This window comes from Myotis yumanensis, unplaced genomic scaffold (genome assembly GCF_028538775.1).
Source record: "Myotis yumanensis isolate MYYU_CA2020_CCGP unplaced genomic scaffold, mMyoYum1.0.hap1 SCAF_2, whole genome shotgun sequence".
In the NCBI taxonomy this organism is placed as follows: Eukaryota; Metazoa; Chordata; class Mammalia; order Chiroptera; family Vespertilionidae; genus Myotis; species Myotis yumanensis.
Genome location: NW_027223753.1, coordinates 100,051,153 through 100,517,963, shown reverse-complemented (window position 1 = coordinate 100,517,963; position 466,811 = coordinate 100,051,153). Strand labels below are relative to the sequence as shown.

Here is a 466,811-nt window from a genome sequence, read left to right as displayed (position 1 = left end):
TCCAGTTATAAAATAATTAAATCAGAGGGATGTGATGCACAGCACAGTGACTGTCTATACTAATAAAAGAGTAATATGCTAATTAGACCAGACGTCATCCGGACGTCCTCCCTGACAAAGCCAGCAAGGCGAAGCAACGGCGCCAGCACCTGCTGCTGGCTGCAGCCCAGGAGACAGAGAAGCTGCCTGCCCATGGTCCTGGGTGCCAGCACCTGCCGCTGGCTGCGGCCTGGGACACAGAAGCCCACCCCGCAGTCCCGGGGAAGATGGAGAACCCACTGCCCTGTGTCCCAGGGGAGACGAAGAATCTGGCTGCCTGCAGTCCTAGGCACCAGTGCCTGTGGCTGGCTGCAGCCCAGGAGACAGAGAAGCCACCCACCCCGAGGTCCCAGGCCACAGCCAGCCGGAGAAGCTGCCCACCCTATGGTCCCAGGCGTCAGCGCCTGCGGCCCAGGAGATAAATTCCCTCTTCTCCCACTGCAGTCATTACTCCAATATTCCCCTTCTGAATTTCTCTCTGCTGCCCCGACCCAACTCCACTTTCATCTGAATGATAGGGAACAGAGGGAGCAATCTTAAAAGCTTACATTTTTAAGCAGGTAAGTTTGGTACTTAAACATATAAATGGAAAACTAGAGTCCTTAAGGTAACAAAGACTAGAAAGGGAGGGGACAAGGACAGGGCAAGACATATTGTATCCAGCAATCCATGTGGGGACTGAAAACTGCAATGATGACAATCAGTGGAGATAGGAATCAACTAAAATAGTTGACAGGGACAATTCTTCCATCTTTGAAAATATCTATATCAAGTCTGTTTAAATAGATTTTCATCTGTATAATATAACACATTCTGATAAGACCACCGCCACCAATGTGGTCAGTGTTGTGCTGGTAAATGTTTAACAACTGGCTCTAAAGAAAACAAAACCCTGATTTATAGTATCAGCCAATTTCTGTGGCATAAATTCTCCATCCATGGCTGATGTTGGCTGCTAATGTGATGCCACTAAATGTAGAGCTGAGGAGAAACGTGCAATAATATATTATTCCACCAGAAAGACCCAAAAGATAAATAGTGTCAAGAGTCAGAACAGTAAAGTATGGTAAATAATTGAGTGATGAATTTAGAGTACGTATTACCTTTGGTTTTAATGTAACTTATTCACTTCTAAGATTATATGATTTAATTTTTAATAATGACCATGTTTAACAACCAGCTTACAAAATTCCTGAAAATTTGTGAGCCGGTAAGATCAGGCTCCAGCACAATATTGAGTTGAGTATAACGGTTAAAGGGCATGGCTCATGGATTTGAAACAAGACTCGGCCACTTTTAGGTTTTACTGGTCAAGTTACCTGATCTCTCTATACCTCAGTGTTCTCATCTGTGTAATTATGGTACCTACTGTATACAGTTGTTGCAAAGATAAAATGAAATCTGTGTATGACACAGCACAGTACCTGAAACAATAATTCACTCAATTTGTTATAAACTGTTACTACCTCAATACGTTGTTGACAAAATTACTCTACTCATGCTGAAAGAATGAAATTTTATTGATGAGGAAAATATCTTATTTTGCGATCTACATGGAGACAGTCAATTTTGTTTCCTAGGTAATAGATGGTAATCTACTACTAGAAACTGCAAGGGGGAAAATGACCTCAATCAACATGATTGAGGCAATGTATTATTAGCTGGATCATAAAGCAGAGAGGATGCCATACATTCTGGGATACATCTGCAGTAAGAGGCTTCACCTCAGGTATTAATTCTGATCAACTAAGCATCAGACTTAAGATGAATGATGAGGATTCTGAGGCTGCTTCTAGACTTAGCAGGAATAGCACTTTAATACATAAGCAACAGTTACTATGGTTAATGGTGAGAAAAAAAAAACACTATGATCTATACTAATAAAAGGGTAATATGCTAATTAGACCGGGCGTCTTCTGGATGACTATCTGCACATCCTTCCTAACAGCCGGGCCCTGGCACCAGCGCCAGTGGCTGGCTGCAGCCTGGGAGACAGAGAAGCTGCCCACCCCACAGTCCCGGGCTGCAGCCAGCCGGAGAAGCTGCCCACCCCATGGTCCCGGGTGCCAGTGCCTGCGGCTGCGGCCCAGGAAAAGCCATCTGCCCACCGTACCCTGCGGCTGCAGCTGGCCTAGGCAAAGCCGGCCCGGGTCCCAGGTGCCTGTGGCCGGCCAGAGGAAGAGAAGCCCCGGTCCCTGGTGCCTGTGGCCAGATGGAGGAGGGAATCCTGGGTCCCGGTTGCAGGGTCGAGGCAGAGGTGGTTAGGGGTGATCAAGCCAGCAGGGGAGCAGTTAGGGGTGATCAGGCTGGCAGGCAGAAGTGGTTAGGGGCAATCAGGCAAGCAGGCAGGCAGGCAAGCAGTTAGGAGCCAGGGGTCCCAGATTGTGAGAGGGATGTCCAACTGCTAGTTTAGGCCCTGCGGGATTGAGCCTAAACCAGCAGTCGGACATCCCTCAAGGGGTCTCAGATTGGAGAGGGTGCAGGCTGGGCTGAGGGACACACTCCCTCCCTGCCCCTTCCCTCCCCCCCCCCCCCCCCCCGCCTGCACTGGGCCATGCTAATTTCGTGCACCAGGCCACTAGTAGTTAATAATACTGTATTGTATATTTAAAAGTTGCTAAGAGAGTAAATCTTAAAAGTTCTCATCATAAGAAAAGTTTTATAACTATGTGGTGATGGAGTTTAACTAGACTTATTGTAGTGACCATTTCACAATATATATAAATATTGAATCATGTACATTTAAAATTAATGTCATATATAATTATATCTCAATTTTTAAAAAAGAGTTCCACATTTTTTAAAAGGTATTTTTACTATCTAAATCCATGTGAAAATATCTAATTAAACATTCTCTATATAAAATTCACAAAGCAGTTTCCACAAACACTGCCTTTTTTTTTTTTAATATGGAACACTTCACGAATTTGCGCATCATTCTTGCACAAGGGCCATGCTAATCTTCTCTGTATTGTTCCAATTTTAGTATAGGTGCTGCCAAAGCAAGCACAGACACTGTCTTTTTTTTTTAATCCTTACCACTATGAGTTACTCAGAACTCCTCCCACTCTCATATTAGAGGATTTGTATAGTTGATGATAAGTAGGTCCTGTTTCTCTTGGCATGTGTGTTTATGTGTTTGCATGTATAAGAAAATTCAAGTATTCTTGAATATATAGTAGAAACATTCATAAATAAGAATAAAAGAAAATGATCTGGTTATGTATAAGCCAAATCTTAGAAGCATATAGAATGGTGGTGGAGTCTCCCCACTATTCACCATAAATTCTGATAGTTTTCAGGTTTTTTTAACTTAAGTTTATTTAACAACAAGACACTTGACTTTAAGGGAAAACTAGGATTTTTTATTTATTTATTTATTTATTTATTTATTTATTTATTTATTTATTAGTAATTTGTTCCTACTTAAAGACAGATTGCCCTACATGTAACAGCTACATACAAAAAAAGTTATAAAATTGTCCTTGGTCTTACAATGATAAGTGAAAATCATTAAAATTCTCCAACCGAATAAGGTATGCAAGGATGTTTATGTTAAACAGTGAGAACGAAGTAACTTACTGGAATATAGAGATGAGGGCTGAATAAGCATGCCACTAATGGCGGAAGGGGGTATTTTCACAGAACCACTATTTTTTCCCATCCTATCTCCATTTTATGCTCATCAAAGCATACCATTGGGCCGGGCCAGCATGGCTCAGTGGTTGAGAGTCGACCTATGAACCAGGAGGTCATAGTTCAATTCCCAGTCAGGGCATATGTCTGGGTTGCGGGCTCCATCCCCAGCATGGGGTGTGCAGGAGGCAGCCAATCAATGATCTCATCATTGATGTTTCTATCTCTCTCCATTCCACTCTGAAATCAATAAAAAAAAATGTTATTTAAAAAACGTACCATCAGTTCCTGGCCGATGTGGCTCTTGGTTGGTTGGAGTGCTATCCTATGCACCAAAAAGTCACAGGTTCAATTTCTGGTCAGGGCAGGTGCCCAGCCCAGGTTGTGGGTTCAATCTCCAGTCAGGGCAGGTACAGGAGGCAGCAAGTCTACGTTTCTCTTTCACATTTATGTTTCTCCCTCTATATATAGCTATATATATAAAAGGCTAATATGCTAAGTGCACAGATTTGTGTACCGGTGGGGTCCCTCAGCCTGGCCTATGGGGATCGGGCCTAAACCAGCAGTCTGACATCCCCTGAGGGGTCCCAGATTGTGAGAGGGTGCAGGAGGTGGGGGAACTAAATGGCAGTTTTCTACTTGAGAATATGTCTTGGTCTGAAGAAACCAAGTTCTGGAGTAAAGCACTGTTTAGTAGGCCCCTCCTCTCTGCTACAGGAATACATCCATTGTATCTTCATCCTCCATGTCCAACTGTGCAGTGTGTCTGCTTCATTGACAGACTGCCCATTAAATTGGAAGCTGATCTGCCTCATTGACAAACCCTGTCCACCACATTAGTTTACTAAGAGATATGTCTCTTAATTTTACACTGCACCACAGAACCACCCTGCCCCATCACCTTCAAATGAATATGATGGTTGTTCTCAGTCTGGACTCCTTCTTAGGGCTTTTCTTCGGCCATGGTGAGCACCAGTCTCCTCGGCTGCCACTTCACAAAGAGGTACTAGGTTCCCACCAAACGAGCACACAAGCAGCACCAGGGGTGGCTGATAGCATATCTTAATACATCACCCAGAAAGCCTGAGGCACTCCGTGGTGTGCTGGGAAAATGGTGCTCACTGCCAGGCTTCATCCCCTTAAGTAGAGAACGGGGGTACTCCAATTTGAGTCTCACACTCCTTTTCCTCCCCTGGGCAGGTGCAGAGCTTTGATTTCCTCCTGCCCAGGTAGGAGGGATGGGTAATTATGAAATATGAAAAGTATTATGATGGAGTGAGCATAGGGGTTTTCAAAATCACAACAGCAGCAACCCCAGCAGAGGGGGCGGGAAGGCTTTCTAGGAGAGCTGGATCTCCAAAGGAGAATAGAAGTTACCGAGGCATGGGAGGAGGCCAGGAGATGGCCTGCCCACACCCTCTTCCATTTCCTATTTTCTCTGTTTCCCATAGCGGCATCATCATCTATTGAGGCTTCCAACCTAATATCTAGTTGACTCCTACTCTTCCCTCCCCACGACTTCCACCTGTCCCCACATCTGAGTATTCCAAATTTTATCACTTCACCTGTAGAAAGGTCCTAGAAACCTTTCTTCTGACTTGCAGCCCTGCCTGCCTTCATGCTATTTATCTCAACTCTTCTCTGACTTCAAGCAACCATTAAGCAACTCTCCCTTGTTTGTTCATCATGGCTGGGCTTACTGAAACAATAGAATAAAACCCCAACTCTTTCCCATGGTATCAAGGACTTTCATAGACAGGTTCCAACCTGGTAAGTCTTTGTCTCCTAATGGCCAATGTGCATGCTGCACAGAACTGTCTCAGATCTCGACCAGCCCTCCTGTAATAAATGTACTCTCCTCACTTTTGAGACTCAGCTCAAATCTCATCCCAGTTTTTAAGCCTTGCCTGACTTCTTCAAGTAAAAGGAGTCATTCTTCTTTGCTCCCCTAGCTCTCTGCTGGCACCTCTATTCCAGTTCTTAAGTGCACTGCATGTCTTGGTTTCTGTTCCCACCAAAAGGCCAGCTCCTGGAGAGAAGAACTGGGTTTTTGTTGTGGTGGTGGTTGTTTTTTAATACATTTTTTTCAGAGAGGAGGAGAGATGGAGAGAGAGAGAGAGATAGAAACATCAATGATGAGAGAGAATCATTGATCAGCTGCCTCCTGCATGCCCCATACTGGGGATCAAGCCCACAACCCGGGCATGTGTCCTGACCAGGAATTGAACTGCAACCTCATGGTACACAGGTCAATGCTCAACCACTGAGCCACGCCAGCTGGGCAAGAACTGGGTTGTTTTGATCTTTGTATCTTCCATGCCTCTCACAATGCCCATCGCCCAATGGGAGTCCATTGATTACTGAGTGACAGACTGAATGTCTGGGCAATGTACATTACACTTTTACCCGTTTTAAGTACTCTACAAAGTGTTAGAATTTTTAAAGCTAAGACCCAGCACAAAGACCAGGATTTTCTGCCTAAAAACAAATGTCACCCCTTCCAAGTACTTATAATAAATATTAAAAGCAGGACCCAACATTTTAAAAGGCGAAAGATTTATGCGATCTGAAGAGAAACCAGAGTATAGGACCCAACATTTTATACAGGATCATCATAAATATTTGCAAAAAAGCTTTTTTTAAAATGCACATACGCACTTCTATTGATTTCAGAGAGGAAGGGAGAGGGGAGAGAGACAGAAACATCAATGATGAGAGAGAATCATTGATCGGTTGCCTCCTGCAGGCCCCCCACTGGGGACTGAGCCCACAACCCAGGCATGTGCTCTTGACCAGAGTCAAATCCGAAACCCTTCAGTCGGCAGGCTGACGCTCTGTCCACTGAGCCAAACCGGCTAGGGCAACAAAAAAGCTTTTTTAAAATATGGCAGAAATACATGAAGATGGTTCTTAGATTTTTTTGTTTGGAGGTTGTTGTTTTTTTCATCTTTATTGTTCAGATTATTACAGTTGTTCCTCTTTTTCCCCCCCCCATAGCTCCCCTCAAACCAGTTCCCACCCCACCCTCTGCCCTTACCCCCCCTCCCCCACTGTCCTCATCCCTAGGTGTACGATTTTTGTCCAGTCTCTTCCCACACCCCCCAACAACCCTTTGCCCCCGAGAATTATCAGTCCATTCCCTTTCTATGCCCCTGATTCTATTATATTCACCAGTTTACTCTGTTCATCAGATTTTTTATTCACTTGATTTTTAGATTCACTTGTTGATAGATATGTATTTGTTGTTCATAATTTTTATCTTTACCTTTTCCTTCTTCTTTCTCTTCTTAAAGAATACCTTTCAGCATTTCATATAATACTAGTTTGGTGGTGATGAACTCCTTTAGCTTTTTCTTGTCTGTGAAGCTCTTTATCTGACCTTCACTTCTGAATGATAGCCTCGCTGGATAAAGAAATCTTGGTTGTAGGTTCTTGCTATTCATCACTTTGAATATTTCTTGCCACTCCCTTCTGGCCTGCATAGTTTCTGTTGAGAAATCAGCGACAATTGTATGGGTACTCCCTTGTAGGTAACTGTTTTTCTCTTGCTGCTTTTAAGAGTCTCTCTTTGTCTTTAGCCCTTGGCATTTTAATTATGATGTGTCTTGGTGTGGTCCTCTTTGGATTCCTTTTGTTTGGGGTTCTCTGTGCTTCCTGGACTTGGAAGTCTATTTCTTTCATCAGGTAGGGGAAGTTTTCTGTCATGATTTCTTCAAATAGGTTTTCAATATCTTGCTCTCTCTCTTCTTCTGGCACCCCTATAATTCGGATGTTGGTACATTTGAAGTTGTCCCAGAGGCTCCTTACACTATCTTGATATTTTTGCATTCTTTTTTCTTTTTGCTTTTCCGGCTGGGTTTTTTTTGCTTCTTCGTATTTCAAATCTTTGACTTGATTCTTGCGATTCTCTAGTCTGCTGTTGGGAGTCTGTATAATATTCTTTATTTCAGTCAGTGTATGCTTAATTTCTAGTTGGTCCTTTTTCATATCCTCAAGGGTCTCACTAAATTTATCGGTGGTTTCTAGAAAATTCTTGAAAAACCTTATAACTATGGTTTTGAACTCTATATCCAGTCGTTTGCTTTCCTCCATTTCTGTCATTTGTCATCTGTTTCTTTGTCTCTGCATTTTGGCTGCTTCCCTGTGTTGATAGAGTGGCTTTGTGTGCTAGGTGTCTTATAGGGCCCAGTGGCTCAGCCTCCCCAATTACCTGAGGTGGACACTCTTGGTGCACCCCTTTGTGGGCTTTGTGCACAATCTTGTTGTAGTTAAGCCTTGATTTTTGTAGGTAACATTGGGAGGAATTGACCTCCAGGCCAATTGTCTGTGAAAATCAGCTGTGTCTGCAGTGGGAGAACTTCTGTGCTGGAGACACCCTTCTGGGGCAAGACTTGCTTCAGTGGGGCTTTGGTGCTCACTGAGTCTGCCCCCTGAGTGTGTCCCTTATGGATCTGAGGAGTTGTAATCTGGATAGTCCCACTCTGACCACTGGGTACACGGGCTCTTGGATCTCTAAAGAGGTGCTAATTTAGCCTCTGCCTGAGGCTACCCAGCAGGAGCTACAGAGAGATCTGCAGATTCCTCTCCCTTGTTTGAGGTTTGGAGGTGCCCAGATGAGGCCCAGCTGTGAATCAATGCAAGCTGCTGTGGGGCCTTGAGCCTTCTTTTGGATGTTCTGGGTCTGTCTGACCCAGCTGCAGTTTGTTAGGTAATTTTAGATTGCAAATGGCCAGCCTATTCATATGCAAAAGCCTCTGCTCACAGCTTGGGTGGGGCAGGGTCTCAGGGAATCAACAGGGCGGAGCAAATAGCTATGGGTGATCCTCAGCCCTGCCCTAAGAGGCCCCGCTTCTCAGTGTCCCGTGGTAATCACTACCAGCACCTCTGAGAGAAAGCCGCCCTCGAGTTCCGCCCGCTGCCAGACAGTCCAGTTTCTCCCCTTATGAGTCTGGGTCCTCAGAGACTCGCCTGGAACTGGAGTTCAGAGCAGTCGGGAGCTTGTGTCTCCCTCCCGATTGGAAAAGACACCAGCGTCCTTCGTTGCCAGCCCTTTCCTCGCGCGCCTCCGTACCTCTGCACTTTATTTCCGCACCTCCTCTGAGTCTCAGTGTGCTTTTCTCTTTCCTTCTAGTTGTAAATTTCCACTCAGCCAGCCTTCCTGTGGTCCTGGATGATGTCTGTTTTGTCTTTTAGTTGTAGTTTTGAAGTCGTTGTGCGAGGCAGCAATTTCAGGTGTTTACCTATGCCGCCATCTTGGTTTCTCCTCTCTGTTTGGAGTTTTTTGAGGAATAGGCAGAAAGAGGATTCTATTTAGGTAGTATTTTTCAGTTTTCCAACATAAATGTTATGGTACTGTAATGGGAAATACTAGTTTTATTTTTTTAATGTGTTCTATGAGTTAAACATGTATCCTATATCATTGTTTACAACTTTTGTTGTTTTGGCAAATTTTATTTTCCTCCACCTATGACTCAATGTCAGCTCAAAGCAGCTTCTATCTAAATAATCACAAATTCTAACTTAGAGTTGAAAGAAAAGGATTGTTCCAGGTGTGCTCCAAAAACTGCTGTGATCACCTGAACTTTAAAACCTTACTTGGTGGATCATAAGTTCAGCGCCTCAGACACACACCCCTCCTTCCTCACTTTATATAATTCCCAGGGAACACTGGGTCAGCACAAGTGAGCAAGTTAACGTGTGCTGACCTGCCTCACCTGAGACTCAACTTCTCCACTGGGCAATTCCAATATTTTAGAATGAGAAAAGGTAGTTTCTCCTCATTTCAAAAACTTCAGGATTTCCTTCTTTCCTTTCTCATCTTGCTATCACATTAGAATTTTTGATGCCACAAGATCAAGTAGGAGACTCTCCCCTTAATGACTGTAACTAATCTGCACTGCAAAAGCAAGTGGGGTTTCTAATCTAACATTGTGCCTGGCAGGCGCTCGCAAGTCCCAGAAGTGTAAGTCATATTCACTGTCCACAATAGGGATCTACAGTGGGGCCTTGACTTACGAGTGTCCCGACTAACGAGTTTTTTGAGATACCAGCTGTCTCTTGGCCGATTTTTTGCATTGAGTTGACAGAGTAATTTGAGTTAACAAGCTCCTTAACGAGCTTCTTAACGAGCTCGGTCTCAGAACGAATTAAACTCATAAGTCAAGGCCCCACTGTATCTCAAAAATGTGGGGGCATGCATGATGAAAGGAACAGCTTATTAAAAAGATATGCTTTTGCTATGTAACATTAGCATCATATCCGACCCCATAAGATGAACTATATTGGAGCAAAGGTATCAACATTATGAAAATTATTCATACTACATTCCAATTAATAAACCCCCAAATAATAAAACCACACATTTAATCAGGAATAGTACTGTTCTTGAACATTATTCTCTATTTTGACATTTTACATAGATATTTCCCTTTAGAACTATGTACACAATTCTAACAAGTTTAATGAGTTTCCTATTTATATATATAAAAAGTCTGTGGTCATGATGCCCTCACACCATAAAGACCATTCACCAGGAGGCTGCGTGCATGGCTGCATGCACGGCGAGGCACAGGCAGGTGAACGGGGACTTGACGCTGCATCCCGGCAGATGCCGGTGGGTCTGGATCTCACGCAATTTCGAGGCATGCATGGGTGGATGGGGCTGCGTGCGCGGCAAGGTGTGCGTGGGTGGGCAGGGACTTGAGTCTGGGTCTCACCGCACCAGCAGGACTTGATGCTGAGTCTCCACAGATACTGGCCCAGACTCTGACAGGAGGGAGGAGGGAGCTGGATACCCGCAATATTAAAATATTTCCTCTAATTAATTCCCTTTTATTTATTTTTTTTTATATATTTTTATTGATTTTTTACAGAGAGGAATTGAGAGAGATAGAGAATTAGAAACATCGATGAGAGAGAAACATCGATCAGCTGCTTCCTGCACACTTTCTACTGGAGATGTGCCCACAACCAAGGTACATGCCCTTGACCGGAATCGAACTTGGGGCCTTTCAGTCCGCAGGCCAACGCTCTATCCACTGAGCCCAACCGGTTATGGCATCCTCTAATTAATTCCCTTTTAATGTGCATGAATTTTGTGCACAAGGCCACTTGTACCAAATAAAAGGATGCAAATTAGAAGTAGAGAGAATGTAAGAAATTAAAGAAACATTTATTGAATGTCAACTTTTGTCAACCCCTGTGCTGGAAGATAATAAAAAAAGCAATAAACTTTCAGTCCTTATAAAGCTGAGAGTTTATCAGGGGCCATAAAGAATGCATCAGATATAGTGTGATAAGAACCATTAGGAATATGGTGGAAAGGGAGGGGGTAGGAGGAAAAAGGCAGGACATCTGTAATACTCTCGACAATAAAGATTAAGAAAGAAAAGAAAAATTAGTAGGATAGAAAGATTCCTCAGAAGAGAGAATGGTTAATTCTAGGGACTCTAGAAGACTTCTCAAAGGTGATGATGGATAAACTGGGGTTTGAAAGACACTGAAAGAGCTTTCCAGAAGGAGAAAGTGGCTTTCTATACAAGAAAACATCCTGCAAAAAGAACCTGGTGAGAATTTCCATTTAGTTGGGCCCCAGGAACCAAAAGTCTGAAGGAGGGAATTTTCTCCAATTGATGGAGTTATAGACCTGAGGGACAACACCGTTGGTGTTGCATTTGTTCCAATTCTGTTCTCTCAATGCTCAGCCCCAAATGTAGGAGTGCACAGCAGAGCTGGGTAAGTAAAGTCTCAGTTTTCTGATTGGAAGACTAAAACAAGAAGCCCCAGGAAACAAAAGTAACAGGGAAATTGCTAAGAGAGTTGTTCAGGGAAGTGACCCCATTAAGTTGTCTATGGAGCCCAGGGTTCATTCCTGAGCTGCTCCTGCCTGGATCTGGTACTATGTTCCCAATTTCTCCCCTTTTGCCCAACTCCACTCACCGCCCCCGCCCCCCCCCCCCCCCCCCGCCACTGGCCTTCACCATACTGTTATATGTGTCTATGGGTTATGCATATATGTTCTTTTATCAATATTTATTATTTTTAAATTACAGTTCATACACAATATTAGATTAATTTCAGGTGTACAACTCCATCATTAGACATTTACATAACTTATGAAGTGATGACCCCAATAAATCTAATACCGTATACAGGCATTACAATATTATTGACTATAATACCTACCTGTACTTCTCTATCCCTTCACCTTTTTCACCCAATCTTCCTCCCCTCTGGCAACCATCAGTCTGTTCTTTGTATCTATGAGTCTGTTTCTGTTTTGCATAGACATTTCTCCAAAGAGGACATACAGATGGCTAACAGGCATATGAAAAGATGCTCAACATCACTAACCATCAGGGAAATGCAAATTAAAACAATGACAAAAAAACAAAAACAAACCAACACTGAGATGCCACTTCACACCAATCAGAATGGCTACCATCAATAAATCAACAAACAGGTGTTGGTGCGGATGTGGAGAAAAGGGAACCTTCATGCACTGTTGATGGTAATGCAGACTGGAGCAACCACTGTGGAAAGGATTATAGAGGTTCCTCAAAAAATTAAAAATGGAACTCCCATTTGACCTAGTAATCCCACTTCTAGGAATATATACCAAGAAACCAGAAACACCGATCAGAAAGGATATATTCACCCCTATGTTCATAACAGCACAATTTATAAGAGCTAAGATTTGGAAACAGCCTAAGTGCCCATCAGCAGAGGAAAGGATTAAAAAACGATGGTACATCTACCCAATGGAATACTACACTTCTGTAAAAAGAAAGGAACTCTTACCATTTGCAACAACATGGATGGACCTGGAGAGCATTATGCTAAGCAAAATAAGCCAGTCAGAGAAAGATAAGTATCACATGACCACACTCATTTGTGGAATATAATGAGCAACATAAACTGATGAACAAAAATAGAGCCTGAGGAAAAAAATATTTTAGAATAAAATGGAAGTAATCCTGTTATTTTCAGATTTTTATTTTATTTTTTAAAAAAAATATATTTTATTGATTTTTTACAGAGAGGAAGGGAGAGGGATAAGAGAGTTAGAAACATCGATGAGGGAGAAACATCGATCAGCTGCCTCCTGCACATTCCCCACTGGGATTTGCCTGCAACCAAGGTACATGCCCTTGACCGGAATCAAACCTGGGACCCTTGAGTCCGCAGGCCGATGCTCTATCCATTGAGCCAAACCGGTTAGGGCTATTTTCAGATTTTTAATATTTCCTACAAATATTGTGATATTATACTATGTTAATACAGTTTAGGTAATATAATTATATTAAAAAATTTTTTTTTCTTGAAATATTGCATGTAAATGGCTGATTATTTTGTACCTACAATCTGGTAATAGATTTATTTTGTTAAAAAATTTAAAAATGAAACCCCTTTATGACACAGTGATTCCACTTCTAGGTATATATCCAAAGAAAGCCAAAATACTAATTTGAAATAATACAATCACCACTATGTTCACTGCAGCATTATTTACAATAGCCAAGATATAATAGCAACCCAAGTGCCCATTGATAGATAAATGGATTAAAAAGATGTGGTACAAATACACAATGGAATATTACTTGTCCATAAAAAGCATAAAATCTGACCATTTGCAATAGCATGGATGGAGAGTATTATGCTAAGTCAAATAAGTCAGTCAGAAAAAGACAAATACGAGATGATTTCACTTACATGAGGAATGTTAAGAATACCCTCTAGGACTAGGTCCATCCATGTTGTTGCAGAGGGTAAAATTTCATTCTTTTTCATGGCTGAATCATATTCCATTGTATGTATACAGCACTTCTTCTTAATCCATTCATCTATTGATGGACACTTAGGTTGCTTCCATATCTTATCTATTGTAAATAATAATAAGATAAACATACACATGTATATATACCTGATATATCTTTATGATATATGTTTTGGATTTCTTTGGATAAATACCCAGAAGTGGAATTGCTGGATCCTTTTTTGTCTCTTGTTATAGCCTTTGTTTTAAAATCTATTTTGTCTGGTATAAGTATTGCTACCCCCAGCATTATTTTTTAATAGTTCTTTATTGTTGAAAGTATTACATATATCCCTCTTTTTCCTCCATTGACCCCCCTCTAGCTCACCCCAGCCCCTTGTCCCAGGCCTTCAGCATCCTATTGTCTGTGTCCATGGTTATGCATAATATATATGCATACAAGGTCTTTAGTTGATTACCTCCCACCACCCACCATCCCCTGCCTTCCCTCTGAGATTCTGCACTCTGTTCCATGCTTCCATGTTTCTGGATCCACTCCGTTCACCAGTTTATTTTGTTACTTAGATTCCACATATGAGTGCAATCATGTGATACTTGTCTTTCTCTGACTGGCTTATTTCACTTAACATAATAATCTCTAGGTCCATCCATACTGTCTCAAAGGGTAAGAGATTCTTCATTTTTACTGCTGCACAGTATCCCATGGTATACATGTACCACAGCTTTTTTTACCCACTCATCTACTGATAGGCACTTGGGCTGTTTTCAGATCTTAGCTACTGTATATTGTGCTGCTATGAACATAGGGGTGCATACATTCTTTCTGATTGGTGCTTCAGGTTTTTTAGGATATATACCTAGAAATGGGATCACTGGGTCAAAGGGAACTTCCATATTTAATTTTTTGAGGAAACTCTATACTGTTTTCCATAATGGCTGCACCAGTCTGTAATCCCTGTACTAGAATTCTCTTTTCTCCACATCCTCACCAGCACTTGTCATTTGTTGATTTGTTGATGGTAGCCATTCTGACAGGTGTGAGGTGATACTTTATTATCATTTTAATTTGCATCTCTCAGATGATCAGTGACTTTGAGCATTTTTTTCATGTGCCCCTTGGCCATCTTTATGTCCACTTTGGAGAAGTTTCTATTTAAAGTCCTTGAAAGGTTTGGAGTGGGCTGGGGTTGCGTGCCTGTGACATGAGGCTGTAATGTATCAAAAAAGTTTTTATTGCAGGCACCTGGGTGCAGATGGGCTGAGTCCGACAAAAAGGAGTCAGTGGAGAGTGCAGGGAGGGGGAAGACTTTTATCAGCTATTGCTGGCTGCAAGCAGTTCGGCTGACGTAAGGGTCCAGTCCTTTGTTTCTCCCACCACCAGTGTCTTCTGGTTATCTGAGCTATGTGGTGTTCAAGGCTGCAAGATATCTGCTAAGCACAGTAAGTTTTACTCTGCCCCGTTTTATTCTCTTTAACCCTTAACCCTTTCACTCCCGTCTTAAAGGGTATATATAAAGGAAAAGAAGGGTGATGAGGTCGCCGTTTCTCTTGTACTACTTCCTGCATGAGAGGGGATATAGTGGACACCTAAGGAGTAAATTCAGATTATTTCCTAGGATATAGGCCTGTAGGGTCCCTTTACCTGGGTAAGGACGAACTATCCTACTGTCTTAACTAGGACTTGTAATCTTGTTTGTATAAATTTGGTAACTATTCTGAAAATGCAGGGCCTGAAGAGGAGGAGGAGGAGAAATAGTGTTAGGGGGCCTGTAAGGGGGTAAAAGCCAGGTTAATTTGGGCAGAGCTGCTTGTAGGCTGGACCATATAGACTGCTCTATGCTGTCCTGACTGCTCTCCTTGAGCCATTGAGCATTCTGTAGAATGTGTTGTGTTCTTTCCTCTATTTGACCTATAGAGTTTAGATAAAAACAACAGGAGGTGTTAGCAACTAAACATACTCCTTCCTCTTTGGCTAAAAGATAGTCTAGGGCTAGTCAGTTGTCTATAACCATGCAAGCTAGGGAATCTAAAGATTTAGAGAGCAGTTTGAAATTTCCCCCTGTGTCTTCTGCGATGGTTGCCATGGTCGCTGTCATGTTTTTCAGAGTGACAGCAATGTATGCTAGTCCCCCAGTTAGTCCCGTGGCCATGGCTGCTGCAACTGCTCCTATAACAACAGCACTGATACCAAAGTCCCTCTTTTTTCGCTTGAGACTGAGGGATGTGGTCCAAGAGGCGTTATGAGGCCTGAATGATTAGAGTGCCTGCCTCTGGGGTGACAGAGCCGATGGCTCAGAGGCCCCGCTGCCAGATTGGATGTAAGCACGGGACAGCTGTTCCTATCTGTGCCTTTGTAATGTCATGGGCCCCTAGGAACATGATTCCTGTTGGTAGGCAGAGGATTCCAGTGTTGTTTGGGCCCTGAGAGTCTGACCTTAGACCTAAAGTTAGGCTGGAGTGGTTAAACCAAGAAATACGGATGGTTGTGTTAAAGGAGCACCCGGGAGTAGTGGCTAATTTCTATGGAGTGGTTGCCCTGGAACTTTCCCCATTATGACAAGGCTAAGTCATGCTGAGTCTCATTGCACCTATTGCCTGAAACTGGAATTGTAAGATTGCAAGTTGCTGCTGTCAGGTTGAGATAAAGGTTAGATGTAATACTGACTTGAATACCAACAGTATAGTTGAAGGTCGTGTTAGAAAGCCATGGTATGTAAGGTACAAATGGACCGGTAGCTGGTATAAATAGATGGTCTGGAGAGCAATGGTGTCTATCCCTGGGGTTAAGGTGGGGAAACATTAGGTTTGTGGCTAAGATGGCCTGGGGAATGTGAAGACATTTCAAGGGGTGAGCCTTCTGGTTAATATTAAAGAGTAAAGCGGGGTTTGGTGTGCCTGGCTCTTGGCGTGTAGGGCTGCTTCATAGTATGTCAGACAAGTTTGTGGTAATTCCCCATAATAGGGGAGTGTTACCAGGGGAAGGTTGCTTGTGACATATCCACTGTGTCGTATTGGAGGATTGATGAATTTGATAGCCCACAGCTCTGACAGTCTAGACTATAGAGTTATTGTGCCAGACTGTGCTGGTGAGGGGAGTGAGTAGGGGTGAGAAGGAAGAAGACTAGTAGCGGGGGGGGGGGGGCCGGGGGACCATTTTAGGGATCTGGGAGAATCAGAAGCATTATGAAGGTAAACAAATAAGTGTGATCTGGAATGAAATCCTATAAATCACCCTGGAACCAGAGGTCTGCAATGAATTAAAAAATATCTTGCAATGTTCTGACGGGGTGGGCTGCGCCAGGTGGGGAAATGTTGTCACAAACAATCTGCAGGAATGTGAAAGCCTGGGTATATAATCTATTAGTCATTTGGCTGACATTCGAGAGGGGCTATTCTTTTTCAGGAAGGCTAGTGTGGGGAGGGGTGACTTGGGGTCCCAGCAAGGACAAAAGAGAGTTCCCCTGGGAATTATCCTATGATTGTGATGATACTCAAAATAAGACAGAATGAGAATGATTAGGAAAGGAAGGGCAGCAAGTATCCAAAGGTACCAGAGGATGACGAGGAGGGTAAGTCCTCCGGGATTCTAGTGAGCTGGAGGGTGGTTGGTGAGATGACCTTGGACCTCCACCTAGGGTGGGGCTCCAAGAGGGCTACCTTAATTTTTGTCTGGTGTATCCAATGAGGCAGACCACAGACCTTAACTGCCGTAGGTGTATTGCAGATGACAGTATACGGTCCATTCAGCTTGTAATTTGTCTGTGGGTTGGCAGATTAGAACTTGCTGTCCAGCTAAGTTGTCTTCGTTCCTGTGATCAGGGTTAGGAAAGGGTAAGAGAGTGTTGACAGCGTCCCTGAGGATAGCTCTGGTAGTTTGTAATGCTGGTAAATAGTCTCCCATCGGCTCTGCCTCACCTGCTAAGTCATGACCTAGTAGAAATGTTTGGCCGTACATTATTTCAAAAGGGCTATAGAAGGTGGGAGCCCTGGGAGTAGACCTAATTCTCATAAGGGATAAAGGTAGTGTCTCCGTCCAAGGCATTTTAACTTCTTGGGCCAATTTGGATAGATGTGTCTTGAAGATTGAAGTCATTTTTTCTACCTTGCCTGAGGACTGAGGCCGGTAAGGAATATGTAAGTGCCATTTTATTCCTAAGACTCAAGACACTGCTTGAGTAATTTGACTTATGAATGCTAGTCCATTATCCGATTGTATGCTGGTGAGTAAACCAAAACCGGGAATAATCTGATTGAGGAGTGTCTGAGATACAGTGTCTGCCGTCTCAGAGGTGGTGGGAAAGGCCTCAACCCACCCTAAGAAGGTGTCTACAAAGACTGAGATATTTGCTTCTCTTTATAGGAGGCATGTGGGTGAAGTTGACCTGCCAGTCTTGTCCCAGGGTAAAGCCTCAGGCCTGATAGGTGGGATAAGAAGGAGGCCTTAGGGATCCCTGAGGAGAAGTGGTGCAGAATATAGGACAGCTGTGCGTCAGGTAATAGATACAGTCAGACAAGTGTGAACAGGTGAGGACGGGGGTAAGGAGGTGTATAAGAGGTTCAGGGCCTATATGGAAGGACTGATGTAAGGAATGTAAGATGGAATCTGCTTGGTTCTCTGGCAAAATATATATACCATTGAGTAGAAACCGTGGCCCTTTTTGTTCAAATTTTTACTGGCTAAAGCCTGCCCTTTCCACTGGAGAATATTCAGGCGTGTAGGAGGCTAAAGATAGAAATTGGCGCTTTTCTGATGGTGACGACCTCCCCACGACAACATGCCTCTCGCCAAGGATCTCCTCCACCCCTCCCCAGAAGAGAAGAGGAAACACAAGAAGAAGCGCCTGGTGCAGAGCCCCAATCCCTACTTCATGGATGTGAAATGCCCAGGATGCTATAAAATCACCACCGTCTGTAGCCAGGCACAAACGGTAGTTTTGTGCGTTGGTTGCTCTACTGTTCTGTCAGCCAACAGGAGGAAAAGCAAGGCTTACAGAAGGATGCTCCTTCAGAAGGAAGCAGCACTAAAAGCACCTCAAATCAAGATGAGTGGGAAACCATCCCAATAAACACATTTTGGATACAAAAAAAAAAAAAGACAAAGATAGAAACTGGCTACTTATAGTCTGCCTCCATAACTGTCTTGCAATTGTATCAGCATAATTGTTTCCCCGGGCTATTAGTGACCTCTGCACTGTATGACTATGGTCTCTAGGGGAAGTTGAGCTGCCTCAGGAGTTTTTGTATACCAGTAAGTCTTCCATTTATTATGGGGGTTCCTTGGGTAGAGAGGAAACCTCTTCGTTTCCAAATGGCCACATGGGAGTGTATTATATGGAAGGCATATAGAGTCAGTATATATGTTTATTCTTTTCCCTTCTGCTAGTGTTAGGGCTCTGGTTAATGCTATTAATTCTGCTCTCTTGAGGTGGTGCCCTAGGGGAGAGGGTTGGCCTCAACAGTACTTTGAGGGTTCATGCACACAATGGAGTATCCTGCATAGGAGATATTGTCTGAGATGTAGGCACTCCCGTCAATGAACCATGTTTGTGTCTCTGCAGAGAGAGGACCATCCTTTATGTGAGGGAAAGGGGAAAGGGGAGGTCCAAGACCTGGATACAGTCATGTGTCTGTGAGTTGCCTGCCCCTGATGATATGGGGAGTAGTGTGGCTGGGTTAAGCGAGGAAGTCGAAGCTATGATTACTTGAAGTGTTTGGAGAAAAAGAATGTGGAGTTGTTGAATGCGAGAGGGAGCCATAATGTTCTGTAGATGTCTTTGAGATAACATGTCTTTAATGTTATGTGAAGAACATACTGTGACCGGACTATGGAGGGTAATTTTCGGGCTTTCTAGAGTTAAAATAGCTGCTGCCTCAAGATTTTTTAGGCATGAAGGCCATCCTAAAACAGTGTTGTCTAACTGCTTGGAGAGATATGCAACTGCCTGGAGGGTGGGCCCCTTGTGCTGCCCCAAGAGTCCCATTGCTGTTCCCTGTCTTTCAGTAGTATATAAACAGAAAGGTTTAGACATGTCAGAGAGGGTGAGGACTGAGGCCTGGAGAAGGGTCTCTTGGGGAGTTTTGGGATCTAGGGGTTCATGAGGGTCTCCTTAGGCTGCCTGGTATAGGGGTTTTGCTAAAACAGCATAATTGGGGATCCACTGACAAAAGTATCCAACGAGACCTAAGAAGGAGAGGAGTTCTTATCTGGTTGTCGGTGTGGGAATTTTGGAAAAGAGGTGTCTTCTGGTTATCTGAGCTATTCAGTGTTCATGGCTGCAAGCTTTCTGCAAGATATCTGCTAAGCACAATAAGTTTCCTCTGTCCCATTTTATTCTTTTAACCCTTTAGTCCTTTGCCCATTTTTTAATTGGATTGTCTTCCTTTTGTTCAGTTGTATGAGTTCCTTATATATTTTATATACTAACCCTGTAACAGATGTATCATTGCCAAATATGTTCTTCCATACGTGGGCTCTCTTTTTGTTTTGTTGATGGTTTCTTTTACTGTGCTGAAGCTTTTCATTTTGATGTAGTCCCATTTGTTTATTTTCTCCTTAGTTTCCTTTGCCTTAAGAGATGTATCTGTAAACATATCCCCAGCTTTATTTTTTGTTTGTTCCTATTTTCATGAAATATCTTTTTCCATCCTTGTACTTTCACTCTGTGTGTGTCTTTCAATGAAGTGACTCTTGTAGACAACATAGGTAAGGGTGTTGTTTTGCAATCCATTCAGCCACCACGTGTCTTTTGATTGGAGCATTTAATCCATTTGCATTTAAAGTAGTTGTTGACATATGTATATATTGCAATTTTATTCATATTTTTATCTTTTTATCACTTATTTTTTTTAAATATATTTTTATTGATATCAGAGAGGAAGGCAGAGAGAGAGAGAGAGAGAGAGAGAGAGAGAGAGAGAAAGGAAGGAAGAAAGAAAGAAAGAAAGAAAGAAAGAAAGAAAGAAAGAAAGAAAGAAAGATTCATGATGAGAGAGAATCATTTATTGGCTGCCTTCTGCACACCCCCTACTGGGGATTGAGCCTGCAACCTGGGTATGTGCCCTTGACCAGAATCAAAACTGCCTAGGGCTTTTTTCCCTTCTTAAACAAGACCCTTTAACATTTCTTGTAATACTGGTTTGGTGGTGATGAACTCCTTTAGGTTTTTGTCTTGGAAGCTCTTATCTGTCTTTCGATTCTAAATGATAGCTTTGCTGGGTAGAGAGATCTTGGTTGTATGTCCTTGCTTTTCATCACTTTGAATATTTTGTGCCAATCCTTCTGGCCTGAGAAGTTTCTGTTGAGAAATCAGCTTATGTAAATAGTCTTTTGGAAGCTCCCTTGTAGGTAACTAATTGCTTTGCTCTTGCTGCTTTAAGATTCTCTCTTTGTCTTTAATCTTTGGCATTTTAATTATATGTCTGGGTGTGAGCCCCTGCTTGTTTGGGTTTTGTGGACCTTGCAGAGATTTCAGGTGAATCTGCAGCATGAGTCCAGGCTGGCCACTTATAAGGAACAGCCCGCCAACAGAGGTTCCAGCCTGTTCATGAATTTGGTGGGATGGGTTCTCAGGGAATCACCATGCTGGGGCAAGTGGGGTTAACGGAGATTAAGATTTGGAATCTGCCTGCTCCTGTAGGCTGAGGCGTGGGAGCGTTCAGTCAGGGAACAATAGCACCTGCGAGTCAGCTGTGTGGGGACAACTCAACTAAAAAACAATGGCACCTACTGTATTTTTATCCTGGCCAGAGCTGTCCCTCCAGCCCTCGCCCTGAAGCCAGACAGTTGAGTTTCTCACCTTATGTCCCTGGTACTTTTTGAGCTGTAGCACCATTAGTGGAGCTCAGATAAAGTGAGTCTGTCAACGAGCAAGTCCCTATACATTTCGTTTAAGCGGAACATCTGGGATTCCAGCAGCCCTCTGTCTCATTGCTGATTTTCACAGCTGATTGTTGTGGGAACTCCCCTTTGTAACACTGGTCATTAGCTGGGGAGCCTAGTGTGGGGCTGGGACCCCATGCTTTTCATGTTGGATCTCCCAGGCCGAGATATACCTCCTGATTCTTTATTTTTTAAATATATTTGTATTGATTTCAGAGAGGAAGGAAGAGGGATAGAGTGATAGAAACATTAATGATCAGAGAGAATCATAAATCGGCTGCCTCTTGCATGCCCCTGACTGGGGATTGAGCCCACAACATAGGCATATACTCTGAATGGGAATCGAACTCTGATCTCCTGGTTCACAGGTCAATGCTCAACCACTGAGCCACGCCAGCCAGATCCTCCTGATTCTTAACTATCACATGTGGATGTGTGGTCAGCCCATTTTGTGTCTCTGCCCCTCCTACCAGTCTCTAACTGGTTTCTTCTTTATATCCTTATCAATAGGAACTCTGTTCAGTGGCTCTGCAATTTGGTTGTAATTTCAATATGGTCATGGGAGGAGGCGAGCACCACACTAACCTGCTCTGCCATCTGACTAGAAGTCTAAATATCTTATTGTGGTTTTGGTTTGCATTCCTCTATTGATTAGTGATATTTAGCATCTTTTCATGTGCTTGCTTGACATCTGTATATATCATCTTTGAAGAAGTGTTTATTTAAGTTCTCTCACCATTTTATTTTTTTAAAATATATTTTATTGATTTTTTACAGAGAGGAAGGGAGAGAGATAGGAGCTAGAAACATCGATGAGAGAGAAACATCGATCAGCTGCCTCCTGCACATCTCCCACTGGGGATGTGCCCGCAACCCAGGCACATGTCCTTGACCGGAATCGAACCTGGGACCCTTCAGTCCACAGGCTGACGCTCTATCCACTGAGCCAAACCGGTTTTGGCTCTCTGAGCATTTTAAATTGGTTGTGTTGTTGTTAATTGTCTAGTTTCTATTTTACTACTTTCAGCTCTAATCTTTATTATTTTCTTCCTTTTGCTCACTTTAGGCTTTATTTGCTCTTCTCTTCCAATGTCTTAAGGCAGAATTTAGGTTACTCATTTAAAATCATTCTTATTTTTTGGAGAACCAAGATGGCGGCGTAGGGAGCGGACCTGTGTGTGCTGCTCTCTCACAGCATCATTGAAACTATCAACTATGAAGTAAACAACCGCCACTCAGAACCATGGGGAAGTTGGCCCAGTGGGAGATCTACAACTGGAGGAAAAGAAAGAAGCACAGTGAGACTGAGTGGGAGCTACGGAGGCACCAAAACCAGAGGTACGCAGTCACACGCCATGCGGGCTGCAAATGGATTCTCGGTTTTTTACGAACCCTCGAATCCTCTGGGCTTGCTCGGGGCGGGTCTCTGAGGCCCCAGATCCCACAGGGAGAGGCGGCCACGGTCTTGCAGTGGTCGGAGAGCGAGGGAAGCTCTGACACGCGGCTGCTCGCCGGCACCGAGGGACAAGAAGTCCTGGTGTCCCGGGGAGGCGAGGGGCACGGAGACGCTGCCATCGCTATTTCCTCCACGCTGGCGAATCCCTGTGACCCTGCCCTACCCTCAGGGCTGTGCCAGAGGCACAAGAGGGAATGACTGTGCTTTTACAAACTCTCAAATCCACTGAGCTGGTTCGGGCGGGTCTCTGAGGCCCCAGGCCCCAAGGCGAGAGACTGCACGGCCTTCCAGTGGTCAGAAAGCGAGGGAGGCTCTGGCGCTCGGCTGCTCGCCGGCACTGGGGGACGCAAAGTCCTGGAGTCCTGGATAGGCAAGGGGCTGCTGAGTCTCCGCCCCGGCGACTCCCTGTGACCCCGCCCTACGCAATTTACATTCCCATCTGGGCTGTGCCAGACTCACAAGTAGAAAAGCCTTTGCTTCTGCAAACTTTCGAATCCACTGAGCTGGTTCAGGCGGGATCATGAGGCACCAGACCCTACGGGGAGAGGCAGCACGGCCTTGCAGCCATCAGAAAGCGAGGGAGACTCTGTTGCACAGCTGCTCGCCGGCACTGGGGGACACAAAGCCCTGGCAGAGAGTCAAGGGGCCGCGGAGACTCAGCCAGTGCTATTTGCTCCGCCATGGCGACTCCCTGAGTCTCAGCCCTAATCAATTTACATCCCCATCCAAGCTGTGCCAGGTGCACAAAAAGACCCACCTGCGCTTTTGCAGCCTATCCCAACAAATTGCAGACTTCAACTGCTCGCAGCCATGAGAGACACACTCAAGAAGCAGACCCAGGAGAACCAGGATGGCGGCATAAGGAAGAGACCTGTGTGTGCTACCTCACACAACAACATCGAAACTACCAAATATCAGACAAACACCTATCATATAGAACCATGGGAAAGTTGGCCCAGTGGAAGCTCTACAACTGGAAGGAGAGAAAGAACATTGAGACTGAGTAGGATGTGACACCAAGTACAGAGCCCAACCCAACAAACTGCAGATTTCAACTCCTCGCATAGAAAGAAGCGCATTGAGACTGAGTAGGATGTGCAGAGGCACCAAGTACAGAGCCCATCCCAGCAGGCTGCAGATTTCAGCTCCTTGCATCTGGGAGGGACGCAATCGGGGCGCAGAGTCGGGTCCGGGGCCGGCCAGGGCTGGGCCTGACTCGGCCGGCACTGTGGAACTGCTGTACCAGCAAGCGCACAAACATGCCCACTGGTCCCAGTCTCTTGTGGGGCGCTGGGGGACAGCAGACAGGCAGTCTGTGCACTTGGTGGAGGGCAGGAGTGCTGGATGTTCAACCACCAGGAACCCCTGGAGATTTTGTCTAGTGGGGAGCCGCCGGCAGGGGACAGAGGGCCAAACTTCCTGTTTCCCCGGTAAGGCTGGGATGGCCTTGGTGAGGTCGGGATGGCCCCGGTGAGGTTGAAACGGTCCCGGTGTGGTAGGGACGACCCCGGTGAGGTTGAAACAGCCCCCGTGAGGTAGGGACAACCCCAGTCAGGTTGAAACAGCCCCGGTGTGGTAGGGACAACCCCGGTCAGGTTGAAACAGCCCCGATGTGGTAGGGACAACCCCGGTCAGGTTGAAACGGCCCCCGTGAGGTAGGGACGACACTGGTCAGGTCGAAACGGCCCCGGTGTGGTAGGGACAACCCCGGTCAGGTTGAAACGGCCCCCGTGAGGTAGGGACGACCCCGGTGAGGTTGAAACGGCCCCCGTGAGGTAGGGACGACCTTGGTCAGGTCAAAACGGCCCCGGTGTGGTAGGGACAACCCCGGTCAGGTTGAAACAGCCCCGGTGTGGTAGGGACAACCCCAGTGAGGATGAAACGGCCCCCGTGAGGTAGGGACGACCCTGGTCAGGTCGAAACGGCCCCGGTGTGGTAGAGACGACCCCGGTGAGGTTGAAACAGCCCCCGTGAGGTAGGGACGACCCCAGTCAGGTCGAAACGGCCCCGGTGTGGTAGGGACGAGCCCGGTGAGGTTGAAACGGCCCCCGTGAGGTAGGGACGACCCTGGTCAGGTCGAAACGGCCCCGGTGTGGTAGGGACAACCCCGGTCAGGTTGAAACGGCCCCCGTGAGGTAGGGACGACCCCGGTGAGGTTGAAACGGCCCCCGTGAGGTAGGGACGACCTTGGTCAGGTCAAAACGACCCCGGTGTGGTAGGGACAACCCCGGTCAGGTTGAAACAGCCCCGGTGTGGTAGGGACAACCCCGGTGAGGATGAAACGGCCCCCGTGAGGTAGGGACGACCCCAGTCAGGTCGAAACGGCCCCCGTGAGGTAGGGACGACCCTGGTCAGGTCGAAACGGCCCCGGTGTGGTAGAGACGACCCCGGTGAGGTTGAAACAGCCCCCGTGAGGTAGGGACGACCCCAGTCAGGTCGAAACGGCCCCCGTGAGGTAGGGACGACCCCGGTGAGGTTGAAACAGCCCCCGTGAGGTAGGGACGACCCTGGTCAGGTCGAAACAGCCCCGGTGTGGTAGGGACGACCCCGGTGAGGTTGAAACAGCCCCCGTGAGGTAGGGACGACCCCAGTCAGGTCAAAACGGCACCGGTGTGGTAGGGACGACCCCGGTGAGGTTGAAACAGCCCCCGTGAGGTAGGGACGACCCCAGTCAGGTCGAAACGGCCCCGGTGTGGTAGGGACAACCCCGGTCAGGTTCAAACGGCCCCCGTGAGGTAGGGACGACCCCGGTGAGGTTGAAACGGCCCCCATGAGGTAGGGACGACCCTGGTCAGGTCGAAACGTCCCCGGTGTGGTAGGGACAACCCGGTCAGGTTGAAACGGCCCCCGTGAGGTAGGGACGACCCCGGTGAGGTTGAAACGGCCCCCGTGAGGTAGGGACGACCCTGGTCAGGTCGAAACGGCCCCGGTGTGGTAGGGACGACCCCGGTGAGGTTGAAACAGCCCCCGTGAGGTAGGGACGACCCCAGTCAGGTCGAAACGGCCCCGGTGTGGTAGGGACAATCCCGGTCAGGTTGAAACGGCCCCGGTGTGGTAGGGACGACCCCGGTGAGGTTGAAACAGCCCCCGTGAGGTAGGGACGACCCCAGTCAGGTCGAAACGGCCCCGGTGTGGTAGGGACGACCCCGGTGAGGTTGAAACGGCCCCCGTGAGGTAGGGACAACCCTGGTCAGGTCGAAACGGCCCCGGTGTGGTAGGGACAACCCCGGCCAGGTTGAAACGGCCCCCGTGAGGTAGGGACGACCCCGGTGAGGTTGAAACAGCCCCCGTGAGGTAGGGACAACCCTGGTGAGGTTGAAACGGCCCCCGTGAGGTAGGGACGACCCCAGTCAGGTCGAAACGGCCCCAGTGTGGTAGGGACGACCCCGGTGAGGTTGAAACGGCCCCCGTGAGGTAGGGACGACCCTGGTCAGGTCGAAACGGCCCCGGTGAGGTTGAAACAGCCCCCGTGAGGTAGGGATGACCCCAGTCAGGTCGAAACGGCCCCGGTGTGGTAGGGACGACCCCGGTGAGGTTGAAACGGCCCCCGTGAGGTAGGGACGACCCTGGTCAGGTCGAAACGGCCCCGGTGTGGTAGGGACAACCCCGGTCAGGTTGAAACAGCCCCCGTGAGGTAGGGACGACCCCAGTCAGGTCGAAACGGCCCCGGTGTCGTAGGGACAACCCCGGTCAGGTTGAAACGGCCCCGGTGTGGTAGGGCCAACCCCGGTCAGGTTGAAACGGCCCCGGTGTGGTAGGGACGACCCCGGTGAGGTTGAAACGGCCCCCGTGAGGTAGGGACGACCCCGGTGAGGTTGAAACGGCCCTGGTGAGGCTCAGACGGCCCTGGTGAGGTTGAGACTACTCCAGTGAGGTTGGGACAAATAAAGGGGACCAGTATGGACTGATAAACAGGGGTAGATACAGAAGCAGAGCAACATTGAACAGAATGTTAAACTACAGTGGGAAGCCTGGGGAGGGTTGGGGGGGGGGATTAAGAGACCAACTGAAGGACTTATATGCATGCATATAAGATTAACCAATGGACACAAGACACGGGGCGGGGGGGGGCGGGGGGTAGGGGCCGGGGGAATGTCAAGGGGGGGAAAAAAGGAGACATATGTAATACTCTTTGTAATACTTTAAGAAATAAAAATTATTAAAATAAAAAAAAATAAATAAATAAAATCATTCTTATTTTTTAAACATAGGACTGTACAACCTAAACTTTCCTCCAAGTAGTACTTTAGCTGCATCCCATGTGTTTAGTATGTTGTATCCTCATTTCCATTCATCTCAAGGTATTTTTCTAATTTACATTGTAAATTATTCTTTTACTCATTGATTAAAGTGTTTTAATTTCTATGTTTGTGATTTTCTCTCTATAATAGATTTCTAATTTCATACCATTGTTGTGGGAAAACATACTTTGTATGATTTCAATTATTTTAAATTTGAGGTTTTTGTCTTATGCTATAGCTTATGGTCTATGCTGGAGAATGTTCCATGTGCACTTGAGAGGAGTATGTATTCTGCTATTATTGGGTGGAGTTTTCTATAGATGTCTTTAAGGTCCAGTTAATTTATAGTGTTTTTATTTTTATTTTTTTAAATATATTTTATTTTATTTTATTTTATTGATTTTTTACAGAGAGGAAGGGAGAGGGATAGAGAGTCAGAAACATCGATGAGAGAGAAACATCGATCAGCCGCCTCCTGCACACTCCCCACTGGGGATGCGCCCGCAACCAAGGTACATGCCCTTGACTGGAATTGAACCTGGGACCCCTGAGTCCGCAGGCCGACGCTCTATCCACTGAGCCAAACCGGTTAGGGCATATAGTGTTTTTAAAGTCTTCTATTTCCTTGTTGATTTGTATAGTGGATTGATTCATTATTGCCCTTTAAAACATATTAGATAATTGAAAAATTTATAACATTCTTCAGTGGAATTTACATTGCATGTAAATGTAATATGACATCTATAATATAATCTATTATATAATGGGGGAAGAAAAATTATATATGGTTATAAGGTTTGTACATTCTACTTGAAATGGTATTCATTGTGCCCTGGCCAGTGTGGCTCAGTTGGTTGGGTATCCTCCGGTACACCAGAAGGTTGCCAGTTCGATTTCCAGACAGGGCACATGCCTGGGTTATGGGCTTGCTCCCAGGTAGGGGGTATGCAGGAGGCAGCTCTCCCATGAATGTTTCTTTCTCTCTCTTCCTTTCCTTTTCTCTCTCTTTAAAAATCAATAAACTATTCTTTTTTTTAAAAAATCCTCACCCAAGGAGTGAGGATATTTTTTACATTAATTTTTAGAGATTGTGGAAGAAAAGGAGGAGGGGGAAAGAAAGAAACATCGATGTGAGAGAGACATATAGATTGGTTGCCTCCCGCACATGCCCTGATGGAGGCCGGGGATGGAACCTGCAACCCAGGTGGTACCCTTGACTTGGAATCAAACCTGTGACCCTCTGGTGCACAGGCCGACGCTCTAATCACTGAGCTACACTGGCTCTAAAAACTGAGCAGAGCACAATAAACTATTCTTTAAAAAAGAATATTCATTCTAAGTAGTCTGTGAATAATGATGTAAGTATATTGTAATCTCTACAGCCACTTAAAAATGACTATACAGCCTTAACTGGTTTGGCTCAGTGGATAGAGCATCGGCCTGCGGACGGAAGGGTCCCAGGTTCGATTCCAGTCAAGGGCATGTACCTTGGTTGTGGGCACATCCCCAGTGGGTGTGTGCAGGAGGCAGCTGATTGATGTTCCTCTCTCATCGATGTTTCTAACTTCCTATCCCTCTCCCTTCCTCTCTGTAGAAAATCAATAAAATATATTTTTTAAAAAAATGACTATACAAAGAGATATATTTAACAACAATGAATAAATTAAAACAGAATGAGTATATTATTAAAAATATTCAAATAAACCAAAAGAAGCCAGAAGAGTAAATAGGAATTAAAAAATGGAATAAACAGAAGCTAAATAATAAAATGGAAGACATATAAATAATTAATTAAGCATAATTTATATTTAATAACTATACATACAATTAAAAGACGATATTGTCAGAGTGCATAAAATAATACCTAACTATGTACTGTATAAGAAATTTGCTTTCCCCTAACCAGTCTGGCTCAGTGGATAGAGCATTGTTGGCCTGCGGACTGAAGGATCCCAGGTTCAATTCTGGTCAAGGGCATGTATCATGGTTGTGGGCACATCCCCAGTAGGGGGTTTGCAGGAGGCAGCTGATCAATGTTTCTCTCTCATCGATGTTTCTAACTCTTTATCCCTCTCCCTTCCTCTCTGTAAAAAAATCAATAAAATAAAAAAAAGAAACTTGCTTTAAATTGAAAGGGTAGAAAGAGAAATACCACAAATGCATTAATTAAAAAGCTAGAGTGGCCCTAACTAGTTTGGCTCAGTGGATAGAGCATCAGCCCGAGGACTGAAGGGTTCCAGGTTCAATTCCGGTCAAGGGCACATACCTTGGTGGCAGGCTCAATCCCTGCCCTGGTCGGGGCACATGCAGGAGGTAACCAATGGATGTGTCTCTCTCATATTGATGTTTCTCTCTGTGTGTCTCTCGCCCTCCCTTCCACTCTTTCTAAAAAATCAATGGGAAAGTATTCTCAAGTGAGGATAAACCAAACAAAAAAGAGCTAGAGTGGCTATATTAGTATCAGTCAAAGTAGATTTAAGAGTAAAATAGCCGAAACCGGTTTGGCTGAGTGGATAGAGCGTCGGCCTGCGGACTGAAAGGTCCCAGGTTCGATTCCGGTCAAGGGCATGTACCTGGGTTGCGGGCATGTCCCCAGTGGGGGATGTGCGGGAGGCAGCTGATTGATGTTTCTCTCTCATCGATGTTTCTAGCTCTCTATCTCTCTTCCTTCCTCTCTGTGGAAAATCAATAAAATATATATATATATAAAAAAAAAAAAAAAGACTGCAAGTGAGGCTCCAGTTCCCCCCGACCGTATGCTGTTTTCCTTAGTGTTTCTGTCTCTTAAAAAAAAAAAAAAAAGAGTAAAATAAATCATCAGGGATAATGAAGAACATTGCGTAATGATAAAAGGGCCAGTTTACCAAAAAGACATAACAATCCCAAATGTGTTTGCATCTAACACCAGAACTTCATGAAGCAAAAACTTACATTCATGAAAGGAAGGACAGACAAATCCAGTTATAGTTGGAGACTTTAATATTCCACTCTCTATAGTTGATATACATAATAGGAAATCAATAAAGACACAGAAAAACTGAACAGGACCATCAAACAACTGTATCTAATTGACATTTGTATAATACTCTACCCTTCAACAAGAAAATATCCATTCAAGTACATATGAAAGATTCACCAATATAGACTATATCCTGAGTCATAAAACAAACCTTAACAATTTTAAAATAATTGAAATCATGCAAAGTTGAATCAAGTAATGGTATATAAAAGGTAAATTCAGCCTTAAAAAGCCATGAAATTCGGGGAGCATTTGAGATCTTGCTCCTCAGTATGTGTTGTTAGTTTGACTCAAATCAACTCTTAAGAAAATTCTCCAAAAAAAAAAAAAAAAAAAAAGGCCATAAAATACTGAAAAATACTACACCATGGATGAACCATGAAAACATTATGCTAAATCAAATAAGACAGACACAAAAAGACAAATACTATATGATTTCAATTATTTGAGATTCCTAGAATTGGCAAATTTCTTTTTTTATATCTTTACTAGAGGCCTGGTGCATGAAATTTGTGTAACATGCCTAGGTAGGGTTCCCAAGACTGGCCTGTGATTTGGGCCGATCGGGGCCTTCCTTCATTCCACACCGCCCCCTGGTGGTCAGTGCACATCATAGCAAGTGATTGAACTCCTGGTCTCCCGGCTGAACTCCCAAGGGGACACTTTGCATATTAGCCTTTTATATATATTAGTATACATTGTTGAAAGTATTACTTAGGTCCTCCTTTTTTCTGCATGAACCTCATCCAGCCTGCTTCTGTATCACCCAGAGGCCCTCACCACCCCATTGTCTGTGTCCATGGGTTATTCCTCACCACCCTATTATCTGTGTCTATGGGTTATGCATATATGCATACAAATTCATTGGTTGAGCACTTCCCACTCACCCTCCCCTACCTTCCCTCTGAGGTTCAAGAGTACATTCATGCTTCTATGATTCTGGGTCTATTTTTGATCATTAGCTTATTTGGTTCAGTAGATTCCAGATATGAGTGAGATCATGTGCTACTTATCTTTCTCTGACTGGCTTATTTCCCTTAGCATAATATTCTCCAGGTACCTCCATTCTATTGCAAATGGTAAGTGTTTTTTCTTTTTTATTGCCTCATAGTATTCCACTGTGTACTAGTAAATGTACCATGGTTTTTTATCTACTCATCTGCTGATGGGCACTGCTGTTTCCAAGTCTTAAGTATTGTAAATTGCACTGCTATGAACATACAGGAGCATATATTCTTTCTGATGAGTGTTTTAGATTTCTAAGGATATATTTCTAGAAATGGGATGACTGGGTCAAATGGGAGTTCCATTTTTAATTTCTTGAGGAAACTCCATACTGTTTTCCACAGTGGCTGCACCAGTCTGCATTCCCATCAGCAGTGTACTAGGGTTCCCTTTTCTCCACATCCTCAACAGCACTTGTCAATTGTTGATTTGTTGATGATAGCTATTCTGACCGCATTGGTACCGCATTGTCGTTTTGATTTGCATCTCTCGGATGATTAGTGACTTAGAGCATTTTTTCATATGCCTTCTGGACATTTGTATGTCCACTTTGGAGAAGTGCCTATTTAGGTCCTTTACCCATTATTTTTTATTGGATTGTCTTCCTTTTGTTAAGTTGTATGAGTTTCCTACATATTTTGGAGATCAACCCTCATCAGTTATGTCATTGGCAAATATGTTCTCCCATGTAATGGGGCTCTTGTTATTTTGATGATGGTTTCTTTGGCCGTGTAGAAGCTTTATATTTTCATGTAATCCATTTGTTTATTTTCTCCTTAGTTCCCATTGTCCTAGGAGATAGCTAAGAGAGATGTCTGAGATTTTGGTGCCTATAGTTTCTTCTAGGACTTTTATGGTTTCACAGCTTACATTTTTTTTTTAAATATATATTTTATTGATTTTTTTACAGAGAGGAAGGGAGCAGGATAGAGAGTTAGAAACATCGATGAGAGAGAAGCATCGATCAGCTGCCTCCTGCACACTCCCTACTGGGGATGTGCCCGCAACCAAGGTACATGCCCCTGACTTGAACCGAACCCGGGACCCCTGAGTCTGCAGGCCGACGCTCCATCCACTTAGCCAAACCGGCCAGGGCTCACAGCTTACATTTAAGTCATTTATCCATTTTGATTTTATTCTTGTGTATGATCTAGTTTCATTTTTTTGCATGTACCTGTCCAATTTTCCCAACACCACTTACTGAAGAGACTGTCTCTGCTCCAATGTATGCTCTTGCCTCCTTTGTCAAATATTAATTGAGCATAGTGGCTTGGGTTGATTTCTGGGTTCTCTGTTCTGTTCCATTGATCTATATGCCTGTTTTTGTGCCAGTACCAGGCTGTTTTGATTACAGTGGCTTTGTAGTATAATTTGATATCTGGTATTGTGATTCCTCCAACTTTGTTCTTCTTTCTCAAGATTGCTACAGCTACTCAGGGTCTTTTTTGGTTCCATATACATTTTTGGAATGTTTGTTCTAGGTCTGTGAAATATACTATTGACATTTTAATAAGGATTGCATTGAATCTATAGATTGCTTTGGGTAGTATGGACATTTCAGTGATGTTTATTCTACCAATCCATGAACATGGTATATTCTTCCATGTGTTTATATCTTCCTCTATCTCTTTTTTCAACATCCTGTCATTTTCAGAGTTCAGTGCTTTTACCTCCTTGATTAAGTTTATTGCTAAGCATCTTAATTAATTTGTTGCAATGGTAAATGGGATTCGTTTTTTTAGTTTCTCTTTCTGAGAGTTCACTATTGGTGTATAAAAATGATATGCAGAAAAAAAAGAAAAAATAATATGCATTTTTGGGTGTTAATTTTGTATCCTGCTATGTTTCCAAATTTATTTATTAAATCTAGTAGTTTTTTGATGGAGTCTTTAGAGTTTTCTATGTATAATCTCATGTCATCTGCAAATAATGAGAGTTTTACTTCCTCCTTTTCAATTTGGATGCCTTTTATCTTCTTGTCTGATTGCTATGGACAGGAGTTCCAGAACTATGTTGAACAAGAGTGGTTCTACAGCCCTCTGTCTTGTTCCTGTTCTTAGGGGAAATGGTTTTAGTTTTTGCCCATTGAGTATGATATTGGCTGTAGATTTATCATTTTATTATGTGAGATATGATCCCTCCATTTTGCTGAGAATTTTTATCAAAAAGGGTGTTGGATTTTGTTGAATGTTTTTTCTGCATTGATTGATATGGTCATGTGATTTTTGTCCTGCAATCTGTTTATGTGATGTATCACATATATTGACTTGTGAATATTGTGCCAGCCTTGCATCCCCAGAATAAAGCCCACTTGGTCATGATATATTATCTTTTTAATGCATTGCTGGATCCTGTTTGCTAAAATCTTGTTGAGGATTTTAGTGTCTATATTCTTCTGGGATATTGGCCTGTAGTTCTCTTTCTTTGTCGTGTCTTTATCTAGTTTTGGAATTAGGGTGATGGTGGCCTCATAGAAAGAGCTTGGAAATATTTCTTCTTCTTGAATTTTTTGGAATAGTTTGAGGAGTAGAGGTGTTAGTTCTTCTTTGACTATTTGTAAAACTCCCCTGTGAAGCCGTCTGGACCAGGGCTTTTGTTTGCTGGGAGTTTTTTATTTTTTATTACTGCTTCTATTTCATCCTTAGTTATTGGTATATTCAGGTTTTCTGATTCTTCCTGATTGAGTTTTTGGAGGTTGTATTTTTCTAGGAATATGTCCATTTCGTCCAGGTTGTCCTGTTTGTTGAAATAAAGTTGTTCAAAACGTCCTTTCTCCTCCAAAATACAGGACAAATTCTAATAAATAGTAAGAATAGGAAGAGTTCTGTTTCCTGGAATGAGCATTTCTTATTCCTAGTTGTAGGGACCCCCCTTTGTACCTTCTGTTACAGTGTTGATTCATAAGAAATGTTACATTTATGATAACTTCATCTATATGGGGTATTTATTTGCAATGTCTGAGTACTGTATTTTTTTCTATGCATTGCCTAGTGTCAGAGTGGTGTTGTCTTTATTAAGATCGTATGCATGTCCTCCTGCCAAGGAACCTTTACACAGACCCACACAAACAACAATGGCTTCGGATTCTGAGAAAATTCGGCAGAGAATGGAAAAGGAATAGGAAGGATAAGTCAGTCATGACGTGGGACACAGACATGATGTGAAAGCCCTCAAAGCCAGTGCACATAGGAACAGTGGGCCTGGGTGGAGGGTCATGTTGGCAGGACCAATAAATAAAGAATAATACAAAGACAAAAAAAAAAAAAGAAATAAAGTTGTTCATAGTATTTTATTACAATCCTTTGTATTTTTTGGTGGGTCAGTTGTTACTTCACCTCTTTTGTTTCTGATTTTGCTTATTTGGGTCCTTTCTTTTTGTTTCCTGATGAGCCTGGTTAGAGGTTCATAATCTTGTTTATGCTTTTGAAGATCCATCTCTTGGTTTTATTGATTTTATGTATTTTGGGGAGGGTCTCTTTGTTGTTTATTTCAGCTCCTGTCTTTATTATTTCCTTTCTTCTACTTGTTTTGGGCTTTTCTTGTTGTTCTTTAATTCTTTAAGTTGTAGTTTTTGATAACCTTTTACCAGTTTTTCTTGTGTTTTTTTGTTTGTTGTTGTTGTTGTTGTTATGTGTGTGTGTGTGTGTGTGTGTGTGTGTGTGTGTGTTTAGGTAAGCCTGTAGTGCTATGAACTTACCTCTTAGGACTGCTTTCAATGTTTCTCATAGGTTTTGGATTGTTGTGTGTTCATTTTAATTTATTTACGGGATGTTTTTTAATTTATTCTTTGATCTCTTTGGTAACCCATTCATTGTTTAATGGTATGCAGTTTAGCCTCCATGTATTTGATGGCTTTTGAGCATTTTTATTGTAGCTGATTTTTAATTTCATTGTGGTCTGAGAAGATGCTTGAGATGATTTCAATCTTCTTGAATTTGTAGAGACTTAGCTTGTGTCCTAACATGTGGTCTATCTTTGAAAATGTCCCATGTGCACTTAAAAATAATGTATATTCTGTAGCTTTGGGATGAAGATGTCAATTAGTTCCATCTATTCTAGAGTGTTATTTAGGATTGCTGTTTCCTTGTTGATTTTTTGTCTAGAAGATTTTTTTAAAATATATTTTTATTGATTTCAGAGAGGAATAGGGAGAGAGAGATAGAAACATCAATGATGAGCATCGTTGATCTGCTGCCTCACTAGAAATTGAGCCTGCAACCTGGGCATGTGCCCTTGACTGGAATCGAACCTGGGACTCTTCAGTCCACAGACCGATGCTCTATCCACTGAGCAAAACCGGCAAGGGCTTGTCTAGAAGATTTATCCAGTGACGTTAGTGGGGTATTAAAGTCCCCTACTATGATTGTATTGCTGTCGATCTCTCCCTTGATATCCTCCTGTAGTTTTTTAAAAAATATATTTCAATGCTCCTGTATTGCATGTATATTTACCAGAGTTAGAGCCACTTGTTGTATCTATCCCTGTAGTATTATGAAGTGCCTTTCTTTATCTCTTGTTATGGACTTCACTTTGAAGTCTATTTTGTCAGATATAGGTATTGCTACCCCAGCTTTATTTTTAATTTCCATTTACCTGAAAAAATTTTTTTCAATCTCTTCATTTTCAGTCTGTGTGAGTCCTTTGTTCTAAGGTGGGTCTCTTGTAGACAGCATATATAGGGGTCATATTTTCTTATCCATTCAGCTACCCTATGTTTTTTTATTGGAGCATTTAATCCATTTATGTTTAAGGTTATTAATAGATACTTGTTGGTTGCCATTTTTATTCTGTATATGTGTTTCTGCTTCCCTTTCTATTTTTTCTTTTTACAACAGTCCCTTTAGCATTTCTTGCATTACTGGCTTGGTGGTAATAAACTTCATTAGCAACTTTTTGTCTGTGAAGTTCCTGATTTCCCCTTCAATTTTGAATGATAATCTTGTTGGATAGAGTATTCTTAGATTCAGTCCCTTGATTTGCATCACTCTGTATACTTCATTCCATACCCTTCTGGCCTGATGTGTTTCTGTTGAGAAATCAGTTGATAGTCTAATGGGAGATCTCTTGTAGGTAACTATCTGTCTCTCTCTGGTAGCCTTTAAGATTCTTATTTTGCTGTTGACGTTTGCCAATTTAATTATGATGTGCCTCGGTGTTGGTCGTTTTGGTTCATCTTGTTTGGGACTCTCTGTACTTCTTGGATTTGTTTGAGGTTTTTCTTCCCAAAGTGAGGGAAGTTTTCTGTCATTATTTCTGAAAACAGGCTTTTTATTCCTTGCTTAGCTTCTTCTTGAATGTTGTTTTGTTTAGTGCTGTCCCAGAGCTCCCTTAGACTCGCCTCCTGCTCTTTAATTTTTTTTCATTTGCTATTCTGCTTGGGTGTTTTCTTCTACTTTGTCTTCTAACTTGTGATTTGGTCCTCAGCCTCTTCTAGTCTAGTGTTGAAACCTTCCATTGTGTTTTTTATTGCAGCTACATCATTCTTCATTTCCTCTTGATTCTTACACATGTTGGTGAATATCTCATCCAGACGTTTGAGAATCCTTATAATCATTACTCTGAATTCTTTCTCTGACAAGTTCCTTGCCTCCATTTCATTTAGTTCCTTTTCTAGTGACTCTTCCTTTTCTTTCATTTGGGGATTGTTTCTTTTTCTCCCCATTGTTGCTGTTCCTTTGTAATTGATTCTGTGTATTAAACTGCTATGCCACCCAGATTTTTTAAATTGGTTTTATGTAGTAGTTGTTTTGTGAAACCTTGTTGTGCAAGTCTCTCAATTGTTCTGGGCTGGGTGTTCTAGGAAGACCGCCTACTTGAGATATTTGGGTTGTTCTGATGTAGTTGGGTCTTGAATGTTATTGTCTGGTTTGTGGATGGAGTTTCCTCTCAGGGTGTTTGATTATGTGGCTCTCTCCCTACCACATTATGCCAATTATTGTGGAGGCACTAAAATACAACATGAGAAGACACGACACAGAAGGAACAGAACACAAATGTACACAAGACACCTATAACCCCAATAAAAGTGACTGCCAGAGAAAAGAGAACTAGGAAGGAGAAATGAGAGCAAGAATGATAGTGAGGAAAAAAAACAAAGAATATGGGGAGAAAACACAACAAAATAAACAAATTAATCAAAAAGCATAAATAAAAACCACCGGAAAAAAGGGGGGTAGGGGGAAGAATCTGTAATTGCAGAACTTAAATAGAAAAAATAAGGTTAAGGAATTGGATGAATAGGGGAAGGATCACGGTTTAGGATAGAGGAAGGAGAAAAGAAAAGAAATGAGAAGACAAGAAAAAAAAAACTTTTTTTTTTTTTGAAAAGAAGCATAGAGAAGAGAGAAGATAGGCTTAAATTTAGGAAGTGAAACAAGTTAAAAAATTAGGAGAAGAGCCCTGGCCAGTTTGGCTCAGTTGAGAGAGAGCCTGCAGACTGAAGGGTCCTGGGTTCGATTCTGGTCAAGGGCACAAACCTTAATTGCATGATCCCCGGCCCTGTGTGCAGGAGACAACCGATCAAGGTGTCTATCTTACTTTGATGTTTCTCTCTGTCTCTCCCTCTCCCTACCACTCTCTCTAAAAATTAATGGAAAAATATCCTCACATGAGGATTAACCAAAAAATAAAAAAATTAAGAAAAAATTTAGGAGAAGAAAAAAGCAAGAGAAGAGAGAAAGAAGAAAAATAATTGACTAGTAAAGTAAAAAAAAAAAAAAAAAAAAAAGAGGAGGAGAAATGGAGTAGGAGCAGGGAAGAGGAAATTGAATATTTGAATAAACCAAGAGATTAGAATAATAACACATCAATAAAACAGATAAAGAAGATCCATTTTTAAAAAGGGGACAAAAGAAAGGAAACAGTAAAACTAAAATGGGAAAAGGAGAAGATAAATGGGAGGAAAAAAAGAGAAGTGTGGAAGAAAAAGGAGCAAACAATAAAAAATAAGATAAAATAAAAAATAATTTAAAAATTTTAAATAATAAAAATTAAAAAGTGAAGCATCCTTCATTTCAGCCGAATTTTAATGCCCCACGGGAATTGGTTTAGATCTCCACTCTTCTGTTCTGCCTGCTAATTCTGGGCTTCCTGCTAGCTACTTAGGTGCTGGCCACTGTCATGCACTTTCTTTTGGCTTGAAGCTCCTTCCACAGGTCTTCTGCTCGTGTCTGTCTCCACAGTCTTTGGCTGCAAGCAGGCAGGGCCAATCTGCCCTCTTTGTCTGCCTGCCAGCTGTCAGTCTTAATCATTTAAGCTTCTGTTTCTGATATTGTTTTATGAGGGGATGGTGTTGTTTTGCTTTCAGGGGATAAGATGGGTGTTTTGTTTTGTTTTTTCCTGATCCAGAGCTACTCCTCTGAGAGTGGCCCCAAATATTACTCTGGCCTTGGTTGGTCACATATCCTTCTATGGAGACCAATGGGGTTGGCTGGCAACCTGGAGTTTTTATTAGTCTGGTTCCCAGAATATCGGGCTCAACAGGGCCCTCTTCCAATCCAGTCACTGAGGACTCTTTGGGACTATTCAGACCCATAAGCTTGGCCTCTGCCTTTGTTTCCTCCGTAATGCCCCAAATGCAGGGTGTGGCAGGCTTCCTTGAGGCTACTGGGAGGGGCTAGCTCTTCTGGGGAGAAATGGCCACTTAGATTTGGCAGTTTAAGAATGTCCCTTTTAGGGAGAGTGGAAGAGAGAGGGAAAGACAGAGAGAAACATCGATTGGTTGCCTCCTGCATGAGCCCCAACCAGAGCCTGGGTCAGGGAGGAGCCTGCAACTGAAGTACATGCCCTTGACTGGAATAAAACCCAGGACCTTGTGGTCTGCAGGCCAGAGCTCTATCCACCGAGAAAAACTGGCTAGGGCAGTTTCATTTTTAGAGTCAGTGTTCCTAGTACATGTCTACTTTAAAAAATAGATGTGAACGAGACATATCAGGATACTGCAGCTGACATGTAAACAAAAGAGATGAGTCCTTTAACACTGACATGTTCTATTCAAACTACTCATTTGAAGCATGTCCTTTGGTTCAAAATCACAAACACGTGCTAATCAAAAGCAAAGCCTCTATCCTTTCAGGTGTTTCCCTTCCACCTGCACACTGTTTCCTTATTGCCACAAAAATAGATTGAAAAGCCAAGCTGAAGTATGACATCCAAGATGCACACCGTGCATCTAGCTTACTGGGTATGTACTAAAGTCACAAGTGAGGCAGAGCACCTCTGGGGAAGAGATGACCATTATTCATGTTAGTTTCCCCATGCCTATTACACTGCCTCTCACAGAGGAGATTTTGAATAAATGATTGGAATGAATGAGTGAATGAATCAGGAGGAATCCTATATAATAAAAGACTAATATGCAAATTGTCCCCCCGACCGGGAGTTCGACTGCCGGGAGTTCAATTAGGAGTCTGACCAGGGGGTGGGGCCAGCCAACTGACCACAGCGCCTCTCCCCTGCCCTGGCCAGCGGCGGCAGCAGGCAGCTGGGGAAAGGGAGGCCCTGGCTGGCAGCTGGCAGCTGGCAGCTGACAGCCGGCAGCCAGCAAGCGGCAGCTGCTAGGGACCCTATCCTTGCACAAATTTCATGCACTGAGCCTCTAGTCTATAATAATAAAAGCGTAACATACTAATTAGGCCAGACATCCTTCCGATGACTTTCTGGTTGAAGCTGGGGCTGCAAGGGAAGCCTGGGTCCCAGGTGCCAGAGGGAAGCTGCTGCCGGCAGCTGGGGGAAGGAAGGCCTACTCTTGCACGAATTTTGTGCATTGGGCCTCTAGTCCTAATATATAAAAAGCCAGGGGGGAGACCAAGATGGCGGGGTAGGTAAACACCGGAGACCGCTGCCGCAAACAACCATTTCAAAAATACAACTAAAAGACAGAACGGACATCACCCAGAACCACAGGAAGGCTGGCTGAAGAGAGACTCTACAACTAGAAGGAAAGAGAACAGCAAACCGAGGCTCAGAGGAGGCGCAGTGTGGAAAATACAAAGGTACCGAGGTGCTCGCGCAAAGCGGGCTGGTGGCTGAGGGCGCGGTTGTCGTTTTCGGTCGGGAGTGAGTCTCAGACTCTGGGCTCCAGATCCGGGCGAGTCTCTAGGGACCCAGACTCAAACGGGAGAAGCGGGATTATCCGGCATCAGTTGGAACCTGAGGGCAGCTTTCTCTCCGAGGTTTGCAGCGGCTGCCGGGGTTCTGAGAAGCAGAGCCTCTGGGAACGGGACTGAGAGCGGCCATAACTGCTCCCTCCGCCCGCCCTGTTGAGCCCGCCCCACCCAAACCCTGCGCACAGCCATTTGCCGATCGCCTCAGGCAAAGGCTGGATTAGCGCCTCCCCAGAAGACAGACGTTTTCCACACAGCTGATTCCTACAGCCAGTCGGCCTGGTGGTCAAATCCCTCTAGTGTTAACTACAACAATTAAGGCTTGGCTAGAACAAGACTGCGCACAAAGACCACAAGGGGGTGCACCAAGAAAGCATAAAAGATTCGGAGACAAAAAAACATGACAGAAATGGAGGATATGGAGCTAAAAATCGCAATTTTGAGGGCTTGCTATAAACTTGAGCAGAGCCTCACGAAAACTAATGAGACCCTCGATGCTACGATAAAGAAATTAGAAAGTAAGCATACACGGACTGAAATAAAGAATATTATACCCAATAGCAGACCAGAGGAACACAAGAATCAAACCAAAGATTCGACAAAAAACACCCAACTGGAAAAGCAAAATGAAAAAAGAATCCGAAAGTGTGAAGATAGTGTAAGGAGCCTCTGGGACAGCTTCAAGCGCACTAATATCAGAATAATAGGGGTGCCAGAAGATGAGAGACAGCAAGATATTGAAAACCTATTTGAAAAAATAAATGGCAGAAAACTTCCCCCACCTGGTGAAAGAAATGGACTTACAGGTCCAAGAAGCGCAGAGAACCCCAAACAAAAGGAATCCAAAGAGGACCACACCAAGACACATCATCATTAAAATGCCAAGAGCAAAAGACAAAGAGAGAATCTTAAAAGCAGCAAGAGGAAGACAGTCAGTTACCTACAAGGGAGTACCCATACGACTGTCAGCTGATTTCTCAACAGAAACTTTGCAGGCCAGAAGGGAATGGCAAGAAATATTCAAAGTGCTGAATACCAAGAACCTACAACCAAGATTACTTTATCCAGCAAAGCTATCATTCAGAATTGAAGGTCAGATAAAGAGCTTCACAGATAAGGAAAAGCTAAAGGACTTCATCACCACTAAACCAGTATTATACGAAATGCTGAAAGGTTTCCTTTAAGAAGAGGAAGAAGAAAAAGGTAAAGATACAAATTGTGAACAACAAACATGCATCTATCAACAAATGAATCTAAGAATCAAGTGAATAAATAATCTGATGTACAGAATGAACTGGTGATTACAATGAATCAGGGACATAGAAGGGGAATGGACTGACTATTCTTGGGGGGGGAGGGAAGGGGAATGGGAGATGCGGGAAGAGAATGGACAAAAATCGTGCACCTATGGATGAGGACAGTGGGTGGGGAGTGACGGCGGAGGGTGGGGCGGGAACTGGGAGAAGGGGAGTTATGGGAAAAAAAAGAGGAACAAATGTAATCAGAACAATAAAGATTTAATTAAAAAAAAAAAAAAGCCAGGGGCCGTCACAACCGAAACAACTGGACAGATGACTGAACAGCAGGCTGTGTGGGGTGACCAGGCTGGCAGAGGGGGGCAATTGGGGGCGACAAGGCCAGCAGGGGGGGCAAAAAAAAAAAAAAAGAATGTCCCAATGCAGGACTCCTGGTTGCATCTCCCTGCCCTGCTTCCTTTCCCAGCCTCTCCTCAGGCACCTCAAGTCTGTGCCTCTCTCCCTGCTCCAAACCCTTGGGCGAGTGTTTGCAATTGAAAAGTCCTTTGTTCTGGATTTAGAGAATAAAAGCAAAGACCAAACAAAACCAAAACAAACTGCAGGTTTGTCTCTTCCCAGCACTGTGCTGCTTGGCTGCCTTTCACTATGCAACCTTTCATGGCTGTGGTCTTGGGTCCAGATTCCCCGGCAGCCAGCAGCCCTGTGGCTTTTCCTTTTAACAGGTGGATGTTACACTTGTTGCCAAGGGATGTGGCTTTGGTGCAATGCAGCTTCCTTGTCACCCTCTTGGCCCACTGGCCAGCCTCCCATCTCGATTCCCATTCTTACCTGTCTCCAGGCGTCCTCTGCCCTTCCTTATTGTAAATTGTCTCCTCAGCTGTGTCTAACTTGTTAATTCCAGGTGGATGTTCACCGATTTAGTTGTATTCCTAGTCTGTCCCTGGGACAAGGTGCACAACACATCTGCCTATTCAGCTGCCATTTTTCCACCTCTCAGAACTGGCAAATTAATAGACACACAGAGAAGAGTAGAAGTTAACAGGGTCTGGGGAGGGAGAATGCAAAGTTATTGTTTAATGTATAGTTTCTCTTTGATATGAAAAAAATCTTTTGGGCCGAAACCGGTTTGGCTCAGTGGATAGAGCGTCGGCCTGCGGACTGAAAGGTCCCAGGTTCGATTCCGGTCAAGGGCATGTACCTGGGTCGCGGGCACATCCCCAGTGGGAGATGTGCAGGAGGCGGCTGATCGATGTTTCTCTCTCATCAATGTTTCTAACTCTATCTCTCTCCCTTCCTTTCTGTAAAAAAATCAATAAAATATATTTTTAAAAAAATCTTTTGGAAATAGATAGTTGTAATGATTCCCTAATATTGTAAATACACTTAATGCCACTGAATTTAACTAATTAAAAATAGTTAAAATGGTAAATTTTGTCATGTGTATTTTACCACAAATAACAGACAAACAAAACACATCTCAACTACATGGAGGTTTATCCTGGGAATTCAAGGATGGTCTAATATTCTAAAATCAAGCAACAGAATCATATTAATAGCTTAAAGAAAAAAAATTAAGTGATCACATCAAGTAATACAGAAAAAGCATTTGACATAACTCAATCTTCATTCAAGATAAAAACTGTTAGCAAACTAGGAATAGAGGTCATTTTCTTCACCTGATAAAGGCATCTACAAATAATCTACAGCTAATATCTACTTAATGGTGAAAGTCTTTCCTCTTAAGATCAGAAACAAGGGAAGGATGTCCTCTTTCACCAGTCTCATTCACCATTGTAGACCAATGAAATAAAGCAAGATAAAGAAATAAAAGTCATACAAATTAGAAATAAAAGGCATACATAATCATATAAATTTTCTATGTTGCCGGAAGCCGGTCCATCCTTGCTGCTTGACACAGTCGCTGCAGGGAAGAAACATCTGCACAGCATATGTTTCAAGGGACCTGGTGTATATGGCATACTGTTCTTAATATGTTTGCTCACCTTCTTGGCGCTATGTGTTTTAACCAAGGTCACCTCTCCGAGAGAGGTTGTTTCCCCACGTAGGGATTTTTCCCTGAAGTTAGGGAGGGAATAAAACCCCTTAACTAAATGCCAGGCGGGTAGTTAATCACTTTAACTATGAACAATCACCCTTAAGCTACATAATCTTTACTCCCTGGAATGGAGATAAGAAACGCCCTAACCTTTGGAATAGAATGGATAGGATTAAAATCAACTGGTATAAATACAGATGTAACAAGACAATAAAAGACAGAACTTGGCTGGAGATCCTGGCTAGGCTGCTGATCAACTGAACGCTGTCTCTATGTCATTCCTTCTTCGCCGACTCCGTCCACACCTTTGGGGACCCCTGGACCTGCTGGGGTTGGACCCCAACACTATGTCAATGTAAAATGCCAAGGAACCTACAAAAAAAACCCTCCTAGAACTAATAGGTCAGTTTAACAATGTCACAGGATACAAGGTCAACACAAAAATCAATTGTATTTCTCTATACAAGCGATGTTCAATGGAAGCTGATAAATCTAATAAAAATAATACCATTTATATTAGCTCAATAAAAAAGGAAATAACTATAACTTAACAAAACATGTACAAAATGTATATGCTTAAAATCACAAAATGTTGATGAAAGCAAAGAAGACCTAAATAAATGGTCATTCCTATTCTCATGGATTGGAAGACACAATAAACATGGCAATTCTCCCTATATTGATCTGTAGATTAAACATATGTCCAAGAGTTCCTACCATAATTTTCTTTTTTTTAAATTTTTTTATTTTTCTTAACTACTCTTTTATTTTATTTTTTTTATTTTTCGCTAAAAGTATTACAAAGGGTATTACATAAGTGTCCTTTTTTCCCCGCCGCCCTTGACAAGCCCCTGCCCTCCCTTACCCCCCAGTGTCTTATGTCCATTAGTTATGGTTATATTGGTGCATACAAGTCCTTCGGTTGATCTCTTACTCCCCTCCCTCCTGTCCCCCAACCTTCCCTGGCCTTCCCACTGCAGTCCGACAATCAGTTTGAGGCAGCTCTGCCCCTGTATTTATTATTGTTCAAAAGTTTGTAATGGTCTTAATTATCCATGAAAGAGTGAGATCATGTGGTATTTTTCCTTCATTGACTGGCTTGTTTCACTTAGCATAATGCTCTCCAGTTCCATCCATGCTGTTGCAAATGGTAAGAGTTCCTTCTTTTTAACAGCAGCATAGTATTCCATCGTGTAGATGTACCACAGTTTTCTAATCCATTCATCTACTGATGGGCACTTAGGCTGTTTCCAGATCTTAGCTATGACTACCATAATTTTCAATAGGATATTTGATGTTAGGATGTATTTGAAAAGACAAAGGATCTAATATATAACAATTTTTACAAATAAGTCAAAAATTGGAGGAATAACACCACTCAACTTTTTTAAAGATATTTTTATTGATTTCAGAGAGGAAAAGAGAGGGAGAGAGAGATAGAAACATCAATGATGAGAGAGAATCATTGCTCGGCTGCCTCCTGCATGCCCTACACTGGGGATTGAGCCCACAACCTAAGCATGTGCCCTGACTGGGAATCGAACCGTGACCTCCTGGTTCATAGGTCGATGCTCAACCACTGATCCACGCCAGCCAGGCTCACACTACTAAATTTTAAGGCATATAAAGCTACAGTAATCAAGACAGTGAAGTGTCTGCATAAAGACAGATACATAAACTAATGAAACGAAATGGAGAATCCTGATATAGACCTATGATAATATGGTCATTTGATTTCTACAAAGGGGCAATAGCAATTTAACAGAGAAAGGATAATGCTGGAACAGATGGATATCCATACACAAAAAAAGGCTCTTGACATAAACCTTCCACTTAGAACAAAAATTAACTCAAATTGGATCACAGATCTAAATATAAAGTGTATGGCATAGAAGAAAATCATTGTGACTTGGGGTTAAGCAAAGAGTTCTTAGACATGACATCAAATCATGATTCATAAAAGAAAAGTAGATATGTTAAACTTTATCAAAATAAAAAATGTTTGCTGTGTGGAAGACACTGTTTAGAGAATGAAATAAACTACACACTGGGGGAAAATGCCAATCATATGATAGAGAGCTTGCAATCAGAAGACAAAGTCCTCTCAAAACTCAACAGTAAGACAACAAACAACCAGATGAAAACATAGGCAACTAAAACACAGTTTACCAAGCAAGATATATGGTTGGCAAACATCCACATGGAAAAAAAACATTCAATAAGAACATTTTAATAGGCTAAATCCTATTAAGGACTAAAATAAAATGATAACAAGATCTGCTATACACTTTTTAGAATGATTTAAATAAAAACATACTGACAACACCAAGTGATGACAAGGATGCAGAGCAACTGGACCTTTCATATATTTCTGAAGGGAATGCAAAAATGATATAGCCACTCTGAAAAGTTGGGCTGTTTCTTATAAAGTTAAACCTGACACCCACCATAGGACCCACCACTCCTGAGTCTGTAGAGTAGGTTTTAAGCAAAGTTTTTCCTTAAAAGGCCAGATAGTAAGTATTTTAAGTTTATTGAACATAAGTCTCTCACAACTACTTAACTTTGTCATTGTAGTGCAAAAGTTGCCATAAGACAATATGTAGAGGAATGGGCATGGCTGCATTGCAATAAACTCATTTGTAAAAACAGGCAGCCAGCCCACAGGCCATAGTTTGTCAACCCTTACTCTAGAGAGCACAATAAATAAAAACTTGTGTTCATTGAAAACATGTATACAAATGTTTATAGCATTATATTTGTAATCATCCAAAACTGGTAATGACCCAAATGCCCTACAATTGGTAAATGACAAACCTGTAGTATATTCATACCATGGATCACAAATCAGCAAAATGAAAAAAGAGTAATCTATTAATATATGCAAAAACTTGGATGAATTCCAAAGGCATTATACTGAATGAAAGAAGCAAGTATCAAAAGGTTACATACACGCTGTATAATTCCATTCATGATATTCCTTAAAAGACAAAACCATAGTGTGGAGAAGTGATCAATGGTGAAGAAAGCAACTATAAAGTAATACTATGAATGTATATTTTTGGATAATGGAATTGTTCTGTGGTAGCTGACTGGGGTAGTGGTTACATGAATATACGTATATATATTAAAATTCATAAAACTATATCCCTCCCAAGTCAGCAATTTTTCTATATGATTATCTACTGAAAATACCAACAACTGTTCTCCCTATTAAAAAAAAATAATCATCACTTTGTGCCTTCATTTCCTTAACGATTTGCAAGCTGGTTTTTTCCTGCACCATTTCTTTTAAAAATTAATTATTAGTGCCCTAGCCAGTTTGGCTCAGTGGATAAAGATTTGGCTTGCGGACTGAAGGGTCTCGGGTTCGATTCCAGTCAAGGGCACATGCCCGGGGTTGTGGACTCAATCCCCAGTGTGGGGCATGCTGGAGGCAGCTGATCAATGATTCTCTCTCATTATTGATGTTTCTATCTCTCTCTCCCTCTCCCTTCCTCTCTGAAATCAATAAAAATATATATTAAAAAAATTAACTGTTAGTAAGTCTAGAGAGTTTTTTCAGTCATAATTTCTGATCTTTTTGCAGCATTTTATGCTGTTGATCAGTCTTTCCTTAAAGCTCTGGTATTTAGCTTCTGAGTTGCTGTGCTTTTTGAATTTTCCATCAACTACATTGACTGCTACAGGTAGTATCCTGTTTTCTTACATAACCTGTTTCCTTTTTAAAAAAATTCTATTTTTATTGATTTCACAGAGGAAGGGAGAGGGAGGGAGAGATAAGCTGCTTCCTGCACACCCCACACTAGGGATTGAGCCTGCAACCTGGGCATGTGCCCTGACTGGGAATAGAACCATGACCTTCTGGTTCACAGGTCGATGCTCAGCCACTGAGCCACGCCAGCTGCGCAACCTGTTCCTTTATTACTAGTAAGTTTTTTTTTCTTCTTTTTTAAAAATATATTTTATTGATTTTTTACAGAGAGGAGGAGAGGGATAGAGAGTTAGAAACATCGATGAGAGAGAAACATCGATCAGCTGCCTCCTGCACGCCACCCTACTGGGGATGTGCCCGCAACCAAGGTACATGCCCTTGACCGGAATCGAACCCGGGACCCTTGAGTCCGCAGGCCGACGCTCTATCCACTGAGCCAAACCAGTTCTGGCAACTAGTAAGTTTTTAAAAATATATATTTTATTGATTTTTTTACAGAGAGGAAGAGAGAGGGATAGAGAATTAGAAACATCAATCAGTTGCCTCCTCCACACCCCCTACTGGGGATGTGCCCGCAACAAAGGTACATGCCCTTGACCGGAATCGAACTGGGACTCTTCAGTCCGTAGGCTGATGCTCTATCCACTGAGCCAAACCAGTTAGGGCACTAGTAAGTTTAATGTCTGAACAAGCAATAGAATTATATAGAGCCATACTGTCCAATGTATATTGGACATATGGCAATTAAGCATCTGAAATGTAGCTAGTGTTACTGAATAACTGAATTTTTAATTTGACCTAATTTTAATTTTAAAACTTAAAACTTGATATTCAATTCTATTATTGACAACTTTTAAATATGTTTGGAACAACTTGAGTATATAAACCTATTTTTTCAACCCTAAATTTTATGAAATCTAAATGCAGACCTAAAAGTATTTCTGATAAAAACTTAGCATCTGAATTATATTTATATATATATAATACAGATTTTGAATGCTTAGTACAAATTTTGAATGCTTAGTACAAAAAAAAAGTAAGAGCTCACTAACAATTTATATTAATTGAATGATGAAATTATATTTTAAATAGATTGGGTTGAATAAAAGATTATTAAAATTAATTTATCCTGTTCCTTTCTACTTTTTAAAATTTGACTTCTAGAAAACTTTAAACTACATGTTGTGTCACATTATATTTATACTAGAGGTCCGGTTCATGAATTTGTGCACGGGTGGGGTATGGCCGGCCCACCCGGATCAGGGCTGATTGGGCCAGGTCAGCAGGGGGGAGGGGACGTGAGAGGTTGGCTGGCTGGCCCTGCCCCCGACTAGGGTAGGGGGGCCGATCAGGGGCCGGGTCATCTAGGGGGAGGGACCACGGGTGGTTGGGGGTTGCCGATTGGGGCCCCAATTGGGCCAGTTGGCCGCTGCAGTGCATGTCATAGTGACTGGTCGTTCTGGTCATTCTGGTCACTTGGCTTTTATATATATATAGATTTGCACTGATTTGGGGATTCAATTCCCATAGATACATACATACACACCTGTGTATGTATAGATATATACATACAAATTCATATACATATGTGCATATATGTTCCTTCATTTAGGATTTGTGCAAGTCCTGCCTCAAATGAGTCCAGGCAGGACTGTGTTATCATGTGATAGCTCCAAATCCTTCCTCAGTTAATAGGTGAAAGATCAGTTTCTGCACATGACAGGCAGTTTTGGTTATGGACATCAAGAGCAACATGTGCAAAAGCCTCTACTTTCAGAGATGGAATCAACGAAAAAGTTTCCAAATGAAAACAACTTAAATATGCCCAAGAAAGAAAGGTAATGTCAGTGGCAATGTGGTTTCTCTTATTTCTGAACTTCCTTTTCCCCCTCTGGTTTTTTCTTTTTAATCAGCTCCATGTAGGACATCCTAAATGCTACACGAAACACAAAAGATTATTTTTCCTTCCAATATTTAAAAAATGACATTTATAAATATATTAAAGAAACTTCTATATACAGTAGGTCCTCAGGTTACGTCAGAGATCCGTTCCTACGGTGCGATGTAACTCGATTTTCGCCATAAGTCGAAATCCACCTACGTAAGCACCTACGTCACTCACGTGGAGCACATAACAGCAGTAATGAAGTGAAACAGTAAAATAAATTTACAAGAAAGATAACAATTCCTGACCTTTACTTGTGGTAAATAAATAATAAAAAACATAAAGCACATATGTACATATGTCGAAATGACGGAACCTTTTTTTAATAAATAAACGAGAGATGGCGACGTAACCACAAAACAACGTACATCAAGTCCAACATAACCTGAGGACTGCCTGTAATCAGGACAGTGATCATTAGTAAAAACATCTCTAAGTAATCATATATTTTTAAAAAATATAGTTTATTGATTTTTTACAGAGAGGAAGGGAAAGGGATAGAGAGTTAGAAACATCAATGAGAGAGAAACATTGATCAGCTGCCTCCTGCACACCTCCTACTGGGGATGTGCCCAAACCGAGGTACATGCCCTTGACCGGAATCGAACCCGGGACCCCTCAGTCTGCAGGCCGACGCTCTACCCACTGAGCCAAACTGGCTAGGGCTAAGTAATCATATTCTTGATTTCTGGTAGTCACATTTGGAAATTGCTTCCTAACAATGATGTGCGAGTTTTTAAACTGTCCCTAGATGCACTAGGGGAGAAAAATCTCTGGGGGAGAAAAATCAGACTGGCCAAATATTTTTTTTTGCTAGAATCAATCCTGACAGCCCAAACTTAAAATAGTAAAAAGAAAAATGTTAGACTCTATAAATGTCCCAGAATTTGTCTTTAATTGGGAAAAGAATTAAACACACATGGAACTTTCTAAAATATCTTTAACAAGCCACTTTGGGAGCTCAATTAAGAAACAGAAGTCAATATACTAAAACAGATATTTCTGTGCAGCTCCAAAATTCTTTATAAATACAGCCATTTGGAAGGATGACCCTGGAGCAGAAGTTTCATACCTGTGTATTACATTAGGTGTGCATGCCTCATCTCAGTTGCCATAAATTGTCTCTGTAATTTCCTCCTGAGTAGCAGTCCTAACCACCCTGACTGCCACCATAGTCTCTGGAGCTTCCATATCCATATCCTCTAGGTCCGTGGTCGGCAAACTGCGGCTCGAGAGCCACATGCAGCTCTTTGGCCCCTTGAGTGTGGCTCTTCCTAAGCCTTAGGAGTACCCTAATTAAGTTAATAACAATGTACCTACCTATATAGTTTAAGTTTAAAAAATTTGGTTCTCAAAAGAAATTTCAATCATTGTACTGTTGATATTTGGCTCTGTTGACTAATGAGTTTGCCGACCACTGCTCTAGGTTGACTGTCATACCTGCCACTCCCATATCTCGGTCCATGCCCATGGGCCCCAAAGTTTGGTTCCCTGGGCAGACTTGCCTACATGGTTCACACAGGTCTGGCAACGGTCTAGAGACTCTCCATTCAGGGCTCTCATGGCATCTGAGGCTTTCTTTGGACTGGTGAAGGTAATGAAGCCAAAACATTGGGATCACTGAGTCTCTGGTCCTCGACAACAAGGACCTCAGAAATAGTCCTGAAGCTGAAGTGATCTTCCAGAGCCTACTCATCAGTGTTGAAATGGAGCCCTCCAACAAAGAGCTTCCCTCCTTCAGAGGACATGCAATGAATCTGAGTCCTGGAAATTAAGAAGCAAAAGGGTTGAGCATCAACCTCTGAACCAGGAGGTTACATTCAATTTCTGGTCAGGGCACATGCCTGGGTTGCCAGTAGAGAGTGTGCAGGAGGCAGCCAATCAATGATTTTCTCTCATCATTGATGTTTCTATCTCTCACTCCCTCTCCCTTCCTTTCTGAAATAAATAAAACATAAAATAAAATCAATAAAAAGTAAAAGGGCTAGATGGAACGTTAGCACTGAACTTCTTCACGAACATTGTTAACCCGTCATGTCTACTAAGTTCAAAGCCATGAGAATATTCAAAGTACAACCTACAAAGCAGTTATTTAAGATTACTATAGAATCATACAAATTGGGAGTGCTGAGAAAATGGTGAGATGAAATTACAGTATAAATGACTCTGAAGGAAAAGAATCATGTGACATGTGAAAGATAATCATAATATATGTCTGCAGTGGATGACGATCAGCAACAGAGCATAAAAGTACTTCAGGAGATAAAAGCAACTCTTGAGTTTGATTGGCAACAATGTTGGATGACTGCTCAATTAATTCAGAAGTTGAGCACTCAGACGAATTAGGTAAATCTGGTTCTAATCTATAATAATAAAAGCATAATATGCTAATTAGACTGGACGTCCTTCCGGATGACCTTCCAGACAAAGCCAGGGCTTCCAGGGAAGCCCAGGTCCCAGGTGCCAGAGGGAAGCCTCAGTCCCGGGTGCCAGAGAGAAGGTGGTGCCGGCAGCTGGGGGAAGGAAGGCCTACTCTGCATGAATTTCATGCATTGGGCCTCTAGTAAAAAATAAAACAAGCTAGATATTTCTATGGATTCAACTTATTCGAATTGAATGTACAATCAGCATAAATGGTGGAACCTTTAGAGTAGAATTCACCTGCTGCTACGGGATTCTTTGTTAGAGGACATTATAATTAGGTGTGTGGTTTTGGGGAAGAAAAGTCCTTTATGTTTCTCAGGAAGGTTCTCTCTTGAGCCCACTCCTTTTTAGTATGTTCAACTTAAGCAAATTAATTTTTTGGATTCTTTATCTGTAAAACTGAGGATAATAATAAATAATAGTATCCTCATATGGTGTTTGGGAAAATTAAATGAGTTAATACATGTGAAATACTAAGAAAAGGACATGCAACAGAGGAAGGGCTTACTTATTAGCTATGGCTATTATTACTAACACTTTTTCCAGGGCAAACTCATTATGTCAACTATTACTGGGAGCTTTATGATTTCTAAGTCTATCAGATATCTTGGTCCTATTATTTCATCTACCTAATAGGCATCTCTGCTTGGATATATAAATGGCACCTCAAGTGAAATAAATCAACTACCTAGAATAGGATTTCAGCTCTGGCCAGTTTGGCTCAGTTGTTTGGAGTGTCATCCAGTACACTGAAAGGTTGTGGGTTCAATTTCTGGTTTGGGCACATACCCAGGTTTCCGGTTCAATCCCTGGTTGGGGCAGGTTCCGGAGGCAACCAGTCAATGTTTCTCTCTCTCTTTCTCCATTTCCCTCTTACTGAAATCAATCAATAAGCATGTCCTCAGGTGAGGATTAAATTAATTAATTAAAAAATAGGATTTCCACCCCAAATGAGATTCTCTTTACATGCATGTCAGTCACGCTAGTAACCTCAGACTCATCATTTCCTTTTCTCTTGTTCACATCCAATATGATTGAAATAGAACAAAATGCTGGTTTTTCCTTTTTATAAAGGCAATACCTGTTCATTGTAGAAAATTTGGAAAATACGGAAAAATAACAAAATATTATCCATAACAATAACATCCTAAACTTTCTGTTAAGAATTTCAACATAATTTTCTATTTTCCCAGATATTCAAGAGCCTACTGTATATATACATGTGATCTTTTAAAATATAAAAATGTCTTCACTATTGAAAACATTTTGTAAAACTTGTTTTCAACTGAGATTTTAAAATTCAAATTCTAAAAGAAAACATTTTTGAAGGTTTGGAAAATACAGATAACTCAACATCTTGAGATGATTGCTGTTAACATTTTGGTGTACCCTGTTTTGCTACTGAAATATAAATTTGGGGGGCATTCATATGTATGTACACATAGGTGTAATATAGTTATAAAAGTCCAAAAACAGCATTTGTGGCCTACCTTAAATTATGCACTTCTAATTTTTCATATGCTTTTAAAAGCATGAATTAAATTTAACACATACGCTTCATACTCATACATGTCCGACATAATATATTTAACCAATTGTCTCCAAAAGGTTCAAATTGGAACACACTCACCAAAATGGCCTGAGTGCTAAAAAGAACAAAAGACCAAAACTTTTGAGAACGCATCAGGTAAAAGATCATTTCATTGATATAGTTCAGCAATTTTCAACCTTTTTCATCTCTTGGCACACATAAATTAATTACTAAAAATTCTGTGGCACACTGAAAAAAATATTTTTTGCTGATCTGACAAGAAAAGGTATGATTTTGATTCATTCACACTAGATGGCTATTGTTGTGTGGGCTGTTGCCATTTTTAAAATATTTATTAAAAGTATTTTTATTGATTTCAGAGAGGAAGGGAAAGGGAGAGAGAGAGAAACATCAATGAGAGAGAATCATTGATCAGCTGCCTCCTGCCCGTCCCACACTGGGGATCGAGCCCACAATCCAGGCATGTGCCCTTGACTGGAATTGAACCTGGGACCCATCAGTCTTCAGGCCGAAGCTCTATCCACTGAGCCAAACCAGCTAGGGCTGCTGTCATTTTTTAAAATAAATATTTTTTTATTTTTAATATGTTTTTTATTGATTTTTAGAGAGAGAAGAGAGGAGGTAGGGAGATAAAAACATCAACAAGTTGTCTCCCTTAGAACCCCAGGGGTGGGGATCAAACCCTCAACCTGGGTATGTGCCCTGACAAAGAATCGAACCAGCAACCTTTCGGTGCACTGGCCCACGTTCAACCAAGTGACCCACACCAGCCAGGGCTGTGGTCATTTTTTTTTTATTTGGCAATCTAAGGGAAAATAGGTCATTACCCCTTATTAAATAATCAGGTAGTGCATGCTTTAAAAATTCTTGCGGCACACCGCTGAAAATCGCTGATTTAGTGTCTAGTCCTAGCCCATGTCTGCTGAAAAACACTTGTTTCCCACACCAGCGCTGCCCATTCTCTGACAGCGAATCGGAATGTGACTTGTGACCCGCAGGCGCGGAGCCCAGGCGAAGGGGGCCAGCAGGAGGTGCCATCAGGATGAGCGCTACGTGAAGTACGACGTGGGTGGTGCGCAGCCGGATGTGCGCAGTCCTGCGGCCGCAGTCGTGGGCGAGGCGCATAGTGCTTACGCAAGACGCACGCGGGGTGGTCCTCTCCTCTGCCGGCGACGGCGCTGCGTCACTGGTTTTAGGCGCTCGGCGACTGGAAACGGTAACTGCTTGGGCCTCAGCGCTGGCCTGTCGCGCCCTGGGGTCCAGGCTGGCGGCGCGATGAGGCGCAGCAAGGCGGAGGTGGAACGGTACATCGCTTCGGTGCAGGGTTTCACCCCTTCGTCCCGAGAGGTGAGCGGGTACTGAAGAGACGGGTGGCTTCCGCCCAGGCCTGGCCATGGCCCCGCGTGGCGCTCGCCTCGCGCCCGCCGCTCGCCCTCCTCATGGCTCACGGCGGCCGCCGCTCCCCGGGACTTCTGTTGAGACGCCGGCCGGCTTGCGCTGTCCGATGGCGGCGTGGGGTTCTCGAGCTGGAGGGGCCCTGGAGGAGGGGTGAGGCCGCGGCGGGCGGCCTTGGGTGCCAGCGCTTCCTCTTTCTCTGGCCCCTTCTGACTCACCCGTGGGCCCAGCCTGTCCCGGGTTTCCTTGGGCGCGGGCGGCCCGCAAGGCCTCGTCCCCGGGCGTGGGCGCCTCCCACAGCCAGCGGGGTTCTTTTCGTCTCCTGGACAGTTACCCGCCGCGGCGGAGGCGGCGCCTTCCGGCCTCGGAGGTTGGTGGAACCCCGCGGGGATTGGCACAGCTCGGGTGGGCCCTTGCTGCTATGACGGGACCAGTGTGGGCGTGCAGGTGACCCGCAGCAGGGACAGTCACGTGTGCAGCTGCCTGGCTGGTAGACGGCGCAAAGGATACTGGAAGTGCTCCGTGTTTTGAGGCGGCCCCCCCCCCCCCCCCCGCACTCTGAAAACTTAATTATTTTTTTTTAAAAAAAGTAAAACGGAATCTTGGGAATTCTAAGTTTCTTACAGGACGTTGTTAATATGCCTTAAAAATTTTGACTTTTTCGACCGCATGCTCTTAGAGGATTTTTGCTCTTTTGAAATAAATACTGTACTAGATAAATTTTGTATTCAACGTGACTTTAGTGATTGTGTGTGTGTAGTGTGAGGAAAAAGGAATTAAGTGTGGCTGTACTCAGAATCTTGAGTCGGTTTGCCTGTGGTTGAATCTACTCTTCGGTTTATAAGCTGTGGGACTTGAGGCAAGTTGAACGTATTTCATCAATAAGATGGAGTTTTTTTTTTTTTTTTGATAGGAGCATATAGGATAATCCATGTTGAGCGTTTAGGGCAATGCTTGGTACACAGGAAACACTAAATGAATGTTGATGTTAAAAAGAATCGGTCATTCTGACCTGTTGTGGGCAAGGGCCTATAAGAATAAAAATAAGTGAGGTAATTTTTTAAAAAAACAACCCCCAAACTCAAAGAGGATCAACACATAATTGTATCTTTTGTCATATATTAGGCATTTGTTATCTTAATTTGTGCTCCCAACAACCCTGTGGATATTGACACCCGGAGAAATTAAAGATACTTATTCAAGTTCAGTAAGTGTTTCAGCAGGACTTTGATAGTGGGTCTGATTTAGTATTTTTTAGGAATAGTGGAGTAGGTTACAGCCTGTTTCTCCAGAGAAGAATGGGTACCTACAAATTGCTGGTGTAGTCATGAACACATGTGGTGTCCGAATATAAAACAGAATCTCATTAAGGGTTTTTGTACCCTTGAAATTGATATGATGCCCCCCTCCCATGGGAAATGGGTTTTATTTATTTATTTTATTTTTATGATTCTTTATTGTTTAAAGTATTAGATACCACTTTTTTTTTTTTTTTAAAAGCAGGTTTAAAGCTTTCATGAGATTGTTAGTGGGCACCCTTGCTCCCCAAAATTAAGAACCGCTGTTCTAGACAGAAGTTAGAATGTTCTTTGAATTACCTAGCTCTTCTATCACATAAAGAGGGTTGGAGGCAAATTTTTAAGGATTGGTTATTATGGCTATCTCTCTTTTACATTTATTTATTTATTTTTTAAAAAAATACATATTTTATTGATTTTTTACAGAGAGGAAGGGCGAGGGGTAGAGAGAAACATTAATGAGAGAGAAACACGATCAGCTGCCTCCTGCACACCCCCTACTGGGGATGTGCCTGCAACGAAGGTATATGCCCTTCACTGGAATTGAACCTGACACCCTTCAGTCCGCAGGCCGACGCTCTATCCACTGAGCCAAACTGGTTAGGGCTCTCTTTTACATTTAAAGAGTATTATTTTAATCAGATGTTTTTCTTCAAACAAGGAGAAATAGTTTACTTTAGAGCCTGGTGATTTCAGTGGAATATTGATTAACTTTGGAACTCATGATGGCATTCGTTAAACTTGCCTCTAAGTGAAATGACAAAAATGGGTGCTTTGGGTAACAGAAAGGAGGTGGTGGAGGCAGCAGTGACAGGCGCTGTGAAGAGTAGAAAGACTAGTATTTACTTGGCTCCCATTTGGCAGAGACTGGCCCTGTGTGAACTGATCATGCTTTCTAGGTTGTCCTATTTCTGGAGTGAGGTGGTGGGTTCATATTCTCAGATTTTCCCTTGCTGCCATTTGTTCATCTCTTTTGTTTTGCCATTTTTCTTCTCCTTTACACAAGCTCTTGTTGAAATTTTCTTTTTTTTTTTAAAATATATTTTATTGATTTTTTACAGAGAGGAAGGGAGAGAGATAGAGAGTAGGAAAAATCGATGAGAGAGAAACATCGATCAGCTGCCTCCTGCACACCCCCTACTGGGGATGTGCCTGCAACCCAGGTACATGCCCTTGACCGGAATCGAACCTGGGACCTTTCAGTCCGAAGGCCGACGCTCTATCCCCTGAGCCAAACCGGTTCGGCTCTTGTTGAAATTTTCGCTTGTGCTTCTTTAATTTTTATTTTTCCACATGGCTTCTATTTAGTTTTTTAGATTTCTGTCTAGTTAGCTTTTCATTCCAGACTCCTGATTTCTACTCCTCGGAAGCAATTTGACAACTCTTAGTTGTTTGTCCTACCATTCAGCTGTACTTCTGAATAACATGTATACTTTTTTTTTTTTTTTTTTAACAGAGAGGAAGGGAGAGGGATAGAGAGTTAGAAACATCCATGAGAGAGAAACATCGATCAGCTGCCTCCTGCACACCCCCTACTGGGGATGTGCCTGTAACCAAGGTACATGCCCTTGACTGGAATCGAACCTGGGACCCATCAGTCCGCAGGCCTACTCTATCCACTGAGCCAAACCGGTTTGGGCAGTGGTTCTTAACCTTCCTAATGCCGTGACCCTTTAATACAGTTCCTCATGTTGTGGTGACCCCCAACCATAAAATTATTTTCGTTGCTACTTCATAACTGTAATTTTGCTACTGTTATGAATCGTAATTTAAATATTGATATGCAGGATGTATTTTCATTGTTACAAATTGAACATAATTAAAGCATAGTGATTAACCACAAAAACAATATGTAATTATATATATGTGTTTTCCGATGGTCTTAGGCGACCCCTGTGAAAGGGTCGTTCAACCCCCAAAGGGGTCTCGACCCACAGGTTGAGAACCGCTGGGTTAGGGCAACATGTATACTTTTATTTCTTGATTTTCTTCCCTCCATTTTAGACACTTTCTGCTCTGTTCCTCCAGACGTCTGCCAACAGATGTTTTTTCCCACTCCTTGTTCTTCCAGAACTGTTTCTGTAATTTTTAGTTAAATGAATATTTAGTGTTTATATACTTACGAGAAAGTATATGTCTTTGAACTTGAGTTGTCTTTATTGTGTTGTTTTATTTTTTTCTGGAGTTAACAATTGGTTTATTTTTTGGTGTGTTTAGCTTTCTGTGATGTATTATTAATTCTTTACTCAAACCCAATTTAAACTCTCAAGTGTGATCAAACAATTCACATCACCCACAATTTCAAGTTAAAAAACATTTTTTTTTTTAAGTGTATTTCTTCTGGAGCACTCTTGTTTTACTGCTCCAGCCTGGAGTGGTTTCTGTTTCTCTGCTACACAGCTGTGTTCCTGGGACTTTTCCTTTATCATTTTGAGAAATCCCTTCACTTTTCTGTGTTAGACTTTTGGTTTCTTGTAACTCTTGTCCTCTTACTTCCTCTGTTTTGGTTTAGCACAATCTCCAGTTTGCTTTGAGAAGGAATGAGGGGGGAACTTTTAACATAGTGTGTCTGATTACCTAATTTAACTGATAGTTTGGTTATCAGATTCTAGATTTGAAATAATGTTTTCCTTAATTTTGAGAGCATTGCTTAATTTTCTGATCTTTTGTACTATTAGATGTTTGATGTGATTCTTGTTGATAGCTTATAGGTTTTCTGAAGATTCTTTTCAATTGGCAAACTTATTTCTTTCAGTTCTGGGACATTCCTTTGAGCCACTGTCTGTCTCTTTTTTCTGTCACCTTTCAGATGTGTTTGCTTGTTTATTATTCAATATTGTTCTTCTCTTTTTAATAGACTTTTTTATTGATTTTAGAGAAAGAGGAAGGGAGAGAGGGAGAAACATTAATTGGCTGCCTCCTGCACACCCCCTACCAGGGATGAAGCGGGCAACCCAGGCATTTCAACCTTTTGGTACCAGAGACTACACTCAACCAACTGAGCTACACCAGCCAGGGCTCAATATTGTTCCTTAGTAATTTCAGATATACAGCATAGTGGTTAGAAAATCGTATACTTTACAGAATGGACCTTCTGTTGCTTCAAGTACCCACCTGTCCCCATACATAGTTATGATACTAGAGCAGTGATGGCGAACCTTTTGAGCTCGGCGTGTCAAAATTTTGAAAAACCCTAACTTAACTCTGGTGCCGTGTCACATATAGAAATATTCATAATTTTTTTTTGATAGTTGCAACCATAGTAAAAAAAAGATTTATATTTTTGATATTTATTTTATATATTTAAATGCCATTTAACAAAGAAAAATCAGTAAAAAATATGTATAAAATGAACAAAAACAGAAAAACAATGTACATTTAGGAAAAAATAATAAAAACAATGATAATCAAATGGTACGAAAACTAGAAATTAGTGACTTTTTTGGTGCTGAAGTTTGTCTGCTAATTCTTTGATTGCAGGTTCATACTTGGTGGACTTCAAGACCAAGCAAGCGCCACTAACTTCATCTGTTAGCCGGTTTCTTTTGTTCGTTTTAATATTATTATTTATTTACTAGAGGCCTGGTGCACAAAAATTTGTGCACTGGGGGGGGGGGGAGGGGTGGTCCCCTCAGCCCGGCCTGTGCCCTCTCCCAGTCTGGGACCCCTCGGGAGATAACGACCTGCTGGCTTAGGCCTGCTCCCGGGTGGCAGAGGGCAGGCCCAATCCCTAGGTGCAGCCCCTGGTTGGGCTCAGAGCAGGGCCGACTGGGGAGTTGGGGCGCCGCCCCCTGTCATGCACAGAGCAGGGCGGATCAGGAGGTTGCGATGCCACCCCTAGTCACGCTCAGGGTAGGGCCGATTGGGGGGTTGGGGCACTGCCCCCTGTCACACTCAAGGCAGGGTCGATGGGGAGGTTGTGGCGCCACCCCCTATCACGCAAAGAGAAGGGCCGATCAGGGGGTTGGGGCGCTGCCCCCTGTCACTCACAGAGCAGGGCCCATCAGGGGGGTTGGGGCTCCATACCCTGTCTCGAACATAGCAGGGCCGATCAGGGGGTTGGGGCGCTGCCCCTTGTCACGCACAGAGCAGGGCCCATCAGGGGGGTTGGGGCGCTGCCCCCTGTCAATCACAGAGCAGGGCCCCTTCAGGGGGGTTGGGGCTCCGTACCCTGTCAACACACAGAGCAGGGTCGATCAGGGGTTGGGGAGCTCCCCCCTGTCATGCACAGAGCAGGGTTGATTAGGCGGTTGGGGAGCTCCCCCCTGTCACACACAGAGTAGGGCTGATAGGGGAGTTGGGGCACCGCTCCCTGTCATGCACAGAGCAGGGTTGATCAGGGGGTTGGGGAGCTCCCCCCTGTCACACACAGAGTAGGGCAGATAGGGGAGTTGGGGCACCGCCCCCTGTCACGCACAGAGCAGGGCCGATCAGGGGGTTGGGGCACCGCCACTGTGACACTCAGGGCAGGGCCGATGGGGAGGTTATGGCTCTACCCCGTCACACACAGAGCAGCGCCCGTGGGGGGGGGGACATGTTGGGGCGCCACACCCTGTCACGCACAGAGCCGCAGGGCAATCAGGGGGTTGGGGAGGTCCTCCCTATCAGGCACAGAGCAGGGCCCGTGGGGGGGGGGGGGGGTATTGGGGCGCCGCACCCTGGCACACACAGAGCAAGGCGGATAGGGAGGTTGTGGCCCCGCCCCCTGTCACACACAGAGCCGCAGGGTGTTTGGGCGCTGCCCCCTGTCAAGCTGATCCCGGTGCCGGGAGGCCTTGCGGCTCCGCTGATCCTGATGCTGGGAGGCATATTACCCTTTTACTATATAGGATAGAGGCCTGGTGCATGGGTAGGGGCCGGCTGGTTTGCCCTGAAGGGTGTCCTGGATCAGGGTGGGGGTCCCCACTGGGGTGCCTGGCCAGCCTGGATGAGGGGATGATGGCTGTTTGCAGCTGGTTACACACCCTTCAGGGGAACGTTGGAGTCCTCTGTCACTGAAGCAAGCAAGCCTCATGTTCGCTTCAAGCTGCCTGGCTGCCGGCCACCATCTTGGTTGGCCGTTATTTTGCACATCGCCCTGATTAGCCAATGGGAAGGGTAGCGGAGTGATGCCAATTTGCATGTTTCTCTTTTATTAGTGTAGATTTTTAAAAATATATTTTATTAATTTTTTACAGAGAGGAAGGGAAAGGTATAGAGAGTTAGAAACATGGATCAGAGAGAAACATCCATCAGCTGCCTCCTGCACAACCCCTACTGGGGATGTGCCCACAACCAAGGTACATGCCCTTGACCGGAATCGAACCTGGTACCTTTCAGTCCGCAGGCAGATTCTCTATCCACTGAGCCAAACTGGTTACGGCTGTTCGTTTTAATATTATTTAATGCTGAGAACAAAGTCTCACAAAAATATGTTGATGAAAAAACTATTAGCAAAGCCATCGCTAGATTTTTTTATGTCGCTAAAAGTGTCAGGTACTCTGTTCCAAGCACTCAAACTTTCTTGTTCGTAGTTGCACTCTTCTTCATTATTCAAACGATTTCATTCCAGATTTTCAAGTTTCGACCTTAAGTTGACAAAAACATGAGTCCAAATGCTACCTTGAAAATCTGCAAGTTGCACCTCTAAATCGTCAATTTGCATCCATTGGAAATCCTTTAATTCCAAAGTACTGTAAACAACTACATCCAGATACTTAATTATTTTAATGGTCTATTCTAGGCTTCTAAATTGGTCGAATCTTTTGCTGAACTGTTCAAATAACGAGTTTACTATATACTGGTACATACGTATGGGCTCCATTACACTCATTGTAGTGGCCTTCTCGAAATAGTTTTTTATCCGAGGAAAATACTTATAAGTTTTAGTTTCAATATCTTGCTTGAAAATTTTAAGTTTACTTTCAAAATATTTGATGTATCCAAACATAACGTCAATACTTTTGCCAAAACCTTGTAATTTTAAGTTCAGTTCATTCATATGAATAGAGAGATCTGTAAAAACCATCAGATTGCTGACCCACTTACGATCATTGATCTGTGGAAAGTTTGCCAAATCCTTATTCTCAATAAATACCGTAATTTCTTCAAAGCACTCCAGAAATTGCTCAAGTACTTTACCTCGACTCAGCCATCTCACATTATTGAACATGAGTAGTCCACTGTAGGTTGAATCAACTTCCTGTAAAAGTACAGAAAATGGCCGAAGCCGGTTTGGCTCAGTGGATAGAGCGTCGGCCTGCGGACTGAAAGGTCCCAGGTTCGATTCCGGTCAGGGGCATGTACCTGGGTTGCGGGCACATCCCCGGTGGGAGATGTGCAGGAGGCAGCTGATCGATGTCTCTCTCATCGATGTTTCTAACTCTCTATCTCTCTCTCTTCCTCTCTGTAAAAAATCAATAAAATATATTTAAAAAAAAAAAAAAAGTACAGAAAATGCTCGCTTGTGAAGGGGTCGAGAAGCTATAAAATTCACAATTTTTGTTACAACTGACATTAAATCATTCAATTCTGAGAGTCCCGATTTGGCACACAACACCTCCTGATGGATAATGCAATGAAAAGGTACAAGTGGATGTCTAATAGCTTCCATAAACAATTTCAGGAATCCCACATTTTTTCCCACCATATTTGGTGCCCCATCTGTCGTGACTGACACAATTTTAGAGATAGTATCAATGTTTAGGTCACTGAGTGTTTTATAACAACCTTACATATTTCGTTTCCTGATGTACTTATTGGCACTGATTCTAACTTTATCAACTCTTCTCTCATTGTGAGACCATCAGAATATCTAGCAATTATGGCCAACTGAGCATTTGATGTGACATCAGTAGTTTCATCAAGAGAAATAAAAAAATATTTACAACTATTTAAGTCTTTTTATAATTGATGTACGTTTTTGTTAAGCTCTATTATTCTGTTTTTGATAGCATTTCTACTGAGTGGTAACTCAGAAATTCTTTTAATAATATCATTTTTATTTTTCATATCGTGAAATAGAGCTGGTGCACATCTTAAAAATGTTTCCTTAATAAATTCTCCGTCACTGAGGGCTTTTCCATGCTAAGCTATGGAGTGAGCAATACAATAACTTGCTGATGTTAAATTTGTAGAGCATCTTACAAATTTAATGATGGAATTTGATTGACTTTTATAGAGGTGTAGCTGCCTAGAAATGTATTCCTTCCTTTCATCGATACTTTTTTTCAAGAGCTGACAATGATTAGTTTCAAAATGTCTTTTTACATTTCACGTTCTGCTTACTACCTTTTCATTACACAGTATGCACCATGATCTGTTGTTTCTGTCGACAACCCCGTACATCTCAGTCCATATGTCTTGAAAGGGTCGGCTACTGCTACTTCCACTTCCTTTATCATTCAATCTTGCTTTTTTATTTTTTTGATTCTCCATCACAAGGCTGCAAAAAATAAGTAAATATAAATCACGGCATTTTTTATAAAAGGTTGATAGGTTTCTTACCTATTAACTTTTTGCACTGTTGTTGCACTGATTCCTGGTGCAAAACAATTCAAAGATAGTATGTATAGCCAACAAATATATGGTGCTGTAATCAATTATCCGACACGCAGAATGTCTCGTCGAGCACTGTTGCACTGTATATCTTTTTCTTCTAACCCTCCCACTCCTGTCTCCTAACGAACATGGCGATCAAGTGCATCTGTTTGCCGAATGCACCCGAACGCACGGGAAGCTTACCTGAGGCACATGTTGACAATAACAAGACCTTTTCCAGAATTGGGCATTTTGTCACTCAAGTAAAAATAAAATGTCATGAGTAAAGATTAATCTCTTTATAGTGCAATTCTTAACCTTTTTATATTAATGTCAGTATTGGAACAATGTATCTTGGATGTTTTCACTATGTATCTTTGCTACGCAACACCGATGTACATGTTTACATCCGGTTTTAGAATTGCATTATTGATCATGAGTAATGTGAGTAATAATATTACTCGAGTGATGCCCAACTCTGGCCGTTGCGAGAGACAAATATTTGAATTATGCAATTTTTTGTCTCTGTTGATGGGTGTCACCCAAAATGAGTTCGCGTGCCACCTCTGACATGCGTGTCATAAGTTTGCAATCACTGATCTAGACTTTGCTTATCCTTATCCTCACCCTTGTCAGGTCTCAACAAGTTTGGAGTCCATCATTTTATACTGAGAACAAGCCCATTTACTTGAGTTTTTTGCAGGGTGTGTGTGTGAAGAGTGGGGTTGGGGAAGAGGGGAGTCAGTTGGGGCCCGGAGCATGAAGATTCGTGCGCTGGGGGTGGGTCCCTCAGCCTGATAGCAGAAGGAACATCTATTGGCTGCCTCCTGCACAACCCCACCGGGAATTGAGCCCGAAATCTGGGCATGTGCCCTGACCCAGAATCAAACCAGCAGTTTTTTGGTGGGCTAGCAACTTTTTGGTTCATGGGACGACACCTATTGAGCCACACCAGCTGGGCTTAATCTATGTGTTTCAATATTTACTTTGGATTTCTTGTAGATAACATATACAGTTAGTTGACACTTGAACAGTATGGGTTTGAACTGCGTGGGTGTACTTATGTGCAGATTTTTTTTCAATAAATATACAGTCAGCCCTTTGTATCCCTGGGTTTTGAATCTGCATTCAACCAACTGAGGATTGAAACTACTTTTGATCTGAATTTGAGAATCTGCGTTTGCAGGGGTGGGGATGTGGGGTACTTAAACATGGTTTCTTAAGTGGGATGGAGTTAGTTCTCCTAACCCCTATGTTATTCAAGGGTCAGCTGTATGTACTTAGTGTTTCTATGAAACATTTTGCAAGCTGAAATGGCTAAAGCAAAGAGTATTCCTGCTATTGAAAGTTTGCATTAATGAAAGACCTGGATTATATGTGTTTTTGCTACCTGAAAGAAATCTTAACACATTAAGCGCCCAATCAGTTACCGGTGACTGACACTATACTTTCCGTCCGGAAGACAAAACAGGCTGGGCGCTTAACATGTTAAGAGGGTTTTTGCTTTTACCTGTAATTGGAACATACTGTTTTTATTTTAGAGAGAGAGGAAGGGAGAGAAAGAGAAAAACATCAACATGAAAGAGAAACATCCATCAGCTGCCTCCTATATGCCCCCTACTGGGGATTGAGTTTGCAACCTTCTGGTGCATGGGATGATGCTCAGCCAACTGAGCCACACCGGCAGATCATAATTTTTGATCCACTCTGACAATGCTGTCTTTTAATTGGTGCATTTAGAGGTGATATTGATATAGTTGGATTCATATCTACTATATTTGTGGCTGTTTTCTTTTTGTTGTCCTTGTTGTTTGTTCCTGTTTTTGTTTTTTACTCTTTTTCTGCCTTTGTGTTTTTTAAAATCTGTTTTTACTGATTTTCAGAGAGAAAGGGAGAGAAAGAGAAACATCTATTGGTTGTCTCCTGTACGAAACCCAACCAGGGATCGAACCCTTAACCTAGGTATGTGCCCTGAACAGAAATGGAACCAGCAACCTTTCAGTGCATGGGATGCTTCTCAACTAATTGAACCACACTGTTTTTTAATTGAGCATTTTATGATTCCATTTTTGCTTCTTTCTTAGCTTATCAGCAAGATGTATTATTATTATTTTACTTGTTTAGTGGTTGCCCTAGAGTTTGCAATATACATTTATATGTAAACCAAGTCTGCTTTCAAATAACACTGCATTATTTCATGAGTAATATGAGTAACTTGTAATAACAAAAGAATCCTATTTCTTTCCTCCTAGCCCTCGTATCACTGCTGTGATACATGTTACTTACATGTAAACATACATGGTTGTATATATATGTATTCAATTATGAATGATATGTAAAATGTTTATGTATGTATGTGTGAAGAGATGAATTATTTAATAGATGCTGCTTGAAGAATTGACACTTGTTAATTATTTGTTTAAAATATAGGGCTTTAGCCTACGTTATTTACCAAAATGTTTCAGACTTAACAGTAATTTTGGAGAAACTGAAAGAAAATGTAGATGAATACTTCATGTATCTCAAATGAGAAAGGCCTTTTTAAAAATCATGTAATCTGAAAAAGTAAACAGTAAAGATTATTACTGTGTAAAACTTGAAGTCTTATTTCCCAAACTCATTAAGCACTGAGACAAATGTCAACCTAAGAAAACTGTGGAAAACCCTCAAATATCATTGTGGTTTAGAACTCTTAAAAATTATTCAGTTTTTTTCTCTGCCCTCTCAAAATTGGAATAGCTAAAGTACATTAATAACTTATACTATAAATATTTGAGTGTGACTATTAAAACTATCTTATTAATTAGAGAAATGCTAGGTTGACTCAGTGGTACTTCTACCTATCAAATTAGCAGCAGTTGAAGAAATGGAAAAAATCAGTATTGATGAATATATACTCTGATTTAGGCATAGAATACTGAGTAGAGAACTAAATTGATAGAAACTTTATGGAGGAGAATTGGTAATGTAGCAAAAACATCAAATTTTTATATTCTTTGAACTAATTAAGTTTTAGAAGTCTTCTATCTATATATAAAAGGCTAATATGCAAAGTGTCCCCTCGGGAGTTTGACCGGAGACCGGGAGTTCGATCGCTTGCTATGATGTGCGCTGACCACCAGGGGGCAGCGCGGAACGAAGAAAGGCCCAAGCCAGCAGCCGGAAGGCCCTGATCGGCCCCGATCGCCAGCCAGGCCTAGGGACCCTACCCGTGCACGAATTTTGTGCACCAGGCCTCTAGTTTATCATAAGGTCATAATCAGTGGGTACACAAATTTATCTGTATTTAAGTAAATATTGAATATATATCACCCGTGAGATAATGTTCTTGGATCCGTGGTAGTTATAAAGCCTCAGGGGCCCTATCCTGGTAGAGCCTACAGTTTTGAGGACAAACATTCATACTAGTAAAAGCAGTACAAATAATTACAACTTGTATAAATGTAGTGATGGAAATAAATAGGATTTTGTGATAAATACTGATGGCATGCTTCAATCAGGGAAGGCAGGGGGGGCGGGGAATTATCTGAAATTCCACCATATGCTGTGCTGTCTTATTAAGGGAATTATTGGAAGCATTTAGACAGAACCTCATTCATGTTACTTTGACTTAGCTATTTCTTAGGCACGTTAATATGCCATTTATCTATATTTATCATCTATTTATTTATTGGTTAATCCTCACCTAAGGATACATTTTTTTTAGAGAGTGGAAGGGAGGGAGGAGGAGAGAGAGAAACACCGATGTGAGAGAGACATCAATTGGTTGCCTCCTGCACATGCCCTGACTAGGGCCTGGGAATTGAACCTGCAATCCAGGCACATGACCTTGACCAGAATTGAATCTGAGACCCTTTGGTTAGCGGGCTGAAGCTCTCTGTCCTCTGAGCCAAACCAGCTAGGGCAATGAGACCTTTTTTTTGACAGCCCTGCCTCTCACCCTATCTAATAAAGAGGAAATATGCAAATTGACTATTACTCCAACACACAAGATGGCCGCCTGCATGTGGTCAAAGATGGCCACCACAAGATGGCCTGCAGGGGAGGGCAGTTGGGAGGGACCAGACCTGCAGGGGAGGGCAGTTGGGGGCGACCAGCCTGCAGGGGAGGGCAGTTGGGGGCGACCAGGCCTGCAGGGGAGGGCAGTTGGGGGCGACCAGGCCAACAGGGGAGGGCAGTTGGGGGAGGAGGACCAGGCTGGCAGGGGAGGGCAGTTGGGGATGACCAGGCCTGCAGGGGAGGGCAGTTGATGGTGGGACCAGTCCAGCAGGGGAGGGCAGTTAGGGGCATTCAGGCTGGCAGGGGAGCAGTTAGGTGTCAATCAGGCTGGCATGGGAGTGGTTAGGGGGGTAATCAGGCTCGCAGGCAGCCGAGTGGTTGGGAGCCAGCAGTCCTGGATTGTGAGAGGGATGTCCAAGTGCTCGTTTAGGCCCGATCCCACCAGGCATCCCTCGAAGGGTCCCAGATTGGAGAGGGTGCAGGCTGGGCTGAGGGACACCCCCCGCCCCCGTGTACGAATTTCTTGCACCGGTCCTCTAGGCCTATATAATAAAGAGCTAATATGCTAATTAGACCGGAAGGCGGAACAACCTTCTGGAACGACCAGTGGGTGGAGGGCAGGGCCGCGGGGCCAGTCGGGGCTGCAAAGGCCTACTCTTGCATGAATTTTGTGCATCGGGCCTCTAGTTTTATAGAATTTATAATGCCAGTGTTTGTGCCCCACCACCATTACCAACTAAAAGAAGAAACACTTCCAACTAAACAGGCAGTGTTAGAATATCTGTGGTTTGTGAAATGAATATTGATTTTATCTTTGTTAAAAGTTGGCATATTGCAGATAATTGATGAAATATTGTGAAATAGTGCGCTGTCCTCCCATACTATTTGCTTCTCATTTCTCCTAAAATACAGGCTTTCTGAAGACAGAGACTTTCAGTTTATTGCTGATCCCCCAGTCCCCAGAAAGTGCCTGGTGAACAGTAAGCACAATGAATAGATCCGGTATATGCATTTTTTAAAGATTTTTAAAAATTAATTTTTAGAGAGAAAGGAGAGATAGAGACAGAAACGTTGATGTGAAAGTGAAACAATGATTATCTGCTTCCTGCACACCCCTTACTGGGGATTGTTCCTACAACCTTGGCCTGTGCCTTGATCAGGAATTGAACCAGCAACCTTTTGGTTCATGGGACGATGCTCAACCGAGCCACATTGGCCAGGGCCTGAATATGCAGTTTTTACAGATAAATTTTTTTACCAGGGAGACAATGAGACCTTGGTTCTAGTCCTCTTGAAAGATTTTAATCAAGAGACAAGGTACAGCCCCGCCGGCATAGCTTAGTGGTTGATCATGAACCCATAAATCAGGAGGTCACAGTTCGATTCCTGGTCAGGACATATACCTGGGTTGTGGCTTGATCCCCAGTAGGGGGTGTGCAGGAGGCAGCCAATCAATGACTCTCTCTCATCATTGATGTTTTTCTCGCTTTCTCCCTCTCCCTCTCCCTCCCCTTATCCCTCTCCCTCCCCCTCCCCTCCCCCTCCCCCCTCCCCTCCCCCTCCCCCTCCCCCTCCCCCTCCCCCTCCCCCTCCCCCTCCCCCTCCCCCTCCCCCTTTCTCTCTGAAATAAATAAAAAAATTTTAAAAAAATGAAACAAAGTGCAACAAAACCAGCAAGAATTTATTGGCTGCAGCAAAAAGACATTTGGGACAGTGAAACAAGGAAGATGCAAATAGGAGAGCCTAGGTTGGGCAGCTTTGGTTCACTGGGAAGTCAGAGAAAAAGAGTGCCTTGAAGACAGGTTTAGGGGGTTATTAGCCCAGAACAAGCTGCCATTCCCATTGCTTCCCTGGTTGCAAGTCTTGTGGGGTTCTTTGGAGTTTAGGAGATATATGCCTGGAGGGGTAGAAGAGGAAGAAGGGAATGGGGTCCTTTGTGTCAAAGGTATTTATCTCTTGCTGGCAGGAATCCTAGGGAAGGTCTCAGTGAAGGGTCGCAATAGAATACTCATAATAAGCTTTTCAGGTGTGCTCTTTCACGGTCCTGGTCTCCACTGATTGGTTGGAACCAGGGGGTCATTAGTCAGTGTAGCTAGTCCTGAGGCAACCATGGAATTACTTGTCTGGTTTTGCTGCTTTTCTGGGCCTGGAGCTGAAATACAACTGAAGCCTAGATGTTATTAGGAAGGAAAAGATAAAGGGTCTAAAGTCATGATCATCAATATGAACGATCAAGGAATTCAAACTGCATAACCAGGGATATGTTAGGAGGAAAGATTAGCCTGGGGATGAGGCCCATGTTTTCTCTGTTTTGCCCCTTGCCTGGTACCCAGGGCTTTCCACCCTGATGACCTTCTGTACTGGTCCATCATCCTTGCTCTGCTCATGTCTGTCTAACTGCCTATCAGTAAATGAAAATATACTGCTTTGTAGACTACTGTTTTTCACTTAGTATCTTGATTTTTTTTCTGTGTCCTTGTATAGTTTAAAAATATAAGATATTTAATAGTTGTGTACTTCTATGACATGTATATAAAACTAGCTATTATGTCCCGACGTTCTGGACTTTGGAGTATCTATATATATATATATATATATAAAGTCCGTGGCCCTAATGCTGTAATGGCCAAAGACTGGTGCGGGTGGGTGGGTGTGTGTGGGTGGGTGGGGCTGCGAGCGAGGCGGGGTGGCTAGTGGGTAGAGTTTCGTGATTTCGTGCACTGGGCTTCTAGTATAGAAATAAAAGAGCCAGAGTGTGGGCTTGGCTTATTACCAGAAGAATTTAGTGTTTATTTCTGCCTTTTTAATTCCTAAGTATAAAATACTGATCTGTACAGAGAATAGTGCCTGGATCAGGGAATAAATCCCCAGTGCCTTAATAGATCTGAAATATTAGCTGCTTATTTTTACCTGTAAAGGCTTTCACTTGGTAGAATAGAGGTTTCTGGTATACTTCCCAGTCCATCCCAAAGTATCTGTTTACTTATGTGTAAAGTAAGAGAGTGGCACCAAATGATTTTTAAAGCTTTTGCCTTAGAAACAGAATCATAAATTCTTTTTTTTAAATCTTCACTAGAGGATATGCTTACTGAGAGGTGGGGCCGGGGGGGTGGAGAGGAAAGAGGTGAGGCGGCTGGGGGCGGGGAGAGATAGAGAGATAGAGAGAGAGAGAGAGAGAGAGAGAAAGAGAAAACATTGATGGATGCACCCCCACCAGAGATGAAACCTGCAACCCAGGTACATGCCCCGACTAGGAATCCAACCCAGAACCTTTTTGGTGTATGGGATGACGCCCAACCAACTGAGCCATACCTGGCCAGGGCACTGACATAAATTCTTAATTTCTGATAATGGTCTTATGTTGCTGTACTTAAATTTGCTTTGTTTGATGATCAAAACTAGAGGCCCAGTGCACAAAATTTGTGCACTCAGGGGAGGTCCCTCAGCCCAGATTGCGAGAGGGCCAGGCTTAGGGACCCCGCTGGTGCAAAATCGGGGCCCAGGAGGGACTGTAGGAGGGCTCCAGGGTGTGTCCAGCCTGTCTTGCTCAGTTCTGGTCAGCCGGACCCCAGCAGCAAGCTAACCTATAGGTCAGATCGTCTGCCCCCTGGTGGTCAGGGCATGTCATAGCGACTGGTCGATTGTCTGCCCCCTGGTGGTCAGTGCACATCATAACGAGCAGTTGAGTGGCCTTAGCATATCATTAGCATATTAAGCTTTGATTGGTTGACTGGATGACCGGATACTTAGCATATTATAGTAGGCTTTTATTATATAGGATTATTATGTGGAGTCATGGCTTTCAGAGCATACATGCATTTCTACAAGCAATTTCATTTATCTCTTAAGTGAACAAAAATAAAATATGTTAATATTAATTTTATTAGAACAGATTTTTAGTTCTTATGAAAAATTTTCAAAATTTAAAATATGAAAAATAACTTTTAATGTTTTTTAGAAATCAATGAAAGGATTCTACTTTGCGAAGCTGTACTATGAAGCTAAAGAATACGATCTTGCTAAGAAGTAAGTACCAAACTAAACATGCTTTAGTTTTCCAAAATCATGTTCTTCTTTGAAATGGGTAAAAAACTGTTGCTGTTTTTTAGCAGTTCTTCCTAAGTATGTCCTGGAAATAAGGGATTCATCACTAAGACTGATCTTAAGGACTAGCCTAGATTCCTTGGAGATTGAGCCTGGAATGAGTATTTTCTGCATGCCTACCAAAGGCAAATTGTTTGCCTTAAAATACTTTTTCTAAAGATTGTCCTGGGTTAGAATAAAAGACAACCATGCTTGTATCTTAATTTCTTCCTGGTTACATATCTGGTACATTATCAGCTGGAAAACAGCAGTGAATACAAAATTAAACTTTGATTTCTGGACAGGAGTATAGCTTGTATAAAAGATTTTTAATTTACTCAATAGGTCATACTGAGGCTTTGTCTCACACATAGTATGGTCAAGAAGGCTGTTGATCTGATTTGCTGATTTGCAGTTGTGGAAAGGAGGAAATGAAGAAGGAGGTAGATATTAAAGACATATATGGGAAGATGGAAATGCTGATAAGGAAAGTGAGAGCACTTTTATTTAATAGCATTGGGCTGTTAACCCTCCTTTTTGCTTCATTGTTGCCCTTAGATATTACTCACTGAATCTAGAAGATATTTCCTTATTTTTTAGTTGTTACTTGGTTTAAGAAATGAAAATGACCTGTATTTGATACTATATTTAGTAATTTTTTCTGTGCTCTAGTTTAGCTGGATACACAGTACTGTTAGATATTGTTTTCTTGTTTTAAGATAAATACATTCTCTTAGTTGTTATTTGGGAAATTGTTGCTCTTTAGTATTCACATTATGATGACTTAAAATATTTACTCTCATCACTTTCTGATTTGTATGCAAACTCTTTAGTGTTTTTCCAAAATGTAATCAGGAAGAAAAACAGTTCATGTAATTCATTTATTATATGTGGGTAGCACTGGAAAAACCATTTGATAAATGTAGCATTTAGTGGTAATAGTATGTTGTTAGCTTTGTATGTGTGTTTGTGTTTAAGTATTATCCTTTTGTGTTTGAGTACTTTGAGTTATCTTCATATTCTAGTTTAAATAGTGGTAGTCAGTAATTATAATAATATAAATTAGTTGAGTGATTGCTTTGGTTTAAGATATACCCTTCAGTTATTTAAATATAGCTGTAAATGTGATTATTTAAAGATTACTTTTTTAAATATTGTTTTTAAACAGATACATATCTACATATATTAATGTGCAAGAAAGGGATCCCAAAGCTCACAGGTTTCTTGGTCTTCTTTATGAAGTGGAGGAAAACATAGACAAAGCTGTCGAATGTTATAAGGTAAACTATAAGATTAAAATTTAGGCTTTGTACAGCCAAACACACGATGCCCAGCGTAATTTATATTAAATAATTCAGATATTTATTATGGATGTCATGAAAACAAGGTATCACAGTACTATTAAGTGACATAGCTTAGCCCTAGCAGTTTGGCTCAGTGGATAGAGCGTCGGCCTGCAGACCAAAGGATCCTGGGTTTGATTCTGGTCAGAGGGCACGTACCTTGGTTGCAGGCTCCTCCCTGGCCTGGGTTCTGGTTGGGACTTGCGTAGGAGGCAACCAGTCTATGTGTTTCCCTCACATCGATGTTTCTCTGTGTCTTTCCCTCTCTCTTCCATTCTCCCTAAAAAGCAATGGAAAAATATCCTCAGGTGAGGATGAACAAAACAAAACAAAAGAAAACAAGTGGCACAGCATGGAACTGATTTTAAATTATTTGGCCCAAAGTACACTATAATTTGTAATTAAGAGGTTAGCACTTTGAGAAGAAGAATACCTATAAATTTTAAGCCTAATGTGGTCAGAAATGCTGTTCTTATATGTGTGGTTTTTCTTTCTTTTTTTCCTTCTTCCTGACATATCTAATAAAAACATACTTTTTATTAATTTATCTTCAAAAATATTTCAGGACATTAAGTTTAATTGTAATAACTTTGAAATAGCATGTTATCATTTAGGAACAGAGTTTTTCATGTGTATATATGAGTATCTGTACTTTAGGAACCCTACTAATTTATTATTTATTTTCTGATATCAGCGTTCAGTGGAATTAAACCCAACACAAAAAGAACTTGTGTTGAAGATTGCAGAATTGCTTTGTAAAAATGATGTTACTGATGGAAGAGCAAAATACTGGGTTGAAAGAGCAGCTAAACTTTTCCCAGGAAGTCCTGCAATTTATAAACTAAAGGTAAAAAAAAAGGACTAAAACATGATAAAAAGCAGTTGTGAAAACTAAAGGAAGTCACAACTATTTCTAATATTTGGAGTTAAATGACTTTTCAATAGGAGACATTAAAATATTGTGTGTGTGGGTGGGGAGTTGATGGGTAATGGGTGAAGGTGGTCAAAAGGTATAAACTTCCAGTTATAAGATGGTTAAGTTCTGGGGATGTAATATGCAGCATGCATGGTGACTATTAACAATACTATGGTGTATACTTGAAAGTTGATAGAGTAGATCTTAAAAGTTACTATCATGAGAAAAATTTGTAACTCTTGAGGTGATGTTATCTAAACTTACTGTGGAAATCATTTTCCAGTATGTATATATCAAATTATTATGTTGTATATCTTAAACTAATACAATGTCATATGTCAATTATACCTCTAAAAAATAATGTCAAAGAAATATTTTTCTTCAAAACTTTCTGAGCATATGCTGTCTTATTAGGCACTATTATGGTTTACAAATGGTATCTCACTTACTCTTATTCAATTATTAACATTTTAGGGACTTACAGTTTTATAACTAGATGGTGGAGCTAATAATTAAATCAAGCTGTTTGATATAAAATTTTTACTTCGTTTGGTAAAAATTATCCATAGGATGACAATTTAGGGTTATTACTGTCTAAAAATGGAAAGGGTTGTGTTATGAGATAGTGAGGTTTTCAAGCAAAACTTCAATGACAGTTTCTCTATGATGTTACAGGTAATTACTAAAAATGATAGGAAGTTGTTGCTTGTATATTAACCAATTCTGATTGTTATTCTTTACTGAATATAATATACTGGTTTGCAAAATAACTCTTGGATAAAGTCTTTTCAAATGTGCTAGCTAAATGGAATTTTAAGTGTATATTGTTTTTAAGAACCACCTACCTTCATTATACATGTTTCTGATAGAATTTTAACAACTTTTTATTAGGAAATAATTATAGGTTTTTCACCGGAAGTTGTAAGATTGCACAGAGAGGTCATGTGTATACTTCATCCAACTTTCTGTAGTGGTTACATCTTATGTAACTACAGTATAATGTAGACCTGGGAATTTGACATTGGTACAGTGTCTATGTATAGTTCTTTTAAATTTTATTATATGTATAGATTCATGCCCAGCTGGTGTGGCTCAGTTGGTAGGTGTCATCTCATGCACTAAGGTTGCCATTTTGATTCCTGGTCAGGGTACATGCCTGGGTTGTAGCTTGATTCTGGTAGGGGGCATGCAAGAGGCAGCCAATCAATGTTTCTCATCAATGTCTCTTTCTCTCTCTCTCTCTCCCTCCCCCTCCTCTCTTTCTAAAATCAATAAAAAATATTTTAAAAATCTATAAATTCATGTCATCACCACTGCAGTCATGATACAGGCTTATTAAGTTTTTTTCTCTCTGTGAGAAGCAGCTGGGTTTAAAATATTAATCTAAAATGTTAGGTCTAAGTGTGTAAATTTCTTTACCCTATTATCTTTGTGTTATGCCTCAAACACAATTCCCCTATTAGCCATGACAGTTCAGTCCATTTGGTGACAGTGACATTAAGGAGCATTTATAATGATAGGAGATTATTTTTCTTGCCGTGTATCAAAGTTAGAGAGATGCTTCCGCAGGATCCCGGATTTGTTTAATAACTCTTTAAAGATGTTGTTTAAAGCTAAACCTTTCTTACATGTAACTTTTTAGCAAAGGAATTCTGGTTTTTAAAGTTTAAGGCTTAAGGGAAATAGTTTTTTGGCATTTATTTAATGAATGAAAATATTGGTATGAGATCTTGAGTATGAGAGTAGAATTTTTGAAAAGCATTCATATTGGTGTTCATCTTTACTTATTTCTTTTTAAACATACACTTGAAATCTAGGGCTTTTTGCAGAAATGGAAAGGCCAAGTGTAAGTTTATGGAAGTGATTGAGAAGAAGTAGAGTGATTGGTAAGGAGAGAGGGCAATGAAAAAAATAGCTCTTATAGAGAGCTTGGTCTTTGCTAGGTGAAGGGAGCAGAGAGAAGTAAGTATAAGTAGATATGGCAGAATGGAATTTATATCTGATGGCTTCAGTTTTCTCATGAAGAATGAATTGTAATCATAAGTTGAAAGTGAGGGTTGAAGGAAAGTGTGGGAAATTTGAGGAAAGAGGAAGTGTATGAAGTTATATTTTTAAGGAATGGAGAAAGTGAGTCTATTAAAGGTACAGTAGGATTTGTTCTAGGCATTACCAGTTTGAGATTTCCTAAATTTCCAAATGCCCTTAGTGACACAGCTGTTACTGTAGAGATACAGAGAACACAGATGATAGGCTTCTTCTAAGGAAAGACATGGAATTAATTGAGAGGATGTGTAAGCAAGTAGCAATTATGGATATTGGGATTATGGCATTTTAACTTAACAAAGAACTGTGTGTGTGTGTGTGTGTGTGTGTATGTTTTATGGAATACTAAGACTTGGTGATGTCACTGTATTGAATGGAGCTTTCATGTAGTAGATGTAAATATATGTGGCAGTGAGGTTATGTGAGTTCCTAGTGAGGTGGAAGAGTAAGAGGAGTGTGGTGGTCTGATTGGTATGACCAAAATACATATTTTGAAGACCTTTGTCAATGTCAAATGGATGGCTGAGGCTGGAGTTGTAGAACCAGTGGGGATGAGGTAATTAAAGAACTGAGTAGCCAGGCAGTTATATACCTTGTACATCTTTCAGTTGATAATGACAGTAATTGATAATAACCAATGACAGTAAAGGATGAAGGGAGAGTTTTCTATTCCAGTTGCTAATGAGGAGGAATAGATGGAGTAGCTGGATAGCATGTCCTTTAGAGAGCAGGGTTCTAAACAGGTATGAGTAGATATTATTTGGAAGTGACATTGTGTGTGAATAGGTCACAAACCCCACTTCCTCTACTTGTATGTAGGTTAGCAGAGAAAAAGCTTCCATGGCAGAGAAATGATGGCAGCTATCTCAAGTTATACACCATTCAGTTAAGACCAGAGAATGAAGACACTGAGAAGATAGTGAACAGTAGGAGCTCCAGTGTAGGAGCATAGTGGGCAAGGGACTGAGTCAGATTTAGGGAGATCCAGAGCAGTTTGAGAATAAGGACCTGGTATGAGGATTGATGGGAGGCCTAGGCTCTGATAATGACTGGGATGGGTGTACAGGGATGGGTAGTAGTCCTGGTAGTCTCTGAGGTGAAATGGGCAACTATATAATTGCAGATGTTTACACATAACTTTTTTGAGGTTTAGCTTCAACTCTGAAGGGACTAATAAAGTATGTAGGATAATATTTCTGGTTTCAATTTATTGAAGCTAGACACGGTAGAATGGTGCTCACAGGAGCCATGATGTGTTTAAAATTGCACAGGTGTTTTTCTAAATTAATGATTTTTTATTTTAAATTAGGAACAGCTTTTAGATTGTAAAGGTGAAGATGGATGGAATAAACTTTTTGACTTGATTCAGTCAGAACTTTATGCAAGACCTGATGATGTCTATGTGAACATTCGACTAGTAGAGCTGTATCGCTCAAATAAAAGATTGAAGGATGCTGTGGCCCACTGCCACGAGGGAGAGAGAAACGTAGCTTTGCGTTCAAGTTTAGAATGGAATTTGTGTGTTGTACAAACCCTTAAGGTAGGTAAACATTGCTGGGTCTCTACACTTCTATATAGATAATTACCATACATGCCTTTAAGCAGTGCTCCCCAAGATAGAAATTTCTTTTATTTATGTACAGCACCTGTGAAATGAAATTTTTATTAGGATGTTCTCAATTTGTAATCGATAGTTTGGAAAGATAAAATTGACATATTTATGTGTGTGTGTTGTGTGTGTGTGTGTATGTACTTATATAGCTATATGTTATTTTTATAGGCTGATGTAAAAATGTGGTTTTACAAATAGGAAAGGGCAAAGGAATTTGTAGGCATAAACGGATAAGTTTTATAACAGTTGATAAGTTTTATAACCTATTCTTTTTACAAAATAGGAATATCTGGAATCTTTACAGCGTTTGGATTCTGATAAAAGTAACTGGCAAGCAACCAGTAAAGACTTACTTCTGGCCTATGCTAATCTTATGCTTCTTACGCTCTCCACTAGAGACATACAAGAAAGCAGAGATTTATTGGAAAGGTATGTTATGTGGACTTCAGTGTAAATTACAAATTTTCTTTTTGTAGTAATTCAGTTCATTGGTCTAAACATCTTTACTGCATTTTTATAGTGAACCCATGGGTAATATTTAATACGATGAACCACTTGGAAGGAATTCTTGTGTGGGGATATTATAATTGGTTTTATACGACTTTGATTTTTAGAGAACATAAAATTGTTCAGGCTTGATTAAATTATTTTTATAGTTAATATTCAATTTTGACATGCTTAATATAGAATCAAGCCTGAAAATGACTGTTCTAACTATTCCATATTTTATTTCCAAGAATGATGTAATCTTGAGAAAAAAAATCGAAGAATAAACTTCATTTGTCAGATGTTCTAGTATAAACAGTTAGCATGAGTAGTATTTCAGAAAACAATAATTTAGCTTAGAAATGATAACGAAAATATAATACATGATTTTTCTGTTTTCCTAAATTTTGATTTTTGAGCACCAGTGTCTCTTTTGTTAAAATAAATGCCATTGAACAAAAACAGCACTCGGATTTGCATAACGATGTTAGTTGAGTGTAGCGTTTAACTAGGGCTTGTGGGCCAAATATGGCTATCTGATTTTGTACTTAAAGTTTCATTGGAATAAATCCATGCCTCTGAGGACCATTTGATTTAGAAGCACTGATTAGTACATAGATTACAAATAATAGTGAGAAATACAATTTATTTAACTCTGTAGTTTATATGGTAAGAAGAGCAATTATGATATTGACAACTGAAATATCTGTTACTTACTTATAATTTGAATAAGGCATACCTAATTTTAGAACTTCCAAGTTTGAATTAAATAATGAAACCATATTATTGAGAAGAAACTAGAAAATTTAGTTTCCCAGTTTTATTCTGGTATATTATGAAACATCCTATATAATAAAAGGCTAATATGCAAATTGATCAAACAGCAAAATGACCAGTCGCTATGATGCACACTGACCACCAGGGGGCAGACGCTCAACGCAGGAGCTGCCCCCTCATGGTCAATGCACTCCCACTGGGGGAGTGCTCCTCAGCCAGAAGCTGGGATCATGGCTGGTGAGCGCAGTGGCGATGCTGGGAGCCTCTCCAGGCTCCACAGCAGTTGGACATCCTCTGAAGGCTCCTGGGCTGTGAGAGAGTGCAGGCTGGGCTGAGGGATACCCCCCAACCGAGAGTGCATGGATTTTGTGCACCAGGCCTCTAGTATACCATAATCAGTAATCTTATTTATTTGATCTATATCTTTTCTATGAATGGAGAGGGCTTGAACTAAGTTTTGTAATAGGTCATTCTAGAGGTTTAGCTTTAAGTATAGGGCATATGTGGAATAAAAATACGTACTAGGTGATTTATAATTTAAAAAATAGAGAAGAATGGATTGTTAGGAGTTTGAATATGGAAGATAAGCTTGAAATAAATTTGAGTTAAATATTGAAGCCATGATACACAGTGCAACAAATTTTAGATTTGTTTAATATTTTAATATTACAGTTTTGATGGTGCTCTTCAGTCTGTGAAATCTTGTGTGGGCAGAAATGATGAACTCTCAGCTATTTTCTTAGAAATAAAAGGACATTTCTACATGCATGCTGGTTCTCTGCTTTTGAAGATGGGTCAGCATAGTGATGTGCAGTGGAGAGCTCTCTCTGAGCTGGCTGCATTGTGCTATCTCATAGCATTTCAGGTAAGCCTTATTCAGTTTTGGGTGCAGTTTCACTGAGACTGTCAAAGTGTTAACCATTATTTTTAGGTGATGAGATGCTGGCTCTTATCCTTTCCCTAGTCATTTTTTTTAGTTTTAGTGTTTTTTTTTTAGTGAGTTTGCATTAATTCTGAAATGAAAAGAAATAAGCAGTATGCAAAAAAACAAAATGCATTGAGCTCAGTTTATAAAAATTGTTAGCTTTAGAGAGTGACCTTTGTTTGAGGGAAAGCAGAGGGTTCACTGTAGAGTTACTATTAGAGCAGACCCCTCCTTGTAGTTCATATCATAAAGATCTTTGAACAATATATTTGTCCCACTGTGTTAAGTGCTACTCTTTACTTTGCAGAAGGATTTAAGTTCTTAGGGAATATATTTATAGTGAAAATGAATGAAGTTTAAGAAGTTTCCTAATTTACATAAGCACTAAAAGGTTCTTGTGATTAATATTTTTATAGATTCTCAAGTAGCTGACAGTTTTTTTATTTTATTTTGTTTTTACATTTGGGTTTTTTTTTTTTTTAAATCTTTATTGTTCAGATTATTACATTTGTTCCTCTTTTTCCCCCCATAACTCCCCTCCTCCCAGTTCCCACCCCACCCTCCGCCCTCACTCTCCACCTACTGTCCTCATCCATAGGTGCACGATTTTTGTCCAGTCTCTTCCTGCGTCCCCCACATCCATTTCCCCCACCAAGAATAGTCAGTCCATTCCCTTTCTATGTCCCTGATTCTATTATAATCACCAGTTCAATCTGCTCATCAGATTATTTATTCACTTGATTTTTAGATTCACTTGTTGATAGATGTGTATTTGTTGTTCATAATTTGTATCTTTACCTTTTTCTTCCTCTTCTTAAAGGATACCTTTCAGCATTTCATATAATACTGGTTTGGTGGTGATGAACTCCTTTAGCTTTTTCTTATCTGTGAAGCTCTTTATCTGACCTTCAATTCTGAATGATAGCTTTGCTGGATAAAGTAATGTTGGTTGTAGGTTCTTGGTATTCATCACTTTGAATATTTCTTGCCACACCCTTCTTTTTTTTTTTTTTTAAATATTTTATTGATTTTTTACAGAGAGGAAGTGAGAGAGATAGAGAGCTAGAAACATCGATGACAGAGAAACATCGATCAGCTGCCTCCTACACATCTCCCACTGGGGATGTGCCCGCAACCCAGGTACATGCCCCCGACCGGAATCGAACCTGGGACCTTTCAGTCCACAGGCTGACACTCTATCCACTGAACCAAACCGGTTTCGGCTTGCCACACCCTTCTGGCCTGCAAAGTTTCTGTTGAGAAATCAGCTGACAGTCGTATGGGTACTCCCTTGTAGGTAACCGACTTTCTTTCTCTTGCTGCTTTTAAGATTCTCTCTTTGTCTTTTGCCATTGGCATTTTAATTATGATGTGTCTTGGTGTGGTCCTCTTTGGATTCCTTTTGTTTGGGGTTCTCTGCGCTTCCTGGACTTGTAAGCCTATTTCTTTCACCAGGTAGGGGAAGTTTTCTGTCATGATTTCTTCAAATAGGTTTTCAATATCTTGCTCTCTCTCTTTTTCTGGCACCCCTATAATTCGGATGTTGGTATGCTTGAAGCTGTCCCAGAGGCTCCTTACACTATCTTCGTATTTTTGGGTTCTTTTTTCATTTTGCTTTTCCGGTTGGGTGTTTTTTGCTTCTTCGTATTTCAAATCTTTGACTTGATTCTTGCGATCCTCTGGTCTACTGGTGGGAGTCTGTATAATATTCTTTATTTCAGTCAGTGTATGCTTAATTTCTAGTGTGTCCTTTATCACATCCTCGAGGGTCTCACTAGATTTCTTGAGGGTCTCATTAAGTTTATCGGTGGTTTCTAGAAAATTCTTGAAAAACCTTAAAAGTGTGGTTTTGAACTCTATATCCAGTAGTTTGCTTTCCTCCATTTCTGTCATTTGTCATCTGTTTCTTTGTCTCCGCATTTTTTATGCTTCCCTGTGTTGATAGAGTGGCTTTGTGTGTTAGGTGTCCTATAGGGCCCAGTGACTCAGCCTTCCCAATTACCTGAGGTAGACACTCTTGGTGCACCCCTGCCGGGAGCCGGTCCATCCTTGCTGTTTCAAGGGACCTGGCATATATGGCATACTGCTCTTAATATGTTTGCTCCCCTTCTTGGCGCCATGTGTTTTAACCAAGGTCACCTCTCTGAGAAAGGTTGTTTCCCCAGGTGGGGATTTTTCCCTGAGGTTAGGGAGGGGATACAACCCCTTAATTAAGTGCCAGGCGGGTAGTTAAGCTACATAATCTTTACTCCCTGGAATGGAGATAAGAAACGCCCTAATCTTTGTAATAGAAATTGACAGGATTAAAATCAGCTGGTATAAATACGGATGTAACAAGACAGTAAACATCAGATCCTCATCAGATCCTCATCAGATCCTCACCAGAACCTAGCGAGAGAGAGAACCTAGAGAGAGAACCAAGAGACAGGACTTGGCTGGAGATCCTAGACAGAACCTAGAGACAGAACCTAGCCAGAGAACATGGCACCAGAACTTGGTTGGAGTTCCTAACCAGAACATCGCTGGAGATCCTGGAGGGAAAACTTCGCTATGCTGATGAACTGAAACCAGTTTCCCTGTCATTCCATCTTCACCGACTCCGTCCACACCTTTGGGGACCCCTGGACCTGCTGGGGCTGGATCCCAGCACACCCCCTTGTGGGCTTTGTGCACAGTGTTGTTGTAGTTAAGCCTTGATTGTTGTAGGTAACACTGGGAGGATTTGACCTGCAGGCCAATTGGCTGTGAGAATCAGCTGTGTCTACGGTGGGAGAACTTATGTGCTGAAGACACCCTTATGGGGCAAGACTTACTTCAGTGGGGCTTTGGTGCTCACTGAGTCTACCCCCTGAGTGTGTCCCTTATGGTTCTGCAGAGTTGTAATTGGATGGTCCCATTCTGACCACTGGGTACACTGGCTCTTGGATCTAAGGAGGTGCTAATCTAGCCTCCACCTGAGGCTACCCAGCAGAAGCCAGCTGTAAAGCAATGCAAGTTGCCCTGGGGCCTTGGGGCAGCTGCAGTTTGTTAAGTAATTTTCAGATTACAAAGGGCTGGGCCTTTCATATGCAAAAGCCTCCATGCACAGTTTGGGCAGGGCGGGGGTCCCAGGAGATCAACAGGGCGGGTGGAGTGAGCAGTATGGCTGCTCTCAGTCCTGTCCTCAGAGGCCTCGGCAATCGCTGCGTGTGCCTTTGAGAGAAAGCTGCCCTCGAGTTCTGACCAATGCCAGACAGTCCCGTTTCTCCCGTATGAGTCTGGGTCCCCAGAGACTCGCCCGGAACTGGAGCTCAGAGCCTGAGACTCCCTCCTGATTGAAAAAGACAATCCTGTCCTCAGCTGCCAGCCCTCTCCGCATGCACCTCCGCACCTTTGTATTTTACGCCCGCACCGCACCTCCTCTGAGTCTCGGTATGCTTTTCTCTTTCCTTCTAGTTGTAGAATTTCCACTCAGCCAGCCTTCCTGTGGTTCTGGATGATTTCCGTTCCATCTTTTAGTTGTATTTTTGAAGTGGTTGTGTAAGGCAGCAATCTCTGGTGTTTACCTATGCCGCCATCTTGGTTCCTCCCCAGTTTTTTTATTTTTAATGTAAGCTGAAATCTATTAAAGTTTTTAATATATTTTTTGTAAAGTTAACACACAGTCAACTATTTTAAACTTTGAAGTTTTTAAATAGTAAAAACTAAATTTTCCTCTTAACCCATTCACTCAAGTCTCCTTTCCTAGAAGACAACCAGTGTTAACAGTTTGATGGGTATTCAGAATTTCTCCTGTATATGTAAGCATATACCCTTTCTCTACTTTTAAAAACTGTTTTGCGTCAGTGGAGATGTGCTTTATTTATTGTTGAAAACCTTACTATTTTTCCATTGTTCCATTTCAGCACATAGACATTTACCTTACTTTCTCTTTTTATCTACCACACGTTTCCATTGAATGGATATGTAATGGAAGCTTCTTACATACTTGAATTTCACATTATCATTTGTTGTAAAGCATAATTATCAAGGGAAGTGTGTACTGGCATAGGGCTCCTTATGGAATCATGTTAGGCTAACTTTAATGGTAACGTTTTCAGACTCTTGATCAAAGGAGGGCTGTGGTTCCAGTAAGCATACCTGAAACCTTTTATTAAGATGAGGAGATTTTGCCCTATCCAGTTTGACACAGTGCATAGAGTGTAGGCCTGTGGACCGAAGGGTCCCGGGTTCAATTCCTGTCAAGGGCATGTACCATAGGAGCAGGCTTACCCCCTGCTTTCGCCCCCGCCCCCCGGGGCTGCAGAGCAGGTTCAGGAGGCAACCAATAAATGTGTTTCTTACACATAGATACTTCTCTTTGTCTTTCTCACTCTCTTCCACTCTGTCTAAATATCAGTGGAAAAATATCCTTGGATGAGGGTTAAAAAAAAAAGATGAGATTTTGACTTGAGTTTAATGTGACTGAGTGGGTTCATGACTAATTAACTGGTCACAAATGATAGCTATTGAATAATTTTGTATAAGAGGCCAGTTTTATGAGTTTTGTGCTCTTTAGCAGCTGTAGATAAAGTTTGGCATCATGTTTAGAAAACTTATGCGTAAGAGAGTACGCTGAAAATTCCGTCTACCTTTGTTCCTTAGTCATTTACTTCTCTCCCCTGAAGGAACTAATGCTACTAATTTGTAGTGAGTTCTTCAAGAATTTTTTTTATGCACAGATGAGCACCCACACATGCCCCCAACCCACACACTTATGCATTCCAACATCCTATACATTCTATTTATTTTGCTTTATGAAATATTTATTGGTAGTGTTTCCATATCAGTACAATATAGTAAGCATAACATCCTCATTTTTTTTATGGTTGCATATTACTCCATTCTATGGATATACCATAGTTTTTTGTGGGGAGGGGTGTGTGTTTAAACCAGTGCCCTTTAGCCAAGATATTAGGTTACTTTCATTAAGCTACTTCAAATAATTCCATTGCCAAAATCCTGACATCACAGAGGTGTGTGCCATTACACTCCTCTACTAATTAAGAAACTCATTAGAAATTAGCCACAGTTACCCCAGCTATACTTATATGGTTACTTGTAGGATATTTCTCGTAAGTGATCATTGCCTATGACTGAGCATTTTCAGTGATGGACATTCACTACATTTCAAGATAGCCCTTTGTATTTTTGGATAATTTGGTTCTTGGTGTTTCCTTATATGGAGTAAAAATGTTTTTCAAGCTGCTACCCATTGATGTTTTTTCTCTTGATGATATTTAAAAAGTCTAACTCTTTTACAAGGTAATTTTCTTAATATTTTTTCATCATTCTTTCAGCTCTTTTTTTTTTCTTTATTGATTAAGGTATTCCAAATGTGTTCTTATTCTCAGCTCTCCTTTTAGGATAGGGCTTGGAATCCATTTAATCTCTTGGTCATTCTAGTTTATCACAGTGTATCCCAAATTATCTACGCTCTTAGAAATGTTCTGTTCAGTATGGCATTTCAAAGTATGGTTCCAGTGCTGAGCAAATCTCTGTTTTGGTGGTTCTGTTTCTGCAGGTAGAAAAGTTCTCTAAACACTCCATTTCCCAAAAATGCCATTTGAATGTGCTTTTAGTGGGAATTTCAAGGAATTGTTCTTTGCAGGTATCTTTTATAGATTATCTTAATTCCTAGGTTCCAGTCTAATTATTGGTTGGTTAACTGCGTATCATAAAAAAAAAACATCTACACTAATAAAAGAGAAACATGGTAATTAGCGTACGACCACTACCCTTTTCATTGGCTAATCAGTGAGTATATGCAAATTAACTGTCATCCAAGATGGCGGCCGGCAGCCAGGCAGCTGGAAGGGAACATGAGGCTTGCTTGCTGCAGTGACTGCGGACTCCAACGTTCTCCGCCTCACTTGCCGACCTCTCAGTTGCAACTCTAAGCAACTATGTACTATGTTGAAAATAAGAAGCTAAACAAAACCCCAGAAAATGGCTGTCAGTCAGCCCCGGGCCGCAACATTGTATCCAGGTTTTCAGCAGCGAGGCCTCAGAGCTACAGCTGGCCCAGAATAAAAAAAAAAAAGAAAACAAGGATGGGTTGGGAGCTTTTAGTGATCTGCCAGCCGGAAAACAGCCCTCAGCCACTCAGCCAGCCTGGCCAGGCACCCCAGTGGGGACCCCCACCCTGATCCAGGACACCCTTCAGGGCAAACCAGCCGGCCCCCACCCGTGCACCAGGCCTCTATTCTATATAGTAAAAGGGTAATATGCCTCCCGGCACCAGGATCAGTGGAGCAGCGAGGCTCCCTGCACCGGGATCAGCGTGACAGGGGGCAGCGCCCAAACCCCCTGATCGCCCTGCGGCTCTGTGTGTGACAGGGGGCGGGGCCACAACCTCCCTATCTGCCCTGCTCTGTTCGTGACAGGGGAAGGCACCCCAACCCCCTGATCAGCCCTGCTCTGTGCCTGATAGGGGGGAGCTCCCCAATCCCCTGATTGCCCTGCGGCTGTGTTTGACAGGGTGCGGGGCCCCAACCCCACGGGCCCTGCTCTGTGTGTGACAGAGTAGAGCCATAACCTCTCCATCGGCCCTGCCCCGAGTGTGACAGTGGCAGCACCCCAACCCCCTGATCAGCCCTGCTCTGTGGGTGATAGAGGGTGGCGCCCCGACCCCCCTCCATGGGCCTTGCTCTGTGTGTGACAGGGTAGAGCCATAACCTCCCCATTGGCCCTGCCCTGAGTGTGACGGTGCAGATCCCCAATCCCCTGATCCGCCCTGCTCTGTGTGTGACGGGGGCGGTGCCCCAACTCCCCTTTTGGCCCTGCTCTGTGAGTGTCAGGGGGGAGCTCCTCAACCCTCTGATCTGCCCTGCTCTGTGCCTGATAGGGGGGAGCTCCCCAATCCCCTGATTGCCCTGCGGCTCTGTGTTTGACAGGGTGCAGCGCACCAACCCCCTGATCGGCCCTGCTCTGTGAGTGACAGGGTGTGGCGCCCCAACCCCCCCCCCCCCCCCCCCCCCACGGGCCCTGCTCTGTGTGTGACAGGGTAGAGCCATAACCTCTCCATCGGCTCTGCCCCGAGTGTGACAGTGGCGGCGCCCCAACCCCCTGATCAGCCCTGCTCTGTGTCTGATAGGGGGGAGCTCCCCAATCTCCTGATTGCCCTGCGGCTCTGTGTTTGACAGGGTGCAGCGCACCAACCCCCTGATCCGCCCTGCTCTGTGTGTGTCAGGGGGCGGTGCCCCAACTCCCCTATCGGCCCTACTCTGTGTGTGATAGTGGGGAGCTCCCCAACCCCCTAATTGAACCTGCTCTGTGTGTGACAGGCGGCAGCGCCCCAACCCCTGATGGGTCCTGCTCTGTGAGTGACAGGGGGCAGCACCCCAACCCCTGATGGGCCCTGCTCTGTGAGTGACAGGGGGCAGTGCCCTGACCCCCTGATTGGCCCTGCTCTGTGACTGACAGGGGGCAGCGCCCCAACCCCCTGATCGGCCCTGCTCTGTGCATGACAGGGGGTGGCTCCGAAACCTCCCCATCAACCCTGCCTTGAGTGTGACAGGGGGCGGTGCCCCAACCCCCCAATCGGCCCTACCCTGAGCATGGCTGAGGGTGGCATCGCAACCTCCCGATCCGCCCTGCTCAGTGCATGTCAGGGGGCGGCGCCCCAACTCCCCAATCGGCCCTGCTCTGAGCCCGACCAGGGGCTGCACCTAGGGATTGGGCCTGCCCTCTGCCACCCTGGAGCAGGCCTAAGCCAGCAGGTCGTTATCTCCCAAGGGGTCCCAGACTGCGAGAGGGCACAGGCTGGCCTGGGGGACCCCCCTCCCCCTGCCCCCCGAGTGCACAAATTTTTGTGCACCGGGCCTCTAGTAATGTAATAAAAAGGACCATCTTACTATTCAATATATGCGTATCACTGAATTAAACTTTTTTTGATTATAAAATTACCAGGTTCCAAGACCAAAGATTAAATTAATAAAAGGAGAAGGTGGACAAAATCTGCTGGAAACCATGGCTTTTGATCGTCTGAGCCAATCAGGTAATAGTGATGTTTAACTGGTTTATTTTGAAAAGAAAAAGGAAAATTCTCTGTTAAAATGCATCTTATGATAATATCATCTGTCTTTTTGGGAGAGAATTTGTTATAATCTTGTTTCTCTTTGTCATACTGGATTAGGGTAAGACAGTGGTTGGCAAACCGCGGCTCACAAGCCACATGTGGCTCTTTGGCCCCTTGAGTGTGGCTCTTCCACAAAATACCACGTGCGGGTGCGCACGTTCAGTGCGATTGAAACTTCGCGGCCCATGCGCAGAAGTCGGTTTTCGGCCTGGGCGAGTCTATTTTGAAGAAGTGGCATTAGAAGAAGTGGGGGGTGTCGATCTGGCGGGCGATAGGAGACGCGGTGCAGGCGGGCCGCAGGATACGCAGCGCGGGGGAGGTACATTGTTTTGAGGTACGTTCGCTGAGGTCGACCCCTTCCAACTCTCCCATCCACACTCGTCTATCTGAAATAAGTATACAAGACAAGTGTGGATGGGAGAGTTGGAAGGGGTCGACCTCAGCGAACATACCTCAATCAGATTGAGGACGTTTTTAGCAAAGGCCAGCTGAGGGGTACCCTAATTAAGTTAATAACAATGTACCTACCTATATAGTTTAAGTTTAAAAAATTTGGCTCTCAAAAGAAATTTCAATCGTTGTACTGTTGATATTTGGCTCTGTTGACTAATGAGTTTGCTGACCACTGGGGTAAGAGATAAAGAATTAGAAGAAATGGTATATTTACCCTTGCCAATGTGGCTCAGTTGTTTTGAGTGTCATCCCATACACTGAAAGGTTTCTGGTTTGATTCCTGGTCAGGGCACATATGTAGGTTGGGGGTTTGATCCCATCAGGACACATACGCAAAGCAACTGATCAATGTTTCTATGTTACAGTGATGTTTCTCTCTCTCTCCTTTCCCCTTTCTCTAAAATCAACACATCCTTTGGTGAGGATTAAATAAATAATTTTTAAAAAAGTGTTATATTCTGAAATAGGAACAACTATTTGATACTGTTTTTTACCAGATGGAGAAACTTCTTAACCCCTCCTCATTCTAGCTGCTAGAGCCTCCATCTGAATATTTTATAAAATAGTTTTTATACTAAGAATAATTACTGATTTGCCAGCCATTTATCAGTTGCTTGCAAGACTGCTATGGGGGCTAAAGATGAAGAAGATACAGATCTATCTCTTAAGGAACTGATTACATAGTAAGGATGATAGAGGATTATATTCACTTTCTATTAGGCTCTTGGAATTTGTAGGTTTATTCCCAGTTTTGACTATTTGTGATAGATCCTAAATGTTCATTATATGTTACCTGGTTTTGCTAAGGCAAAATCATTAAGTTATTCATGTAGCCAGTGACTCAAGCAGTGAATTGAAGACTTTCTTTAGGAAGCAGCTTTGATATAAATTGCATGAACTTTGTAAAGAGGAAGATGTAGTATTAAATAAAAGTTTCTGTAAGCTTTGGTCTGTAGTTAGGCTATTGGTCTAAAGCTTATAATGCTGTTCTAGCTGACAACCTACTTTTTTTTTGGTGGGAGGTAGACTTTTAGTTCTTAAAGAAGTGACTTTCCACCTTTTTTATGTCTCCCTTCTACCTTTGCAGGGCTGTCGTAGGTACCTTTGCAGGGTGTCACAGTTTTACTGTCTTTGATCTGGACATTTCTGAGCTTGTCTCTGCACACTTTTGGAGAAATAATAGTTTGGTGATAACCAAACCTGACTGATGAGCAGAATTAACTCCAAGGAGTATTTTTTGTTGTTGTTTTTAAACAGTTTAATTGAGATAAAATTAACAAACTATATAATTTACCCATTTTAAGTATACATTTTAGTTATTTTTTCGTATGTTTATAGAGTTGTGCAAACTTTACCACAATTTAAGAACATTTTCATCATCTCATAAAGAAACCTTATACTCATAGCAGTCATGCCCCATTTCCCCCCTAGTCCTAGGTAACCAACCATGAATTTTTTGTCTCTTTATGGACATTTCTATATGGAAATTTCATATAAATTTAATCATATAATATGTGGTCTTTTGTGTCAGACTTTTTAAACTTAAAATAGTATTTCAACGTTCATCCATGTTGTAGCATGTATTGGAACTTTATCCAAGGGGTGTTTTTGAAATAGATTACTCACCCCAAACCTGTGGAATCAGAATCTCTGAGAGTGGGGCCTGGAAATAAATAAAAAGCCTTTTAAAGGAGAATTCTGACCAGCCAATATTAGAAATCAGTGTATTAGACCAGAGAATTTGAGCTTGGCCCTGCTCTCCTATGGCCACTTTTAAATCCTACACTTTTCCATTTGAAATGTAAATATTTTTGGTATTTTTCACACACATTCTTGTCTTTCTTTCCTTTTACTCTAACATGTAGACACAGATACTATTAATTCTGGAATCTATATTCGTTTTTTTGTATAAGCACCCTTTTTGTTATCTACATGTGGTTGTTGGGTTGGATGGTTATGTCTCAGATAATTGTTATTTCCTCTTGGTGAATAAAACTATTAAGAGATATGAGTACAAACAGTCTGTATACTTTAGATGATGGAAATAATTTGTTTTTCAGGGCACATGCTGCTAAACTTAAGTCGTGACAAGCAAGATTTTTTAAAAGAAGTTGTAGAATCCTTTGCCAATAAAAGTGGTCAATCTGCATTGTATGATGCTCTGTTTTCTGGTCAGTCACCTAAGGATAGCTCTTTCCTTGGTAGTGATGATATTGGAAACATTGATGTGCAAGCACCGAAAATTGACGATTTGGCTAGATATGATGTTGGTAAGTTGTATCTTTTAAAGAAAACATTTTGAATCTTAATTTTTTTATATTAGGAGAAAAAGAAGCAGAAAGAAAAATAAATTGTCCATAATCTTATTACCCAGAGCAGCAGTCGATAACCGGTAGTGCGCGGACCACTGGTGGTCCGTGAGGTCCAAAAGGCTGCTGGCCGCTGGTTTAAGAAAGCCTTTGGAGCAGTAGTCGCCAAATGGTGGTCTGCGGGGTCCGAAAGGTTGGCGACCACTGACCCAGAGATAATGAGTTAAGATTTTCCTGTATTCCTTTCAGGTGTTTTTTTTTCGGGGAGGAGTGGTGGTGGAGGTGTAAGAGGTTGGTAGTGGGTTGTGGTGGCATATGTCTTTCTCCTAAATAGTTGTTTATACTTCTACATATGATTTGTCTTTCAGCAATTCTCTCCCATCATATCTACCTTTGTAAATATGATGTTTAATGGCAATATTATCCGTTTCATGAATTAATCATAATTTGCTTGCTGCTTTTTATTGTTGGGTATTCAAGTCATTTCCAGTTTTTTCACTATTAAAAATAAACTGTGACCCTGGCTAGCGTCGTTCAGTTGGTTGGAGTATTGTCCCGTACCCTAAAATGTTGCGGGTTTGATTGTGTCAAGGCACATACCCAGGTTGCCGGTTTGGTCCCCTGTTATGGGCACAAGCAGGAGGCAGTCGACTGATATTTCTCTCTCTCTCTTCTTCTCTCCGTCTTTACCTTCTCCCTCCCTCCCTTCCTCTTTCTAAAATCAATTTAAAAAATCAATAATACTATGATGAAAAATAATATAAATGTCTCCATTTCAAATTTTTCAATAGATTCATAAAAATAATTACAGGGACAAAGTTGATGAACATGTTTAAATCTCTTACAAATTGCCAGAAAGGCTGTACCTCTCTATGCATCCAGAAGCTCATAACTTTTTCAGTACTGAATGTCTTCTATGAGAAAAATTCTCTTCACTGTCCTAATGGATTAATGTTGGGGTAGCCCATTGTTTTTAATGACTCTTTACTGAAAGGCAAATCCATTGTTTCAAGATTTCTTAGTGGATAGCTATTTATTTGGCCCTTGTCAGATTTTGTTTTATTGAGTTCTAGTGAGTCTTTTTTTTCTTTTTTCATCAGATGGACTTGAAAAGAACTGTCTCTATTAACTTTTTAAAATTCCTAGACATAAGTGTGAATACCTTTAATAAGAACATTAACGCCCAGCCTGGCTGGCGTTGTTCAGTGGTTGAGTGTTGACCTGTGAACCAGGAGGTCATGGTTTGATTCCTGGTCAGGGCACATGCCCCGGTTGCAGGCTAAATCCCCAGTAGGGGGTGTGCAGGAGGCAGCTGATCAGTGATTCTCATTATTGATGTTTCTATCTCTCTCCCCACTCCCTTCCTCTGAAATCAATAAAAATATGTTAAAACACATTGCGTACCGCATAGAAATCTCTAAGACATATGCCAGGGACTGCACGTTTTTGGGCAAACTGCACGTTATTTAAATCATCATAATGCACTTTAGGTGTTGTTTTTCAATAATGATAACATTTTTATTTACAAAAACAATTAAACAATTAAAGTTCCTAGTACTTTTTTAACGTATGGTACTGCGTAAAACATTTTCCTCTATGAAGAGGGACCAAACAAAATTTACATAAGTATCTAGATTCGCTCCTTTTTCCATGGGCGTGAAAAACGAGAACACTCGTGAGCGGTCCTTAACAGATGGCTCGAGAAACACGAGAAAACTCCTGAGCGGTACGAAATGTGTTAAAAGAAAAAAAGAAAAAGCCCTGGCTGGTTTGGCTCAGTGGATAGAGTGTTGGCCTGTGGGCCAAAGGGTCCCGGGTTGGATTCCAGTCAAAGGCACGTACCTTGGTTGCAGGGCTCCTCCCTGGCCCGGCCCTGGTCAGGGCTCGTGCAGGAGGCAACCAATCGGTGTGTTTCTCTCACATTGATGTTTCTCTCTGCCTTTCCCCCTTTCTCTCACTCTCCCTAAAAATCAATGGGAAAATATCCTTGGATAAGGGTTAACAAAAACAAAAACAAAAAGAACATAAGACTTTGCTTGTCATAGACTTTTCCCCAGCTCTGATATAGAAAATTAAGATATATTTAATGTGAGTCAGTTGTTGGCAAAACTGATGACATATAAGAAGTTTTCAAAGCCAGTTTCCCCCCCTCTCCCTCCTTTATTTCAGGTGCCATCCGAGCACATAATGGTAGCCTTCAGCACCTTACCTGGCTTGGTTTACAGTGGAATTTGTTGCCTACCTTACCTGCAATTCGAAAATGGCTGAAACAGCTTTTTCATCATTTGCCTCAGGAAACCTCAAGACTTGAAACAAATGCACCTGAGTCAATATGTATTTTAGATCTTGAAGTAAGCAAAGATTTTAGCAAATTAAATATTTTGAGCTTTAAAATTTTTTTTTCTAACTTAAATTGTTTTTCTTTAAATAAAACAGGTATTTCTACTTGGGGTAATATATAACAGCCAGTTACAATTAAAGGAAAAATGTAGTTCTCACTACAACTTCTATCAGCCACTATGCTTGCCATTTCCTGTGTGTAAACAACTTTATACAGAGAGACAAAAATCTTGGTGGGATGCAGTTTGTAATCTAATTCACAGAAAAGCAATGTAAGTAGTAAAACAAAAACATTCCTTTAACTTACTGCATGGGTTTATTATTTAAAGACCCATTTAATTTAAAAACTTATTCCCTAGGTATTTAATTTAATGTAGTGTGATGATTAACAAACACGTGTTGAAATGCATGTTTATAAATCAACTTTATTAAATAAAAATATTTTTTTAGCCCTGGAACCTCAGCAAAGTTGCGACTTCTGGTTCAGCGCGATATAAATGCTCTAAGGGGCCAGGAAAAACATGGCCTTCAACCTGCTCTCCTTATACATTGGGCCACATACCTTCAGAAAACGGTGAGTTTATTAAAGTATAAGTATTTTTAAAAACATATTTTTTTTTAAGTCAAACTTTTCGTTGAAAGTTTGACTTAAAAAAACAGATATGTTAGGAGAAATTTATTTTTTTAATCTTGCTACATAGTTGTTAATATAGTTAATATATAAGCACTTTGATCAGTGGTCTGACATAATAAATGTTACATAAGTATTATCTGTTGTTATGACTACTTAATAATTAAGTTATAATTTGTCCAGCTGGAAATTTTTTTACGTTCAGTAGCACATGGCTTTGTAGGAAAGGGCATTTATAGATCTTTGTAAATAGTTTTGGTCTGTTCTGTGACAAGATGTTTAGCCCTTTGACTAAACTGTCACACAGAGTAGCAGATTTTGGCTATCCAAAAGTGGCAATTTTATTTTTCTATTTTTTATTTTTTAAAATATATTTTATTGATATTTTACAGAGAGGATGGGAGAGGGAAAGAGAGTTAGAAACACTGATGAGAGAGAAAAATCAATCAGCTGCCTCCTGAATACCTCCTACTGGGGATGTGCCCGCAACCAAGGTACATGCCCTTGACCAGAATCAAACCTGGGACCTTTCAGTCCGTAGGCTGACGCTTTATCCACTGAGCCAAAGTGATTAGGGCAAAAGTGGCAATTTTAAAAAATGGATTGGGCTGCCTCATTAGGCTAGTGTCATTGGAAATGTTTAATAGTTGAGTCTAGCCATCCAGTTGAGTCTAGTCATGCAGTTGTGGCTAGTCAAGCAGTTGTGGCTTAATGGTTGAGTGTCAACCTATGAACCAAGAGGTCACGGTTGTATTCCCAGTAAAGGCAAATGCCTGGCTTGCGTGCTTGATCTCCCAGTTGGGAGGCCTGAAGGAGGCAGCTGATCAATGATTCTCTCTCATCATTGATATTTCTATCTCTACCTTTCCCTTCCTCTCTGAAATCAATTAAAAAATATATATTAAAAGAAAAAAAGGGAAGTGTTTAACAATTAAGTCTAAAATGACCACTGGTATTAGGTAGGTAGTTATTCTCCTATTAGAGAATTGAGGATATGACTAGAGATTCTGTTTTGCTTTGATTTGAAATTTAACCAGTTTCTCAGTCATTTATAAATGCATTTTTAGGTCTGATCATTTGTGTTCCTTAGGTTGTGTGCTCCTAACTTTCTATTTTATTTTAGGGCAGCGATCTTAATTCTTTTTATGATCAGCGGGAATACATAGGCAGAAGTGTTCATTATTGGAAGAAGGTTTTGCCATTATTGAAGATGATCAAAAAGAAGATTAGTATTCCTGAACCTACTGACCCTCTGTTTAAACACTTTCATAGTGCAGACATCCAGGTAATGGAGGGTCCCTTGGTTAATTAACAGGGGATGTGGATTTCCAGTATGTAAACAAATAAATGGAGGCATAAACTGCTTAAATTAATTGCCTGACTATTTAATGGTAGTCTTGCTTTCTAAATGCACTAGTTGTTACAAATAAAATATGGCACAAAAGAGTACTGAGTTATTAATCTCACTAGAACATACAAAATCTTTGGGAAATCATTTGGGTTTGATATTCTGGGTTGAGGCAGTGTGACTAAAAATTACTAAATGTCTCTAGGCATCTGAAATTGGTGAATATGAAGAAGAAGCACACATAACATTTGCTATATTGGATGCAGTTAATGGAAATATAGAAGATGCTATGACTGCTTTTGAATCTATAAAAAATGTTGTTTCTTACTGGAATCTTGCATTGGTAAGTAGAAGTACATGAATTAAATTTTTTGTTTTAAAAACCTAATTGGTACTTGCTTTGGCAGCACATACATTAAAATTGGAATGATACAGAGAAGATTAGCACGGCCCACTGCAAAGGTGACATGCACATTTGTGAAGCGTCCCATATTTAAAAAAACAACAGATAGTAAAACCCAGTTGTTTCATAAAAGCATTCTTTGTATAGATTTTTCACAGAAAAGCAGAAGACATTGAAAATGATGCCCATTCTCCTGAAGAACAAGAAGAATGCAAAAATTATCTGAGAAAAACCCGGGACTACCTAATGAAGATTTTAGATGACAGTGATTCAAATCTTTCAGTAGTCAAGAAAGTAAGTTGCAGGTTTTTTTGTTCTTTCTTATTATTGACAATTGGTTGATAAGTATTTTTGCTTTGGTGTTATAATTTGGTCGTTTCAAAAATGCTCAGTAATAACTCATAATGCACAGAAGGAGGGTATGTGTTTAAATATTTGAATAGCATTGCTTTGTCAGGTTTGGTGTTTCCTTTTTTAAAATTGAGAGTCTAGGTTTATACTGTTACAAAAAGACTTGTTGGGGAATTAGAAAAGGTTTCTAAGACGAGACTTTTTTTTTTAAAGAATGTATTGCTATCTAAGACTAATTCTTAAGGATTGGACAATTAAAAAATTTTTGCTGAAATGAAAAGTGGAAAGCTGACAACTTCAGAGCATTTCTTCTCATCTTAATCTTTTTTCCAACTTTCAGCAGTTTGAGATTGTCATGATGGTGTTAATGTCAGTTATATTCAACTTCACAAATATTTCATTGATTAATCTGTGTTGCTGTTCTCAGATTAGGATTTATGTTGTCTGGTGCATTCTCGTATCTATATTTTTCTTCCCATTCAAAATCAATTAGTAAACATATTTTGCTCTCATTCAAAAATTTCCCAGCCCTGGCTGGTTTGGCTCAGTGGATAGAGCATCGGTCTCTGGACTGAAGGGTCTTGGGTTCGATTGCTGATCAAGGGCACATACCTGGGTTACAGGCTCAATCCCCAGTAGGAGGTGTGCAGGAGGCAGCCGATCAATGATTTTCATCATTGATTTTTTTAAATTAAATCTTTATTGTTCAGATTATTACAGTTGTTCCTCTTTTTTTTTCCCCCATAGCTCCCCTCCATCTGGTTCCCACTGCACCCTCTGCCATTTCTCCCTCCCCACTCAGCCCCCCCACCCCCGTCCTCACCCATAGGTGTACATTTTTATCCATTCTCTTCCTGCATCCCCCACACCCCTTTCCCCTCAAGAATTGTCAGTCCACTCCCTTTCTATGCCCCTGATTCTATTATATTCACCAGTTTATTCTATTCATCAAATTTTTTTATTCACTTGATTTTTAGATTCACTTGTTGATAGATATGTATTTGTGGTTCATAATTTTTATCTTTACCTTTTTCTTCTTCTTCCTCTTCTTAAAGAATACCTTTCAGCATTTCATATAATCCTGGTTTGGTAGTGATGAACTCCTTTAGCTTTTTCTTATCTGTGAAGCTCTTTATCTGACCTTCAATTCTGAATGATAGCTTTGCTGGGTAGAATAATCTTGGTTGTAGGTTCTTGCTATTCATCACTTTGAATATTTCTTGCCACTCCCTTCTGGCCTGCATAGTTTCTATTGAGAAATTAGCTGACAATTGTATAGGTACTCCTATGTAGGTAACTAACTGTTTTTCTCTTACTGCTTTTAAGATTCTCTGTCTTTTGCCCTTGGCATTTTAATTATGATGTGTCTTGGTGTGGTCCTCTTTGGATTCCTTTTGTTTGGGGTTCTCTGCGCTTCCTGGACTTGTAAGTCTATTTCTTTCACCAGGTAGGGGAAGTTTTCTGTCATTTCTTCAAATAGGTTTTCAATATCTTGCTCTCTCTCTTCTTCTGGCACCCCTATAATTCGGATGTTGGTATGCTTGAAGTTGTCCCTGAGACTCCTTACACTACCTTGACATTTTTGGATTCTTTTTTCTTTTTGCTTTTCTGGTTGGGTGTTTTTTGCTTCTTCGTATTTCAAATCTTTGACTTGATTCTTGCAATCCTCTAGTCTGGTGTTGGACTTCTCTATATTTTTATTTCAGTCAATGTATGCTTAATTTCTAGTTGGTCCCTTTTCATATCCTCGAGGGTCTCATTAGATTTATCGAGGGTCTCACTAAATTTATTGGCGGTTTCTAGAAAATTTTTGAAAAACCTTATATCTGTGGTTTTGAACTCTATATCCAATAGTTTGCTTTCCTTCATTTCTGTCATTTGTGACCTGTTTCTTTGTCTCCGCATTCTGGCTGCTTCCCTGTGTTGATAGAGTGGCTTTGTTTGCTAGGTGTCCTATAGGGCCCAGTGGCTCAGCCTCCCCAGTTACCTGAGGTGGAAACTCTTGGTGCACCCCTTTGTGGGCTGTGTGCACAGTCTTGTTGTAGTTAAGCCTTGATTGTTGTTGGTATCACTGGGAGGAATTGACCTCCAGGCCAATTGGCTGTGACAATCAGCTGCGTCTACAGTGTGAGAACTTCTGTGCTGGAGACACCCTTCTGGGGCAAGACTTGCTTCAGTGGGGCTTTGGTGCTCACTGAGTCTTCCCCCTGAGTGTGTTCCTTATGGATCTGAGGAGTTGTAATCTGAATGGTCCCACTCTGACCACTGGGTACACTGGCTCTTGGATCTCTAAGGAGGTGCTAATTTAGCCTGTGCCTGAGGCTACCCAGCAGGAGCTATGGAGAGATCTTCAGATTCCTCTTCCTTGTTTGAGATTTGGAGGTGCCCACATGAGGCCCAGCTGTGAAGCATTGCAAGCTGCTATGGGGCCTTGGGCCTTCTTTTGGATGTTCTTTGTTTCTCTGACCCAGCTTCAGTTTGTTAGGTAATTTTAGATTGCAAATGGACAGGCCATTCATATGCAAAAGCCTCTGCTCACAGCTTGGGTGGGGCAGGGTCTCAGGGAATCAACAGGGCGGAGCAAACAGCTATGGGTGATCCTCAGCCCTGCCCTAAGAGGCCCCGCTTCTCAGTGTCCCGTGGTAATCACTACCAGCACCTCTGAGAGAAAGCTGCCCTCGAGTTCCGCCCTATGCCAGACAGTCCAGTTTCTCCCCTTATGAGTCTGGGTCCCCAGAGACTCGCCCGGAACTGGAGTTCAGAGCAGTCGGGAGCTTGTATCTCCCTCCTGATTGAAAAAGACAACCGTGTCCTCAGTTGCCAGCCCTTTCCTCGCGAGCCTCCGCACCTGTGCACTTAACTTCCGCACTTCCTCTGAGCCTCAGTGTGCTTTTCTTTTTCCTTCTAGTTGTAGAATTTCCACTCAGCCAGCCTTCCTGTGGTCCTGGATGATGTCTGTTTTGTCTTTTAGTTGTAGTTTTGAAGTGGTTGTGCAAGGCAGCAATTTCAAGTGTTTACCTCTGCCACCATCTTGGTTTCTCCCATCATTGATGTTTTTGTCTCTCTCTCCCTCTTCCTTCCTCTCTGAAATTAATAAAAGATATTTTTAAAAAATTTCCCAACTTAACATTCTGCCATTATTATGACTAACAGAAAGAGTAGAAACAGCATGGTCAGGACGGCTCAGTGGTTGAACATCAACCTATGAAGAAGGAAGTCATGGTTCAATTCCCGGTCAGGGCACATGACCAGGTTGCAGCCTCAATCCCCAATAGGGATGTGCAGGAGGCAGCCAATCAGTGATTCTCTTTCATCATTGATGCTTCTGTCTCTCCCTCTCCCTCTCTGAAAACAATAAAAATCTTAAAAAAAAAAAAAAAGTAGAACCAACATAGATTTTAGAGTCAGATTTTAGGTTACATAGCAGTTTCATGTCTGTTATCAAAGTATAAAGTGCTTGCTATACAAAAGTGAGAAAAGTAAGTAAATTAGTAAAATAAAATACTGCATTTATTTAAGAATTTTTACTTTGATATTTTTGCAAACTAAAACATTTGATTTACGTCTTTTATTTTTAGTTGCCTGTGCCCCTGGAGTCTGTAGAAGATATGCTTAATTCAGTCAAGCAGCAACTCGATGACTATAGTGAAGGAGGTCCTCTTTATAAAAATGGTTCTTTGCGTAATACAGATTCAGAAATGAAATATTCCACACCATCTCCTACCAAATATTCTTTGTCACCAAGTAAAAGTTACAAGGTAAGTGGGAAAGAAGTGAATTATTCCATTGTGGAATATGTTTCTGTTCTAAATACTATTTTATTGTTATTTTTTTTAGTATTCTCCCAAAGCACCACCTCAGTGGGCAGAAGATCAAAATTCTTTACTGAAAATGATATGCCAAGAAGTAGAGGCCATTAAGGTAAATCACTTAATTTGTCTATCCTGTGCTGTCTTTATTCCAAGGTTCCTTCTTTATTCCCTCACTTCTTTCTGAAGGTGTTCAAAATGTGCCTTTGCTTGTTACTATAGAATCATACTGTGTTTTATATATCTCCATATTAACACCATATTTTTGAAATTATCTATGTCTGCATCCTCCACCAGATGTGAATTTTTCAAAGGTACATACTCTTTTATTCAATACATAGCATTGTTTCTGGCATAGAGGAGGTCACCAAGTGATTTAATTGAACTAGGGAAAATACCTTGGTCTATGAATTCATTTCTCAGTCTTAACTGTAGTGTGTGTGTCAAATTTATAGCTGGGGCCCTAGCTGGTTTGGCTCAGTAGATAGAGCATCAGCCTGTGGACTTAAGGTCCCAGGTTCGATTCCCGGGCTGCATGCTCCATCCCCAGTAGAGGGCATGCAGGAGGCATTCGATCAGTGATTCCCTCTCATCATTGATGTTTCTATCTCTCTCTCCCTCTCCCTTCCTCTATGACATCAAAAAACATATTTAAAAAAAATTTATAGCTGGGAATTGATAAGTGCTCTGAACTTCAGAAAGTCTCTTTTATCTTTTTAATATTTTCATAGCAATTCGACTTAATTATTTAAGGAAATAGTTATATGTATATGATCTTGTTTGAACTCTATGAAAGTGACCTTAACTATCACAGTAGTGTGTGAGCATTAAAAATGCTGTTGGAAGGGGAAGAAACTATTGAATTTGCACAAATATTTTTTGTCAATTTTGTATAATTGTGTCCTATTATATCACATACACTCTTCACTTATAATATATTGGTAGTGACCAGTACATTTTTGTTGTTGATGCCACCAGTTTCTTATTTATGGATGTACAGCATCTAGACTAGTCACAGTAGATGGATGAACGGGGGAATTTATTTAGCTGGAAAATTCGAGAGATTTTTGACCCCAGTTGAAAGGGCTTTTGGGAAATTTGTGTTTGAAAATACCTCTAGAAGAAGGTAATAGACATGCTGACTCTGTCTCTGACTTCACTCATTATAACTGATCAGATACCTGGGCCCACACAATGAAACTTGATATTTTTTTCTAACGTGAACCTGTTGTATGCTACCATGATGGTTGTTTTGCTTTTTTAACATGTTAAATGCCATGTCAGTCACTGGAGACTGACACTGTATTTTCCTTCCGGACCAGTCAGTCACTGGTGCTGCCAGCATATCGGTGAAATTGGATATCGTGGGCTAAACGGAAAGGAAGACAAAACAGGCTTGGTGCTGAACGTGTTAAACACAGTAGTTTCTTGTTAAATTCCTGTTTTGTAAGGGACATTTTATAGGTTCTAGGGGTTGGGGAAGATGTTGTCCTTTAGTTGTCTGTAAAATGGCAAGAGGTCTGATAGCCACATGGATACCATTAGAAGGCCATACATCTGCCTTTTTGTCTAGGCAGCAGAGTGGTGTTATGAAAATATTTTTGGAGTAAGATCTGTTTTCAATTCTAGCTGTGTTATTTCCTATATCTTTCTTTCTCATTTTAAGATGTAAGTTACTAATATTATCTAACTGTATAAGGATTCAATACTTAGGTAAAGTGTTTATAATATATTATCCTATATAATAAAAGGCTAATATGCAAATCGACTGAATGGTGGAACAATCAGTCGCTATGATGTGCACTGACCACCAGGGGGCAGACGCTCAATGCAGGAGCTATTCCCCCCCCCCCCCGTAGTCAGTGAGCTCCCACAGGGGGAGCACTTCCTAGCCAGAAGCTGGGCTCATGGCTGTTGATCACAGTGGTGGCAGTGGGAGCCTCTCCTGCCTCCTCTGTGGTAGCGCTAAGGATGCCCGACTGACGGCTTAGCTGTCAAGTCAGACATTTCCCAAGGGCTCCCGGACTGGAACAGGGCACAGGCCAGGCTAATGGACACACGCGCCCGCGCGCCCGCCCCCCCCCCCCCCCCCCCCGCAGTGAACGAATTTCGTGCACCGGGCCTCTAGTTACATACATAATATAGGGTGGGGCAAAAGTAGATTTACAGTTGTGAGTATGCAAAACAGTTGATTCTTGTATTATTATTTATTAATGTATTATTTTCCATGCACACAACTGTAAATGTATTTTTGCCTCACCCTGTGTATTCTGAGTAAATATTAGTTTTTCCTTTTCTAGTGGAGCATTTGAGCATCACCTTGAAGGATAAGTAGTGTTTTGTTACATCAAATGTGTATAATTGGAAAGCTGGTATTGGGAGGTAATTTAGAATGTTGAAGTAGTCCACATGAATCGAAGGGTAAAGCAGTATGGAAAGAAGATATGCTGGTAGGATATTTGGGATAATACTGCTGAGGACATGAATCTCAGAGATAGAAACTTAATTTGTAGCTACTTGGCTAGAGCTGAACTTTAGAAAGATTAATTTAGGCAAGTGTAGAATGGAAATGGAGATGAGGCCATTTAGGAGGTTAGTTGTTTAGGCTAGAGCTAACTCTAATCTAGAGTGAGTGAATTAGGTAATGGTACTAAGGAATGAAAGAATGGGAGCAAATGAATTGTTAACACTTTAAGGTTCATGTTCTTAATTGTCAGAATTAAGAATCTGGTAATCAGCTCTTATTGCAGTGGTTCTCAACCTTCCTAATGCCATGACCCTTTAATGTAGTTCCTCATGTTGTGGTGACCCCCAACCATAAAATTATTTTCGTTACTACTTCATAACTGTAATTTTGCTACTGTTATACATCGTAATGTAAATATCTGATATCCAGGATGTATTTTCATTGTTACAAGTTGAACATAATTAAAGCATAGTGATTAATCACAAAAACAATATGTAATTATATAGGTGTTTTCCGATGGTCTTTGGCGACCCCTGTGAAAGGGTCATTCGACCCCCAAAGGGGTCGCAACCCACAGGTTGAGAACCGCTGTCTTATTGGACTGTAGAGTCTCTTAAAGGGCATCATTAACTATTTAAAATATTTGTTTGCTCTGCCACTGTTTCTGGCATTATAGAATTGCTTAAAATTTTGTTTTTTTCTTTTTCCAACAGAAAGAAATGCAGGAATTGAAACTAAATAGCAGTAACTTGGGGTCCCCTCATCGTTGGCCTACAGAATGTTATGGACCAGATTCAGTGCCTGATGGATATCAGGGATCACAGACTTTTCATGGGGCTCCATTAACAGGTGAGTTGGTATCTGGATATGTTAGTAAATCACTGTGTCTTCTCCTTTATTTTTATTTATTTATTTATTTTTTAAAATATATTTTATTGATTTTTTACAGAGAGGAAGGGAGAGAGAGAGTCAGAAACATCGATGAGAGAGAAACATCGATCAGCCGCCTCCTGCACATCTCCCACTGGGGATGTGCCCGCAACCCAGGTACATGCCCTTGACCGGAATCGAACCTGGGACCTTTCAGTCCGCAGGCCGACGCTCTTTCCACTGAGCCAAACCGGTTTTGGCTGTGTCTTCTCCTTTAAATAGATCACTTGTGAAACCACCTTATGTACATATATTTGTTTACATATATGTGTATGTGTCTGCTTATATGTTACTTAAGCTGTCTTTGGTTTTACTGAGATATTTAAAACTCCAATCAGAAACAAAAGAAGCTTTATCTGATACTGTGTATATAAAGGCTTAAAGAATATTCCTTTAATGCCCATGTCAGAAGAGCTGAGATTGAGGTAGAGGTATTCCTTATAATTGAAAAATGTTAATTGATATCATTATGCATTAAGATATGCCTAATTAAAAACTCAGGAATTATTTTGATGAGATAACCAGAGGTATGACATTAATAGGAAATCTTGTTTTAAAATACCATGGTCATACATAAAAGGAAGGAGTTTGAGGTTAGACCATATTAGATTTTGAAGTTGTGTTGTGTCACTTACCGACCTCTCAGAGCCAGTTTGTCTATTTAAAGCATGGAGACTCACATGGTAATTGTGAGCATTTGTGTAAGTATGGGTATGTATTAGGTGCTTACTTACAGTAAACACTAATGAACAAAAGGGTATTAATAGTATCTTCTGTGGGTTGACTCTGTGCAGGAGAGCTAATTACAGTAACCCAGAGTGGTAGGTACTATTACTAATCCTAATTTTATAGATGAGGAAATGGGTTTAGAAAAGTTAAGTAACTCATCCATTATTGTACAAGGTAATTATTGGTAAAGAGTCGGGGTTCAAACTCCAGTGGTCTAACGTTAAAGCCATTTGCCAGTAGGCTACATTGCACTCAGGCACCCAGAAATGATGTCAAAAATAGATTACTTTTACATGAGACAGATTCCTGAAATGGTAGTAGTACGTATTTTTTTTTTTAATTGGTTTTAACCCAGGAAAGATTTGGAATGCTTTAATCTAGTTTATATTAGTACATGTGTATGATAGTCTTTTGGGGCAATACTTAAGGCTGCCCAACTATCCTCTTATGACAGTGTCTTCTAAATGCAGGTAAAATAAATAGTAAGCTTCTACTTACTAAATGTCGTAAGTCATAGACAAATATATGAGATGTCAAGAGTTCAACATTGCTTACTTAAAAACCCTGTGTACTATATAGAGTCTTGTGCAGAGAGAATAAGTAAACTGTCTAGCCTTTTCTAAGGGTTTTTGAGTGCTGTCTGAATTGATTATTTGGCATCTGTTGGATCACAATTTCCATTTCTTTTGTACAGGCATAAAAGGTTGTTAAACAAATGTAAATATAACATTCAAATTGTCTCAATTTATTCTTGCAATTACCCTATAAAATGTGTGAGAAAATGGGAGATCCCAAATGGCTAATTGACAAGGTCATAAAACAGCTTTGTGGCCCGAAAGCAGAGCTCAAATCTCTTGATTCCCATTCCTGTGTTTACAGATTTGTTTTTCTTAATGAAAGTAAAAATATACCAAGATGTATCTTGTCTTTTGAAAATAAGATGATTTAAAAAATGATTAATAAACTTATAGGAAATATTAAGATGTATTGAACAATGTAAAGAAAATGAAAAGCTAACAATATCACAAAGATTTCTATTAACATTTTGGAGCATTTCCTTCTGTTTTCTCTTTGTAAACATAAAGAATTTTTAATGAGACTTTTACTATGTTATGATGTATGTAGATTAGTTAGCCTGTTTTTTAAATATTACTTTAAGTTCTGAGCACGTGGCTATTAAGTATTTTTTGAAAATACATTAATGAATGTACTATACCGTCATGTAGAAGTACTGCAAATTTTATTCCCTTATTTTTGTTATTTCTACTTTTTGTTATTATAAGTAATACTGTGGGCACATTTTCAGGATTGTAGCATATTTGAAAAATGCTTCTGTGTTTGGAAATTGCCTTACAGAAAAGCTATGCATGTTTACACTCTTATCACTGACATCTACTAATGCCCTTCTCTTTGTATTCTTACCTAGTGTTAACTATTATCAGATTATAAAAACCTTAGCCAATTTTTAAGAACGAAAATACTGTCACTAGGCATGCTGAACACTTTATAATCTTTTATATTTCCGGAGTTACCTTTTCACTTGGTGCTTTTTGTAATAGGTTTATAAGAACTCTTTAATAGTTTGTTGTGGTATGTGTATGTGTGTGGTGCTGTTTTTTTTGTTTTGTTTTTGTTTTTTTACTATTTATACAGTCACTAGTCATTGATAAGGTCACTAAATTTCATACTTTATTATTCTTGGCTCATGTCCATCAGCTTGTTCTATGCCTATTTTCTCCCCAGAATATTTCAAAATAATCATGTTCACCAGGCAGTTCCATTCGTTTTCCAAAATCAGTCTTGGGCTTCTCTGCAATTTTTTATTCTGGCTAGCTTTTTTTAGGTCTTTTTCAGTGCTTGTCAGAATTAATAGTTTAGCATCTCTTGAGTCACAATTTCTATTTCTTCTTTCGTGTAAAGAAAGGCCTAAATAATCTTTAAGTTGTATTGTTTTCTGGTAAAACTTTTATTAAACAGATCAAGCAAATGACTGTTGGTAGTTTTGCCATCAGGATGAGTGTCTTCTAGTTGTTGATTTCCTGATAAAACTCACATAAAACAGATCAGATGGAGGAAATAGTTTGGACATTGGAATGAGTGTCAGTCATGATGTGTCCTCCCCACCTTCACCCCAAGAAACATTTTGTGTTATTTATGAGATCCTTTTTCATGGATTATCAGGTGATTTTTGACCTGGACATTCTAAGCTTGAGTTTAGAAAATGCAACCTTGTCTTATGCAGATTTTCTAGGCTCACTTCAAAAAATGGCCCTGGGGCCATCAGGTACATTTTGGTTCCTTAAACCAGCGGTTGCCAACCTTTCGGACTTCACAGACCACCAGTGGTCTGCAGACCACTGGTTGGCGACCGCTGCCTTAAACCCATCCTGTGACTAGTGTGTTCTCAATATTTCTGTTGTTGGAACATGGATAGCACTTTTTCTTGGAAAGTCGACCAGCTACTTCCTTCTTGCTTTTTTGATGTTTATTGTGAGGTGCTTATTCTTGTTGACTACTACCATGCTCTTAATCCTCATGTGTCATATTTAGCAGTTTTTCCTAGTTTGTCATTTGATCATTTGATAATCTTCTTTATGGTATATTTTGATATAGAAATTAAAAACACTTTGATGTAGTTTTAAATCTTTCTTTGATTTCTGTTGCTTTTGTATTTATAGTTCTTGCCTAGATGGTCTTAACTGTAGTATAGATTTTTTTAACAGTGTTTTCTTTTATTTTTTTTAGTTGCAACTACTGGCACTTCAGTATATTATAGTCAGTCACCAGCATATAATTCCCAGTATCTTCTCAGACCAGCAGCTAATGTTACTCCCACAAAGGTAACAAATAATTTACACATTTATAAATATCTCCTTTTGAATTGTTCAGGCTTACTTCAAATACATTCAAGAAGTAGTTCAGCATTAAAACTTCTAAGTCTCACAAGATATAGATATTTTAAATTTCTCTTCAGATACAGAAGTTATACTTCCTAGTCATCTTATTTTTATCTATATTAATAAAAGGGTAATATGCTAATTAGACCAGGATACCTTCTGGAGACCTTCCGGATGTCCTTCCGGACAAAGCCATGGTGGCAGGGCTGAGGCAGAGGCGTTTAGAAGCTATTAGGCCGGCAGGTGTGGGCACTTGGGGGTGAGCAGGTCGGCAGGCAGAGTGAGTAATGACGATCAGGCAGGCAGGCAGGTGAGCGGTTAGGAGCCAGATTGGTCCTGGATTGCAAGAGGGATGTCCGACTGCTGGTTTAGGCCTGATCCCAATCGGCAGTCGGACATCCCCCAACGGGTCCCAGATTGGAGAGGGTGCAGGCTAGGCTGAGGGGACCCTCCCCCCCCCCCCCCCCCCCCCCCCCCGCACGAATTTCATGCACCATTCCCCTAGTGTAATAATAAGTGAATGTTTAGAATATGTTTAAATGGGTGGTGGTGGTTGGTTCTTCATCATTGTTTTTGGCAGAAATAGGAGTAGAATCTCCTATTGCTAAAGTACCATGTTCAGATGTGTAATAGCTAAGACCCAATATTACAATAGTAGTTGAATGTGAAGCTTAAAGACATAGGGTTTGAGTGCTAGGGCCCTGGTTTTTCTGCTTATTGTGACCTTGGGCAAGTGTCTTACCCTCTCTATACATTAGTTGCCTCATATGTGAAATGAGGATAATAATGCCTTAATTCATAGGGTTTTTGAGGATATTAAAATAAGTTATATGTAAAATACTTAGAATATTGCTCAGTTGGCACATTAGTAACAGCTCAATAATTGCTAGTCTTCGTCATTATTATTCTTTAAATACAATTTTATGTGGATTTTAGAGAGAGGGAGGGAGAAGGGGGGGAGAGAGAGAGAGAGAAGAGAAAGAGAGAAACATCAGTGAGAGAAAACCATCAATCTTCTGCCTCCTGCATGTCCCCTTCTGGGAATTGAGCCCACAACATGGGCATGTGCCCTGACGGGGAATCAAACCAGTGACCTCTCCGTGTGCATGGGATAATGCTCAACCAACTGAGCCACACCAGCCAAGGCCATCATCATCATCATCATCATCATCATTGTTTTTGTTTTTTTTAAATTTATTTATTTATTTTTTAAATATATTTTATTGATTTTTCTACAGAGAGGAAGGGAGAGGGATAGAGAGCTAGAAACATCGATGAGAGAGAAACATCGATCAGCTGCCTCCTGCACATATCCCACTGGGGATGTGCCCGCAACCCAGGTACATGCCCTTGTCCGGAATCGAACCTGGGACCCCCCCAGTCCGCAGGCCGACGCTCTATCCGCTGAGCCAAACCGGTTTCGGCCATCATCATTGTTAACATCATTTGACACATTGATAAATAAAGAAAAAGATATTTATACTATTCATTTTTTTTATTGTTGGAGAATTAAATTTTTTTTTAAAAATTTAAATTCTTTATTGTTGAAAGTATTAGAGAATTAAGTTTTTAAGATGCTGTCATGAGTTAAGACAATTTTTATTATATGCCAAGAAGGAATATAATTGTAAATACCTTTGTAGTAATGCTATCTTCTCTTATTGATGCACCACATTACCTAATGATACCTTTACCTTATAATACTTATGTTTGTGGTTTGTTAAAATTGGTTTGTATCTAGTAGTTACCTATAGTTTTTAGGTACAAATTTACACAAATTTAACCTTTTTTTTTTTTTTCTTTTAGGGTCCAGTTTATGGCATGAATAGGCTTCCACCTCAACAGCATATTTATGCCTATTCACAACAGATGCACACACCACCTGTGCAAAACACATCTGCTTGTATGTTCTCTCAAGAGATGTATGGTCCTCCATTGCGTTTTGAGTCTCCTGCCACAGGAATTTTGTCACCTAGGGGTGATGATTATTTTAATTACAATATTCAACAGACAAGCACAAACCCACCTTTGCCAGAACCAGGTTATTTCACAAAACCTCCAGTTGCAGCTCATGCTTCAAGATCTGCAGAATCGAAGGTTATAGAATTTGGTAAAACTAATTTTGTTCAGCCCATGCCAGGTGAAGGAATAAGGCCATCTTTGACAGCACCTGCACATACAACACAGCCACCTCCTTTTAAATTTAACTCCAACTTCAAATCAAATGATGGTGATTTCACGTTTTCCTCACCGCAGGTTGTGACACAGCCCCCTTCTATGACTTACAATAATAGCGAAAGCCTTTTAGGTCTTTTGACTTCAGAAAAACCTTTGCAAGGAGATGGTTACAGTGGAGCAAAAGCTAGTCAAACTATTGGATCTCGAAATACATTCAATTTTGGAAGTAAAAATGTACCTGGAATTTCTTTCACTGAAAACATAGGCCCAAATCAAAAGAACTCTGGTTTTTGTCGAAGTGATGATATGTTTACTTTCCATGGTCCAGGGAAATCAGTGTTTGGAACACCTGCTCCAGAGGTGGCCAACAAGAATCATGAAGCAGATGGAGGGAGTGCCCATGGTGATGACGATGATGATGGCCCTCACTTTGAGCCTGTGGTTCCTCTTCCTGATAAGATTGAAGTAAAGACTGGTGAGGAAGATGAAGAAGAATTCTTTTGCAATCGTGCAAAGTTGTTCCGTTTTGATGCAGAATCCAAAGAATGGAAGGAACGTGGAATTGGCAATGTAAAGATACTAAGACATAAAACATCTGGTAAAATTCGCCTTCTAATGAGACGAGAGCAAGTATTGAAAATATGTGCAAATCATTACATCAGTCCAGATATGAAATTGACACCAAATGCTGGATCAGACAGATCTTTTGTATGGCATGCTCTTGATTATGCAGATGAGTTCCCCAAACCAGAACAACTTGCTATTAGATTCAAAACTCCTGAGGAAGCAGCACTTTTTAAGTGTAAGTTTGAAGAGGCCCAGAATATTTTAAAAGCCTCAGGAGCAAAGGTAACCACAACAAATAAGGCTATGAGAATCGTAAAAGAACCTGCAAGTCATGGTAACAAGGATATTTGCAAATCTGATGCGAGAAACATGAATTTTGAATTTCAGGTAGCAAAGAAGGAAGGGTCTTGGTGGCATTGTGACAGCTGTTCATTAAAAAATGCTGCAACTGCTAAGAAATGTGTTTCATGCCAGAATCTAAACCCAAGCAATAAAGAGCTCCTTGGCCCACCATTAGTTGAAACTATTCCCACTCTTAAAACTAGCCCAGAAAATACTCCAGATAGGTTTGCGTTGATGATTCCAAAGAATGAAGGTCACTGGGATTGTAGTATTTGTTTAGTGAGAAACGAACCTACCGTATCTAGATGCATTGCATGCCAGAATACAAAGTCTGCTAACAAAAGTGGCTCTTTTTTTGTTCAGCAACCTTCCTTTAAATTTGGCCAGGGAGATCTTCCTAAGTCTGTTAACAATGATTTCAGATCTGTTTTTTCTGTAAAGGAAGGACAGTGGGATTGCAGTGTTTGTTTGGTACAAAATGAAGGAAGCTCTTCAAGATGTGTTGCCTGTGATAATTCAAGAAAACAGAATTTACCTACTGTTTCAGCCCCTGCTTCTTGTAAGTTTGGTGCTTCAGAGATAAATAAAACTCCAAAGAGTGGATTTGAGGACATGTTTGCTAAAAAGAATGGACAGTGGGATTGCAGTGTATGCTTGGTACGAAATGAAGCAAATGCTGCAAAATGTGCTGCCTGTCATAATCCTGGTAAACCAAGTGTGTCTTCTTCAGCTGTTCCAGTACCTGCCTCTTTTAAGTTTAGTACTTCAGAGACAAGCAAGGCCACCAAGAGTGGATTTGAAGGAGTGTTCACCAAGAAGGAAGGTCAGTGGGATTGTAGTGTTTGCTTTGTGCGAAATGAAGCAAGTACTACCAAATGTGTTGCTTGTCAGAATCCAAGTGCACAAAATCAGCCTACTCCTGCTGTTTCAGCACCTACCTCTTCAGAGACAAGCAAGGTCACAAAGAGTGGCTTTGAAGGAATGTTCACCAAGAAGGAAGGACAGTGGGATTGTAGTGTTTGCTTTGTGCGAAATGAAGCAAGTACTACTAAATGTGTTGCTTGTCAGAATCCAAGTGCACAAAATCAGCCTACTCCTGCTGTTTCAGCATCTGCCTCTTCAGAGACAAGCAAGGCCACAAAGAGTGGATTTGAAGGAATATTCACCAAGAAGGAAGGACAGTGGGATTGTAGTGTTTGCTTTGTGCAAAATGAGAGTTCTTCCTTAAAATGTGTGGCTTGTGATGCCTCTAAACCAACTCATAAACCTATTTCGGAAACTCCTTCAGTTTTCACATTGGGCTCAAAAGCTAAGTTAAGTGACTCTTCTGGAAATCAGGTGGGAACAGGATTTAAAAGTAACTTTTCAGAAAAAGCTTTTAAATTTGGCATCACAGAACAAGGATTTAAATTTGGGCATATAGATCAAGAAAATATACCTTCATTTACATTTCAGAGTTCTAATACAGACTCTAATTCAACAATAGAAGGATTTAATTTTTCTATTCCTGTGCTTGCTGATGGATTTAAATTTGGCATTCAGGAACTGGGAAATCAAGAGAAGAAGAGTGAAAAACCACTTGAAAATGACAATGATTTTCAGGCTCAGGGTGTTAGCAGTCAGAAGAATGATACTGGTGTGATATTTGGTCAAACTGGAAGCACTTTTACCTTTGCAGATCTTGCAAAATCAACTTCAGGAGAAGGATTTCAATTTGGCAAAAAAGACCCTAATTTCAAGGGATTTTCAGGTGCTGGAGAAAAATTATTCTCATTGCAAAGTGGTAAAAAGGCTGATAAAGCTGACACTTCTACTGACCTTGAGAAAGATGATGATGCCTATAAGACTGAGGACAGTGATGACATCCATTTTGAACCAGTAGTACAAATGCCCGAAAAAGTAGAACTTGTAACAGGAGAAGAAGATGAAAAAGTTCTTTATTCACAGCGGGTAAAGCTATTTAGATTTGATGCTGAGATAAGTCAGTGGAAAGAAAGGGGTTTGGGGAACTTAAAAATTCTCAAAAATGAAGTCAATGGCAAACTAAGAATGTTAATGCGAAGAGAGCAAGTACTAAAAGTGTGTGCTAATCATTGGATAACGACTACAATGAACCTGAAGCCTTTATCTGGATCAGATAGAGCATGGATGTGGTTAGCTAGTGATTTTTCTGATGGTGATGCCAAACTAGAGCAGCTGGCAGCAAAATTTAAAACACCAGAGCTTGCTGAAGAATTCAAGCAGAAATTTGAGGAATGCCAGCGACTTCTATTAGATATACCACTTCAAACTCCCCATAAGTTGGTGGATACTGGGAGAGCTGCCAAATTAATACAGAGAGCTGAAGAAATGAAGAGTGGGCTAAAAGATTTCAAAACAGTTTTGACAAATGATCAAACAAAAGTCACTGAGGAAGAAAGTAAGAATTCAGATGCAGGTGCTGTCAGTGTTTCAGACATAACCACAAAGCCAAATCCTGAGAACACTGGACCCACAGTAGAGTGGAGTAACTATGATTTAAGGGAAGATGCTTTGGATGATAGTGTAAGTAGTAGCTCAGTACATGCTTCTCCACTGGCAAGTAGCCCTGTGAGAAAAAATCTCTTCCGTTTTGGTGAGTCAACAACAGGATTTAACTTTAGTTTTAAATCTGCTTTGAGTCCATCTAAGTCTCCTGCCTTGTTGAATCAAAGTGGGACCACAGTTGGCAATGATGAAGAATCTGATGTTACTCAAGAAGAGGAGAGAGATGGACAGTACTTTGAACCTGTTGTACCTTTGCCTGATCTAGTTGAAGTATCTAGTGGTGAGGAAAATGAACAAGTTGTTTTTAGTCACAGAGCAAAACTCTATAGATATGATAAAGATGTTGGTCAGTGGAAAGAAAGAGGCATTGGTGATATAAAGATTTTACAGAATTATGATAATAAGCAAGTTCGCATAGTGATGAGAAGGGACCAAGTGTTAAAACTTTGTGCCAATCACAGAATAACTCCAGATATGACTTTGCAAAATATGAAAGGGACAGAAAGAGTGTGGGTGTGGACTGCATGTGATTTTGCAGATGGAGAACGAAAAGTAGAACATTTAGCAGTCCGATTTAAACTACAGGATGTTGCAGACTCATTTAAGAAAATATTTGATGAAGCAAAAATAGCCCAAGAAAAAGATTCTTTGATAACACCTCATGTTTCTTTTTCAACCACTCCCAGAGAGTCACCATGTGGCAGAATTGCTGTAGCTGTATTAGAAGAAACCACAAAAGAGAGGACAGATTTACTTCAGGGCGATGATATAGCAGATGCAACCTCAGAAGTTGGAGATGTGTCTAGCACATCTGAAACAACAACTAAAGCAGTAGTTTCTCCTCCAAAGTTTGTATTTGGTTCAGAATCTGTTAAAAGCATTTTTGGTAGTGAAAAATCAAAACCATTTACATTTGGCAACAGTTCAGCTACTGGATCTTTGTTTGGATTTAGTTTTAATGCACCTTTAAAAAACAGTGAAACTAGTTCAGGAGTTCAGAGTGGATCTGAAAGAGAAGTGGAACCTAATAATTGTGAAGAGTCAAAGAACTCTGATATTAAGCAGTCTCCAGATGGCAAAGTACAAAATCTCTTTGCTGCTTTTCCAAAGGAAGAGTTCTCAACTAATTACACATTTAAGACACCAGAAAAGGGTAAGCACTTAGTCTTGATAGATTAAGCAGATTTTTACTTCGAATTTTTCTTTTTAATGTTTACCTTGATGCAGACTCTTTGTAGGATACTAATGTTTTACTAAAAATTGGGTCATAAACACAGTGCTTTGTGAACAGCTAAAGCACATTTGTGCAGAATTTTTTTCTCCCCAAATTATTTTATCTGTGAGTGTTCAAACAGTAAAGAGAGTATGTGTGTAAGTTTGGAGATTTGAATAACTGGAAGATATTTATATTGTACTTAGGGCAGAGCACATGAACCCAATGCACTACAGAACTTTAGTCACTTGTACTTGAGTCATGAACATTAACTTGAGTCTGTTTTCTTTCTTTTTTCTTAAGTATTCATTCTTTAAGTTATTGTTATTTTCTTGTCACTCAAAAGGAAAAACAAAAAAACATGGTACTGAGATGCTCACATTTTATGTAAGTTAGTCTTGCCACTCTATTAAATGAACAAAGAATGAACCTCTTGGATAAATGAATATGTAAAATGGCTAAATTGGCTTAAATTGAGGGACTCTGGCTTTTTATATTTTAACATCATACTCTGATTGAACCTCTTGGATAAATGAATATGTAAAATGGCCAAATTGGCTTAAATTGAGGGACTCTGGCTTTTTATATTTTAACATCATATTCACTTTGATTCTCATTATGTTCAAAAATTAAATACTCTTTATTTTCTAGGATTTAATTTTAGTCTTTTTAAATCTAATCCAATGGCCTTTTGGACCAGCACTCCTTCCTCACAGCCTGAGAACAAAGGTATAGAGTGAGCATTCTCAGTATGAGATGACAGCAGTTTTTTAGCAGCTGGTAGACTTTAGAAAAGTAACTGTGGCTGTTTGAAATTAAGTACTTAACACTATAGTGTGCATGTTAAAGAATGTCAGTTTAAAAGCAAGTAACTTTTGACTGGTGGTATAATACCATTTAATGCTGTTTTTTAATGTACTTGGATGTCATGTTTCTCACTATTGCATAACATTATTTTAAGATCTATTAGGTCTTTACCTTTTACTGCTTTGTACTTCATTACTCCATTATTTATTTTTTTATTTTGCTTAATGAAGACCTATATTTTACTAACCCTTTTCTTTAGTCACTAATGTCAGCCTGTATCCAAACATGTGATGGTAATAGCATGCATACAACATGAAACAGTGCGTCCACTTAGGGCCATTCTTTTTGGACATGTTTCAGAAAATTAATCGTATTTGAAAGTGTGCCCATTTTTAATATCCACCTGTTATGTTATTCCTGGTTTGTTATGTATGTAGTACAGATCTTTTATAAAAGAGAGTGGAATCTCTTAAAGACCTTCAAGGGCACAAATTAGGGAAATGAAAACTCCATATTAGTGTCTAATAACATATCTTTAGCCACTGTGTTATAGGTTGCCAAACAAGTACATTAATAAAATGACAATCCTTGATTTTTGGGGTCTTCAGTTATAAAGTTATGTCCATGTTATTACTAGCTAAAGCAACTCTTAAGCTTTATTTTAAAGTGTGCAGTCTTTAAGAAATTATGTGAAAAGTCTGGCTTTTTTCTGTAAAGGGTATATATTTACAGACTCTGGGCCTCCGTTAAGAATCCCTGGCCTACATGCAAATTTACCAGTATGCTACTTCAGGATAAACAGTGTTATTCTGTTTCAAATTTGAGTGTGTCAGAGTCCCAAAGGATCTTAGAGACAAAGACTCTAAAACATGAGGAAAACTAGGGCCCCGTGGGCTGTTCATTATGCCCAAGTTGTCTTTACTAGCTCACAACAGAACTGGAACAAGAATCTGTTCTTAAGATGTTTTGTACTATCCCTGGCTAGGAATTACTATTTTTGTAATGAAGGAGAGTGAAAGGCAAATTTAATGTTGTTACAGGGCTCTAGTTCTCCAGATCATTGCCATCCCATAGAAATAAATATGGCCTATGTGTGTAAAATAAAAATTTCCAGTAGCTATATTAAAAATAAAAAGAAACAGGTGAACAAAGAGAAAAGATGAAATTAATTTTAACAAGTATTCAGTTTAACCCATTATATCCAAAGTAACATTTAAAATTCTAATCAATATAACAAAATGAGGTATATTCTTTTTCTTTTTAGTGCCAAGTCTATGAAATCCACTGTGTATTTTAAACTTGTAGCACATCTCAGTTTGGACACATTTTAATTGCTTAATGGCCACACTGGCTAGGCTGCCATTTTGGACAGTACCAGTTGGTACAGAACATGCTTCATAAGTTGTTTACCATTTATCGGTTCCTTTGCCCAGAAATTCTTTTTTTTGTTTTATTTTTGTTTTGTTAATCCTTACACTAGGACATTTTTTGCATTGACTTTTAGAGAGAGTGGAAAGGGAGGAAGGAGTGGAGGGGAGAGAGGGAGAGACAGACAGACAGACAGACACGATGGGCCCTGACTCGGGCGTGGGATCAAACCTGCAACCCAAGTATGTACCCTTGACTGGGAATCAAACCTGTGACCCTTTGGTCCATGGGTTGACGCTCCTACCACTGAGCGACACCGGCCAGGGGCAGAAATTCTTTTTTATAAACCAGAGCAGATTGTATGAAGAATTCCTTTTCTCTCCATTTTTTAATTTTTGCCTTTTTTGTTGTCCTTGTTGGTTTTTTAGCTATAGTAATTGTATTAAATTTTTACAGTATTTAGTATTACTTACCTATAGGATAACAGTTTTTATTTAATTTTATCTATTACCATTTTTGGAAACATTCAAAACTGGATGTAACTCTAATCACCTGCCATCTTGGCAATTGTTAACTTTCCTTGTGGCAACTAATCAAAGTAGGGCTTGCACTAGTTTTATATTTACACTTAGTTTTTACTTGTGATTGCTTTAATTTTTTTCAGTTGAAAATGCATGCGTATTTTGCCCAACTATTGTGTATGTCAAATATGGTTATGGCAGCACTTTTTAAATTATAGCCATTAATAATAACTTTTTTCCAATGATCAGTAAGTAAAAGGATTTTATTTTTTTAATTCTCACCTGTGGATATGTTTTTATGGATTTTAGAGAGAAAGGGTGAGAGAGAGAGAAACATCAATTGGTTGCCTCCTGTTTGTACCCCAACTGGGGATTGAACCTGCTACCTGGGTATATTCCCTGACGGAATTGAACCCATGACCTCTTGGTACATGGGACAATACAACCAACTGAGCCACACTGGCCAGGGTGATTTTTTTGTTTTTTAAATAGATTTTGTGCTCACTAAGGGTTTTTGATAGAACATTAAATTCTATATCCTTGTCTACTACTGATTGTAATTACTATTTTAGGGTTCTGTCCACATCAAAGTATATGTGCTTTTACTAGTATGCTATTTTAACCTACAGATAAGTTCCATGGTTTTTATTTTCAGTTAGAATATTGATGTGTTAATACTGATTTAACACCTGTCTTTATCAATTTTTTTGACTTGTGTTATAGCAAAAGAGAAGATAAAACCTGAAGACCCTCCCTCAGATGAGGATGTTCTTATTGTATATGAGCTAACCCCAACTCCAGAGCACAGAGCTCTTGCAAGCAAACTTAAACTTCCTCCAACTTTCTTCTGCTATAAGAATAGACCAGATTATGTTAGCGAAGAAGAAGAGGATGGTAAATCTTTTGTTATTTTATAAAAGCATTCTTTTTATGCTAATCTTAGTAATTGGGAGGTGTGGTTAATTTATATTAAGCCTGCTCTTAGAACCCTCACTGCTGTCCTTGCAGATAGATAGATGTTTATCCTAAATGTATGTGTAAATAGCCAGTGGATGTAATGATGTATTAAGTAACCATTTTTTGAATGACTACCATGAGCAGGGCAGGCATTTTGAGGCAATTGAAAACCATCATAATATCCTTAAAGTCTTTGAGGCAGACGGGTTTGATCGTAGAAAAGTTTGTGTACCATATCAGAGTTTTTTTAAAGCAGGGGACTACAGAAAAGTTTTGGTAGAACCACTTGGATAGTGGTATAAAAGATTGAGTTGTGGGACATGGAGATAGGTAGATGAGCTAAAATGATAATAGAGCAGCTCAAACAAGAGGCGAGTTTTCAGTGAGATTTCTATCAGAAGGTGCATTAGGGATATATAATTGTCAAAATGATTGCTATTTGCATGTGGGGAGTAAGGAAAAGTCTGAAGTTGGAGATAATTTCTAGATTTCTGGCTAGGAAAACACTAGAAATTCTTTTATTTAATAAAATCAATTATACTTTAAGATGAAGATTTTGAAACAGCTATCAAGAAACTTAATGGAAAACTATATCTGGATGACTCAGAAAAATGTAAACCATTAGAAAAAAGTCTAACAGGTATGTAAAGTTAAAATTACTAATAGTTTTTTAAAAAATCTTTTTTTTGAAAGGAACTTCCCAATTTGATTATTTTTGTAATTACCAACTTTATTATGTAATATGCCTGTGGTGATTGAAAATATTTTAAAACAATATGAAGTGAAAAATACTGTTCTGCTAGTTCTTGTTTTCCGTTGGCACTTAGGTCTTGTTACCTGAGTCTGTTGTAAAATTGGGCCATTGTTGTAAAATAGTTGTACTTCATTTACTTTTATCTTAACTTTCTTTTGCGTGTGTTGTATGGGATTTTCAGAAAATGAGAAAGAATGCATTATTGTTTGGGAAAAGAAACCAACAGTTGAAGAGAAGGCAAAAGCAGATACATTAAAACTTCCACCTACATTTTTTTGTGGAGTCGGCAGTGATACCGATGAGGACAATGGAAATGGGGAAGACTTTCAATCAGAGCTTCAAAAAGTTCAGGAAGCCCAAGTAAGGACACTTTCATTGTTTTTCTTTTGGCTCAGTTGGCTTTGTTGATGCAATAAGCTAGAATGTTCTTACCAAATGGTAATAATGTGTTTTGGCTAGCAAACGTATTAGGCATCTACTAGTTTAGTCAACTATGTCTAGGGAAGGAGGACTTTTCATAGATGACTAAAAAGGTTCACCCCTCTGTGTATGTTGGGTTTTGGGGAATGGGGTGGCATAAACTATGCAGATATTTCTAAGAATGCCTACCACAATACCAAGAACAGTATTAAGTGGTTCATTTTTCATGTAAGTTAGTTTATTCTACGGTGGGCAGAGTGGATAGGAAATACAGCATTTGAAACCTAGTTCCCTTGGCTTATTTTATACATTGCTTTGTCAATAATTTCGTGATTTGATTACTTTCTTAGCTTAAATGTAGTGATAATTTGAATACGTATCAACACCTTGGTGTTTTAATTTATATTTCACAGAAATTGGAAGAGAAGGTCCCTGTCTAGTAGTTTTTTATAACCTATTGATATGTATTCAGAATGGTCCCTGTCCCCTCAAGAAATACTGTTTTATTGTTGGAAAGGTAAAGTGAAATAAAGTCCTGGAGTTAGTTATGAATGCAATGGTTTAATTAAAGGATCTGTAGCTACAGAGAGATGTGGTCCAGTACATGGTCTGTGTCTTTAAGAAATTTACTACCCTTCATAGTCTGTGACTGAGGATTCTAGTTGGCTGCTTTTTCCAGTTGTCCACCTAGGATGTGCCAACTATTCAGTAGGTTTTAATTTATCAGTACAATGGTCATCAGCTAATATAATGACATCCCTTTCTCATTTTTAACTAATGGATTTATTTGTGGAAGTTCTTTTGGTAGTTTTTGCATCAGTAGCCTCTATGCTAAATAAATCTACAGATTTAAAGAGAGGAGAGGAGAGAGAAGGGAGAGGGAGAGGAAGAGGAGAGGGGAGGGGAGGGCCACCACTGTGAGAGAAAAATCTAGAAACATTGATGGATCGGCTGATGGATTGGCTGTTTCCCATATGTGCCCCAACTGGGGATCAAACCTGCCACCCTTTGGTGTATGGGGTGGTGCTCCAACCAACTGACCACACCAGCTAGGGCAAAACAATGCAATATAAATGTGCATCATTCTTATGTGCAAAACTTAAAAAATAAAACTGGAAAATAATTTTAATGTTGATGTGCAGACTGAATTGTACATTATTTATTCTTTTCCTACCTTGTGGTGCCAAAGCTTGTTACACAAGGATTTGATATCTTTTTTCAGTTTTTTTGTGAACCATGCTGTCTATAGCTGTTGAAATATTTTATTTGAGGTGATTAATGCATTATTTCAAAACATTTTATAACTTAAAATCTTATAAAATATTTTGTAACATCATAATGTTCATTAAGTAGCAACTAGGGGCTCTTCCAAAATATTTTTGTTACAGAAGTTAAATGTAATAAGTCATTGAAAAGATTGAAAAAAATGCTATAAAAATTATAAATTTGCAGGAGAGGACCTTTTGATACACAGATGAAAGAGAGAACTAAAAATGATTAAAGTCAAAACATGTTATAATGGGTGAAGATTTCCATCCTTTTAGAATACATTATTCCTAATTCACACTCAGTATAAATCATATTGGATTATGAAAGGTCTGCAGATATGCATCCCTGGCATAAAATGACTATGTATGGTATTTAAAGAGTTTACCATGAGCTAGCACTGTGCTGAGGATTGGGGATACAGTTTTGAACAAGACAAATAATTTGCTTTGTCTAACAGGAGTTTTTCATTCAGGGCATGTGTTAGAAGTTGAATTAAAGCACACCCATCCCCCAAGTAGTGTTGCCTATGTTTATTGTGATGCAATTCAGATACAATTTTGAAGTGTACAATTCAGTGGTTTTTAGTACATTCGCATGGTGTGCAACCATAACCACAATAATTTTAGAAATTTTCATCATCACAAAAAGGAATCTTGTAACCTTTGGTAGTCATTACCCTTCCTTATTTCCACTCAACTCCTGTAGCTCTAGTTAACCATAGTTGTACTTTATGTCACTGTAGATTTGCCTATGCTGGAGATTCCATATGAATAGGTCATAATATGTTATCATTTGTATATGCTTCTTTTACTTACTTGTTTCTAGGGGTATTCACATTGCAACATATATCTGTATTTCATTTTCTATGGTTGATGATATCCCATTATATGGAAAATAGCACGTTTTAGTTGTCTGTTCATCTGTTGTGGCCATCTGGTTTGTTTCTACTTTTTGGCTATTATAAGTAACTGGGGGCCTGGTGCATGAAATTCCTTGCAGGGCGGGGGTGGGGGGGAGACGACTGAAGAGGGGTGATTCCTCAGCCCAGCCTGCATCCTCTCCAATCGGGGACCCCTTGGGGGATGTCCGACCGCCGGTTTAGGCCTGATCCCTGTGGTATCGGGCCTAAACTGGCTGTTGGACATCCCTCTTGCAATCTGGGACTGCTGGCTTCTAACCACTCACCTGCCTGCCTGCCTGACCGCCCCAACTCCCTCTGCCTGCCTGCCTGATCACCTCTAACTGCCCTCCCCTGCCGGCCTGATCTCGCCCCCAACTGCCCTCCCCTGTCGGCCTAATTCCCCCTATCTGCCTCTTCCTTGGCCCGCACCACCATGGCTTTGTTTGGAAGGAAGTCAGACGTCCGAAAGATTGCCGGTCGACCAGATCTAATTAGCATATTACTCTTTTATTAATATAGATAGATGATATAGGATAGGATTGCTTAAATGGCGGGGGTGGAGGGGGGGGAGTCTTTTTCAGCAGGAGGAGATGCTCTTGGCAAACAGAAACACATAATCCCTATATCTGGACTGATAGACAGCCATAAGCACTATGCTACCAAACCGGTCATGAAAAAATTGAACCGCTTTCTTACACCTTACACCAAACAGCCATTGCCCTTACAACTCCTCCTCAGCCCCAACCTTAGGTTCGGCCTTTGCAGTTCACCCAGATTAGGTTCTGATTGGTTGGTTTCTATGCCAGTGTCAAAAGCTCCACCTCCTAGGCAACCATTGGCTCCTCGCACTTCACCCAGATTAGGTTCTGATTGGTCAGTTTCTATGCCAGTCAGCATCAAAAGCTCCGCCTCCTAGGCAGCCATTGGCTCCTGGCACTTCACCCAGATTTGGTTCTGATTGGTTGCTTTCTGTGCCAATGGGCCTGCCTCTGGTCTTGATCAAAGAGGTGGGGCTGATCAGCAGACCCTGAGGAGGCCTGGAGAGAAACAGAGGCATGGTTGCTGGCGAAACCAGGAGAGAGAGAGGCAACGGCTGATGAACAGCTTCCATGGAGTCTGGGGATCAGATCCTGCCTCTCTTTCTGCAGGTCTCTCTCTGGGCCTGATCCACAGCCCCCTCGGCAGTCAGTGCTGGGTTGCTGCCCCGGCACCGGCTGCAGTCAGTGCTGGGTCGCCATGGCAACCCAGCACTGACTTCCACGGTATTTGGTTGAGCCTGGTCGTTATGGACCCTTGGTCTTTACTAGATATTAGAGGCCCAATGCATGAAATTCATGCACGGGATTGGGGGGAGGGTCCCTCAGCCCAGACTGCACCCTCTCCAATCGGGGACCTCTCTGGGGATGTCTGACTGCTGGTTTAGTCTCGATCCCTGCAGTTGGTCATCCATCTTGCAATCTGGGACCACTGGCTCCTAACCGCTCACCTGCCTGCCTGCCTGTTCACCCCTAACCACCTCTGCCTGCCCGCCTGAGGCCCCTAACTGCTCCCCTGCTGATCTGATGGCCCCTAACTGCCCTCCCCTGCCGGCCTGATTGCCCCTAACTGCCCTCCCCTGCTGGCCTGATCGTCCCTAACTGCCCTCCCCTGCCAGCCTGATCGCCCCCTAACTCCTCTTGCCTGCCGGCCTGATTGCTCCCTAACTGCTCTCCCTGTCGGCCTGATCGCCCCCTAACTGCCCTTCCCTGCTGGCCTGATCGCCTCTAACTGCCTCTGCTTTGGCTCCTGCCACCGTGGCTTTGTCCTGAAGGACATCTGGAAGATGTCTAATCTAATTAGCATATTACCCTTTTATTAGTATAGATTGCTGTAATACTCTAAGACATTTGACACAAACATAGAATGAATTTTCCTTGGGGTTTCAGTATATTAAAAAATAACCTTTTTCATTTGCTTTAATATCTTTATATACTTAAGTAAAATTCACTTTTGTAGTATGTATATGTGTGTATGTGTGTTTTCTATGGGTTCTTATACATGCTTGAATTCTGTAATTCCTACCACAGACAAGATATAGAGCAAATCCTCTTCCACCCATAATCTCTGGCTACTTATCTGTTTTCTGTTTCTGTTTTTGCCTTTTCCAGATTAACATATAAAAACTAGAGACCCAGTGCACGAAATTTGTGCACTTGGGGTAGGGGGTAGGGAGGGGGTCTCTCAGCTTGGCCTGCACCCTCTCACAGCCTGGGAGCCTTCGGGGGATGGAGAGCAGGCCTAAGCCAGCAGTCAGACATCCTTAGTGCTGCTGCAGAGGCGAGAGAGGCTCCTGCTACAGCTGCTGTGCTGGCCAGCCGTGAGCCTGGCTTCTGGCTGAGTGGCGCTCCCCTTGTGGGAGGACACTGACCACCAGGGGGCAGCTCCTGCGTTGAGCACCTGCCCCCTGGTGGTCAGTGTGTGTCATAGTGACCAGTCGTTCCTCTGGTTGATTTGCATATTAGCCTTTATTATATAAAAATGGAATCATATGTTGTAACCTTTGATACCAGTTTTTTTCCACTTGGCATAATGCCCTTGAAATTTGTCCAAGTTATTGTGTTATAGTAACATTATGTTTATAACTAGGTAGCATTCGATTGTGTGGATGTACCACAGTTTATTCATTAATCCATTGAAGGTTATTTTCAATTTCTCTTTGTTTATCCTCATCTGAAGGTATTTTTCCCATTAATTTTTTATGTTTTAAAATATATTTTGTTGATTTTTATAGAGAGGAAGGGAGAGAGATAGAGAGTTAGAAACATCGATGAGAGAGAAACATCGATCAGCTGCCTCTGGCACATCCCCAGTACATGCCCTTGACCGGAATCGAACCTGGGACCTTTCAGTCCGCAGGCCAACGCTCTATCCACTGAGCCAAACCGGTTTCAGCTAATTTTTTATTTTTTAAAGAGAGAGTGGAGGGGAGAGAGGAAGGAGAGAAAGGGGGAGAGAGAGAGAGAGAGAGAGAGAGAGGGGAAGGAGAGGAATTGATGTGAGATAGACACGTTGATCTGTTGCCTCCTGCACCCATCCTGATCTCCTTGGGGATCAAGCCCATAACCGAAGTATCGGGAATCAAACCCTTGACCCTTTGGTTTGAGGGGCCAGTGCTCTAACCACGGAGCAAACGGACCAGGGCAAGCTACAAAAATGTGTAAATAATGAGGGCTGGCAATTTGAGCACTTAAGAGATTGCATTGTGCCATTCTTTTGAGTTAATAAGTATATCGTATTATTCGTAACCAGTCTTTTTCCTTATGAAGAACTCAAAGAAAATTCCCTCTATATATTGCCCACCGTCTATATATTGTCCTATAAAACTTTAAATTTCTGTTACTGTATTTTCCCATTAGATTCTTTTAAAATTATAAAATTCCCATTTGATTCTTTTTTTTTCATACTTTCTGTTTCCTTGCTGAGAACTTCTATGTTTTCATTTGTTTTAAGAGTATTTGTCCCCTGACCAGAATTGAACCCGGGACCCTTCAGGTCCCAGGCCAATGCTCTATCCACTGAGCCAAACCAGCTAGAACTTCTCGGGACGTTTTCCATCTATGCAATTGACAGCTCCAGTTTTTTGTTTGTTTTTTAAATCGTCACCCAACAATATGCTTTTATTGATTTTAGATAGAGAGGAAGGATGAAAGAGGGAGAAAAAAAACATTGATCGGTTGCCTCCTGTACTCATCCCCACCAGCCTAGTTATGTGCCCTGACTGGGAATCGAACTTGCAACCTTTTAGTGTATGGGATGATGCTCCAATCAACTGAGTCACTGCCTAGGATGACAGCTCTAGTTTTATGGACTCTTCTGGGAGGAGGGGTGAAAAACCCTCACAAGGTTCTCGCTACTAGATTATGCCTGAAGGTTTAGAGTCTTAATCCTCTTGCTTTCATTCACCTTTCACAGGCTTTTTCTAAGTGTTTTATCTGTTTACTAGTAAATTCAGTTTGGTTGTAGGTATTAGGGGAGATAGGATGGAGTGTGGAATGGGAGAGATAAGGTGAAGTGTGCTACTCCATTTTGTTTGGAACCCCAAGTCCTTGATTTCTTTTAAAATAGGGTATAAGATCCTTTTTGTCAGTTTCTTATTATTTCTTTGCAGAAATCCCACAATGAGGAAATAACTAGCACGGCTGACAGTGTGTGTACAGGTGGGACTAAAGTGACCGTACCATTTTTATGTAAATCTGAAGAACCTGATTTTATAACCAAATCTATTTGCTCATCATCTATTTTTTCTGGAACTGTGGACAAACCTGTAGATTTGTCTACTAGAAAGGACAATGATGCAGATTCTACAAGCCAAGGTAAAATTTGATATATGTTTACAAAAACCTTCTAGGCATACATTATGTAATGTACACCTGTATGTTTGAAAAGATGTCAATCCTAGAAACTCCCTGTCTTAAAACAAATTTTGTAATATACAAATGGGCATAAGATATTTGTTGTAATAATTAGAAATTACTACCTTTTTATTGTTAGACTTCAGAATAGATGACACTATCTGAGAATAAATGATGATAGTTTGCTTACATGGAAATTTTCTTTGTGATGGTATTTTTATTTGTAGTTCCCCCTTATTCACAGGGGATATGTTTCAAGACCCCCCAGTGGATGCCTGAAACTGTAGATAGTACCGAACCCCATATGCTCCTTTTTCTCCCCCTTTATATATGCAGTCATCTCTGGGTATCTGTGGGGGAATGGTTCCAGAATCCCCTTCCGTTCCTTACCAAAATCTGTGGATGTTCAATTCCCGTATATAAAATGTAGTGTTTCCATACAAACTACACACATCCTCTTGCATACTTTAAATCTTCTCTAGATTACTTATGATACCTAATACAATGTACATAATTTGTAAATAGTTGTTGCTGTATTGTTTAGCAGGGGTGGAGAACCTTTTTTCTGCTAAGAGAGCCATTTGGATATTTATAACAACATTCTTGGGCCATACAAAATTATCACCTTAAAATTAGCCTGCTATATTTGGTCAAACATTTATCTCATCCCTAATGCCTTAGGAGGGCTAGACCAAATTATTTCGTGGGCCTTATATGGCCTGTGGGTTGACTTTCCCCACCCCTGATTTAGGGGATAATGGCAAGGAAAAAAGTATACTTGTTCAATATAGAGGGAATCATAGTAGGCCTAAGCATATAGTATAGCAACGTTTTTTGTTGTTGAATATTTTTGACCTGCAGTTGGTTGAATTCAAGGATGATGCAGAACCTGCGGACTGACATATTGACCTATAATAAAATTCAATTTATAAATTAGTTACAGTAAGAGATTAAAACAGTAACTAATAGTAAAATAGAACAATTATTACAGTATACTGTAATAAAAGTTATGTTAATGTGATCTCTCTTTTCCCTATCTCTGATAACCAAGACAGCTACTAAGTGAGTAATAGATGGGCACTTTTTTAAAATATATATTTCTTTATTGATTCAGAGAGGAAGGGAGAAGGAGAGAGAGATAGAAACATCAATGATGAGAGAGAATCATTGATTGGCTGCCTCCTGCACACCCCCTAATGGGGAACGAGCCCGCAACTCTAGCATGTGCCCTTGGCCGGAATCGAACCTGGGACCCTTCAGTCCGCAGGCTGATGCTCTATCCACTGAGCCAAGCCCAGGGCTAGATGGGCACTTTATGTAGCCTGGCTGACTCATGTCCCATGTGAGATGGAATGGGATGGTGTGAGGTTATATCACACTATTCAAAACAGCACACAATTTAAAATTTATGAATTGTTTATTTCTGAAATTTTCCATTTAATATTTTTGGATCATGGTAGACCATGGGTAACTGAAACTATGGAAAGCAAAATTACATATATCGGGGAGCTACTGTATTGTTTGAATTATATTGTCACTCAAGTTTATTAAAATTGTTTTAAGTATATATGAAGTAATTATAGAAATATTATAGTAGGGATGTTAAATATTTATGTTACTAGAGTTGACGCAAGAACAGCATGTGCTTGAATTGAACTGCATGGGTCCACTTACATGTGGGGCTTTTTAAATAGATACTGTAAATGTATTTTCCTGATGATTTTCTTAATAACATCTTTTCTCTAGCTTACTTTATTGTAAGAATACAGTATATAATATATACAACATAAAAATATGTGGTCATCAACTTTGGACAACAGTAGACTATTAGTAGTTAAGTTTTTGGGGCGTCTGTTGTTATACATGGATTTTTGACTATTGGAGGTTGGTGCCCCTGACTTCACAAATTATTCAAGAGTCAACTGTACTTAAATGTCTTTCTTTTTCTCTACCCACTTCTTTAAATTAACTATTTGTTTTTAGTAATTAATATTTAATATGCTTTTCCCTGTTTTTCGTTCCAGTTGATATTAGGAGGGGGGAAATCTTTTAACATTGTATTGCTTTATATGTGTACATTTTCTTTGTTACCTAATTTTTTCTTTTTTGAAAAAAAATTTTATTTATGTATTTATTTTTAATCCTCCCCGAGAATATTTTTCCATTGATTTTTTAGAGAGAATGGAAGAGAGAGGGAAAGACAGAGAGAAATACTGATGTGAAAGAAGTGCATCGATTGGTTGTCTCATGCACATGCCCCAATCAGGGCCCAGGCCGGGGAGGAGCCTGCAACCAAGTAACGTGCCCTTGACCAGAATCAAACCCGGGATCCTTTGGTCCACAAGCTGATGCTGTATCCACTAAGCCAAACTGGCTAGGGCACTCTAATTTTTCCAGAACACGCTAATTTTTTCAAAAGTAGTCCTGAATAAGTCACAAATATGCCACTTTGGAGTCTCAATATGATACAAGAGGAAGGTAACGTCAGGCCTAACATCCCATTTTTAGATGCAGAAGGTAAGGTGCATAAGACTTCAAGAGATATTGCAGCTGCACTTTTTTTTTTTAAAAAATATATTTTTATTGATTTTTTACAGAGAGGAAGGGAGAGAAATAGAGAGATAGAAACATCAATGAGAGAGAAACATCGATCAGCTGCCTCCTGCATACCCCCCACTGGGGACATGCCCGCAACCAAGGCACATGCCTTTGGCTGGAATCGAACCCGAGACCCTTGAGTCCGCAGGCCGACGCTCTATCCACTGAGCCAAACCAGTCAGGGCATGCAGCTGCACTTTGACAGAATTAAGACAAGACTCCAAAATTCCTGATGACCAAATATTTTTTAAAAATCAGGTTTTATGAGCTTGTTATTTATAATTGAGAACACAGAAATTTTTTATGAAGATATTTCCTAAAATCTTCCCTTTGAATGAATGTTTTAGATTATAGAAGACAGTATAAAGCACAAACTGTATACTTCTATATCTGGCTTGTGTATATATATCTCATTTAAAGAAAAATTATATTTGGGCCCTGGCTGGTGTGGCTTAGTTGGTTGAGCATCATCCAGTGCACCAAGAGGTCAACAGCTCGATGCCCAGTGGAGGACCTGCAGGAAGCAGCTGATTGGTGTTTCTCTTTCTCCCTCGCTCTTCCTCTCTCAAATTAATGAAAACATATTAAAAATTATATTTGGCATGCTTTTGGTATAGTGGTATTGGAAATAATACTTGTACCTTTAGAAATACTGAATAAGCTCAGAATTGGCTGACTCTTGTAATTTTTTTCAGAGAAATAACCATAAGATAAATGCTTCATACCCAACCCCAAGCCCCTGAGTACTAAAGAAGGTTCTACCCTTACTGTCATTGGGTCCTCAATAAAACTTTGATGTTTATTAAATGAAATATTAAATTCTCTTTTCCTTTTGCTAGTGGAAAGCAAAACGATTTCATTTGGATTTGGAAACAACACAGGACTGTCATTTGCAGACTTGGCTTCCAGTAATTCTGGGGATTTTGCTTTTGGTTCCAAAGGTAAGATCAGACCGCGGGATTTTAATGATCAAGTTACAGAATTTAAACAACTGAAAGAACTAGTCCTTTACACAGTGTTGTAATTAACTTGGATATTTCTTCCCCTTCCCTATCCTGTTCGTTTAGAATTTTTAATATAAGGAAAGGCTTCTATATTTTGCTGTTATTTATTTATTTTAAAAATCTTTATTGTTGAAAGTATTACGTATGTCCCCTTTTTTCTCCCATTGACACCTCTACCAGCCCCGACCCACACCCAGGTCTTCACCATCCTATTGTCTGTGTGCTTGGGTTATGCATATATGCATACAAGTTCTTTGGTTGATCATTTCCCACTCACCCATCCTCCCCCGCCTTCCTTCTGAGATTCCACAATCTGTTCTGTGATTCGATGTCTCTGGATCTATTTTGTTCATTAGATTCCATGTATGAGTGAGATCATGTGATACTTGTCTTTCTCTGAGTGGCTTATTTCACTTAGCATAATACTCTCCAGGTCCCTCCATGCAGTCGCAAAGGGTAAGAGATCCCTCTTTTTTTATGGCTGCATAGTACTAGTATTCCATGGTATAAACATTGTATACCACAACATTTTTATTCACTCATCTACAAATGGGCACTTGGGCTGTTTCCATATCTTAGCTATTGTAAATTGTGCTGCTATGAATATAGGGATGCATACATTCTGTCTGATTGGTGTGTCAGATTTCTTAGTATCTATTTCTAGAAGTGGGATCACTGGGTCAAATGGCAGTTTCATATTTAATTTTTTAAGCTCCATAATGGCTGTACCAGTCTGCATTCCCACCAGTACTGTACGAGGGTTCCCTTTTCTCCACATCCTCATCAGCATTGGTTATTTGTTGATTTGTTGATGGTAGTCATTCTGACATGTTTGAGGTGATACCTAATTGTTATTTTATTTTATTTTTTATTTTTAAAAAAATATATTTTATTGATCTTTTACAGAGAGGAGGGAGAAGGACAGAGAGTTAGAAACATCCATGAGAGAGAAACATCAATCAGCTGCCTCCTGCACACCCCCCACTGGGGATGTGCCCGCAACCAAGGCATATGCCCTTGGCCGGAATTGAACCTGGGACCCTTCAGTCCGCAGGCCGACGCTCTATCCACTGAGCCAAACCAGCCAGGGCTCATTGTTGTTTTAATTTGTATTTCTCTGATGATCAGTAACTTTGAACATTTTTTCACATGTCTTTTAGCCATTTCTATGTCCACTTTGGGGAAATGTCTATTTAGGTCCTTTGTACATTTTTTAATTGGATTGTTTGTCTTCCTTTTGTTAAGTTGTATGATTTCCTTATTTATTTTGGATATTAACCTTTTTTTCAGCTGTATCATTGCCAAATATGTTCTTCCATACAGTGGGCTCTCCTTTTCTTTTTGTTGATGGTTTCTTTTGCTGTGCAGCTTTCTATTTTCATGTAGTCCTATTTGTTTATTTTCTCCTTAGTTTCCTTTGCCCTAGGACAGTGGTTCTCAATCTTTTGGCCCTTTAAATACAGTTCCTCATGTTGTGACCCAACCATAAAATTATTTTCGTTGTTACTTCATAACTGTAATGTTGCTACTGTTATGAATCGTAATGTAAATATCTGATATGCAGGATGGTCTTAAGCGACCCCTGTGAAAGGGTTGTTCGACCCACAGGTTGAGAACCACTGCCCTAGGAGGTGTATCGGTAAACATATTGCTATGAGAAATGTCTGAGATTTTGCTGCCTATGGTTTCTAAGATTTTTATGATTTCACAACTTAAATTTAACTCTTATACAATTTGAGTTTATTCTTTTGTTGGGGCATCTAATTTCACTTTTTGCATGGACTTGTCCAATTTTCCCAACACCATTTTTTGAAGAGACGATCTTGATCCCATTGTATGTTCTTGCCTCCTTTGTCAAATACTAATTGAGTGTAATGGCTTGGGTCGATTGCTGGGGTTTCTGTTCTGTTCTTGTGCCAGTACCAGGCTGTTTTGATTATGTTGGGTTTGTAGTATAACTTGATATCTGGTATTATGATTCCTCCAATTTGTTATTCTTTCTCAAGATTTCTGCAGCTATTTGGGGTCTTTTTTGGTTCCATATAATTTTTTGGAGTATTTGTTCTAGATCTGTGAAATATGCTGTTGGTATTTTAATAGGGTTTGCATTGAATCTCTGACATCCTTTGGGTAGTATGGACTTTTTAATGATGTTAATTCTACCAATCCATGAACACGGTATATTCTTCCATTTGCTTATATTTACTTCTATCTCTTTTTCAATGTCTGTGCCGCGTCCAGCACGGGCAGGTTGGTGAGCCTGAGGAGGGGCGGTGAAGGATTTAAGAAGACAGACAAGAGAATACAGCTGGGGCTTGGTGGAATGCTGCTTCTCTGATGGAGAGACAGTGCCAAGCCTGCAAGCTGAAGCTTTATTTTATAGTCAGAACACACAAAGCAGAACAAGGGTAGATAGAGGTCAACATGTTTACAATGTTCTTGTGAGTTTCATCTTGTTTTGGCAGCACTTGGCTGCACCTCCCACAGCCCATTACCTAGGAAGGAACTAGGGAGGACTATAAGTTAAGTTTAATTATGCTGAGAGGGCTCTGTCCTCCAAGCTGGGACTTGTTTGTGGCCCTGCCACAGGTCAGTATGAGGCTTAACTCCCTACGAACATCCTGTACTCTTCTAGGTACAAGTCTTTTACCTCTTGGGTTAAGTTTATTCCTCAGTATCTTAATTATTTTTTTAAAATCATAAATGGGATTATTTAGTTTCTCTTTCTGAGAATTCATTATTGTTGTAAAAAAGCCTTCGGTTTTTGGGTGTTGATTTTGCATCCTGCTACATTGCCAAATTCATTTATTAAATCTAGTATTTTTTTGGTGGAGTCTTTAGAGTTTTCTATGTACAATATCTGCGCATAATGAGAGTTTTACTTCCTCTTTTTCCATTTGGATGTCTCTTATTTCTTCTTCTTGTTTGATAGCTGTGGGTAGGAATTCTAGTAATATGTTGAATAAGAGTGGTGAAAGTGAGCATCCCTGTCTTGTTCCTGTTCTTAGGGGAAATGGTTTTAATTTTGCCTATTGAGAATGATATTGGCTGTAGATTTGTCATTTACGGCCTTTGTTATGTTGAGATATGCTCCCTCTGAATTCCCACTTTGCTGAGAGTTTTTATCAAAAATGGGTGTTGAATTTTGTAGAGTGCTTTTTCTGCATCTATTGATATGATCATGTGGTTCTTTTCTTTTAGTTTGTTTATGTGAGGTGTATCACATTTATGGATTTGTGAATATTGTACCAGCTTTGTATCCCTGTAATAAATCCCACTTGGTCATGGTATATGATCTTTTTAATATATTGCTGGATCCGATTTGCAAATATTTTTTAAAATATATTTTTATTGATTTCTGAGAGGAAGGGAGAGGAAGAGAAAGAAACATCAATGATGAGAGAGAATCATTGATGGGCTGCCTCCTGCACACCCCACACTGGGGATCAAGCCTGCAACCCAGGGATGTGCCCTGACTGGGAATCGAACTGTGACCTCCTGGTTCATGGGTCAATGCTCAGCCATTGAGCTATGCCTGCTGGGCTTGCTTATATTTTGTTACGGATTTTAGCATTAGTGTTCATCAGGGATATTGGCCTGTAATTCTCTTTCTTTGTAGTGTCTTTATCTGGTTTTGGAATTAGGTTAATGCTGGCCTCATAAAAAGAGATTGGACGTGTTCCTTCCTCTTGGATTTTTTTTTAATAGGTCGAGGAGTATAGATGTTCGTCTTCGAATGTTTGGTAAAATTCCCTGTGAAGCCATCCGGACCCAGGCTTTTGTTTACTGCTTCTATTTCCTCAGTTGTTATTGGCTTATTCAGGTTTTCTCATTCCTCATGATCCAGTTTTGGGAGATTTTATTTTTCTAGGAATTTGTCCATTTCATCCACATTGTCCAGTTTTTTGGCATACCATATAGTAGTTCATAGTGCCGTATTTTTTTGTGTATAAGACCCTATTTTTTTCTAAAATCGTTAGGCTGAAAATCGAGGGGTGTCTTATACACGGAAGTCAGCCGAGGAGGGAGTCGTACAGGTGTGTATCTGCCCATATCTTGTCAAAGAGGCTTCCTCCTCATGAGCCTTATTGTTACTGACGTCAGCTGATGCTGTAATTTGAGATCGAGGTAGAGAGTGGGCAGATGCAACAGGGACCAAGCATTCTGAGCCCATAAAGATGTCAAAAAATAAAAAGATAAATACCGGTAAGCGATTGTCTTACTCTGCAAAATTCAAACTGAATGTAATCAGCTATGCAAAAGAGCATGGAAACAGAACCGCAGAGACAATTTGGACCTCTTCCCACTGAGTCTATGATCAGACAGTGGAGAAAACAGGAAGAACAACTCCTTAAGATGCCAAAAAAGAAGAAGGCCTTAACAGGAAAACCAGCAAAATGTTTAAAATATTGATTTCTTTATTTTGGGTTGGGAAAGGGGGGGGCGTCTTATACATGGAAAAATATTTATAATCGTTTGTATTTCTGTGGTGTAAGTTGTTACTTCACCACTTTCATTTCTGAATTTATTTGGGTCCTCTGTTTCTTGCTGAGTCTGGCTAATAGTTTATCAATCTTTTTTATCTTTTCAACTCTTGGTTTTATTTATTTTTAATATTTTTTATTGATTTTTTACAGAGAGGAAGGGAGAGGGATAGAGAGTTAGAAACATCGACTAGAGAGAAACATCGATCAGCTGCCTCTTGCAGCCCCCTACTGGGGATGTGCCCACAACCAAGGTACATGTCCTTGACTGGAATCGAACCTGGGACCCTTGAGTCCGCAGGCTGATGCTCTATCCACTGAGCCAAACCAGTTAGGACTGGTTTTATTAATGTTTTTATATTATTATTATTATTTTTAGTCTCTATGTCATTTATTTCTTTTCTAGTCATTATTATTTAGTTCCTGCTAGTTACTCTGGGCTTTTATTTTTCTTCTCTTTCTAATTCTTTAAGTTGTAGGGTTAAATAGTTTATTATTAATTTTTCTTGTTATTTTACATAGTCCTGTAGTGCTATGAACTTCCCTCTCAGGACTGTTTTTGCTGTGTCCCAGAGATTTGGGGTTGTTGTGTGTTTTCATTTTTTCACAGGAAGTTTTTGAATTCTTTCTTGATCTCATTGGTAACCCATTAGTTGTTAAATAACATGCTATTTAGCCTCCATGTGTTTGAATGTTTTTGGGTGTTTTTACTATAGTTGATTTCTAAATTCATTTCGTTGCGATCTGAGAAGATGCTTGATAGGATTTCAGTCTTGTGGAGATTTGTTTTCTGTCCTAACATGTGGTCTGCCTTTGAGAATGACCCATATGCACTTGAGAAGCATGTACATTCTGTAGCTTTGGGGTGAAATGTTCTATAAATGTCAGGCAGAAAGATGTTCTCTGCAGCATAAGGTAATGACTTAGCACAGGAAACCAGGTTATCTGCCTTACGAACTCTAACCCCAGAGGCCCAACCCTGCCTTCTGCTCACACAGCTCCAATCCACTCTTCCCTTCCCTTTGCCAAAGCCCAAGGTGAGTGGTTGCACATGAAATTTTGTGCGTTGACCTTTTAAAAGAGTGCCTGCATTTCCAGTCATCTCTCCCTGGCCAATAGAATCCCTGCTAGTTTTTACAGCCAGATGTTATGTGGGCACCTTTTCCAGTTTTGGTGCTTTCTGCTGGGAAGGCCCAGCTTGTGGATTAGACCCTGGGACTTAAGCAGCTGTCTTTGGGAGCCTGGCCAGCCCTTTTGCACTTTTTACCCTTCCTACCAGTTGCCTTGTGATCCTCCTCTTTCTATCTTTGGTTATCCGGGTTCTCTCCAGCTAGTCTTCAGTTGATTATTCAGGATGGTTTTTTTTGTAATTTACTTGTAATTCCAGTTTAGTCCTAGGAGCGTGTTTGTGTAGCATCCACTTGCTCTACCGCCATTTTAAATCTTCTTTATTGTTATTTTTAACATTTATTACTATAATGGTAAAAATTTCTCTTAATTTTATATAAATGATTCTGAAGCATCTTTCCAGTAGGAATAACCTTAATTTTGGTACATTGTTCTTTTAATTGTACTTTTAGATTGATTTGTTAATATTTCAAGATTTTGTACAACTATATTTTTTAAGGAGATGATTTTGTAGTTTTCTATTTTACAGTTGTCCTGGATTAGATTTTCATTGAAGGGCTGTGCTAATTTATTGTCCTTAAATTTATAAGTGGTGAGCTTTCCCATCTTTGCCGGTGGTTTTTCTATTGTCCATTTTTGTATCTTTTGTAGAAAATAAGCCATTTATTTGATGGTTTAATGTTTTTGGTATATTATATTTTCTCATTCTTTTAAAAAAAAAATCTTTTAATTGATTTTGGAGAGGAAGGGAGAGGGAGAGAGAGATAGAAACATCAATGATGAGAGAGAATCATTGATTGGCTACCTCCTGCACACCCCCGACTGGGGATCGAGCCTGAAACCTGTGCATGTGCCCTGACTGTGAATCGAACCTCTTGGTTCATAGGTCGATGCTCAACCACTGAGCCATGCCAGCCAGACTATTTTGTCATTCTTATAATGTCTTTCATATATCTTATAGCACCACTTAAATTGTCATACAAAATGTTTGATTTGTGGAATAAATTTTATTGAAGATACATACTTACATTACTAATCTAAATCAGAAATAGTGTTCTTCCCTATCACATATTTATACTTGTTTCACATCTTCTGGCACAATAAGTCTACACATATATAGTGGGCACAGTTATCCAGAAAAAGTAATGCTAAGTAAAAATTGATGTGTTATGCTTCTTATCTATAATATCTATAATAAAGGCATAATATGCTAATTAGACTGATGACCTTTCTGACAAAGCCGGGGCTGTGAGGGAAGCTCGGGTCCAGCATGCCTGCCGGTGGCCAGAGGGAAGCCCAGGTACTGGGTGCCAGAGGGAAGCGGCGTCGGCAGCCAGGGGAAGAAAGGCCTACTCTTGCATGAATTTTGTGTATCGGCCTCTAGTTACATATAATACCCTATCTCAGTGGTCGGCAAACTGTGACTCTCGAGCCACATGCGGCTCTTTGGCCCCTCGAGTGTGGCTCTTCCACAAAATACTGACTTCTGCTCATGGGCCACGAAGTTTCACTCGCACTGTACATGCGCGCCCACACGTGGTATTTTGTGGAAGAGCCACACTCAAGGGGTCAAAGAGCCGCATGTGGCTTGCTTGAGCCACAGTTTGCTGACCACTGCCCTATCTTATCAATATTGTATGAAGTGTGAAATAAGCAAGAGTCAGATCTCATTATGGACGCATGCCTTAAGCTTCACCTGACTGACATTCACTGCTCACCACCATTTGTCATTTTTCAGTGACATCATTCACCAATATCTTTTTTTTTTTTTTTTTTTTTTGTTAATCCTCACCCAAGGATATTTTTCCCATTGATTTTTTTTTTTTTTAAGAAAATGGAAGGGAAGGTGAGAGACAGAGAGCGAAAGAAACATCCATGTGAAAGAGACGTATTGGTTAGTTGCCTCCTACACGCACACAGAATGGGGCCAGGGATTGAGTCTGCTTCCAAGGTATAAGCCCCTGACCAGAATGGAACCTGTGATCATTTAGTTCTTGGGCCCACGCTCCAACCACTGAGCAACACCGGCCAAGGTCACCAATCTTTTTTAAAAATTACATTTCTTACTTTATTTTGGTCTTAGATCCAACAGAAGTTTTTGCTTTTTTTTTTTCACCAGAGACATAGTCTTTGATTTTATCAATTATTTTTTTGGGTGTTTTTTTTTCTTTATTGATTAAGGCATTACATATGTGTCCTTATCGCCCCATTACCTCCCCCAACCCCCCCGTTCATGCCCTCACCCCCCTGGTGTCTGTGTCCATTGGTTATGCTTATATGCATGCATACAAGTTCTTTGGTTGATCTCTCCCCTTTAACCCCACCTTCCCCTGCCTTCCCTCTGAGATTTGACGGTCTGATTGATGCTTCACTGTCCTGGATCTGTTTTTGTTCATCAGTTTATGTTGTTCATTATATTCCACAAATGAGTGAGATCATGTGATATTTATCTTTCTCCAACTGACTTATTTCGCTTAGCATAATGCTCTCCAGGTCCATCCATGCTGTTGCAAATGGTAGGAGTTCCTTCCTTTTTACAGCAGCATAAAATTCCGTCGTGTAGATGTACTAGCTTTTTAATGCACTCATCTGCTGATGGGCATTTAGGCTGCTTCCAAATCTTAGCTATTGTAAATTGTGCTGCTATGAACATAGGGGTGCATTATATCCTTTCTGATTGGTGTTTCTAGTTTCTTGGGATATATTCCCAGAAGTGGGATCATTGGGTCAAATGGGAGTTCCATTTTTAGTTTTTTGAGGAAACTCCATATTGTTCTCCACAGTGACTGCACCAGTCTGCATTCCCACCAGCAGTGCATGAGGGTTCCTTTTTCTCTGCACCCTCCCCAGCAATCGTCATTTGTTGATTTGTTGATGATAGCCATTCTGACAGGTGTGAGATGGTATCTCATTGTCCTTTTGATTTGCATCTCTCGTATGATTAGTGACCTTGATCGTGTTTTCTTTCATATGTCTCTTGGCCTTCTGTATGTCCTCTTTCAAAAAGTATGTATTTAGGTCCATTGCCCATTTTTTGATTGGGTTGTTTATCTTCCTCTTGTTAAGTTGTATGAGTTCCCTGTAAATGTTGGAGATTAAATCCTTATCGGAGATAACATTGGCAAATATGTTCTCCCATGCAGTGGGCTTTCTTGTTGTTTTGTTGATGGTTTCTTTTGCTTTATATTTTGATGTAGTTCCATTTGTTTATTTTCTCTTTAGTTTCCATTGCCCTAGACCAGTGATGGCGAACCTTTTGAGCTTGGCATGTCAGCATTTTGAAAAACTCTAAGTTAACTCTGGTGCCGTGTCACATATAGAAATTTTTTGATATTTGCAACCACAGTAAAACAAAGATATTTTTGATATTTATTTTATATATTTAATTGCTATTTAACAAAGAAAAATCAACCAAAAAAATGAGTAGGTGACACTCGTGTCCATAGGTTCGCCGTCACTGCCCTAAACAGTGGTCGGCAAACTGCGGCTCGCGAGCTACATGCGGTTCTTTGGCCCCTTGAGTGTGGCTCTTCCACAAAATACCGACTTCTGCGCATGGGCCACGAAGTTTCAATCGCACTGTACATGTGTGCCCACACGTGGTATTTTGTGGAAGAGCCACACTCAAAGGGCCAAAGAGACGAATGTGGCTCGCGAACCGCAGTTTGCCGACCACTGCCCTAGGAGCTGTATTGGTGAAGATACTGCTTGGGCATATATCTGAGATTTTGCTGCCTGTGGATTCCTCTAAGACTTTAATCGTTTCCCATCTTACGTTTAAGTCCTTTATCCATTTTGAGTTTATTTTTGTGTATGGTGTAAGTTGGTGGTCTAGTTTCATTGTTTTGCATGTATCTGTCCAATTTTCCCAGCACCATTTATTGAAAGGACTGTCTTGATTCCATTGTATGCTCTTGCCTCCTTTGTCAAATACTAATTGAGCATAGTGGTTTGGGTCGATTTCTGGGTTCTTTATTCTATTCCATTGGTCTGTATGTCTGTTCTTGTGCCAGTATCAGGCCGTTTTGAGAACAGTGGCTTTGTACTATAACTTGGTATCTGGTATTAAGATCCCTTCTACTTTGTTCTTTTTTGGTGTGTGTTTATTTTTTATTCATCTTCAGATTTTGCCATTAGTTTTCTTTAAATTATTGTTACTTTTCTTGTGTGTTTAATTTTTTCTTTATCTCATTGTCCTTTTGATTGGCAAGTAGATTGACTAACAAGCAGGAGATACTGCTTGAAACTAAATCCCCTGTAAATTTCTTAATTTAGAATTTCAGTCTTGCTTTTCTCTTTTAATAAGAGCTTATAGGACTTAAATTTTTTTCAGAGAGGTTATAAATGTCAGTAGAATGTAGGTGTCTTTTTGAAACTTGTTCTTGGTATTGTGTGGACCTTCTTCATTTTAAAACTTTTCGTTCTCTTTTCTCATACTATTTCTATGGTGATTACTTTTTGGTTCATTTTTTATTGTTCACTTCTTTTGTCTCTTTTAATTTTGGTCCTTTTTTCCTATTAATTTTCTTCTGAAAGTCCTATTCACACAGTTCTGTTGTATAGTATTTAATATGGGAACTAAGAGAATAAGGAACACTTATTTTGTTATTTAGGTCTTCCTTTGCCAATGATTGCCACTTTATCATATTTTCTTTATTTTATTTTATTTTTTAAATATATTTTATTGATTTTTTTACAGAGAGGAAGGAAGAGGGATAGAGAGTTAGAAACATCAATGAGAGAGAAACATCGATCAGCTGCCTCCTGCACACCCCCTACTGGGGATGTGCCCACAACCAAGGTATATGCCCTTGACTGGAATCGAACCCGGGACCCTTCAGTCCACAGGCCAATGCTGTATCGACTGAGCCAAACCGGTTATGGCTATCATATTTTCTTTAGATTTTGTAGTGTTTTCATTAAACTCCGACACATAGTGGAAATCTCCTAGGTACTGTTACCATGATATTGATATTAATTATTGACATGTTTATTTTTATACTTTTACTGTATGGATTATTCCTCCTGATCCCAAGAGGAACAGTGGTTTTCAGCTCATGGGTTCCTAATAGAATTTCCTGGGAGCTTTTAAAAAAACAAACTACGTGATAGCTATATTGGCCTCCTTGGGAATGGTACCTCAGGCATTGCTATTTTACAAAAGTTCTTGATGTAGTTGTAATATTCACCCAGTGTTAAGAACCACTGCTTTAGAGGAATTTTGAAAATTTCTGCCGCACCTTCCAAGGGTATTCGAAGTGATCTGATACATTTTTGCTACTTTATGAATTTTTAGCACCGGATACAGGGTTTTCTTAAGTCAATGATTCATCAAGTGGTGACAAATTAAGAGGGGTTTCTTTCCTCTGAGGTGGTGGGGAATGTATTAGAAGGCTGGGTCATCTCAGTTGAGATCATGATGAAGAAACTTTTAGTTTTCACCTGCAGGGTATGAGGGAGAGAAACAGTCTTTGTTCTTCTGCATGGGAATAGTAATCCTTTTCACCCCTCACAGTCTAGTATCCATTGAGGACAGTTGGAGTCAGTGAGCTTTTCCCAAGGCCTGAAGAAATCTATGCTCCAACAGTAGTTACTTCAGGAGGAAGTTGTGAAATAGAGAAGTTATAAACATATGTTTAGACTGCTTTGGCTAATTTTGAAGTAGCACATTTGGCCTCTTTGAGGACATTTTAGCTTCAGAGCTATTTTTCTCATGTGATAAAATGTTTTATGAAATAAACTACCTTTGGAATTGAGTTTTGAGAATTCCAAGGTTTGTACCTTTTTAAAAAATATATATATTTTATTGATTTTTTACAGAGAGGAAGGGAGAGGAATAGAGAGTTAGAAACATTGATGAGAGAGAAACATCGATCAGTTGCCTCCTGCACACCTCCTACTGGGGATGTGCCGGCAACCAAGGTACATGCCCTTGACTGGAATCGAACATGGGACCTTTCAGTCCGCAGGCTGACGCTCTATCCACTGAGCCAAACCGGTTAGGGCTAGCTAGGTTTGTATTTTTTTAAGAAACTGCTTCATTACTGAAAGTTATTATGTTGTTAATATCATGAAGTTTACAAAATTGTCAAATGTTCTTTATATCTGCAAGCATAAATAGTACTAAATGTACTATGAACTCACTACATGACTTGCCCTTGACAGAATAATATAATTTCAAATAATATAATTTAAAAATGGGGGCATTTTTTTAACTACAAGTATATTTCACATCATTGTTAATTTGATGCATTGATTAAATAATTTAACCAGAGGATTAAAACTAATACAAATAGATACTACTGTTTCAATATCCTGATTTTATTCATCAGATAAAAATTTCCAGTGGGCAAATACTGGAGCAACTGTGTTTGGAACACAGTCAACCAATAAAGTTGGTGAAGAAGAAGATGGTAGTGATGAAGAAGTAGTTTATAATGAAGATATCCACTTTGAACCAATAGTGTCATTACCAGAGGTAACTATTAAAGGATGAAAATCTTACTAATAACATCATATTTTAGGTTTCAAACTTGATTTTGTAGGGCTGGCTTTGTTTGCATTTCTTTCAGAATATTTACAGTTTCAAATGGAAGCTCTTAATTAGAAGTTAAGCCTTTAAGTATAAATTGTCATTTTTGTTAAAATTTATATATAAATGTTCTTTGGTATATTACATATAAAATTATTGGGAAGAGCTAATTTTTTTCATATGTTTGTTTTCATAACATAATTCTGGGGGCAAATATATCTAATCTCATACTTGCTAAAGTCCTATCAGTAAAAATAAACTCTACATTTTCTGGACAAGAATGTTGTTTTAGACAAATTACTTTCAGTTTTCAACCTCAAGTAGTAAATATTTCTCTTGAAGAACTTTCTGAAACAACTTCTGTCTTATAAAAGAATGTATTTAATTTTCAAAAGGAGGACGAATACTACATAAGAGAAAAAGATTTAATAACAAGTCAGGTCTACACTGCCTAATCCAAGCCAGACATATTCCTAGCCTTAGATTATTACCATTTGTTTTTATAGCACAGTTCATGTTTTGTTAATGTCATTACAAAGACAGTATTTTAAGGAATTTGTTATGGAATATGTTATGAGCAGCTCCTTATTTTTCATCTATCATAGGTAGAAGTAAAATCTGGAGAAGAAGATGAGGAAATTTTATTTAAAGAGAGAGCCAAACTTTATAGATGGGATCGAGATGTCAATCAGTGGAAAGAGCGTGGTGTTGGAGATATTAAAATTCTTTGGCATACACTGAAGAATTATTATCGGATCCTAATGAGAAGAGACCAAGTCTTTAAAGTGTGTGCTAATCATGTTATTACCAAAACAATGGAATTAAAACCCTTAAATGTTTCAAACAATGCTTTAGTTTGGACTGCCTCGGATTATGCTGGTAAATGCTACTTTTCACTTTTTGGATTTTCCTAAAATCCATAACAATATTATAACAGTTTGATATTGAGATAACTGTGTTGTTTTGTTGTTTAATAGATGGAGAAGCCAAAGTGGAACAGCTTGCAGTGAGATTTAAAACTAAAGAAATGGCTGATTGTTTTAAGAGAAAATTTGAAGAATGTCAACAAAATTTATTGAAACTTCAGAAAGGACAGGTATCACTGACAGCAGAATTATCAAAGGAGACAAATCCTGTGGTGTTTTTTGATGTTTGTGCAGATGATGAACCTCTAGGACGTATAACCATGGAATTATTTTCAAACATTGTTCCTCAAACTGCTGAGAACTTCAGAGCACTATGCACTGGAGAGAAGGGTTTTGGTTTCAAGAACTCCATTTTTCACAGAGTAATTCCAGATTTTGTTTGCCAAGTAAGTATTGACTGTGTATCACAATTGAAGTCTAGAAAAGTGTACTACACTAATAGGGAAATTTGAGTGTTCCCTCTTCACCTATAATTTTCTTAGATTTCTTTAGCTTTTCCACACATTAGTTGGTCTTACCATCTCAATATATCCTACCCCCACAAAAAATTTTCAGCTTAAAATAGTTGAAATTTCTAATAACTTTAAACCTGCTATAAATTGAGGGTGGGAAAAAGACCTCTTGTCATTTTTGTCTTCTTTCAAAAATGGGTATTACTTAGTATTCATACCACATTTTCTAGCAATCTGGGTGATTAGGACTTATCCGTAGTGGTTAGTTAGTCTGTGTGCATTGTAATATTTTACTCAGGATCCCTATTAATAATAATTTTTTTTCAGGGTGGAGATATCACCAAACATGATGGAACAGGAGGACGGTCCATTTATGGCGATAAATTTGAAGATGAAAATTTTAATGTGAAACATACTGGTCCTGGCTTCCTATCAATGGCTAATCGAGGCCGCGATACCAATAATTCTCAATTTTTTATAACATTGAAAAAAGCAGAGCATTTGGACTTTAAGCATGTAGTATTTGGGTTTGTTAAGGATGGCATGGATACTGTGAAAAAGATTGAATCATTTGGTTCTCCTAAAGGGTCTGTTAGTCGAAGAATTAGTATCAAAGAATGTGGACAGATATAAAGTCATTGTTTTTTTATAGTAAACTTTACCTGTATAAACAGTTGATTTGAAGCTTAGCTGTTATGACAATATAGTAATTATGTTCAGCTTTTGAAAATGGACATTTCTAATGTATAAATGTAAAATTGCAGCGTATAGCTGTTGTCACTTTTTAATGTGTTACAATTGACCTTGCATGGTGTGAAATAAAAATTTAAACACTGGTTTGTTTCAGGTGTACTTGTGTTTATGTACTCCTGACATATTTGTATTAAAGTGGAATAATACTAATCTTGTTAAAAGCAATAGACCTTCTCATTGAAGGAATATTATATAAACAATTTAATTTTAATTTCTTTTTTAAGATACTGGACTTCCTGCATGGATATATTTACTGTTTGAATAAAGGGACCAAAACGGGGGTAATTTTTATTTTAGATTTGAAAATATATTTGGTAATTTTAACTATTGGTGTTCTCATTTATGCATAGAGACTTATGAATGGGCAGAGCCCAGAGGTTAGAGACTTAACCAAAGTGCTCTTCTATAATCTTTGCACCTCCTGGATAGTTAATGAATTTCTAAGTAGAGTACCTTTTCTTAAAATTATTTGTAGCTTCCTGTGCCCTTTCAAAGGTATTACATTTATTTTTACATTTGAAACAAGTTGAGTATGTCCTTAGATTTTTTTTTTAACTTTTCTGTCATCTATTTCTACTACCTCAAACTGCAGCTTTGTTCTAGTTGAACTTGAGTTTTTCCTTGCAGTTATTGTGATAAAGTGTGAATATTTTAAAAAGATCTATTCCATGTTTTTGGTTAAAGATTTGCTTTATACTAGATTGTTGCAGTAACTTTTTCTGGTGAATTTTGTAGCAAAAATAAAATGACAATTGTTAACAGCCATGACATTTAGAAAATTTATTGTGCATATAATTGTTTGTTAATTCTAGAACCAAATTATGGAGGACAATTAAAGGTCTATAAACTCAAAATGCCACATAATTTCCACAGCCCCCAAGGAAGTGACTTTTTTCAAGTTTGATACACACTGAAAATTTATTTGGAAAATGGCTAGTTTCAAAAGTTAGACTGCTAAAAAGGGATATTCTCATAAGCCTACTCAATATAGAACTACAAAGAAGCTAATTAAAGCACAAGATTTGGTATATTCCAATCATTTTAATCACTAATAGTGGCTGCCTTCTGCCCTCCTGTGTTCTTCCCAGTGAAATCATCACATTTAGTAAAAGACTGATGTTTTTTCTGTTGTTTAGGGATTTGGAAATAGGCTATCCTATATAATAAAAGGCTATTATGCAAATCGACTGAATGGCGGAATGACAGTTCACTATGACACGCACTGACCACCAGGAGGCATATGCTAAATGCAGGAGCTGTCAGACATCCCCCGAGGCCTCCTGGACTGCGATAGGGTGCAGGCCGGGTTGAGGGGCCTCCCCCATCCCAAGTGCACAAATTTCGTGCATCGGGCCTCTAATCTCTCTCTATATAAGAGGCTAATATGCTAAGTGTCACTCCGACCATCAGACTGGTCGCTGTTATGCACACTTACCACCAGGGGGCAGATGCTTAATGCAGGAGCTGCCGTGACGCGCACTGGCTGTTTTCAAAGAAATGGCACTATGGACCTGGTGCCCACAAAGCAACACTCGGCTTCTCCCAAGTGGGACACAGGCCCTACCACCACACTAGAGTGACAGCCCACTAAATCGCAGCCAATGCTGCCAAGACCCCATGGCGCAAAATGTGGCCCACAGCCTGGCCCAGCCCAGAAATGGTGGCTGTGGGCACCTGGTAATGATGTCATGTAGCAATGCCCGCTTTCTCTCCCTAGCGACTAGCCTCCTTAGAGTTTCTTCAGCCCAGGAACATGACTTGTTTTATAGCCAGGTGCAAACATTTTACACTTTAACCAAATGTCTGTGAAGTGTTTTCGCATACCTCATCTCATTTGATCCTCACAGAAGTCCTGGAGTAGGTAGATAGGAGACCTAGTGGAATCCTATTTTCTTTTCATTAGCCAGAAAATGGAGATTTGGAAAGTTTAGAAACTTGACCCGACTGAAAAGAAGTAAGAAATGGTGGACCTTAAAATGACTTCAGGTTTTTTCACTGTGCAGAGTATAGTCAAACACTGCTACAGTTAAATATTTCACCCTTTATTCTCCCTACGTGATCTATAATAATCTGCTTCCTGTTGATATTTACTGCAGTGTTGTTGACAATTACCTGAAAGAGAAGTTGGGGTGCTTCACTGGGCTGGAAAAAGTTTAGCTAAATCAGAAAGCAGGTCTAATTAAGCAAGCTTATCTACATAAAGCTCGCTCTGGTGCCAATCGCACGGTGTATTTGCATCTGTCATTGTCGGTTGTGAATTTGGTTGACACTATTATAGAGAAAGGGCGAATACCGATATTAAAATATTTCATCTAACTCATTTCCTTTTTTTTCATTTCCCTAATTGTATTATACTTAATATTGTCTAATAGCCACTTACTGTTTAAGTTTCCAATTCATTTCCTTTTAATGTGCACAAATTCGTGCACCGGGCCTCTAGTCCTGTAATAAGTACCTGCTCAACCACTAGTTAAAGGAGGAGAGGAATGTTGTGTGTGGTTTGTGTAATGAGTGATCACTAAATCTACTTGGCCATATAACCAGGTAACTGATACTCCAGTGTATCAGTTGAACTACATGAACCTTAAAAAGAACCATGGACTACATGTATGCTCAATAAAAATTGGCTTTTTTGGAAGCTTATGTAGTATAAATTGCTATAAAGTCGTGGATTTTTCAGCTGGGACAGCTGATGCCTGTTGTGATTTTGGAATAATATTCAAATAAAGGCAAGTGCAGTGTAGAGATTTTTGTTTAAAGAAATCAGTAATATCTTAAAGCGTTCAAATTTTGAATTAAGAAGCTTTTTTAAAAATATATTTTATTGATTTTTTACAGAGAGGAAGGGAGAGAGAGAGAGAGTTAGAAACATCGATGAGAGAGAAACATCGATCAGCTGCCTCTTGCACATCTACTGGGGATGTGCCCGCAACCCAGGTACATGCCCTTGACCGGAATCGAACCTGGGACCTTTCAGTCCGCAGGCCGACGCTCTATCCACTGAGCCAAACCGGTTTCGGCAGAATTAAGAAGCTTTAAGAATTAATATTTTGACCAAAAGTTTGATAAAAATGGCCAGTAAATTGACTTTTCTATTAGTGTTCCAAAGATGCTTAAAAGTGGCTTGAGGCAAAGGACTTTGCCTGTGACTTCTGTTATTTCTTAATGTGGTATAAACCCACGTTATGTATTTCTTAAACTGGTTTGATTTTATATTGGCTCATTAAATTCTGTTTAAAGATAGAGTATAAAGAAACTCATTTTTATACCATAGTTATATTGCATGCCAAATAATTATTGGTTTAAGTAATTATCAGGTAACTACTTTATTAAAATATTCTTCTTACAAAGTTTTTGGCATTTGAGGAAATTTAAAGATAATCCAGAAACTCTAGTCCAGACATGCTGGTGAATACAATTTAGAAAAGTAAAGGGTTATGCTAGTGTATTTATATAAGAAATTAAGTGGTTATTTAGTTATTCAACTCAAGTAGTCTCTGATTTAGGTTGATATAAATACTGAGCACCTGCTAAGTGACAGGCACTGTTCTGGGCATTGGGGGAAGTTGTTTTTTTTTAAAGCATGCTCTTACGTAGCTTACATTCTAATAACTGCTTATTAATATACCCTGTTATTCTGAATAGGAAATACTGGCCCATAGTAGGAAAGTGAAGAGGTAATTATTGAAATAGCTATACTTTGTAGTACGATTTATTCTTGGATTTACCCCCTCATTTAATATTACAGTTAGCAAGGCCACCCTGATTATGTCCAAACGCACACAAATACGTCAGATATGCCCCAGACCAAGGTGCGGTCCTACCCGTCAGGTGTGGACCATCTTGGTGAGCCCAGTATCTGGACAGATGCCGCATGCATTCCCGCCTGTACAAGAGATGCAGTGGTTACAAGGCAGTGACGTCCTCCCTGGCCCTGGAGCTCTGAGGCTGCAGCTGGAGTGAGGGGACACGCCTGCGAAGTGCAACCTAGGTAGACATGACGGAAGAAAACGAAGTAGCAAAAGACTGAAAAGATTAAACGCCATTTATCAGTCCAAATAACACTAATGAAGCAAATAGTCACTAAAGGCAACGCTAGGACGTTTTTAACAAAGTGACAGGGACCCAGAACTCGCATGAGGGGCGGGGCGTTTCGTGCGTCATGACGCACTTCCGCGGCGCGAGCTCCGCCCCTGCGCGTCCCGCTGCGGATTTGAACGCTGTTCCTGAGGAGACAACGGTGGCCCAGCACGATGCAGCCGAGGGTCGTCAAGCCACCTGGGCAGGATTTCGCAGTGGAGCGCCTCAAAAGCCGCTACGGGCTGGGTGGCTGCCGCCCGGCCGAGGTAAAGACCTCTCGCTTCCTCCTCGCCCTCCCCGGGCCACTCGGGGAAAACAGGTGGAAGGAAAGTTAGCTACAGGGGAGAGTAGTTCTGGACCGCAGATGGGTAAACGGTGGGCAGGTGGACAGAGTCACATACACAGGAAAAACTGAAAAGTTCCTTAACCATATGCTTTTGAAGGTTTATGTTCTACAAATCGTGGTATGTCATTGTTGAAAGTGTTTTTGAACTTTTATTCATAGTGACTTGATTGGAGTTCAAAAAACAATTTAACTCCTTTAAAAGGCTTATTTTGAAATACTTTCAAACTTAAAAAAAAAAAGTTGCCAGAATCCTCTTCTACCCTTCTCTTGTATTCACCATTATTAAACTTTGCCACATTTGCTTTACAGTGCTCTCAGAGAGGAAGGGAGAGGGAGAGCCAGAAACATCAATGATGAGAGAGAACCACCCATGGCCCGCCTCTTGCACGCCCCCAACTGGGGATCAAGTCCTCAACCCTGGCATGCGCCCTAGACTGGAATGGAACCCGGGACCCTTCAGTCCGATGCTCTATCCACTGAGCCAAATGGGCCAGGGCTCTCCCTCTTTTTGACCCCCTTTACATAGACATTTCCCCCTGAACTATTTGAGGATAATTTGCAAACATCGTGACTCTTTACTGTCAGGTATAAATGCTTCAGTGTGTTTTCCTAGAAATAAGGGCATTGTCTTGTATAAGCAGAGTAGAGTAATAAATTCAGGAAACTTGACATTGGCACAATATTATGTATTTCATATTAAAATTTTATCAATAACCTCAGTAATGTCGTTTGTATACAAATATTTTCTCCTGGTGCAGATACAGTTAAAGCAAGCATTGCATTTTTTTTTTCTTTTTGTTGCCTTTAATTTAGAATAGGTTCTGAAGGCTTTGTCTTTTGTAATATTGATATTTTTGAAGAATATAGAACAATTATTTATTAGAATGTCTCTGTGGGTTTGTCTGATGATAAGATTAGATGCTGGTTATATATTTTTGTCAGGAATGTTACATGAATGGTGTGTGGTTTGCTATGTTCATCAGGAGACACTTGATGTTGCTTTGTCACATTATTGATGTTAACTTTGATCACTTGATTAAGGTGGTGCCTACCAGATTTTTCCACTGGTCTAATTAAAGGCTAACCTTTGTACATAATTTATAGGGAACTATTTTGAGACTGTAAGTTGATTCTTAGTATACACATTAAATGTCATCATTTTTTCTTTCTTTAGTATTCTGTTTCAAGTTTTGATCAGACTAAATCTAAGAGAAGATCTCTAACCTCCCCAGGTAAGCCCGTAGAGAATTTTCTGTATTTGGGATTTTAGCAAATTTAATTTGAGAGAAAAGACTTAAAAAATGTTTAGACTTAAATCACTATTGCCAGATGTCTTGTGACACTAAGCTTTATTCAGTCTGGTAATAATCTAATATTAATCATGATATTTGGGGTGAATGTGTAAGATGTCTTTAAAAATAAAATTGAATTTTTTTGGTGTTTCAATTACAGTATTTTTATATTAAAAATTAAACAGTATATTAGGTAAAGAAGGCTAATGGCTATTTTTTCCACACAAGCTTTCCCAAGTTATTAGGGTAATTATTGCACTGGAGGAATTAAGCACATAAATTTATTTAATAAAGTTAATTATACTGTGGGATTGGATGTGTTGGAACATCATGTGGTAATCTGACTAACATGCATAGCTAATTAACCATTAGAGTTTTTATTTTTTTGATACTTCTTATGTAGTGTCTTTAGTAAGTGTAATCATTGAACTTGGAGATGATTTTAGCAGAAACAGTAATTAATATTTTTAAAAGTTCATTAGATGGTGGATTAAGGAATTTCACTTTTTTCCAAGCTTATTTCATTTTGAAATTTTGTAACAATCTTCTAAAACATTTGTTCAATATGAAAAAAATATTCCAGTTATTACTGACTCCAGTATCTTAAAAATATATTGTAAAAATTGAATTTTAATTTTGAAAGTTGCCCTAAAACTTTCATCCTTCCAAAATATAACTGAAAAGTATAGGTCATTAAATTTATGAGGGGGTAAAAATGAGTGTTAAATAGGGTGCATACAATTTATAAGTAATTCTAAATAGCTTATCAGAGAAGCTCTATTTTCCTTTTTTTGACTGAATTTAGATATAGGCTAACAGTTTATTAAACAAATCTTAATGTTTAAGTATATAAAATTGAAAATAAAATGTTTCATGGTTGAGGACTGATGAAATACCATAAGTATTTAGAAAGAGGGCTGGATTTTCAATTTTATTCTTTCTATTTGCTGGTTGTGTTATGTGGAAAAATTTGCATAACTTCTCTGATTCTTAGGTTTCTAATCATTAAAATAGAATTAAAAGCACCTATTCTGCTTGCTTTGAGGTGTTAGGATCAAATAAGGTAATGGATGAAAAAGCATTTTGTAATCAGTAAAGTGCTATAGTATAAATGTAAGAGTTGATGTTTATTTTCTAGAAGTTTGCATTAAGGAGACATAGATATAAGAAATCCTTTAACTAATTTTGCTGTCTTATCTTTAGGAGCCTAGAAAAATATAATTAGGTAAGTAATCTCTGCTGTTTTCTTTTTTCTTAATAGATGACTTGGATGTCTACTCATCGGGAGATAAAGTTGATTCCTTATTAACATGGTATTCTGATGAAAGAAAGCATTCCACTATACCTCTTTATAGTTCATCCAAGCACTTCAATATGAACTGGTAAAGTACCCTGTATCCTTACTGTTGCTATCCCTTCAGTATCTCAAAAACACTGAGAAAAGGCAAAGGATGGATTATTTATGTGTTTGCTTTTCTCTGAGAGGAAGTATAAGCAGTCTGGAGCCTGCTGAACAGTAGTGTATGTCTAGTAGTGTGGTAAGCAATGGATTTTAGATAGGCTGAGAGAGAAAGAAAGAGAGAGAGAATGAAGTCTGGGAGATGCTAACTGGGCTGTAAGGGGTTAGTACAGCCGTGGGCAAACTATGGCCCGTGGGCCGGATATGGCCCGTTTGAAATGAATAAAACTAAAAAAAAAAAAAAAAAAAGACCGTACCCTTTTATGTAATGATATTTACTTTGAATTTATATTAGTTCACACAAACACTCCATCCATGCTTTTGTTCCGGCCCTCCGGTCCAGTTTAAGAATCCATTGTGGCCCTCGAGTCAAAAAGTTTGCCCACCCCTGGGTTAGTAGTTTTGTATAGGAGATTTTACCCTGGGTGAAACAAGTATACAAACAGTGGAAGCTGCCTGGCCAGTGTGACTCAATGCTCGAGTGTCGACCAATGAACCAGGAGATAACAGCTCGATTCCTCGGGTTGCAAGCTGGATCCTCAGTAAGGGGCCAGAAGGCAGTGGATCATTGTTTCGCTCTCATCATTGATATTTCTATTTCTCTCTCTGTCCCTCTTTCTGAAATCAATAAAAATATACTTAAACACACACACACACACACACACACAAAACAGTAGTAGAAGCAAAGGTGAAATAAAATTTCAAATTCAATCTTATTAAATGCCAAAAATATGGCAGAAGGAAGTGCTGTTTATATCGAGGAGTAAACATCTCCACTAATAAAAGACAAAGATGCTAATTGACTGTACCTTCGCTACACCCCAAGCCATGCCCACCAGCCAATCAGAGCGACTATATGCAAATTAACGCAACCAAGATGGCAGCCGGCAGCCATGGAGCTGGAGCAAGCAGGAGGCTTGGTTGCCCTGGCGATGAAGGAAGCCAAGCTTCCCGCTGGCTGTTGCCTCCGCAAAAGGCAACAAAGTTTCAATTATAGAAGCTAAATAAATCCCAGGTACCTGCTTCCAGCCAGCCTCCACTGGGAACTTGGGTGGCTGGGGGTGTGGCCAGCCTGCAAACAGCCATCAGCCCATCACCCAGGCTGGCCACATCCTCATGGGGTGAGGGTCCTCGCTGGGGGGCTTGGCCAGCCTGGAAACAGCCATCAGCCCCTCACCCGGGGTGGTCAGGCACCCCAGTGGGGACCCTCACCCTGAAGGGGCTGTGGCCAGCCTGAAAATGGCCCTCAGCCCCTCACCCAGGCTGGCCAGGCACCCCGGGGGTCCCCCACCCTGAAGGGGCTGTGGCCAGCCTGCAAACAGCCATCAGCCACTCACCCAGGCTGGCCAGGCACCTCAGGGGGGACCCCCACCCTGAAGGGGCTGTGGCCAGCCTGCAAACAGCCATCAGCCACTCACTCAGGCTGGCCACGCATCCGAGCAGGAAACTCCTCCCTGAAGGGGGTGTGGCCAGCCTGAAAATGGCCCTCAGCCCCTCACCCAGGCTGGCCAGGAACCCCAGCGGGACCCCCCACCCTGATCTGCGACACCCTTCAGGGCAAATCAGCCGGCCCCCACCCATGCACCAGGCCTCTATCCTATATAATAAAAGGGTAATATGCAAATTGACCCTAACAGCAGAGCGACTGGGAATGACTGGTCACTATGACACACACTGACCACCAGGGGGCAGATCCTCAATGCAGGAGCTGCCCCCTGGTGGTCAGTGCGCTCCCACAGGGGGAGCTCTGCTCAGCCACAAGCCAGGCTGATGGCTACTAGCACAGTGGTTGTGGTTGGAGCCTCTTCCGCCTCCTCAGCAGTGCAGCTAGGCCTGTTCCCCGCTGGCAAGTGGTCATCCCCTGAGGGCTCCCGGGCTGCCAGAGGGATTTCTGATTGCCAGCTTAGGCCCAATTCCCTGGGGAGCGGGCCTAAGCCAGCAAGTGGTCATTCCCCGAGGGGTCCCAGATTGCAAGAGGGCACAGGTTGGGCTGACGGACCCTCCCAAGTGCACAAATTTTTGTGTACCGGGTCTCTAGTTTTGAAATAATGTTAAACAACAAAGACATATACAGAATGAAATTTTGAGATAATTATGGAGGGAAAAAAGACAATTGTGCCTAAAATACCATATATTATTAAAGTAATTGATATTTGGTAGCTTAAATTTTTAATATAATTGTTTTATTCTCTACTTCAATGAATTAATCTATGTTCATCACTTAAAACAGTGTTCAGCACATAGAAAAACATTCAAATATTATCATTATTGTTGTTATTACTCATCATTCACAGAGTAGCCTAGTTGATCTGGATTCAGGATTTGGACATGAGGTATATTGACTAGAGCAGTTGTTCTCAACCTTCTGGCCCTTTAAATACAGTTCCTCATGTTGTGACCCAATCATAAAATTATTTTCGTTGCTACTTCATAACTGTAATGTTGCTACTGTTATGAATCGTAATGTAAATATCTGATATGCAGGATGGGCTTATGCGACCCCTGTGAAAGGGTCTTTCGACTGCCAAAGGGGTCGTGACCCACAGGTTGAGAACTGCTGGACTAGAGAGTAAGGAAAGTGAAAATTATTTTAAAATATTTAAGAATTCATTGAAATTATTTTCTTATATTTAACTGGTAATTTTATAATTTTTTGCTTCTGGGTATACTTCAAATTATAATTTAATGCTCTTCTACTATAAAGGGTTTTATAACGTTGCACAGTTTTTTCACAATCTCTAGTTATGACCTAGTGTAGAATTACACTACTTTCCAGCACAGTAGCTGCATGTGGCTACTGAGTACTCGAAATAGGGCTTTTCTGAATTGAGTTATGTTGGAAGTCTAAAATACACATCAGATTGAAGAAAATGGGCCCTAAAATGTAAAATATCCTAATTTTAAAATACTGATTACATGTTCAGATGATATTCTTTTAGATATACTAGATTAAATATAACATATTGTTAGAATTTTACATCATTTTATGTTTTCAATGTGGCTACTAGAAAATTTAAATTACCTTATGTGGCTTGCATTTTACTTCTTTTGAACAGTACTTTCAACTTTGAGAAAGTTCAAGTTTGAGATCATCTTTTTGGTGAGAACACTTGGGAGTCTAGTTCTCTTTCATCTTTTACTAGGTACATCATCTGTCAGTTACTTAAATGATTTAGGGTCCAGTTTCCTCATGTTAAACAATAATTCTTTTAGCACTGGGCCTCTAGTATTTGTATCTTTAGGAAGATACTTTTAGTGAGTTTACAGGATCAATGACTTACTGTTTATAATTTTACTTTTAAAAAATGTTTACGTGCCCTAAGCAGTTTAGCCCAGTGGCTAGAGCGTCGACCTGCGGACTGAAGGGTCCCAGGTTCGATTCTGGTCAAGGGCATGTACCTTGGTTGTGGGCACATCCCCAGTAGGGGGTGTGCAGGAGGCAGCTGATCGATGTTTCTCACTATCCCTCTCCCTTCCTTTCTGTAAAAAATCAATAAAATATATTTTTTTTAAAAAATGTTTACATGTTACATTTTTCTCAATTGTGATGCTGTTAATATTTGAGAAGCACTTTTATCTTTTTAGAATGCTATAGTAAACTTCTAGAATGCTTTGACATAATTTTTCTTAAAGCCTAGATGATGAACTGGATTCTTTTCATAATTTGAAGCAACGGGAAACAGAAGTAGAGTTAATTGAGAAGGATCATAGAGTTAATAGCTCCAAAATAACCAAGCAGTCTTTTAAAGAAGTAGAAAAAGGTAAAAGAAATATTCTTATTGGAATAATCATTTAAATAATAACTTTGTGAAGTAGCACACATAAAGTTTACACCATAGTGATAACACTTGTCCTCAGGTGTCTATATGTCTGTGTTCTAAATTTTCATAAACCATGAGATAGTTACATAAGGAAAGAAGAAAAATAAACTTCGTTTTTTTTCCAGTAGTATTCCTAAACTCTCAAACCTTATGAAAATAAGTTAATCAAATGAATACTTTGTATAATTTCTTTAGTGCTTTTTCATGTCAGTATATGTTAGGAAGTGAGTAAAAGATTGTTAGTAGTATTTGACTAATCCTTTAATATTTTTAGAAAATATTCCAGGTTACTTAAGGTATGGCTTCCTTAGGCACTGAATTAGTAGTTAATCTCTATGTGCCTGGCTGCATAATTCTGTTAGGATTTTAGGGAAAGAGGCAATCAGAGATGAGGCCTTCTTGGCTGTAAGTTTTTGAGAGCACTATTGCCACATTGATAGCCATTATTTGGCATATAAAAATATAGGATAAAGCAGTCAAGATAATTCTGGCATTAAAACAAGAACATGCTATTTAAAGGAGGGGGTTATAGAAATTACATAATTACATTATATATTTACAGACATTGTATAAAGTTAAAAATAGGCAAAAACCAGATAAGCCTTATTTTTTTTAAAACAGAACATGATTATATTTAATACACAAGTTTGATACAATCAAAAAGTATAACAATAAAATAGTAAGAAAAAACATGGTATTTCATTTACAATGCATGAGAAATGGTTAACATCTTTAGTCATAAACAAGCTCTTAAAAATCAGTAACAGAGACAGTACAATGCAAGGAAACTGGAAAAAATAAAAGTAAATAATACAAGTGTTGATTAAGCATTAAGCATATACGATGATTTCGCTGAGCAGTGATGAAGAATAATTTCTCTGTAGTGAGCAGAATAAAGACACTGACACCTAACATTCTTCAGTTTTGGACAGTGTTGTACAGTTTGAATGCATAAATACTGGGAGGCAGGTTGATGCGAACTATCTATCTAAATAAAAATTGAGTATCCTTAGCGAGAGCAATTCCAATTCATTGGATTTATTTTAACAAGATAATTGAATAAATTCAAAAGGAATGATATGAAAGTATGTTTAATGCAGAGAAAATATGTAGCCAGTATAAGTGTCTAAAACACTACTTGCCTATCAAGGCAAATAAGGCCTTTTAAAAAAATATAAGTAGCAAAATTTAAAAAGAAGTGAAGCAGTGATTAACACTATATTTGGGTTAGTGGTTACTATATGACCAGGAATTTCTGAGGTAACTACATTTCTTATCCTAAACAGTTAATAGATGAGTGTTTTTGTGCACTTTAAAATCTATTATTGAAACAATTTTAAACTGAAAAGTAGCCAAAAGATCACAGAGAATTCTGTATAGTCTTCATCCACATTTTCTAAATGTAACATTTTTACTACCTTTGCTGTACCATTCTTTCCACATATATTACCTGAAATTGTAAAAGATACTATAATTCATATTTAAAGTAGTTCTTCCTGAAGATTATCTGTGAATACTTAAAACTAAATTAATAAAGTTTAAAACTTTTACTTTTTAGCAGTAGCCTGGCCAACTAATTTGGCCTCAAATTCAAGAAATTGGACTGAATGTTGTAGTGATGCAAGTGACTCTCCTTTGAAATGTGTCAGTTATTCAACATCTAAACCATCAAATAAGCAGAGTTTACTTCCACATCAGATCAATCAGATATATGATGAATTATTCCAAATACATCAGAAACTGCAGGTAAGAACTGAATACTGGATTGAGTATTTAGAAATGTTTATGCTCTAAACATCAAATATTTACAAAATTTAAGTGCTTAAAAGGTATTTCATTTTGTTTTTGATAAGTGTGCCAAGACAAGATTGGAAGGGAATAAACACAATTTATAAGAACTATTGAAGAGGAAAATGTATTGCTGAGAGAAAAAATAAACAGTGGTCTTTTTACGTGTAGGTATATTTCTTAGATTTCAGACTTTTTAAAAAAATTCTTTATTGTTTAAAGTATTACATATGTCTCCTTTTCCCCCCATTGACCTCTCCCCAGCTGTTCTCACCCCCCAGCACATGCCCTCACCCCCCTACTATCTGTGTCGATGGGTTATGCTTATATGCATTCATACAAGTCCTTGGTTGATCTCTTACTGCCTGCCCCAACCACCTGCCTTCCATCTGAAGTTGGTCAGTATTTTTTTAAAAATATATTTTATTGATTTTTTTCACAGAGAGGAAGGGAGAGGGATAGAGAGTTAGACACATCGATGAGAGAGAAACATCGATCAGCTGCCTCCTCCACACCCCCTACTGGGGATGTGCCTGCAACCAAGGTACATGCCCTTGACCGGAATCGAACTTGGGACCCTTCAGTCTGCAGGCCGATGCTCTATCCACTGAGCCAAACCAGTTAGGGCTGGTCAGTCTTTTTGATGCTTCTATGTCTTTGGATCTATTTTTGTTCATCATTTTATGTTGTTCATTATATTCCACAAATGAGTGAGATCATGTGATATTTTTCTTTCTCCAACTGGCTTATTTCAATTAGCATAATGCTCTTCAGGTCCATCCATGCTTTTGCAAATGGTAAGAGTTTCTTCTTTTTTACAGCAGCATAGTATTCCATTGTATAGGTGTACCACAGGTTTTTTTTGTTTTGTTTTTTAATCTTCATCGTTCAGATTATTACAGATGTCCCACTTTTTTCACCCCATAGCTCCTCTCCACCCAGTTCCCACCCCACCCTAAGCCCTCGTCACCTCACTGTCTGTGTCCATAGATACTGCATATATGCATATAAGATCTTTGTCCAATCTCTTCCCGCCACCCCCTACACCCCCTTCCCCCAGAGAATTGTCAGTCTGATCCATTTCCATGCCCCTGATTCTATTACATTCACCAGTTTATTCTGTTCATCAGATTTTTTATTCATTTGATTTTTAGATTCACTTGTTGATAGGTATGTATTTGTTGTCACTTCGTTGTTCATAAATTTTTTCTCTTTACCTTTTACTTCTTCTTCCTCTTAAAGAATACCCTTCAGCATTTCATATAATACTGGTTTTGTGGTGATGAACTCCTTTAGCTTTTTCTTATCAGTGAAGCTCTTTATCTGATCTTCAATTCTAAATAATAGCTTTGCTGGGTAGAGTAATCTTGATTGTAGGTTCTTGGTATTCATCACTTTGAATATTTCTTGCCACTCTCTTCTGGCCTGCATAGTTTCTGTTGAGAAATCAGCTGACAGTTGTATGGGTACTCCCTTGTAGGTAACTAACTGTTTTTCTCTTGCTGCTTTTAAGATTCTCTCTTTGTCTTTTGCCCTTGGCATTTTAATTATGATGTGTCTTGGTGTGGTCCTCTTTGGATTCCTCTTGCGGTTCTCTTGGGGTTCCTGGACTTGTAAGTCTATTTCTTTCACCAGGTAGGGGAAGTTTTCTGTCATGATTTCATCAAATAGGTTTTCAATATCTTGCTCTTTCTCTTCTTCTGGCACCCCCATAATTCGGATGTTGGTACGCTTGAAGTTGTCCCAGAGGCTCCTTACACTATCTTCATAATTTTGGATTCTTTTTTCTTTTTGCTCTTCTGGTTGGGTGTTTTTTGCTTCCTCATACTTCAAATCTTTGACTTGATTCTTGGGATCCTCTAGTCTACTTTGAATCTATGTATATTATTCTTTATTTCAGTCAGTGTATGCTTAATTTCTGACTGGTCCTTTTCCATATTTTTGGTATTCTCACTAAGATCCTTGAAGGTTTCACTAAGTTCCTCGGAAGTGTCTAGAAAATTCTTGAGTAACCTTATAACTGTGGTTTTGAACTCTATATCCAGTATTTTGCTTTCCCTATTCCTTTCATTTGTGACATGTTTCTTTGTCTCCACATTTTGGCTGCTTCCCTGTGTTTGTTTCTATGTATTGGGTAGCTGTTAAGTCTTCCTGTATTGATAGAGTGGCCTTGTGTAGTAGGAGTCCAATAGGGCCCAGTAGCTCAGCCTCCCCAATCACCTGAGGTGGACACTCTTGGTGCACCCCTTTGTGGACTGTGTACACAGTCTTGTTGTAGTTGAGCCTTGATTGCTGTTGGTATCACTGGGAGGAATTGACCTCCAGGGCAATTGGCTGTGAGGACCAGCTGCTACTATAGTGGGAGAGCTGCTCTTCAGGAGACATCCTTATGGGGCAGGACTTGTTTCAGTGGGGTTTTGGTGCTCACTGAGTCTGCCCCTTGAGTGTGTCACTTATGGATTTAAGAGTTATAATCTGATACGGTCTTGCACTGACCACTGGGTACACTGGCTCTTGGATCTCCAAGGAGGTGCAAAGTCAGCTATTGCCTGGGTCTACCCTGTAGGAGCTACAGAGAGATCTGCAGATTCCTCCTCTTTGTATCGGGTTTGGAAGTGGCCAGACGAGGCATAGCTGTGAATGAAGGCAGGCTGTTGCTTGTGCAGCCTTGGGCCTTCTTTTGATAGCTTTGGGGCTCCCTGACCCAGTTGCAGCTTGTTTGACAGGTTTTAGGCTGAGAAAGGACAGGCCATTCATATGCAAAAGCCACTGAGCACAGGTTGGGTGGGGTTGTAAATTGGGTAGGGCAGCATATCAGGGAATCTCCAGGTCAGAGCAAACAGCGATGGCTGCCAGTCAGCCTTGCAACACAGGAACAATGACCGTTGCAAGTACCCCTGTCTGGAAGAAAGCCGCTCCTCCGTTCCTGCCCCAATGCCAGACAGTCCAATTTCTCCCTGTATGTGTCTGGGTCCCCCTGAGTCTCACCCAGCACTGGAGCTCAGAGCAAGCTAGAGCTTGTATCTCCCTCCTGATTAAAAAAGCGGCACACCTGGGTGCCAACCTGTTTTGTGCCTCCACACCTCTTACCAGTCTCAATGCGCTTTCTTCTTTACTTCTCTAGTTGTAGTACTTCCACTCAGCCAGCTTTCCTGTGGTTCTGGATGATAGTTGTTCAGTATTTTAGTTGTAATTTTGATGTGGTTGTGGGAGGCAGCAAGTACAGGTGTTTACCTATGTTGCCATCTTGGTTTTCCTGTACCACAGTTTTTTAATCCATTCATCTGCTGATGGGCACTTAGGCTGTTTCCTAATCTTAGCTATTGTAAATTGTGGTGCTATGAACATAGGGGTGCATATATCCTTTCTGATTGGTGTTTCTGATTTCTTGGTATATATTTATAGAAGTGGGATGACTGGATCAAATAGGAATTCCATTTTTAATTTTTTGAGGAAACTCCATACTGTTCTCCACAGTGGCTGCAGCAGTCTGCATTCCACCAGCAGTGCACGAGGGTTTCTTTTTCTCCATATCCTCGCCAGGACTTGTCATTTGTTGATTTGTTGATGATAGCCATTCTGATAGGTGTGAGACAGTACCTCATTGTTGTTTTGATTTGCATCTCTTAGATGAGTACTGACTTTGAGCATGTTTTCATATGTCTCTTGGCCTTCTGTTTGTCCTTTTTCGAAAAGTGTCTATTTAGATCCTTTGCTCATTTTTTGATATATTGTTTATCTTCCTTCTGTTAAGTTGTGTGAGTTCCCTATAAACTTTGGAGATGAAACCTTTATCGGATATAACATTGGCAAATATGTTCTCCAATGCAGTGGGCCCTCTTGTTGTTTAGTTGATGGTTTCTTTTGCTATGCAGAAGTTTTTTTATTTTGATGTAGTCCCTTATTTTCTCCTTAGTTTCCATTGTCTCAAGAGCTGTATCAGTAGATTTCAGACTTTTTGTTTTATGTTTCTTCCAATTCCATTTTTTTTTCTTTCTTTTTTTTTTTTAAAATATATTTTATTGATTTTTTTACAGAGAGGAAGGGAGAGAGATAGAGAGTTAGAAACATCAATGAGAGAGAAACATCGATCAGCTGCCTCCTGCACATCTCCTACTGGGGATGTGCCTGCAACCAAGGTACATGCCCTTGACCGGAATCGAACCTGGGACCTTTCAGTCCGCAGGCCGACGCTCTATCCACTGAGCCTAACCGGTTTCGGCTCCAATTCCATTTTTATTTAAGAAATGAAACAAAATCTGCTGGTAAAGCATACTTTTTGAAATAGGCATTCTGAATTCATTGTTTTAAATTCCTATATGTAAGAAGTTATCTTGTCAACTCTCAGCAACATTGGCCTTAATCTTGGGGATTTTTTATTTCTAAGGGAGGTAATTATGAATTTATCAAGCATCCACTAGTTGGGAGTACAGAAGGAAGCAAAGTATTTGTGATATACAATTTCTGTTAAAATTCTAGTTGGAAATATGTTATATTTTTATACACATGAAATAAACATTTAAAAAACACGAATATCTCATTTTATCTAAATAATTCAAATTATAATTACCATAGCATTTTAGAAAAATATTTTTTTAGCCTAAAATCACTGGGGGAAAGTTCAGGCAGAAAGAGATTTAGCTTGGTACTTGACTGAGAGAGAGAATTTAAAGGACCAGGAGTGAGAAGAGCATAACAAGTACAAGGAATTGGAAGAGAGGGGTTTTTAGACAGGAATGATTTGTCAGATTACGGATTTATTTGTCTGGGAAAGAAAATAGTGAAAAGTCAGATTGGGTATTACAGATTTTTAAGCAAAAGAGCGACAGAATAAAAATATAGTGCATTGGGAAGATCCCTTTGCTAATACTCTATGGCAGCGGTTCTCAACCTGTGGGTTGCGACCCCTTTGGGGGTCGAACGACCCTTTCACAGGGGTCGCCTAAGACCATCGGAAAACACATATATAATTACATATTGTTTTTATGATTAATCACTATGCTTTAATTAAGTTCAATTTGTAACAATGAAATTGGGGGTCACTACAACATGAGGAACTGTATTAAAGGGTCGCTGCATTAGGAAGGTTGAGAACCACTTCTCTGTGGCAAGCATGTCAAACTCAGGCTAACACGCGCCAAATAAACAAGGTTTAAGTTTATGTGGGCTGCAAAAAAACAAAAGCTTCAATTTTCATAGAAACGTAGGTTTATTTAGATAGAGACATGCTGAATACAAAGAGCTGAAATAAATGAATAATCGTTAACATAAATAATAGAACATTTTAATAAAAATTAATATTTTTTGAACATTAACTTACCAGACTCTGAGTAACTGCACAAATTAGTAAGCATAACGCAAATAAACCTATTTTTCTTGTTCTCCGAAAGTGAAATATTTCCTCTTGTGCATACTGAACAAGTTAGTCTAAGACTAATGACGTGGCAATCGGCAGCTAATATTTGCTGCTAGTATTAGTGGAGAGAAATGGTGCGCCTGCACATATGGTGCGTGAGGGAAATGAATGCAACACGGTTATAGTAATCAGTCATTAGCAAACGTAGTTCGTTATTAATAATCCTCCTAAATCAGTGGTCGGCAAACTGCGGCTCGCGAGCCACATGCGGCTCTTTGGACCCTTGAGTGTGGCTCTTCCACAAATTACCATGTGTAGGCGCGCATGTATAGTGTAATTGAAACTTCGTGGCCCATGCGCAGAAGTTGGTATTTTGTGGAAGAGCCACACTCAAGGGGCCAAAGAGCCGCATGTGGCTCCTGAGTCCAAGTTTGCTGACCACTGTCCTATATAATAAAAGCCTAATATGCAAATCATCGAATGGCGGAACGACCAGTCAGCGGGGTTTGGGGCTGGCGAGTGGGTGGTGCCAGGCCTACCAAGGCGCATGCCAGCAGGCAGAGGGAGGGGTCGGAAATCGGGGTGCGGTGGTGACCTGCAGTGGTGGAGGGGATATCGGGCAGCAGGGCCGGCCGCTTGCTGGCTGGCACCGTCCCCAGATTGCCCTGCTGGTCGCCTCCCGCAGAGGGAGGCCAGACTGTGGCTTAGGACCCCGAGAGCTCATGGTCTGCGATAGGTCAAAGGCCAGGTTGAGCGATACCTCCTGAGTGTATGAATTTTCGTGCACCAGGCCTCTAGTTATGTATAATAGGATATTGTAAAAATTAAGTTATGAAATTTTTATTAAAACGTTTCTTACATACCGTTATATTGGCTGGGCCGCAAAAATATTTGTTGTGGCCTGCTTGCCGCCTGTAGGCTGTGAGTTTGACATGTGTGCTCTATGGGATAAAAAAGAATAAGCAGGGTTGTCAGGATATATATATCATTTACTATAAACACAATATATATTTAACTTAAAATATGAAGTATCTTAATTAATCTGTAGTTTAATCTGACTCTTTTAAATACTTTGTGGTCTCTGTTATGTTATTTATCATTAAATATACACATTTTTGTCATACCACGTGATTTCATTCATTCAACAAATACTGAACACCTGTTAATATGCCATTTGCATGCTCATTGGTGAATATATGGAAGTAAATATGAATGGTTCTTGCCGCAGTAGGTTATTAGAACAAATTGTGAGTGCCTATATAATTACAATTTTATAATTTTAAGTGAATGATATTGGTAAAATTTGAGCACTTAATTGGGGTAGATTGAGATATGAGGCAGAAGTTTTCTGAGAAAGTAACATTTGAGTTAAACCGTGAAGGATGAGTAGGGGTTAACTCAGTGAAAGGGGATATATTCTAGACTGAGATATTCTAGTAGCAAAAACTCCTGAGGCATGATAATATATTCATTTAAGGAAAATGTAGTAGGTAACTCTAAGGCTTTTTAAAGCAGAGGAATTGCACAATCAAATGTGTGCTCAAATAAGTGGATTGGAAATTGGAAGACCAGATAGGATAATTTTACTGTAGTAGTGCAGATGGAAGATAATGGTAACTTGGACTGGAGTTGGCCATAGCAGAGAAATGGAAATGAATGGATTAGAGCAGCAGTTCTCAACCTGTGGGTGGCGACCCCTTTGGGGGTCGAACGACCCTTTCACAGGGGTCGCCTAAGACCATCGGAAAACATATAATTACATATTGTTTTTGTGATTAATCACTATGCTTTAATTATGTTCAATTTGTAACAATGAAATTGGGGGGTCACCACAACATGAGGAAGGGTCGTGGCATTAGGAAGGTTGAGAACCACTGGATTAGAGATTTATTTTGGAGATAAAATTGAGTAGACGTGGTAGAAAGGAATTGGATGTCTTATAGAGAGAACAAAGTGCCTAGGATGATTCCCTCATCTTTGATTTGTACAACTTGGAGAAAGAACTGATAGGGAGAGAGATTGTGTTTTTAATTTGGAATGGTTTAGGTTTGAGTGTTAAATGGAGATATAAGAAGTTAAATATATCATCCCGGCAGTCAGAACATAGTTCTTGGATGGTATCTAAATTTGGAAGTAATTTACCTATAGATATTTAAAGCTTTCACCAGTGATTGCATTAGAATCCATCTCTTTCGAGGCTGTGTCTGTCTGCCTTAGGAATTGCTGGACCTGAGATAGGTGAAGTAAAAATGGAGGCCTGGTCCCATACAATTGGTCAGTTGTTGGCAAAAACCTGCTGGAACCCTTTTACCTTAGCATATGAAAAAAGCCAAAAAAACTTCTAATGTGTTCATGTTTTTTAACAAAGAACCACAGGATTCTGGAGAATTGAAACTTTACTCCTGGACACAAGATTGATATCTCATATGCTTTTCAGCATTCAGATTTGATATAAAGCTGTTGGTCTTTTTACTCAAAGTCTAGGGCCATGGTCGGCAGATTGCGGCTTGTGAGCCACGTGCGGCTCTTTGGCCCCTTGAGTGTGGCTTTTCCTAAGCCTTAGGAGTACCCTAATTAAGTTAATAACAATGTACCTACCTATATAGTTTAAGTTTAAAAAATTTGGCTCTCAAAAGAAATTTCGATCGTTGTACTGTTGATATTTGGCTCTGTTGACTAAAGAGTTTGCCGACCACTGGTCTAGGGTATGTAACTGTGTCTATTTTTGATCATCGGTTTATTTGGTTCATTAGATTCCACATATGAGTGAGATCATGTGATACTTATCTTTCTGTGACTGGCTTATTTCGCTTAACATAATACTCTCCAGGTCCATCCATGCTGTTGCAAATGGTAAGAGTTCTTTCTTTTTATTGCCACGTAGTATTTACACATTCCAATGTGTAAATGTATGATAGTTTTATCCACTCATCTGCTGATGGGCACTTAGGCTGTTACCAAGTATTAGCTATTGTAGATTGGACTTCTATGAGCGTAGGGGAGCATATATTCTTTCTGATGAGTGTTTCAGGTTTCTTAGGATATATATTCCTAGAAGTGGGGTGACTGGGTCAAATGGGAGTTCCATTTTTAACTTTTTGAGGAAATTGCATACTGTTTTCTACAATGGCTGCACCAGTCTGCATTCCTATCAGCAGTGTACTGGGGTTCCCTTTTCTCCACATCCTCGCCAACACTTGTCCTTTATTGATTTGTTGATGACAGCCATTCTTCCAGGTGTGAGGTAGTATCTCATTTTGCTTTGCATCTTGTGGATGATTAATAACTTTGAGCTTTTTTTATATGTTTCTTGGCTTTCTGTATGTCCCCTTTGGATAAGTGTCTATTTAGGTTCTTTGTCCTTTTTTATTTTATTTTATTGATTTTTTACAGAGAAAAAGAGAGAGGGATAGAGAGTTAGAAACATCAATGAAAGAGAAACATCGATCAGCTACGTCCTACACACCTCCTACTGGTGATGTGCCCACAACCAAGGTACATGCCCCTGACCGGAATCGAACCTAGGACCTTTCAGTCCACAGGCTGACGTTCTATATCCACTGAGCCAATCCGGCTAGGGCCATTTTTATATTGGATTGTTTGTCTTTTGTTAAGTTGTATGAGTTCCCTATATATTTTGAAGATTAACACCTTATCAGATGTATCATTGGCAAATATGTTCTCCCATGTAGTGGGCTCTCTTGTTATTTTGATGATGGTTTCTTTGGCCATGCAGAAGCTTTTTATTTTGATGTAGTCCCATTTGTTTATTTTCTACTTAGTTTCCTTTGCCCTAGGAGCTTTATTGGTAAACATACTGCTATAAGACATGTCAGAGATTTTGGTGCCTATGGTTTCTTCTAGGACTTTTATGGTTTCACGACTTACATTTTGAGTTTATTCTTTTTTTTTTTTTTTTTTTTTTAAATTAAATCTTTATTGTTCAGATTATTACATTTGTTCCTCTTTTTTCCCCCCATAACTCCCCTCCTTCCAGCTCCCACCCCACCCTCCACCCTCACTCCCCACCCACTGTGTTCATCCATAGGTGCATGATTTTTGTCCAGTCACTTCCCGCATCACCCACACCCCTTTTCCCCCCAAGAATAGTCAGTCTATTCCCTTTCTATGTCCCTGATTCTATTATAATCACCAGTTCATTCTGTACATCAGGTTATTTATTCACTTGATTCTTAGATTCATTTGTTGATAGATGCATGTTTGTTGTTCATAATTTGTATCTTTACCTTTTTCTTCTTCTTCCTCTTCTTAAAGGATACCTTTCAGCATTTCATATAATACTGGTTTGGCAGTGATGAACTCCTTTAGCTTTTCCTTATCTGTGAAGCTCTTTATCTGACCTTCAATTCTGAATGATAGCTTTGCTGGATAAAGTAATCTTGGTTGTAGGTTCTTGGTATTCAGCACTTTGAATATTTCTTGCCATTCCCTTCTGGCCTGCAAAGTTTCTGTTGAGAAATCAGCTGACAGTCGTATGGGTATTCCCTTGTAGGTAATTGAGCCTCTTTCTCTTGCTGCTTTTAAGATTTTCTCTTTGTCTTTTGCTCTTGGCATTTTAATGATGATGTGTCTTGGTGTGGTCCTCTTTGGATTCCTTTTGTTTGGGGTTCTCTGCGCTTCTTGGACCTGTAAGTCCATTTCTTTCTCCAGGTGGGGGAAGTTTTCTGCCATTATTTCTTGAAATAGGTTTTCAATATCTTGCTGTCTCTCATCTTCTGGCACTCCAATAATTCTGATATTAGACCGCTTAAAGCTGTCCCAGAGGCTCCTTACACTATCTTCGTATTTTTGGATTCTTTTTTCATTTTGCTTTTCCAATTGGGTGTTTTTTGTCGAATCTTTGGTTTGATTATTGTACTCCTCTGGTCTGCTATTGGGTATAATATTCTTTATTTCAGTCCGTGTATGCTTACTTTCTAATTTCTTTATCGTAGCATCGAGGGTCTCATTAGTTTTCGTGAGGCTCTGCACAAATTTATGGCAAGCCCTCAAAATTGCGATTCTTAGCTCCATATCCTCCATTTCTGTCATGTTTTTTTGTCTCCGCATCTTTTATGCTTTCTTGGTGCACCCCCTTGTGGTCTCTGTGCGCAGTCTTGTTCTAGCCAAGCCTTAATTGTTGTAGTTAACACTAGAGGGATTTGACCACCAGGCCGACTGGCTATAGGAATCAGCTGTATGGAAAACGTCTGCCTTCTGGGGAGGCGCTAATCCAGCCTTTGCCTGAGGCGATCGGCAAATGGCTGTGTGCAGGCTTTGGGCGGGGCGGGATCAACAGGGCGGGCGGAGGGAGCAGTTATGGCCACGCTCAGTCCCGTTCCCAGAGGCTCTGCTTCTCAGAACCCCGGCAGCCACTGCAAACCTCGGAGAGAAAGCTGCCCTCAGGTTCCAACTGATGCCGGATAATCCCGCTTCTCCCGTTTGAGTCTGGGTCCCTAGAGACTCGCCCGGATCTGGAGCCCAGAGTCTGAGACTCACTCCCGACAGAAAACGACAACCGCGCCCTCAGCCACCAGCCCGCTTTGCGCGCGCACCTCGGTACCTTTGTATTTTCCACACTGCGCCGCCTCTGAGCCTCGATTTGCTGTTCTCTTTCCTTCTAGTTGTAGAGTCTCTCTTCAGCCAGCCTTCCTGTGGTTCTGGGTGATGTCCGTTCAGTCTTTTAGTTGTATTTTTGAAATGGTTGTTTGCGGCAGCGGTCTCCGGTGTTTACCTACGCCGCCATCTTGGTCTCCCCCTCTAAATTAATATATCCTCCTCTTTTTTTTTTTTTTTAATTAAATCTTTATTGTTCAGATTATTACATTTGTTCCTCTTTTTTCCCCCCATAACTCCCCTCCTTCCAGCTCCCACCCCACCCTCCACCCTCACTCCCCACCCACTGTGTTCATCCATAGGTGCATGATTTTTGTCCAGTCACTTCCCGCATCTCCCACACCCCTTTTTCCCCCAAGAATAGTCAGTCTATTCCCTTTCTATGTCCCTGATTCTATTATAATCACCAGTTCATTCTGTACATCAGGTTATTTATTCACTTGATTCTTAGATTCATTTGTTGATAGATGCATGTTTGTTGTTCATAATTTGTATCTTTACCTTTTTCTTCTTCTTCCTCTTCTTAAAGGATACCTTTCAGCATTTCATATAATACTGGTTTGGCAGTGATGAACTCCTTTAGCTTTTCCTTATCTGTGAAGCTCTTTATCTGACCTTCAATTCTGAATGATAGCTTTGCTGGATAAAGTAATCTTGGTTGTAGGTTCTTGGTATTCAGCACTTTGAATATTTCTTGCCATTCCCTTCTGGCCTGCAAAGTTTCTGTTGAGAAATCAGCTGACAGTTGTATGGGTATTCCCTTGTAGGTAATTAAGCCTCTTTCTCTTGCTGCTTTTAAGATTTTCTCTTTGTCTTTTGCTCTTGGCATTTTAATGATGATGTGTCTTGGTGTGGTCCTCTTTGGATTCCTTTTGTTTGGGGTTCTCTGCGCTTCTTGGACCTGTAAGTCCATTTCTTTCTCCAGGTGGGGGAAGTTTTCTGCCATTATTTCTTGAAATAGGTTTTCAATATCTTGCTGTCTCTCATCTTCTGGCACTCCAATGACTCTGATATTAGACCGCTTAAAGCTGTCCCAGAGGCTCCTTACACTATCTTCACACTTTCGGATTCTTTTTTCATTTTGCTTTTCCAATTGGGTGTTTTTTGTCGAATCTTTGGTTTGATTATTGTACTCCTCTGGTCTGCTATTGGGTATAATATTCTTTATTTCAGTCCGTGTATGCTTACTTTCTAATTTCTTTATCGTAGCATCGAGGGTCTCATTAGTTTTCGTGAGGCTCTGCACAAATTTATGGCAAGCCCTCAAAATTGCGATTCTTAGCTCCATATCCTCCATTTCTGTCATGTTTCTTTGTCTCCGCATCTTTTATGCTTTCTTGGTGCACCCCCTTGTGGTCTCTGTGCGCAGTCTTGTTCTAGCCAAGCCTTAATTGTTGTAGTTAACACTAGAGGGATTTGACCCCCAGGCCGGCTGGCTGTAGGAATCACTGAGTTTATCCTTGTATGTGGTGTAAGTTGATGTTCTAGTTTCATTTTTTTTTTTACATGTTCCTGTCCAATTTTCCCAACATCACTTATTATAAAAAGACTGTCTCTGCTCCAATGTATTCTCTTGCCTCCTTTGTCAAATATTAATTGAGCATCGTGGCTTGGGTCGATTTCTGGGTTCTCTGTTCTGTTCCATTGATCTATATGCCTGTTCCTGTGCCAGTACCAGACTATTTTGAGCTCAGTGGCTTTGTAGCATAACTTGAAATCTGATCTTGTGATTTCTTCAACTTTATTCTTCTTTCTCAAGATTGTTTAAGTTATTCGGGTTCTTCTTTGGTTCCATATACATTTTTGGAGTGTTTGTTCTAGGTCTGTGAAATATGCCATTGGTATGTTAATGGGGATTGCATTAAATCTATAAATTGCTTTGGGTAGTATGGACACTTTAATGATGTTGATTCTACCAATCCATGAACATGGTATATTCTTCCACTTGTTTATGTCTTCCTCTATCTCTTTTTCCAATATCCTGTAGTTTCCAGAGTACAGGTCTTTTACCTCCTAGGTTAAATTTATTGCTAAGTATGTTAATTTTTTTTTTCAATGGTAAATGGGATTTTTTTTAGTTTCGCTTTCTGAGAGTTCTCTATTGGTGTATAAAAATGCTATGGATTTTGGGGTGTTAATTTTGTATTCTGCTACATTCCCAAATTAATTTATTAAATCTAGTATTTTTTTTGAAAGAGTCTGTAGGGTTTTCTATGTACAGTCTCATGCCATCTGTGAATAATGAGACATTATTTCTCCTTTCCAATTTGGATTACTTTTATTTCTTCTTGTATCATTGTTATGGCCAGGACTTCCAGAACTATTTTGAATGAGAGTGGTGAAAGAGGGCATCCTGTCTTGTTCCTGTTCTTAGGGGAAATGTTTTTAATATTTGCCCATTGAGTATGATGTTGGCTGTAGGCTTGTCATATATGGCCTTTTGATGTTGAGATACTCTCCCTTTATTCCCATTTGCTGACAGTTTTTATCAAAAATGGGTGTTCAATTTTGTCGAAAGCTTTTTCTGCATCGGTTGATATGATCATGTAGTTTTTGTCTTTCAGTTTGTTTACGTGAGGTATCACGTTTATTGATTTGCGAATATTGTACCAACCTTGCATCCCCAGAATAAGTCCCATTTGGTCATGATGTATGATATGATTACTGTATTTGCTAAAATTATTTTGAGGATTTTAATGCCTATGTTCATCAGGGATATTAGCCTGTAGTTCTCTTTCTTTGTCGTGTTTTTATCTAGTTTTGGAATTAGGATGATGCTGGCCTCATAGAAAGAGTTTGGAAGTGTTCCTTCCTCTTGAATTTTTTGGAATAGTTTGAGAGGTAGAGGTGTTAGTTCTTCCTTGAATATTTGGTAAAACTCTCCTGTGAATCCATCGAGACCAGGGTTTTTGTTTTGGTAATTTTTTTTTCATTACTGCTTCAATTTTATCAGCAGTTATTGGCCTATTTAGGTTTTCTAATTCTTCCTGATTGAGTTTTAGAAGGTTGTATTTTTATAAGAATATGTCCATTTCGTCCAGGGTGTCCTGTTTGTTGGAGTAGAGCTGTTCATAGTATTTTTTTTTTTTTTTTTTTTTTTACAATCCTTTGTATTTTTGTGGGGTCAGTTGAAACTTCACCTCTTTTGTTTCTGATTTTATTTATTTGGGTCCTCTCTCTTTGTTTTCTTGTGAGCCTGGCTAGAGGGTTCATCAATCTTGTTTATACTTTTGAAGAACCAGTTCTTGGTTTTATTGGTCTTTTCAATTATTTTTTTGGTTTCTATGTCATTTATTTCTGCTCTGATCTTTATTATTCCCTTCCTTCTACTTTTTCTGGGCTTTTCTTGTTCTTTTTCTAATTCTTTAAGTTTTAGCGTTAGATAACTTATTACCAGTTTTTATTTTTTTTTTCTGGTACATGCACTATCTATGTATCTATCTATGTATCTTTGTATCTATGTATCAAGGTATCTATGTATCTATGTATGTATGTATCTATCTATCTATCTATTAAAATGTAAGTTCTTTATTGTTTAATGTATTCCATAAGTCTGCATTTTCTCCCATTGACCTTTCCCCGGCCGCCCCCAACCCATAGCACATGCCCTTACCCCCGCTCCTACCCCTGTCTTCTGTGTCGATTGGTTATACTCATATGCATGCATACAAGTCCTTTGGTTGATCTCTAACCCCCTCACCCCTCACCTTCCCTCATAGGTTGGACAGTCTATTCGATGCTTCTATGACTCTGGTTCTGTTTTTGTTCATCAGTTTATGTTGTTAATTATATTCTACAAATGAGTGAGATCCTGTGATACTTATCTTTCTCTGACTGGCTTATTTCGCATAGCATAATGCTCTCCAGTTCTATCCATGCTGTTGCAAATGGTAAGAATTCCTTCTTTTTTTACAGCAGTGTAGTATTCCATTTTGTAGATGTACCACAGTTTTCTAATCCACTCATCTGCTGATGGGCACTTAGGCTGTTTCCAAATCTTAGCTATTGTAAATTGTGCTGCTATGAAAGGGTGCATATATCCTTTCTGATTGGTGTTTCTGGTTTCTTGGGATATATTCCTAGAAGTGGGATTATTGGGTCAAGTAGAAGTTCCATTTTTAATTTTTTGAGGACATGCCATACTGTTTTCCACAGTGTCTGCACCTGTCTGCATTCCCACCAGCAATGAAAGAGGGTTCCTTTTTCTCCACATCCTCTCCAGCACTTGTCATTTGTTGATTTGTTGATGATAGCCATTCTGACAGGTGTGAGATGGTACCTCATTGTTGTTTCAATTTGCATCTCTCAGATGATTAGTGACTCTGAGCATGTTTTCAGATGTCTCTTGGCTTTCTTATGTCCTCTCTCGAAAGGTGTCTATTTAGGTCCTTTGCCCATTTTTGATTGGGTTGTTTATCTTCCTTTTGTTAAGTTGTAGGGGTTCCCTATAAATTTTAGAGATTAAACCATTATTGGTGATAACATTGGCAAATATGTTCTCCCATGCAGTGGGCTTTCTTGTTATTTTGTTGGTGGTTTCTTTTTGCTGTGCAGAAGCTTTTTATTTTGATGTTGTCCCATTTGTTTATGTTCTTAGTTTCCATTGCCCTAAGGAGCTATATCGGTAAAGATATTGTAATGACAAATGTCTCCTATTTTGCTGCCTATGGCTTCTTCTAAGATTTTTATGGTTTCCCATCTTCTAAGATTTTTATGGTTTCCCGTTTTATGTTTAAGTCTTTATCCATTTTGAGCTTATTTTTGTGTATGGTGTAAGTTGGTGTTCTGGTTTCATTTTTTGCACATATCTGTCCGGCCTCTAGTTGTTGTATAAAAAAGCCGTAGATTTCTGGGTGTTAATTTTGTATCCTGCTGCATTGCTGAATTCATTTATTAAGTCCAGTAGTTTTATGATGGAGCTTTTAGGCTTTTATTATGTTGAGGTATGATCCCTCTATTCCCACTTTGCTGAGAGTGTTTATCAGGAAAGGGTGTTGGATTTTATCAAATGCTTTTTCTGCATAAATTTATATGATTATGTGATTTTTGTCTTTCAATTTTTTTTATGTGATGTTTATGTGGGTCACGTTTTCTTATCCATTCATCCACTCGCTGTCTTTTGATTGGAGCATTTAGTCCATTTACGTTTAAAGTTATTGATAGGAACTTGTTTATAGCCATTTTTATTTTTTTTGGTGTTCCTTCTTCTCCCTTTTTTTACTTTTTTCTTCTTTTTACAACAGTTGCTTTAGCATTTCTTGCATTGCTGGCTTGGTAGTGATAAACTCCCTTAGCTCTTCTTTGTGAAGTTCCTGATTTCCCCTTCAATTTTGAATTATAGCCTTGCTAGATAGAGTTATCTTGGATTCACTCCCTTCCTTTACATCACTTTGTATTCTTCCTTCCATTCCTTTCTGGCCTGTTTTTCTGTTGAGAAATCATTTGATAGTCTAATGGGAGATCCCTTGTAGGTAACTTTCTGTCTCTCTCTTGCAGCCTTTAAGATTCTCTCTTTGTCCTTAACATTAGCCATTGTAATTACGATATGTCTTCGTATGGGTCTTTTAGGGTTCATCTTGTTTGGGATTCTCTGTGCTTGTGAAGTTATTTTCTTTCCCAAATTAAGGAAGTTTTTTGACATTATTTCTTCAAATAGGTTTTCTATCCCTTGCCCCTCTTCTTCTCTTTCTAGCACCGCTATTAAACGTATGTTGCTTCATTTAATGTTGACCCAAAACTCTCTCAGGCTCTCCTCCTGTCTTCTGATTTTTTTCTCCAATTTCAGTTCAGATTGCTGCTGGGTCCCGGCCAGGTCGCAGACAGTGGCTGCTGGCTCCCCACGTTTTTGCGGGTGGCGTATGCTGGCTCCCCGCACATGCGCATGGTTATGGGCAGTGGCTACTGGCTCCCCACGAGGTCACAGACAGCGGCTGCTGGCTCCCCAGGTGGTTGCACTTGGTGGCGGCTGGCTCCCTGCACATGTGCGTGGTCGCAGGCAGTGGCTGCTGGCTCCCTGCGAGGTTGTGGATAGAAGCTGCTGGCTCCCCTCATGCTCACGGTCTCGACCAGCAGCTGTTGGCTCCCCTCATGGTCACGGGTGACGTCTACTGGCTCCCTGCACGTACATGCAGTCTCGGCAGTGGCTGCTGGCTCCCCGCAAGGTCTCGGACAGTGGCTGCTGACTCCCCTCACGCGTGGGTTGCAGGAGGCAGCTGCTCACTCCACTCATGATCGTGGGTGTCGTCTGCTAGCTCCCCACGCATGTGTGTGTTCTTGGGTAGTGGGTACTGGCTCCCTGCAAGGTCATGGGATAACGGCTGTAGGCTCCCCATGTGTGCGTGGGCAGTGGCTGCAGGCTCCCTGAGGGTGTGTGGTCGCGGGTGGCAGCTGCTGGCTCCCCTCGCACATCTTTCTTGTTTTTAGAGGTAGGCCTGAAGTGCTATGAACTTTTCCTTTCATTGTGTCCCATAAAATTTAGATTGTTGTGTGTTCATTTTTATTTCTTTCCAAGATTTTTTAAATTTCTTACTTAATGTCTTTGGAACACATTCCTTGTTTAATAGCAGCATGCTGTTTAGACTCCATGTATTTGATTGTTTTTGAGCATTTTTATTGTAACTGATTTTTAATTTTATGCCATTGTGATCTGAGAAGATGCTTGATATGATTTCAATATTCTTGAATTTCTAGAGACTTAGCTTGTTTCCTAACATGCGGTATATCTTTGAAAATGTACCATGTGCACTTGCGAAGAATGTATATTCTGTGGCTTTGGGGTGAAATGTTTTGAAGATGTCAGTTAGTTCCATCTGTTCTAGAGTTACTTAGCATTGCTGTTTCTTTGTTGATTTTCTTGTCTAGAAGATTTATCTAGTGATGTCAGTGGGGTATTAAAGTCCCCTACTATGATCGTATTGCTGTCAATGTCTCCGTTGGTGTCCTCCTGAAGGTTTTTTAATATATTTCGATGCTCCTGTATTGAGTGCATATATGTTTACCAGAGTTATAGCCTCTTGTTGTATTTTTCCCTTCAGTATTATGAAATGGCCTTCCTTATCTCTTGTTATGGCCTTCAGTTTGAATTCTATTTTGTCACATATAAGTATTGCTTCCCCAGCTTTCTTTTCATTTCCATTTGCCTAAAAATTTTGTTCCCATCCCTTCACTTTCAGTCTGTGTGAGTCCTTTTTTTAAGGTGGGTCTCTTATAGACAGCATATATATGGGTTATATTTTCTTATCCATTCTGTTACTCTGTTTCTTTTGAGTGGAGCATTTAATCCATTTACATTTAAGGTTATTATTTTAGGTACTTGTTTGTTGCCATTTTTATTCTTTATATCTGTGCTCCTGCCCTTTCTATTTCTTCTTTTTACAACAGTCCTTTTATCATTTCTTGCATTGCTGGCTTGGTGGTAATAAACTTCCTTAGCCTTTTTTTGTCTGTGAAGCTTTTGATTTTCCCTTCAATTATGAAGGATACCCTGACTAGATTGAGGATTCTTGAATTCAGTCCCTTGCCTTGCATCATTTTGTATTCTTCCTTGCATTCCCTTCTGGCCTGATATGCTTTTGTTGAGAAATATGTTAATTGTCTAATGGAGTTCCCTTGTAGGTAACTTTCTGTCTCTGTCTGGCAGCCTTTAAGATTCTTTGTCCTTGATGTTTGACAATTTACTAGTAAATACGATGTGTCTTGGTGTTGGTCTTTTGTGTTCCTCTTGTTTGGGACTCTCTGTTTTTCTTGAACTTGTCTGACTTTTTTCTTCCAAAGTCAGGGAAGTTTTCTTTTCTTTTTTAATACATTTGTGGTTTTTAAAAAAATATATTTTTATTGATTTCAAAGAGGAAGGAAGAAGGAGAGAGAGATAGAAACATCCATGATGAGAGAAGAATCATGGATCGGCTGCCTCCCACAAGTGCCCCACTAGGGATCGATCCCACAACCTGGGCATGTGCCCTTGATCGGAATTGAACCTAGGACCTTTCAGTTCACAGGCCGACACTCTATCTGCTGAGCCAATCCGGCTAGGGCAAGTCAGGGAAGTTTTCTGACATTATTTCTTCAAACAGGTTTTGTATTCCTTGCTCAGCTTCCTCTCCTTCTGGCACCTCTATTATGTGGATGTGTTTTGTTTCTTGTTTTCCTAGAACTTGCGTAGACTGTTTACCTTTAAAAATTTCTACAGTTGCTGCTTTGATGGGTAGTTTTTTTCTACCTTGTCTTCTAATTCACTGGTTGGCTCCTCAGCCTCTTCTAGTTTACTGTTGAAACATTCCATTGTGTTCATTATTGCCGCTATGTCATTCTTCATTTCCTCTTGATTCTTATACATGTTGGTGAATATCACATCCAGATATTTGAACATCCTCATAACCATTACCCTGAATTCTTTCTCTGAGAAATTGCTTGACTCCATTTCATTTAGTTCCTTTTCTGGTGATTCTTCCATTACTTTCATTTGGGACTTGTATCTTTGTCTCCCCATTTTTGCTGTTCTTTGTAATTGTTCCTATGTATTAGATCAAACTGCTATGCCACCCATATTTTGAATTGGTCTTATTCAGTAGATGTATTGTGCGACCCAGTGGTGCATTCTTTCAGGTCTCCTGGGCTGGGTGTTCTAGGGAAGTCCCCTACTTGAGATATTTGTGTTCTCCTGATGTAGTTGGGTCTTTTAAAAAAAAAAAATACTTTTATTGATATCAGAAAGGAAGGGAGAGGGAGAGAGAGAGATGGAAACATTAATGATGAGAGAGAATCATTTTCAGCTGCTTCCTGCAGGTCCCCTATGGGATCAAGCTTGCAACCTGGGTATATGTCCTTGACCGGAATTGAACCTAGGACCCTTCAGTCTGCAGGGTGATGCTCTTATCAACTGAGCCAAACCGGCTAGGGCTGTAGTTGGGTCTTGAATGTTATTATTCCATTCGTGAATGGAGTCTCCTCTCAGGGTGTCTGATTATGTGGCTTCCTGCCTGCCACAAAGTCCCAACTGTTGTGGAGGTGCTGATCGAACAGCACAAAATACAACAAGCCAAGACATGACACAGAAGGAACAGGACACTAATGTACACAGACACCTATAACCCCTTTAAATGTGACCGCTAGTGAAAAGGGAATTAGGAAAGAGGAAAGAGAGCAAGAATGATAATGAGAAAAATAGAAAGAAAGAAGTAATATGTGGAGAAAACATAACAAAAACAAACAAACCAAAACGCACAAAATACACCTAGAAAAGGGTGGAGGGTAGAATCTGTAGATGCAGGGCTTAAATAAAGAACATAGAGTTAAGGAATTAGAGGAATAGGGGAAGGACCATGGTTTTGGATAGAGGAGGGAGGAGAGAAAGGAGACAAGAAGAAAAGAAAAATATTAATTAAAAAAATTTCTTTTTTTTGAAAAGGGGAATAGAGGAGAGAGCAGATAGGACTAAATTTAGGAACTAAAAGAAGTTTAAAAACTAGGAGTGGAAAAAAGAAGAGAGAGAAAAAAAAAAGAGAAAAAGAAGAGAGAAGGAGTAATGGAGTAGGAGCAGGGAAGAGGAAATTAGATAAATAAATAAACCAAGAGATACTAGAATAATATGTCACTAAGCTGATAAAGAAATAAATTTTTAAAAAGGGGGGAAAAAGAAAGGAGAGAAAAAAACTAAAATGGGAAAAGGAGTCAAGAAATGGGAGCAAAAAAAAGAGAAGAAAGGAAGAAAAATAAATAAATAAAATTAGAAAAATAAAAATCTCATATAATAAAAGCCTAATATGCTGAGTGCCCGGTTGTCCAGTTGGCCGTTCAACCAATCAAAGCATAATATGCTAATGATATGCTGAGGCCACTCAACCGCTTGCTATGACGTGCACTGACCACCCGGGGCAGATAGTCGACTGGTCAACCAGTTGCTATGACATGCACTGACCACCAGGGGGCAGACCAGTAGGTTAGCTTGCTGCTAGGGTCCGGCCGATTGGGACTGAGCAATACGGGCCTGACACACTCTGGAGCTCTCCTGCAGTCCCTCCCCTGCTGGCCAACCTCCCGTGTCCCTCCCCAGCCCCGATCGTGCACTGGTGGGGTCCCTCGGCCTGGCCTGTGCCCTGTAACAATCCATGACCCCTCGGGGGATGTCAGAGAGGCGGTTTCATCCCTATCCCGCAGGCCAGGCCGAGGGACTGCACTGGTGCACAAATTCGTGCACTGGACCTCTAGTATAAAAAAAAAAAAGAAGTGTCATTTGCTTTAGCTGAGTTTTAATGCCCCATGGGAGCTGGTTTAGGGCCCCACTCTTCAGTTCTGTCTGCCAGTTCTGGGCTTCCTGTTAGTTACTTAGGTGCTAACCATTGTCAGGCACTTTCTTTTGGCTTTTAGCACCCTGCTCTAAGCTCCAAGCAATCCACAGGTTCTCTGCTTGTGTCAGTCTTCACAGGCTTTTTCTGCAAGCAGGTGGGGCCAATCTGCCCTCTTTGCCTGTCTGTCAGCTGTCAATCTTAATTACTTAAGCATCTATTTCTGACAGAGCTTTAGTTGCGGTTGGTGCTGTTTCGCTTTCAGGGAATAAGATGGGTGTTGTTTCCTGACTCACAAGTACTGCTTCGCAAGTGGCCCAAAATATTATCTGCGCTTGGTCGGACAGAGATCCTTGTATGGAGACATGGGATTGGCTGGCAACCTGGAGTTTTTATCAGTCTGGTTCCCAGAATATCTGGGTCAACAGGGCCCTCTTCCAATCCAATCACAGAGGGCTCCTTGAGACTATTCAGATTTGTAAGCTTGGCCTCTGCCTTTGTTTCCTCTGCAAAGCTCAGAATGCAGGGTGTGGCAGGCTTCATCTCCTGCCCTGAGGCTACAGGGAGGGGCTAGCTCCTCTGGGGAGAAATGACCCCTTAGGTTTGGAAGCCTAATGCAGGACTCCTGGCCATTCTCCCTGCCCTGCTTTCCTCCCCAACCTCTCTTCAGGCACCTCAAGTCAGTTCCTTCCTTCTGTGCCAAAGCCTCCTCTTAGTGATTGCAATTAAAAAGTTCTGTGTTCTGGGTTTAAAGAGTAAAAACAAATACACAATGGAATATTTTACTGCTGTAAAAAAGAAAGAACTCTTACCATTTGCAACAGCATGGATGGACCTGGAGTGCATTATGCTAAGTGAAATTAGCCAGTCAGAAAAATATGTTGCCCTAGCCCAGCCATGGGCAAACTATGGCCCGCGGGCTGGATCCGGCCCATTTGAAATGAATAAAACTAAAAAAAAAAAAAAGACCGTACCCTTTTATGTAATGATGTTTACTTTGAATTTATATTAGTTCACACAAACACTCCATCCATGCTTTTGTTCCAGCCCTCCGGTCCAGTTTAAGAACCCATTGTGACCCTCAAGTCAAAAAGTTTGCCCACCCCTGCCCTAGCCGGTTTGGCTCAGTGGATAGAGCGTCAGCTTGTGGACTGAAGGGTCCCAGGTTCGATTCCAGTCAAGGGCATGTACCTTGCTTGTGGGCACATCACCAGTAGGGGCTGTGCAGGAGGCAGCTGATGTTTCTCTCTCATCGATATTTCTAACTCTCTATCCCTCTTCCTTCCTCTCTGTAAAAATCAATAAAATATATTTAAAAAAAAAATGTAAGTATCACATGATATCACTCATTTGTGGAATATAATGAACAACAAAAACTGATGCTCAAAAATAGATCCAGAAACACAGAAGTGTCAAACCTCAGAGGTAAGGCAGAGGTGGATGGGCAAGAGTTGCGTGGTGCTGGTAAGAGATCAACCAAAGAACTTGTATGCATATAAGCATAACCAATGGACACAGATAATAGGGAGGTGAAGGCCTGGACTGCAGCATAGGAGAGGGTTAGGAGAGGACAATGAGGGATTAAGGGGGCATATGTAATACATTCAACAGTAAGAATTAAAAAAAAAAGAAGTACAAATTAGCTGGTACAGAATAGTCATGGGGATGTAAAGTACAGCATAGGAAATAATGTCAATAATCCTATATAATAAAAGGGTAATATGCAAATTGACCCTAACAGCAGAACGACTGGAAATGACTAGTCACTGTGACACATACTGACCACCAGGGGACAGACGCTCAATGCAGGAGCTGCCCCCTGGTGGTCAGTGCGCTCCCACAGGGGGAGCTCTGCTCAGCCACAAGCCAGGCTGACGGCTGCCAGTACAGCGGTGGTGGCGGGAGCCTCTCCCACCTCCTCAGCAGTGCTAAGGATGTCCGACTGCAGCTTAGGCCTGTTACCTGCTGGAAGTGGACATCCCCCGAGGGCTCCTGGGCTGCCAGAGGGATGTCTGACTGCCAGCTTAGGCCCAATCCCCTGGGGAGCAGGCCTAAGCCAGCAGGTGGACATCCCCTGAGGGGTCCCAGACTGCGAGAGGGCACAGGCCAGGCTAAGGGATCCCCCCCCCGCCAAGTGCACAAATTTTTGTGCACTGGACCTCTAGTATTATAATAACTCTGTATGGTGTTTGATGGTACTAGATTTATCGGGATTATCACTTTGTAAGTTACATAAATGTCCAATCACTGGGTTGTGCACCTAAAACTATACTTTAATTGAAAAATATTAGTAAAAAAAATAAAGAATAAGCCCTGAATAAAAACAAACAAAAACAAAATAAAAAACAATGAAACTATGGCTTTCTCTCCCCTCAGCCCTGCACAGCTTTCCCCTCATGGCGCAGCCTTCCCCTCCTGGCACACTCTTTCACCACTGTGGTCTTGGGTCCAGACTCCTCAGCAGCCAACAGCCCTGTGGCTTTTCTTTTCCACAGTTGGATGTTGTACCTGCCACCAAGGACCATGGTTTTGGAGCTCAACCTGGGCTGGGCATCTATTTTTCTGAGGGAATTGCTACTCCCTTATGCAGCTTCCTCCTCTCCCTCTTGATTCACTGGCCTGGTGGCCTGCTGCCCCTCTAGAGCCCTGCCATTCTTCCTACCGGTCTTCAGGCATTTTCTGCACTTGCTTGTTGTAGTTGCCTCCTCAGCTGTGCCTAATTTAATTCCAGGTGTTCTCTGATTTAGATTTCCCTTCTGGCCCCGGGATGAGGTGCACTACACCTCTGCCTATTTGGCTGCCATTTTTTCTTCTCTTTATATTTTTATTTCAGTGAAGAAGGGGGAGGGAGAGGGAGATAGAAGCATCAATGATGAGAGAGAATCATTGATTGATTGGCTGCCAGAGGGATAGAGCCTGCAACCCAGGCATGTGCCCTGACCAGGAATCAAACTGTGTCCTCTTGGTTCATAGGTCAACGCTCAACCATTAAGCAACACTCTCTGGACTCTGTTTTTTTTTTTTTTTTTTTTTTTTTTTTAATCAAATCATCAATTCATGTACATTTGGGTTGTTTCCACTTTTTGACTATTGTGAGTATTGTGGCTATGAACATTCGTGTTTTAAGTTTTGCTCTTGTGTGTATACTTAGGAGTGGAGTTACTGGGTCATATGGTAACTCTGTTTAAATTTTTGAGGAACTGTCAGACTGTTTTCCAAAGTGACTACATCATTTTACATTCTCAGCAGTGAACAAGGATTCCAGTTTCTCCTCATCCTTTACATTTGTTATTTTGTCTTTTTGATTCTAGCCATTTTAGTGGGATTAAAGTGATATTTCATTGTGGATTTTTTAAAGCATTTTTTTAAAATACATTTTTTCTTGGTTTCAGAGATGAAAAGAGAGGGAGAGAGAGATGGAAACATCAGTGATGAGAGAGAATCATTGATCAGCTGCCTCCTGCCTACTGGGGATTGAGCCCACAACCCGGGCATATAACCTGACTGGGAATCAAAACTGTGACCTCCTGGTTCATAGTTCAAATCTCAACCACTGAGCCACGCTGGCTTGGCTAAATTATTTTTTATTAAAGTATAGTTGGTACACAATATTATTAGTTTCAACATAGTGATTCGACATTTTTATATACATTGTAGTATGCTCAGCACACTAAGTCAAGTAAAGTTGCAAAGTTAATCACACTACTATTGACCTTATTGCCTTTCACTATTTTCACGCATCCCTCCATCTTCCTTCCCTCTGGCAAACCATCAGTTTGTTCTTTGTTTCTATGAATCTAATTGTGTTTTATTTTCTTTCTTTTTTTTTTTTTTGATTTTCTAAAAAAGCCCCACATGTTAGTGAAATCATGTGGTACTTTTCATTGTCTGACTTATTTCACTTAGAACAATACCCTCTCGATCCATGTTGTTGTGGATGGCAATATTTTGTTCTTTTTATTGCTGATCATGGTAGTGTTGATTTCCATTTCCCTGGTTGCTAATTGAACTTAGTTTTAGACATGCTTATTTTTGTTACCTGAAAGCATATAGGTGGATATGTTAAATAGGCTGTTTGGACTTGAATTTGGAGCTTAGAGAAAGAGCTGAGTAGTTGTAGGTTGGGTGAAATTGGCCATTGTGTGGATGGAACGAAGCAGAGAGTGTGTGAAAAATGAGAAAGAAAATGGCTGAAGTCCAAAGCCTGAGGAACGTTAGTAATTAAAGAACAGGGGATGAAACAGAGCCTGCAGAGGCGACAGAGAGGGATGTGGGAAACCAGGAGAATGTGGAAACTGATGAAATAATATTTTAAGTTGGAAGAAAGGGATAATAATATAAAACATTGATGAGGATTCAATAAAATTAAATAAAATGGATGAAAAGTGACCTTCAGATTTTATAGTAGGTAAGTCATTTAAATAGAGGAACATGGGCTGAGGCCAGATTAAAATAAATTCAGGGGTGATTGAGAGGTAAAGAAGAGGGCTCAACAAATGTAGACACAGTTTTAAAGAATTTTGTGAAGGGGAAGAGATAAGTTGGGTGGGGTCAAGAGATTTCATTTCAGATGAGATGGAAGATGTCAAAAATATTAGAGGAATACTCAGACTAGTAGTCTTCACAAGAAGGCAGAAGGCAATGAGATCCCGAACCTATTTTATAATAGGGAGTGATGGAGAAATGTTTGTCTTGAGGGCAGGGGGTTGATGTTTTCTTCGGCTTCTATTTTCCCTGTGAAGATAGAAATGAGGCTGTCTGCACTGAAGGACATAGAAGGTGATATGTTCCAAGAAAAAAGTGGAGAAGGTTTGAAATAGACACTGTGGAGAATGGGAAAGAGAAAGCCAACTATGAAAATATAAATAATATTTCTGGACTGCATTAGAAATGTGAGATAATACATTCACAATGGCACTGCTTTTCATGGTGTGTGATTTTTCTCCAGTAGTATTTAGCAGTGTACCACTGGGGTAGGGAAGGCAGTTAGTGCTTTAGTTCAGGGTTTGGGTCTTTTAGCCCAACATAACAGAATGGAGAATATAGGTAAAAAAGTGAACTGTTAAGTTGAAGTGGAGCATGGAATTTAGCTGGATTGGATAGGAGATTAATTCAGTATAATACTGTAATTTTGGACCCCAAATTCTTTTTTTTTTTTTTTTTACACTTAGGAATTTTTATAAATGTATATATGTAGAAAGCGTAACAATAAAATGTATACATTCAAAATAAAAGAATAAAAACTAAATCAAAAAGTAGATTCAGAGAATATTGCCTTATGGCCACATTTAAGGATAATTCAATTTTAGAAAACATATCAAAATCATTAAATATACTATAATAATTAATTAAAAGTAAATAATCTTATGTTATAAGTATATGTTCTTAAAAGAGGCATTAATAACATTCAGAAACCATTCTTAATATAAGGAACTTTTTTTTTTCATGTGTTTTTTTTAAATTTTTATTGTTCAGATTGTTACATATGTTCCTCTTTTTCCCCCCATAGCTCCCCTCCACCCAGTCCTCACCCCACCCTCTGCCCTTACCCTCACCACTCGCTGTTCTCACCCATAGGTGTACGATTTTTGTCCATTCTCTTCCCATACCCCCCACACCCCTTTCCTCCCCGAGAATAGTCCACTCCCTTTCTATGCCCCTGATTCTATTATATTCACCAGTTTATTCTGTTCATCAGATTTTTTATTCACTTGATTTTTAGATTCACTTGTTGATAGATGTGTATTTGTTGTTCATAATTTGTATCTTTACCTTTTTCTTCTTCTTCCTCTTCTTAAAGGATACCTTTCAGCATTTCATATAATACTGGTTTGGTGGTGATGAACTCCTTTAGCTTTTTCTTATCTGTGAAGCTCTTTATCTGACCTTCAATTCTGAATGATAGCTTTCCTGGGTAAAGTAATCTTGGTTGTAAGTAAAGTAATCTTGGTTGTTCTTGCTATTCATCACTTTGAATATTTCTTGCCACTCCCTTCTGGCCTGCATAGTTTCTGTTGAGAAATCAGCTGACAGTCGTATGGGTACTCCCTTGTAGGTAATTGACTGTTTTTCTCTAGCTGCTTTTAAGATTCTCTTATTGTCTTTTGCTCTTGGCATTTTAATTATGATGTGTCTTGTTGTGGTCCTCTTTGGATTTCTTTTGTTTGGGGTTCTCTGCACTTCCTGGACTTGTAAGTCTATTTCTTTCACCAGGTAGGGGAAGTTTTCTGTCATTATTTTTTTAAATAGGTTTTCAATATCTTGTTCTGTCTCTTCTTCTGGCACCCCCATAATTCGGATGTTGGTACGCTTGAAGTTGTTCCAGAGGCTCCTTACACTATCTTCATATTTTTGGATTCTTTTTGCTTTTTGTTTTTCCTGTTGGGTGATTTTTGCTTCTTCGTATTTCAAATCTTTGACTTGATTCTTGCGATCCTCTAGTCAGCTGTTGGAACTCTGCATAATATCCTTTATTTCAGTCAGTTCATTATCGGCAGTTTCTAGAAAATTCTTGAAAAACCTTAAAAGTATGGTTTTCAACTCTATATCCAGTAGTTTGCTCTCCTCCATTTCTGTCATTTGTGACTTGTTTCTTTGTCTCCACATTTTTTATGCTTCCCTGTGTTGATAGAGTGGCTTTCTGTGTTAGGTGTCCTATAGGGCCCAGTGGCTCAGCCTCCCCAATTACCTGAGGTGGACACTCTTGGTGCACCCCTTTGTGGGCTGTGTGCACAGTCTTGTTGTATTTAAGTCTTGATTGTTGTTGGTATCACTGGGAGGAATTGACCACCAGGCCAATTGGCTGTGAGAATCAGTTGTGACTACGGTGGGAGAACTTCTGTGCTGGAGACACCCTTCTGGGGCAAGACTTGCTTCAGTGGGGCTTTGGTGCTCACTGAACCTGCCCCCTGAGTGTGTCCCTTATGGATCTGAGGAGTTGTAATCTGGATGGTCCACTCTGACCACTGGGTACACGGGCTCTTGGATCTCTAAGGAGGTGCTAATTTAGCCTCTGCCTGAGGCTACCCAGCAGGAGCTATGGAGAGATTCCTCTTCTTTGTTTGGGGTTTGGAGGTGCCCAGATGAGGCCCAGCTGTGAAGCAATGCAAGCTGCTGTGGGGCCTTGGACCTTCTTTTGGAAGTTATGGGTCTCTCTGAATCAGTTGCAGTTTGTTAGATAATTTTCAGTTTGCAGAGGTCCAGGCCTTTCATATGCAAAAGCCTCTGTGCACAGCTCGGGTGGGGCGGGGTCTCAGGGAATCAACAGGGTGGAGCAAGCAGCTATGGCTGCTCCCCAGTCCTACCCTAAGAGGCCCAGTGTCTCAGTGTCCCGGTAATCACTGCAAGCACCTCTGAGAGAAAGCCGTCCTCGAGTTCTGCCCGATGCCAGACAGTCCAGTTTCCCCCCCTAATGAGTCTGGGTCCCCAGAGACTCACCTGGAACTGGAGTTCAGAGCAGTCGGGAGCTTGAGACTCCCTCCTGATTGAAAAAGACAACCGCGTCCTCAGCTGCCAGCCCTTTCGGCGTGCGCCTTCGTACCTCTGCTCTTTACTTCCGCACCTCCTCTGAGTCTCAGTGCTTTTCTCTTTCCTTCTAGTTGTAGAATTTCCACTCAACCAGCCTTCCTGTGCTTCTGGATGATGTTCGTTTTGTCTTTTATTTGTATTTTTGAAGTGGTCGTGAGAGGCAACAATTTCCGGTGTTTACCTATGCCGCCATCTTGGTTTCCTACCCCAAATTCTTTTGAGTTACCATAGTAGTATCTCACTATAGTATCATGTCATTTTATAGCAAATTAAAATTTCTGTGCAAGTTTACTTGCTACTGTACTAGTCTAATTATTATCGTAATCCAGATTTTGCTTGGTACCATTTGATTATTCTGTAATTTTTGTAAATATATTTGTAGAATTTGTGAATGTACTTTTTAAAACACATTTTTAAATCTTACGTTTTGATTCAGTGTGAAACTGCAGCACAGCAGGAATTTGCTGAAGAACTTCAGAAGCGAGAACATTTTTTAGTTGAAAGAGAACAACTGCTGTTCAGACATGAAACTGCCTTGAGCAAAATGAAAGGTGTGGAAGAAGAAGTTCTTACAAGATTTCAGATTATGAAGGAGGTAACTGTAGCATTTGATTTTATAGTTTCTCTTTTTCCTCTTAATTTAGATCCACTAGTTATTAGCATTTGCCACAGAGGCTTTATTTTTTCTTCCTAACCACTTTCACACACACACATTTTTTTTTTTTCCTGGATGATTTATAAGTAACTTGCAAAAATCATGACACAGCACCCCTAAAAATGCCCTTTGTATTATAGATAGTACTTATTTTTAGAAGTATGTATTCCCTAACAATGAGTACATTCTCTATACTGTTATTGTATTAGGAAATTAATACTAATTAAGTAATTTAATTTAATGTACAATTTACACTCACTTTCCCACTTGGTTTTCAAAATGTCTGTTATTGTTTCTTTTGTTATATTTTTGGATCAAGAAACTGGACATAATTCATGCATTATGTTTCATTTTTATATCTTGGTGCTTTCTTCTAATCTAGAGCAGTCTATTTTTGTTTTTTGAGAGACTTTTCTTTGAAGGCCCCAGGCCAGTATATATATATTTTTAAATACATTTTATTGATCTTTCACAAAGAGGAAGGGAGATGGATAGAGAGTTAGAAACATCGATGAGAGAGAGACATCGATCAGCTGCCTCCTGCACACTTCTCACTGGGTATGTGCCCGAAACCAAGGTACATGCCCTTGACCGGTATCGAACCTGGGACCCTTGAGTCTGCAGGCTGACGCTCTATCCACTGAGCCAAACTGATCAGGGCCAGGCCAGTATTCTTATAGAGCAGTGGTCACCAATCTTTCAGATCTCACGGACCACCAGTGGTCTGCAGACCACCGGTTGGCCACAGCTGCTCCAAAGGTTTCCTTAAACCAGTGGTCGCCAACCTTTTGGACCTCACGGATCACCAGTGGTCCGCGGACCACTGGTTGGCGACTGCTGTTATAGAGTATGTCTTATTCTGGATTTGCCTATTGTTTCCTAATGATTATATTCAGATTAAATGTTTATGTCAAGAATGTTATATAGCTTGTATTGTATCCTTCTTTATTTCATATGAAGAGATATGTTCCTGTATGTATAACATATAGCGTAAAATTCTGTTTTAAAAGTCTTATAATCACCACCATAATCAAGATAATAATTTCAGCACTCAAAGTTTCCTTATGCTCCTTTGTAGTTATCCCTATTCCCCCAGTCTCAACCCTTGAAAACAACTGCTCTTTTTTTTGTCCCTGCCTTTCTGAAAATGTCATGTAAATAGAATCATTACATGATTTTTCTATATCTTTGGTTTTTTAGCAGCAATTCAATTATGCTGCATCTCCCTATGCTTTTAAAAAAATCTTTATTGTTGATATTATTACAGATGTCCCCTATTTCTCCCCATTGCCCTCCTCCACTGGGTTCTCAACTTGCCCCAGGCCTTCACCTCCCTACTGTCTATATCCATAGGTAAGATCTTTGGTTAATCTCTTCCCACCCCTCTCCTTCCTTCCATCTGAGATTCATCAGTCTGTTCTATGCCTCTGATTTTATTTTATTCACCAGTTTATTTTGTTCATTAGATTTCTTGTTCATTTATTTTGATTTTTAGATTCAATTGTTGATAGATATGTATTTGTTGCTTTTTATTATTCATAATTTTTATCCCTTTTCCTTCCCTCCTCCTCCTCCCCTTCTTCCTCTTCATCTTCCTCCTCCCATGTCTTACTGGTTTGGTGGTGATGAACTCCTTTAGCTTTTTTTTTGTCTGGGAAGCTGTTTCTCTGACCTTCAATTCTAAATGAGAGCTTTGCTGGGTAGAAAAATCTTGGATGTAGGTCCTTGCTATTCATCACTTTGAATATTTCTTGCCACTCCCTTCTGGCCTGCATAGTTTCTGTTGAGAAATCAGCTGACAGTTGTATGGGTACTCCATTGCAGGTAACGAACTGTTTTTCTCTTGCTTGCTGCTTTTAAGATTCTCTCTTTGTCTTTTGCTCTTGGCATTTTAATTGCGATGTGTCTTGGTGTGGTCCTCTTCAGATTCTTTTTGTTTTGGGTTCTCTGCACTTCCTGGACTTGTAAGTCTATTTCTTTCACAAGGTAGGAAAGTTTTCTGTCATTATTTCTTCAAATAGGTTTTCAGTATCTTGCTCTCTCTCTTCTTCTGGCACCTCCATAATGCGGACGTTGATACGCTTGAAGTTGTCCTAGAGGCTCCTTACACGATCTTCATATTTTTGGATTCTTTTTGCTTTTTGTTTTTCCGGTTGGGTGTTTTTTGCTTCTTTGTATTTCAAATCTTTGACTTGATTCTTGCGATCCTCTAGTTTGCTGTTGGATCTCTGTATAATATTCTTTATTTCAGTCAGTGTTTGCTTAATTTCTAGTTGGTCCTTTTTCATATCCTCGAGGGTCTCACTAGATTTATCGAGGGTCTCACTAAATGTATCGGCGGTTTCTAGAAAATTCTTGAAAAACCTTATAACTGTGGTTTTGAACTCTATATCCTGTAGTTTGCTTTCCTCCATTTCTGTCATTTGTGACCTGTTTCGTTGTCTCTGCATTTTGGCTGCTTCCCTGTGTTGATAGAGTGGCTTTCTGTGCTAGGTGTCCTATAGGGCCCAGTGGCTCAGCCTGCCCAATTACCTGAGGTGGACACTCTTGGTGCACCCCTTTGTGGGCTGTGTGCACAGTCTTATTGTAGTTAAGCCTTGATTGTTGTTGGTATCACTGGGAGGAATTGACCTCCAGGCCAATTGGCTGTGACAATCAGTTGTCATTATGGTGGGAGAACTTCTGTGCTGGAGACACCCTTCTGGGGCAAGACTTGCTTCAGTGGGGCTTTGGTGCTCACTGAACCTGCCCCCTGAGTGTGTCCCTTATGGATCTGAGGAGTTGTAATCTGGATGGTCCCACTCAGACCACTGGGTACACTGGCTCTTGGATCTCTAAGGAGGTGCTAATTTAGCCTCTGCCTGAGGCTACCCAGCAGGAGCTACAGAGAGATCTGCAGATTCTTCTTTCAGGTTGAGGTTGGAGGTGCCCAGATGAGGCCCAGCTGTGAAGCAATGCAAGCTGCTGTGGGGCCTTGGGCCTTCTTTTGGATGTTCTGCGTCTGTCTGGCCCAGCTGCAGTTTGTTAGGTAATTTTAGATTGCAAAGGGCCAAGCCATTCATATGCAAAAGCCTCTGAGAACAGCTTGGGTGGGGTGGGGTCTCAGGGAATCTACAGGGTGGAACAAACAGCTATGGCTGATCCTCAGCCCTGCCCTAAGAGGCCCCAGGTCTCAGTGTCCTGGGGTAATCGCTGCAAGCACCTCCGAGAGAAAGCTGCCTTCGAGTTCTGCCTGATGCCAGACAGTCCAGTTTCTCCACATATGAGTCTGGGTCCCCAGAGACTCGCTCGGAACTGGAGTTCAGATCAGAGCTTCTGACTCCTCCCGATTGAAAAAGACAACCGCGTCCTCAGTTGCCAGCCCTTTCCATGTGCGCCTCTGTACCTCTGCACTTTACTTCTGCACCTCCTCTGAGTCTCAGTGTGCTTTTTTCTTTCCTTCTAGGTGTAGAATTTCCACTCAGCCAGCCTTCTGTGGTTCTGGATGATGTCACAAATGAAAGAAATGGAAGCAAGCAAACTTTAGTATACAGAGTTCAAAACCATACTTATAAGGTTACTCTCAAGTATTGTCTTTTAGTTATATTTTTGAAGTGCGAGGCAGCAATTTCAGGTTTTTACCTATGCCGCCATCTTGGTTTCTCCTCTAGCCTTTGGTATTTTAATTATGATGTGTCTTGGTGTGGGCCTCTTTGGGGTCCTCTTGTTTCGGACTCTCTGTGCTTCCTGAACATGTAAGTCTATTTATTTCACCAGGTAGGGGAAGTTTTCTGTCATTATTACTTCAAATAGGTTTTTAGTATCTTGCTGTCTCTCATCTCCTTCTGCCTCTCCCCCCCGCCCCCCCCATAATGCAAATATTGCTATGCTTGACATTGTTCCAGACTTTCCTTATACTATCTTTATATTTTTGGATTCTTTTTTTCCCCTCTTCTGATTGGGTATTTTTTGGTCCCTCATATTCCACATCGTTAATTTGAATTTCAGACTCCTGTACTCTACTGCTAAATCCCTGTAAATTATTCTTTATTTCACTTAGTGTATGGTTATTTTCTGACTGATCCTTTTGCATGATTTTGAATTTCTCACTAAGATCCTTGAGTAACCTTATAAGTATGGTTTTGAACTCTGTATCCTACCGTTTTCTAGCTTCCATTTCTTTCATTTGTGACATGTTTTTTGTCTCCCCATTTTGGCTGCTTCCCTGTGTTAGGTAGAGCTGCTGTATCTCCTGGAATTGATAGAGTGTCCTTGTGAAGTAGGTGTCCTGTAGTGGCCAGTGGCTCAGCCTCCCAAGTCATGTGAGCTGGGCACTCCAGGTATGTCCCTGTGTAGGCTGTGTACACAGTCTTGTAGTTGAGCCTTGATTGCTGTTGGCAGTCATTGGGAGGAATTGACATCCAGGCCAAATGGCTGTGTGGACCAGCTATGGCTCCAGTGGGAAAGCTGCTGTGCAGGAAACACCCCTATGGAGTAGGACTTGCTTCAATGGGGCTTTGGTGCTCATTGAGCCTGCCCCTTGAGTGTGTCACTTGTGGATGTGTAGAGTTATACTCTGGTATGATCTGAAGCTGTCCAACAGGTGCACTGGCTCTAGGACCTCTAGAGAGGTGCAAAGTCAGCCATTGCCTGGGACCAGCCAGCAGGTGCTATTTGTATTGGGCTTGGAGGTGCCCAGGCGAGGCCCAGCTGTGAAGCAAGGCAGGCTCATGCTAGTTCAGGGTCTTGAGCCTTTTTTTTTCATAAGTTTGGAGCACATTGCCCCAGCTGTAGCTTTTTTGAGAGAGTTTAGTAAAGTCTGAAGCCTGAGCAAGGACAGGGCATTCATATGCAAAAGCTGCTGCAAACATGTTGGGTGGGGCTGCAGATTGGATGGGATGGAGTCTTAGGGAATCACCATGGCAGAGCAAATGGATATGGCTGCCAGTCAGCCCTGTAACCAGAGAGGTTCCAGCATAGCAACAATGACCCTGCAGTCACCTCCATCTGGGAGTTGGAGTTTCTGTCCTGATGCCAGACAATCCAGTTCCTCCCTGTATGTTGCTGGGTCCCCTAGAGCAGTGGTTCTCAACCTTCTGGCCCTTTAAATACAGTTCCTCATGGTGTGACCCAACCATAAAATTATTTTCGTTGCTACTTCATAACTGTAATGTTGCTACTGTTATTTATCGTAATGTAAATATCTGAAATGCAGTATGGTTTTAGGCGACCCCAATGAAAGGGTCGTTCGACCACCAAAGGGGTCGCGACCCACAGGTTGAGAACCGCTGCCCTAGAGCCTCTTCTGGCACTAGGGCTCAGAGGAAGAGGGACTTTTTAAGTTCAGTTAATGTGCTGGCCCTTTAAGATGAATAGCTAGGTCTCCAGCAGCCTCCTTGTCACTGAGCCCCAATCTCCACTGGTTTTTATAGCCTGTAGTTATGGGGGCTTCTTTTCCCACCTCTGGAAACCTGAGCTGGCAGTCTGGTGTGGGAATGGGACCTCTTGTTCCTCACGGGGCGGCTTCCACAGAGACTATCTCCCTCCCAATTAAAAAAACAGCACGGGTGTGTTGGACCAGCACCATCTGTGCCTCCATCCCTCCTACAAGTCTCAACGTGATTTCTTCTTTACTTCTCTAGTTGTAGGACTTCCGTTCAGCCAGCTTTCAGGCAGTTCTGCATGATGATTGTTCTGTATTTTAATTGTAATTTTGATGTGGTTATGGGAGGTGGCGAGTATAGTTATTTACCTATGTCGCCATCTTGGTTCTCTCCAAAGGTACTTATCCCTATGCTTTTGTCTGATTTTATCCTGCTTGGGGTTCACTGAGCATCCTGAATTTATAAATTTATGTTTTTCACCAAATTTTGGAAGTTTGTAATCAAATATTTTTCTTTCTCCTAGTAAGAAATATTTCTTGCCCTGACCAGTTTAGCTCAGTGGATAGAGCATCGGCCTGCGGACTGTAAGTTCCCAGGTTTGATTCTGGTCAAGGGCATGTACCTTGGTTGTGGGCACATTCCCAGTAGGAGGTGTGCAGGAGGCAGCTAATCGATGTTTCTCTCGCATCGATGTTTCTAACTGTCTATCCCTCTCCCTTCCTCTATAAAAAATCAATAAAATATATTTGAGAGAAAAAAAGAAATATTTCTTCAAATATTTTTTTTTACTCCTAGTACTTTCTCTTCTTCTTTTGGATTTCCAATTACTCGTATGTTAGGCTTTTTACTATTACTACTAGAGGCCCGGTGCACAAAATTCGTGCACTTGGGGGGGGCGTCCCTCAGCCTGGCCTGTGCCCTCTCACAGCCCGGGAGCCCCGTGATCAATCGCCCCCGCAGAGTAAGGCCCCATCCTCCTGCCACAGCACCGCCACGGGGTATCCTGGGCCTCCCTGTTTGGTGCAATTGATTGTGGGGCTCCGCTATTGATTCACCCAAAGAGGTAGGCCCTGCCCACCTGGCAGGGCTCTGCAATGGATCGCCCCTGCAGAGGGAGGTCCTGGCCACCCGCTGCAGCCCACTGGTCAGTGGCCTAGGCCTCCCTCTTAGGGGTGACCATGGGGCCACCTGATTGATTGATCACTCCGCTGACCGGTGGCCTGGGCCTCCCTCTGCAGGGTGATCATGTGATTGATCATGTCCTCCAAAGGGAGGTCCCACCCTCCCGCTGCAGCCCACCAGTTGGTGGCCTGGGCCTCCCTCTTTGGGGTGATCATGGAGCCCACCAGTTGATCGATTGCAGTGGCCTGGGCCTCCCTCTGCAGGGTGATCATGTGATCAATTGCACCCCACAGAGGGAGGGCCACCTACCTGCTGTAGCCCACCAGTCGGTGGCCTGGGCCTCCCTCTTTGGGGTGATTGTGGAGCCCCCGGATTGATTGATTGCCCTGCTGGCCAGTGGCCTGGGCCTCCCTCTGCAGGGTGATCATGCGGTGATGGTTGGGCCCCTGACCAATTGCATCGCACCCGCCTTGGCTGGCCTGGCGCCAGTGGGTGTCATTGCATGGTTGTCCAGAAGGTCATCTGGACGGTTGTTTTGCTGTTTGGTCATTCGGTTGATTTGCATATTACGCTTTTATTATTATTATTACTAGAGGCATGATGCACAAAATCCCCTGATCAGCCTTCCTGCCCTAACTGGTTTGGCTCAGTGGACAGAGTGTTGGTCTTCGGACTGAAGGGTCCCAGGTTTGATTCCAGTCAATGGCACATGCCTGGGTTGCGGGCTCAATTCCCAGTGGGGGTCATGCAGGAGGCAGCTGATCAATGATTCTCTTGCATCATTGATGTTTCTCTCTCCCTCTCCCTTCCTTTCTGAAGCCATTTAAAAAAAAAGAAGAGTAGGTCTTCCTTCTCCCAGCTGCTGGCACTGGCTTCCAACCGGCATCCAGGATCCGGGCTGGCTCCTTTCGGCCGTCCGCAGGCACCCAGGAACAGGGCTGGCTTCCCCCGGGCCACCTGCAGGCACTCAAGACCTGGGCTGGCTTCCCCCGAGCCTCTCGCATGCACCTGGGACCCCGGCTGGCTGGTTTCTGGGCTGCCCACAGGCACCCGGGACCCGGGCTGGCTTCCTCAGGCCACCCTCAGGCACCTGGGACCCAGGCTGGCTTCTCCCAGGCTGCCTTCCCTGGGCCACCCACAGCACCTGGGACTCTGGCTGTCTTTCTCTGGGCCGCCCACAGGCACCCAGGACCTGTGCTGGCTTCCCTGGGCTGCCTGCAGGCACCCGGGAACCAGGCTGGCTTCCCTCAGGCCCCGGCTTCTTCAGGAAGGATGTCGGAATGACGTTTGGAAGACATCTGGTCTAATTAGCATGTTAACCTTTTATTATTATAGTCTAGAGGCACAGTGCACAAATATTCATGCACTGGGGGCGGACCCTCAGGCTGGCCTGACCCCTCTCACAGTCCGGGAGCCCTCAGGAGATGTCCTACTGATGGCTTAGGCCCGCTCTCCAGGGGAAGTAGGCCTAAGCCGCAGTCTGGCCTCCCTCTGTGGGAGGTGACCGGGCTGATCAGGGGTGGCACCGTCCCTATCACCCCACCGCCGCTGCTGCTGCCTCTGGCCTCCCTCTGTGGGAGGCGACCGGGCCGATCAGAGGAAGGCACCGCCCCATCACCCCACTGCTGCTGCCACTGCCGGCCGCCAGCCCTCCTTGGCCCTCGCAGCCACTGTGGCTTTGTCCAGAAGGACGTCCGGAAGACGTCCAGTCTATCCTGTCTAATTAGCATATTATCCTTTTATTATTATAGAATAGATTACTCCACAGATTTCTGAAGTTCAGTTCCCTTTTCCTCATTTTTTTTCCTTCTGTGTTCTTCAGATTTTATGTCTGTTTAGCTGTCTTTAAATTTACTGTTTCTTCTTTCATTTCTATGTCGCTATTGAGCTCAACTAATAAATTTTTTAATTCTGGTATGATAAAGTTCTGAAATTCCCAGTTATGTTCTTTTGAAAACTTTTACATTTTTCTCATGAGAATTTCTGTCTTTCCCTTTGCATTTATTTACAGTTACTTCATGAAACACAGTTAAAAATTCATTATGTGGATCATCTAAGGGTTGGTATTTTTCTTGACACTTAGTCATCTTTTTCTGATTCCTCTCCCCGCCCCAGTGACCCCCCCCCCCCAGCCCTCCCCCACCCCCTCCCCAGGCCCTCACCACCCCATTGGCCATGCAGATATGCATACAAGGTCCTTCGTTGATTACCTCCCACTCACCCACCCTCCCCTACCTTCCCTCCGAGATTCTGCACTCTGTTCCATGCTTTCATGTCTCTGGATCCACTCGGTTCATCAGATTATTTTGTTACTTAGATTCCACGTATAAGTGAGATCATGTGATACTTGTCTTTCTCTGACTGACTTATTTCACTTAGCATTAAGGTCCCTCCATGCTGTCTCAAAGGGTAAGAGATACTTTTTTTTTTTTTTTTTTTACTGCTGAATAGTAATGAGTCTCATTCATTAAGGAAAGCAACAAACAACTAAAGCCACATGAGCACTAAAATTCATGAGATCAGTTTTTAAAGGTTCCCTTAATCATAAAGTTTTCTAATGAAAACCGAAACCCCTTTTCTCCTGTAGCCTTTCCAGCTCACTATTCAAGAGATTTGAATACTTCTATTAAAGCAGTTTAGAAGTATATAGGAAGCCGACCTTATCCTTGAATGGTGACTTCTGCCCAGTATGCAGCCTCTCCTTCCTTTGTTAAGAATGCAATCCAAGTGAATATGCTGTGGGAAAAATAGTAATTTATATAGTGCCGCCCTCTGATAAAAGGGAAACAGCACTCAAAGCAAAAGGCCACAGAGGGCTCATTACAAATCCAGTAGGACTAAGAGAGGCCTTCAACTTTCCAAATAAACTTTGCAGCTGGATCCAGGTGGAACATTGCCCTGCAGTAAGGAGTAGTGTATATGCCAATGAGCGGACCCAGCTTCTAAGAACTGTTACAGTGGCTTCCTGAGTCATCTTCTCTCTCTCCCATTCATATAAGAGAAAATACACACCTTAGCCTTGATTCTCACTCTCCACAAATCCGTCTGTACAGAGGTGTTTGTTTCTAAGTCTAAAACCTCAGCACAGGGTTGAGACACTTCATGAAATGTCTCAACACAGGCCAGGGTAGTATGGTATTTTACTTTTTTTTTGATGCAATTGTAAATGGTATGGTTTTCTTAGTTTCCCTCTCTGAGAGTTTATTATTGGTGAATGAAAATGTAACTGTTTCTGAAAGGTTATTTTGTAACCTGCTACTTTACTGAATTCATTTATCAGTTCTAGTAGTTTTTTGGTGGAATCTTTAGGGTTTTTTATGTACAATATCATGTCATCTGAGAATAAAGAGCTTTACTTCCTCCTTTCCAATTTGGATGCTTTTGATTTCTTCTTCTTGTCTGATCACTATGGCTAGGATTTCCAGTACTATGTTGATTAAGAGTGGGGAAAGTGGATATCCCTGTCTTGTTATTGATCTTAAGGGAAATGTTTTAAGTTTATCCCTGTTGAGTAGGATATTAACTGTACGTTTGTCATATATGGCCTTTATTATGTTGAAGTATGTGTCCTCTATTCCCACTTTGCTGAGAGTTTTTAATCATAAATGGATGTTGGATTTTGTCAAATGCTTTTTCTGTATCTGTTGATATGATCATATGATTTTTGTCCATTTTGTTTGTCTCATGTATTACATTAATTGATTTGCAAATATTGAAACAACCGTCATCCCAGGAATACATTGTATAAAAAAGTGTATTTTTGATTATATCCTAAGTTATTTAAGGAATCATTTAATGCAATAATAAAATGACATAAACCTAATTTTTGCAGATTGAATTTTTAAACATGGTTTCACAAGAAGGAATGCTTGGAATCTCAGAGCTCTCCATTCTACTTTTATTCTTGTGTTTTGTTTTTTTAAAAAATATTTTATTGATTTTTTACAGAGAGGAAGGGAGAGGGATAGAGAGTTAGAAACATCTATCCGCTGCCTCCTGCACACCTCCTACTGGGGATGTGCCCGCAACCAGGGTACATGCCCTTGACCAGAATCGAACCTGGGACCTTTCAGTCCACAGGTTGACACTCTATCCACTGAGCCAAATCGGTTAGGGCTATTCTTGTGTTTTGTTTTCTTTTCTCCTTAGATTTGTCTGCTGTTTTAAGTATAAAGATACCTGCTATATTTTAATGGTGCCGATATGATTACTTGAAAGAAGGAAACTCACTTTTTTTCCTTTGTAAACTTGCTTTTTCAAATACATTAAGGATAGAGAGTAAGGGGTGAAAGAAACAACAAGTATTCATACTTTAAATTGAAAACATGCTATCTCATTTAAATGTAATTAGAGGGGAAATTGATTTGAATAATTTATAAAACTAATTAAGGAGAGTCAAAGCATCAGATACATTTTATTATATATGTTAATTTTTTGAGATGTAAAACAATTGTAGCCACTTTATGAGAACAAGAAATTATTTTCTGTCTGTGGACTATTTCTTCTACTTCTTAAGGGTAACTTAAATGTTAAATTTCAGTCTTTAAAGCTATGAATAACTAATTAGTCTCTTTGGAAGGATCTGAAATCTTTCTTTGTTTTACCATTCTGCAATGTCAAATAGAAATAATTTCATTGAGTTTCTGTGGTGGATTTTTCTAAGCAGAAGCTTTATTGCAGCTTAATATGTTTTAATAGGTATTTCACAATTGCGTTTAATGCTTGGTTAGTATTTTGATTGACTATACAGTTTTTATAAATTATTTGCAACATTAGTCATGTGTGCTTAAACATGCTGATAAAAGTTCTTTTGATTCAAGGAGTTCTAATTTTTAATTTATGTTTAGTACTGTTAGTGACAAGGAATCCTTACCTTATTTTTAAATAAAATATTTTTCCCTCCTAGCAACATGATGCAGAAGTTGCACACTTAACTGAGGTTCTCAAGGATAAAAACAAAGAAAGCAAGAGGCTAAGGTCTTCTTTTGATGCTTTGAAAGAATTGAATGATAACTTAAAAAAACAGGTAAGATCCATTTTAATATATATTAGATTATAAGACATTCTTGGTACTATATGGTTTATATTTAACAAATTATAAGTCAATCTTAGAACATCTGGCTAGAGAAATGTTTGATTAACTTTGCTTGTAGCTTTATTACAAAATACTTCCAATATAAAATATTCTTAAGCTTTTGCTTTCTCATCATCTGTTCTGGCAACCAGCTGAGAAGTTTGGCAAGTCGAAATTTTTAAAAATATAAAAGCAAGTACTATATTTAAAAACAAGCCAAAGGAAAAACCCCAATAACCTGGGGATTTTTAGCTGCTTTTACGTGCTTATTTAATATTCGTTCATTTTGTGGGTATCTATTAATATACTAGGCACTGTACTAGAAGGAAGTCTTTACATTGTTCATACTCTTGTGAGTATATTAGTAGACTGGTATCATATTGCACTGTAATTATTTATTTATACTAGAGGCCCGGTGCAAAAAAACTTGTGCACTCGGGGGCGGGGCGGGGGGTGTCCCTCAGCCCGGCCTGTGCCCTCTTGCAGTCTGGGACCCCTCAGAGAATGTCCACCTCCTGGCTTAGGCCTGCTCCCCGGGGGATCGAGCCTAAGCTGGCAGTCAGACATCCCTCTGGCAGCCTGGGAGCCCTCGGGGGATGTCCACTTACCAGCGGGGAGCAGGCCTAAGCTGCAGTCGGACATCCTTAGCGCTGCTGAGGAGGCAGGAGAGACTCCCACCACAACCACTCTTCTGGTAGCCGTCAGCCTGGCTTGTGGCTGAGCAGAGCTCCCCCATTGCCGCAGGGCGATCAGGGGGTTTGGGAGCACACTGACCACCAGGTGGCAGCTTCTGCATTGAGGATCTGCCCCCTGGTGGTCAGTGTGTGTCATAGTGACCAGTCATTCCCAGTGGTTCTGCTGTTAGGGTCAATTTTCACATTACCCTTTTATTATATAGGACTAGTGGCCCGGTGCACGAAATTCGTGCACGGAAGGAGGGTGTCCCTCAGCCCAGCCTGCACCCTCTCCAATCTCGGACCCTTTGGGGGATGTCGACTGCTGGTTTAGGCCTGATCCCAGGATGTCCGACTGCCGGGATCGGGCCTAACCCGGCATTTAGACATCCCTTTCACAATCCTGGACCGCTGTCTCCTAACCACTCACCTGCGTGCCTGCCTGATTGCTCCCTAACAGCTCCCCTGCCGGCCTAATCATCCCCAACTCCCCTCCCCTGCTGGCCCGATCACCCCCAAGGCTTTTATTAGTATAGATATGACCCTTCACAGAAAATTTCACTAACCCTGCTTTACAATAAGGGATTGATGATTGAATCATTGGGGCCAGGCACCAAGATTTCCTTTCTTTGAATAGTGGAGGGAATAATTATCTTGTCTTTAAATTGCCCTAAACATCAAATGAGATAATGACTTAGAAAAGCATAAAAGCACCATATAAAGACAACTGTCTTATTATATACTGAAAAGACAATAAAGTGGTAAAATGAAAAACACTATTTTTATTCTCCCCCTTCCTTCCTTTACAGCCTTTATTTAAACTTTGAAATTTAGAAAAATTTCACTCCTATTTTCATTTCTTTACATTCAATATTATTTTGTATTAGTTTCAGGTTTATTAATTACAGAATAGTGGTTAGACAACCATATACTTTACAAAGTGTTCCCTGATACTTCCAGTACCCACCTGGCTTCATACCATCATTACAACACTGTTGACTCTAGTCCCTATTTAAGTGACAATAGGTTTACAGGTTCCTTCCAATCTTCCTTTTGTGTTGCTTGACCTTCCTTTTCTTTCTCAGGTCTTCCCTTATTTTCTTTATATAGTATCTCAATTGGCCCTCAAAGCTCAGTGAAGGCACTGGGACACGCTTAACACATTTTACGGAGCAGGAAACTGAGGCCAATTCCAGTTGGTTATGGAACTGGACTCCTGGCGCAGGGAGCCCTCACAGCTGGCTCTCCGCCTTTCCTAAGGGACAGCCAGGGCAAACAGAACAAACCTCCCCATGAGGCTTCCAAGCCTCATTCTCGAGCACCTCTTCATCATGGATGCTCCACATTCTTTCCTCTCCCCCGCCTCACCCCCATTCTTTACTGCCCCCCCTTCTGGGGAGCAGGTGGTAGGCTTGCACTCACTGTGCAGGTGTGCACCCCCATGGGGTGGGCGAGAACTGGGGGCGGGGCGGGCGCAGGCTTAGTTTTGGGGCCAAGACGGGAGCAGGAGTCCTGGCCTCTCAAGTGTGCAGGCCGCAGGGAGGCCCGGTCAGCACCGGGAGCTTCACCAAACTGCTGCAGTGGGGTACCCAGCATGGGGCGCTCCTCCACTGAGGTGGTGCCACCCCTCCACCCCGCCTCAGGGCTGCGAGTCTGTGCCCCTCCGCCTGGGCGTCCTTCCACGCCTGCAGTCATCCCTGCAGTCATCGCCTCTTGTTTCCTGCCTATTGGGGCCAATACAGAACCTCACTCTCTGCAGGCGAGGCAGATCCCTGCCCGCCAGCACCCTGCCCAGGCCTGAGCCCCCCCGAGTGCACCCCACCTTGGCGCCGCTCTGCGCTCCTTGGGCCGCCCACCTGCTGGCCAGCCGCTTCCCCCAAGCCATGGTGCTTGCCCAGGATCGCCCATCAGGCGGAGGCCTGTGTGCGCGCCTGCAGACCCCATGGCCGCGGCTCCTGGCAGGGGCTTTGCCAAAGGTTCCTCTACCTTCAAGCTCTCTCCTCAGACTCCCAGGAGCTTGGCTCCCGCAGCCCAGCCCTTCCGTGGCTCCCTGCAGCCCTGCTCTACTCAGCTCTCCCGCCACCCACCTGCCAGGAAGCTGTCTGGAGCCTTGCTACGGGCAGTGTGGTTCTGGGGCAGGGGCTGGGGTGTGGGGAGCAGCTCCAGGAAAGTTTAGTAAACCCCCGGTCCCCAGCCCCTCTTTGAGCAGAGCCCAGGGCAGGCTGGGGGCCTGGGTCCAAACACTGCAGCTGTGGAGGCCCCGCCCGCCCAGGGCCACACACAGGGGTCCCGGCTGGGGGCGTGGTTTAGGCCGCTTGTTCGCACCGCCAAGCCCCCCCTCCGCCCAGGTCGCACACGGGTCCCCGCTGGGGGCGTGGTTTAGGCGGTTTGTTCGCACTGCCAAGCCCCCCCCTCCGCCCAGGTTGCACACAGGGGTCCCCGCTGGGGGCGTGGTTTAGGCGGTTTGTTTGCACCGCCAAGCCCCCCCCCCCTCCGCCCAGGTCGCACACAGGGGTCCGGCTGGGGGCGTGGTTTACGCAGTTTGTTCGCACCGCCAAGCCCCCACCGCCCAGGCCGCACACAGGGCAGTTGGGGGCGTGGTTTAGGTGGCTCTTTGAGCCGCCAAGCCCCCCACCGCCACCACGCCACTCAAGGCCGCACACTGGGGTCCTGGCTGGCGTTGGGGCTTAGGCGCCACGGGGGCGGGATGATAGCTCAAGCTGGCCCAACCTGCCTGCATGCAAATTAGCCGCCATCTTGGCTGACAGTTAATTTGCATATACTCACTGATTAGCCAATGAAAAGGGTAGCGGTTGTACGCCAATTACCATGTTTCTCTTTTATTAGTGTAGATAGAGGCCTGTTGCACAGGTGGGGGCCAGTTGGTTTGCCCTGAAGGGTGTCCTGGACCAGGGTGGGGGTCCCACTGGGGTTCCTGGCCAGCCTGGGTGAGGGGCTGAGGGCCATTTTCAGGCTGGCCACACCCCCTTCAAGGTGGGAGTCCCCACTGGGGTGCCTGGCCAGCCTGGGTGAGGGGCTGAGGGCTGTTTTCAGGCTCATCAAGCCCCCAGCGGGGACCTTCACCCCATGAGGGCGTGGCCAGCCTAGATGAGGGGCTGAGGGCCATTTTCAGGCTGGCCACATACCCTTCAGGGTGGGGGTTCCCACTGGGGTGCCTGGCCAGCCTGGGTGAGGGACTCATGGCTGTTTGCAGGCTGGTCAAGCCCCCCAGTGGGTATCCTCACCCCATGAGGGTTTGGCCAGCCTGGGTGAGGGGCAGAGGGCTGTTTTCAGGGTGGCCAGAGCCCCTTCAGGGTGGGGGTCCCCACTGGGCTGCCTGGCCAGCCTGGGTGAGGGGCTGATGGCCGTTTCTAGGCTGGCCACGACCACGGCAGCTGGAAGCAGGTATCTGGGATTTATTTATCTTCTATAATTGAAATTTGTAGCCTTGAGCAGATCTCAGGGCCAGCAGGGCAGGCCGGAAGTTTGGCTTCCTTCATTGCCGGGGGCAATGCTCCAGCTCCATGGCCACTGCCATCTTAGTTAGGTGAATTTGCATATTTGCTCCTTATTGGCTGGTGGGCGTGGCTTGTGGGTATAGCAGAGGTACGGTCAATTTGCATGTTTTCCTTTTATTAGATTAGACTAGAGGTCTGGTGCACAAAAATTTGTGCACTCGGGGAGGAGAGGGGTTCCCTTAGCCCGGCTTGTGCCCTCTCGCAGTCTGGGACCCCTCGGGAGATAATGACCTGCTGGCTTAGGCCTGCTCCCGGGTGGCAGAGGGCAGGCCCAATCCCTAGGTGCAGCCCCTGGTCGGACTCAGAGCAGGGCCGATTGGGGAGTTGGGGCGCCACCCCCTGTCATGCACAGAGCAGGGCGGATCGGGAGGTTGCGATGCCACCCTCAGTCACGCTCAGGGTAGGGCCGATTGGGTGGTTGGGGCACGGCCCCCTGTCACACTCAAGGCAGGGTCGATAGGGAGGTTGCGGCGCCACCCCCTGTCACGCACAGAGCAGGGCCGATCAGGGGTTTGGAGCGCCGCCCCCTGTCACGCACAGAGCAGGGCCCATCAGGGGGGTTGGGGCTCCGTACCCTGTCACGCACAGAGCAGGGCCGACCAGGGGGTTGAGGAGCTCCCCCCTGTCACGCACAGAGCAGGGCGGATAGGGAGGTTGTGGCCCTGCTCCCTGTCACACACATTGCCTCAGGGCGATCAGGGGGTTTGGTCGCTGCCCCCTGTCACGCTGATCCCGGTGCCGGGAGGCCTTGAGGCTCCACTGATCCCAGTGCTGGGAGGCCTCATTGCTCCGCTGATTCCGGTGCTGGGAGGCATATTACCCTTTTACTATATAGGATAGAGGCCTGGTGCACGGGTGGGGGCTGACTGGTTTGCCCTGAAGGGTGTCCTGGATCAGGGTGGGGGTCCCCACTGGGGTGCCAGGCCAGCCTGGATGAGAGGATGATGGCTGTTTGCAGCTGGTCACACCCCCTTCAGGGTGGGGGTCCCCACTGGGGTGCCTGGCCAGCCTGGATGAGAGGATGATGGCTGTTTGCAGCTGGTCACACTCCCTTCAGGGTGGGGGTCCCCACTGGGGTACCTGGCCAGTCTGTGTGAGGGGCTGAGGGCCGTTTTCAGGTTGGCGGGTGACTGAAGCTCCCAACCTGTCTTTTTTTTCTTTTTTTCTTATTCTGGGCCAGCTTTAGCTCTGAGGCTTGGCTCCAGCTCTGAGGCCTCGGCTGCTGAAAGCAGGTATCTGGTTTGTTTGGGTTCTATAATTGTAACACTGTTGCAGTTCTGCTCACTCCAGCTCTGAGATCCTGGCTGGCTGAAAGCAGGGATCTGCGTTTGTTCTACAATTGAAACAATGTTGTGGTCCTGCTGGCTGAAGCCTGGCTGGCTGAAATCAGGTTTCTGGGATTTTGTTTAGCTTCTATATTTGTAACAATGATGCTTAAACTGCAAGCTCAGAGGCTGGCAAGGCAGGCGGGGAGCCGAAACCGGTTTGGCTCAGTGGATAGAGCATCGGCCTGCGGACTGAAGGGTCCCAGGTTCGATTCCGGTCAAGGGCATGTACCTGGGTTGCGGGCACATCCCCAGTGGGAGATGTGCAGGAGGCAGCTGATCGATGTTTCTCTCTCATCGATGTTTCTAACTCTCTATCTCTCTCCCTTCCTCTCTGTAAAAAAATCAATAAAATATATTAAAAAAAAAACAAAGGCAGGCGGGGAACGTTGGCTCCCTCCGTCACTGAAGCAAGCAAGCCTTCTGTTCGCTTCAAGCTGCCTGGCTGCCGGCCGCCATCTTGGTTGGCAGTTAATTTGCATATTTCCCTGATTAGCCAATGGGAAGGGTAGCGGAGGTATGGCTAATTACCATGTTTCTATATTATTAGATAGGATAAGTGGTATAATTTAAAGTAGTACTTGATTATACTAAAGTTGCATAACAAAAAGTTTTTTGCATTGTATTGGGTTTCTTTTTTTCTTTTTCAACTTCACTTTGCCAATTTTTGACTGAAAATGTGAAAGTGGAGGTATACATTGAAGATGGGCAGGAGAATGTATTTGTGGGAAGGAGAAGTGGATGAGCAGAATGGGGTAAACTCAGTCACTTTAACAATTAAAGCACTGGGCTGGAAAAATTTATGGATTCTAAAATGTAACTAAGCTCAGAGTCTGAGTTAATTTGCCTCCTGGGATTCCTTAGCTGGCTGTGTGTTTTCTGTTTTTATTTATTTATTTTTTAAAATCCTCCCGTGAGGATATGTTTTTATTGATTCAACAGAGAGAGAGAAACATAGATCAGTTGCATCTGTATGCTCCCTGACAGGAAATCAAACCTGTAATCTAGGTATGTGTCCTGACCAGGAATTGAACCCACAACCTTTTGGTGCATGGGATGATAGTCCACCTGGCCAGAGCTCTCTGTTTTTATTCTTGATTTCCCCCAATGACTCTTGAACTGCTTGTTATAACATTTCTCCTTTGCAGTGATAATTAGGTATTCTATTCTTACTTTATCTAGTTCTTTGGCTTCCCTGAGTTCATTTGTGGTCTCCCACAATTGGAATATGACCTTGACTTACTGTTGTCTGGGAGTTTGCTGTTTCCCTAGAGAGATCACTTTTTTCATCATAATCTCAGTCTAGCACTCAAAAAAGATAAGGATTTCTTTTTTTGCTAGCATAGGTACATCATTGCCCATTCCTATCTCTAAGTTTATATTTATAATAGAGGCCTAGTGCATGAAATTCGTGCACGGGAGGGGGGTCCCTTAGCTTGGTCTGCACCCTCTCCAATTCGGGACCCCTTGGGGGATGTCCGACTGCCAGGATCAGACCTAAACTGGCAGTCGGACATCCCTCTAGCAATCCGGGACCGCTGGCTTCTAACCGCTCACCTGCCTGCCTGTTGGTAGCCCCTAACCGCCTCTGCCTGCCAGACTGATCGCCCCCTAACTGCTCCCTCCTGCTGGCCTGATCGCCCCTAACTGCCCTCTGCTGCTGGCCTGACCGCCTCTAACTGCCCTCCCCTGCCAGCCTGGTTGCCCCTAACTGCCTCTGCCTTGGCCCCCGCCACTGTGGCTTTGTCTGTAAGGACGTCCGGAAGATGTCTGGTCTAATTAGCATATTACCCTTTTATTAGTATAGACTTGAGCAGTGGTCGGCAAACTGCGGCTTGTGAACCACATGCGGCTCTTTGGCCCCTTGAGTGTGGCTCTTCCACAAAATACCGACTTCTGTGCATGGGCCACGAAGTTTCAATCGCACTGTACATGTGTGCCCGCATGTGGTATTTTGTGGAAGAGCCACACTCAAGGGGCAAAGAGCCGCATGTGGCTCATGAGCCGCAGTTTGCTGACCACTGTACTAGAGGCCCGATTCATGAAATTCATGTACTGGGAGGAGGGTCCCTCAGCTCAGCCTGCGCCCTCTCGCAGTCCGGGACCCCTTGCTCCTTACTACTCAACTCACTGCTCCTTAGCGCTACCATTGAGGCGGGAGAGACTCCCACCACCGCCGCTGTGCTTGCCAGCTGTGAGCCCAGCTTCTGGCTGAGTAGTGCTCCCCGTATGGGAGCACACTGATCACCAGGGGTCAGCTCCTGCCTTGAGCGTCTGCCCCCTGGTGGTCAGTGCACATCATAGCAAGCGGTTGTTCTGGTCATTCTTCTGTAATGGTCGCTTAGGCTTTTATTATATAGACTAGAGGCCTGGTGCACAAAAATTTGTGCACTCGGGGGGGAGGAGGGGGCCCCTTAGCCCGGCCTGTGCACTCTCGCAGTCTGGGACCCCTCGGGAGATAACGACCTGCTGGCTTAGGCCTGCTCCCGGGTGGCAGAGGGCAGGCCCAATCCCTAGGTGCAGCCCCTGGTTGGGCTCAGAGCAGGGCCGATTGGGGAGTTGGGGCGCCACCTCCTGTCATGCACAGAGCAGGGCGGATTGGGAGGTTGTGATGCCACCCTCAGTCACGCTCAGGGTAGGGCCGATTGGGGGCTGGGGCACCGCCCCCTGTCACACTCAAGGCAAGGTTGATGGGGAGGTTGCGGTGCCACCCCCTGTCACGCACAGAGCAGGGCCGATCAGGGGGTTGGGGAGCTCCCCCCTGTCACGCACAGAGTAGGGCCGATAGGGGAGTTGGGGCACTGCCCTCTGTCACACACAGAGCAGGGCGGATCAGGGGGTTGGGGCGCCGCCCTCTATCACCCACAGAGCAGGGCCAATCAGGGGGTTGGGGTGCCACCACTCTCACACTCAGGGCAGAGCCTATGGGGAGGTTATAGCTCTACCCCGTCACACACAGAGCAGGGCCTGTGCGGGGTGGGGTTTGGGGCGCCGCCCTCTATCACCCACAGAGCAGGGCTGATCAGGGGATTGGGGCGCTGCACCCTGTCACACACAGAGCAGGGCCGATCAGGTGGTTAGGGCGCTGCACCCTGTCACACACAGAGCAGGGCCCGTGGGGGGGGGGCCATTAGGGCACCTTCCCCTGTCACACACAGAGCAGGGCGGATAGGGAGGTTGTAGCCCTGCCCCCTGTCACACACAGAGCCGCAGGGCGATCAGGGGGTTTGGGCGCTGCCCCCTATCATGCTGAGCCCCGTGCCGGGAGGCATATTACCCTTTTACTATATAGAATAGAGGTCTGGTGCATGGGTAGGGGCTGACTGGTTTGCCCTGAAGGGTGTCCTGGATCAGGGTGGGGGTCCCCACTGGGGTGCCTGGCTAGCCTGGATGAGGGGATGATGGCTGTTTGCAGTTGGTCACACACCCTTCAGGGTGGGGGTCCTTACTGGGGTGCCTGGCTAGTCTGGGTGAGGGGCTGAGGGCTGTTTTCAGGCTGGTGGGTGACTGAAGCTCCCAACCGCTTCTTTTTTTCTTTTCTTTTTTCATTCTGGGCCAAGGCCTCTGCTGCTGAAAGCAGGTATCTGGTTTGTTTGGGTTCTATAATCGAAACACTGTATCATCTCCAGCTCTGAGATCTGGGCCGGCTGAAAGCTGGTTTCTGGGGTTTTGTTTAGCTTCTATATTTGTTACAATGTTTCAAACTGCCAGCTCAGAGGCCGGCAAGGCAGGCGGGGAACGTTGGAGTCCTCCTTCACTGAAGTAATCAAGCCTCATGTTCGCTTCCAGCTGCCTGGCTGCCGGCCGCCATCTTGACTGGCAGTTAATTTGCATATCGCCCTGATTAGCCAATGGGAAGGGTAGCGGCTGTACGGCTAATTACCATGTTTCTCTTTTATTAGATAGGAAGATAATCCTTAATAATTTTACATGTGCTTTCATGAGTGTGTGGTGATTGGAGTGGCTATGTGTATTAGTAAGTGATTGAACCTATTGGTAATTGGATTTATGGCAATGTGTCAAAACTGACACTTTGAAGTTGGGAAGTTGGGAGAAACATTTTGTATGAAGTGGCAGAATGCTTTTTTTTCTCAATGTTTTTATTGATTTTAGAGAGAGAAAAGAAGGGAGAGGGAGAGAGAGATACCAACATCTATGAGAAAGAAACATCAACATTGATTGGCTGCCTCTTGCACGCCCCATGCTGGGCTTTGAGCCTGTAACTCGGGCATGTGTCCTGACTGGGAATTGAACTGGTGACCTCTTGGTGCATGGGTTGATGCTCAACCACTGACCCACACTTTCCTGGCCAGAATGCTTTTTTATGGTTGCTTTGTTTAGCATATAACAAGAGTCAGCAAATATTTTCTGTTAAAAGACCACATAGTAAATATTTTGTATTTTGTGGGCCATATGGTCTCTATCATAATGACTCAACTCTGCAAAAGTAGTTATAGGCAGTAAGCAAGTGAATGAGCGTGGATGTGTCCTAATAAAAACAAGCAGTGGTCAGATTCGGTCCACGTGCCATGGTTTGCCAGCTTCTGGCATGATGGGTGATACCTGCTTTGAAAAATTGCTAATATAAAAGTCAGTTGTTTCTGTGACTAGCTTACATAGCACTTTATGATAGCATTGGGTATAAATAAATTTGCTTTAGTAGTAGTAGTAATAATAATGATGATAATAATAATAATAAAAAAATTTCCCATTAAGTCTTACCAGGCTGAGGAGACAAGGATTAATGTTTAGGACTCATTGGGGGAGAGAATCCCAGTGAACATCCCAGGCTCCTGTTGAAAGCAGCAGGGTTGTACTCGAGGAGGAGGTGAATTAGAGGTAGATAGAACCCTCTTCAGACTGAAACCTCTCCTTGACTCATCTCAGTTCCTGATCAGATTAAGGTGATCAGTCCCCATTTTAAGGACCTAGCAGAGAAAAGGATCCGCTCTTATTGAAGAAGATATATGTATAAAAATTGTAATTTTCTGTCATTCTATACAGAATTCATAAGCACATTACCAGACAGAATCATAGCTCTTGGTTGGGTAGAGTGTTGTCCTGATACACTATGGTTGTGGGTTTTATTTCCCATCAGAACACATACAAGAATCAACCAATAAATAAGTGGAAAAACAAATCAATGTTTCTCTCTTTTTTTCTCTCCCTCCCTTCTCTTTCTAAAATCAATAAAAATAAAAAAGACAGAATCATATGACTAAATATGAAGAGAAAAAAACTCCAAACAATGTGAACATACCTACAGGTGATCCAGTTATTAGAGTTAATAGGCAAAGACTTTAAAATAATGATTAATATGGTCAGTAAAGTAGAAAAAATTGAGAACTTCATTAGAGAATTAGAATCTATAAAAGGGAATTAAATTGAAATTCTAAAACTGAAAAATGCGTTAATTGAATTTTAAATCTCCAGTAAATGGGTTTAACAGCAGATGAGAAACAGCAGAAGGCAGGTTAGTGAACTAGAAGATAGTTTTATGAAAAGTCTTGAAATGAAAACATTGAGTGGAGGAAGAATAGAAAATTCATAAAATAGACATGAATCTAGTTTAAAAGTTCAACATGGGATTCCAAAAAGAGATAACGGGGAAAAGCAAAATGTGTGAAGGGGTAATGGTCACAAATTTCCAAAACTGCTGAAAGTTGCCAATCCACAGACTTAAGAAATTATGTTAACCCTAAGCAGAATAAATTTTAAGGAAAACCATACATACATAGACACATTTTTAAAAAATATATATTTTATTGATTTTTTACAGAGAGAAAGTGAGAGAGATAGAGAGTTAGAAACATCGATGAGAGAGAAACATTGATCAGCTGCTTCCTGCACACCCCCTACTGGGTATGTGCCCACAACCAAGGTACATGCCCTTGACTGGAATTGAACCTGCGACCCTTGAGTCTGAAGACCGACGCTCTATCCACTGAGCCAAACCGGTTAGGGCTATTACTCTTTCTATTGAGCATTATACTGAAAGCCCTAGTCAGTGAAAATAAGGAAAAAATGGAAAAAATAAAGATTGGAAAGGAAGAAATCAGAATTATGCACAGATGACATTATTTACCTATGTACCTAGGTATCCAAATAAATGTACAGATGAGTTATTAGAATTAAGCAAATTTAGAAGAACCTTTGGATATAACTATGTTCAATATACAAAACTAAGTGTATTTCTATATACTAACAATCAAATAGGTAATAGCATAGAAAAACATTAGCTATCCAGAAATAAATCTAAAGAAAGATGTGTAAAATGTATATACTGAAAAGTACAAAACATTATTAAAATACAGAAGACCTAAATAAATTGAAGGCTGTGTTATGTCTGTAAATGGAAATATTCAATATTATATAGTTACCAGTTTTCCCCAAATTAATATATTTAATACAATCCCAATAATTCACCACACTGCATACTTAATGATTTGCACACTGTTCTGTACATATAGTTCCATAAAAAGTTCAATTAAAAGGCATTGTAACATGTTGGGAGACTTGCAAATTTTTCATAGAATGATGTAGACTTAGATTATTATTAATATTTTGGGGACAAATGGTGATATTAGCTGTGATCTTTAATTATGATGCTTCCTTTGTTTTGTTCCATTGCTTGGTTATGCAAACGAGATAATATAGATTATTTAGGAAATCTTTAGTATGAAGATTTTGGGTTATATTGAAATATCTAACATTTTTATATTTTAGTTAAATGAAGTGAGTGAAGAAAACAAGAAGATGGAGATTCAGGCTAAAAGAGTTCAAGCTCGTTTAGATAATTTACAGGTAAGTTGCTTGTTCTTTTTGGCATAAGTGAATTTTATAATGATTGCCTTTGGATTTTCTCACTTTTAACATAATTGTTCTTTAATTCATGGATATGTGCTGTTGCAGAGGAAGTATGAATTTATGACAATACAGAGATTGAAAGGAAATTCCCATGCTGTTCATGAAATGAAAAGTTTAAGACAAGAAAAAGTACCAGTTTCAAAAACATATAAGGTATGATATTATTGAAATTTTCTTCAGTGGAAAGCTGGGGAATTTTCTCTTTGTTCTTTAACCTTTTTATTTCATTTAGCAAATACTGTTTTTGGTATGAAAGGAATATCTTTATAATATTTCAAGTATGCCTTTTAAAAAGAATATATATTTATTGATTTCAAAGGGGAAGGAACAGGGAGAGAGAGATAGAAACACCGATGATACGAGAGAATCATTGGCCCTGACTGGTTTGGCTCAGTGGATAAGAGTGTCAGCCTTCGGACTGAAGGGTTCCATGTTCGATTCCAGTCAAGGGCATGTGTCTTGGTTGCGGGCATATACCCAGTAGGGAGTGTGCAGGAGGCAGCTGATCGATGTTTCTCTCTCACCGATGTTTCTAACTCTCTATCCCTCTCCCTTCCTCTCTGTAAAAAATCAATAAAACATATTAAAAAAAAAAGAGAGAGAGTCATTGATTGGCTGCCTCTTGCTTGCTCCACACTGAGGATCTAGCTCACAACCCAGGCTTGTGCCCTGACCGATAATCAAACCATGACCTCCTGGTTCATATGTTGACACTCAACCACTAAACCACGCCGGCTAGGCTCAAATATGCTTTTATTTGCAAAAGGAAAACAATGTTTCAGCAGTGTTTATGGCACAGTAACACTGATAGACCACAGGAATTTAAGCTTAGTAACAGCTTTATTATTCATTGTGTTTTGAGATTCCATAAGCCTTCATTGTTACTTTTCTATCAAAACTGCAATCCATCCCTTTGTTGGGTTCCATTTATTATTTTTTTCCTAAGAATTTTATTTATTTATTTTGGGGTATAAATTACATGTACCAGTAGTAACATAATACACAGATTCTTAAGTGTACAGCTTGACAGTTTTGACAAGTGCCTACACTCATGTAACCTACAACTAGATATAGAACATTTCCATCACTCTAGAAAGTTCTCTCATGTCCCTTCAGTTATTCCTTGCAAGAAATAGTTGTTGATCTGATTTCTATTATCATAAATTAATTTTTCCTATTTTAGAACTTCAGTCAATGGAATTAGGTAGTATTTACTCATTTGTGTAAGGCTTATTATGTTCATCATAGTTGAGTGTATCAGTAGTTCCTCTGTATTGTTCAGTAATTTTCTATTGTATGCATATATCAGTTTGTTTATCCATTTTTTTAAAATAAATCTTTATTGCTCAGATGTTCCTCTTTTTCTCCCCCATAGCTCCCCTCCACCTGGTTCCCACCCCACCCCATGCCCTTACCCCCTGCCACTGTCCTCATCCTTAGGTGTAAGATTTTTGACCAGTCTCTTCCCGCACCCTTCACACCCCCATACCCCTGGGAATTGTCAGTCCACTCCCTTTCTATGCCCCTGCTTCTGTTATATTCACCAGTTTATTCTGTTCATCAGATTTTTTTATTGACTTAATTTTTAGATTCACTTGTTGATAGATATGTATTTGTAGTCCCTTTGTTGTTCATACTTTTTATCTTTACCTTTTTCTTCTTCCTCTTCTTAAAGAATACTCTTCAGCATTTCATATAATCCTGGTTTGGAGGTGATGAACTCTAGCTTTTTCTTGTCTGTGAAGCTCTTTATCTGACCTTCAATTCTGAATGATAGCTCTGCTGGGTAAAGTAATCTTGGTTGTAGGTTCTTGTTATTCATCACTTTGAATATTTCTTGCCACTCTCTTCTGGCCTGCATGGTTTTTGTTGAGACATCAGCTGACAGTCGTATGGGTACTCCCTTGTAGGTAACTAACTGTTTTTCTCTTGCTGCTTTTAAGATTCTCTTATTGTCTTTTGCCCTTGGCATTTTAATTATGATGTGTCTTGGTGTGGTCCTCTTTGGATTCCTCTTATTTGGGCTTCTCTTTGCTTCCTGGACTTGTAAGTCTATTTCTTTCATCAGGTAAGGGAAGTTTTCTGTCATTATTTCTTCTAATAGGCTTTCAATATCTTGCTCTGTCTCTTCTTCTGGAACCCCCATAATTCGGATGTTGGTACGTTTGAAGTTGTCCCAGAGGCTCCTTACACTCTCTTCATATTTTTGGGTTCTTTTTTCGTTTTGCTTTTCCAGATGGGTGATTTTTGCTTCTTCGTATTTCAAATCTTTGACTTGATTCTTGCGATCCTCTAGTCTGCTGTTGGATCTCTATATATTATTCTTTATTTCAGTCGGTGTATGCTTAATTTCTGCCTGGTCCTTTTCCATTTTTTTGGTATTCTCATTAAGATCCTTGAAGGTCTCACTACGTTCCTTGGAGGTTTGTAGAAGATTCTTGAGTGACCTTATAACTGTGGTTTTTGAACTCTAAATCCAGTAATTTGCTTTCCTCCATTTCTCTTATTTGTGACCTGTTTCTTTGTCTCTGCATTTGTTTATGCTTCCCTGTGTTGATAGAGTGGCTTTGTGTGGTAGGTGTCCAATTGGGCACAGTGGCTCAGCCTCCCCAATCACCTGAGGTGGACACTCTTTTTTTTTTTTTTTCTTTGCCTTAATCTTTTATTTTATTTTATTTTATTTTATTTCTTAAAGTATTACAAAGAGTATTATACATGTCTCCTTTTTTCCCCCCTTAACATTCCCCCGGCCTCCCCACCCCCCAGTGTCTTGTGTCCATTGGTTATTCTTATATGCATGCATACAAGTCCTTTGGTTGATCTCCTATCCCCCCCAACCCTCCCTAGGCTTCCCACTGTAGTTTGACAGTCTGCTCAATGCTGCTCTGCCTCTGTAGCAATTTTTGTTCATCAGTCTATAATGGTCCTTATTGTCCATAAATAAGTGAGATCATGTGGTATTTTTCTCGGCTTCCCAGGGGCCGTCCCAGCCTCACAGGGGCCATCTCAGCCTCACTGGGGCCGATTAAACCTCACCAGGGCCATTTCAACCTCACTGGGGCCGATTAAACCTCACCGGGGCTGTTGCAACCTCACCGGGGCTGTTGCAACCTCACCGGGGCCGTTGCAACCTCACTGTGGTTGATTCAACCTCATCGGGGCCGATTCAACCTCACCGGGGCCTGAGGTGGACACTCTTGGTGCACCCCTTTGTGGGCTGGGTGCACAGTCTTGTTGTAGTTAAGCCTTGATTGCTGTTGGTATCCCTGGGAGGAAATGATCTCCAGGCCTATTGACTGCAAGGATCCGCTGTGTCTATGGTGGAAATACTGCTGCGCTGGAGACACCCTTATGGGGCAGGACTTGCTTCAGTGGAGCTTTGGTGCTCACTGAGTCTGCCTCTTGAGTGTGTCACTTATGGATGTGAGGAGTTCAAATCTGGTATCTGACCACTGGGTACACTGGCTCCTGGATCTCCAAGGAGGTGCAAATTCAACCACTGTGTGAGTCCACCCAGCAGGAGCTACCGTGAGATCTGCAGTTTTCTCCTCTTTGTTTGGGGTTTGGAAATTTTGGAGCTCTCTGACCCAGCTGCAGTTTGTTAGGTTAGGCTGCAAAAGGACAGGCGATTCATTTGCACCGCTGCGCACAGCTTGGGTGGGGTTGTAAATTGGGTGGGGTGGGCTCTCAGAGACTCACCAGGGCGGAGCAAACAGTGATGGCTGTCCGTCAGCCGTTTCCAGGTCTCCAGGTCTCCATGTCCCTGCGTCCCTGAGTCCTGCGCCCTCACAGTAACAATGATCCCTGCGAGCAGTTCTTCAAGAAAGCCACCCTTGCTTTCCGACCCGATGCCAAACAGTCCAGTTTCTCCCCGTAGGAGTCTGGGACCCTAGAGTCTTGCCGGAAATGAGTTCAGTGCAATCAGGAGCTTGTATCTCCCAACTGATAAAAACCGCGCACCCAGGTGCAGCCCAGTTCTCGTGCCTCTGTACCTCTGCTCTTGGCTCCACTGCACCTCCTACCCAGCCTCAATGTGCTTTTTTCTTTCCTTCTAGTTGTAGAACTTCCACTCATCCAGCTTTCCCATGGTTCTGGATGATAGCCATTTTGTGTTTTAGTTGTAGTTTTAATGTGGTTGTGGCGGGTGGCAAGTACAGGTATATACCTTATGCCACCATCTTGGTTGTCTATCCCTTTTGTTGATAGACACTTGAGCTGTTTCTAGTTTTTGTTTATTATAAACTAGAGGCCTGGTGCATGAGATTCGGCCATGCACTGGTAGGATCCCTAGCGGCTGGTGGCGGCTGGGCAGGTATTCCCTCCCTTCCCCTGGCCGGCCATGCCCTCTGGTCAAACTCCCGGATGAACTCCTGGTCGAGGGGACAATTTGCATACTACACTTTTATTATACAGGACTAGAGGCCCGATGCATGAAATTTGTACAAGGGGCTCGGCCCTCACAGCCCCGTCTGCTTCGGCCCTTGTAGCCCTGGCATCGTCCAGAAGGTTGTCTAGATCAGCCGTGGGCAAACTACGGCCCGCGGGCCGGATCCGGCCTGTTTGAAATGAATAAAACTAAAAAAAAGACCGTACCCTTTTATGTAATGATGTTTACTTTGAATTTATATTAGTTCACACAAACACTCCATCCATGCTTTTGTTCCGGCCCTCCGGTCCAGTTTAAGAACCCATTGTGGCCCTCGAGTCAAAAAGTTTGCCCACCCCTGGTCTAGACGGTCTGCTGTTTGGTCTAATTAGCATATTAGCTCTTTATTATATAGGATAAATATGCTAGCAATATTTGTGTGCAAGGCTCTTTGTAGACATGTGTTTTAATTCCTCTTGAAAATGTTACCAAGACTGGAATTTCTGGGACATAAAGCAGATGTATATTTAATTTTAATGAAACTGTCGAACAGTTTTTCACAGTGGTTGTATCATTTTGTTCTTCTGCTAGCTAAATGATTGTTCTGGTTGCTCCACAACCTTGTCAACATTTGGTATTTTAAATCTTTTTCATTTTGACCTTTCCAGTAGGTAGGTAGTGATATCTCATTGTGGGCTTTTATAATTTTGATGAATTCCCTAGTTCTTTTCCTGAAGTAAATTGGGAGTTTAATAATGGTGGCAAAAAAAAAAAAAAAAAAATGGTGGCAGAGGTACCTCAGCAAGGGAAGCAGGACTACTGTTGGGCTAAAGGTGTTAATTGGCCTGTGATGAAGCCATTATGGCTCCACAGAACAAAATTCAGTGAAAGATTGCTGTGTAGAGCTCTGTGGTCTCAGAGCTGATGGAGCTTTCAGTCCTGCAACAAGGAGTTTGTGGAAAATGACACCAGTCAACAGAAGATCAAAGACCTCCATACAAAGTATGTGGTTCATAGGTCGACACTCAACCGCTGCAAGACTAGGCCTGATTGGAACTGCTCCTATTGAGCTTTTGGACTTTTCCACTTGTAGGTGCAAAGAATTACCGTGGTTTAAGGCTGTGTCTGTGAAGAGCAAAGAGGACCTGGTGTCCCAGGCCTTCATGAGTTCACAGTTGAGGATTTCCACAACACTTTCATAAACTTGGTCGAGCAGGTTGAGTAGCAGATTTCAGTAGTCCACCTGTTGGCCTCCTTTAATGATCAGAGAACCTTGAACTACCTTGTGGTCTACCTGCGACCGCTCACCTCAGGCTACTTACATTGTGAGAGCAGTTCGTTAAGCACTTCATCAGGGGGTGGGCAGTCTGTCAAGGAGTTCTGTCTTCAGTAAGTGGAGGCCATATACAAATGGAGTAACCATAGCCATATCATCATGTTGACCCATGCCCTCAGGGACCCAGTGAGGGTGGGAACACATATCAGTACATATTTCCTGAGTGCTCCAAGTCCAAGGTCTGCCTATTCTATTGACTGGAGCCTGTGATGTGCTATGCACATAGTGTTGGCCCCATTTGGCAGCCACTGCTCTGGTGGCCCTCCCCTTTGCCAGGCACCAGATACGTACAAAGGTTTTTTTGTAGTTCTACATGATCCTATTTCATGATTCCCATGCCCCTCCCCCCTTTTCCTGGCATTCAACTTTCCATGTATGCTGGCAATGGAACACATTTTCAATTTAAAGAAGAATTGGAAAAAGTGGAGATTTCATATCAGGTACTCAAGATGATTGAAATTTTCATCTAAAGATTTTATTTGAAGAAAATTGAGAAGGTTAAAAGTTTTTTTATACAGAATAATGTAGCTTTTTGTTTTCAATCATCTGATTCACTTTTTATGAATTGCTATCTGCTTAATGTTACCTTTATATTAATTTTAAAATTTAATTTGCTTTTATATTTCTCTTTTTGGATTTTTAAAAACCTAAATGAAGTATAGCATAGTTTCCTGCTTTAAGTAGATGTGTGATAAATATTGAATTAAATTGACTAAAAATAATTTTAATACTAAAATTAGCCCAATTGAATTTATAAATTTTTTTGTGACGTTTTGTTTTTATTTTTTTCTTCTATTTTGGTAGACTCTCAGAGAATAGGATTTCCAAGAAAAAAAATTCTTATTGTGTTTATAAAATACTATAATATAAACATGAAACGTTTTGGAGAGGAAGAAAAGATACATTTTCATGGTAGAAATTATTTAGCTTTTGAAACCTTTTGTTTGTTAAAGTCTTTTAGTTATGGTAGTTCATACTTTCGAGTTAAGACCAATTTTACTTTTCTGTGTTATCAATCTTGGGTAAAGAATTTTTATGAAACTTCTCTGTTTTGGTAATAAGCTGTAGTACTTTCAGTTTCCTTATTATGATGAGTTCTCCTCTTTCCTCAGCCAGCATATAGTATATTTCTAATATTAATTGGAGATATTTGATTTGGAACTTTTTTCATTCTGAGCTTTTTGAATACATATTTTAGTGAATGATTTAGGTAAATTATTCTATAATCACTTAACGAAATTTAAAGCTTGCCTTTGAAGTTTTATGAAGTTGTGGACTGAAATTTTGATTAAATTTTTTACATACAGGTACCACTTAATGCACAAGTTTATGAACTTTTAACTGTCTTCATGGATTGGATTTCGGATTATCACCTTAGCAAATTGAAAAGTGAAGAATCTGGGATGGATGGTGAAAAGCTGCTATTTAAATTTGCTTCTCAGAGAAATGATATTCAGGAGAAGTGTATAAAGGTTTGTTTTTTTATTTTGAAATATATGACTCTAAAAAGATTCATTTCATACTTAATTATAATTAATTCATATTTATATATTTTTTAACATGATAGGAATTTAAAAAAAATAGAGACCAGAAATTAAAAACCTACCTTCAAAATGAAAAAATAATTGTGTATTAGAGTTAGGCAAATGATCAGTGATGTGAACAGTTTGTGATACATACCATTTTAGGATTCATTCCCACTTTTATTTTGCCTTTTGTTATAAAGGGATGAAAGGTCTATTTTCAGGGGTCTTCTCACCAGTAAAGAGAGATGACTGTTTTGTTAAATTATAGACATTAATTTGGATATTGGTACTCATGATTTCTAGTTGGTATAAATGGTCATTAGGGATTGACAGTTATATTCCACAAGAAATACATTAAGATTTGAAGCATTTACATCTAAAGTTATTTGGTTTAACATTTTCAGAAAAAATTCCATGATTATCATATACAAGCCAGGGTTTCATATTGGGAAATTACTTTTAGTTTTCATCCTTGTATAAAAAGTTTCTTCTAAATTCCTTTTATATTAGACCAGTGGTTCTCAACCTTCCTAATGCCGCAACCCTTTAATACAGTTCCTCATGTTGTGGCGACCCCTAATTTCATTGTTACAAATTGAACATAATTAAAGCATAGTGATTAATCACAAAAACAATATGTAATTATATGTGTGTTTTCCGTTGGTCTTAGGCGACCCCTGTGAAAAGGTCGTTTGTCCCCCAAAGGGGTCGCGACTTACAGGTTGAGAACCGCTGTATTAGACCGAATAATGACCCCTAAGATCAGCGGTTCTCAACCTGTGGGTCGAGACCCCTTTGGGGGTCGAATGACCTTTTCACAGGGGTCGCCTAAGACCATCGGAAAACACACATATAATTACATATTATTTTTGTGATTAATCACTATGCTTTAATTATGTTCAATTTGTAACAATGAAAATACATCCTGTATATCAGATATTTACATTACGATTCATAACAGTAGCAAAATTACAGTTATGAAGTAGCAACAAAAATAATTTTATGGTTGGGGGTCACCACAACATGAGGAACTGTATTAAAGGGTGCAGCATTAGGAAGATTGAGAACCACTGCCTAAGATGTTCATATCTCCTATTTTTATTTTTATTTTATTGGGGTGGCATTGGTCAACATGGACATATAGATTTCATGTGTTTGTTTTTATGTTATAAGATTTGTATATTGCACCGTGCCCCCACCACTCAAAGTCAAATCTTCTCCTGTCACCTTATATTAGGACCCTCTTTTCCCCCCACCCCTTCCCTCTGGCAACCACCACAGTGCTGTTTGTGTTCACGAGTTTTAGTTTTATATTCCACATATGAGTGAAATCATATTTCTTTACTTCCTTTTTGCAGTTGATTTCTAATTTCAAGGCATTATTGTTGGAGAATATGCTTAGTATAATTTCAGTCTTCTTGAATTTGTTGATGCTAGTTTTGTGACCCAACATATGGTCTGTCCTTGACAATGTTCCATGTGCACTGGAGAAGAAGTATAATCTGAGGTTGTGGGATGAAAGGTTCTGTAAATGTCAGTTATGTCCATTGGTCTAGTGCTTCATTTAAGGCCAATATTCCTTTATTGATTTTCTCTTTGGTTGATCTGTCTAGAGCTGTCAATGGAGTATTAAGGTCCCCAACTATGATTGTGTTTTGATCTTTTTCTCCCTTTAGTGCTGTAATTGTTTTATATACAGTGGGGCCTTGACTTACGAGTGTCCCGACTAACGAGATACAAGCCATCTCTCTTGGCCGATTTTTTGCTTTGAGTTGCAAGCTAAAATTCGGGTTACGAGCCAACTTCAGATACCCCACCACTAGTTGGCGCAGCGAACGTCACAGTGAACGCCACAACATCAGCCCAGCATCACGTGTCTCACTCGTTCACTTTAAGCGGTTAGCTCTTAGTTGAAGCATCAGTGTTGTGCTCGCATTTGTGCTTGCAGTTATTTTGCAAAACTTCGTTTAACGGATTAATGACATTTCAATTCATTGTAATGGTGAAAATTGATTTGACATACGAGTAATTTGAGTTACGAGCTCCGTCACGGAAGGAATTAAACTCGTAAGTCAAGGCCCCACTGTATTTCGGTAGTCTTTGGTTGGGTGGATATATATTAAGAAATGTTATGTTTTCTTAATATAATGTCCCCTTTATCATTATAAAGTGTCATCTTTATCTCTTGTTACCTTGAAATCTACTTTCAAGTATGGCGACACCAGCTTTTCTGTGGATGTTATTTGCATGGAGAATCATTTCCTACCCTTTTACTTTGAATCTACCTTTGCCTTTGCAGTTTAGATATGTCTCTTGTACGCAGCATCTTTGAGCTTTGTTTTTGATCCACTGTGTTACTCTGTGCCTATTTACTAGTGAGTTCAGACCACACTTACATTTAGGGTAATTACTTGAAGTATGAGGATTTCCTATTGCTATTTTATCTTTTATTCCCGCTCTGGTAGCTCTGTACCTCCATTGATTCTTTTTCTTTGTGTTTCTGTCTGTTGTTTTTGTTTGGTGGTATTCCATACTTTCCTCTACTTCCTCTTTTTTTAAGCTATGTATCCCAGTTTGGGGATTTTTGTGTGTGGTTACCAGTAGGTTTATAAAAAATAAGCTTACATACTAGTATATACCATAGTTTTTGTTCTTTTTAGTGCATCTGATCTTCATCCTCCTTTGTCAGTTCAGAACTTTCCCCCTCCCCTTTTAAGTTTTTGTTGTCACAAATTATCCGTGTTTATGTTGTAAGTTTTTTGTGATCTTACTCATAGTGTTGTGACCTTATGTCCCAAAATATCACTCTGCTCTTGGCTGGACAGAGATCCTTGTATGGAGACCAATGGGGTCAGCTGGGAACCTGGAGTTTTTATTAATCTGGTGCTCAGAATATTGGGTCAGATGGTCCCTCCTCCAATCCAGCTACTAAGGGCTCCTTGAGACTCTTCAGACCCATAAGCTTGGCCTCTGCCTTTGTATCCTCTGAGAAGCTCAAAATGCAAGGTGTGGCATGCAGGGCTCCTGAAGGTGAGCCAGGCTGTATCACCTGCCCTGGTGCTAGTAGGCACCACTAGCTCATCTCAGGGAAAATGGCCATTTTGGTTTGGATGCGTATGAATGACCAAATGCTGGACTCCTGGCTATTGCTTTTCTGTGTCTCTCTGCCTTGTTTCCTATACCAGCCTCTCTTCAGGCACTTCAAGTCCACGGCTCCCTCCCTGCACCAAAGCCTCCAATGAGTACTTGGGTGAGTAGTTGCAAATGAAAACTGTGCTCTGGGTTTAGAGAAGAAAACAAACAAAACAAAACCCCAAAACCCCACAAAACCGTGGCTTTCTCTCCCACTGGTTCTGGTCTGCCAGCTCCAGACTCCACCACAGCCAGCAGCCCTGCCACCTTTCGCAGCTGGCTGAATGTTACGTGTACGGCAGGTCTCGCCTCTGGTGCTCTGGACTTTTATCTTCTGAGGGAACAGACCCTCCCGAAGCCCAGTGCTCCCTCCTCTCTTGGCCTGCCAGCCTACTGCCTCTGGGAGCTGGATCCGCTCTTCTCATGACCTCACCTTTTCTACCAGTCTCCAGGTGTTTTCTGTCCTTCCTTGAAATGTCACTTTCTCAGCTGGACCTCAGTTGGTAATTCTAGGTGAATGTTCTCCAATTTAGTTCTGGGACGAGGTACAAGGCAGGTCTGCCTATTCAACTGCCATTTATTTCTCATCCTCATATAATTCTAATATTGCTTTTTCTGATGGAGTCACATAGTTCTCTAGAGGTCTTTCATTTTTCTTTAAGCTCAGATATCTCTTATTCCCTCTGTCATTTCTAGATTCCTATCTTTGATATCACTGATCCTTCCTCCGTCTTGTTTTCTATGTTCGGTAGTTCATTTTTTGTTGTTAATCCTCACCTGAGGATATTTTTTTTCATTGATTTTTTTTTTTTTGAGAGAGTGAAAGGAAGGGGGAGAGACAAAAACATTAATGTGAGAGAGAGACATTGGTTGGTTGCCTTCTTTACATGCCTCAACAGGGCCTGCAACTGAAGTACGTGCCCTTGACCAGAATCGAAACCAGGACCTTTCAGTTCGTGGGCTGACACTCTATTCATTGAGCCAAGGCTCAGGTTTATAGTTCACTCTTTTTGTTTATTTGTTTATTTCAGAGAGGGAGGAAGGGGGTAGAAATATAAATAATAAGACAGAATCATTGATGGCCTGCCTGCAACACACCTCCTGGTGGGGTTCGAGATCCCAACTCGGGCATGTGCACTGACCAGAAATCGAACTATAACCACCTGGTTCTTGGGTTGAAACTCAACCACTGAGCCAAAATGAGGTGGCTGTAAGTTCACTCTTTCTTTTTTCTTAATTTTAATAAATCTTTATTGTTCAGATTATTACAGTTGTTCCTCTTTTTTCCCCCCATAGCTTCCCTCCACCTGGTTCCCACCCACCCTCTGCCATTACCCCCTCCCCTCCACCCCAATGTCCTCATCCATAGGTGTACAATTTTTAAAAAAATATATTTTATTGATTTTTTTACAGAGAGGAAGGGAGAGGGATAGAGCGTTAGAAACATCGATGAGAGAGAAACATCGATCAGCTGCCTCCTGCACACTCCCTACTGGGTATGTGCCCGCAACCAAGGTACATGCCCTTGACCAGAATCGAACCTGGGACCCTTGAGTCCGCAGGCTGACGCTCTATCCACTGAACCAAACCGGTTAGGGCAATAGGTGTACAATTTTTGTCTCTTCCTGCACCCCCACACCCCTTTCCCCCCAAGAATTGTGAGTCCACTCCATTTCTATGCCCCTGATTCTATTATATTCACCAGTTTACTCTGTACATCAGATTTTTTATTCACTTGATTTTTAGATTCACTTGTTGATAGATGTGTATTTGTTGTTCATAATTTTTTTTTCTTTTTTTTTTTTTAATCTTTATTGTTCAGATTATTACATTTGTTTTTCTTTTTTCCCCCCATAACTCCCCTCCTTCCAGCTCCCACCCCACCCTCTGCCCTCACTCCCCACCCACTGTCCTCATCCATAGGTGCACGATTTTTGTCCAGTCTCTTCCCGCATCTCCCACACACCTTTCCCCCCCAAGAATAGTCAGTCCATTCCCTTTCTATGTCCCTGATTCTATTATAATCACCAGTTCATTCTGTACATCAGGTTATTTATTCACTTGATTCTTAGATTCATTTGTTGATAGATGCATATTTGTTGTTCATAATTTGTATCTTTACCTTTTTCTTCTTCTTCCTCTTCTTAAAGGATACCTTTCAGCATTTCATATAATACTGGTTTGGTGGTGATGAACTCCTTTAGCTTTTCCTTATCTGTGAAGCTCTTTATCTGACCTTCAATTCTGAATGATAGCTTTGCTGGATAAAGTAATCTTGGTTGTAGGTTCTTGGTATTCATCACTTTGAATATTTCTTGCCATTCCCTTCTGGCCTGCAAAGTTTCTGTTGAGAAATCAGCTGACAGTCGTATGGGGATTCCCTTGTAGGTAACTGAGTTTCTTTCTCTTGCTGCTTTTAAGATTCTCTTTTTGTCTTTTGCTCTTGGCATTTTAATGATGATGTGTCTTGGTGTGGTCCTCTTTGGATTCCTTTTGTTTGGGGTTCTCTGCGCTTCCTGACCTGTAAGTCTATTTCTTTCACCAGGTGGGGAAGTTTTCTGTCATTATTTCTTCAAATAGGTTTTCAATATCTTGCTCTCTCTCATCTTCTGGTACCCCTATAATTCTGATGTTGGTACGTTTGAAGCTGTCCCAGAGGCTCCTTACACTATCTTTGTATTTTTGGATTCTTTTTTCATTTTGCTTTTCTGGTTGGGTGTTTCTCGCTTCTTCACATTTCAAATCTTTGACTTGATTCTTGAGCTCCTCTGGTCTGCTGTTGGGAGTCTGTATAATATTCTTTATTTCAGTCAGTGTATGCTTACTTTCTAGATGGTCCTTTATCACACCATCGAGGGTCTCATTAGATTTCCTGTACATCTCATCAAGTTTATCGACAGACTCTAGAAGCCTCATGAGAGACCTCAAAAGTGTGGTTCTGAACTCAATATCCTCCCTTGATAGTTTTGTACTGTTTCTTTGTCTCCGCATTTTTTTACGCTTTCTTGGTACACCCCCTAGTGGTCTTTGTGCACAGTCTTGTTGTAGTTAAGCCTTGATTGTTATAGTTAATACTAGAGGGATTTGACCTCCAGGCCGACTGGCTGTGATAATCAGCTGTGTCTGCAGTGGGAGAACTTGTGTCCTCTAGGGAGGTGCTGATCTAGCCTTTGCCTGAGGCTATCCGGCAAATGGCTCTGTGCAGGGCTTGGGCGGGGCGGGTCCCACGGGATCAACAGGGCGGAGGAGGGAGCAGTTATGGCTGCTCTCAGTCCGTCCCCAGGGGCTCTGCCTCTCTGTCCCAGCAACCGTGGCAAACCTCGGAGGGACCGAAGCCAGACAGTCCTGCTTCTCCCGTTTGAGTCTGGGTCCCTAGAGACTCGCCCGGATCAGGAACTCAGAGTCTGAGGCTCCCTCCGGATTGAAACAGTCAACCGCGCCCTCAGCCGCCAGCCCGCACCGCGCGCACTCCGCACCTTAGTATTTTACTTCAGCACTGCGCCTCCTCTGATTCTCGGTCCCTCCTAGTTGTAGAACTTCCACTCAGCCAGCCTTCCTGTGGTTCTGGATGATGTCCGTTCCGTCTTTTAGTTGTATTTTTGAAGTGGTTGTTCGAGGCAGCAAACTCCGGCGTTAACCTATGCCGCCATCTTGGTTTCTCTCCATAATTTTTTTAAAAATATATTTTATTGATTTTTTACAGAGAGGAAGGGAGAGAGATAGAGAGTTACAAACATCGATGAGAGAGAAACATCGATCAGCTGCCTCCTGCACACCTCCCACAGGGGATGTGCCCACAACCCAGGTACATGCCCTTGACCGGAACCGAACCCGGGACCCCTCAGTCCTCAGGCCGACACTCTATCCACTGAGCCAAACCGGTTTCGGCTGTTGTTCATAATTTTTATCTTTACCTTTTTCTTCTTCTTCCTCTTCTTAAAGAATACCTTTCAGCATTTCATATAATACTGGTTTGGTGGTGATGAACTCCTTTAGCTTTTTCTTATCTGTGAAGCTCTTTATTTGACCTTCAATTCTGAATGATAGCTTTGCTGGGTAAAGTAATCTTGGTTGTTCTTGCTATTCATCACTTTGAATATGCTGGCCACTCCCTTTTGGCCTGCATATTTCTGTTGAGAAATCAGCTGACAGTCGTATGGGTACTCCCTTGTAGGTAACTAACTGTTTTTCTCTTGCTGCTTTTAAGATTCTCTCTTTGTCTTTTGCTCTTGGCAGTTTAATTATGATGTGTCTTGGTGTAGTCCTCTTTGGATTCCTTTTGTTTGGGGTTCTCTGCACTTCCTGGACTTGTAAGTCTATTTCACCAGGTAGGGGAAGTTTTCTGTCATTATTTCTTCCAATAGGCTTTCAATATCTTGTTCTGTCTCTTCTTCTGGCACCCCCATAATTCGGATGTTGGTATGCTTGAAGTTGTCCCAGAGGCTCCTTACAATATCTTCATATTTTTGGGTTCTTTTTTTGTTTTGCTTTTCCAGATGGGTGTTTTTTGCTTCCTTGTATTTCAAATCTTTGACTTGATTCTTACGATCCTCTAGTCTGCTGTTGGATCTCTGTCTATTATTCTTTATTTCAGTCAGTGTATGCTTAATTTCTAGTTGGTCCTTTTTCATATCCTCGAGGGTCTCACTAAATTTATCGGCGGTTACTAGAAAATTCTTGAAAAACCTTATAACCATGGTTTTGAACTCTATATCCCGTAGTTTGCTTCCCTCCATTTCTGTCATTTGTGACTTGTTTCTTTGTCTCCACATTTTGGCTGCTTCCATGTGTTGATAGCGTGGCTTTGTATGCTAGGTGTCCTATAGGGCCCAGTGGCTCAGCCTGCCCAATTACCTGAGGTGGACACTCTTGGTGCACCCCTTTGTGGGCTGTGTGCACAGTCTTGTTCTAGTTAAGCCTTGATTGATGTTGGTATTACTGGGAGGAATTGACCTCCAGGCCAGTTGGCTGTGAGAATCAGCTGTGACTACGGTGGGAGAACTTCTGTGCTGGAGACACTCTTCTGGGGCAAGACTTGCTTCAGTGGGGCTTTGGTACTCACACTGAATCTGCCCCCTGAGTGTGTCCCTTATGGATCTGAGGAGTTGTAATCTGGATGGTCCCACTCTGACCATCTAGGATCTTGGATCTCTAAGGTAGCCTGTGCCTGAGGCTACCCAGCAGGATCTACAGAGAGATCTGCAGATTACTCTTTCTTGTTTGAGGTTTGGAGGTGCCCAGAGAGGCCCAGCTGTGAAGCAATGCAAGCTGCTGTGGGGCCTTGGGCCTTCTTTTGGATGTTCTGCGTCTGTCTGGCCCAGCTGCAGTTTGTTAGGTAATTTTAGATTGTAAAGGGCCAGGCCATTCATTTGCAAAAGCCTCTGCGCACAGCTTGGGTGGGGCGGGGTCTCAGGGAATCAACTGGGCGGAACAAACAGCTATGGCAGATCCTCAGCCCTGCCTTAGGAGGCCCTAGGTCTCAGTGTCCTGGAGTAATCGCTGCAAGCACCTCTGAGAGAAAGCCGTCCTCGAGTTCCGCACTATGCCAGACAGTCCAGTTTCTCCACATATGAATCTGGGTCCCCAGAGACTCGCCCGGAACTGGAGTTCAGAGCAGTCGGGAGCTTGCGTCTTCCTCCTGATTGAAAAAGACAACCGTGTCCTCAGTTGCCAGTCCTTTCCACGTGTGCCTCCGTACCTCTGCACTTTACTTCCGCACCTCCTCTGAGTTTCAGTGTGCTTTTCTCTTTCCTTCTAGTTGTAGAATTTCCACTCAGCCAGCCTTCCTGTGGTTCTGGATGATGTCCATTTTGTTTTTTAATTGTAGTTTTGAAGTGGTTGTTGGAGGCAGCAATTTCAGGTGTTTACCTATGCTGCCATCTTGGTTTCTCCTCCTGTAAGTTCACTCTTTTTTTTTTTATTTTTTTTTATTTTTCGCTTAAAGTATTACAAAGGGTATTACATAAGTATCCTTTCCCCCCCCCCCCCTTGACAAACCCCTACCCTCCCTTACCTCCCAGTGTCTTATGTCCATTAGTTATGCTTATATGCATGCATACAAGTCCTTCGGTTGATCTCTTACTCCCCTCCCTCCTGTCCCCCAACTCTCTCTGGCCTTCCCACTGCAGTTTGACAATCAGTTTGAGGCAGCTCTGCCTCTGTATCTATTATTGTTCAAAAGTTTGTAATGGTCTTTATTATCCATGAATGAGTGAGATCATGTGGTATTTTTCCTTCATTGACTGGCTTGTTTCACTTAGCATAATGCTCTCCAGTTCCATCCATGATGTTGCAAATGGTAGGAGTTCCTTCTTTTTAACAGCAGCATAGTATTCCATCGTGTAGATGTACCACAGTTTTCTAATCCATTCATCTACTGATGGGCACTTAGGCTGTTTCCAGATCTTAGCTATGGTGAATTGTGCTGCTATGAACATCTGGGTGCATATATCCTTTCTGATTGGTGTTTCTGGTTTCTTGGGATATATTCCTAGGAGTGGGATCACAGGGTCAAATGGGAGTTCCATTTCCAATTTTTTGAGGAACCTCCATACTGCCTTCCAAAGTGGCTGCACCAGTCTGCATTCCCACCAGCAGTGCACAAGTGTTCCTTTTTCTCCACATCCTCTCCAGCACTTGTCGTTTGTTGATTTGTTGATGATGGCCATTCTGACAGGTGTGAGATGGTACCTCATTGTTGTTTTGATTTGCATCTCTCGGATGATTAGTGACTTTGAGCATGTTTTCATATGTCTCTTGGCTTTCTGAATGTCCTCTTTTGAAAGGTGTCTATTTAGATCTTTTGCCCATTTTTTGATTGGATTGTTTATCTTCTTTTTGTTAAGTTGTATGAGTTCCCTATAAATTTTGGAGATTAAGCCCTTATCAGATATGACGTTGGCAAATATGTTTTCCCACGAGGTGGGTTTTCTTGTTGTTTTGTTGATGGTTTCTTTTGCTGTGCAGAAGCTTTTTATTTTGATGTAGTCCCATTTGTTCAGTTTCTCTTTAGTTTCAACTGCCCTAGGAGCTGTATCAGTGAAGAAATTGTTTTGGCATATGTCTGAGATTTTGTTGCCTTTGTATTCTTCTAGAATTTTTATGGTTTCCTGTCGTACATTTAAGTCCTTTATCCATTTTGAGTTTATTCTTGTGTATGGTGTAAGTTGGTGGTCTAGTTTCATTTTCTTGCATATGTCTGTCCAATTTTCCCAACACCATTTATTGAAGAGACTATCTTGGCTCCATTGTATGTTCATGCCTCCTTTGTCAAAAATTAATTGAGCATATTGGTTCGGGCTAATTTCTGGACTCTCTATTCTATTCCACTGATCTATATGCCTGTTCTTGTGCCAGTACCAGGCAGTTTTGAGAACAGTGGCTTTGTAATACAGCTTGATATCTGGCATTGAGATCCCACCTACTTTGTTCTTTCTCAGGATCGTTGCAGCTATTCTGGGTCTTTTTTTATTCCAGATGAATTTTTGGAGAGTTCGTTCTAGATCTGTGAAGAAGGCCATTGGTATTTTAATGGGAAGTGCGTTGAATGTATAGATTGCTTTGGGTAGTATGGACATTTTAATGATGTTGATTCTACCAATCCAAGAACATGGCATGTTCTTCCATCTGTTTATGTCTTCCTCTATCTCTTTTTTCAACGTCCTGTAGTTTTCTGAGTAGATGTTTTTAACCTCTTTAGTTAAGTTTATTCCTAGGTATCTTAATTTTTTTGGTGCGATGGTAAATGGGATTGTTTTTCTGATCTCCCTTTCTGAAAGTTCACTATTGGTGTATAGAAATGCCTCAGATTTCTTGGGGTTAATTTTGTATCCTGCTACATTGCCAAATTCATGTATTAAGTCTAGTAGCTTTTTGATGGAGTCTCTAGGGTTTTGTATGTATAATATCATGTCATCTGCAAATAAGGACAGTTTTACTTCCTCTTTTCCAATTTGGATGCCTTTTATTCCTTCTTCTTGCCGAATTGCAATGGCTAATACTTCCAGTACTATGTTGAACAGGAGTGGTGAGAGTGGGCATCCCTGTCTTGTTCCTGTTCTTAGGGGAAATGGTGTTAGTTTTTGTCCATTGAGTATGATGTTGGCTGTGGGCCTGTCATATATGGCTTTTATTATGTTGAGGTATGATCCTTCTATTCCCACCTTTCTGAGAGTTTTTATCAAAAATGGGTGTTGGATTTTGTCGAATGCTTTTTCTGCATCAATTGATATGACCATGTGGTTTTTTTCTTTCAATTTGTTTATGTGATGTATCACATTTATTGATTTACGGATGTTGTACCATCCTTGCATCTCTGGGATGAATCCTACTTGGTCATGGTGTATGATCCTTCTGATGTACTGCTGGATCCGATTTGCTAAGATTTTGTTGAGGATTTTGGCATCTATGTTCATGAGGGATATTGGCCTGTAATTCTCTTTCATTGTGATGTCTTTACCTGGTTTTGGTATTAGGGTGATGCTGGCTTCATAGAATGAGCTTGGAAGCGTTCCTTCCTCTTGAATTTTTTGTAGTAGTCTGAGGAGGGTAGGTTTTAGTTCTTCCTTGAATGTTTGGTAGAACTCCCCTGTGAAGCCGTCTGGCCCTGGGCTTTTGTTTGCTGGAAGCTTTCTGATGACTGCTTCAATTTCTTCCATAGTTATTGGCCTATTGAGGTTTTTAGATTCTTCCTGATTGAGGTTTGGAATGTTGTATTTTTCTAGGAATTTGTCCATTTCCTCCAGGTTGTCCAGTTTGTTGGAGTAGAGTTGCTCGTAGTATTGTTTAACAATCATTTGTATTTCTGTGGGGTCTGTTGTTATTTCGCCTCTATCATTTCTGATTTGGTTTATTTGGGACCTCTCTCTTTGCTTCTTGGTGAGCCTGGCTAGGGGTTTGTCAATCTTGTTTATCCTTTCAAAGAACCAGCTCTTGGTTTCATTGATTTTCTGTATTGTTTTTTTGGTCTCTATTTCATTGATTTCTGCTCTAATCTTTATTATCTCCTTCCTTCTGCTCACTCTGGGGTTTTCTTGTTGCTCTCTTTCTAATTCTTTGAGTTGTAGAGTTAGATGATTGACTACCATTTTTTCTTGTTTTTTGAGATAGGCCTGTAGAGCTATAAACTTTCCTCTCAGGACTGCTTTCATTGTGTCCCAGAGGTTTTGGATTGTTGTGTTTTCATTGTCATTAGTGTCCAGGATGTTTTTAATTTCTTCTTTGATGTCATCGGTAACCCAATCAATATTTAATAACATGCTATTCAGCTTCCAAGTGTTTGAGTATTTTGGGTTGGTTTTATTGTAGTTTATTTCTAACATTATGCCATCGTGGTCTGCGAAGAAGCTTTTTATGATTTCAATCTTCTTGAATTTGTGGAGACTTTGCTTGTGACCCAATATGTGGTCTATTTTTGAATATGTCCCATGAGCACCTGAGAGGAATGTATATTCCGCAGCTGTGGGGTGAAGTGTTCTGAAGATGTCAATTAAGTCCATCTGATCTAGTGAGTCATTTAGGATTGCTGTTTCTTTGCTGAGTTTTTGTCTAGTGGATTTATCCAGTGATGTCAGTGGTGTATTAAAGTCCCCTACTATGATTGTATTGTTGTCGATCTCTCCCCTGATATCTTCCAGAAGTTTTCTTATGTATGTGGGTGCTCCTGCATTGGGTGCATATATGTTTACCAGGGTTATATCTTCTTGTTGTATTGATCCCTTTAGTATTATGAAGTGGCCTTCCTTATCTCTGGTTATGGCCTTCACTTTGAGATGTATTTTGTCAGATATAAGTATTGCTACCCCAGCTTTCTTTTCCTTTCCATTTGCGTGAAAGATATTTTTCCATCCCTTCACTTTCAGTCTGTGTGAGTCCCTTCTAATGAGGTGGGTCTCTTGTAGACAGCAGATGTATGGGTCATGTTTTTTTACCCATTCAGCCACTCGATGTCTTTTGGTTGGAGCATTTAGTCCATTTACATTTAAAGTTATTATTGAAAGGTATTTGTTTGTAGCCATTTCTTTTTTGTGTGTGTGTATGTGGCTGTTTTCTTTCTGAGCTTGATATTTCTTCTTTTTACACCAGTCCCTTTAGCATTTCTTGCATGGCTGGCTTGGTGGTGATAAACTCCCTTAGCCCTTTTTTGTCTGTGAAGCTTCTTATTTCCCCTTCAATTTTGAATGATAGCCTTGCTGGATAGAGTATTCTTGGATTCAGTCCTTTGCTTTGCATCACTTTGTAGATTTCCGTCCATTCTTTTCTGGCCTGATGTGTTTCTGTTGAGAAATCATTTGATAATCTAATGGGAGATCCCTTGTATGTTACTTTCCGTCTCTCTCTTGCAGCCTGTAAGATTCTCTCTTTATCCTGAACATTTGCCATGGTAATTATGATGTGTCTTGGTGTGGGTCTTTTCGGGTTCACCTTGTTTGGAACTCTCTGGGCTTGGGTGACTTTTTTCTTCCCCACCTCAGGGAAGTTTTCTGATATTATTTCTTCGAATAGGTTTTCTAATCCATGTTCATCTTTCTGTTGTTCTGGCACCCCTATTATTCGTATGTTGTTTCGTTTCATGTTGTCCCAAAGCTCCCTTAGGCTCTCCTCCTGTCTTTTAATTTTTTTCTCCATTTGCCGTACAGTTTGAGTGTGTTTTGCTTCCTTGTCTTCTAATTCACTAATTCGGTCCTCCGCTTCTCCCAGTCTACTGTTGATACTTTCAATGGAGTTTTTTATTGAAGCTATGTCACTCTTCATTTCTTCTTGGGACTTACTTAAGTTGTTGATTTTTTCATCTGTTTCTTCTAGCTTCTTGCATAAGTAGTTGAGTTTTTCATCTGTTTCTTCTTGCTTCTTGAACATGTGGTGCATGTACTCTAGGAACCTTATTCTGAATTCTTTTTCCGTCATGTTGCATATCTCTGTCTCACTTAGCTGCTTTTCTGGGGAGTCCTCCTTTTCTTTCCTTTGGGGGTTTCTTTGCCTACCCATGTTTGATCTCGCTGACATATGTAGATGTTGAGATGTTCAGTGGCTGCTCCCTGGGTGGCAGGGGCTCCTTGGGTTGTGGTTGCTGCTCAGATGGTTGCGGTAGCAGCTGCTTTCCAGTTGGCAGCAGCTCCTCTGGTGGGTGTTGTTCACAGCTGTGTTGGCTCTTCTGGCTGGTAGGGGGAGGCTTCAAGTACAGTTGCTGTTCCACAGACAGAGGGTGTGGTGATCAGGAGGCTGTGGTGATCAGGAGGCTGCGGTGCTCAGGGGGCTGCTGTTGCTTGGATCTGCTGCGTTGATTTAAAGGCACAAAATACAACAGAGCAAGGCACAACGTACCAGGCACTGAACACAAGTATATTCACAATATTAATAACCCCAAATAAAGGTGACCACCCGAATTGAGAGAATTAGGGGATAAGGGAGAAAGAAGAGAAGAAGATAAAAGAGAGAACAGAAAAGAAAAATAAGAAAAAAAACAAACAAAAAAGGAGTGCAAAAATAGAATTGGGAAAAAAGAGGGGGGAAAGAAAGAGAGCGAAAAAAGAGAATGAAGTAGAAGCGTGGAAGAGACTCCCCGTATGAGGAGCAAACTCCAATAGAACTGCCACTAATCTCAACAAATTCCAGCAACAGATCCCTGGAGATGAATGCAAACTACAAACCACCAATAATATCCAGAGGGGTAAGGGAAAACAGAAGCACCAAAATAACTGGGGTGGGGTGGAGGAGGGAAGGGAAAAACCAGCAGAAAAAAAAGAAAAAGAAAAAGAAAAACAACCTCACAACCAGTTCTAAAAAAGAAGAAAAAACACAACACAAAACAAACAAACAAATTAAAAAAAAAAAAAAAAAAAAAAAAAGCCCAATAAATTCAACAATCAAGAAAACAATAAAGATAAGAGAGAAAAAAATGTTTGGAAAGTGAAGAAGGATAAAGAATAGGTGTATAAGGATTTAGAGCAGTATATTGGAAATAGGATATATAAGTAGGGTGGAATTAGACAGGGGGTAAAAAGAGGGAATTGGGAAAGTCTGGAGCAGGAATAGGGTAAGAGAAACAGGACACCAAAAGGGGAAAAGTAAGGAAGAGGGTTTAAGCAAAGAGGTGGAATTGAGATAGGGAAAATTAATGCTAAAGGAACGATGAAAATAGAATGGAGAACACTAATCCCAAAAGAAAATAAAGAGAAAATAAAATGGCACTTTAAAAAATGGTAAAATGGTAGCAGTAATAATACTGGTTAAAAATAAAAATGTGGTAATTGAAAGGGTAAAATCAGGTGATGGAAAAAGAAGAAAAAGAGAAAAAAAAAATTTGGTTTCTTGGTAAAAAGGTGAAAAAATTAAAAAGAAAAAGAAAAAGAAAAAATTTGCAGTAGTGATGGTCTTTCGGTTCTTCTACTCTTCAGCCTGGTTCGCCTTAGTCCTGCCAGGTATTTAGGAGAGTGTTGAATTTGCCTGCATTACACTCTTCCTCCGTGTTGTAAATCACAGTCCTGATTTTAAAGCAGGCCGTATTTGTGATCCAGTCTGCCTTAATTTGTATTCCCCTAAGAGTCAGTTTGTGGCTCAGCCTCTGGGTGGCAGTGTTTTTGGGTTGGCCTCTGAGGCTATACAGCTTCTCTATCCTTTTTTAATCCTTACCCTGCTCTGTGTTATTGGTGGGACTGAAAATCCCTCTATAGGCCAGACCCTGGTAACTCCCAGGGGCTAATCAGCTTGTTTTAGTCCTTTATCTCATACAGGGTGGAATCTGGGAGTGGCTGTGCTCCTTGCCTGGGGGGCTAGGGGGAGGAATTCCACCCTCTGGAGGAATGGCTGCCCCAGTCCTGGGCCCAGGGGGGTCTCAGCACTCAATTCGCTGCCACCTCCTCCGGCTCCCCCTCTTTCCTCAGCCTCTCCCCAGATTCCCCTCGTCTGCACCTTCACCCTCTCTTCAGCACAGGTGAGTGTCTGTATCCGAACTGTCCTATGAGCAGGGTTCAGTGAAAACAAAGAAACAGACAAACGCCGGCCGGCCGCGGAAACGCTCCCCTCTTACCGGTCTGGGAAACGCTCCTCTCTTATGGGCACTGCATGGTCTGATCAGTTCCTCAGGATGCCCCCTTTAGTCTCAGTTCTCCGCAGTCACAAAATCCAAATCTCAAATCTCCTGGCGTCAGCAAACCCGCGGAACTCCTTACCCTGGTCAGGGTCTGTGTCTGTCCCAAGAGACGCGGCTGTCTGCCATGCGGTCTCCCTCCGACCCTCTGGGCTCAGGTCTGGCAAACTTTCCTGCCCAGATCCCTGGTTTTTAACCTTTCCAGGGGAGGTCTGCCCTTCCAGGTTGCAAGCCGTCTCACCAGCTGAGTAAATTTGCCAATTCGGGGTGGGTGTTATTAGTTTCAGCTGCTTACTCCGTTTGCTCCGGGACAAGACCTGGGACGCGTCTGCCTATATCGCCGCCATCTTCCAACCAAGCCCCCTGTAAGTTCACTCTTAATCTCCTGACTTACATGCTTTATTTCCTGTCTTTCTTATTAGTTCTTTTTTAAAGCTTCAATCTCCCTGGTAAAGTACTCATTTTGTTCATTGATTTATTTTCTGATTGGACTGAATTGCCTATCAGTATTTTCTTGCATCTTGTTGAGTATTTTTAAAACTGCAATCTTCAAATCTCCGTCATTTACTTCACATATTTCCATATGTTCCAGCTTACTTTCTGGACAATTTTATTTTATTTTATTTTATTTTATTTATTTATTTTTTTTTTGCTCATCCTCCTTACTGTGGTTCTTCATGGTACTGATGTCTTCCTTTGCTTTCTCATTTATCTCTGAAGAAGTCTTTCCACTATTTTCCTATACATGGCGCTGAATTGCAAGACTTATACCTCTGTTGTCTCTCATTCCTGAACTTTTGTGGCTTCCGTAAGTCAGCACAGCTGCACTGTTTGGTGGTGCAGTTTGTTTTGCCCTCACCATAATGATGACCTCTGACCTCTAGGGGGCCTGCCCCAAGCACCTCTCCTGGAGATCAGTCACAGAGGGAAACAGCAGTTTACTGCAATAGCTCTTGATTTATAGATAATATTCTCCTGGACCCAACTCCAAGAGCCACGGAAGGTGAGTTGTGGGAGTCCAAGTGGTGGCAGGGCTCTGTGGTTCCATCTCTTTGTCTGAAACTCCACTGCCTGGCCCGACAGTGGAAAGGTGCATGGCAAAACCCCATGCTCTGTCAGGTATCTACTGACTCCGACACTGTTTTCTCCCTTACCACTCGCCCTGCTGGGATGTCTCCCCACCTCATAGCTCTGTTCTTCCCAGCACCTGCTACCACCTGCTTCCTCCCTTCTCCAGGCAGAGCTGCAAATTCTGGCTGCAAGGCTGTGTCTGTGGGCCATCTGCACTTTCCTCCTTTCTCCTCTCCCCATTTATTCCTGGTTGCCCACCTTTAGAAATTTCAATGTGTAGGTCTCTCAGGCATGTATCTGTGTTTGAACAGGCATTTCTTTATTGAGTTACTGGAGGCCTGGTGCACAAAATTCGTGCATTGGGGGGGGTCCCTCAGCCTGGCCTGTGTTCTCTTGAAGTCCGGGAGCCCTTGGGGACATCATTAGCACTGCTGAGGAGGTGGGAGAGGCTCCCACCACCACCACTGTGCTCGCCAGCAGTGAGCCCAGCTTCTGGCTGAGCAGTGCTCCCCCTGTGGGAGTGCACTGACCACCAGGGGGCAGCTGCTGCGTTGAGGGTCTGTCCCCTGGTGGTCAGTGCGTGTCATAGTGACCGGTTATTCCTCCATTGGGCAGAAACCGGCTCTCCAACATCTGCTGAGGGGTCCTGGATTGCAAGAGGGTGCAGGCGAGGCCAAGGGACCTCACTGGTGCACGATTGGGGCCGGGAAGGACACGGGAGGTTGGCCAGCTGTGGAGGGATCACGGGAGGGCTTCAGGGCGTGTCTGGCCTGTCAGGCGAGGCCAAGGGACCTCACTGGTGCACGATTGGGGCCGGGAAGGACACGGGAGGTTGGCCAGCTGTGGAGGGATCACGGGAGGGCTTCAGGGCGTGTCTGGCCTGTCTTGCTCAGTCCCAATCGGTCAGACCCCAGCAGTAAGCTAACCTACCAGTAGGAGCGTCTGCCCCCTGGTGGTCAGTGCACGTAATAGCGAGCAGTTGAGCAGCCTTTAGCATATCATTAGCATATTGTGCTTTGATTGGTTGAGTGGGCGACTGGCCGACCAGACACCTAGCATATTAGGCTTTTATCATCTCTAATAAGAAAAGCATAATTCATATGCTAATTATACCAGACAGCCGAATGACCTTCCTGATAAAGCTGGGGCTGTGAGGGCAGAGGCAAGCCACCGCGGCTGCAAAGGCCAAGCCCCTCGCACAAATTTCATGCATCGGGCCTCTCATCTATAATAATAAAAGCATAATATGCTAATTAGACCAGATGTCCTTCTGGATGACCATCCGGATGAAGCCGGGGCTGCAAGGGAAGCCCGTGTCCTGGGTTCGGAGGGAAGCCAGTGCTGGCAGCCAGGGGAAGGAAGGCCTACTCTTGCAAGAATTTTGTGCATTGGGCCTCTAGTATAGGATAGTTGGTTAATGTGTTGAAATTTCAGAGCAAGAGACCAAGGGGCTGTCACATGGCAGAAATGAATTAAGGTCACTAATCAAGTGACCTTCAGTTAGGGATTCACCAGGGTTATCTGGGTGGGCTCTGTAATCACAGGAGCTCTTTAAACTAGACAAAAGAGGCAGAGGAACAGATTAGAGTCATAGTTCGTCCCTGCTGGCTTTAAAGAGGCAATAAGAAGGCCAAGACCTAAGAAATGCCATCACTTCTAGAAACTAGGATTTGCCTTCTGTTGATACCTGGTAAGGAGACAAGAATCAGTCCTACAACCCCAGGGAACTGAAAGTTGCTAGCAATTTGAATAAACAAACAAATAAACAAAAATGAATCCTCCTCTAGCCTCCAGAAAGGAATGCAGCTCTGCTGACACCTTGATTTTTAGCTGTTTTAGACTCATATCAAATTTTTGACCTGCAGAACTATAAGATGATAAATTTGCATTCTTTAAATGGGTAAGATTTTACTAACTTGTTAAGGGAGCAGTAGGAAACAAATACACCTCTATTTATAATTTTGTCTCTTTTTGCACCTATTTCAACTACAGTGGGGCCTTGACTTACGAGTTTAATTCATTCAGAGACCGAGCTCGTTAAGGAGCTCGTTAACTCAAATTACTCTGTCAACTCAATGCAAAAAATCGGCTTAGAGACAGCTGGTATCTCAAAAAACTCGTTAGTCGGGACACTCTTAAGTCAAGGCCCTACTGTATATTGTCTACCTCTAGCAATAATTTGGAAGTAGCTGCTAATTAGGAAGGGCTACACTATTGAAGTTCTGTGGAGAAATTTCATTTGTTAGAACTCGATGTGATAGTGTAGTAATAGGATGTTAAGGCTAACAGTTGACATTTTTAACAAATGGAATACGATCATTTGTTTTAATATCATTAATGGCATAAGAGGAGATTATTTAGTTCATGTTTACCACAGGATGCTTTTTATTCTTAAATATAATTTATCGACTTATTCTGGATACACAATTTTTATTTATCCTAGATTCTTAAAATATTACTTCTAATTCATGGTTACCAACCTATTAGTAAAGGTAAAATAATCTTAAAATTTATGAATAGCCTTCTTAATAGACTAAGAGAAAGAGAAATAGTATCAAATAAGTAGATGAATTGAATACTCTTGTGGCCAACACAAGCAAATATTAAGATTTTTTTCTGCATATGTACAATTTATAGTTATAAAATAATGCAACCTCTTTTTTGAAACTTTTACAGTAGCATTATTGTATGGAACTTTGTTTATTGTATTTATATTAAGTATATATAGTAGTATGACTCAGATATTTTTGCCAAACAACCTCTTTCCAAATTACTTTTAAAAACTCCTCATGAATTTTGCTGTATATATTTTTTTATATTTGTGACACAGTGTCAAGTATTGATTAAAAGAAAAAATCTATCAGGGACTAAATGTGGTAAATTAGGTAGATGATCAAAGTGGTATACCTCATAAGAGTGATTTTCTTGTGTAACTGAAAAATTGAGAGGTGGAATGTTTTCAAAAAATTGAGAAAAGAGTAATTAACTCCAACACTAAGTGGGATCTGCTAAGATATATTAAAAATGGTGGTTAAAAAATATCTGTAGAAGATTGCTGTCATCAAAAAGCTCCAGGTCATAGTTCCCCAGCAGAGACATGGAGTTAACAATATACCATCAAAACATATTTGTAGGAATTCTAGAGACTATTTGAGAATCTGTAGCACCCTGGCCAGCACATAACTAGGAAGAGACTCCATTAAAAGGAATAGGAAAGTTTCTGGCATTTTGAATGTGTCTGCCTTTTCTTGTGTAGCATAGTGCAATCTGGAAAGAACACTCTCATACTGTAGCTCAAGCATGTCAAACTCACAGCCTGCGGGCCACATGCAGCCCACAATGAATATTTTTGTGGCCCAGCCAATATAATGGTGTGTAACATGTGTTTTAATAAAAATTTCGTAACTTCATTTTTACAATATCCTGTTATACATAATTATTAATAATGAACTACAACATTCACTAATGATTGTTTACTATAATCGTATTGCATTCATTTCCCTTATGTGTCGGCGCACCATTTCTCTCCACTAATACTAGCAGCTAATATTTTAGCAGCTGATTGCCACATCATTAGTCTTGGACTGACATGTTTGGTGTGCGCATCAGGAAATATTTCGCTTTCAGAGAACAAGGAAGATAGGTTTATTTCCATTACACTTATTAATTTGTGCAGTTATTCAGTGTCTGGTAAGTTAATGTTCAAGAAAAAATATTAATTTTCATTAAAATGTTGTATTATTTTATGTTACTGATTACTCATTTTAGCTTGTTATATTCAAGCATGTCTCTATTGAAATAAACCTACATTTCTATGTAAATTGAAGCTTTGGTTTTTTTGTGGCCCACATAAACTTAAACTTTTTTTATTTGGCCCGTGTTAGCCTCTGAGATTGAAATACTTGCTGTAGCTCCTCCCTTGGGACAGAAACAAAAGTAGACTATGTGTCCAGCATTTTAGCTTCTCAGGGACTATCTACAGGACTGGTTTGTCTTTCACCTGACTCACTGTGCTGATGAGAACAAGGCATTATTTGAAACCTCAGAAAATAAATATGAGGACTGCAGTACATTAGAGTAACTTATAGCTATACTTCCACAGGAAATGGCTAGGTAGAAAGAGATTATGGCTTCCTGAGAGATGAGTAGCCACATTGGAAATTAAGGCAATTAAAGGCACATATCCCTAGAAAAGTTACAAATGGAACAACTGAGAGGCCCTGGCCATGAAGCTCAGTTGGTTAGAAGATTGTTATGATATGTCAAGGTTTCAAGTTTGATCCTCAATCAGGGCACATACAAGAATCAACCAATGAATACATAAGTAATGTGGAATCACAAATCAATATTTCTGTCCCTGAAATGAATAAAAATTTTTAAAAGCTTTTGAAAAAAGAATGTCTAGCTGGACATATTGGTGAAGGTCTTCTGCACAAAGTCATTCAGTCGTAAATACTGGGAGAGTGGAGATTAAAGATAGTGGAGGAGTAAATGGATGCAACAGAAACATGCTCCCGGGACCAAACTGGAATTCCAACTGAAATACAAAAAACCACCCTGAATAATCAATTAACTGAAGGCTGGCTGGAGAGAACCCTGATAACCAAGGACAGAAAGTGGAGACTTCATAGAGGCAGACCTTTCCTATTGAGGCATTTTTTTGCCTGGAGGAAGACAGTTGATCCACTCTATTGGAACACCCCTTACCCCACAGTGTGGAGTTTCTGAGATCACTTGAGAGACTGAGAATAACAGTTAGCCACCATGCAGGAGCAGTTGCCCCACCTTGTTGGAAACCCTCTCATCACCTGTGGGGACGATTGCCTGAGGGCTACTCAACACTGAATCTAATCAGTCTCTAGGTAGAGGTGGATTTCTGGAGGCTTTGTGTCTTTGCCTCATCTAGTTAGTCAGAAACAGTATTTGGCACTGTCCTGCACTAGGGAATGGGAGGTGTAGCAGATCTACATAATACAGCGGTTCTCAATCTGTCGGTCGCGACCCCTTTGGGGTCGCCTAAGACCATTGGAAAACACATATATAATTACATATTGTTTTTGTGATTAATCACTATGCTTTAATTATGTTCAATTTGTAACAATGAAATTGGGGGTCACCACAACATGAGAAACTGTATTAAAGAGTCGCGGCATTAGGAAGGTTGAGAACCACTGACGTAATACATAGTCACAAAACCAAATAGGCAGACAAACTGGGGAGACAAAGAAACAACCCCCAAATGAAAGAACAAGAGGATTCTCCAGAAGAAGAGAGAAATGAGATGGAGATAAGACATTTATCTGATTTAGAGTTCAGCATGATGCTAAAGATGCCCAACAGCATGAGAAAAGGTATAGTAACTATGAAAAAAGAATAGGCAGAAATAAAGAATGATATAGCACTACTAAAGAATACACTGGCAGCTGGTCTCCACAGCCTTTTAGGCATGGAATCTGGGTGCCCGAGGTCCCGAGCCCCTGTTCCTTGGCCCCTGGAACGTGCAGGTGTTGGGATCCCAGAGGACCTTGGTCCATGCTGTGTAGCCTCGGGAGGGAGGTAGGGTAGCGGGCCGTGGTAGAGCAGTGGCCGTGAGCCGTGAGCCATCCCTGTGAGATCTCTGCCGGCTGCCAGGCACAGCCATGGATGTCTATATCCCATCCTTTCACTACAAGGAGAGTGACCTGGAACAGGGATACATGGTGTTTAAGATATAAGTGCTAATGAGTGGAAGAAAATGTTTTGTTGAGAAAAGGTACAGCGAATTTCATGCCTTGCACAAAAAGCTTAAGAAATGTATTAAAACTATTAAAACTCAAGAAATCCCTTCAAAACATCTGAGGAACTGGGTCCCAAAAATGTTGGAATAACGACAATAAGGTTTGGAAACATTTATAGGCTGACATTTTAGAAAATGAAGAACTTCCCAGACTGTTCCTTCATTTCCTAAACATATGGCATTTGCCTTCTCTACCAAAGGCAGAGAGTTGTGGATCTTTTTGAGGAGACAGAATCTGAAGAGTCAAGCAAACTGTCCCACCAGCTGGTGCTGCTGTTCCTCTGGAATCCATACATCTTGCCTGCAGCCAGCGATTTTCCAAATGTGGTTATTGAAGGAGTTCTCTCATGCTGAACTCTAAATCAGATAAATGTCTTATCTCCATGGGATCTACCCTCACCTGCAGCCCAGGTAGAGAGCCTGCAGGACCAGAAGAAGCTGAAGACTGTTTCAAGGTTGTAGTCAAGGAAGTCGATAATCTACCTATTTAACCTAAACTCTATGACATAGCAGCTCTAGCTATTGGTGAAATTTACAGTCCCAGCTTCATTCAGGGCAGGGATATTTCCATTAGAATGGTGCCTTTAAAAATAGAAACTAACCAGGGCTGTGATGAAGTTAAGGCCAAATGTTCAAGACGTAGAATATAGCTGCCAATTTAGAAACATGAACAGGAGTCTCGGGAAGATTCCCGGGAGCACCCAGAGCAACAAGACCAAGTGACTCTCGGCCTCAGTTGGACCATCTGCTAATTGAAAATCTTATCCTGAATCATACTGAAACTGATCAACTCCAGTAACTTTCTGGTTCAGATTTTGTCACACACTAATGTTTTCATTATGAGGTTTTCTCAGCCAGGGATAGATACATTCTGAAGTGCTTGGACCAGCAGCACAGAAACACACACTGCTGACTGTAAGGAAGGCACTAAACTGGAAATTAAATTGTTTAATCTCTCACTTAAAGTCCTCTAGAAGTTTTTTTTTATATATTTAGGTATTCCTATATTGGCTGCAAATATGTTTACCAGGGTTATATCCTCTGGTTGGATAAATCCCTTTAGTATTATGTAGGCTCTGTTGTCTGCTAAGTGCACCCTTTGGGTTTGTCATTTTGGAGCAGATTGGGTGGTTCTCTTTGTGATTTGAAATTGGCCACCAGCTATGTTAGTTGTGGGGCCTCTTTGGGGGGACTCTGGTGCTGGCCAAAGTGAGCTGCTGCCTATGCTTAACATTGGGCCACGTGGTAGGTGCTACTGTGTGATCTCATGTTGGTTACTATTTGCGCTGAGGCCGCTAGTGCCTGGAAGAGGCCATGTTGTGAACTGAGACTGGCTGCCACTACTGCTGGGGTTGGGGCCCCTTAGGAAAGGTACCGGGCACATTGCAGCCAGCCACTGCTTGTTTGGAGTTTGCAGACCTTTGAGAGATTTTAGGAACATCTACAGTGTGGGCCAAGGTTGGATTCTTCTGAGGAACAGCCCCTGCAAAAGGTTCTGTCCAATGTGCGAATTTTGTATGATGAGGTCTCTGTGAATCACTTGGTTGGAGAAAGTGGTATTAGGTTGATGTAGACTCAGACTTGGCACTGGACTGTGCATGTTGGCTGGGCAAATGGACGGCTCAACATAGGAAAAATAGCGTCTGTCAGCCCTGCTAAGGGAGAGCTTCTTGAGCCCTCTAACTGAAGCCAGGCAATTCAGTTCCTCCCCATACATCCTTGGTTCTTTTTGAGCTGCTGTCACTTTGCTGAACCTTAGGATAGCTGTTTTTAAATAAGTGAGTCTCTACTCAGGTTTTATTATAATTTTAAAAAAAACAACACCTTTTTATTGATTTCGGAGTGAGGAAAGGAGAGAGAGAGAGAGAAACATCCATAAATATAAAAGCGTAAGCGACCGGAATGCTGGAACGCCTGGAATTACTGGTCGCTCTGACATGCACTGATCACCAGGGGGCAGATGCTCAATGCAGGAGCTGCCCCCTGGTGGTCAGTGCACTCCCACAGCCAACCTCCCGTGGCCGGCCAACCTCCCCTGGTCCCTCCACCCATCCAGCAGGCCCCAGCCGGCAGGAAGGCTTCAGCTGGTAGCCGGAAAGCCCCGATTGGCCCTGATTGCTGGCCAAGCCTGTGGACCCTACCTGTGCACAGATTTCATGCACTGTTCCTCTAGTCAGTGATGAAAGAGAATCATCCTTTATTATGGCTGAGTAGTATTCTATTGTATACAGGGTGGGGCAGAAGTAGGTTTACAGTTTTGAGTATGCAAAATAGTGTATTATTTTCTTGTATTATTATTTATTAATTATTATATTACTTTTCATACGAACAACTGTAAATCTACTTTTGCCCAACCCTGTATATGTACCACATCATCTTTTCTATCATCCACTGAAGTACACTTGGGTTGTTTCCATGTCTTGACTACCATGAATAATGCTGCAGTGAACATAGCAGTGCGTATATCTTTACTAATACTCCCCCCCCCCCCCCCCCCCCCCCCCCCCAGCTATTTTAAGGAAATAGGCAGAAAAGGGATTGTTGGGTCATATGGTAGCTCTATTCTTAATTTTTTGAGGAACCTCCATTCTGTTTCTATAGTGGCTGTACCAGTTTACATTCCCATTAGCAGTGAATGAGGGTTCATTTTTTTCTACATCTTCCCCAACACTTGTTATTACCTGTCTTGTTCATAATAGCCATTCTAATAGGTGTTAGTTAAGTATCTCATTGTGGTTTTGATTTTTCATTTCCTTTATAGTTAGTGAAGTGGAGCATCTTTCATGTATCTGTTGGACATTTGCATGTTTTCTTGGGAAAAGTGTCTGTTTAGATCCTTTGTCCATTTTTTAATTTGATTGTTTGTTGTTGTTTTTTATGTATTTTGGATATTAGCCCCTTATCAGAGTTATTGTTTACAAATATCTTCTCCCATATGATTGGTCGCCTTTTTGTTTTGTTGGCAGTTTCTTTTGCTGTGCAGAAGCTTTTTTTTAATCCTCACCCAAGGATATTTTTTCATTGATTTTTAGAGAGAGTGGAAGAGAGCGAAAAAGACAGAAATATCGATGTGAGAGAAACACATCGATTAGTTGCCTCCTGTACGCAACCAGACCAGGATCCAGGCCAGGGCCCCTGGTAGGTGCACTTGACTGGAATTGAACCTGGGACCCTTTGGTCTGCAGGCCAACACTCTATACATTGAGCTAAACCGGCTAGGGCCTGTGCAGAAGCTTTTTAGTGTGATGTAGTCTTATTCATTTAATTTTGCCTTTACTGCCCTTGCCTTTGGGTCAGTTTTATAAAATCCTCTCTGCGACCAAGGTCTGTAAGTTTTATTACCTGTATTTTCTTCCATGTATTTGTTTCAGTTCTTATATTTAGGTCTTTGATTTATTTTGAGTTAATTTTTGTGTATGGTATCAAATAGCAATCTGCTTTCATTGTTTTACATGTGACTTTCCAATTCTTTTAGTACCATTTATTAAAGAGGCTTCCCTCCCCATTGCCTGTTTTTGGCTTCTTTGTTCAAAATTGTTTGCCCATATACATTATACATTATTTCTGGGCTTTCAGTTCTGTTCTATTGGTCTTTGTGCCTGTTTTTCTGCCAGTACCATGTTGTTTTGATTACTGTAGCTTTGTACTATAGTTTGAAATCAGAGTATGATACCTTCCACTTTGTTCTTTTATCTCAGGATTGCTTTTCCTATTCATGGTTTTCTGTTGTTCCATAAAAATTTGATGATTTTTTTGTTCTATTTCTTTGAAAAAATGCCATTGGGATTTTGGGGGGGATTGCATTAAATCTGTATATTGCTTTGGGAAATATGGCCATTTTAATTATTTTTATTTACTCAGTACATTAACACAGAATATCTTTTCATTTCTGCGTGTCTTCTTCAAATTTTTAAAATAAAGTTCTGTAGTTTTTAGTGTATAGGTTCTGCATGTCCTTTGTTAAGTTTATTCCTAGGTATTTTATTCTTTTGTTGCAATTCCAAATATAAATGTTTTTATTTCTTTTTCTTAAATGTCTTTATTAGTATATAGGGACTCAGTGGATTTTTTGTACATTGATTTTGTATCCTACATGCAAATTGATTTTGTACCCTATAACTTTACTGTATTTGTTTATTGTTTCTAATAGGTTTTTGGTGTTCCCTTTAGGGTTTTCTATATAAAGGGTCATTTGCAAAATTTGACAATTTTACTACTTCATTCCCATTTTGGATGCCTTTCGTTTTTTCATTTACCTGATTGCTCTGACTAGAACTTTCAGTACTGTGTGGAATAAAAGTGGTGAGAGTGGGCATCCTTGACTTGTTCCTGATCTGAGAGAAAAAGCTTTCAGTTTTTCACCATTGGGTATTATATTAGCTGATGGTTTGGCATATATGGCCTTTATTATGTTGAAGTACTATCCTTCTATACCAGCCGTGGGCAAACTACGGCCTGCGGGCCGGATACGGCCCGTTTGAAATGAATAAAACTAAAAAAAAAAAAGACCGTACCCTTTTATGTAATGATGTTTACTTTGAATTTATATTAGTTCACACAAACACTCCATCCATGCTTTTGTTCCGGCCCTCCGGTCCAGTTTAAGAACCCATTCTGGCCCTCAAGTCAAAAAGTTTGCCCACCCCTGTAATCTATACCCATTGTATTGAGCATTTTTTAAAAAAATATATATTTTATTGCTTTTTTACAGAGAGGAAGGGAGATGGATAGAGAGCTAGAATCATCGATGAGAGAGAAGCATCGATCAGCTGCCTCCCGCACACCCCCTATTGAGGATGTGCCTGCAACCAAGGTACATGCCCTTGACCGGAATCGAACCTGGGACCCTTCAGTCTTCAGGCCGACGCTCTATCCAGTGAGCCAAACCGGCTAGGGCATATTGAGCATTTTAATCAATGGATGCTGTATTTTGTCAAATGCTTTTTCTGAATCTGTTGATAAGATCATATGATTTTTATCTTTTATTTTGTGAATGTGTTGTATTACATTGATCGATTTGCGTAGGTTGAATCATCCCTATGCCCTGAAATGAACCTCACTTGATTGTGATGTATTATTTTTTTAATATATTGTTGTATTCGATTTGCTAGTATTTTGTTTAGGATTTTTGCATCTATATGCATCAGAGATATTGGTCTATAATTTTGTGTGTTTGTGAATGTTGTCTTTGGAAGGTTTGGGTATATGTAGTGTTTGTCTCATTAAATGAGTTAGGAAATGTTGCCTCTTCAGTGTTTTTTTTTAAAGAGTTTGAGCAGCATAGGTATTAGATATGCTTTGAATGCTTGGTAGAATTCACTACCAAATTCATTAGTGAAGCCATATGGTTCAGAACTTACACTTTTTGGGAGATTTTGGATGACTATTTCAATTTCCTGAATGTTGAACAGTCTATTTAGATTTTCCAGTTCTTCATGATTCACTTTAGGAAAGTTATATCTTCCTAAGATCTTGTCCATTTCTTCTAGGTTGTTGAATTTGGTATTGCCTTTCATAGTATTCCTGTATAGTCCTTTGTATTTCTGTTGTAACTTATTCTCCTTCATTTCTGAGTTTGTTTATTGGGATCTTCTTTCTTTCTTCTATAGTTGAGTCTAGTTAGAGGTTTGTCAATTTTATTAATATTTTCAAAGAACCTACTCTTTATTTTCTGTCTTTTTGTTCTTTTTTTAAAAAATTCTGCTCTAGCCGAACCGGTTTGGCTCAGTGGATAGAGCATCGTCCTGCGGACTGAAGGGTCCCGGGTTCGATTCCGGTCAAGAGCATGTACCTGGGTTTCGGGCATATCCCCAGTAGGGGGCGTGCAGGAGGCAGCTGATGGATGTTTCTCTCTCATTGATGTTTCTAACTCTCTGTCCCTCTCCCTTCTTCTCTATAAAAAAATCAATAAAATATTTAAAAAATAATAATAATAAAAAAATTCTGCTCTAATTTTATTATTTCCTTCCTTCTACTGACTTGGGGCTTTGTTTGTTCTTGTTTTTCTAGTTCTTTAGGGTGAAATGTTATTTATATGTGATTTTTCTTGTTTCCTGAGGTAGGCCTGTAATGATAATAACTTCCCTCTTAGTACTGCTTTTGCTGTATCCCAATAATTTTTACATGTCCTATTATCATTCTCATTTGTCTCTGTGTATGTTTTGATCTCTTCTTTTACTTCTTCTTTGGCTCAGTCATTGTTTGGTAGCATGTCGTTTAATCTTCACATATTTGAGTTTTTCTCTGCTTTCTTTTTTTGCAGCTAATTTCCAATATCAAAGCATTGTGATTAGAGAATATGCTTGGTATGATTTCAATCTTCTTAAATTTGTTAGGACTAGTTTTGTCTATCCTTATGAATGTTCCATGTGTACTAGAGAACAATATATATTCTAGTGTTCTGGGATGAAAAACTATAAATATCGATTTTGTCAAATAAAGATCTGATTTACTCAAGTATCTAAAACCATTCTGCAGTGAAAACTGTTATTAGATGCTGCCTGTACTGTGCTATGGACCACGCTCATACTGCCATACTGTTTTCCGAAAACTGGAAATGCCAATGAGAGATTAAAAACTATACACCTGATAGAGACATGAGGAAGCCAATTTAAATGTTTCACCTGGATCCAGAGGTTCATCAAATTAAGTGACAGCTCCAATTGGCAAATAGGTGTTTCATGATGGTATCCAAGAAGAAATGGTTGGTGATGGACAGTTAAGAAATGGCTCTTCTAAAGTGGATGGTTCTTTTAAAAGTTTCAGGTCACAACCCTCCATAAAAAACACTGATGCCCAACACACTGATTTTCGGTTTAGGAAACATGGGTCTTTCAAGTTCCAAGTGGCTGAGGTGCCCTTATATTATCTTTCCATGCTATAACTAAAAGGGTCTTTTGGACCGGATAGGGAGCAGGTGGGGACTGTATACAATCAGTCATAGAGCATGGCAGTGTAAAGATGATTCAGATGATCATGAACAAGGCAAAAGATGTCATAAACTCTTCTTTAATGAGCTCCCATGTGCCTCCACATTCTTCCTCATCTATCCAGGTAGTTACTGGGGTGGACCGACAGGACTCCTGCATTAGTAAGGCAGAATCCTGCTATTCCTGAGAAACCTGGCAATGAGCACACTCTCCATAGACTCGTAGGACCACAGTGATGATCTGTCAGAACCTGTCAGGGCCAGCCTGACAGGTTAAACTGGGCTGAGGTAGGGAGGTGGGAATTGAGAAAAGAAAGAAAGACAGGAGAGCGGGATCGGGAGGACTACAGGTCAATCGAGAGACTGCAGTAAGTTTATTAACCACGCAATGCCTTTTATACACAAAACACTGAATAGGAGGTCTGTCAAGAGGAATGTACTCTTCGTTCCTCTTCATCTCTAAGGGAGAGACAGAGCGGAAGGACAAATTCTCGGTACAGCAAATCTCAGTAAATAGTTACAGACTTCTTGATAAGCCATGAAAGGCTGTTCTCATTCTACAAACATTGCTCTCATTCTACTGATAACCGCCATCCAAACAAGTCTGGGAAAACTGTGTGGATAAGGGTCCCAGCCTTGCTAGCCCCTTCAGGTGCAAGGACCGTGTCAGCTTACACCCGGTCTCCAAAAAGAACCAGTAGATCACATCTAAAAAAAATCCTTTTCCATCCAAGACATGTCGCTCGGCAGCACCTTGCATCAGACAGATTTGAGGGCCCTATTGGCCAGCTGCAGCTGATGTGGCTCCTTCCATCCTCCTGCAGCTCAGGCCATGGGAAACAGGCCAAAAGGAGTTGGTGTCTGGGGTCATGAATCATATCCTATGGGATGGCAGTGACAAATTCAGCAGTCTCGTTTGGTGGCACTCTGCAGCTGTTACCACTTGGCCCTTGATATTACCTTATTGATTGTCCATTGGGATCATCTCTTCATAGCTGTTAATGGGGTGTGTAGGTCCCCTACTGTATTTGTGTTGTCACTTTCTTTCATTAGTTCTCTTAGTAGTTGCTGTATGAATTTTTGTGCTCCCAGTTGGGTGTATTTATAGGGTGTCCCAAATTGATAACTGTATATTGATAAATGTAATGGCTTTTTAAAAAAATTAAATCTTTATTGTTCAGATTATTACAGTTGTTCCTCTTTTTTCCCCCCATATCTCCCCTCCATCTGGTTCCCACCCCACCCTCTGCCCTTACAACCCCCCACCACTGTCCTCATCCATAGGTGTACAATTTTTGTCCAGTCTCTTCCCACACCCCCCACTCTCCTTTCCCCCCTGAGAATAGTCAGTCCATTCCCTTTCTATGCCCCTGATTCTATTATATTTACCGGTTTACTCTGTTCATCAGATTATTTATTCACTTGAATTTTAGATTCACTTGTGGATAGATGTTTATTTGTTGTTCATAATTTGTATCTTTACCTTTTTCTTCTTCTTCCTCTTCTTCAAGGATACCTTTCAGCATTTCATATAATACTGGTTTGGTGGTGATGAACTCCTTTAGCTTTTTCTTATCTGTGAAGCTCTTTATCTGACCTTCAATTCTGAATGATAGCTTTGCTGGGTAAAGTAATCTTGGTTGTAGGTTCTTGGTATTCATCACTTTGAATATTTCTTGCCACTCCTTCTGGCCTGCATAGTTTCTGTTGAGAAATCAGCTGACAGTTGTATGGGTACTCCATTGCAGGTAACGAACTGTTTTTCTCTTGCTTGCTGCTTTTAAGATTCTCTCTTTGTCTTTTGCTCTTGGCATTTTAATTGCGATGTGTCTTGGTGTGGTCCTCTTTGGATTCCTTTTGTTTGGGATTCTCTGCACTTCCTGGACTTGTAAGTCTATTTCTTTCACCAGGTGGGGGAAGTTTTCTGTCATTATATTTTCAAATAGGTTTTCAATATCTTGCTCTCTCTCTTCTTCTGGCACCCCCATAATTCGGATGTTGGTATGCTTGAAGCTGTCCCAGAAGCTCCTTACACTACCTTTATATTTTTGTATTCTTTTTTCTTTTTGCTTTTCTGGTTGGGTATTTTTTGCTTCTTCGTATTTCAAATCTTTGACTTGATTCTTGCGCTCCTCTGGTCTGCTGTTGGGAGTCTGTATAATATTCTTCACTTCAGTCAGTGTATGCTTAATTTCTAGTTGGTCCTTTTTCATATCCTCGAGTGTCTCACTAGATTTATCAAGGGTCTCACTAAATTTATTGGTGGTTTCTAGAAAATTCTTGAAAAACCTTATAACCGTGGTTTTGAACTCTATATCCTGTAGTTTACTTTCCTCCACTTCTGTCATTTGTGACCTGTTTCTTTGTCTCTGCATTTTTTTATGCTTCCCTGTGTTGATAGAGTGGCTTTCTGTGCTAGGTGTCCTATAGGGCCCAGTGGCTCAGCCTCCCCAATTACCTGAGGTGGACACTCTTGGTGCACCCCTTTGTGGGCTTTGTGCACAGTCTTGTTGTAGTTAAGCCTTGATTGTTGTAGGTATCACTGGGAGGAATTGACCTTCAGGCCAATTGGCTGTGAGAATCAGCTGTGTCTACAGTGGGAGAACTTCTGTGCTGGAGACACCCTTCTGGGGCAAGACTTGCTTCAGTGGGGCTTTGGTGCTCACTGAGTCTGCCCCCTGAGTGTGTCCCATATGGATCTGAGAAGTTGTAATCTGGATGATCCCACTATGACCGCTGGGTACACTGGCTCTTGGATCTCTAAGGAGGTGCTAATTTAGCCTCTGCCTGGGGCTACCCAGCAGGAACTATGGAGAGATCTGCAGATTCCTCTTCTTTGTTTGGGGTTTGGAGGTGCCTAGATGAGGCCCAGCTATGAAGCAGTGCAAGCAGCTGTGGGGCCTTGGGCCTTCTTTTGGATGTTCTGGGTCTCTCTCACCCAGCTGCAGTTTATTAGGTAATTTTCAGATGGCAAAGGGCCAGGCCTTTCATATGCAAAAGCCTCTGTGCACAGCTTGGGTGGGGCAGGGTCTCAGGGAATCAACAGGGTGGAGCAAACAGCTATGGCTGATCCTCAGTCCTACCCTAAGAGGCTCAGTATCTTAGTGTCCTGGGGTAATCGCTGTAAGCACCTCTGAGAGAAAGCTGCCCTCGAGTTACGACCGATGCCAGACAGTCCAGTTTCTCCCCAAATGAGTCTGGGTCCCCAGAGACTTGCCCGGAACTGGAGATCAGAGCAGTCGGGAGCTTGAGACTCCCTCCCAATTGAAAAAGACAACCGTGTCCTCAGTTGCCAGCCCTTTCCACGTGCGCCTCCATACCTCTGCACTTCACTTTCGCACCTCCTCTGAGTCTCAGTGTGCTTTTTTCTTTCCTTCTAGTTGTAGAATTTCCACTCAGCCAGCCTTCCTGTGGTTCTGGATGATGTCCGTTTTGTCTTTTAGTTGTATTTTTGAAGTTGTTGTGCGAGGCAGCAATTTCTGGTGTTTACCTATGCCGCCATCTTGGTTTTTCTCTGTAATGGCTTTTTATTATCCTCTTTATCATTATAAAATGTCCATCTTTGTCTCCTATTACCTTTTTTTAAAAATCTTTATATCTGTTTTGTCTGATTTAAGTACAATTAATACCCGATTTTCTCTGGATTTCATTTTCTTAGAGTATGATTTTCTACCCCTTCACTTTAACTCTATGTTTATCCTTGCAGCTGAGAGTGTCTCCTGAAGTCAGCATATAATTTGATTTAGTTTTTTATCTAACCCACTCTCTGTGCCTTTTATTTGTTTTATTTTATTTTTTTAGAAAATTTATGTTTTTATTTAAAATTCTTTATTGTTTAAAGTACTACATATAGTATTACATGTCTCCTTTTCCCCTCATTGACCTCTCCCCAGCCAAACCCCACCCCCCAGCATGCCCTCACTCCCCTGGTGTCTATGTCCATTGGTTATGCTTATATGCATGCATACAAGTCCTTTGGTTGATCCCTTACCGCCCCCTACCACCACCTCCCCTGCCTTCCCTTTGAAGTTTGACAGTCTCTTCAATGCTTCTCTGTCTCTGGATCTATTTTTGTTCATCAGTTTATGTTGTTCATTATATTCCACAAATGAGTGAGATCATGTGATATTTATCTTTCTCCAACTGGCTTATTTCTCTTAGCATAATGCTCTCCATGTTCATCCATGCTGTTGCAAATGGTAAAAGTTCTTTCTTTTTTGACAGCAGTGTAGTATTCCATTGTGTAGATGTACCACAGTTTTCTAATCCATTCATCTGCTCATGGGCATTTAGGCTGTTTCCAGATATTAGCTACTGTAAATTGTGCTGCTATGAAAATAGGGATGCATATATTCTTTCTGATAGGTGTTTCTGTTTTCTTGGGATATAATCCTGGAAGTGGGATCACTGGGTCAAATGGAAATTCCATTCTTAATTTTTTAAGGAAACTCCATACTGTTCTTCACAGTGGCTGCCCCAGTCTGCATTCCCACCAGCAGTGCATGAGTGTTCCTTTTTCTCCACATCCTTGCCAGCACTTGTCATTTGTTGATTTCTTGATGATAGCCATTCTGACAGGTATGAGATGGTATCTCATCATTGTTTTGATTTGCATCTCTTGGGTGATTAGTGACTTTGAGCATGTTTTCATATGTCTCTTGGCCTTCTGTATGTCCACTTTCGAAAAGTGTCTAGGTTCCTTTGCAATTTTTTTATTGGATTTTTTATCTTTTATTAAGTTGTATGAGTTCCCTATAAATTTGGAGGTTAACCCCTTATCGGATGTATCATTGGGAAATATGTTCTCCCATGCTGTGGGTTTTCTTTTGTTTTGTTTTGTTTTTTTTTAAAATATATTTTATTATATTTTATTAATTTTTTACAGAGAGGAAGGGCGAGAGATAGAGAGTTAGAAACATCGATGAGAGAGAAACATCGATCAGCTGCCTCCTGCACATCTACTGGGGATGTGCCCGAAACCCAGGTACATGCCCTTGACCGGAATCGAACCTGGGACCTTTCAGTCTGCAGGCTGATGCTCTATCCACTGAGCCAAACCGGTTTCGGCTCTTTTGTTTTGTTGATGGTTTCTTTTTGCTGTGCAGAAACTTTTTATTTTGATGTAGTCCCATTTTGTTTATTTAATTTCCATTGCCCTTGGAGTCGTATCAATAAAGATATAGCTATGACATATGTCTGAAATTTTGTTGCCTATGGATTCTTCTAAGATTTTTATGGTTTCTCATCTTATGTTTACATCCTTTATCCATTTTGAGTTTATTTTTGTGTATGGTATAAGTTGGTGGTCGACTTTCATTTTTTTTGCATGTATCTATTCAATTTTCCCAACACCATTTATTAAAGAGACTGTCTTGACTCCATTGTATGCTCTTGCTTCCTTTGTCAAATATTAATTGAGCATAATGGCTTGGGTCTATTTCTGGGTTCTCTGTTCTGTTCCATTGGTCTATATGTCTGTTCTTGTGCCAGTTCCAGGCAGTTTTGAGAACAATGGCTTTGTAATATAGCTTGATATCTAGTATTGTGATCCTTCCTACTTTGTTGATCTTTCTCAAGATTACTGCATCTATTTGGGGTCTTTTTGGAGAGTTTGTTCTAGGTCTGTGAAATATGCCCTGGTATGTTAATGGGGATTGCATTAAATCTATAGATTGCTTTCGGTAGTATGGACATTTTAATGATGTTTATTCTACCAATCCATGAACACGGTATATTCTTCCATTTGTTTATGTCTTCCTCTATCTGTTTTTTCAATGTCCAGTGGTTTTCTGAGTACAGATCTTTCACCTCCTTAGTTAAGTTTATTCCTAGGTATCTTAATTTTTTTGGTCAATGGTAAATGGGATTTTTTGTTTGTTTCTCTTCCTGTGAGCTCATTATTGGTGTATAAAAAAGCCATAGATTTCTTGGCATTAATTTTGTATCCTGCTACATTGCCGAATTCATTTATTAGGTCAATAGATTTTGATGGAGTCTTTAAGGTTTTCTATGTACAATATCATGTCATCTGTGAATAATGGCAGTTTTACTTCTTCTCTTCCAATTTTGATGCCTTTTATTTCTTCTTCTTGTCTGATAGCTATGGCTAGCACTTCCAGTAGTATATCGAACAGGAGGGGTGAAATTGGGCATCCCTGTCTTGTTCCTGTTCTTAGGGGAAATGGGTTTAGTTTTTCCCCATTGAGTGTTATGTTGGCTGTAGGTTTGTCATATAAGGCTTTTATTATGTTGAGGTATATCACTCTATTCTCACTTCGGTGAGTTTTTATCAAGGAAGGGTGTTGGATTTTGTCAAATGCTTTTTCTGCACTAATTGATATGATTATGTAATTTTTATCTCTCTGTTTATGTGATATATCACATTTATTGATTTGTGGATGTTGTACCATCCTTGCATCCCCAGAATAAATCCTACTTGGTCATGGTGTGTGATTGTTCTCATATAATGCTGGATCTGATTTGCTAGAATTTTGGTGATGATTTTAGCATGTATGTTCATCAGAGATATTCGCCTGTAGTTCTCTTTCTTTGTAGTGTCTTTAACTGGTTTTGGGATTAGGGTAATGCTGGCTTCATAGATAGAGCTTGGAAGTGTTCCTTCCTCTTGAATTTTTTGGAATTGTCTGAGGAGGATAGGTTTTAGTTCTTTTTTGAATGTTGGGTAAAACTCCCCTGTAAAGCCATCTGGCCCAGGGCTTTTGTTTGTTGGAAGTTTTTTTAATTATTGCTTCAATTTCCTCCATAGTGACCAGCCCATTCAGATTTTTTGAATCTTCCTGATTGAGTTTTGGAAGGTCATGTTTTTCTAGGAATATGTGCTTTTCTTCTAGGTTGACCAGTTTGTTGGAATAGAGTTGTTCATACTATTTTTTTTTACAATCCTTTGTATTTCTTCAGGGTCTGTTGTTATTTCGCCTCTTTTTTGATTCTGTGTATTTGGGTCCTGTCTCTTTGCTTCTTGGTGAACCTGGCTAGAGGTTCATCAATCTTGTTTATCCTTTCCAAGAACCAGCTCTTGGTTTTATTGATCTTTTGAATTTTTTTTTTTGGTCTCTACGTCATTTATTTCTGCTCTGATCGTTATTATTTCCTTCCTTTTGCTCACTCTGGACTTTTCTTTTTTCTTTTTTCCTAATTCTTTAAATTTTAGAGTTAGATAATTTATCACCAGTTTTTCTTGTTTTTTGAGGTAGGCCTGTAATGCTATGAACTTCCCTCTCAAGACTGCTTTCACTATGTCCCATAGATTTTGGATTGTTGTGTTTTTATTGTCATTTGTTTCCAGGATGTTTTTTTTTCTTTTTTATTCTCTTTGGGACCCAGTCATTGTTTAATAGCATGCTATTCAGCCTCCAAGTGTTCGAATTTTTTTTTATTGTTTTTATTGTAGTTGATTTCTAATATTATGCCATTGTTATCTGAAATGATGCTTGATATGATTTCAATCTTCTTGAATTTGATGAGACTTTGCTTGTGTCCCAATATGTGGTCTATCTTTGAAAATGTCCCATGTGCACTTGAGGTGAATGCATATTCTGTAGCTTTGGGGTGAAATGTTCTGAAGATGTCGATTAAGTCCTTCTTATCTAGTGAGTCGTTTAGGATTGCTGTTTCTTTGTTGAATTTTTGTCTAGAGCAGTGGTTCTCAACCTGTGGGTCGTGACCCCTTTGGCAGTCGAACGACCCTTTCACAGGGGTCGCCTAAGACCATCCTGCATATCAGATATTTACATTACGATTCATAACAGTAACAACATCACAGTTATGAAGTAGGAATGAAAATAATTTCATGGTTGGGTCACAACATGAGGAACTGTATTTAAAGGGCCAGAAGGTTGAGAACCACTGGTCTAGAGCAGTGGTCGGCAAACTCATTAGTCAACAGAGCCAAATATCAACAGTACAACTATTGAAATTTCTTTTGAGAGCCAAATTTTTTAAACTTAAACTATATAGGTAGGAAAATTGTTATTAACTTAATTAGGGTACTCCTAAGGCTTAGGAAGAGCCACACTCAAGGGGCCAAAGAGCCGCATGTGGCTCGAGATCCACAGTTTGTCAACCATGGGTCTAGGCAGCCGTGGGCAAACTACGGCCCGCAGGCCGGATCCGGCCCGTTTGAAATGAATAAAACTAAAAAAAAAAAGACCGTACCCTTTTATGTAATGATGTTTACTTTGAATTTATATTAGTTCACACAAACACTCCATCCATGCTTTTGTTCCAGCCCTCCGGTCCAGTTTAAGAACCCATTCTGGCCCTCGAGTCAAAAAGTTTGCCCACGCCTGGTCTAGAGGATATATCCAGTGATGTCAATGGTGTATTAAAGTCCCCTACTATGATTGTATTGCTGTCAATCTCTCCCTTGATAACTTACAGAAGTTATTTTATGTTTTTGGTGCATATATGTTTTCTAGAGTTATATCCTTTTGTTGTATCGATCCCTTTAGTATTATCACGTGACCTTCTTTATCTCTTGTTATGGCCTTCACTTTGAGGTCTATTTTGTCATATACGAGTATTGGTACTCCAGCTTTCTTTTAACTTTGATTTGTCTGAAAAATTTTTTTTCCATCCCTTCACTTTCAGTCTGTGTGAGTCCCTTGTTCTGAGTTGGGTCTCTTGCAGTCAGTGTATATATGGGTCATGTTTTCTTACCCTTTCAGCCACTCGGCTGTCTTTTGATTGGAGCATTTAGTCCATTTACGTTTAAGGTTATTATTGATAGGTACTTGTTTGTATCCATTTCTGTTCTTTATGTTACTTCTTCCCTTTCTATTTCTTCTTTATGCAACAGTCCCGTTAGCATTTCTTGGATTGCTGGCTTGGTAGTGATAAACTTTCTTAGCCTTTTTTTTTAGTCTGTGAAGTTCCTGATTTTCCCTTCAATTTTGACTGAAAGCCTTGCTGGGTAAAGTATTCTTGGATTTAGTCCCTTGCTTTGCATCACCTTGTATACTTCATTCCATTCCCTTCTGGCCTGATGTGTTTCTATTGAGGAATCATTTCATAATCTAATGGGAGATCCTGTGTAGGTAACTCTCTGCCTCTCTCTTGCAGCCTTTAAGAGTCTCTCTTTGTCATTAGTGTTTGTCATAATTATGTCATGTCTTGGTGTGGTACATTTTGGGTTCATCTTGTTTGCGACTCTGTGTGTTTCCCCAAATCAGGGAAGTTTCTGTCATTATTTTTTTAAATTTGTTTTCTAATCCTTGTTCCTTCTCCTTATGCCCCCCCCCCCCCCCTCCCGTTATACGTATGTTACTGTGTTTCATGGTTTCCTAAAGCTCCCTAAGGCTCTCCTCCTGCTTTCCAATTTTTTTTCTCCAGTTGCTACTCAGATTGGATGTGTTTTCCTGCCTTGTCTTCTAACTCACTAATTCGGTCCTCTGCTGCTTTGTGTCTATTGTTGTAACCTTCCATTGTGATTTTTATTTTAACTCTATAATTCTTGATTTCCTCTTTATTCTTACATAGCTTTTTGATTTTTTCATCCATCCGGTTTATGAACTGTATGACACTTTGTCTTTATTCTTTTTCTGATGTATTGCATCCCTCCTTTTTGTTTAGTTTTTTTTTTCTAGTGATTCCTTCTTTCCTTTCCTTTGTGGGTTGTTTCTTTTTATATTTTTTTTTTTGGTGGGGAGGGGTCGTTGTTTCTTTATCTTCTCATTTTTGCTCTCACTAAAGGGTTCAGGTGCTGAGACACGCAGGCCTGTGTCTGCCGTGGCACATTGTTGGGACGGTTGCACACACTGAGAGTCACTGGAGAGCCCAGGCACTAGGATGCATGGGCCCTTGACCACTGCAGTGGACCAGCAGAAGGGTCATGCACTGTGAGAGTCACCAGAGTGCTCACTGTGCCTTTTAATTTGTGAGTTCAGTCCATTTTCATTTTCGGTGATTATTGATGCATGAGGATTTCCAGTAACCATTTCTTTTCTTCTCTGGAGGCTCTGTGTATCATTGTTTTTGTTCCCTTCTGTTTGTGTCTGTTGTTTCAGTTTAGTAGTATTCTATGATTTTCCTTTCATCTCCTTTTCTCCTATTTTAAGTATTTCAGTTTTAGGTTTTTTTGTGGGGTTACCATTAGGTTTATGCAAAAGAAAGTTTCATATATGTAGTTGTCCTTTTTCTTCTGATTGCATCTTATCTCCATTCACCTGTGTAAGTTAAGTCCTTTATACGCTTCCTTTTATGTTGTCATAAATTATCCCTTTATATGCTGTGAGTTCGTTTCCAAATTGTAGTGTTTTCTTCTTCTTAAAACTGTTTTTGTCTCCTTTATTTGTTATGAGATATTTAAGTGTTTAATACCCTATTCTCAAGAAGAGTTGCATTTTTTTTCTTCTGTCTGTTAGTCATTCTGCTCATAGTTTTTTGTTTGTTTGTTTTATCATTTGGTCTTCTTTTTTTTCAGATAGCACACCCTTTAGTATTTCCTATAATGCAGCTCTTGTGGTCGTAAATTCCTTCAGCTTCTGTATGTCTAGAAAAGTCTTTATTTCTCCTTCATATCAAAAGATAACATTGCTGAGTATGTTTATTCATGGCTTGTGATTTCTGTTTTAATAAATTGAAACTCTCCTAGCTTTTAGGGTTTCTGCTGAAAAGTCAGATGATAATCTAATGGAATTTCCTTTATAGGTTACTGGCTTCTCTTCCCTGGCGTCTCTGAAAATTGTTTCTTTGTTTTTAATTTTTGACAGTTGTTCCTTCCTTGGGGAGGCCTTTTTGGATTGAGATAATTAACTGTTCTTATATTTTTATGTCTTAGTATCTACTTCTTTCCAAAGGTTTGGGAAGTTTTCATCAATTATTTGTGATCCTATTTGCCACTCTTCTCCTTGTGGTATACCCATTATTCTTATACTAGGGGCCTGGTGCACGAATTTCGTGCACGGGGGGGGGGGGTGGTCCCTCGGCCCAGCCTGCCCCCTCTCACATACTCGGAACCCTCAGGGGATGTCCTACTGACGTCTTAGGCCTGTTCCCTGCTCCCCTTGGGGAGCGGGCCTAAGCCACAGTCTGGCCTCCCTTTGTGGGAGGCAACCGGGCTGATCAGGGGAAGGCACCAGCCCCATAACCCCGCTGCTGCAGCCACTGCCAGTCACTGCAGCCACCAAGGTGTTTTCATCAACATGGACTCCAGTCCCTTCACCATGAAAAAATGACAACTTTTTTTAGGCATTTTCAAGATGTGTCTTTCATAGGATATGACATTTCTTTTTTTTTTTTTTTTAAATATATTTTATTGATTTTTTACAGAGAGGAAGGGAGAGAGATAGAGAGTTAGAAACATCGATGAGAGAGAAACATCGATCAGCTGCCTCCTGCACATCTCCTACTGGGGATGTGCCTGCAACCCAGGTACATGCCCTTGACCGGAATCGAACCCGGGACCTTTCAGTCCGCAGGCCGACACTCTATCTACTGAGCCAAACCGGTTTCGGCAACATTTCTTTATTATTATTTTTATCCTCACCTGAGGATATGTTTCCATTGATTTTTAGAGAATGTGGAAGAGAAAGGGAAAGACAGAGAGAAACATCAAAGTGATAGGAACACTTTGATTGGTTGCCTCCTGCATGAGCGCTGACCTGGGCCCCAGCCAGGGAAGAGCCTGCAACCTAGGTACATGCCCTTGGTCAGAATTGAACCCAGACCCTGTGGTAGGCAGACCGAGGCATTATCTACTGAGCCAAACCGGCTAGGGCAGGATATGATATTTCTTAGCCCCTCCAGCAGCAGACCTTCTTTTTTTTCTCCAGGAGTGAGGTGGAAAAACCCTACATTACCTTCTTGGATTCTTATTACCCAAGTTACTAAGAATATTACCAGGGAGCTTAGCCAGTGAGCAGTCAGAAAAGGTGTTTCCTCTGTAGTTCACACCGATCCCTGGCTCGGCCCCTGCCCAGGCCTCAGGCCTCTGGCTGGGGCGTTAGGCCTGGGCAGGGGACCACCAGCCCCGGGCGATCACCAGCTACGCCCCTTCCCAGGCCTCAGGCCTCTGGCTGGGGCATTAAGCCTGGGCAGGGGACCTCTAGCCCTGTGCAATCGCAGGCTCTGCCCCTTCCCAGGCCTCAGGCTTCTGGCAGGGTGTTAGGCTTCGGCAGGGGACCCCCAGCCCTGGGCTATTTCTGGCTCCGCCCCTTCTCAGGCCTCAGGCCTCTGTCTGGGCATTAGGCCTGGGCAGGGGACCCCCAGCCTGCTCCAATGGCCCGCTCCGCCCCTGCCCAAGCCTCAGACCTCTGGCCGGGGCGACAGGCCTGGGCAGGGGACCCCCAGCCCAGGCCGATCGCAGGCTCCGCCCCTGCCCAGCCCTCAGGCTTCTGGACGGGGTGATCGCCGGCTCTGGCGCTGCCTGCTCTGCCTCCCAGGTCCCCGATCTGTGGCCCGGATACCACGGGTGGCTTCTGGTGCTGCCCACCTTGCCTCCCTGGTCCCCGATCTGCAGCCCGGATCCCACGGGGGACGTCTGGCGCTGCCCGCCCCACCTGCAGTATGCAAATTTAATGGCCATCTTTGCTGGGTTAATTTGCATACCCTCCTGATTGGCTGGTGGGCTTAGCAGAGGTATGGTCAATTAGCATCTTTGTCTTTTATTAGTGTAGATTGTTCTTTCTAATAGAGTCAGATAGTTCTCATAGTGTTCTTTTATTTTATTCTTTTTAAAAAATTCTTGACTATCTTCTTCCACCTGTGTCATTTCTATATTTCTATCTTCTACATCACTAATTCTTTCCTCCATCTGGTCTGCTCTATTTCCCAAGTCTATTTTTGCATTTCTTTTATTGCCTTTCTTAGCTCCAGAATTTCTGTGTGTGTGTGTGTGTGTGTTTACTTTTTAATAGTTTCAGTCTCTTTGGTGAAGTATTCCTTTGCTTCATTGATTTGTCTATGAATTTGTTGGATTGCCTTTTTGAGTTTTCTTCTATCTCATTGAGTTTCTTTTATGTCTTTAATTTTATTTTCTGGAGATATTTTCACTTCCTATTTGAATTTCCTTGTCATCTTGGTTAGTCATTGTGGTTGATAAGTTATTTCTCTACCTGGACACTTGTGGAAGTGAAAGCTGCTTTTCTTTTTGTTTGTTTGTTTTTTAAAGAATTTTAGTTGTTAAGTAGAGGTCTCTACTTTGTTTTCCACCTGGTGGTGTGGAAACACAAGTTTTTATTTTCTCTTACCTGAATTGCTAGGGCTGTCTGGTTGTCTGTGGGGCATTGTGGCCTCAGCCTTGGAAAATACTTTGTATTCCCCTGGAGGTTAGAGTTCTCTCCATGACTCAATCTTAGTGCAGTACTCCCATGTATTGGAAGGGGTGGGCTATGTATCTGCTGTGTGCTCCCAGTGCCAGCCTCCAGTAGCCAGAAACTACTCGTAGGGCTGCTCTGAGTTAACCCAACTGCACCGTGATGGGTGGGAGATGGGTGAGAAGTTAGAGTGTCTGTGGTTTTGCTTTTCCTCCTGGGCTTATCTGCCGTGAGTACAGACTACTTAGGTTGGAAAGTTGTTTTTTCAGTCCTTTTGAACTAGTTATGAGAGGATGTTGCTGCCCGGCGGCCACAAGGGGGAGGGGTTGGCTTGGAATCCTTTGTTTGATGCTGGTGGTCTTTGGAGTGCTGTGACTTTTGCTCTCTTTCTCTGCTTCTTACCCTGGGCTCAACCTCAATGTGTGCCCAGGTCTGATTGCTGATGCTGCCCCTCTGGTGTGGTTTGTCTAGTGAGGACTGCACCTCTGCTGTTCAGTACTAATGCTGTTGGCTTCTCTCTGTCCTTCAACCCCCTCTTCATTTTGTCATTCTGTTACACCCACTTTTAGATGTCTGCATGATGTTTCAGATATGTTTGTGTGTTCAGCAGGGAATCCAGTGTTGAATTATAGCTCTCCAACTTGTAACTTCAAGGGGAGAGAGTTGGAGGTTTTTCACTACTCTGTGCTGTGCTCTGATGGGAAATCAAACCTCTAAACTTTTGGTGTATGGTACAATGCTCCAACCAACTGAGCCATCCAACCAGGACAGTTTTGTATGTTTTTAAATGAAGTTTATAGTTTTCTACATGTGTATTTGGCATGTTTCCTTTTTATTTACATGATTTGGAAGTTTTTGGGTATTGTGAATGTGATCTTTTTCCTTATTTAAAACTAGAGGCCCATTGCATGAAGATTCACGCAATAGGCCTTTCTTCCCCTAGCTGCTGGCACCGGTTTTCCTCCAGCACCTGGAACCCAGGCCTTTGGTCCGGCCGCATCAGTGAGGCTTGGCTTCTCCACTTGGGCCGCAGCAGCGAGGCTTGGCTTCTCCACTCTGGCCGCAGCAGTGAGGCTTGGCTTCTCTGCTCTGGCCGCAGCAGCGAGGCTTGGCTTCTCTGTTCCGGCTGCAGCGGAGAAGCCAAGCCTCTTCAGTCTTCGGTCGTCTTCAGTCTTTGCTCCGCACCTGCATATGCAAATTAACTGCCATCTTTGTTGGGTTAATTTGCACACTTGTCCTGATTGGCTGGTGGGCATAGCGGAGTGACACAATTTGCATGTTTCTCTTTTATTAGTATAAATTGGATATTGATGGTATTTGCAATGTGATCTTGCTTTTTATATTTTTAGCAACTGAACAGTTTACTGAAATCATTCTAATAGTTTTTAAGTCATTTTTTGTGTTTTCTAGTTAAGCAGTTACATTATTTAGAATTAATAAACATGGTGTTCACTTTTTAATGTTAAACATTTCATTCTGTTATCACTTTTGAAAGTTGATATAAAAATACATAGGAGACAGGACCTTGCTATTGCTTTATAAAGTCTAGCACAAGGTATTTAAATAATAGAGGTGTTAGGAGGGGCATCCCTGTCTTGGCCTGCCTTTAATAGCTCCACTTCTAAATGTTTCATGATAACATATAAATGGTTTATTAAAAATCAAGGTTATTTTTTTATTGAGAATTAGGCCCTACAAAACATTTCTACATGTTCATTTGTCTTTTCCCCTCTTTGTATGTACCTGGAAGGTTCTCAATGATAGGGATATTAGCTTGTCCTCTTCCCCATGAACTGTTTTCCTTTGTAGATATTTGGAGCTTTAATAATTTTTTGTGAAGTGATCTATTTGAGTTTGTGACTATGTATTAGGTAGATCTGCTACGCCTCCCAATCTCTAGTGCAGGACAGTGTCAAATGCTGTTTCTGACTAATCAGATCAGGCAAAGACACAAAGCCTCCGGAGACCTGCCTTACAGACTGATTGGATTCAGTGTTGAGTAACCCTCAGGTAATCATCCACATGTGTGGCGAGAGTTTTTCCAACAGAGTGGGGCAATTGCTTCTGTCTGGAGACTATTATTCTCAGTGTCTTAATGGTCCTTAGAAACAACACATGGTGGAACAAGGGGTTTTCCTTTGGAGTTGGTCAACTGTCTTCCACCCAAGCAAAATCTACCTGGATAGCAAAGGTCTGCCTGAGAGAGATGACCTTCGTAGCATGAGGGAATGACTCAGCACAGGAAACTGGTTTTTCTGCCTTCTAAGCTCTAACCCCAGAGTCCCCAACACTGGTTTCTGCTCACATAGCTCTAGTCCACTCTTCTCCCCCTCTGCTGGAGCCCAAGGTGGGTGGCTGCACAGTAAATTTTGTGTGTTGTTCCTTTAAGTGGGTGTCTGCATTTCCAGTGGTCTCTCCCTGGCAGACAGCAACCCTGCTGCTTTTCACAGCCAGATGAGATGTGGGCACCTTTCTCAGTGTTTGTGCTCTCTACTGGGTTGCCCAGCTTGGGGATTAGACCCCAGAGTTCTCAGTGGCAACCCCCCAGAGCTGAAATATCTCTCTGGAACTTCAGCTGCTGTCTGTGGGAGCCAGGGCAGCTCTTTTGCTTCTCCACCCTTCCTATCAGTCTCTCTGAAGTCTCCATATTCTGTTCTTGGTTATCAGGGTTCTCTCCAGCTAGTTTTCAGTTGATTATTCAGGATATTTTTTTTGTACTTGTAATTCCAGTTTGGTCCCTGGAGTTTGTCTGTGTAGCATCCATGTACTACGCTGCCATTTTTAATCTTTTTCCATTGATTTATATATATAGAGAGAGAAACATCAGTGTGAGAGAGACACATTGACTGATTGCCTCCCTAAAGCACCCCATTGGGGCCTGGCATCAACCTGCAGCCGAGGTATGTGCCCTGGAGCAGGAATCTAACCTGCAACCTTAGATGCACAAGCCATTACTCTACTACTGAGCCACACTGGGAAGGTCCTCTCTTTGTTTCTTGATTAGTCTGGCTAAAGGTTCATCATATTTGTTTATCTTTTCAAAGAACCAGCTCTTGGATTCATTGATCTTTTATATTTTATTTTAGTCTTTATGTCTTTTCTACTCGTATCTTAATTATTTCCTTCCTCCTTCTTACTCTGGGTTTTTCTTGTTGTTTTCTTTCTAATTCTTTTAGTTCTAGTATTAGTTTATTACAGTCATTTCTTGAGGACTGCACCCCTCTAATGCTATGGAGTTTCCTCTTAGACTGCTTTTGCTGTGTTCCATAGATTTTATTTGTGTGTGTTCATTTTTGCTTGTTTCCAGGAAGTTTCTTATTTCTTCCTTGATCTCTTTGCTAACGCATTCTCACTCAGTCCCAATTGGCCGGACCCCAGCAGCAAGCTAAACTACCAGTCGGAGCATCTACCCCCGGTGGTCAGTGCATGTCATAGCGACCAGTCGGTCAACCACTCGGTTGAACACTTAGCATATTAAGCTTTTATATATATTCTAGTAGCCCTGCGCATGAATCTGTGCACCAGTAGCTCGCTGCCGCCCTCCAGTAGCTCTCCGCCTGCTGCCCTGCCCTCCTGTAGCTCCCCCAACCCCCTTGCTCCCCCTCATACCTTGCTTCCCTGCCCCCTCCTGTAGCTCTCTGCTGCCCACTTGTAGCTCACTCCCCCACCCTCCTGCTGATCTGAGGTCCAGTCGTTACGTGGTTGGTCATTACGCTTCACTGCGTAACAACCATTTGCATATCACATCTTTTATTATATAGGATAGATAAATGGGATCTTATTACATTTGCTCTTTTGTAACCTATTTTTATCACCCCAAAATAGGCCATCTTAATTATTATAGATGCTATTATCATTTCTAATGTTTATATATGTACCATAAATTTATTTAACCATTTAAGGTTCAGAGTATATGTTTGTCTAGATTTATCTCCTTAAAATACTAGATGTGCTAGCCCTAGCTGGTTTGGCTCATTGGATAAGAGTGTTGGCTTGTGGACTGAAGGGTCCCTGGTTTGATTCCCAATCAGGGCACACACCAGGGTTGCAGGCTAGACCCCAGTAGTGGGTGTGCAGGAGGCAACCAATCAATGATTCTCTCTCATCATTGATGTATCTATCTCTCTCTGCCTCTCTCCTCCTCTCTGAAATCAATAAAAATATATATTTTTAAGAATCCTAGATGTGCTAATAATGCTGAATCAATGCATTGTAGGCAATTTCGTCATGCAAATATCATGGGATATACTTACAGAAACCTAGAGGTATAGAATACTACACACGTAGGCTAAGTGGTATAGGATACTACTTCTAGACAGCAAACTTGTACAACATATTATTATACTGAATACTGTAGGCACTGGCAACACAATGGTAAGTATTTGTGTATGTAAACATAGAAAAAGTATGGTATAAAAGATTTATTTAATTATTTATTTATTTATTTATTTATTTATTTTTTTTTTTTAAATAATTACATATAATTTATTTAATTGTCCCTGTAGTGAAGAATAGAGAAAATCTCAGGGTGTTAAGAAAACTTGAAGGGAACAGGAATTTGTAAGTCTAATCTGGAAGTTTAGAGAGGTATGATTTAAGTTGGGACATAAAAAATGAGGAGGCTGAATAGGTGCTGGGGTCCAACCCCAGCAGGTCCAGGGGTCCCCAAAGGTGTGGACGGAGTCGGCGAAGAAGGAATGACATGGAGACTGGATTCAGTTCATCAGCATAGCGAGGTTCTCCGTCCAGGTTCTGTAGCCAAGTTCTGTAGCCATTTACTCTCGATAGGTTCTCCTGCCATGTTCTGTCTAGGTTCTCCAGCCAGGTTGTGTGTCCATGTTCTTTCGCTAGGTTCTCCAGCCAGGTTCTAGTCCGGATCTCCAGTCATGTTCTGTCGCCAGGTTCTAGCCAGGTTCTCCAGCCAGGTTCTGTGTAGGTTCTCTTGCCATGTTCTGTCTAGGTTCTCCAGCCAAGTTCTGTAGTCAGGTTCTGTCCAGGATCTTTTGCCATGTTCTCTCCCTAGGTTCTCTCTCTAGGTTCTGTCTCTAGGTTCTCTGTCTGGTATAAAAGATTTAAAAATGGTACAGCCATATAGGGCACTTGCCATGAATGGAGCTTGCAGGACTGGCAGTTGCTCTGTGTGAGTCAGTGAGTGGTGAATGAGTGTGATGGCCTAGAACAGTGGTCGGCAAACTGCGGCTCACGAGCCACATGCGGCTCTTTGGCCCCTTGAGTGTGGCTCTTCCACAAAATACCGAATTCTGCACATGGGCCACGAAGTTTCAATCGCACTGTACGTGCGAGCCAGCACGTGGTATTTTGTGGAAGAGCCACACTCACGGGGCCAAAGAGCCGCATGTGGCTCGTGAGCCGCAGTTTGCCGACCACTGGCCTAGAGCATACTGTGCACTGCAGTAGACTTTATAACCACTGTACACTTAGACCACTCTAAATTTATAAAAATATTTCCTTCAATAATATATTAACCTTAGCTTACTGTAACATTTTTACTTTTTATAAACTTTAAAAAAATTTTCAAACTATTTGATTCTTTTCTGTTAACAGTTAACTTAAAACACACACTGTACAGCTGCACAAAATATAGATCCTTATTCTAAAAGCTTTTTCTCTATTTTTTCTTTTAAACTATTTTGTTTAAAACTAAGAAACACACATTAGCCTCGGCTTGCACAGGGTCAGGATCATCAATGTCATTGCCTCCCACCTCCACATCTTGTCCCGCTGAAGGCCTTCAGGTCAGTAGCACACATGGAGCTGTCTTCTCCTATGATGACAAGCCTCCTTCTGACATATCTCCTGAAGGACCTACCTGGGGCTCTTCTTGAGGAGGTGCCACTCTTTTCAGAAATATGTACAGGGTGGTTTGCTTGGTTGGCTTCTTTTTTTTTCAGCATAGATTTTCCTGTAAGCATATTAACATTCCTCTACTAGTATATTAATAAAAATCCTTCATTGAGTTTTCCTGGAGGTTCTTATTTTTCTTCAGCAGTTTCCTTTTCTCTTGCCCTTCTGCTGTATATTTCTGTTCCAGTTCCAACAACTCCTCTTTAGTAATTTCTTCAGGAACCCCCTCTACAAACTCCTCAAGTTCATCCTCATCCACACCAGGTTCAAGTTGTTTGCCATCTCAATCACAGCAATCTTTGAGCTATAACCTCATGATGGCTACAAAGTCACTAGGTGATAGGGATTTTGTAGCTCTGTTGATGATAATCTCATGGGACCATTGTATATGAGATCTGTCATTGACTGAAACATCTTTATGTGGCACATGACTATATTTAAAATTTCAAATACACATCTCCATATTGTATTGCATGTCGTTTTAACCCCTAGAATGCCGGGGAGCGCGATCGCCCTCCTCCCGTCTTTCGCCAAAAGTGCCCCGTGCTCCTCCTGCAGTGTCACTATTAGATGCTAGTAGTTCACTCTTTATGTGGGAAAAAAATTTAAAAACCTTAACTCAAAATGCCTTGGCAATTTTAGCATAGTTCCTAGCACTCAAAGGGTTAAAGTAATTTTTGTTAGAGAATGCTTTTTTTTTGGAAAAATAATTTTTGGAATATTATGGTAATTGGTTTCAGATATCTAAAATATACTGTTCTTTTATATTTTCCATAATTTTAGCTTTTGCCTGTGATGACAGAGCAACTACAGTGGATGCCATTTGTGAATGCCAAACTTCATGAGCCTTTTGTAAAATTTATATATTGGTCTCTACGGCAACTAGAAGCTGGAACACTGGTAATTTATTAATAGGAACCTATTTTCAACTACTACTATGTTTGGCATTATTTTTCTTGATCTTGTTCTTTCACTATTTTTGCATGTATTTTGTTTATATTTCAGGACTTCTCCTTGCTTCCCTTGCCTCATTTACTACTTTCTCTTCTTTCTCCTTTCATATGTCTTATTTCTCAATGCCATAGATGTGGCTCAATATGTAATGCTTTGTTTTGAATTTCAGAATTGTATAAATAAGGAATTAAAATCAACTGTCATTCACCCATTATTTAATTTATAATTTTTTATATTCTACTGAAGCTAATAGAAGTTAATGATTTCTTGTGCTTATGCTAGTAAATACACACTAGCTAAATGGGATGATAAATATTAGTATAACCTAATCCAAGAAGAAATTTTTTCCAGCATCTTATGAAATGAATGGTGTGTTACCTACTCATGTAAAGGTCATTTAGTTCAAATTAATACAGGTATATATAATCATTAGTGCAAACTGTAGTAGGTTTGTAAATCCCCCCCCCCCCCCCGTTACTATAAATAAATATTGTTATAGCTTTCATTTAGTTAAAAAAGGAGAACAGATTTGTGCTCAAGTAGTTCAATCTTGGTTGTGTGGAATTGAAGAAGCATACCGCTAAACCACTCAATGCAGTATTGATGATTAAGTAGCATTAACCATCAGTGATTGAGTTGTGTGATAATTAAATAATGTGATGGTTAAGGAAAAATATTTTTTTCTGAGGTTGTATCCTAGATATTTTGCCACAGTGCTGCACATGAGTAGGTACATGAGTGTTTATGCTAGTGTACACACACACACACACACACAATATAACTTTTAATTTATTGGTCTTAACTATGTGTCTTATCAAACAAAGGTATATAAATGACCAGATCTGTAAATGTCACTGTCTGCTTTTTACAATATGTTTGATAACAGTTGCTGTTTGTATAACAGTTAATGAAAATGGGTAGCTGAATGCTTGCTTTCAGCAACAAAAGGTTAGACTTACAGAGTTGAATGAAACTGTATCTTCCAAATATGATTCTTATTTTCCTTCATATAATTTATAGTTTATTTTTGTTGTCTTCAAATATACATTCAGTATCCCAGTCTGTGTGCTATTATAGAGAGTACTATGAGCCTGCATCTACTTTTCTAGTGAAAAATAGTGTTTTTGCCACTCTGACATTCAATTATTTAACATCTGTTGATGAGTTTCTAATACTTTAGTTTTAAGTTATCTAAGTGCATGTATTTTTTTAAATTAACTTTTTATTTGAGATATTGTAGATTCACTTATAAGAAATAATACATCGCTTTTATCCTTTACCCAGTTTCTCCCAATAGTAGAACTAGTACCAATATCACAACCATGCTTTTGCCATTGTTATAGTCAACAGAACAGTTTCATCTACATAAGATTTCTCATTTTTAAAAAAAAGCACTTTATTTGTTAGAGCAGAGTTAGGTTCACAGCAAAATTGAGCTCAGAGATTTCCCATATGGGCCCTGCTCCTGTACAAATGCAGCCTTGACCACTGAAGACATCTAGCACCAAAGTGGGACATTGGTTATCATCTATGATTGACACATCATTATTACCCACAGTCCACAGTTTATATTAGGGTTCACTCTTGGTGTTTTACACTCTGGGTTTTGATAAATAATATAATGGCATGTAGCCATCACTTTTGTATTATGCAAAATGATTTGATACTGAAAATTTGTTCTAAAAATTCTCTGTGCTCTGCCTATTCATGCCTCCCTCATCCTAACTCTTGGACACCACTAATCCTTTTACTGTCTTTACAGTTTTCCCTTTTACAAAATGTCATGTAGTTGCAATCATATAATATATATATATCCTTTTCAAATTGGCTTCTTTCATTTATTGATATGCATTTAGGGTTCCTTCATGTCTTTTCCTGGTTTGATAGCTCATTTCTCTTTAGATTTGAATAACATTTCATTTCTGCATGTACCACAGTGTATTTGTCCATTCACTTAAGGGCATCTTGATTATTTCTAAGTTTTGGCAAGTATGAATGAAGATGCTATAAACATTCATGTGTGGGCTTTTGTGTGGACATGTTTTTAACTCCTTTGGGTAAATACCAAGGAGCACAATTTTTGGATACTATGGCAGGAGTAGTTTTAGTTGTTTAAGAAATTGAAACTGCTTTCCAAAGTAGCTGTATCATTTTGCATTTCCAGCAGAAATGGCAGAGTTTCTGTTGCTTCACATCCTCATCAACATTTGGTGGTGTAGTATTTTGGATTTTGGCCATTCTAATTGATGTGTAGTGGTATCTCATTATTATTTAACTATGCAGTATCCTAATGACATACACTGTTATGAATCTTTCCATATGCTTATTTGCTACCTGCATGTTTACTTTGGTGACATGTCCAGGCCCTTCCCCCTCCCTTTTTTAAAATCTTCACCTGAAGATATGTTTTAGAGAGGAGGAGAGAGAGGGGGAGGGGGGAGAGAGAGAGAGAGAGAGAGAGAGAGAGAGAGAGAGAGAGAGAGAGAGAGAAAGAAATATCTATCTGTTGTCTCCCATATGTGCCCTGATTGGGGATGGACCCAGTTATGTGCCCTGATCAGGAATTGAACCTGCAACCTTTTTGGTGTACAGGACAACACTCCAACCAACTAAGTCACCCAGCCAGGACTCCCCATTTATTAATTGGGTTGTTTGTCTTCTTGTTTTGTTTTTAGAATTTTTTTAATATAATTTTTCCTGTGTTTAATTTAAAAAATTTTTTTAAATTATAATATGTATTTAACACTATTTTTGTATTCAGGTGTATAGCACAATGGATAACTAGCCATATAGGTTACACAGTGTTTCCTCTGATAATTCAAGTGCCCACTTGCCATCTTATATAGTTATTACAATATTATTGACTATATCCCCTATTTGTTACCTTACATTTCCGTGCCTATATTGTAACTATCAATTAGTACTTTTTAATACCTTCACCTTTTTTCGCCCTGCCCCACAATACTCCTTCCCTCTAGCATTCATCAGCATGTTTTCTGTATCTATAAGACTGTTTCTATTTTGTTTTTTATTTTATTATTTAGATTCCACATATAAATGATATATGATTTTTGTCTTTCTCTTAGCATAATATTTCTGTGTTCATCCATGCTATCGTATTCATTCATTCTTTTCTATGGCCAAGTAATATTCCATTTTATATATGTACCACAGCTTTATTTTCTACTCGTCTATTGATGGGTATTTGGATTGCCTCCATATCTTGGTTATTGTAAATACTTCTGTAATGAACATAGGGTTGCATATGTTCTTTTGAATTTGTGTTTTGGGTTCTTTGGATATATACTCAGAAGTGGAATCAGTGGGTCATAAGGCAGTTCCATTTTTAATTTTTTGAGGAAACCCCATACTGTTTTTATAGTGGTTGTAACAATCTGCATTCCCACTAAGGGTGACCGAGGGTTCCCCTTTCTCCACATGCTCGCCAACACCTCTCATTTGTAGGTTTATTGATGCTAGCCATTCTCACAGGTGATATCTCATTTGGTTTTAATTTACACTTCTTCATGATGAGTGACACTGAGCATCTTTTTATATTAACCATCAGTATGTCCTCTTTGGAGAATATTCAGGTTGTGTGCCCATTTTTTAATTGGGTGGTTTATTTTTTTGGTGTTGAGTTATAAATTAACCCCTTATTAGTTGTATCATCTCTTTACCTTTAGTCTGTGTGTGTCTTAGGTTCTGAGGGGGACCTTTTATAGACAGCATGTATATGGGTCTTGTTTTCTGATTCATAGACTATGTTTTGGAGAACAGTCCTTTATCAGATGTGTCTTTTCCAAATATTTTCTCTTTCTAATCAGTGCCTTATCTTCTCATTCTCCTGATATTATCTCTCATAGAGTAGAAGGTTTTAAATTTTTAAAAAAAATATTTTTATTGATTTCAGATAGGAAGGGAGAGGGAATCACTGATCAGCTGCCTCCTGCACACCCCCTACTGGGGACCAAGCCTGTAACCCAAGCATGTGCCCTTGACTGGAATCGAACCTGGGACCCCTCAGTCTGCAGGCCAACGCTCCATCCACTGAGCCAAACCAGTGAGGACTAGAAGGTTTTAATTTTAATGAATTCCACCTTATCACAGATCATGCCTTTGACATACCAAAAAAGTGATCAGTGCCCGGCTGGTGTGGCTCAGTGGTTGAGCATTGACCTATGAACCAGGAAGTCACAGCTAAATTCCTAGTCAGGGCACATGCCTGGGTTGCAAGCTCTATCCCCAATAGAGGGCTTGCAGGAGGCAGCCTATGATGGATGTGTCTCTCTCACCGATGTTTCTTTATCTTCCTTCCTCTCTCTCTCAGTAAAAACATGAAATAAAATAAAAAGTGATCACTGTACCCAAAGTATTGTTATGTATTTCTGGAGAATTGACCCCCATATCATTATGTAATGCCCCTATTTTCCATGGTAACTTTACTTGCTCTGAAGTCTGTGTTGTCTGAAATTAAGATAACTGTTTCAGCTTTCTTTTGATTAAGTTAGCATGGTATATCTTTCTATACATTTAGTAGAGGCCCGGTGCATGAAATTTGTGCACGGGTGGGGTCCTCTCAGCCCAGCCTGCACCATCTCCAATCCGGGACTTCTTGGGGGATGTCCAACTGCCAGTTTAGGCCAGATCTCGGGGTTCAGGCCTAAACCAGCAGTTGGACAATCCCTCTCACAATCCTGGACCACTGGCTCCTATCGCTCACCTGCCTGCCTGCCTGGTTATCCCTAACTGCCCGCCCTCCCTGCTGGCCTGATCGCCCCTCATTGCCTCTGTGTGCTGGCCTGATTGCCCCTAACTGTCCCCACCCCCGCCAACCGGGTCGCCCCTAACTGCCCCCCACTGCTGGCCAGGTTGCCCCCAACTGCCCCCCGCTGCCGGCCAGGTCGCCCCCAACTTCCCCCTCTCTGCTGACCTGGTTGCTCCTAACTGCCCCCCCCCCCCCGCTGGCCTGATAACCCCTTACTGCCCCCCCGCTGGCCTAGTCGCCCCCAACTGCCCTCATCTGCCGGCCTGGTCACCCCTAACTGCCCCCCCTGCCCGCCTGGTTGCCCCCAACTGCCCCCTCCCTGCCGGCCTGGTTGCTCCTAACTGCCCCCACACCCCTGCTGGCCTGGTCACCCCTTACTGCCCCCCCTGCTGGCCTGGTCACCCCATGCAGCCTGCTGTTCAGTCGTTTGGTCGTCCCTCACCCCCTTGCCGGCCTGGTTGCCCCACACTAAGCCCCCTGCCAGCCTGGTTGCCCCACACTAACCCCCCGGCTGGCCTGGTCGCCCCACACAGCCTGCTTGTTCAGTCGTTTGGTCATCCCTCACTAACCCCCCTGCCGGCCTGGTTGTAGGCAGCCATCTTGTGAAGGCATGATGGTTAATTTGCAATTACCTCTTTATTATATAGGATTTTCAATCTGTTTGTGTTTTCGTATTTGAAGTAGGTTTCTTGTAGACAAAGTATAGTTTGGTCTTGTATTTTGATTCACTTTTATAGTCTTTTAATTGGTATATTTTGACTTTTGTTATTTAAAGTGATTATTGATATTGATGTTATGTGTCATAGTTGTTACTGTCTTTTATTCATTGACATTTTTCTTTGTCTTGTTTTTTTCTTCCACTCTTTTCTGCCTTTTATAGTTTTAATTGCACATTTCATATGACTACTTTATTCCTTTGTCTACATATCAACTGTGCTTCTTTTTTTTTTTACTTTTTTAGTGGTTACCCTAGAGTTTTCAATCTAAATTTATAACTAAACTGAGTCCACTTACAAATTACAATATACAGCTTTATATATAGTGTGAGTACTTTATAATAACAAAATATTTGGAATTCCTTCCTTCTGTGCTGATTCTATTATATCATTGCTGTCATTTATTTTACTTATCTATATGCATGCATATGTGTGTGTGTGTGTGTGTGTGTGTGTGTGTGTGTATACACATACATAACTGAATACGTTGTTGCTGTTGTTATTTAATGTTATATTTCACTAGAGGCCCGGTGCATGAATTTGTGCATGGGTGGGTTCCCTCAGCCTGGCGGTCGATTTGTGGGGGATTGGCCAGCTGGTGGAAGGGAATGGGGGAGGTTGGCCGGCCAGGTAGAGGGACCATGGGAGGTTGTCCGGCTGGCCCCCCCTAATTGGGGCCGATGGGGGGGGGGGGCTGGCTGGGGAAGGGACCGTGGGAGGAGGTTGGCCAGCCAGGGGAAGGATCGCGGGAGGTTGCCTGTGGGAGCATACTGACCACCAGGGGGCATCTCCTGCATTGAGCATCTGCCCCCTGGTGGTCAGTGGGGATCATATTGACTGGTCGACTGGTCATTTGGTTGTTCGGTCGCTTTTATATAGAGAAATTTTAATTAAAAATTTGTTTATTGATTTAAAAACTTTTTTTAGAGAGAGAGAGAGAGAGAAGGGGAGGAAGAAAAGAGAGAGGGAAACAAACATCAGTGTGAAAGAGAAACATCGATTGGTTGTCTCCTGCACATGCCCTGACTGAGAATGTAACCCAAAACCTGGGTATGTACCCTGACTAGGAATTTAACCTACCACCTTTTGGTGTATAGGATGATGTTCCAACCAAGTGAGCCACACCAGCCAGGGCATTGCTGCTGTTGTTGTTGTTTGTTAATCCTCACCTGAGCATATTTTGTCCATTGATTTTAAGAGAGTGCAAGGCAGGGAGGGAGGGAATGAGAGAGAGGGTGAGAGGGAGAAAGAAAGAGAGAAAGATCAATGTGAGAGAGACACATCTATTGGTTGCCTCCCACACGTGCCCCTATCAGGGCTGTGGATCAAACCTGCAACCCTAGTATGTGGTCTTAATCGGGAATTGAGCCCACAACCACATGGTGTATGGGCTGACACTCTGTCCATTGAACCACATCAGCCAGGGTCCTCCTAGGTTTTTTTTCTTTTTCTTTTTTAATTTATATTTACTGCTTTCAGAAAGGAAGGGGAAGACATATATATATATATATATATATATATATATATATATATATATATACACACACACACACACACACACACACACACACATATACACATCAATGATGAGAGAAAATCATTGATTGTTTGCTTCCTGCATGTCCCACACTGGGGAGCAAGCCCCCAATGTAGGCATATGATCTGACTGGGAATCAAACCATGACCTTTTGGTTCATAGGTTTACGCTCTAACACTGAGCCATGCCAGGCAGGCTAGGATTTTTTTCTTTATCTTTTATTTTTTTTAGTTTGACTATGATATGTCTTGGTGTAGGTTTTTTTGTTGTCATTGTTTTTAATATTCTACTTGGCATTCTCTGAGCTTCCTGGTTCTGTGGTTTTATTTCTAATATTAATTTGGTAGAAATTCTCAATCATTATTGCTTCAAATATTTCTTCTATTTTTCTCTTTTCCTTCTGGCATTCCCATAATACGTTAACTACACCTTTTGTAATTGTTTCATAATTTTTGGATTTTTTTTTTCAGTCTAATTTTTTCCGTTTGCTTTTTTAGTTTTTGAAGTTTCTATAGAGAAATGTTCAAAAAAAAAAAAAAAAGAGAAATGTTCAAGCTAGGCATTCTTTGAAAAAATTTTCCAATTGACATTAGAGAAAGAGGAAGGGACAGAGAGAGAATAATCCTATCTAATAAAGAGGTAATATGCAAATTGACTATCACTCCAACACACAAGATGGCCGCCCCCATGTGGACACAAGATGGCCAGCAGGGGAAGGCAGTTGTGGGCGATCAGTCCAGCAGGGGAGGGCAGTTGGGAGGGACCAGGCCTGTAGGGGAGGGCAGTTGGGAGCGACCAGGCCTGTAGGGGAGGGCAGTTGGGGGTGACTAGCCTGGCAGGGAGTGGTTAGGGGGTGATCATGCTGGCAGGGGAGTGGTTAGGGGCAATCAGGCAGGCAGGCGAGCTGTTGGGTACCAGCAGTCCTGGATTGTGAGAGGGGTGTCCCAGATTGGAGAGGGTGCAGGCTGGGCTGAGGGATCCTCCTTCCCCCTGTGCACGAATTCTGTGCACTGGGCCTCTAGTATTGATATGTGAGAGAAACATCAATCAGTTGCCTCCCATACATGACCCAACTGGGTTTCAAACCTGAAAGCTATGTATGTGGGCTGAATGGGAATCCAACCTACAACCTTTTGGTGTACGGAATGACACTCCAACCCACTGAGCCACCCAGTCCAGGAGCCTTCATAGGCATTCTTTATTTAAACTACTTTTGATCTTGCTTTTTAGAGATAGTGGAAAGGAGGGAGGGAGGGAAGGGGATAGAGTCAGAGTAGAGAGAGAGAAACATCAATGTGAGAGAGACACATTGATTGGTTGCCTCCTGCATGCACCCTGACCATGGCTGGGAATCGAACCTTCAACCCAAATTTGTGCCCTTGACCTTGAATTGAACCCATGAATTCAGCACATGGGCTGATGCTCTATCCACTGATCCACCCTGGTCAGGACACTGGTATTTATTAAATTCTGTTTTAGAATTTCCATCTGCTCTTGTATGTTGCCTACTTTTTTATTAATGCTCTTTTCATATTGGTCATAGTTATTTTTTATTTTTAAAAAATCTTTATTGTTGAGTATTAAAGATGTCCCCATTCCCCCCCCCCCCCCGCCCCGCCCCTTTATCCCCTCTACTCAGTTCCTTCACCACCCTGTTGTCTATGTCCATAGGTAATGCATATATTCAAATAAGTTCTTGGTTAATCTCTTCCTAACACCATCTTTCCTCTGAAATTTGTCAGTCTGTTCCATGTTTCCATGCCTCTGGTTCTATTTGATTCATCAGTTTATTTGATTCTTTGTTCATTTCTTTTGATTTGTAGATTCAATTGATAGATATGTATTTATTGCCATTTTATTGTTCATACTAGAGGCCCGGTGCACAAAAATTTGTGCACTGGCGGGGGGTCCCCCAGCCCGGCCTGTGCCCTCTCACAGTCTGGGACCCCTCGGGAGATAATGACCTGCTGGCTTAGGCCTGCTCCCGGGTGGCAGAGGGCAGGCCCAATCCCTAAGTGCAGCCCCTGGTCAGGCTCAGAGCAGGGCCGATTGGGGAGTTGGGGCGCCACCCCGTCATGCACAGAGCAGGGTGGATCGGGAGGTTGCAATGCCACCCTCAGTCACTTTCAGGGTAGACTGATTGGGGGGTTGGGGCACCACCCCGTTACACTCAAGGCAGGGTCGATGGGGAGGTTGCGGCGCCACCCCCTGTCACTCACAGAGCAGGGCCGATCAGGGGGTTGGGGCGCTGCCCCCTGTCACTCACAGAGCAGGGCCAATCAGGGGGTTGGGGCGCTGCTCCCTGTCACTAACAGAGCAGGGCCGATCAGGGGGTTGGGGCGCTGCACCCTGTCACTAACAGAGCAGGGCCGATCAGGGGGTTGGGGCGCTGCCCCCTGTCACTAACAGAGCAGGGCCGATCAGAGGGGTTGGGGCTCCGTACCCTGTCACTAACAGAGCAGGGTCCATCAGGGGGGTTGGGGCGCTGCCCCCTGTCACTCACAGAGCAGGGCCGATAGGGGAGCTGGGGCACCGCCTCCTGTCACACACAGAGCAGGGCAGATCAGGGGGTTGGGGCGCTGCACCCTGTCACACTCAGGGCAGGGCCAATGGGGAGGTTATGGCTCTACCCTGTCACACACAGAGCAAGGCCCGTGGAGGGGGGTTGGGGCGCCACCCTCTATCACCCACAGAGCAGGGCCGATCAGGGGGTTGGAGCACCGCCACTGTCACACTCAGGGCAGGGCCAATGGGGAGGTTATGGCTCTACCCTGTCACACACAGAGCAAGGCCCGTGGAGGGGGGTTGGGGCGCCACCCTCTATCACCCACAGAGCAGGGCCGATCAGGGGGTTGGGGCACCGCCACTGTCACACTCAGGGCAGGGCCGATGGAGAGGTTATGGCTCTACCCTGTCACACACAGAGCAGGGCCCGTGGGAGCAGGGGGTTGGGGCACTGCACCCTGTCACACACAGAGCAGGGCCGATCAGGGGATTGGTGCACCGCACCCTGTCAAACACAGAGCCACAGGGCAATCGGGGGATTGGGGAGCTCCCCCCTATCAGGCACAGAGCAGGGCTGATCAGGGGTTTGGGGCGCCTTTCCCTGTCACGAACAGAGCAGGGCAGATAGGGAGGTTGTGGCCCCGCCCCCTGGGACACACAGAGCCGCAGGGCGATCAGGGGGTTTGGGCGCTGCCCCCTGTCACGCTGATCCTGGTGTCGGGAGCCTCGCTGCTCCACTGATCCCGGTGCTGGGAGGCATATTACCCTTTTACTATATAGGATAGAGGCCTGGTGCATGGGTAGGGGCTGGCTGGTTTTCCCTGAAGGGTGTCCTGGATCAGGGTGGGGGTCCCCACTGGGGTGCCTGGCCAGGCTGGCTGAGGGGCTGAGGGCTGTTTTCCTGCTGGCAGTTGACTAAAAGCTCCCAACCGCTCTTTGTTTTTTTTTTTTTATTCTGGGCCAGCTTTAGCTCTGAGGCCTCGCTGTGAAAACATGGATATAATGTTGCGGTCCGGGGCTGACTGACAGCCGGTTTTGTTTAACTTCTTATTTGCAACATAGTAATAGTTGCTTAGAGTTGCAGTTGAGAGGCCAGCAAGTGAGGCGGGGAACGTTGGAGTCTGCAGTCCCTGGAGGAAGCAAGCCTCCCTGCTCGCTTCAGTGCATGGCTGCCGGCCGCCATCTTGGCTGACAGTTAATTTGCATAAGGATACGCTGATTAGCCAATGGGAAGGGTAGCGGTCGTACGCCAATTACCATGTTTCTCTTTTATTAGTGTAGATATTTTCTTCTTCCTCCTCCTCTTCTTTCCTTCTTCTATTTCTTCTTTATCTTCCTCCTCCCCCTCCTTTCCCTCTTTCTCCTCCCCCTCCTCTCTCCTCCTCCTCCTTTTTCTCCTCCTCCTCCTCCTCCTTCAAGAATACCCTTCAATATTTTATGTAATACTGGTTTGGTGGTGATGAACTCCTTCAGATTTTTCTTGTCTGTGAAGCTCTTTATCTGACTGACCTTCAATTCTAAATGATAGCTTTGTTGGGTAGAATAAACCTGGTTATAGATCCTTGCTATTCACCACTTTGAATATTTCTTACCACTCCCTTCTGGCCTGCAAAGTGTCTGGTGATAAATCAGCTGATAGTCATATGGGCACTCCCTTGTAGGTAACTAACTGCTTTTCTCCTCCTACTTTTAAGATTCTCTCTTTATCTTTAGCCCTTGGCATTTTAATTATGACGTGTCTTGGTGTGGACCTCTTTGGATTCCTCTTGTTTGGGACTCTTGGTGCTTCCTGGACTTGTAAATCTATTTTTTACATCAGGTAGGGAGGTTTTTTGTCATTATTTCCTCAAATAGGTTTTCAATATCTTGCTCTCTTTCATCTCCTTCTGGCACCCACATAATGCAAATGTTGGTATGCTTGAAGTTGTCCCAGAGGCTCCTAACAGTACGTTCATATTTTTTATTCTTTTTTGTTTTTGCTCTTCTGATTGGGTGTTTTTTGGTTCCTCATATTCCAAATCATTGATTTGATTCTCAGAATCCTCTAATCTGTAGATGCCCTGTAAATTATTCTTTATTTCAGTTAGTGTATGCTTAATTTCTGACTGATCCTTTTTCATGTCGTTGATGTTCTCACTGATGTCCTTAAAATTCTTACTAAGATCCTTGAAATTCTCATTAAGATCCTTGAAAACCTCACTAAGTTCCTTGAAGCTTTCATTAAGATCCTTCTGCAACCTTATAACCATTGTTTTGAACTCTGAATCTAGTCGTTTGCTTGCTTCCACTTCATTTAGGTTTTTTTTTTCTGGAGATTTTTAAAAATTCTTTCATTTGTGGCATATTTCTTTGTCTCCACATTTTGTCTGCTTACCTGTGTTTGTTTCTATATCTTAAGTAGACTGCTATGTCTGCTGGAGTTGGTAGAGTGGCCTTGTGTAATAGGTGTCCTGTATGACCCAGTGGCTCATCCTCCCCAGTCACCTGAGCTGTGCACTCTAGGTGCATCCCTGTGTGGGCTGTGTGCACAGTCTTGTTATAGTTGAGCTTTGATTGCTGTTGGCATCACTGGGAAGAATTGATCGCCCAGGCCAATCGGCTGTGAAGACCATCTGCAACAACACCTCTATGGAGTAGGACTTGCTTTAGTGGGGCTTTGGTATTTACTGAGACTGCCCCTTGATTGTATCACTTGTGGATGTGTAGAGTCTGAAGCTGTTCACCACATGCACTGGCTCTGGGCCTCCTGGGAGGTTCAAAGTCAGCCACTGCCTGGGGCCACCCGGCAGGAGCTACTAAGCAATCTTCAGATGACTGCTATTTATATTGTACTTGGAAGTGCCCAGGTGAGGCCCAGCTATGAAACAAGGCAGCCTGGTGCTAGTGCAGGTCTGGGGCCTCTTATTGATAGGTATGTGGCATGCTGACACCAACTGCTGCTTGTTTAAGAGATATTAGGGCAGGTCATTCATATGGAAAGGTTGCTGCAAAAATCATAGATGGGACTGCAAGTTGGATGGGAAGGGATCTCAGGGAATCCCCATGGTGGAGTGAACAGTGTGAGCCAAGCCAATGGAAACTCAGATAAGGTTGCCAGTCAGCTCTGTGATGGGGGAGGTCCAGTAGAGGAACAATGACCCCTGTGAGCACCTCTGTCTGGGAAAAAGCCACCCCTGATTTCCTGCCCCAATGCCAGATAATCCCATTCCTTCCTATATGTTGCTGGATCCCCCAAAGCTGCTGCCCCAGCAGTGAAGCTCAGCGGGCTTGAGTCTGAGTAAGTGTGTGCAGGCCCTTTAAGAGGGACTGCCTGGGTTTCCAGCAGCCTCCATGTCACTCAACCACAATCCCCACTGGTTTTTATAGCCCTAAGTTATGGGGGCTTCTCTTCCAAGCTCTGGAACCCTGGGCTAGGGGTCTGTTGTGGGGCTGTGTCCCCTTGCTCTTCACCAGAGGCCTCTATAGCTGAGATATTCCTCCCAATTAAAAACATGCCACACGTGGGTGTTGGATAAGCCTATTCTGCACCTCATACCATTCTCAATGTGTTTTCTTCTTTATTTCTCTAGTTGTAGAATTTCCATTCAGCCAGATTTCAGGCAGTTCTGAATGATGGTTGTTCTGTATTTTAGTTATATTTGTGATGTGGTTGTGGGAGGCAGTGAGTACAGGTGTTTACTTTTGCCTCCATCTTGGTTCCAGTCACAGTTATTTTAAATCCCCAGTCTGATTATTCCAATTTTCTTATCATATTTCAGTCTGATTCTGATGCTTGCTCTTTCTTTTCACAATGTGGGGGTTTTGTTTGTTTGACCTTTTACTATTCCCTGTAATTTTTTTTTTTTTTACCTAGATATGATGCACAATGTGAAAAAAACTGCTTTAATAATTTTATGGTAGGATCTGTGGGAAGAACAAGTGTCCTTTACTTGTATGATTAAGGCTCAGTCTTTTAGTTAATTTCTCTTCCTGGGGTGAGCTTGACAAGTATTTCCCAGTTTTTCTCTCCTTGATATGTGGCAGGATTGCTACTGTTAACAGGAGTTGTGTATTTCCCTTCTCTCAGGTGGGAAGCTAGAGCAGGCTGCAATTTGGTATTTCCCTTCCCTTACCTGTTTTAGGCTGATAAAATTCCAGTAGATTAGGCTCTGATGAAATATTTCTCTTGATGATGAAACTTGTTTAGAAGAACCAATTGTTGTGACATATTTCAAAATAGTTATTTTTTCTCTCCCTCTATGTGAGGGGTGAGGGGATTTTTCTGCCATCTTCACTATCAGAAGCTATTGAGCTACAGCTAGCACAGTGTGGCAACTCCTCTATGACTGGCACCAACAAGCATTTGTTACTTTCAGACTTGTTCACATCAGGTCTCCAGAAATTTTCAGGTGTAGTTCAGATTTCCCTAACCTGGTACCAGTTTCTGCAGAGGTTTCATCTTTTTAATTTTAATTAAGTCCAGTTAAGTACATGTATGTAATATATAATTATATACCTGTGTATTTGCCTTTTTGTCTTTCCAAATTTTGAAATAATGGTTTGCCTTGTGATCTTGCTTCTTGGTTGGATATAAGAAAGGTTGTCAGTTTTTCAGTTTGTTCAGCTTCTTACTTATTGTTAGAATGGAGTGACACCTTCCAAGCTGCTTAGATCCTGATATAGAAAACAGAAGTTTGCATGTCTGCCTTTTTATAGCCATACCTACACTCCTCCCTCCATACCCCTGTTTTAACCCCTGCAGCCACTTCTTCCATTTTTTCATTTCTTTAATTTTGTCATTTCAAGAATGTTTTATTAATAGAACTACGGGCCAGGTGCACGAAGATTCATGCACTGGAGGTGGGTCCCTCAGCCTGACCTGCACCCTCTCCAATCAGGGAGCCTTCAAGGGAGCCCTCTCCAATCCGGGAGTTTCTGTCTGTCTTTGCAATCATATGAGCGAATTGTCTGAAACCTCCAACCCAGTTTGGTTTGTTGCTCACAGAATAATAGAGGCATTTTTTTTTTCTTTGCTCCATTGGTGGAGATTTCCTGGAAGTTTTAGGATATCTTCCCTTTAATTTATCTTAGACACTCTGATTTTACTTATGTCTCTCACCTTTGCTTTCCTTCCATCTCCCACTGCAACAGTAACTTGCTCCAGGCTCACTTTGCTCTAGTGTCTAGACCAGCCGTGGGCAAACTACGGCCCGCGGGCCGGATACGGCCCGTTTGAAATGAATAAAACTAAAAAAAATAAAAAAGACTGTACCCTTTTATGTAATGATGTTTACTTTGAATTTATAGTAGTTCACACAAACACTCCATCCATGCTTTTGTTCCGGCCCTCCAGTCCAGTTTAAGAACCCATTGTGGCCCTCGAGTCAAAAAGTTTGCCCACCCCTGGTCTAGACAGTGGTTCTCAACCTTCCTAATGCCACGACCCTTTAATACAGTTCCTCATGTTGTAGTGACCCCCAATTTCATTGTTACAAATTGAACATAATTAAAGCATAGTGATTAATCACAAAAACAATATGTAATTATATATCTGTTTTCCAATGATCTTAGGCGACCCCTGTGAAAGGGTCGTTCGATTCCCAAAGGGGTCGCGACCCACAGATTGAGAACCACTGGTCTAGAAGATCCGTCTGCCACCAGAACTACAATTCCCAGCATTCCTGGTGCTCCCCATGCTCTGGGCTTCCGCTTCAGGTCCTGGGGCTGCCACCAGAACTACTATTAGCAGAATTCCTGGTGCTCCCCGTGCTCTTGGTTTTCCCTTCCTGCTCTGTCTCCGTCCCATGGCTTCCCACTCTGCCAAGTCCTCCAAGCTGCCAGCTCTCCCTCTCTGCTCTCCGTCTGGCAGCTTGGGGAGCCAAGTTCCCCAAGCCGCTCCACTCTCTGCCGGCTCTCCCGCTCTGCTCTTTGCCCCGAAGCTCTCCTGCTCTGCTCTCTGCCCAGCTCCTATGTATGCAAATTAACCCACCATCTTTGTTGGGTTAATTTGCATACTCACTCCTGATTGGCTGGTGAGCGTAGTGGAGGAACGGTCAATTTACATGTTTACCTTTTATTACATAGGATTGTACAGTATGTAACCTTTTGTGATTGACAGTTTTTCTACTTAGGATAATTCTCTGGATATTCATTAAGTTGGTAGCATGGATCATTACTTCATTCTTTTTTATTGATGAGTAGTATTCCATGATACAAATGTACTACATTTTGTTTAATTACTCGTTGGTTAAAGAAAACCTTGTTGTTTTTTTCTGTTACAAATGCTGTATTCATTACAGGTTTTTGTATAAAAAGTTTTTATTTTTGGGGGATAAATGCCCAAGAATACAATTGTTGTATGTCAACTGCATGTTTAATTTTTAAAGAAACTGCCAAATTTTCAGAATGATTGCATCATTTTACATCAGCAGTCTGTGAGTGTCCTAGTTAGTCCATGTCTAGCATTAATGTTGTCATGATTTTTTATTTTTACCATTCTTGATAGGTGTATATTGTTTTCTCATTGGAATTTTAATTTGCATCTCCCTAATGGCTAAGCATATCTTTTCATGTGTTTGCTTCCAATTTGTATATCCCCTTCTTCAAATGAAATGTCTATTCATGTCTTTTGTCCATCCCTAATTGGAGTGTTTGTTTTCTGTTCTTGAGTTTTAAGTCTTTATATATTTTAGATACTAGTGTTGTTACGTATATGATTTGAAAATATTTTCCTTTTTTTGTAGCTGTGTTTTCATTCTCTTGACAGGTTCTCTTGCAGAGTTTTTAAGTTTAATGAAGTCTAGTTAATCAGGTTTTCCTTTTGTGAATCATGCTTTTGGTTTCAAGTTATAAGAATTATCTGCATAACTCTAGATTATAAAGATTTTCTCCTTTTTTTTTCCTTAAAGTTTTATGCTTTTGCATTTCATACTTAAGTTTGTGGTACAATTTGAGCTAATTTTGTATAAGGTGTGATACTTAGATCAAGGTTAATTTTTTATATTTAGTTCTTGCCTATGTATGTCCAATTATTGCAGCACTATTTATTGAAAAGGCTTTCCTTCCTCTATTTGTACTACATTAACACATTCAAACCTGTAAAGAATTTTTGTGTGCTTATTTGAGTCAAACTGTTGACAATTGCCAGGAAGCAGAATCACAATGAATTGGGATAATGCTCCAGAGAATGGCAGTTTTTCATTTTTTTATACATTGCAATCAAAGGAGGAGATGCAGGTGGGTTACATGAAATCCATTGGTGATAGATTAGAGAGGTGGAAGAAAGAAAGAGGGGAAACCTCTGGGATTGGATAAAGAGTAAAATGATAGACACATACTTCTTTTACTTAGGTGGCTACAGGATAGTTAACAGTCAACAATTATGATAACAGTAACAACAAAGGAATTTGTGATATCTGTCCTGGCACCCAGGACCTTTGGTTGTGCCCTGAGGGGTTCTAAAAAAGGGAAAGTTACATGTTACCCTGACTTTTCAATGATATCTTATCATAGATGCAAAAAGACAATAAGCTCAGTTAAGGTAAAGGTTGACTTTGTCAGGGAAGATTCAGGCCTAGGAGGTGACTATCCACCATAACTGCTTTTATTTAAAGTTTAATTTCAGACCATCCTTTGTGGTTACTCTAGGTCTTTGAGTTTACAAGACTGCCATGCAGGCCTTCCCTGAGCTTTTCATGTTGGCATGTGGCCCCTTTCGTCCACACATCCCCTTTTGGTCATAAATCAATCCAAAGGATGCATTGATGACTAACGTTTTGGTTGGATAATGGAGTCTGAAGACCCACGGTGCTAGGAAAGCTCATTCCTAGGAAGTCTCAATGTCAGCATTTGTCTTGCTGAACAGGGTGGACCCCTGGGGACGGGGCAAGGCCATAACCTTAGATGGCATTCAAAGTAGAATTATTAGTCAAAACTAGAGCCCGGTGCATGAATTCCTGCATGGGTGGGGTTTGTCCAGCCTGCCCCACCCCCAAGGGGGGCAGCGTTGGGAGCTGGGGGAAGTGCTGTTCGCAGCAGTGGTGTCTCCTCTGGCTGGTAGGTAAGGCTGCTCTCCCAGCTGCTGTTCCTTGGACAGGGGTGGGCTGATCACGAGGCTGTTGCTCTTCAGGTGGGGGCGAGCTGAGCACGGCTGCTGCTCCTTGGACAGGAGCGGGCTGTTCACGTGGCTTCTGCTCCTCGGATGGGCACGGACTGCTCACGTGGCTGCTGCTCCTTTGATTGGGGCTGGCTGCACGCTGCTGCTGTTCCTCAGATGGGGCGGGCTGCTCGTGAAGCTGCCGCTCTTTGGACAAGGGCAGGTTGCTTTCAGGGTTACTGCTCCTGGTACGGGTGCGGGCTGTTCCTCAGATGGGAAATGGGCTGCTTGTGTGGCTGCTGCTCCTCAGGCGGGAGTGAGCTGCACGTGCGGCTGCTGCTCCTCAGATGGGAGATGGGCTGCTTGTGTGGCTGCTGCTCCTCGAGTGGGAGTTAGCTGCACGTGCGGCTGCTGCTCCTCAGATGGGGGCGGGATGCTCACGCAGCTGCTGTTCGTCGGACAGGTGCAGACTGAGTGTGGCTGCTGCGGTTGGACCAGTGTGGGCTGCACAGGGCTGCCGCTCCTCAGATGTGGTCAGTCTACCTGCTCGTGTGGCTGCTACTCCTCGGACAGGGGCAAGCTGCTCGGGCAGCTGCAGCTCCTTGGGCCAGAGTGAGCTGCTCATGCGGCTGCTGCTCCTCGTACGGGGGCTCTCTGCTCACGTGGCTGCTGCTCCTCCGACGGGGGATGGGCTGCTTGTGTGGCTGCTTCTCTTTGGGTGGGAGCGAGCTGCACATGTGTCTGCTGCTCCTTGGATGGGGGCAGGCCACTCACCCAGCTGCTGCTCGTCAGACAGGTGCAGGCTGCGTGTGTCTGCTGCTCCCCGGACCAGTGTGGACTGTGCAGGGCTGCCGCTCCTCAGACGTGGGTGGTCTGCTCGTGTGGCTGCTGCTCCTCGGACTGGGGGAGACTGCTCGGGTGGCTACTGTTCCTTGAATGGGAGTGGGATGCTTTCGGCGATGTTGTTCCTTGTATGGGTATGGGCTGCTCACACCACTGCTGCTCCTCGTATGGGGGCAGGCTGCTTGTGCAGCTGTTGCTCCTTGGATGGGGGCAGGTTTCTCGCACACCTACTGCTCTTCAGATAGGAGGAGGGTGTGGGCTGCACAGGTGCTGCTCCTCGGATGGGGGTGGGCTGCGTGGGGCTGCCGCTCCTCAATCATGGGCAGGCTGCTCGTGGGGCTGCTGCTCCTTGGACAGGAGTGGGCTGCTCACGTGTCTGTTGCTTGCGTGGTTGCAGTGCCCCGGGCTAAGGCGTTGGTCAGGTCATAGGGGAGCCCGCTTCAGAACTCACAAGAGCCTGCGCCCAGGGTGGCTGGAGACTCATTGACCGTGGGACCACAGCCGAAGTAGCAGATCCCTGGCAGGGGTGTCTGTAGAGTCCCAGGTGTTATCTGAGGGCACCCTGGGTGGGGGTGAGGCCTGGCTCCCAGTTACAGCAGCTCTCCCCTTATAAACGCTAGGCTTCGGGATGAGCCGGCCTCCTGGAACTGCTTACACGGTAGCAGAGGCTGCCTAGTTAGGCGAGTCCGTTTAGCCTGACCCCGAGGGTCCTGCGGGATCTACCTGTGCCTCACTCATATACACACACACACATCCCACATGACCACACACTCCTCTTTTGGTCCCTCACTGACTCACGCTCTCTCCCTCACTGCCGCCTTCTTCCTGCCTCTGTAGTTGGGTCTGGGGTGTTATTGACCTGTTTGTGGATGAAGATTCTGCTCCAGGTGTCTGGTTATGAGGCTCACTCTCTAGCACATGGCCAGACAGGAGAAAATTCACCTCGACAAGACACAACACAAAGGGACCAAAGCACGAATGTACTCACGACAACAAAAACCCTACTATAAGTGACCACCTGAGAAAAGAGAGAATTAGGGGTGAGAAAAGAGAGCATAAATGATATTGAATAGAGCGAAAAAGATAAGAGAGAAAAGAAGAAGGAAGAAAAGATTATATATATATATATATATATATATATATATGGAAAACACCACAGAACCAATACATAAACAAACAAAACAAACAAACAAACAAAAAATAATAACAATAAAATTAAAGAGAAAAAAATACAAACACCAACCCCCAGCAAAGAGGGTGGGGGCAGAATCTGTAGATGCTGAGCTTATATATAGAAGATAAGGTTAAGAGTTGGATGAATATGGGGAGGATCTCAGTTCAGTATAGAGGAAGTAGAAAGGGGATGGGTGGTTAAGAGGAAAGAGAACAAGAAAAAAATAATAAATTTACAAAAAATTTGATTTAAAAATGTTATAAAAATAGCAAATAAAAATAAAATAAAATAGAGTGATGGAAAAATAATGTGAGAAGAAATAGAAAATAAAGCAAACAAAAACAGGAAAACAAAGAAAAAAAAGGGATAACAAAGTATTAAAAAAAAAATAAAATAAAAATGAAAAAGTGAAGTTGGCTGGCTTAAGATCCCAGTCTTCTGTACTGTAGTGTTTCTCAGGATCCAATTGCTGGGACAGAAAGTCTCTAGTCCAGCCCCTTTGTGCTCTCAGGGACTAAATATTTAGGTTTTTGTTATTTTGTGTTTTAATCCTTTTACCAATCTGGGTGTGGCTGTATTAGTTGCCTGGATACTGTAGGGGAGGGGCTATCTCTTCAGTGCAAAATGGCTGCCCAAGTCCCAGGCTCAGGCATGACTCACCACCACACTCGCTGCCACTACTCCTGGATCCCCCTCTCTCCCCAGATTCCATAATTCCGCACCTTCTTCCACGCTCCAGCCACAGGTAAGTGTCTGTATCCGAAAGGTCCTATGAACTAGGCTCTATGAAGAAGGACACAAGCCACAGAGGCCAGAGAGGCTGCACCTCTGCGCATTCCTCTCTTGCTGGCACCCTTCTGCCTTTCCTGACTGTGGACCCAGATCTAGAATCCCTTGCGAGGGGGGAAAGGCTGTGCCTCTGCGCGCTCTTCTGCTAGCACTCCTCAGCCTTTCCTGATTGTGGACCCAGATCTAGAATCCCCTGCCAACCAGCAGTTCTGCGTACCTTTTTTTCCACTGCGCCCGTCCCAAGGGATGCAGCCCAAGCCTGTGCCTTGTGGATTCCCTGTGATCCTCAGGGCTCAGAGGTCTGGCCGATTATCCTTCCCAGAGCCTTGACTTTACCTTTCTCCTGGAGTCCTCTGCCTTTCCCAGCTGCAAACTGTCTCCCAGCTGAATCTCCTCTGCCAATTGGGGCTGGATGTTACTGGTTTCAGCTGCTCACCCTATCTGCTCCGGGACAAGGCATGGGACATGTCCGTCTATACCACTGCCATTTTGTCTCTCTCTCCATTCTTATTCTTTAAAAAAATATGTATTTTTATTGATTTCAGAGAGGAAGAGAGTGCACAGAGAGATAGAAACATCAATCATGAGAGAGAATCACTGATAGGCTTCCTCCTGCACACCCACCACTGGGGATTAAGCCCGTAACCGGAGCATGTTCCCTTGACTGGAATCAAACCCGGGGCCTTCAGTCCACAGGCTGACACTCAATCCACTGAGCCAAACCAGCTAGGGCATATTCCTTTTTTTAAAAAAAATACCATTATTCTTTATGCCCCTATTCTTCTATTTCTATTTCTTCTTCTTAAAGTAGTCCCATTAGCATTTTTTGCCATGCAGGTATGGTGGCAGTAATCTCTTTTGCCTGCAAAGTTCTTTATTTCACCTTCAATTCTGAAAGATGGCCTTGCTGGATAGAGTAATCTTGGGTTCAGTCTCTTTTGTTTTCATTACTTTGTATACTTCATGCCATTCTTTTCTGGCCTGAAGTGTTTCTATTGCTAAGTCAGCTGACAGTCTAATGGGAGCTCCCTTGTAGGTAACTTTCTCTTTCTCTCTCTCTCTCTCTCTCTTTAATGTTTGCTGTTTTAATTATTATGTGCCTAAGTGTGGGCCTTTTTGGGTTCATATTGAATGGGACTCTGTGTTTCCTGAACCTGAGTGAGTTTTTCCTACACAGTTTAGGGAAATTTTCTGCCATTGTTTCTTTAAACAGGATCTCTGTTCCTTTCTCAGATTCTGCTACTTCTGGTACCCTGTAATGTTGTTACAATTCATGTTGCCCCATGCTCCCTTAGACTCTCCTCCTGCTTTTAAATTTTTTTTTCATTTGCTTCTTTGAATAGGTGTTTTTTTCTTCCTTGTTTTCTAATTCACTGGTTCACTTCTCAGCTTCCTCTAGTTTGCTGTTGAATCATTTCAGGTTGTTCTTTATTTCAGTTATGTTGTCCCTCATTTCTAATTGATTCTTATTTATTGTTTTAAGCTATATTTTCATATTTGTGTAGCTCTCATTAAGCCCCTTATAATTATCATTAAAGTGCTTGTAGTTCTCACTGAATTGTTTGAGCACTCTTTTTAAAAATATATATATATTTTATTGATTTTTTTACAGAGAGGAAGGGAGAGGGATAGAGAGTTAGAAATATCGATGAGAGAGAAACATCGATCAGCTGCCTCCTGCACACTCCCACTGGGGATGTGCCGGCAACCAAGGTACATGCCCTTGACCAGAATCGAACCTGGGACCCTTGAGTCCACAGGCCAATGCTCTATCCACTGAGCCAAACCAGTTAGGGCTCTGAGCACTCTTACTACCATAACTCTGAATTCTTTATCTGACAAATTCCTTCTCCCATATCATTTAGTTCCTTTTCTGGTGATTCCTCCTTTTCTTTCATTTTGGGATTATTTCTTTGTCTCCCCATTTTTTTTGTTCCTTTGTATTTGTTTCTATATGTTCAATCAAACTGCTGTGCCTCCCAGACTTTGTTGGGTGGTCTTACGTAGTAGGTGTTTTTTGGGACCCAATGTTGCAGTCTCTTAGATCTGGGAAAGCCCCTTACTTGAGTTATTTGGCTTCTACTGTTATAGTTGGGTTTTGACTGTTATTGTCCCATTCTTGAATGGAGTCTCTTCTCAGGCTGGCTGACTATGTGGCTCATCCCCGCCCACATTGTACAACCTATCATTGAGGTGCTGATCGAACAGAACAAAATACAGCACAACAAAACATGAAACAAAAGTAGCAAAACAATAGCATACAAAGACCCCTACAGCACCAACAAAAGCAACCACCAGGGAAGAGAGAATGATAGGAAAATAAAAAAAGGAAAAAAATATGTGGAGAAAACAAAAAAACAAGAAGAAGAAAGACTGAGGAATGGATATGTAGATGCAGAGTTGAAATGAAGTATAAAATATGAGAATGGAGGAAGGAAAATGGTTTAAAATAAAGGATGAAAAGAAAAGAAAAAAATTGAAAAGGAAAAGACAGGAGAAAGCAGATAGATCTAAAATAAGAAAATGAATGCCAAAACCGGTTTGGCTCAGTGGATAGAGCGTCGGCCTGCGGACTGAAAGGTCCCGGGTTCGATTCCAGTCAAGGGCATGTACCTGGGTTTCGGGCACATCCCCGGTGGGAGATGTGCAGGAGGCGGCTGGTCGATGTTTCTCTCCCATCGATGTTTCTAACTATCTATCTCTCTCCCTTCCTCTCTGTAAAAAATCAATAAAAATATATTTAAAAAAAATAAAAATAAAAAAAAATAAAATAAAATAAGAAAATGAAAAATGATGAGAAAACTGGACTAAAAGAAAAGAGAAAGAAAAAAATTTGAGTAATGAAAAAAAATTTGAGTAAGAAAAAGGAATAGGAAAATTAGATATGAGTGAAACAATAGACTAGAATACTAACAAATCCATAAAGCAGACAGATAATGAAGATAAATTTAAAAGGAAAAAAGGGGAGAAAAAAAGAGCAAAAGAAATAAAAGTGAGTGGAGTGGTGTTTTCAGCAGAGTTTAGTGTCCCATGGGAGCTCCCTTTGCATCCTATTCTTCTGTTCAATCTACCAATTCTGATCTTGTGAGATACTGGGGTGCTAACCAATGTCAGGAACTGTCCTCCTTTGGCTTTCAGCAACCTGCTGGAAGCTCCATGTGATCTACATATCCACCATTTGTGCCTGTCTCCACAGGTCTTGGCAGCAAGTAGGAGGGGACCAATCTGTCCTCTTAATGTAGATTTGTTTTCAGGGCTGAGTCAGCAATTCCCCTGGTTCCCCATGCTCCATCTCTGCCCACCTTTGCCTGCTAGCCAGCTGTCAATCTTAATCACTCAAAAGTCTATTTCTGAAAGGGCTTTAGGCAGGGGAGATGCTGTTTAGCTTTCATGGAATGTGGTAGGTGTGTTTTCCTGTCCCAGAGCTGCTACTCCATGCTACAGCCTAAAATATTACTCTGCCCTTGGCTGGACAGAGATCCTTGAGTAACCAGACAATCAGTGGGTCCATGCTGCCTGTCACTACTTGAGTCAATTAAGCAGAGAGAGGGTTGAATCGTATGTGAGCGTTTATTCCAATACTGCCGGCAGTATGAAAGAGCAGCAGGTCATCCACAAAAATTTGCTCTGCAGCCCCCCATGAGCCAGCTGCTTATAAAGGGTAAGACAAAGATTACATGGGGAAGTAGGGATTATGGGCATGGGAAAGTAGGAGACTGGGGTGGGACTCTGTCTGGGTCACAAGGCTGTTAATCTTTCCATGATAATATGCACTTCCTGAATGAGAATGGTTCCAAGGTTGACTACCTGGCCCCTGGGATGTACAACTCCCAGCCATGTCAGAATGGTTTCTTTAACCAACACAAGGCAATCATGATTAACAGAACATGTTTAATATTTTTCATAACCATAGCTAGTCCCCAATATTCTGTTTTTGCCCCTAACATTTGTATGGAGACCAGTGGTGTCAGCTGAAAACCTGGAGTTTTTATTAGCTCTACCTTGCAAGATCCTCTTGTAACTGTTCTAATCCATAGGCTTGGCCTCTGCTTTTGTTTCTTTTACAAAGGTCAAAATGCAGGGTGTGGCATGCAGAGCTCCTGAGGGTGAGCCATGCTCTATCACCTAGCACGGGATCTTTTCTTTTTCCTGCCCTGTGACTTGCTCATTTCTGGAAAAAATGTCCTTATTGATTTGGGGGCCTACCACCAAATTCTCCTGGCTGCTGCTTTTCTACATCTCCCCACAATGCTTCCCACCCCAGCCTCTCTTTAGGCACCTCCAGTCCGCAACTCCCTTCCTGTACCAAAGCTTCAATTTAAAACTGTGCTCTGGGTTTAAAACAAACAAATAAAGAAAAACACAAAAAATGAAACTGTAGCTTTCTCTCTGAACAGCTCCAGTCTACTGACTCTAAACTCTGCCGAGATGAGCAGATTTACCACATTTCATGGCAGAACTGGGTCTGGCAACTCCAAAACCCAGAGCTCCTCCCCATTCATTTTAAAAATATACATATTTATATTGACTGCAGAGAGGAAGGAAGAGGGGGAGAGTGATTGGCTACCTCCTGCATGCCTCCTACTATTGAGCCCATTAGTGGGGCATGTACCCTCACCAGAATTGAACCATGACATCCTGGTTCATGGTTTGATGCTCAACCACTGAGCCATACTGACCAGGGAAGAGCCTATATTACTTTAGAGGTAGTTATATGCTATTGTTTGAAATTTGCCCATTTTCTTGCTTTAATTTATTTGTCATGAGAATTATTCATGATTCTAACCCAGCATTTTATTCTTCTGCAATTGTTAAAAGTTATCAAAATCATTGTGGCATTTACAATCATACTGAGCTGTGTAAGGTAGTGAGGTGTTTATAAGCTAACTAGAGGCCTGGTGCATGAAAATTCATGCACTTGGGGACGGGGATGGGGTCCTTCAGCCCAGCCTGTGCCCTCTCGCTGTCCCGGAGCCCTCAGGGGATGTCTGACTGACAGCTTAGGCTTGCTCTCTCTGAGGGAGGTGACCAGGCAGCCTGATCAGGAGAGGGCATCGGCCATTGGTTGCCACTGGCCTCCTTCTCCCGTCCGATTGCCACCGCTGGTCATTGCCCACCCCCCGCGATTGCCGTCCCCTCCATCTGTCCACTGGCATGTGCCTTGGCTGTCTGGTGCCACCTGCTCGCCAGCCCCAACCCCTGCTGACTGGTCGTTCTGCTGTTTGATCGATTTGCATATTACACTTTTATTATATGGGATGCAATCAAATATACCTGATAAGCCTTTATCAGTAATAGTAGGGCAATGAAGAACCTCTGTTCCTTTGATTTCTCTGTGCCAGAATATCTCATGATCCTATGTTCTTCAATGCATTGAAACTGAATTTTCTCTCAATTCTTCTCCTAAATTTATACTTAGAAAATTACTCTTTCCAATTTTCTAATTCTAGTAGATGCCCATTTCTTTTAGAAAAATATCTAGTCATAAGTAAATTTTTTAAGTTGATAATAAAATTATTACTTTTCAGACTTGCATGTTTCAACTCCATTTTATTTTTTTAATTAGCAAAAAATTGATTTATCAGAGATAATAAAGATCAGAGCATAAATAAATGACATAGAGACCAATAAAAAAAAAAAAAAATACAAAAGGTCAGTGAAACCAAGAGCTGGTTCTTTGAAAGGATAAACAAGATTGATAAACCTCTAGTCAGGATCACCAAGAAGCAAAGAGAGAGGACCCAAATAAACAAAATCAGAAATGAAAGAGATGAAATAACAACAGACCCCACAGAAATATAAAGGATTATAAAAAAATACTATGAACTCTATTCCAACAAACTAGGCAACCTAAAGGAAATGGACATATTCCTAGAAATGTACAACCTTCCAAAACTCAATCAGGAAGAATCTAAAAATCTCAATAGGCCAATAGCTATTGAGCAGTGGTTGCCAACCTTTCGGACCTGACAGACCACCAGTGGTTCATGGCCCACAAGTTGGCGACTACTGCTATGAAGAAAATTGAAGCAGTCATCAAAAAGCTTCCAGCAAACAAAAGCCCAGGGCCAGATGGCTTCACAGGGGAGTTTTACCAAACATTCAGAGAAGAACTAAAACCTGTCCTCCTCAGACTATTGCAAAAAATTCCAAGGGAAGGAACACTTCCAAGCTCATTCTATGAAGCCAGCATTACCCTCATACCCAAACCAGATAAAGACAACACACACACACACACACACAAAAAGAATTACAGGCCAATATTCCTCATGAACATAGATGCCAAAATCCTCAACAAAATTCTAGCAAATTGGATCCAGCATTACATCAGAAATCTCATACACCATGACCAAGTAGGATTTATCCCGGGCATGCAAGGATGATACAATATCCACAAATCAATAAATGTGATACATCACATAAACAAACTGAGAGATACAAATCACATAGTTATAGCAATTGATGCAGAAAAAACATTTGACAAAATCCAACATGCTTTCTTGATAAAAAAAAAAAAACAACCCTGTACAAAGTGGGAATAGAGGGAATCATACCTCAACATAATAAAAGCCTTATATGACAAACCTACAGCCAACATCATACTCAGTGGGCAAAAACTAAAACCATTTCACTTAACACATTGCAGACCAGTAGTTTTATTGCTAGCTTTACTCAGTGGCCAGATAAGTTTCTCTTGAACGAGTACAAAAAACGTTCTACATAAATGTTAAAGGCATGCTTTAAAATTAAATACCCATTGCATTTTGGAGTTATTACATATTCTTATAAGCTAATATCTTTTTAAAGTATGATACTTTGTAAAACACTGTGTAATATGTAGTGAGAATTCTCCTGATCCGTCTGCAATCTGCTAAGAACAGTAACAAGACAGAGATGCCCGCTTTCATCACTCCTGTCCAACATAGTACTGGAAGTGCTAGCCATAGTGATTAGACAAGAAGAAGAAATAAAAGGTATCCAAATTAGAAAAGAAGAAGTAAAACTGTCGTAAGTGTTTCCCTCCACGTCCTGCGTGGTTCAGGGTTCGGGTCTGGAAGTGGAGCCGCACACAAATGAAATAGAAAAGACACAAGATAATTTGGGAATATGGGGGACCAGGCGAGCAAGTCCAACTCAAGAGGAAGGACTTCCACTGTGCTCAGGCCTCACCAAGCTTTTATAGTGAGAGGTAAACAAGGTAGTGGTTACCATAGTTACACAGTTCTTGTGAGTTTCACTTGTTTTGACCATGGTTACACTTCCTGCACTTCCTCATCCCATTAGCTTTCCCAGATAAGATCTAGGGAGTGTTATAAGGTCAAGACTAATTATGCTAAGAGGACTGTGCCCTTTAAGCTAGGACTTGTTTGTGACTTTGCCAGCAGGCCAGTCCGAGGTTTAACCCTATATCAGTTTCCCACATCTCACCCTTTTTTTATTATTAAGCTACTATAACTTACACATCAAGAACAAAACTCTGGATATTAAAACAATAACAATGCCAATCTGTAACCCAAAACATTTTAAAACTTCAGCATAACATTTCAAGAACAAAAAATGTTTTAAGTCCCAATTTCAATGTCCAACAGTTCTGAGTCCAAGTTTCAATGTCCGACAGTTCCTTATGTGTAGATGTCAGCAATGATATTTCAGTTCTGGATGGTGGACAAATGGTGGCAATGCAGGTCTGACCCTCTCTGGTTTGATCCTGGGCAACCTGCAGCGACGCACAGCTGCTGACTGCTAGCATGGCAAAGCGTCGTCAGCGTCTCCATCTCTGAACTGTCTCTCCTCTTGTCTTCATGGCTGGAGCATTCCTGAGAATTCCTCTCTGTTGCAGGAATCCACATGGTCTTGAAGTTGTTTTCTGAAAATATACAAACATATTCTCGACCGAAGGTTAATAAATGGAATTTTACTTGAGGTCCTTTTTATATTTGCCCAAATGATTTTCCTTTGGCTTATTTTGACACCATGTGTGTTTTCCTAGGTGTCTGTTAGCATTATAAATGAAAAAAATTTTCTAGATGTGATTTAGTTACAGGATATTTTTCCTTACATGGTATTTTTCCACTATCCCCCCTTTTTTTGATTTAATTATTAGGAGGATTTTTGGAAAATTTATAATGCAGTCTAGATAACTTTAAATTTTAATTTTTTGCACAAAAATATGACTGTTTTAGGTTCATTGCATGTTAATCAATTTTTCCATGAAATGAAAATTTTGGTTAATACTTCTTGAGCCAATTTTAATCTGAAAACCTGACTGCTATTTTACTGTCAAATTTAATACTTTAAAAACAATCTTTGTTTACACTGTAAATATTAATGGAAAGGATTATTTTTGCATCCTTGAGGAAGCCCTGAGCATTCCTGGTGTTAGGCTGGATGTAGATATAGGGTAGCTGTTGTCAGCCAAGTCTCTGTTGTCTGGGTACTGATCTCAGCTGGGCCAAGTCTCTTTCTGTTACCTGGGTCCCGATCTGGGCTGGGCATGGGAAGCAAGAAGCAGCCATGGGGGCAGGAGACCTCCCTCAGAAGGGGCGAGTGTTCAAGCCCCTGCATAGTTGGGGGGGTGAGGATCCGTGCTCCACCTCTGTTGACCCCCTGGTTCTCTTCTGCTGGCCCCTCTGCGACTGTGCCTGTCTTAGGTTGTTCCTCCCTGAGGAATCTTACCCGTCTTTGACTAACCAGCCATCCTTCAGGGCCAAGCAGGGTGATGTGAGGTTCAGTTCTGTCTCCTTGGTAGCCTATGCCCCTGTGGCCTCCACGCCCAGCAATTGCCTTGGGATCCCTTCACCTGCTGGCAGGGCCCCGGCATTGCACATATCTTGGGGAACCCAGGTTTCTTCTCCAGGGAGGGCCCAGCTCATGCCATTGGGCGAGAGACAGATCCACAGCACCAGCCACCATGAGGCTTCAACCTCAGCATGAACAGAGAGCTCAGGCAACAGCTGTGGGCAATTGGATTGTGAGAAGAGGGACCCTCTTGACAAAAAGAGCAAGAGAGGTCAATATAGAATGCTCAAGTGCCTTCCCAGGGGGCCTTCCACACAGTGGAAGGGATTAAATCCTTTAATGTCCTTATTAAATTTCTGCCAGACATTCAAAGAATTAGTTTGTAAATTTGTTTAGGATAAATGTACAATGACAGTGTAGAACAATATCATGTAAGGATATTCTTTGCTCTAGGCCATGGCACTGGCTGTCAATTTCTTTTTGTATAGACAAGCTTTTAGTTACATTTTCCTTGACCTGTTGTACAAAATGAGAGGTCTGAACAGTCTTTACCATAGATGAAACAGCAATGCCCACAGAAGTAAGTAACGTTACGAGGGCAAAGATTCCTGCAATTAACATTCCAAGAAATCTTTTTTGTCTTTTTAAGATTTTTTTTTTTTTACTAGATCATGCAACAGTTCGTAGGTTTGATGAGATTCCCATGGTTCAGTTAAGTTAGTGGGAACACAAGCAAAAGCTGGTTGTTTTAAAATCATGAGGGAGTTCTTTTGAACAGTAGAATTGATACAATGGGATAATGTACAATCTGTGCATGACACCTCATACAGATGGCTTGTAACATTAAGATGCATCTGAATGGGGCCTGATAGGAGCACAAAAGGATCAAACACACAGGCAGTAGCAAACACTGTCTTATTGAGAGTTCCTCGTAAAGCAAAAATGGAACTATTTGAGCTATAATTGAAACTATACCATTTTATAGGTGCAAGTGCAGCAGCTCATTTCCACTGCATACTTTGTTGTAATTGAGGCCCAACAAATTCTCCTCCATGAGATGGAGTGATTTTCTTCAACATATAGATAGGATGCATTCCCTTTCCATTTAAGGGTGCGGTTGTTACTATACAGAGAACCATAAGGGCTCCAGTCTATAAAGAAAAAAATTATTGATATTTGGAGGGAGAGACCAAGATGGCGGCGTAGGTAAACACCGGAGACCGCTGCCGCAAACAACCATTTCAAAAATACAACTAAAAGACGGAACGGACATCACCCAGAACCACAGGAAGGCTGGCTGAAGAGAGACTCTACAACTAGAAGGAAAGAGAACAGCAAATCGAGGCTCAGAGGCGGCGCAGTGTGGAAAATACAAAGGTACCGAGGTGCGCGCGCAAAGCGGGCTGGTGGCTGAGGGCGCGGTTGTCGTTTTCTGTCGGGAGTGAGTCTCAGACTCTGGGCTCCAGATCCGGGCGAGTCTCTAGGGACCCAGACTCAAACGGGAGAAGCGGGATTATCCGGCATCAGTTGGAACCTGAGGGCAGCTTTCTCTCCGAGGTTTGCAGCGGCTGCCGGGGTTCTGAGAAGCAGAGCCTCTGGGAACGGGACTGAGAGCGGCCATAACTGCTCCCTCCGCCCGCCCTGTTGATCCCGCCCCGCCCAAACCCTGCGCACAGCCATTTGCCGATCGCCTCAGGCAAAGGCTGGATTAGCGCCTCCCCAGAAGGCAGACGTTTTCCACACAGCTGATTCCTACAGCCAGTCGGCCTGGTGGTCAAATCCCTCTAGTGTTAACTACAACAATTAAGGCTTGGCTAGAACAAGACTGCGCACAGAGACCACAAGGGGGTGCACCAAGAAAGCATAAAAGATGCGGAGACAAAAAAACATGACAGAAATGGAGGATATGGAGCTAAAAATCGCAATTTTGAGGGCTTGCCATAAATTTGTGCAGAGCCTCACGAAAACTAATGAGACCCTCGATGCTACGATAAAGAAATTAGAAAGTAAGCATACACGGACTGAAATAAAGAATATTATACCCAATAGCAGACCAGAGGAGCACAAGAATCAAACCAAAGATTCGACAAAAAACACCCAATTGGAAAAGCAAAATGAAAAAAGAATCCGAAAGTGTGAAGATAGTGTAAGGAGCCTGTGGGACAGCTTTAAGCGGACTAATATCAGAATTATTGGAGTGCCAGAAGATGAGAGACAGCAAGATATTGAAAACCTATTTGAAGAAATAATGGCAGAAAACTTCCCCCATCTGGAGAAAGAAATGGACTTACAGGTCCAAGAAGCTCAGAGAACCCCAAACAAAAGGAATCCAAAGAGGACCACACCAAGACACATCATCATTAAAATGCCAAGAGCAAAAGACAAAGAGAAAATCTTAAAAGCAGCAAGAGAAAGAGGCTCAATTACCTACAAGGGAATACCCATACGACTGTCAGCTGATTTCTCAACAGAAACTTTGCAGGCCAGAAGGGAATGGCAAGAAATATTCAAAGTGCTGAATACCAAGAACCTACAACCAAGATTACTTTATCCAGCAAAGCTATCATTCAGAATTGAAGGTCAGATAAAGAGCTTCACAGATAAGGAAAAGCTAAAGGAGTTCATCACCGCCAAACCAGTATTATATGAAATGCTGAAAGGTATCCTTTAAGAAGAGGAAGAAGAAGAAAAAGGTAAAGATACAAATTATGAACAACAAACATGCATCTATCAACAAATGAATCTAAGAATCAAGTGAATAAATAACCTGATGTACAGAATGAACTGGTGATTATAATAGAATCAGGGACATAGAAAGGGAATAGACTGACTATTCTTGGGGGGAAAAGGGGTGTGGGAGATGCGGGAAGTGACTGGACAAAAATCATGCACCTATGGATGAACACAGTGGGTGGGGAGTGAGGGTGGAGGGTGGGGTGGGAGCTGGAAGGAGGGGAGTTATGGGGGGAAAAAAGAGGAACAAATGTAATAATCTGAACAATAAAGATTTAAAAAAAAGAAAAAAAAGAAAAAAAAAGAAAAAAATTATTCAGTTTGCTGGTGGTAGGATAACTACTATAACAGTCTTGCCAATTAACTTCTTCCTCAGTGGGATTCCATACATAAGACCATGTACATAAAGGCTTAGTGGGGGGGGGAGGGGGGGTGTGCCTTAGCACACTTATATTTTCTGCACCTTTCCCTGGAACATGTACTTGAGCCATTTCTTCCCTGTTCTTTGGTGTCCAGGCTGGCCAAAAACCTCTCTTTAATTTTACACACAAGGGAGCAGTGGCTTGATTTAGAGTATTACAAAAGGGAAGTTGGGTGGCAACAGCTGTGTAATAATACCTTGTCCATATGCTTCCTTGCCCCACCTGTGGTCCTCCTGGAAGGATCAGCCCACGTAAGGGTTCTTACCCATGAAGGGTCAGGAGTATAATCTGAAATACTCCCACATTTGCCCTAGGTAATATTACCGTACAGATGATTACTGCTAGCATGGCAAGAAAAACGTTCTCTGTACAGTCTTCTTTACCATGCCCCAGGTGGTCTCCAGGCTGTTTGTTGTCCTGCTCATCCTCCTCCTGCTGAGTTAAACTTGGAGAACTTCAATTTAAAAAGGAATCTTTTTCTTTTACACTAAGTAACCTACAGGGTTACTTCCTGGATGTTGACTGATAGTACCACAAGGCCATGTATTTCAAGTCAAAGTCATTAAAAATTTATGGTGACTGTACTTTCAGATTTGGTATTTTAACAGCAAATCATTAGATTATCCTATAAATATTAGTGGAAGATATTTCAAAATTTTAAAATTTCTCCTTTTTATTAAATTTAAAATAATATTTTTAAACAGCATTCCCTTTTGGCTTATTTGCATATACAGAGGGACCATGGGAAGCCTTCAGTAACTTTTTTTAGAAGAATTTTATTTTACTAGGATTCAATTGCTTACAAAGATACTGGCTTCTTATAGTAGGTACTTTTATTAATAAAGTTAGTAAATTTAGTAAAGTTTTATGTCTGATTCACGAGGTGCAAATGCTGCCCCACCTCCAGCCTAGTTTAAAATGCAGCGGTGAAGAGCTTTTGTTATTTTAAATTACATCTTAAAATTCTGCTGCTGTATTTTAAGAAATATCAAACAAAATAACTTGTTTTTCCCTTTCTTAGAAGCAAAAACTTAAAATATATTTATTAATTTATATTTGATAAAGCTTTCCATGTGATTTCAAGTATATTAAATTGGCTTTAATAAAAAATCCTTTAAGAAGAGAGAATAAACTTTTGAAAACATTTCAGGGCCCGTGAAATGTCCCAAAGTCATTCCTTGGTTATAGTTTTGAAATCCAACTTGGAAGACCATCAAATATATATGTGTATATATGATTTAAAGATTATATACCTTTTATAATTATTAAGAGATATCAATTAAATTAAAACTGATCTTTGTATATAAAAATTTCAGTTGGGATCACAGAATTTATCCTCTTTTTTAATCAGATCAATGAGTATCATATTTTGAATTCTAATTATTTCAGAGAAAACAAAAATTATTTTTTCAAAGATAAATCTCTATACTTTAGGCATTTAGCTACCTCAATTACACAATTTTTCCCAATTCAATCCGAACCTTAAACTTTTAGCTGGCAAGTCAAATATTTAGCATTTCTTAATCAATAACATTTTTAAGAATAAACTTCAAAAATACAAGATATAGTCAACCAACAGATTTAATTCTGTCCTCTAGATTTTTCATGAGGCAAATTTAGCAATTTAGCAAACTCCCAAAGCCCTGGGCTGCCATTGCGTCCAAGGATGGGAAACTGGGAAGCAAGCCTGTCCTGAGAAGTTGCCACAGGCGGGAAATTTTTTGCCTACCTGCTTGTTCTGTTGGGGGAAGGGAGGCTAGCCCTTCCTCCATTACAAATTGCTTTGGGAAGCCAGCCTTAATTAAAGGGTGTAGCCGTCTTTTACCTGGGCTACTTAGAGTTTTATAATTAATATAGATCAATAATTCTTGAGATTCAAATCCAAATTATTATTTTAAGGCAGTTACTTTGGTAAATTTTCTGTAACAGAGACAATTTTACTGAATTTCCTTTTCAGCCTTGAAGTTAACTTTTTAACACCCTTCATTAGCATTTAAAAACTGTTCTTTATTATTGAAATGCCAATCCTGCTGCTAGAATCTAGTCAGCATCTTTTTTCCCTGGGTCAAATTCGCATTTTTCTTAGGAAATAATCAGTCTTGGGTTTTATTCTCTACAGTTGTAAAGAGATTTCAGCTCAAAACTCTATCTAAATGTCCAAAAACAGGACAGTTGCGCGCATTAGTTTTAAGCCAGCTTTTCTCTTTACACGTGCACAGAAATCCCAGATGAATTTTTTAAATTTTGTAAAACTTTTCAATTAGAATAGTTGGGGAGGGGGAATCCATATTGGATCGCCATGTGCTCCCTTCCCTTCCCCCACATCCTGCTTTGGGGGAAGTTTCAGCAAATGACTAAGATGGCGTATTTTTCCCAAAGTCATGCTTAATAGAAAAAGACATTTTAAATTTTTTCCTTTTTCGCTTTCCAAAGTTATGGCTAGCACCCAAGGTTATCTTAGCCAAAGTTTGGTTGTCATAAGATGTTCTCCGGTAATTTTTAAATAAAACATTAAGTAATCTCATTGTGGGAGAGCTTATACCTCTGCCCTCTCCTGCCACCTTTGAATCTCTCCACAGCAGAGGTGGATTTGGTAGCGGAATTTCATTTCTTATTACAGATTTTAGATTCCAAATACAAATTAAGATTTTAATTTGAACAAGAAACCACATGAAGATGACCATGGCGCTCTTTTTTTTTTCCCAGCCTGATTTAAAAGAGTACCTTTTAATATTCCAATTTCTTTATAATTTGGTGTTTTTGCACAGGTGATTCTATTAATGGAGAATTAATTAGGACATGGAGGTGGAGGGAGCCATGAAGGCCATTCCTCCCATTTTTTCTTTTCTTTCTGCTCCTCTTTAGGAGCAGAGGGTGCAAGGGGAGGAGATTTATCCTCCTTGGCCTCTCTCAAAGGCTCTAGTAAATGAAATACTGTGTTTCACAAGGAAAAACAGTTTGGAGGCAAGTTTTTCCCTGCTGCTGACCTTTTTTCTATTTCTAACTTTTTGGTAAACTTTTAAGATCTAATGTACCTTTTTCAAGAAAACAAAAGTTATTTTCTATAACAACATGCAAAAACCATAAGAGATTACCTTCTGAAACTTTAACTCCTTATGCATGCAACTCAAAAGTCTATAATAATAGTTTCTTACTTTTTTTTTTTTTTTTTTTTTTAAAGCCCAATCTACTTTTTTAAAGCCAAATCCTGCCCCGTTAGCCTGGTTGAGAAAACGTTCCCACACCGCCTACAGCTCCGGACCACTGTAGCTGATTGTGGGCGTTTGTGTGCGGTGAAATAACCCCTCACCTTTACGGTGAATTTTCCTACCTTTATGGTGAATTCTTTGTTCCTCACTTTGCCAGTGAAACTTCGTTTTTTCGCTCTAGCGAAACCTTCACTTCCAGAGTTCCCGACGGGCGCCAGATGTCGTAAGTGTTTCCCTCCACGTCCTGCGTGGTTCAGGGTTCGGGTCTGGAAGTGGAGCCGCACACAAATGAAATAGAAAAGACACAAGATAATTTGGGAATATGGGGGACCAGGCGAGCAAGTCCAACTCAAGAGGAAGGACTTCCACTGTGCTCAGGCCTCACCAAGCTTTTATAGTGAGAGGTAAACAAGGTAGTGGTTACCATAGTTACACAGTTCTTGTGAGTTTCACTTGTTTTGACCATGGTTACACTTCCTGCACTTCCTCATCCCATTAGCTTTCCCAGATAAGATCTAGGGAGTGTTATAAGGTCAAGACTAATTATGCTAAGAGGACTGTGCCCTTTAAGCTAGGATTTGTTTGTGACTTTGCCAGCAGGCCAGTCCGAGGTTTAACCCTATATCAGTTTCCCACATAAAACTGTCATTATTCGCAGATGACATGATACTGTACATAAAAAACCCTAAAGACTCCATCAAAAAATTATTAGGCTTAACAAAGGAATTCGGCAATGTAGCAGGATACAAAATTAATGCCCAGAAATCTATGACATTTTTATACACCAATAGTGAACTTACAGAAAGAGACATTAAAGCAACAATCCCATTTACCATTGCACCAAAAAAATTAAGATCTAGGAATAAACTGAGGAGGTAAGAGACCTGTACTCGGAATACTACAGGACACTGAAAAAAGAGATCGAGGAAGACGTAAACAGTTGGAAGAACATACCATGTTTATGGAATGGTGGAATCAACATGTTTAAAATGTACTCATTACCCAAAGCAGTCTATACATTCAATGCACTCCCCATTAAAATACCAGTGACATATTTCACAGACTTAGAACGAACTCTCCAAAAATTCATCTGGAATAAAAAAAGACCCCGAATAGCAGCAATCCTGAGAAGAACAAAGTAGGAGGGATCTCAATACCAGATATCAAGCTATATTACAAAGCCACTCTTCTCAAAACTGCCTGGCACTGGCACAATAACAGACATATAGACCAATGGAATAGCATAGAGAACCCATAAATCAACCCAAACCAGTGCGCTCAATTAATATTTGACAAAGGAGGCAAGAACATACAATGGAGTCAAGACAGTCTCTTCAATAAATGGTGTTGGGAAAGTTGGACAGATACATGCAAAAAAATGAAACTAGACCACCAACTTACACCATACACAAAAATAAACTCAAAATGGATAAAGGACTTAAACATAAGACGGGAAACCATAAAAGTCTTAAAGAGTAATCCATAAGCAGCAAAATTGCAGACATATGTTGTAGCAGTATCTTCACTGATACAGCTCCTAGGTCAATGGAAACTAAAGAGAAAATAAAATGGGACTACATCAAAATACAAAGCTACACAGCAAAAGAAACCATCAAAAAAACAAGAAAACCCACTGAATGGGAGAACATATTTGCCAATGTTATCACCGATAAGGGTTTAATCTCCAACATTTACAGGAAACTCATACAACTTAACAAAAGGAAGATAAACAACCCAATCAAAAAAATGGGCAATGGACCTAAATAGATACTTTTCAAAAGAGGACATTCAGAAAGCCAAGAGACATATGAAAACATGCTCAAAGTCACTAATCATCTGAGAGATGCAAATCAAAACAACAATGAGGTACCATCTCACACCTGTCAGAATGGCTGTCATCAACAAATCAACAAATGACAAGTGCTGGCGAGGATGCATAGAAAAAGGAACCCTAGTGCACTGCTGGTGGGAATGAAGACTGGTGCAGTCACTGTGGAGAACAGTATGAAATTTCCTTAAAAAGTTAAAAATGGAACTCCCATTTGCCCCAGTGATCCACTTCTAGGTATATATCCCAAGGAACTAATAACACCAATCAGAAAGGATATATGCACCCCTATGTTCATAGCACAATTTACAATAGGTAAGATTTGGAAATAGCTAAGTGCCTGTCAGCAGATAAGTGGATTAAAAACTGGTACATCTACACAATGGAATACTATGCTGCTATAACTAGGAAGGAACTCCTACCATTTGCAACAGCATGGATGGACCTGGAGAGCATTATGCTAAGTGAAATAAGTCAGTCAGAGGAAGATAAATATCACATGATTGTACTCATTTGTGGAATATAATGAACAACATAAACTTATGAAAAACAGATCCAGAGACAGAGAAGCATCGATCAGACCATCAAACCTTGAGGGAAGGCAGAGGAGGGTGGGCCGAAGGGGGAGAGATCAACCAAAGGACTTGTATGCATGCATATAAGCATAACTAATGGACACAGACACTATTGGGTATTGAGGTCCAGCCCCAGCAGGTCCAGGGGTTCCCAAAGGTGTGGACAGAGTCAGTGAAGAAGGAATGACTTGGAGACTGTGTTCAGTTGATCGGCAGCCTAGCCAGGTTCTCTAGTCAGGTTCTCCAGCCAGGTTCTGTCTTTATTCTCCTGTTACATCTGTATTTATACCATTTGATTTTAATCCTATCCATTCTATTCCAAAGGTTAGGGCATTTGTTATCTCCATTCCAAGGTCATTACTCTACTGTTCTGTTAAGCTACAAGGAAGTAGCTGAAGGAGATTATCCTAAGTAAAGATTATGTAGCTTAAGCATGATTGTTCGTAGTTAAGGTGATTAACTACCTGCCTGGCACTTAGTTAAGGGGTTTTACTGATTTATTCTCTCCCTTAGTCCTGTTAATCCCTAACTCCAGGGAAAAAATCCCCACCTGGGGAAACAACCTTTCTCGGGGAGGTGGTCCTGGTTAAAACACATAGCGCTAAGTAGGTGAGCAAACATATTAAGAACAGTATGCCATATACGTCAGGTCCCTTGAAACATATGCTGTGCAGATGTTTCTTCCCTGCAGCGACTGTGTCAAGCAGTAAGGATGGACCGGCAATTGGGGGTGAGGGCATGAGCAGGATTGGGGGGGGGGGGTAATGGGAGGATAAGGACACATGTGTAATAACCTAGTCAATAAAGAAAAAACAAAAAAATTGACTTATCTTTAGTTCATCCTATATAATAAAAGCATAATATGCAAATTGACCGAACATCAGATTGACCAGTTGGCGGGGGGGGGGGGGGGGGGCGGGGGGGCTGCAAACAGGCAGCACCAGGCCAGCCAAGTTGCGTGCCAGCGGGCAGAGAGAGGGGACATCGATTGGGGGGTGGTGTGGTGGCAGCGACCAGCGGTGGCGACAGGGTGATTGGCGGGGCAGGGTGGGGCCGGTCACTCACTGGCCAGCATTGTCCACTGATGGGCTCACCTGGTGGCCTCCCCCAGAAGGAGGCCTCTGGTGGTGGCAGTGGCTGGGCGATGGAGGTCAGGGCCCGTTGCTTGCCAGTACCTGATCAGCTTGCCAGTCGCCTCCCACAGAGGGAGGCCAGACTGCTGTTAAGTCCCACTTCCCACGGGGATCGGAACCAAGCGGTCAGTCGGACATCTCCTGAGGGCTCCCGGACTGCGAGGGGGTGCATCCCGGGCTGAGGGACCCCCCACCCCACCCCGAGTGCATGTATTTTCATGCACTGGGCCTCTAGTATGTTTATAATGTTTAAAATTACATTTTCTGAACATTAATAACTATACTAATTTAATATATATTTTTTAACAGCATTCAACTATGACATCAACATTGAGGAGATTGGGTGAAGATATATTCAAAGGAGTAGTAAATAAGGGAATTCAGGATAATTCTTTGGAACATTCTATGGAGAATAAACCAAAGACAGCTGCTTTCTTTAGGAGTTCCCATTTGCCATTGAGATTTTTGTCAACTTTAATTGTTCTCAAAACAGTCACTCAAGGTAAGCTTTCAGATATATTTATGGTATAATTTTTCATAAATAACTAGAAGAGAATACTGTATAATGAAGCAATTTTCTTACTTAGTCAAATATGGTTTACATTTTCAGAATGAGATTTTAAATTGTTTTATAATGGTAGCACATTATAAAAATTACTTTTGTTTCCTGAATTTGAGACAATAGGGGCATCAGTTAGATTGTTGCCCCCTCTCAGAAGCCTATGTTGATTCTCTTAGATCATGTTCCATAACAACCTTTGTTCATTATCACTGCATTTACCATGTAGTATTGGAATTGCTAGTTAATTTCCACTAGAGCAGATGTTGGCAAACTATAACCCATGGGCCAAATCTGACCCACCACCGGTTTTGTAAATAAAGTTTTATTTAAACACATCCATACTTATTTGTTACCTATTGTCTATGACTATTTTTGCCTCACGACAACAGAGACTAAATAGTTCTCTAAAGCCTATGTTATTATTATGTGGTCCTTTACAGGAAAAGTTGGTTAATTCCTGTACTAGTTTATAAATTTTCTGAGGAAAAACTAAAGAGCCTTTTAACAATGAACCATGAAAAAAATTTTAAAAATGGAGAAAACTATTAATTCATGATTGCTCTACATAAATTAAGGATATTTGAAGAAACTGTCTAAGAAATCCTTTATAATAAAAGCCTAATATGCTGTCCGGTCATCCTTTCAACCAATCAAAGCATAATGTGCTAATGATATACTAAGGTTGCTCAACCACTCGCTATGACATGCACTGACCACCAGGGGGCAGATAGTGGACTAGTTGACCAGTTGCTATGATGTGCACTGATCACCAACGGCAGTCGCTCTGACCGACCGGTAGGTTAGCTTGCTGCTGGGGTCCAGCCGATTGGGACCGAACGAGATAGCTGGACATGCCCTGTAGCCCTCTCATGGTCCCTCCCTGGCTGGCCAACCTCCCGTGGCTCTCCCTGGCCCCGATCGTGCACTGGTGGGGTCCCTTGGCCTGGCCTGCTCCCTCTCACCATCCGGGACCCCTTGGGGGATGTCAGAGAGCCAGTTTCAGCCCAATCCTGTAGACCAGGCCAAGAGACCCCACTGGTGCACAAATTCGTGCACCGGGCCTCTAGTTTAATATAATGTGCTATGGTCTGAATGTTTTTCCCCTCCCCCAATTCATATGGTAAATCCTACCTCCCAGAGACAATGTTATTAAGAGAGGCCTTTGGGAAGTGCTTAGGTCACAAAAATAGAGTTCTAATAACAATGATTAGTGGCTTTATAAAAGAGACTCCACAGATATCCCTAGCCCCTCACACCATGTGAGGACACAGCAAGAAGGCATAAGGTATGGCCTTAGCATATCATTAGCACATTATGCTTTGATTGGTTGAACAGATGACCAGACAGCATATTAGGAGGAGGATCTTTACCTAAATATGACCATGTTGGTGCCTTTGTTTTGGACTTCCCAGCCTCCAGAACTGTGAACAATACATTTCTGTTGTTTATAAGCTACCCAGTCTCGTACTTTGTTATAATTGCTGGAATGGACCAAGCCATAATTTGTGTTTCAGAAATTGAGTTCCAAAGGAAATTCACAAAAATTTTTTTACTTTCAGTACTATGTTAACATAAAAACATTCAAACATGTAAAGAATTTTTGTGAGTTTATTTGAGCCAAACTGTCAACAATTGCCCAGAAGCAGAATCTCAAGGGATTGGGATAATGCTCCAGAGAATGGTGGTTTTTCACCTTAATTTATACATTGCAATCAAAGTAGGAGATGTAGGTGGGTTACATGAAATCCATTAGTGATAAATTAGAGAGGCAGAAGAAAGCAAAGCAGGGAAACCTCTGGGATTGGATAGACAGTAAAATGATAGACACATTACTTAGGTGGGTATAGGATAGTTAACAGTCAACAATTAATATGATAACAATAACAATGAATTTGTGGTATCTGTCCTTTCACCCAGGACATTTGGTTGTGCCCTGAGGGGTCTGGAAAAAAGGGAAGTTACAAGTTACCCTGACATTTCAATGATATGTTATTATAAATGAGAAAAGACAATAAGCTCAGTAAAGGTAAAGGTTGACCTTGTCAGGGAAGATACCGGCCTAGGAGGTGACTACCCACCATAACTGCTTTTAGTTAAAGTTTAATTTCAGACCATCCTTTGTGGTTACTTTAAGTCTTTGAGTTTGCAAGACAGCTATGCAAGCCTTCCCTGAGCTTGTCAGGTTAGCATGTGGCCTCTTTCGTACCACAAAAACAAATTAAAACAACACTGGGGCACAGGCTTGCCTTAGCAGATCTATCTATGTAAAACCCTAATATGCAAATAGACCGAACGGGCAGAACGACCAGTCGCTATGATGTGCACTGACCACCAGGGAGCAGATACTCAATGCAGGAGCTGCCCCCAACCCACAAGCCCCAACCGGCGGTGGCAGTGGTGGTGGTGGGGGGGGAGGCAGGGCTGGTGAGTGGGCGGTGTCAGACCAAGGCGGGTGTGACCGGTTGCCCCAATCACTCCGCCAGTTGCCCCACAGATTGGCCCTGATTGCTAGCCAGGCCTAGGGACCATACTGTGCATGAATTTTGTGCACCGGGCCTCTAGTTTTAAAATAATTGTGATATGTAATAATAAAAAATGAGTAATGTTGATTTAAAACATGAAATAAGACAATTGGATTAATAAATCCAGAAATGACACAAAATTGACAGCATATATATGTGTGTATGTGTGTGTGTGTGTGTGTGTGTGTGTATTTTAATGAGTTGGATTGTTTTTTTGTGTTTTTTAAGATTTTTATGGATTTGTAGAGACCAAGGAAGGGAGAGGGAGAGGGAGAGAGAGAGAAACATTAATCAGCTACACACCCTTTACTGGGGAACAAGCCCACAACCTGGGCATGTGTCCTGACTAGGAATTGAACCAGCAACCTTTATGTGCACAGGATGATGCCCAACTAACTGAGCTACACTGACCAGGGAGAGTTTGATTGCTAATACTTGTCCAAGACATTAAAAAAAAAAAATTATGCCCCTGACTAGAATCGAACCCGTATTATATGCCCCTGACCAGAAATGAATCAGAATTGACCCTTCAATCCGCAGGCTGACACTCTATCCACTGAGCCAAACTAGCTAGGGCCAAGACACTATTTATTTATTTATTTATTGAACATATTTTTATTTATTTCAGAAAGGAAGGGAGAAGGAGAGAGAGAGAGAGACATCAATGATGAGAGAGAAATTGACTGCTTCCTGAATGCCCCCACCAGGAATTGAGCCCATAACCTAGACATGTGCCCTGATCAGGAATTGAACCGTAACCTCTGGTTCATAGCTTGATGCTCAACCACTGGGCCACACCAATTCGATCTAATAATATAGAAAGAATCATAGGACACAGTCCCTGCTCTCGATGATATTAGTATCTAGTGGGTAAGTAGACTCTAAAGATTTCATTCTGCTTCATTTTATAATTAACTAGAGGCCCGGTGCACAAATTCATGCACCAGTGGGGTCCAGCCAGCTTGCCCTGATAGGGGCTGATTGGCCTGGGCCACCTGGGGGGAGGGGATGTCGGAGATTGGCAGGCTGGCTGGGGAGAGTGGCCACAGGCAGTTGGTCAGCCATCCCCACCCTGATCGGGGCGGGGCTGGCTTCGGGAAGGTCCGAGGGTGGTTAGTGGGCTGGCCCCACCCCCTGGTCAAACTCCCAGTTGAGGGGACAATTTGCATATTAGCCTTTTATTATATAGGATGACACTAGATCAGGGGTGGGCAAACTTTTTGACTCGAGGGCCACAATGGATTCTTAAACTGGACCGGAGGGCCGGAACAAAAGCATGGATGGAGTGTTTGTGTGAACTAATATAAATTCAAAGTAAACATCATTACATAAAAGGGTATGGTCTTTTTTTTTTAGTTTTATTCATTTCAAACGGGTCGGATCCGGCCCGCGGGCGGTAGTTTGCCCACGGCTGCACTAGATGTTTAAATAGTGTGCTGGTTAAAGAGAAATATGTTACTTTTGGTGGTATAAGATGGAATCAGGAGAGGATTTAGTATAAGGAGTCAGCATTGGAGTTGAAACCATGTAGGTTATGTAGGATTTCATAGGCACAAAGTAAAGATGCCAAAACCGGTTTGGCTCAGTGGATAGAGCGTCAGCCTGAGGACTGAAGGGTCCCGGGTTTGGTTCCGGTCAATGGCATGTACCTGGGTTGCTGGCACATCCCCAGTGGGGAGTGTGCAGGAGGCAGCTGATCGATGTTTCTCTCTCATCAATGTTTCTAACGCTCTATCTCTTTCCCTTCCTCTCTGTAAAAAATCAATAAAATATATTTAAAAAAAAAAAAAAAGTAAAGAGAAAAGTCATTCCTGAGAAAACAGTATGAACAAATGCTGGGAACTGTAAGAGGTTGACATGCAAGAAAATGAGTTGTCAAATATGAAAACACTAGAGGCCCGGTGCACAAAAATTTGTGCACTCGGTGGGGCGGGGGGGGGGTCCCTTGTCCCGGCCTGGGCCATTTGCAGTCCAGGACCCCTTGGGGGATGTCCATCTGTCGACTTAGGCCCCCTCCCCAGGGGATCAGGCCTAAGCTTGCAGTCAGACATCCTTCTGGCAGCCAGGGAGCCCTCGGGGGATGTCCGACTAAAGGCTCAGGCCCCCAAGGGATCGGGTCTAAACCGTTAGTTGGACATTCTTAGTGCTGCCATGGAGGTGGGAGAGGCTCCTGCCACCACCTCTGCGCTGGCCAGCCATGAGCCAGCTTCTGGCTGAGTGGCACTTCCCATATGGAAGTGCACTGACCACCAGGGGGCAGCTCCTGCATTGAGCGTCTGCCCCCTGGTGGCCAGTGCCCATCATAGCAACCAGTCATTCTGCCGTTCAGTCAATGTGCATATTAGCCTTTTATTATTATTACTAGTGGCCTAGTGCACAAAATTCGTACACATTGAAAGGGAATTAATTAGAGGAAATATTTTTTTTAAAAAATATATTTTATTGATATTTTACAGAGAGGAAAGGAGAGAGATAGAGAGTTAGAAACATCGATGAGAGAGAAACATCGATCAGCTGCCTCCTGCACATCTCCTACTGGGGATGTGCCCGCAACCCAGGTATATGCCCCTGACCGGAATCGAACCCGGGACCCTTCAGTCCGCAGGCCGACGCTCTATCCACCGAGCCAAACCGGTTTCGGCAAGAGGAAATATTTTAATGTTGCTATTTGCCCTTTCTCTATAATAAAAGTGTGAGAGATAAAAGGAAATGAGTACAATGTATATGAAAATAATACATAATTTTATTAATAAATAAACAATAACAAAATGATATAACAAAAAACTCATGATGTAAAAACAACACTGATGCAAATAATGACTGATAAAGTGATTAAACTTATTCTAATATCTCCCTGTATACCACATTAAGAGTAAAAATACTTTCAGAGTGCTTGACTAATTTCCCTTGGGAAGAGGATTTACAACTTTAACTTTAACATCACATGCTCTTCGAACTCGAGAGAAAGCAACATATAACTGACCATGTGCGAAAACGGGTTCAGATAGGAATATTCCTACTCTGTCTAGAGTTTGTCCTTGTGATTTATTAATAGTCGTGGCAAATGCTGGCATTACGGGAAACTGTCCTGGAATCAATTTAAATGGGAGGCTAGTGTCAGATGGGAACAAATCAATTCTTGGAATCAGAACAACCTCTCCCTCTGCAGATCCGGTTAATACTTCAGCTTCGATAATGTTAGGTAGTAATCTTTTGATAATAAATCTGGTACCATTACAAAGACCCCATTTACTATTGAGATTTCTCAATAGCATGATGATTGCACCCACTTTCAATTTTAATTTATGACACGGCATTCCTGAAGGAGTAATACTATTAAGAAATTTGATGGGAAAATTTTCCTTTTCAGCATCATCTGTTGAGTCAATGGAATCATCACTTAAATATGTGTGAAACTCTCCTTTGAGTATATCCAAAATTTCTTCATTTAATTTTTGAACATGCTCATTTTTTAGACAAAGAATTGCACGTGTAGATATATTTTTAATATTATCTATAGATATACTATTTCCAAAGGTGGCTTCAATAATAGATCCGTTACAAATCATTTCATGGGGGATTTCAATAATATCCGTTCCTAAATGAAAACTGCTATCAAGTTTGCCATCCCCAAGTTTTACTAACCATTCGCTATAAGCAGAATCCTCTGCTCTCATATTTGTTGTAAGAGACAACTTTCTGAAACATCCCCAAACATTGCAGTACTTTAAACTCGTTTGTACTATGCCGATCGCATAGCATGTGGTACAATACTGAGACATTGTCGAAAATCCCCTCCGAGAAGGAGAACTTTCCCACCAAATGCAACATCCAAATTCATAATTTCTCTTAGTAATCTGTCTATGGCGTTTATAGCATGACTGGATGCCATGGTGCATTCATCAATAATAAGAAGTTGGGCCTTTTTAAATGATTTTAGCAACTTCACTCTTTATATCGAGTCTAGAAATTGAAGTTTCATTTAATGGAATCGGTAATTTATATTGGGAATGAAAGGTTCTTCCACCAAGAAGTAAATTTGCAGCAATCCCTGTAGACGCTGTGAGTAAAACAGTACCACCATGACCTCTAATATAATGTGTTAAAACTTTATACAGATATGTTTTTCCACTACCACCTGGACCATCCAAGAAAAAGCATTTGGGGTGTACAGTTTGATTTTCGATGGCTGAAGTTATAGTCTGAAAGGCTGCCAACTGTCCATCATTCAGAGAATTTATCAAAACCTCTGCCCTTTGTTGCTCGTGCAATTGATCACATGTGTTTGCATTCGTTAATAAAGGATAGTCCGGAAGTTTGAAATGTGAACATTTCATTCCATGCAATGTGAATACCTCCTGAATTTCATTAAGGGCATGCGTTTCACGGTTCACACAGGCACCTTCTCTTCGGTGTAATTTCCAACAGAAATCTTCAATAAAATGAGATTCTCTTCCCATAATTTGTCTGCAGCAGCAGGATATCCAAACACACATATATATGCAAAAAGTTGCCGTAGTTGTTTGGGCATATTAAGGATGATTGCATTGTCAATCGTATCTTTCCAGATAGTGTCACCAAGTAATAATCCCCGGTGTTTAGCAGCTTCATGAAATGTATCATAAGTTTTACCTCCTACAGTTCGCAGATCCTCAAAACTTACCGCACCTTTTACGTGCAGAAGCAAAAGTCTAAGGTAATATCGTTCTGGTTCTGTAAAGCTCACAGTAAATAGTCTACCTAATACTTTATTCCCACCCTTTCGGCGTTTTGTCCACAAAGAATTAGTAAACACATAATGCTGTGGGATCTCCCAATAATAATAATTACGTGCATCAGAGTCTTCTCTATTCAATAAGAACCAAGCCATCAAAGTTGAGTTATGCCTTTTAGCCCTATCTAAAACTTCAGCAAAATCATCTGCATGAAAATATAAATTCTGATCATTTGGCAAATGAATAGCTAATCTTGTGATTGCATGAGATTGATCATGCATTCGCATTCCAAAAAGTCTCCAAACAGCCTGAGGAGCGCTCACATACCTGGAGTCAATGAAGTCTTGTACTTTGTCATGATTGATAATATTTTTCTCAGAAATTTGGATATTTGCACAGTCGTGCCCTTTATAGATGTATTTAAATAGATACTTGACACTTCTAATTGATGCACAAACTTCAACATTTATATGACAGTTATACTTGAGGCACAAATAGAGGTTATAAGGGACAATCCAAGTATTATCAACAATTTTATTTCCAATAGAAATGGTGCTACCAGGTCTTCGTTTGTATTTGGGATAGCCATCAATATTTCCAATGGTCGCATTTTGAAATTCTTTTGGATATCCCTTTGAACATTTTCCATTTTCCATACATGGACTACTTGGATTTTGCATTCCACATGGTCCATGTACCATATTTGATTTTACAATTTGAAAAAGTCGAGGACACTGGTTCTCATTTGGAATTTCTGCCTTAACTATATGGTCAACGTCATCTTCTGAATGTAATTTGGACTCATCTAATATCAATAATATGTGAGCGTGAGGCAGTCCGCGTTTCTGAAATTCAATGACATGAATCTTAGCTATTACTTTGCCAAATAAATGGAATTTACATATATCATTTAAAAGAGCGTTCAGCTTAATATTAAAAACTCTGGCTACCAAGTCAGGTCTGTTTTCAACTTTTTGCCAGCGTTGTAAATTGTTTGTAATATCTGCCCATTTGGGGTTGCATGTCATGGTTATAAATAAATCAGGCTTACCATACTTCGTTACAATTGCCATAGCATTCTGATATCGCTGCTGCATATTTCTGGGACTACCCTCAAAAGATGACGGAAGTATTATCATTTTACCAATCGGCACATTGTCATTTTCAGATCTAGATTTGAGATAATCCATCAAACCACTATATTTTTCAACTCTCAACTTAGATTGGTTTGCTTTGATGAAATTTATCCGATTGGCCCCCATTTTTTAATACGAATCCACAATAAACTGTTGAGTTAATATTCCTGCATTTAAAATAGGATTGAACATGTCCCTCACAGAGAGATGAAATCCATAATACTGCATTTGGGTGACACGTCCTTATATTTTTTCTAGTATTATTGTCGACTACACTGTCATCTCTGAGTCTTAATGCAATATCTGTTCCCCAGCCTTTTTCACCATGTGGGAAAAGAATAGGATATGTCATTGCATCTAATGTAGGAAACAGGATATTGATTTGTTTCATTTTAGTGGCACTTGGATTATTAGGATCTGGTTTACAATGAATGAGCAAGTCCCTTTCAAAAGGAGGTTCTCCATCTTCATTTCTGAATATGACAGCAACCTCAGTTACACAGGGAGAATTATATCTACCTGGGTCACTGTTACGATCGTATTTAATTGCCATTGTTACCTCTGTGGGAGCAATACCTTTTGCTGCTGCTTCAGATTGGGCTTCTTTTTCTACCTCATGTAGCATCTTGTAAGATTTCGTTAATTCATTTATTTCATGCATGAGGTTGTTGATGTTGATCATGAGTCTTTCTGAGCAGCCCTGGTTTTCTGGCATTGCTAATCTTTTACTTGTAGCTTCGGCTGTATCCAAAATATAGAGTTGAGCAAACTTCCGAGAAACACCATCCGAAGGATGTAAAGTTTCAGTACGGTGATAAACTTGTCCGTGTATTCTAAAACAGTATGGCCCATATCCTGATGGCGATGCAATATTTGCACCCATGGAAGCAAAAGCAAAAGAACTATTTATGGATCGAATATTTTCTATGAAATTTTTACTGTCAGAATCTTCGTTTGTCATTAATCTTTTTAAATATGCCGGGTAATCTGGAAAATGTACATCATTTGGACAGACTTTCCCTTTGCTACAACATCGAGTAAATTTCCCATCGGATGGTTTTTCATCCGAGAAATTTAGGGATAGGCAAAATTCACATCGAACAGTCATTCCATCACAACTATGTTCGAGAATTGCATTCTCATGTACTCCATTTTCACTGAGAAGGCAGTTCCTACCGGTATTGGTAGTACTTGTTGATGACTGTTCTCTAGACATATTCTGTCGTCGCCACCGCCTTCTTTTCCCTTCAAAGGCACCTTGGTCTTTAGACATTTTCTGTCGATGATGCCTCTGTTTTTCGGCTTCAGAGCAACATTTTTCCAGTAGCTGCTCTTCAGATACATCCTGTCGCAGGCGCCACCTTCTTTCAAGATCAGACGCACGTTGCTCTGCAGACATTTTCTGTCGATTACACCGGCACTTTTCGGCGACAGAGCTACCTTGTATCAACCGTTTCTCTTTGGACATTGTCCTACCTGTCTACGGACACCGTCTGAGATGCAGGAGAATGAGAGTCCTGCCTGTCAGGCCACTGAGAGCTGTGTGACTAACGGCTGATTCTGGATGATTCTGTGGGGGTGGGACTTCCTCCTCCCTGCTGTCACTTTCCACAGCTGTGATGAAGGAAGCTGGGGTGACAGAGAGCCACACTGTCCCCGGAAGCCTGGGTCAACACTGGAGGGCCAGTTGGGGGCGTGACTGATGGCTGACGGGCAGCAGTCGCCCCGCCAGTGCCGGATCTCCCACAGGAGATCCGGGCTGGTGGGGCGACTGTTGCAGGAGATCCGGGCCGAAGGGCTGGTTGGGGGCGTGACTGATGACTGACAGGCAGCAGTCGCCCCAGCAGGGCCGGATCTCCCGTGGGAAATCCGGGCTGGCGGGGCTACTGCTGTGGGAGATCCGGACTGGTGGGGCGTCTGCTGGCGGTCACAGTCGCCCCGCCAGCCCGGATCTCCAGGCAGGAGGGCTGGTTGGGGGCGTGACTGATGGCTGACGGGCAGCAGTTGCCGCGCCAGTGCTGGATCTCCCAGCAGGAGGGCCAGTTGGGGGCGTGACAGCTGGCGGACCGCCAGGGTCATGCCCGCCAGCCCTGGGTCGGGTCGCACAGGGGTCGCCTGCCATCCAGGTCACAGATAGCAGGCCTGGATGGCGGCGGGGCAGGCAGAATGGCACTGTCCCATCCTGCCTGCAGTATGCAAATTAGCCATCTTTGTTGGCGGTTAACCGCCATCTTGGCTGAAAGTTAATTTGCATATCGCCCTGATTAGCCAATGGGAAGGGTAGCGGAGTGACACAAATTTGCATGTTTCTCTTTTATTAGATAGGATATAGGATGTCCCTATTTCCCCCCTTTTGCCCCTCTACCCAGCTCTTGCCCCCCACTTCTCTCTGGCCATCACCAAACTGTTGTCTGTGTCCATGGGTTGTGCATATATTTTCTTTGGCTAATTCCTTCTTTAAATTCACTTCTTTAAATTTTTATTTTCAGATAAGTGCTTATAACTGCACTATTATATATTTTCTATTATATCATTTAGAATTAAGATATCTTTTAATTGAACCCTTGTAAATTTTAGCACAATTTAATAAATTATGCTAGAAGCAATTAGGAGATTTTTCATGTAATGCAGATACATTTCAATTAATATTTTATTAATTTTTAATTTTTTAATATTTTAATTTGAAATAATCTCATACATGTAAAAAAAACTATAAAATACTACAGCATATTATATGTACCCTTCACCCAATTTCTTAGGTTTTAATAATTTAAACATAACCATTATACAACTAACAAAATTTGGAATATATTTTTCTTATAATCTCTTTAATGTTACTTAATCCATTTACTTTGTTTTTGTTAATCTTCACCCAGGATATTTTTCCATTGAATTTTAGAGAGAGTGAAGGGAAAGGGAGAGACACATTGATTGGTTGCCTCCTGCACATGCTCTGATAGGTACTGGGGATCAAGCCAGCAACTGAGGTACATGCCCTTGACTGGAATCGAACCTGGGACCCTTCAGTCCACGGGCTAATGCTCTATTCACAGAGCAAAACAGGCTGCAGCTTAATTCATTTACTTTTAATCTATATGTGTCTTTATATTTAAAGTGGGTTTTGTTTTTGATTCACCCTCATAATCTGTCTTTTAATTGGTGCATTTATGCCGCTGACTTTCAGAGTGATTGCTGATAGAGTTACTGCCATATCAGGTGGCTTCTGGGGCTTCTGGGGCTAGCCTGCGACCCGGATCGGATCCATCACAGGCGGCAGGCAGGCAGCATCTGGGGCTTCTGGGTCCGGTGTGCGACCCGGGATTGGATCCATCACAGGCAGCAGGCAGCTTCTGGGGCTTCTGGGGCCGGCCTGCAGGCTGGGATCGGATCCGATCACGGGCAGCAGGCAGGCGGCTTCTGGGGTTGGACACGGGGGCCTGGATGGCCGCTCGCACTCACGCTGTCCCGCCCTGCCTGCTGTATGCAAATTAGCCACCATCTTTGTTGGCGGTTAATTTGCATATCATGCTGATTAACCAATAGGAGGCGTAGTGAAGGTATGGTCAATTACCATGTTTGTCTATTATTAGATAGGACTAGAGGCCCGGTGCACAAAAATTTGTGCACTTGGTGGGGGGGGGGGTCCCCCAGCCCGGCCTGTGCCCTCTCGCAGTCTGGGACCCCTCGGGAGATAACGACCTGCTGGCTTAGGCCTGCTCCCGGGTGGCAGAGGGCAGGCCCAATCCCTAGGTGCAGCCCCTGGTCAGGCTCAGAGCAGGGCCGATTGGGGAGTTGGGGCGCCGCCCCCTGTCATGCACAGAGCAGGGTGGATCGGGAGGTTGTGATGCCACCCTCAGTCACGCTCAGGGTAGGGCCAATTGGGGGGTTGGGGCACCGCCCCCTGTCACATTCAAGGCAGGGTCAATGGGGAGGTTGCGGCGCCACCCCCTGTCACGCACAGAGCCGGGCCGATCAGGGGGTTGGGGCGCTGCCCCCTGTCACTCACAGAGCAGGGTCGATAAGGGGGTTGGGGAGCTTCCCCCTGTCACGCACAGAGCAGGGCCCATCAGGGGGTTGAGGAGCTCTTCCCGTCATGCACAGAGCAGGGCCAATCAGGTGGTTGAGGAGCTCCCCCCTGTCACTCACAGAGTAGGGCCGATAGGGGAGTTGGGGCACCGCCTCCTGTCACACAGCAGGGCAGATCAGGGGGTTAGGGCGCTGCACCCTGTCACACTCAGGGCAGGGCCAATGGGGAGGTTGTGGCTCTACCCTGTCACAGAGCAGGGCCCGTGGGGGGGGGGGGGTTGTGGCCCCGCCCTCGGTCACACACAGAGCCGCAGGGCGATCAGGGGGTTGGGGAGCTCCCCCCTATCAGGCACAGAGCAGGGCTGATCAGGGGGTTCGGGCGCCTTCCCCTGTCACGAACAGAGCATGGCAGATAGGGAGGTTGTGGCCCCGCCCCCTGTCACACACAGAGCCACAGGGTGATCAGGGGGTTTGGTCGCTGCCCCCTGTCACGCTGATCCCGGTGCCAGGAGGCCTCGCGGCTCCGCTGATCCCGGTGCTGGGAGGCATATTACCCTTTTACTATATAGGATAGAGGCCTGGTGCACGGGTGGGGGCCGGCTGGTTTTCCCTGAAGGGTGTCCTGGATCAGGGTGGGGGTCCGCACTGGGATGCCTGGCCAGTCTGGCTGAGGGGCTGAGGATCGTTTTCAGGCTGGCGGGTGACTGAAGCTCCCAACTGCTCCTTTTTTTCTTTTTCTTTTTTTCCATTCTGGGCCAGCTTTAGCTCTGAGGCCTCGCTGCTGAAAGCAGGTTTCTGGCCTTTACCTTCTGTATTTGATATAATGTTGCGGTCCGGCTGGCTGAAGCCCGGCTGACTGAAACCCGGTTTCTAGGGTTTTGTTTAGCTTCTATATTTGCAACATAGTTGCTTAGAGTTGCAGCTGAGAGGCCGGCAAGTCAGGCGGGGAACGTTGGAGTCTGCCATCACTGGAGCAAGCAAGCCTCCCTGTTTGCTTCAGTGCATGGCTGCCGGCCGCCATCTTGGCTGACAGTTAATTTGCATAAGGATATGCTGATTAGCCAATGGGAAGGGTAGCGGTTGTACGCCAATTACCATGTTTCTCTTTTATTAGTGTAGATGGTTGGATGACAAATGCTTCTCAAACGCTGTTTATATGAGTCTCTAAAAACCACATTACTTTTGGTTTATCATTTCTTAAAATCTATAAATTACATTTTACCATATTTTTCTACAACTTACTATTTTTGCCAACAGTGTGTTTGCAGTTTATTAATATTGATACAGTACTAGTGAATTTTAAACTCTCTGTGATAACTGGTAATAAACAAAGGCTCTAACCAGAGAGTTCACATAATAGTATCTTTTACCTATCCGAATCACTTCATACCTGTCTCATTTTTTTCTTATGAATCTTGTCCAATTTCTTTTCAGATAGGGTGCCTGTTTACAAAATCAATGTAAGCATTTTCTTTTTTTATCCTGTAGTCTTTTTTGTTAAAGTCTTTTTGTGAAGAAAGACAGCTTCCAATAATTTTCAGTCAAATTTTTTGTTATTATTGGGTATTTCTGAAAAGTGTTTATATTTTCAAATGTAATCTAAATTTTAGGATATAAAATGGAAATTGAAAAATCAGACTAAATAATGTCTCGTTAATTTATTTTAAGAAACATATGTAATGTTACCTTTCATCTAAATACATGAATACATCCTGGCCAACTTAGCTCAATGGTTGAGCGTTGACCCATGAACCAGGAGATTGCAGTTCAATTCCTGGTCAGAACACATGCCTGGGTTGGGGGCTCGATCCCCAGTAGAGAGCCTGCAGAAGGCAGCCAATTGATGATTGTCTCTCATCATTGATCTTTCTTTTTTTGTTGTTTGTTTTGTTGTTGTTAATCCTCACCTGAGAATATTTTTCCATTGGTTTTAAGGAGAGTGGAAGAGAGAGGGAAAGACAGAGAGAAACATTGATGTTAGAGAAACACATGGATTGGTTGCCTCCTTCATGAGCCCCAGGATCAGGCCTAAACCGGCAGTTGGACATTCCTCTCACAATCTTGGACCGCTGGCTCCTAATTGCTCACCTGCATGCCTGGCTGGTTTCCCCTAACTGCCGCCCCCACCCCACCGCCGGCCTCATCGCCCCTAACTGCCCCCCCTGCTGGCCCGGTCGCCCCTAACTGCCCCCCGCTGCCAGCCAGGCTCCTCCAACTGATCCCTCCCTGCCAGCCTGGTCACTCCTAACTGCCCCCTCCCTGCCAGCCTGATCACTCCTAACTGCCCCCCTTGCTGGCCTGGTTGCCCCCAACTGCGCCCCCCCCCCCCCCACTGGCCTGGTTGTCTCTTACTGCCCACCCTGCTGGCCTGGTCGCCCCTACCTGCCCCCCCCCGAACTGGCCTGGTCACCCTCCAACTGCCCCCCATGCCAGCCTGGTCGCCCTTCAGTCACCCCACACAGACTGCTGTTCAGTCGTTTAGTCGTCCCGCACTAACCCCCCTGCCGACCTGGTCGCCCTGGGCAGCCTGCTTGTTCAGTCATTTGGTCGTCCCTCATTAACCCTCCTGGTCATAGGCAGCCATCTTATGAGGGTGTGATGGTGAATTTGCATATTACCTCTTTATTATATAGGATTACCAAACAGGCAGAATGAATGGAATTAATTGAAAGATATTAGTTATCTTATTAAAAATCTAAATGATACATTTTAAAAATATTAAAATGTGTTTAAAAAGTTACAGATTGCCTTGTGTACAAAAATAACAATCCTTCATAAAAACATCTTCCCCTCATTTTGATTAATTGACAAAGCTAATAAAGGGACAATTTGGTTTCCCAAATTGTAAAACCACCCCCATCTATGATTAATTTTTGTTGAATTCACTTTTTTTCTGTAACTTTTCTTTATTAAAAAAAAAAAAGACTGTATAGTAAAATATAGTGGCTTTATCTAAGTGAAAGTGGTGCAACATGGATGTCTTTTTACCATTTTTCTCTTTTTAAAAAGCTCAGAATTAGTCATTTGAAATAAAAAAATGTTTTAGTGGAAGTTCTGAGAGAATTAAAAACTGTGCTAGTTTCCATGGGAAATAAGAGTGAGACTCTACCAGGTATACCAGTTAATAATACAGATTTTGTAATCAAAGAAAACAAGATAATTTCAAGAGAAACATCAAAAGTGCTTTATTCAAAGTAATGTCCATCGCTAGCTACACATGGGGAATATAATTTAAATAGGCTCTCTTACAATGCAGTGCAAAAATTCTGGGAGAACTGAAAATGTAAACAAAAACTTTTTGTTGTTGTTAATCCTCACTGGAGGATATTTTTTCCATTGATTTTTTAGACAGAGGAAGAGTGAGGGGGGGTGGGGGAGAAATTAATTGGTTGCCTCCTGCACACACCCTGACGGGCATGGAGGATCAAACTGCAACCCAGGTACATGCCCTTGACCAGGAATTGAACCCGCAACCCTTCAGTGTGTGACTGCCTCTGCATTGAGCCATACTGGTCATGGCTAAACATAAAAACTCTTAAATCAGAACAATAGTGCAAATAGATAATTCATACAAGAATCAACATAGGTCACACTTGTGAATTTGACATTACAATGCTAAGCTCTTTTTTATCTCTGAAGATTATTATCCCATATTAGCAGTGATTAGTTTACAGAGGTTAGATAATTGTGCCAAGGCCACACAACCAGTATTTGAGAGTCCGATTCACCTCAGCTCTCTCTGTCTCTAAAGCCCACCCACCCTCTTGACCCTACTGTACTTCCTGAGATAATAAATAATAACAACAACAACAACAAACAACACATAGCACTTACTATGTTATGGGCTAAGCATTTTACATTACTAAGCATTTTACATTACATTTAATCCTTAAAAGGTTATTAGAGCCCTAGCCAGTATTTCTCAGTGGTTAGAGCATCGGCCCATGGACCAAACTGTCATGGGTTTGATTCCTGGTCAAGGGCATGTATCTGGGTTGCAGGTTTGACCGCCAGCCCCATTCGGGGGCCTGTGAGGGAGGCAACCAATCCATGTGTCTCTCTCTCCTCTCTTCCCCTCTCCCTCTACTCCCTCCCTTCCACTCTCTCCAAAAATCAATGGAAAAAAGGGTTAGGATTAGCAACAGCAGCGACAAAAGGTTATGAGGTATCAGTATTACTAATATCTCAGTTTTCTAAATGAAAAAATTGAGGCATAGCAAGGTTAAGCCTACACTCTTAATCATTATGCTATGCTGAATCACTGAAATAAAATCAACTGTCAGATATAACCTCATTTATTACATTTACAAAAGGAAAATGATCAAATATAATGTGTCACTGAGAAGAAACATATAATTTTTATCGTGTTATAAATTGTAATCATTTTTAAGTACATTTTTCTTACAGGCGCAACCAAAATGTATTATAACCTTTAATAAGATTTATTGCAAGAAAATAATTCAGAAGGGAAAAAAGTTCAAGGGTGTTAATTTGCTGTTTGTAATAATGTTAAAGGATAAATAACTGGCATACCCACAATTGGAATGAAGGAAATGAACATTAAATGAATTCTTGCACCATTGCTGGCATTTTTCTAGTCATTCACTTGGTTTTTTTCAAATGTTATGTCCCACAATAACCTTATAGGGTAGATGGTATTGTCATTTTTACAGAAGAGCAAACTGAGGGTCAGGCAAATGTAAGGGATCCAGATCTTTCTTGAACCCCCAAAATCAGGCCCTTAACAATATCATGAGGATAGTACAACGTTATACGTCATCAACAATTGTAAGTATGTAGGCGTGGGAATCAATGTGAAAACACTTTTTAATCATCACCCGAGAACAGGCTCAGAGAGAGAGAGAAAGAGAAATGAGAGAGAAACATCAATCCACTGCCACCCGCACTTGCCCTGACCAGGAATCGAACCTGCAACCTAGATATGTGCCCTGACTGTGCATTGAACATACATCCTTCTGATGCACGGGACAACAATCCAACCAATTGAGCCACCAACCAGGGCAATGTGAAAAACATTTTAATTTATAAAACCTTCAGTATGTACACATTTGATCTATGTAAAGATGATCATTAAAATCAAGAATTTTATCTGATAGAATTGTTTTAGGGACTTTATTCTTTTTAAATCAAAATATACTCTGTAAAACAGCGGTCGCCAACTGGTAGTCTGAGTGGTCCGCGAGGCCCGAAAGGTTGGCGACCACTGCTTTAAAATGTGCATTGGGGCTAGTTCTACTGTCCTGTCCTACTCAACACTTAGCCCTAAATTTATGCAGATTCATGTATTTACAAATTATGTACTTATGCTTCAGGTCTAGAGAAATGTAGGGTATTACATTGTTCTCGAATAATAAGGTTTGATCTGATAAGATGGCAATGTAATGTAGTAGCTAAGAACTTCAACTCTGGAGTCAGCCAGCTTAGGTTTGAATCCCAGCCCTGTCACTAGCTATGTGACATTGGGCAGGTCCCTTTTCTGTTTCTCCACCACAATTTTTATTTTTTTAAGATTAAATGAAAATGTGAAGGTTTAGCAGAGTCTGGCATATAATAATCTCCCATTATGCTGGCTGCTATCCTTGTAAACATCATCATCATTATCAATTTCTAAGAGTAGATTTTAATTGAGATCAGAATTGAAGTCTATTAGATTGCACTAGGTTTCTACGGTTGCTTCATAAGCCACCAAACACTTAATTGCTTAAAACAACAACCATAATAATTGCTAGCTCACAGTTCTTTGGTTTGGTAACTTGGACTTAGCTCAGCTGGGTGCTTGGGCTGGGCTGAGCTCCCCTATTCTTGGTTGGGCTTGCTAACATATCTGGGGCCTCCTTCTGCTTGGTCTCTCATTCTCAAGTGGGCTAGCCTGGGGCTATCACATGTGTCAGTAGACTGCCCAGCTGGAGACTGGAAGAGGCTTGACCTCTTGAAGTCCAGACTCAGGTTTCTAACACCCAAGTGTCATTTCGGCTGCATTCTACTGGTCACAAGGTTAGCCCAAATTTAGAGGATGGGCAGTAGTGTTAAGTTCACTTTTTGTTGGGAGTTGCTACAGGGATTTTGATTTTTTAATCTGCCATATAGACTAACAGGAAACTGTTTCATGCTGATTGAGATCAACAGATTGACTATTGATAAGGAATAAAAAAGATTATAGTTAAATGTCAGCATTTTTAAGACTCAATAATACAGCGTACTCATAAAAATAAATTAGTTTTTATACAATTGAGAACTAAAACTTAAAAAATACTCTCAGAAATTAAATTTGTCTTGTTTTTAGGAAATTTTCCCTTTTAGGGAAATTATAATAAGAATATATGTAATTATTTTTTCAATTCTCCCTAAAAGGTAAAACTACTTAAAAAGTAACCAAATATGCCCGGCTGGTGTGGCTCAGTGTTTCAGGTTGACCTATAAAGCAGAAGGTCATGGTTCAATTCACGGTCAGTGCACATGCTTGGGTTGCAAGCTTGATCCCCGGTGGAGCGCATGCAGGAGGCAGCTAATCAATGACACACTCATCATTGATATTTCTATCTATCTCTCCCTCTCCTTTCCTCTCTGAAATCAATTAAAAGTTTATATTAAAAAAAATAACCAAATACTATTTTTTACCTTCCCCAAATTAACAAAGGACAGTTTTTTAAGTTTGCAAACTTGCTATATATCATATAGCATTCAGCCTATTTAATCTCAGGTGGTATATTAATAAGAAGTGAAGTAATTTGTGTCAAATACAGTAGGTCAAGCACTATGATTAAAAACTTTCATTCCAATGAAGAATTGAATTCAGGATTCATCTATACTCTTCTGCCTGAGTTGTTTCTAAATAAAGGTAGGTTGTTAAATAAGGCAAGTCTAGACAGAATCTAGCAACTTTGCTTAACCTATATACATTTATTTGCAATGTTTTATTAAACTACAAAAATTAAATGCAATAATTTTAGGGTTCCTTGAACTAAATTCTATCAAAAGTAAAAATGCAGTGATCCATAGGCACAGATCTTAATTTCTAAAAATTCTTTTACATATATTTTAATTTCACACAGGTTACTCTCAGCTTTTCATTCTTAATAATTAGGGTCCTTAATTATTTCTTTAGTTTATGTGAGCTGAAACAGCAGAGAAGAAATACAACAGTAGGCCAAAAGACAGTGAATCTTAATAAAGTGATTCTGCCATATTTTCAAGGGCACTTTTGAGTCTTTTTTAAAAATATATTTTTACTGATTTCAGAGAGGAAGGGAGTGGTATAGAGAGATAGAAACATCAATGATGAGAGAGAATCATTGATCAGCTGCCTCCTGCACACCCCCCACTGGAGATTGGGCCCGCAACCCAGGCATGTGCCCTTGGCCAGAATTGAACCTGGGAGGGACCCTTCAGTCCGCAGGCTCTACCCACTGAGCCAAACCAGCTAGGACCATTTTTGAGTCTTTAAATAGAAGTCTCAGTAGAAAATTTAACTCGCTAGTACTTGCATGACATGAACAGTTTTTTATTCTTTTGCATAGTATGTTGGGATGAGAGTTTTAGAAAACTAGGATATTGTGTTTTTTTTAAAAATATGTTCTTACTGATTTTTAGAGAGAGAGGAAGGGAGAAAGATAGAGAGAAACATCGATGAGAGAAACATCGACCGGCTGCCTCCTGCATGCTCGCTACTGGTGATTGAGCCTGCAATCCAGGCATGTGCCCTGACCAGGAATTGAACCAGTGACTTCTTGGTTCCTGGGTTGATGCTCAACTGCTGAGCTACACCAGCCAGGCAACTAGGATATTCTTGTGTTGTTAAAAGCACAATGTAAAATCATTGTAAGAATAGTATCTTGGGTTGTTTGGTGTATTGAAGTATAATTATATGAGTATCTTAATAGTTCATTTGTATTGATTCTGGTTAAATTTATACTTCTTAATCCTGGCTTTACAAGCTTCCCAATCATCTATGGAACATCTATAAGAAAGTTCCAGGCTTCCGATCTGGCAGGTGCCATCATAGCATTGGCCATGATGAAATCTTGCTGTTCATAATGGCAGATGTATAACAAAAAGTAACACACTAGCGCTAATCCAATCTTCTGAAGTTGATTTTTAAATGCTAATGTTTTATCTTTATTAGGAGACAGAAATCCTAGTTTAAAACTCATTCAGCAAGTTTGTATAAAGTGATATCTTGAAATAGGTAAACATTAAGAAAGCAGCAACAACAAAAGTATAATCTTAGAAGCTGTTGTAAAAGAAATACTAATACTGTTTAAATTTATGGAAGTGATTGTTATAATCAAATATGAAAAATAAACACTAATTATGATATTTACTATTAAACATCATTTGTTTTCTTGATATAACATAGAAATGGGGTTTATTATTATTTCAATGTTAAAATATGAAAATTTTGAATAAAATTTTACTATATCATAATGTAGTTCCTTTTCTCTTTTCCCACTTGAGTTCTAACAAATTAGTTAGGCATGGAATATCTAAATTTAGCCTGTAATCTCTGGTCATTTAAATTGTTTCACTTTTGAATTTGTTAAAGTTATGATATTCCCTTTGTACCTTCTGTTTCTGGTTACCAGCTGGACTATTAATATGGAAGTGGATTTTGCATATTGTTTTTCAGCTGACTACCTGGCTCAGGCATTTGATTCTCTTTGTTTGGACTTGAAGACAGATGAAGGAAAAATCTTATTTTTGGAGTATCAAGCTGTTCCAGTAATATTAAATCACCTAAGAATATCCAGTAAAGGGCTCTTATCCAATGTCATTGATAGTTTGCTTCAGATGACAGTGGAATCCAGTAAGTTTTAAAGTTTTATATACATTAAGGAAATTATGGTGGGATGATTTTTCTCATTTGTTCTGAATATATAATTCTACATATCAGATACCATTGTATTTTATAGTAGAAATGCTTTAAAATATTTTAATAGTTGTATAATAGAGTCATTAATAGCATCACTAAGTTATAAAACCTAACCCTTTGTCCAGATTTTCACTAACTTATTATAATTTCCAGTAGTCATCTCAGTTATGTGGATATACTTTGCAAATGTTACTCATATACTCAAGCTTCTTTCTTGTTTCTCTTGTCTCATCATTCTGACAGATCTATTCTTATATTTCCTGTTTTCTCAGAGTGAGATAACCAAATGTTTCTTCACTTAAAGTGAGCACAGTGACAGCCATTGTCCTGTTGTTGCCTCTTCACCCTTACTGTTTTTTGTTGGAGGCTACTCTTTTATATTCATATTTGTAATATTTTGTAGTCTGTGGGGGGTTTTATATTGATACTAGAGGCCCGATGCACAAAATTTGTGCACTGGAAGGGGAGTCCCTCAGCCCAGCCTGCACCCTCTCGCAGTCTGGGACCCCTTGGCGGACATCCTTCTCTCAATTGGGGCTCCCGCAGTCTAGGACCCCTTGCTTCTTACCGCCCGCCTGCAGCAGAAGCAGGAAAGGCTCCCTCCACTGCCGTTGTGCTTACCAGCTGTGAGCCTGGCTTCTGGCTGAGTGGCGCTCCCCCTGTTGTTTTTAGTGATGGGAAACTTTTGGAAGTTCCATAACGGGAAGATCTTTGATATTTATATAAGTTTTCTTGATATATTTTCTATTTTTAATAATCTAGTACCTGGTATTAGTAAGCCAACAAAATTCGTTAAAGGGGTAAATGAATGATAGATTAATGCAGAAAATACTTCTCTAGCTATTGGTTTTATATTTTTTCTTTCTAGATTTGAGATGGGAAACTCATTTCACTACATACATAATTTCCACATACTATTTTTTTTAATTCATATGGAAAAGTTGTTGGAAAAGAAATCTTGGTAGAATTGATTTGCAGATGCTTATCTCACCCATCTAATGTGCATTAGTAGCCAGCTGTGTGTGTGTAGCACTGTGTTTCAAGCACTGTGTTTGCAATACTCTGCTGAACACTGGGGCTTCCTTTGAAGCCCTTTGGAGCTTCAGAGCAAGGAGCTGGAGCTAGGTGTCATGGGCTGACATCTAGCCCTGCATTACCCAAAGTGCCTACTGATTACCCAGGAAATCAGTATGGAAAGTATTTAAAAACCTATATAGTAATTTAATAGTAACTTTATATCTGTTAAATCCAATATAATAATTTAAAACATTTGGACTTGTATTTTGTATAATTGTTTTATTTCATTTTCTGTTGTTTTTTAATGGTATTGTAAAAAGATAAACTGAGACACATTACGTTTTGAAAAGTTTATTTGAGATAATGATTTGAATGGGCAGCACCAAAACTGAAAATGATTCAGGGTACTCCACAGGTGGGACCTGGGGCAAAGGTTTTAATAGCGAAGATATGGGGGAAAAAGCAAAGCAAGTAATTGGCTATAGCTTAAATATTTGCCTTATTTGGGGAAATTTAGTGATTTGGCTGTTATAATAATTGTTCTTGAGTTTGATTTTCTCAGGTTCAAGAAAATCTAGTTGAATGTTTATGATTAGTTGTTTTTGAGTTTTGTTTTCTTAGATTCAAGTACATTGACTCTGGCTTAGGTTTTATTTGTTAAGCTATGCTACAGAAAGCATTAGAGCAGTGGTTCTCAACCTTGGCTGCACATTAGAATCACCTGGGAATCTTTTTAAAATCCTGATTTCTGGGCCTCATCCTCCGGAAATTCTGTTTCTTTGTTATGGGATGGGGCCACAACATTAGTAACAAAGAAACAGAATTTCTGGAGGATGAGGCCCAGAAATCAGGATTTGAAAAAGATTCCCAGGTGATTCTAATGTGCAGCCAAAGTTGAGAACCACTGCCCTAGGAGCTGTATCGATAGATACTGCTAAGACATTCGTCTGCTATTTTGCTGCCTATGGATTCTTACAAGATTTTTATGGTTTCCCATCTTATGTTTAAGTCCTTTATCCATTTTGAGTTTATTTTTGTGTATGGTGTAAGTTGGTTGTCTAGTTTCTTTTTTTTTTTTTTTTTTTTGCATGAACTGTCCAATTTTCCCAACAGCATTTATTGAAAAGATTATCTTGACTCCATTGTATGCTCTTGCCTCATTTGTCAGCTATTAATTGAGCATAATGGCTTAGGTCTATTTCTGGGTTCTCTGTTCTGTTTCATTGGTCTATATGTCTGTTCTTGTGCCAATACCATGCAGTTTTGAAAACAGTGGCTTTGTAATATAGCTTGATATCTGGTATTGAGATCCCTCCTACTTTGTCTTCTTTTTCTGGATTGCTGCAGCTATTCGGGGTCTTTTTTTATTCCAGATGAATTTTTGGAGAATTTGTTCTAGGTCTGTGAAATATTCGGTTGGTATCTTAATGGGGATTGCATTGAATCTGTAGATTGCTTTGGGTAGTATGGACATTTTAATGATGTTGGTTCTACCAATCCATGAACACGGTATATTCTTCCATTTGTTTATGTCTTCCTCTATCTCTTTTTTCAACGTCCTGTAGTTTTCTGAGTATAGGTTTTTTACCTCCTTAGTTAAGGTTATTCCTAGGTATCTTAATTTTTTCGGTGCAATGGTAAATGGGATTTTTTTTTAGTTTCTCTTTCTGTGAGTTCATTATTGGTGTATAAAAAAGCCGTAGATTTCTAGGTGTTAATTTTCAGTTAATTTTGTATCCTGCTGCATTGCCAAATCCATTTATTAAGTCTAGTAGTTTTTTTGATGGAGTCTTTAGGGGTTTCTATGAATACTATCATGTCATCTGCAAATAATGACAATAATACTTATTCTTTTCCAATTTGGATGCCTTTTATTTCTTCTTCTTGTCTGATTGCTATGACTAGCATTTACAGTACTGTGTTTAACAGGAGTGGTGAAATTGGGCATCCCTGTCTTATTCCTGTTCTTAGGAGAAATGGTTTCAGTTTTTGCCCATTGAGTGTGATGTTGGCTGTAGGTTTGTCACATATGGCCTTTATCATGTTGAGATATGCTCCCTGTATTCCAACTTTGCTGAGAGTTTTTATCAAAAATGGGTGTTAGATTTTGTCGAATGCTTTTTCTGTGTCTATTGATATGATCATGTGATTTTTGTCTTTCAATTTGTTTATGTGATATATCACATTTATTGATTTACGAATATTGTACCAGCCTTGCATCCCTGGAATAAATCCCACGTGATCATGGTGTATGATCTTTTTAATATATTTCTGGATGTGATTTGCTAATATTTTGAGAATTTTAGCATCTATGTTCATCAGGGATATTGGCCTGTAATTCACTTTATTTGGTTTTGGTATTAGGATAGTGCTGGCCTCATAAAAAGAGTTTGGAAGTGTTCCTTCCTCTTGGATTTTCTGAAATAGTTTGAGGAATATATGTGTTAGTTCTTCTTTGATTGTTTGGAAAAATTCCCCTGTGAAGCCATCAAGACCTGGTCTTTTGTTTGGTGGGAGTTTTTTGATTACTGCTTCTATTTCATCAGTTGTTACTGGCCTGTTCAGTTTTTTTTTTAATTCTTCCTGATTCAGTTTTGGGATATTGTATTTTTCTAGGAATTTCTCTATTTCATCCACATTGTCCAGCTTGTTAACATATAGTTGTTCATAGTATTTTCTTACAGTCCTTTGTATTTCTGTGGTGTCCATGGTTACTTCTCCACTTTCGATTCTGATTTTATTTATTTGGGTCCTCTCTTTTTTTTTCTTGATGATTCTGGCTAATGGTGTATCAATTTTGTTTATCCTTTCAAAGAACCAGCTCTTGGTTTCATTGATTGTTGTTGTTTTTTTTAAATCTCTATGGTATGTATTTCTGCTCTAATCTTTATTATTTCCTTCCTTCTACTTACTCTGGTCTTGTCTTGTTGTTCTCTTTCTAGTTCTTTAAGTTGTAGGGTTAAATAGTTTATTGCTGATTTTTCTTTTTCTTTTCTTTCTTTCAATTTTTTTTTTTTTTTTTTTTTTTTTTTTTTGAGATATGCCTGTAGTGCTATGAACTTCCCTCTCAGGACTGGTTTTGCTATGCCCCAGAGATTTTGGGTTGTTGTGTATTCACTTTCATTTGTTTCCAGGAAATTTTTTATTTCTTTCTTGATCTCATTGATAACCCATTCATTGTTTAATAACATGCTATTTAGCTCCATGTATTTGAATGTTTTAGGGTGTTTTTACTGTAGTTGATTTCTAATTTCATTGCATTGTGATCTGAGAAGATGTTTGATATGACTTCAATCTTCTTGAACTTATAGAGACTTGTTTTGTGTCTTAACATGTGATCTGTCTTTATGAATGATCCATGTACACTTGAGAAGAATGTATATTCTGCTGCATTGGGGTGAAATGCTCTATAAATGTCTATTAAATCCATCTGATCCAGTGTGTCTTTTAGAGTCTCTGTTTCCTTGTTAAGTTTTTGTCTGGAAGATCTGTCCGGGGAAGTCAGATGGGTGTTAAAGTCCCTCATTATGACTGTATTGTTGTCAATGTCTCCGTTAAAGTCCTCTAAAAGTTTTTTTATATTTTTAGTTGCACCTTTATTGGGTCCGTAAATGTTTACCAGGTTTATATCCTCTTGTTGGATCGATCCCTTTAGTATTATGTAGTGACCTTTGCTGTCTTTTGTGATGATCTTCATTTTAAAGTCTATTTTGTCAGATATGAGTATTGCTACTCCAGCTTTTTTTCCCTTTCCATTTGCATGGAAAAATTTTTCCCATCTTTTCACTTTCATCCTGTGTGTGTCTTTTGTTTTGAGGTGGGTCTCTTGTAGACAGCATAAAGTTGGGTCATCTTTTTATATCCATTCAGCTACCCTACACATTTTGATTAGAGAATTTAATCCATTTACATTTAGCGTTATTATTGAGAGGTACTTATTTATAGCCATTTTAATTCTGTATGGCTAGGTTTCTCTTTCTGTTTCTTCTCAGCAATCCCTTACAGCAATCCCTTTAGCATTTCTTTTAATGCTGGCTTGGTGGTGATGAACTCTTTTCGCCTGTTTTTGTCTGGGAAGCTCTTTATTTTACCATTTATTTTGAATGATATCCTTGCTGTATATGGTAATCTTGGTCTCAGATCCTTGCTTTCTATTACCTTGAGTACTTCATGCCATTCCCTTCTGGCCTGTAGAGTTTCTGATGAGAAATCAGGTGTCAGCCTTATGGGAACTCCTTTGTAGGTAAGTTTTCTTTTCTCTTGCTGCCTTTAGGATTCTGTCTTTGTCTTTAATTTTTGGCTTTTTAATTATGATGTGTCTGGGCATGGGTCTGTTTGGGTTCTTCTTGTTTGGGGTTCTCTGTGCCTCCTGAACGTGTGTGACTTTTTCCTTTACCCGGTTAGGGAAGTTTTCTACAATTATTTCTTCAAACACCTCTCTATTACTTTCTCCCTTTCTGCCTCTTCTGACACACCTGCTATTCTAATATTGTTATGTTTCACGTTGTCCCACAGCTGCATTAAGCTGTCCTCCTGTTTTTTAATTGATTTTTTCTTTTGGTTCTCTAATTGAGTGATATTTTCAACTCTGTCTTCTAATTCACTGAATTGATCCTCAGCTTCCCCTAATCTGCTGTGTATTCCTCCCAATGTGTTCTTTATTTGTGTTATGTCATTCTTTATGTCAGACTGTTCTTTTTTCATAATTACTATATCTTTTTTCATACTGTTGAGCATTTTTACCATCATTACTCTGAACTCTGTTTCAGATAAGTTTCTTATCTCTGCTTCATTTATCTCTTCTTCTGGAGAATTCTCTAGTTCTTTCATTTGGGGGTTGTTTCTTTGTTTCCTCATTTTGATTGTCTGGGTATGTGACTATGTATTAGTTAGATCCTCTACACCTCTCAATCTCTCCTGCTGGACAGTGTCAAAAGCTGTGTCTGACTAATTGGATCAGGCAAAGACTCAAAACCTCCAGAAACCCCCGCCCTCCCCTCTGTCTACAGACTAATAGGATTCCAGCTTGAGTTGCCCCAGGTAATTGTTGTCAGGTGTAGGGAAAGTTTTTTCAACAGGATGGAGCAGTTGCTTCTGCCTGGAGGCTAATTGTTCATTTTAATCTCTTATGTGGCCTCAGGGCAAGGTGTTTTCCTATAGGATGTGTCAGCTGTCTTCCCCCCAGGCTAGGCAAATTTCTATGTGGGAAAGATGTCCACTGCTGCGTGAGGGAATGACTCAGCCCTGGAAACTTGAGGTGTCTGCCTTCTGAGCTCTATCACCCGAGTTCCTAGTCCTGAGTTCTGGTCTCACAGCTCCAGTACACTTCACTGTCCCTCTGTCAGAGCACAAGGTGGGTGGCTCCACAGGGAATTTTTGTGCGTTGGCCCTTTAAGAGGGTTCCCAAACTTGCAGCTGCCACTCCCTGGCAGACAGCACCCCACTGCTTTTCACAGCTAGATGTTATGTGGGTTATCTCCTTAGTTTGGTGCTCTCTGCTGGGGAGCCCAGCTTTGGAATTAGATCCCAGAGTTCTTATTGGCACCCCTCCACAGCTGAGATATCTCTCCAGGACTTCAGTTGCTGTCTGTGGCTGCCCGGCCAGCCCTTTCATGCCTCAGCTCCTCCTACCAGTCTTATGTGGTCTTCATCTTCGGTCCTTGGGTATCAGCATTCTCTCCTGTGAGTTTTCTGTTTATTATTCAGAAAGCCTTTCTGTATTTCAGTTGTATTTCCAGCTTGTTCCTGGGAGCATGTCCATGCAGCATCCACCAGTTCTGCTGCCATTTTTTATCCCAATGGGTTGGGGTTTTAAGGAATCTCCATGGTGGTTGTAGTCACATTGATGGAGTCTGTGACATGGCACCTTCCTGTGCCTGCAGGGCAAGGACTGAAAAGAGGAACAATGTCTTTTGCTAGTACTTCTGTCTGGTAGAAAGCTTCCCTTCCAGTCCTTGCCCTAAAGCCATACAGTTCAGTTCCTCCCTTTTGTTTCTGGTGTCTTTGGAGCTGCTTCCCTAGTGCTGGAGCTCAGAGCTAGTGAGTCCCTCAGTGAATAATTCCATGCGCTGGCCCTTTAAGAAGGGATTCCAGCATCCTCTATATCACTCAGCCACAATCTCCACTGGTTTTCCCAACCAAAAGTTAGTGAACTTCTCATCCCGTCACTGGAACCTTAGCTGGGCGGGGGGGCCTGGCTTGGACCCCTTGCTCTATAGAAGGAGACCTGCACAGCTGAGATATCCCTCCTGATTTTTTTAAATAAATTTTTTAGAGATAGAGGGAGACAGGGAAAGAGAGAGATCAATTTATTATCCCCCTTATTTATGCATTCATTGGTTGATTCTTGTATGTGCCTTGACTAAGGATCAAATCTGCAATCTTTGTGAATTGGGACAAGTCTTTTACCAATTGAGCTACCTGACCAGGGCCTTGCTCCTGATATTTATATGGGTGTAGAAGCAGTCCATTATGAGTCTCCACCCCTCCTACCAGTCTCAATGTGGCATCTTCTCTATAGCCTTAGTTTTAGGACTTCTGTTTAGCCGTATTTCAGGTGGTTTTAAATGGTGGTGGTTCTGTTGTGTAGCTGTAATTTTGATGTGGTTGTGGGAAGCTGTGAATACTGCATTTTCCTATTCTCTCATCTTGACCAAAAGCCCTTAATTGTCATTTTCTTTTTTGTTGTTGTTAATTCCATTGATTTTTAGAGAATGGAAAGCAGGGAAGAGAGAGAAAAAGAGTGAGAGAGAGAGAGAGAGAGAGAGAAAGAGACATCGATGAGAGAGAGAGACTCATCAATTTGTTGCACCCGTACTACCCCTCCCCCACACATTCCCTTGTTATGCCAGAACTCAGGCTGGTGGGAAGCAACAAACCATATGCACTCAGAGATTCAGAAAAGAACTATTTTATTCACACGGGTGCTGGCTCAGGGAGTCCCCTCCAAAGGCTGAGCACCATGTCTGGGTTCTGACCTTCTTTTATACATGACTAGAAGCCCGGTGCATGAAATTTGTGCGGGGGGTGGGGGGCGGTGTTCCTTAGCCCAGCCTTCACCCACTCCAATCTGGGACCACTAGAGGGATGCCCGGTGGGATCGGGCCTAAATGGGCAGTCGGACATCCCTCTCACAATCCAGGACTGCTGGCTCCCAACCACTCACCTGCCTGCCTGCCTGATTGCTGCTAACCACTTCTGCTTGTCAGCCTGATCACCCCCTAACCACTCCCCTGCCAGCCTGGTCGATGCCTACCTGCTCCCCTGCTGGTCCAATTGCCCCTAACTGCCCTCCCCTGCTGGCCCGGTCACCCCTAACTGCCCTCCCCTGCAGGCCTGGTTCCACCCAACTGCCCTCCCCTGCAGGCCTGGGTCCCCCCAACTGCCCTCCCCTGCAGGCCTGGTCCCCTCCAACTGCCCTCCCCTGCAGGCCTGGGTCCCACCAACTGTCCTCTCCTGCAGGCCTGGTCCCCCCCAACTGACCTCCCATGCCAGCCTGGTCACCCCTAACTGTCCTCCCCTACTGGCCTGGTCACCCCTAACTGCCCTCCCTTGCCATCATGGTCGCCCCTAACTGCTCTCCTCTGCTGACCTGGTCCCCCCCAACTGCCCTCCCCTGCAGGCTTGGGTTCCCCCCCTCCAACTGCCCTCCCCTGCCGGCCTGGTCATCCCTAACTGCTCTCCCCTGATGGCCCGGTCACCCCTAACTGTCCTCCCCTGCAGGCCTGGTACCCCCCAGCTGCCCTCCCCTGCAGGCCTGGTCCTTCCCAACTGCCCTCCCCTGCAGACCTGGTCCCTCCCTACTGCCCTCCCCTGCAGACCTGGTCACCCCTAACTTCCCTCCCTTGCCAGCCTGGTCACCCCTAACTGCCCTCCCCTACCGGCCCAATTGCCCATAACTGCCCTCCCCTGCCAGCCATCTTTGACCACATGGGGGCAGTCATCTTGTGTGTTGGAGTGATGGTCAATTTTCATATTACCTCTTTATTATATAGGATAAGTTTCCGGGTATTCAGGGGTCTTTCCACACATGTGGAAGCTTGGGCGGTTGGCTGATGGAAGAAGCCAGTGAGATTACAGAAGCCAAGCGCGTGGTTATGGTGGAGCAAGTAAGGGGAGGGTTATCTGCTCTTGACTTGCCTCCCCCCCCCCCCCCTTGATTCTCAAGTTGCCCCTAGAGAACATCATTATTTTAAGGGTGGGTATGGACAAGGGATTTCCCCCTGTGCTGTGTGAAGGGAATGGGGTGCCGACCACTCCTGCTACTTCATGGGAGTGTCGAATGGGGAGGGGATGCAGCAACCAGGGCTCCTCGCCGTCTAGAGCAGTGATGGCGAACCTATGACATGCATGTCAGAGTTGACACGCGAACTCATTTTTTTGTTTGATTTTTCTTTGTTAAATGGCATTTAAATATATAAAATAAATATAAAAAATATAAGTCTTTGTTTTACTATGGTTGCAAATATCAAAAATTTTTTATATGTGATATGGCACCAGAGTTAAATTAGGGTTTTTCAAAATGCTGACACGCCGAGCTCAAAAGTTTCGCCATCACTGGCTAGAGGGTCGTATCGGTAGTTGAGGTTCTTTGTTTGAAGCAACATCTGGAGTTTTATTGCTCCTAAACAAGAGTAAATGAAACGGGTTAGCATATTGTTTCCTCCCTAGGTACACATGGAAGCAGTATCATAACACGCCTTGGGTTGATAAGTATAGCTAACAAAGGTCTGGCCTCCCTGTTTTCCCAAGAAGGCAGTCCTTCGAGTTTACATAGGGAGTTTCTAGGCAGGGACATTCAGGAAGGCTGGAGATCTCAGTAAGGGAGTTTAGCAACAGTAAAAGAACCAGTCTCATGTTGGGTACTTGGTCAGGGACAGCAATAAATGATGAGGGCAAGGAAGAGGATAGTTAATATTGCTAATAGAAGAAGATAAGCAAGGACAGAGTCCGAAGCCAGGATCAGCCCAGCAGGTGGTGACCATCGGGTCCACTGATGGAGTCCTTAGGCTTTTGAGTGGGTCAATTAGCAGGTTTTACTATCTTCTTAAGGGTGATCTGCAGGAGAGTTGTGGTTGGGGGTTATCTTCCACTCAGGTTAGTTGTCCTTCAGTGGGTGGGCTGCCATCACTCGGAAGTGATGTATCCAGGTGTTCACACCTGCTACTTTAAGGGCTGTGGGAGTGGTTAGTATTACTAAATAGGGCCCCTTCCAGGTTGTTTGAGGGGTTCTCTTTTCCAGTCTTTTACCCAGACTTGGTCCCCTGGCTTATGGGGATGTACCATTATTCCCAGATAAATGGGTATTCTGTCAGTTACCCACCTATGTACCTTAAAGACAGTTTTTCCTAGTCCTTGCAGCTGTTTTTGAATCTCTAAGTTTCCTAGTTCTTTTATGTCCCCCGAGTTTGATTAATGGGAGAGGTCTCCCATACAGGATTTCAAATGGGGAGAACCCTATCTTTGCTTCGGGGTACAACGTACCCATAGGAGAGCCAGAGGCTTTTAGTCCAGGGCAGGTTAGTTTCCTGACATAGCTTTGCCATAGCCTGTTTAAGGGTCCGATTCATGCGTTCTACTTTCCCTGAGCCCTGAGGCCAGTAGGCTGTGTGTAAATTCTATTGGATGCCTAGAGTCTTAGCTGTCTGCTGTACTACTTCTGCCATGAAGGCTGGGCCATTGTCTGAGCCCATAGTTAATATTTTTTCAGTGCCCATTTGATATCTCGGGATGATATCTCGTAGTAGAGCTTTGGTTACTTCTCCTGCTTTCTCCAAGCGTGTGGGATAAGCTTCAACCCAGCCCGAGAAAGTACAGACAAAAACCAGGAGGTATTTGTTTTCCCTGCTGGGTCCTATTTCAGTAAAGTCTACCTCCAGGTCTTTATAGGGTGCTTGGCCACAGTGCTAGATTCCAGCAGGCCCAATGGGGCTTTGCTTGGCATTGTTTTGTTTTGCCAGTTCTGAAATCCGGGAATCCATTTTCGACAGAACCCAGTGGCTCCCAGAAACTCTCGAATTTGTTGACAGGAAGTGGAAACTGAAATAGTGCAGATTGCCTGTTTTCTTTCAGCCCCAAGCAATCGTTTGCCTTGGGTAATTCTGAAGCCTAAGTATTTGACCTCATTTTGGCAAATTTGTACCTTTTTCTTCAATACCCAGTATCCAACCTCCATCAGCAGCCTGAGTAAAGCCCTGGTTCCCTCCCAACATTGGGCTCGAGTGGGACTAGCCAGTAGGAGGTCGTCTACATATTGGAGGAGGACACATCCTAAGTCCCGTCCTGGGAACCTGGCCAAGTCAAATGCTAGTGCCCTGCTGAACAAGGTTGGTGAATTTTTGAATCCTTGAGGCAGTCTAGTCCAAGTGAATCGTTCCTTTGCGCCCATGGTGGGGTTTTCCCATTCGAAGGCGAACAGAGGCTGGCTATTGGGTGCTGGTTGGTGGCAGAAGAAGGCATTCTTTAAGTCCAGGCATGTTAACCATTCTGCCTCGGAAGGTATGAGCCCTAGCAGAGTGTAAGGATTAGGGAGCACCGAGTGCAGTGTGATAATGTCTTCATTAATGGCCCTTAAGTCTTGTACCGGGTGGCAGTCGTCTTTCCCAGGCTTCTTTATGGGCAGCAGGGGGGTGTTCCATGGAGACTGGCATCTCTTTAGAAGCCCCACTTGAGTAGTCGGTCTGGGTGAATCTGGATCCCCAGACATGCTTCCCATGGAACTTGTATCTTGACAGGCTGGGCTCCAGGCTTCAGTATCCGGGTGTGGTTTTTGGCCAGACCAGGTAGGTTTTCTTCTTCCCAGACTAATGGGAACTCAGCCTCTAGCTCTGGGGCCACTGTTGGCTCATCGGGCAGGGTGGTATACAACCTCCATTCTTCCTCCCATGGTACCTTCAGAGACAGAATCATGAGAGGGGCTTCCTTATCTAGGCACAGTTGTGCCAATCCATCCGGGGTAAAGGCTATCTCTGCACCCATCTTTGCCAGGAGGTCCCTACCCAACAGCAGGACTGGGCAGTCTGGTAGATACAGGACTCATGTACTACCTGGTGGCCCCCCAACTGGCATTGTCAGGGACCACAGAATGGTCTATGGGTTTTGGTCCCAGTAGCCCCCACAATGGTGACTTCTTGTCCTGATAGGGGTGCTAGCTTTTGTGTTACTACAGAATGTTCGGCCTCTCTGTCTACCATAAAGTTCACTGGCCCCCAACCTTCATTTCGACCATGGGTTTGTGGGGGCCAAGTGGGATAGAGCCTGGTCTTTCCTAGTTCGAATCCACTCCTGCCAGGCCAATCAGGTCAGCCTCTAGTGGTTCTGCCAGTAGCAGCTGAGTGGAGCAGAAGCTCCTGGCTTCCCCTCCTGATGGTTGGGGCACTCATTTTTCTAGTGCCCAAATTCTTTACAGTAGGCACATTGGTCTCATCTCAGGGGCCCTTTCCTTCTTGGTTCTTTAGTCCCTCGTTGTTTCTGTCTGGGCTCTTCTGGCAGGGCTGGTCACCACCTCAAGGCAGCAGCCAGGAGAGCCACCTCCCTTTTCATTCTTCGTTCTTCCTCCTTCTTGGCAGCGTGGTCTTGATTCACAAAGACCTTGTTGGCAATTTCTAACAATTCAGTGACATTCTTTCTGGCGAACCCCTCTAATTTTTGAAGTTTCTGTCTGATGTCAGTTTGAGCCTGCCCCACAAAGGCAGCATTGACCATGCTCTGGTTTTCAGGGGCCTCTGGGTCGAATGGAGTGTAGACTCTGAAGGCCTCACAGAGTCTCATAAAAATCAGCTGGACTCTCATCCCGTTTCTGCAAGACCTCAGAAGTTTTTGCCATGTTTGTAGTTTTCTTGGCCCCTGCCTTCATCCCTTGGAGGAAGGCAAGTTGATATCTTTCTAGACGATTTCTTCCTTCCTCTGTGTTTGGGTCCCATCGTGGTTCTTCATCAGGCGAGGCTTCTCATGCCCAGGTTTCTGCATCTAGGTGTCCAGCTGGGGCTTTAGTCTGGAGCCATTTCCTGGCTTCAGTGACAATTCGTTGGTGTTCCTCTGTATTGAACAAGATGAGGAGGAGCTGTTTCAGTCAACCCAGGTGGGGTGATGAGTCTGAAATTTGGATTCCAGATCAACCATCTCCTGAGGTTTTTCGGAATATGGCGGCGTGTGATGTTTCCAGTTGAGGAGGTCAGTGGTGGAGAATGGCTCATAGTAGAAGACTGATTCCCTCTCTTGTAGGGTACCATCAGGGCCTATTCTCTTTGGACCCCTTATCTCACTCAATGGCATCTACATTGCTGCTGGGGGTCTTGGTCCTTGGGCTTGGGCCACTGACCTAAGACGTCTTCCCACAGGCTCAGGTGACTCTGGTTGTGGTAGCGGGCTAGCTACAGGTGGGGTGAGATCGATGGAGGTGAGCTATCAGGCATGTGAGGTTCCCCAGCTTCAGGTAGTGGGGTGTTGAGGGCATATGGTGGCAGCAGTGAAATGGCTTCCTCTGAGTCCCCTTGCAATATGGGAGGCCGCTGTACTTTTTATGGAGTCTTCCTTTCACTCTGTGCCACAAGGACTTTTCATTGTCCCTGACTAGCAACGTAGAACCAGACCCAGGAAGGCTTTTTCTGAGCTATTTCCAACCATTGGTCTATATACGGAAACTGGTCTGGGTGGCCGAGGCTTCCCGTGACTACCTTAAATATGGCCCGGACCGTGGGGACATCAAGGGTGCCTTCTGAGGGTCACCCTATACCAAAGGTGGGCCATTCCAATTCACAGAGGGTGTGCAGCTTTCCAGGGGTCAATTTGACCTCATAATCTCCTGAGAACCCTTTCTTAAAGTTTTTAATCGTATATTCCAGAAGAGTAGGTTTTGAGGAACTCCTCCCATGATGGTGTACAAAATGATGAACTAAAACTCTCCCAGTGAATGGTGTTGCAAGACAAAGGGGGTTCTTTCATGTCGTCCACTTGACTGCTTCCCTCATGGGGAATTAGGTGCCTCTTAGCAAGTCAGTATAAGCCCCTGACCCGAATCAGCTTCGCCAGGAGAGACAGTGTCCCCCAGAACCTGACACCGCCCTAAGCTGTATGAGGTCACCACGGAAATGCAGGTTGGGACTCCCTCAGGCTCCATAGCCGACGTCGTGGAGCATGGTCACTTACACACACTTGCACACAGATTCACACAGAGTTTAAGACTCCTACCCCAGGAGTCCCTTATCCTATGCAGTGACCACGCTGCTCTGGAGATGATCAAGCTTCCCTTCCACCTTAGAGGTGGGCTTGAACTCGGTCCTGGGTCCCCAGGGACACTTAACGGTCTGATGTCCTGGTCCTGGCAGATTTTTCTGTCCTCCCTGGAGTTCGTTCAAGCACAGCCGTGGCGGTGCGCCTTCCTATCCGCTGAGGGGACCTGAAATTAGCGGCTCCTCCGCTGGCTTCTGACAATGGTGGCTCAAAGGGCCAGCATGGCTGTTAGCTTCCGGTCAGGGAACCAAATGTTATGGCAGAAATCAGGCTGGTGGGAAGCGACAAACCATATTGGAGATTCAGAAAAGAACTGTTTTATTCACACGGGTTCTGGCTCAGCAGAGTCTCTTCCAGAGGCTGAGCATTGTGTCTGGGTTCTGACCTTCTTTTATATATGACTAGAGGCCCGGTGCATGAAATTCGTGCACAGATGGGGTCCCTAAGCCTGGCGTGGCCGGTGATCAGAGCCTATCGGGGCCATCTTGCCCAGTCCCGATTGGGGACAGCTGGCTGCCAGACGGGGCCTGTTGGATGGGGCCTGCTGGACGGGGGAGGAACCACGGGAGGTTGGCTATGGGAGCGCACTGACCACCAGGGGCCAGCTCTTGCGTTGAACATCTGCCCCCTGGTGGTCAGTGCACGTCATAGTGCCTGGTCGACCAGTCATCCTGGTCATTAGGTTGTAACGGTCACTTAGGCTTTTATATATATTAGTAGGCAAGGTGGGTGGGGATAGGGTGGTCCTCAGCTTCTGATACTGATGGGATGACTACTGATGAGGCTTGTCCTTATCCCTCCTCTCCAGATAGCAATTTCTCTTTTGGTCCTCCTGTTCGTAATAAAAGATTATTAGTGATAGCCTTAAAGTTTGACTCACCAAACTTTTATTTATTAACTATCTGTTCTTCTTATCATCCTGCAATGACACTTTGAAGCCCCCAGTTAACTCATCCCTAGCTCAGACTGACTTATATACCTAGATCCCCTCCTTCTATCTCTGAACCTCTCTTGGATTTGGGGTCTGTGATTGTGTCATGTATGCGGAGTTCTGGTATATATTAAATTTGGTTATTTTTCTCTTGCTAATCTGTCTGATGTCTACTTGATTATTAAACCAGCTGAAAGAAACTTGAGGGTAGAGGAAAATTTTCCTCCCCAACACATACATCAACTCACTTATTCTTCACAACAGCCTTGGCAGCATCACAGATTATTGTTAACAAAAATTCCAAAAGAAATTCAGAGTTTTATTCATATACTAGAGGCCCGATGCACAAAATTTGTGCAAGGGACTCAGCCCTCTCAGCCCCGGCCAGCCCTCCCAGCCCCTTGCAGCCTCAGCTGGCTCTTGCAGCCCCAGTTTTGTCTGGAAGGTTGTCTGGATGGTCGTTCTGTCTGGTTTAATTAGCATATTAGCTCTTTATTATCTACACAAATAAAAGAGAAAGATGCAAATTGACTGTACCTTTGCGACAGCCAATCAGGAGTGAGTATGCAAATTGACCCAACAAAGCTGGCGGGTTATTTTGCATATGCAGGCGCTGAGTGGCCAGGGGCGGGATGCTGGCGCCAGGGCAACAACGCCAGCATCCTGCACCCAGGCTTCGGGAAAGGGAGGGCTGTGGACACAACATGGAGCTGCTGGGCTGGGGGCGTGCTCCCAGCGGGCGCTGCACGGCTTGGGGCATGCCCCCAGCCCAACAGACACAATGCAGGGCTGCTGGGCTGGTGGCATGCCCCCATGGTGGCTTCCTTTGCGTGGTGGTGGTGACGAAGCCCCCATGACCGGCAGACAGGGAGCAGAGAGCGGACAGCAGGGCATGGTGGCTTCCTTTGCGCAGCGGCAGTGGCAACGAAGGCGACAAAGCCCACATACCCAGCAGACAGAGAGCAGACAGCAGGGCATGGCGTCTTCCTTGGCACGGAGGCAGCAGTGAAGCCCCCAGGCCGGGCTGACAGCTGACAGCAGGAGGCTTCCTTCATGCGGTGGCGACAACGAAGCCCTCATGCCCGGCAAACAAAGAGTGGACAGCAGGGCGTGGTGGCTTCATTCGCGCGGCGGCGGCGAAGCCCTCAGGCCCGGCAGACAGAGAGTGGACAGCAGGGCATGGGGCCTTCATCGCCAAGGCAGCGGCGAAGCCCCCAGGCCCTGCAGACAGAGACAGAGAACGGACAGCAGGGAATGGGGGTTTCATCGTCATGGTGGCGGCGAAGCCTCCAGGCCCGGCAGACAGAGACAGAGAGTGGATAGCAGGGCATGGCGGCTTCTTTTGCGCCGTGGCAAAGCCCCCAGGCCCTGCAGACAGAGGACAGCGGGGCGAAGCAGCCAGGCCCCATAGAGAGCAGAGAACCATGGAGAGTGAGCCTAAGGCATCAGTAGGACATCCCCTGACGGCTCCTGGATTGGAGAGGGTGCAGGTTGGGCTGAGGTACGCCCCCCCGCCCCCCCCCGCCCCCCCGCACAAATTTTATGCACTGGGCCTCTAGTATAGGATAACCTTCCAGGTATTCAGGGGTCTTTCCACACATGTGGCAGCCTAGACGGTTGGCTGGTGCAAGAAGCAAGCGAGATTACAGAAGCCAAGGGCATAGTTATGGTGGAGCAAGAAAGGGGAGGGCTATCTGTTCTCAGCTTGCCTTCTCACCCTGACTTTGGCTGGGGATAGAACTCAGGTACATTCCCTTGACTAAGAATTGAACCGAAAACCTTTTCGTGTGTGGGCTGACACTCTAACCACTGAGAACACCAGCCAGAGCTTGTCATTTTATTAATTGATTCTGGAAATTTTCATAATTTCTGTTTCTTCTCTTTGGAATGATGGCTTTCCTTAGTGTTATGCTTAGATTCCTTTTTTATTTTTTATTTTTATTTTTATTTTTATTTTTTTAAATTAAATCTTTATTGTTCTGATTACATTTGTTCCTCTTTTTTTCCCATAACTCCCCTTCTCCCAGTTCCCGCCCCACCCTCCGCCCTCACTCCCCACCCACTGTCCTCATCCATAGGTGCACGATTTTTGTCCATTCTCTTCCTGCATCTCCCATTCCCCTTCATCCCCCCCCCCCAAGAATAGTCAGTCCATTCCCCTTCTATGTCCCTGATTCATTGTAATCACCAGTTCATTCTGTACATCAGATTATTTATTCACTTGATTCTTAGATTCACTTGTTGATAGATGCATGTTTGTTGTTCACAATTTGTATCTTTACCTTTTTCTTCTTCCTCTTCTTAAAGGAAACCTTTCAGCATTTCGTATAATACTGGTTTGGCGGTGATGAACTCCTTTAGCTTTTCCTTATCTGTGAAGCTCTTTATCTGACCTTCAATTCTGAATGATAGCTTTGCTGGATAAAGTAATCTTGGTTGTAGGTTCTTGGTATTCAGCACTTTGAATATTTCTTGCCATTCCCTTCTGGCCTGCAAAGTTTCTGTTGAGAAATCAGCTGACAGTCGTATGGGTATTCCCTTGTAGGTAATTGAGCCTCTTTCTCTTGCTGCTTTTAAGATTTTCTCTTTGTCTTTTGCTCTTGGCATTTTAATGATGATGTGTCTTGGTGTGGTCCTCTTTGGATTCCTTTTGTTTGGGGTTCTCTGCGCTTCTTGGACCTGTAAGTCCATTTCTTTCTCCAGATGGGGGAAGTTTTCTGCCATTATTTCTTGAAATAGGTTTTCAATATCTTGCTGTCTCTCATCTTCTGGCACTCCAATAATTCTGATATTAGTCCGCTTAAAGCTGTCCCACAGGCTCCTTACACTATCTTCACACTTTCGGATTCTTTTTTCATTTTGCTTTTCCAATTGGGTGTTTTTTGTCGAATCTTTGGTTTGATTCTTGTGCTCCTCTGGTCTGCTATTGGGTATAATATTCTTTATTTCAGTCCGTGTATGCTTACTTTCTAATTTCTTTATCGTAGCATCGAGGGTCTCATTAGTTTTCGTGAGGCTCTGCACAAATTTATGGCAAGCCCTCAAAATTGCGATTTTTAGCTCCATATCCTCCATTTCTGTCATGTTTTTTTGTCTCCGCATCTTTTATGCTTTCTTGGTGCACCCCCTTGTGGTCTCTGTGCGCAGTCTTGTTCTAGCCAAGCCTTAATTGTTGTAGTTAACACTAGAGGGATTTGACCACCAGGCCGACTGGCTGTAGGAATCAGCTGTGTGGAAAACGTCTGCCTTCTGGGGAGGCGCTAATCCAGCCTTTGCCTGAGGCGATCGGCAAATGGCTGTGCGCAGGGTTTGGGCGGGGCGGGATCAACAGGGCAGGCGGAGGGAGCAGTTATGGCCGCTCTCAGTCCCGTTCCCAGAGGCTCTGCTTCTCAGAACCCCGGCAGCCGCTGCAAACCTCGGAGAGAAAGCTGCCCTCAGGTTCCAACTGATGCCGGATAATCCCGCTTCTCCCGTTTGAGTCTGGGTCCCTAGAGACTCACCCGGATCTGGAGCCCAGAGTTTGAGACTCACTCCCGACCGAAAACGACAACCGCGCCCTCAGCCACCAGCCCGCTTTCGCGCGCACCTCGGTACCTTTGTATTTTCCACACTGCGCCTCCTCTGAGCCTCGGTTTGCTGTTCTCTTTCCTTCTAGTTGTAGAGTCTCTCTTCAGCCAGCCTTCCTGTGGTTCTGGGTGATGTCCGTTCCGTCTTTTAGTTGTATTTTTGAAATGGTTGTTTGCGGCAGCGGTCTCCGGTGTTTACCTACGCCGCCATCTTGGTCTCCTCTCAGATTCCTTTTTTATTTTATTTTCTGTATTTAATGATAAGTCTTTGTGTTATGTGGTCTGCTTATTACATTCTATGTATATAACAATGTGTTTTAAGTTGAATAGTGTCAACACAAGAAACATCTAAACCAATTTAAGCAAAATCTCAATGGATTGAGAAAATGCTCTGGAAAATGGCAGTTTTGCACTGTATTTTATACATTACTATCAAAAGTGGAGGTGTGAGTAGGTTACTTGAAATCTATTGGTGATAGATTGGAGAGGCAGAGAAAGTGGGAGAAGACTTCTGGAATTGCATAAAAAGTAAAATGATGGCCTGCCTGGTATGGCTCAGTGATTGAGCATCAACCTATGAACCAGGAGGTCACAGTTTGATTTCTGGTCAGAGCACATGCCTAGGTTGTGGGCTCTATCCTCGATAGGGGGCGTGCATGAGGCAGCTAATCAATGATTCTCATCATTGATGTTTCTATCTCTCTCCCTTCCTCTATCTCTCTCTCTCTCACACACATATATACTAGAGACCTGGTGCACGAAATTCATGCACTGGGGAGGTTTCCTCAGCCTGGCCTGCACCCTCTCACAGTCTGGGACCCCTCGCTCCTTACTGCCTTCCTGCTCACTGCTCCTTAATGCTCAGCTCGCTGCTCTTTAGCTCTGCCGCAGAGGCAAGAGAGGCTCCCGCCACCACCGCTGCACTCGCCAGCCGTGAACCCAGCTTCTGGCTGAGTGGTGCTCCCCCTGTGGGAATGGACGGACCACCAGGGGGCAGCTCCTGCATTGAGCGTCTGCTGCCTCTTGGTCAGTGCACATCATAGCGACTGATCATTCTGGTAGTTCCACCATAATGGTTGCTTAGGCTTTTATTACATAGACTAGAGCAGGGGTCCTCAAACTACGGCCCGCGGGCCACATGCAAATACAAATATTGTATTTGTTCCCGTTTTGTTTTTTTACTTCAAAATAAGATATGTGCAGTGTGCATAGGAATTTGTTCATAGTTTTTTTTTAAACTATAGTCCGGCCCTCCAATGGTCTGAGGGACAGTGAACTGGCCCCCTGTTTAAAAAGTTTGAGGACCCCTGGACTAGAGGCTCCGTGCATGAAAATTCATGCACACGGGGGGGCGGGTTCCTCAGCCCATTCTGCACTCTCTCATAGTCTGGGACCCTTGGGGGATGCCCACCTGCTGGCTTAGGCCTACTCCCCAAGAACAGATGATCTAAAAGAAATAATCATATCTTTGGGCCAGGATTTTTTAAAAAGGCAATGGTTGCATGAAAATTCACTGCTGGCGGGGCTGAGGGGACTGGGAGACTCCAGTGGCAGCCATGCCACGTACCTGCCGCGCCACGTGCCTGCCGCCCCCTCCCCCCCAAGGGGCTGAGGGGACTGGGGGACTCCAGTGGCAGGCGCGTGGAGCAGCTGGACCCACCTGGAGGCGGCCTGGCCACGCCACGTTCCTGCTGCCCCCCATGTTCCCGGCAGGGCTGAGGGGACTGGGCACCACCTTCTTGTGGCTGTGGGCACTGACATCTTATGAGGGCATGACAGTCAATTAGCATATCACCTCTTTATTATATAGGATACTAGAGGCCCAATGCACAAAATTTGTTCAAGAGTAGGCCTTCCTTCCCCCAACTGCTGGCACCGGCTTCCCTCTGGCACCCGGAACCCAGGCTTCCCTCCAGCCACCAGCAGTCACCCGGGTCCCGGGCATCCCTCACAGCCCCAGTTTGTCCCGAAGGTTGTCTGGAAAAATGCCCGGTCTAATTAGCATATTATACTTTTATTATTATAGATGGTAGACACATACCTCTTTTACATAGGTAGTTATAGGATAGTTAATGGTCAACAATTAACACATAACAATAAGAGTGAGGGGATTTGTGGTCTCCATTCTGGTGCCCTGTGGAAGAAAAGGAAATTACTTTGTTATTCCAAAGGCATGTTATCAGGTGTGTTATTTTAGATGCAAAAAAGACAACAGACAGGCTCAGTTAAGGTGGAGATTGACTTTTTTTTTACCCAGTATAATCTATTTATTTTCTTTATTGATTAAGGTATTACATATGTGTCATTGTCCCCCAATTTACCCCCACCCCCCTACTCCTGACCTCACCCCCTTGGTGTGTGTCCATTGGTTAGGCTTATATGTATGCGTACAAGTTCTTTGGTTGATCTCTCCCCATTACCCCCACACTTCCCTACCTTCCCTCTGAGGTTTGACAGTCTGATCGATGCTTCTCTGTCTCTAGATCTGTTTTTGTTCATCAGTTTATGTTGTTCACTATATTCCACAAAGGAGTGAGATCATGGGATATTTATCTTTCTCTGACTGGCTTATTTCGCTTAGCATAATGCTCTCCAGTTCCATCCATGCTGTTGCAAATGGTGAGAATTCCTTCTTTTTTACAGCAGCATAGTATTCTATCGTGTAGATGTAATACAGTTTTTAATTCACTAATCTGCTGATGGGCACTTAGGCTGTTTCCAGATATTAGCTACTGTAAATTGTGCTGCTATGAACAGAGGGTGCAAATATCCTTTCTGATTGGTGTTTCTAGTTTCTTGGGATATATTCCTAGAAGTGTGATCACTGGGTCAAATGGGAGTTCCATTTTTAGTTTTTTGAGGAAACTCCATACTGTTCTCCACAGTGACTGCACCAGTCTTCATTCCCACCAGCAGTGCACAAGGGTTCCTTTTTCTCCGCATCCTTGCCAGCACTTGTTTGTTGATTTGTTGATGATAGCCATTCTGACAGGTACCGCATTGTCTTTTTGATTTGCATATCTCAGATGATTAGTGACTTTTTTTAAAATTAAATCTTTATTGTTCAGATTACATTTGTTCCTCTTTCCCTTCCCCCCCGCATAACTCCACTCCTCCCAGTTCCCACCCCACCCTTCGCCCTCACTCCCCACCCACTGCCCTCATCCATAGGTGCACGATTTTTGTCCAGTCTCTTCCCGCATCTCCCACTCCCCTTTCCCCCCCAAGAATAGTCAGTCCCTTCCCTTTCTATGTCACTGATTCATTATAATTACCAGTTCATTCTGTACATCAGATTATTTATTCACTTGATTCTTAGATTCACTTGTTGATAGATGCATGTTTGTTGTTCATAATTTGTATCTTTACCTTTTTCTTCTTCCTCTTCTTAAAGGATACCTTTCAGCATTTCGTATAATACTGGTTTAGTGGTGATGAAGTCCTTTAGCTTTTCCTTATCTGTGAAGCTCTTTATCTGACCTTCAATTCTGAATGATAGCTTTGCTGGATAAAGTAATCTTGGTTGTAGGTTCTTGGTATTCATCACTTTGAATATTTCTTGCCATTCCCTTCTGGCCTGCAAAGTTTCTGTTGAGAAATCAGCTGACAGTCGTATGGGTATTCCCTTGTAGGTAATTGAGTTTCTTTTGCTGCTTTTAAGATTCTCTCTTTGTCTTTTGCTCTTGGCATTTTAATTATGATGTGTCTTGGTGTGGTCCTCTTTGGATTCCTTTTGTTTGGGGTTCTCTGTGCTTTTTGGACCTGTAAGTCCATTTCTTTCACCAGGTGGGGGAAGTTTTCTGCCATTATTTCTTCAAATAGGTTTTCAATATCTTGCTGTCTTTCATCTTCTGGCACCCCTATAATTCTGATATTAGTCCGCTTAAAGCTGTCCCAGAGGCTCCTTACACTACCTTCGTATTTTCGGATTCTTTTTTCATTTTGCTTTTCCGGTTGGGTGTTTTTTGCTTCTTCGAATTTCAAATCTTTGGGTTGATTCTTGCACTCCTCTGGTCTGCTATTGGGTGTCTGTATAATATTCTTTATTTCAGTCGGTGTATGCTTAATTTCTAGTTGGTTCTTTATCACAGCATTGAGGGTCTCATTAGATTTCGTGAGGCTCTCATCAAGTTTATTGGCAGCTCCTAGCACATTATTGAAAGCCCTCAAAATTGCGTTTTTTAGTTCTATATCCTCCATTTCTGTCATGTTTTTTTGTCTCCGCATTTTTTATGCTTTCTTGGTGCACCCCCTAGTGGTCTTTGTGCGCAGTCTTGTTCTAGTTAAGCCTTGATTGTTGTAGTTAATACTAGAGGGATTTGACCACCAGGCCGACTGGCTGTGAGAATCAGCTGTGTCTGCCGTGGGAAAACTTCTGTCCTCTGGAGAGGTGCTAATCTAGCCTTTGCCTGAGGCTATCCGGCAAATGGCTCTGTGCAGGGCTTGGGCAGGGCGGGTGGAGGGAGCAGTTATGGCTGCTCTCAGTCCCGTTCCCAGAGGCTCTGCTTCTCAGAACCCCAGCAACCGCTGCAAACCTCGGAGAGAAAGCTGCCCTCACGTTCCAACTGATGCCAGACAATCCCGCTCCTCCCGTTTGAGTCTGAGTCCCTAGAGACTTGCCCGGATCTGGAGCTCAGAGTCTGAGACTCCCTCCTGATTGAAAACGACAACCGCGCCCTCATCCACCAGCCTGCTTTGCTCGCGCACCTCTGCACCTTTGTATTTTGCACACTGCGCCTCCTCTGAGCCTTGGTATGCTGTTCTCTTTCCTTCTAGTTGAAGAGTCTCTCCTCAGCCAGCCTTCCTGTGGTTCTGGGTGATGTCCGTTTCGTCTTTTAGTTGTATTTTTGAAGTGGTTGTTTGCGGCAGCAATCTCCGGTGTTTACCTATGCCGCCATCTTCGTGTCTCTGATTAGTGACCTTGACAATGTTTTTTTTGTTTGTTTGTTTGTTGTTTTTTTAAATATTTTATTGATTTTTTACAGAGAGGAAGGGAGAGAGATAGAGAGTTAGAAACATCGATGAGAGAGAAACATCAATCAGCTGCCTCCTGCACATCTCCCACTGGGGATGTGCCCGCAACCAAGGTACATGCCCTCGACCAGAATCGAACCTGGGTCCCTTCAGTCCGCTGGCTGACGCTCTATCCACTGAGCCAAACCGGTTCAGCTTGACAATGTTTTCATATGTCTCTTGGCCCTCCTTATGTCCTCGTTGGAAAAGTATCTATTTAGGTCCGTTGCCCATTTTTTGATTGGATTGTTTATATTTCTTTTGTTAAGTAGTATGAGTTCCCTGTAAATTTTGGAGATTAAACCCTTATTGGTAGTAACATTGGAAAATATGTTCTCCCATGCAGTGGGCTTTCTTCTTGTGATGTTGATGGTTTCTTTTGCTGTACAGAAGCTTTTTATTTTGATATAGTCCCATTTGTTTATTTTCTCTTTAGTTTCCATTGCATTAAGAGCTGTATCGGTGAAGAAATTACTTCGGCATATGTCTGAGATTTTGCTGCCTGTAGATTCCTCTGAGATTTTTATGGTTTCCCAGCTAATGTTTAAGTCTTTTATCCATTTTGAGTTTATTTTTGTGTATGGTGTAAGTAGGTGGTCTAGTTTCATTTTTTTGCATGTACCTGTTCAATTTTCCGAACACCATTTATTGAAGATACTGTCTTGTCTCCATTATATGCTCTTGCCTCCTTTGTCAAATCTTAATTGAGCATAGTGTTTTGGGTTGATTTCTGGGTTCTCTGTTCTATTCCATTGGTCTATATGTCTGTTCTTGTGCCAGTACGAGGCAGTTTTGAGAACAGTGACTTTGTAATACAGCTTGATATCTGGTATTGAGATTCCCTCCTACTTTGTTCTTCTCTCTCAGGATTGCTGCAGCTATTTGGGGTCTTTTTTTTATTCCAAATGCAGTTTTGGAGATTTCATTCTAGGATTGTGGAATACGCCATTGGTATTTTAATGGGGAGTGCATTGAATCTATAGATTGCTTTGGGTAGTATGGACATTTTAATGATGTTGATTTTATCATTCCATGAACACGGTATGTTCTTCCATCTGTTTATGTCTTCCTCTATCTCTTTTTTTAGTGTCCTGTAGTTTTCTGAGTACAGGTCTATTACATCCTTAGTTACGTTTATTCCTAGGTGTCTTAATTTTTTTGGTGCAATGGTAATGGGATTGTTTTTTTAATCTCTCTTTCTGTAAGTTCACTATTGGTTTATAAAAATGCCATAGATTTCTTGGCGTTAATTTTGTATCCTGCTACATTGCTGAATTCATTTATTAAGTGTAATAATTTTTTGATGGAGTCTTTAAAGTTTTCTATGTACAATATCATGTCATCTGCAAATAATGCCAGTTTTACTTCTTCTTTTCCAATTTGGATGCCTTTTATTTCTTCTTCTTGTCTAATTGCTATGGTTAGCACTTCCAGTACTATATCGAACAGTAGTGGTGAAAGTGGGCATCCCTGTCTTTTCCTGTTCCTAGGTAAAATTGTTTTAGTTTTTTCCCATTGAGTGTTATGTTGGCTGTAGGTTTGTCGTATAAAGCTTTTATTATGTTGGAGTATGATCCCTTTATTCCCACTTTGCTGAGGTTTTTTTTTTTTTTTTTATCAAGAAAAGGTGTTGGATTTTGTTGAATGCTTTTTCTGCATCAAGTGATATGACTATGTGATTTTTATCTCTCAATTTGTTTATGTGGCGTGTAAAACCATTGAGGACTGAATCATGCCTATAGTCTAGAGTTGACAGTAATTTGCCAATGTCCATTACTGGTTTGGATATTATAACGATCACATTTATTGACTTGCGAATATTGTACCAACCTTGCATCCCTGGGATAAATCCTACTTGGTCATGGTGCATGATCTTTCTGATGTTATGCAGGAACTGATTTGCTAGAATTTTGTTGAGGATTTGGGCATCTATGTTCATGAGAGATATTAGCCTGTAATTCTTTTTCTTTGTGTTGTCTTTATCTGGTTTTGGTATTAGGGTAATGTTGGCTTCATAGAATGAGCTTGGAAGTGTTGCTTCTTCTTGAATTTTTTGAAATAATCTGAGGATAGGTTTTAGTTCTTTTTTGAATATTTGGTAAAACTCCCCTGTGAAGCCGTCTGGCCCTGGGCTTTTGTTTGCTGGGAGCTTTTTGATGACTGCTTTAATTTCCACCATAGTTATTGGCCTATTGATATTTTTAGATTCTTCCTGATTGAGTTTTGGAAGGTTGTATTTTTCTAGGAATATGTCCATTTCCTCTGTGTTGTCTAGTTTGTTGGAATAGAATTGTTCATAGTATTTTTTTATAATACTTTGTATTTCTGTGGGGTCTGTTGTTATTTCGCCTCTTTCATTTTTTATTTTGTTTATATGGTTCCTATCTCTGATTCTTGGTGAGCCTGGCTAGAGGTTCATCAATCTTGTTTATCCTTTCAAATAATCAGCTCTTGGTTTCATTGATCTTTTGTATTGTTTTTTGTTTTTGTTTTTGTCTCTGTGTCATTTATTTCTGCTCTGATCTTTATTATCTCCTTCCTTCTGCTCCTGCTATTCTTTTCTTGTTGCTCTCTTTCTAGTTCTTTAAGTTTTAGATTGAGATGATTTGTTACTATTTTTCTTGTGTTTCAAGGTAGGCCTGTAGAGCTATAAACTTCCCTCTCAGGACTGCTTTCACTGTGTCCCATATATTTTGGATTGTTGTGTTTTCATTGTCATTTGTTTCCAGGTTGTTTTTTATTTCTTCTTTGATCTCTTTGGTAACCTAATAATTGTTTAATAGCATGCTATTCAGCTTCCAAGTGTTTTAATTTTTTTGATTGGTTTTATTGTAGCATATTTCTACTATAATGCCATTGTGGTCTGAGAAGATGCTTGATATGATTTCAATCTTCTTGAATTTTGCGAGACTTTGCCTGTGACCCAATATGTGGTCTGTCTTTTAAAATGTCTCATGTGCATTTGAGAAGAACGTATATTCTGTGGCTTTGAGGTGAAATGTTCTGAAGATGTCAATTAAGTCCACCTAATCTAGTGAGTCATTTAGGATTGCTGTTTCTTTGCTGATATTTTTGTCTAGTCGATTAATCCAGTGATGTCAATGGGGTATTAAAATTCCCTACTATGATTGTATTGTTGTCAATTTCTCCCTTGATATCTTCCAGGAGTTTTTTTTATGTATTTCGGTCTCCTGCATTGGATGCATATATGTTTTCCAGGGTTATATCCTCTTGTTGTATCGATGCCTTTAGTATTATGAAGTGGCCTTCTTTATCTCTTGTTATGGCCTTCACTTTGAGGTCTATTTTGTGAGATATAAGTATTTCTACCCAGCTTTTTTGTCATTTCCATTTTCCTGGAAGATATTTTTCCATCCCTTCACTTTCAGTCTGTGTGAGTCCCTTGTTCTAAGGTGGGTCTCTTTTAGACAGCATATATATGGGTCATGTTTTCTTATCCATTCAGCCACTCAATTTCTTTTTATTGGAGCATTTAGTCCATTTACCTTTAAAGTTATTGAAAGGTATTTGTTTGTAGCCATTTTTATTTCTTGTGCCTGTATTCCATCTTCCCTTTTTATTTCTTCTTTTTACAACAGTCCCTTTAGCATTTCTTGCATTGCTGGCTTGATGGTGATAAACTCCCTTAGCTTTTTTTGTCTGGTAAGCTCCTTATTTCCCCTTCAATTTTGTTGATTTCAGAGAGGAAGGGAGAGTGGGAGAGAGAGAGAAACATCAATGATGAGAGAGAATCATTGATAGGCTGCCTCGTGCACGTCCCCTACTGGGGATCGAGCCTGCATCCCAGGCATATGCCCTTGACTGGAATTAAACCCGTGACCCTTCAGTCTTCAGGCTGATGCTCTATCCACTGAGCCAAATCGGCTAGGGCTCCCCTTCAATTTTGAATGATATCCTTTCTGGAAAGAGTATTCTTGGATTCAGTCCCTTGCTTTGCATCACTTTGTCAATTTCCTTTCATTCCTTTCTGTCCTGATGTGTTTCTTTTGAGAAATCATTTGATAATCTAATGGGATTTCCCTTGTACTTAACTTTCTGTCCCTCTCTTGCAGCCTTTAAGCTTCTCTCTTCGTCCTGAACTTTTGCCATCGTAATTACAATATGTCTTGCTGTAGGTCTTTTTTGGGTTCATCTTATTTGGGACTCTCTGTGCTTGTGTGACTTTTTTTCTTCCCATATCAGGGAAGTTTTCTGACATTATTTCTTCAAATAGATTTTCTAATCCTTGTTCTTCTTCCTGTCGTTCTGGCACCCCTATTATTCTTATGTTGCTTCGTTTCATGTTGTCCCAAAGCTCCCTTAGGCTCTCCTCCTGTCTTTTAATTTTTTTCTTCAACTGCAGTTCAGTTTGGGTGTGTTTTGCTTCCCTGTCTTCTAATTGGCTAATTTGGTCCTTTGCTTTTCCTAGTCCACTGTTGATACTTTCCATAGTGTTTTTTATTGCAGCTATATCACTCTTTATTTCTTCTTGATTTTTACATAAGTTGTTGATTTTTTTCATCCATCTGATTTATGAACTCTATGACCCTTATTCTGAAGTCATTTTCTGACTTATTGCATGCCTCCTTTTCACTTAGCTGCTTTTCTGGCGATCTTTCATTTTCTTTTCTTTGGGGGTTTCTTTGTCTCTCCATTTGTGCTCTCACCAAAGGATCTAGGTGTCAAGTTGTGCGGGGGCTGCTCCTCATGCTGCATCAGCTCCTCAGGCGGTGGCTGCTCCTTGGTCGGTCACAGTAGCGGCTGCTCCTCAGTTGGCTGTGGCTCCTCTGGTGGGAGCTTCTCGCAGCAGTGGTGGCTCTTCTGGCTCACAGGGTCAGGCTGCTCTTCAGGTGGAGGCTGCTCCTTGGATGGGCAAGCTACTTGCGTGGTTGCTGCTACTCCGACAGAGTTGGGCAGTTTGTGCGCCTGCTGTTCCTCAGATGGGGTCGGGTTCTGCGCAGCTGCTGCTCCTCGGATTGGGGTGAGCTGCTCATGGGGCTGCTGCTCCTCGGATGGGGGTGGGCTGCACATGGCTGCCGCTCCTCAGTTGGGGGCGGGTTCTCGCACAGCTGCTGCTCCTTGAATGGGGGTGGGTCGCTCACAGGGCTACTGCTCCTCAGATGGGGGCAGGTCGCGTGAGGCTGCAGCTCCTCGGACTGGGTCGGGCTGCTAGCAGGGCTGCTGCTCCTCGTACAGGGGCGGATTTCTCACATGGCTTCTGTGTGTGTGGCCATGGTTTCCTGGGCTAAAGTGTTGGGCTGGCCAGGGGGGATCATGCTTCAGAATTCACTTTAGCCTGTATCCAGGGTTGCTGGAGTCTCAGTGACCATGGGACCACAGCCAAGGCAGCAGGTCCCTGGTGGGGGTTGGCTATAGAGTCCCGAGTGGTGTCTGAGGGCACTCTTGGTGGAGATGAGTCTGGGATGCCAGTCACAGCTTCTCTCCCCTTCAAGCCGCTCCAGGACTATTTGCGACATTAGCAGAAGCTGTCTGGGTAGGCTAGCCCGGTCAGCCTGTCACTGAATGTTTTGCGGGATCTAACTGTGCCTCACTCATACACACACACACACACACACACACACTCCCCACAGGCCCACACACTACTCTTTCGCTCACTCACTCACTCGCTCACTCATGCTCTCTCCCTCACTGCCACCCTTTCCTGCCTCTGTAGTTGGCTCTGGAGTGTTATTGACCAGTTTGTGGATGAAGTCTCCTCTCTGGGTGTCTGGTTATGTGGCTCGCTCTCTATCACATTGGCCAAAAGGACAAAATGCAACTCGACAAGATACAACACAAAGAAAACAAAACACGAATGTATTCACGACACCGATAAACCCAATATAAGTGACCTACAGTGAAAAGAGAATTAGGGGAGATAAAAAAAGAGCACAAATGATAACGAAGAGGGAAAAAATGGTTTGAGAGAAACGAAAAAGAAGAAAAAGGAAAATATATATAAAAGCCCTGAGTGTAATATTACGACCCAGGCTTGACCAACCGGAAGAAAGTCAGTCCTGCAGGGGTTGTCTTGGAAACAGCTGCACCCTCTCCAAGCTGTTTCCCTCGAGGGTGGCAAGGTTTTAGGCAGGAACCTGCCCTCGGAGCGTGGCCACACTGAGTCCTGGGTCATCTTAGCCACAGCTGCGCCCTCCCCGAGCTGTTTCCAGTAAGGGCAAGGTTTGAGGCAGGAACCGGCTTTCTGAGCATGGAGGCACTGAGTCCTGGGTCACATTGCCAAGGGCTGTGCCCTCTCTGAGCTGTTTCCTGGGAGGGCGAGGTTTGAGGCAGGAACCGGCCCTCAGAGCATGGAGGCATATCTTTATAAAGTTTTAACACATTATATTAGAGGTCGTGGTAGTACTGTTTTACCCACAGCATCTACAGGAATTGCTGCAAATTTACTTCTGTTTGGAAACACCTTTCCCAATATAAATTACTGATTCCATTAAATTAAACTTCAATTTCTAGACTCCATATAAACAGTGAAGTTGCTAAAACTATTAAAAAGGCCCAACTTCTCATTGATGAATGCACCATGGCATCCAGTCATGCTATAAACACCATAGACAGATTACTAAGAGAAATTTGAATGTTGTATTTGGTGGGAAAGTTCTTCTTCTTGGAGGGGATTTTCGACAATGTTTCAGTATTGTACCACATGCTATGCGATCGGCCATAGTACAAACGAGTTTAAAGTACTGCAACGTTTGGGGATGTTTCAGAAAGTTGTGTCTTACAACAAATGAGATCAGAGGATTCTGCTTATAGTGAATGGTTAGTATAACTTGGAGATGGCAAACTTGATAGCAGTTTTCATTTAGGAATGGATATTATTGAAATCCCCTGTGAAATGATTTGTAATGGATCTATTATTGAAGCTACCTTTGGAAATACTATATCTATAGATAATATTAAAAATATATCTACACGTGCAATTCTTTGTCCAAAAAATGAGCACGTTCAAAAATTAAATGAAGAAATTTTGGAAAATTTGGAAAATCTCAATGGAGATTTTCACACATATTTGAGTGATGTTTCCATTGATTCCACAGATGATGCTGAAAAGGAAAATTTTCCCATCGAATTTCTTAATAGTATTACTCCTTTGGGAATGCCGTGTCATAAATTAAAATTGAAAGTGGGTGCAATCATCATGCTATTGAGAAATCTCAATAGTAAATGGGGTCTTTGTAATGGTACCAGATTTATTATCAAAAGATTACGACCTAACATTATCAAAGCTGAAGTATTAACCGGATCTGCAGAGGGAGAGGTTGTTCTGATTCCAAGAATTGATTTGTCCCCATCTGACACTGGCTTCCCATTTAAATTGATTCCAGGACAGTTTCCCATAATGCCAGCATTTGCCACGACTATTAATAAGTCATAAGGACAAACTCTAGACAAAGTAGGAATATTCCTACCTGAACCCGTTTTTGGACATGGTCAGTTATATGTTGCTTTCTCTCGAGTTCAAAGAGCGTGTGACGTTAAAGTTGTAAATACTTCATCACAAGGGAAATTTGTCAAGCTCTCTGAAAGTGTTTTCACTCTTAATGTGGTATACAGGGAGATACTAGAATAAGTTTAATCAATTTATCAGTCATTGTTTGCGTTAATATTTTTATGTCATATTTTTCTTGTTTTTATATCATGTTTTTGTTGTTTTTATGTCATGTCTTTTTTATTGTTTATTAATAAATTTATATATTATTTTCATATACATTTTACTAATTTTCTTTTATCTCTGACACTTTTATTATAGAGAAAGGGCAAATAGCAATATTAAAATATTTCCTCTAGGGCGGAGGGAAGCTCATTGGTAGGGCTACGCGCTGAGTGCACCTCGTCACTCTACCCCATGTCCCCTGGGAAGGTTTGAGACTAGGGCTAAGAGCGGCCCTAACAGGGCCCTCCCTGAGCTGCGGGGAGGTGAGTTCCCAGAGAATGGGTCTCCGCGCGTGGGCAGACTGGGCAGGAGATGCCACGGTCCCCGCCCTTGGGAGGGGCCTGGCAGATGCCTCCTCAAGCAGAGCTTGGAATAGACTCACAGCCAGCAAAGTGAGTTTAATGGCTGAGGTGAGGCACTCTGCAAAGGGGCCTCATAACCTAATTCAGACTACTCTCCCCCCCCACCCCCCCACCCCGGCCTCAAAAAAAAATATTTCTCTAATTAAGTCCCTTTTAATGTGCACAAATTTTGTGTACTGGGCCACTAGTCCTATATAATAAAGAGCTAATATGCAAATGGTCCTCACACCATCACGCAGTAATGGCTGAGACATTCACTACTGGGGAGAGAGGAATGAGGACCAGCCAGGCACAAATGAGCTTGCGAGAGAGGAATGGGGACCAGCCAGGCTGCAGCCCAGGAGAGGGACAAGCCTCCTTCCTTGTGGTCCCAGCTGCCAGCAGCAGGGGCTGTGCCTGGGAGGACAAGCCTCCCTCCTCACAGTCCTGGGCACCAGCAGCTGAGCCTGCGGCCCGGCCCAGGAGAGGGACAAGCCGCCTGCTCCACGGTACTGGGTGCCAGCACCTGCACCTGTGGCCCCCGAGAGTGACAAGCCAACCACCCTGCGGTCCTGGACACCTGCAGCTGCGGTCCAGGCAAAGCAGCTTGCCCACAGTCCCCTGCGGCTGCGGTCAGCCCAGGTGAAGCTGGCCTGGGTCCTGGGTGCCTGCGGCTGGCCAGAGGGAGGGAAGCCCGGGTCCCGGGTGCCTGTGACTGGCCAGAGGAGGGAATCGTGGGTCCTGGGTGTGGGGCGAGGCAGAAGCGGTTAGGGGCGATCAGGCCAGCAGGGGAGCAGTTAGGGGTGATCAGGCCAGTAGGGGAGCAGTTAGGGGCAATTAGGCAGGCAGGCACAGGTGGTTAGGGGCGATCAGGTAGGCAGGCAGAGGGGTTAGGGGCGATCAGGCAGGCAGGCAGGCGAGCAGTTAGGAGCCAGCGGTTCTGGATTGTGAGAGGCAGTCGGACATCGCCCAAGTGGTCCTGGATTGGAGAGGGTGCAGGCTGGGCTGAGACCACCCCCCCCCCCCCCCACGAATTTTGTGCACCAGGCCTCTAGTTTAATAATACTACTAAAATTGTACTAACATAGTATAATATCACAAAGTTGTAGGAAATATTAAAATTCTACATATAATAGGTTTACTTCTATTCTAAAATATTTTTTAATGCTCACTTGAGGATGTTTATTGATTTGAGAGAGAGAGGAAGGGAGAGACAGAGAGAAACATCAATGGGTTGCCTCCCATATGTGCCTCGACAGGGATTGAACCCACAACCTATGTATGTGCCCTTACCAGGAATGAAACCGGTAACCTCTTGGTGTACAGGTCGACCTTCCAACCAACTGAGCCACCTAGCCAGGATTTAGTTCTCATTTTAATCAAAATGTTTTTAATGTTTTCCATTAAGCATGATGTCACTGGCTTGGGTTGAAATAGACATATTTTATTATTCTAAGGAAATATCCATCTATTCCAGTGATGGCGAACCTTTTGAGCTTGGCATGTCAGCATTTTGAAAAACCCTGACTTAACTCTGGTGCCATGTCACATATAGAAACTTTTTGATATTTGCAACCATAGTAAAACAAAGATTTATATTTTTGATATTTATTTTATATATTTAAATGCCATTTAACAAAGAAAAATCAACCAAAAAAATGAGTTTGCGTGTCACCTCTGACACGCGTGTCATAGGTTCGCCATCACTGATCTATTCTGTACAGGTTTGCTCAAGTGTGCATGTTGAATTTTGTCAAATGCATGTTTAGCATCTATGGAGTTGATATATCTAAAAAGGATCATGTAAATTAAAATGGTGACTTTGTATCATCTTTTTATTCCTGAAATAAACTACATTGGGTCATGAGACATTTTTCTTTCAATTTTAATGAACTGCTAATCTTGTTTGTTTGCACCACAAAAGAAAATAAACCAGTCTCACTTGTGATTACCCACGCAATTTAGACTGAATGTTAGCATTCATTTTTACTGTAACACTTGAAATACTGTATTTTATTTCTTTCCATTTTATTTTATGTCTGTTACTAGAGACCTGGTGCACGAATTCATGCATGGGGGGGGAACCACTGGAGGTTGGCTGATGCGGGGGTGGGAGAGATCACGTGGGAGGTTGGCCGCTGGCCCCAAGGAGGGAGTCGGCCCTTGGTCCCCCCCAGGAAAGGGGCTGTGTCCACTGCCACCCACTCCCGGTTCCCCATCCCAGCCCGGCCCAAAGGCCCTGGCGGGGTCAGGAGAGGAGGCAAGAGTTGCCGGAAGGAACAGACACTGGACGCCGCTGTTGGCACCCCGCCACCACACGGTTCCTCGCCTCACCCCCTCCTCCTTCTCTCACCGCCACGCTGCTACCACGGTGGGTGGGTGGCCCCTGGGGAAGGGAGAGGACGAAAGCAAGACCCTTGTGTCGAGGGCTGGCTTTCAATTGATTGCAGCGTGGGAGCTGCTCTGCTATGTACAAAACCCCCAGAAGCAGGTTTCTATGAATGGTTTAGCACCAGGGGTCAATGGGGGTCAGCTGTCCAGGGGGGAGGGGCCACAGGAGGTTGGCTGTGGGAGCACACTGACCACCAGGGGGCAGCTCCTGCATTGAGTGCCCCCTGGTAGTCAGTGTGCATCATAGTGACTGGTCGACCGGTCATTGCGGTTGTTTAGTCATAATAGTCACTTAAGTTTTTATATATATATAGACTAGGGGCCCAATGCACGAATTCATGCACCTTGACAGGAGCTGTGGACCGCGAGGCTGCAGTGGGACCAGGGGTAAGTCTTGGCCCATCCTCTGCACCTCCGCCCAACCCCTCTTGCTGTGACCCTGGTCCCCTGTCTGCCTGCAGGCCCCGTCCTACTGCCACCACTCCCATGCGCTGATGGCGCTGGCTCACTCGAATGCGCTCTCAGCGCAGAGCAATTGGGGCCGTCACCAGGAGCGGGTGCAAGCAGGGCTGTCGCTGGTAGTGGGTTTCAGTGGGGCCATTGCCAGCAGCGGGTGTGAGTGGGGCCATCGCTGGCAGCAAGCTATGGCTGCTGGCCCCAATTTCCCCTAAGGAGCAGGGGGAGGTGGAAAAGCCCTGTGGGACGATCGGGGCCAGCAGCCACCACTTGCACCCGCTTACCACGCCAAGCAATCGGAACTGGCGCTGGGCACCAAGCAGTGGGTGCGTGCAGGGCTGGCGCTGGCAGCAGGTGCTAGCGCCAGGTAGGACTGCGGTGCACGGGAGAAAATAATTTTCGATAACCACTAGAGGCTCGTCCTGATGACAGCAACCGGCGCCCGTCCTTGATCTGGCACCCCCATTCACCTGCTCCACCATCCCACCGCGGCCAGTGCTCGCCATGTTCCGCGTTCACCCCCTGGTGGTCAGCACACATTATAGCAACCAGTTGTTCGGTTGTTCTGCTGTTCAGTCTGTTTGCATATTAGCCTTTTATTATATAGGATTAACTTAACGTGTTTCTTTTTTTTCTTCTTTTTTTCTCTTCCTCCCCTGGGATGTGGACATGTTGCTATTTGTATTAATTTCCTATGGCTTCTGTAACAAATTACTACAAACCTGGTGCTTAAAACAAGAGAAATTTATTCTCTTATAATTCTAGGGCTGCAAAGGTCTATGGGACAATTATTCGTTGCCTCCTTCAGCTTTTAGTAATTGCAGGCTTTCCTTGGCTTCTGGCTTATCACTCTAATTTCTGTCCCCTATGGTATATTTGTTTTAAAATGTCAGTTTCATTGCTATTCAAATATGGTGGGACCAACAGATGAGGCAATGAATGCCTTTGAAAAACTTAGTTTCTAGGAGAAAGGAACACATACACCATCTTACATGGGGAAGCACCAGGGCTTTAATATTATTAATTCAGTCACACTGACAAAGCCTTTGTCATCTAAGATAACATTCATTTTTTTAAGGTACTAGTGATTACTATGTAGACTTCTTTGGGGAAGGGACCATTATTCAGTCTGCTGCACTATTCATTTTTCTCTTCACTAATTTGAGAATTCTGTCAGTACCATTTGCATATATGCTTGTTTCATTTATGGTGATTCTGTGGACAGATACAACTTCTGACCCCTTCATTATGTTTTACAGTGCAGTTTTAAGTATTGACATATTCACTGAATAATAGTACCTTATTATAAACTAGAGGCCCGGTGTACAAAAATTTGTACACTCAGGGGGGTCCCTCAGCCCAGCCTGTGCCCTCGTGCAGTCTGGGACCCCCTCGGGGGATGTCCACCTGCTGGCTGAGGCCCGCTTCCCGGGGGATCAGGCCTAAGCTGGCAGTCAGACATCCCTCTGGCAGCCAGGAGCCCTCAGGGGATGTCCACTTGCCAGCAGGGAGCAGGCCTAAGCTGCAGTTGGACATCCTTAATGCTGCTGAGGAGGCGGGAGAGGCTCCCACCACCACCACTGTGCTGGCAGCCATCAGCCTGGCTTGTGGCTGAACAGAGCTCCCCCTGTGGGAGCACACTGACCACCAGGGGGCATCTCCTGCATCGTGCGTCTGCCCCCTGGTGGTCAGTGTGTGTCATAGTGACCAGTCATTCTGCTGTTAGGGTCAATTTGCATATTACCCTTTTATTATATAGGATAGAGGCCTGGTGCATGGGTGAGGGCTGGCTGCTTTGCCCTGAAGGGTGTCCCAGATCAGGGTGGGGGTCCCTCTAGGGTGGCTGGCCAGCCTGGGTGAGGGGCTTAGGGCCGTTTTCAGGCTGGCCACGGGCTGGAAGCAGGTATCTGGGATTTATTTAACTTCTGTAATTGAAACTTTGTAGCCTTGGTCCCGCTGGAAGCCTGGGTTGCCCCTGGCAACCCATGATCCCAGCCCCTCCTTGAGCAGAATCCAGGCGGGCTGGAAGCAAGTATCTGGGATTTATTTATTTTCTATAATTGAAACTTTGTAGCCTTGAGCAGAGCTCAGGGCCGGCCAAGGCAGGCAGGAAGCTTGGCTTCCTCCATCGCCGGTGGCAACTTAAGCCTCCTACTCACTCCAGCTCCGTGGCCGCCGCCATCTTTGTGACGGACTGACAGAGTGAGGGAGTAATGGTGTGATGGTTAATTTGCATATTACTCTTTTATTAGATAGGATTCGTTTTTATTTTCCCTTTTATTATATACTAGTGGCCCGCTGCATGGATTCTTGCACATTGAAAGGAAATTGGGAGCCCGTGCCCATGTGCCTGGGGAGTTTCCACGTTCCCTGAGCCACCAGGAAGTTGCGTGAGGAGTCTGTCCTTCTCCCCGCAGCTTCCTGAAAAAATATTTCCAAATGTTTCTTTTGCGGCCAGGGTTGCACCTTGCCAACTGAGTCGTGCTGAATGCTTTCCACCGCTCAGAGCTGAATAAGAGATGCTCGGAGGTGAACAATACAAAGTTTTGGGGATCTTGGAGGGAGTGGGTGCTCTCTCTCCCATGCCCCCACCCTTCAGATCCATCTCTCTCACTTTTACCCCGATTGTCAGTTGCCACCTTGTGGCCATTTTTATATTGCTGCCTTCTGCTGTAGCTCTGGGACAATTGGTAAGGGATGAGATTTTATCTTGATGCCTGAGACAGAGTTCCAGGAGCCCAGCAGTGATACCAGGCTCATCCTGGTTACTCTGAGTGTCCGCACTTCATCTGTTCCCCAGAGATTGTACCTGTAGGCTTATGGAGTATGTGCCTCGTGGCAAGTTCTGGCTGAGCTGTGGGCATCCCCGGGGCGGGTACCAGCACCGTGCGGGGGTGGAGGGGTGGGGAGGGGAGAGGTATCCATCCACAGGAGCTGCCATTCGTGGGCCCACCTGCCCACAGGAGCCACCGGGGATCTATGGGGAATGTGGAAACCCAGAGGGAGCCCAGATGCAGGCCAGGCCCGGGAAGGATGTGATGGACTCCACTGCGGACACCGTAGGAGACCCCGCTCATCAGACTGGGATTTTCTCACTTTTTCCAAGATCTCTCCGGAGGGGAGGTGGGGACCGGTCCAGCTTGGAAGTGGCAGTGGAGGGTGGTATGAAGTAAGGAGGGAGAGGCAGATTGCGGTCCCCAGTAAGGCGCGTTCTTAATATTTCAGTTCCACATCTGAAGGTACACGGCAATAGCTAAGGGGTGGAACTTGGCCCTGATGCCTGAAGGGGAGTTCCCGGGGGCTGGTGTCAGTATCAAGGTCATCCCAGTCACGCACATGCTTCATTTGATCCCAATAGAATGTACCAGCAGAGTATAGGGCGTGATTTTTCCACACAACTCCCAGCCCAAGTGTGGGGCTGTCTGAACCTAACAGGTCAGGCCAGCACTTGCTGGTGCCCCTCCACCCACCAGAGCTGACCAGCATTCTGCAGAGCTCCAGGAGCGGGTATTCGGTGCATGGTTGTGGACCTTTCCAGGAGATGGGGCCGGGGCCGGATGGTAGGTGGAAGTTGTGAAGGGCTCGCCTGCGGACATGCATGGGGGTTGGTCATTGGGCTGGACTTCACCAGCACTTGCTCTTGAGATGGGGGCCGGCCCAGGCAGTATGATTGTGAAGTGCCTCTGTGGGTTTTTCCCGAGCCTGCATCCGGAGATCCAGAGGGCAATAGGTAAGGGCTGCGGTGCAGCCGCAGGGTCTGAAGGGAGAGTTCCAAGGGCCAGCAACAGCTATTCCATGGTCATTCCTGCTACACCCCCACCACCCGGGAATTGGGACTGCAGTCTGTTTGCTGGAGATTGTGCCTGCCAGAGGCAGGAGAGGCTCGTGCGCCCGGCTTCTGGCTGAGTGGCTCTCCCACTGTGGGAGCGCACTGACCACCAGGGAGCAGCTCCTGCATTGACCCTCTACCCCCTGGTGGTCAGTGTGCTACCAGTCATTTGGTTGTTCCAGCATTATGCTGGCTTTTTATATATAGATAGATAGATAGAGTGGTTAGAGTGTTGCCCATGGGTTCAATTCCTGGCCAAGGACATATTCTTTGGTTGTAGACTCGATCCCTGGCTACATGTGTGGGAGGCAACCAATCAATGTGTCTTTCTCATATTGATGTTTCTCTCTCCTACTTTCCTCCTCCCTCTCTTTCATGCTCTCTAAAAAAATCAATGGAAAAAAATACTCTCGGGTGAGGATTTTTAAAAAAGTGTATGTGTGCTGTTTGCTTAAGGATATCTTTGAGATAGTAAAGGGTAATACAAAGGCTGTCTACAAGAGACAGATGAAAGTGAAAGGATGGAAAAAAATTCCATGCAAATGGAAATGAAAAAAAAGCTGGGGTAGCAATATTAATTACTGACAAAATAGATTCAAAACAAAGGTCATAACAAGAGATCAGGTAGGTCACTACATAATACTAAAGGGATCAATCTGAGAAGAAAGTATATCCCTTATAAACATATGTGCACCCAATATTAGAGCACCTAAATATATATACTAAATTTTAAAAACTCTTGGACAACTTTAAGGGAGAGATTGACAGCAATACAGCACATAATAGGGGCATTAACACCCACTGACATCACTGGATAGATCTTTCAGACAAAATATCAATAAGGTAACAGCAGCCTTAAATGACACACTAGATCAGATAGATTTAATTGATATTTAAAAAATATTTCATCCCAAAGCAGCAGAATATACATTGTTCTCCATTGCACATGGAACATTCTCAAAGGTAGACCACATGTAAGGACACAAAATAAGTATTAACAAATTCAGGAAGATTGAAATAATATTAAGTATCTTCTTTGATCAAATTGGCATGAAACTGCCTGGCTGGTGTAGCTCAGGGTTGAGCATTGACCTATGAACCAAGGGGTCACAGTTTGATTCCTAGTCAGGGCACATGCCCGGGTTGTGGGCTTGATCCTTGTTGGGGGATGTGCAGGAGACAGTAGAACAACAATCCTCTCTCATCAATGTTTCTATCTCTCTCCCTTTCTCTCTGAAATCAATAAAATATATTTTTTAAAATGGCATGGAACTAGAAATCAACTATAATAAAAACATTTCAAAAACATAGAGACTAAATAGCATGTTATTAAATAACTAGTGGCCCAGTGCATGGATTCCTGCACATTGAAAGGAAATTAATTAGAAGGTGGTCAGCGGGGTGGGACTTGGCGAGATGGGCCAGACACACCCTGGAGCCAACCTTCCATGTTCTCTCCCCAGTCGGCTGCACCTGGTGCAGTGCTGTGGCTTGAAGGGCATCTGCAGTCACTGAAGCTCAACAGTAAACCAGACTTGGGGCCGACAGTGCCCCAGCAGCAACATAACCCATGGCCAAAGGTGGAATCACACAGCCCCACAAGGAATCGGGCTTCCTCCACTCTGGTTCCAGGGTGCATCACCCGAGAACTGCTGCTGCCAGGTCATGGCAGCTCCTGCATTGAGCATCTGCCCCCTGGTGGTCACTGCATGTCATACCTACTGGCTGGTCAGATAGTGAGATGGCCACTTAGCCTTTTATATATATACTAGAGTCCCGGTGCACAAAAATTTGTGCACTCGGAGTGGGGGGGGAGGGGGGGTTTCCCAGCCCGGCCTGTGCCCTCTCGCAGTCTGAGACCCCTCGGGAGATAACGACCTGCTGGCTTAGGCCTGCTCCTGGGTGGCAGAGGGCACGCCTAATCCCTAGGTGCAGCCCCTGTTCAGGCTCAGAGCAGGGCCGATTGGGGAGTTGGGGCGCCACCCCCTGTCATGCACAGAGCAGGGCAGATCGGGAGGTTGCGATGCCACCCTCAGTCACGCTCAGGGTATGGCTGATTGGGGGGTTGGGGCACCGCTCCCTGTCACACTCAAGGCAGGGTTGATGGGGAGGTGGCGGCGCCACCCCCTGTCACGCACAGAGCAGGGTTGATCAGGGGGTTGGGGCGCTGCCCCCTGTCACGCACAGAGCAGGGCCGATCAGGGTGTTGGTGCATTGCCCCCTGTCACGCACAGAGCAGGGCCCATCAGGGGGTTGGGGAGTTCCCCCCTGTCACGCACAGAGTAGGGCCCATCGGGGTTGGGGAGCTCCCCCCTGTCACTCACAGAGTAGGGCCGATAGGGGAGTTGCGGCATTGCCCCCTGTCACAAACAGAGCAAGGCCCGTGGAGGGGGGTTGGGGCGCCACCCTCTATCACCCACAGAGCAGGGCCGATCAGGGGGTTGGGGCGCCGCCACTGTCACACTCAGGGCAGGGCCTATGGAGAGGTTATGGCTCTACCCTGTCACACAGAGCAGGGCCCATGGGGGGGGGGGCGGGGGTTGGGGCGCCGCCCCCTGTCACACACAGAGCAGGGCTGATCAGGGGGTTGGGGCGCCGCACCCTGTCAAACATAGAGCTGCAGGGCGATCAGGGGGTTGGGGAGCTCCCCCCTATCAGGCACAGAGCAGGGCTGATCAGGGGGTTGGGGCGCCTTCCCCTGTCATAAACAGAGCAGGGCGGATAGGGAGGTTGTGGCCCCGCCCCCTGTCACACACAGAGCCGCAGGGTGATCAGGGGGTTTGGGCGCTGCCCCCTGTCACGCTGATCCCGGTGCCAGGAAGCCTCGAGGCTCCGCTGATCCTGGTGCCAGGAGGCATATTACCCTTTTACTATATAGGATAGAGGCCTGGTGCATGGGTGGAGGCTGGCTGGTTTGCCCTGAAGGGTGTCCTGGATCAGGGTGGGGGTCCCCACTGGGGTGCCTGGCCAGTCTGGCTGAGGGACTGAGGGCCGTTTTCAGGCTGGCGGATGACTGAAGCTCCCAACTGCTCCTTTTTTTCTTTTTCTTTTTTTCCATTCTGGGCCAGCTTTAGCTCTGAGGCCTCGCTGCTGAAAGCAGGTTTCTGGCCTTTACCTTCTGTATTTGATACAATGTTGCGGTCTAGCTGGCAGAAGCCCGGCTGACTGAAAGCTGGTTTCTAGGGTTTTGTTTAGCTTCTATATTTGCAACATAGTTGCTTAGAGTTGCAGCTGAGAGGCCGGCAAGTCAGGCGGGGAACGTTGGAGTCTGCCATCACTGGAGCAAGCAAGCCTCCCTGTTTGCTTCAGTGCATGGCTGCCGGCCGCCATCTTTGCTGACAGTTAATTTGCATAAGGATATGCTGATTAGCCAATTGGAAGGGTAGAGGTCGTACGCTAATTACCATGTTTCTCTTTTATTAGTGTAGATATCAGAGGCCCAGTGCACAAAAATTTGTGCACTCAGGGGGGTCCCTCAGCCCAGCCTGTGTCCTCTTGCAGTCTGGGACCCCTCGGGGGATGACCACCTGCAGGCTTAGGCCCACTCCCCAGGGTATTGGGCCTAAGCTGGCAGTCAGACATCCTTCTGGCAGCTGGGAGCCCTCAGGGGATGTCCACTTGCCAGCGGGGAGCAGGCCTAAGCTGCAGTCAGATATCCTTAGCTCTGCTGAGGAGGTGGGGGAGGCTCCCACCGCCCCCGCTGTACTGGCAGCCTTTGGCTTTTATACTTAACAAAATTTTTCCTGAATAAAGTGGTTTTAGCTTCTAATTGCTTTATGTGTTCAATGTTGTTTCAGAGAAGTCTGAGGACAGTCTGATTTTTCCATTAAAGGTGGTTTATTGTTTGCTCAGGTGGTTACTCACTATTTTATCTTTGAAGTTCAGAATATAGCTTGCTGTTGAATGTTCTGAAGCAAATTTTTCTGAAACACTATTGTTCTCTTTCCAATCTGCAGATTCATTTCTTTGTTCATTTAGCATTTCATCCTATATAATAATAGAGAAACATGGTAATTAACCATAACTTTGCTACCCTTCCCATTGGCTAATCAGCGAGATATGCAAATTAACTGCCAACCAAGATGGCGGCCGGCAGCCAGGCAGCTTCAAGCGAACAGGAGCCTTGCTTGCTTCAGTGACGGAGGAAGCCAACGTTCCCCGCCTGCCACTGCTGGGCTCTGAGCTTGCAGTTTAAGAAACATTGTTGCAATTATAGAAGCTAAAAAACCCAGAAACCTGCTTTCAGCCAGCTGGGCCTCAGAGCTGGAGTTGAAACAGTGTTTCGATTATAGAACCCAAACAAACCAGATACCTGCTTTCAGCAGCTGAGGTCTCAGAGCTGGAGCCAAGCCTCAGAGAGAAAGCTGGCTCTCAGTTCCAGTGACAGCCATAGAAGGTAAATAAATCCCAGAATAAAAGAAAAAAGAAAAAAAGGACAGGTTGAGAGCTTCAGTTGCCCGCCAGCCTGAAAACGGCCCTCAGCCCCTCACCCAGACTGGCCAGGCACCCCAGTGGGGACCCCCACCCTGAAGGGGGTGTGACCAGCTGCAAACAGCCATCATCCCCTCACCCAGGCTGGCCAGGCACCCCAGTGGGGACCCCCACCCTGATCCAGGACACCCTTCAGGGCAAACCAGCCAGCCCCCACCCATGCACCAGGCCTCTATTCTGTATAGTAAAAGGGTAATATGCCTCCCAGCACCGGGATCAGTGGAGCCTCGAGGCCTCCCGGCACTGGGATCAGCGGAGCCACGAGGCCTCCTGGCACCGGGATCAGCAGAGCCTCCCAGCACCGGGATTAGTGGAGCAGCGAGGCCTCACTGCCCCTGTGTCAAGCAGAGCCACAAGGCCTCCCAGCACTGGGATCAGCGGAGCCACGAGGCCTCCTGGCCCCTGGAGCAGTGTGACAGGAGGCAGAGCCCAAACCCCCTGATCGCCCTGCGGCTCTGTGTGTGACGGGGCAGGGCCCTGCTCTGTTCGTGACAGGGGAAGGCGCCCCTGATGGGCCCTGCTCTGTTCCTGATAGGGGGAGCTCCCCAACCCCCTGATCAGCCCTGCTCTGTGTGTGACAGGGTGTGGTGCCCCAACGCCCCCCCCCCCCCCCATGGGCCCTGCTCTGTGTGTGACGGGGTGGAGCCGCAACCTCCCCATTGGCCCTGCCCTGAGTGTGACAGGGGGGAGTGCCCCAACCCCCTGATCGGCCCTGCTCTGTGGGTGACGGGGTGGCACTCCAAACTCCTGATGGGCCCTGCTCTGTGTGTGACAGGGATCAGTGCCCCAACTCCCCTATCGGCACTACTCTATGCGTGACAGGGGGGAGCTCCCCAATCCCCTGATCAGCCCTGCTCTGTGGGTGACAGGGGGCAGCGCCCCAACCCCCTGATCGGCCCTGCTCTGTGTGTGACAGGGTACGGAGCCCCAACCCCCCTGATCGGCCCATGCTCTGTGCGTGACAGGGGGTGGCGCGGCAACCTCCCCATTGACCCTGCCTTGAGTGTGACCTGTTCCCAACCCCCCAATTGGCCCTGCTCTGATCCTGACCAGGGGCTGCACCTAGGGATTGGGCCTGCCCTCTGCCACCCAGGAACGGGCCTAAGCCAGCAGGTCGTTGTCTCCCGAGGGGTCCCAGACTGTGAGAGGGCACAAGTGGGGCTGAGGGACACCCCCCCTACCGCCAGTGCACAAATTTTTGTGCACCGGGCCTCTAGTCTATACTAATAAAAGGGTAATATGCTAATTAGACCAGGACACCTTCCGGGAGACCTCCTGGACAAAACCATGGTGGTGGGGTACTGGGGTCCAACCCCAGCAGGTCCAGGGGTCCCCAAAGGTATGGAAGGAATCGGCGAAGAAAGAATGACATGGAGGCCGCCTTCAGTTGATCAGCATAGCAAGGTTCTGCCGCCAGATTCTGTAGCCATGTTCTCTCACTACGTTCTCCAGCCAGGTTCTGATGCCAGGTTCTGTAGCCAGGTTCTCCAGCCAGGTTCTATCCAGGTTCTCCCACCATGTTCTGTCTAGGTTCTCCAGCCAAGTTCTGTAGCCAGGTTCTGTCCAGAATCTTTTGCCATGTTCTCTCCCTAGGTTCTGTCTCTAGGTTCTGTCTCTAGGTTCTGTCCAAGTTCTGTTGTCTTGTTACATCTGTATTTATACCAGTTGATTTTAATCCTGTCAATTTCTATTCCAAAAGTTAGGGCGTTTCTTATCTCCATTCCAGGGAGTAAAGATTATGTAGCTTAAGCGTGATTGTTTGTAGTTAAAGTGACTAACTACCCACCTGGCACTTAGTTAAAGGGTTTTATTCCCTCCCTAACTTCCAGGGAAAATCCCTACCTGGGGAAACAACCTTTCTCAGAGAGGTGACCTTGGTTAAAACACATAGCGCTAAGGGGAGCAAACATATTAAGAACAGTATGCCATATATGCCAGGTCCCTTGAGACATACACTGTGTAGATGTTTCTTCCCTGCAGCGACTGTGTCAAGCAGCAAGGATGGACCGGCTCCCAGCAGTGGGGCAGAGGCAGGTTAGGGGCGATCAGGCCAGCAGGGTTCAGGGCAGTTGGGGTGAGCAGGCTGGCAGGGGGGGTAGTTGGGGGTGAGCAGGAGGGACAGTTGGGGGCAAGCAGGACGGCAGTTGGGGGTGAGCAGGCTGGCAGGGCTGGCAGTTGGGGGCAAGAAGGCTGGCAGAGGGGGCAGTTGGGGGCAATCAGGCCAGCATGGGGGCGGCAGTTGGGGGCGAGCTGGCCGGCAGGGGATGACAGTTTGGGGTGATCAGGTTGGCAGGGGGGTGCAGTTGGGGTTGAGCAGACCAGCAGCGGGGTGCAGTTGTGGGTGAGCAGGCCCTCATTGGGGGGTAGTTGGGGGCAATCAGGCTGGTGGGGGGTACAATTGGGGGCAATCAGGCTGGCAGGGGTGGGGCTGTTGGGGGTGATCAGGTCGGCAGACAGAGTGGTTAGGGGCGATCAGGCAGTTAGGCAGGTGAGCGGTTAGGAGCCAGCGGTCCCGGATTGCAAGAGGGATGTCCAACTGCCGGTTTAGGGATCGGGCCTAAACCAGCAGTCGGACATCCCCTGATGGGTCCCAGATTGAAGAGGGTGCAGACCGGGCTGAGGGACACCCCTGCCCCTGTGCACGAATTTCGTGCACCAGGCCACTAGTCTATATATAAAAGGCTAATATGCTAAGTGTCCCTCCTCCCGGTAGCTACGATGCTCACTGACCACCAGGGGGCAGATGCTCGACGCAGGAGCTGCTGAGCTGATGTGACTTGGCAGTGGTGGTTCTCTGGTGATGCACCCTGAAACCGGAGAGGAGGGAGCCTGATTCCTTGCGGAGCCGCACGATTCTACCTTTGACCCTGGATTATGTTGTTGATGTGGCACTGTCAGCCTAAATCTGGTTTACTGCACACTCGAATTTGCCTTCCACACCCTGTATGACAGCAACTTTGCAGAGTGCCCTTTCACACTTCAGGACCCCTTGGGGGATGTCGGAGAGTCGGTTTTGGCCCGATCCCTACAGGCCAGGCTGAGAGACCCCACCTGCCGGAGGGACTCTGCTCGCTATGCAGACTCTCTTTGAGCCACAGCACCACCCCAGATGCGGCTGGCCGGGGAGGGACCGCAGGAAGTTGGCTCCAGGGCGTGTCTGGCCTGTCTCGCAAAGTCCCGCCCCACTGACCACCTTCTAATTAATTTCCTTTCAATGTGCATGAATCTGTGCACCGGGTCACTAGTTAATATATGATTTTTTGTTGTTGTTCATTTTATCTTAGAAATACCAGTTATCCTCATTTTGGATCTTTTTTAAAAATACATTTTTATTGATTTCAAGAGGAAAGGGAGAGGAGAGATAGAAACATCAATGATGAGAGAAAAATCATTGATCGGCTGCCTCCTACACATCCCCCACTGGGGATCAAACCCACAACCCGCGCATGTGCCCTGACCAGGAATCGAACTGTGACTTCCTGGTTCATAAATCAACGCTCAACCACTGAACCATACCAGCCAGGCTTGGATCCTTTTTGATGGTCTTCCATATCTTGGCTTTTTCTAGTCATTCTTTTCCTCATTTGTGTTTATATTCTCTCTGATTTTCATTATAATAATCTAATTGTCAGCTACATTATTTAGGTTCTTGATGTTTTAAATTTATTAGTTTTTTTAATGGTGGTGTTTTAATATTCTCTCTCTCTCTCTCTTTCTCTATATCGCTTTCACCCTCCCTCTCTATCTTTTTTAAATCCTGATGTTTATCATATTTTCTTACTTATTGATTAGTCATACTTTTATTAGACTTCCTATATTCCTTTTGTATTGATTGGTTTATCATTTGCTGTAATATGTACAGCAAATTGCCAGGCTGTTTCTAATTAATCCTATCTAATAAAGAGGGAATATGCTAATTGACCTTCACGCCATTGCAAAGATGGAGGCGCCCACAGCCAATAAGGAGGGAATATGCTAATTGACTGCCCCGTCCTCAAAGATGGCGGCGCCCACAGCCAATAAGGAGGGAATATGCTAATTGACTGCCCTGCCCTCAAGATGACGGTGCCCACAGCCAAGAAGGAGGGAATATGCTCCGTGTGCCTGTCTCCAGAGTCCCCCAGCCTTCCAGCCGCCCAGGGCCACCCGAGGCGCAGGTAACCAGGGCAGGCTGAGGCTTGCGCTGCCAGCAGTGGCAGCAGCAGAGGCATGATGGGGGTATCGCCTTCCCCTGATCGCTGGGTCACCTCCTGCCCCTGAGGGCTCCCAGACTGTGAGAGGGGGCAGGCTAGACTGAGGGGACCCCCCCTCCAGTGTATGAATTTTCATGCACCGGGCCTCTCGTTTTTTATAAGTAACATATTTTTCTCAAGAGCTTTTATTTTTTTAATTTATTTTTATAGATTTTTATTAATTTCAGAGAGGAAGGGAGACAGAGAGAGAGAAACATCATTGCTGAGAGAGAATCATTGATTGGCTGCCTTCTGCATGCCCATTACTGGGGATTGAGCCCACAACCCAGGCATGTGCCCTTGACTGGAATCAAACCTGGGACCCTTCAGTCCACAGGCTGACGCTCTATCTACTGAGCCAAACCAACTAGGGCTCTAATTAATCTTGTTCTTGCTTTTGGGCCTACTTGTCCAGAATTTCTGTATGTCCTCATAGAGGGTGAGGAACTTCTACACTCTCTTCTTACCACCATATCCAAGTCCAGTTTTTTCTCCATTGAGAGGTACAATTTGAAAGCTTTTTTTCTTAATATATACATTTTGTCTTATAGCCAATAGGTGTACTAATTACATGCTTTTTTTGTTAGACTATTAGGTCTGTGTTCTCACTTCTGAGATTTTGCTAAAATGTCTAATTTAGGTTCATTTCACCTAATTCGGAAAGTGGGAGGAATGAGTATTCTCTTCCCATGGAGAAATTATTTTGGCTTCAATCTGGCTCCCCAATACAGTGTGTGTTCTGGAATATTAAATTACTTCTTGCCAACCTCTCTGTTTCCCACTCAGAAGAGTCAAAGGTAACAAAAGCTGGCGAGTTTGCTCTCTTCAGGTTTGAGGAGTCTTAGCAAGAATTCCCAAGATTTTGTCAACTTCTCAGTGTCTTGTGGAAGAAGGGTTGTTAAGGTGGCCTGTACCCTGGCCACACTTCTCACTCTCTTCCGCTCTAGAATTTTATGTTTGTAAGAGTCATGGCATTGATTTGTGCTCCTTTCTTTTTCTGTGTTTGTGTCTGGTTGTTGTAGGTGAGGGTTTTTTGTTTGTTTGTTTGTTTCTGTTGGCTTTTGTTTGTTTGTTTTATAATTTTATTTTGAGAGTACACTTATTAAAGCTGGAGATAGTGAAACAAGGAAGGGCCTAGGACAGAAGAAGCAGCAGGAAAGAGACTAGGTTAAGTGGGGTGGCTTTGGCTCTCTAGAAACATTGGAAAAGAAGTGAATCAAGGTGTGACTGCTGTCAGCTCACTGGAAAGTCAGAGGAAAGGAGTCTTGGGGACAAGTTCAGGGGGTTAGCCCAAGATGAGCTCCTGCTGCCCATTGCTCCCCTGTTTGCAAGTCTCATGAGGTGCCTTAGAGTTTAGGAGATGCACGCCTGGCAGGAAAAAGAGGGAGAAGGAAAAGGCATGGGCATATTTGCTCCAGTGAGGGAGAGCTCTGCTTTACAATTTTTGATCCAAAAATTATAAAGGGAAATTCTCTCAAGCATTTTTATCTCTGCATTTTAATGTAGAAATTAGTGAGGACATGTTAAGTAATTTATCCAGCGTTACATGAATTTTAGAAGAGTTGCCACCTGGCCTGTTAGGTCTTCAGTTTTTGTTTTCCTCTCTTGTACTAGCCATGTTTATTCAAATTAAAAGTTCTCTAAGCTTTCAAAAATATAATTAACTTGAACATTGTAGTATTGGAAAATGTTAAAATTACAATGTTTACAGTTAAATCTAACTTAAAGCATATGAGAATTCCAGAATTTCCTTTCTCCTCTATTGTGTGTCTGTCTGACAGGTTTAAAAGAGAGATTGTAAATCAAGCCAATGAATCTCTTTTACTTCTCAAAGAACTTCACAAGTTTCACTGTTTCAATGTGCTGATATACTGAAGTATTTGGATAGTCTTGGCTCTTTTCATTACAGAGGTCATAATACAGGTTCACTTTCACTTGGCAATGTTGACTTAGGTTTTTTTGTAATAACCCTGAAATGTGTGTGTTTTGTTCATGCCAAGACCTGATTTACATATAAAGTAAATAAAGTACAGGAAGATACACTCTCTTTCACACTTTGGTAATAAACAAATAACCATCATAACTTTCTCTTTTGGCATTTAAACTTTAAATAGAAAATATCAACATTTTAAATTGTAGGTACAGTAAAACCTTGAAATAATCGACTAATGCTGGGGAGGGGTGGGTGTCCATTAAAGCTGGAAGTCCAGTCCTCGATGGCTTGGCTCAGTGAATAGAGCGTGGCCTGCGGACTGAAGGGTCCCGGGTTTGATTCCAGCCAAGGGCACACGCCTGCGTTGCGGGCTGGATTCCTAGCTGGGGGCGTGCAGGAGGCAGCCGATCATTGATTCTCATCATTGATGTTTCTATCTTTCTCTTCCTCTCCCTTCCTCTCTGAAATCAATAAAGCTATATTTAAAGCTGATAGTCCATTATATAATAAAGTAGGTTTTCCAACTGTGTATGTTAAAAAATTGACAAATTATTAGTTTACCTGTTTTTACTTATGTAGACACATTTGTGTAATTAAAATTAAGTATGTATGAGAAATTTATTTTTCTATATGTGTTACTGTAATTTTAACCCTTTGCACTCTGCGGTCCCCTCTCAGGGGACATCGGAATTCTAGCATATCACTCGGATGTCCCCTCTCAGGGGACATTGCAGTTTATTAGTGATTACGGGGAATTGAGTTATTTCAACGCAACTTTTTGAGACATGCATGTTTCCCTGAAGTTTTATCTTGAAATGGCACAAGAAATTAAATCAAAATATCGTAAAATTACTAAGATATATACAAGAAATGTCAGCGGGTTTTGTGTCGGACGAGAACGTGAGATGCGTGCTCACGACGGTCCGAGCACTTCGAGACGCCACTTGAAAAGAGCGATAAGGGGAGTTTGTAGAAGAAAGGTCGGTTTTCGAACATAGCGCGCACTGTATAGTGAGATATATAATTACAAATAAACAAGTCTACATCTGGAGGAAAAGATTTTCAAAGCTGAGCTCATTTTGGTTTGAAGCTTCGAGTAGTGCACATAGATCTAACGAGGAGAAAATCGGAAAAGTGATTCTTTTCTTAGTGAATAAATTGTTTGGTGAAAGCTATTTTGGCAAATATCATCTTGTCAGTTAGTAATAACAATTAGAAATTTTCAACCCATGCATTTATTCATATTTTTTGTTAGAACAATGGCAAAGCGTCCAACCACGAATGAGTCTCATGACACAAGTAGTAGTGAAGATGAGCTCCAGATAGACCTCTATACAGACACGTTAGAAAGACTAACTGTAGAACAAAACGACAGCAGTGATAGTGATATTGTTCAACCTAGAAGGCGACGAATTGTTCGCATGGATAGCGAAAGCGATAATAGTAGTACGGAAGAAAACACACGGCAACATGACAACGTATCGTCAAGTGAAGAGTGGGAAGATGTTACCGAATCGGACGTTCCTCCAGCCACGATAAATTTTGATTTACACGAAGAAATAGCCGGACCACAAGTCCCGAGTAACATAAAAGAGCCCATAGACTATTTCACATTATATTTTACTGAAGAATTAGTAGACAGCATAATAAAAGAGACAAACAATTATGCCAAAGAAGAAATTGGAAAGAAACAGTTGCATACAGAAAGAATAATACTACGCTTCTTGCGTGGAAAGATAAAAGAATTATTACCATGCTCACCAATTATTATAACACAAACCTACAATCTACCCAGAGAACATTACGCGGTGGACATATCGTAACAGTCAGTAAGCCTGAAATGGTGTTAGAATATACGGCAAATATGGGTGGTGCGGATCGTGCGGATCAATACGCTTCGACGTATTGTTTCCTCCGTAAATCGCTCAAATGGTGGAGGAAGTTATTTTTTGGGGGGTTGGAAATGTGTGTGATAAACTCATACATAATGTATCGCATCAAAAAACAAACAAGTAATGAAACGCCAATGACACACCACAAGTTTGTCAAGACACTCGTTGACCAATTAAAGGGCGATTTTCGTGTATCGAGAACGCGTCCATCCACATCTTCTGCGGACAATAGATTAAACAATAAACTACATATTCCCGATGTGGGACAAAGAAAACGGGACTGCATTGTGTGTTCTAACAGGAAAACACCTGGTGGCAGGCCTCAAACCACTTATTACTGTCAAACATGCACTAATCAGCCTGCAATGCATATTGGGGAGTGTTACAAAACTTATCATACGGTACAAAATTATAAACAATAAAATATTGGTTTTTTTTGCAAATATACATTCCTCGATGTCACCCAATTCATATAAGTCCAATATCATTATACTACGTTACTTGGTTCCAAAATTATACTAAGTAATACGAGGGTCTGTAAATGCACGTTTCCGCCGCAAAGTAGCGTCGAGTAGCTGGTAGCCAATGTCCAGAATGGTTCGGAGTGCAAAGGGTTAAATTTATACTGAATAGGTCTAGGAAATGTGTGCATTAACCAGTCATCAAATGCACGGCTGGGGCGTGGCTTAGTGCATATGGGAACATTGGCAGGCAGGAGTTAAAACTGCTGCAGAAAGTCAGGCCCTAGACAACAGCCAATTACCACATGCAACAGAGGTGTGATCATGTGCTGATCATTCCAAGAACATTGTTTATGAGCAGTGACACTTGGATTTAAGCATGTCGACTATAGTTGTAGATAAGAAATACTTATTTATGTCTGGGAAATTACTACAGTGTTTTTCAACGTATGGTCTATTTGCTAAAATTTGTAAAAAAAAATAACAGTGAATTAATAACAAAAAAATAACCAGTTTAATTATAAGCAGATCTTGGTTAAAAGCATTTAATTTATTTAGTTTTTAAATATGTTTTTATTGATTTTTTAGAGAGGAAGGGAGAAGGAGGGAGAGAGAATCATCAATGATAAACATCTATCCGCTGCCTCCTGCACACCCCCCACTGGAGACTGAGCCTGAAACCTGGGCATGTGCCCTGACTGGGAATCAAACTGGTGACCTTTTGGTTCATGGGTCAATGATCAACCACTGAGCCACACTGGCAGGACAGTTAAAAGCATTTTAAAATTAATGCTGTTAATTTTCACATATGACATACAGACCAGAAATTTTGCCTGTTAAATCTGAAGTCTGTTAAATCGAGGTCCACAAAATCGAGGGTTTACTGTATGTTAAGAATTCTTAGTGGTCTTTCTTGTAATGTTCGTTACCCTTTGATTTCAATACTTGTTAGCTATGTAATATTTAGCCTTCGTGTTTAGGGTTGACGTGAGTCATGCCTCAGGATCTGAAATGAGGAAACTGTGTACAATTCTCTAGGAAATGTGTGCATTAACCAGTCATCAAATGCACACAGCTGGGGCGTGGCTTGAAATGTCACTCATTGTATTTTTAATGCTACTTGTAAATAATGTGTGTTCTAGCTGTAACCTAAATTTTATTCTTTAAGATTTTTTAATTTAAAAAAATTTTAATACAGTTTACATTTAATATTATGTTAGTTTCAGGTATACAGCATAATGGTTGGACATTTATATAATTAAATTTTAATTCTTTAAGGAGATTCTTTGTAACAGATCAAGATACACACACATGCATGTGCACACAGTCACATACAAATACATATGACTTGTTGAAAACTACACATACATATGACCTGCTGAAAACTACATATGCATATGATCTGCTGAAAACTGTACATGCAAATAACCTGCTGAAGAAAACTACATCTGCATATAACCTACTGAGAACTAAGTGTAGACCATACTTGGGTTAGACTACTCTGGAGAAAGTATTGTTTTTCTCTTACCTTTACCACATGGTTACATGTAAATGGCATAATTGTTGTCTCTAGTGCTCTATTGCCAGCATAAACCACCTTTCCTTTTCTTTTATCAAAATGGCCTGGTGTATGAAATTCGTGGACATTAAAAGGGGATTAATTAGAGGAAATATTTTAATATTGCTATTTGCCCTTTCTCTATAATAGAAGTGTCAATGATGAAAGAAAATTCGTAAAATGTATATGAAAATCTTCCTCCTATCAGAGTCTGGGGTGCAACACGGGACCCAGAGTCAAGTCCCTGCCCACCCATGTGAGCCTTGAAATCGTACAAGACCCAGACCCGACCGGCCCCACCCCCGTCAAGCCCCGCTGGGCAGGGTTGCAGCCTCAGGTCCCCTGGCCCAGCGCCGGGTGGAGGGCACAGCCTGAGGTCCCCCGTCAAGCCCTGCCGGGAGGGGGGTGCAGCCTGAGGTCCCCTGGCCCAGCACCGGGGTGGGGGGCACGGCCTGAGGTCCCCCAGCTCCGCGGCCTGAGGTACTCGGTCCCGGTGCCTGGGCAGGGGCGCAGCCTGAGTTCCCCCATCAAGCCCTGCTGGGTGGGGGGGCGCACCTTGAGGTCCCCTGTCAAGCCCCACTGGGCAGGAGGCACAGCCTCAGGTCCCCTGGCCCGGTGCTGGGGCGGGGGTGTGGCCTGAGGTCCCCCATCAAGCCCCGCCGAGCAGGGGGCACACCTTGAGGTCCCCTGTCAAGCCCTGCTGGGTGGGTGGCGCAGCCTGAGATCCCCCAGCCTGGCGCTGGGATAGGGGGCGCTGCCTGATGTTCCCCGTCAAGCCCCGCTGGGGCAGAGGGCACAGCCTGAGGTCCCACGGCCTGGCACCAGGGCAGGGGGAGCGGCCTGAGGTCCCATGTCAAGCCCCATGGGGGGTTTGGAGGCAGCGCAGCCTCAGGTCCCTGCTGATTGCTCATTAAGGTTTGTTCTGGGAACTTGGCCTCCGCTGTGGGTGCAGCCATCTTGTGTTAGGGAAACCCTGTCTCTGCTGTGGGTACAGCCATCTTGTGTTACAGAACCGCCCCCCCCCCCCCCCCCCCCGACTGTGGGCACCGCATTCTTTGTGGTGGAGTGATGATCAATTTGCATATTCCCTCTTTACTATATAGGACTAGAGGCCCAGTGCACGAAATTTGTGCATGGGGCGGGGGGGGTCCCTCAGCCCGACCTGCACCCTTTCCAATCCCGGACCACTGGCTCCTAACCACTCACCTGCCTGCCTGCCTGATCTCCCTAACTGCTCTCCCCTGCCCGCCTGATCTCCCTAACTGCTCTCCCCTGCTGGCCTGATCACCCTAACTGCCTAACTGCTCTCCCCTTCCCACCTGATCCCCCTAACTGCTCTCCCCTGTTGGCCTGATCCCCCTAATTGCTCTCCCTTGCCGGCCTGATCTCCCTAACTGCTCTCCCCTCCTGGACTGATCCCCCTAGCTGCTTAACTGCCGCCTTCTGCCTTCTCCCTTCTGCCTTCTCCCATGGCGCCTTCTCCCCCCTGCCTCTGCAAAAGGGACCGCAACGCTGGACCGGCCGGCCCTCGGCCCTTGCAGCTGCTGTGGCTTTGTCTGGAAGGATGTCTGGAAGGATGTCTGGAAGACATCTGGTCTAATTATTATATTACCCTTTTATTAGTATAGATTCCTCTGACTTTATTTTTTTCCATTTTGTTGATTCTGTTATTTAATACAGTAAGTTCTTACTTAATGTCATTGTCAATAGGTTCTTTGACTTAAACGATGTGAATGAAACCAATTTTATCACAGCTAATTGATATAAACAAGAGTTAAATTTCTAAGGTATCTCATTAACATCATAACAAAACATTAGATGAAAGAAACTACATTATTTGAGGACCTGCTGTAGTGTATTTTACTCAGTAAACTATCAAGATACAGTCATATAGATTTTCAAGCTGTGTTGATGGATGCAAACAGAATGAAGAATGCAAACCCATCATATTTGTATGTCTTTTATAACTATTAACTTATGTATCTGTGTTTGAAATCAAGTCCTGTATATACATTGTGAGAGCTTCTGAGTTTTACAAAGACTTTTTACAGAGGAATTTAACTATTTTAAAGGCCATGATTATTTTTAGGCCATTTTTAGGCCACTGCTCTCCCCTGCTGGCCTGATCTCCCTAACTGCTCTCCCCTACCGGCCATTAATATTAAAAGGCCATTTTAATATTTTTTGTTTCTGTTCAAGCTTCCCTAATTGCCGATAATAATACCTTAAGAAAAAGATGTTTTTATATATTATTTTTTCCAACTCATAGCAGCCCTAACAGAGCTTTTAGTTTTCACTATTACAAACTTTACTGTATTCCTTATTCATAAACCTTGGCATATGTCTCTATCAGGCACATTCTAAGAGGCAGAATTGCTGACTCAAAGGTATACACTCTTAAGGCTTTTGATACAAATTTCCCAGTTCCTATTATTTTATCCTATTAAGGTTTAATATTTTTACTGTATTTATTCAATTATGAATTGCTTGCTTGTGATGTTTGTTCATTACTAAAACTATTAGGTCCATCTTTTTTTTTTATAGTAATCAATCTTCTGGCAAATAAATTACAAAAAGAAGTTTGGCATTTTTCTTCTGTTTTGTTTTGTTTTTTTTAGAGCCTTTGCCTTTTAATTTACAAATTCTTTTACATAGACATTTAAAATTTTTATTGTGAAAATTTTCAGTCTTTCTTTTATGAGTCTTTCCCCTTTTTTGCATATATGCTTAAAAAGCTATTCCATATCCAGTGGTCATATAAATTGTCATTAACACTGAAATGAAATTGTTAAATGTAGAGTATTAAAAGACTTTTACTATCCCAACAAAATTTCTTATTGCTAATTATTTAAACTCAGCCTACTATTATGAACTTATTGAAGAAATGACTCCCCCCCTTTTCTTTCAGACATGGGATTTCTGCTCAATTCTGCTTAATAATCTTATCTTTGGTTTGCATTGTTCAACAAGAGCCAGTGGGTATTTTAATTTTTAAGATGATGATATTTTTGCCTCAAAGTTTATATATGAAAATCAACTCAACATTTAAAAATACCCCATACAATTCTGATTTTACTTTGGTTTGTGTTTGTATTTATTTATTTATTTATGGCTACTCCCTAACAGTAAAGCACTGGGATTTGTTTTGCAGAATCCTTGCAGCCTTTCCTGGAAGCCTGTAGCAACACTCTGTTTTTTCGAACTTGTTCTGTGCTGCTTCGAACCCCTAAGCTTGATCTTCAAATACTAGAAAAACTCAGTATTATTCTACAGAAACTTTCTAAAATCAAGTAAGAATTTTTTATTTCTAATACTTTTATTTAAAAATATCTTTTTGTGCTCATTTAGACCTTTCTGAATCCTATAGTAGTTCAACTTTGATTATTAAATCAAAATTTTTAGTAAATGTAGAAAATTGAGATTCATGCATGTTAATACTTGTTTAATACTTAGTGATACAGTAGAATTATAGTTTTAATCTTAGAATGTCTTGTTGTTTCTGCTAAGTGAACTTTAAATACCACAGAGTATGTAAAACTAAGAACAATTTTTAGCAATCAAGTGATAGTATTAGAACAAATTATTGCACACTGGTATTCTGTACCACCACAGTGAAAATAAAAATGATAATAAAGTATATTTGTCAGATTCTTATTATGTACTAAAGTTAGTTTAGGGAATGAGAAAGAAGCAGGCAGAAAAGATTTTAAATAATGTATATTTTAGGAAACTATATGAGCTTCCTGCCACTAATTTGGATTTTACTATAAGAATTAGGGGCTTTCTTTTTATATTTCCTCTTAAGCAAATATTGGTATAATCATTTTAAAAATTATAAGTGGATTTTGAAGCTATATTTTCTTAGAATCTTGGTATAGTCCAGTTTTTATGACAGTTAAATTATAGTTTTGGTTCAGCTCCTCTGTGCCCTTTCTTTCCCCTCAGCCATGATTTTCATGGTGGTGAATTTAGGTATTTACCAGGCTTCATTCAAGTATAAATGCATCTTAAAATTATTTGCAGATATGTGATAGTGGGTTCATATGCCCTATTAGGTACCTACCACATCATAGTAAATTATTAGTTATCAAATTACAATCTCATACTCAGCTCACCAAATTATTGGTTTTCATCTGGTGTCAGTTAAACTTACCAAATCATTGTCTTCCTTTTCTTGAAGACTGACTGTAATATGATTATCTTGATTTGTAATTCTCAGTAAGGCCTGTTATAGTTAACCTGTGGTGACATGAAACTGCAATTACATTCCTTAGGTTTCATTCTTCCTTAGGTGTTAATTCATGGGATTTTTTTAAGTGGTCCCAAAATTGCAAATATAGCCTTGGGTTGGGAACAGTTGATGCTCAGTCTTAAAGTAAATCTTTAAAACCACAAAGATATAAATTCTTCTGTATCAAATGGATGGTTATATACAGTTATTTAATAATTTCTCCCAAGATACAAATATATGTAGACAAGAAATAAGAAATATGTAATCAGATATAATTCTAACTAATAGATCATGAAATTACTAACTGGTTATTAGAAAGAGGATGGTTGAAAAGTTATTTTGGTACAAAGGCAAAAGGTAAACCAATATTCTGTTACTTTAAAAAGCCCAGCTTACTTAAAATAAGTTGATCTAGTACTTGTATTTGACTTTTTCTAGCTGTTACAGAAAAAGCAATTCTCAACTGTTGTAATAATGAATTGCTGCAGTTTTCAGGAGGATGAACCATTTTCTTTTTCCTTGAATACTTTGTTATTTTAGGCCTATCTTATGAAACCCACTTTATTTGTCTTGGCCTGTTAATTCTTTTTTAAAATACATTTTTATTGATTTCAAAAAGGAAGGGAGAGAAAGAGAGAGAGAGAAACATCAATGATGAGAGAGAATCATTGATCAGCTGCCTCCTGCATGCCCCCTACTAGAGATGGAGCCTGCAACCTGGGCATATGCCCTGACCAAGAATCAAACCGTGACTTCCTGGTTCTTCGGTCGATGCTAAACCACTAAGCCACACCAGCTGGGTGGCATGTTAATTTCTTAGTTACCTATTTTCTTCACTATTTTTAAAAACAGATGCCATTTTTCTACATTTACACATGTTATCGATGTAATTACAGATGAATTCCTTAAGTGTGTGTAATTAAATTAATGTACTCATTCTCTTACAGGAGTAATAAGAAGTTCTTTGAACTTTTTACAATTCATCTGATGCTTCAGGAAATACAAAGGACAACACATCCAGAACATGCCTTTCTCTGTATTAACCTAAATTCAACTCTGTTCAATTTGGGTTTAACGAAATGCAACTCCCTGGCCTCCAATTCAAGCCATTAGACTGGCTTATTATTATTTTATATACATTATATATGTGTTGCTTATTTGTAAGATTGCAAAAATCATCAAAGTAACTAAAAATCTACCAAGTAAAGTTTCAGTAGCATCATTTATCATGAAAAATAAAATAGAAAATTTTTTTACTTTAAAAATGAAATCTATAGGAGCTCTGGAATGATTGTAATATTACAGTTCAACTTAGTTAGTATTAATGTGTAAAATAGAATTTCCAGAATTAATGACACTGGGGTTAATTTTGTAAAACTGCTTTATAAAAATTCTTAAAATTATGTGATTATTTTGAATAAAACTGGTGTTTATTTGGGAACAGGGCTAGATCATGTTGTTATTCTGTTTTCTTAATATATTAGAAATCTCCCCCTTTGGAAACAAAAGTACATAACTTTTAACTGTCACCTTCATATTATAACTTTTCTATATACCCTAGATTCACAGATACTGATTTTTTATTGTGCTGTCCATGAAACACTTTAGAGAAAAAATTTTGATTTTTCTAGTTTATTTTCCAAAACAATTTAATTATTACCAAAGCATATTTGTACAAAATAAAAAAATTTTTACACTGAAAAATTAAAATGTCACAATCCCAACACCCAGAGATATCTATCTCCTGCTGTAACCAAAGATGAGTGAAGTAGCCAGAAATAAAAAAAATCCATTATGGATACTTCAGAAAAATTCCATTATGGATACTTTTGTTAATTAACAGAACAAAAGACTAGCTTCTCAGAACACACAGTGCCTAGAGATGGGACCAGTAAGACAGTGGATGCCAGGTGGTAGGTAGAGCAGAGGTTGGCACTTCAGCATGGGATATTTGATGTTTCTGAAGAAGAGAACAAGACAAGTAAAGCAGAGTATTATTCAAAGATGTAGTTGAATAAAGATTTGGGGGGGTGGGGCGCTAAAGAAAGATCTGCATGTACAGATTGGAAGAGCTCATCATGTTCCAGAAAAATCAGAGAGGAACGGAGTCTAAATTAGACACATCCTGTACTTTAGATACATTACAATTAGAATTTAATGACAAGTATTAAATATTAAGGATAAAGCAGAAGCAAACAAAAACCAGTTATCTGCAAGAGTAGAAAAACAAAGCTAGCCTCATCCAATGCCAGAAGTTGATAAGTAACAATCCCCTCAACTTTTGGAGAGGAAAAATTTAAACTAAGAATTTATACCTAGTGAAAATGTCTTTCATAGGTGAAGACAATGGAGAGAAATGTTCAGATATGCAAGTGCTCAGAAATTATACTGTTTACATGCTATTCTTGAAAAAACTAACTGCATAGATTATTCTAACTAATTTAGAGATGGAGAATTGAATTTATTAAATCAAACTCATTCTAAAAGACTGCAGTGAACATCAAAACCACTTAAACATCAATACATTTAAATAATTGTTGTAAATCCATTTTAAAAATGGAATAGAATGTTAAATTATTCAAAAGAATACATAATGGGAAAAGAAGCAATTTATTAGTAAGAATTTTGGTAAGACTATGTTAACCAATGTTAAAAACAGGATTAAATGGGACCCTGAGATTGAGGTGAGATAGAGAAGCTAGTAAGTTTTCCACATTTTCATCAGAAATAGAATGTTCCATTTCAGTATTAACTTTTGACAATTAGAAAAATGAAGGATAAAAGAATGCTTTTGGGAAATGTCAAAGAAATTATAAATATTAAAAGCAAGATAAATATTCTCAAAACATTGAAGAAGAAAAACAAATTATTTACAGTGACATAGCAAAATATAGAAAGCCAGAAACATGTAAAACACAAAAGTATTTAGGATGAATAAAAGGTTTTAAAATTATAAATGAATTTTTTATTACCCTGTGCTGATAAACTTTAAAATCTGGATGAAATGGACGATTTTCTAGAAAAAGACATCAAAAGTATCTCAATAAATCCAAATATAAAATCATTAAAACCTTTTATAAAATTATGGGAGAATTTTTTTAAATGACATCAAATCCAGGTATTTTATAGATTGTTTTAACATTTCAAGGAAGATATATTTAAAGCTATTTAAACTATCCCAGAATGTTGAAAGGGCATTCTAATGTATTTTCTAGAGTTAGCATGAACCCAATACCAAAAAATTGACAAAGAAAGTAGAATAAAATAGTTTCAAAAGTCTTAAAGAATTATAAACAGCCCTGCCAGGTAGCTCAGTTGTTAGAGTGCCATCCCCATACACCAAGGTTGTGGGTTTGATCCCTGGTCAGGGCATATGAAAAGAACCAACCAATGAATGCATAAGTAAGTGGAACAATAAATCATATCTCTCTCTCTCTCGCTCTCGCTCTCGTTCTCGCTCTCGCTCTCTCCCTCCTTCCCTCCCTTCCTCTCAAAAATCAATAAAAATAAAAAAGAATTATGAACAAATCAACATCAACTATATTTTACAGAAACACTAATCCATGACCAAGTAGTGTAGCATGCATTCTAGAAATATAGTTGACCTCGAACAACACAGTTTTATTGTCAATAAATATATGTATTTTCTCTTATGATTTTCTTAACATTTTCTTTTCTCTAGCTTACTTTATTGTAAGACTACAGCATATATTAAATGCAGCATAGAAAATATGTGTTCATCAACTGTTTATGTTATCAATAAGGCTTCCCATCAACAGTAGGCTATTAGTAGTTAAGTTTTGGGGGAGTCAAAATTTATATGCAGATTATTAGTCACGGGGGTGGGGTGGTTTGGCACCCTTGACCCCCACATACTTCAAGGATCAGTTGTACAAGGTTGGTATCCTGTTTTGTTTTAATATATTTTATTGATTTTTTACAGAGAGGAAGGGAGAGGGATAGAGAGTTAGAAACATCGATGAGAGAGAAACATCTATCAGCTGCCTCCTGCACACCCCCCACTGGGGATGTGCCCACAAACAAGGTACATGCCCTTGACCGGAATCGAACCTGGGACCCTTGAGTCCACAGGCTGACACTCTATCCACTGAGCCAAACTGGTTAGGGCCTGTTTTGTTTTAAGTATTTTATTATATTTGTAGAGCAACAAAGGAGGAAAATCATACACTCATTTTAATAAATTCCTAAAAATATAATTCAACTTGCAGTCCTGATGAAACTTAGTACAGTATGTTCACAGGGTTGGGGAAACTTTTTTCTGCCAAGGGCCACTTGGATATTTATAACATCACTAGAGGCCCAGGGCATGAAAATTCATGCACCGAAGGGGGCGTCCCTCAGCCCTGCCTGCCCCCTCTCAGAGTCCAGGACACCTCAGGGGTGGGAGGTGATCAGGGGAAGGCGACACCCCCATCACATCTCTGCTGCTGCCACTGCTGGCAGCGCAAGCCTCGGCCAGCCCTGGTTACCTGAACCTCAGGCAGCCCTGGGTGGCTGGGGGGCTGAGGACCCTGGGGGACTCCGAAGGCAGGCACGCGGAGTGGCCGGGCCCACCTGGGGGTGGGCCCAGACTTGCTGTGCACTTGTCGCTTCGGTGGGGCTGAGGGGACTGGGCACTGCCATCTTGTGACTGTGGGCGCTGCCATCTTTGAGGGCAGGGCAGATAATTAGCATATTCCCTCCTTATTGGCTGTGGGCACCACCATCTTTGAGGGCGGACAGTCAATTAGCATATTCCCTCCTTATTGGCGGTGGGCGCCGCCATCTTTGAAGGCAGGGCAGTCAATTAGCATATTCCCTCCTTATTGGCTGTGGGTGCCACCGTCTTTGTGATGGCACGAAGGTCTATTAGCACATTCCCTCTTTATTAGATAGGATTCTCAGGCCATACAAAATTATCAACTTAAGGTTGCGTTGGTGGTATAGTGGTGAGCATAGCTGCCTTCCAAAATTATCAACTTAAAATTAGCCTGCTATATTTGGTCAACCATTTAATTAACTTCCCCCTAATGCCTTGGCCAAACCAGACCAAATGATTTTGAGGACCTTACTATGGCCCATGGGCCAGACGTTCCCCACTCCTGGTCTAAAGGAATATAACATTAACCACAAATTTACTATGAAATACTAAAGACATACCTCTTAAAGTTAGGAATAAGATTAGGGAGTCCAATAACCACTCTTATTTAATACATTCTGAGTTATTTAAAAGAACATAACTTTGAGAAAGGAGAAAAAGGTTATTTGCAGATGACATGATTACCTGGAAAACTGTAGGATTCTTACAAAACTTCAGCAAGATGTTTGTTTTTTTTAATATATTTTATTGATTTTCCACAGAGAGGAAGGGAGAGAGACAGAGAGCCAGAAACATCGATGAGAGAGAAACATCGATCAGCTGCCTCCTGCACATCCCCCACTGGGGACGTGCCCGCAACCCAGGCACATGCCCTTGACCGGAATCGAACCTGGGACCCCTCAGTCCACAGGCCGACGCTCTATCCACTGAGCCAAACCGGCCTCGGCTTCAGCAAGATGTTTAATTGTAACATGAACATATAAAAAGCAAAGCTTTTAAGTATTAGAAATGAATATTTCACTTAAAATATGAATAAACTTAATTTATATAATAACATTCTTCTTGAAATTAATAAAATGTTTAAGTTTGTGTCTTTCTTTTTTAATATATTTTATTGATTTTTTACAGAGAGGAAGGGAGAGAGATAGAGAGCTAGAAACATCAATGAGAGAGAAACATCGATCAGCTGCCTCCTGCACATCTCCCACTGGGGATGTGCCCGCAACCCAGGTACATGCCCTTGACCGGAATCGAACCCGGGACCCCGCAGTCCACAGGCCGACACTCTATCCACTGAGCCAAACCGGTTTCGGCTTAAGTTTGTGTCTTAAAGTTGGCAGTGAATTTCAGATTTACATAACAATTTGCATCCAGTAATTTTTATGGTAACACAACATTAGTATGGCCAAATGTTAACTTGTTACACTTTTGTGTTAAATTAATATTTATAACATGCAGTTTTTCTGAACGAGCATAAAATTTTTTTCTTAGAATTACTTTGTTAAAAACAAACAAATAATACCATAGCCTCGTTCTGAAAAGTTATGAACATTGAGGGAAGGGGGAAGCTTCAGTTTAGTTTATTCTTTATATGTCTTGAGTCATCATGTTTCTGGTCCTTGAATGCCAAGTTCTTGAGTCTCAATGTCATAGAAATGAGCACTGACCTCAGTACAAGATCAAGCAGATAGAGTTTATTTAAAATAGCTTGTGCACAAGGGAGTCCACCTGAAAGAAGAAGTTGAGCTTCCCAAGGGGTTCTTGTGGATAACTTATATAGGGGCCTTGGTGTAGGTGTAGGGCAAGCATGTCAAACTCATGGCCCATGGGCTGCATGTGGTCCACAATGAATATTTTTGTGGCCCAGCCAATATACTGGTAACGATATAAGAAACATTTTCGGATCTGGAAAGATGGCAACCGGCAGGAAGGTAGGAAGGGAGAGTGTGTGAGAGAGTGAGGGAGCTATAGAGGAGTGTGTGGACGTGTGTGGGTGTGGGTGTGTGAGTGAAATAGGGACAGTTAGATCCTGCAGGTCTTTCAAGTGGCTGCCAATCCAGGCAGTCATAGACAGCAAAACCCTGCTGCCACTGCGAACACTCCGGGAGGACACCAGAGGCTCAGAGACCACGCCATCTTGAAGAACAGAACGGCTTGAGACTAGGATCCTAGCCTCACCACCACCCAGTCTGGTTTCCATAGCAAACCAGAACCCTATAGCCGCTCTGGTAGAAGACCTATGACCACAGCTACAGACCCAGGGACACCAAGACTCCAGGCACCCCAGCCGCAGATTTCTGTGAGTCACAAAGACAATCCCCCCCCCCCCCGCCGCTCCGCGGCAGCAGCATAGGAACTTCCAGACCCCAGCTGCACAATGGGGCTTTCTGCGCACACTCAGCAGCAGCAGCTCTGCCTGACTTTGAGCCTTGGTGTTGGACATGGGAAGTTTGTTTCCCACGACAAGGCTCCGTGGGCGGGGAGACTGTGCTGAATTTGAGCCTAGGTGCACATCCTTGGGGAGACTGTTTTCTGTGACCAGATCCCACGCCCACGCAGGGCAGGGAGACAGCGCTGAGTCTGAGTCTGGATGTGCGCGAACTCGAACTCAGGGAATTTGTTTCCCCGCGATTAGGCTCCGCACCCAGGCAGGGAGACTGTGCTGAATTTGAGCCTGGGTGCACATCCTTTGGGGAGACTGTTTTCTGGGACCAGATCCTGCGCCCACGCAGGGCAGGGAGACAGAGCTGAGTCTGAGTCTGGACGTGCGAACTTGGGGAATTTGTTTCCCGTGATGGCTCCGTGCCCAGGCGGGGAGACTGTGCTGAGTTTGGGCCTGGGTGCGCATTGTTGGGGAGACTGTTTTCTGTGACCGGGTCCTGTGCCCACGCAGGGAGACAGAACTGAATTTGGGCCTGGGGGTGCAGACCCAGGGAGTTTGTTTCCCACGACCAGACCCTGCACTCTAGCAGAGAGGCTGCGCTGAATTTGAACCTGGACATGCGAACCCAGGGAGTTTGTTGCCCTCACCCAGGCTCCACACCCAGGTGGGGAGAGTGTGCTGAATTTGAGCCTAAGGGCGCAACCTTGGGGAGATTGTTTTCCGCAACCAGGTCCCGCGCCCACGCGGGGAGACAGCACTGAATTTGAGCCTGGGGGCATGAACCCGGTGTTTGCTTCCCATGACCAGACCTGGCACCCAAACAGGGAGGCTGCGCTGAATTTGAACCTGAACGTGCAAACTCGGGGAGTTTGTTCCCCACGACCAGACCCCATGCCCATGCAGGGGGGCAGCACTGAATTTGAACCTGGGTGCATGAACATGGGGAGTCTGCTTCCTGCAGTGCACTCCCGCGTGACCAGACCCCACACCCACACTGAGCGGCAGTGCCACCTCACTTTGATTCAAGGCAAGCACATACAGAAGGCTGTTTTCTGCAGGGCAGGAGTGGACCTCCTGCCAACACAGTGCGACTGTGCAACCTGGTCTCCAAAGCAGATCAGGGACCCTGAATCTCCACGCAAGAGGCAGCAATGAGCACCAGTGACTACTAGACACTGTTTCTCATTGCATGCACCTAGGATCCCTGATTCCAGTACATTCACACTAAGAGTCAGTGACTCCAATTCTTGGTGCATGCGCACATAGGGACCCTGATTCTTGGTGCAAAATAGCACCAAGCAACAGAGACTCTGATACTCGATTCTCGGCGCGGACACAGGGAGCCTCCTGACACACACTAGGAGACTTTGATTTTTGGCACACCCCAGCAGGTTCTCTGTTTCAATGTGGTGCAGGCAGGGTCCCTGATTCTAGGTGTGCACACAAGGCCACACTAAGCGCCTGAGACTCTGACCTGGGGCAAGCGTGACTCCCACCAACCCACAGCAGCCACACGTCTTGGTGTCAGAGCTCTTCAGTGACATTTGGGGGGTGCAAAACTCCCACTGCACACAGCCCAGGCCCCTGCAACTTGATATTTGAACCTTTTGGTGATAGTCAGAATGGGAAGACAATGAAACAATCCCCAGAGGAAAGAAAAGGAGGAATCCCCAAGAAAGGAAATAAGTGAAACAGAAGCATGCAACATGGCAGAAAAAGAATTCAGAGTAATGGTCATACAGTTCATACACTGGATGGACAAGAAAGTCAACAACCTATGCAAAAATCAGGAAGAAATGAAAAATGATATATCTAGAACCAAAAACACCATGGAAGGCTTCAACAGTAGACTAGAAGAAGCAGAGGACCGAATTAGTGAGTTAGAAGATAAAGTACAGAAACAAGCCCAATCTGAACAGCAACTAGAGAAAAAAATGAAAAAGCAGGAGGCGAGCCTAAGGGAGCCTTGGGACAATGCAAAACAAAATAACATATGTATTATAGGGCTGCCAGAAGGACAAGAAGAGAAGCAAGGATTAGAAAATTTATTTGAAGAAATAATGACAGAAAACTTCCCAGATATGGGGAAGAAAAAAGTTACACAAGTACAGAGAGTCCCAAGCAAGGTGAATCCCAAAAGATCCACACCAAGACATGCCATAATTACAATGGCAAATGTTCAGGACAAAGAGAGAATCTTAAAGGCTGCAAGAGAGAGACGGAGAGTTAACTACAAAGGATCCCCCATCAGATTATCAATGATTTCTCAACAGAAACACATCAAGCTAGAAGGGAATGGAAGGAGATATACAAAGTGATGCAAAGCAAGGGACTGAATCCAAGAATACTCTATCCAGCAAGACTATCAATCAAAATTAAAGGGGAAATCAGGAACTTCGCAGACAAAAAAAAGCTAAGGGAGTTTATCACTACCAGCCAGCAATGCAAGAAATGCTAAAGGGAATGCTGTAAAAAAAAGAAATAAAAAGGTAAGAAGGAACACAGGCTCAAAAAAATAAAAATGGCTACAAACAAGTACTTTTCAATAATAACTTTAAACATAAACGGACTAAATGCTCCAATCAAAAGACATCGAGTGGCTGAATGGATAAAATACATGACCCATATATATACTGTCTACAAGAGACCCACCTCAAAACAAGGGACTCACACAGACTGAAAGTGAAGGAATGGAAAAATATCTTTCAGGCAAATGGAAATGAAAAAAAAGCTGGGGTTGCAATACTTATATCTGACAACATAGACATCAAAGTGAAGGCCATAACAAGAGATAAAGAAGGCCGCTTCATAATACTAAAGGGATCAATACAACAAGAGGATATAACCCTGATAAACATATATGCACCCAATGCAGAAGCATCTAAATACATAAAAAAACTCATGGAAGATATCAAAGGAGAGATTGACAACAATACAATCATAGTAGGGGATTTTAATACACCATTGTTATCACTGGATAAATCCTCTAGACAAAAAAATTAGCAAAGAAACAGCAATCCTAAATGACTCACTAGATCAGATGGACTTAATTGAAATCTTCAGAACATTTCACCCCAAAGCTGCAGAATATACGTTCTTCTCAAGTGCACATGGGACATTTTCAAAAATAGACCACATATTGGGTCACAAGCAAAGTCTCCCCAAATTCAAGAAGATGGAAATCATACCAAGCATATTCTCAGACCACAATGGCATAATATTAGAAATAAGCTACAATAAAAACAATCCAAAACACTCAAACACTTGGAAGCTGAATAGCATGTTATTAAATACTGATTGGGTTACCAATGAGATCAAAAAAGAAATTAAAAACATCCTGGAAACTAATGACAATGAAAACACAACAATCCAAAACCTATGGGACACAACGAAAGCAGTCCTGAGAGGGAAGTTCATAGCTCTATAGGCCTACCTCAAAAAAACAAGAAAAAATGGTAGTAAATCATCTAACTGTACAACTCAAAGAATTAGAAAGAGAGCAACAAGAAAACCCCAGAGTGAGCAGAGGGAAGGAGATAATAAAGATTAGAGCATAAATAAATGACATAGAGACCAAAAAAACAATACAGAACATCAATGAAATCAAGGGCTGGTTCTTTGAAAGGATAAACAGGATTGATGAACCTCTAACCAGGCTCACCAAGAAGCAAAGAGAGAGGACCCAAATAAACAAAATCAGAAATGAAAGAGGCGAAATAACAACAGACCCCACAGAAATACAAATGATTGTTAAAAAATACTATGAACAGCTCTACTCCAACAAATTAGACAACCTGGAGGAAATGGACAATTCCTAGAAAAATACAACCTTCCAAAACTCAATCAAGAAGAATCTAAAAATCTCAATAGGCCAATAACTATGGAAGAAATTGAAGCAGTCATCAAAAAGCTCCCAGCAAACAAAAGCCTGGGGCCAGATGGCTTCACAGGGGAGTTTTACCAAACATTCAAGGAAGAACTAAAACCTATCCTCCTCAGAATACTACAAAAAATTCAAGAGGAAGGAACACTTCCAAGCTCATTCCATGAAGCCAGCATCACCCTAAACCAGAACCAGATAAAGATAACACAATGAAAGAAAATTACAGGCCAATATCCCTCATGAACATAGATGCCAAAATCCTCAACAAAATCCTAGCAAATCGCATCCAGCAGTACATCAGAAAGATCATACACCATGACCAAGGAGGATTTATCCCAGGGATGCAAGGATGATACAATATCTGCAAATCAATAAACATGATACATCACATAAACAAATTGAGAGAAAAAACACACACAGTCATATCAATTGAAGCAAAAAAACATTTTACAAAATCCAACACCCATTTTTGAAAAACTCTCAGCAAGGTGGGAATAGAAGGATCATACCTCACCATAATAAAAGCCATATATGACAAACCCACAGCCAACATCATTCTCAATGGGCAAAAACTAAAACCATTTCTCTTAAGAACAGGAACAAGGCAGGCATGCCCACTCTCACCACTCCTGTTCAACATAGTACTGGAAGTATTAGCCATTGCGATTAGACAAGAAGAAGAAATAAAAGGCATCCAAATTGGAAAAGAAGAAGTTAAACTGTCCTTATTTGCAGATGACATGATATTGTACATAAAACACCCTAAAGACTCCATAAAAAAACTATTAGACTTAATAAATGAATTCGGCAATGTAGCAGGATACAAAATTAATGCCAAGAAATCTATGGCATTTCTATACACCAATGGTGAACTTAGAGAAAGAGAGACTAAAAAAGTAATCCCATTTACCATCACACCAAAAAAATTAAGATACTTAGGAATAAACCTAACTAAAGAGGTAAAAGACCTCTACTCAGAAAACTACAGGATGTTGAAAAAAGAGATGGAGGAAGACATAAACAGATGGGAGAACATACCATGTTCATGGATTGGTAGAATCATCATCATTAAAATGTCCATACTAGTCAAAGCAATCTATAAATTCAACGAACTCTCCAAAAATTCATCTGGAATAAGAAAAGACCCTGAATAGCTGCAGCGATCCTGAGAAAGAAGAACAAAGTAGGTGGGATCTCAATACCAGATATCAAGCTGTATTACAAAGCCACTGTTCTCAAAACTGCCTGGTACTGGCACAAAAACAGACATATAGATCAATGGAATAGAATAGAGAACCCAGAAATAGACCTGAACCAATATGCTCAACTAATATTTGACAAAGGAGGCAAGAACATACAATGGAGTCAAGACAGTCTCTTCAATAAACGGTGTTGGGAAAATTGGACAGATACATGCAAAAAACTAAAACTAGACCACCAACTTACACCATACACAAAAATAAACTCAAAATAGATAAGGGACTTAAATGTAAGACAGGAAACCATAAAAACACTAGAGGAATCCAAAGGCAACAAAATCTCAGACATATGCCGAAGCAATTTCTTCACTGATACAGCTTCTAGGGCAGTGATGGCGAACCTTTTGAACTTGGCGTGTCAGCATTTTGAAAAACCCTAACTTAACTCTGGTGTTGTGTCACATATAGAAATTTTTTGATATTTGCAACCATAGTAAAACAAAGACTCATATTTTTTTATATTTATTTTATATATTTAAATGCCATTTAACAAAGAAAAATCAACCAAAAAAATGAGTTCGCGTGTCACCTCTGACACGCGTGTCATAGGTTCACCATCACTGTCCAAGGGCATTGGAAACTAAAGAGAAAATAAACAAATGGGATTACATCAAAATAAAAAGCTCTGCACAGCAAAAGAAAGCATCAACAAAGAAAGCCCACTGCATGGTAGAACATGTTTGCCAATGTTATCACAGATAAGGGTTTAATCTCCAACATTTATAGGGAGTGCATACAACTTAACAAAAAGGAGATAAACAATCCAATCAAAAAATGGGCAAAGGACCTAAATAGACACTTTTCAAAAGAGGACATTCAGAAAGCCAAGAGACATATGAAAACATACTCAAAGTCACTAATCATCCGAGAGATACAAATCAAAACAACAATGAGGTACCATCTCACACCTATCAGAATGGCTATCATCAACAAATCAACAAATGACAAGTGCTGGCGAGGATGCGAAGAAAAAGGAACCCTCGTGCACTGCTGATGGGAATGCAGACTGGTGCAGCCACTATGGAAGACAGTATGGAGTTTCCTCAAAAAGTTAAAAATGGAACTCCCATTTGACTCAGTGATCCCACTTCTAGGAATATATCCCAAGAAACCAGAAACACCAATCAGAAAGGATATATGCACCCCTATGTTCATAGCAGCACAATTTACAATAGCTAAGATTTGGAAACAGCCTAAGTGCCCATCAGCAGATGAATGGATTAGAAAACTGTGGTACATCTACACAATGGAATACTATGCTGCTGTAAAAAAGAAGGAACTCTTACCATTTGCAACAGCATGGATGGAACTGGAGAGCATTATGCTAAGTGAAATAAGCCAGTCAATGAAAGAAAAGTACCACATGATCTCACTCATTTATGGATAATAAAGACCATTATAAAGTGGTGAACAAAAATAGATACAGAAGCACAGCATCGAACAGTAAACTACAGCGGGGAGGGTTCGGGGGGGGAGGTGGGGGTTAAGAGATCAACCGAAAGACTTGTATGCATGCATATAAGCATAACCAATGGAATAAGACATGGGGGGTAGGGGAGGCCGGGGGAAGGTCAAGGGGCAAAAAAAAGAGACATATGTAATACTCTTTATAATACCTTAAGCAATAAAACAAAATTCAAAAAACAACAACAACAAAAACCACCGTGAGATATATTTTTATTAAATTTATTCATATATATATTTACTCATAAAAAGAAACATTTTCATAAAAATTTCATAACTTAATTTTTACAATAGCCTGTAATACATAATCCATACTAATAAAAGTAATATGCTAATTAGACTGGGAGACCTTCCGGACACCTTTTGGATGTCCTTCCATACAAAGCTGGGGTCTTGGCCAGCCTACAAACCGCCCCCAAACAGCCCTCAGCCCCTTGCCCAGGCCGGCCATGCCCCTCAGCGGGGACCCTTACCCCAATGGGGACGTGGCCAGTCTGAAAACAGCCATCAGCCCCTCACCCAGGCTGGCCATGCCCCCCCAGTGGGGATCCCCACTCTGAAGGGGATGTGGTCAGCCTGAAAATGGCAATTAGACCCTCTCACAGGCTGGCCATGCTCCCCTATGGAGACCCTCACCCCAATGGGGTCGTGGCCAGCCTGCAAACGGCCATCAGCCCCTTGCCCAGGCCAGCCATGCCCCCAGTGAGGACCCCCACCCTAATCTGGGACCCTCTTCAGGGCAGACCAGACAGCCCCCACCCGTGCACCAGGCCTCTATTCTATACTAATAAAAGAGTAATATGCTATTTAGACCAGGAGACCTTTTGGACGTCCTTCTGGACAAAGCCATGGTGGTGGGGCCAAGGCAGAGGTGGTTAGGGGCAATCAGGCTGCTGGGGGTTCAGTTAGGGCAAGCAGTCTGGCAGGGGGTAGTTGGGGGCGATCAGGCCGGCAAGGGGGAGCAGTTGGGGGCAATCAGGCAGGCAGGAGGGGCAGTTGGGGGTGAACAGGCTGGTGGAGGCGCAGTTGGGGGCAATCAGGGTGGCGGGGGCAGGGGGGCAGTTGAGGGTGATCAGGCCAGCAAGGGGAAGCAGTTGGGGGTGAGCAGGCTGGCGAGGGGGAACAGTTGGGGGGCAAGAAGGCTGGTGGGGTGGGCAGTTGGGAGAGAGCAGGCTGGCAGGCAGAGTGGTTCGGGGCGATCAGGCAGGCAGGCAGGTGAGCGGTTAGAAGCCAGTGGTCTCAGATTGCAAGAAGGATGTATGACTGCCTGTGGGATAGGGCCTAAAACCGTCAGTCAGACATCCCTTAAGGATTCCCAGATTGAAGAGGGTGCAGGCTGGGCTGAGGGACACCCACCTTGTGCATGAATTTCGTGCATCAGGCCACTAGTTATTAATGAACTACAATGTTCACTAATGACTGATTACTATAATCGTGTTGCACTCATTTACCTTACACGCAGGCGCACCATTTCTCTCCACTAATCCTAGCAGTGAATATTTTAGCAGCTGATTGCCAGGTCATTAGTCTTGAACTGACTTGTTTTGTGTGTGCAACAGGAAATATTTTGCTTTTGGAGAACAAGAAAAATAGATTTATTTGCATTACACTTATTTGTGCAGTTATTCAGTGTCTGGTAAGTTAATGTTCAAGAAAAAATATTAATTTTATTAAAATGTTCTATTATTTTATGTTAACGATTACTCATTTATTTCAGCCCTTTGTATTCAGCATGTCTCTATTGAAATAAACTTATGTTTCTATGAAAATTGAAGCTTTTGTTTTTTTGTGGCCCACATAAACTTAAACCTTGTTTATTTGGCCATGTTAGCCTTTGAGTTTGACATGCTTGGTGTAGGGCTTGGGAATAATTATTCTCTGGTGGCGGTTGATCCTGTAGTCATAAGATATTTTCCATGGCCAGTGGATCACTCAAAGGGCCTGTAAAATAATGCTCGTACAAACATTCTAGTTATCATTTAATTGATTTTAAAAAAACTTGCAGAACATGATGTTATGAAATCATTATACATTCTTTCCTTTAAGGATGTAGTTAGGTTAATTTCAACTATGGCATTTTACTGAAAGAGAGGAGTCATAGGCCTCTAAAATGGAGTTCTTTCAGTCAAGATGGAGTCCAGATGTAACCCCTATATTGTCTCAATTATTCTTTTCCATTTATAAAATTATTATCCTTATTACTAAAGGCTTGGTGCATGAAATTTGCGCACGGGAGGGGGGTGTCCCTCAGCCCAGCCTGCACCTTCTCCAATCCGGGACCTCTCAGGGGATGTCTGACTGCCAAGATTGGGCCTAAACTGACAGTCAGATATCCCTCTCACAATCTGGGACCTCTGGCTCCTAACTGCTCACCTGCTTGCCTGCCTCATTGCCTCTAATTGCCTCTGCTTGCTAGTCTGATCACCCCTAACCACCTCTGCCTTGGCCCCCATCAACATGGCTTTGTCCAGAAGGATGTCTGGTTTAATTAGCATATTACCCTTTAATTAGTATAGATAGCTGTAAGTTTTAATTAGTTTTAACATGGCAACCTGTTAACAAATTATTGATATAGGCTTTTTAATTTCCTCAAGATTATGAATTGCAAGTGGAATGAAGCAACATTTCCAGTTGACATATGGATCCACAGGTAATGCAATGTCTTAAATTAAGCTTGTGACAATTAAACCAATAAACTGCAGCAATAAGAAAACTTTTAATAAAGTTCAACCACAGAATGTTCATCTCAATATATGCTGGAATCTATACCGTAAGTTAAAGGGTAATTATTTGAAATAGGTACCAAGAAAACAATGAATTTGGGCAAGAGTGGTTTTTTTTAGAGCTCATAATACAACTAGAAGGTAGTCTAATAGCCTGTACCACAGTCATAACTTCTAACCAAGAGATTATAAAAGTCATAAATAAAATCACCATGGAATATGACAGAACTTTGAATGCTAATGTAGAAAGGACATTGGTAAGTGTTGGGGTTCAGCCCCAGCAGGTCCCGGCGTTCCCAAAGGTGAGGACGGAGTCTGAGAAGAATGAAGGACACAGAGACAGCTTCAGTTGATCACAGCCTAACCAGGTTCTGTCTTTATTCTCCTGTTACATCTGTATTTATACCATTTGATTTTAATCCTATCCATTCTATTCCAAAGGTTAGGGCGTTTGTTATCTCCATTCCAAGGTCACTACTCTACTGTTCTGTTAAGCTACAAGGAAGTAGCTGAAGGAGATTATCCTAAGTAAATATTATGTAGCTTAAGCATGATTGTTCGTAGTTAAGGTGATTAACTACCTGCCTGGCACTTAGTTAAGGGGTTTTACTGATTTATTCCCTTCCTTAGTCCTGTTAATCCCTAACTCCAGAGAAAAATCCCCACCTGGGAAAACAACCTTTCTCGGGGAGGTGGTCCTGGTTAAAACACATAGCGCTAAGAGGGGGAGCAAACGTATGCCATATACGCCAGTTCCCTTGAAACATAAGCTGTGCAGATGTTTCTTCCTTGCAGCGACTGTGTCAAGCAGCAAGGGTGGACCGGCTTCCGGCAGGTAAGAATAAACATTCTGTGCTTTCACATTTTGGTAGATAGTTGGATCTCCCAAAACATAAGCAAAGACTGCAATCCAAATTTAATTTACTGTAAAGAAATAACATACTGGTAAATTTTGAAGATGGTGGTGGAGTAGGTGGAGGTTGCACTCACCTCCTCCTAAGACCAATCTGGAATTACAACTAAATCATAAAACAATTGACCTGAGTAACCAACTAAGAACTGGCTAACACAAATCTTATAACCAAGGATGTACAGAAGCCACATTGAGACAGGTAGGAATGGTGGAGATGGAAAAGGGCTGGCCCCACTCCCAGGGACGGCAGCTGAGAATCTGAAAGGATATCTCAGCTGCAAAGATTCCCCCTGAGGAGCTTGGAGTCTCAACTGCATATAAGGCTCCCCAGCCCAGAGCACCAGAGCTGGGAAGAGGAGCCCACATAACATCTGGCTGTGAGAATCAGCAAGGATTCTGTCCACCAGGGAGAGACAGGAGTCCCCTTAAAGGGCCAACACGCAAAAGCTCATTTTCAGCCACTCACCCTTGGCTCCAGCAGAGAGTGGGTGGCTCACAGAGGAATAGGGTCATGTGGGGAGAGACTAGGTTGTAGAAGGAGCATTGAAGGGTCAGCCACCAGGGTCCCCATGCTAAGTCACTTACACTGCAGAACGCATCTTTCTTGTTCAAGCACTCACCTCCATATGGCATCAGTCTGGGAGAATCCAGAAGCCCCACCCTCCTAACTCCCTATTGCCCCACCCTGTAGAGCTTATACCCTGCAGAGGACTCAGCTGTCTGTGCCCAGTGTGTAGAGATTTGGATAGATTCAGTGGGTTTCAGAGACTGAGTTGTGTGGCTCTTGGGCAGGGCTCATTCCCCCCACCTTCCACAAGCCTAACAGGTGCCACTCCCTCATAGAAGTTCAACTAGTCCCACCTTCTGGACTCCTGGCAACCCCACCCTGCCAACATTGGGCTCTACAGAAGGTCCAGGCAGAATCCAGAATAGACACTTGTATGGCTGGCTCTAGGATTGGGATCACCTTTCCCTTGCGTGCCCAACGTGTGCAGAGCCCTCCTTTCACACAGTCGAATCTTGGTCTGTTTGGGGCTAGTAAACTCTGCTGGCCTCACCCTAAAGTCTCCCTGGGACCCCATCCCACCACAAAGGTCCGCAGGGTACATCTATCTTCAGTGTACCCTGGGACTTTTGCTGAGTGGACTTACACCCAGCACTGGCACCAAGTTTGAATCTGTATCAACCTGTTGAACACCACTCACACCTACCTGGTGACTCACTAAGAAACTACCTCATGCAACTTAAGTGCCACCAGCAGTTTTTTAAGCGACTGAGCCTAACAGGCAGCTGGCAGGTGGAGGCAGATCTCAGAGTGCCTTGGGCCTTTTGCTGACCTGCCCCCAGGCTTAGTGCCAGTGGAAGCCAGCCTTGGTACACAGCTTGACCCTTCCCATGTTCACCCAAGCCCAGTAAGGCAGCCACAAACTAAATTGTTTTGTAGCTCCAAACAGGTAGCCCAGGGCCAGTCACAGGCAGCATCTAACATTGACCTACACCAGAGAGCCTCCCAAAAGGCCCCAGAACCAACTGGTGGTCTGTGAGGTCTGAAAGGTTGGTGACCGCTGCTTTAGACCACATAAGAGAAGGACCCAATTAGCTCCACAGGTAGCATATTCAAAGGGAGATCTCATAGGTACCAGACCCTGCTGGGGTGAATTCTGTTTTGTGTGGTCAGCACCCACACAGCAACTTGTACAAGGTTGATCTTCATATTCAGCCAGCCTGAAGATTGACCCAGGCACAGAGAAGCCAATAGCAATCAAAACAACTACAACAGGAGGACTAACATAACCCACACAAGGGACATTCCTAGAGCACTTTGCTGGGGTGATCAGGTAGACTGTACTACAGAGCACCATAGGACACCTATAACAAGACTATTATACCAAGACTTGGAGACATGGCAGGTCTACCTAATACATATGAGCAAATACAGAGGCAGCCAAAATGGAGAGACAAAGAAGCATGACCCAAATGACAGAACAGAAGAAATCCCTAAAAAAAGGACTAAGTGAAATGGAGGCAAGCAAGGTACCAGATAGAGAGTTCAGAACAATGATTATAAGAATGCTCAAAAAACTTAGGGGGGAAATGGATGAACACAGTGAGACCTTAAAGACATAGTAAAAATAGCCCTGGCCAGTTGCACAATGGTTAGAGAGAGCATCAGCCCACAGACCAAAGGATCACAGGTTCCTGTACCCAACCTGAACCTGCAGGAAGCCCCCTTAGGAAGAACTAGAGTTTGAGACTCTGGTAGAAACTGAAGAGTTTGGCTTTGAAGCAGAGACTAATTTCCCCTCATTGAGGGGAAATCAGGCAGACAGGCAGGCAAGCGGTTAGGAGCCAGCGGTCCCAGATTGTGAGTGTCCTACTGTGCAATCTCTAAGTAGGGGGCCCACTAGTCCAAGTTAGGTTAGCCTGGTCTACCCTAAACACTTTCTTGGGAAAGCCCTGGAGGGAGACCAGGCAACATCAGAGGGGAGGCAGAGTAGCTGATGGGTGGAGGCTGACTTCAGAGAGCCTCAAACCATTCACAGATCTGCTCCCAGCTCTACACTAAAATAAGCCATTTACCCATATTGGTACCTCCTATGAACACACAGGTCTAGCAGAAGCAGGCAAAAAATATGAATACATGGTGATAACGGTTTACTGCCATAGACATGCAACCTGAAGGGTTAATGATTGTGCCACTGAGCCCATTAGGACACCTCAAGACTACCTGTACAGCATATTGCACACCATGGTTGGGGTTGAGTCTCACAGTCAACCAGCCTTCAAGACCAAATTACAACAGGAAGGTCCAAACAACCCACACAAGAGACGTTCCTAGAGCACCCAGCTCGGGAGAACAAGGAGACTGCACCACTGGGAGCTGCAGGACACCTACAACACAAGGTCACCCCACCAAGAGTAGAGTCATAGCAGTCCTTTCTAAAACAGAAACAAACACAAAGAGACATGTAAAATGGGGAGGTAAAAGCAAACAAACAAAACAAGCTCCAAATGAAAGGACAGGAGGAGACTCCAGAAAAAGAGCCAAATGAAATGGAGGCAAGCAATTGATCAGATAGAGAATTCAAAGTAATGGTTATAAGAATGCTCAAGGAACCTGGTTAGAGCAACAACACAATTAAGAAGGATATAAAAACTATGAAAAATAATCAGGTGGAAATGCAAAATGCCATATCTGAAATACAGTATACACTGGAAGGAATTGTCAGTCGACTGCATGAGGTACGAGATTGATTCAGTGAAACAGAAGACAAAATAGAAAAAAATCACTCAATCAGAACAGAAAAAAGAAAAATATTTTAAAAGCAGGAGCGTCTATACTAAAATAGCCTAGGTGGTGTCACACCCTCACATCATCACAAAATGGCTGTCACAAGATGGCCACACACACAGCGGAGGCGGGGCCTGGTGGCCGCTCCATGTGGTGAGGCCTGGGAGTCCTGCAACTCTACGTGGCATGGAAGAGGCTGGTTCCAGAGTCTCCACCACCTCGTGCAGAGGAGGCGGGTTGTGGCAGGGGAGGGCAGTTGTGGGTGATCAGGCTGGCAGGGGAGGACAGTTGTGGGTGATCAGGCCAGCAGGGGAGCAGTTAGGCGTCAATCAGGCTGGCAGGCAGAAGTGGTTAGGGGCAATCAGGCAGACAGGCAGGCAAGTGGTTAGGAGCCAGCGGTCCCAGATTGCGAGAGGGATATCTGACTGCTGGTTTAGGCCCGATTCCTACCGGATTGGGTCTAAATTGGCAGTCGGACATTCCCCGAGGGTTCCCAGATTGGAGAGGGTGCAGGCTGGGCTGAGGGACACCCTCCCCCGCCCCCCGTACACGAATTTTGTGCACCGGACCTCTAGTAGTTTAAGGAAACTGGGACAACATAAAACATACCGATGTCCACATAATAGGGATACTAGAAGGAGAAGAAAGCAAGCAAGGGATAGAGAACTTGCTTGAAGAAATAATGACAGAAAACTTCCCTGGCCTGCTGAAGGAAATTGTCACACAAGTTCAGGAAGAACTGAGAGTCCTAAACAAGATCAACCCAAAGAGATCTACACCAAGACACATCATAATTAAAAAGGCCAGATCAAACACAAAGAATCTTTTTTAAAATATATTTTTATTGATTTCAGAGAGGGAAGGAGAGGGAGAGAGAAATAGAAATATCAATGAGGAGAGAATATCATTGATTGGCTGCCTCCTGCACGCCCCCTACTGGGGATTTAACCCTCAATCTGGGCATGTGCCCTTGACCGGAATCAAACCCGGGACCCTTCAGTCCGCAGGCTGAGGCTTTATCCACTGAGCCAAACCAGTTAGGGCCAAACACAAAGAATCTTAAAGGCAGCAAGAGAGAAACAAGCAGTTACCTACAATGGAATTCCCATACGGCTGTCAGCTAATCTCTCAACAGAAACACTTCAGGCCAGAAAGGATTGCATGAAGTATTCAAAGTAATTAAAAGCAAGAATCTGTAACCAAGATTGCTCTATCCAGGAAGGCTATTATTTAAAATTGAAAGTGAAATAAAGAGCTTCCTAGACATAAGAAGACTAAAAGAGTTCATTACCACCAAACCAGCATTGCAAGAAATGCTAAAGGTACTGCTCCAAGAAGAAGAAATAAAGAGAGAGAGAGAGAGAGAGAGAGAGAGAGAGAGAGAGAGAGAGGAACTTAGCATCTAAAAATGGCTGTAAATAAGTACCTATTGCCTGGCCAGTGTTGCTCAGTTGGTTGCGTGTCATCCCATTCAGCAAGAGGTTGCTGGTTCAATTCTTGGTCAGGGCATATGCCTGGGTTATGGGCTCAACCCCCAGTAGGGAGTGTGCAGGAGGCAGTGAGTTAATGTTTCACTTTCACATGTTTCTTCCTCTTCCTTCCTCTCTCTCTGAAAATCAATAAAAATATTTTTAATTTTTTAAAAATCCTCACTTGAGGATATTTTCCAATTGATTTTTAGAGAGAGGGAAAGACAGAGAGAAATATCGATGTGAGAGAAACACATTGATTGGTTGCCTCCTGTACACACCCTGAACAGGGTCTGGGCCAAAGAGGAGCTTGCAACCAAGGTATTAGCCCTTGACCAGAATTGAACCTGGGACCCTTCAGTCTGCAGGCTGAGGCTCTATCCACTGAGCAAAACCACTTAGGGCAATAAAAATATTTTTAAATAAATGAACAAATAGCTTTAAATGTAAATGGCTTAAATGCTCCAATCAAAAGATATAGGGTAGCTGAATGAATAAGAAAACACAATTCATATATATGCTGTCTACCAGAGACCCAACTCAGAACAAAAGATACACACAGGCTGAAAATGAGGGGATAGAAAAAATATTCCATGCAAATTCAAAAGGAAAAAAGCTGGTGTAGCAATAGTTATATATGACAAAATAGATTTCAAAATGAGGGCTATAACAGGATACAAAGAAGATCACTACATAATAATAAAAGGATTGATCCAACAAGAGTATATAACACATAAATATATATACATCCCAAATAGGAGCACCTAAATATACGAAAAAATTTTGGTGGACTTTAAGGGAGAGATCTACATCAATACAATCATAGTAGGGGACTTTTAACACCCCACTGTCAACAATGAATAGATCTTCCAGACAAAATATCAACAAGGAAACAGCAACCTTAAACAACACACTAGACAAGATGGATTTAATTGATATCTACAGAATATTTTATTCCAAAGCTGCAGAATATACATTCTTCTCAAGTGTATATGGAACATTCTCAAAGATAAACCACATGTTAGGACACAAAAGAAGTTTCAATAAATTTAAGAAGATTGAAATCATATCAAGCACCTTCACTGACAACAATAGCATGAAACTAGAGATCAAACACAACAACAAAAAAAATACAACAACTCTCAAAACACATGGAGGCTAAATAGCATGTTATTAAACATCTAGAGGCCCGGTGCATGAAATTCATGCACTTTGGGGGTTCCTCAGCCCAGCCTGCACCCTATTCTAGTTGGGAGCCCTCGGGGGACATCTGACTGCCATGGAAGCGGGAGAGGCTCCGGCCACTGCTGCTGCATTCGACAGCTGTGAGACCGGCTCAGGGCTTCTGGCTGAGCGGCACTCTCCCTGTCAGAGCACTGACCACCAGGGGGCAGCTCCTGCATTGAGCGTCTGCCCCCTTGTGGTCAGTGCGTGTCATAGCAACCGGTTGTTCCATCGTTTGGTCAATTTGCATATTAGCCTTTTATTATATAAGACTAGAGGCCTGGTGCACAAAAATTTGTGCACTGGGGGTGGGGGGTCCCTCAGCCCGGCCTGTGCCCTCTCGCAGTCTGGGACCCCTCGGGGGATGACCACCTGCTGGCTTAGGCCTGCTCCCCGGGGGATTGGGCCTAAGATGGCAGTCAGACATCCCTCTGGCAGCCCAGCAGCCCTCGGCGGATGTCCACTTGCCAGCAGGGAGCAGACCTAAGCTGCAGTTGGACATCCTTAGTGTTGCTGAGGAGGCAAGAGAGGCTCCCACCACCACCACTATACTGGCAGCCATCAGCCTGGCTTGTGGCTGAGCAGAGCTCCCCCATGTGGGAGGGACTGACCACCAGGGGGCAGCTCCTGCATTGAGCATCTGCCCCCTGGTGGTCAGTGTGTGTCATAGTGACCAGTCATTCCCAGTTTGCATATTACCCTTTTACTATATAGGATAGAGGCCTGGTGCACGGGTGGGGGCTGGCTGGTTTGCCTTGAAGGGTGCCCTGGATCAGGGTGGGGGTCCCACTTGCGTGCCTGGCCAGCCTGGGTGAGAGGCTGATGGCTGTTTGCAGCTGGTCACACCCCCTTCAGGTTGGGGGTTCCCACTGGGGTGCCTGGCCAGCCTGTATGAGAGGCTGATGGCTGTTTTCAGGCTGGCCACACCCCCTTTAGGGTGGGGGTCCCCACTGGGGTGCCTGGCCAGTCTGGGTGAGGGGCTGAGGGCCGTTTTCAGGCTGGCTGGGACTGAAGCTCCCAGCCTCTCCTTTTTTTCTTTTCTTTTTTTTAATTCTGGGATTTATTTACCTTCTGTAATTGAAACATTGTTGCCATCACTGGCGCTCCCAGCTCTGAGGCTGCAGCCAGCTGAAAGCAGGTATCTGGGGTTTGTTTGGCTTCTATAATTGAAACTTTGTTGCTTTCAGGCTCAGAGCCGGGCCATGGCAGGAGGGGAACCTTGGCTTCCTCCATCACTGGAGCAAGCAAGCCTCATGTTCGCTTCAGCTGTGTGGCTGCCGGGCGCCATCTTTGTTGGCAGTTAATTTGATATCGCCCTGATTAGCCAATGGGAAGCGTAGCGGAGGTACGGCTAATTACCCTTTTGTCTTTTATTAGATAGGATGAATGGATTACCCATGAGATAAAGGAAGTAATAAAAAAATTACCTGGAAACAAACAAAAACGAACACACAGCCACTCAAAATCTATGAGACACAGCAAAAGCAGTCCTGAGAGAGAAGTTCATAGCTTTACAGACCTATTTCAAGAAGCAAGAAAAATCTCTAATAAACATTCTACAGCTAAAAGAATTGGAAAGTGGAAAAGCCCAGAGTAAGTAAAAGTAAGAAAATAATAAAGATCAGAGTAGAAATAAATGACATAGAAACTAAAAACAATAGATCAATGAAACCCCAAACTGGTGTTTTGAAAGGATAAATAAGATCAATGAACTTTTAACCAGACTCATCAAGAAACAAAGAGAAAGAACCCAAATGTAGTCAGAAATGAAAGAGGAGAGAGAATAGCAGACATCACTGTCTACCCCCTCTTCCCTGCTGTTTTCACAACTCAGGGATAATTGGCACCAAGGAGTCTCTAGTTAGTAGATAGTTCTGTTTCCTTCCCCTCCAAACTGTTATGCCAAGATTTCAAGATTTCCAAGAAACCACATCAGGGAGCCAGCCAATCCGATGCAAAAGAATAAGAATCTGTATTTCAAGCTAGCTTGAGCTCCCCGTCCACCAGACTCACTGACACAACGGCAAACCAAGTGGCTGAGAGACAGAACCCCGCCTAGAGACAGGTTTTAAAGGGGGGGGGGGGGGTTGGAGTAAGGGGAGGAGAAAGGACTGTGCTCTGCCGATTGGCCAGGCGCAAGTCGATGTCTTGTTCCTGGGTGTGGCTAGCAGAGTCTTAGACTTCCGGGAAGAAGCTCCTTGCCAAGCATGTGGCCAAGGTAAGATGGAGGACGTAGCCCTTACCCTGGGGCAAGGTGGAGGGCCTAGCCATCGCCCTTTCACAAACAAGCCTCTTTTGAATTCTTCATAACTTTTACTCTAAGTATGTTTTATAGGCTTGGGAAAAATACTGACAAGACACCACCCTAGGACATCTACCTGACTGTCTCCTGAAAAACAAACAAACCATAACCTTTCAAGATAGCCCCCCTGGTATCTGTTCAACTTCAGCCCCAAATCCTCCTCCCTTCCTTGTAGCTTAGCAACAGCCAGGACTTAAAAGGGGAAGCGTCCTTTGTTTCTTGCCCTATATTGATTAGCAATGCACAGGCCCTTTCCTCTCTTGGAAAGTAAAAATAAACTTCTTCTCTGCATCTCTTCTCTCTGTTGTGAATTCTTTCACAGTCCCTCTAGCCTGGCCAAATCCTAACAAGTATTATGTTAAATGAAATAAGCCAGTGAGAGAAAGACAAGTATCACATGATCTCACTTATATGTGGAATCTAATGAGTAAAACAAAATAGGTCCAGAAACACGGAATCATGCAACAGACTGACGTATTTCAGAGGGAAGGCTGGAGCACTTGGGGTGGGGTGGGAGGGGATCAACCAAAGAACTTATATGCATAACCCATGGACACAGGTAGTAGTGCAGGGAAAGCTTGGGGAGAAGGCAGGAGCAGGGTGAAGGGGATCACTGCAGGGAGAAAAGTGTCTGTAATACTTTCAGCAGTAAAGATAAATTAAAAAAAATATTTTTAAATGAAACGAGTTCCAAATAGGATAATGTTCTTATAACTTCAGGTATGTTACAAAGAATAATACTTTAGGACTATACAGCTGGGAGGAAAAACTGTATTAGTTGGCTATTGAAAAAAAGTGATTCAGGTGCTGGCTTCAGCAGCACATGTACTAAAATTGGAATACTAAGTGAAGATTAGCATGGCCCCTGTGCAAGGATGGCACACAAACTCGTGTAGCATTCTATAATTTTTAAAACGTGATTCAGGAAAGCCTAAAGCAGTGATGGTGAACCTATGACACACGTGTCAGAGGTGACACGCGAACTCATTTTGGGTGACATGCATCGACAGAGACAAAAAAAACTCTGCATAATTCAAATATTTGTCTCTCGCAACGGCCAGAGTTGGACATCACTCGAGTAATGTTACTCATGATCAATAATGCAATTCTAAAACCGGATGTAAACATGTACATCGGTGTTGCATAGCAAAGATACATAGTGAAAACATCCAAGATACATTGTTCCAATATTGACATTAATATAAAAAGGTTAAGAATTGCACTATAAAGAGATTAATCTTTACTCATGACATTTATTTCTACTCGAGTGACAAAATGTCCAATTCTGGAAACGGCCTTGCTATTGTCAACATGTGCCTTGGGTAAGCTTCCCGTGCATTCGGGTGCATTCGGCAAATGGACGCACTTGATCGCCATGTTCGTTAGGAGACAGGAGTGGGAGGGTTAGAAGAAAAAGATATACAGTGCAACAGTGCTCGACAAGACATTCTGCGTGTTGGATAATTGATTACAGCACCATATATTTGTTAGTTATACATACTATCTTTGAATTGTTTTGCACCAGGAGTCAGTGCAACAACACTGCAAAAAGTTAATAGGTAAGAAACCTATCAACCAACCGTTTATAAAAAACGCCATGATTTATTTATTTATTTATTTTTGCAGCCTTGTGATGGAGAATCAAAAAAATAAAAAAAGCAAGATTGAATGATAAAGGAAGTGGAAGTAGCAGTAGCCGACCCTTTCAAGACATATGGACCGAGATGTATGGGATTGTCAACAGAAACAACAGATCATTGTGCATACTGTGTAATGAAACGGTAGTAAGCAGAATGTGGAATGTAAAGAGACATTTTGATACTAATCATTGTCAGCTCTTGAAAAAAAGTATCGATGAAAGGAAGGAATACATTTCTAGGCAGCTACACCTCTATAAAAGTCAATCAAATTCCATCATTAAATTTGTAAGATGCTCTACAAATTTAACATCAGCAAGTTACTGTATTGCTCACTCCATAGCTCAGCATGGAAAAGCCCTCAGTGATGGAGAATTTATTAAGGAAACATTTTTAAGATGTGCACCAGCTCTATTTCACGATATGAAAAATAAAGATGATATTATTAAAAGAATTTCTGAGTTACCACTCAGTAGAAATGCTATCAAAGACAGAATAATAGATCTTAACAAAAACGTACAACATCAATTAAAAAAAGACTTAAATAGTTGTAAATATTTTTTGATTTCTCTTGATGAAACTACTGATGTCACATCAAATGCTCGGTTGGCCATTATTGCTAGATATTCTGATGGTCTCACAAAGTTAGAATCAGTGTCAATAAGTACATCAGGAAACGAAATATGTAAGGTTATTATAAAAATATTCAGTGACCTAAACATTGATAGCTCTAAAATTGTGTCAGTCAAGACAGATGGGGCACCAAATATGGTGGGAAAAAATGTGGGATTCCTGAAATTTTTTATGGAAGCTATTAGACATCCACTTGTACCTTTTCATTGCATTATCCATCAGGAGGTGTTGTGTGCCAAATCGGGATTCTCAGAATTGAATGATTTAATGTCAGTTGTAACAAAAATTGTGAATTTTATAGCTTCTTGACCCCTTCACAAGCGAGAATTTTCTGCACTTTTACAGGAAGTTGATTCAACCTACAGTGGACTACTCATGTTCAATAATGTGAGATGGCTGAGTCGAGGTAAAGTACTTGAGCGATTTGTGGAGTGCTTTGAAGAAATTACAGTATTTATTGAGAATAAGGATCTGGCAAACTTTCCTCAGATCAATGATCATAAGTGGGTCAGCAATTTGATGGTTTTTACAGATCTCTCTGTTCATATGAATGAACTGAACTTAAAATTACAAAGTTTTGGCAGAAGTATTGACGTTATGTTTGGATACATCAAATCTTTTGAAAGTAAACTTAAAATTTTCAAGCAAGATATTTAAACTAAAACTTATAAGTATTTTCCTCAGATAAAAAAGTATTTTGAGAAGTCCACTACAATGAGTGTAATGGAGTCCATACTTATGTACCAGAATATAGTAAACTCCTTATTTGAACAGTTCAGTGAAAGATTCGACCAATTTAGAAGCCTAGAACAGACCATTAAAATAATTATCTGGATGTAGTTGTTTACAGTACTTTGGAATTAAAGGATTTCCAATGAATGCAAATTGACGATTTAGAGATACAACTTGCAGATTTTCAAGGTAGCATTTGGACTCATGTGTTTGTCTACTTAAGGTCGAAACTTGAAAATCTGGAACGAAATCGTTTGAATAATGAAGAAGAATGCAACTACAAACAAGAAATTTTGAGTGCTTGGAACAGAGTACCTGACACTTTTAGCGACATAAAAAATCTAGTGATTGCTTTGCTAACAATTTTTTCATCAACATATTTTTGTGAGACTTTGTTCTCATCATTAAATAATATTAAAATGAACAAAAGAAACCAGCTAACAGATGAAGTTAGTGGCGCTTGCTTGGCCTTGAAGTGCACCAAGTATGAACCTGCAATCGAAGAATTAGCAGACAAACTTCAGCACCAAAAAAGTCACTAATTTCTCGTTTTCATACCATTTGATTATCATTGTTTTTATTATTATTTTTTCCTAAGTGTACATTGTTTTTCTGTTTTTGTTCATTTAATACATATTTTGGTTGATTTTTCTTTGTTAAATGGCATTTAAATATATAAAATAAATATCAAAAATATAAATTTTTTTTACTATGGTTGCAAATACCAAAAAAAAATTATGAATATTTCTATGTGACATGGCACCAGAGTTAAGTTAGGGTTTTTCAAAATTTTGACATGCCAAGCTCAAAAGGTTCTCCATCACTGGCCTAAAGCAAAGCTCTTTCTTATTTTCTTGTTTTATGATCCCTAGTAATGCTTGTCAGAGCTTGGGGGCAACACTCGAGAAAATACAAACAATCCTTGTTCAACTCAGATGTCCATGTACCAGCTCACACCTCTCAGCCTGCCACCTAAAGTAGCCACTTGTTTCTTAGAACCATGGACCTAACTGAGTCTCACTGCCTAGGTGTCCCAGTGAGAGGCTCCCCCAGGTCAGCAGAAACTCAAGGAGTTGCTTTTGTTTATGTGTGAAGTTAACAGCTTGTGTGTTATATAGAAAGGCCCAGCTGAGAGTCTTGTTTCTAGAAGAGGCAGGCTGATATGGAAAGGAGGTGACAGGTGCATGGGGGTCCAGGTGGTGTGATCCTGAGCAATCATATTTCTGAGTCAAATAGAAGGTGGGGCATGGTTGGGAGGGTTTTGTGGTTGGAGGGCTCTTGGGGGATGGCAGTGTTCAATTTCATGATGTGGGAGGTCGTTATATAGGCATTTATTTACCTTATAATCTTATATTAAATGGAGAGTTTATATGTTAGACACTTTTGTGCATGTGCATTATATTCACACGAAAGGTTTTGTTTAAATAAAGAAAACCAGAGCAACGATGATTCTCCGCAGGACCGCTGTGAACTCGGAAGGCCAGGAGAGCACGGGTGGGAAGGACACTGCAGGTGCTCTGTAGGTGGGAGCAACGCTGTCACGGCCGTGATCGCGCTCAGATGCCACAGGGCAGTGAATACCAGGGGGATGTGTGCAAGATACACAAGACACACAAGCCTCAGAGCCTTTCCTCTGCAGCGAAGGGTTTTACGGGTTGGGAATTCTTCACAAGTGGAAGCTCCTGAAAAGGTGTCATTCGCCAAAATCGTGTGTCTTATTTCTCTCTTTTCAAACTTTCCACTCATTGTGGACCCAACTGCAGTGTCGTGACAGAGTCTCCCAAACTCCTTTTGTAACCTCCTCCTTACTATGCCATCTCCTTACCCCAATGATATCCACATGTGCCTTCATTTCCACTCTTCTTGAGCCTCCTCTTTCTCTCTTGCCCTCTCTTTGTGACCCCTTTATTTGCTAGGTCATCGACATTCTCAGTGGCCTGGCCATGCCCTAGTGGTGGGTGGGCCTCTGCAGGAGTGTGGTTTCCATACAGCAGGTGGGATCGTGCCCAGATTTGGGAGTGCTGACAGGGTGAGAGGTCAGGGCCCAAGGATGTGCAGTTGGGGCTTGACTAAGAAAGAGCACTCTCTTTCTGTAAACAGTGCCATTAAGATAAATCTCATTACTGAATCCAGTAGTGGACTGGGGTTCCACACAATGGGGATCTATGAACTGAACTACTAGCAGTTCCCAGCATGGAATCTGGGAACAGAACCAACATCTGGGGTTTTAATTCAAATAGGGAATGGACTGGAAAGCCAATTAGATCAGTGGCTCAATGCATAGAGTGAAGCTCAGATCTGAGAGGCCCAAGACTCTCAGAAATAGCAAGAAAGACTGAACTCAAAGGGTTTGTGGAGTACCACACCTGTGTTTCTCATTGTCCCCAAAGCCATCAGAAGTGCACTTTGGAGTCTGTCACTGCCATCAAATTTGTTAAAAAACAAAATTCAACTGTAAATTTAAAGATCAAATTGAATTTATTCAGTGATTCATGAGTGGGGCAGTGTCCCATCTAGCACAGATAAAGGCACTCTGAGGAGCTGTTCAAAATGCATAGGCAGAAGGGGGAGGGACACTCTTCTAGGCAAGGTCACCTTCCTCTAGGCAGGGGTTGAAAAGGACAATTAGGTTAGGAGTAAGTCTTGGTTTGAAGATATGAGCTTAGCATAAGTGACTCCATTTGGGGCCTGTTAAATCTTTTTCTAAAAAATAATTCTTTATTGTTTAAAGTATTACATATGTCCCCTTTCCCCCCCAATGACCCCCTCCAGCTTGCTCCCTCACCCCCCGTCCCAGGCCTTCAGCACCCTATTGTCTGTGTCCATGGGTTATGCATATCTGTTATATCTTTTTTAACACTCCTATGCAACAGGAAGCCTGAGGGGGAGGGCAATCCAAGGTATGACCAACAGGGCTTAAGTGCCCATTGTCTATGTGCTACATAAAATGTAGTAGTTACCACCCAGGCAGGATGGACAGGCAGGGAGAGGGGGCCCGTCCCAGCAGCTCTTCTCGAAGTCCCACTAGCCAACTTCCACATAATTTCATGACCAGATCAAGTCACATAACCATCCTAACAATAGGTGATCTAGGAAGCTGTGTATTTTAACTGAGTAAATTGCTACCCCCAATAAACTCAGAATTTTGTAAGGGAGGCAGAGGGAAGAATGGTTATAAACAAATAGGTAGTGTCTGCTGTGCTCACTAAAATACTCCTACCCTGAGCTGGTTATTCATCAGAAATCCATCTCCACTTAAACTTTCAATGAACAAAAACGAGATGTGAATATATCCTCCATGGGAAAGAACTAATCACTCTCAGTCACAACATTTCCCTAAGAAAACAGGACAGTTGTACATATGAAACATAGTTAAACAACTGTTCATACGTTCTATTGTGTAGAAATCACCTAGAATTGTTAAGTTGGTAGACAAAATCCTATATAATAAAAGGCTAATATGCAAATCGACCAAATGGCAGAACGACAGGTTGCTATGATGTGCACTGACCACCAGGGGGCAGACAGTCAATGCAGGAGCTGCCCCCTGGTGGTCAGTGCATTCCCACAGTGGGAGCATCATTCAGCCAGAAACCAGGCTCACGGCTGGTGAGCGAAACGGTGGTGGCAGGAGCCTCTTCCGCCTCTGCAGCAGTGCAAGGATGTCTGTCAGTCAGAAATCCCTCGAGGGCTATTTGCCTTGTACAATGAGAGTGGCATCAGCTCTCCAACATTAAGAGCTGCTTTGTTTGACTTTCTAAGAAAAGAAAAAAGGAAGATGGTATAATTTAGTACCTATATTACTGATTAGGGTTACAGTCTACTTATCTATATACATAAAACCCTAATATGCAAATAGACTGAACGGCGGAACAATCAAACAACCGGTCGCTATGATGTGCACTGACAACCCAGGGTTGTACGCAGAACATGACAGGCGTCGGCAACAGGCAGTAGGGTGCGGAACATGGCAGACATTGGCCGTGGTGGGATGGTGAAGCAGGTGAGTGGGGGTGCCAGACCAAGGCAGGGCACTGGTCGCTGTCATCAGGGAGAGCCTCTGGTGGTTACTGGAAATTCTTTGCTCCCGCACACTGCGGTCCTGTCATGTGCTCGCACCCGCTGCCAATGCCGGAGCTGCTGCTCACACCCACTGTCAGCGCCCAGTGCTTGGCACTGGCCCCAATTGCCCCTGAGGGCTTCTCCACCTCCCCCTGCTCCTCAGGGGTGATCGGGGCAGCAGCCGCCACTCGTACCGACTGACGGTGCCGGCCCTGCTTGCACCCGCTGCTGGCGCCAGCCCCAATCGCTCCATGCCATCAGTGGGTGCAAGCAGTGGCGGTGGGAGTGGGGATGGGGGCTCCAGCAGGGGTGTGGAGGATGGGCCGAGACCCGCCCCTGTGCCCACCGCTGCCTCACGGCCCACTATTCCTTTCAAGGTGCACAAATTTGTGCACTGGGCCGCTAGTATGTTTATAATGATTTTTTTTTAGAGCTTTATGTTTTTCACTGAGGAAAAAAAGAAAAAGATGCTTTGGAATAGTGAGCTATTTGTGTGGTTTTTCTGCACACAGTGTTTTAGCTTTTTCCTATCTCTTCACTGTATTACTAGAGTTCATATTGACTGAAAGAGAACATATCAACTGAATTTAGTGTGTTTAGAGATTTAATATGGTTCTTTTCAAATGAAGTGTGTTGAAAACAGCAGTACCCATCAATCCTTTGGCCAGTAGGATAATACAGATCCTTTGTATATATAAAAACACCTATTCTATTTCTAAACTTTAACCTTGAAGTGACCCTGTTTCTAATAAATACTAATACCAAAAAAAAAAAAAAAGAAAGAAATCCCTCGAGGGCTCCCAGACTGTGAGAGGGCACAGGCTGGGCTGAGGGACACCCCTCTCCAGTGCATGAATTTCATGCATGGGGCCTCTAGTATCTAAATACAGAAAAACTGCTTGAAGGGCTATAAAGTTTTGTTCCGTAATTTGTATATAATTCTTATAATGAAATGGAAAGCCTTTTTGTTTAAAACATATGAAATAATTTTTAAAAGCAATTTTTAAGGTTAATTTAGAATTTTTTATTTGGTTAGAAAGCAATAAGACATCCCTCAACGTATCATTTTGTTCGAACACAACTTCATCTTCAGGAGTTGAACACTGATGGAGTGAATAGAGAGAAAGGTTGGTGGTTTGAGCTGCCCAGCATACTTCTGGGAAAGGAGGCATGTTAGTAAACTATATCAGCTAAATCATTTGAAATTGCTCAGCATCAATCTTCCGCGAAGATTGTTGTTGGCTGTATTTCAATTCGTTTATTGGGAGGGAATGATGGTGTAGCTGTTCTCATTCTACAGTTGGGGAAACTTCAAAAGCCCCTGCTGAAGGGCATGGGGGAGGAGCTGAGACACTTGACCACTGAGCAAAGTGTTTCAAATGAGCGAGTTTGGCTTGATAGGCACATTTCCCATTCCTGTGCCTGCACCCAGGGGTGTCATGCCTGGATTCATGGCTTTAAAAAAAGAAGTAAAAGAGAAAAAAGAAGAAGAAGAAAAAAAAAATCAAGTGCCCCTTCCCAGCTTGAAGATCTCAATGGCAACTGCTGGTGGCAAGTTCTATCCCAGGAGGGCCCAGGCGATCCTCTAGCACACACTTTCCAAGGGGGGACATGCAGGGTCAAGCTGCGGCCTGCTTCCTTTGCTTCCCCTTTGGATGAAACCAGCCTCAACTTTCTCATGTTTGTATTAGGTGTACCTTTATCACAGATTCCAAAGTAAAGGCGGCTTTTAAATACACCATTGCTACCATCAAAAGCAAAAGCAAAACAAAGTTCTTCTTTCCTCTCATTCTCTTCTACGATATTCTTTTCTCTAGTTTGCGTTTATCAGGTTTCTCAGAATAGAAACATTCATCATTTCAGAGGCTCAGTTTTCTCACAAAGGATGTTCTAATTCAAGTTATGTATTTTTTTATTTTTATTTTTAAATTTTATTTTATTGCTTAAAGTATTACAAAGAATAGTGCACATGTCTCCTTTTTTTTTTCCCCATTGACCTTCCCCCGGTCTCCTCTACCCCCCAGTATCTTGCGTCCATTGGTTATGCTTATATGCATGCATACAAGTCCTTCGGTTGACCTCTTACCTCCTCCACTACCCTCTCCAGCCTTCCCACTGTAGTTTGACAGTCTGTTCGATGCTGCTCTGCCTCTGTATCTATTTTTGTTCATCAGGTTATAATGTTCTTTATTATCCATAAATGAGTGAGATCATGTGGCATTTTTCTTTCATTGACTGGCTTATTTCACTTAGCATAATGCTCTCCAGTTCCATCCATGCTGTTGCAAATGATAAGAATTCCTTCTTTTAAAACCCACTTCGTGGGAAAACATATTTGCCAACGTCATATCTGATAAGGGCTTAATCTCCAAAATTTATAGGGAACTTATACAACTTAACAAAAAGAAGATAAACAATCCAATCAAAAAATGGGCAAAGGATCTAAATAGACACCTTTCAAAAGAGGACATTCAGAAAGCCAAGAGACATATGAAAACATGCTCAAAGTCACTAATCATCCGAGAGATGCAAATCAAAACAACAATGAGGTACCATCTCACACCTGTCAGAATGGCCATCATCAACAAATCAACAAACGACAAGTGCTGGAGAGGTTGTGGAGAAAAAGGAACACTTGTGCACTGCTGGTGGGAATGCAGACTGGTGCAGCCACTATGGAAGGCAGTATGGAGGTTCCTCAAAAAATTGGAAATGGAACTCCCATTTGACCCTGTGATCCCACTTCTAGGAATATATCCCAAGAAACCAGAAACACCAATCAGAAAGGATATATGCACCCCGATGTTCATAGCAGCACAATTTACCATAGCTAAGATCTGGAAACAGCCTAAGTGCCCATCAGTAGATGAATGGATTAGAAAACTGTGGTACATCTACACGATGGAATACTATGCTGCTATAAAAAAGAAGGAACTCCTACCATTTGCAACAGCATGGATGGAACTGGAGAGCATTATGCTAAGTGAAACAAGCCAGTCAATGAAGGAAAAATACCACATGATCTCACTCATTCATGGATAATAAAGACCATTACAAACTTTTGAACAACAATAGATACAGAGGCAGAGCTGCCTCAAACTGATTGTCAAACTGCAGTGGGAAGGCCAGGGAGGGTTGGGGGGGAGGAAGGAGGGGATTAAGAGGTCAACCGAAGGACTTGTATGCATCCATATAACCATAACTAATGGACATAAGACACTGGGGGGTAAGGGAGGGCAGGGGTTTGTCAAGGGCAGGGGGGGAAAAAAGGACACTTATGTAATACCCTTTGTAATACTTTTAGCGAAAAATAAAAATAAAAAAAAAAAAGAATTCCTTCTTTTGTACAGCAGCGTAGTATTCCATTGTGTAGATGTACCACAGTTTTCTAATCCATTCATCTGCTGATGGGCACTTAGGCTGTTTCCAAATCTTAGCTATGGTAAATTGTGCTGCTATGAACATAGGGGTGCATATAGCCTTTCTGATTGGTGTTTCTGGTTTCTTGGGATATAGTCCTAGAAGTGGAATTACTGGGTCAAATGGGAGTTCCATTTTTAACTTTTTGAGGAAACTCCATACTGTCTTCCATAGTGGCTGCACCAGTCTGCATTCCCATCAGCAGTGCACGAGGGTTCCTTTTTCTTCACATCCTCGCCAGCACTTGTCATTTGTTGATTTGTTGATGATAGCCATTCTGACAGGTGTGAGATGGTACCTCATTGTTGTTTTGATTTGCATCTCTCGGATGATTAGTGACTTTGAGCATGTTTTCATATGTCTCTTGGCTTTCTGAATGTCCTCTTTTGAAAAGTGTCTATTTAATTCCTTTGCCCATTTTTTGATTGGATTGTTTATCTTCCTTTTGTTAAGTTGTATGCGTTCCCTGTAAATGTTGGATATTAAACCTTTATCGGAGATAACATTGGCAAATATGTTCTCCCATGCAGTGGGCTTTCTTGTTGTTTTGTTAATGGTTTCTTTTGCTGTGCAGAAGCTTTTTATTTTGATGTAGTCCCATTTGTTTATTTTCTCCTTAGTCTCTCTTGCCCTAGGACAGTGATGGCAAACCTTTTGAGCTCGGCATGTCAGCATTTTGAAAAACCCTAACTTAACTCTGGTGCCGTGTCACATATAGAAATTTTTTGATATTTGCAACCATAGTAAAACAAAGACTTATATTTTTGATATTTATTTTATATATTTAAATGCCATTTAACAAAAAAAAAAATCAACCAAAAAATGAGTTTGCATGTCACCTCTGACACGCGTGTCATAGGTTCGCCATCACTGCCCTAGGATCTGTGTCTGTAAAGATATTGCTACAGCATATGTCTGCAATTTTGCTCCCTATGGAGTCTTGTAGGATTTTTATGGTTTCTCATTTTACATTCAAGTCCTTTATCCATTTTGAGTTTATTTTTGTGTATGGTGTAAGTTGGTGATCTAGTTTCAGTTTTTTGCAAGTATTTGTCCAGTTTACCCAGCACCATTTATTGAAGAGACTGTCTTGACTCTATTATATGCTCTTGCCTCCTTTGTCAAATATTAATTGAGCATACTGACTTGTGTTTATTTCTGGGTTCTTTGTTCTGTTCTATTGGTCTATATGTCTGTTCTGGTGCCAGTACAAGGCAGTTTTGAGAACAGTGGCTTTGTAGTACAGCTTGATGTCTGGTATTGTGATCCCTCCTACATTGTTCTTTCTCAAAATTGCTGCAGCTATTCAGGGTCTTTTTTTATTCCAGATGAATTTTTGGAGAGTTCGTTCTAGGTCTGTGAAATATGCCATTGGTATTTTAATGGGGAGTGCGTTGAATTTATAGATTGCTTTGACTAGTATGAACATTTTAATGATGTTGATTCTACCAATCCATGAACATGGTATATTCTTCCATTTGTTCATGTTTTCCTCTGTCTCCCTTTTCTATGTCCTGTAGTTTTCCGAGTACAGGTCTTTTATGTCCTTAGGTAAGTTTATTCCTAGGTATCTTAATTTTTTTGGTGCAATGGTAAATGGGATTGTTTTTTTCATTTCTCTTTCTGTGAGTTCATTATTGGTGTATAAAAAGGCCATAGATTTCTGGGTGTTAATTTTCAGTTAATTTTGTATCCTGCTACTTTGCTAAATTTACTTATTAGGTCCAGTAGTTTTTAAATGGAGTCTTTGGGGTTTTCTATGTATAGTATCATGTCATCTGCAAATAAGGACAGTTTAACTTCTTCTTTTCCAATTTGGATGCCTTTTATTTCTTCTTGTCTGATCTCTATGGCTAGCACTTCCAGTACTATATCAAACAGGAGTGGTGAAAGTGGGCATCCTTGTCTCATTCCCATTTTTAGGGGAAATGAGTTTAGTTTTTGCCCATTGAGTATGATGTTGGCTATAGGTTTGTCGTATAAGGCTTTTATTATGTTGAGGTATGATCCCTCTATTCCCACTTTGCTGAGAGTTTTTATCAAGAAAGGGTGTTGGATTTTGTCAAATGCTTTTTCTGCATCAATTGATATGATTATGTGATTTTTCTCTCTCAGTTTGTTTATGTGACATGCCACATTTATTGATTTGCAGATATTGTACCATCCTTGCATCCCCAGAATAAATCCCACTTGATCATGGTGTATGATCTTTCTAATGTATTGCTGAATTCGATTTGCTAGAATTTTGTTGAGGATTTTGGCATCTGTGTTCATCAAGGATATTGGCCTGTAGTTCTCTCTCTCTCTCTTTTTTTTTGTGGTATCTTTATCTGGTTTTGGAATTAGGGTAATGCTGGCTTCATAGAAAGAGCTTGGAAGTGTACCTTCCTCTTGAATTTTTTGAAACAATCTGAGGAGGTAGGTTTTAGTTCTTTGAATGCTTGGTAGAACTCCCCTGTAAAGCCGTCCAGACCAGGGCTTTTGTTTGCTGGGAGATTTTTGATCACTGCTTTAATTTCTTTGGTAGTTATTGGCCTATTCAGGTTTTTTGATTCTTCTTTTTTATTTATTATTATTATTTTTTAAAAAATATATTTTATTGATTTTTTTACAGAGAGGAAGGGAGAGGGATAGAGAGTTAGAAACATCGATGAGAGAGAAACATCGATCAGCTGCCTCCTGCACACTCCCTACTGGGGATGTGCCCGCAACCAAGGTACATGCCCTTGACCGGAATCGAACCTGGGACCCATGAGTCTGCAGGCTGATGCTCTATCCAGTGAGCCAAACCTGCTAGGGTATGATTCTTCTTGATTGAGTTTTGGGAGCTTGTATTTTTCTAAGAATATGTCCATTTCATCTAGGTTGTTCATTTTGTTGGAATAGAGTTGTTCATAGTATTTTTTCATAATTGTTTGTATTTCTGTGGGATCGGTTGTTACTTTGCCTCTTTCATTTATGATTTTGTTTATTTGGGTCATCTCTCTTTGCTTCTTGGTGAGCCTGGCTAGAGGTTCATCAACCTTGTTTATCCTTTCAAAGAACCAGCTCTTGGTTTTTTGTTTTTTTTTTTTTTGTCTCTATGTCATTTATCTCCGCTCTGATCTTTATTATTTCCTTCCTTCTACTTACCCTGGGCTTTTCTTGTTGCTCTCTTTCTAACTCTTGGAGTTGTAGGGTTGGATAATTTATTACCATTTTTTTTCTTGTTTTTTGAGGTAGGCCTGCAGAGCTATGAACTTCCCTCTCAAGACTGCTTTCGCTGTGTCCCATAGATTTTAGATTATTGTGTTTTCATTGTCATTTGTTGCCATGATGCTTTTTAATCCTTCTTTGATCTCTCTGGTAACCCAATCATTGTTTAAAAGCATGCTATTTAGCTTTCAGGTGTTTGATTATTTTTATTGTTTTTATTGTAGTTGATTTCTAGTTTTATGCCATTGTGATCTGAGAAGATGCTTGATATGATTTCTATCTTCTTGAATTTGAAGAGATTTTGCCTGTGCCCCAATAAGTGGTCTATCTTTGAAAATGACCCATGTGCACTTGAGAAGAATGTATATTCGTGGCTTTGGGGTGGAATGTTCTGAAGATGTCAATTAATTCCATCTGATCTAGTGAGTCATTTAGGATTGCTGTTTCTTTGCTGATTTTTTGTTTAGAGGATTTGTCCAATGGTGATAGTGGGGTGTTAAAGTCACCTACTATGACAATATTGCTGTCAATCTCTCCCTTGATATCTTCCAGAAGTATTTTTTTTTTTTATGTATTTGGGTGCTCCTGTATTGGGTGCATATATGTTTACCAGAGTTATATCTTCTTGTTGAATTGCTCCCTTTAGTATTATGAAGTGGCCTTCCTTATCTCTTGTTATAGCCTTCATTTTGAGGTCTAATTTATTGCATATAAGTATTGCTACCCCAGCTTTTTTTTTCTTTTCCATTCGCCTGAAAAGTCTTTTTCCATCTCTTCACCATCAGTCTGTGCGAGTCCTTTGTTCTAAGGTGGGTTTCCTGTAGACAGCAGATATATGGGTCATGTTTTCTTATCCACTCAGCTACCCTATGTCTTTTGATTGGGGCATTTAATCCTGGGTTGGGCAGGATCCAGGTGGAGGAAGCAATGGGGGGCAAATGGGGACACATCTGTAATTGTCTCAACAAGATTTAAATAAATAAGTAAGTAAGTAAATCCTATATAATAAAAGCCTAATATGCTAAGTGTCCCGTCGTCTGGTTGGCTGTTCAATCAATCAAAGCGTAATATGCTAATGATATACCAAGGCCGCTCAATCGCTCTCTATGATGTGCCCTGACCACCAGGGGGCATACAGTTGACCAGTCGCTATTACATGCCCTGACCATCAGGGGGCAGATGCTCTGACCGGTAGGTTAGCTTGCTGTTGGGGTCTGGCTGATCAGGACTGAGTGAGATGGGCCGGACATGCCCTGGAGCCCTCCCATGGTCCCTCCCCAGCTGGCCAACCTCCTGAGTCCCTCCCCAGCCTCGATCATGCACCGGTGGGGTCCCTCGGGCTGGCCTGCACCCTCTTGCAATTCAGAACCCCTCGGGGAATGTCAGAGAGCTGGTTTCAGCCCGATGATGGAATGATTGGTCGCTATGACGTGCACTGACCACCAGGAGGCAGATGCTTAACACAGGAGCTGCCCCTGGTGGTCAGTGCATGCCCACAGGGGGAGCAGTGCTCAGCCAGATGCCGGGCTCATGGCTGTCCAGTGCAGCGGCAGTGGCCAGAGCCTCTTCCACCTCCATGGCAGTGCTAAGGATGTCTGATTGTTGGCTTAGGCATGCTCCCTTCGGGGAGTGGGCCTAAGCCATAAGTCAGACATCCCCCGAGGGCTCCAAGACTATGAGAGGGCGCAGGCTGGGCGGAGGGACCCCCTTTCCCGAGTGCACAAATTTTGTGCACCAGGCCTCTAATAAATAAATAGATAAATAAATAAATAAATAAATAAATAAGGAACACATGAATTGTTGATGGAATTAAAGAAATACTTAACACACAGTCAGTTCCCTTGGTGATCAGTTCTCCATAATTGGCTCTGATGCCACACAGAACTTCTGAGGGGTTACATTTTAACAGGCCCTGCTGAGATGAATGAAAAAAAGTGAAGGGATTAAGAAGTACAAATCAGCAGTTACAAAAATAGTCACAGGGATGTAAAGTCCAGCATAGGGAATCTAGTCAATAATATTGTAATAACTTTGTATGATGCCAAATCAGTACTAGACTTATCAGGGTGATCACTTCATAAGTTAAATAAATGTCTAAACACTGCTATACCCCTGAAACTAATATAGTATTGCATGTCAACTATAAGTGAAAAATAAAAAAATCATTAAAAAAAATCTCCTACTAACATCAAGGAAGGATTTTGGTAATTTTCTTTCTTCTTCTTCTTTTTTCCCCCCTGAGGATATGTTTATTGATTCTAGGGAGAAAGGAAAGGGGAGAGAGAGAAACATTGATTGGTTGCCTCCTGAATGGGTCCCAATTGGGGATTGAACCCAGAACCTAGGTATGTGACCTGATTGGGAATCAAAACCACAACCTTTATGGTGCACAGGACGACACTCCCACCAATGGAGCCACTGGGCCAGGCGTGGCAATTTTCTTATGCCAGTCCTGAAGTGTTTACTGAGTAAAGGCCTGCGGCATTTTTAACTTGAACTCTAGAAGATGTAATGCAGTCTTGGTTTTCTGATGTGCTGCAGTTTTGAAGTAAATCTTTTATCTGTGTTATATGATAACTTTGAATTGCAGATGATTGGAAGGATGTTTGCTTTGTTCTTAGATAGCAACATAATTTAATATCAGTTATATGTGATATGCTCAGGTAGATGGTTTCAAAACCCAATCCAGTCCTAGCCAGTTTTGCTCTGTGATTAGAGTGTCAGTCCATGGACTGAAGGGTCCCAGGCTTGATTCCAGTCAAGGGCACATAGCTCCATTACAGACTCAATCCCTGGTTCCAGTTGGGGTGCATGTGGGAGGCAAGCAACCAATGTGTCTCTCTCACATCAATGTTTCTCTCTCTCAGTCTCTCCCCCTTCCCTTCCACGCTCTCTAAAAATCAATGGAAAAAATTTCCCCAGGTGAGGATTAAAAGAAAACAAAAACAAAATAAAACAAAAAACCAATCCAGTTTTTGCTTTACAAGAGGCCCCTTTTACCTTTCTTCCTGTAGGGCGCCATTACTCCAGGGCGGCAGCTGCAGGGCCCAGAGGCCGAGGGCTCTGGCAGGTTTTAAGTCTCTGGTTTCCCCGCTGGTGATCTTGCTGCCTCTTCCCCATGCTACCACCAGGGACAGCGGCACGCTGAGCACCACCACTTTCTCTAGTTGGACTGACTTCTTCCTTCTCTCTTACACTGATATTTCTCCTAGCAGTAATGATTGTAAGTCTTCTAATCATCTTTCCTACCCAAATGTTATTTAGAAATTCTTTGCAGTTAGTTTATTAGCTTCCACACATGTCAAGATTAGATAATAATGTAATGATAGCTAACATTTGTTGAACTTTATATGTGCCTGATGAAGTACTTTATATTTATTACATAATTTAATTCTCTCAACAATTCTAAAAGCAACATAATATTACTATTACCATTTATAGATGAGAAAAATGAAGCATAGAGAAATGGCTTGAAACCCTCTTAAGTCCAAGACAGGTGACTGAATGAATAGGAGCATTTCTCCCAGTGCAATAGTTATCCTGTGTAAGTGGTGCTGATCAGAATTATGAAAACAAGAGAAAAACAAAACAAAACATGAATAACCTTGTTTAAATGGAACCACTAGGTAACTTTTAGTTTGAGGGATAGGCCAAGTTTGTAGTAACTCACAGAAAACCGTTTTCAAATATCTCTCCATTTTGCCTGTGGTTATCTCTATGCTGGTTTGAAAAAAAATAAAATACCTACAAAACTTCAGCTCCTCGTGAGGTATCAGGAGCTGAAAGCCAAGAAAGACTCCTCTGACCCTCTAAAGCAGTGGTTCTCAACCTTCTGGCCCTTTAAATACCGTTCCTCATGTTGTGGCCCAACCATAAAATTATTTTTGTTGCTACTTCATAACTGTAATGTTGCTATTGTTATGAATTGTAATGTAAATATCTGATATGCAGGATGGTCTTAGGCGACCCCTGTGAAAGGGTCGTTCAACCGCCAAAGGGGTCTCGACCCACAGGTTGAGAACCGCTGCTCTAAAGTGTAATGCTTGTGCTACTTCCAAGTTTTCCTGATTCTAAAACACTCCAACATACACGGGAAGTGAAAGAACAGAAAATAGGCCTTTCCTTTTCTATGTTGTGACTTTTCCACAATTTATGATAAGCACCTGGTAATTAAGCCCCAAGACCGTTGTCTCCTGTGTACATAGCAGGATGAGAGAAGGCTGCCCTCCTTCTCCCCTCCTCCCTGATGTTTTAACAGCCTCAGGATGACTCATACTGAGTAGTCTCTGGTAATGAGAAGTGGAATTAGTATTCCTCCTCCTCTCCCCTGCCCTTCCCTCTCCCTTTCAAACAGGCCTCCCCGTTTGAACTCTTCACAACTTTTGTTCTAAGCTTGTTTCACAGGCATGAGAAAATGCTGATATGGCACAGTCTCAGTACATCCGCCTGACCACCTCCTGAAAACCAGACAACTATAACTTTTCAAGATAACTCTCAGCATCTTGTTATAGCTGAGCCACTAAACTAACACAATGCCCTTCTTTCCTTACTCTTTAAAAGCCCAAGCGATTCTTTCTTCAGGACCCGTATTGCTCCAACAGTATCTGGCCCTTTCCACCCTTGGAAAGTAAATTTCCTTACTACTTTTCTTCTTCTTTGTGATTTCTTTCATGACCCATGTCACCAGCCACTCTAATAGGAAGAGGTGCCAGGATTTTAGTTTTCTACTGGGAAATGCACTATATATTTGAAGGGCCCCGATGCATTGACCAAAGCAGCAAAATACTCCTTACCCGTTGGTCCATTACCAAGTCAATAGCTCATTTAGGCTTCTGAAGCCATCATTGTCACCAAAGTGAATGGTTCACTAGAAAGGGGATGTTCTCTAATTGAAACTGGGGACCCAGGTGACCCTGCCACATCCGCTCTGGACAACTGAGGATGAAAGTGGAGGAAAACAGAGCTCACCTAATCAGGGAAGGGGAGGCCTGCAGCACAGTCCATTTCTCTGTCCTCAGAAGGAAGGCAGCCACTGCGTAGCTGACATTTCAGCCACACAGAAGATAGACCCTGCTGGACAGTTTGCCTTCACAGTGCTTCCCCTGCGGTGTGACAGCGTCATATTCCACAGCCACTTACACACTCACTGTCGGTGTTACATTGTTATATTCCAGAGTCACTTACACACTCACTGTCGGTGTTACATTGTTATATTCCAGAGTCACTTACACACTCACTGTCGGTGTTACATTGTTATATTCCAGAGTCACACACTCACTGTTGTGGTTACAACACTGTGTTCCACAGCCATTCCATACTGTCATTGGCAGAAGGATGGCCCTTCCAACATGTCCACCTCCTAGTTTCCAGCAGCTGTGAATGTGTGACCTTATGTGGTAAAGGGTCCTTGCAGTGGTGATTACATTAAGGATCTTGAGACGGTTCGTTCCTGACTCATCATTCTTGTAAAGGAACAAGGAACGCAGCATTTGGAGTCAGAGAAGGAGGTGTGGTGATGGAAGCAGCAGTGGAAGCGATGTGATTGCTGGCTTGGGAGGTGGAAGAGAGGATCATCCAAGGAGCATGAATGGACTCTATGAGTTAGCAAAGTCAAGGAAACAGGTTCATTTCCTAATGTCTCCACAAGGAACACAATCCTCCTTAAAACTTGATTTTAGGACTTTTGGCCTCCAGAATGATAAGATCATAAATCCGTGTTGTCTTAAACCATTAGGTTTGTAGTAATTTGTTACAGCAGCTGTAGGAAACTAATATACCTGTGCACATTTGCTATATTTTTCATCATTATATTTTTCAGATTGTATATCATCTGCCCTAATTTTTGACATTTCACTCTTCAACCTTACAGTTGTTCATGCAGATAAGTGTGGGGTCTGTTTCCCCACCTGGACTCTGGGTTAGCAAAATGACTTGTTTTGGCCAACAGAATGAGCTGGAGGTGATGGCGTGCCAGTTCTGAGCATAGGCCTGAAAAAACTCTGTCTGTTCACTCTTGAGCTTCTCTCATTGCCCTGATGAAGGCCTTGGCTAGATGACTGGTTTGAGGAGGAGTAGGAGAGACAATGGAGCAGAGCTAATCCAGTGAAAGTATTCCAGCAGGCAGAGGTCCCAGCTGTGCCATAACCATCTTAGCACAACCCAGGTCAGCTAGAACGCTTACTGACCCCTGAATCGTAATAACCAAATGGTTGTTGCCTGGCCAGTGTGGCTCAATGGCTGAGCATCGACCCATGAACTAGGAGGATCGCTGGTTTGGTTCCTGGTTGGGGCACATGCCCAGAATGCAGGTTCCACCCCCAGTGGAGGCATGTGGGAGGCAGCAGATCAATGCTTTTCTCTCATCGATGGCTCTATGCCTCCCCATTCCTCTCTTTCTAAAATCAATGGAAACATTAAAAAATATATATTGTTGGCTTTAAGCCACTAAATCTTGGGGCGGTATATTACATAGCTGTAGTTAAGTGAATCAATGCCTTATAAAGTAATGATGGCAACTGGGAAAGCAATGCTGCAAGTGTTTTTCACGTGATCTCATTGCAATGCTTGCGTTTGTTGAGTGAATGGCTCAGGTCATGTTTTAGGTGTTTCAAATCTGCTGGTCCCAGTCCTACAGATTTGTTATACACAGAGCAATAACCAGGAACAGAGAAATCAGAATCTTTTCCACTTCCCCAAAGGCCCCTCCCAAAGAACTCACATTGTAGCAGTCTGTAGCTCTCCTTTTTATTAGTTTGTTTATTGAAACTGTAAAATATAATAAGTTATGTATACAAAATTAGACAAAAAATTGACAATTAAGACTTCATTAGATACAGGCCACAGCTCTAGCCTGGGGTGTTTTCTAAATATTTTTGCGTATAGCAAAATAATGACTGTCTCCACACAAAATGTCAGGGTGGAGGCCAAGCTTTAGTCAGTGATAATCATATGGTCTCATTGATTTGAATTCCATATGCAGGCCAAAGCTTATCAGAGTAAACATTTTTTTGGATTTGTCTCCAAGTAAGTAAATGACAAAGAAATGTGTAACTAGCTCCCAAGTCAATAAAACTTGATCTGATGCTGGTTGACCTCTGGCCCCAGAATTCAACAGTGGGTGGGGAGAGGGAACTCTTCTCCCCACTCACAAGTGCGTGTGCATGTGCGTGTGTATGTGTGTGTGTGTAGGGAGGGGCAGAGAACAGCCATCCCTGCTCCTTTACTGCAAATGTTGTTCTAAGGAAGCTGCAAGCTATTATCCTAGAAATGCATGCTCTTCACATGTGACATTTGCAGTCTGATTAAGGGGGAGACTCTCATTGTCGTTATCACAAAGCAGGGGATAGGGGCACCCAGGACTTCAGGAGGAATTGATAAGGGTAATTACATTTCGCTGTGGCAGACTTAGCTTGCAGAATATATCAAATAGGTTCTGGCAAACAGCAGCAAACAGACATAGTAAATGATGATATTAAATATTCATTATGATTCCATCACAGCATGTTCTACATTCATTGGTGGGAAATTGCTTGTTGGCTTTAAACATAAGACTGATTTCCACCCCCAAAAGATTTGCTCAGTCATGTAACTTGTAATTTTAGAAGCATTGCTTTATAAGTGAGAGGCTGGTTTTAATTTAGTAACAACCACAGTCAGACCTGTTCTTAGGAAGCTCAGCAGTGAGCTCCAAACAAGCCCCTGGTGTGACCCTACCCTGCTCTCCAGCTCTTTACAATTACAGATGTAGTAAGAGAATCTGCCAAGAACAATGCCAGTTTATTAACTTCATTTCTGAATATATGCCAAGCAATTGCAGTTACTGTGAAAACCTGAAATCTGAGGGTTTGTTGTTTTTATTCCCATTTTACTTGGTGACTCATGCTGTATTCACTTCCATGGAGCACCTCAGAGGCCTGGCATTTCCTATAGCTCCACTTTCTTTTTGCTTATTTGAACCTTACTTTTCCTGTGATTATAGACTCACACACTAGTCTCTCACTTGCAGAAGAAGAAAATGGCCCATGTTGGCACAACTGGAACCAGGCTCCTGGACGCCAAGCCCAGGCTCTCCCTGCATGCACAGGGGGGCTCTACTTTCCCTGACTGGCTCAGAAAGCCAGAGCCTAAAACTCTCACGCCATGTAACTCATGCACAAGTCTCACACTCTCTGGAAATCAAGAGTTATGTGTGGCTGAGCTGTTAGGAAGTAATCATTTCCCTTTTTAAGCAGAGTTACCACCCACTTCTCTTTGAAGCAAAAATAGCCTGACATATAATATAAATGGCTGTGTCCTTTGAGCACCGCTGACCCCAAAGGGTCAAATCTGACTGAAAATGAGAGTTGGAAGGCAATTCATGTGTAATAAAAAACAACTGGGTCCCCAGGCCTAGAACTCATGCAGTAAATAAAACTGACGACTGCACAGGTCTCCTTGGTTGGACAGACACATGCCTTGCCTATCAGTGACGTAAAGCAGGCTCCAGAGCAAGTTCTCCCATTAGTGACCAGATGGCTGCGGGAATATGATGGCCTCAGGAAGAGGCAACTTTATCCTATGAAACTACTTGTATTGATCCAGAAACAATACATGCAGTGGGTGTCTGCATTTTGTAGCCATTTTACCAAACTCCCGAGCTGCTTTCCTCATGAGGATGACGCCTTCACCACCTCAGTGGGAAGCCATCGATCTCTCTCAGAACTTTTATTACATTTTCTTAGAATCCCCTCATTCAGATTGTTTGATATCTTCTAGCAAAGTGGCTGTGGACATGTCTCTGTCTCTCCCTGGGTTGTAAACTTCTTAAACAGGGACCAGATTCTTCACCTCTGTCATCCCCACATTATTTGGCTCACCTGAGTACCCAGCAATATCCCCTAAACAAGTTCATGGTGAGTGGGCTAGCTGAATAAATATTTATTCTGCCTGGTGAGCTGCAGGTGGGTAGCTGGGAGTACCCTAGCTTTAGTCTTTAGTTAGAGTGGAAGATGGCCTCATTTCCTCTTGTTCCTTGAAACAGCCTAAGGCATACTCTGGTAACATACCCTTGACTCTTGGCCATCTGTTAGCATCACCCACAGCTCTAGAGTCATTAGATCCTGAGCTCTCATTAGATCCTTGGTGCATCCCAAGAAGAATGTTCCACAGGCATGCTCTTCAGGATGTAGTGGGCAGCTGGGAGGCAGGTGGCACAACGCCGGCCCACTCCAGTATGTCCGCACACAAGGACTCCACAGCATCCAGCCGCTCTATCTGCACCAATTTTGTGAGCAGCTCTGGAATGCTGTAACCTGCGGTGCTGATGCGATCAAAGAGCTGCATGCCATCTGTCATGCCCCCAATCTCGTCCCTCTTTAGTCCAAAGCTCTCCGCAAGGTGGCGCCACGTTTTCACAACAGCCTTCTCAGAGTTGTATGTGGAGCTGAGCATTCGGCTGGTCTTCTCAAGGCAATCAAATGGCAGCTCCGTAGGGCTGAGGCCTGTGGAAAGGAAGGGCCACAGTCAGATGCTGCAGATGGCAGTCAACAGAAGACAACACCATTAAATTATTTGTAAACCTTTTAAAAAATATGTAAAATAAAACACAGATACAGAAAACCACTCAAAATAAATGCATAGCTTAAGGCAAACAGTACACAGGACTTCGGCAGCCACATGAGAAGTCTTTTCATAATCCTCAATCTCATTAATGGCCTTTCTTCTCCTAAGAAAATAACTACCATAACCATATTGACTATAACAGTTATCCTCTCGACACCATTTTCAGCAGTCACCAAAGCCTTCCATACAGGCTACTCTCAGTTGAGTAACCCTGCATACTTGAACCTGGGCAAGGAAGGAAGTCAAAGGGATAGTATCATGACCCTTTCCGGGGACAGTAGTCGCCTTTATGAAAGGTGCTCTCAAAGACAGACCAATCTTGGAGAAATCTGAGCCAACTTAGTGGTTCACAGACTTTGCTATACATTAGATTCACTTAGAAGCATTTTAAAAAAATTGATGTGTTGCCACTTCTGGAAGATGGAATATTTCTCTGGACAAGTAGAGCTGAAACCCCTGGCACTATGTATAAAGCAAACATAAAAAGATTCTAGAAAGTGGAGAAAAAAACGACTGCCGAGGACCTCAGGACTGGGGCAATGATACAGTGGTGAGTTCCTTGGGTTTTCTTTTGCCTCATCATCCAAATCATGGAGCTGAAGAGTTCAGCAATCCAAATTTCAACAATAACAAAAATACCTTCAACAAAAGCCTGTTCTCTCTAATTAAAGTATTAGGAAAAGAGAAGCTTAGCAAGAAGAAAACATTTAGACAATAATGCTTTGCAGCTGAACACCACAGAAAAACTGTGGTTCTACCACCACCAAGGCCAGCAGAGGCTGACTGAGGAGTCTGGCTACAACCCTGCACCAGGTGGTGTCAGTGAAGGCTAAGTAGGGAGCCTGGACTTTCTTATTATCAGCTGGTAACAAGCCCTCAACTCCCATTGTATCAGTGGAGACCACTTGGAGAAACAGATTCCCACTTCCAAACCAGCAATAAAAAGGAGCCAACAATTGGATGTCAAATAAGGCTGAGTGGGAACTTGAACATCTACCTGCACCATACCTGCCAGTGACAAGGTGGCGCCCTTCCCCGTACCACAGAGGCATCACAGGAAGCCAGCTACAATAGAAGGCTTAAGTAAGATCCAGAGTCTCATAACACGACATACAACTCTAGGTCTCAATAGATACTCACTCACCATACCAAGAACCAGAAACATCACAAATCAATGAAAAAAGGACAACCAATAGATACCAACACTGACATAAGATATGTTAAAATTATCTGACAAAGTTTTTAAGTAAGGCATGATAAAAATGCTTCAAAAGTAATTTCAAACACGCTTGAAATAAATAAAAAATATTGAAAGCAAAAGATAGAAAACATAAAGCAAAAGAAAATATAAAGCAAAAAATAGAAAACTCATTAGATATGTTCAATGGCAGAATAAAGACAGAGGAAAGAGTTAGTAAACTGGATAATAGAATGAAAATTACTGAATCTGAACAACAGAGATAAAGTAAACTGAAAAAACACAGAGCCCTAGGAACCTGTGACACTGTGACAAAAAGTCTCACATTTGTTTCATGGAGTCCTAGGTAAGGAGAAGGAAAGTGGGGCTTAAAGAAATAATAATGGCTGAAAACTTTCCAAACTTGGAAAGAAACAAAAGCCTACAGATTAAAAAATCTGAGAAAACTCCAAACAGGATAAACTCAAGGGAAGTCATTTCCAGACACATCATAAATAGACTTCTGAAAACTAAAGACAAGAAAGTCTTAAATGCAGCCAGAGAAAAGCCACACCTTACCTATAGGGAAAAGCAATTAGAATGACAGTGGGCTTCTGAACAGAAATCTGGAAGCAGAGGGAAGTGGCACAGTGTTTTCCAGTAATAAAAGAAAAGGGCTGTCAACCCAGTATCTATACCCAGTGAAAATATCTTTTAAGAATTAAGGCAAAATCAAGACATTCTGAAGATAAAGAAAAACTAAAGGAATTTGTCACTACCAAAGCTACCCTAAAAGAATGACTAAAGGAAGTCCCTAAACAAAAAGGAAATGATAAAAGAATAAACCTTGGAACATCAGAAAAGAACACAGTAAGCATAATTTAAGTAAACATAATAGGCTTTTTTTTCCTTTTCAAGTTTTCTGAATTATTATTGTAAGTTGATGCAACAGATGTGGTTCTAACTACATGTAGAGGAAATATATAAGACAACTATAAACAGAAAGGACATAGGGAGGTAAGGTTTATATACGTCACTGAAGCTAGTAAAATAATGGCTAGTAAAACTCTGTGGACAGGTTGAAAGTAAAATAATGGAAAAAGATATATCATGTAAACATTAATAAAAGAAAAGCAGAAGTGGCTATCACAGTAGATAGAGTAGACTTCAGAAGAGAGGAAATTATCAGAGACATAGAGGGACATAATATAATGATAAAAGGGTCTATTCAGAAAGAAGACAGAGCAATCCTATATGTGTATGCATCAAACAACAGAGCCCCAAAGATGTGAAATAAAAGCTGGCAGAACTAAAAGAATAAATAGACAAATCCACAATTATAGTTGGAAACTTCAACCCCTCTTCCTCAGTAACTGGTAGAATAATTACAATATAGAACTTAACCACACCATTAACCAAAAGAATCCAATCAACATTTACAGAACACTCCAACCAATAATAACAGAATATACATTCTTTTCAAGTGCAGGCCTTATACTTCAACAAAATAATTTAAAATAACCGAAACTGTATGCAGAATGTATTCTCACAATGAACTCAAACTATAAATCAATAACAGAAAGATAACAGGAAAATCTTCACACACATTTGGAAATTAAACAACACAATTTTTTTTTTAGCAGAGATTGAATTTGGTTCATTACATTTACTTATCCATGGAGTTATTGCATTTATAGACATGGTTTATTTTTCAAATGTAGAAACACTGCTTTCAGAGACCTTTATTAGGTTTCTGCCAGCTTCCTTGACTTTCTGTTCTAAGAAGATTGGTTTGTATGTGAGGGTGAGGGAGGAAAGATGTGGGGGTCCTCATCTTTCTGGGAGGTTCTGGAACCAAAAACTATTGGTGCTCCCCAGGTTGGAAAGGGTCACTGGCAGTCACTTCCTGCCCTGTATCCTGCCTCCCTCCTCGAGGAGAGCCACTGGCATTGGGAATAACTCACAGTGCTGACTCTCAGTGCAATCTGCGAGCTCCGCTATTCACCTGGCCTCTGTCTTGCACCACTGTTAATGCATTTGGTGTGCTATGAGGACTAAACAAACACTTCTAAATAATCCAGGAGTCAAAACAGAAATCTGAAAGGAAATTTTTAAAATAATTTAAAATGAAAATACAACATATCAAAATTTTTAGGACACACCTAAAGCAATATGAGAGGAATAGATATGTTACAAAATACATAAAATAGATATATTACGAAAGAGGAAAATCTCAAATCAATAATCTAAGCTCCCATCTCAAGCATCTAGAAAAAGATTAGCAAAATATACCCAAAGTAAACAGAAAAAAAGCTATAATAAAGATAAGAGCACGAATCAATGCAATTGAAAAAAGAAAAACAATAGAGCTAAACTTGAGAAGAGCCAGCCAATTCTTTGAAAAGATCAACAAAATGGACTAATCTCTAGTAAGATTTTTAAATAAAAAAATAAAAATATGACACAAATTATCAATATCAAGCAACTGAGCATATCACTACAGACCCTGAAGATGTCAAAAAGATAATAAGGGAATACACACATAAATTTGACAACTTAGATGAAATGGAACAATTCCTCAAAAAGCATAAGCTACCACCACTCACCCAGTTTGAAGTGGATAATTTGAACAGCCTTATCATGATTAAAGAAGTACAATTTGTAGTTTTAAAAATCACTACCCCCCAAGAAAAATCTATAGGCTCACATTGTTCCATTGGAGAACTCTACCAAATTCAAAGAATTAACACTAATTCTACATAAAACCTGGAAAATAGAAAAGGAGGAAACACTCCCCAGCTTATTCTGTGAAACTAGTATTAGCTTGATACCAAAACCAGTACAAAAAAAAAAGAACACTACAGACCAATATCCCTCCTGAATGTACTAATAGATGCAAAATCCTCAACAAAAGATTAGCCAATAGCCCTGGCGGATTTGGCTCAGTGGATAGAGCGTCAGCCTGAAAACTGGAGGGTTCTGGGTTCGATTCCAGCCAAGGGCACCTGCCTGGGTTGTGGGCTCAATCCCCAGTGGGAGGCGTGCAGGAGGCAGCCGATCAGTGATTCTCTCTCATCATTGATGTTTCTATCTCTCTCTCCTTCTCTCTTCCTCTCTGAAATCAATAAAGAAATAATAAAAAAGATTAGACAATAGAATTCAACAATATATTAAAAGAATTATATTCATAAGAGTGGGCTTTATTCCAGTGATGCAAGACTGATCCAATATTTAAGAAATAATGTAATCTGTTCACAAAATTAATGTAAATTACAAACAAACAAAAAACACCTTAGGCTAATGTTATACTTAATGGTGAAAAACTGAATGCTTTCCCTTCAAGATTAGGAACAAGTCAAGGATGTCTGCTCTCCTCATTCTTAGTCACATAGTACTGAAGTTATAGCCAGTGCGATGAGGCAGGAACGGGCATACAGATTGGAAAAAGGAAATCAAATTGTCCCCATCTGCAGATGTGATTATCTGGGTGATTGTCAAGGAATCTACCAGAGAACCAAACCTTATGAGTGACTTCAGCAAGGCCGCAGGATATAAGATAGACATACAAAAATCAATTATATTTCTATATACTAGCAATTAAAACAGACACTGAAATTAAAGTAAAACATCATTTATAATCATTCAAAAATAAATGAAATACTTAGGTATAAATCTAGCAAAATAGGTACAGGACTTGTATTCGGAAAACTATATAATGCTGGTGAAAGGAATAAAAGAAAATCTAAATAAATGAAGAGACATACCATTTTCATGGTTTAGATAGTATAGATGTCAAATCTCCCAAACCTTGGTATACAGGTTTGCTGCAATTCCTATCAAAATCCCACCAAAATATTTTGTAGATATAGGAACAATTATTCTAAAATTTATATGGAAAGGCATAGGAAAAACATATAGCTAAAACAATAAAGAAAAAAGAATAAAGTGGGAACAATCAGTCTGTTTGATTTCAAGACTTATATAAATACTAGAGGCCCAGTGCATGAAATTCACGCATGGGTGGAGTCCCTGGGCCTGGCTGGCAATCAAGGCCGATAGGGGCCAGGCTGATGAAGGGCCAGAGAGGAGGGGATGGTCGCTGGGCTGGGCATGGAAGGAACTGACACCAGACGCTGATACTGCCATCGTTGCCGCCCTTCCACCACGCGGTTCCCTGCCTCCCCCTCTCCTCCTTCCCTCACCACTGTGCCGCCACCACGGCGGGTGGGCAGCGGGCTGATTGGGGCCTGCTGGCCAGGGGGAGGGTCGGGGCATGTGAGGTTGGCTGCTGGCCCTGAGGAGGGAGCTGGCCCTCAGCCTCCCTGGGAAAGGGTTTGCGTCCGCTGCCACCCACCCCTGGTTCCCAATCCTAGCCCGGGGGCTAGGGAGAGGAACCGCGGGAAATTAGCCAGCAGGGGGGAGGTTGGCTGTGGGAGTGCATTGACCACCAGGGGGCAGCTCCTACGCATCATAGCGACTGGTCATTCCAGTCATTCTGGTTGCTTGATCAAGATTATGTGATTTTGGCAGAGGAATAGACTCACAGATCAATGGAAAAGAACAGAGAACCCAGAAAATACACCCACACAAGTATGCCCAAGCTGACTTTTGACAAAGGTGCAAAAGCAATTCAATGGAGGAACGATAGTCTTTTTAATAAATGTTGCAGGAGGAAGTAAAATGTAGAGGAAAAAACAAAACAAAACCTCAATCTAAGTCCCATATTATGTGGAAATTAACTCCAACTGCTCATAGACTTAAGTGCAAAATTAAAAATCACAGGAAAAAAATCATTGGTATCTAGAGCTAGGCAAAGTGATCTTAGCTTTGATACCAAAAGCAATCTATAAAAGGAAAATGATAAATATGACTTATCAAAATTTAAACTTTGCTCTGTGAAAGACCTTATTAAGAGAATGAAAAGACAAGATACAAAGTAGAGAAAATATTTGCAAATCACAAATCCATCAAAGGGTTAGTATCTAGAATACATTGAAAAACTCCCAAAACTCAACAGAAAAAAAAAAAAAAAAAAAAAAAAAAAAAAAAAATCACACAATTCAACGGAAAGATGGGCAAAAGACATGAAGAAACATTTCACCAAAGAGTCGTACAGATGGCAAATAAGCCCATGAAAAGATGCTCAAACATTAAGGAAATACAAATAAAAACCACAATGAGATATCAAAGACACATAACAGAATGACTGAAATAAAAAGAGTAACACCACCAAATGCTGGCAAGGATGTGGAGAAACTGGATCACTCATACATTGCTAGTAAGAATTAAATGGTACAGCCATTTTGGAAAGTCGTTTGCCAGTTTTAAAAAACACTAATCTACCATACCACCCAACAATTCTGGGCATTTATCCCAGAGAAATAATGATTTATGTTCACATAAAACCCTCTACATGAACATTTACAGCAGCTTTATTTGTAATGGCCCCAAACTGGAAACAACCAAGATGAATGAGTGATTAAATGGATGAATGAGTGATTAAACAAATTGTGGTACATCCTTAACACAGACTACTAGTTAGGAATAAAAAGAAACAAACTACAATACATGTGCCAATCTGGATGCATCTCCAATGAATTATGCTTAATGAAAAAAGACATTTGCAAGAGGTTACAGTAGTGTATGATTCCACTTACATAGCAATTTTGAAATTACAAAACTATAGAAATGAAGAACAAATTAGTGGTTGCCAGGGGGTGGGGTAGCTAGGAAGTGAGTGTGGCTATAGAAGGGCAAGCAGAGATATCCTTGTGGGCTGTCTTCCGTGCATCCATGTCAACATCCCAGTTGTGACTTTAGGGATGGCCTCGCAAGATGTTACCATTGGGAGAAACTGGGTAAAGAGTATCACACGGCCTCTCTGTATTATCTCTTACCAATACGATGATCTCAAAAGGAAAAGTTTAATTAAAAACACAACAAAAGACACTGATGCCTGGGACTCACGCCAGACTAATTACATCAGGGTCTTGGGGCAGGTGTGTAGAGGGAGCTAGTGTAAGACTCTCCGAGGGACTAATGTTCACTCAAGGCTGGGCACTGCTGGTCTAAGGTTCTCAGTGGCACCGTGGGCGCTGTAGGCACATGAGAGGGTAGTTGAGTGCACAGGGTTCCAAGCCCTTCACCCTCCCAGTCTCACTGGAGGAGCTCCTCTTTCCTAAAATTAATTTGAAAAATCGCTGTCCCTGAGGTCTGGGCTCTTAAAACAAAGACATCGTGGGAGCAGAGAAGAGCTTTCCTGGGTGATAGAATGCAAATCTCAGACCATCCTCCACTGGGCAGCTGATGGCTCCAAGCCACATACGCTGGATCAGACAGGCTGGCCTGGGGCCTGACTTTATGGAGAGAGGCCACATTTCAGCACACAGCTGAGTAGAGTTCTTGGCCCCCTGGATTCAGCCTCAGGAGTTATTTCTGACCAACAGAACATCCAGCCAATAAGCCTGCCCTGGGTTCAGTGTGCTGGGCTTGGCCCAAGTGGAGAAATGAGTAGGTACCAGGCTACACACCTGCTGCCTGGGCCAGATGGGGAAGTCCATGGAGGGGGCCAGTGAGACAAAACCAAGTGGCCTGATGAAGCCGGGGAAACCCCTTAACCTCAGTGACGAGAGTTTTTTCTCCTGGGAGACAAGATGGTAATATAGAAACTTCATTTGGAAGAAATTGGGAGTGTGGATTCTGGTTTCAGATAGAAATATAACCAGAATATAAACTCAGTCCTGCCCACACCCTGAACTGCAGTTAGTAAGGCAGTCTGACTCAGTTTGTTTAGGAGACATCTTTACGAGGGGAGACTGCCACACACACGAGTGAGAGGGAAGGGAAGGACGGCTATCACATTTTGGATAACTGATGATTATCAAAGATTTTGGAGATGATAATGCCAAAAAGAGACAGTACGTGGGGCACGGGAGGATACCTAGCCCTTCCACCCCTGCTCTCGCTAGAGCAGCCAGTGTCCTGACTCCATGTGCCCCTCAGCGAGGCCCTGCACTGGGGGAATGCTGGCTCCTTGGCCTGAAGGGAAATGCTGGGGAAATGTGTTAACGTAGCTTGGAATCAAATTCCATGTCCCTCCACCTGAAATCAGTTCCGCCAGCGCTTCTGATGAGGAGCATGACAAGTTGGACGGGTGACTTTTCTCAGGCCCTCCCCGGCGGCTGGGAAGCGAGACCTGGGTGGGTGTCCCCCTGGACAGTCCTCCTTAAGCTCACCTTCGACAACTCCACACACGTTGGCGTACACATCCAGTATCTTTTTCCTTCGACTTTGAATCTATGAAAATAGTTCAGAGAATGTTAATTTTCAGGAAGGAGGGAATGGTAGAAAACAATGAATCAAGTCTTCCATCTCAGTGTTGGCAGAAAGCTGCTATCCCCTGATTTCCAGCTAGCAATGCTGAATCAAGTCCTCACATGAACATCTTATCCGTAATCCAGAGAGAAAGCCTTCCTCTGGGCTGTGCAACTCGAGCACCTTTCCTGCCCGCGGGCGGGTTTCTTAGGCTCACTGGGCATAGACTCACAAGACAACCAGAGGCCACATGTGCACTGGTCTATTTTTAGGATAAATGGCAGGGACCTCAGCTTGCCAGCAGGCAGCCAAGAGATGAGGCCCATAACGGGCAGGTATAGAACTGGCCCTGCTTGAAAGCCCCCAGGCCCCCTCGTAACCACTCCCTAGGCCTCCAGGGTTCAGCAAGTGACAGGCCCCACTGCAGAGGTCACTGAACTGGACAGCTCATGAGGTCTCTGTCAGAACCCAGGCCCGATCCAGTCTCTCAATAGGGACGCTTTTACCAAGGGCAGCACTGCCTAGCAACAGAGCTTCTCTGAGGCTTGGATGCTAGACTCTCAAGCAGCCTAGGGCAGGCAGCCCCACACCCCTCCATGGCACCTTTCAGGTGGCCTGCTTCAGGTGACAAAACATGTGGAGCATTTTTACATGAAAATGTGCATGCTATGTCGATATATGGCTATGTGGTCAGACAGTACACAGCTATTTGTTCTATAGTATATAGCTATGCATTCATATAGTATATAACTATGTATTCATATAGCTATATTATAAATAGTTATATTTAAGTATTATATGTGTGGTTGGATATAGGGCAGTGATGGCGAACCTATGACACGCGTGTCAGAGGTGACACGCGAACTCATTTTTTTGGTTGATTTTTCTTTGTTAAATGGCATTTAAATATATAAAATAAATATCAAAAATATAAGTCTTTGTTTTACTATGGTTGCAAATATCAAAAAATTTCTATATGTGACACGGCACCAGAATTAAGTTAGGGTTTTTCAAAATGCTGACACGCCGAGCTCAAAAGGTTCGCCAACACTGATATAGGGCAATATGTTTACAAAGTTTTTTCTGTCCTATAGCATTCCAAGCAATTTTAACTTTTTGTCTTTGCTTATTTATTTTCTTCTATGAAGCTACATAAGAGAAATAAGTTTTCTATTTTTACAATCTTTTGCTTTAATCTGTCACTCCAGCTGTGTTTGCTAACTTGGGCGGTGGGAGTAATGCCGTGCCCCACAGCAGATTCATTGGAGAAGGGGCTTGTGTCTCCTGGGCGTTACTCAGCCGCACAGTGAATCGCAAGGTGTGCGCATGGACTGCCAGAGCCTCACCCCGGCTGACTTGGGGGTGGTGGCCGCCTTCTCCCTGGCCAGGTGGACCAGCGACAGCAGGCACAGCTCCGGGGAGCCCTGCTTGTCGGTGGCGGGCTCCTCATCACTGTCCATGCTCCGACTCAGCAGCTGCTCGTTCTCAGACGAGGCATCGTTCTCACTGTGGAAACAAGAAGGGGTTTTATTAGCGCTGCCTGGGAAGGTGCCACCTGGACACGTCCTTCCAGTGATGGGCAGAGCAGGGACAAGTTTCTTAAGCTTTTACTCAGCAGCTCGTGGGCACGAGATGAGAAAGCCACAGGCTGCTCTCTGTTCCTTTCTGGACAAGGAGGGTGGATGCAGGGTGGCCCAGGGTGGATGCAGGGATGCTGGGTGAGGGGGACTCGCAGGGGCCAGTGAGGTAGGGATGGCACCAGCTCATCCTCCACCCCACCCAGCTCATCCCTCCACCCCACCCAGTTTGGGAAAGGGTTCTTGAATATGATATGGCTTTCTATATTTCATCCAGAGAAGCACAGAGCTCAACCTTGTGTCTTCATGTAGCAAACAAGGGGATGTGGCAGGCCAGCTCTCTGGGATAACTGAACACAGAGCCCATGCACATACACAGAGCCTGAGCCTGGGGAGCCCCTGGGAGGGGGGCTGGCTGAGATGTGTGCCCATGGGGTGAGCACCACAGCAGCCCAGGGAGGGGCTCTGGGAAATCTTGCAGGAAGGCGGGTGGCTCAGTCACACCGCTGCTCACTGCCTAGCCCGCACCCCTAAGCACATGTGGGTTGAAGCTCAAACTCTCAAAATCATTCCAAATATATGAAAACAACATTCTTTTTTTATAGGCATCCTGCTTGTTTCCTGTGGTTTGGCTAAAGAATTATATTTGCTAATAACTGGATTGCAGTCATGAAGCCCACACTCAACACAACCGTGGGGACAGAATGATACAAAGAAAGCAGAATGGTGAGAGACGCCCACCAGGGTTCCGGCCCCTGGGGGAGCTGGCTGGCCTGCTGCTGGCCCCACTGCGTGCAGGCCAGGTGGGAAGGCACCACTGTCCCCAGACCACTGAGTGGCCTCAGGCCCTTCCCCTAAGACCTGAGAGAAGGCAGAGGGGATGAAAGCTCAGTGACTTGTCTTTTAAAACAATTGCTGAGTGTTAATTTTTATTTAACATTTGTGTATGAAACAAGTAGGGTCCCCAACTATTTCCTTCGTCTTTAGAGGAAACTTAAGTCATAGGATGTGTCCCTGCCCTTTTGAGTGTTCTTCCCCCCATTCCCCTCCTCTTGGGAATGAGAAATGGCTGGAAGGACAGACAGAGAGTGGCTGACACCACATGGGATGAGGCAGAGGAAGGTTGGAGGAGCGACTTGTCTGCAAGAGGCACACTGCAGAGCCCAGTCCCCACCACACAGCTGCCAGCCTGGGTTCTCTCCTGGTAACAGCAGCTTGGACCTGGCATACCCTTGCCAGATGTGCACAAAGTTACTCAGACCAAAAATTTGTGAAAAATGACCATTGGCAACAGAGACACTTATCAGAAATAACCATTTTCTACAGGACTGCCAAGTTGAGCACACACAATTGCTTTTCTTCCCCAGTGTGCAAAGATTTTATGATCTAAGTTTGCTTCCTACCCTTGTGTCAGGATGTTGAGTTTTCTAAATGAGATAACACGTTGGGTAGTGCTTTATAAACGCCAAAGCTCCATGCAAACATCTTGATTCATTATCATTCCTAAAAAGCAGGGCTCTGCCAGGTTCAAGTCCCCTGGAAAGCTCCCACGCTGGGAGTCGGGGAGGAGGGACGGAGCCCCTGCTCCTCTGCAGCCAGCCCGGTGACTCCACATGGTCTCTGCCTGCATCTGCCACAGGGGTGTTTGTGTGGATGGGGTCCTGGCATGGATTTTTGGAACCTAAGGAGGACTAAGTCCAAATGACCTGGCCAGGTGACTCGGATGGATGGAGTGTCATCCCACACACGGAAAAGTCATGGTTCGGTTCCCAGTCAGGGCACATACCTGGTTGCGGGTTCAATCCCTGGTCAGGGTGCATGTGGGAGGCAACCGATCAATGTTTCTCTCTCTCTAATCAATGGGAATTTATCCTTGGGTTAGGATTAAAAAAAAGTTTACTTCCCTTCACCCTTGATGTTAAAGCTGGGGCTGATTCCACATCCCAAAGTGTGTGTGGCAAATATGGTAAAGACTTCATGCGTCCAATCTCTTCCTTAAGGGGCCTTATTTTACTAAGTGTTAGCGCTTGAGTCAGAGCCTGTGGAACACACACTGCAGCCAGATGGCCTGGGCTTGGCCCCCAGCCCTGCCACTCCCTAGGTATGTGACTGTAGGCCCATGACAGCTTCCTACAAATGTGCACAATGTTAGCACCCTGCTCATAGGGCTTATGAAGGTAGCACATGCACACTGGAGGGTAACCTGCACCAGGTGTTTGGTAGCCGTCTCCATCACCGCTGCTGCAGTATCATGGGGACATCAGTCCTGGTGTCAGCACTGTGCTGTCAGCATGCGCACTGCCAGCAGCAACTAACTGTCATATTAACCAGGCAGCTGTGGGGTCTGCATGAGGCAGGTGCATGTTGCAGAGAAGGGCCTGGGGCATCTGGCCCTGGAAGATGGCAGGGGTTCACCACCTTCCCCTAATACCCCCCGGTCCTGCTGCAGGCCAATAGTGAGGATGAGACCCTGGGCTGACTAGGACTGCACTGCTGGCTGGCTGCTGGTTGCTTCCTCTGGAGCTGTCCCCAGCACAACCTCCAGCCAGCTGCCAGGTTTCTCAGAGCACTTCTCCCCTGGCATGGCCAGCTGCCCTTCCTACTCAGGACCCCAAGGACTCCTCACTTCAGCCTGGAACTGGGGGCTGCTTTGGTTTGACATACCTCTTGGCAGTCTTTGCTGGAGCTGCTGTCAGCTTCTCAAATTCGTCCTTTTCAGAGAAAATCACCACACTGTCTGTGGGTAAACAGAAAGATTGGGGGAGGGAGGAGTTAGTGTCAGCTCCAGCTCTGAGCTTGTCCTTCTGCTGCTTACTTCCTCTTTAGCAGACCTGCTTGGTGACTAAATCACAATGCCTTGAGGATTAAGCACCACGTGGCTGCACTGGCACCCCTTCCCAGGACCCCTCTGCTAAGTGGCAAAGAGCCTAGCCAGTCAGAAGGCTAGGCTGCTGGGATAGTGACAAGAGGGTCAGACAATCTCCACCCTGAAGACAGACTCCCATGCTTGTGGGGACTCTGTTTGCAGACCTTGGGCCTCTTTCTTCTCTCCTTCCTGGCTCACTTGGGCTTCCACACTCTTCACTGAGTGGCTGGTGCAGCAGGCTAGTTAGAGAAAGAGAAGGGTATGAGCAGCTGGGCTCATCGACTGATAAGGTGATGGAGCTGCTCAGGGGAGAGGGAATATGAGGCAGGCATTGGGGAACAGTCACCTGGGGAAGAAGGCTTCGTCTTCATGATGTAGAACATGATGATGAGGACAATGGCGATGGCCATGATAAAGATGGTGGACATGGCAATGATCAGAGCCGCAGCCAGGTGTCCTTGGCCTGAGAGCTCTGCTGAAGTTGGGGAGAGAAGGCAATGCCTTAGGACTCAAGTGTCCCTACAGGAACCCACCCACCAGGCAGGGCCCTTTCTCCTTAAGACCACGCCCTGTGAACAATGGCCCTGCTACTGGGACACTTCCTGGGACCTTCAGATTCCGAAATGCTTGCTTAGTCTGAGAACCCAGCCCCACAAGTTCCTTTGGCCGTCCCATCCCACAGTGCCATGGCTTGTGTTTGTTCAGTTGTCCCTGGGGTGCTTGCCCTTGGTTCGATTGCTTTGGGAAGCCGGCATGCGTGCCGAGTGCACTGTGGGAATCTGAAGGCAACCCTGCCTCTCTGAGGACCGGGTCATAAATATGCTTAAACCACAGATGGCATTGAGACAGTAAAAGAGGGGATGAGGAGCCAGTGTGAGGTCTTGCTCTGAGAGAAACTGTTGACCTTGGGGGTCCTCCCCCATCCTTCCACCCCAGAGGGACTGGGGAGTGAAACGTAGTTATTGGAAATAGATATTCAAGTGTTGAGATCAGCAGGTTCAGATGAAAGCCTGCAACAGAATTGCTGTTGACATCAGGGCCACCACAGCCCAGGAAGCTGGCTCCTCTCCACCCTCGTCCTGAGCAGCATTGCCAACACCCAAGGAGTGAGCAGCTCCCCTCCTCCCAGAGATATTTCTAATTTCTAGCAGCTGGGGGCATTGACTGTGATTAAACCACAGGAGGGAGGTGATTTGAAGTGGAGAAGAGCTTCATGGTCATTTCTATAATTATTTCCTCTCTTCCTCTCCAGCCACCCACTCCCCCCACTTACGTCTAGGTGGTTAGCTCCAGAAGACCAGTACCTGGGCACCTGCCTACCTTTATGGGCGCGATGGAAAGGAGAGAGGGTGCTGCTGCCCGCGGTGCTGGGGAAGTGGGCAGAAACCTCCACGGTGGCTCCTGCACCTGCAAGGAGAACAGTCGCTGTGGGCTCCTCAGAGTGACCTGCAGAAGCTCCACCACCAGCACTGAAACACAAGGTGCAGCCACAGAGCTATTGGTTCACAGTCCCAAGTTATAAAGGGCTGGAGGGGCCACATAACACCTGCCATCCAAGTTATCCAATAAGACATGCCCATTATTTAAAAATCTAGAAAAAAATCAAAACGCAAGAAAGAAGTAAAAGAATCACCTACAGCCTCTGTCTAACATTGACATTTGGTGTATTTTTCTTCAGGATTTTTGCATAATACGTTTTTAAATAGTTGTGACCAAACTGTTTAAGAGTAGGCATGAGCTTGGTCTTCTCTCAAAACTGTGATTCATAAAACTCCCATTCTTTGTAAAAAAGTGGCACTTAGCAGAAGTAATGTGGAAGCTGATTTTGTGATCAGACAAATCACTAAGTTGTTCAGTTAAAACAAACGAAATGTTCTACCACAGAAACGATGGCATCCTGACAGTCAACCTTCCTTTAGGCCAGCTTGAGTTCTGCAGTTAATAAAAATGATCATGTTTTGAAGAAGAAACCAAGATGGCGGCATAGGTAAACACCGGAAATTGCTGCCTCTCACAACCACTTCAAAAATACAACTAAACGACAAAACGGACATCATCCAGAACCACAGGAAGGCTGGCTGAGTGGAAATTCTACAACTAGAAGGAAAGAGAAAAGCACACTGAGACTCAGAGGAGGTGCGGAAGTAAAGTGCAGAAGTCCGGAGGCATGCGGAAAGGGCTGGCAAATGAGGATGCGGTTGTTTTTTTCAATCGGGAGGGAGTCTCGAGCTACCGACTGCTCTGAACTCCAGTTCTGGGCGAGTCTCTGGGGACCCAGACTCATACAGGGAGAAACTGGACTGTCTGGCATCGGTTGGAACTCGAGGCCGGCTTTCTCTCAGAGGTACTTGCAGTGATTACCGGGACACTGAGACTCGGGGCCTCTTAGGGTAGGACTGAGGAGCAGTCATAGCTGCTTGCTCCACCCTGTTGATCTCCTGAGACCCTGCCCCACCCAAGCTGTGCACAGAGGCTTTTGCATATGAAAGGCCTGGCCCTTTGCAATCTGAAAATTACCTAACAAACTGCAGCTGGGTCAGAGAAAGCCAGAACATCCAAAAGTAGGCCCAAGGCCCCACAGCAGCTTGCATTGCTTCACAGCTGGGCCTCATCTAGGCACCTCCAAATCCCAAACAAAGAAGAGGAATCTGCAGATCTCTCCATAGCTCCTGCTGGGTAGCCTCAGGCAGAGGATAAATTAGCACCTCCTTAGAGATCCAAGAGCCAGTGTACCCAGAGGTCAGAGTGGGACCATCCAGATTACAACTTCTCAGATCCATAAGGGACACACTCAGGGGGCAGACTCAGTGAGCACCAAAGCCCCACTGAAGCAAGTCTTGCCCCAGAAGGGTGTCTCCAGCACAGAAGTTCTCCCACTGCAGACACAGCTGATTCTCACAGCCAATTGGCCTGGAGGTCAATTCCTCCCAGTGATACCTACAACAATCAAGGCTTAACTAGAACAAGACTGTGCACAAAGCCCACAAAGGGGTGCACCAAGAGTGTCCACCTCAGGTAATTGGGGAGGCTGAGCCACTGGGCCCTATAGGACACCTAGCACAGAAAGCCACTCTATCAACACAGGGAACCATAAAAAAAATGTGGAGACAAAGAAACAGGCCACAAATGACAGAAATGGAGGAAAGCAAACTACTGGATATAGAGTTCAAAACCACACTTTTAAGGTTTTTCGAGAATTTTCTAGAAACCGCCGATAAATTTAGTGAGACCCTCAAGAAATCTAGTGAGACCCTCGAGGTTATGAAAAAGGGCCAACTAGAAATTAAGCATACACTGACTGAAATAAAGAATATTATACAGAGTTTCAACAGCAGACTAGAGGATCGCAAGAATCAAGTCAAAGATTTGAAATACGAAGAAGCAAAAAACACCCAACCGGAAAAGCAAAAAGAAAAAAGAATCCAAAAATACGAAGATAGTGTAAGGAGCCTCTGGGACAACTTCAAGCGTACCAACATCCGAATTATGGGGGTGCCAGAAGAAGAGAGAGAGCAAGATATTGAAAACCTATTTGAAGAAATAATGACAGAAAACTTCCCCTACCTGGTGAAAGAAATAGACTTACAAGTCCAGGAAGTGAAGAGAACCCCAAATAAGAGGAATCCAAAGAGGACCACACCAAGACACATCATAATTAAAATGCCAAGAGCAAAAGACAAAGAGAGAATCTTAAAAGCAGCAAGAGAAAGACAGTCAGTTACCTACAAGGGAGTACCCATACGACTGTCAGCTGATTTCTCAACAGAAATATGCAGGCCAGAAGGGAGTGGCAACAAATATTCAAAGTGATGAATACCAAGAACCTACAACCAAGATTACTTTACCCAGCAAAGCTATCATTCAGAATTGAAGGTCAGATAAAGAACTTCACAGATAAGAAAAAGCTAAAGGAGTTCATCACCACCAAACCAGTATTATATGAAATGCTGAAAGGTATCCTTAAAGAAGAGGAAGAAGAAGAAAAAGGTAAAGATACAAATTATGAACAACAAATACACATCTATCAACAAGTGAATCTAAAAATCAAGTGAAAAAAAATCTGATGAACAGAATAAACTGGTGAATGTAATAGAATCAGGGGCATGGAAAGGGAGTGGGCTGACTATTCTTGGGGGGGGGGGAAGGGGTGTGGGGGGTTCGGGAAGAGACTGGACAAAAATCGTACACCTATGGATGAGGACAGTGGGGGGGGGGGGGTTAAGGGCAGAGGGTGGGGTGGGAACCGGGTGGAGGGGAGCTATGGGGGGGAGGGGGAAAAAGAGGAACAACTGTAATAATCTGAAAAATGATCATGTTTCAAGTAAGTGTCCTCCTGCCGTGCTTTTGTCTCTGCCGGTTCTGAAGGAGCTGGAGAGTGTGCGTTTGCTTGTCTGAGTGAGGCCAAGTGAGAGTCCTCCCTAAAATCAATGCATGTTGGCCCTCTTAGCTGCCCAACCAGGACTAACAGCACCGAGCCTGGCCCCTGGTCAGCAAGGCCCCTGTGAGAAACAGGGGTGTTTTCTTTAACAGAAGGTTCTCCGGAGAAACACAGCCACCTGCTCTGTGAGTGGTCTTTCTAAAGCCACCTGCACACATAGCCTGGGTCACCCAGAAGACAGTGACCACAGCCAACTGGGCCAGAGAAGTCCTGCTGATTATCCATACATCTGTGTCCAGTAGGAAGAGAAGGTCCCAGGAGAGAGCAGCGTCAGAAACTTTTGATCCTCACACCTTTGAGAACAAATAGAAACTCTACAAATAAAATAGGATGGCGGTTTGGGAGGGAGCAGGCTGAAGACTGGCTCCTGCTGCAGTTCTGCATTTCTGTGAGGTGTCCCAGGGTTCAGGCCAGCCAGTTGCTGGGGTTGGACAGGAAGTTAAACTGTCACAGGTGTATGAGAAATGCGATTTGCCACCTGAGGGGCCAACAGGAGGGTTTTAAAGGAAGCACTGTGAGGTGTGAAGGCTCATGCCCTCTTCACACCCTGGACAGGACTCACCCTGGGGAGGCTTGCAAGGCAAGCGTGTGTGCTACTGGTGCCATCCTGCTGTCCTTCCCCTCACACTCAGCGCAGTTTTCCACGTTGTTTAAAACACCCCTCTTGTTGAGTTAGGCATCCCCTCTCTGGGGATTTGCCACTTCCAGAGCTCAGGGACTTCACTTATTGGGAGCTCCTGGCCTCTGGCTTTTTGTCTGGTCTCTGTCACCTGCAATGTTGCCTCAAACGTGGGTGTTGGTGCCACCCAGATCACCACACGATTGAGGGGCTGAGTTTTTCTCTGCAGGGCATGATGAGCTCTGTAGTTCCACTTCTTTCCTTCTATGTTCTCAACTGCTGTCATTGGGATGATTTCTTAGCTCTTCTACCAAGAGAGCGAGGGGTGCTGAGAGGTATAGGGGTATCAAGGCAACAGCCCAGCATGGGCTAACCTCGGAATCAACAGAGACCCAGAGGAGACTTGCTCAGAACAGAGGGGGCTCCTGCACTAGTGTCTCCAGGGCCTCGCCCTTTCTTCTGTAAATGCTGGTGGGTGATGGGCAGGAAGCTGGGAAGTGGGACCTGGGACCTGGGAGGCTGGAGGAGGTGTGCTCATGATCCCCGCTGGAAGAGTGGCTCTTCTTTCTTTCTCTCCTCAGCCTCTGGGGACTGCCCTGCCCCGAGAGCAGCCTCTGCTCTGCCCAGAGCTCACAGAGACATGTCGTTGCCTTTCTGGAGGATAAATAGCTTTCCTGACCTCCAAACTCATGATAAATCTCATAATTTAGATGAGATTTAGAGTCAGTGGTCCATCGGGGAGGTGCGGATGGAGGTGTGTGCTCCCTGCTGACAAGATGCATCTGGAGGCTGCCTTTGGCCATCACAGGGTGGTGAGCTGGGTTTCAGGTGTTAGCCCCGTTGGCATCGTGCTGGGAGGCAGCCTGTCACATTTGGCCCAGTGAAGCGAGAGAAAGCACTATGGGCACAGCTTCAGTTGGACATTGAAAACAAAGCTCATCCATCTGTTTGGTAAGGGCTCAAGGGAGCTGAGGCCGTGTAGCAGGAAAAGACTCTGGGGCTCTGTCTGTGCGTGGCTGTCACCCGTCTCTCCTGTACCTTGCTGGCTGAGGCTGGATGATGGGGGGGTGGGGGGTTGGGGATACAGATATGCCCAGGCCGGTGGCCCAGAGAGGGACAGGGAGAGCAGTCTAGCAGCATGCTGACTGGCAGGGCCGGTCACACGTAAACATCAGCGGACAATGGACACAGGCTACTGCGAGTCAATAATGTGCACCTCGCTGCACCAAAATGAACTCCAGCTGGTACCAACTGAACAGCCTGGGCTGGTGTGTTTTGAGCACATCCAAGGATAACAGGGAGAGTGAGCAGGACTAGCGGTCCCCTCTGGGGTGGGTGCCCTCGGGCGAGCACACCATCTCCATAGGACCTGCACAGGACATTCCCCTGCCCAGGCCCTGCTGTGGCCTAATGAGGATTAGCTCAGCACTAATAAAAGTATGTGGTGCCTGGGAGGTTTCCCTTTGCTCCAACACATGCTGTGTCTTTCCAGGTCACTTGGCCTCCTTGGAATGGATCATTGATGAAAATATGTGTCAGTGTTGTTTCTGATAGGTGGTTAGCTACTAACTCATCCTATGCTCCATCATGTTTGGAGTCCAGCTTTGAATACGCAAAGATGAGATATTTTATAATAGGGGTAAGGGAAGGTTGTTGGAAACTGTATCCCAGAAAGTAGACAGGAATATCCTTACAAGGTCTCTATGCAAACGAAAGAAAATGGAGTCTGAGTGTGAGGCAGCACTGACTGTAGACATTGGTACAGGCAGGTGGGCTCTTCGGGGAGTACACTCACCTCCTCAGGAGGAATCTGAAACCGTGAGCATATGGCTTAATGTCAGCACACCTCTGTTCATTGTGATGACAGGGTTCACTAAGAACCTTTGAGATTTGTTAATCCACGCTGTTTATAAGTGTGCTGATGAGTATAGCGATGGCTGGCATTCTCTACATATGGCAAACAGCTTGGGTTTTTAGGAATGATTTGTTTGTTGATTCTTACAGTTGTCATTGAGGGGGCCTGAGGCTATTTCACTGGCTCAGCGCCCCCTACTGGCAGCTGCTGGAACAACGGGCAGAGTCATTAGAACTTGGCTGCTCAAGGGGCCCAGGAGCTTGCTGGGAGGGCAGTCTTGGAGCCCATCTAGACCTCTGAGGCAGGACCTGTTTCTTAACCGGACCTGGGGATGGTGTGACAGACTGACATGTTTGCTTTCTCGGACTCTACCTCTGGTCCAGCCTGCATTTCTCCCATGGCCTGCAGGCTACCAGCTCCTGCTACAAATGTGCTCATTATTAGAGGAATTCTGCTTGGGGCTACAGTTTTTGGAGAAACAGCCTCTTGCCAGGGGACGCCTCTCCCCAGGGAGGTGAGGAAATGTGTACAGGGATGGTGACCCAGAACAAAGAGATTTTGAGATTTCACACTCCTCCTTGGATCCCTGTTGGTGGCCAGATGCCTTTGGTGATCAATCATCTCTTGTCCCTTCCATTCTCTCTTCTGTTGACATAAAAGACACCTGAATTCTGGGCTCTTGGAAGATGGATTTGAAGAATCATCTGCTTGACTAGGTACCTTCTCAATCAATACAACTTTCCTTGCTCCAACTCTGCTGTTTTGAACACTGGCCTTTTGCAGTGTCGGCACATGGATTGTGGACTGGTAACAAGGGGTGTGCACATTTGAATTTGAAAAACACTGCTTTGGAAATAGCTAGAAACTGGCATTTGGGGAGGCCAAGGCTTCACATTGGAATTCATCACTGCTTGGCATCACAGGATAGCATCTGGAGGGAAACACAGTTCTCTGGTGGCAGAGTGGACTTGACTCAGGGGTCACAGTCACTGACAAGTGGTCATAAAATGGTGATGATGACCAGGGAACACTTGCTGGGTGCCAGACCCACCACTCTCTCCCCGATTCCTCCAGCACTCTGTGCGGGAGGGGTTCTTGCTCTCCGTGTCCCAGGCGAACGGACAATGCAGAGAAGGTCAGCTGTACGATGTGGAGCTGCAGGGGCCTGGTTGGTGCTCACCCATGAGGCTGAAGCTTTACCCCATGGTAAGTGCCGCACGCACACTGGAGTGGGGGCTCACACACACCTGACATGTCATCTCCTCCTCCCAACAACCTTCTGAGAAGACGATCCCATGTAACAGATGGGGAAACTAAGTACAAAGTTAGGTAACTGTCCCAAGAGTGGAAACTCGAACGAATCCCAAATCTGATGCCACACCCTTCCTTCCTCTGGCCCGAGCCACCCCCATGCCATCACAGCACGGTCCTTTCCGAGGCAGTCCTCAGGCCCGTGCAAGGAAAACAACAAAACCCGAAAGCTTTGGTTGCACCAAGTGGGTCTTCTCTTTGATGTAACTGAAAAATAACTGGAGGGCTTCTTCTCTCACTTCCAGGACAAACAGTGATGGGACTAGGGGTGCGGAAGGAAGGTAGTGCTTGTTCACTGTGGTGGAAGCTTCTGGAAGAAAGGCTTGAAGCTTTCCCGATGGGCAAGTCGCAAGCAGGAGAGGTTTCAAAGCTCTTGAATACCTGGGGGCGTCCCTGCCACACGCATGTGGTTTATGTAAGAGGCATCACTTACACTTGTTATTCAGGAGAGAAAACGGAAACCAGGGAGTTCGTGGCTCCCTGGCAGTTACAGTCCCTGAGGCCCAACCAGGCTCTGTCCGAAGCTCCACACATGTCTGTTTGCCTGAAGATGACGATGGCCCAGAGGCAGGACCAATGTTGACCAGTGGCAATCCTCTGGCCTCCCTCTTACTACTTGACGGTGTTGGAAACTAGATTGATTTTTCCCCCCATTTTAACAATAACTGTGTGGTGCTTTGCCACTCCTCCTGAGGGTATTTGGATGGGCCACGACACAGTAGCCAGCACTGTAGCTCAGTCCCCTGCACAACAGCTGGGGAGGTGGGTGTCTTTGGCAGGTGAGGAAACAGGAATGTAAACTCAGGCCCTGAAGTTCCAGAGCAGGATCCACAACCCACATCAGGGCTCTCCGTGGGGTCCCGGAAGCCCCTGGGGACCATGAGCCTGCATTCTCAGCCCCACCCGAGCATGCTAAAGCACGGCTGGGTGACTGCAGCCCGGGGCTCCTGGGAAAATCTCAGCCCCACACTTCACAGAAGTCGTCATCTCTTTAAGGATGGAAACACAGAGGACAGGAAAGCACCTGGGATGGTGGAGAGCCCAGGCAGATTCAGGCTGTGAGTCCAGGGCTTGCTCCTGCACAGCTGGCACCCCTGGCCTCCGCCAGCCCTCACACGTGTGCATCTGTCATATGCTTCCTGGGGTTCGTGCCAGATTCTCTTTGATTATGGGGTGTGTAATCCACTATCCATTGACTTGGGCTACCAAGGGCATTAGCTTGCCTGGCAAGGGCTCAGGTAAATCACAGCCAAACAAAACCAAAGCAGGCTTCTCAGGCAGAGGCAAAGGAATTCTCAACCACTGACCAAGGCTCAGGAAGGGCAGAGCCTGGTGGGGCCTGGGCAGCCAGCTGGCACATTGGGGTCCTGACTAGGTTTTATCTAGTTCCTGGGCTGGCTGGGGTAGAGCTGCTGATGGTAGTTCTATGAGTTTGGGCCTCTGTGAGTTTGGGCCTCATTACTGACCCTCTAGCCCCATCTTCTGATTCCTGAGCAGGAGCCCTGTGCAGGGGAAGTGGAGGCCTCGAGGTGGAGAGAGTAACTTTCATGTCCACACTTGAGAGCCTGACCCATGCAGGGCTGCATTCACCATGTCACCCCACATGGCCCATCTGGCTGCATGTCCCCATTTCTCAGATGGGAAAGCAGAGGTTATGTATGAGAACTAACAATTGTCTAGACAGAGCTTTGTAGTACTTTGCAAAACACCTTGGCATCTGTGGTCTCATTGTTTTATCCAAGAATTGCATGACATAGATAATTCAGATTTTAGCACCCCCAAATTACAGATGAAAAAACTGAGGCTCATAGCGGTTATGAGATTTATTCAAGGTCACTTGTCCAAGGTTACTGACCTGAGTCTCTGACTCATGGTACAGCAAATCTTTTTCATGGACTTGCTTTCTGATTGGTTAGGCCATGAGAACATTTTTGTTTATGCCTTTACTGTACTTAACTTGTTTAGGGGCCAGGACTGGCTTCTGTCTACCCCACCATGTAATGCAAGACATCAATATTGAACCAGTACCGTTCTTATGGAAGGACAAAGTGCACTCACATTCCTTGGTGTTGGGGGGCGCCAGGAGGCAGGAATAGCAGACCATGCCGTAGATGTTCCTGGGTCTGTTTTCCAATATGTAGTAGCTACAAGACAGGGAGGGCAAACAAGACAAAGTAGACAGGTGAACTGGGCACTGCCACAAGCAAATGCTGACCACTTGGCACACCCACGACCAAAGCATGATCCAAATCAGGCCTGAGACAGACGCCTGGGAAGCAGGAGCCCTGCTGAGGCAGCAGCCCATTTTGATCACTGAGATTCCTTGAAGGTTTTCAACTTGTCTTAAAATGGATTTCCCCCCAATATTGGGCCAGTTTGGGTCTTACAAATATCTCCCCCCCTTTTTGGTTCCTTTCATCGATGAGCTTGTTAGTGTGCGCACGTCATCACCATCTTCATCCACATCCTCCACCTAAACATCTGCGTGCCCACCCTGTGCACGCCTGCCACCACGTGCGTGCCCACCCCCAGGTGTATGCTCTGGTTAGTGCCTTGGGTGTCTTGCCAACCAGAGATTCAGGCACTTTTGGAGGAGGAGCACTCCCTTGGTGAAAGCCCGTAAATGTGTCTCTGCCTGAGACACTGGGACCTCCCAGGGAACACTTGCTGACCACCAGTGAGCGGCACTGGCTGGCAATGTGGCTGTAGCAATGTCCAGCGAGGTCACCACAGAGGGCTTTAGAGACAGCCAGGTCATAACTGAAATTTGTTTGTTTCCTCCTCAGGAAGCACTTGTCCGAAGACACCCATATCAATTCATGCTGGGGTTGTGACATTTAAAAAAAAAGACAAAGCCTTAACGGTGATGTCTTTCGAGCTTCCTGATGTCAATATACCATGCTGGCTCTCAGAATTCCCTGCCCAGAGCCTGCCACCATGGGCTGCCATTCTCTGCAGGGCACACCTCCTGGCCTCCCCTCCCAGCCTCACAACTCAGCCTCCTTCCCACCTGCAGGCAGGTTTTGGCACTTCCCTTGGTGTATGCTTGTTTTCCATAAGTATACATTCAGCGATGATCATGGAACCAGTATTGCATTGTGGGAAATCAATTAATAAAGTGAGCTGGTGCCCATGTTCTCCCTTACTACCATTTCAAAAAATGAAAAATCCCTCTGCGCTGTTGAATACTTCCATGGTTGTTTTAAAATCTCTTTTATTAGCCATGCACATCCAGGCCCTGCTGATGGCAGTGGTAAGTGGTAGCATGGAGCAGGACTGTGGGGGGAGTATTCGGACTCTAGCGGCCAGGAGCTGAACCATTATCAGTAACATTATGATCATAATTACCTGCCCTTCCTCAGAGCGTTTTATCCCCAGATTCCTGTGTATCTAAAAACATTAATTAACCAATTTCAAAACATCCCTCAGAGAAGCCAGCACAGCCAGGTTCACAATTAAACCTCTGGAAAAAGCCTCTCTCAAATGCACACCTTGTCCCCTCCAGAAGTCATCTGTGCTGGGAAAGCAGGAAGCCGTAGGGGCCCCCAGCGCACGGATTCCAGGAGGGGCGTGTCTGCACCAGGAGGGGCGTGGCCTAACCAGGGTGAAGGGCTCTGGATTCCAGGTTGGCCAGGGCAGTCCTCCTGCAGCTTTTTGACATACAGACCCAGAGTTGCCTCTGCGACCTGAGAAGGAATCTATCTGCCAAGAAGGCCTCCTCATGGTTAACTGGGTCCAAATTCATAACAAGAGTCTGGCAGCCATTGCCGACAGAGGCCTCTCACATAGGCTGCCTTTCAGGGGAAAACTGCAGACTGAACCTCCAATCTCCTCCGGGGGCTCCTGCCTGTTGAGTCCATCCTGGTGAAGGAGTTAGTGGGCTGAGACCTGCCTTGTCCATTTAAAATTTCACAGCTATAACCTAATTTGCATCTTTACTAACCAATCAGAGCTGCTCCATAACAACCAATCAGAATACGTGAAGCTGACCAATTAGCACAGTGCTATTTGGACCAGACTGTGCAAATTTGGATTCCTCATTTGCATAAAAATGGACCAATCAGGGACAAGGGTGGGGATTTTATGAAAATTGGCCTCCTCTTTATCTCAGTGGAGCACAAATTTGGTTTTCACTAGGGGTTGCTTCTCTGGGCTTTGCAAACTGTTTACCTGAATAGTCCCCAGATTGGGGACTACTGTTGGCATTAGATTGGTGGCAGGGAACTTTTGTTGGCACTATTATTAGTTGCTCCTCCTCCCACCTTCACCTCTAGTGCATTCTTCTCCCCCAGATTGTGAATGCCTCTCTTCCTGGCCTGGGAGTCCCTCAGGGCCAGCCTTGTTCATGCCTGCATTCCTAGTACCTTGCACTAGGTGATGAGGAGGGAAAGTGTTAGGCAAGTATTGATTGGAAGAGACGTGAATGAAATCAAGTTGTTCTCTATAGAATTTCAAAGTGCTAAGACTGACAGAAGTCAAAGGGCATTTTATACACCTTTCCTCATTTTCAAAAAGCAGAACAACAGCTAATCCCATTCTGGTAATAGCCTGGTGCTGAGCTCCATTTTGGATGAAAATCCACAGCCACCTGGGTGGGTATAGGACACTTGGTCTTAGAACTGGGCACCCACTGGGTCCCAGGGGACACCACACTCTGTGCACACTAGGGGAAACTCCACCTGGGATTAGTCAGATGCCTTTGCTGGGCACACAGGTACCTCCTTGGGCAGGCCGATGGCTCCCATCCTGAGGGGTCCTCTCTCTCTGACTCCCAGAGGCCCCGATGGCTGCCACTGCACCTCCTGTCCTGGCTGTGTGTCTGCACCAAGCTGTGCAATGTATTCAATAGCTTAGTTGAAGACACAATATGGAAAGGCTATAATTTTTTAAAAAAATGTTGGCTCCAGGAGGTTATAAAATCATGAGTGTTAAATATGTCACACATTTCCTAGCATATATTTCACAGACCATTTTAAAATGTTGGGTTTTTCTCTTTAAGACTAACCTCAACTTCTTGTGTTTAGTTTACCCCCACACCTCTCATTCCCGGCCAGACAGGAGTGGAGACTCATTGTGTAGCTTCTATGAACTTGAAGCTGGGTGCTCATTTAGGGAGCTGTGCCCAGCTAGAGTATTAGGCCCCTTTGTCTTTCTGTGAAGGTCTAATTTTCCACTCTTTGCTCTCTATTTAGACTTTTCCCTGGATCTTCTTTTTTTCTTCTTCTGCTTTTCTTCAAGGGTTGATTAAGGTGGGTAACCCAAGACAAGACTCAGTTTAAATGTGCCTCTAGAATCTTCTTTGTGTGTAGATTTTCTCCAAAGGTTCCCTTTTCTCAGAGCTCCTGCGCTTGTAATGGATGCCACTGAGCTCTCTGATGCTCCCTTTGCCCTCTACAATGTTGGTATGTAGAAGCAATCACCGTGTCCTTTGCCCCTGTTTTCCAAACATCCTAGAATGCCGTATTTGCAGGGAGTGGATGCGGTGTGGAAGCTAGCCAGTAGGAGTTTCTCCAATGGGTAACATGATGCCCTGGGGAGGTTATGAAATTTCACCTCTTCTCTCTTCCTCTTCTCAGGTTTTATTCCCTGGTCCTCCCACACAAGTCTTTCTCAACAGGAAAGCCCCACGTACTGCTCATTGTTCAGCCAGTGTCTTAGCCACATACTGATATACAGCAGAGAAAGAATGAGAAGATGGTGCTTGCCAAACCACAAAGGGGGAGCAGGCCAAGGCAACCTGTGGTGTCAGGAAGACAAATAGGAGGCAGTCTGCATCCGCAGCCTGGGGACCACAGGGACTTGGGAATGAAAACAGCCTTTCATGGAGCTGATGGTGCCAACTTGCTAAAACTCCTTGTAATCCTCCTTTGTGCCATAGCCTGAGAGCTTCATTTTGTCTCAAAACCTAGGGCATGTAATAGGAGAGGGGAAGCCTTTGGGATCCCACCCTGATAGAGCATTGTGCTTATTAGAGCCAGGATAAGGAGGTTGGGCCTCGAGATAAAGTAGGGGCCCTCAATTTCCATGGCCTTGGGGTAGGGAGTGATTTATTTGAGGTCATATCACAGAACAGCCAAAATGGAAACTGACTATATTTTCACTTCCGTGGAGTAATGAGAGGTGCACTGAGGCGTGTCCGTTGCACAATATCCTTCACACTCAGCCAGTGCTCCCCTCACCTTGTCCCGATGCCGAAGACAAAGTGTAGAGGAAGCAGGTCACTGTTCTCATGGAGCAGGGAGGGAGTCACTCAAGATTGCAGGCTGGGAAGATTCTTGTAAACAGATGCTGGCCTCCCTGCTAATTCCACAGAGGGCTGTCCATATCTTTGAAGCCTTCCAAAGGCAGGGAGCTCACCACCATTCCCCTGTCAAACTGCTTTCTGATAAATGTATTGGTCCCAAACCAATTGTCTTCATTGCCACAGAGCAGCCTTTCTAGTGACCGAGCCAGCACCTGCCCATAGGACAGGTCATTTACTACACTGGTCCCAGGGCTTGTCCCCTCTACAGGAGAGTCTCTGTGGGTCTACGTAAGAATGAAACAGGCTGCTCAATGTGCATACTCACTACCCCTTTTAGAGCATCGGAATATAGTCTGGCTGAGTCTCACAGACACTATGGGTCTGAACCGCAGAGGGTGAGACAGCAATGCTTTGGGGCCAAGCTCCATCTTGCACCCATTCCTCTTCCTTCTCTATGAAGCTGCCTTATGGGGAAGCCTATCTGGACCAGTCATTCCCACACAATTAATGGGTAGGTGACTTCCAGATGTGGCCTGAGCTGTTTATTTACATAGTAGAGGCCTGGTGCATGAAATTTGTGCATGGTAGGGTCCCTAGGACTGGCTGGCAATCAGGGCTGATTGGGGCCTTCTGGCTGCTGGCCAGGGCCTTCCTTCATTATGCACCACTCCCTGGTGCTTAGCGCACATCATAGTGAGCAGCAGAACTCCCGGTCTCCCAGTTGAACTCCCGTGGGGATACTGTGCATATTAGCCTTTTATATATATAGATGTGTTATATATGTTGTTCTGCGTGTAACAACCTCAAATTCCACACATACCTCCTCCATCTTTCTTCCACCTCTCCACCAAAATTCTTCCTCCTGTAGTCTACATCTTAGCAAATGGCCTCACTGTCCACACAGCTGGCTGAGACAGACACCTGATAATCCTCTTCAAAATCTCCTTCCCCAAATCCCACATGCACATGGTCTGCAACTCCTGTCTCTGCTGTCTTCCAACAAGCTCTTGAATTTTCCCTCTCCCTCCAACTTCCAGTGCTTTCGCCTTGCCCTGATCCTCACAACTTCCCACGTTATCCCTGTTCCCCAGGCTTCCATCTCTTCCTTGCTCAACAGTGTTTATCTTCACTGCTGCCAAGGGGGTCATCCTAAGGTTGATTATGTCCTACACCAGCTTATACATCTGCATTAGCGTCGAGCTAAATGACTCACGCCCTCAGCATCATTTTCCAGAGTCCTTTCCATCTGGCCTCTCCCTTCACTAGTTCCTCCACACCCACCTGTGTGCCTTTCACTTGGCCTAGGGATGCAGCCCTACGTCCTGTCAGATTGCTCACCCTCTGGGCTTTGGCTGAGCACCTGCACTTGGAGAGCTCTGTTCCACTTCTCATCTCTGTTCCACCCATCCCAGCATCATTCTGAGAAGTCTTCTAAGACCCCTACTGACCCCAGTCACAGAAATGGCCCTTCCTGGACTTCTTGAGCACTGGTTTTCTTGTCTCTCTCCTCCACTGGAAAGAGAGGCACTATGTCTTTCCTCTTTGTCTCACTAGTACCTACCTGGTGGACTCTTAATTTAAAGGTTTACTGAAATAAATGCTAGGTTGTGAATGTCAGGTCATATTCTCACACTGACAGGCTCTCAAAATAAGTTGAGGTTTTGCAAAAAGGGTTATTTTCTTCCCAAGGCTGAGCATGGCAAGGGGAGCATGCTTTTCCTCGGCACGTCTATAGTTAATCCATAAAACTCTGCATTTTTTCATGAATTATGTACCCGCAGCAATTAAAAGCAATTGAGAGAAAAGTCCCAGGAATTATAAGTTATCAGAGACTGATTCTAGCCATCTAAAGTCAAGGTCCTTCTAATTTTTCTCATTCAAGCCCAATGTCTGCAGGCCCTCCACAGACGTGTGACCCACTGGGTCAGATGCATCAACTGCTTCTTCATCTTCTTCTTTTTTAAAAAAAATATTTTTTTAATTGATTTCAGAAAGGAAGGGAGAGGGAGAGAGAGATAGAAACATCAATGATGAGAATCATTGATTGGCTGCCTCCTGCACGCCTCCTACTGGGGATCAAGCCCTCAACCCCAGCATGTGCCCTTGACCAGAATCAAACCCAGGACCTTTCAGTCCTCAGGCCAACACTCTATCCACTGAGCCAAACCAGCTAGGGCTTGACTGCTTCTTCCAACACTTCTCTCTGGTGGAGCCCCCACAACACAATGATCACAGCAACTAAACTAAAGAAAACCCAGTGAAAGGACTTTTATTTCATCACTAGAGGTCTGGTGCACGAATTCGTGCACCAGTGGGGTTCCTTGGCCTGGCCTGTGGGATTGGGCCAAAACTGGCTCTCTGACATTTCCCGAGGGGTCCTGGATTGTGAGAGGGTGCAGGCCACGCTGAAGGACCCCACCGGTGCACAATTGGGGCTGGGGAGGGATGCGGGAGGTTGGCCAGCAGGGGAGGGACCAGGGGAGGGCTCCAGGGCGCATCTCACTCAGTCCCGATCTGCTGGACCTCAGCAGCAAGCTAACCTACTGGTTGGAGCATCTGCCCCCTGGTAATCAGTGCATGTCATAGAGAGCAGTTGAGCAGCCTTAGCTTATCATTAGCATATTATGCTTTGATTGGCTGAACGGATGACTGGACGACCAGACACTTAACATATTAGGCTTTTATTATATAGGACTAGAGGCCTGATGCACAAAATTCATGGAAGGGGCTTGGCCCCCGCTGCCACAGTGGCTGCCTCTGCCTCAGCCCCCATTGCCATAGCTTCATCCAGAAGGTTGTCCGGAAGGATGTCTGGTCTAATTAGCATATTATGCTTTTATTATTATATATATTTTCTAAGATAATAGTTTAACATCTTCCTTGGGTATAGCTACCTATTTTTGTGTTTTTTCCTTATTGAAAAGGTTCTGGAATAAAGTTCTCATGATTTCTTTATTCATTTGAAAAATATGTTTGAATCATCCTGTGTCAGGGACAATGTCGGACAATGACGTGGTTGTCCCTGTGGGGTTTGGATAGGCAGGTCTGTAACTCAGGACGTAGGTCTGAACTGATGACAGAAAACTAGGGAGACTGGAGGTGGGGGGTGGGCAAATCACCAGCAGAGAGATGGTGGTGGAAGCCATGGAAATGGATGCTTCTCAGTAACAAATTTGAATTAGGGTTAATTTCTGTGAGTTTAAAATATCTCCTCATTTTAAAGAGTTATTCACTTTTAGTCTATTCCTAAATTGGTGGGACTTTCTGCCTTTTTTATACTTCCTTTTTCTTAGACTAATGCCCAGTGTTCTCATTTGAATGTGTTCTTATTTGCTTCCTCCTCTCAATTCAGCACAGTGAGACGACGTGTAAACAAGTGATTTGTGAAGTACAGAGTACTATTGAGAATGCTGCTGCCTCCATGACCAACACCATGGCCTGCACCCTGGCCAGCTCCATCGCCGCCCCCACCATCTCCATCACCCTTGAGCCGTCACCACTCTTGGTGTCCGGGCAGCCCTTGCAAGCATTATGCTGTGTGGCCACCAGAGGGAGGCAGCAGCAACTGCAGAGGCTTGGTGTTTACTGGGGTAGGCTGCACCTGCTTGTCTCAAGCAGAACTTGCTAATGTGTCCTGCCCGCGTGAAGGAAGATTTTTATCCTTCTTTCAGGATAACTGCATTTGCACTTTGCTTTTTTGGGGAAGACTTTTGATACATAACAGAATTGTGGTGGAATTATATACATATTACACTCAAATATTCCTGTCAGTGGCTTTTATCCTCAGTTTTCCTCAGAATACTAAAAGTAATATTCTTGTATGGGATTTTAGTGTTTTTTCCCAAAGCATTCCACATGTGTTATCTCATTGTAAGTAGTCAGCAAATTTGTTTGATTTGAGAAGTCGGAAGAGCTGATTGATGTTGGCTTAAAGAACACAGAAACTGAGCCTGGGCAAGCTGCCTGCTCAGGAAAGGTGGCAGGACTCACCATCCTTATTCCAGATACGTGACCTCCTCTCTGCATGTCGCCCCTGGTAGAACGGGGCAGACAGCAGGAGTGACGCTGCACTGCAGCCTGAGGTGCTCATGTTCTCAGCGAGCTTCCCAGAGATACACAGAGGTTTCTGAGAGCGTGTCCTGGGTGCAGTTTGGAGCACCCATGCTTACCCAGGGAGACAAGGCCCACACTCAGCGTCATTCTCCATGTCCCCTGGCATCAGCACGGTGGCCCGGAAGAAGCCCTCGCAGTCTTTGTGGCGCCTGCATATCTGGTAGCCTCCTTTGGAAAACTTCTCTGCTGGGCAGGGGATGCAGCCATAATCCTCATCTTTGGTGCCGTAGCCACAGGACTGGCCGAGGAAGAGGACAGAGGACATAGGTGAGTCCAGGGCCACACCTGCCAGGACCAAACCTACAGTCTTTGGGCACACCATGTGCATGGGCGCACAGGCCCATCAGGCACAGGGTGCCCGGGTGCACCGGACACTGATTTAGCTAGGGAGCCACATGCGGAGCAACACTAAGTATGGTGACAATACCCATGAAGGTCTCGGGGGCTGTGGTCTGGCAGCCAGGCAGGGGTTCTTACCAGGTATGGCTCCTCCCCCGGCCCACACTGGGGACACTCATGGCACAACCCTGTGGTCTGGTTGTAGTACTCATTCTCGCCGCAGTTGTTGTATTCTGCTCTGGCTGAGCACATCAGAGACACCTGCCACAAGAAAGGGGTCATTTGGCTTTCATGCCTCCTTGAAGACACACAGTTACTCAGTTACTTGGAGTCAGTGGCCAGACAGCCCCAAGGCTGGGTGAGGAAGGGCTGGTGGTGGGAGCCTGCTCAGTCCGTTAGTGCGCATTCAGTGCCCCATCCCCAGGAACTTAGCTGATAAACTAGGCAGGCCACCCTGCTTCCACTGTCTGGCCTCACTCCTGCCTCCCCCTGTCCCACACCCATCCCACCTTGGAGGCCTGATCCAAACTCGCTTCCCCCATGAAAACTTTCCTCCATTCTTTCCAAAGTCATGAATGAGGCAGCTCCTGCCCCAAGCCTCTAGCACAGCAGGTTTCACAGTCACATGTGCCTCTTCTCCTCCCCTGAGGGCTCCTGGTAAAGGCTTGGATCTTTCTTAATTGTATGGTCCACAGGTGTGGCTCGTCACACAGGCATGTGTATATCACAATGTAAATAAGCATTTAAGGACATTTCTATCCATGAAATCCTATAAAAGAAGCCACCAACCAGGGAAGTCTAGTTTAAACCCTGGGTGCTGTTCAGTGTGTTGCAGGCATTACCTTTTTGCATCCTCAGAAGAACTCAGTGAAGATGATGCTATTGTTGTTCCCATTTTACAGCCATGTAAACTGAGGCTTAAGAGCCCAAGGAACCTGCCCAAGGAAGTGTGGCTGGTGAAGGACACAGCTTGGAGGGGGATCCCACTGGAATCTCTGCCAAGCCTGCGCAGTGCTGGCAGGTGTCCTGACCCACTTACCACCAGGACAGGGAGCCAGGGCATCGGTCTGTAGTCTCCCACGTGGGCCATCCTCTCCCATAGGTTCACCTGAAAGATATACCTCATCAGCAGCAGTGCCTGCAGGGCCTGAGGCTGCTCCAGTTGCCTTCATTGTATCCCACTGGGTCAGAGGGACCTCCCAAAAACAGAGTGAGGAACGGATAGGCCCCAAAGAAAAGGCAGATTTAAGCTGAGTGTCAGGCCCCTTGGACTGTCTCCGCCACTGTCCTCCCAGCATCACCTCATCCCGGGAAAGAGCTCCAGAGAGGTGGGACCAGAGCACAATGCAGGCCACAGCTGAAGCGGCACTGACGAGCTTTCACCTGCTGGAGAGTCTGAAGACCCTGGTGAGCGTGCTCCAGGCTAGTGCTGATCCCCTGGCTGCAGGGGAGACCCGGAGACAGTGCCAGGGATCAGACAGCCCTCCCCACCCAACTTCCTGCTTTCCCAGCCCCTCATAAGGTTCGTCCCTCTCTCTGTGAAGAATGGGTCATCTGTCAAAGTGAGAGAATGAATCAGTCCAACCACTTAACTCTACAGTTGAGGCAACTGAAGTCCAGGAGGCTAGTGACTTGCCTAAGGTCACCTGCTAATGGACAGAGGATGCCAGCTCTACTAAACTGATGCACTGCTTTGAAGGAGGAGATGTTATTTTTCACTTTCAGAATGGGAGACCTGTGTTTCCAACTCAAAGCACTTGTACCCAGGAGCCCACTATACAAAGAGAAACACTGTGCTCATGTGAGCACCTATATTCCCCAGTTGCCACACGCTGGGTCACTGTTTCTTTGACAGAGGGGATGAATTAGTGACAAAACAGCTGAGTTATGTGAGGAACCTTCAGAATCACCCGCCGCCTCAGACAATGTGTCATCCTATGAATCCCCTTGTTCTCAGTGAGCCTTTTAGTCATGGAAACCCAGAATCCCCAAATACCACCCTGAAATGACTATACAGGAACACAAAGCAGGAAATGATAAATGGGAAATCTATTATTATTATTATTATTATTTTGGAGAAAACACCTGAACTCTGTCTTTACAATACAATATCCAAAAGGCATTAGGGAGAAAAGCAGCCAAAAGATTATTTATTGGAAATAGGAAGTTAAGTTTGAGATAGGAGGAGGGCGT

At 42.5% G+C, this 466,811-nt stretch overlaps 4 protein-coding genes, 3 non-coding genes and 5 pseudogenes across 9 annotated transcripts; 7 read left to right on the top strand and 5 right to left on the bottom strand.

The window, feature by feature from the left end:
* Positions 1 to 2,942: 2,942 nt before the first annotated feature.
* LOC139004536 (U6 spliceosomal RNA) lies at positions 2,943 to 3,049 on the bottom strand. Its single transcript, XR_011470414.1, has one exon. It is a non-coding gene; the product is annotated as a U6 spliceosomal RNA (small nuclear RNA).
* A 15,176-nt stretch (positions 3,050 to 18,225) lies between these two features.
* LOC139002004 (small ribosomal subunit protein eS27-like) lies at positions 18,226 to 18,544 on the top strand (annotated as a pseudogene).
* Positions 18,545 to 50,131: 31,587 nt separating this feature from the next.
* RBM3 (RNA binding motif protein 3) lies at positions 50,132 to 50,969 on the bottom strand. The gene is given in 4 exon segments (XM_070403476.1): positions 50,132 to 50,348; positions 50,545 to 50,608; positions 50,610 to 50,757; positions 50,760 to 50,969. Coding segments are annotated over 4 exon segments (450 nt in total). The 5' UTR covers positions 50,875 to 50,969; the 3' UTR covers positions 50,132 to 50,225.
* A 3,317-nt stretch (positions 50,970 to 54,286) lies between these two features.
* On the top strand, positions 54,287 to 143,114 carry LOC139003698 (E3 SUMO-protein ligase RanBP2). 2 transcript variants are annotated; one of them, XM_070405857.1, is made up of 30 exons: positions 54,287 to 54,449; positions 71,271 to 71,338; positions 72,564 to 72,675; positions 73,433 to 73,585; positions 77,007 to 77,237; positions 77,593 to 77,738; positions 79,245 to 79,437; positions 87,427 to 87,514; positions 90,109 to 90,318; positions 92,527 to 92,708; positions 92,794 to 92,969; positions 93,148 to 93,271; positions 94,452 to 94,613; positions 94,882 to 95,019; positions 95,227 to 95,373; positions 99,009 to 99,188; positions 99,268 to 99,351; positions 102,420 to 102,555; positions 106,111 to 106,205; positions 108,069 to 113,028; positions 113,740 to 113,817; positions 116,508 to 116,678; positions 117,289 to 117,381; positions 117,677 to 117,855; positions 124,233 to 124,437; positions 127,914 to 128,015; positions 140,023 to 140,168; positions 140,828 to 141,101; positions 141,200 to 141,534; positions 141,928 to 143,114. In XM_070405857.1, exons 1-30 carry the CDS (start codon positions 54,378 to 54,380, stop codon positions 142,231 to 142,233), a joined length of 9,546 nt encoding a protein of 3,181 aa, XP_070261958.1. In that variant the 5' UTR covers positions 54,287 to 54,377; the 3' UTR covers positions 142,234 to 143,114. The 2 variants fall into 2 exon arrangements, with proteins under 2 accessions (XP_070261958.1, XP_070261957.1); XM_070405856.1 differs by lacking the exon at positions 113,740 to 113,817.
* Positions 95,068 to 95,173, top strand: LOC139004580 (U6 spliceosomal RNA). The gene has a single exon (XR_011470453.1). It is a non-coding gene; the product is annotated as a U6 spliceosomal RNA (small nuclear RNA).
* Positions 143,115 to 146,574: 3,460 nt separating the features above from the next.
* On the top strand, positions 146,575 to 385,330 carry CCDC138 (coiled-coil domain containing 138). 2 transcript variants are annotated; one of them, XM_070405854.1, is made up of 15 exons: positions 146,575 to 146,699; positions 147,954 to 148,011; positions 149,333 to 149,453; positions 153,164 to 153,291; positions 154,910 to 155,097; positions 184,358 to 184,516; positions 195,968 to 196,087; positions 208,379 to 208,456; positions 208,565 to 208,672; positions 215,529 to 215,693; positions 265,664 to 265,780; positions 305,189 to 305,381; positions 326,488 to 326,664; positions 382,895 to 383,033; positions 384,922 to 385,330. In XM_070405854.1, exons 1-15 carry the CDS (start codon positions 146,607 to 146,609, stop codon positions 385,085 to 385,087), a joined length of 2,010 nt encoding a protein of 669 aa, XP_070261955.1. In that variant the 5' UTR covers positions 146,575 to 146,606; the 3' UTR covers positions 385,088 to 385,330. The 2 variants fall into 2 exon arrangements, with proteins under 2 accessions (XP_070261955.1, XP_070261956.1); XM_070405855.1 differs by lacking the exon at positions 326,488 to 326,664.
* LOC139004409 (ubiquitin thioesterase OTUB1-like) lies at positions 213,667 to 214,431 on the top strand (annotated as a pseudogene).
* LOC139002002 (sorting nexin-24-like) lies at positions 238,677 to 239,228 on the top strand (annotated as a pseudogene).
* LOC139004408 (GEL complex subunit OPTI-like) lies at positions 245,647 to 255,260 on the bottom strand (annotated as a pseudogene).
* Positions 385,331 to 400,118: 14,788 nt separating the features above from the next.
* LOC139002514 (probable G-protein coupled receptor 160) lies at positions 400,119 to 401,832 on the bottom strand (annotated as a pseudogene).
* An 8,458-nt stretch (positions 401,833 to 410,290) lies between these two features.
* LOC139004570 (U6 spliceosomal RNA) lies at positions 410,291 to 410,396 on the top strand. The gene has a single exon (XR_011470444.1). It is a non-coding gene; the product is annotated as a U6 spliceosomal RNA (small nuclear RNA).
* A 21,925-nt stretch (positions 410,397 to 432,321) lies between these two features.
* Positions 432,322 to 465,716, bottom strand: EDAR (ectodysplasin A receptor). Its single transcript, XM_070403475.1, has 11 exons — positions 465,658 to 465,716; positions 464,757 to 464,879; positions 464,336 to 464,517; positions 455,981 to 456,066; positions 447,020 to 447,106; positions 446,046 to 446,174; positions 445,864 to 445,938; positions 445,498 to 445,570; positions 442,603 to 442,762; positions 441,178 to 441,238; positions 432,322 to 432,644 (listed from the first exon to the last, which is right to left on the bottom strand). The coding sequence occupies exons 1-11, from the start codon at positions 465,706 to 465,708 to the stop codon at positions 432,322 to 432,324; spliced, it is 1,350 nt and encodes a 449-aa protein (XP_070259576.1). The 5' UTR covers positions 465,709 to 465,716.
* Positions 465,717 to 466,811: the final 1,095 nt, after the last annotated feature.

Coding starts and splice junctions, on each gene's coding strand:
- LOC139003698 (XM_070405857.1), top strand. CDS start 54,378: ATGAGGCGCAGCAAGGCGGAGGTGGAACGGTACATCGCTTCGGTGCAG. Junction 93,272..94,451: donor CCACATACCTTCAGAAAACG/GTGAGTTTATTA, acceptor ATTTTATTTTAG/GGCAGCGATCTTAATTCTTT. Junction 117,856..124,232: donor AAAAAGTTCAGGAAGCCCAA/GTAAGGACACTT, acceptor ATTTCTTTGCAG/AAATCCCACAATGAGGAAAT.
- CCDC138 (XM_070405854.1), top strand. CDS start 146,607: ATGCAGCCGAGGGTCGTCAAGCCACCTGGGCAGGATTTCGCAGTGGAG. Junction 305,382..326,487: donor TCTCAAAACAGTCACTCAAG/GTAAGCTTTCAG, acceptor ATTGTTTTTCAG/CTGACTACCTGGCTCAGGCA. Junction 326,665..382,894: donor TCAGATGACAGTGGAATCCA/GTAAGTTTTAAA, acceptor TTTGTTTTGCAG/AATCCTTGCAGCCTTTCCTG.
- EDAR (XM_070403475.1), bottom strand. CDS start 465,708: ATGGCCCACGTGGGAGACTACAGACCGATGCCCTGGCTCCCTGTCCTG. Junction 446,175..447,019: donor TTTCCATCGCGCCCATAAAG/GTAGGCAGGTGC, acceptor CCCCAACTTCAG/CAGAGCTCTCAGGCCAAGGA. Junction 445,571..445,863: donor AGAGAAGAAAGAGGCCCAAG/GTCTGCAAACAG, acceptor GTTTACCCACAG/ACAGTGTGGTGATTTTCTCT.